This window comes from Onychomys torridus, chromosome 7, assembly GCF_903995425.1.
Source record: "Onychomys torridus chromosome 7, mOncTor1.1, whole genome shotgun sequence".
Lineage (NCBI taxonomy): Eukaryota > Metazoa > Chordata > Mammalia > Rodentia > Cricetidae > Onychomys > Onychomys torridus.
This window is the reverse complement of record NC_050449.1, coordinates 56451871-57028586: the sequence shown is the minus strand read 5'-3', so window position 1 is coordinate 57028586 and position 576716 is coordinate 56451871. Positions and strand designations below refer to the sequence as shown.

At 43.8% G+C, this 576716-nt stretch overlaps 4 protein-coding genes and 3 non-coding genes across 16 annotated transcripts in view; 4 read left to right on the top strand and 3 right to left on the bottom strand.

Annotated features, from left to right (window-relative positions):
* The window catches only part of Iqch (IQ motif containing H), a 183321-nt gene extending 57870 nt beyond the window's left edge, over positions 1-125451 (top strand). For 2 of the 4 annotated variants that reach the window (XM_036193329.1, XM_036193327.1), the window contains 17 exons: positions 5263-5383; positions 7792-7920; positions 14788-14864; positions 16924-16962; positions 26996-27547; positions 28253-28319; positions 39255-39338; positions 43098-43273; positions 50936-51208; positions 56370-56561; positions 69754-69874; positions 74119-74405; positions 94412-94582; positions 104601-104723; positions 117494-117555; positions 121482-121590; positions 125095-125451. In XM_036193329.1, the coding sequence (XP_036049222.1) occupies positions 5263-5383; positions 7792-7920; positions 14788-14864; positions 16924-16962; positions 26996-27547; positions 28253-28319; positions 39255-39338; positions 43098-43273; positions 50936-51208; positions 56370-56561; positions 69754-69874; positions 74119-74405; positions 94412-94582; positions 104601-104723; positions 117494-117555; positions 121482-121590; positions 125095-125229 (2718 nt within the window). In that variant the 3' untranslated portion in view covers positions 125230-125451. The remainder of the gene's footprint in view (positions 1-5262; positions 5384-7791; positions 7921-14787; positions 14865-16923; positions 16963-26995; positions 27548-28252; positions 28320-39254; positions 39339-43097; positions 43274-50935; positions 51209-56369; positions 56562-69753; positions 69875-74118; positions 74406-94411; positions 94583-104600; positions 104724-117493; positions 117556-121481; positions 121591-125094) is intronic. The other 2 variants (XM_036193328.1, XM_036193330.1) reach the window with 2 other exon arrangements.
* Positions 106812-106945, bottom strand: LOC118588177. Its single transcript, XR_004945566.1, has one exon. It is a non-coding gene; the product is annotated as a U4 spliceosomal RNA (small nuclear RNA).
* A 25426-nt stretch (positions 125452-150877) lies between the features above and the next one.
* Positions 150878-155605, top strand: C7H15orf61 (chromosome 7 C15orf61 homolog). Its single transcript, XM_036194035.1, has 2 exons — positions 150878-151361; positions 155378-155605. Exons 1-2 carry the CDS (start codon positions 151016-151018, stop codon positions 155503-155505), a joined length of 474 nt encoding a protein of 157 aa, XP_036049928.1. The 5' UTR covers positions 150878-151015; the 3' UTR covers positions 155506-155605.
* Positions 155606-169002: 13397 nt separating this feature from the next.
* Map2k5 (mitogen-activated protein kinase kinase 5) lies at positions 169003-403621 on the top strand. 4 transcript variants are annotated; one of them, XM_036192308.1, is made up of 22 exons: positions 169004-169801; positions 176223-176271; positions 189427-189494; positions 205163-205232; positions 209301-209341; positions 210250-210317; positions 218674-218722; positions 226561-226625; positions 247975-248014; positions 262451-262519; positions 262609-262690; positions 269636-269697; positions 275152-275200; positions 295855-295928; positions 296856-296906; positions 303186-303257; positions 324642-324671; positions 345706-345732; positions 346045-346077; positions 366474-366535; positions 369969-370014; positions 403154-403621. In XM_036192308.1, exons 1-22 carry the CDS (start codon positions 169667-169669, stop codon positions 403256-403258), a joined length of 1347 nt encoding a protein of 448 aa, XP_036048201.1. In that variant the 5' UTR covers positions 169004-169666; the 3' UTR covers positions 403259-403621. The 4 variants fall into 4 exon arrangements, 3 of the variants coding, with proteins under 3 accessions (XP_036048201.1, XP_036048203.1, XP_036048202.1); XR_004945416.1 differs by lacking the exons at positions 369969-370014; positions 403154-403621 and adding an exon at positions 347874-348022 and having other exon boundaries at positions 169003-169801; positions 366474-366533; XM_036192310.1 differs by lacking the exon at positions 189427-189494.
* Positions 403622-418661: 15040 nt separating this feature from the next.
* Positions 418662-429297, top strand: Skor1 (SKI family transcriptional corepressor 1). Of its 4 annotated transcripts, none has more exons than XM_036193803.1 (9): positions 418662-418755; positions 421018-423220; positions 424204-424303; positions 425222-425329; positions 425746-425817; positions 427042-427116; positions 427352-427426; positions 427931-427996; positions 428518-429297. In XM_036193803.1, exons 2-9 carry the CDS (start codon positions 421028-421030, stop codon positions 428610-428612), a joined length of 2784 nt encoding a protein of 927 aa, XP_036049696.1. In that variant the 5' UTR covers positions 418662-418755; positions 421018-421027; the 3' UTR covers positions 428613-429297. The 4 variants fall into 4 exon arrangements, with proteins under 4 accessions (XP_036049696.1, XP_036049695.1, XP_036049694.1 ...); XM_036193802.1 differs by lacking the exon at positions 418662-418755 and adding an exon at positions 420590-420708 and having other exon boundaries at positions 428521-429297; XM_036193801.1 differs by lacking the exon at positions 418662-418755 and adding an exon at positions 420590-420708.
* A 4616-nt stretch (positions 429298-433913) lies between these two features.
* On the bottom strand, positions 433914-434020 carry LOC118588181. The gene has a single exon (XR_004945570.1). It is a non-coding gene; the product is annotated as a U6 spliceosomal RNA (small nuclear RNA).
* Positions 434021-527360: 93340 nt separating this feature from the next.
* LOC118588165 lies at positions 527361-527530 on the bottom strand. Its single transcript, XR_004945559.1, has one exon. It is a non-coding gene; the product is annotated as a U1 spliceosomal RNA (small nuclear RNA).
* Between the last annotated feature and the right edge of the window lie 49186 nt (positions 527531-576716).

Sequence of the window (576716 nt, the reverse complement as noted above, 5' to 3'; positions counted from 1 at the left end):
TTTGAAGTATTTGAAGATTACCTATCTATCTGAAATATCTCTATGTATACCTAGAAGACTTAACTAACATGGCTATGAGTATGATTATCATAGATGACTAATTATTAATCTATTTTTAATTATTCATTAAAATTTTAAATGAGCTATATAAACATAATACCTTAAACAAGAGTAGAAATATACACACAGTATAACAAAATTAACTTTAAGTTTGTATCAATAGACTAAAATCTATACCAATGTAAAACATTTTAAACAAGTTGTTGCTCTTTAGAAGTAAGTTCCTTAATCTACCCTTTTTTTCTATTATATCTATATCATATCCCCTTTTCTTCTTTAGAAAGAGATCGCATTTATAGTCAACCTGTTTTAAATAAAAATACTGGGTTTTTTGTGTCCCACACCAGAGGGCTCTTCTGATTTGGGACATAAAAATCTCTTAACCTTTTCTTTTAGCAATATGTCTGGGTTTAGAGAAGGAGTGAGCCAATTCCATCTCCAAAGCCAGCTTGATCATTTTGGGAAATTGGGCGTAGTTTCTCTTACTACTTCCTGCTGGAGGGGGGCACTGTATCTTATGGGGACATAAAGAAAATTTTAGGATTATGGAGTAGTCCATGAGGGTAAACCTCTGATCCTTGAAACCATTCTGGATGTTGGATCATCTGGGCCATGGTGTCATTGGAGACCTTTCAGGTGGTCTTGGCTGATCAAACCTGATGTATCTTAATCTGGAACAAATCCACAGCCTCTGGCTTTCTGTGGAAACAAAAGCAGAGACTCTTTTCCAAAGCAACATATCCTTATATCCAAATTTTAAAGTCAAGGTACCTTTAAAATTTACATATTTGTTTAACTCAACAGCTTTTACGATCAAATCTTTTTCTGTAGTTAAAAATCCCAAAGACAACATAAACCAGATTCTCTGTGTAATATCCATCTTTGTAAGATTGAAACGTGCGGCTGTTGGCTCTGCCCACCTCAGCTTCCCAACATGGCAGTGGTCTAGAAGCAGTTCTATCAAAGCAGTGCATAGCCCAGAAACTTTTTTTTAACTAGCAAAGGCTAAATCTACCACGCAGCGGAGTAAAGTGCCGCTTGTAGACTCCTCATTCCTGCCACACTGCAGGTCTGATGCACACGCCAGGAACCCGCCATAGTAGCTCAAACCAGCAGGCTACCACTAACTTGAGAGAGACAACTAGGAAGCTGTTTTTAGCTCTGTTTTAGAATCTTTTTTCTCAGGTTTAAGGTGGAAACTCGTGCCCCACATTGGGCGCCATTTATAGTTAGAGTTTTCCTGCCTGGCCCACAGTCAGGACAAATCTCTCTCACCCACCAGGCCCATAGACACTCAGAACCAACCAAGTAAACACATAGAAACTTACATTGTTTAGAAACTGTATGGCCATGGCAGGCTTCTTGTTATCTACTTCTATCTTAAATTAACCCATTTCTATTAATCTATACTTTGCCACATGGCTTGTGGCTTACTGGTGTCTTTACATGTTGCTTGTCATGGAGGTGGCTGGCAGTGTCTCCGCCTTCCACCTCCCATCATTCTCTTCTTCCTTGTCCCGCCTACCCTATCCTTCCTGCCTGGCTATTGGCCAATCAGCACTTTATTTATACAGAGCAATATCCACAACAACTTTATCTCCATGTTTCCAAGTTGGTGGGATCTTTAGAATGAGCACATAGCATCTGTACCAGAATAATGGAATAGGGTAGTTTTTGTTTGAACATTCTGAGTCACGGGACTATGATTGCTGCTTCTACCTTCCAGCTTTACTTTATTTCCAGTGCTGGGGACTGAACCTAAGGCTTTACACACACACTAGTCAAGCTCTCTACCACTGAGCTGTAGCCCTGAGACCCTATATGGTTTTTTATTTCACAAAATTCTAAGTTAATTTAGACAATGTAATAGGGTTCTGAATTAGAGTTTTGGAAATAATAATGAAAGACCATATATAAAGGGCATTGTTCTGTTTATGATATGGTTATTGAATAATTATATTCCATATTACGTCAGTGTGTGAAGGTTTACATCTTTTACAAACAGTAAAGTATGGTAGTCTTAGAACATATACTCTATTCACAGTACAGAGGAGAATACAGAAGCAGTGGTTGTAGAAGTTGCTAGGGGACCAGCACATTCTCAAAGGCAGCTTTGGAACTGGAGATTCCCTCAGCTAGGCAATCTCTCCTGCCCCTTCCCAGGCCTCCCCACATGCCCGCACTTGTCAGCCACACAGACCTCTCCTGTGGCCGCACCTCCGTGCTCCAGTGTGCTGAGTGTGCTGCTTCTGTTTGCTGCTGTTCTCCCTACCTATAGCTGCATCTTCCAACCCATCTCCTCGACTCAATGTTCTTTTAGGATGACATTTAAATATCATCCACTGTGCACATTGTAACCTTGGCTGCACATCACAGTTGCCCAGGGAGCCTTACAGAAATACCAAGGCCCAGGCCTGAACTAAACAGTTCTGATTTAATTGCCCAGGATTGGGGGCCCAGGCGGCCGTGATTTCAAGAGACTCCCTGAGTGGTTCCAATATACAGTCAGGATTGAGTTGCTGCAACATCCCCATAACACCAGCAGGCAGACTTAACTGCTCCCACGTCTACACTCCCTTAGATCTTAGCTTTCCCATTGCTCATGAAATTTAATGATCATTGTATTAAAGTTAGTGTTACATAGTAAGTGCTCAGTAAATGCTGAAGTTTGCTACATTCTCTCTCTAACCAGGCTTATACAGAAATTTATCCTTGCTGTGGGAAGGGACAGCAGAGTGGGCAGATGTTTCTTATTTAGCCACAATGAGGGAGTTAGTTTCTATAACCAGTAGCCCTCACCTGTATCCCATCCACTCGCCCACCCATTGCTTCTTCAGCATCCGCAGTACGTTGTTTGGTGTGGTGTAAGGAACTGAAGAAAGCAGCCTTGTGAACCTGCTGACTGCAGTACAGAATCTGTTCGCTGCCCCGCAGCCTCCCCTTTGTGTCATTCTTAATGATGTATTTTATACCTGAGCTTGCGGCCTTAGCTTTCAAAAGCCAGTTGTCAGGTGTTCTTTATCAAAGGCTTTCAGAAAATCCAGATAAGTTATGCTCTGTGCCCCTAAACCGCCAAACCTGTATCTCACTTCGGCACAGAGCTTGACAGTTCTGTCGAAGTGGAATCACTCTCTTCCTTCAATTTACCTTCACTCCACTGACCTTGACACTAGCCAGACAAGTAAGAGACCTTGTCCCTTGTGATACTGGGTCTCCTTAGTCACATGTATGCCCGCTCTACTTACAATACAGTGGGTGATTGTCTCTGTCTCTCGGAGTAGGAGGAAATCTCAGCAGCAACTCAGGTCTAGAGGAAGAGAGAAGAGAGCCAAGGACAACTCCATTGTCTCAGCAAGCCTGGAGTTCTGTGGAATCCTCCCGCAGAGTCCCCCACTGCAACTGAGGCGAGGCTAGCAGCACCTGCTCTTCCCATTCCAACTCACATGGAAGACAACACACTCTTCCCTCTAAAAATCGATTACAAGCTGGGGAGATGGCTCACTGGATAAAGTACAAGCCTTCCTGAGTGTGAGCACTGGAGTTGGGATCCCTAGAACCTCTGTATAAGCCGAGCAGTTGCAGAGGCAGCCTATAATCCCAGGAAGGCAGAGATGGGATTTTCTGACAAGCTGGCTAGCAAGGCAGATCAGTGAGCTCTGGGCTTGGCAAGAGACCCTTCCTCAACGGATACAGATGAGAGTGATCCAGGGAGACACCGGTATTAGCCCCAGACCTGCTCATGTGCACACTCTTTTTTCTTAAATACTACTTGTAGCAGGGGGTACAGCTCTGTGGTACAGTGCTTGCCTCACATGTACAAAACCCTGGGTTCTCTCCACAGCACCAAAAAGGAACAATTCTTGCTCCTATTCATTGAGCATCATGAAGAGTTCAGTGTGGTGGGAGATGCTTCTTTGTCATTGCCCCTCAGTAATACATCCTGGTTGGGGACCCTGACACTTTGCTCAGCTAATATTTAATCCATAAAGAGATTTTTTCACTCTGCACTTGGAAAAAAACTTTCCCTTTTCTATCCTTTTTCTTTTCTTTTTTTTTCTTTTTCTTTTTTTTTTTTTTTTTGGTTTTTCGAGACAGGGTTTCTCTGTGTAGCTTTGTGCCTGTCCTGGAACTCACTCTGTAGCCCAGGCTGGCCTCGAACTCTCAGAGATCCGCCTGGCTCTGCCTCCCAAGTGCTGGGATTAAAGGCGTGTGCCTCCACAGCCCGGCCCCTTTTCTATCCTTAAGCCTAATAGGAGAAAAGGTGTAATACAGCTGAGGCCAATGACATTGTTCACTATTGAAAGAAAAACAAGATTCATTTTAAATGGACAAACTGTGCATATTTGGTATATATGTGTCCTGAAGCAACTCTACTAACTTTCATGCTTTGAGCTCTTCATAAATTAAGTAGTAAACCATTACCTAGTTCCCCTGGAAGCTATGCAAATTAATTAATACTTGGAAAATGACTTGAAAATTTAGATGTTTATAAACAGCAGACAGAGGAATTCTTCCTGCTGAGGGGCCCAATAATCCACATCCTCCTATGATCAAGGTATAAACACTGTACTTGAGCTATACAATTAAGTGTGACTTATATGCAAGTTATATGAGCTTTAAAATCTAAGATCCACTAAACATAGCTATAATAAGAGCATTTCTGACCCAAGAACAGTGGTTATCTGGGTGACTTATGGAGACATTGCACCTTTGCCCTTCACTTAGTTTTCCACAGTCTACTCAGTGTTCACACTTAACCTGTTCCTAGTGACTGAAGTGCCTTTCTTTAAATCCTTCCAGTTTGTTTTTATAACCTCGAGACTCTTATTTATTTCCTGGGAAATCTGCCTGTGCACAACTTTGCTGTATTCAAAACCTCCTATGTCAAGATTTAGTACTTTTATATTGTAGTCATTAAAATTGAACAAAATCTTAATAGTTCCTTTATTAACTACTACACTGAATTTGCATAGTGGAAATCACCACATGTTAATTGGATTTAATTAACTATTTTAAATTACACAAAGTCCTGACAGTAGACAGTAGCACAGGGTACTCAAGAGCAATAAAATCGGAGATGGTATTGCTGCTACTTTATTAAAACTTAATGAAACTATTCATAATCTAATTTATTGTGCACAAGAAAAAACTGTTCATTGTGAAGGCAAAACTGTCAGCTAACAACATTTTGTTATCACCTAGGAGAAGGTTCAGCGGTTAATAAAAGGGTCCACGATATCCAACCTCACGGTTCTGCCATCTGCTGATCGCACTGATCCCCATTTTATTCCCATCCCCATCTTGCATAAGGATGCCAGTAAAGGTTAGTGATTGTGCTGTGTGTTATGTCTAGGGATGTGAAGGCATCCTTGAGGATAATCAGGGCCCTGAGTTGGAATACTAGCTCAGCCACTAATTTTCCTAGGTGACCTCAGACAAGTCAGTCCTTACCTGGGCTCAGCTTCACCCTGGACTTTGTGATCACCAGAGCCCCTTCCACTTCTAGATCCATTATTTCATGAATTTAATATTGACTTATGTATTGGTGTTGTCATGCTTATATAATATTTTTAGAAGTTATTGTTTTCTAAGTAGTTTCTGATGCTCTTCTGATTGCCTTTTAATGTTATTTCAGAATATTGCTATGTAAAAACACAAAGCCAGAGATAATATAATGAGTGGCTTTTTATTTTTACTATTTATTATTTTATATGTATGAGTGTTTCACCTGGATATATGTGTGCTTGTGTACCATGTGCATGCCTGATGCCCTTGGAAGCCAAAAGAGGGCATCAGATCTTCTGGAACTGGAGTTACAGGTGGTGTCACAAGCCACCATGTGGTGCTGGGAATTGAACTCAGGTCCTCTGAAAGTGCAGCTACTGCTCTTAGCCACTGAGCCATCTCCGCAGTCCCTTTAACTATGTGGATTTTAGTTTAAAGTGTAGTGTTGCAAACTATTAGATTGCTAATAAAAACAGATTGTATCATCTTTTTCTCAGTATCCATGGTGCCCAGGACTGTATTAGAGTTTTGTAGGTAAAAAAAAAAAAAAAAAAAAAAAAATGTGAATTGAATGAATAAGTAAACAACTTTAAGGACTAAGTAAACGAATGAAAATTAGATATCTACTATAATCCTCTTAGTTTCCCTAGTTCATTTGATTGGCTGAAGTGTTAAAGAATGGCTAAGTGGATCCCCTTTCCTAGCTCACATATAATGGAGTAAGATGGCCCTGAGTTATATGTAATCTCATTTCCTGTATGTTTGGAGTCTTCAGGACCCAGAGTTGGTTCCAAACCATTCTTGTGACACCTAGGGATTCAAAGTCTTCTGGTGTTTAGCTCTTATGTCTTGTCTGCTGGTGGTGGATACCCCAGAATGTAATGAGTCTCTGAATTTGTTCAGCTTCCCATAGCTTAGTTATTTCTTTTCTAGCTGTGAGAAGTCCTGTGGCTTACACCTTCTAAGTAGCTTACGTACTCTTGACGTCCCAGGAACACTAAGTAACAATACTAAGTTTGTATTTCCTGCTTCAGTGTCATCATCCTCCTGGATGAAATTAGGATGAGTGAATGGATTGATCCTTGCCTTAGCATATAAAAGTAACTATAAGACAAAGGTGAATCTAGGATCAGGGAAACTTGTGCAGATAGACAGAAGTTACATTTTTATTCCTAAATCTACCAGAGAACACATGCCTATCATATTTGTAATTAGTCAACCAACTAGTCCTCATGGAGTACTTGCCATATGTCTGGTTACCAGACAAGGTAATATTAGTGTCAAGAAAGCACAAGTCACAGAAATATGTGTGGAATTTTCAGGTGTTTTGATGCCTTTAAGAGACATTTATGAGCCACTCCAGGTCTGCACAAGTTCAGCATGAGATGGAAGATGAACAATATCCACATGAAAAGGATTCCCTAGATTTTTTGAATTATCTGACAAAAATCTAAGAACTAAAGCCCCCACTGAGTCAGTGGTTGAGAATACAAGTTTCATGGTACACAAAACACAATCTAGTTTTCACACCTGGAAAGCAGCCACAGCTCTTACACATGGGATTTGGTATGGATGGTAGACAATATCTGTGAAGACAAATGATTTACTATATTTCAAATTCAGAGCTTGTTCAGTTCTCAAGATAAGAAAGTTGAAACCTGACTGATTTCACAGATGTTTTAAAGTTGGAAGCATAGAACAGAAGATGGCCTGGAGTGCTGGTTAACATGGATGGTTGTTCTCATACATCAGGGCACATACATGTCTTGTGGAAGCTTCAAGACTTCATATCCTCAGCCACATGGGTTCAAGTACACAGACTTTCTTTCTTCAGAACAAAAGATCACCTTAGTTATTAAGAATGTTTGCCTCACATTCCTGAATTTCAAAAAGAGCAATAAAATCACCAGTGGCTGAAAATGCTCTAAGTGTAAGGAAGTTTTAGTTTGTCTTGAAATTATATTTCTACCTAAAAATGAGATTATCTTAGTGCAGTTTGATTTCATATTACTGCAATTGGAAACGATTTTCCCCTTGGGTTAGAATATTAAGCTTAGAGTGTGCTGTACCTATTTTTCATACAAAGATTAAGGCACTGGAATGTAGCTTTACAAGGAAGGTGATGAATGATGTTCAGTTAGCATTGTGAAATACACAGAACTCAGACTTTGTAGAATTGCTTAGAGTTAAACTCGTGTTTTGTTGTTCTGTTAACCTTCCTTTTAGGGATCTTAAGTATGATAGAACGAGGGCTGATTCCCCCAACAGCAAGGATTACCTTAAAGAATCCACCCATTAAACCCCACGCAATTCCTCTCCATAGCTTTGATGAGCCTCGTAAGATTCCAACAGAAGGTAAGACACTATGCCTGTGTGCTTAGCTGGGGTTCCGCAGGAATGGTCTCACCTACCAAATCTAGACTCTGCCAGTGGACAGTGTTAATCCCCAGTAGTAGACAAGAGGAGAGTTTACAGCATCCTAAGGCTATCTCAGTAAATAAAGCAGCAGAGGGTATTCATGGAGAGCCTGTGCACAATGTGTTAGAGAGTTGGTGTCTTCAAAGGGCTTGAAGTTTGGTTGGGGAACCAAGACCAAAATTGTAGAGAACTGAGAATGAAAACACAAAGTAGGACTAAGTTTGAAAAAAAAAAAGATACATTATTTGTTGTTTGAATATCCTTTTATGAAGTGATTTAAGGTGTTGGCCTTTTTATTTGCAGTTGTTTTATCTTTCTGTTTCTAGTAAAGATATTACCTGTATATTTGCAATACAAATCCTTTATCAATTATATTGGAAATAGTTTTCCTACTCGGTTGCTTGACATTTTATTCTCTTTTATAGTGTCTTTTTAAAATGAAACTTTTTATGTTGAGATAATGGTTGATTCACTTATATTTATAAGAACTAATAGAATTCTTTCATAGTTTTCCCTAATGGTAACAAAGTGGAATATTACAGTGTGATATCATCACCAGGATATATATTGGTTGTACCGAGGACCAGACATAGGCCTTGCCCAGTAGGCAAGCACTCTACCACTGAGCAATATGCTAACCCTTAACCAGGAAACTGATTCAGTCAAGACTGGAATATTTCTATCACCAAATGGCTAATCTTTTGCTCCCCATGCCCTCCCCCTTCTCCTTCCCTTTCCACACCAATAGTTATCTCCCTTTAATCTTTATATCTTTCCCCTCTCGTAGCTCCTGCTATATATGAGAAAAATAGGAAATATTTGGTTTTATGGGAAATAGAATGGTCCCATGAATTTTCCAGCAAATGGTGTGATTTAATTCTTCTTTTTATCTTAATAGGCCCCATTGTGTGTGTGTGTGTGTGTGTGTGTGTGTGTGTGTGTGTGTGTGTGTGTGTGTTTAAAACTATTATCTCTTGATAGGCAGCCCGGCTGATTCAAGGAAAAACAGGCATATCTACAGTAGGCTGATTTTGAGTCCTTTGTTTATATACCAAGAAGTGATATGGCTGAATCATATGGAATTTACATGGTTCATATTTTTGAAGAATTCCTTGCTGATTTCCATAGTGGCTAGACTAATTTATAACTCCACAGTTGTGAACCAGTGTTCTGTTTACCTTCTTGGATCCTCCATAGCATTCATTGTGAGACACTGAGCATTCTTTTCTGATATTCCTGGGCCACTGGTACTTGTTTGGAGACCCTCTCTTCAGCTTAATTCGCTATTTATTCACTTGAATATTTCTTTTGTGTTAATTTTTGAGTCCTTTATATACTCTAAACATGAACCTCCTACTGGATGAAGAGCGAGCAAAGCTTTTATCCTAATTCATAAGGTGTTTCTTCACTTGTTGATGTTTCTTTTTCAGTGACAAAGCTTTTCAATTTCATGTAATCCCATTTGTCATATTTTGTTATTATTTCTTGAACATTAGCTGTTTAGCCTTTGCCCATGGCTAGATCTTGAAGTGTTTTTCCTGAAGTAGGCTCAAAGTCTCAGGTACTACCTTCAGGTCTTTGATCCATTTGGCTTTAGTTTTTGTACAGTGTGGAAGGTGAGGATTTAGTTTCAGTCTTCCATGTGTGGATATCCAGCTTTCCACCATTTGGTAACCAGATCGTCTTTTCTCCAATACATGTTTTTGGTATCTTTGTCACAAATCATATAGCTGTAACTGCTTAGGCTTATTTCTAGCTCTTCTCTTCTATTTAAAAAATAAATGTATATATGTGTGATATGTGTATATGTTTTGTGTTTGGGTGTGGGGCACATGTGTGGTGAGCAGGTATACATATGTGCATGCAATATGTCTTCTTCAGTCTCCCTCCATTTTATTTATGGAGGCAGGGTCTCTAACTGAATGCAAAGCCGATGAGCCCAGTGATTCTAGCTATAGCTCAGGAGATCCCCTGTCTCTGGATCTTGAGTCCTGGGATTCTGGGTAGCCACCATGTCTCCACAGCTTTGATGAGTTCTAGAGATCTGAGCTCCCATTCTCATGGGAGTTCTTTACCCACTGAGCCATCTTCCCTGCTCATTTGTCTCTCTAGAGAGTGAGAACAGGAAGAGTTGCTCACTTTGTCTCTTCTCATTTTAGAGTTTTCCCATACTCCTTGTATCATTGGGCTATATAGCCTAGATGTAGCTTCCATTATGGTGAGGTACGATCATTCTATTCCTTGTTTCTTCAGAGCTTTTATCGTGAAAAGATCTTGAACTTTGTTAAAGGCTTTTTCTATGTGTATTGAAATAACTACAGGATTTTTTGTTTGTTTGTTTGTTTTTTTGAAACAGGATTTCTCTGTGAAACGGTCCTGGCTGTCCTGGAGCTCACTTTGTAGGCCAGGCTGGCCTCAAACTCACAAAGATCCACCTGCCTCTGCCTCCAGAGTGCTGGGATTAAAGGCATGCTCTGCCACCACCCGGCTAACTACAGGATTTTTATCTGATTCTGTTTATATGCTGTATTACTCCTGGAATGAATTTGCCTTGATCATGATATGGGTTCTTTTTATGTGTTGCTGGATTAAGTTGAAGCTCATTGTGATAATTACCCATTTACTGTTAAGTAATGTTCCACGTTAGCATGTTACAGTGGCCAAGCCATGCATCTGTTGAAGGACACAGGTAGTTTCAAGTTTTCATCAGTTATGAGACAGCTCCTGAGTGATTTCTGTTTTTATATCTTCCAAATCACTGATCCTTTGTCTCCTTCATTTTAATTTTGACTCATCTTCTGTATTTTTGAACTTAGGTTATTGCATTTTTAATTTTCTTCATTTTGTTTCTTTTCATACATTCTAATTCTTTGTAGAAAGTTTATATTTTTTCATGTGTTTGAAGTGTGTTTATAATTGCTTAAGGGGCATGTTTATGACAACTGCTTCATCATATATGATTGTTTTAATGTTCATGAATGGTTTTTTTTGTTCATGTATGATGCCGACCTAAAATTCCCTTGTAATTTTTTTACATTTGTATTTAACAGATACGTAAAATGTCACATACTAATGGGCTGTGTTATGTTTTGACATATACATGTATTGTACAATGTTTAAACCAAGTTGAACACATTTATCTCCTCAAACACTTATCATTTCTATATGGTAGAAACTCTCAAAATCCTTTCTTCTAGACTTTTGGCATACATGGAACATTATTATCTGCTGTTACTATACTGTCTAAAATAGCACACCAATACTTCTTGTTCTTTTCCAATTCTGGGCTGGGTAATTTCCCATCAACTTGACACAGGCTAGAATCATTTAGGAAAAAGGACTCTAAATTGAGCCAGGCAGCAGTGGCGCACGCCTTTAATCCCAGCACTCAGGAGGCAGAGCCAGGTGGATCTCTGTGAGATGAGGCCAGCCTGGTCTACAGAGCGAGATCCAGGACAGGCACCAAAACAACACAGAGAAACCCTGTCTCGAAAAACAACAACAACAACAACAACAATAATAATAATCTCTAAATTGAGAAAATGCCTTCATAAGATTTATTTAGAGACTGATGTAGGATGACCCAGCCATTTTGGTAGTGCCACCCCTGGGCAGGTAGACCTGGGTAAAGAAAAAAATCAGGCTGAATGATCCTGGGGAGCAGACTAGTAAGCAGCACTCCTGCGTGGTCTCTGCATCGTTTGCTGTCACCAGGTTTCTGCTCTGCGTTCCTTCTCTGGCTCCCTGCATGATGGACTAGCTGAAATAAAAGCTTCCCTCCCCAGATTGCTTTTGGTCAGGGGTTCAGTCAGAGCAATACAAGGCTAAGACGCTGTGATTCGACACCACTGAGCAATAGCTCCCCTTCTCTCCCTTCCTCTGCTCCCCAAGCCTTCGTCAGCCACCACTCTACTCTCAACTTCTATGACATTAACCTACCTAGAGTTCACATATGTGGCAATCATCATGTGGTAGTTCTGTTTTTCATTCTTTTGCAACCTCCATTTTCCATAATTTATGTTCCCATTGACAGGGCTTAAGATTGGCGACACCATTTTGTCTCAGTCCACCAGTGAGTTGCTTACAGGCTTCAGTGGGTTTCAATTCTTCCAGTGAACACACCCCACCTAGAAAAAAGAAACCTACCATTAAGTCTTCTGAATTTTGCAGCAGGCTGCATTAGACGGCACGCTCCTTCCACACCCTTACTGGGAAGTGTTCTGCCTGCAGCCAATCAGGGTAACCTCAAACTAACTTCAAGCTTGCTCCTGTCCTGCTCCCTATAAGGCTCACTTATGTAACTATTTGGTTGTACTCTCTACTCATCCTGGGTGCAGCCAGGAGATTTAATAATAACCTGCTCAATACCTACTTAGTTTCTACAGCCATAGAAAGTTCTACTTACACAGTGTACAGGGTGTGTTCATTTTTTCCGCACCCTTGCCAGGACTTTCTGGGTTTAATCTTTTTGGTAATTGCTATTCATCTGGGGGCGAGAGGACTATCAGGTGCTTCCTCTAACTGACCCTCCAGCACATTTGATTTCAGCCTCATGTTCACCATGTCTTGGCAATCAGAGCCCTCCTGCAAACCTGGGCCTTATATACACATTCTAGGTAGGGAAAGGGGGAAACAGTGGTGCTGGGCATATTTCTTCTTAAATCTATCAAATGACGTGACCATTAGCCACAGGAACACAGGGAGATATCCAGGGATAAGGTCAGTGTTTTTATTTAGGTAGGCTTAGACTAAATACTTAGCATGGTAAGTTGTGCTCAGTTCAGTCCATTCATAAGCATTCTGTCCTTTGTTGGATACCTAAATATAATTGAGATATAGTTAAAACTGACTTCCAAAATTAAACTTTTTCATTGCATATCCTTTATTTCTTGCAAAATCTGACAACCTTAGGAACTGGGTGTGTTCTTGCCTTGAAAGAAAAATAGGTTTTTAAATTTATCCAGGAAGAAAGGAGGTAACTATTTATATGCAAGTATCAGTAACTACCACAGAAGCATAGATTTGTCACAAAAGAAACCAAGGGGCTGGAGAGATGGCTCAGCAGTTAAGAGCACATGTAGAGGACCCAGTTTCCATTCCTAGCACCCATGTGGCAGCTCACAACTGTCTGTAACTCTAGTTCCAAGGGATCCAATGCCCTCTTCTTGATTCTGTGGCCACCAAGCATGTATGTAGTGTACAGACATACATGCAGCCAAAATACATTTTTACACATACAAATTTACACATACAAAATTATTTATTTTGAACTTAATGAATGGTTTTGCCCCTTCTGAAACTGCCAGTGTTTTTCCTAGAAAAGTTTGTCATAGACATTTTCCAGAAAAGAAACTGAATTTCAAATCAGGCAATCCCAGGGACACCGTTTTGTTAAAGATGTAGACACATTGCTCAAATGTGTGTGTTCCATATAATCCAAGGCCAGGGAGTGAAGTGCAATGAAGCCACAACCTCTGAGCAGGCAGGTGCCTGAGAAGCCCTAGATCCCATTAGCTGTGGCTCATCCATGCAAAGTGTATACACCTTTGCATTTTACCAAAATTCTTTCAAAGTCGAAAATCTGTCAACTGCTAGCATGTCTAAGCACAGGAATTTAGCCACAAAACTCACTTGTCTTTAGGAGCCTGAAAGTTAAACAAAAACTGTACCAAGTCTTCAGACATTAGGAACAAAACAGTTTTTTACTGGTGAATGCATGAATTCCAAGACACCCCAGGATGGGGCAGGGGTAGACGGCAGAGTTCAAAGTGAGCAACAGAACAGAAGAATGCAGAGGTCAAGGCAAGAGCGTATAGGCTTCTAATGGGGTCTGCGGACATTGGTGCACTGGACAGCAGGATGGGGAACAGTTACAGAAAGACTTGCTATCAGCCAGGGGAATCAGAGGGTGGGTACAGCCGGGCCAAATGCAGCAAATTCCTTGTGTGGCAAGTTTTGATGCTCTGAAATTCTTGCTACTTCTAAAAAGATGCATGAAAAGATTTCTTGTAGCCCAACTTGAGGCTGAGCTAACAGAATCCTCCAAGTGAGACTAAGGTGTGCGTTGCTATCATTTATTAAGTTTTGATCAATGTCAATCAATTTAAAGACTGCTGTTACAGGGCTGAGCTGAAGGACTTGGGATGGAAGAAGACTCACTTCTGTGTGTTCAACTAACCATTTAAATAAATCCTTGTCTTCCTCGGTAAGAATAATGAAAGAGTTTTTCTCCCCTAGAATGTCAGGCTTGGGCTATTTGCAGAGGGGAGTGGAGTTTACAGCCAGTCGGCAGGAACGATGTGACCAAGAGAGTTGTTGCCTTATAGATTACTTAATTTCAAAAATAATCCTTATGGTGGTATACCATATTAGTTCCCCCAAGTCATTTTAATTTTTGGTCATCTTTTTAATAGGTACTCAATAAAATAGTCTATCATATGCAACTATATTAATTATCTTGTATATAATTTGGGAATCTGGTTATTTAAAGGAGTCTTTATTTTAAGAGACAAATTTTCCTCCCTAATCCTTGTGCTTTTCAGGTCTAATTTTCATCCAGCATTTCATAAGCATTTTGCATGCGGTGGGCTGACCATGTGTTCTAAGGTAGTAGTTGCCCTATCATAGATTTGGCTTTGGAGTCAGCAGTCACAGAAGCACCACAATTTGGGTACAGGAAATGAAGGGAGTAAGCAAACCGTGGGTGACAGGGCCACATGACTTTGGAGCTGAACCCCATAGCATCCACCAAATGGCTCAGCCTTTTTTTCCAGAAGAAATAACTTTGCCTGCCTCCATCCACAGCCCCCTTTGCTGTAGCTCAGAAGCCACACCAGGTTCCAGCAGAAGTGGTGGAGCCTCACAAGAAACCAAAGACAAAGGTACTCATGTTTCTAACAGAGAAAGCTGCGCACTGGATGGGCATCATTTCAGTGGCTTCCAAGGAGCATTTCATCTTACTATTGTTATTATTTTCTGTGGTGTTAGGGCAGGGCCTCCCACATGCTAAGAAAGAGCTTACCCCTGAACTACACAGTCAGCTCCTGCTTTTAAAAGGGAAGATGACCGTGCAAGTCAACTCTGTGACACTGTAGGGTCTAAACTAGCCAGAGCCATTGCATTATGTGAGATTAGCAAGTAAGCGATCAGCCTGTGCTAGCAGCTGGTCAGAGGCCAGGAGTCTGGGGCACAGTAACTCCCACTTTCCATCTACATCTGTAGTATATAAAGTGTGCTACGGAGAGGCTTTTTCCTTATCTCATTTGTCTTTAAGCGTAAGGAAAGACAAGCCCTCCAAGAAAACCATGGTGAGGAAAGGGGAGGGGGTCCTTTAACTAGTATTTAATAAATAAATTTATTAAACTTTAATAAATAAATAGTAAGTGAATTCATATATAATTAATAAATTAATTTATATATAATAAATTAATATATTAAGTTCTTTAACATTATCCCTGACAGTACAGAATAATTCATTCTCCTGACGATGCCCCCGGTTTAAAGGGGCTGGGATTTTTTTATAGGTTGCTTTCTTGTTTTAAGGACCACTGACAGATTTAGGATAATTGAAACTTTTCTCCATAAAAAAGAGACATCTGGCAGTACTTTTTCTGGTATGCTTTGTTTAGTCATGTTTTTAGCTGTTCTCATGAATAAAAGAAAGAGGAATTGGAGAGCAACTCCAGAGAAATTAACCCATTATGCCTGGCAGCCTGCTACCAGCTCTCCTGGATCTTCATCTTTAAATGCCCAAACATCCTCAAGAGGTGTTGGGTGCATTTTCAACATTTCTTCTTAAGAGATTGCCAGGCTGCTTATGGAACAGCATGTCATGTGACACCCCAGTTGCCATGGCAAATATTTGCGTTTCATGAAAAAACGTGAGTAGAAAGAAAGAAAAAAGAGAGGGGGGGGAGAGAGAGAGAAGAGAGGGAGGGAGGGAGGGAGAGAGAGAGAGAGAGAGAGAGAGAGAGAGAGAGAGAAGAGAGGGAGGGAGGGAGGGAGAGAGAGAGAGAGAGAGAGAGAGAGAGAGAGAGAGAGAGAGAGAAAGAGAAAAAGGGAAGAAAGAAGGGAAAGAAAGAAAGAAAATCAATACAAATGGCCAAATCCCAAGACAGACAGGCCTTCAGGCGGGTGCTTGGCCCGCACCATTATTGTTTCAAATTCAGCTGTTTAACAGGCTGTGAGGAGGCCATGAGCTAATGTGCATAATGTGATGGGCCCAGGCACCTGTTTACATTCTCACTCCAAGTCAGTTCTCAGCTCCCTCTGTTTACAGAGAACAGATCTACAGGTAATACATATGTCACAGTGAGGTTTTAGCCAGGAAGCAGTGTACCTCAAAAAATTTTAAATGAGAATGTGTTTTCTAAATGCTGATTAGCCCTGGCATTATTTTCCTTGGTTGACTTGCAAAGGTTTCCCCTACTTTTAAAAGTAGTAATATTTAAAGGCTGTGACCTCAGCTTGGTACATCTCTGAATTGACTCTTTGATAGCGGTAGATGGTAAACTGGGCATGGACGCTAATGGTGAAGAGAAAGACACAAGGTGCTGGGCTCTATACTGGAGCCCTTGCAGACCCTCTTCTAGGCTCCAGCCCCAAGTGTGATGCCACAGGAAGTCCGTTTTTACAAATACCTTTCAGAGTGCTGTCCCCTGGAAGCGGAACTCAGCATCACATTACAGCTGTGTGTGCAAACTTACTTTCTCAAACCCTTTCCTCAAAGAAAATGGGGCTTGGCATGCACAATATGGATGTCTAGGGGAAGGAAAGGTCCTTCTAATCATTAGCTACTGCCTGTGTGGGTAGGAACAGGTGGGCCTAGCAGGGAAGGGAAGAAGGGTGGGGGGTGACCAGGACTCCAAGCCTTCTATTTGTTTTGTGGAACTGCCCATGAGAGTCATTTTGATTTCAACTGTGTCTCATTCTTCATTGTAGGGGAAAGGCAAAAAGTCAAGAGGACTCCACACTAGGAAGGTCTGTAATTTGTGTGACTAGTTAGAATTTGGGATCTGTCACCTGATGTCCTGTCCTTTTGCTTCAGGGCAGAAGTATGGGAGGCCACTTGACAGCGGGAGTTGGCAACAAAAGTTCTTTTGCATTTCCTTTATAAAAGAAATTAGATCATGGTTTAAAAACTAATAATCATGGTTCACTTAACATGAAAAACATTTCTTTGATCTGTCAGGACTGAGCCATGCTACTGTCTTCAGTCCAAACAAATGATTTCTCATCCTCAAAATGTGGCTGAATCATGTGTATCTTTAGTTTCATAGATTTTCATCATTTGAGAGTATATCTACAAAGTAGCAAGATGTTAAAAATGAACGTAGTAGTTTCTTGGCATTTGCTTACATGTGTACCCATGTACACTTATACTTACGTACACAAACATGTGGATGCATGTGTATGGACACTTATGCTTATATAAAGTAGACCGAGAAAATGGAATTTAGAATTAATATGTTCATGGCAACCAAGGCAACATCAACAACACCAAAGAAAGGAAAAATGAAATTGTCCCCACAGTATGGCAGGTACATTCTTGTCAGGTCTATTCCAACAGGCCACATCGGCAGTGAGACCTTTGCACCTGAAACACACTGGACTTCCGGGGCACCTAGAAGGGTGCTCCCCCACTCCTCCCCAGCAGTGGTGACTAAGGCCAGGCTTACAGTAGCAGTGATGGCCGACAGTCCTTCTGAACCTGCATGCATTGCTCCCAGGTAACTGATCAGTGCAATTAGATCTTTCTTGTCATTCCCATGACTTCTCACTATGGAGAAACTGTGAGCTCTATTTTACTCTGTACCTCAAAAAGAGAACATTCTTAAAGAACCCCAAGGCTTTATTCCTGGCACACTTAGGAACTGCTAATGTGGCTTCAGTATGTCCTGTGAATGTGGCATGATGCCCTCTCAGGCTTACTGAACCTCTGTGCTGTCACTGCCCCTGGGTAACCAGAGGCAAAAGATCAGTGTGAGGCTAAGAGCTCTTTCTGGGGGTTCGTCCTCCAAATAGTACTCCTAGTGTAACTGCTGTGCTAGTGTGTACTGGGTGCCTACTCTGCACTGGGCTCTGTTCCCGACATCTTCAGTGGGTGGCCTCCCTTGCCTTCACATCTTTTTTTTGAGCTGAGGATCGAACCCAGGGCCTTGTGCTTGCTACGCGAGCGCTCTACCACTGAGCTAAATCCCCAACCCCTTGCCTTCACATCTCTAGGCATAGGTGCTATTATTATTCCCGAATGACTAGGAGGAATCAGACAAGGAGAGGTAAGTCATCCAAGGGAAATGACTGAGCTGGTACAGGATAGTGGACTGCATGAGTCCCAAACCCCCAAAGCATTAGAAACCTACAAATCTCAGTCATTCACAATGACAATCCTTTTCAAATATATCATGTGTCTCCTACCCAGTGTTTTTAATGCTTTCCCTTTCCAGTGCTATGCTGAGATGAGAAGTTTGTGTCTTTGCCTCCTTCCCTACCAGACAGCAGCTGTCACCTCTGCTGTCATGTCTGCTTTGATCAGCTTCAATAAAGATAGCCTTTCCGTCTTCTAGATCAATTAAATAGATACTCAAAAACTACTGCAGTGCTGAGGCATGTCTGTAATCCCAGGTTAGACAGGCTGGGCTGAGGAATATTTGTAGTGTTAGTTTCTTTAGTATCTTTACAGTATATTCTTGTGATTGCCTCAGTGGAAAACTTAATATGTTATGGATGATTTTGCTGTACCATTTTAATTAGACAATTATATTATAGCATATATAATATTTAACCATATATTATATATATACATATATGCATATATATGTATACACACACACACACATATATATATAGTCAAAAGCCAGTCAAGGTCTACCCCTCTGCCCCTCTGTCTTTCTGTCTCTCTGCCTCTCTGTGTCTGTCTCCATCTCCATCTCTCTCTCTCTCTCTCTCTCATAACACATTATTTTAGGAAAGGGGGGGACATTCCCAAAAAAGAGCCTGCAGAATCTTTTAGAAACTGTTTTAACTTTCCCTAATAAATTGCCCCTCCTACTGAAGCATTTTGGCACTAAACTTTCAAAGTAAACTTAATTATATGACTTTATTTGAAAAGCAGTTTTTTCATGTAAAAAGCAATTGAAAGAACTTATCAGCAATCCACAAAGTAATATTTTTCCTTTATGTATTTCACTTAACACACTTTTTAATGATTACTCAGGAAAAAACAAAAGTCCATGAAGGAGAAAAATGCCAAGTATGGGAGAATTTTCTGATGACATCATAACCCTTGGCAGTATTTAAGCTTGTCATGTTCCTGTATTCTCAACATACTGTGTCTTTAACTTTGATTTTATTTTAATACTTTATCATAAGCTTGTAAAATGTTTTAAAAAACTCAGTATATAATATTCTGCAACTAAAGATATCCCATAATTTTAATGGCCATTATGTTGTTCAATATTAAATTACAAATGTCAGACATCTTACCTGATCACAAAACAGCTTTGTGCTGTAAGCCAGTCCAAGTAGCTCTGAAGTGAAATGTACATATACTCACTCAGTAAATCCTCACTGCCTACGGCTGTGCATCAACAGTGGACCACAGTGGGAGCCAGACAACAGCGAATGAAACAAACATCTGGTCCTCTTGAGACTTCTCTTTCACTGAGGAAGGCAGATGATAGACATCTACTGTAATGTCCTAGAATGAGCCATACTTAGAAGAAAAATAAAGCAGAATACTCACATGGCTATTGAGAATGTGCCCAAGCAAAGCACTGTGAGAATCCTGTAGATACTCTTTAGTGGTTCATGACCAGCAGACTTCCTCTACACACACCTTTTCTTAAGGACAGCTGGAATGCCAAGCTTCATTTCTGTGATAATGGCACTCCTTTACAAGTCCAGCTTTTTCTCCTGTGCCTACAGAGAAAATGATGTGTCTTTGCTTAGGGACCTGGGAATGAAGCTGCTTTTGAGCCCCAACTTGTCATGCTTCCTGTGCATATCCCCAGCAGGCTCAACTCATCCATCATAATTGTCCCAAGTGGACCTTAACTGTACCACATTTTCTCAGCGAGCATTTGAAGGGTATCAGAAAAGATGAAATCAATGCTGTAGTTGAAGTAAAAAGTGCCTCTGGAAAAGGGAATTTCACATTTGACTGAAAACAGACCCCATCTATTTAAAATGCCTCTCTGGTCCTGCTGTTTGATCTTTCCTATGGGTCTGATGGACTGGGTGTTTTTGTGCCATGAGAGCTAACCTAAGCATGGGACTTTTCTCTTTAGAACAGTCTCAGAGTTGAGGAAGACCTATTTGAATATGGCACCTTTCAAAGGAATGGCTATTTCTAGTTAGTCTAGAAAACTGCTGCTGATACAAGTTGCTTTACACCCAGTTCCTTTCCTTCATGTGTCTCTGCTCTTTCTTCCTTTTATGCCCTTTGAATGGGTTGTGCACTCTGACAGTCCAGTCTTAGGTAGCTTCCAAGTCTTGCAGTCTAAGGACTGTCCTGCTCACTCACACACCTCAGAACTCTAGAATATGACTCTTTTGGGCTTTCTCAATCCTGCACAGAAGATAGTGTGGGTACTTTGCCATCCATTTTGATTAGGAAGTTGCTACAGATAATATTATGTATAAAAATGGAGAAGAAAATCTCCCAGTCTTTCTCATGGTCAGAAAGTGATGGCATTGAGGTCCTCACATTGGTTTCAGGGTCTTACTAATTCCAGGAGTTTGTTTAAAGAGATAGTAGGTTGAGGATGTGGCTCAGGAGGCACAGTGCTTGTTTGGCATGCACAGGTCCCTGGATTGGTCCCTGGGACTGCATAAAACTAGGCATGGTGACCGACGCCTGCCAGCTCAGCATTCAAAAGGTGGCGACAGCAGGACCAGAAGCTCAAGGATACCTTCAGCTCAACAGCAAGTCTGAGGCCATTGTCCCAAACAAAAAAATAAGAAAAAAAAGCCAATACATCTAGGGGGTGACATGTTATGTCAGAGAGGACATATGGTGGCAAATTGGAAGTAACTATTAAGTGGTTTCTTAATAGAAACTCAAGTCTTGCAGACGAGGTGACTTCAAGAGACTACAGAGGAAGGCGGTATAGACTAGACTCCAGGTCTTCTGGCTTCAAAGTCACCATTTCCCCACTAAACCATGTAGTATTTCCTTTTGTATTCATGGGTATTAGTTTAACAAATTGCTTTCTAGCCCTGCAAATAAGGAGAAATATCAGATCAAGGAAAGGGCAGTCTGGCTTGGACATAAGAGGTTGCTAAGAGGTTTAAGGAGAGCACAGCTCATAAAGGAGCCATGCAGAGATTTCTGGGAACATGGGACCATGAGAACTGAGAGGTATGGGACAGGAACAATATAGGGTAAGGGATGGAAGAGCAAAATGAGAAAATGCTATGAGAACACAAAGAGGAACAAGGAAAGACAATGAAAAGATAGTGGGGCAAACATCACCTAGGAACTCTTCCCTTTAGTTCTGTATGTACTGGGGGCTATTTAGGAATGTAGGGGGTTTTTGTTTTGTTTTGTTTTGTTTTGTTTTGTTTTATCATAGCAAAAACATTGTCCTAGGAGCTCTACTAAGAGTTAGGATCTTACACAACACGTTTGCCATCTCTGAGCGTCAATTTTTCCCTCTGATAACCACTGTGGCAAGATGGGGCACTTGGAAAGGTCTCTGTGAACGTCCCCATTTTACAGATGGTAAAATCCAGGGTCACAGAGAATAGTTAGTGTCTTGCCTACAGTATGCATCAGATTGTGGCAGAGCTTGGATTTGAACCCAGGATAGTGGACTTCAGGGCCAAATCTTGTTTTGTTGGGCCCATAATAGTCTATTGAGTAAAAGGCAAGGTAGTGACTTTCAAGATCCCTTATGTTTTAAAATTTAGAACTGTGCTTATGCTAAGTTCCTAAACCCAAAGTCAGCAGCCCTCTCTCTCTGAATGTTGTGTCTTTTGAACAGTTCAAGCCCATTGAGGGTCTCAACTTCCTTTTATACAAAAACTGACACATTGAGGACCTTCACTAGAAATAAAAAAAACAAGGTCAGACAAATGACATCTTTGAGGAACAATAAAGATTTCGAAGCAAACGCTCTTCATCCCTTAATCTAAGCTCTCATTTAGAACTATACGCAGGAAGAGTTTTCTCAGCTCGACAGTGCAATCACCTAGACCATTCCTAATGGATGTGTTTTGGTGAATGAGAAACCAAACATTGGTTTCTGCAGCAGAGTAATGTAGTGCTGTGGAAAGTCATTCTGTATGCTATGGATGTGTGTTACTCTGATTGATTGATAAATAAAATGCTGATTGGCCAGTAGCCAGGCAGGAAGTACAGGCAGGATAAGCAGACAAGGAGAATTCTGGGAAGAGAAAGGCTGAGTCAGGAGTCGCCAGTCAGACACAGAGGAAGCAAGATGACAAGGCAGAACTAAGAAAAGGTACCAAGCCACATGGCTAAACATAGATAAGAATTATGGGCTAATTTAAGTGTAAGAGCCAATCAGTAATAAGCCCGAGCTAGTGACCAGGCAGTTATAATTAATATAAGCCTCTGTGTGTTTCCTTGGGGGACACGAGTGGGAGAAATTTGTCCCAACCACTGGCCAGCCGGGACACAGGAAAACTTCCAACTACTTTGTAGTCTCTTTTTCCAGGTAGTAGAGTGATTATCATTCTGTAAAGGTGCCATCCATATCAGATTTCCCAGGTATCCCACTATTCACTACTAGGAGATGGAATTTATAAATAGTAGATCAGTTTGATACTATGTCCAACTGCTGTCCATATATATGAAAATGCTTTTTTTCAATAAATTCATCTTAGCCTGATATGATGGTGCATGCCTATAATTTAAAAAATTATGTAGATGGATGTTTTGCTTACATGTATATCTGGTACCTGCAGAGGTCAGAAGAGAGAGTCTGATTCCTTGGATCTGGAATTACAGATAGTTGTAAGGCACCGTGTGGGAGCTGAGAATTGAACCTGTATCTTCTAAATTTTAGATTCCTTTAGAATCTAAAAGAACAGCCAGAGATCTTAACCACTAAACCATTTCTCCAGGCCTGCATGCTTTTAACCTCAAAATAATAGCAACCAGAATGAAAAAGAAATTAGCCTGGGGCTAGCAACGTAGCCCGAGGGTAGAGTGTTTACCTAGCGTGCATGAAGTCCTGGGTTTGATACCTGGTACCAAAAAAAAAAAAAAAAAAAAAATCTGCTTAGAAGTAAGTTCTTCTTTCTGAATGTGTTCTCTGCATTTTTTGCAGATGTTCTTCCTAAATTTTCTAGTATAGCTGTAGTCCTGGGCCTATCTATGTTGCTTCACATTGGATCTTACTAGTATATGTCATCATCCTGCCTTCCTCTGCTTTTAGATTTAGAATTTCCCCCAAATAACTGCTCCAGAAACTCTGAAAGTTACCTAATTAGTGATTACACTTTGCAAATAAAAAAGAGCATTTCCCAGCTTGTTGACTCAGTCAGTTAGAGCAGGATGCTAATAATTAGGCCACAGTTACAGGTTCCAGCTGCAGGGGGAGGGTAGATTGGTCTAGAGTGTAGGCATTTCACAAAAGGATGGGTGTAGCTGTGGTCCCAAGAAAGAAGAGGGTGAGAGGATGTAGATGTCTCAACACAGCCACCCCACTTTGCTACTTAGTAATACCACACTGGGAGAGCAGAGCATTATAAACAAAAGAGGAAGAAATGGAAGGGCATGATACTAGACAAGTTAGTGGAGATAAAGGGAGAACAGAAGGAGGCAGCACCTGAAGCATGGCATGACCTTTAATCAGGGCTCTCATTCCTGGCAGGCTGGGAAGCAGCTCTGCCTTCACCTGCTCAGTGCATCTCACAATGCTGATACACTGCTTTAATTTGGGAAGCCTTTCTCTTGAGAGGCATGTCTTTTCTTGCTCTAAGTCTGAAGTACTCCCATGTGTGGCATTCTCTGTGACAGATGTACTATAGCTATGCTTTAGCTGACTCCAAACCCATAGCTTCCTGGCACCTGAGTGGTCTATCTGATGTCCAGGAGCATGTTTCCCTTGAGAGCAGGTATCTCATCCACAAAGGTAAAAAGGTGGAATCCTTTTGTTCTAAAACAACCCCTGTTAAAGTCTACAACTCCAGTCCAACCTAGGTGATTCCATCAGAAGGTCTAATCCAGGTTTGTTGATGTACATAGATATCCTGGACCCAGCCTGCAGAAAGTCATTGTCTGGGAGAGATGGAGTCTTCCCTTCTGAATCCCTGCCCCAGACTGTTTTGTTTCATAGATAGCTCCCACTCCCTTACTATTCTCCATAAGAATAAGGAATTTTGAAATCATCTGAACATCTTTAAGGAGACAGGATTCTCTGGAAAGTCACCCATCCATAGCCTTTGCTTCTTATAGGGGTCTGAGTCTTCATGACTTGATCAAACATGTGACTAGCAAGACCCGCCAGCGCCATGCATGGCCATCTGTGGCCATTCTGCATGTCTGCTTCTCACTGATGGAGTCCTGCCATTCTCCTCTGAATTCTAACCTTCCACCACCAGAACCCATCCTCGCAGGGAGGTGGAAATGTAGCCATGGGCTATTTCTTTGGGAACATGTGCCACCTGCCGTCTTCACCCGACTCACGGCTCATCCTGCCAGCACTAACATCTGCTGATTGGAGCATTCTTTGTCGAACTTTCTCTTGCTCACTCAGGAAGAAGAAATTTACTTCCATCTGTAAAACAATTTACATTCTCTTGCTGTCTTGATTAGATCAGAAAGAGAGATAATCTTGGCAAAAAGATTTTTTTCCACTGCTCTTATGCCTTATAACAGTTCTCCAGTGAAAAGTATGCATAAGCTCATTGCTGTTTGGAGTTGGCATCTAATGATAAGGGGACTTCCCCCTTTGGGACTTAGTATTTTGACTTGAGATGACAGTTTATTATTCTCCTTAGAACCTGAGAATGAAATTTGAAGTTTTTTATTTCACTGTGTTTGGTTACTGTGTCTTTAGTATAAATATAAATCTTGTCTTACTTTTTTCTCTGAGACTCCAAGACTTAGAGGGTTTTTTGCTTTGTACCTATTGATTACTCACAGTTCACAGTTATATGAGACAAAGCATGAACCATCCTAACCTAGAAATGCCATGACACAGCAGTTATTGATAAATTCACTGTTTTTCTCCTTTGAGTTTGGTGAAAGCTCTTAAAATTGCAGAGAACAATATAACCCTATGATTTGATACGAATGGGCATATGTATGTTCAATGGCTATGCTGAAGATAATTGACCTTTTAAATCCCTGAGGAAGCAGAAACAGCTATCATGGTAGGTTACTATCTTCTTCACTGAGGGGTTTCAAGGCAGGAACACCCATGCCTCCTTGTTTTCTCCCTCCCTCTCTTCCTAGTCATCAGCAACTTTTGGATCCTGGTGTAGAATGTCTCTTTCTCCTGCAACAAGTATCAGTAATTGAAATGCAGTGGGTTTTTATTGGCCACATTTTCTTTTTAGTACTAAGGCTTGACTCTTGGTCCTCATATTTGTTAGGCAAACACTACCATGGAACCTATCTTTAGTGCTTTTTCATTTTTTATTTTGAGACAAGGTCTCTCATTAAGTTGTGCATGATGGGCAGGAAGTCACTGTGGAGTCCAGGCAAGTCTCAAACTTATGGCCTTATTCCTGATCACTCCTCCAAGCAGTTGGAATGGCAGGCTTATGTCACCAGACCCAGGTTTGGTTGTCTTTACTTTATGTGAGGGTGATATTATGTTTTTTCTCTTGTCATTTAAATCTCTTCTGATTTGATGTAACATAATTCATGGTGTTTTAAATATAGAAAAATACTTTAAAAAATATCACCCACCATCCCACTCTTAGAGGATTTCTCTGGATATTTACACATAAAATAGTGTATTTCCCTGTTTTTAGGGTTGATGACAAGTTAAGAACAAGGAATCAGGCTGGGCAGTGGTGGCGCTCGCACTCGGGAGGCAGAGCCAGGTGGATCTTTGTGAGTTTCAGGCCAGCCTTGTCTACAGAGAGAGATCCAGGAAAGGCACAAAGTTACACAGAGAAACCCTGTCTCGAAAAACCAAAAAAAAAAAAAAAAAAAAAAGAACAAGGAATCAGAACAGGTGGCAGTGGAACACGCCTTTAATCCCAGCACTTAGAGGGGAGAGGCAGGCAGATCTCTGTGAGTTCGAGGCCAGCCTGAGCTACAGAGTAAGTTCCAGGAAAGGCACCAAAGTTACACAGAGAAACCCTGTCTCGAAACAAAACAAAACAAACAAACAAACAAAAACCAAAAAATCAGCAACATAGTTCTCTAAGACCATGGGTGCAGATAGAATTGCAAGAGAGTATATATTTATATATTATATATAATTATGATTAACTATGAATTATTACAATTAATTACATATAACTATAATATATAGCTAATAATTATAATTATATATAAAACAAAGATATATATCTGTATTATATATATAATTTATAAAATGGGTCAGGGAAATAGATCATAAAAGTTTCTGCTTTTAGTTTCCTTTGATATATAGTCAGCTGACCATATATATAAGGATAAATATATCTTATAGATCTATCATATATGCCATTATATATAAAGAGATATTATATATAACTTATAAAATGACTCAAGGAAACAGATCATTATATATTATAAACAAATATATATCTGCTTCATATAATGAAGATTTATGTATCTTTTTATATATTTATAAACTGTTATATCTATATTTTATAACAGTTTAGTAACAGTTTTTATGACAGTTTAATAGCATCTCATGATCTCTAAGATATCCTTAATAACATTACTTTGACATCCTGATGTACATATGTAAAGTCAGTTCTAGCAACCATATTTTTCCATCACTAAGTGGTAATTGATGAAGTGTTAGTACATATGTGTCGATCACACTCTTAAAAGGATCATAGACTATTTCACCTATGGCAAACTTTCTTTTCCCAGGCCCTGAACGTTACTACACCATCTAAGATTTTGAAATCACCGTGGGATTATGACTTTGTTATTTATGATGGTACCATAGATAAGGCAGCCCCAGACTTCTTAGCATTCAAGGCACATTATAGCTTAGCTTGGGGAAGTATTGTATCTCTCCTGGAACAAATCGAGAAGTTTCTCAGGGACTATGCAATATCAGAAGCCAAAGTAAAAGGGAGGAGTTTGGTGTCCCTGCTTCCAGAATTTGAACTGAAGAATAAACTTACCAGAAATGATGTTCTGTTAGTGTTAGAGAACCCAGGTCACATCCAAATGCTGGTAAACCTTCCAGGACAGAGGTACAAGGGCCAAGATGGGAAGTCGGAGGCTGCCATCAAGATCCAAGCCACATGGAAATGTTTTAAGGCGAGAAAATTCTTCATTGGTTATCGCCAGAAGAAGTGGGCCTCAGGTGTGATCGCCCTTGCGTGGCTTTTACATTGCCACAAGTCAAGACTAAAGAAGATACTGAAGGAATCTCGCCAGAGACACCTGGAGAACTTCCGAATTCGAGCCAAGGTGCACCAGGCTGCCAGCTGTTAAAACAGGCCTCTTTTTCTAAACATTTCTTGCTTGAACAACTGCAGTAACTTGTCTCTTTATCTTCCCTTCCCTCTCCAGCCACCCTCCCACCCAGAATCCTGCAATTATACGTCTCCTCAGAATAAGATGCACAAACTCTGTGATTGTTTGTGCAGCGTATTTTAGTCTTAACCCAGAGTCTGGCTTATATGCCTGAAAAATCTGTTGCAATTTTTCTATAAAAGAAAATGCTTTTTTTGACTATGGGAGTCATGTTGGAAAGTCAGTGTTCTAACTGCACTACCTTTTCCATATATATATATTACACACACACACCTTCTGACATTTTAATTTGCTAGAAAACAGTCCTCACGTGTCTACATTGCTGTCACCACTTTGTCAGAAAGTATTTAAGTTTGCAGACAGCCTTTTAATTAGTGCTCACAATTTCATTTATGTTTGCTTTCTCTTTTTTTCATTCATATTCTGTTAATTAAGTGAGCTGCCTCTAATCTTCCCCTGCCAGTAGCATCATGTAGCCACCTAATTAAATTAATTGGGGAAGATGTTTTAAGTATGTAATTAAATCAATTAATATAATTTATGCCTGGCTTAACTGTACAGTGGAAAAACAGCTGAAGTTTGACTAGATGAATCCACTACAGCTTCCTGTCACTGATCAATGCTCTTCTTGCTTTTCAGCATCTGGCAGCCAACTGGAGTCGCATCAGGACCTCCAGGAGGACTATTATCCATATCCCATCATTAGGTATAACACTTTTGCCTGCAAATCTATCAGCAACCTCTATTACCCACCACATTATGGCTCCTTGATTGAGTTCAAGGAAGGCCCCTTGTTTTATTCAAATTGGTCTCGGCAGGAAAATGTTCTCGACATGATGAGAGCAATAACACAGGGCCCTCGCTCGAAACGGCGTTTAATTTGGGGATTAAGCAAATAAAGTCATTATGTGGGGGCTGCTATTCAGTGGAGAGGTGATTTGCTGTAATTCGCTTTCATCTGTATGAAATGAACTAAAAAGTTGTATTTTTCCCCCTGAAATAACAGATAATGTTTTCGATCTTCTTTAATGATGGAAGAACACAGGCTTGTGTGTGTTGTTGCTGTTACGCCAATAAGCCAGGATATTGCTTGTACACTGTTTTTAATCAAATGTGCAGTCAAAATGATAAGCTACATTCTCTGAAATTATTTAGTTCTAATTGCGAGCAGATGGGATGTTTTATTTGCACCTAGGGCGCCTGAGCAAAAGGAAATGCTGTGTGAACAAGAATAATTAAGAAGTTGAATAGTGTTTTTTGCGCTTAAATAATCTGCAGTTTCATGTTAATTAGCACTAATGTAATTATTTAATTACATTTATGAATTGGGGAACTTAAAAGCTGTTGTCTGATACGCAGTGGTAAAATAGGTATGCCAAAATGACAGGGAAATTCAGAAACCTGTGTTGGAAGTTTGCTTCAGACATGAGTTGCTGGTGGTGTTTGCCTTTGCTAGCTGCCTGCTTTGCTTTGTGTTCTCCCTCTACCTAGACTGTCCAGTTTCCTGAGTGAGGCTGGATTTTGTTTACGCTGACTTAGTAGAGTTTTGACAAAGAGCAAACCCACTGGATTTCAGTATTACCTATTAGTGCTTTGTTAAGGCCTTTTAAGTAGAGCAATGCAGCCACTGATCTAATATAGTAAAACAGTTCCTCAAATGTGGGAACGCCTGTTTGAATACTGGTGTGTGGTAAAGAAACATAACATCTAAATAGTAATATGAAAGAGAAATATTATAATTACTTTATAACTGAAACTAAGAATTTTTTTTAAAACTAGTAAAATTTAATAGTAATAAAGTAAACAAACCTTCCTAGATTATAGAGTATGTGCTTTGCCCTAAGGCTTCTGGGAATTGGTGAGGAAACACTGGCAGTGTACAAAGCCTTTAGTTTTGCTCTTCTGTGTCTATAAGTGAGCCAAGACAGATCTGAATCTGACCCTAACTCATGCTTTGGTTTTGGTGAGACTACTTTTGCACAAAATACGCTCACACACAGAAATTACACTTGTAATTGATTACAACCCTAGAGGCTAATTGAAGGCCCAATTAACTGACTTGGGGCCTTAGAATAAGGTGCGAGAGCTTTTGCTTCTGCAACTAATTGTAGATTTGGCCTGTTAGTGTACAAGGGTCTCGTTTGCTTCCTGTATTTTATTCAGAGCTAGAACCAGAAGTGGGCCCTACCTTACAGTGTGGATAAGCACTCAGTGTCTGTCCCCTGCCTTACAGTGTGGATAAGCACTCAGTGTCTGCCCCTGCCTTACAGTGTGGATAAGCATGAGGCTATTGCACTTGTCATTTCCATAAGCTTCTCCCTCCTACACTCCACTTTTGACACTCCCCAAAAATCAAAAAGCAAAAAGCCATCCACTCTGCAGAGGTGTGGGACACAAAGGAATCCCCAAAGAAGTAATAAGTGTCCTGCATAACCGTGTAAACAGGGCAGCACCAGGGATTCCAAATGTAAATCTCCCACTGTTTCAAAGGCTTGGTGAAGATAAACCAAGGGGAAGAGTGACCTGATCATAAATGTTTGAATTACAAAGCAGGACTTTAAATTTATGATTAAAGCTGTTTTTTTCATATTGTCCATATGCAGTGTAAATAAACACATAAAGCTGTTTTCTTTCATATTGTCCATATGTAGTGTAAATAAATACATAAAGCTGTTTTTTTTCATATTGTCCATATGTAGTGTAAATAAACACATAATCAGTATGAGATCTCCACCATTGCACTTTTTTGTTTGCAAACAACAGAAATACGAATTTTCAAGAAAAATTTCTAATCATGTATTTTTAAGAGACGAGCAAGCTCAGGCCCATTCCCAGTGAAGCATGCACAAAGGCCAGCTGCGCTCCCACCTCGTGGAAAGCTTGTTTTCAGCAGCCTCTACCTCGGGTCTCCCAAAACGATTTTGGGATCCGAAAGTCAATTGGTAACCTTGAATAGTCGCCTCACCTACTCTACAGGCACAGAAATATATACATTTTTTTTCTTTTTAATAATATGAGGTACCTTTTTGTTTGTTTGTTTGTTTGCCACTTTCCTGTGGGAATACACAAAGATTTCAGACAGATACAAAATGGCTTCTTTGTCTCATGGGCCAGTTCATAAAAATGGAAGTGAAACTTGTTTTTCCTAAGTACATTGAAGGAAAAAAAAAATCAAACAAAAAATCCACCCAACCTATTCAGTATAATAACTTTGCTTCCAGAATGCAGGTAGGTTCGATTCACTAGTCAAGATCGTTTTGGGAGGGCCGTCCGGCTCAGGCAAACCCTTCCAGCCGCTCTAGACTGTCTGGCTTCTTCCTCCACGGGCACTCATGGCAGGACCATGAGAGGCAATCACACCATGCTGCTAGCCAGGTGGGGCTGTACGCACTCATCTGCTCTTAAGGTGGAGTACTGGAAGGTGTACAGCATCTTACTGTTGGGGACATTTGACTGTCTGCTCTGGCTTTGCAGCCAAGCAGTGATTGCATTCTCCAAATACAGAAAAGATGGCCTGTCAGTGACATTTTTACTGCAAAATACTAGAATGTATTTTTAAATCTATAGTTTGAAAATAGTAATATTATGACATTATATATTGCAGTTGAAAAGAAGAGTTACAAATCTGATTGACTGTTAGTATTTCAGGTAGTATTCCTAGAAGTGACAAATATTTGTAGCTATTTTTAACCTACACGGAAGGTGGAGCATAATTGACTAATTGTCCATAGAAACTGATTGGCCTTGTAATTTCATAAGATAAAAATGTAGGCTGATCTCTTAATTGGATATTGCATATTTTCATCATTTTTATTAATGAAATATAATTATAACAAAATAATCTTCTATGCTTCATAGCACGAATAGAAAACTCGAGTCTATTTTAAGCATAATCTATCAGTCAAAGAAGAAAGAAGCACAACAAAGAATCCTAATTTCTCTAGAAAAAAAAAAAGAGGTCTAACTAAACCTGCCATCTTACACTGCTGGTGGTTCCTTTAATTCGGTTATTTTCTCCACTTTGAACTTATCCCTTGCACCTCTTTGTTACAATACATCAACTGGTGCTATTCCTAAATCCAGTGACATTTAAAAATACATTGCAATGAAGTGGGATGTGCCACGTATTAAGCTCTGTGGTTCCTTCCACCTGAACTCTGGGGCCACTGGAGGCCAATCAGCTCCCAGCAGTGAGTCTCCTCTCTCTCTCTCTCTCCTCCAAGGCAAAGGAAGGCACACTGAAGTGCTGGGCTTGCCTCTATGTAATCTTTTATTCATTGCCAACTGCCCAATTGATTTAATGGCTACAAATTATGTACATAGTTTTATTTTTCCTCTGGGCATTAGTTCAGCAAACTATTCTCAACTTTAACACAATTAGGGGGCTCCAAAATATTTCATTCCAGAAACATTGTGAATACAGTTCTTGTAAAGTTCATAGACAACATTCTTCAGCTGGCCTGTACTACTGCAAAAGCCTGGGGGGAAAGATAAGAGGACTTTGGTGTGCACATGACCACAGGCTACCTCAAAGGCTGATGGAAAGGTTGCTTCCTAGCTGTAGTTACCTCCCTTCCCAACCCAGGAGCGAAGGCAGAGTTCCCTTGTGAGCGAGGCAGGTGGCCCACAACCACTACCAAGGGCACAGAGGAAGGTCAGTCTGTCCTGAGCCTCTAAGCACAGCACACCTCTCCACTCCCATTTTTCTGTTACCAACTCAAAGATTCAGTAGATTTTGATCCTTACACTTTGGGGCAAGAAGTTGGAGCTTCCCTGCCAGTCTTCACTGGCTTCAACATATATTTTGGCAGGTGGTATGGAGTCTATAAATAAGCTATGGAGATGCCACACTAGAGCCTTATGTCAGAAAGCTGTACAGTCAAGATCTCCCTGATGGCTTTTCCTAGAGATATCCAGGTCTTTTAAGATAAGACAAAGAACACAAACATTTATTTTCTTCATAGCACACACAAAAATTAAAACATATTTGTATTATCCATGTTGTATTAAGACAAGTAATCTAAGTTAATACTCATTTGTAGGTTTGATCAGAACTGGCCAGTGATTCCATAATATGAAGATAAGCAGTCGGTCTTGAGCTGCCCAACACTGAACCATAATACCTAGAAAGGGCACTGAAGTGGGTTCTAAGTGGCTGTCACTAGCTCATAGAATTTTCATTAACTGGAGTAGTATTAGGATAGGCATTAAAATAAAGGTAATATACTAAATTAAAATCTAATATTTGAAACCTCCTTCATAATTGTCATTAAAATATTGGACTATGTTCAATGGTTCTTAAAATGATACTTGAAGACCCTAAGGAACTTTCGGTTAATTCTGTCTGTCATCATTCGCTGTACTGATTGTAACACCAGCACTGAGATGCAGAGGCAGGAGGATTGAGAATTTGAAGTCAGCTTGGGCTTCAAAGCAAGATTCTGTCTCCCTCTGGAGAGGGAGAGACAGAGACAGAGTTAGAAAGGAGGAAGGAAAGAAACTGAGAAAGTAAGAAACTAACTAATAAACCCATTATCAGTGTTGACTGTATAAAAACAATAACCATTTTTTAAAAAGCATGGTTAGTTTGGTAAGTTTGCGGATCTCTTAACAGAACGTGGCTGGATTCTCATGTTTCTGTATTCAGCCTGCTACCTGTGTTGTTTAGATTGAAACATAGAAAATCTGACCCTATAGAGATTAAATATTTGGAAAAGGGAAGAATGTTTTATAGTCTTTTCAAATAATTGTATACATTCTTCTCTGACTTTGGACTAACCTTAGCTGTGCTGGTGTTACATGTTGGCTTTAATGTGGACACTGGGCACCAATAAATTCTCTATGTTTCAGGACTTACAGGGAATTGGTTGCCTTGAAAAAGGCAAATAACTTCTCAAAATCATTTTGAAAATAGTTTTGACCTTGTAGTGCCCCCAAAATGGTCTCAGTGCCCTCAGAGCCCCTGACATAATGTGAGATTCTAATGCTTTAGCTGGAACAACAGAAAATGCCATCTCTTGAAAGTGAATCTGTTTGAGCACGTTTTTAAAACTTAGCAAATATAAATACTGTGTTTATTATACCTTCATAATAATATCCTCTAATCTTTTTCCACTGTCTCCAAAAGACAACTATCCATTTTAACTAACTGGCACTGCACACTGATATAAACGGCTCAGCTGGGGCCTCTCTCAACCTTTGGTTCCAATCCCTGCTCTCTCAAATCTTGTGCTTTCATATTGGTCCAAGTCACTAAAACATGGCTACAACCCGACTGTCTGTATCATAGGTCTCTGGATCATTACAAGACACTTCGCGGGCATCTGTGAGGTCTATCATGTAGAGCTTTTTATTTTTAACTATTGGAATGTCAAAGCGTTTTTAACCAATGGGAGCAGTTTCAGGCTGCCTCTGTAATAATGTCTGTCTTGCTCAGCTTCTACCCAACATGCTTTCTTGAGACTAGAGAAGGAAAGGAGTTACTAGTACAGCTGTTATAACATTGTGAGCCACTGGTAGGATGTGATGTGTCCAACATCACCAGTTATGGCTCAAAATGGGGAAAAGGCTGGAATACTACATAGGACCATCTAACTTAGATGACTTATGTGTGGATGGGTAAACAAGTAGTTGGTCACCAGGAGCCCATCCTCAACTCCTCTGCCTTGAGTACCACTGTAGGGAGAGTGCTTAAGGAAAGGAGGAGCTTAAAGTCAACCACAGGGTAATCAACATCACGTGACCGGCTGCCACACCGATGCCTTCCACGGAGGCACGCCAGTTTGTCTCACACGGCCTTTGGCTGCATTCTTAATTTCTGGGGTTGTACCAAAAGAAAAGCCAGGGCTGGAAGAAGTAGCCTTCGGGTTGCAAAGAAACAGTTGGCTTCAGCGGCTAGGTGTTTGTGGAAGCTTCGGGGCAGGCAGAGAAAGCAGCGGTGAGTACAGAGAAACCGTTGCCAGTAACCAACAATGACATCACAGATTCAATAACAGACCAGAACTATGGGGTGACTTTAGAGAGGCAGCTTAGCAGTGTCCTTCTTGGATGTGGAGTAGGACAGTCATGTGCTCAACTACTTACTTGGGACAAGATGGAACATTCTATAAAACTGGGAACTAGCTGGCCATGGTGGTGCTCACTTTTATCCCAGCTCTCAGGAGGCAGGTGCAGGCAAATCTCTGTGAGTTCAAGGCCACCCCAGTTCACACAGGCCAACCAGGAATATATAGTATGACCCTGTTCAACAACAACAAACAAACAAACAAAAAACCAAAACCACTGGGAATGGTTTGCAGGTGATAAAAATAGCTATAAGGAAAGAAATCAGGCTCCTCCAGAGTGAAGAGGGAGAAAGAGGGCTCCTTTCTGCCACTTCTGGATTTTTCTATGATGTCAAAGACCCAGAAAATCTCACAAATCCATCTTGTCATTTTTTAAACTGACCACAAATTCTCTAGATTAAAGAATGAAATTGTAGAGTTGAAAGGATGAGGATGAAGAGACCCCTCGAGGAAAGGGCCTGAGGATTGCATGATTACGTCTTTAAGTAAGATCTTCAGGCACATTTTGTTCACTCAGTTGGCTGGATTCCTCAAGTTTCTGTCTGTTCTCTGGTCTATGGTCTTGTTATAGGGCTGGAGTGATGGAGGAGTGCAGAGAGACAGATATGAGTAACAAGCAAAGGAACTACACTGGTACAGTTTGTAAGAGGTGAAGATTAAGCATACAGGAAGATGATAGTGAAAAGAGGCCAAGAACCAACGTGGACCACACAGAGTGGTAGGGTGGGGAGCTAGCTCAGTGGGCAAAGGCTTGCTGCCTAAACACCTGAGTGTGCAATCCACAGCAGAGTGGTAGGGTGGGGAGCTAGCTCAGTGGGCAAAGGCTTGCTGCCTAAACACCTGAGTGTGCAATCCCAGACAGACTACCTCAAGCACTAGGGGAGAGATGGTGGAGACGGACGGGTACCTAGGAGTTCACTGACCCCCCAGTCTAGCCAACACTGTGAACCACAGGTTCAGTGAGACCCTGCCTCATAAAATAGGGTAGAAGACAGCAGAGCAAGACAGCCAGCCTCAACCTCTGGCCTATCCCCCCACAGGCACACACATTGTACACATACAATCACCATACACAAAGAAAGGAAAGGGGGAAAGAGAGAGGAGAGAAAGGAAGGAAAAAAAGGAAGGGGTATGAGATACAAGGGCCTGTCATAAAAGAAGCTGTATTCAGATACGTTTGTGGTTACAGTAATAATAATGTTCTCAGATTTAAATGAAGTTCCTTTTGATAATTTCAGTTTGGCTCATCTGAGGTTAGGAAATACTTATTAATGATGGGAACACTTAATGATTTCGTAGCATGTGCCAGGAACCTTGGCCCTCTCATCTTTCAGGCAAAGGTAAAAAGGAAGGCAAGATGTCTTATAAGGGTGGATCTTAGTGGAAGCAAGGGAAGATGGACAGTGTGCAGAACTGATGTCCTAAAACAGAGCAAATAGAACCTGGAGAGCCAGCTCAGCAGGGGGAGTGTTTCCTGCTCCTGCAGAGCAGTTCAGTTCCCTGCACACATGGTGAGCAACTCCCAGCCACCTGCAACTCCAGCTTCTGGGGCCAGATACCCTCTTCTGCCCTTACACACACACACACACACACACACACACACACACACACACACACACACACACACACACGTGTGCACGCGCGCACATGCATATAGGTAATGCTTTATTTTTTTTTAATATAAATGTAGGCTATTACAGTTGAGTGGCTGAGAGTCTAAAGGGGCTGAAAGCTGCAGTAGAACGGTAGTTTTGGCTGGAGGCCTGATGGGAAAATAGGGTTCCTTTCAAACTTGTAGACATTATCCACAGAAGAATGCACAGAGGTTCTTGATCCCCTCTCCATCTGTAAGGCTGACAGCATTGCAGCTCTCTGTGCCTTCCTTGTATTATCACATCCCTAACTGCCAACTCTTCTGCCTCCCTGCCCCTACTCTTAAGGACACCTGTCTTTTCAGGTGTAGCCAGAAAATGCAGAACGATCTCTTTATTTTGAGGTCAAGGTTAACAACTGTATTTCCCCTTGCACATAGCCTAGCATATCCACAGATTCTGGCATTAAGATACCTGCCACAAAAATAGGAAATTAATGTAGAAAAATTATAAAAAACTGTTTTCCCTCCTATACTTCTCTGCTACCATTTGAGGATCTTTTCTTGTATGTTATGTGTTTAAATTGGTCATAAGAGCAAAATCTGAAGTAGCTGAAATACATAAGAATTTACAGATTTAGGTGACCCTGGACAGAGCACTAATCCCTGGTTTCTTTCTCTGTAACAGGACAAAGTTGAGGCTGATGGCTTATCAGACCCCAGTGTTCCTATCTGACTTTTGATAACTATACTTTGCAGTTATATTGAAGTATGATGTCTCATTGACACAGGACATGCTGCTTAACATCCCAAAGCCCCAGAATCCTTGCTGATGCTCGCCTGGTTAAGTCACCACTGTATTTAACCTATGCCGCCAGCACTGTCAGCAGTTTTCACTGGTTACCAATACATATACTGTGTGGATGTACAAAACGTAAAAATAAACTTAGCTTTAAAACCAAAGAAAACCTAAACCTGATTTCCTGGGGTTGGCGAGATGGCTCAGTCGTTAAGAGCACTTGCTGCTCTTCCAGAGGTCCTGAGTTCAGTTCCCAGCACCCACATCAGGCAGCTCACAACTGCCTGTAACTCTGGCTCCAAGGGATCTGATACTCTTTCCTGGCCTCTGGGGTACCTGGATATATGTAACATACATAGACACACACATGCACACATATGCATACACACTCTCACATTATAAATCTAAAATATTGACTCCCAACTTTTGCTTTATTGCTGATGTATACATTGCATGTCACACAATGTCCATATTGCTTATCACAGAATGTGTCCTGTGCTTTGGCAGTACACACACCTCATAACATTGAAATACCTCATATTTTATACTACTTTGAAATTTCCAAAATGTCTTTATATCTGTTACTTCATGTGATTCTCTATAACAGTGTTCTGAGATTGCTAACAGGAAATGGGCATATGCACAGGAATAAGTAACCATTTCTCATAGCTCTGTATATATGTTAAATATGCATCCCTGGTCAGTGGTAAAAGAGGTGTCAGGTAATTTGTTGGAAGACTGACCTCAAACACGTGAATGAAACACACTTTCTCACATACTGCACATGTGGCCACAAAGTGATTAAACATCTTTTACATTTTAAATTGGATCATCTTAACTAGAAATATCGCGCTACCTTTTATCTTTACCTTTGAAAGAAGATGTAGTCATGGAATAGTCTCAGGCATGTTTTGAAATCACACTTTATTCCTTAAGCATTTCCCTTATCTTCTTATTGCCTCAATATATATTATTCGCTAATATGTCTTTTAAGACATTCACCTGAATAAAGATAGATGTATGTAGATAGACTGATTGTAGATACACAAAATTACAAGCATTACAATATCATAACCATGCATATAAATAACACTGAAATTGTATCTACCTCTGCTCACTTTCATATGTGGAGTGGCTCTCTAAATTATTAGAGAAATTAATAGTCGTTTTCTAAAATGACTCCAATCATCCATTGGTGCTTCTGTCTCTCTGATTCTTAGGTTCATGTTGCAGAAAAACCAAAGAGTGACTTTCAGATGAACTACAGAAAACCCTTTGCTTTTCAGATCAGCAAAGAGGCAGTTATCAGTGTTCCTTTGGTCTGGAGCCCTGTGCCTGAATTGCTATAGTTTTCCTTATGCCGAAAAGGAAATGTGTGTTGTATCTTGCATTCATCTGTAAAGCCCCTTTTTTTATAGCATTTACACACAGACATGTGTTTGGGCTCAGTAACCACAAGGAGGCATGGAAGTCTCTCTCAAAATGTTCCTGCCTGTGAGGATGCATGCCTTTCAAGTTCATGTTTGGATCCACTGTTTTAAGTCCTGACATTAAAGCAGAAGCTATTCCTTCTTTTTGCGGGCATTTCTGGACAGTGGTAATACATATGTGTTTTCCCTCTGCCCCATCTCCAGTAAAAACAAAAGGAACCACAGGACTTTCTTAGTACGGACGGAGTAAATGCTTCACCTTTCTCACCCTTTGAAGGTTAAAAGTTCTGATTGGGAGCAGAGTGTGCTTCTTTGATATGTGAGTTCTTAAATACATGTTTCTGACAGTAAGGGGGTTGACTGAACCCTGTATAGAATGACTCGGGGTCCAACTTCAAAGTGCTGTATGATTTTAAAGCCAAAACAATCCCTTAAATCTGAGCCTAACACTTTCAGATGTCCTTCAGAACATTCGTGTTAAACGGTAGACGTTTCCTCCATGCATTTGTAATCTTGATTCTCGGGAGCTTTGTTGGTATTGAAAGGACAGGGAGCTCTGTTGCAGAACGTGCTGTGCAGCACATCTTCAATGCTTAGTCCTTGAGAAACACAGACTATGATCCTAGGACTTTACTATTTCTGCAAGAGGCTGAAGAGGAGAAATTTTTTGACCCTAAAAATGCCGACTGTGACAGTTTGAAATTCCCATGTGTGCTATATTGATGTGCTATTTCTGTTTTGACACTTTGCCTTTTAGGATATGACCAGTCTGTGCGAGAACACATTTCTGACTTGGACATACAGCAGAACATGCAGCTGGGGAGAATGTGTGACATCCTAGGTACAGTAAATCTTTTTACATCAATGACTGTCTGCAACTTTTGGGTAGATACTGGTAAAATATTTTTTCTTTCCTCTACAAGGAAAGAACTTAGCTTTCTAACCTACTTGCAAGGTAAATAATTATTTTGTTTAAAGTAATAGATTTACAGTGAAGTCAATTTGAATCTTCAAATGTTTGAACAATTACTTGATTAGTTTTCTAATTCTTTTTTGAATAACAGTTTCTGTCTGATGAACTCAAATCATCTTGACTTATTACTCCTTTCAGTGAATCGGTCAAAACTCTCCATTGGTCAGTATTGTCTATCCTGCCTTCCGGGAAGGAGTGCAAAGAGTGGAGCGCTGTGTTTTCTTTATAAGAATAAGAGGGTAGCAAAGGCAGATTCGGAGAAAATGTGGAGTGCTTTGTGGAGGGAATTCCTAGAAATCCAGGCTTAGGCAGATGGAGATGTCTTTGCAAATGTCAAATTCGTACTGTTTTAGTCAGCCCTCAGTCACAAACTGGATCCAGGAGAGAAAAATACATGACTGTCAAGGCCAAGCTGCAACCATGGCTGGAAAAACAAATATAGATTACAAAGCATATGCAATGAATCAAGTCAGTTTGTGAGGAACTGGCCCCAAATCAAGGGTTAAATAAAAAATTAGATTTTTAGAAGTTAATAAGAACTTCTTTGTCTTGTTAAAATATAATTGCTTTGGCCCTTATTTAAGCAATACGAGGAAGAATTTTATATTATCAATAGCCAACTTAGCTGGCTCCCTGGAATGACATACTTTACGTGATTCATAGATATTTCAACATCATTATTATTTTATAAATGCCATTTGGTAACAAAAATACATCGGTACTAGAAATTTACAGTGTCCTAAAATAATAATAGCATAATTGCTTTAATCTGTTATCTAGGCACCAATGCTGTGTTTCAGCATTACACAACAAGCCCTTCAGTGATGTGAGATTGATTTGTTATCGCTGAGCTCTTCAACTAAAAGCCTGGCTGGCTGGGACCACTGAGGTGCAGCAGAGGGCAGACTTTACTCTGATTTATTTGAATTAATTTTTTCCTCAGCTTTTTATACACCCTTCTATATATAGTACAAGCCATCACAAAGGAGTGTTTTTATAGAAGTTTCTCATTATGGAAGAAAAAAGTAGTAGGCTACTATTTTCAACAATCTAATAATTCAGTCTGTACCTACAAAGAAAAATTTTGCAACTATGGGCATTTCTGAGAGACTGTGCCTTTTTCTAGCACATTATCATTCTGAAGTAGCAGTGTGACCACATAGCCTCTTCAAGAGGAGGGCAGTTTAGAGGTGGCTAGTGAAGGTAAAAGTGCTTTCCTGTGAAATAAAATAGAAAAAGAAAAGGAGAAATGATAAATGATTTGGGAGGAAGAATAAAAGTCCTTTATTCTGTTAATTACTAGTAAAGAGTAATGGCTTTATTGCTTATTCAGGAGGGAAGGAAGGATAATCTGATCACACTGTTAAGACTTGATACTGGATATCAGCTGTGATGTCAGGATGGTACTTTTCCTTTTCTGGATAAGTAAGAGAGGAACTGATTTTGACTGCCAGTCAAAGCAAGTTTCATCTTTGTAACAGCTCCTTTTTATAACTATCTGTCAATTAATTGTGTTTGTAGATTCACAGTGAACCCCCACTCCACTGGATATTATAGTTAGTGATATGTATTGCTCTGACAGAAATGAACAAGAAAAGCAACATTATTAACTTGATTTCTTATTATTTGAAGCCTAGATATTTCTTCCCAAGTAAAATTCATCTTCTGTTACTATACCTATTTTTGCTGTTTATATCCTATTCTTTTATGCTTTTCTTAAAACACACACAATAACAATGACAACACACTTTTGGTTTTTATACTCACTAGTTCAATTTGGACACTAGTTTCTTCCCCAAAGTACAAGGCTAGCAATAACGAATGTGACCAGTCAGCAATTGGATACAAGTTATTCAATTACTTTCTGTTCAGCTAATTTATTTTGATGTTTATATGGCAATCTAGTTTCAAAATAAAATTGGAGATCCTAACTATTTACATATATGTAGCACTTCCTACCATGCTTTTCCTGGGCCAGTTTAAAAGCCACTCTGTCTCCGTAGAGAAAAACTTCTACCTGCCATGTATCTCACTCACTAAGTGAGCAAAACATTCAACCATCTAAATCTCTTCATTCTTCCGAACCCAAGCCAACCATGAGCGTTTATTGAATAATCCCTATGTAGTCTACACTGTACTGTGACCTGGAGGATATATAGAATTTAAGGAGCTTGGAGAATGCTGAGGGTGGAACTCAGTTGGGAGAGTGCTTGCCTAGCATATATAAAGCCTTGGGTTTGATCCCCAGCGCTGAATAAACCTGACCTGGCCCTGAAAACCTGCAACACCAGGACTTAGGATGTGGAGGTGGGAGGATCAGGAGTTCAAGGCCAGACTCTGTTACATAGTGAGTTAAAGGCCAGCCTGGGCTACATAAGACCCCATCTCAGGGGGAAAAATATGAAAAAGGAGCTTGGATTGATAAATTGAAAAATGGTATGAAAAAGGAGCTTGGATGGGTAGATTGAAAAATTATCAGAGACTGGAGATGATACTACTTCATCATATTAAATCAAGGGATTGATCAAAAGGAGCTAGGTACAGAGGGCATGGCAGTGAGTTACCATTGGCTGTACCATTTGGTCAACACTTCCTGTGTGCCAGATATTGTACCAAGAATATTTTTTCTTTCGTTTAATACTCCAGAACGCTATACCTAGGTGATTCAACCCCCCATTTACACATGAAGAAACCAATGCTTAGAAAAGTTAAATAATGTTCCCAGGGCCCTAGAAATCTCAGAGGAGGGAGGGCTGGAAGTGTCCCCTTGGCTCCTTCCTCTGAGCTTCCCTGAGTACCTGGTCTGACCTTTGTGTTTGGAAAGGTTGCTCCCCGAGGGCATTTCTCAGTCACGTTGATCCCTAGGTTTCCTGGAGTGTTAAGACAAATGCTTTCTTCCTGTTTGTATTTGTTAGCTATTTTATGAATGAATTAATAGCTCTATCAGCTGCTAATTTACATCCATGTGCCCTTAAAATGTTCTGCAGCACCGAGTGAGTCATCTCATCCCACTGTTCCATTGGGACTTTTTCTATGTGTGTACTACGAACATCTTGAGGAAAAAAGCAATTGAGGCAGTGTTTTCCCTGGACCAGGAACCACTAGATGTGCTACTGAAGCAAAATAGTCCTCTCTGGGGCTGGAGCTGGGATACTGTGGTTCCTGAAGGAATCACTGCTGGTCATAATCAGCCCATTTATTTTGTCAAGACCTTCCCTGAACTGGCCATGTCAATCCAAGCAGAGAACGCCATTGAAATCTCATCAGCTTCTTAAAGTTAATAGCTCTGCTTTATAATTTGCTGACCTGAATGGAATACCTTCCCAACAGTGCTAAAGGAAATGGTTTAGTTAGTCGCTGTGCATTATCTGGAAGTTTACTTCCACGTTCCCTCAAAGTCGTCTGCATTTTGTTGGTGGTGGTGTCTTCTTTCCTTTAGAGAAATGATGAGGTGCGGCAGGGCTGCTTTAGATCGTGGAGACACATGCAGAGCCCGTCCAAACTCACTTGGCTGTGGCTTTTGGTTATGCTCTTTGTTTAAACTACTGTAGCATCAATTGGATGCCAGAGTTCATCATGTCATTTACCTTTACTTCAGTAATTAACATTGTGCCAATTATTTCTTAGATGCCAATGTCAATGTCATCTACATCTGCTCTCATCCCATGAATGATGAGTTAAGGCTGTACTACAAAAAACTCTTGAGTCTACAAGCAGCTGTCGTATCGGGGAACTATGAGGATAGGAGTGACCTGCAGAACAGGTTCAGAATTATCACCCCTGAAGCTGTAAACATCTTCACTGTGAGTTTGTCTTCTAATTACTATGGCTTCAGGGATGCAGTAAAATTAAATTGGAAATTTTATAACTTGCAACGCTCTGGTACACATCAGTGAAATATTATTGCAAGTTTAACAGCTTTGCTGATTAGACTACTAGTTGGACTGTAGGAAATAAATACCACAGTTTAACTTTCAAACTTAGCTGAGCTGCCCCTGCCCAGTTTCTCTGTAGCAGAAGCCTAATTGCAGCTACTGGGAAGTATAATCAAATAGGTAGATTTATAACATTTATCACTCCTTTTTCTTAATTTATGTGGAGTTCACCAGGACAGTAAAAGTTTGGCCAGGCCTATGCAGCCATAAAACTACTCAGGGAGAGAAAGTGGACCAGGGCCCCAAATTTCTGCCTTTCCCACAGGTACTCCTTGTTACTTTCGTTCTTTGGGGAAGTGAACCTGATGCTCATATCACATGGTTCTGAATGAACAAGGTTCACATTTTAACAGACTGATTTTTAATGGATAGAATGGACTCTCATATCTGTACAAGAGTTACTAAGACATTAATGGACCCAGGAAGGCAGTGTTCTAGTCAAAGGCAGTACAACAAATGATTTGAAGGGGACTTTTCTAGGTTTTTGAAAGAACTTAATCCCCTCCCACATTTTTTATCTAATAGACTACCAATTTTGAAGTTTGTTTTAAAAAAGAAAGGCTGCATTTGCCAGTAGATAGCACTCTCCATTTCTAGATGAGGAACACCTTAGTCAGCCAGACAGAGTGGTGGCAGAGAGGGGGATTAAACCCCAGGAGGGCTGCAGGGGAGGCATGCTGCTTTGTCTATGCTCAGCATCTTCTGCATCCACCTCTTCTCTCATTAGAGGACACCTCAGTATTCCTATAGTGTTCTGCTTAGCTTTGCTTCATTGGCACATCTGGTTGTGGAAAGGGAGGACAGGTACAAACTATCACAACTTATTTATGCTCTTGGAATCTTTCATATCCTCCATCAAAAGTAGGGATCTCTGGTGCTTCCTTGCTATCTCATGCCCTCAATGGCAGTTGATGTTTATGTTAGGAAGCAAAGAAGAAAAACACCAAAACCCACTTGTGTTTAGTTAAACTGTTGATATTCTCAGAGCCAGAAACTCAAGCTAACAGCTGCTGTCTGCCAGTAAAGAGCGTGTGTGCATCTGCAATGCCTGCAGACACTGGGAGGTATGGGCAAGGGAAGGGGTTGGGATTAGGAGAGTAGGTAAAGTAACATTTCTCGGACTCTGCATGCATTTTCTTGTTTGAGCCTCACAAAATGCAGCAACACAGAAGTCACCTTTTATTGCTGCAGAAACCAAAACTCATTTTCTAGTTCAGTGTCCCTGGTAGGGCCAGAGTGTGAACCGAAATCTGTCTCCTCTGGGTCACTATTACACATGGGAATGACTGTTTTGTTTGTGGATGACCCAGTGGCCTTGGGCAAGGCTCCTGAGCTCTCTTGTTCTCTGTTCTTCATCTATGAAATGGGGTGATGGATTGGGTAATTCCAAAGTCCTCTCCAAGTCTATAGTCCTCACTCTGAGAAGGTTGCCCTTGCAGTCCCCTTTCCCACTTCCAGGCTAGAGCCAGGCAGCTGGCACCCTGGACAGCCTCAGCTCCAGCCAGTGCAGGTCTGCATCTTGGTGAGCAGAATCAGGTAGGCAAGGTTTGAAGTACTTAATATTGTTGCTTGGAGCTTAAATTCAAATGATTTGAGTGATTAATCACTCATAGGCAATCAACTTTTTAAAACACAGAAATTAAACCCTCACTTTCAAACTGATTCTGCGCCTGTTTAGCTATTGCTTTCTCTCTTTTTAATGGGTCTGGGAGATGGTGTCAGTGCTGATTTTCATTCAAATGGATGGCTTTGAGGAGAGTTCTTAAAGCGTGCCAAAAATCTGTTTGTGCATCTCTCCAAGTTACTCTGTAAAGCTAGACTTTGTAATGGTAAGTGTGCTTGTATAAAAGTCATCATGTCTATTTTGAAGCATTTTAATGTTTATGAAGACATTCTAAACAACTATCTTTGTCTCAGGTCAAAAATAAGAAATAAGTGGTGGTAAAAATGAATGTAGCCACAAGGAAGGGCATTAGGAACATGTTAGATCTTTGTCATCCATGGTTCTTTGCTATCTGGAACTGGTGATGCTGAGTTTCTCTAATGGCCTCATAAGACCTAAGGACAGTATTGTGTCGTCTGCCATCACTTATGCACATTTGAATCTTTATTAAGCACATACTGAAGATAATACTAGGGTACCATCATGCCTGAAGACTTAAGGCATGCCCAGAAAGACATGGAGCTAGAGAGAATACTTGTTGACAGAGATACATAAATCTAGAGGAGACGGAAATGTACCCTGGCTGGACATGTCCTCAGAGTTAGAACTTGATTGCAGTATCTGCTTTCCCCTCTTCATAGTCCATAAACCCACAGGCCTCCACTTCTCACTTTGTAAGATGAGCAAAGTAAGTAACTGTAGCACACCAACCGTGCTAACAGTTCAAATCCTCTACTTCATGGTCAGAGCCATGTGACTTTAAACAAATCATTCATCTCATAGCAAGGACTGTGGTGGGGATCAAATGAGAGGTGGGGTGACAAAGACTCTGAAGTTCTATTTTAAAAGTGTAGTTTATTTTTAATTTTGTATGTGTGCATGTGTGGGTGCTCACCAAGACTGGAAGAGGTTGTTGGATCCCCAGGGCTAGAGTTGTTGTGAGCCACCTGGTGTGGGTGCTGGGAACTGAACTTGAGTCCTCTGGAAAAGCAGTCAGTGGTTTTACCCGTTGAACTGTCTTTCCAGACCCAGCTCTGAACTTGTCAATCTATCATCAGATACCCTCTTGTAACTCATGTCAGCCGCTCTGGATGTGCTTCCTTTGTCTCACACTTCCACACTGAGGTGATTGTGGGCAAAGGAGAGCAGTTGAGCGAGCAGGAGGCTAGGTGATGGACAAGCCAAGTGACCACACCCACAGTGCCAGCATCCACTGTGTCTAATGGATGCCGCCAGCTTGCCTAGAACTGTCCCTCTCAGAAGTTGTATCTGAAGTGTTGAACTTAGATTATGTTAGAAAAGTAATACTGTATGGACCTAAGAGGCTTAGACTTAAACTCCTGGCTTGGAGGATGGGTCCCATAGTAAATTATCTAATTTTTCTCAGAGGATCTCTGGGTTTTTCCCTTTTCTTACTACGGTAAACTATGTACATAATAAAATTTTGCTGTCTCAGACATTTTTAAAGGGACAGTTCAGGAGTGTTACGTGCATTGACATTGTATAAGCATTACTACCATCTACCTTAGAACTTTCCTCATCCCAGCAGAAGATCTGGACACATTCCATAATAAATATGGAAGCACTCTGGCTATACTTAGGAATTCTTTCAGAGATGGAAGGACCTTAGAGACTTCTTGTCCAACCTCTCACTTGAATATAAGGAGCTGAGTTTCAGAAAGGCAGAGTGTTCTATGCCCCAACTTCTTAACTCTGGGTTACAAACCAAATGTGAAGGCTGTGAAAATGTTTTTTAACATTCTATGACCAATAATTAATTCAAAATCAAATCCTAATGAATCCAACACATTTTTGTTTATGTCACATGACACAAATGTTCTGTAGCCTCAATTCCAACCATACAACTTGTGCACTTTACATTATGTATGCATTCATGGCAAACAAATGTCCATTGAAATGTTGCTTGTATTTTTTATATGTATGAGTGTTTGGCCTGCATGTATGTCTCTGCACCACATCTGTGCCTGATGCCCATGGAAGCCAGAAGAGGGCATCAGATCCACCGAAACTTGAGTTTCAGGCACTTGTAAGCCACCATGTGATTGCTGTGAACGTAACCCAAGTCTTTTGCAAGAGCAGCGAATGCTCTTAACCACCGAACCATCCTCCAGTCCCAAACAGTGCCAACTAACACTGCCTAAAACACATCTGCTCACCTGGAGACTATGGTGTGTTATGAATTGCAGTGTTTTTACTCCATGTCATAGGGTTTCTATTGCTATGATGAACGCCATGTCCACAAGCAACTTGGAGAGGAGAGGGTTTATTTCATCTTAGAGTTTATAGTCTATTCTGAAGGAAAGTCTGTGCAGAAACTGAAGGCAGGAACCCGGAGGGAAGAATTAGAAACAGAGACCATTGAGGATATGCTGCTTACTAGCTTGCTTTCTGTGACTTGCCCAACTTGCTTTTTTCTACAATTCAGGACCACCTGCCCAAGGGTGGCATCACCCCTAGTGAGGCAGTTGTGTGCTACCATGTGATTGTTGGAAACTTAAACCAGGTCCTCTGCAAGAGCAGCAGTGTGGGCCCTCAATCAATAAAATGCCTCTTAGGCTTACCTACAGGCCAATCTGATGGAGGCATTTTCTTTCTTACTTTCTTTCTTTCTTTTCTTTTTTCATTTTTTTTCTTTTTTTTTTTTTTTTTTTTCGAGACAGGGTCTCTCTGTGTACCTTTGTGCCTTTACTGGAACTCACTTTGTAGACCAGGTTGGCCTCAAACTCACAGAGATCTGCCTGTCTCTGCCTCCCAAGTGCTGGGATTAAAGGCGTGCGCCACCAACGCCCGGCAGAGGCATTTTCTTAACTGAGGTTCCTCTACCCAGATAACTCTAGCTTGTGTTAAGTCAACAAAACCTAACAAACACACTGTACATACATACTTTTCCGCTTTTCTAAGAGTATGATTTAATTACAGAAATCAAAGGCATTTGATACTTTCCTACCACCGTTCCCCAGCAAGCAAGTATCAAGTTTGTGTCTTTGCCTTGTATGCTGTGAGACTGCTTGATTTTTAAAACTTGCTGTTTGAGAGGCTGGAAAGATGGCTCAACTGTTAGGAGCACTTCCTGCTCTCCCAGAGCCCTGGGTTAGGTTCCCAGCACCCCCATGGCGGCTCATAATACCTGTAACTCCAGTTGGAGGGGCTCTCATGCACTCTTCTGCCTCCATGGCGCCCTGCACAAATGAACATGGTGCACATAAGCTCACATGGGCACACACCCATACACATAAATCAAAAATGTATTTAACAGGCTGTTGAGTTTCTGACTGAGTTATAGTTTTTAAAATTATTCAATTAATTTTGGCTTGGGATTAGAACAGAATTTCCAGTAATTTCTGAAATGTCCCTAAACACACTTTTGGCATTTTGTATTATGTATTTATGCAAAGTAGCATTTTCAACATTGATGACTATAAAATAAAAATACTGATCTGAGAAAATATTGAAGATGTCCTATGCCTTACAGTATCAAATATTCAGCAAAGACTTAATTTTTTTGTAAAAAATGAACAATCATAATCTCATTAGCATATGAATTTGCTTTCATCTTTAATAAGTGGTAAAAGTATGCATATACCAAAGAATTGTTTTAAAATAAATTTGTGATTTATTATCAATAAAAGTTTGATTTGTATAACTATTTACAAACATTTGGAGTCACATAAAAATTTCTCATGGGAGCCAGGTAGTGGTGGCACACGCCTTTAATCCCAGCACTTGGGAGGCAGAGCCAGGCAGATCTCTGTGAGTTCGAGGCCAGCCTGGTCTACAGAGCAAGATCCAGTACAGGCACCAAAACTATACAGAGAAACCCTGTTTCAAAAAACAAAACAAAACAAAAATCTCATGGAGTGAGAAGGAGTGAGAAGCAAGAAACAGTTTAAGCAGCCCTATTCTAAATCACCCAGCAAGCTGCAGATGCATTTAAGACTGAGAGCCAGGGCCTTTCCTAGGTCAAATATCTTGCTTGCACACTTGTAAGTTATATCCTGCAACCATTTAAGAATGGGTGCATTGGACGTTCTTAAACACAGTCATTCACAGTTCTTCAGATCTTTGTGTTTAGATAAATACATTTTCCTTTAAATTGTAAGGTACCGCCTTCTAAAACCCCTTCAATTCCTCAAGCATCCAGTACCTTTGCACTATATTATTTACATGACATTTTAATGGTTTTACTTTATTTATTTATTTACTTATTTATTTATTGGTTTTTCGAGACAGGGTTTCCCTATGTAACAGCCCTTGCTGTCCTGGAACTCTCTCTGTAGACCAGACCAGCCTCAAACTCACAGAGATCCGCCTGCCTCTGCCTCCCTCCTGAGTGCTGGGATTAAAGCTGTGTGCCACCATGCCTGGCTCTTATGGTTTTATTTTTAAAAGAGGATTTTCTCCATAAAAATAATAGTCAATAATACAATCATTTATGGACTATTGGCCCAATGTTATACATGTTCATGATCTTATTTCAGCCTTGGAGCAACTCCAGCAGGCAGGTAATTTTTTTTATTCTAGTTTGACACATAAAGAAATGGGCTCATGGAGTCTCAGTCAGATGTCCTTGACTGCAAACTCCCAGCACTTTATTGGGTTCCACGCTGTCTTCTCTAAACCCAGTGCAGCAGTACAGCAGTACAGCAGTACAGCAGTAGACTTAGTTGACGGCTCTAGTCTTCCATTCCATCCTTGGGCAATGGCTTTTCCATGCCCATCTCAACCTTCTCAAAACCTCCCCATGCCTTCACCCCACACTTCTTTTCATGACTGCTCTTCTGACACTCACTCAGTGTGCACCATGCCCACGTACTAGTGCAAGTACTTCACAGTGCACTGTCTCATCCAATCCACAACATCCTAAGGCTGGGACAGTTACACTCATCTTACGGAGGAGGAAATGGAAGCTTGTAGAAGAGAATTGATTTTGATATAGATTAAAACAGTGGAAAGAGAAGAGAGAGAGGAGAGGGGAGGGAGGGAGGAAGAGAGAGAGAGAGAGACAGAGAGAGAGAGAGAGAGAGAGAGAGAGAGAGAGAGAGAGTCTTGTATGTGCTGTCCAACTCCTTGAAAACTGAACTCGGTGTATGAGGCATGTGCTGACCACCTGGCTGTTTTCTACCTTGCTGGATACGAACAGAATTACTTGTTTAATTGAACAAGACCCTCCCAGGCATTGCTGAACTATGTCTACCCAGTCAAAATAGGATTTTTAAAAAGTTTGTATTGGAAAAGAAATTTGAGTCTTGCTGTAATTTTCAAATATTTTCTATTCCTGAGTGCTTTCCAAAGTGTTGGCTAGAATTCTGGTAATCACTGTAAAGCATATGTTCTCAGAAAAGGATTTGGGGGGAGAACTTGGGGGAGGAGATCAAATCAAATGCCTTTCTCCTTTGGAAACATTGAAAGCATTGCCAGATTAGGAGTCTATATAGAGTCTATATAGAAGAGAACACTATGGGGCTTTTTCCTTCATTTTTTTCTATTGATTTTCCAGACGCTTTAGTGTTAAACCATGCCAGAAGTGTTGTGGAGATGAATCACTATTATCCAAAGGCCGCCAGCCTCTTTTCCTTCTGACAGAAGGATAATTCCACGTGGATCAAATAAATACAGATGTGTAGTAATTAGTTCTATTCCCAGTGAGCCTATTTCCAACACACTAAAGATGTGAACGATTATGGAACCTCACCCCAACAGCTTTTATCAATTTAAACCGCTAAACAACAGGATAGGTCATAACCCAGCCTGCTATTAATAATGTATTTATTATGTACCACATTACAAATTGGGGTAGGGACTAGAAAAAGATACCTTTTAAGAAGGGTGATTTGATTGTCCTCCAGAAGCATCACATGTGCCTGGCCACTCACCTGCTGTACAGTCCCAAGGCAATCAAAAGAATAAAAAATCTCATCCAAGGAAAAGACGCCTACATCGTGGGTGGGCTCCTCCACAGAGACGATTTAGCTGTGGCTGATATGTTGAATGTACCCATCCTGGGCTCAGAGCCTGAGCTGGCTCACCTTTACAGTGCCAAGTCCGGAAGTAAACGGCTCTTTGACAGTGCTAATGTGCCAGTGCCTCCTGGAATATCCGATATCTATACTTACCAACAGGTATGTAGGGTGCCTCTGTTCAAGTGTCTTCTATCCCCTTGACATTGTACAACTTTAGGTAATCCTGTCCAGTCCTGTCCAGTGAAGAATGTGTGAATGCTTGAGTTGCCCTGAAGAGATCTATCTACATTATGCCTTCAAGTATTTTTGGTTTCTGTTTGTCTGTTTCCCATACTGTGAATTGAACCCAGGGCTTCTCACATGGTAGGTAAGTACTATGAGGTTTTATCCTTAGCTCTCTTTTAACTTTTTTAGACAAAGTTTCACTAAGTTGCACAGGCTGGCTTTAAATTCATGGTTCCCCAGAATCTATGATTGCATGTCTGAACTACCAGACCTGGAGGCCTTATTATAGAAATTACTAGAATTTTCAAAATTTCTACCTTTTGGAATGCTGCTAAAATTAATCATAGGAATTAATCTACTGTCAGTATTTGATGCCTTAATATCTATTAGTTTATCATCACATTTATTAAGAGTGTGTTTTGGCCAAGAAGTGGGTTTGGAAGCTTTAGAGAGTGCGTGGGAGACTTCAGAGCACTGAACACATCCTTGACTCTGATAATACTTCGGCTATTCAGGAATGGCTCGGAAAAGAGTAGGGGAAACAGGAAGTGAGATGGCCTCAGGAATAAACTACTTCTGGTTTTCCCTTGGACGCAGTCTGTGGCTCTGCACTGTTCCATTGGCCTCTAGAAATGTTCTCCTTCTGATTTAGCTCCAGCAGGTATTCTACCATGTAAACGCCATCTGTTTACATAATAAAGACAATTCAAAGACAAACTGCTGGCTGGTAACATTTCCTAACCCCTACTTCTGAATTTCTCTTGACCAGTTATCTGAGACAATCACAAATTATCTCTTTTCCCTTCTTCTTGGACAATGAAGGACCCATAAAGGTAGAGGCAGTGAGTAAGTGTCAGATTTGGGGATCTCCCTCTCCCTCTACTCTCTGCTTAGTCTGGATGCTCCTCACAGCAGGGCCCCTGAGAACAAAATAAAGCCTTTGAGCTAATCACACATTAGAAAGCTACTTTGAAGACACTATAAATCCATCATGCTGCCCTCAAGTGTTGAGTCTTGCTAGAGAGAGTTCCTGGCCAACATTTGGCTCAAAGCAGAAACAGTCTGGGATTTTAGTTGAGGAGACCCGGAGAGACTGCCACCATCATTAACTTCCACTGGAATTTGAAGGTACCTAGGTGGATTGCTTGATTCTGTTTCCTAATAGAATGTTTTGGCTGAGAGCCTTAATATGGGAGAAATAGATTTTTAAATGATACAGCTGAATGCACATACTACACTAAACAATCTTCATGTCTTTAAAATGCATGTGTAAAATTTGTATTGAGTTTTAGTTTCATCTTCATTGATAATAACACAGGCAATCTATGCTCTAAAATATTTTAGAACTTTATACATTAATTGTGGTTAAAGGTGCAGGCACATTTAATACAATACAAACTCTGTCTAGTGTAGTTTGAGTTTTCCTGACTGGCCCACAGTCAGGACAAATCTCTCTTACCCGCCAGTCCCACAGTCGCTCAGACCCAACCAAGAAAGCACACAGAGACTTATATTGTTTACAAACTGTATGGCCGTGGCAGGCTTCTTGTTATCTACTTCTTCTATCTTAAATTAACCCATTTCTGTTAGTCTATACTTTGCCACGTGGCTTGTGGCTTACCAGTGTCTTTACATGTTACTTTTCACGGCGGCGGCTGGTGCTGTCTGTCTCCAGCCTTCTACTTCCCAGAATTCTCTTCTCTCTTGTCCCACCTATACTTCCTGCCTGGCCACTGGCCAATCAGAACTTTATTTACACAGAGCGATATCCACAGCACTTCCCCCATAGTTTACATAGGTAAAATTACATATATCAAAACAATCTCCAACTACAGTCTAGTTCTAATATTCAGACATAGGATTAAAACCCTTCTCAGAGACCCCCAGATTTGAAGGATGTTATTTGACATATAGTATGTATCAATGGTATAGCAGTAAGCCAAGTTGTATCTGGGTTCTCTGATTGTTTGGAACACATGCATCTGAGGTCAGCAAGAACTGAAGTACCCATTGAGGCTTTTCCAGATAGTAATAGCTCTACCTAATCAATCAGAGGGTGTCAGCATTTTGAATCTGCAGATGGTGATGAATCAATCTTGACTTTTTATTGATGTGTATTGCAAATTTAAAGTGGGGGAAAGCTGTGATTACTTTAACTTAGGTTAATACGTATTCTTGGGTCTTAGTTGGAGTTTCACAGTGTAATTTTTCTGCTTTTACTCTTCACCAATATAAAATGAATCACAACTAAAAATATATTACATTTTTAAAAACAGATTCAAACAAAAAATGATAAATGTTTGGAAATAGCATAAAGTCTTGTGGTTTATGACTGAGTTTTTTTAATCTAGCACAGCACAGTGAGCATTTCCTGTTTTGATCCATAAAATAACCATGTAAGTCCCTTTCTGGCGTGCGCTTTGTATGAAATATTGACAGCTTTGGTTAAATAATCAAAACTGGCAATGCTGTTTTAAAGCACTGTTCAATTTTCACTTAAAGATAGCACATAATTCTTCCAGTGGTGTAGTCTTTACAATACTATTGATCGTTTTCGTTTCTGTAGGGATCCTGCCACAGGCACCCATTTATAGGACTCTCAGAAGCAACAAATAATAGGATTTGGAGGAAACACATACTAATTCTGTTAGTATTTGAAGCTTCCAAGTATATAATATATCTAAATACACCATTTTTTAAGGCTATGCTGGAACACCTTTTCTTAATCTAGCAAAATAACTTTTTAGCCAATATGAGGAGACTAACCAGCACTACTATAACTTGTGATCATAGAACACACAGATCATGACAAGATATGGCCAAATACAGAATATAGCTGACTGCGGAAAGAAGGGGCGCAACCTTGGAAGACACAGTAGAAACCTTCTTTGGCTGTGCTCACAGCCATATTGTTTGTAGACCAGAGCCCTTATAATTTAAACATCCAAATTATCAATAAATAGTACTCAATACTAGAGAGCTGAGACAATTTCATTTTCACCTTTATTGAATAACCTGTAGTTGTATGAGCTTTCTGGAAACCCCAAGTGTGGCTATTTTGGTATCTCTTCCACACTGCAATGTCATGTAGCATCCCCCAAATCATTTGCTAAATAGACACAATTCAGGATAACATAGCATGCCTTTAAACAAAACCATTTTATAACTTTGCAGTTCTAGACGTCAGCAGGACCATTAGTCTTCAGTGCTTTCAAACTCTGTAGTTAAAAAATAAAAATCCATTTGGTAGTCAAAAGAATAGATGTGCTGCATAATTTTATGTCAACTTGACAAAACTATAGTCATCTGAGAGCAAGGAACTCAATTGAGAAAGTGCCTTCATAAGATTGGGCTGTAGGCAAGCCTGTTAGGCATTTTCTTAATTAGTGATTGATGTGGGACGGCCCAGCCCATTGTGAGTGGAGCCACCTCTGTGCTGGCAGTCCTGGGTTCTATAAGCAATCAGACTGAGAAAACCATAAAGAACAAGCCAGTAAGCAGCACCCCTCGATGGCTTCTGCATCAGCTTCTGCCTCCAGGTTCCTGCCCTGTTTGAGTTCCTGTCATAATGGACATCCTTCAATGATGGACAGTGATGTAGAAGCGTAAGCAGTATAAACCCTTTTCTCCTCAAGTCGTCACAGCAATGATAACCCTGACTAAGACAATAGAGAATCAGAATATTACTGTCAAGTATAGGATGCCACAGCATGGGCATGGGTAGGTATAGGGGACACAATGAACTAGTGCTGTTTTGTTGCCTTTGGGAAGTACAGACAACAAAGTCATTTCATAATCTAATGAACTGGTTTTCTTCAAAGTTGAAATAAAACGTTCTTACATAGAATTAATAATCTTGCGACAGAAACTTTTGTCTGATTCAAACACAGTACAAGTGACTTACTGACTTGGAAGCAAGTTGTTTCTCTGATCCCTCCTCTGCCCTCTCTCTACACTTCACCCTTCTCCAGCTACCTGAAGGCTTGGATACGAAGCCCCACAAAGAGGGAATGAGTGTAGGATTTGGAGTCAAAGCAATCCAGGAGAAGCCCTGCTCTGCCACTCAGTGCTGTATTATCATAGACAAGTCACTCAAGTCAGTCAGCCTCTCCTTATGTATTAAATGGAAATACTAATGATGCCTTTGTCGTAGGTTATTATATTAAATGGGAAACTCATATAGAGAATGCATGCAACAAGGGCCAGTTCCTACGTAATGTTAGCTACTATTGTTCTTACTATCATTTTATAATTAAAACATGGATTTTTGATCCCTTAAAATTTCATTTGTTTAATCCTAGTTATTGAGAGAGTATTGTTTCATATCTAATACAGGACAGCTGCAATTCCAGGAAGGCTGTTTCTGAAAGTGGTTTTTGTTGTTGTTGTTTTAAGTTTTAGATTTTTTTCCATTTTAAATCCTAAAAATAAAAGCTTTTTTCCCAATATAATATTTTTCTTGATTATTTTGGAATTTCACATAATGTCCCCTGATCACCTTCGCTTCCCAGTCCTCCCAGGTCTACCCTCCTCATTGTGATCTGCAAATGTTTTTCTCTCAGCTATCTTTATAATACATTCATTCATGTCACAATTACAGGCAACTTGGCCAATTGGCCAAACAAATGTATGCTAGTGAGGAAAAATGTCTTCCACATTATAGTACTTAGTTATTTTAGGTTACAGTATTAAAAGCTCAACAAAGTTTTTAGGACTATATTTTTATAGTCTTGACATTATTAAAACAATCATTTGAAGACACAATAACCAAACTCCTAAGTTACTGAGAAAGAAAGGTGACAATTCCAGGGTCCAATTATACATGTTTAAAATGTCTTTTCTTTTTTCCTCACAAGTCAGCAATAATAGTTTTTTAATTTCTCACAAATACAACTGCATTTTAAACATGGCTTTTTATCCCATTGCTAGTGATTTCTTTGTATCATACATCACTTCAGACTTCCTGAATCTGTCCTAATTGGTGGAAGGGAGCCTGATAAACAGACTGTGTAGAGATACACTCTTAGCACCACAGCCAAGCTGCTATGACAGAAAGGAAACCCGCTTTGTTGTGTTCTGTACCGTTGCCCCACAGATGATAGAACAATTGGGCCAGTTGGTGACTGACCACCTGCAAGTCCGACGCTGGGTCTTCAAAATGAACATGGAATTTGGAGGAAACGGGACGGCATTCTGTGACATCCCTTCCTACCTGGAGTGCTACAAGTGGGCGCTAAAGGAGAGTAGACGATATGGCCGTGAAGACTGGAAGAAGAAGTGGGCGCAAGTGAGTGTTCAGTGGCGACTTAAGCCACAGTGCTGTGGACAGTCGGGAGATAAGATCCTTTCTCCCAGACTTAGCCCTGTCATCTATCAGCAGAGCCTTTCCCGGGTCTTAGTCCTAACAAACAATATGAATGGACTTATTGTGTTACTTAAATGTCCAGTTGGGGGGTCAAAACATCTTTTTTCACACCTCAAACTGATTATAATACCTAAGGAATGCTAAAAGGCCATAGTCAGGTAGCATTACAAATCTTAGCATCTGCCCCAAGCAGTTCCTGTGCTTCTGCCAACCATGGTGATTAAGCTAGCTGTGTTTTATTATGAGGAATTCTACTAGCAAATGGTGGTCATTGTAAGCTTATGTAAAATAGCATTCTGTCAGGAGCCATGTTTTTGAAGACACTCTAAAGAAATCTATGTAACTGCTAGTCCCTATGAAATGCTGAGAGAAGAAAAGACCCCAGAAGAGAACTTCTAGAAAAAGCTGAGTAGTAGGTTCAGGGTCTCAGGCTATGAGTGGAGGTGTGTAAATCTTTCCACACAGTTTGGTGAAATGAATTATACAACCTCAGTCTGCTTCAATTTTGCTTGATATTTGTACATGGTTTAATGTTTAACCTGACCTCTAAACACTGTCCCACTTTGTATCCTTACACCCAGCTTCTATTTATCACACTACCTTGTTTTGCCTGCCCTACTACAAAAAAGGAAATTGACAGGCAAACTCCCTTTCCTCCCAGCATGCATAGCGGTGGGCCTTGCAGTGATTTGCATCTGCTTTGCGCATCCCACTACAGAAGTCTATGAATCAAGACACAAGTGATAGAGAAGAAGGGGCACACTGGTGGGAACCACATTACTCCTGGGCAAGTGAAATGATGAATGAATCTAGAGAACAGTCAGGAGGGAGAGTTCCTTTTAACAAATGGGTCGGTTCTCCCCATGATCTATTCTGGGCTTTCTTCCCCCTCCAACAGTGAACGGACTAAATGCAGTACCTGTCATGGCTAGCTCTTTACATATTATTTAAAGGATACCAAAGTGAATTACTCTTCTAGAAAAAAAATAAAGCAAAGAAAATGTATTTAATTTTGAGACCAATAGAGGTTTCTCTTACGTTCTCTTTGAACTGGATTTTATCTTCGTGAAGCAAAGCTGTTGAGTTTAAACCATGAAAAAGTCTAGCACTTTTATTTTAAAGAATTGAAATACTAGTGTATATAGTGTTTTCTGGCCTCAGCGTTTCAAACAAATAATTTTTAAAGAATTCCCCCTGACATTAGACTATGATAAATTTGAAATGCTTGACTTTGAGTTTTAAAAATATTTGCAGTACTGACATTTGGCTGAATTGTGGTTAGAAACCTCACTGTAGATTATTTAATTTCAATTATTTTAAACTATGCCATTTTAAATTGTTACCAAATACATTTGGCACTGTTTGTTAATGTTATTAAATTTGAGACTCTTAAATAATTAATGGTCTATTTAAATCATTTTTAAAAAACTTAACAGGGAAAAATAATTATTCAGAAATCCTGTTGTGATGCATGGCTCATGCTTAGCTATGATGCGTGAGAAGCCAAAGCTGAAAATGAAAATGAAGTCCCTGTGAGCTCCCCCCTCTTGCAGGGACTAAGGACAGCTTATGCCTTCAAAGGGAACCTCCTTGGAGTGGAGGGGAGCTGCGGGTATCTATTGAGAATTTAGGATTGGAAGCCCCCTTTGTTCCAGAAGAGCATTGTAACGGTGCACATTTAGACATCAAAGCATTACTTTATGAGCACAGGCGTGTTTTAATGTCCTATTACAGTCTGTAGACCTGCTCCTTTTGATAATGAAGATGTTGTATCATCAAGCCTAGCCTGGCACATACAAAACATATGCTGGCAGGTTATTAAAAATTTCAGCTTCTTGATGAAAGACTATCCTGCAGGCTAAGAGTCCAGAGAAAGACTCCATTCTGGGAGAATTATTAGAAATGAGAATATGACTGTAAGCACTAAATTATGTTAATACTTACAAATGGCATCATTTGCATAGCAGTTTGTGACACGATGCCGTGATTTCTTTATTGGTATGTCATAGGCAACAGATGAAAGCAGCGCTGTTTATGGGGTGGGAGCTACTTTGGAGTCTTATGCAGATGCTGGTCTTACAGGTAGGTAGGATTCGGTGTAGACATAGATAGACAACATAAAGACCACCTCTTTGTCCCCTCTAATTTTGAACTGAGCTTTGTCTGGTTGCAGTTGAGACTTGAAACAAAGTCACAGGAATCGTCAGGTGCTAAAAAGCCATAGTCACCCTTGAAAATTCAGGATCAAGATGTAGGAACCTCTGGAAAAGCAGAAAGGCCACAATGGAAACAAAACATGAATTTTCATATTTTCTCAGAGGCTGGTAACAAGCTTCTGCTTGTAATCCTATTGGCCAATGGAACCAGCTCCCCTTGCTCCACCCACTGGATCCAATAAGCTCAGTTGTGGAGTACACGGCACTTGCTAAAGTTTCTGAATTCTTGCACAAATGCACAATTCCTTGCTTCTGAGTCAGGGTATTGTTTTTGGTTTTTTGTTTGTTTCTTTGTTTTTTGAGACAGGGTTTCTCTGTGTAGTTTTGGTTCCAATCCTGGATCTCGCTCTGTAGACCAGGCTGGCCTTGAACTCACAGAGATTCGCCTGCCTCTGTCTCCTGAGTGCTGGGATTAAGGGCATGCACCACCACCACCCAGCAGAACAGCATATTTTTTAGAGATTTAATTTTTTAATTTTATCTGTATTGGTGTTTGGCCTGCATGTATGCCTGTGTACCGTGTGTGCCTGGTGCCTGCAGAAGACAGAAGAGGCCATCCTAGAACTGGTCACAGTTATAGCCACCATGTGGGTGCTGAGAACCAAACTCTAGTCCTCTTGTGAGAGCAGGAAGTGCTCTTAACTGCTCAGCCATCTCTCTAGCCAACAAGAATAGTTGTTTTTTTTAACCTTTCCTTGTATACTACTTTGCTTTACTGTGTTAGAGTGTTAGACACTTGGTATTAATTTAAGCATCACCCTAAGGGGAAGATCCTAATCCAGGGTACCTAAACTTAGAAAGGCAGAGTAAACCATAATCATCATTTCATCTTCTTGAGAACTAAGTCAGTGAACAAACCATTACAAGGGAGGCCTGCCCACCACACTGAGCTCAGAACAATCCCCACTGCCTCTGTGAAGCCCTGCAAGCAGTAGTGGGGACCAATTGTAGGGACTGACCTAGGTTCCTCATGGAGAACATGGTTTAGCATAATCAGGTGAGCTCAAAAAAGCCATTGACTCATCACCAAGGATGTTTATAAAGTTAAAATATAATAACAATATTAAAGATATGTCTAACCAAATAAGTGTAAAATCACTTTCTCATTGCCTTCATTTTCCTGACTTAATTCTCAACTGTGTATCAGCTCTCATTGCCACAATAATTGTAAATATGCTAATTAAACATAAGATCTTAGCCATTTACCCTGTTTATTCATATTCATCACATTTAATGGCTGTATGTTAATCCATTTTATTAATTCTAATATGCTAAACCATTCACCTGTCTGAAAACTTCAGCTCATCTCCGGTTTTGTTTTGTTTTTATTTCTAAATTATGGACCAGAGAAGAGCTTTGTTTGTCATTTTAGTGTGTGCCAAAAACAAAAACAAAACAAGACAAAAAACTTGTGTTATATTTTTCTAGGAGAAAGACCCATGAGTAGAATGCTGTATGAAGCAAGAGGGCCTTGGCTCCTGTTGTATATGCTGTGTTTATAAGAAGGTGCTAATGGCTTCCCAAACCACTAGCAGAGCACACAGAACAAGGACAGACTTCCTTAAATTCCTAGAGAAGCACCCCCACCTTAGGTCTGGCCTTGGGGCCCATGCCAGTGCTGCTGCTCTGGCTGATTTTCTACTTTCCACAGACGTTCTCAAAGCACCCATGTCCCCGGCACAGGCACTCATTACTCTAGAGTGCTTCCCTTTCCCACAAGGCAGTGCATCGGGAGGGGACGGGAGCTGTCAGTATGCACACCTCAGCCTCATGGGAGGAGTCCCTGGAAAACCCGGCTGCCTCACCACATGCATAGCTGTTAATGTGCACAGCTGACAAAAGAGAATGTTATGTATTACCTTGTGCCCGGTCATGGGGATATACACGTTGGTGCTTTTCTCATTTCAATACACTGGCATTGTCATTTGAGTCCACCTATAAATTATCAAAAAGCGTTGACAAGTCTACACTAGCCTACCTTCACAATCTGAAGCAGCACTACAAGCATGGTGAGCAGTTCAAGTCTTTTTTTTTTTTTTGCATAAGCCACCAAAAATTTTGGTTTGGTTTTACTTATTTTTAGACATAATTCAGGTTTCCATGGTAAGCACTTTTAAGCGGGAAAAGAGTTGCAATGGGTCAGTCTGAGGCTGAGAAGTAGAGAACTGAGGGGCAGTTGACTTCACAAGGTCCCACTGCTTTGCCTCCCTGAGAGCCTGCTAGGGAACAGCCATAACCAAATTACTAGGCTCTCTAAGCTGCCATCTTTATCTGGAAACAAAAAACAGTACACCTGTCTCATGAGGTGGTGCTGAGAATTCAGTCAGTCCTGGGAATTGGCTAGCAATGTTCTTAGCATATGAAAGTTTAAGACATTGTTGCTTTTTATTATGCATATTAATTAAATTTGTATTAGAAGAAAATGCAAGCAATACTGAGTGAGTAAATACAAATCAGTTGTTCTTTGGCAATTCAGAAGGTTCTTTAGAAGGCTTTTGTAGCCTTAAAGAATACTGTAGCATGCTTCAATTATCATTATACAAGATGCTGTCAAAAATTCAGAATGATGATCCAATTGTCCCTGTGCTATGATTTTCCCAATGAATGCCTTTCAAAGAATAGCCCTTGATAGAAGCCTGGCCTCTTACCATTTGAAAGTAGAAAACAATATGTGTATTGTAGCTTTGTCCATGTTGAATAAAGAAGCTTCATAAAGTAGAGATTATTCTGACCAAAACATTGAGTCTGGATGCTTCATTTTCTGGTTCCAGTTGGCATATTTTCTAATTAGTGTAGCAGCACGTCACCATGATCATTGGAAAGTCTTAATCATTTACATATTTTTTTCTTAGCTCTGAGAATGACTTAGAACGTTTTCTTCCAGTTCACTGGTTATTTTCATGGAGCTGCCAGGGTTGAGTGTGAGGTACTTCTCTGTGCCTGAGGATGGTGACAGGAGAAGGGAAATTGCCTCCCCAGTTAAATGAGAGCCAGGGTACCCCTTCCGAGGACCTATAATAATCAGCTATACAAGCTGTTGGCTTGTGTGTCCTATTGATTTAATATGCTTCTAATCAGTACATAAAGCTATGGGCCTGCAGTGTTAATTTTTCATATGCTTACAAAGTACCCTTTGATTTTCTGTCACACGTTAATTACAGCGTTTTGCCATTAAATAGGAAGCTTTGTGTAAACTAATTACTAGGTAATCATTGTCTACTGCAAGCGTGCTGTTTGTACCTTTTATTTTATTCTAAAAATGCACAGATCTCACAGTCTGGAAACACTCTACCTTCCAGCCATTAGCTCTCACTAATTCATAGCATTATTGTGGAGAGTGGAGGAGTTGTAATTGTTGTGGTATCAGAGCTGTTAATTACCGGAGTAAACAGTTGAAATGGTGCCAAGGTCTATTGTACAAGGCAGAGAAAAGGAGGTTTAAATGTTACTCCCACCATCTGGGGACTGGAGGAGAGGCAAATGCTTGGAAGCAGTGGCGAGGCACTGCCGCCGCTTCAGCTCCAGGGTTGGCGGCCATATGGATCCAGAAAAATTGGAATCAATTGAATTTAACTGCCAGTTTTTCACAATAACAGCGTGGAAGGAGGGAATAAAACAGAAGATGAGAAGGAGGAGAATTGGTTAGTGTTTTCATATCCAGGAAGGTCCCGCTGGAGTGCTTTTGGAATTGTCTGCTCTGGTGAAAACCACAGAGTAGGCTCGGGCTTTGGAATGGATTCAAAGTAAGCTATTCCTCTCTGACGGCCACATGCCATGTGCTTCTGGTCATCTGTCCTCGGTGCCCCTTGGTGAGCCAGGGATGCCCTTGAGAAGTCTAGGACTTTCTTTGACTGAGCCAGATTCAGCCCCCCACTGTGGGATTCACTGGTCTCGTCCTGTGCATGATCTGTAGAGAGAACAATCAATTTGCAATGCTGTTACATCATCCTGACTCCTTGTATGCTGTGTGTGGAAATACCTGAAAGGTCCAGCTCTTCCTGACTCCTTGTATGCCATATGTGGAAATACTAAAAAGGTCCAGCTCTTCTCTTGATTGAGAAACAATGTTGCTTGCCCATTCCTTTTGTATAGAATTAAATCCAAAAGTCTCTTGATAATCTCTCGGTCTCATTCCTGGAACTCAGTCTTTCCCCACACTTGAATGAGAATCAGAGCCTGGTCTACAAAGTGCGTACCAGGACAGCCAGGGCTACACAGAAAAACAAAACAAAACAAGAAGAAAGAAAGGAGAATCAAGTCCAAAGGGCATGTGAGTCCCTTTTGTCTTCACTCTGCAATTAAAGAGCTTCCATCTGCGTCCACAGTTTTCCCAGCAGCCTTATTTCTCTGTGTGGATAGGAAGAAACCTGTTCCCAGGGTTAGCAGTTATGGCTAATTCTACTTATGGTTGATTTAAACATGACATGGTTTCTGTTTTAAAATGTTGGACAAATCTTTGAAACAGTCATATGTATTTACTGGTTGTCATTCTTACAGTTCAGTATAATTTCCTTGAAAACTCTTTTCCAATGGTAAGAATATTTGTCTGTCACCAGTCATTTGCTGTGGGAACTACTTTTCATTCCCCAAACATGAACATATTCTTCTCTTTTTAAACCACCCTGGATTACTGTATTGATTTCTCATCGTTCCTTTAGCAGATGTTGAAGTAATTTGGGGTGTAATATAAACAACTCTTTTAAAGAGAGAAATCACAGATACACCAGGAAAAAAGGGGGCAGCGTATATCAGGCTTTTCTAATGGCAGTTTTGTCAGAAGAGGGAGAATTTTCTCCTCCTTTTGTGTATGTGCAAAGTTCAATTAAGAATGTCGAGAAGCACTTAATCTTTATCTATTGAAACCCCCAGCATGCAGCGCGACAGGATGAGCCTAGAAACAAACAAACAAACAAACAACAACAACAAAAGCCTAGCTCCCTGTGGTGAGGGGAAAGGGAAACAGCAGTGTGCGCACTGGAAAGAGGAGAGGGAACGAACTTCTCCGCATTTGTGGTCGCGGTGAAACAGTTGTGCTGAGCTTTGGAATAGAAGCACAACATATGTGCCTCAGTTGGACAAAATGCTTCTCAAGTCACATCAACTGCTAGGCCTGCATGTTGGTGCAAGGTGGAGGTCTAGATAATGAGGGACAGACTCCTCGAGAAGCAGTGAGTGGCTAATGCTACGTAAGTATGGAATTATATACCGTGTTTTCAACATTCAGTTTAATGAGATCCGCCACTGCAGCGAATCACTTGCCACACACCCGAAATGGGCCATTAGCTATCAAGGGAAAATTGTCTTGGCTGCTTTTAGCAGATGGAGCAAATATTTTACAAAGCAATTTTACATACCAAAAACATTTGTGTGCTTTGGTAATGCTGGTTGTTTTACATTATGTTACCTTCTACTGCAGCATAATTTTCCACCTCATCGAAGGCAAACTTGGCATTTTTGATTTTTAAATTCTCCATTAACAATTAAACATGGAGTATTAAAGCTGTCCTTAAACTTTAAGTAGGTATGGGAAGTAGTTTTTGACTTGCTGGAGACATTTTCATTTTTTTCTTCATCCTTTCAACATATTTTTGCGCCCTAAAGAGGGACTGTTCCTAATGATCTTGGTAGAAAGGAATGAGTGAGGACTTCACTACTCACTAAAATGAAAGCAATCACCATGTGGGGTTAGCAGAGCATCCACTGGCTTAGAACTACCATTACGGATTATAGGGACATGCTTTGGCCCACCCATTTGTTGTATCCATTTAAAATGTTTAAGCTTCAACTTAAATGGCTTTTTAGATAAAGAGAAACTGGCCTCGGCTATATGGAAATTCACAGTTGTTCTGGCTCCAGACAGTAATGTCACCAAAGACCCACAGTTTCTGTCCTTTGAACTGTGCATCAGGCTAGTTCCTTCCTAAGGCTAGCTTCCAGAATTTGGTTTTGGTCCAGGCAATAGAAAGAGAGATCACCTCACCTGGTAGCAGCTCAGATCACACACTTTCTTTCCCTGGGCCCCAGTAAGCATTCCCTAGGCTCATTGGGTCACATCTGTGTACTGAACCAGCCACTGTGTAAGGGCAAGGCTACATTTCTTTGGAGGTGAGAGTAGAATCCCCCCTCAATCCATCTTCCATAGCAAAGACTAGGGAAGAACAGTTCCTGAAAGGAAGTGTGGAGTATCCTTAACCTGTAGCCAACAGCAGATATCTACCCTACTATTTTTCCATATTTAACATCATACCTGTAGTTGATCTAATCTGTCCAGTGTGTTGGACCCATTGATGGCAGTTACAGGCAGAGATCCCACTTTACTATGGCACACTTGTAGAAATTGAGTTTAAACCCAAATTTTGCTTCTTCCTAGCTGTATGACACTAAATAAAGGTAGTACCTCTAGATAGTGGCTGTAAGATAGTAAATGTAGGACCCCTGGCACATGGCTGTAACATGTTAAACTTTCAGTAAGTAAAAGCTATTATTTCACCTTAAAGACCCTGGCAATTTAAAAAAATGAGCAGTTTTAAGTCCATCTTTACTGTGGAATGCCTCTTCTGCCCACCTCTGTGTCACCACCAATTCCACTTCCAACACTGCTCACATTACACCACATGCCTCTACCTGAACAGGAAGGGGTGTTCAGGAAAAAGCCGGAGAGCTCCTGCAGCCTTGCCGTATGGTATTACACTAGACATTTGTCCCAAGTAGTCCATGGGTCCCCTCTGACATGACAATCTTACTGATTGTCCTGTTTGTCAGATCACTGTCCTACCCTTCTGACCTTGTGTCACTGCCTAGGCCTCCTGTCAGGGTCTTCAGAAAGACCCACGAAGCAGAACCATCTAGGTAGTCTCTGGAATTTCCTTACACTCTGTCTTAATCAAAAGGTAAAGAAATGTTTCTTTGATTTTCTTTTGAACATCATCAAACAATATCTGATGTTGGATATTGGAGTTTAATGAAGAAGTTATTTTACTTAATATACTACTGATAATTCAGCCAAAAAGCTGCAAAAATGAAATATGAGTTTTAGTACAATTGAGAGTATTCTAATTTCTAATTTGGACTCCTCTTTCTTCCTTCATCCTACACACACACACACACACACACACACACACACACACACACTCATGCACATGCACACATGTCACTAGAAATTTTCTTGGGTGGGAAAATTAACTCTCTAGAGTTAGAAGTATCTTTCATCATCAAGGGCAGCATTAAACTGAGTGTGCTGGTGGCTTCCCCTAAGATACTCTGCATTCCCCCTCAGTCAACATATCTGTTCCTTCAAATCTGCATTTCCTTGACAGAGAAATAAAGAAAGCCACAAAGCAAGGTCCCAGCTTAATAGAAAAGAGACTCTAGTTTATTCACTCAGACCAATAGAAACCATATCCTTTCTGAAGATGCCTTAGAACTTTCCAATCGTTATTATTATTGATGAACTCTAAGAGACAACTCTGGGTGCTCAAGAACAAATGATGCAGTCTATGCAGTGGCGAAGCTGGGCTGAAGACTAAATAGGCAGTGCCCTCCAGCCAGAGTTTCAGAAGCCCACAGTGAGTGTACTCCCAGATCCAGTCCAACCACGATGAGAGGAAAGCCTGGGATCCTGACAGTCTCCAAAGAGAAAAACGTGATTTTCTACCATTTATTTATGGTTCACAAGGAATATTATTTTCTAGCCCATGCCCCAGAGTCACTGGCCCTAAACCATCTGTGCAGGGTAGATGACAGGATCTCTGAAACACTGATTTGGTCACTCATTGCCTTGTTCTAATTCACTAGACAGAACTCTAATTCCACATCTTAAGTTTGTAAAAATGTACTTCTGTTCCTAGCCTATGATGACAGATAGACAGGCATATGATAAATAGACATACACATGTTGTATGAGTAACAAGCCCCACATTAACATTATTATATAGTTATTATTTTGTAGAGGTGTGGGACTAAGTCTCTCTTCATTGGCACTAAGGTCATAGGTACTAAGGTATTAGTTTAAGATTTATGCATCCCATTAGAAATAAATTAGACAGTTAATATTACTCCCTCTGGCCCCTATTGTTCTTCACCATGTCTTTTCCTTAGAGAGCTAATCATGACCCCAAGCTGCCTCAAGTTCCCCAGCTTCCCCACTGAATGCTACCCTGTCAGCACCTTCAGTTGATGCGACATGAGACATCCTCCAGACTCCTGGAGCAGATTTCCCTTCTAGAAATCTACCTCCTTGTTGTGGTTTTGTGCACAGTGCAAATGCTAGCCATTGTGGCAGAATGACTCACTTTGTGAGCAGAAGTAGTAGTGGCAGCCTGACACTGTGTCCAGAAGCCTTGTAAGTTAATTATTGGCTCTCATACATGTCACAACTGAGGTGACACTCCATATAAGTCACCTCATTTATCTTTCTGAAGCCCTCAGAGGCAGGGAATCCTGTGAAATCCACCCAAGAGGAATTGGTAGTTCTAAAGTAGCCAGTCCTTCAGGTAGTTCCTTGGAAGTAAGGAGGAGGTCTATTGAGAGATTCACATCTTCTTTTAGTCTGTAACTTCAACTATTAAGGATCATCTCCCCATGTTCACTACTATCATGATTCATTACGCAAACGTGGAGCATTCTTCTCCTGGGCATGGGAAGTTTGCCTTTAAGCTAATGTCTTTGCCATTTAAGAGCTAGAGGATATGTAAGTGGTTGAGGAAGACACCTGATTATAGCAGAGGGGGAAGGCTTCTGGGAATAAAAGATGAGGAGGAGTGAGCTAGGAGAGGATGACAAGAAGTCTGGGGGAGGCAAGACTATATTAGTAGAGACCAGGCACATCCCAGAGGCTGCTGTTTGTTTGTTTGTTTTGGAGATTAGCATACAAAGTGATGGGCTTCCTCATGGCAACTGCAGACCTGTGTGCCATACTTAGTCTCCAGCTGAAGAGCTGGCACCTACCTGGTCCTCAAGCTAGTGGAGATACAGGTTCTAAATCAAGCTGCAGGGCTTTTCATCTGCTCCTTCACTGTTTCTTCTCCATTTTCCCTTTGCAAATATAGCCCCCTACCACATATTTTTTTCCTCTCATGCAGTTACTTCAATGAATATATAACTTCCCTTCAAAACGGGGAGGGGCAGAAAAGGCCCTTTAATCAAGGCAGAAAGAAAGAGAATTCTCCACTTTTCCAAGAGAGGTTTGGGCTGTTAGGTTTCTTTTCTCTGGCATCGTTTGTCCAGAAAGGGGCAGAATCTAAAGCTAGGCTTCACTGCTCCCTGCCCTTCCGAGACAGTTTTCTTCCACGGAGCAGAATGTGAGCTGAAACAAGCGTTAGACCAGAGGCTGTGGGCTGTTCTGAGAGCAGACAGGGCTCCCTGAGCTGGAGCTGCTTGCTCATGGATAAGCTTTGACACCATCAGTAAATTTACAGTAACAATGAGAGGAAATGGGCCATGTGCAAGGTATGAAGTGGGGAAGGGCCCATTGCTTTGACTGGCACCGCCCTTGCTTCCACATGACAAGGCAAAGGTTTACTGCATGAGCAGGGTTCCCCAGTTCTTTCCAGCAGAACTCTGTACCTTGTGCTGACAAATCATCCTGAAATTAGGGTAGGCCAGAGCACACTGCTTCTGAGTGTGTTTTTGTTTTGTATATCAATCACTTACTAAAACTAACTAATGACACAACCCACAGGAATTTCTGGGTAGTAAGAAACAATTCAGATTATTTGGACCTGCCTATCATATACTCTAAGATGTTTGTCTTTTATTCTGGATTTTCAGTGGGCGTTGAAACAGAATCAACCAGATGTTTTAAGGAATTGGGAGATGGCATAGGATAAGGGATAATCATTTTTTAATGTTAGGGAAACTGGAAAAATGAGTATGCAGATGATTTCTAGGATTACAACCAGCCTCACCCCTAGAGCTGATTCTTACAAATTACTCAGTGTTCACTCTTAGATTCATAGTTTGCCTGGGACTCCAAAGTAAGCTGGAGCTTTGCTTGTCCCTGCTCTGCATTATAACATGAATACTGACCACCAAAAGTGCTCCGCCCTGCATCTGACAGAAATAATGTCTGAACTGTGGCTTCCATTGGAAAAGTTCAGCGAGTCTTCAGAGCATTACAACTTAGGATAGAAAAGAAATTACCATAGCAAGCCACACTTTTCTAGAAAGACAGCCTTCTCATTGATTAGAGGGCTTCCTGCTGGTTTCACTCCTAACGGAGGCTCTGTCGTCTTTGGATCATCTCATTGATGATGGGGCCAGCTATACAGACAGACAGGTGACACTGATCTGCAGGGACTTCAGGCTGACTATGGCTGACCACAGAACATGTTTTCTAACTTAGGATGCCACCTTTACAGTTTTAGCCAAGGGTTTAGGCTTTCCCTACAAACACTATCAAAGGCAGTTACCCACCAAGAGTGGGCACAGGCTAAAGAGACAGAGTACCAAAGAAAGACTTGCCCAACTCCATTGTTCCTCCTAGGCTCAAGTACAGTTAGATTCCTAGAATAAAAGGTGTTCTGTCTAAGGAGCTAAGGGACAAGCTATTCAGCTCTACATTTTACAGAATGAGGAACTGAGGCTAAAAGTGGAGAGAGAGAGGACTCTGCAGGTCAGGCTGCAGTGGGTCTGAAGCCTGGGCACCTGAGGACTAGCACAGTATGCTTTTTGGAGACAATATGCACAATTAGCATCGATTTCAGGAAGGGGGAATCACTTCGAAATATGAAAAGTGAAATGGCTGGAAAAACAGAACAATCTCAAAATGGCTTTCTAGCTCTGGGTAAACAGTAACCACATTTTTTTGCCTGTTGGAGGCCTGGTTTTTAATCACTCCACAAGCAGTTTTCATTTCTGTAGTAAAATTGCTTGTGGTTCTATTTAATTTGTTTCTGCAGGAGCCGGCTCTGGTGAAGATCTCCAAGGAGCTGGCGGGCATTTTAGCACAGCACGTACAGCTAGTCAATGAGAACAAGTTCCCGACGTGGAGGAAATTCCTCAAAACGTTTCTCACTCAAGGTAAATAAGACTGAAGTTTCTACTGAGGATCAGTATGTACCAGCTTAGGTTCTAGCTCTGGGGCAAGCCAAGGCCAATTCAAATACTCTGCATCAGCCAGTGTTGGTTTAGGAAATGTTCCTGCCACTGACTTTGTTCTTTTTCAAGCACTGACTAAATATTTATCTTGCACCCAGTCTCTAAAGTAAATAAGAACTGAGAATGCCAAGCATGCCATGCAGAACTTAGTTCTCTGGGCATTTCCTAGACCAGACTTGTCTTGAGCGGAGGTTCTCCATCTGAACCACAAGTGACCTTGGTGAATCCTCAGAGACCCAGTTTCCTCAGTTACTTACTGAATATGGTTGTTGGGAAAATTCAGGAATAGAAACAGAAACATGTCTATCACAGACTGATGAATCAAGGCCTTTACGAAACCTAGTTTTCTCTCCCACTTTCTAGGACAGCAGAAATGGCCTAGCTCAGAATGGTAACTTTTTCAAACCAGAATCCTCTATAGACTAGGAATAAAACCAGCCTCCATTCTTTTTATATTCCTCTCCTTCCTCATCCTCATTTTGCAATGACATTGGGAAGTCAATGATGAATGAGGGGATGAACAGAACAAAGTTTATGTGCAGTCCTAGAGGCCTCTAGGGTGCCACACAAGGACACATCTAGGCAAAGGCTCTCCCTCTAGGAGGTTGCAGTGTAAGGCCCACATAATCAGCCTAACGTATTTACTTGCTGCTGTCAAGCGATGATGATGATGATAGTACACAGGCCTCAATATATAATGATGAACTGCTAATGCTATCATGTTATAATGACAACACAGCAATGCTAATAGCACAGTGATGAGATCCACTGAGCACACAGTAGGTGTTATATGCTAATATCATCCTAAGTAGATGTACATTAACCTATGTCATCCTCATGAGTGGATACTGCTATAACCCTTATATGAAGCACAGGGAGCCCAAGGAACAAAAGATTAGATCACCCCAAATGTTCTGCCAACACATAGAAGAGCACATAAGAGTCTATCCCCAGGTTTCTGCAGGAGTCTTGGCCAGAGCCAGTGGGTCTATTCATCAGGAGCATGACTCAGCCCTATGTATGAAAGGGTTTGTCAAAAAAGGACAGGCCTGTTGGCTGTTGAATACATTGGCGGGCAGAGTGTGGCAGATGCCCTATTAATGAATTATTTAAATAAGAGGTTGGATGCCAGCTATCTAACAGGAATGCTGGGGGGGGGGGTGGGCATTGGTTGTGTAAGTGTGTGTGTGTGTGTGTGTGTGTGTGTGTGTTAGGGTACCTTCAGTGTCCTCTCTGTAAGTGTATGAATAAACAAATTTCCACATGCACCACTGGACAGAAAAGAAAAAGTAAGAAAATCAGCTCTTTTTGGAACTGGAAGAAACACAGTGTCTTCCACAAGCAAGCAAAAAAAAAAAAAAAAAAAAAAAAAAAAAAACAAGTTTAGAAGGGTTTTAAATTAAGAGGGAAAAATCATGAAGACCTCCAAGTCCATTTTAGACAGAGCATTAGGAAGTTTACATAATCCAAGGTCAGCCTGAAAATCCTTCCTCTAGACAAGTGGTTCTGAACCTTCCTAATGCTGTGACCCTTTAATATAGTTCCTCATATTGTGGTGACCCCAAACATAAAATTATTCGTTGCTGTTTCATAACTGTAATTTTGCTAGAGTTATGAATTATAATGTAAATATCTGATATGTGGGATATCTGATATGTGACTTCTGTGAAAGAGTTGTTCAACAACCAAGGGGTCCTGGACCCACAGGTTGAGAACTATTCATCTAGACTCGTTCTTTCTGAGTTCCTAGCGCTGTCCCACCTGAGCTATGTGGCCACAGCTAAGGCTTCCCCTCTACTACCTTCTGTTCATCTCTTTCCTTCTTCCTCAGTCATGTGATAAATACTGTGGATAAGAAGCAGAACAGGTCTTATTGACCCAGAGATGTGGGAAAAAATAGCACTCCAGATAAGTAGTGAATGGGAACACAATTAGATCCTATAATTGCAGTATTTTAAAACATGGTTCTTATAAGTCAGTGGTTCTCAGTCTGTCTGTCATGACCCCTCTGAGGTCAAGCAGCCCTTTCACAGGGGTCACATATCAGATATCCTGCATCTCAGATGTTACATTACAATTCATAACAGCAAAATTACAGTTATGAAACAGTAACAAAAATAATTTTATGGCTGGGGGTCACCACAACATGAGGAACTGTATTAAAGGGTTGCAACATTAGGAAGGGTGAGAACCACTGTCATCTGTAATGCATTTTTAAAGGTTCTGTGTGGGACTGAACCTAGTGCATGCAGGAGCCCTTGTGTATTTCCTGACTTGAGCAGGATAGCCCCACATTCCTGACTCTAAGGTTACCATCTCTCACCAGCTCCCACCGTTGCCTATTTCACCCCAGTTCTAGTCTCTCGAGTAAGCTTATAGCTACAAATGTGCTCTAGATTTGATTTCTACATTGCCATAGATTTATATCAAAGACAATAAAATTTTGGAAAAAAAACTAATTGCTTTGAAAGGAAAAAGGCTAACTAAAGCCTTGACGTTAAGAAGACAACACAACTAAACATATTTGAAATAATACATCTGCATTGGATACTTTTTTTTTCTGTGATAAAACACCATGACGAAGAAATGACTTATGAAAGAAAGAGGTTTTTTGTTTTGTTTTGTGTTTGCTTCTGCTTCCAGAGGGAGAGTTAATAATAGTGAGGAGGGATGGCAGCAGGCAGTCAGAATAGGAAACGGAGAGATCACATTGTCAACCTCAAGCAGGAAGCAGAAAGGTCAAAGTGCAAGAAGGGCAAGGATATAAACTCTTAAAGCCAGCCCAGTGATGACCTTTCTCCAACAAGGCTCCATGAGCCTTCAACCAGCTCTGCCAACAGAGGACCAAGTATTTAACCATGTGAGCCTATGGGGGATGTTTCTCACTCAAAACTCCATGGTATCCAAAGTGATCTTGCAAATCATAAAGGATACTGATATGTTATCATAAATGACAGCCAAAACACCAAGTTAACTGAACCATAGAGACTCACTGGCTCGCTTGTTTTTTGTTTAGTTATATTCTTATTAACCCCCAACAACTGGTATTCAGTTGCTGTACACTATAGCAAACCTTATTTAAAGAGCATATTGAACAAACTCAGCAGATAAAATATATTGAGTATGCAGCCCCCAAAAAAACATTTTCCTTCTGAAATTTAGCATTCATTAAGGCTACCCCTTATCAAATTCATAGACATTGAATGAAAGTGACTCTTCTTTGACTGCCTTTGAGAACTGGTAAAAATCTCAGAATGTCACTCTATATGATACTGCTTCAAGTGTGGTCTGTAGAGACAGACAGAATCATACCCTATTACTTAGTTTTCAAAAGCAGCAAGTCCTGGGACTTGTTCACTTTTCCTTTGTGTGTGGGGGGTTGGGGTAGTGAATGTGCATGCATGTGGAGACCAGAGGTTGGGGTTGAATGTCTTCCTGATTGCTTGCCACCTCACTTTTGAGACAGGGTCTCTCATAAAATGTAGGACTTGCTGATTCAACTGCATGAGCTAGCCAATAAACCTCAAGGATCTTCCTGCCTCTGTCTCTCTAGTTCTGAGGTTACAGGCATATGTCACTACACTCAGTTTTCACATAGGTGCTGAGATTTAAACTCAAATGCTTTTGTGGCAAGCACTTTACCAACAGGACCCAGTCCCTATGTTTGGTTTTCTACAGGATTACTATGACCACCATGATGGCCAGTGTTTTCTATTCCTATTAAAAGCCCACACCAGTCAAACCTCAGAAAAACAATAATGCTAGATAGAAAGAGCACACTGGTTATTGGGATACAGACAGTGGACAGTGAAAAGTTAATTCCCCCTGAGGGATTTGACCATAATCCTTGAAGTCTTCACTAATGTAATGAGTAGTTCTAAGTATGGCATTTATAAGGTGTTTTTAATTCATTGAGCCCTCCCATGTGTCAAGTACAGGCTAACTACCATAGACACAATTTCTCAAGCTTTGTAACAGCTCAGTGAGGTAGGTATTATGCCATTTTATAAATAAAGAAAAGCAAGCTACTTGTCCAGTTTCCCAAGATGACAAGTGCAAGATCTGAGTCCAAGTCCCCCTGCCAAAACATAGACCTTTACTTCCTCCTGCAAGTGGGCCATTCCCTTGACTGTGTTCTTTCATCTACTCCATGGTTTTCCAACCAGGTGGCGTGATTGAAGCATACCCACCTGCAGACAGTGTCACCAACCTCACCGTAGACATGTTGATAGAGCCTGATGGAGAAGTCAGAGTACTGTCCATGGGGGACCAGTTTCATTCTGAAGGCCCCTTTATTTCTTCCGGTACCACCATGCCTCAGACCTCAGTGGATCCCCAAGTTCTCAGTTCTTTGTGTCTCCAAATTGGAAATGCCTGCAAAAAGAAAGATGTGATTGGTTACTTTTCTATAGATCTGGTGACTTTTATTGATCCAGATACCTTAGAGCAGCAGGTAAGTTGAACAGTTGGCATATATGACACTAAAATACCCTTCGCATGCATGTGATAGACAGGATCAGGGAGCATCCAGTACTCACTGTGCTCTGATGAGCTGACTGTAAATCTACATCTGTGTCATCCACACTGACAAAAGGGAGACCAGGCTTTCTGTCTATAAATAGGGTCAAAGTTACATCATCCTTGCAAAGTAGATGTTTAAATGACTGAAACTCATCCAACCCAGTTGTTAGTTGGGCCTTTTATTTCTGTCCATTATTGCTATGCTTATACCTTATTGGGAAACTATTTTATACTATCCAGGGACTGAACCTATCTAAAGTATGTTCTTAAATAGAAAAATGAATAACCAGAAATGAGTTAAGAGCCTTGTATCTGTTCTTTCTCCTGCCAATAGTTCACTAACAACTCAGGTTATCCATGTTTTCTTCAAATCATGGAGTGGGAAATAGTTCAGAAACAAAAAGGTCTAAGAAATTATGCAATCAATATCATATGCCCTCTCCCCACCTCAAAGATAAGTGACATCAGCAGCACCCCAGTCCTGGGTACCCTGCTGAGCATGTAGCTCCTCCTCCTCCTTGTGGATTTCCACCTTAATTTTAGTGGGTTGACAATTGTATACATCTTTATACTTTTAGTGTACATGGAGGCACCAGAAATAATATATAGTTGCACTCTATGCGTTTTTAAGTCTCTTAGAGATTTTTATATATGTATATACATATATTCTATAATATGCTTTTATTTATTCAAGATTACACATGTGATATTCTGTGACTCTGTATGCTTTATTTTCTATGAATAATTATGATACCTTACATGGCAGAAGGACTTTATAGATGTGATTATTAGGAATTCAACAATGAGATGGGAGATTATCTCAGATTATCTAGGGACCTTTTTTGGATTACCACAGGTCCCTTTTAAGGAGGCAGGAGGGCTGGAGAGAGAGAGGGGACACTCCACCACACTCCACCATTGACTTTGAACCTTCCATTTGTGCCCCTTTACACCAGCGAACTTGTGGCAATTCCTTACAACAGAACTAGGGAAGTAACAGAGAAAATGGCTGCTATTTTGTTTCCTGTGTTTCCCTTTATAGTTTAATTAATGTATGTGTTTATACTCATTCATATGTTTCAGTACTATGGGTTGAACCTACGGCTTTGTATATGCTAAACTACACCCTAGTCCCTACATTTGCATTTTCAAGAGTAAACAAAGACGTGTTAAATTTCTAATCAGAGAAATATATGAATAATGATAATCATAGGTTTGTGTAGAGTGTTCTAGTTTAGAAAGCATATTTATGTACATATTTTCACTTACATACACACATCTTAGAATAGACACGAGAAGCAGAAAACTTAGGTGTCAACATCCATTCAGATTTGTGCTAGGTAGCCCCAGCCGGGACCTCTGATTTACCATACTGGCATGATAGAATCAAAGGGGACACAGCCAAGGAAAAGCAGAGAAATGAGAGGGGTGACTAAGGACAAGCCCACAGCTATAAATTAACTCAGAGAGGAAGTAAAAATTCTGTCCCAACCACAGGAGATGAAAATGGGAGTCTAAAGTAGTAGAGTGGGAGAATGGTTTTGGAAATAAGGATTTAAATAATAGACACCAGACATCCAGCCTGGGCTAAATACTGAGATTTTGCTTCTGAATAAATAACCAAATAAATGGAACTGGGAGCACCAGACAGAACACAGCATTGTATGGGAATAAAAGGAAGAGAGCTGGTCCCTGGAGAATGGAGGTGGTGGAGCATGGTACAGACAGTTCCCAGCAGGGTAATAGGTCTGAGATTTCAGGATACTAGAGATGGGAAATCCCAGGCCTTTAGAGACTGCATGCAGAATACATAGTACTCCAGAAGGCAGTTTTGTGGCAGCCCTGTTGAGGATCTGATCTTCTCACCAAAGAATGAGGGGAGAGGTTTTGTTTAGGGTTTGTAGAGTGGACAGTTCTAAGAGGAACATCAAGTACTCCCAAAAGCTTTAGGTTGGGGAGAGATTGACATGTTCTTTAAACAAACACATTCTGAGGGCCTATTGTGATATCCCTTGTTGAGGGAACAAAGACAAACAAGCCATGTGTTCTGTCAGCTACTTTGTATCTCTCATCCAGTCTCACTTGCTATAGGTTTCCAGTGGTCTGTACTCTTAAGGTTCCTAGGCATGCATATTGCCTCTGTGGCTTTCTACATCCTCTAGAAAATGAATTAAGGTTACTTGCATGTTCTGCACTTCCATGAGAGTTATCACAATGTCAGTCCCTTTAGTTTAACTATCTAATTATTATTAGTTAGTAGAAGGGCTTTTGGAACTTGTAGGAAATCAAGATCTTTTGAGTTTACTCATTTAGGAGAAACACTAATGAAACAAGTGTTTATTGAGCATCTATTATGCACATGCCATTCTAGCAGGTGCTAGAGAAGATGCAGAGATAATAGAGATGGGTAAGTGCCTGCCTTCAGGGAGTGCACAATCTAGCTGGGGAGACAAACTGGAAAAATGAATCACAAGAAAAGGCTTAACTGACAACTTCAAAGAACAATAAAAGAGACATCAAAAAGGTAATGTCAGTTTAACTGCCACAACGCTGGCTGTGTGCATTCAGATAAGAGCAAGGTCCCTTCTGTTTGGAGCAATCAACAGAGGTTTTTACAGAATAGGTGGGTTGGGAGCTGAGGGATAATTAAGATTGGAGGAGTGTAAGAAAGAATGTGTCCCCAGTAGGAAGAAGTTGTAAAAATAAAAACCAACTTACACAACACAAATCGAGAAAGATGATAATCTGTCTTATAAATATGATGTTTTACGTTATATAAATATGAATTTATGTAACATTTAAACAAACTGTCAAAAGTACTGTCCATTGAAATCCTAGATTTAAAAATTCTTTGCTTGTAGATAACTATGAACTGTATGTATGTGTTCATGTGTGTGTAAATGGCAGAGAGGCTGCTCATTCATGTGTGTGCGTGTGTATGGAGGCCAAGGTTGACATAAGTGGTCTTCTACAATCACTCTCCACCCTTATTTTGTTTTGAGATGGGGTCTCATGTAGTCCCAGCTGGCCTGGGACTCAGTGTGCAGACCAGGCTGACTGCCAGTCCCCAGACTTCCTCCCAAGTGCTGATTTAAAGGCATGCACCACTGTAACTCTGTCACTGTGACTTTTTTTTTTTTTTTTTTTTTTGGAGATAGGGTCTCTCACTGAACTTGGAACTTGACTACCTAGCCAATAAATCTCAGGGATCCCTGTCTCCATTCTCAAGGGTTGGGATGACAGGCACTCCCCACCACACCTGGCTTTTTTGACATGGGTGCTGGGGATTGAACCCAGATCCTCACACTTGTGCAGCAAGCACTTTACCCATGGAGCCATCTCTTCAGCCATAATAATTGTGAACTTTGTGAAAAAATATCATTTATGAATGCTGACAGGTATATTTAAATAGAAAACTATTATTACTTTACTCTTTTCTCCTTGGGGGCCCACCACCCAGCCCCCAAATAAAACACACACAGAAGCTTATTACTTATAAATGTCTGGCCTTAGCTTGGCTTGTTTTTTTTTTTTTCTTTCTCTTAATTACAAATGCCCAGCCTTAGCTTGGCTTGTTTCTTTCCAGCTTTCCTTTTCCTTTTCTATTCCTATATACTTTTCTTTGTTTCTTATTCCATGTCTGGCTGTGTAGCTGAGTGACTGGCCCATGAAGTCCTCCTCCTTCTCTTGCTTCTTCTTTCCTGCCCCCTACACCAGATTTCTCCTTCTATATATTCTCTCTGCCTGCCAGCCCCACTTATCCTTTCTCCTAACTTGCTATTGGCTATTCAGTTCTTTAGACCATTAGGTGTTTTAGACAGGCACAGTAACACAGCTTCACAGTTAAGCAATGCAACATAAACAAAAGCAACATACCTTAAAATAATATTCTACAACAGAAACAGGGAAAGGAAATTAAATTTTTTGCTTCATTTTTTGCTGTATGTGGGACTAAACCCAAAGCTGCTCATTCTAGGCAGAAATTATAGACTACACTATGCCCCTACCTAAATCCAATCTTTAAGAAAAGAGTTGATAGCCAGGTGGTAGTAGCACACACCTTTAATCCCAACACTCGAGAGGCAGAGCCTGGCAGATCTCTGTGAGTTCAAGGCCAGCCTGGGCTACCAAGTGAGTTCCAAGAAAGGCACAAAGCTACACAGAGAAACCCTGTCTCGAAAAACTAAAAAAAAAAAAAAGAAAAGAAAGAAAGAAAAAAAGAGTTGAGATGAAAAATGGATACAAGTGCTTAATAATGACCCTTTATCAATAGAGTGGTTACAAAACACAAGATTTATTACAATATAAGAACTGTGAGGGAAGACAAAAGTGGAGCCTCCGGTGTATATCAGACCATATGCCATATCACATTGCTCATAACTTTTGCTGTTGATATATGAGAAAAAGAATATAAAGGGAGGAAACATTTATTTTAGATTATAGTTTGAGAGGTTTGTTCTGTGACTAGCTGGCTCCATTGCTGTGAGCCTGAAGCAAAGCTGAATATCATGCACAGGGGGCAGAGGACAAACTCCATCCTTAGCCCCAGTGGACAACAACCCCCAACTAGGCCCCACCCTTCACAGCTCTAATACTTCCCAATAGTGCATCCAGATTTTTAATCCACTGGTGCTTTAATCCATCCATGTCACAATTATATCCTCAGGCTCCCACCTCTGAATGCAAGTTGTATCAGAACCTTTCAATACATGGACATATCAAACCCATATTCTCTGAAAATGCAGTCTCACCCTGCAACAGAAAACTCATCTGAAATATTTCACTGTGATGCTGTGAGTGTCCGCCTCTTTCTTCACACCGGCCAGTATGATACTTTAGATGACTCACTGAGCCTTGATCTATCGTTAGCAAATGGAGAATTCCTGCCCTGTTTTTCACAGGATGCTCTGAGAGGCTGAGCAGCTAGATGCAAGGTGCTGTTGTTACTAAATCAAATACCATAAGCACATGTAAAACTGTCACAGAGACCCTCAGCAGGTTCTCAAACTGTGAGTGGAATCTGAATGGAATTAGCATTATTTTTAAAAACTCACTGAGCATTATCATCTCAAAGTGATATATAAACATCAAAAATGAATACATTTATTTTAGAGGATGCAAAACCAGAGGTCTACAGAAACATCATAATTCCTTCTTGCTCATTTCTGTAACTCAAGCACCTAGCACCCTGTCTGGCAGATAATAGATGCTGAATAAATATTTATTAAATGAATGAATGAATACTTCTCTCTCAGTCCCCCTCTGGTAATATCATTTGCAAGAGCTCCTTATCTTTGTTTTCAAGATATATAAGGAATTCACAAAGGGAGCTCAGTGAGATTTACTTTTCCTCTTTAGGGAAGGTATTTTATTTATATATAAGAGGGTTAATCGTGTATATCTAAATTAAAATTTAATAGGCCTTTGGTATAAACAGAAGTGCCTATTAGTCAGTGTTTCTAAATGCTATAAAAGGCACACTGTTCATCACAACTTAATACCTAGTGAAGGGGAAGTAGATCCCAGAGGATCCTGAAGCAGTAAAACAAAATACTTGTCCCTTTCACATTGCATTTTTGTGTTAGTGATAGAGACCTGCAGCATACAAGTGAGGATGCAAACTTCAGCAAAACACAAGGACGTGATGACAGGTTTTATAGTGTGAAATCACATTTATATTTCTTTACCTCCTGATGGACAAGAAGAAAGGAGATACAGACAAGGGACCCAGGGGAAGTAGAGCTCTCAAGAACTTGCCTTCAGCAACTTGCTTCTTCTAGCTGGACTAACACCTGAAGTTCCCAGAATTCCGCAAAACATCATCACCAGCTGAGGACCAACCTTTCAGAACGTGAACATTTTGAGGGGACACTTCACATCCACAGCAGCCTTGTTTCTGTTAGCTGCTTTTCCCAATGTCTCTCACATCCTTATTTCCTTTCATAACCAAGACACTTCTCTCTCCAGAAACACCTCCAGGGCAGAGAGAATCTTGGCATGCTCACCGCCTGTATGCTGTTCAGAAGACCCACATTTTTGCAGTATTTAGGAAGGCAATAAACATGGGGGCAGGGAAGCTTTCTTGTTAATGCTAAGAGAGACCAGAAGATCCCCTACACAAGGGTGTGCCTCTTGCCATCTAACGTGGCAGAAATAAAGCTGACAATCTCCTCCAACTTCAGCTGTCACCTCACTTTCTGTGGATGGGTGTTCCCTTGCAAGGCTGTTTTCCTTCTCCCTAGCTTTATGAAGGTATAGTTGACAAATAAAAACTGTGTTTAAGGTACACACTGTGATATTTTAATGTGTATATACACTGCAGAATGATTAGTACAATCAAGTGATAACACATCCATCCCCTCCTATGCTGTCTTGTTTGTGAGAGACTAGTCCTGTATGCCAGACTTCAGGCACACAGTATCGCCAACTATAGTCATAATGCAATACAGTATCACATTTTTTATTCTTTCTTCAATTTGAATCTTTTTTTTTTGAAGAAATTATTTTTCATACAATATAGAGCATGTTTTTCTCCTCCCTATCTGGAGGCTCAGGAGCTGAACTAGAACTTAGCCCCTGAGGGTTTCACAGTGGATATTATCTCAAGGGCAAAAGCACATCCAGATGTACTTGCATTCTCTAACCACCTCCTACTCTTTCCTGCATTTCAACTTGCCTCCCTTTTTCCTACCTACCTTCCTTCCTTCCTTCCTTCCTTCCTTCCTTCCTTCCTTCCCCCCCTTTCTCTTTTGCCTATTAATATACACCGTCCCTCCCCTCAAAATATGTCTCAAAATTCAATCCCACATGGAAATCTACATTAGTTTTAAAATCCCCCTTAACTGTTATGGTAAGACAAGAGGTAAAAGAACCAGAGAGATGGCTCCGCAGGGAAAGATGCTTGCTGTACAAGTCTGGCAACCTGAGTTGGATCTCTGGAATCCACATAAGGGTGGAAGGAGAGATCCAACTCCAGAAAGTTGTCCTCTGACTTCCATATGTATGCTATGGCTCACATGTCTCATATATGTGTGTATATGTGTGTGTGCATATAGATATCCATATATATATATATATCCTTTGTGCACATGTATATATTTGTGTATGCACATACATACATGTAATAATAACAATAGATTTTTTAAAGGAGGAAGTGAGAAGGAATGGTGGACTTCCTGAGAACCACCTGTTCTGTAGAGAACTTACCCTTTCTATTCTGAAAAACCAGTATTAATCTATTCACTCATGAACTACTTACCTCCAACTAGAATATAACCCTTAAAAATTTCATCACATTGGGGACCAAGCTTCCAGGACATGATCCTCTGTACGGGAGAGAGGAAATGAGTGGACCATCCCCACACCATGGAAATACCTATTTCAACAGGTATGAGGAAATATCTCACAGTTCCAATGTGCATTTCACTGATAATTAGTTGAACACCTGTAATATGTCTACTGGCCACTGGTCTGTCTTCTTCAGGAAATGGTCAGTCCCCACCCATTTTTTAAGTCAAGTTGTCCATTCCTATTGAGTTGAATGGGCTCCACAAAACTGCCCTTAACACTCAAACTTGGATTTTTCCTGTACCATAATGTTGGAATCACTATACCCAAGATAATTTGCTCCAAGTCTTACTTAGTTTTTCAAACAACCTGAACCATTCCCTTCTGCAATACATCTAGCACTGTTGTGGGGTTCATGTATCAAATCCACAGAACTCCCCAAAACAAGCAGGATTAGTGACTCCATTTTCAACAAACGTATTCTCGAACTACCTCTTTCAGTCTACCTTCATCATTACTTGTCTTTCCCTTTTTGTCTGTTAATGTGCCAATTTTAAATTCCCTTCCTTCAAAAGTCAGCTGTATCTGGAGACCTACCTTAGTTAATTCCCTTTCAATTGCTGCCTAGTCCTCTAGCCTCTTTGAGCTGAGGTAAAGTACTGATAGAGCAAATCACTGTGGATCAGTATCCTAACTTACAAAGGAGGAAACTGAGGCCACAGTGCCATGTTCTGGGTTTCACAGCTGGTGGCTAATTCAGAATTCCTACCACGGCTTATGTGACTACGAAGCCTATGTTCTTTCCCAGCAAACACTGGTACTGCGCAGGCTTGACGGTGACTCCTTGGTAAGCACCATGCCCTCCCCCACCATGCATACACCAGAGAAAATGTCTGTTCCCTTTCATTTCCTCAATATGCTTGTTGAATTGAGTTGAACAGCTTAAAGCCAGAAAAACACATCTCCTATTTTTGTTAATATATTCCATCCTTGTGCTCAGCACATAAGGTAATCGTTAAATGTTAATGACTAAGAGAAATAGAATAAAATCAGTGTTGTGGTAGCCATTTTTAAGCTTTAAAAGTTTAAATGTGCAGCCCATATACTATACCACAGCTGGGAGCACCATATTGCCATTAAGCCAGAAGGTGGATTCACGGGATGGGAACATTGAAAACAGACACCACAAGAATGGTTAAGTCAGTTTTCCAAACCACTTTCTACAAGTAGTTCCTGCTCGCTGGCCCCCATAATAATTTCACAATGATTAGCCAGTCTGCTAGGTGAGAAATCCTGGCAAACAATATAAAGGGGGTTTAGAGTAACTGCTCAAGTGTTAAGTCAAAAGTGATTGAGAGTTAGGTCAGATGGTAGAGCCGCAACAGGTAGGGTCTTTCTCCTTCAGTTGGTCAAAAACATAAAAGCGCTGCTGTTGATGTTCCTAGTGGTATTCCTCCTCCTCCTCCTCCTCCTCCTCCTCCTCCTCCTCCTCCTCCTCCTTTTCCTCTTCCTCCTCCTTCCTCCTCCTCCTCCTCTTCCTCCTCCTTCTTCCCTCCTCCCTCCTCCCTCCTTCTCCTTCTCCTTCTTCTAATTAGATGGATAAAATGCAGCCCACACTCCAGTACATGAGAGTGTGAGTATCGGGGGCTGGGGGTGCTGTCTTATGTCACCAGTGTCCGCTCGTTTGCTTTCTTTACTCATAACACAAAATTTCCTGTTTTTTGCCAAGGCTTTCCTTCCTATGTAGCTTTTTAACTTAATTAAATATATAGGCAATTACTGACACCATCTGTCTTTGCAGAAAAAGAACAAGAAGGGTCCCAGAGCCTGGAATTCTGAAGGGCTCCTTTAACAAAATCCTCGGGCTCTATTGGCGCTGTTTGTTTTTAGAGCCTCCTCTTATTTTAAATTATTCATGTTTTTCTAGTAATAACTAATTCAAGCTAACTTAAAATGTGATGGCATTGGTATGATGTTTTAAAAGTAAAATATCAGGTAGTCCATGACTTTTCAGTAAAACAACAACGTAAACATGTGTTTGAACATCTGTTACTAGTACAGTCTAGCACAGCACTTAAAATGCTTTATAAAATTACATGAATCTTTTGCATAAATAGAAATGTTTTAACACTATGTATACTCCTTTCAACATACATTCCACTTTCTTATACATAAGATTTACTGACTGACTGTTGGATCCAAATCTGTATATGTAAATGAAAAGAACCCCTTCTGAGAAGATGACCTGCCCATCATGCCACAGGCCTAGCTGACCTGGAGGACCTACTTAACATAGGTCTGTTTTTTAATTTCTTTAAGTTTCTAGACCAATTCCTAAGTATATAAGTGATATTAAACCAACCACTGAAATCTATTCAGGCAGAGTAAGGAACCTTTCCAAAACCCAAACATATCAATGAAATTTACCCCCTCCTTAAGGAAAGCACAGGACCGCAGGATGCTGAAGAATGGCAAGCTCTCCTAAGACTACCACCAGGGCAGACAACTGAGCCCTTCCCTGCCTTATCTGGGAGCTGACAGCACATTTCTTGGAATCTTTGAACCTCTATTTTCAATTATATTAAACACGTTTGATACCTACTCCACAAGGCTGTTGTGAGGATGATGACAAATACCACAATGCTTTGCACCTAGCAGCCCTTAGGACATACTCACTTCCCTTCCTCTTTCTTTTCCCGGATTTCCTCTCTGCAGTCTGCCCTACATGAGATCAAATAGCAGTTTCCTAAATACCACATCCATAAAAATGATGACATAGTGTCTTGATAGGATGCCCACTCTTTCCAACACAAGACTCCGTAGGCAGCAAAGGCAAAGTGGAATCCAGGTTCACCTACAGATAACCATCCTCCAAAGGCTGTACTAGGATAAACATGTCATCCAGGAGCCATGCCTCCACCACCACCAAATAAATCAGGATTCAGTATTGGACTAACCTGGTGGAGATGAGGGGAGTCCCTGTTGGAGACATAGAGTCTTGGGGTGGGGGATGCAGTCTGTGGAGAATGAGCAGAGAGAGAGGTGAAAGGGGTGTCTAGGACACAGCTTTACTGTGCCATTGTGCTAACCAGTCTGACCAGCCCTACCTTCCTTGGGGATCTGATGGTGCCCAGCCCAACTCAGTCCAGAAGCTGACACAAAATGACAGGCTGTGTGCAGAGCAGGTGGAAATATAGCCCGGTTTTTGAAGAGTGACTCTGTTCTTAGAGTGCACTGAGTCTGTCTGATACTGTGCATATGATATTATGCTAATGGGTTGTTATTTCCTCCATCCCATGGCTGCTTAGTAAGCCCTGTGTATTAGCCTCTGCTGGCCACTCGCTTTAGTATATGTGACAGATATTTGTTGGACATAGCAAAGCTTTATAAGGTTGTGCCTTGAAGAGTAACTAAAGCAAACCTGTCAGGCAGTTTTAGAAAAGGTTTCTCACAGACCTCTTCATTCAGTTATCATTTATACACAAGCACATCCAAATAAGGGACACACAGTTTGTGCAATTACCTATATTATAGTGAGCTTTCTGGAGACTAGGTTGTGTGGATGCATGTGTAACAGCTGTATTGATACACTTTACGCCATAAAGGATCCTTTTTGAAGAAGGTATTTAGTAGTTTTGCATGTATTCAGACTTTACCAACTTTTACATTTATTTCACTGCCCTCCCCAGATGAGTATAGACCCATTAGCAGCCCTTTCCCATCCTTTTCCCATCAGACACTGTGAACTATTTTCTGTCTCTTACAGTGTTTTCAAGGTTCAGTCATACGGTAGCAGGTTTTTGTTGTTCCAATTATTCTTTATTATGGTTCAATTGTATTCTCTTGTATGGCTTTACCACATTTTGTTTTTCCACCAGTTAAAGGATATTAACTGCTTCTACTTTTACTGAAAGAGCCTGGCAGACATAAAGCTGTTTGAGCCCTGATCCTTTGTAACTATAGGCAGAGTTAGGGCAGACACTATAGTGTAGTTATTGGCTCTTGACTTTTGTTCTTGACTGCTTCTTGGAGATGGAAAGCAAATGATCTTTTCTTTGAACATTCATGCAAGGTTTTGCAGAAATCCTTTGTTTTAATTATATGTCCACTAGTGAAATCGATGGGTCACAGGATAAACATGGTGTAAGTTTAACTTTTGGGATTTAACTGAGATCCCTTCCCATGTTATTTAATCATCCAATGAAAATGTATTGGCATGACTTCTGTCAGGAGTGTTGGGCTAGGTGTTGGTCAGGACACAGGAATGGAAAACAGGTTCTTGTTCTTGGTCTCATTTTCTTCTCTAGATATTAATTTCTTAAGCATAAACAAACTAGCCTTGGACTTAGCATCAAGAACTCTGAACTGCAGTCTGAACTGCTTCCAACCATGTCTCTTCCTTTTCCAAGCCTTGCCCCTAGGATCTGAAGCAGCTGCACCAGACCAACTCCAAATCCACCACGTTCACAATGCACGTTTCTGCCTACATAGTCTGCAACCAAAATTATTGTTCAGTAGATATTATGGTTTCCTAGAGCTACTGAGCAGGCTAGGGAGCAAAGGGGGACTGTGCTGGAGTGCATCTGCACCCTGGGAATGGAAGCCTCTCCTCTGCGCTCTCATACTCACCCAAAGAAGTCCTTGCTTTGGACAAAAGTCCCCCATGCCTACAAGGACTGCACATAGGAACCCTTCCTGCTGGGAGCTACACAAGAGCTCTTCTGCTTTGTAAACTCTCACAAAAAAAAGCCTTTTAGAGGTTATTTATAGCACCCCATAAAGGGCACTTCTCAAAAGCCAATCATGTGCTAGTCCTGATGTTTACAGCATGAAAGTCAAAAAGCTCCACCCTATAGTGTAGGGTTCCTATTGGAGGAACAGACAATCACTAGTCTTGTAAAAATGGATTACAAAAATTAGATTTTCGTGTTTATTAGTGTTTAGTACTCAATGTCCGAATATGAAAATGGCCTTCCAAAAAACATAGAAAAGCAAGAAAATACTTAAACAGAAAAATAGAAAAATGAGTGTGTAATTGTGTACACTAAGATTATAAATAATACCAGTTATGTCATCAGCTTTTAATAACACAAGAAGGATTATAAATTGTGATAACAGAAGAAGCTTGAAATAGAAAACAGAAAATGCAAGAGTGTATTTAAAAATTGTGATCTTTTTAAGTGGAAAAACAAATGTAGCTGCTGCTGCTGCTGCTACAGGTTTAAATTTCAAATTTTCTCACTTTAGATAACCAAATCAAGCTCTAGTGTGATTCTGGCATCTCCTGAAAGAATTTCTATAGTAACAGAGAAGCTTCTGGCTCCATAGAGAAAGCTGGTTTATCGGCGCTGGTAACTGGATGTCATGGATGTGCTAGACCAAGGGTTAAGAATTTGGGCTTTGCTCCCAATCAGCCCTTCACTGAATTACACCACCAGAGCAGGTCAGCCCATCTCCACCGTTCTCCTAAAGTGAAGAGGTGGGATGACGAGGGTCACTCTGTGCTTGCATGATAGAACTGTCTAAGAGCCCCTGGCACCCAGAGCGTTTCCAGTTTTAGAGATACTTTCCCTGTCCTCATCATTTCAAGTGTGTCCAAATACACTCTAATGGATTCTGATTTAACCATCATTGCTTAAGAGTTTTCTTGCACTTGACTGACATCTTCTACTTTGGGGACACGTTTTAAATAATTTTCATACTTGAAAACCACAAACTTTTTTTAAAAATCTAAACATTTTTTAATCTAAATATGAAAGAAAAAATCATAGAGGCCTTAGGAATGATGGGTTACTTGGCCCTGACTGCTAAGAGATGGGACCCAGATGCTTTGTTACCTCTGACCCAATAGATTCTAAGAATCAAAATAAGGGGCAGGCAATATCCAAGGATGGATGCTCTAGCTGTTTAAAGTTAGCATTATGGAGCTGTAATTTCTCATGGTCTGAGGGTAAATAATAGTAATAAAAACATGGGGAAGAATTCCAGGATGGACTCCAGAAGTTTCCATTGTTGAACAGGTAGTTCAGTAGGTGATTGTTCCCATCTCTTAGAGAGACTTCTTTAAGACACTGGGCTATCCCAGCAATTGCCACTAGGTGGCAACAGGCCAAGAGGCAGCTGTTCCCTCTGCCTGTTTACTGATTTTTTAAAAATGTAATGCGAACAACTCTTACTAATATCACAATCCTATAACTATTTTACTAATTGAAAATTCTTTCAGTATGGTATACTCACTTATTTAAAAATTAAGGGTCAGGTGTATCTACCACATGGAGTGCTCAATGCTGTCTGGCATTTAAATGATAAAAGAGGGGGAAAGAGATGTCATTTACCATGACAAGGAGATCACATCTTCGTGGTTACAGGGATGCTGGGGCCTGTTCTGCTTTGAGACATGGGCAAGTATATCAAATTCAGAATCCCACAATTGAGTCCTCTCACTGCCCTGACTGTCTTCACAGTCCTAAGGGAAGAAGGATCATGGGCCCAAACAGACTTGGGTCTGCTAGCCCCCTGCAATAATAGCTTCACAAACCATCTCCTGTAGTCACTTCACAACAGACCGCAGGGATGCATGCCATTAGGTCCACTGTATTTGGTTCGATTTGACAGTACTGGAGATTGAATCTAGGGCCTCATGTGTGCTAGGCAAGTACTCCACTATCAAGCTGCAACTGCAGCCTTTGGCATGTGTTAATAGAGAAGGAAGTAGGCCTAGAGATAGGGGGGATCGCTGAATGCCAGACAGCAGAGACAAGGATAGCACCCTCAGCAAGTTCCTGTAACTGGTCCAGAAGTCTCAATGCAGGAGGCACTTGCCTCCCTCAACCCACTGTCCTCTTTAGCCCTCCACTGCTGGTACTTCTGTCCCCCAGTCCATCCATTCTATCCTTCCCAAGCTTAGTGCACCTTGGCATAAGCTAGAGAAGCAGGATAACCTATCTCTGCCATAGTTTCTTAGACAAGGTCTTGGGTCCTATGGACCTCACCTGTCTTCCCAGCCAAGGAAAGCCTGGTATTCCATGCTCAAAAATGCCATCAGAGATGAGCTGCCTCCTTACCAGGGCCTAAGCCATCTTTAAGCCTCAAGTGAAGCCCAACACATGCTCCTGACATCCAGTGAGAAAGGAGAGGTGCCTGAGCTCACATCCTACCCACTAAAACATTGTCCAACAGAGGTATCCCAAGCTGAACACATCTAAGCCTCGAGTCTGGATTTTACCCTCTAATTAGTCTTTAATGGGTTCCACTAGGCATAATCCTTCCATCTTCTGGGGAAGAGCTCAGAGGCATCGTCGATTCTTCTCTTTGTCTCATGTCTCACATCAAACCCATCAGTATGTCCACTGAGGCCTACTCTCGAAATGTGTCTGTCAAAAACTCTCCTTGTCCCCTTACTGGTGCTGACACTGGTCTGGCCACTGTCACCCGTCCCCAAACTGTGACGGTGCCATTCTACCTGTCTCCACCCTTGCTGCTCATGGTCTCTTCCTTCTCTTACTGCTCATCAACTCCTTAAAGACAAACACCAGAGCATGTCATCCCTTTGCTCAACACCCTCAACAAATTTCCAGCCTCTGAAATTGTACAAGGGAAATAAGTCCTCTGTCTGTCACTTAGTTGTATGTGGGAAATAAGTTCTTTGTTTGCCTCTTACCCAATCCAGAAGAGCATAAGGAACCCTGGCCTAGCCACAGCTGGATTATACTACTCCCAGGAGAGCTGCCCATTGGCCTGACAGATGGCTTGGCCTTTCTCTAGGAAGAATCAAATGGTCCAATAATAGATTTCCCATAAGATTTAGGACTGGGAATCTGAACAAAACTATGGGCAGGGAAGTCATTCCTACATCCCTCAGCCAAACAGGCTGCTGAAGAGAATGGCCATCCATCACAGTTTACTCCAAAGGACTGGTACCAGCCTTGTAGTGAGTGAATTTTCAGTCTTAGGTCTCTTAAGATTGGCCAATTTGGAAAATAATAAAACATTTAAAAACCGTTAACCACCAGATGGCAAATCTTCATAATCCCTACTTGGCCTCATAGACATATCTGAGGGCAACGAAGGGAAGGTCTACCCAGACCATAATCTCCAATGACTAGTCAAGGGAAGTAGAACCCAGAGAGGACATAATTGTGGATTACAAATATCGCAGACACTGATAGCATAAGCTTGGACCACTAACTAGCTCGTTAACTGCTAGGGGCCTCAATTTCCCTATAGAAAAGAAAAGTAGATGAAAACATGAAGATGAATTTGTAAAGCTTCTGTGGATTCTTAAAGCTCAGAAATTCTGATTCTTTGATGACTCCTATAATTTATAAACTAGTCCCTCAGTCTCATTCTTACACTGATGTTCATGAAAGAAGGCTAGCAAGACAAAACGCTTTGCCATGGGACTTTACGTGCACTTGAAGACAATTGCAGAATGTAGGGCCAAAGCACAGCTGCCCACATCTGCATGCTGCACCACCCATCCATTCCTGCCTGTCACCAGAAAAAGGCAGAAGCAGCAGGGGTGAGCAGGCGGCCTCCATCTGTCCAGAAGACCTAAGGCAAAGGGAGCTTTATGTTGGGTCTTTCTCCTGCTCCTTTTTACACAGGAGCATGCGCTTGCCCTTGAGAACAGAACAGTTCTGGCCTGTGCTGGTCCTCTGAGTGCAGCAGAGCACAGGAAAGGAGGTAGAGAGCTGGGGCCTTCTCTGCCCAAACTGGGCACACCTCTTCACTAAAGTGGCAATGGACTAGAGGCTGTTAGGCCACATGCATAACTTTTATTTTCTAGTAATCCCATTTTTACAAGTTAACAAAGAGATGAAAATAATCAACATTTTCATTTAACCCATCATAACCAGAGTAATACTATTCAGCATTCAATAGTATAAACTATTATTAATGAGATGTTTTACATTCCTTCTTATTTCCTCAGTCTTGGAGATCTAGCCTGTGTTTTCCACAAACAGCACATCTCAATCTATACCAGCAACACTTCAAGTGCCCAATGCTTACATGTGGCTGGCAGCTACCATGTTAGATACTGCATATCTGCAATGTGTCTGAGAATCTCCATGAAACTGCAGTTATATTCTTGCTAATATTGACACTGATGGTTAACATGTTTTTATATTGTCAACTAGTCTTTTGTGTACATATTATTTTTGCAAAGCTCAAGTCATGTTGCTCCTATAGCTTTTATTCTCTTTTTTGTGCACACTATATCATCAAGTTATTCACACCCATCATCTCTCATGATAATATCACACACTGTCCCATCACTTGGCTATACTGTAATTTTCTTATCTAATGCCCAAATGCTTTTCAGTATTACAGGTAATGCTGAGGTGAATAATTTTGTGTTGTTTGTGTTCTTAAGGCCATGATGTGAGTTTTCCTAGCACTCTTGCTATTTTCAGCAAAATTATTTTTGAAAATTATCAAGCAAACATTTATCATCAAGCGACTTCCGACTGAGAAGTAGGACTTGCAGGCTCTTGTGCACCATTGACTTTTAGCTGTGACCCAGGAAGAACCACCCCACTCCCTATGCCAGAGTTCCTCTACTTATGAAGTAAACTGATTACACTGGGTGTTTTTTGAGAGAGTCTTTCCTGCCTGAGCCTTACCTTCAAATCTAAGCAATGAATGAAGCAAGCCAGTCATTACAAGCCACCATCACAAGTCATGTCAAAGTACACATTGTCCTTGTCCCTTCTCGGAGTGCTTTTGTATTGGCTTGCTTGTGACAGGAGTATCCACTGCAGGGAGCTGTAAGTTTTTAAAGTTAACACTGAAATTGAAATTTAAAAATAAGATTAAGTAAGAGGCAGTGAGAACATGGGATAGGCACTAAGGAGGTGCAGAGAAATATTTGCTTGATCTGAATCTGGACTCAGCCCTAAGAGGCCCCCAGGTGCTTGCTCCTGAATGGCTCCAGAGGCATTCACAATATGGGACTGAAATAGTAGATGTACCCTGCTTCACCAACCATACCCCACACACTGGGGGCTGCAGGAAGACAAAGACTTAGCAGCTTCCCCTAAAGGGCTAACGATCTAGAGGGGGGTATTGGAACTCCTATACACAAACAAGCATGCCTTAGGCAATGTTTTCAGCAGGGAAAACCAGATGGAGAAAGGAACAATTATCTGAGCAAATCAGGCAAGCCTGCTGTTGAGGAAAAGGCTTAAGGAAATGTGTTCTATCTCCTTTGTGAACCAAGGAGTTAAGACAGCCTGAGGAAGCAAGAAGCAAAAATACCAACCTCTAGAAAATTCAGGGCTCTGGCCCATGCTCTACCATCTCAGGCAAACTATGAAACAGCTTTTTGCTCTCAGTATCCTCAGTAAAATGGAGCTAAGATACTAGCAGTATTGCTCAAAACCTGCCACTTACAGGGCAGACCAGTTAGGAAGTAGTACCATATGGTAGCCACATAAAGTGTGCCACCTAAGAACTTTTTTTTAAAAAGACAACATTTCCCAACATTAGTCCAGACTGGCTTTGAACTTGTGGTTCTATTTGATTTAGCTTCCTGAGTGCTGGGATTATGGGCTCACATGTGCTTCGTGAGGAGTCTGTCCTCTTAAAAGGAATGCTTAGTAATCATAAGTAACATTTGTATTCAAGTTTATAAGGCAATTTTGCGTGTATTTGGGGTTTTTGTTTGATTTTCAAAACTCTGTGTGGTAGGTATTCCTGTTTGCTCCTTGACCCTTGAGGACACTGAGCTGGAGAGAGCTTCAACACTAGTCTAAATGTGGGCTGCTTGTGAGGCCACACACAGGTCCTCTCATTCCTTGGTTCTGTCTTTCCTAGACTATGCTACCTTCTTATCAAAAGCCATATCACCAAAACATGAATATCATTAATATAAATATCAGCAGTCTTTTGTATATACATCTCCTTTTGGTCAAGAGCACCAAAGCATAAAAGGAGAAACTCTGGAGAAGGACGTGGAAGAAGAGCAAGTTCACTTTCTCCTCAGAGGGAACAGGAGCTGTCCCTGTCTGATTTACATGGACTGCCATACAGCGGGAAATATTTAAGCTGACAAATAGGATATTTACAACTGCAGCAGATACTTGGCAGTTAGTTTTTAACAATTGTTGCAAATGTGATTTATTTGCTGTTATGAAAGAGGATTACTGTGTGAATATGATCCTGAAATTAGCTTCAGTTTAGCAAGGGGCCTTGACAGCTTGACCCCTTAATATTCTTATAATGATGCCATTTACATTCAATGCTAACTCAAGTCACTCACTGCTAGATTTGTTTGAGAGGAGTCCACTCTAGGGCAACTGTATTATGTATTTTAACATACAGAGTTGGTGAGTGGGGCACTTGCAGACCTTCTAAGAGGAAAAAAATATTTAATCAAATCTTGGTGAAAATGTGTTAGTTTCCAACTTCCTACAGTGAAAATGCATTACTGCTAATTACACCATGCTGAAGAAATACTACTTTATGTTTTCTCCACAAGACACTTCCATGGCAGGGGCTGTATTAAACAGGAACATGTTCTGATCCTCTGCATCTCTGACTTTTAATTTGACTGGAGGATTGGTACAGCATCAATGTCCTCTCCTCTGGAGGTGCATAGGAGGAGGGTGGGCTTGGAGCCAGACAGATATGATTAGAATCTGAGCGCTATTCCTTCCTCACTGTGTGGACGTAGGGACCTCCTGGACCTATTGCTTTATCTCTAACGTGAGTTGTGGTTTTAAAAGTAACTATAGGCCAGGCATTGCTGGTGCATGCCTTTAATCCCAACACTTGGGAGGCAGAGGCAGGCAGATCTCTGTGAGTTCGAAGCCAGCCTGGTCTACAGAGCGAGACCCAGAACAGGCACCAAAACTACCCAGAGAAACCCTGTCTTGAGAACAAAGTGACTAGAAAGACCCAAGAAGTCTGTGAAGTACCTGGCATACCATATGTACTTCAGTCCATGCAGACCATGGCTTTAGTGCTAGTGTAAAGCCCAATCGCCTCCTTCACAGGCAGCTTTGCAAACCCACCAAGCAAACCCAGTCCGTCCTTTCTATTTCCTTTCTATATTTCTATAATCATTGCTATAGTACATTACACTGTGCTGTGATTCACTGTTATCTTGATGGCATGGCCTAGGCTTCTGAATCTTGGACTCTCTAGTGACTTGCATGCTCTGCCTTGAACATTCAACTAAATTGGATTCTGGGGATCTCATGGGAATCTGAAATGACATGTAAACTTAAAGGAGAAGGATGTAGCACATGACCTCCTTTTGACACTGCCACTTAAACACATAGTAGATGCTCAGTATTTACTTTATTTACCACCCTCTTTAGCTTTTATCCAATCTCAGTAGAGAACATTGCCCTGCCCACTTATGAAATAATAAACCACAAACAAACAAGAAAAATCATCAAGATCTTTGTTAGATTATCTTGGCCAGGTATTGTCATTTTTAAAAAAAACTTCTTATATAATCACAAATGTTCTGAGAAATGAGCCCCCTATCTCAGCTGTGTGATACAGAAACAGAAGCAAAGACATCTATCTCTACTCCAAGAATCTCCTTGGCCACTTGTTTGGTCTAGTTAGGACTGGTGTGGCTCTCTTTCTTCTCCTGTCTCATCATACTCTTACTTCTCTGACTCACGTTTTAATCAGGTATGGACAACAGGCCTCAACCTCTCATACAGTGACCAGCTAGCCATGACTCAGCTCACCCTGTACTTGACAAATGGCCATTTGGATTGTGGTCTGAGCACCTTGGAAGTGCCCCGCTTTGATCAAGATACAGAAAGGAAGAAAAGGCGCCTTAGCATCCAGGCAGAGCTGGTAAGCAGCAGATTCTTTCTGGTTGGTATGACATTCAGCAGTACTCAACTGCTGGGTGAGCAAAAAGAGGGTAAAGGCCGGAGAAGTAACTGAGCCATTTCAAAACGAGGCCTGTCAATGTGACAGTCTCTGCCATCAAAGTGGGGAGGCCACCCAGGAGGAGGAAGCTGGCTGTGAGAGCCTAGAGGCCACAGGCTTTCTGTTTGGGTACTCCCCAGTTCTCTCCACATCAATCCACAGTAGGTCAGTGAGCAGCTATTTTTGACACCCCTCATGCCTGTTTTTCTAGCCCTCACTTCCGTTTTGAACTTAGACCCCTAGACCCCAAACTGCTAGACTTGGCTGCTCTGCATCTTCAGGTGAAGTTATTTAAACTGATGGTCTCTCCCCCTTCTACATCCTCTTGGGAGATCAGGACAGAGGCTGGCAAGACTTAACCTTCGCCCCATTCCCTGCCACAACCAGGCTGCAATACTTCTAGCTGCTAAAATGCCTCCGATCTTACCAGGACCCTGCTTCCTTGAAGATGCCACCTTAGAATCTGCCCCCACCATCTCACACTAGTATGGTAGCAATTCCCCTAAGATGCCCTGTCTCCCTTCTTCCCCTTGGCCTAAAAACTACAGTAATAAAAGGAAAATGTAAGCATGCCACACCCCTACCCAGGATTTTTTTAATAGAATCTTTTTTCACGTCGGGCATGGTGGCACACACCTTTTACCTCAGCACTTGGAGGCAGAAACAAGTGGATCTCTGAGTTTGAGGCCAGCTTGTCTGCAGAGTGAGTTCCAGGACAGCTAGGACTACACAGAGAAACCCTGTCTTGAAAATCAAAACAAAACAAAAGCATAGGATATATTTTGTTCACTGTTTCCCCTTCCTCAACTCCTCCTAGATCCTCCTCTCCTCCCCACCCAACTTAATGTTCTTTCTTTTTCTCTCTCTTTAGAAAACAAACAGGCAAAACAAAACCAAATAAACCTGAATTAAACACACACACACACACACACACACACACACACACACACGCACGCACGCACGCACACACGCACACATACACGTACATACAAAACCCATAGAAACACAAACAAAATCAGAAACCATAATAGACAAGTAAAAGACCAGTAAGACAAAAAAAATGCCCAAAATAAGCCATATGAGACCCCCCAAAAAAGGCCAAAAAATTACTACTGAGTTCATTTTGTATTGGCAATCTACTGCTGGACATGGGGCCTGCCCTTAAGTGTGGTTAATGTGTCCGGTGAGACTCCATTGGAGAAAACTTATTTTTCCTTTGCAAATGGATATTAACTGGAGATAGCTTCTTGGTTAGGAGTGGAAGTCTGTGTCCACTTTTCCATCTTAACACTGGGGTCCTGGCTGGACTGACCCTGTACATGCTGCCAGTCTCTCTGAGTTCATATGTACATTAGTCCACTTGTGTTTAGAAGACACTGTTTCCATGGAGTCATCCATTCCCCATGGCTCTTAAGGACCTTTCTACTTCCTTGTCCACATAGATCCCGGAACTTGTAGGGAAGAGCTTTAACCCCACTTAGGAATGAGTGTTCCAAAATCTCTTATTCTCTGCACATTGTCATTGTGGATCTCTGTTAGAGCCTATCCACTGCAAGAAGCTTCTCTGATAATGACTGAATGAGACACTTATCTGTGAATAAGCAGAATGTCATAAGGAGTCATTTTATTGCTGTTTTCCTTTAGTAGGACAATTGTATTGGTTTGTTCCTAGGTCCATAGCTTATGCAGTCTTAGGTCCTTAGCCACCTGAGCACTGTCAGGTATGGGTTCCATCTCGTGGAGTGGCTGGCTACTCCCACAAAGTGTGTGCCCCCATTGCACCAGCACATCATGCAGGTAGGTCACTGTTGCATATTGCACTTTTTGTATTTGGGTTAGTGGTAGCATACAGAGTACCTTGAACACTAGTATGTGTGTGTGTGTGTGTGTGTGTGTGTGTGTGTGTGTGTGTGTGTGTATGTGTGAAGGCTGTAGTTGGGCACAGCTTAACTTCTTTGTGTTCAATGAGATAAGGTCTTACTATTAGGTTGCAGAAAGTAACCAATGGCCTTGGCAATAGTCTGAGATATTTGAGGATTTCCATGGGCCCCTTTGGCCAATAACTCAACTAGATGTAACCCATTCCTGCCTGGCCCACAGTCAGGACAAATCTCTCTCACCCGCCAGGCCCATAGATGCTCAGACCCAACCAGGTAAACACACAGAAACTTATATTGCTTACAAACTGTATGGCCGTGGCAGGCTTCTTGCTATCTAGTTCTTATATCTTAAATTAACCCATTTCTGTTAGTCTATAAGTTGCCACGTGGCTCGTGGCTTACCAGTACCTCACATCTCTCTTGTCATGGCAGCAGCTGGCAGTATCTCTCCACCTCCACCTTCCACTTCCCAGAATTTTCTTTTCTGCTTGTCCCACCTATACTTCTTGCCTGGCTACTGGCCAATCAGTGTTTTATTTTAACCAATCAGAGCAACACATTTGACATACTTGAACATCCCACAGCAGGAGGTTTCAGTTCCTACTCAGGATTTTTAAAGATCAGGCTACTGTGATCTTCCTAGCTTGGTTGTGAGGCCCCCCATGATCTGCCTCTCTCTGTACCATAGTTTCCTTTGTCATCACTTGGATGACAGGCCTGAGACCTGCTGCTAATGAGATATATCAACTATAGAATCCAGGTATAAAGAGTAGGTCTCCATTGGGGTGCTGTGGAGCTAAACAGGTCATGGGGGGAAAGAATAAAGGCCAACAGGACAAGATGGCCCTTGGTAAAAAAAAAAGTGTATTTGAGGCTCTGCATCCACAATTGTCCTGACTGGTCCTGAAGCATGTCTCCTGCCTTTTCAAACAGCAGCTTCTTGTCCTTTTGAAAATGAAGCTCCACCTGACATCCAAATTAAGTAGATACAGAATTCAAATTGGGAATGGTGGCACACACCTTTAATTCTAGCACTCTGGAGGCAGAAGCAAGAGGATCTCATGAATTCAAGGCCAGCCTGGTCCACAGACCATCAATATTTATTGGACTCTGTCTCAGAGCCTTTCTGGAACATCTTCTATCTTTCCACTGAACAACTTCAAAACTGGATGTCTCTAGGTTTAAAGGAGGCTGTTTGACTCTGCTCTATATCCCACCACCCTAGAGAGGTTCTTGGTGTCTTGAGTGTGTCTGTGGTTTCTTCCTTTACCCCTTTAATCCAGTTGTCCTGTGAGGTGCCAGTTAGGGCCTTGATCCTAAGATTCACCTCAAATTTTGCTTATGGAGAAACAGTACTGAACTGGGTATGAGGAAAGTACCTCCACTTGAGGAGTCTATTTCCACCAGAAGGATCTGTGGAACCCTTGGCCCTGCGCTGGAAGAAGAGTTGCAGGAAAACTTGTTTTTTTTGAGCTAGGGATCGAACCCAGGGCCTTGCGCTTGCTAGGCAAGCGCTCTACCACTGAGCTAAATCCCCAACTCGAGTTGCAGTAAAACTCCATGCCAGTAAGAAGCTAGAAACTGAGTTAGTGGCAGCACAACCTTCCAAAGACAGTCTGCTGCAGAGCAGTGTAGCTTTGGGGGTCATAGCAATGGCTGTTTCTTAAATCTGCAGCCTTCTCCCATTTCCTGCCTCTAGGTGTCATTCCTAGCTACAGGCCAGGAATGGGAATTCCATGAAGACTGGTGTCTACTTTTAGGGACTGCCTACACAAAACAGGAAACCTCAAGAGACCAAGTGTTCTAGAATCACAGCAGAAAAGAAACTTAAAGTGCTTTAGGCTTCAGAGAGCAATAGATTCTTCCAGACTGAACCAGTGTGTGTGTGTGTGTGTGTGTGTGTGTGTGTGTGTGTGTGTGTGTGTGTGTGTGCAGGCCCCAGGGATATTTACACATGCAATAGGTTCTTTAAAAAGAAGCATGTACATGTGTACAGAGTACAATTTTCAGCCAACCTGAAACTTCCCAAGCAAGTATGAACACACTGTGATAGGTTCACAATCAGCCCCTTTTGAAGATGGAAGGAGGAAGTGCAAGGAGGCCACTGTGATAATGAATCCACTCTGCTAATGACCGCACATTCAGAACTGAGAACTGGAAAGTAAAATTCTCCTAGTTTGCTGCTATTCCTTTAGTAAGAAGGAATTATTATTAAATAATAATAAGACAAGAAAATCAAACAACAAATGAGCAAAGACCCTGTTCTAGACTCTCAGGGGAGCTCAGCGGTGGCTGCTCTCAGCAACAGGTGTCAGAACTGTTTGGAACCCCTTGGGTCAGGTGAGCAGGCTTCATCCAGACTCCTTTACAGCCAGAAAACCAACCAACCAAATACATTTGAAGGCATAAATAAGGTCTGAGAACTCCCAGATATGCACATTTTAGAAATATAAAGGACTGAGGTGCTAGGCACAAGCATGAAGACCTGAGTTCAATCCCCAGCACCCATGTAAGAATCTTGGGGCATGCTGCCTAGATAAATCAGGAAGCTCCAGGTTCAGTGAGAAACAAACTTTGTCTCAAAAAAATAAGACAGTGAGTGATTAAGACACTCAGGGTCATCTTCTGCCTTTACATATATGTGCACACATGTGTACATATGTACACACACACACACATAAAGGGGTCATTTTTTAAACTTTTAATTAACTTTAAAATTGGCATAAATAATCACCCTTTTCTGTCAACTTTCACTCTTCCCTCTCTTCCCGAACCTTCTAAACCACAGTGCTGAGTGGTCATAAAAAACTCATAAAACAACCCAAGTCATTTATACACGTTTGAACAGATATGATCTGTAATGAATGATTAAGTAAAACCTTTTGTGTTAAATTATGATGTTAATAATGACTGTGTCTCCTGTAATTTATTATGAATTCTCAGATGCTTCGGGTTTGATTTTGATAGAATGCAACCACATCAGAGTTTATGTGATGACTTTATTTTTAGAACTCCTTCGTTGAAGGCACACATTTCCCCACTACTGCTGCTACTGTAATTATGTACAAAACCGATCACTCATTAGAGTTAGGATACATTATCTTCTAGACAGATGAGGCTAAATAAGCAACACATTAATAATTCAGAGAGCAGTTCATTATGCATGTGGATGCCTGCTTCATAACTGGAATACGAACCTCATCAGCCTCTGCCAACCCTTAAACAATAGTTCTGTGTTATTGCAGCCACATTCCAGTTTACGCTTGTTAAACTGCTACTTGGATTATTTTATCAAACATTCATTTATTTGTGGTCCCTTACTGCCGAGAACAGATTTTGGAAGCTCCTTTTTTAAGTTAATGATTTGAGCAATGGGTGTTATTAATTCTCAGAATATTATAAACATGATTAATTTTCAGGCAGAGATTTATTACATGAGGATTTCAGCTATGTCAACTGAAATGCATCACTGTCAAAACAAGTATCATAGTGAAAATAGAATGCGCTCCACACTTCAGACGCTGTGCTCACAACTAAATCAATTTAAATTGTGGCTGAAGCAAAATTATATTCTCCAGTGAAAAAGAGTATTCCGGGCTTCTTTTATTTAGCTTCAAGCATTCTTGTTAGATCATGATTTAGAAAGGTAGTTTAATAAGACTAGACTAGCACTGATAATGTTTTGTGTGCTGTTTCTTCTTGTTTTCATGGAAAGGCTAACTTTCTGAGATTCCCCACACATTCCAGATGTGGCCAAGGGGAATTTGGAGGGAAGACGTTGGTCTGAGAGTTGGGGATCATGAATTCTGATATTTGCTCTGGTCCAGGTTTCCTTAGTTGTAAATAAGAAAGGGCTAAATATCCCCAAGGTCTCTTGAGCAGTTTGATTTTATGGGTCCTAGAGAATGGAGTTGTCTACAGGAAGCCTGCCTAGAGCCTCACACACTGCAGAAGACAGAGGATGAACAAGGCTATGAGAAACAGTTTTGGAAGGCCCATCTCTCCATACTACAGTCTTTCTTGAAAAGATCCTTAGGTTAGTTTTTAATGTTGTTGCAGAAACTTCTAGAAGGGGGTAATATTGTTATGACAGGCCATATCTAAGACTTTATCATTCATCACTTAGCTATATCAATTAACACTCAGCAAAAATTCAGAAGATCTTTCATCCAACACATGAAGCACGGAGAAAACTGGGACAAGTGGCCAAGAGCTCCAGGTTTATGAGGGCAGTGCCTGGCTCTGCTACAGAGCTCAAAGTGAGGGCAGTGTCCCAGTGCGCTAAGCCTTATCCACATGTGCTTCGCTAAAACAATCACATGAACCTGTTCATAACCTGAGATATTAGACAGGAACTATTATGTCCATTTTTAGATATGAAAAGTTATGTTAAGAGAAGGTAAGCATATGTTAAAGATTACTTAGCAAACAAATGGGAAGTCAAGGTTTAATGTACAGGCTGTCAAACTTGAAACCTGTGTTTATCCAGCCTTGCACTGGCTCAGAGTCAGGACTTAGGTTCCTGGGAGCTTCAGCTCCTTCCGGAGGATGCTTCTGGCTGAGATTTTAGAACACACTTTCCAAAGGGTAAGCCATGTCCCTGTGACTAGACTGCTTTCCAGTATGTATTATTACCCACTGTCTCAGTGACATAGGACGGGCTGGGTGAGCATGGAGGAGTTGTAGATTTTTAAAAGGAAGCAGGAGTAGACATAGCACTAGTTTCCTAGGCAGCACAGATGTCTAAACAAGTAACAGAGAGTATGGAAAAGATCAAATCACTAAAAACAGTCAGCCATCTTTTTCAAAACATCAGCAGTTTTTATACTAAAACATAAATAAATACACATTTTCACAAAGCAAATCCACAAGGCCATCTACAAGTGCCATTGGAGTGACTGCTCCACAGTTCTCAAGTGTGATAATGATGGCCTGGTAGGGTTGGCGGGGGGGGGGGGGGGGGCTCGTTAAATACACCTGGAACTTGGTCAGGCCTTAAAGACTAGAGTAGTCACTGGGTAGAAAGGAAGTGAAGGCCTCCATTAGTCGAGGCAAATACTTAGAAGAGGGAGAGGGTGACTAGAAAAGTTCACTGAGACTCTGGAAGAGTCTGCCCACTAAGCTAGGCTCTGGATTTCAGCTTAAAGGCAAAGAAACAACCCTGAGGACTTCTGAGTAGGAGAAACCTGGTTTAGAGAAAAACAATCAATCTTGTGGTGATGGTCAGAATCCCAGGAGACAAGTGGTACCAGTAGAGGAAGGAACAGCCTAGGAAATTATATTTATTTATGGTCTGAAATCCTTTCAAAGGAATAGTGACAAAATAGTAGGTACTGTTTATCAGATTTAGATGTTAAATGAATTCAGGGTCACACAGATAGTCAATGGCCTCACAGGCTTTGAATCACAGCCTTCTTGATTCCATTCGCCCTTCGTTTATGGAATTCTGCTTGTATCCTTACCTCCAGAACTCCTGGACAAGAAAGTTATAGGCTAAGATGATGACAATAATGAAAAAGAGGCAGCAGCTAAGGGACATATCAAACATCCTGACTCTTTTCCGATTCTTCATGCATTTTAAGCTCAGGACTGGACTGGGGTAAAACAGTTTGTTTTCACTGAGAAGCAGTCTCAGGGTGGCCTGGTCCCACTGACATCCAGAAGTCATATTCTGCTGGGCCATATTCTGTTGAGCTTTATGACCAACTACCACAGTACAGAGGGTGATCTACCTACCAGGTACTTCCCTGCCTCTCTCACTGACTGTGGCATAATCTTTGTTGTGCTTATTTATACTAAGGTAGCATAAGACAAGTTTAGAAGACAAATATAACCTTGGATGGTATTATCATGTGAATTCGTGGCAATTATTATACAATTACATGCTCAGTGGCCACCATGGAATTCCAATGGATGTTGCAGTTCACATCCATTTGCAAAGGCTCAGGCTTTTGGGCCTTCACTATGAAGGCAGGTACATGGTCCTGTCTAGCATGGTAGAGTCTAGCCAGCTGAGTCAGAGCTTCTCTTAGATGGTTCTTGTAACCAAAATATTTGCAACATGGTGGTTATAGACTGTAGTTATGTACTGCACAATAAAAAAGAAAAAGTATCCTAAGAAAGAACTTTGAAAGTTTTTACCACAAAGAAATGATAAGTGTTTGAAGAAAAAAACACTTATCTGATTTAAATATTGTGATTGCATATGTGTATCAAACATTAAATGGTACCCCCACTGATGGGGAAAACGTTTGTTTTTGTGTCTATGTTAAAATTAAAAATGTCTTAGTAGGTACAGATGGGACAATCCTAATGGCAATACATGACACAAGACACATTATTAAGTGAGGGCCTAACATTTGTATAGATATGAACTGAACTCTGCCTAAATGTAGGAAGAGCATCCTTAACACAAGAAGAAAGAAGAGAAAAGCAAGCTATTCTCTGATGGCACTCCATCAGCTCAGCTCCTACACTGCTTCCTAGACAGAGCCTGAGGTCTGCCTACAGATCTCCAGGTACCCCAAAGCCAGCTGTGTGCCAGCATCTTTTTTTTTTTTTACTTCTGTTTCAAGTCACTGTGGAAGTCCAAGTACCTGTGGTCACTAAGTTCAAGACCTGAGCCAGGAACATTCATCTTTTATAACTCTAAAGTTGATCATGGCTCTGTATGCAGGTCTCCATACTTCCAATTATCACACAGAAACAACTGATTGTCCAAGGCAAATATATAATGTTACAAATGCTGTGCTACAAAACTGCTAGCTTCTAATACTTTAACTTGTGCAGTTAAATTTTAAATATTTTAGGAAATATGTAAGTAAAATTCTCTGGACCTACTAAAGCCAGTCTCTGGGGTAGATCCAATTAATAGGTATGAAGAATAAAATGAAAGGCATGAAGAGCAGAAGATCTACTCAGGAAAAGGAAAGAGATCATCAGGGGAGAGAGGGACAGGAGGGAGCAATACGTGACTATAACTGAAATCCATTGTGTACATGTGCAAAAATACCATAATGAAACCTGTTTGTATATGTAATTAATAACTACTAATAAAATCTTTAAAAATAGCAGTTTCCCAACTGAAAATGCAATTAGTTCCAGATTGGCTACCTTGAGAAGAGGAGCTTTTAGTTAACACTCAAGTGACTTACTTCTATAAAGTATAGTATGGGAAGGAAGGCTACTATTTCTAGCACCACTGATAATATGTCATGTTGATACTGTGTTGGTCAGCTTTGAGATAAGACAGGGGTTTTATTTAGCTTATAGTTTGGAGGTTCCACCCTATGGTGGACTAGCCCATTCATTACTTTGGACCTCTGGTGGGGATGATGGACTGTAACACTAGAAAGTACATGGTGAAATAAAACCACTTACATTATGAGCCAAAAAGTAAAAGAGAGACTAAAACGCCAAAATTCTGACAATCCCTTTTGAGGGCATGTCTCCAACCAAGGACCTAAGGATCTTCCACTGAATGCTACCTCCTAATGGTTTCACCATCTTTTAACATGTGACCTTTAGGAAATAGCATCCAAACTACAATAGCATATCCTTGAAATGAGGTGATGCAGACTGTTTATATGTGTGGTCTTTCTCTCTCACACTACTCCAGCCCAATCATGAGAAAAACATCAGAAAAAAAAAAGGCAAATCAATGGGGATTTTATGAACTAGCTAACCAGTACACCTCAAAATTGTCAAGTTCATAAAAAAAAAAAAAACATTGGAACTGAAAAACTGTAAAAGACTTGAGGAACATAAGGAAATAAGATGACTGAGGATACTATGACACTAAATATAAGATGGGATCCTGGAACAGGAAAGAGAAAGTAGGGGAAAACTAATTAAATTCAAATCAAGTATGAACTTGGATAGGTTTGGTTCTCTAGTTATGATAAATGTTCCAAAGCAATGTAAGATAGTAACAGCAGTGCAACTGTGGTGGAATAAACATGTCTGTGTTATCTGGTCATTTTTCTGCAAATCTATAACTATAAAGTTAAAATTTGATTTGCAAGTTTTTAGAGTCTAATTTTCAGTTATGACTTTTCTAGTCACCGGAAACCAGTCGCTTTGCAGTGATGACTACCCAGCTGAAGCACGACAATCTCTCCCTAGTCTTCTATTACGTTTTTCTCCAGATGTGTAAGGCCCATGGCATTGGCTATGACCTTGAGGTATGCGAGGGCGGGGTGGGGGGGTGGGGGTGGGGGGGGGGTGGGGGGTGGGGGGGGTGGGTAATAGTTCATTGGGGCTGGCCCAGTCAGGTATGTGCAGGATCTAGGTGGCCAATAAACTGCTGCCCATTCAAAGAGATGTTTTTTAAGATTAGGTGGGTGTGTTTGGAGGCACCTGCACAACAGCAGCTCCACAGGGGGAGCAATGAGTGCTGGGAAGTCCCTTTCCTTTCCGGACTTGCTCAATCACGTCATAGAGCAGTAGCCTTGGCTACTAGATTTAGGATTACCCTGGGGTAATCTCTTGATCCTGAAGAAGACCTGTTCTGAGCCTCCAGAGCCTGCCCACTACTAGGAATATCCTCTTGGTCTTCTCAGACAAACAGAACAGAGAGCACTGACAGAGTGGCTTCCACAGCAAGAATTTGTTTTCTCACAATTGGAGGGCAGAGGTCCAAGATCAAGTCACTGGTAAACTTGGCTCCTGGTAAGGGAACCTATTTATTTGCTTGTAGACCACCATCTTCTTCGTGTGTCCCTAACACACGCACACACACACACACACACACACACACACACACACACACATGGGAAGTGATGTCTTTTATATTATATAAGGACACCAATTTTAAAGGATCTATTTAAAGGGTCTATTCTTATGAGTAATTTTACTTAGTGACCTCCTTAAAGGCCCTGTTTCCAGTAGAATCACATAAGTGTTTTAGAGTTAAAAATACAAATTGGAGAACAACAAAATAAAGTCTTTATCATTCTGCTGCTTACATGCAATGATATCTTTTAGGAATAATGGGCTCTGATTACTTTGTTGTTGTTGTTGTTTTATTTTTCAAGACAGGGTTTCTCCATGTAGTTTTGGAGCCTGTCCTGGATCTCGCTCTGTAGACCAGGCTGGGCTCAAACTCACAGAGATCCTCCTGGCTCTGCCTCTCAAGTGCTGGGATTAAAGGTGCGCCACCACTGCCGGGTTAAATTCTGATTACTTTGTAAAGAGGGAGGTAGTACCCCATTTTTGTCCCTGTGGAGGTGCTCCATCAAAATGTAGCTTCATGGAGCATGTGAAATACAAGGTCTTATTCCTAAACCAGGACATCCAGTTTGTGTCCAGAAACTCATGCTACTCTGCATAAATAATTCTATTTTTCCACTTGGACGCATATTTTCACATTTCTGGCACTCCAGGATGCCCTAAGACTCTACGTGAACCGTGCTGACCTGACAAACACAACCCCACATCACATCAATGGTACATGAATAAATTCATGGCCCACATTAAATATAATTACATGACAATTATACAGTTGCAACTTAATTGAATTTTTTATTTGTGGAGATACAATTCAAGATCTATTAATTTTAGGCAAGCAGTCAGCCACTGAGCCACATTCACAGGTCTAATATCTATGAATTTTCAGTTTTCCTACTTCAAAACCAATATTGTTTTCAAGAGTCAGCTTTTTACGGGCCCTTAAAGTCATTCATACCTTAAGCACAGTACCAATTATGAACAGAATGTCCTGGATGACAGCTGGCAACCCCAGTAAGCTGCCAGAGCACTGTCAAGATCCTGAGACCCTTTGGTTTGCTTGATCTGTTCTGGTGCAAAGGTATATAATGAAGCTCATATTGCTGTGCAAATTACATTCAACCTGATGCAATGCAGAAAAAAAATGAAAATGCCAGAATAAACTAATTTACCTGAAATTGATACATATACTGCACACAATTCCTTCAGAATTAAATAGATTTTAGTCCCAAACTAATGGGACTGAAATAGACCCATGGACCACAAGTTGCTAATCTATTTGTTTTATTTTTTTAAAGTATCAAAACAGGATACATTCTGTGAATCAGCATATTTGGCAGGGAAAGTCTCAAAGAAGCCCAAACAAAACATTTTATCACATTCTACTACCTGAAATGTATTTATTCTTGAGCTCAAGGCTTTGCACTTGACTAGAGTTATACGTTTGAGAAAAGTAAAGCCCAGAACTCAAGGAGTTATTTACATCTTTGTTTCTTGAGTGATTGGATACACTTATTTTTCTTCTTTTTTTTTTCCCAATTTAGTCTCTGTAGAGACTGTCAAAAATTGCCAATGCTGAGTGTATCACAAGTTATTACAGCAGGTATTGGGAAAAATTTTAGTTAGCAATAATTGTGCCTAGGATAAACCTCACTGGCTATGATACTGCAACTAAGAGCAGTATTGTACTAAGAGAATTGTGGTGGTCCAGGGGGCAAGCACATGGTGCAGAGGAAGCAGATGAGTGAGGGTCAGGGGCCTTGCTATGGAAAGGCACAGGAAGAATGGACACAGACAGCCATCATAGTTCCACAGGCACACCTGCAGGTTTACTCACGTTCGATAGCTTACCAAAGATGAAAGATAAAAAGATAAAGAAAAATACAGATTGGGGCAACAGAGTAATGGAACAACACAAAGAAGAAAAACAGAATCAGAAGCAAAGGAGAGAGAAGACCCAGATATTAGAAGAACCCATTTGAAGAAAGCAGAGAGGATAACCAGAAGCAAAGCAAACAAATACATATAAATAAACATATATCACATATACATAAATATACACAGATACATATCACATAAATCATACACACACATATGGATTAGGGGCAACATGTGTGTGTGTGTGTGTGTGTGTGAGAGAGAGAGAGAGAGAGAGAGAGAGACAGAGAGAGAGACAGAGAGAGAGACAGAGAGAGAGACAGAGAGAGAGACAGAGAGACAGAGAGAGACAGAGATAGAGACAGAGACAGAGGGAGGCTGAAGTGATAACCATTGCCTGACTTTTCCTGAGATGGGCTCTCGTATGTCTTGACTGTAAGCGCTGATTAGGAATCTATTCCCAGTGAGAACTTCACACCACCACTCCTCTCCTTTCCCTCCCCTCCCCTTTCTCCCTCTTTTCCTGCATCATCCTCTTTTGGTTTCCTGAGACAAGATCCTACTCTGAAGCTGGGCTGGTTTTTAATTCCTGGCAACCTTCCCACCTCAACTGCTCAGTTCCTGGGACTGCAGGCGTTCTTCACCCTCTCCTTGCTGTCTGGTGGACTCCTCTCAGGGAGGGAGATGATGGGCCAGCATTTTAGAGCGCTTTGTTTGCTGGCCACTGGGCTGAGCACTCACACTTCCCTGTCACATTCATTCTTCATGCCCAAGCTGGAAGGAGGTGTTGTCTCTATCACAGTGAGCATTTTCCCATGAATGAATATTCCCAAGAATGTTATGGAGCTGGCATGTGAACCCATAACTGTACATGGCTTTCTCCCATGTGTGCCTTTTCCCTCCTAAGAACTGCTTCACTTTAACTAAAATATGATTGGAAGCCTAATGAAAGAGTTCTGAGATCCATTTGCAAAGAGTGTTGTGTCTCAGTACCTCTCACACAGCCCTATGATCGCCTCTACCTTACAGAAGCGGGGAGTACCTTTAAGATGGACTTCCCTAAGATTTCATTCTCTCTTTCAGTTATACTAAGAATGAAAAGGAAACCAATTACCTAATCCAAGTAACCTCTGCTATCTGACTTTACTTTGGGTTGAATTTAAAGTGGGTGCTTTTTCCAGGAAAAGCAAGCAAAATAAACAATGTATTATTGTTGATGCTACCAAAGGACCCAATGTCCTCATTCAGTTTGGTTTTATTCCCTTTATTATCACAGAATTTCAGTGGGCTTTTTTTTCCCCAAAATTTAGTGTGGGGAATGTCAGATTATCCCATGAGCTTATTTTTTCTTGATGAATGTTAGAGCTACATTGCTGAGTTTGTAAGTAACTTAGTGGGTCTCATTCCTGTATTTCTGTAATGCTGAATGCCCCTACTGGTTTCTTAATGAAATAAAGTGGTAATGCAAGCCATGTGAAGAAAGGCATCATGTTTACTCTGCTGCAACAACCAGCAACAATCATTTGGGGGGCCTAGATATTGCCATGGTGGGAAATATTAGCATTGTTTATAAATACTCTGTTTCTCCCCTTTCCAGGCACATAACAGAACACTTCCTCAGGGCTCCCCCAAAGTTGGGCATGACCATGTAAATTGTTTGGGCCAATGAGATATGAACAGAAGTGAGATATATCCTATCTATGCAGAACATCTGAGTTGCCATACCCTCTTTCTTACCTTGAAAAAACATGGAGCTCATTCCAACAGCTCATTGCAACAGTCTGTATCAACAGTGACTGGAGACACATGCTATCCATATGGAATAAGAACATGGGCAAGAACTACAGCTTCTGTCGTTATAAACAACTAGCAACTGTTTTTCAAATATGAAAGCATAGCTAGCTTACCTGGTTGGCACAGAAATTAGTATCAAAACAAATGTGTTCCCAAACAAAATCTACAAGTTTGATACTGACTTGGTGATAGGTAGTGGGTGACATGGAAGCTGTTCATGAGAATAGGCCATCTCAACAATCATATTGTGAAGTGATAAAATATTTAGCAAAATTGGCACATATAACAACTTAGAAGACCTAATATGTCCACAGCATTAGCAAAGCAGTTAGAAAATATAGACCGAAAGAAGCTGGCAAGATGGCTCCACAGGTGCATGCTACACATGCCTGATAACTTGAGTTTGATCCCCTGAACCCATGTGAATATGGAAGGAGACAACCAATACCACAGAGTTGTCCTTGAACCTCCACCCATGCACAATGGCACACACACAATACTGAAAGGCTTTTGCACACACACAAAAGTAAAACTCAGCCTTGTAATAAAGATCAAATTAAAGTTACAAGTACAACCAACTACTAAAACCTCTGAATGGATCTCAGAGTAAGGATCACAGCATCTAGCAAATGTTTTAATATAGAAAGATTAGTTCAAGAAAACCAGACAAAGGCTACTCCCTCCTACTAAAGCCTGACAGGCTTAAGACACCTACAATTAAGAAAATGAGGGGCACAGAAACAAGAAACAAAGAAATAAAGAAAACCTCATAGGAAGAACTACAGGTGCAGTTATTGTAGCTGACTGGAATTGAAGTTGCATTGTGTTTTAGGTGTGTGTGTGTGTGTGTGTGTGTGTGTGTGTGTGTGTACCAGTGAGTGCCAGTACACGTGTACATGGCCCACTTGTGGAGTCATTGCTCAGGCATCTACTTTTTTTGTTTCAGACAGAGTGTCACTTGTTAGCCTGGAACTTTGTCACATACTCCAGGCTAACTACCTGCCTGTGAGCTTCCAGGGATCCTCTTATCTCTGCCTCCCATTTCCCAGTGCTTGGATTACAGGCACACAGTCAGCTTTTTAATCGGGCCCTGAGGATCCAAACTCAGGTCTTCATAGTTGTTGAGGCAATTCTTTACAAACTGAGCAGTCTCCATAGGCTGTAGTAAAAAGTTTTGAGGACTTCAACAGTTAAAAGAAACTTTAAGCCAGGCAGCGGCAGGCTTTAATCCCAGCACTCGGGAGGCAGAGGCAGGCAGATCTCTGTGAGTTCGAGGCCAGCGTGGGCTACAGAGTTCCAGGAAAGGCGCAAAGCTACACAGAGAAACTCTGTCTCGGGGAGTGCGGGGGGGGGGGGGGGGGGGGGGGTGGAGAAGAAGAAGAAACATTAATCTGCACTGAAGGAGGCTCTACCTGTTTAAGACATAAAACCCCCTTTGGGTCCCAGCTATCAATAGGTAGTAAGTGGTAGAAAGTCTTTGAAGGTCTAAGGAAAGCATAATCTCTAATGTCCACTTCAGATATGGCCAAGGATTATTATGGAAAGAATAATCAGAAAGCAGAACCAAGGACCACAAAAAATAAATAAATAAAAAATAAATAAAAATAAAACAGCATTTATAAGAGTCCCCTTAAATTTATGGAAACTCCCTGCTAGAGAATATTTCCCACAAACACTGTGGAAGTTCAGAACCAAATAGAAGTAATTACAGTGGTGGCCTTTACCCCCAGGGTTTGAAAGCTGAACAGATAATTATTTTCTCCTTTTGCATGTATCTTTCCATATCAAAAGAACGAGACCTAGATCAGGAGGGTCATCCATAATCACGTGTGACATTATTCTAAAGCATTGTATACTGTGTAAAATATGTTCAGATATTTTGTTTCATCCTTGCCATAACTTTAAAAGTAAACATTATGCTTTGACTTTGTAGATGAGAAAGCTGGGGCTTAATAATAAACTGCTTTGCAAGTCTGTATAGCAAAATCTTGTTTTTATGTGCTTTCCAGTAACTAGTCTGAAAACATACAAGAGTAAATTCTTAATTATTTTAAAAGAAAGACTAAGATAAAAACAAATTTCAAAAGTTAATTTAAGTTACCAGCCTAGGGAAACAGGGCTGAGTAAAACAGAAACAAGGAATTTGATGGCCAGGAAGCAACACTTGGGAGAGTACTTTCCAGGGAATAAGACCAGGCCATAGAACTAGAGAGGAATTGTCTACACTGAAGTCACTCTGATGCACTGCTTAAGTGTAGGCCCTCACATCTCTCACAAGTGAAACCAAATATTTACTTTATGAATAGTAAAGACAAACAACTTTGAGGAAGCCTTTGGATGAAGGCTGAAAAAAATTCCTGGTTAACTGTCCTAGAGAGATAATTACAAATGTACTGCCATGCCTAGAGATTTCATTCTATGACAAGGTATTTTGTATTCAACTTAATCACCAAAAATTAATTGTAAAAACCTGGACAAATACATATAGAACAACTTTTTGAAAACAGTTGCGATTGAAGTAACCAATCAATCAGTACATGAAGAACGACGGCCCTTAAGAATAGGACTGTCAGATTTACCCTTGTTTTTTTGTTTGTATGTTTGTTTGTTTTAGGTTGTGTTGTTTAGTCTTGCTTTGCTTTGAAAACAATAGATCCAAACTGAAATCACAATCTTACTGGTCTAAGGAGAGAAAGGGTAACTTCAGAATAGCCAAAGAGTTTAGTACTTCAGAGTCTAAACTCCTAGTGCAAAGATAACCACAAAGAAGAAGCTAACACCCTGTGTTCAGGTGCCATTTAAATCATGGGAAGATGCTACCGTGTGGAAGAATAGCTCAAGACTCCAGAAACCTAATACAATGAGTTGCTGGAAGGCTAAAGACCTGGCAAGGTCTTAAAAAACAGTGTGATACTGGGGATTAAAGTTCCCAAACTGCTAAACAGGAAGGATCCTAATAAACACCCCAAGCTTTCGGTGGGAACTTCAAAAAGAGCATGAGAGGAAGGGCATTTGCCTACGGGAAAAGACCAAACACAAGGAGGATGGAGAGACTGCTTCCAAACTCAGCCCTTGGTATATGCGGATGAACTGCCAGTTCTCTGACAAAAACAAACTAGAATCTACCATGCTGAACAATAACACCAACTGGGCAGTCGTTCTCAACCTTCCTAGTGCTGAGACCCTATACTACTGCATGTTGGGGTGACTCCCCCCCAGCCACAAAGTTACTTTCATTGCTACTCCATAACTGCAATTTTGACACCGTTATGAATCATAATGTAAATATTTTTGGAGATAGAGGTTTGCCAAAGGGGTCATCATGACCCACAAATTGAGAACTGCTGATGCAGAGCCTTTGCAGTTTTCTAAGGTACCAGACTCCAATAAAAATCATAAGATGTACTAAAAGGACAGGACCAAAGGATTGAAAGCAAATAGAAAAACAAAGTGTCCACAAGAGATCTAATATTTTAAGTTATCAGACAGAAACTTTAAAATAACTATGTTAATATTCACGAAAATAAGAGGATATGTTTTTAGACTGACAAGGTAATTTCACAGAAGCCCTGAATCTGCTTTTTAGAAGTCAAGTAAAAATTACAAAACTAAAAACTGTCACAAAAGTTGACCTTAGTAATTTTATACAGTAATGTAATAGGAAACACAACACAGTAAAAATGATTATTGAACTAGAAAACAGGTCGTTGGAAATATTCAAAATTTCAGAGAAAGAAAATAACTACCACATAGAAACAGACTGGAGATATGTGGAAAATGGAACAAAACAAAACATAAAAAGTAACATGCATACAACTAATGTCTCAAGAGATAAGGAAACTTGAAATAAATACTGACAAGAACTTTCCAAAAGTGGTGAATTATATCAAATTACACATTCCACAAATACTATAAATGATAGGCAAGGTATATTTAAAGACAACCATACCTTGAAACGTCATATAGTTTTGAAGATTAAAAGAAAGATAAAATCTTAAAAGTAGATTAAAAACAAAATAGCCCATCAACTGTCTGATCATTGGTCCGGAGGAACTGATGGCTTTTCAATAGGACCTATGGACGGGGCACAATGATTAAATCATACTTTTAAATGATGGAAGAAAGTTCTGGTGCCTATGGATTTAATTCCCAAAAAGGAGGTTAAAAATCAATAGAGCCGGGCGGTGGTAGTGCATGTCTTTAATCCAGCACTCGAGAGGCAGAGGCAGGCGGATCTCTGTAAGTTCAAGGCCAGCCTAGTCTAAAGACCCAAGACAGGCACCAAAACTACACAGAGAAACCTTGTCTTGAAAAAAAAATCAATAAATAGCCCAGGGATGTGGTCAATTTTGGAGAAAGCTCCAGGAGCAGCTAAAAAAAGTAGTGTGTGTGTGTGTGTGTGTGTGTGTGTGTGTGTGTGTGTGTGTGCGTGCGCGTGCGCGCGCGCGCTTAGGTAAAACTATCTGAGTATGTTTGTTAGGAATATTTGATTTATGATGTTATTGAGCGCCAGCATTCCTCTGTTTAGTTTTCACCTGAATGGCCTGGAGTTATTGAAGTCACCCACTATCACTGAGTGAGGGTTAATATGTGGTTTCAGCTGTAGTAGTGTTTCTTTTATGAACTTAGGTGTCCTTGTGTTTGGTGCATAAATGTTTAGAATTACAATATCCTCTGGGTGGACTTTTCCTTTGATGAGTATGTATCATTGATGAGTATGTAATATCATTTCCAATCTTTTCTGATTAGTTTTGGTTTGAAGTGTATTTTGTCAGATGTTAAAATGGCTACAGCTGCCTGCTTGTTGGGTCTATTTCCTTGGAATGCCTTTTTCTATCCTTTTATTGTGAGGTAAATATCTATCCTTAATGGCAAGGTATATTTCCTGGATGAAGCACAAAGATCCTTTTTTCTAATTCAATCTGTTACTCTGTGTCCTTTTATTGGGGTAATTAAGACCATTGATATTGAGAGTTCTCAGTGAGCAGTTTTATTCATTCCTGTTATTTTGTCGTCATCCCCCCACCCCTACTTTTAGATTGCTCTTCTGGGATTATATTTATTCCTTGTGTCTTCTTGGGTGTGGTTAGCCTCTTCAAACTGAAGGTTTCGTTCTAGTGCCTTCTGTGGAGCTGGACTGGTAGATTAAAAACTGCTAAAATGTGGTTTAACCATGGAATACTTTTCTTTCTTCCTTGATTGTGATTAATAGTTTTGCAGGGAATAGTAGTGTGGGTTAGCATCTGTGGTTTGCAGAATGTCTGTACAGGCATTCTGGTTGTCAGTCTCCATTGAGAAGTCAGATGTTATCTAATGGGCCTGCCTTTATATGCTACTTGGTCTGTTTTCCTTGAAGCTTTTAATATTCTTTCTTTGTTCTGTACATTTAGTGTTTTGATAATTATGTGTTGTGGGGAATTTCTTTTCTGGTCCTGTCATTTTGGTGTTCTGTATACTTCTTTTACCTTGATAGTAAACTCCTTAAGACTAGGGAAATTTTCTATGACACTGTTAAAAATATTTTCCATGCCTTTGAACTGAGTTTCTTCTCCTTCCTCTATCCTTATTATTCATAGATTTGGTCCTTTAATAGTGTCCCTGATTTCATGGATGTTTTGTGCCTGGATTATTTTTTGGGTTTAATTTTTTTTTTTTTGACAGAGCTATCCATTTCTTTTACCTTGCTTCCAAGACCTTGGATTCTTTCTTCTGTGTTTTGTAATCTGTTGGTGAGGCTTACCTCTAAGGTTTTTGTTTGACAGCCTACAATTTTCATTTGTTGTTTTATTTCGGTTTGGGTTTTCTTTAATGATTCTATTTCTCTGTTTCACTTTCATTATTTCACTCAGCTGTTGGTGTTTTCACAGACTTCATTAAGGGATTTATTCACATTCTCTTTAAGGTCCTTGAATATATTCATAATTGCTATCTTGAAGCCCTTGTCTTGTGCTTCAGCAATATTGTATTTCTCAGGTCTAATGGAATAGGGTTAAAGACTTCTGGAGGAGGCATATTGTCTTGGCTGTTTGTGTTTGTGGTTTTGCACTGGGATCTTTGCATCTGGAATTATGATGTTTAAGATGTTTCTTGATGTCAATATCTGGTCTTGTTGGGTGGATGTTCCATTCTTTGGTTGTTGCTGCCATCTCTGCATCCTAGAAAACTGTGGTGCCTATGGAGTCCTTGGTAGAGAGTGCTTCTGTGACAGGCTGGTAGATGACAGAAAGGAATGGAGATAGGCTAGAAAAGAAGGCTGAGAGGGCAAGAACTCAGATTGGTCATTATATTTACTTTTAATTATGTATATGTATGTTTGGGCATGTTCCTGTGAGTGCAGTGATTTTTGTGTCTGTGTGTGGGTTTGTTCTTGTGTGTATGTGGGGGTGGGGGTATATTCCCGGTGCAGGTGCCCTCACAGGCCAGAGGATGGCCCTTGGATTCCCTGGAACTGGAGTTATAATCAGTTGTGAGCTACCTGAGTAAGTGCTGGTAATAGATACAAGGTTTTTTTTGCAAAAGCAGTGTGCACTCTTAACCACTGAGCCATCCATTTCTCAAATTCTGCACTAAACTTTTGAATGTTGAAGTCTTTAAAAACTAAACTTTAATTTAAACTAAATGTGTCTTAGTTACTCTTGATCTGTGAATGCTTTCTTTTGTTGCATAAGCTTTCTTTTGCTTAGGAGAAGATTCCTTAGGCATTTCTGTTTTATAAGTTGGAAGCTTAGCTGGGTAGGGTCTTGCCCTGAGGGCACCATTCCCTTTATTCCATTCCTTCTCATCTCTTCCAGCACAAAGCAAAGTTCTAACTTTGAATTTCCTAGTGTTCTTTCTCTCCTTAAACTGTACAGTCTGTATTTCTTTTCCCTTGCTTGCATATTTAGTTGTAGATCTGCATAAGAGTAATCACTAATAACCACATGACACAGTCAATATTAGAATGTCTTGAAATCTCCTCTGCCAGTGATATTACTCCAAAACTCTTCAATTTAGCCTCCAGCAGATTTTTTTTTTTTTTTTTTTGGAACTGGGGCAGAAAAAAAAAAAGCCATGTTCTTTACCAAAACATCAAGAGAATGGTCTCTAGCCCAGTTGCTAATATTGTTCCCTCCTAAAACCTCTTAAGCTGGGCCTCCACAGTTTACATTACTCTCACCACTACTGTCTCCCAAGCTCTTATTAAGATAGCTGTTAATCCCTGTTTATAGCATTCAAAGTCCACATTCTTCCAACAACCCACGTGGTCAGGCCTGTCACAGCAATACACCACTCCTTGGTACCAACTGCTGTCTTGATGACTGTTCTATTGCTGTGCCGAGATCCCATGACCAAGGCAACACTTACAGAAAGAATCATTTAATTAGGTGCTTGCGTACAGTTGGAGAGGGTGAGTTCATAACCATTGTGGTGGGGAGCATGGCCGTGGGCAGACATGGTGCTGGAAGCAATAGCTGAAAGCTTATATCTGATCCACAAGCAGGAGGCAGAGAGAGAGAGAGAGAATGGAGAAGGAAGAGAAGGAAGGAGGAAGTGTGTATTGGCCTGATGTGGGCTTTTAAAACCTCAAATCCCATCCCCATCCCCAGTAACATACCTCCTCCAACAAGGCCACACCTCCTAAACCCTCCCAAAATAGTCCCACCAACTGGAAACCAATTCAAACATGTGAGCCTAAGGGGACCATTCTTCTTCAAATCAGCAAAGACAGTATTTCAAGCCATCACTTACAGAGCTATAAAATGTCTTACAAAATCTATGTCATAAAGTATTAGGGTGTGCTGTACTACATGTGATTTCCCACTGAAACTCAAATTCTTTTCTGTGTCTACATGTGTGCACATGTTCATGTATGTGCATGCAGATACATGTACATGTGTGGGTATATGGTAGAGGCCAGAGGGACAACCTTGCCTATTATTCCCCATTCTCTCACTAAATTGGAACTCACCAATTAGGCTAGGCTGGCTGGCCAGAAAACCCCAGGGATCGACTTGTCTCCATCTCCTAGTGCTAGGTGCTAGGGTCATGTGTGCCCCTTCAAACAGCGGTTATAATGTGTGAGTTCTTGGTATCAAGTTCTGGTCCTCATGAATGTAAGGTAGGCACTTAACCACTTGAGTTATCTCCCTCACCCTCAAATTATTTTTCAAACACACACACACACACACACACACACACACACACACACACACACACACTTTTCTTTTTCCTTTTTATGGATTGCTCTTATAACAGTGGCTCTCAATTTTTGATTATCACCCAAGAAGGCCCTAAAAGGCAAAATCCAAGGATTCTAAGTTTCGCTGATGCCCCTGAAGTTCATCTTAACAGGTGTAATAGATGATTCTGATGTAGGTGTTGTAAGGAATATACTAAATAAAATCACCACCCTAGAGCATACTGCCTCTCTTTTCTGGAGGCAACCCCCTTAAATGGTACTGGAAGGTAGCTCTAGATTTCAATTCTGGTCAGCCTTATTGCCCATGGTAGACTATATTGTCTTTGCTTCCTATATAAATATGCTGTTTGTTTTCTTTTCACTGAAACCTTATAGGACAGACAAGGAACCGTTTTTATATTATATGAACCTCTGAAGAGATATAAATTGGGCATGTTGTAAGTATGAAGTATGTCTATGATATGTAATAAGCTAAAAAATTGTCTATAACACCAACAAGATTGATGCTTCTCTTGAGTTTTAATCAGCATGCTGATTTATCTTGTTTTATTTGGATCCTCCAGGACTTCACAAAATGCCTGTAGATGTTGGTGTCAGGTTCCTAAATATAGTTATCCTAATTATCAGGTAGGAGTCTATGCTTAACATAAATTCATACACATACAAGGCTGAAATGTTATTGATAGGGAGCCAGCTCAGATGACCCAATTGTGAAAAGCTAGTTGTCATTCTGGAATGCTTAGAAAAGTGCTCTGGTGACCTGGGCAGATGTTCTTCCAAAGTAGAGCTGGAGTCAGTTTGGGTTCAGACGCAGTCTTCTCAGGGAATGTGTATGTTGAGCAGAGTCCTGATGGCAGAGCCACTCACCCCCACCAATGTTTTTACAGTCATGGAAGTGCTGTTTCTTTACCCTTTGGAGCTAGAATGTGGCTGTAGTTGAATCGAGTGCTGTGATGCCAGAAATGAGGCCTCTATCTGTAACATCTGCACAAACACGTCCATTTCATCTGTCTAGGTATTTACATCCACAATAACAGGAAGTAAGAAAGGAGCTGCCTTCTGCTTCCCAGTGATATCCTGTCCTTAGCTCCTTTCCTGCTGTGAGCCCCTAACCTAGATGTCTACACTCCATAGATGTGCCACTATGATGCTAGGTCAGCAGCACGTCACAAACAACAAGGCAACTACCATGACTAGGTGAACAAAGCAGTCAATTGGATTTGATGTTAGCAAGCAAATAAAAATAAGTATTTTCTAGAGTAGGAGTCTAATTAGATGGGAAAGATGCAAGGTGAACTACTAAGGACAAGCTGCCCTAGGGCTGCAACTAGATAAACCTTCATGCACATGGGATATGATGGGAGAGCCAGGTAGGGGAGCCAAGTCCAGATCTAGGATTCAGATGAATAGGAGCAGGTCATCTGAGGCAACAAGCTCTCACCATTAGCAAAATGTCAACCACAAAGAGTAGACAAACAATTTGAAAGTCATGAAGGGGGAAACTGACCATAAGATCTTAAAAATGAGGCCACTTTGGAAGATGCAGATCAGTAGGGGGCTGGCATTTAGACAATTTGTCAGCAAGTGGCACCCAGTGTCAGGAGCAGGATTTGTGTCCCAAAACTGACAGAATGACATGGGGAAGTATTAATAGGGGATAGGAAAAGCTCCTGGCATGTGGGCCACAGGAAGATTTATGCAGGTGGATCCCTAGGCTTAGAAGTACTAGGCAAGAGGAAAATCACTGCAGAATTTAAGAGCTATAAGGGATTTTGATGAACAAGCTCCCAGTCATCAAGCTATCAGAAAGGTAGATTTGATACTCAGGCCCGCAGAAAAAAATAATCAGACTGGGAGTCAAGTGGAGCTCACCTGCATCCCAGCTTCAGCAGCGGGAATAGTCCTATCGGTGTACTTCCTAGGAAGTCATTGCTACTCACACATTATACAGAAAGACCACCACTGAATGGACTTCGGATTCTCCCGCCTTTTCCACTATGCTGTATGCTCCTTGGTTTTCTCATCTCTTACTGCAATCATGAGCTAGAGAATGTCAGAGCAGGGAAGGGCCCTGGTGATTAAACAAAACTCTTAGTGTAGATGGGAAACAGGCTTAGAAAAGAGATGTGACTTGTTTGGGTCCCAAAGCAGGTCATCTATCCAGTAATCTTCACCCTAGACTTTTACTCACTAAAGTTACAGTAAGTGGCAGGTTTATTGAGGAAATCTAGCTGTGTAATGATTATTGGACTTTTGTGAATTAGGGTACATCATTGTTTATGTTTGTACAGAATTTCCTTTTACTCTTTTACAGAATTTGATTTACTTTTTCTGAATATTAGAGAAGATTCCAGATGTCCCTGTAATTCTCACTTTTATCTAGCTGAATGAAGGGTAGAATATCAGCTCCACAAAAGGAATTGTACTAAGCTGTGAACATGGGCAGTTGAGAATAGGTTATTTCAGAGGCAGTGTCCAGGAGATGGTCTCATTTTATACAATTTACACAGAAAGAGAAAGATGCTCTTTAATTTTCTCTAGTACTTTAATAAAGGATTTTCAGGAGATGACTCGGCATGTTCAGCTTTACTGAAATCATGTCATGCCAGGTATAGAGTACCAGTCAATCACCCCTTTAGGAAAAATGGGAGACAGTTTAAGAGTGGATGACCCTCAGACCAGACATCTGTGGTTTGGCTTTTCTGGGATAACCTCACCACAACTCCATTTATTCAGGGATATTTTTGGAAGATATAGAATTGGAGAAATTCCAAGGAAGGGAAATATGAAGAAAATTCTTAAAATGGATTAGTAGAGAAGGCATTAAACCATTTGTGTACACATACATCTACACATGCACACATATGCCTATAAAATTTTTAAGTGGATCTCTATTTTTAATATGTACTTGGAAAATGCCCAAGGAGCTTAGTGAAAACAGACATTCTTAGATGTCCAAACCCAGATCTTGACACTGTTAATCTTCTTAGACACCAGGAATCTGTTGCCCTAAGAACTTAGTGTCTAACACTTAACTCTGGTAATTAAACACAAATTATTTTTCAAAATTACTCAGTCTAGAGTAGATTTTTGACTATTATTTATTTTCCTTTGTGTTTGCTAATGGTAGCTCTGACTGTTTAGATCTCACTGTATAACATGAGCAGACCAGCCTGGTCCTCACAAGTGCTGGGATTAAAGGCATGTGCCACCACCAACAGCTTATTTATTTTCTTAAATGAAGAGCTATGAATTGTCCCTCGAAGGGGTAGGCTTGTCCTTGGATTTGGGAACTGTAACTCAAAAAACTCAGAGTCACTGATTTAGTCCAAGTCAGTCACTGTAGAAAAGGAGATGAAGACTCAAAGTTAAGTAGCTTCCACAAGTTAGCCAATGGCAAGACACACACACACACACACACACACACACACACACACACACACACACCCCAAAAAAAAAAACCACCCACAAACCTGCCCTCCACTTTGAGGAAGCTCTGATTTCAGGTCTTGTTCTCAGGAGGGACTGTGAAAGCAGCCCCAGTTTTGCTTCATTCTTGCTTGCTGACTTAAGGGGCCTCTCCCTTCACTTGTGTTAGGTCCCTTAAGAAGTAATACTTATTAAAAATTAATCCACTCACGACAGACATCATGGCACATGCCATTAATCCCAGCACATGGCAGGCAGATATCTGTGAGTTCTAGTCCAGCCAGGACTACATAATGTGACCCTATCTAAAGTAATAATAACACCAATCCACACACCTAACCTTTTTTGTTTTTTTCCTTTGATACAGCCTTAAAAAATAGAACATTCTCTGGATTTTCTCATGTTAAACAATAATCTACTTATTTGGCATGTCCTCTGGCCATAGTATAAATGGTATAGAATAACAGTAGCTGTTCATGAATAGAGACATGTGTCTTTGAACATGAGTTACTCATAAGCAGCAGAGCTTACTTGTTAACATAAAGTGGAAAAGAAAACTCAGACAAGCCTCTGGAAGCCAGAGATGCAAATGTCTGTATAGATAAGAAAATTGTTAGACTCAAATGACACTTAGCAATGGTTTTGTAAAATCAGCTACGCTGTCCTACTTTAGTAGTAGCCTTTTACTAGAAATGCCTAAACCTATTGCTATATTCTGCTAAGTTGATTAATAAAAAATATTTATTACACAAATCCTTTCTGTTGACAAGTTAAAATGGAGTCTCATCTTTCATATCTCCCTGAAGATTGCCACCTTGTGAGATTGAAAATACTCATTAAATTCCATCACCAGCAGTACAAATGAGAGGGCGATTGTTTTTAAGCATGTGAGGAGAATTGCTGGTAAACTCATTTGTTTGGATATCATTAACAGAACAATCGGTGTGGATCTCCAGGGGGTCCTCATGACCTTTGCTCGCAATCTCTTCATCATCCATCAAGAAATATCAGCACCTAATATGCAAGGCGAGACCAATTTTAAGGTGAGGTGTTAATTAACTAACGATCCTGGTTAATTTCTATACAAGGGCTGAAAATACCTCATGCTGTATTGTAAACAAGTGCTAAACCATCTTTTTTTTTTTTCTTGTAAACCGTACACATTTTACAATGAGCAGGGTCAATTTTGTAAGGTTCCCATTGAACTCGTTAGTTAAATTTAATAGTTTGAAACTTTTTCTTTGAAATATAGTAGACTTGCTTTAACTCGCTGCCATTTTGAAAGCCAGGCTCATAAGACAACAGAGCTCTCTGATGTTGGAGGTGAAGCTGAAACTTCACAATGGAACCCAAATCAAGACTGTAACTAATTTATGGTGTACCTCTCTGTACTTCACATAATGCATGTCTGGCTAGAGTGATTCCTGGGGAGCCTAGTTTCTAGAGCCAGACAGCCCTCAAACTCAAGAAAAACAGTGTTCGTTAAGAGAAGGGGAAGAAAAACCCAAGCACCTATGTGGGCCATCCACCCACTCCATTTCTCCAAAGGGAGGTGGCCCTTCACCACTAACCTTTTTAAGCTTCCATACAGCCTCTAAAGATCCAAAGTCTCCAAGCTCTAGAACGCAGAAGATAACTGCTATAAAGAGCTGATGGTGTGGTCCTGATGAGCAAGTTTTTAATCCGACTCCCAGCATAGGCCTTAGCAGTATTTTAGTGGATCACATGACTCTAAGGATTCAAATGGAAACCACATGTCATTTTTCTCTTAAATAGAAATCGCAAGCTTCATATAAAACATTAATCTCTTTTTTTCACTCAGGCTAGGGTTTAACCCCTTTAATAACAATGCTTCATTCTTTAAAGTGATTTAAGACCTAACAGACTGACCATTGGATTTTGCATACCATGACCAAGAAAATTTGACAAAAATAAAGTAAAAACTATCTAAAATGAACAAATTAGAATAAATTGGTGCTTCTGAACTTTTTGTGCTGCAATCCTATAGTCCAAGGACAAGCCCACCCTTTCTAGCTGCTGATCAATAGTTTCTCTTTTTTTAAGAAATCAAGTAATAGTCACAGTCAACTTGAACTTCAGAGTCAGTAATTTTGAAAAGTAACTTGTGTTTCATTACCAGAGTCCCTAAGAACAGATTGATTCCTGAGCTCTACCCAAATTAACAAAATTAGAATCTTTGGGTTGGGATTATGAGGCCCAAGAATGTGTCTCTTCACATAAGGCTCACTGCTGCATCAGTATTCGCAGTTTCCAGGAGATCTAACTGATTTGGATACAGTCTGACTGTGTTTCCCAGTGGTTCCTGTGGTGGAAGCTTGACCTCCAGTTCCCCAGTGATATGATACGAGAGGTGGTAGAACTTTTAAGAGATGGAGCTAGTGGAGAAATCCCATTTGGAAGAAACTGATGCAATTCTCATAGAATATTGTATAGTCCTTGCAGGAGAACAAGACTGGCCTCTCCCCACTTTCTAGGCTTCCTGACTCACCATGAGATCTCTCCCAGCTGAGTAGAGTTCCTACTATAGTGCCATCTGCTATGATGTGATGTAGCTAAGGGGTCAAAGGCTGTATTGATAATGGTACCAATCCTGGACTTGCAGTCTCCAAAGTTGTGAGCTAAATAAACTACATATATATGTATATATAATAGGATGAGATGGGTATAACAGAAATAAACCCATACTTTATGATCAATTAATTTCTAAAAGGATACTAAAACAATTCAGTGGAAGAAAAAGTGGTCTTTTTAATATAAAGTGTTGGAACAAACAAAACCTATAAATAATAAAGTTGGACTTCTCCAAGGTACCCTTTCCCAAAAGTTCTTAAGATGGATCAACAGCTGAAATAGAAGAATTAAAACTACCTGGTACATAAGAGGAAACACAGGTATAAGCCTTCATGACTTTGGATTAGCCACGATTTATTAGCTGTGTTGACAAAAGCAAACGTGATCAAAGTAAAAATAAATTATTTGGATTTTATCAAATAAAACATAGAATATGGTAAAAGATTTGCAAAGAATATATTTGAGAAGCCTATAGTATCAGGGTATATAAAAATACTCTTATAACACAATAATAGAAATGCAAAAAAAAACCCAGTTAAAATGCAAGCAAAGAATTTGAATAGATATGTCTTCAAAGTAGATACACAAATGGCCAATGTATGAATAAACATCATAAGACATTAATGAAATACAAATCAAGACCATACCTAGCTAAAGTGGCTATAATCAAAAATTAAAGAAATAACCATCATTTGCAAAGATTTGGAGAAAATGGCAACTGGAACCTTCACATAATGTTGTAAAAGAGTTTGGTAATTCCTTAATAAATTAAATATAAAAATTACCATATGATCCAATAATTCTATTATTAGATACATATATCAAATAATAAAAAACATGTATTTGTACATTAAGGTTCAATGAAGCATGATTCATAATAACTAAAAAGTATAAACAATCCAAATGTATGTCAGTGAGAAAAAAGTGAATTCCATTACAGTATATGGACAATAGTCATATAATGGAATACTGTGGAATATTGTTCAGCCATAAAATAAGTAATGTGTTGACAGTGTATATATTACAACATGGATGAACGTTGAAGACACTGTGCTAAGTGAAAGAAACCAGTCATAGAAAGATAAGTCCTGTATGATTCCATTATATGGAGTGAGCAAAGCAAGCCAATCCATAGACAGGAGATGGGATGGTGGTTGCCAGGAGCTGGGGAAAAGGGAACAAGTGCTAATGGGCACAAGGTTCCAATCTGGAATGATAAAGATGCTATGAACTTACACAGTATGTTTGGCTACCACACTATAAAGAGATGTCTCATATAGTATGTAGACAATTCCTTAGTACACATAAAGGAAAACAGGAAGGTGTCAGTTTTGTTCCCCGAAAACAATGAAAATAGTCTTTCAGCTTACTAGCCCTCCTTTTAAAGTGTCTTAGACTGTTACTTCTTGATTTTTTTCTAATCTATAATGGATTAATGCTTTTTTTCTGGTACACCAAGTTGACTAGAAAAATAAAATAAAAATAAACCTGAAGATTGCAAAATATAATCCTAATGTTTTCGTTGTTGGATTTAATACATATAAAAATTCTAGGATATAAAAAATTTGAGTTCTATCTCTTTTTTGTTTGTTTGTTTGTTTGTTTGATTTGTTTTTCAAAACAGGGTTTCTCTGTATAGCCCTGGCTATCCTAGAACTCACTCTGTAGACCAGGCTGGCCTTGAACTCACAAAGATCCACCTGCCTCTGCTTCACAAATGCTAGGATTAAAGGCATGTGCCACCATCCACCTGGCTTCTAGCTCATTTTTTTAAAGCTCACATCAGCAAGTCTAATAATCAGTAATATGTGGATGGGTGCCATTGAGTGGAACACAATTTGAGCAGAATTGATCTAAACCATTCTGAACTCCAAAAAGGGATAATAAATACTTGAGGGTTAGATGTTATAAGAAATCTTTAAAGTAATAAATATTGTTTTTACTATTATTCACAGAGTACCATTAATGATATTGAAAGCATTTTAGGAGTAACAGAAGAAAATAAAATGACTTTTGAAGGAGAAAAAGAGTCCAAAGACAAGGAGGAAGACCTGTATGAGCCTGTTGAGATATACAAAGACACATTATGACTGGATCCCTGTCTAGAGAAAGGACAATATTTCCTTTGCTATTAGTGTAAAAGTGGAAAAGTTAGTTTCCTTTGCTTGCCAAGAGGTAAATCAGAACAAATTGTAATGTAATAGTCTTTAAAATCTTGTTTATTATGTGATGTTACTTTACTCATTAAACAAACCTATTGGTGTTCTCACTTGTGAATGGTTAAGTAATCCCTTCCTCCTCCCAAAGTAATCTAATAGTGGCCCCAGAAAAGAACAAAAGCAGAAAGAAGCCTTTGGCTCACTCCTACATCCACTTCATGATTTCAGTACTGTGACATTCTTGTTTTCTGTTACAAGAGTCACTTAGCTTCTGCATTTAGGAAGCAGATGCAGAGATCCACAGCCAAGCACCAGGCCAAGCTCCAGGGGTTGAGTCAAAGAGAGAGAAGAAGATTCTATGAGCAAGGGGCATCAAGATCATGATGGGGAAACCTACAGAGACAACCAAACCAAGCTAGTGGGAACTCATGAACTTAGACCAACAGCTGTGGAGCCTGCATGGGACTGGACTAGGGCCTCTGCATATTGAGACAGTTATGTAGCTTGAGCTGCTTAAGGGGCCCCTGGCAGGATCCATCCCTGGTGCAGGAGCTGGCTTTTTGGAGCCTACTGCCTATGGTGGGATACCTCGCACAGCCTTGAGGCAGTGGGAGGGGCCTGGACCTGCCACTACTGAATGTACTAGGCTCTGCTGACTCCCCGTGGGAGACCATACCTTATTGTAGGAAGGAATGGGGGATGGGGTGCTAGAGGTGTGAGAGGAGGGAAGACAGGGATCTGTGATTGTTATGTAAAATGAATAAAAAATTTCTTAATTAAAAAGTGAAAAAATGAATAAAATCCTAGTTAATAAAAATCCTTGTCAAAACATAAATGTCTTCTTCCCCCCCCCATTAAATCAGTTTTAAATGATTCTTTATCATCCATTATGTCAAGCACTATTATTTGTTCTCGATTTCAGAGTAAGAAAACCCGACATGAAGTTAAGCACAGCACTGGAATGTGTCTAGGTGGCAGTATGTGCTCTGGTTTAAAACAGTGTAACTAGAGCCCTAGCTTCAATGCAAACCCCTGTTGTAAGTTTTCTGGATGATACAACAGTAGGATTTTTACAAGCTGAATTCAACTGTACCTTTTGCTACATGGCTGAAGTTAAGCAGCGCTGCCATGAACTCTCAGCATTTGCTTCATAATTGTCTAAAAACATTTCTACATCTGCCGGCTTTATTGAAGGATAAAATAGGCAAAGTGCAACACCAAAATCACATACAGTTTTAAAGAACAACCTTTACATCTATAAAAACACATACACTTGGGAAATGAGAAACATTTTTTTTTCCTGTGGAATTACAATCATTTTAAAAATGTGCTTCAGCCACAGGCTAAGAGTTTCTGCAATAAAATTAACATTTCTCTGTGTGTCTGCTTTTGTTTAGCCATTGTAGGAAGTACATTAATTAGCCAGGTTTCTTGTCTGTGCTAGGTACAGTGATGACCTCTTTTTCTTGCCAGATCTCTCTCTCCATACGAGGGGCCTATTGTCCAGACACTTGACGGATAGGAAGTGCTGCATGCCCATTAGAGTCGCTCTTACATCGAAGCCAGAGCAACATAAGGTCCAGGAGACTCATTAGTTCACTGGCACAATTATGTCCTGAGAGTAAATGAAACCCTCTGTCTCCTTATGGCTCTCATCTGCTCTGGACTTTAAAAGAAAACTGTCTCTGTTTTGTTCAGCACAGCAGTGGATCATTCACATGGTCAAAGCGCTCCTCACAAAACCATTAAAGCCACAGGGAAGTTCCGAGTGTGGACTGTGATTAGCACTCCTGAGCCTGGAGCTGCTGGCAACAGGAAAGGCGCTCACTCTCCTGGACTTTTTTTTTTTTTTTTTTTTTTTTAACCACTTGATTGGTTTCTCGAACAATGCTACTTGCCTCCTTTGCATACATCATTATGTTGCAACACAAAACATTCGATTCCAAATTCAGGCCTTTTCTCCAGATTCAGATCCTAGAGTAATAGGAAGAAGACTCTCTGCCCAAACATCTACAGCTTCAAAATGAAAGGCAAAATATCTGTAGACCAAAACAATCACGTCAAGTAATTAAGTGGAAGAATCCAGAGCACCAGATTAAATTATTGAAATGTTTTAATTACAGAACATTATCTTTCAGCACATATATGTTACAATGATACTGTGTGACTGGCAAACTAAATTCAATTTGAAAATATGTTTATACAGTGTCTAAAGCATCCCAAATAGTTGAGTTGAATCCCAAATTGTTGAATTTTTAGCGACCTGTATTAGTAAAAGGATTTTTGGAAAATGATGGATCATTTTCTACTAAACAGAAGAACTAATTCTGTATGAGATGTGACCTAATGAAGAGCTGCAGTGGAGCACTTGCTATGTAGGAGAGCATTATTGGTGAGTGTCTTTAAGAGACTGCTCATTTCATATTAAGTCTAAAGAACCAATGGGTCATACAACCATGTTGTCCACTGACATACCTCCTTTCCACTAGCTACTTACACTTGCCACTCACTAAACATTTAGTAGGGTAGGTAATGCTGGACCAGAAGCTCTGTAATTCTATTGCAACTTCCCAGCAAACCCATGCAGGTAGTTATTACAGCCTTCCTCATCTTACATATGAAAAAAATCAAGATTTAATAAGAGTACTTCACCCATGCTTTAGGTTACAATAAAATAAAATAAATTTGAGATTTGCTCCTTTTGGCCATGATTTTAACTTTTTGTGTAAAATAGAAAGTTTAATTTCACTTGCTCCAGGTCACACAACAGGTTTGCTTTCTTCTATAACCAATTCTAGTGTGTTACCTAACATATAGGAAAGCAAGTTAATTTACACACATCTCATGATAATAAAATCAACTTGCTAGAGCAGTACTGGGGAGGGGTGGAATAAGAGTATGGGGGTATATATGAACAAGATACATTATATCCATGTATAACATTTTCAAATGATAAATATACATTTTTAATTTTTTTACTTATTTTAAGATAAGATCTCATTATGTAGCCCTGGCTGGCCTAGAACTCACTATGTAGACTAGGCTGGCCTCAAACTGACAGAGATCTGCCTCTCATCTCCCAAGTGCTGGGATTAAAGGCATTCCATGATGCCTAACAAATTTATTTTTAAATAAAATCACTTTATTCTAATTAATTCACAGATAAAAATATCATACAGCTACATTAAGGAAACCACTCAAGCACTTGCCTAGTCCCCAGCTCTACATCTCAATGAATTCTTCACAGTGAGAATGGCTATTCTGAAGCGAGGGAGCTTCAAGTGGAACTTCGTGGTGGTGTGAGTAAGATGGCCTTTGTAGGCTCCAGGATTTGAATGCTTGGTCACTGTGGAGTAGCACTGTTTGAAAGGATTAGGAAGTGTGGCCTTGTTGGAAGTGTGTCATTGGGAGTGAGTTTAAAGTTTCAAAAGCCCTTGCCAACGCCAGAATGTCTATCTGTCTCTTTCTCCTCTCTTTCTACCTGTGGCTCAGGATGTAATTCTCAGCTACTGCTCCAGCATCTGATAATAGACTAAACCTCTGAAACCAACCCCAATTAAATGCTTTTGTTTATAAGAGTTGCCATGGCCATGGTGTCTCTTCACAGCAATAGAATACTGACCAAGACAACTATCAATTACATTTCATCCTCCCAACTTCACATCCCCCCCTTTTTTTAAGTAGTAAGTTTGTCTTTGTGATGGCTATTCTAATATACTTTTAACTTTCTTTGCCTACATTTACAATAAATGCATAACAAAAAAATCTACTTGTGAGTTAGCAGCATCACAGGACATCACAGTTATATGATCAAATAATTAAGGGGGAAAGAAAATGGTGTCAGTAGAAGTCTCCTGAGGTGTGAGATCTGTGAGGCTTTGGTAGGGAAATGACACCAGGAAGGTGCTAGAGTTTGGAGATCGGGAGGCCATATTGTGTAGTTTGAGGAATGAGTATGAGGTCAGGAAGTGGGACTTCTGGCAAGATGGAGACTAGCTAGGGAGGATCATTTCATCTGGAACAGCCTAAGAACTCAAAACATCCTGTTTTCAAGTGTGGAAGTACACTTTCTATCATGAGTAATTTATTAGTAACCATCTGATAGTTTTAACAATTCATAACCATTTGTATTCATCTGGCACCTTTCTTCAAAAGAGCTCAAAGCACTTTGCATTTGTTATCTCATTAATTCCCCACATTGTCCCTATGGGGAAAGTAATAAGTATCTTAACATTTAAATGTTTATCTTTCAAAATTTCTCAAGCATACATTAATTATATTTTCAAAACTATAAATGTTCATTAGTTTTATTTTACTGTTCCTCTAGCTTTAATGTGCAGAGCTCATTTGTTCAATCCCTCAAATGCACTAATCATAGTCTTATTTGGAAAACTATAAGATGGTAAGATCACATGAGGGTGGAAGATAGGAAGGGAGAAAACATTTGCTTTTGTTATTTTCCCTTCCAAGTACTAACCAGGTTGGCTTAGCTTCCAAGATCAGGCAAGACTTGTCTTTTCAGGATGGTATGGCCATAGCCTACATTTGCTTCTCACTAGGAAATGTTTGGTTCAATCCAATGCAAGTGCAAATGAAGTGTGCTGTGGATCCTTTCTCTTTCGTTGTATGGTTTCAGTGTGCCCTCAAAGGTATGTGTGCTGGTAGCTTTGTCTCCGGGTGTAACAGTACTGAGAGCTGAAAGAGAGACCCTGCTTAGAGGAAGGTAGGTCACAGCTAACCCTTGGAAGAGGTTAATGCAGTTCTCCAAGGATGGAGTTAATGTTTCACAAGAGCCAGTGGTAAAAAAAGGCTACCACACATGCTGGACTTTTGTAGACAGCTCTTTGTTGCCCTTTCCCGTTCTGTTATACAACCAAGGGTCCCCTAGTCAGATGCTAGCACTATGTTGTTTGGAGTTTCTAGCTATCAGATGATAAACCAAATAAACATGTCACTGTTATAAAGAACCGATCCTCAGGTATTTTGTTATAGTAACACAGAATGGACAATAAATGCTACAGATTAGTTATCACTGCATCTAAGAGCCTGGGCTATTATTTACATCACTGTTTAAAACCAGATGTATACTCTTGGAGCTATTGGAGCTACATCCCAATGAAATAGACTTAGTAAGGGCCCCTTAGGAACTTTTTGATCTGGCCTTCCTTCTCTTTAGTCTAGTCATATCTTCCACAATTTTCCAATTAGATAAATGGCAGATGGTAATACCTGCTCCTTAGGGAAGCCACAGAGATTAAATAGCCAATGCTGGAAGAGTATTTCAAAGATGAAACATTATGCATAAATGTTTAAGCATTAGTATTACATTGCTACTTCAAATGGAAGTTCTAACTTTGAAATGTGATTATACAATTTCCAAGAAAAAAAAACTTCATAACTACATATATAGGTTTATTTTTCACTCTAACAATCTAACTCATGGTTGTGAAACTTTATTGCACTTGATGGAAGGCCTTGGCTTTTATTAGTTTTAAACTGCTGGTTTCTGGGGTATTTATGTAAATGAGGGAAAGACACCAAAACAGTAAATAACAAGCATGTCCCTGCTGTTTAAAAATCTGTTGGTAAAAACAACCTAAATATAGCACAGGAAAATATAGCTTTGATACCAATGCATAAAATAAATTTGTGAGGTTTTGTTTTTATTTTTTGTGTGTGTTTGTATGTGTGGGAAAGCACATTTGTGTTGAATGCATGTGCACATGTGTGAACACAAATGTAAAGACCACAGGACAACCCTGGGAATTGTTGCTCAGGTACTGTCTATCTTTACTTTTAAGGTAGATTCTCTCACTGGCTTGGAATTCCCCATGTAGGCTAGCTAGTTGGCCAGTAAGCAGGAGGCAACCACCTGTCTCAGCCTACCCAGCAATGAGATTACAAGTGTACATCACCATGATTGGCTTTTTTTTTTTTTTTTTTCAAAAAAAAAAAAGTGGGTTCTGGGTCCTCAGGCTTGCTAGTTAAGAACTTTGCTGACATCATTGGCGAGAGCACAGTGTTAGTGTCAAGAGCACCAAAGCACACAGCGGGTCTACTTCACCCTCAGCTAATTCAGCCCGTCTTACTCGCTAATGTCTGAATTCAAGGTCACTTTCCTTGTGAATTCCTTGAAACTGTGTCTGAAAGTTGTGGCAGGTGGGCTTTACTATGTGATCACTTACAAGTGTTTTTCAGTCTCTAAACTGCAGTTCTGTGGTTGATTTTTACATGGATGGCCTGAAGTTAAAGAGCAGCCCATACAATACTGACCTTGGATGTGTTTGGATTAGCGTCTTAAGTGCTGAGTTTGAAGACATGTATGTTCGTACTGAGTGCAGACCTTCCCTTTAGCAAAGCTATTGTTATATCTCCAGATTTCCTGAGTTCACATGTAATTCTTTTTAAATTAATAAATATATTCCTAGGAAAAAATAAAATAAAATAAAATATACAGAAGTAGTAATGAAAATTGAGTTAATATATAATGTTCTAATCTCTTTGCTAATTATTTCACCTATATAATTACTAACATTCACTGTGTTTAAATCGTATTTGATTGATTTTCAATTTTCTTTTATAGTTGGATTTTCAAATAATCTTCAAATACAGGCTTACATTTATAACTAACCAACAGCATGTTGCAGCTAGGGAAGCTGGAAGAAATATCAAGCCATATTTAAGTTTCCCGAAGACTACATATCCACTGTTGAAAAGAAAGGATATGCTCATTGGAGTTACTCAGTGGCCTCAGAAGTTAGGGCATCTGGGGTCACAAGTGACCCATTTCCTTAGGGAAGGGAACACAGAGAACTTTAAAGCATACTTCTCAATTAAGTTGCACCATTAACAAATAGCCACACTACACACTGCATGGTAAGAAGCCTGACAAGCTCTCAAGAAATGCAAGGCACAGAAGGTGGTTTCCATTGAACAGTATCATTTATGGAGTCAACAGTCCTCAATCTTTGTCTTCATCAGCTAAAGTAAAAAAAAAAAAAAAAACTGTGCTGACTAAGCCATCTTCCCAAAACTTGGTTTTATATTTTGTTTTTGGATAATGGATTTTCCCAAAAGCATTTCTTTGCCACTCTAACATTTCGCTTCATGTCTACAGTTATCATTATGTGCTCACACAACTGTGTGTGTGTGTGTGTGTGTGTGTGTGTGTGTGTGTGTGTGTGTGTGAAAGTTTAGCTCTATAGTTCAGGCTGATGTCAAACTCATGGTCCTCTACCCTCACTGGGATTAAGGCAGTGTTTTAAAACAGCAGGAAGACTGCTAATACAGGCAGCTGAGAGGTGTCTCTGGGGTTAAGGGTCTTGTTGCTCTTCCAGAGAACTTGAGTTTGGTTTCCAGCACCCACTCACTTCAGACAGCTCACAAGTATCTGTAACTCCAAACCCAAAGGCCTCTTCTAGCCTATGTAAGTACCCACATGCAGACACACATACACATAATTATTTTAATATAAAGAAATTTGTGACAAACTATGACTTTAAAAATATGTACATAGTATATGCAATGTACACACACTGAGATTATAAGAACAACCACTAAGTGGTTACTTATTGATGGGAACTTTTTTTCTATTCCATAATGAGCCTGTGTGACATTAATGGAAAAAATGAAACAGTCTAATTGTATGGGAAGGGTTTGCACAGAAATACATATGAGCATATGGGTGACAATATATGATAATATGTTTATGACAATAAATAATAATGAGCTATGGGTGACAACCTGAGAATGTTCCACCATCACCCAAGCAGCTAAGGATGCTACCAGAGAGTAACAGCATGTTCTTTAGCACTCTGGACACTGTTTCCATTCTAAGCTTACGGTCCTTACCTACTTCTAGGTACCATTTTTGTGCCATACCTACCCAAGCAAATAGACACTGCATTAATGGGCAAATGAGTTCACTCACCTCCAAGTATTTCAAAGAACACAATAATGTTAGTGTGGTATTCATAGATATTGTAAATGGTATGGAATATATATGGCATCTGCTTTAGATTTAAATGTCTTAATGTGTTTTAGATTCCATTTGTATTATTAATGGACAATAATCTCTCCTCTCTGGTTATCAGTTTCCTAGTACATAAAACAGGAAATGTAACTGATCTTTGTTTCCTTCCAGCTCTAGAATTTTATGACATTTGCTCCCATCATCCAAGTTTCAGAAAGGTAAAATTATACATGTCACAGAAGAAGATGTTTTTTTCTTCTAGCATATACTTTCATTTATTACAAACAATGGATAAAAATATTTTGAGATTATTTTTCTAACTGTATGGCTTCTTAATCTTCTCCATCTATTACACAAAGTGCTGTGATTCTCAAATGGTTAAATTTTTGTATTGGTTTTAAAATACCTCATTACAATGCCAACATTTTTCTGATGGCAGCATTCTGTCTGTCGTCTATCTATCTATCTATCTATGAGTCAAGTCTTTCAGTGGCCTGGTCTTCATCACTGGTTAGTCAGTGAGCCTAGGGACTCTCCTGTCTCTGTCTTCCCAGCATTGGGATTACAGATTCGCAGTCCCCACCCCCTTTACTTTTTTAACATGGATTCTGGGAGCCAAATGCAGGTCTTCATGCTAGCAAGAAAAGCCCTTTGTCAACTGCCATAGAAGGTGTTCTTTTGACTGAAGCCAATTTTTTTTTTGAGCTGAGGATCAAACCCAGGGCCTTGCACTTGCTAGGCAAGCACTCTACCACTGAGCTAAATCCCCAACCCTTACAGTTTTTTTTTTCCAAATCTTTCAATAATAAGCTAAATATGATACTATATTGAATGATTTATTTTGGGGGGGGGTTCACACTGTACATGGATCTTTTAGTTATTGTTTAATTATTGTTAATCAATTAAAATAATGGAAACATTTCATTTTTAAGTATTTTTGCCCAAACCGACATAATAGTACACTCTTTACCAGAATATCTTTTTGTTTGTTTGTTTGTTTCAAGACAGGGTTTTCCTGTATAGCTTTGTGCCTTTTCCTGGAGCTCACTTGGTAGCCCAGGCTGGCCTCGAACTCATAGAGATCCACCTGGCTCTGCCTCCCAAGTGCTGGGATTACAGGTGTGCACCACCACCGCCCAGCTAGAATATCTTTATATAGTCATATGGACTAAAAATTAGAATAAAAATATTAACATGGACATTTTTGTTCCTGTACAAATCAGAGTATATATCTTCCTTTTATCTGCTCTTTAGGGACAGAATGAAGAGCTGAAGTGCTAGCTCTGATCAGTATCAAAAAGGAGATGATGTATTTGGTAACATTCTACTTTGGTATGTAGCTGACCTAGTCCCTAATGACTCCATCTACAAGATGTGTAACATTGGTGGTAAAACTAGTTCTGTGTGGCACCTCTATTCCCATCTTCTAACAGCATCCTAACATGTCCCTGGATATCCTGGGCCACATCTGCTGCCAGCAGGTGCAAGGAAATGTTCTGACATCCATGGACCAAAGCCTGAGGAAGGAGCTGGGAGGAAGACAAGGACAAAAATTATACCTAAAACACTTTCCTTCTTTTGAGACAATGTCTCACTGTGTAGCTCTTGCTGGCCTGGAACTTGCTTTGTAGACTAGGCTGGCTTTGAACCCACAGAGATATACTTCCCTCTACCTCTGGAGTGCTGGGATTAAAGACATGTACTGCCATGCCTGGCTCTAAAACACTTTCTTAACTTCACTGCCAAGGCAGAAATTGCCATTGCAAATGTATAATCATCAGTTCAGAGAGTCTTGGCATTAAAACCAGGGTGACAAAAACAGAGATCGTATCAGCTTTTAAATCTACCTAGGAACACTTTTCAGATTACTTCACAGAGTTTTAAATTTTTTCTAGTTACAAAAGCCTGTGTATATTATTTTTTAAAGAAAAAACACCGAGGGTCACATAGCTTCTTCAAAAATCAAAAACTATAAAGTAGGAAATCATAGAGGAGAAAACATTTAAATACCAACTATTACTCATAATTTTAAGGACTGTCAACATTCTAAAGTGTATCTATCTCAGGGCCTAGGGCCTTTGCACTGCACTCCATGCCTGACTCTCCTTGCAGTATTCAAATCTCCATTCAACTTTCACCAGCCCAGGTAGACCTCACTTGGCCACCTCCCTAATGTAGTACCTATACTATTCTGTTTCTTTTCCATGCTTTATTTTTCTATAGAGTACCTGATAATCACATGTCATATTATATATTACAAAATAGGCTTGTTTTTTATTGTCTATTTCACCAAATTGTAAGCTTGAAGACATGTATATATACAAACATGTACAAACACATACATCTTCTAGAACATTATCAACAGTAGGATATTTAATATATATCACATTTGAACTTTCATCAAATGTGTATTGTTTCTATAAAATGATTTGTTCCTGTATAAAATGTTTCAAATACCTGACATACTGGTGTTCAGACATTTTCCTTTAGGAATAAATTATGAAGTCAGAGCTAAAGAAATGCATACTACTCTTGCAGAGAACCTGAGTTTAGTTCCCAGCACCCACACTGGACAACCTACAATGGCCTCTAACTACAGTTCCAGGGGATATAATGACCTCTTCTGGCTTCCTTGGGCACCTGCTTTCATATGTGTGTCCACATATACAGATACATAATTTTGAAAAATATTAATTATGAAGTCATATTAGAAATTCTTACTTTATTGAGTTTCAGTAACAGTACAAAGGGTGTTTTTAAAAGTCTTGCTGTTATTCCAGTGCACAGGCATTTAATGCAGCATGTCAATGTTAACTAGCTAAAAAGATTATTAATGAGAAATGCCTAATGTTTATATGGTTTCAAAGTAATTTCAAATCTTAGTTGAGTCTTACAATAAAACTCAAGGTAAGAAACCACAAATTTAAAAAGTTTAAATACTTGCACTAAAGAATAAAACTAGAAATATGATGTCTAGATGCAAAGCTGGGCTTATTTGTATCTGAAGCCTGGGCTTTTCATTGTACCTTCATTTTATGGATAAATGATTCATGCTTAAACAGGGGGAAATGATGGGCTCATCATTTCCTTAAGAAAGCATATATAGCTGGGGTTATAATTCAATGCTAGAGTCCTTGCATAATAAGTATGAAATGCAGGGTCCAAACCTAGGACACAGAGAGAGAATACAGAGGTAGAAAACTGAGAACCCTGAGACCCTGCCCAAAGCTCTCTCAACTACACTATCTCTCAGATACATGCTGGCTCAGTAAATTAGAAGAAAAAACTTCCTAAATGACCACAGAGTTAAAATGGCGACTATTATACAATGTTACACTTTTCTGAAGATTCTACAGTGTATGTAGCCGGTTCTGCAAAGTGCCAACTTGATGACACTTGCAATCCTCAGCTTATTTGATGTAGTTGGGAAGCAAATGAGATTCCGGTACCCCTGTTGTGCATAGGTGCCCAAAGAGCATTTCCTGCATGGCAGGGAAGTGCCCTATAGTTACAGTATTTGATCCAGTTTAACAGCAAGATTAAGTGTTAAAATTAGCCTTGTAAAAGTTTTCACCCTCGTTCACACAAAAACAAGATTCTGAGATTATGACCTGCAATTTTTCATGAGTTGATTTATCTGAATAAACTTATAAGGTTTTGAACCATTAAGCATTCGATTTAGACCAAAAAGTAGTGCAGAAGAATAAACCAAGAAATGGAACAGATTTGTTTCCTGTAATAATTATGAACAATATCTCAAACTCAGCATCCTTGGACCACTGAGCTGTGTAGGATGAATGTGCTAATTAATCAATTACTACCCAACAATGTACCCTGTTTATTTACTGAAATGCACTAGAAACATGTGCAGAACTAGTAATTATTAATCATCTTCAGTAACAAAGATGACTCAAGTTCACCTTCATATAATTAATAGAGCATGCAGTTAGCTGTAACATCTTGCTTTATTAGAAACAGCAATAAGGAATCAAAGAAAAGAGCTAAACCACAAGTTGTGGTTCACTGAGATACTGGCTTGGATTAATGTGCACATTATCCATTGCAGCAGCATTACTCACACCCATCTAAACGATGACCAGATGCTCTCTCCATGAAAATGCAACTTTGACAAACTAAATTTTTATTCTGAATAAAACTCTAAGCTTTCCAAAAAGTTATAAAAACAGAAAACAGTAGATGCTCAAGCATCTCATCTAAGATCCATACTTAGGACTTGACACCAGACTTGGATTTGTGAGCCTAGTCTGTGATAGCCAAACTCCTTAACCCATGACCCTCACTTTAAATATTCTAAACCTTCTCTTCAATATGCATATTCACAATTAAATGCGGGAAATTTTGCAGTTAATCTAATTTTGAAAAAATATTCATTCTTTTGGTTTCAGAATTATCATATATCCTTTTACCACAAATTCTCTTTGAGCCAGATGGACTAGATGGGCTATATTTTGAGTCTAGAAAGCTATCAGCATGTATCATGTCAGAGATGCTAGACTGTGTTATAGAATATTATTTTAAGGTGTGCTACTTTTGTTCATGTCGCATTTGTTTAACTCTGTGAAGCTGTGTTACTGTGCCTGTCTAAAACATCTGACTGGTCTAATATAGAACTGAACAGCCAATAGCAAGGCAGGAGAAAGAGATAGGCAGGGCTGGCAGGAAGAGAGAATATATAGGAGGAGAAATCTGGGAGAAAAAGGAGATAGAGAATTGAAACGGAAGGAGCCAGAGAAGGAGGAGGAATTCAGAGGCCAGCCACCCAGCCACTCAACTAAACAGATGTGATAGTTTAAAGTTAAGTAAAGCTGGCTAGAAATAAGCCAAGCTAAGGCTGGGCATGCATAATTAAGAATAAGCCTGCATTTGTGATTTACTTGGGAGCTGGGTGGCCGGCCCCCTCAAAGAGCAAAAACAACAACATTCTGGCATGTCAACTTGGGCCTTGAATATCCATCTAGAGCCTGAGAAAGCTGAACAACAACAAAAAGAGTTTACAGCTCCTTGAAGAGTTTCGGCCAGACACTTTCTGCTAGTCACTGAGTCCTTGAGCAGCTAGTACATTACGTAGGAACAAAAAACTAAGTAAAAACACCTGCCACAGTACAAGCATTGACATTCTAGAGCTCTAGGAAGACTGAATGCAAGTCCTGGTCAGACAAACTTCCAATCCGGTTGTGAGTTTCATGCTTGGTTTTCATGACCTGAGAAGTGGGCAGAGCCAGCTTAGAGCCACACTTGAGAATCCAGGTGTAGGTTAGCAGTATAAAGTTTGTTAGTTATTTGGCGCTCTTACCCCGTGAGGAACACGTCCTGAAACACGACAAATCCACAGAAGAGTTGTTTATTAGGACAGGATAGGAAGAGACAAACGTGACAGGCCTGTGGAAAACACATGTGGTCAAGAGAAAGGGGAGAGAGAGAAGAGACTGGTGCAAAAATGGCGCTGGCTTTTTAAAGGGTGCATGCATGCATACAAGAATGCATATGGCTACTCCACGCATGCGTGTAGATTACATGGCTGTGTGCGCTTTACCGCAACCATGCAAAGCCACAGAGTCCTAGTTATGCAAGATGTTTTGACCCAGAAATGGCTATTCTGAACTGGAAATAACTAGGCAGGAGTGTCTAGGTCCGCCGGGCATGTCCAACCGTGTGGGCATGTTGGGACTTCATGTCAAGGTTTGTTTGTATAGTCAAGAAAGACTGAAGATATGCAATAAAAGAGGTTCAAACGGAAAAGCCTCTAAGCAGGTTACAGTATGTTTAACAATGTGCACAGGCTTAAGAAAAGGACAAGAGTATAGTCATAGAAAAACAATGAATAGTTTATAAAATAAAGTCTTTAAAGAGAGTTAAAGAAAAAAGCCACGTAAGATGGGAAACACACAGGTAGTCTGGATCTTGTATGTTATTGTGTTGATTTTTGCTGCAGGCTGCAGGAATATATCATAAGAACTCAGCTGGTTATGGCAAAGTCACTACCTGGAGGGATCAGGGAATTCCTCCAGAGGAAGCCAAATCCCAAGGAGTTTTTGGTGTTACTTGGCTTGTTATATATCAGCTGTATTCTGTTATGAAAATCATGTGTGCCTTCATAGTTTTCCCAATTGACTTTTTCCCTAGAAGGGCTAACTGTGGACTGGACATCCACATTCCAGGAATTTGGAGAACAGCCTCAGGAAAGGCTTTCTCTGGAATCAGATATCTCCCTTGGCCACTTTCAAGGGCTACGGGAAGCACCACCCAGGTGGCTGCTCAACTTCAGAGGACTAACAATAACAGCCCACATGCAAGTCTCCTGATTTAAATTCCACAAGGAGACACCGCCCAGGTGGGCGCCCAACTTTCAAGGACTAACAGTGATAGCAGCCCACATACAAGTCTCCTGACTTAAGGTAAATTCCACAAGGGGACACCACCTAAGTCAGGTGAACATTAAGTAATAGCTTTATACATTTTAGCTCAGACCCTCCCTTTTATATACTGGGACTTCCAGGGCACAGGAGGGAGAAGAGAAAAGAGAATGGAAGAACTAGATGGGTAAGAACTTGAGAGGAACAAACGGAGGTGGGGAAGAACTAGATTGAAGGACTAGAAGAGAGTACTAGAGGAATGAGATGGAAGATGAGGAAGAGCCAGATGGGGAAGTACTAGCTGGGTAAGAACAAGCTAAAAAGGCCCTAGGTGAGGCAGAATTAAGACTAGCGAATTAAGATAGAATTTAGAGGGAGCAGTAAATAAGTATAGAGAGAAATCAGGCAAGAAAGGACCTAGGCACGAGAACAGAACTGAAGCTGTGTAAATAGGATGTTATGCCAGAAGAATTAAAGCAAGTGGACTATGGAACTTGGTGTGCTAAGATTCTATTTCCTGAAAATAGTCCTTGCCATTAGTAGTTCTCTTTCCTGAGCCCGTGGGATGTATAATATTAAGGCTGGTCCCTCTAATATTATACAAGAGATTTTCAGTTTTTTGATTGTTGAAAAGCAAAGGACAGCTGCAAAGAGACCTGGAATTGAAAGAGGGACTGTTGAAATAAATCAGCCTATATATTTTAGGAATGCCTTAACTTTTAAAAAGTCAAAAATATATTTGTCAAATGGAAATAAAAAAAATGCTTTGGAGTTTTGTTCCCACAGGAGATGAGAGGCTGTGGATTCTATCAGGGTTAATATGGATCAGGTTTGACCAGGCAAGACCTGGTGATATCTATCAGCAAAGGTTACTGCTGGTCTTCACAGGACTTGGTCATTATTTCAAAATTTTCTCTCTGGGACCCTCAAGATACTTCGTCCACAGACAGCAAGAAGAAGTATGTAGAAAACTATGCCCACGTTCCCAAGAATTGGGGGGTGTGGGTGGCTGTTGGTTATTTGGTGGATTATGGATGTCTATTGTCATTTAGGAGAGTATATTGATACAAATTTAAAGTTATTTTTGTTATAATATATTGTATATATGTTTCTATTCTTGTTTAAGGCATTGTACTTATACAGTCTATTTTAAAAGCTATTATTATAAACTATATAGGATAATCAGGAAACATAGGTTAGTGATTAGTCATTTACAATAATCAAAATTGTAGATGTTAGGTATGCTTTCCAGATCATATAGATATACTTTAGAAAGACAGTCTTTAAACCTTTCATAGACATACAGAATATGGCATTTAAAATTTGTTAACTTAGGACTTTTCATGACAATGAGACACATCTGCTCCTGGCAGCACCAATTTATTTCAGAGATGATGGGCATTGAAGAAACTGCTTATGGAGTTTGCTTTCATTGTGGCAAAGCTAGCCACTGGGCAAAAAATTGCTTTTGCCTTTGACTGATGACAAGGTGCTGTGCAGACTGGACATACAGGACACACAGGACAAAGAGTGTTGAATTTTTCCAAAACAAGGCAGGATAGTCCAAAATTCCTGCTTCATAGAAAAGTCTGCCAGATACTTTGGGCCTGTACGCTAAAGATGGATTCCCCAACATTGCAGAGAAACTTTCAGTGACTGTCCAGGCAGCCAAATTTCTCTGTTGTTAGGTAATATTACAACCTTCTGGGCCTTTGATGAAGACTAGATAGTTATAGTTTCAGGGTTTTTGTAGTTATGATAGAAAGTAAGTTAGGTGTAAAACTTTGGATTCACTACAATAGGATAGATAATGTATTATTATCTCTGAATATGCTAACTACAAATGGACAGAATATTGTTAATGTAATCCTTACTTGATAATTGTTATTGTATATAGTCCTACTCTGTTTAAGTTAAAGCCTCTTTTAATTAGACAAAAAGGGGGAAATGTAGAATATTTAAAGTGTGTTAGTTTTGATTATGTTGCATTTGTTTAAATCTGTGAAGCTGTGTTACTGTGCCTGTCTAAAATATCTGACTGGTCTAATAAAGAACTGAATGGCCAATAGCAAGGCAGGAAAAAAGATAGGCAGGGCTGGCAGGCAAGGAGAATATATAGAGGAAGAAAAGAGATGGAGAAGTGAAAAAAGGAGGAGCCAGGGAAGGAGGTAGGCCAGCTACACAGCAAGCCACAGAGTAAGGTAAGATTTATAGAAGTAAGAGAACAGGAACATCCCAGAGGCAAAAGGTAGACAGGATAAATTAGTTAAGAAAAGCTGGCTAGAAACTAAGCCAAGCTAGGGCCGGGTATTTATAATTAAGAAAAAGCCTCTGAGTTGTTATTGGTATTTCACTCTTCTGTGGGGGCCCACCACCAGCTCCCAAATAAATCACACACAAAGGCTTATTCTTAATTATGAATGCCCGGCCTTAGCTAGGTTTAGTTTCTTGCCAGCTCTCCTTAACTTATCCCGTCTACCTTTTGCCTCTAGGCTTTCCCTGTTCTCTTACTTCTGTTGCTGGTTGTGTAGCTGGGTGGCTGGCCCCTGATGTCTTCCTCCTTCTCTGTCTCCTCCCAGTTTTCTCACTCTAAATCCCCTCTCAGCCTGCCAGCCCCGCCTATCCTTTCTCCTGCCTTGCTATTGGCCGTTCAGTTCTTTATTAAACCATCAGCTGTCTTACACAGGCACAGTAACACAGCTTCACAGAGTTCAACAAATGCAACATAAAAGTAACACAGCTTAAAATAATATTCTACTACACCTCTGTGTGATTTATTTGGGAGCTATTTGGTGGGCCCCCCCAAAAAGAGCAAAAACAAACAACAAGACTGTGTTACCCACATTTATCTCTGAATCTGATACTTTTAAACTGTTGACAAACCATGAGTTTATTATAGTTCTGCTTATGTAGGTTCAGATTCCAGCCCTAGCACCAGCTTGTCTTGGCTGCACATGACACTATCTAATCCCTGAAATTATTTCCCCACTGTGGCAACAAGGAAATGATACACTGCTGAGAACTCTTTATGTGAGACAATAAATACAAACCAACTAAGATATAATAAATGCTCAGCGATTGGTGGATATTATGACATTGATATTAGTACCCTCTAGCTTAAGAAACTAAAACATGGACATACAGGTAAAATGTTTCATACAAGGAAAAACATAAATGCAGATCAACTTTTTGAAAGTTTTCTCCAAAGGGGGGAAAAATGGAGAAAATGTAGTATGATGAGATAGAAGTGAAAATCCTGTTCCATCTGAAAATATCACAGATAACCTTTACTGACAAATCATAAATCAGTGACTACTCTGCTATATTTCCGTTATAAAATGATTGTGGCCCCTTTAAATGGAGAGCTCCCTTAGGGCAGTATTTGTTTATAGATAATTAACTACTTGACAGTGGGACTGGGAAGGCAGCAGAGACAGTGAAAGCTAAGGGGTTAAAAGCCACTGTCAGTTGAAGATCAACAATGGAGCCAACACACCTTTGGGATTTGATTTGAAAATGATTCATGTTACAAAAAATGCCACAGATTTTTCACAAATATGTCTGTCAATAAGGTTCCTTTTAACAGCAGGGCCATAACTTTGATCCATGCATAATATGAATTTGAATTTATCTGGCCATCTTTTCAAGGGCAACTCTAAACACTGACTATATATTATGAAGATTTGCAAATCTGGGAACATGCCCATGTGATAGACTCCATTATCTATCAGCATATATGGTTATCTGGTTTGCAAAGTTATAAACATATCTTCTTGCCAAGTTTCAGAGTGCCAACACTTACACCAGACAATGGGAGTAGAATTGCCTTTAATGAAAAGCTCACTGGTAGCCAGAGGCCAGCGATTTTCTACTTGATTTTGATAGATGATCTTGGATACATTTCATACCTATTTTGCAGTTTAATTTTGCCAACTGCCCCAATTAACATTTTAACTAAATTAGACTAAAACCACTGAACCTATATAGTTTAAGTTCCTTTCTCCAACATCCCTTAAATATACTAATTGTATTCACTTTCATCCATCCCCAATTATTCAAGAATTGCACTTACAACATGCCAAGTGCTATCCTAGGTACTGGAGTCACGAAGGTTTAGAAATCACACATATATCATCAGCACTGAGAGTTTATATCACAGTTAAAGGAGACACCAAGAGAGAGTGTTTAGGCACAAGGTGTTTGGAGGCAAAGTCATCAGATCCACTACTAACAGTAAATACTTTGCCAGAGTAATTCTTAGTGACATGCTTTACAACAGCAGCCCCAGCAAATGGCCAATTCCTTGGAGCTGTCAGAACATCATTGAGTTCAGAAGACTCAAGATCTGGATAAGAATACGGCATTCTGAGGCTGGAAGGCTAGCTCAGTGGTTAAAAGCACTGGCTGCTCTTCCACAGGACCCAGCACCTGTCTGTAACTCCAATTCCATCCAGGGCTCTGACACCCACACGTAGACATACATGCAGGCAAACACCAATGAACATAAAATAAAAATAAATTATATTTAAAAACAAAGAATATAGCATTCCCTTCCTTTCCCAGCACCTTCTTCCATGAAGATAATATTGCATAAAGCCCATATATATTATCCTTGATAATATGACATAAAAGTACAGGATGGAGCAGTAAGCAGTGTAGGGAAAAGGGGCTGGCTAAAGAAACCCACCCTAACCCTGGAGCCCAGAGTTAGGGAAGGATGGCTCAGATAAGGCCAGTGAGAGAAACACAGTTTAGCTCAGATCAGAGCCATCTCTGCCCCTGTCCAACTGACTTGTGAAACCAACCAATCACAGAGAAGGGCAGCAGAATCCTGGCCCTAGGGTCCAGGACCAGGGAAAGAAATACAGCCTGTGTTTGGTACCTGAGTCAGAGAAATGAATCAAGGAAACATGCCCTGACTCTGAAACCAGTACCAAAGAAACACTCTTGGCCCCTAGAATCAGAGTCAGTGAATGAAATGTGCCCTGGCCTTAGAGGAAGTTTTAAAAAAAGCTAAGTAAGGCCAGTGAGAGAAACACAGTTTAGCTCAGATCAGAGCCATCTCTGCCCCTGTCCAACTGACTTGTAAACCAACCAATCACAGAGCAGGACAGCAGAATCCTGGCCCTAGGGCCCAAGACCAGGGAAAGAAACACAGCCTGTGTTTGGGACCTGAGACAGAGAAATGAACACTTTATCCCCAAACCCAGAACCCAGGAAATATGCCCTGACTCTGAAACTAGTACCAAAATAACACTCTTGGCCCCTAGAATCAGAATCAGTGAAAGAAATGTGCCCTGGCCTTAGAGGTAGTGTCAAAAAGCCAAGAAAGGCCAGTGAAAGAAACACAGTTTGGCCCTGAATTCAGGGCCATCTCTGCCCCTTGCTCACAAAACTGGCCAATCCCTGGGCAAAAAAAACCTAACCAATCACAGTTGACTCTGCCCCTAGGCATCCTATATAAACTGCCCTGCCTGGTCAGTTGTGAGCTGTTCTCTCCACCCTGGTAGAGGTAGCCACTCTCCTAGACTCCTCCTTCCCAAATAAACCTCTTTCTCAAAAGAGTATTGGGTGAAGACTTTCATTGACTGGTGAACAGAAGAACTTTGCTGGGACGTCCCATAGTAGACTGACTGAGGAGTGTAGAGAGCTGCGTGTAGCCGCACCCTAAAGATGGCTCTGGCTTCTACCCTCTGCCTTCCTGATGGCAAACACTCTTTATGGTAAACAGCTCCTTATTTGGCTGTGGCTGGATTCGTGTGTTGCTGGCATATGCGTGAACCTGTGGACAGTGCCCACGTGGCTGCTTGGGGTTGGCAGCCCAGCCCTACTTAGGTGCTGGGAGAGGCTTGCCCCAGCGAGAGAGACACAATGCAATTAATCAAAGGTCTGAATAAACTGTGATGAGAAGGATCCCGGTGTAGCGTCTTCCTTGCTGGTCAGGGCGGGCGCGACAGAGGAGGAGATGAACAGAAGAGCCTTGCTAAGTGTTCCATAGTGGACTGCACAAGAGAGAGTTGGTAACACTGAGCTGGAGATTGTGGCTTTCCAGGAAAGGAGCGGGATTGCTGTGCCCTGAGGGAAGACCATCCCCCATCACACCAGGTATATCCTGACTTTCCCGGAGTCAGGATACCCTTCCTTGCTGAAGCAGTTCCAGGCCTGACTCTCCCGAGAAGTGAGAAAAATTTCCTTTCCAAGGTTGGGTTGTTTCTTTGCAGTCCCAGCCATCAGAGCTGTGCTAAACAGCTTCAGGTGTCCAGGACACCTTCAGGGCAGAGCTCTTGTTCTGAGTAGCTTAAGGGATACCTCGCCCGCCCTCTAGAGCTGAACTGTCTCCTTGCAGTTTCAGCCATCAATTTACTAACATTTTGGTGCTGAAACCTGGGACACCAAACCCAGTTTTTGCAGTTTACTTACAAGTAGTGTTTGCTACTGATGAGAGTGGGATAATTAATGAATATTTATTTGGCTGTTTTTAGTGTTGAACTTGGGTTAGAGGGCATTGAGCCATTACGCAGAGATGGATGCTGAGGAAGCCTGGGTCTGAAGCTACTTTGGTACCTGTGATTTCATCTAACCATGATGAGGTAAGATTGCACAAAATCGGGCTGGAGAGATGGCTCAGAGGTTAAGAGCACTGACTGCTCTTCCAAAGGTCCTGAGTTCAATTCCCAGCACCCACATGGTGGCTCATCAACCATCTGTAATGAGATCTAGCGCCCTCTTCTGTGTACATAATAAATAAATCTTTGAAAAAAAAAAAAAGATTGCACAAAATCATCTCCTTAGTCTTACTTCCTTGAACCAAAAGTCATTAAACCCCAAACAGGAAATTCTAAATGAAATCTCAAATATAAACATTTTAATCTCACATTTTTATGCCCTCCATCTTTTACTAACATGCTGACATATGCATGGTAGTATGATTTCCTTAATTTTTCCTCTGAGAATGTAAGTGAATTAAAATCTACATCCTAATCCAGCTCTGTTTTAAATCACATTATTACAATACAGTGGTGTTTGCTTATCTACAGAGGATACTTCCCAATATGCCCCAGAAAATACTTTAGATATACAGAACCATATATATCCTGCTTTTTCCTATACATACATATTGATCAAAAATATTAATTTATAAATAAGTTGGTAATGAGTTATTAAAAATTAAATATAAGAATTATAATAATATACTGTAATAAGTTATGTAAATGTCATCTTACTTTCTCTAAATAGCTTATACTACACTCTTCTTGTTGGCCATGGACAATGAAGTTCAGCAAGCAAAACTTCAGGTAATGGGAAGTAAATCAGGATCTCCCTCTAAGATTGTAAACAACATGAGAGCTGGGTGTGGTGATGCACACCTAAAATTCCTGCTACTTGAAAGGTTGAGGTGACAGGACTGCTTCAGTTCCTAGGTCTGAGGTCAGCCTGGGTGACACACTGAGACCTTGTCTCAAAGTACAAACAAAAAAGCAAGCAAACAAAAAGACCCTACAATAAAAGATGAAAATAAATATTGTGTGCCCCCGCACACTAACACACAAGATTAGGTGTAAAGAGATAATTTTTTCTCTAGATCCTTAATAAATACCAACAATAAGGGTTGGAGATGTAGCTAGGTAGTAGAGCAGTTGCTTAGCATGCACAAGGTGCTGAATAAGCTACACATAACTGAAAACACTAATAAGATACACAACCATGGACATATAGTTGATATGTGTAATTCATAGATCAAATATTACAAATATGAATAGTGACGCTGTAAATATTCTAGTACATGTGCTTTGGAGAAAATACATTTACAATTTATGTTCGGTATTTTATAGACAATAACATACATCCCTCCACATACATCCAAGCTCCATATGGTGAAGCCAAAACCATAGGATGACTGCAACTGGAAATAGGGCCTGAGAAGAGGTGCTCACCAAAGTGGAGCTGAAACCTGAGAGGGACTATAAATGTAGGTCCACCACATAAGCATACAGTGATGAGGCAGCCATCTGCAAGCCAGAAAGAAAACTCTCAGGGGAGTGGAACTGGTCAATATGTTGTATAACCCTAGTTAGAAATAAATTTCTATTGTTTAAAACCACCCAGTGAATGAAATTTTTGTTATGGTAACCCAATAAAACAATATAGGTATAGACCTAGGAGTAGTGCAAGATCTGTGTCATAAGGCATGCATATATTCACCTATAATATATCTGGCAAAGCCATGTATATGAGGCTGAGGTGAGAGCATAGTAAGTTCAAGGTCAGCCTGGGAAACACACATGAGGGAGGGGGAGCAGGAGGTAAGAATTACACTTTCCTGGAGAGATGGCTCAGGGTTAAGAGCACTGGCTGCTCTTTTAGAAGATCAGGGTTCAATTCCCAGCACATACACAGCAAGCAGTTCACAACCAGCAGTAATTCCAGTCCCAACTGATCTGATGCCCTCTACTGACTTCTACTGGCACAAGACATGCACATGGTGCACAGATATATAGGCAGGTAAAACACTCAAACATATAAAATATAAAGAAATAAGTTTTTAAAAAATCCAATTGCTCCACTTTGGGAAAACTTTCTCCATATCCTCAACCCTTAGAATTTTCAGTCTTTTCAACTTTGGCCATTCTAAGGGGTATGTGATGCTACTGTATTGTGACTCTAATTTCCACTTCTCAAATGTTACTTTATTATGTACACTTACACATTTATTGCTCACCAGGATGTCTTCACTTCTAACATGTCCAGTCCTCTTTCTACTGGATTGCCTTTCCTTAATGATTTCAGGAGAATATTTTAATATTTAGGAAAGTATTCCATATAAATACATGTTACAAACAATTTGCATGATTAGAAGACTCCCAAGTTTTGGCATATTAGTGGGGTGAACACAATGTTTGTTGACATATTTCTTCTGGTCTGTAGAACATTCTAAAATGGAGAATGGCCCACCATCTGTCTACTTTCATTAGAAGAACTTTTTACACTAGACTAGGAGAGAGGGGGAGGGTCAAACAGTCTTGTAGGGAAAATCTTTACATGTGATGAAGCTGAACCAACACAACAGCGTCCAACAGTAGTCCTGCTGTTCACCAGCCCTTTTCAAAGCCTTCATAGTGACAAAAACAGTGAACTTATGCAATATCTGGTTATCTATGTCAGTAGGGTTTTGTTTTTTCTAAATCTCATATGCCACAGAACCTAGAGTTTCTCAGACATACGTGTTTAACTCAATTTAATTTTTAATTTAATTTTTATATCATCAAAAAGTCTATTATGCCCAAAGTTAACACATTGCAATCTGACCACATGTTAATTTGATGTTAGTTTAGTTTAGTGTAGTTCTCATAATTTCCTGCTGCCATTTGAAAATATAAAGAACAGAAGCTTGTACTCTTGCTTAAGGTAAAACATTAAAAATCCACTTTTTAAAAAAATTGGTTTCTCTGGAAAGACCAGGATTTTTCTGCATAGCATACAGCCAAAGCAGAAGATGTAGGAAAGAATAGCAGCTGTCACTGTTTTACAATTTAAAAAAATCACACTTGAAAGTGCAGTGACAGTGGACCTGGCCGGGCATCCTCGGTCTGCTGTTACCTATGTCTTCACTGTCCAGGCTCCCTCCATTCTTTCCCACTTTCTGAATCTGGTTCTGCAGACTCCTCGTTTATTATTTTATCTACTTGATTTACCTCTAATAAATCCCCTCCCCACTCAAAACAAACCCTCCTTGATTTTGTTGTGGTGCCAGTTTACCTACGAAATTACTACTAAAAACATGAATTTATAAGTGTTTAGAAATAAATACATGTATTTTTAACTTAACTTTATATGTTGGAATTCTGTGGCAGATTTTGTCTGAAAAAGGACTCTATTGTTTTTAAAACTTTGAAAATGATGGTACTGCAGCATCTCCCTGCCTCCCTTCAATAACCCTAGTTATTCTTCTCCATAGCTTAGCACATCATGCCTCGACCTAAATTTTTTTCTGAAAAAATTGGTATCTAATAGGGAATCTTATAAAGTTCAAACTATTTGCGTATACTAACAAGACCTCCTAAATATTTGACCTATGTGTAGAATGAACTCAATGTTGACTAACTCAAAAGTGGAGACTATGAAAAACAAATTCTACATCCTTCTTGAATTTTCAGCAAATAATAATTGTTTTGTGGTACCTACACATGAGGTAATTACCTCATTTGCCTAAGGTGCTTTCCAGAAACCTCTTCCTGTTTATGTGTTCTCTCCACGTGAGTTGAGGACAAATAAGAGTAACAATACTTCAGAAAACAAGAGCTACTTAAGGCATTACCTCAAGATGCTACCAAGTTTGAGAAATGCTTTCCTTACAATAATAGATTAAAAGTGGGTAATTGAGGGTTATAGAGGTGGATAGCTGCCACATCCTGTTCTGGTATCTACCATGTTCTCAGGAGGGAGGTGTCTCTGAGCTTCAGGGCACTGAATGAAGTCGACTCCGGACTCCTTTGTGTGTGTGTGTGTGTGTGTGTGTGGTGTGTGTGGGTGGTGTGTGTGTGTGTGTGTGTGTGTGTGTGTGTGTGTGTGTGTGTGGTGGGGGTGGGTGGTGGGTGTGTGTGTGTGTGTGTGTGGTGGGGGTGGGTGGTGGGTGTGTGTGTGTGTGTGTGTGTGGTGGGGGTGGTGGGTGGGTGTTGCTTCTTTGTTTTGAGACGGGCTCTCCTCTGTGTAGCCCAGACTGGCCTCCAACTCCCCATCCTCACACCTCATCCTCTTCAGGGCTGGGATTAGCGGCAAGGGCTACCACACCTGGCTTGGGACCCTTTTTAATCTTGCACTCTCTAGGCAGGAGGTTCAGTCTGGACAGCGAACGCCCACAGTGAGGACGTCGGCAAAACAGTGCTGTCGGAGGTCAAGGCCGGGGCCAATAACAGACCTGGGCGTCAGCTCCCTTCCCGGAGCACACCTCCCGCTCCTCTGCATCCCCGAGGAGCCCAGCGACTGAGTCTACCCATCAGTCGCTCAGGTGGGTTGTGTGACCTTCGCTTTTCTCTCCCCGGCTCCTCCGTTACAAAGGATACCTGAGGCCACAGGTGACATTTTTTTTTTTTTTTTTTCGGATTTGCGCAGTCGCTCCGCCCTCCCGTCCGCCAGAAGCCACGGGCCACTCTGCGCACGCGCTACACCCCAGACCACCCAGGGCGCTCTCCCTCTCCTTCCCCCCCCCCCCCCCCCCCCAGCGCCGCCCGCTGGGCGTTCCCAGCCCGAGCTTGGGGCGGGGAAGGGGAGGGGGGTGAGGAGGAGTGCGCATGCGCACGCACTCCGGGCGGCCCCGCCCCCAGAGGCGCGCCCCCCAGGGGCCCGGGGCCTGCTCTTTGGCTCAGCCGGGGCAATGGAGGCCCTGCGGAGGGCCCACGAGGCCGCGCTGCGGCTGCTGCTGTGCAGGCCTTGGGCCTTGGGCGCCGCCTCCCGCCCGAAGCCCCGCGCCTCGGAGGTGCTGACGCGGCACCTGCTGCAGCGGCGCCTGCCGCACTGGACCTCCTTCTGCGTGCCCTACAGCGCGGTCCACAACGACCAGTTCGGCCTGTCGCACTTCAACTGGCCCGTGCCGGGCGCCAACTACCACGTCCTGCGCACCGGCTGCTTCCCCTTCATCAAGTACCACTGCTCCAAGGCGCCTTGGCAGGACCTGGCCCCGCAGGACCGCTTCTTCACGGCGCTCAAGGTCATCAACCTGGGTGAGTGGCGGCGCCGTAGCCGGACCCAGGGACTCCTCCGGCCTTGCGGGGGCGGCCCCCGGCCCACCAGCTCGCTGCTCAGCCCCAGCGGGCTGCCTGCATCTCCCCCGGGGTCGTGCCCGCCACTGTGCAGGCTGGAGGACCCTCCCTTGGGCAGCGGGGAGCGAGTCAGGAAACGCCCCCACTTGGACAGTGGCTCTCAAGTTGCTTGGCAGGAAAACATTCCCGCGCTCATCACTGGCAGCCTTTGGAGGACAAAAACTGGATGGACTTCTAAAGTTTCTTTGTCTTCCTTAGGTGAAATGTCAGCAAGTGTGTTTTGCTAAGAGCAGTAGGTTTTCTCCAGTCATAATTTAGAACTTGAAAGATATTGGAAAGAGGCTGCCTGTTTAGTTCCTGAAGATCTGATTGTGACTATCTTCTCCCGATAGATGTTTATGTCCTTTCGGTTTATCAGCAGGTCAATATCATGGATCGTAGAGGTGACGGCATTTTATAGATCACGGAAAATAAAATACAAGTCCTCGAGATGTTTTGGACCTATTAATAGCTACTGAAAAAATTAACTTAGATATAGATTTCAGTCACTCAAACGCTACACAAGGAAGCTGAATAGGCATAACCCAAATATTTTTTAATCCAAAATTACACTAAACTGTGCAACTGTACTAGTATTATATATAACCCAATAGTTCATTAAATTGAATAAGGAAGGGATAGTCAATTCTGCTTATAACTCATATCTCACGTAAGGGACTTTTGAACTATTGTCCCACTGGCACTGCCCTAGGCTTAATCCAGGAAGGAGATTATACAGCAATGTATATAATCCTTTAAAAATGTCTCATTACTTGGCTGATGGATCATACAGAGCATGCCCACTAACTGAGGTTGGTATGAAGTTGATATGATCTAGAAACCTGAGGCTGAAAGTACGTGGAAAAGCTGGAGTGCTAACTAGTTGTGAAAATGAGTTTATTTTTAGCATTTTCAGGATCAGTAGGAATCATCCTTTTCCAAGTGATAGGTAGACTGAATAGACTGACTCCTTTATTTAAAATGTCACAATTTAAAATTAACATTTTCTTTAAGATACCTATCATGATTAAGGGCTCTCTTTTAGGTGTTGGTCATTAAGACACCAAAAGAAAAAAAAATATTCACATTCCCACATAGAAAAGTAAAACCTTTTCAAAAAACAACAGATGTAGGGGTGATTTTGTTTTCTAGTGTGGAAGAGCAGTTTAATTCTAAATTCTAAAAACTGCAACCTAAATAGGAAGAAGAGTGTGAAGTACAGCAGAGAGAGAGAGTTCCTTCCTGTGTGCTTAATACAAATTGACTTTCTCTGAGATATTTTTTCTGGGCTTTTTACCAATTTAGTAATGTTTGTCTCATATATATATATATATATATATATATATATATATATATATACACACACACACACACACACACACACACACACACATACACACACACGTGTATATATATGTGTATGTATGTATATATATTGGTCTAAACTAAGGAAAATATGAATTAAGTAACAGGATCCAGTTTGCCCCTCTGGATGATGAAATCCTTGGTCGGTAATAAGAATACAAAGGATTTTATTCCTTGTCCTCCCTCTACATGAGTAGTAAACAGAGTAATTCGTTTTCTGTTTTGTAAATAATAAGGATTTCTGTTTACTCATTTTTAGCTTTTCTTCTCCACCCCTCCCTTCGATGGAACTGACATTTTACTGATGGTTTATCAGTCTAAGTATCCTGCTGGGAAATAAATTAAGATTTAAGAAAAGCAACTTACAGTTGGAATAAATGGGTAATAGAAGCCTTACTATAAAGTTCCAATTGTTTTAAGTCCTTAATTCGACAGTAGTTTACCTACTGTTCAGTTAACTCAAAATGAATGATTATGCAAAGAACTGTTTCTCAAGTTCATTTGGATGTTCTCAGTCTCTGGAAGTCTGAATTTTTCTTTTCATAGAATCTTAAGGATTTTGATTTCGAAGCATACAAACTAAATTTTTTTTAATCTTTGAAATAAAGAGGCAACAAATCTTTCTCAATAATGCATTATTCTTGCATTCTAGGGTGGAAAAAAGAAACCAAAAAACTTATTCATTCCAACAGAGAATTTCTGACTCCCTTATCAACTCTGACCCCTGTCAGTAAGCATGACTGATAATGTTTCCTTCATGCACTTATTATTATTAAACTAGTAATCATTAATCAGTTCTTTATTTTATTAGGGGGCATTTATTTATATGATTTGTTTTCAAAAGTGTAAATTTTAAAAGAATATTTTTCTGAAAGCTGTGATAAATACCATAAAAAATAACTCTAAGGGTCACTACTGTTCCTTACACTCAACCCTTGGTGTTGATTTAAAATGCACATTGTGTCTATTTTACTCTCAGTATATATAGAAAACTAGTAATTGCTCTAAGGCCTTTTCAAATTCCTCATCCATGATTTTCAGGTTTTTGGAGTGGTAGTGTCATATTGGAATTCATTTTTACTATTATTTCCACCTGTACCCCACACTCCTTTCTTCCATATGTCTACCTGTCACATTCTTCTCTTGTCTGTCTGTCTTCCTCCACACACCACTTGATCTGCCTTCTCTTTTTTACTTTTTCTTTTTGGATGAATGATTTGCAAATAGCTTTTTTATTGTAGTTTTTGAGGATTTATTTTTGTGGCAGTCCCTTGAGACATTTGAGATTCTTTGGGGCATGACCAGGGCAAAGACAGCAGTGTAGTATAGAAAGTTCCATAGGCGGTCCAGGCGATTCTGTGGTAAAAAATTATGAGCTGCAACCCGGCATGCTCCTAAAAGTAGAAAAGTACCTGAACAGGAGGCATCAGGCGCCCCACCCCACCATCTCATTACAAGCTGGTGAAGCCTCCTCCATTAGCTCTGGCATCACAGAGTACACAAACACAGAGATTCAACGGGAGCATATCACAGTGAGGATATTCCTGGAGGAAAGGAAGAAAAATCAGCAGTACGATCAGTCTTGAATATGTGTTGGTTTCTCTATTAACTAGAAAGAGATTTTCTAAATGAGCAGTTATCTTTTTGAATTGTCTCTTTCTGTCCATTTCCCACATGGAAGCAATAAAATTAATATTTGTGCAGGGCCTACAGTATTTGTTTTTGATCTGTGGCCTGTGGTTTTATACACACACATATATGCAGTGTTTTTAAATATGTTAATAGTCATTGATTTTAAATAAGTGCCTTAAAAGTTAAGAATTATGGAAGTCTGTTTTGCATCCAACTAGCATCATATGCCTATGAATCCATATTTCTGGATAGTATGCATTTAGTTTGATATATAACATGCAGCAGTTAATCTCAAATAAAACAGGAAAACCTTATTATTGGCATTCTTCAGAGAGAGAGAGAGAGAGAGACTGACTTTGTGGATTCCATGCAGATAAGCTGAAACAAGATTGTTTTCAAATCAATTACAAAATTACTAATGAGAGTGTTCTTTGTTATACCAGGTACACTAAAATCTTCTTAAAAGTTAGATTTTGAAGACAGTTATTTGACCCAGTTTTTAATTTGAACAAAAAATTCTTTATCCATCAGTGTTCTTACCAAACTTAAAGAACAACAAAGTGAACCTAGTAATTTTAGCTTAAAGCAAATAATCAGGGACATTTACAACCAAATTAATGGATATTCTTATAAAATTACTTCACAATTAATTGACGATAATGAATTAAGCAAGTGCTCTGCATTAAAGTTTACATCAGTCTCATCTATGTTTTTAAAAATCTAGGCTCACATAATTGCCACTGCATTTTACAAAGAGATAAAGTCCAGCTCTTCAATAATCATAGTGAGCATCTGGTCATATATTTCTGTTTCTATAGCTTTATGTTAACATGTTTACATAATCAGTACATGAAGACTGTTTACATGATCAGTACATGACATGTTAGTAAATGATTAATAAGCACTGATCTTCTCACGTAACATATTCATTTGTTTTCTAGGTATTCCAACTTTATTATATGGACTTGGCTCCTGGTTATTTGCCAGAGTCACAGAGACTGTTCATACCAGTTACGGACCAATAACAATCTATTTTCTAAATAAAGAAGATGAAGGTGCCATGTATTGAAAGTATGCATTGGAAAATACAAATATCAATGAATTTGTTCCCTTGTATGTGTGTGTGTGCAATATTTATTTTTGATCTTTTAAAATAAAATGCTGGCAAACACCTTTGTCTTTCTTTGGTGTGTAGTGTTTGTTTTTGTTTTTGTTTTTGTTTTTTAAGGTGAATCACTACCCCCTAGAGGGAAACTTTTTACATTATTATATATTGTGTACTGTTTAGTTAATGGGAACTACCAACACATGTGGCTTCACTCCTGTTTCCCTAGAACTAGGTTAAATTAAACTACAGATAAAAAAAAAAAAAATGAGTCCATGAACATAGATTCTATAGCTGGTTATTAACAATTTAAATTAACTCTGAAGAAAAAAAACATAGATATCTCTGTAAAAGGGGAAGTCATGGTGGAAGTGGGGGAAATATAATTGGGGGAAAAGGAAATGATGTTGGATACTTAGTGGAGATGATATGATATCGACAAGTTCAAATAGATGAGAATCTGATTGCAATTGAAAACTTAAGCATTCAGCTGTTAAGATTTTGCATGGAAGTGTTTTTTGTTTGTTTGTTCGTAAAGCTGTCATACTATTTATCTGGACTAAGTGGTAGGAATAAAATGCAGGTGTACACCTGTGATCCTACACTGGGGAAGTAGAGGCAAGAAGTTTAAGAGTTCAAATACACTCATATCTGCAGGGCATCTCCAGCATCAGCCTGGGCAACATGAGACCCTAATAACAACAAAAAGAATGCAATGCCATAGTATTTAATGAAGTTACAGCTCTTGTCAATGTAAGTGCAACAAGGTGAATGAAATTAATACCCATTATTAATAAGTTGAAAAATAACATGCTACAAACCTATAAGGAAGTTAAGGTCTAGAAAGACCCAGAAAGAATGAGTTTGCCAGCTGTTTATAAAAGCAGTGAACTGAGATGGCACATATCCACAGATTTACTGACCATGGGGAGTGAGCTAAAATTTTAAAAACCTGATAACCACTTTTGCATTAGAACTTTATTAAGCTAATTGTGTTGTTGAAAGCAAAGTCATTAAAAAAATTTATCCTTAGAGATAGTCACAAAACACCCAGACGAATGGTAAATTTCTGAAATTTGGAGTAATTTAGGAGAACTAAGTAGGACTATTTAATTTCTAAACCAATGGGTGTTTAAGATTTATGATCACTTCATAATTACAAACATACATTATATAGCGTTTTATGTTAATGTGTTGCTGGTATTGCAGTGTTTACACATTTTTGTGGAAAAACATTTTACACAGTTTCATCTAACCAACATTTGGATGTTATTTCTGGAAAGTTAATAGAGAGTGAACTTCAGAGAGAAACCATCAGAATAACGAAGTCATACAAACAGGCCCTCAAATGAAGCCATTTTAAATGTGCTACAGATAGGAGTCTGTACTAATATATGTATTGTTCACTTGTCTAAACAATTCTAAGTAACATTTTAATCAAAGAAGTACTTATGCCAATATATTTAGTCCAGAAAAATATGCTTGACACTAGTTAAATGAATGGCTTGCCCAAAGAAGATGGTGTTACATTAAGCTTCATTAATAATAAAAACGAAGATTAGCATTTTGCAAAGAAGACTAAAACTGATTTCTTCTGTAAGGACAAAGTTAAATAACTATAGCTCATAAATTTTAAGTCAAAGACTGCTTGTTCGCTGCTGCTGATCATGTCAATACATGCTGTAAAGGTTTCGTCTCAATACAAGGTTGATAAAATAGTTTTTAATTACCAGACCGTAAACACAGCTTTTCAGTCCAGTTGTACCCCTTTTCACACTGGCCTGTTTGATTTCTGATAATCTGTTCTGCTGACTCTGCTTACCTGGTTTTTGATAGCTGTAGCCTGTGACTTCTTGTCTGTCTGGTGATAGGTAAGTCTCCTAAGAGAACATCTTTGACAAACTACCCTATTGATCTCTGTAATTCTCTGCTGCTGCAGCATTAAATAGAGCCTTGATTTCTTGTCTGGTGTGTTTGCTGTGTAACAATTAAGCAAATGTAATATTTTCTTGTATTACATGAGAATCAATAGACCTCTTGCTCATGTGAAGTTGATCACGGTGAAGGATGAACCAGTGATGGCTAAGGCCAGAGCTCAAAAAGTAAAATATATTGGATTTATTAAACTTTGTAATGAATCTTTTGTTATGAAACTTGCTTCCCAAGAAACAGCAAAGATTTTAACTTCCTTCCTTCCTTCCTTCCTTCCTTCCTTCCTTCCTTCCTTCCTTCCTTTCCTTCTTTTTTCTTGAATGTTGCCTATTGCAGAAAAACATTGTAGCCCAGAAGGGATAAAATGTAAATCTAAGAAGCCAGGAGATTGAGTCTATTTCTGGCTTCAGTGTTGTCTTTTTGCCTTAAGGCTAACGTCTATTAGTTTGTGTCTCATTTTTTTCCATCTGTAAGCGGAGAAGAGCAAGGGACCTTTCCACCTGGAGATGTGTCATGACTCTGGCAAGGTGTCTCATCAGGTGAAAGCACTTGCCATGCAAGCCAGGAAAGCACATATGGAGAAGGATAGAGCCAACTTCATGGAGTTGCCTTCTGCACGTGCACACACGTGTGCAACACGGAGTGCCACACACATATAATTTGTAAAAAAAGAAAAAAAGGTTTTTTAAAAGATATATCATGATTATGCCTTTTAACACACATTTTACTTTAGTCCCAGTAAAAAGTCTTTTTCTAACACATATTTTCCTGTTCCTCTAATTTATAAAGGGTTTCATTAATAGAAGGATTTCAAAAGAAAGGTGTGACAGGAAGAGGGAGAGAGACTGAAGGATGTGAGTGCATGTTTGCCCACACCCACTAACCTAAGGCAGCAAGGAGAAGTCCCATGGACCCTGCCCTTCTTGTTTATGAAGCCATTGACCAAGCTTTCTACCTGCAGTCCCTTAATGCAGTTTATATTTAACAGTATCCAGTCTTGTGACAAAGAATGGAATTGTGTCATTTTCAGGAACATGGGACCAACTGGATGATCATTAACTGAAGCCATTCGCAGACAAATATATTCTCTCATTTGTGGTTTCTAGACTTTATATAGTAACATGAACCATATATGTATAAATGAAGTGAAATTGTCTAGGGCATTAAAGGGGATTAATGGGAGAAGGGACTCAAAAGGGGAAGGGCAGAGGGAAAGGGACAGGGTGAATATGCCAACATCCTCTGCCTCTATCTCTGTCTCTACATATATATGTAGTATATATAAAGGTGTGTGTGTGTGTGTGTGTGTGTGTGTGTGTGTGTGTGTGTGTGAGAGAGAGAGAGAGAGAGAGAGAGAGAGAGAGAGAGAGAGAGAGAGAGAGAGAGAGAGGAGAAATGTGTTCAGGTTTCCACAGAGGCCAGAAAAGGGTGTCATATCTCCTGAAGCTGGAGTTATAGGTGGTTGTGATTCACCTAAATGGGTTCCAGGAACCAAATTCAGGCCCTCTGAAAGAACAATAAGCATTCTTAACTGTGGAGGCATTTCTCCAGACACTACAAACTAGATTGATGGTAGGTAGGTAGATAGACAGACAGACAATACAGCAACAACAAAGACAAAATAATCCAAGCATATCTTGCAGAAAAGATGTTCATTTTAGAGAAGTACAACTTACTCTCTTCTCATTTCCACCCAACAATTATGAAGTACTAGAATAGATTTATAGGAAAAATTCTTAGTTCTTATGTCAGCTGTGAACTGATGCTTTAAGAGACATCAGTATATATGGGAGTATGAAAGTGGTTGCTGATATTAAAACAAAATAAACAACTCTGGGCTAGAGGGGTATCTTGGGGGTTAAGAGCACTTAATGGTCTTCCAGAGGACCCAGGTTTTATTCCTAGTGTCCACATGAGGACTAACAATCGTCAGTAACTCCAGTTCCAGGAGATCAGACACCCTATTCCGGCCTCCATGGGCAGTGCACAAGACACTTAGACAGGTAAAATGAAAATTATAGAAGTCCCTACTTTCTCAGTGGTGATGTCCTTATGCACCATGTTGTACAAATAGTTATATTTCTTTTGTCACATATATTTGACTACTAACAACGTTTTGCTGGTAACACCAGTGAAGTTGGAATACTTTTTAATCATTTTTAATCATTTTAATACTTTTAATCGCTATATGGAGGGCGAGTGAGATGGTTCAATAGATAAAGACACTTGCCATGCAAGCCTGGTGACTTGAGTTCGGTCCCAAGAACCCACATAAAGGTGGAAGGAGAAAACTAATTCCATAAAGCTGTCCTCTGTCCTCCTCACATGTGCCCACATACACACACACACCAGCAATAAAAATTTTAAAACGTTAAAGTCCTATGCATTGTAAGAACAATTTATTTCATGTCATTTATATTCATGTTCATCTAGGACCCCAGACACAGCCCTATTTTTAAATTCTTTATAAAATGTCTTTTAGATCTATTAAAGAGTAATGATGTCTAAGTGTGGGGGATGACATCAAAGACAAGGATCTTCATTTCACTTCACTTGAAAGTTAATGCAGATAACAGAAACCTTATCTAATGCCAGCAGCTCAGGTGTCTCCTATATTCAGCACACAGCATTGAGACAGTAATGAGGTAATGACGTTTGGGAGCATCTCAAACCTAAACAAGTACTTAGCATTACATCTCACCTGGGTCAACAGTCTAGGGTATCAGAGTTAAACTATGTTACTGTAAATTAATGGAAAATGTAACTGCACTTTGCTGAAAGATCAATGTCCAATAAAGGCTGCACAATCAAATCTTGTTGCAATGATTGAGGCCTTTAATTGCCTTTCAAAGATAAGGTAGTAATCAACACAGCTTTAACTGATCTTTTTCACTAGTTCAATTACATGCTAATGACTAGTGCCAAGTCAGAATCTTTAACTACTTATACTTATTAAATCTTATGTTAGTAATGAAAAATTACTTAAGCTACACAATCAATAGAACACAAGTCTTAATTACTATATTTCACTTTCATACTATTTTATGTGCTTGACAAATTCACACGAGCTTTCTTTTAACAGTAGGAACTGTCACTGGCAGTGTCCACAATCTACAAGTTATTGTCCTAATGTAATTGGAGGTCAGACGTTCATTTTTTTTCTTCTAATAAAACTGTGGCTAAGATAGTTTCTACTAACCCTTGGCCATTCAGCTACTGCTTAGAGATCTTCTCTGGTAATTGAGAATATGAATACAATTAGAAGAAAACAAACATTTTTTTTTTAAATTCTTGCATATGTGTCTCTAGGCTGTGGTGTGCAGGTGCCCTCAAAAGCCAGAAGAGAGTGTCATGCCCCCTCTGCTGGAGTTACAGGAAGTTATGAGCCCTCTAAGGTGGGTGCTGGGAACCCAGTCAGGTCCTCTAGAGGAGAAATACCTCCTCTTGACTGTTTTTAGTAAGGTGTGGTCTCACAAAATGTCAGGATGTGGGGACATCACAAGTGGGAATATAAAATGGATGCCAATATTTAGGGCAAGTTTCACATTTCTTTAAAAAAGAAAAGTCCTAGAGAACTGAAAACTTCTACACAAAAGGTGAGCATAAATACTGTGTTACAATTATTCATCCAAGCAAAACTATGTCAGCACGGAGTGGAGAGGAGCTCACAAGACCCCACCCACCCTAGCTGAGGAGCTATGGGTAATTGATGGCTGTTGGGAAAGGGAGAGTCCGTTTTCTTCCATAGTCTGGCTTCTGGTAGATTGCCCATGCTCCAGGAGATGGTCCGTCCCTCAGCATGTTCATGTAGGGAGCACTTAGGCTCAGTAAGTTATAAACAGAACATAAAATAGGACTTGAAGGTGGAAGGAACGTGCTGGGAAGACTGAGGGGGAGAGGAAGGAGAAAGTAGAGAGATATAATCAAGATGCAGTGTACATTTGAATGCAATTGTCGATAAATACATTGAGATTTTAAAATCAAATTGTGGTTAACTTAATATTCCTTGGTATATTGCCGACTTTGAATCTCCAAAACTTTAGCTAGGACATTTAGTTTTTAATTAAGTATTAAAATCTCACCTGAGACCATTTTTTTAGTAGCATTAAAATAAGCTCTCTTTCCTTGGAGAGTATTTAAGACCAGATCCACGTGAAGTGTGTGAAGCGGTAGCAGATGGAACCTCCTGCATTAGGTCCTCATTGCTGGACGAGGACGGGCAGGGCGGCCTGGCTCAAGGCTCCATGGAGATGGCGCAGAGCTATTTTGCTTGTACTCATGTCACCTTAAATACAGCTGTGAACACTGTACTCCTCCGTTGTATCACTAATTTATCTTCAGAGATATTTATAGTATCAATTTAAAAGCTGTAAAACTTCATGAAAAGTAGTTTATGCTATAGGATTCCAACAAACAAAAGCTTGCCATTTTAAAAAGGGAATCACAGGGATTGGACTTTGTAAAAGAAGGTTTGGAGTTTCTCGCTGTTCTGGGTGATAGAATTATGAACCTTATAAACTCAGTACTTTTTAGTTAACCTAAATACATAAATCTATTTGGATTCATCTTATGAAAAGAGATATGTCATTAGATATATGATCATTATGTGCTTTGGTGATTCATGGGCCTTGTTACATACATGCTTTGTAATGTATGAATTATTTAGTAAGAAAAATCACAATAATTTTGTTGTTACTCAAAAATTTATGGGTTGGCAGAAACAATTATGCAGCCCGGGAAGCTGGCATGTTAAGGTGACATCATTAACACATGCAGTATGGGTTTTAGCAGCCACTTGACATAACCTTTACTGCTTCTGCTAGAACAGATCAGTAATTTTGTGTAACAATCTGCTTGGGAACAGAACGCTGAATTGGCTAACCACAAAGTGATTCATTTTCCTTTATTTCCATATTAGTACATAATTTAAACCCCACCTAAAAAGTGTCTACCACAACCCTAAAGAATAAAAACATACAAAATAATGAATACCTCCCAAGCACACAAAAGTGCAAAATCACATTTAATAAGAGTGATCATTTCTATTTTTAAAATGTTAGATGCTTAAGAATTGGATGAAAATAATTTATGAGAGTAGATTATCTTGAAAGCCTTTTTTACACATTGTATTACAGCCACTGCTAAGAGATGAAGAACAAATTTTTATTTTCTTGGAAAGCAGCTATGCTCAACACTATACCACCAATGCCATACCAAACTTTATTTTTTGAACTTCTAAATTTACAAAATGAAATAGCCGAGACTTAGAAGTCTGAATATAAATCTAGGCTAGCCCAATATTAGAGAATTTGTTTTGAATGTGTGAGGTACCACATTCAATCTTAAACAACAACAACACACATACACACACACACACACACACACACACACACACAACCTAAGTGGTATCACTAACTTAAAAAATATTTATTTTTATTTTCTATGTAGTATTTTGCCTACATATATGTCTTTGTACCACATGTATGCCTGGTGCCCACAGAGGCCAAAAGGTCATCAGATCCCATGGAATTGGAGTTACAACTGTGAGCCCCATGTGGGTACCAGAAATTTAACCTAGATCTTCTGAAAGAGCAGCCTGTACTCTTAACTGATGAGCCATCTCTAGCCCTAGAGTGTCACTAACTTTAAATGACATTTGAAAATTGACATTCATTCATCATCCAACAATTACTCAACACTGACAAAGCTGAAGATCAATTTTAGTTGCCTTACTTGCCAACAAAATCTAGTAGTTTTAAGTCTACATAAAGAAGTTGGACTGCAAAAGGACTTCTTCCTCACACAACAGGCTGAGAACCATGTGTTGTAACTTTTGTTGGCAACCCCTCTCATAGAGTGAATGTTGTAAGTGGATGAACACGTGATTGAACCTCTGCCTTCAATAGCATCGAGAGGACTCTTTAGTGGGAGTCCTGTGGATCTGTCTCATAAGAACAGCAGCGGAGTTTGACATGTGTCAGGTATAATAAATTATGTTTTCCAAAAAATAAGAGATTGGAATCCTGTTGCAATATCCTTTTAAAGCATTTCAAAAGGCTGTTTTCTATTTCCTCACACTATGAGAACTTCTGTTATAAAATCAAATTTAGATAATGTACAGAAGTGAAACAAGAAGTACTAGAATCAGCTAGATCTGTTCTTTTATTTTACATTATAATTTCTTCTTCTTCATCATCATCATCATCATCATCATCATCGTCATCATCATCAGAGCATGGGACCCAGGCACTTGTGCAAACCAAGAGAGCATGATGCCACTGAGCTACACCCCTCTCAGCCTTACTCTTTTAAAACAGAACAAATACTTAGATTGAGTTGTCAAATAACCAATCATCTCTCAGAAAGCAGCTGGTCTTCTGTTGGTGTTCAGAGGCTACATAACAATTTCTTAGAAAGCCAGTGAAAAACTCTTGAGTAGGACAACAGATTTGGAAGTCCCCATGCCTCTATCTAATTCCCCATAATGATATTTAGTTTGGTGATTTATATACATATAATATCAAAAACTCCATTTTAATGGACATGACTTAAATTATTACTTAGCCATTACCAGTTGGAAAGCAGGGTAATTTCCAGTTTTCTGAGCTTGAGCATCTTTGCTATATAATAAGGAGCTTACTTAACACAAGCATTTTCTTATTTCAGGGAATTGTCTGAGGGCTTTATACACTCATTATAGTTCCACATTCTTGGTCACAACTTTCCACATGTCATTCTCTTCTTCTCTTTCTATCCTAGATTTCTCCTCCTACTTGTTCTCTCTGCCTGCCAGCCCTGCCTATCCCTCTCCTGCCTAGCTATTGGCCATTTAGTTTTTTATTAGACCAATCAGGTGCCTTAGGCAGGCAAGGTTAAACAGCAACACATCTTTACATAGTAATTAAATGAATGCAGAATAAACAAATTTAACATATCTTTACATAGTTAAATATTCCACAACACACACACACACACACACACACACACACACACACACACATGCACCAAAACCAGAAGATAGGAGTTGGAGAGATGGCTCAGCGGTTAAGAGCACTGACTGCTCTTCCAGAGGACCTGGGTTCAATTCCCAGCAACCACATGACAGCTCACAACTGTCTGTAGCTCTAAGATCTGACACCCTCACGCAGACAGACAGGCAGGCAAGACACTAATACAAATTATATATATATGTATATATATATACACAAAACCCACAGATCTCCTCAGCCACAAGGAGCTACTAGGATAAAAGTATAGAGAGAAACAATTATTAGTGATGGGGGAACTTGGAGTCCTTATGGATAGGGTGTGTTTCTACCTTGCTGTAGTCTATATCTTCCTCACCCCAAAGTTCATGAATTGAAGGTTAGTCTCAGGGCAGCAATACCAGGAGGTGGGGGGACTTTTAAAAGGTGAGTGCTTGCAGAAGTTCTGCTAGTCATTAGGCTTGTGCTTCTAGAAGAGACTGGAACTTGGACTCTTTGGTCTCTGGTTTTAAGTTGCAGTCTCTTCTTGGTACACAAGTCTAACCTTTTGATTATGTCAGCTGCGAGGCTCTCACCAGAGCCAAGCTGATGACAGTGCCATGTCCTTGAACCTCCAATGCTATATGCTAAATAAATATCATATTTATAGTTAGCCTTGCCCTAGTGCTGAAGCAGGGATAGAGCTTCTATCTCTAACCAAGAACCTATCTCCAATTGATACCCACTTGCAAAGGAAAAATTAGTTTTTTTCTGATGGAGTCTCCCTGGGTACATGAACCACATGTAAGGGCAGGCCCCATGCCCAGCAGTAGATGGCCAGCACAAAAGTAACTCAATGCTTTTTGTAGACTTTTTGTCTCATATTGATTTGTTTGGGTACTTTTTTTGTCTTACTGGTCTTTTGTTTGTGTATTATGATTTCTGATTTTGTGTTTTTATGGGTTTTGTTGTATTTCTCTATGTTCTTGTGCTTCTTGTTGTTTTGCTTTTTTAAATTATGGTTTGTTTGCTTGTTTATTTTTTTCTAAAGAACAGGAGAAAGAAGGGATAGAATTGGTAGTGGGAATGATCTGGGAGGAGTTGGGGGAGGGAAACCATGATTAGAATATATTGAGTATACAGAAAAATCATTTTTGATAAAAAGAATAAAAATACATAAAGTTAGCATGTCTTACAGGAATACATTAGTGTTTATTATTATAATTATGATGATGACAATTATTATTTATTACTGTTGATGGTAGGGATCCAATCCAGAGCCTAATCTATGATAAGCATATCATGTACCACTGAGCTACACACCCAGCCCTGGAATAGATGTTCTTACATCCATGGTCATAGAAGTATTATTTGTAACAGCCAAAAGATGGATTAAAATTCCATTAATAGATGAATGAATGAACATATTTCATATTCAAAAGACTTATCGTTAGCCCTGCAAATAAGGAATTTCAGCACAAAGTTTCAACAGAGATGAACCTTGAAGGCATGACTCTAAGTAAAATAAACTAGACACAAAAGATAAACATTGTCTCACTCCACTTGCATGAGGTTTCTAAAATGATTCAAGTTCAAAACCAGAAAGCTAATGCTGCTGAAAGGAAGAGGACATGGGAAGTCATTATTTAATGGATAGAGAATTTCACTTTTGTAAGCAGAAAGTCCTAGAGATTAATTGTGTAACAATACAAATGTGCTTAAACACTGCAGAACTGCACACTTAAAAAGGGTAAATCTGAAGCCTGGTGGTGGTGGCACACGCCTTTAATCCCAGCACTCAGGAGGCAGAGCCAGGTGGATCTCTGTGAGTTCGAGGCCAGCCTGGGGTACAGAGTGAGTTCCAGGAACGGCACAAAGCTACATAGAGAAATCCTGTCTCAAACAACAACAACAACAACAACAACAACAACAACAACAACAACAACAACAAAGGTAAGTAGATACCTGTCTTGGTTAGGGTTTCTATTGCTGTGAAGAAACACTATGACTGTGGCAAATGAAAACATTTAATTTGGGCTGGCTTACAGGTTCAGATGTTTAATTTATTATTGTGGCAAGAGGCATGGCAGCATGCAGGCAGACATGGTGCTGGAAAGGAGCTGATGGTTCTACATCGGGATAGGCAGACAGCAGGAAGGGACAGCAACGCTGGGCCTGGCTTGGGCTTCTGAAACTCCAAAGCCCATCCCCAGTGACACACTTCCTCCAACAAGGCCACACCTCCTAACAGTGCCACTCCCTGTGGACCTATGGGGGCCAGTTACATTCAAACCAGCACAACACCTAATTTTCAGGAATGCCTTCTGTTCAGTTAAGGTCACCAGCAGCAGGATTCACCAGGACAATTGTCATCTCCTCTTGGAATGTAGTGTTCCCTCTTGGTTCATTTTTCTCCTAGCTTTTACCACCTTCATTTTTGTGTTTCTTTCATCAGACTAGTTCATTTAGGAAGAAATTTTCTATTATATTCATTGAGAAGCAAGTTCTTTATATTAATTTTCAATGATAAACAACTTCTAAGGAGGAGGATATGTTTACTTAAGTTTACCGGTTCACAGGTTTTAGGCCATGGTCAGTTGGCCACTTAGTTCCTAGGCCTGTGTTTAAGCAGCGCAACATGTCATGGTGTGTGTAGAAAAAGGCATGAGGAAAGGTGTTTTCCTCCTGGCTGACAAAAAACATAGAGAAAGAGAGAAGGGCCCTGGTCCAGTATGTCTTACAATATGCCTCCAGTGACCTTACTTACCTTCATTGGGCCCCTCAGTAGAATCTACCATCTCTTAGCAGTATCACTGACTGGCAACCAAGACTTGAAACCATGGAGGACATTTCAGATCCAAACAATAACACCCTTCAAGTAGGACAAAGACAAACACAGACCTTTTACTACATTTAAAGTGCTTTATGGCTATCAAACTACCTCAGCCAGTACTTGAGTGGCTAATTGACTTATATCCACTGTTAAAAAGAAAATACTATGTGCAAAGGCTTTATGATCATATACATATATGATCATATACATATACATATATTCCTTTAATTTGGACAGTGGTACTTATTCTACTCGATAAAGAGATACTCTGGGAATGTTAAAGAGTTTTCTGTGAAATCTTCACTCAAATTATCAAGTCTAAGATTTCATGTAATATAAAGGCTATGAAACTTAATGTGATTGTATTTGCTCTGTAATATTGGGAAAGCTGTGGGCCTGCCATTTGTGTGTGTGTGTGTGTGTGTGTGTGTGTGCGCGCGCGCGCTTCCAAATACATATGTAAATTATGCAAATGAAGTTGGTTTCCCCTATGGTACTATGAATATTTTTAAAAAGATATTTTAACAAATCATAGGTTTTGTAGTCAATTTTCTCAAATAATAGAAATAAACTTTAGATTAAGAAGTACATGGTCAAATGAGTGAATGGTGTATTTTCCAGCACTGAAGAGCAGGTAGGAAGGGACAATTCCTATAGTACCTGGGCAATCTGACTAAATGAATTTCTACCTAAGCTTTTAAGGAATAATAATTAAAAGATGTTCATTTATCTCCTACAATGGCCTTAGAATGCAACAGGAAAAAGCCCAGGCAGAAGGAATTATGCAACAAGTTTCAGTATTATACTGAAAATTATCAACATTTATTTTTTCCTCCCACATTAATCACATATCTGTTAGTTCCAAGAAAAGTGGACACCCCACCCTCCACTCTCACGCATTACGTTTATGCATAATCAGCCCCAAAAGGTAGAGATAATAGCACAATTTAATTACACATAAAGGACCTACCTACACATTGTCATTTGTAAGCAATTTTTGTATAGGCACCATAGATCAACAGGATTATGCACTTTAAAATGTGAGGTAACAAGGCATTTAAAAATAACCAAGGTTTACGGCTACTGCCCCGCTATCAATGACTGCATAAACACTGCAATTTAGTTGAAAATATATGGAACAGGCGGGATATTTTTGCAACGGTTGAATAAGATATTATGATGCCAGAAATACAGCTGTCCCCAGGCAGTTAAGCTCTTCACTGAGTTTCTTTACTATTGCTTTTGAGCAGTGGATTGTTTGGTACTGTAGGTCACTTGTTGGGGTAAAGGACCTCCCTGAAAAATTCATGCACACTTTGCTAACGTGGGGAAAAAAATAGTGGTATTTTGGAACTGTTACTTAGAAAATGGGGCAGAAAAACCTGCTATTTTTTTTTTTTTTTTAAAGAAAGGTCTTGGCTGGCTCTTCCTGATTTAGAGCACAAGCCCCACGGATATTAAAAGGTACACAACTTGACAAGCTGGAACTGTCTTTCAACGTCTTTTCTGAAACCACACTATGCAGGATTAAGCCTTAAATTGTTTTACTGGCAGTCTCCAGGCACAGATCGGTGTCTTTCTCGGTTTTCTAGATCCTTCACCTCTGCCTGGAGATGGGGCAGTCAACCAGTCCTAACACGCGGGCTCTGCTCCGCCCCAGCCTGCCCTCTTCCAACATGGCGCCCCAGGAGGCGGGTCCCACTCGTCGGCTCCCCGGGTTCCGGCGCCGTGAGTTTTGGTTCCGGAGTAACAGCGTTCTAGCAGTCTCCTTCCTCCTCGCACCGCCACCTCCGCCGCCGCTGGGACGCGGGCCTTCGTCGGCCGAACCCGCACGCCCCGCACCGTCCGGTTCTGGCTGCGGCCGGGGGCCCGCCCCCTGACCTCGAGGTCCTGGGCTCTCCGCTCTGGTGGAGGGCAGGCGGCACCGGTGCTCCTCTGTAACAGCCCCGACCCAGCCCGCGGCTTCCAGACACCCTCCCCTTGCCCACCCAGCCACCTAGAACGGCAGGACACTGGCTGATGCACTTCCCCTAAACCAGGCCGTTGCTCTGTTGTCTCCTCTTACTCACACGGACTTCAGAATGCTTGTCGGTTCTGTTTTGTCCACTTTTGTAACTCCAGGACCTTCCGCTCTCTGCTAATACCTTCTGGCCCGTACCCCTTCCCCGGTGCACCCTACCCCACAGACACTCAAACTTCACACGACCTGGGCCTGGTTCGGGGCCTGCCAGCTCCTTCCAGATCGGCCCCCTTCACTTCTTTCACCTTTCTGCTCCCTGTATTTTTTTTATTGCCTGTCTGTGCCCCTTGTTCCTCTGGCCGCTTCTTGGGGCTCCTCCTAAGCAGGGGCCAGTCGGTACCCCTTGCCCCAGGATGTGAGACCCTTTAACCTGTAATGCTGTGGCTGGCCCTTGGCGCCTCCCCTGCCATGGAGAACCAAGTGCTGGTGATTCGGATCAAGATTCCAAATAGTGGCGCGGTGGACTGGACAGTGCACTCCGGGCCGCAGTTACTCTTCAGGGACGTGCTGGTGAGTGGTAATCTTAGTGGCCAAATCCCAGCTTGGGGCTGAGGGACCCGGATCTTGACCACTGGTGGCCTGAGCTGGCCCCTGGTGGGATCATCTTACTTGTTTCAACCACAGTATCGATTAATTGCATTCACTGAAAATTGGTAAATGTGCAGGGTCCCCGGGGGAAATAGTTGATCCGATTGAACCCCTGCCCTCAGGAAGCTCACAGCCTGGACTGGGACATACACACCAGTGAAAGCAACTGGGATATAAAAGGCTGGGTTTAAAAAACAGTTTATTGTTTTTGTTTTTTCCTTCCTCATGTGTTTGGGAAGCATCCCTGCCCTCATTCTAGCCCTGCCACTGCGGAGTTCCTGAACTTGTGACCTGTTGGGAAAGGCACACCAGGGCAACCTTAATTTACAATGTTTAGGCAACGTTAGATGTCGTTGATTGAAAGACATAAACTTATAAACTTGAATATTAATAAGAAAAAATGCTGCCTGTTAAAACTGCAGCACACCATCCCATGGTGGGGAAAAAGCTTGATTTCAGAGATGTTGAGTGTTGAGGGGAAAATGTGCATCTTAGAATCAACAGGACATGCCTTGGGATACTCAGGCTATATTTCACACAAAGCTGTGAAGGTTAATGGAGGTGGGCCCTTGAGCCCATATAGAGTATATGTATGTATATATGTACTGAGTAAAGAGTCAAAGGACCTTCCCAGGAATTATTGCACCTGAGGTTGAAAATAAGTGTCCAAACTCTGGCTTCCCTACTTAAAATGTGTTTGTATGTGTGTGCATGATTGTGGAGATCAGTGATTAAGCTTGAGTGTAGCAGGAATCTTAAAGAGTCTTATTAATAAAAACAAACCTGAAGCCAAGTGTAGGGGTGAACACTGGAAGATCAGAGAAGCAGAACAAGCCACAGCTACCTCACCTCACCACTTCCTCAGCTGATCCTGTTTCCTCAGACTGGAAGCTTCTGTGTCCTTATCCCAATGGCTTTCAGCTGAACTGCTGCTCGAAAGTCTAAAAGCTTAACCAGCCAAATGCTGCTAGTTTCTGGTCTTCACACCTTATAAACCTTTCTGCTTTCTACCATCAATCCCTGGGATTAAAGGCTCACTTTCTGGGATTAAAGGCATGAGTCACTATGCCTGGCTGTTTTCAATGTGGCCTTGAACTTACAGAGATCAAGAGGGATTTCTGCCTCTGGAATGCTAGGACTAAAGGCACGTGCTACCACTGCCTATCGTATGTCTTTAATATTGTGGCTGTTCTGTACTCTGACCCCAGATGAGTTTATTAGGGTGCACAATATTTCAGGGAACACAATACCACCACACTTGGGTACCATTCCTCAGTTGCCATCCACCTTGTATTTTGGGACAGGGCTGGCTGGCCAGAAAGCCCCAGGGATCCACCTGTTTGAGCATCCTCAGTGCTGAGATTACTAGCATACATAGCACCATGGTTGGGCCACTTCCCAAGCCCCCACCTGGCTTTCTTACATGAGTTCTGGGGATCAGACTCAGGTCCTCATGTTTGCATGGTAAACACTTGGCCCGCTGAGCCATCTCCCTGGCCCCCAAACTTACTTACTTTTGCATAACATAGTTTCCCCACATACTGCAGCTCATGTGCATCTTTCTAGTCATTTGATATTAATAGGGTGCAGTATATTCATTTTATGCATAGAGTAATTCAGAGACAGAATTGGACGTACCAGGAAGAATGTTCTAATAGGCAGATGTGCAGTCTGACTGGGTTGCACACACACACACACACACACACACACACACACACACATATATATATATATACATTATATATTATATATTTAAAATCTATGTTTTCACATACATATATATGAAATCTATAATTTTATTTTGAAAACTAGATGCCAGTGACCACCCAGGCCATGCAGGCTTTCAGGTACCTAGGACAAGAAGGTAGAACCTGTAGTGAGCTAGCAGCCTCCAGTCTTTGACACCAAATGCCAGCCCTTCTCTGCATCTGTTGCTCTTCACACATATGCCCATTGATTTCCTTTCTTCATAAGCCCACACAGTCCTCACCACTGTCTTTAGCTCCATCTTGAGTGGCCTGGCACCTGTGTCCTTTCTTGATGCACTCTCACGAGCATCTTGTGTTCCCAGGCTGTTGTTCCCAGGCTGTGCCTTGACGTTGCCTTTTTCTTTAGCTGGCCAGCTCTCACCTGTCCTCCACACCAAGCCTCACTTGTCCCCTATTAATATTGGCTAGGTGGCCATGTTGGTGTTCCTATGTCCATTCCTGTGGCAAAGCTTGCATTCAGTCATCATTGTTTGCCCTTCCATTCTTCTAGAAAGTCAACTTCTGGAGAGATGGCTCCATGGGTAAAAGTACATACTGTGCAAGCCTGACAACCTGAGTTCAGTCCATGGACCCCATGGCAGAGCCAACTCCTGAAAGTGGTCTTCTTATTTCCACACATGTGGTCATGGCATGTGTGCATCCATGTTTACTGTTTACACACACATGTTTATATAATAAATTAAAAATTTGAAAAAGAACATATACCTTAAAAAAAAAATAAATAAAGAGCACCAACCCAGATGAGTTGGTGCAGATCACTGGCTCCTTTTTTTGAGACAGGGTGTCTGTCATGTTGCTCAGCCTGATCTCAAATTGCCTATTTTATGAAGGATAACCTCGAACTCCTCATCCCCCACCTCCACTTCTTGAATGCTGGGTGAGCAGTAGGTGCTGAGTCAGGCAGTTTGGACTTTACTGCCAATTGTACCACCAGCTGGGCAAGTCACTCTCTCTCTGAGCCTCAGTTTCCCATTTCTAAATGGGGACACCTGCATCAAGACTTACATGGATAGTGCCCTATAAATGGTGGTGTAAGGGATGGGACCTGTCCTGTGCTTCCTGAGTACCCCCAGGAGATCTCCAGCTCAAGCTTAGTGGCCTACAGGAGCCATTACACTGGTGTGCCGCCACTAGGCCTCCGAGCTGTGTGTTGGGACAATTTGCTCATAAGAGCAGCTGGAGCACTTTTGTCAGTAAGAGCCAACAAGGAACTTAGAACTGGTTCTGTGCTGTGTCCTGGTGCTGTCTAATGGCAAGTCTGGCAGGGTGCCACCTCAGGTCCTTGTCTGCTCTCCCTCTTCACCTCATCTCTTCCATCAAGAAAATACAAAACCCCAAAGAAGTCAGCATCTCTGTGTGGTGATATTTTGCGTATCAAATAAAGCTTGCCTGAAGATCAGAGTCAGCCACCAGATTAAACATAGAGGCCAGGCAGTAGTGGTACAGCCTTTAATCCTAGCACTCGGGAGGCAGAGATCTATCTGGATCTCTATGAGTTCAAAGCCACCCTGGACTACAGGAGATGAATCCAGTCTAAAAGAGAAATACAGCCAGGCAGTGGTAGCACACACCTTTAATCCCAGCACTAGGGAGGTTGAGACAGAAAGTGATATGACTGGGCAGAGAGAGGAATATAAGGCGGGAGGAGACAGGAGCTCAGTCCTTTTTTGGCTGAGGATTCAGGGGCATTCAGTCAGAGGATTCATGGAGTTGGTGAGGTGAGAAGTGGCTGTGTTCCTTTGCTTCTCCGATCTTTCAGCTTTCACCCTGAGGTCTGGCTCCAGCTTTTACTATAAGATCAATTAGGATTTGTGCAACATCTCTAGTTTGGAACCTTAAACTTTAAGGCCATGTGAACCTTGGATGGCCCCTTTGTCTAACCTGAGCCCTTTCTCAGACTTCCCAGTGTTCAGATGAGGAAGCTATACCCTGGAAGGGGCAGGGCCTTGCAGAGCCGTAGAGCTAGTTTTTGGCAAAACCAAACACAGAAGCCGGAGCAAGTTTTAGTCATTAAGTCAGAGTGACTGAGTATCTGAGGCCTTAGTCAGTAGTTGGAAGATTCTAGTTGCTACTTCTCCAAATGTCTTGGGAGACCCTGTGCAGGTCACTCACCCTGTCCCCTCCAGGCTTGCCTGTTGTCTGTATCTTCAGGAGCTAGATGCAGCGTGAAAGAAGCTAAAACCAAGGGCAGAGACACTGGGCTCTTGTTCTTCATTCCCCTTTCTCCTCATCCCTGGAGACAGTCTCCAGTTCTAGGAATTGTGGGTAGCGCTGGGTTGATTAGTGTGAGGGAGGGGATAGTCAGCCTTTGCTTTCTCTTTGTATCCTGTCTTGAAGTCCCATTTCCGGTTGTTCCCCACTTGTGATGTTCCTGTCCAAACTGAACCCCGATTCTTCCTTCCTCTTGAGTGTCAGGTATTTTCCTGTGACAAGATTCCTAACAGAAGCCACTTAGGGAAGAAAGGTTTAATTTTTGCTCACAGTCTGGGGGTTTGGCAGGGAAGGCAGAGCAGGAGGCACAGGAGACCGCTGGTCACTTTGCACCCGCAGTCAAGAAGTCTAGGACAAGGAGTGCTGCTCAGCCCATGTCCACGGAATGGTGCCATCATGGTTAAGGTGTGCCTTCCCACCTCAGTTAGCACAGTGTGGAGACTCCCTCACAGACGCGCCCAGAGGTTTGTCTCTTAAGTGAGTCAGGTTCTGTCTGGTTGACAGGCAATTTTAACGGTCACAGTGAGCAAACACTGTTTGCTATTAATATCTTTCATTTGGCTCCTTTTGTTTCGAGAAGTGCTTTCTGTTGCCCATCCTGCTTCAGAGAACAAATTATAGTCTTGCTGAAGTCAGTAGCTGCGTTTTAACCCGCGTTTACCTACAAAGCTCCTGGCATGCTGTGGAGACGTCCTCTCTTCTGCTGGATAGTTGTCTGACTGTTGAGAGGAAAGAAGAAAAAACAAGAAAAATGATCGCTGTCAAGATGTGCGCATTTAAATTTTCTGTTGAAAACATCTTTGAGACAGCAGAAATTCTCTTGGAAACAAGTACAGAATAAGCTCTTAAAGTAAACTGGAAATGAACGTAAAGCCGTCAAATGTGCCCTGCTTCAAAATGGGGCTAGGGAGTCAGTCCTGCCTGTGTCTACTCGGGCTGTGTGCGGACTTCCGTCCTTCCCTCTGGACTGCCTGGGTACTTAACTCTAGTCAGTGTGTAGCTAGCTCCCTGTTCAGAGATGCTTGCTACTTATGAATGTGGAGGAAGAATTCCCTGACCCTACAATTGGTTCCCTCACTTCCTCACAGAGTTGATGTTTCATTTGCCAAGATTAGAGCCAGGAAAACATCACCTCTTTTTGACTGATGAATAGGGGCTACCCAGGATGGTTGTTCTACCCAATCAGGTTTTCTGTGCACAGATTTATTTTTGGAAAGACAAAACAAAACAAACAAACAAACAAACCAAAGAAAGGAAGAGGAAAAAGAAGCGCCAAGATGATTATGCAAATTGGTACTGCAGCAAATGCTACTGTAGAATTGCCTTTCCAAGGAAGTTGCAGCCTCCACTCTGCTAAGTGCCCTGCTTTGGAAGGGCTGTGGGCTCCCTGCTGAGAAGCACTGCCAGCCGCCGCCTTTGTCAGCTGGCTGCCTGGTGCTAGTTCTGGCCGAGCCTTGGCATGGGAGGGCCATTGCAGCAGAGCTTCTGGAGAGAAATGAGGTCTCCAAGGCTTCTGCAGGGCCTCTTTTTCCCAGAACTTAGGTGTTCTGTGCCCCTTCGATTTAGCTGCCCCTGCAGACTAATTTTTTTAGTATTTTCAACTTTAGAGATTCGTTTACATATTAATATAAGATTATATACACCTTCCAGGGCTCCTTCGTCCCTAAATTAACTTGTATCCCAGCAACATTGAATATGTTTCCATTGCTTAGGAGTAAAGGTTGATGAGAATTCTTATTATCCTTGGCTGCATATCATCACAGAACTTGTTTGCTAAAACTACCACTATGAGAGCAAGGCACCGTATGGTCTTTAGAGATCAGGAAGCACATTTATTGAGTGTCTAGAAGGTACCGTGTGTCAAGCTTATGTTTAGTACATTATTTAGTTTTCACATTACCCTTTTGGTGTCTTTGGATGCATTTTGGAAATAATCAGAATGAGGCTCAGAGTGGTTAAGTAAAAATGTTTCCTAGGTTGTACATTTAATAGTGAGGACCCAAACCTAAGGTGGTCTAACTCTTAAGCCTCTTTTCCCCCTGCCTCTGTGAGTGTGTGTGTGTGTGTGTGTGTGTGTGTGTGTGTGTGTGTGTAAGATAGTGTGATAATGTAGTGCTGTGCATTATTGAATTGAGAATAAAAGATTGTCTTTAATACAATATGAAGGTTTTCTAACCCTTTTCTCCTTGGAATAGAGATTTAAACTTTCTGGGTAAGTGTGATTATAAGCTCATGTTTCTATAGTTTATGCTAGCATTTCAAAAATCCCTCCCAGGTTCCCCTGTTTTCTCCTGGACTTGCCACATGTTGGCAGTAAAGAAGATGACTGACTAATCGTGCTTCTGTCTTCTTTCTTTGTTTAGGATGTGATAGGCCAGGTTCTGCCTGGAGCGACGACAACAGCCTTTGAATGTGAGTCTGGCTTGCGCTCGCTCCTCTCATCTTCTCTTCGCAGTGATATTTCACATGCTTTATGGGCTGCATTATTTTCAAAACTGACAAAAACAGATTATTTATGATCATCATATGGTACATTTAAATATTTATAAATTAATGCAAGTTTAATGATGATACTGAACCGAGTAATATTTTCTTATTTAATCATATCTTGGGTGTGCATATCTCTACAATATAGCTTTAATTACCAACATGACCTTTATCTGCTCTTCTCGTTATAATAGTGCAGGGAAAAATGAAACGTGTAAACTACCTGTAGACCGATGATTGTTGATTAAGAGGTTTTAATTCTTTAGTGCTTTAGGACATAGCAGCAGAGTAAAGCTCTCATAAGCAGTGTGTGGAATGATTGTTTCAGTGGGGTTTGGCTTTCCTGCTAGATGATGACAGGGGCCACTTCTGTCCTGAATCCTCCTGCTCTCCATTGAGCCGGCTTTTAAGGACAGGGCTGAGATGTGCTGGATAACTGGTTTTGATACAGTCCAGGTCACTGCAGAGGAAGTCCTGATGCTAGTGTCCAAGTAGTAGGGCCTCAGGTGCCGAGAAGAGTAAAGTTGGGTTTGGAACTCTGATCTTACCCTCCCTTGAAAATGGGGCCGTGGGCTGAGGAGATTGTTCAGTGGATAAAACACTTGTGCCATTGTGAGAACCTGGTTCCAATCCCCAGAACCCGTGCAGAAGCTGAACATAGTAGCGCGCATTTGTAACCCCAGTGCCCCTATGGCAAAAGAGGAGAGTGTAGAGCAGCAGATCCAAGTGCTGTGGGGCCAGCTAGCCTGGTGTAGAGCAGCAGATCCAAGTGCTGTGGGGCCAGCTAGCCTGGTGTAGAGACAGCAAACAAGAAAAAAGAGACCTTGTCTTACACAAGATAGAAGGTGAAGACCCATGTTAAGGCTAGGCTCTGACCTCCATACATGTGCTGTGGTATGTGCTTGCTCACTCTAAAACAGAGGAACATGCCCATATATACCCATCACACATATACACATCATACTCATGTGCACACGTGAAAATGTGGGCCACTTTCCAACATGCAATTCTTTCCCCCCCACATGACAGTGTGCTTTGTTCCTGTTTTAGAGATGATCACTGGTAGAGTGTACAGTAAGTAAGGACAGTGTAGTGCCGTGTCCTTGTTAGAGGTCATTTTGGCCATCCTTAGTAACAGGTGAGCTATGTAGCACTTTTGACTCGGCAGATCTCTCTTGGAAGCTATTCAACAGAAACAGTGAATGCCCTTGTTGAAACTAGGTGTACACGGTAGGATTATTTTTTGATAGTAAAAAACAAAATGTAAGCAAAATGCCTGTGTAAAGTGGACTAATAAATGATAATGTGTCCATGTTCTAAAGCATGCAGCAGTCCCTAAAAAGAACAAGTTCAGGGTCGATGTGTTGATATGGAAAGAGACGGGGGTTGATGGACAAATGATAAGTATGATACAATCCCCTTTCATCAAAATGCTAGCCCTCCTTGCCCACCTCGTACGTCTACTGGGGGGACAGTATATACAGAGGGCAATGCAATCCTTTCTCCCCTGGAAAGCAGACATGGGCCCTGGGGGATTAGAGATGAGTAAGTGAGCATTTCATTCTATGTCTGTCCCTATTGCTGGAGTAGTGTTCAGTAACCAGAACTTGCTTTTCAAAACCGCAGTGAGTAGGACTATTAATTACTGTTTTATTAATGACACCAGGCTCTTCATGCTATTGAGGAATATATATGTACACACACACACACACACACACACACACACACACACACACAAACACAAACCTGTATTTAGACTTCTTTTAGTAGTTAAAGGGGGCCGGGGGCCGGGGGCCGGGGGCCGGGGGCCGGGGGCCAGGGGCCAGGGGCCAGGAACAGCCCACAAGTGAGCGTTTGGTGTTCATACTGCCACCAGATGAGTTAGCCCATTTCCTTTGGCCTTCACGAGATTCCCATGAGGTACATTGAAGGACTGTTGTTGCTGTCTCAGCCCAAGGAAGGGCATCTCTAAGAACTGAACAACTTGCTCAGATATGTGTAAGTGTGTTCTAGAGCCTGTTTCCTCAACCACTGTGCTGGACTTCTAAGAGTCACCACAGCTGAAGTGTATTCTTGCTGGCAAACATGGCAAAGAGTTTATTTTTACTCTATTTTAATCTCTCTCTCTCTCTCTCTCTCTCTCTCTCTCTCTCTCTGTGTGTGTGTGTGTGTGTGTACTTATGTGCCCCTCCCCAACCCCTCTTCAGGCATTTGTACAAGTCAGAGGACAGCTTTCAGGAGCCAGCTCTCTCCTTCCACAGTGGTTCCAGGGATTAAGCTCAGGTCGTCAGGCTTGCACATGTTAGCCTAACTTTGCGCTCTCCACTCTTGGACCCGAGCCTGCTGCACTAGCTTCCAGGTTTAGCATTCAGGAGAATAGTGCAAATTGTTCTCACTTACTGATGGCTTTCTCTGAGCCAGCCAATGTACTAGATTCTTTCTGTAGATTGTTGCTGCAGCTTAATAATCTTTGCAGCGACTCTGCAGAGAAGGAAAATTAGACTTGTGAGGAAACTGGAACTCACAGATGTGAAATAATTGCTAGGAAGTCACAGAGCCCAGACTTGAACACACATAGTCATGTAAGCACATGGAAATCTCTGAAGCATAAATAGAGAAAAATGTTCGGACTTTGAGGTTTCCAGTCTTTTGTTTTGTTTGAGACAGGATTTCTCTGTGTAATAGTCCTGGCTGTCCTGGAATGCACTCTGTAGACCAGGCTGGCCTTGAACTCCCAGAGATCCACTTGCCTCTGCCTCCTGAGTGCTGGGACTAAAGGCATGTGCCGCCACCACTGCCTGGCTTGTTTCCGTTCTCTGATGTCTGCTCTTCTGTGTTCTCCAACAAGGATAGCAATTCTGTATCTGTCTGTTTGCAGATCAACTTGGCTCATCTGTAGATCATGATAAGCTTCTCTCCCTGCTCCTCCCTTCCTCTCCTGTCCCTCCTCCTTTCCCCACCCCCTCTTCCTGCCAAGTGGGCATTTGCCCCAACAGCTAACTCTGGACCAGGTATAAGGTGGAAAACAAGCAAGCAAGCAAACAAACAAACAAAAAAAACAATATAAACACTCAGAGAAAAATAACGACAGCCTTTGGTTGTTTTTGGCTGGATTATCATAATCCTAGGCTGGCTTTTCTCATGGCTGTTTCTGAGTAGCTTGATTGACCCCAAATTCTGAACCACTAAGTAGGACCAATATGCAAGAAATAGTTAAGGTTTGGTTTGTAGGCGAATTTGCTGGGAAGTCAGAGGCATTTTGATGGTTTGTGGATGAGTAACCCTCAAATAAATACAACTTTGTGAAAGGACCATTTAACACTGCAGCGTGTACCCAACCCTAACTGACTCCTCACTTTGGAGAGATGGTGTGATAATTATGGAGCAGCAAGAGACAGCACAGAGCCAGCAGTTTTCATAAAGGTAGGGAAAGAGCTGAGAGACTGGGAAACGGCACATGTTGCTGGTGTGACAGATTGCCTGATGCTGGCTCTTATGGGGCTGTCTCTCCACACTGTTCTCAGAGTGGACGGACCAGCTGCCTCGAGCTGCCTTCCCCTCCCTTGCAGCATCAGTCATTTCCTTTATTCTTCTTTGCACTAACTCTGGGGCTCTGGGGGACATGCTTGTTGAGCAGAATCAGTGTCCTATGTGTCTATATTGTAATAAAATTGTGAAATGCACATGAGCTATAGCTAAGTGGATACTGTCCTGTGCTTTGGGATTATCTGTGCTATTGCCTGGACCTTAGATATATTTGGTTGTGGTGGACAAGTTGGGCTCCAATTCAAATTCCCACCTGTAATGTCCTGAGGGGGCAAAGGTTCTATAGTGGCTGTGTTTTGTCTCGTTGCTCCCTGGCCTGCATGGGATAGGAGGGAGGCCCCTGTGGGCCACATTCACCCCTGGGGCTGGTGGTCCTAAGCCTCTTTTTACTTGTTACCCCTGTAGCTCCCTCTCCCACATAACTAGAGTACAAATGAGCATGATCGAGTTAATTTACTTTTTTCACATGTATTTAGTGTGTGTGCACTCACTTGCACATGCATATATATGTGCCATGTCACACATGTGGAGGTAGAAACAACTTTCAGGGCTCAGTGCTCTCTTTCCATCATGGGAGTCAGGGGTCAAAGTCAGCTCTCAGGCTCAGTGATAAGTGCCTTAGCCCACAGAGCCAACTTACTAACCCAAAAGTACATGATACTTAGTGGGTTGTTTGTTCTGTTTTTATATAATGGTATATTGTTACAAATTTTAAGTAGCTGAGAAACAAAACAAAAAGTCCTCGCTTTCTCATTGATTGTTAGTACTTTCTGGATCCCCTGGCATACTGTGCTGCCGCCATCTCCTCTGCCCTCACCTGCTGGCGTGCAGTAGACTTCTTGCCAGCATCAGTGTGCACACGTCAACTTCAGCCTTGGCTGGAACTTAAATTATTTAATCTACTAGATGGACATCCAAGTCTTCACCAGCTTTTTAGAACCAGAGAAAATACAGAAATCAGCAGTAGTGGCGGATCTTTCCACATTGAGGAAGCTGGTGTGTAGGATGGATTCCTAAGCATTTGGAATCACTGTGATAAAGAAAACCCTCTGCTCTGGACTTCCGTGACCATGTTTGCTTTCCAAAAAGGGACTCATTCACAACCCACCAACACGTCAGAGAGCCCTTCCTCTACCCTTGCCAACTGCCTTGGTACTTGCGTATGCCTTCTCAGTGTTAATTTGACAGGTAGAAAAGTTATTGCCTTTCTTTTTATCTTTCTTTATAATGAATGTTAGTATTTTTCATGTGTATTTAATGTCAATTTTTCTACTACCTTTGCCCATGCTTCTTTTAGGTTGCCTTTTTCTCCTTGATCTCAGAGCTTGCTAAAGTAAGAACCTTGATCCTTTGTCTTTCCAAGTATTTTTATCTAGTATTATTGTTCTTTTCAGCTTGTTTTGTGCTTTTTATTCTCTCTCTGGTTTTTCCATAGAGAAGGTTGAAGTTTAATGTGGCAAAACACCGTATTTTTCCTTCTTACTTCTGGATTTGTCATGCTTAAAAAGGTCTTCCATGTTCCAGGGCGCTGGAAACATTTCCTTGCAGTGCTTTTTTCTTTATGCTTTAGTGGGGTTCTGTACTACATGTTATTTGGTAAATATGTGTATTTGTGTGTATCATCAGTTTTTTAAATAAAAAGCATGAGTTTTTTTATTACCAAGATTGGAAAGCTTTTATGTTTACTATTGCACTAGTTCCCGTATATTTTGGTGAAAGCGTCAGATGGAGGTCCAGTTTTATTTTCAGACAGACTCCATGCCACTTATTGAATACTTTGTCTTTTCCCAGATGTGAGAACATTTCTGAGATGAGACTAAATTCCATAACCATAAAAATTCCTGTATGTTGCCTGTGTGGGCCTAACGGATGCTGAGGGAGCCTGGCACTTAGGAAGGCCGGGAGTCCCTGCTGAGTCTCTCGGTTTCATTAGTAGATTAATGAGCGCTCCAGCACACCGAGTGATAAGCATCAGCCTTGCCTGCAGATGCATTTGCTATGCATGTCTGTGACGTTACACATTATTCCCTGTATTTTTCTTGAGACCAGTGACTATTAGACTGATGTTGTGGGACAGGGAAGTCTCCTGGGCAACATGAAGGATGAGCTTGAAGTTCACCCAGACAAATGCTGCCTTGCACTCAGACACACCATGGCTTTTCACTTCTCCATGAGACCAGCTTCACATATTCAGACCTGTGTCTTCATCCTTGTCAAACTGTATCAGAATGTGACTCAGAAAACAAGGTTAGAAGATAAAGGTTTGTGTCTTTCTTCAGCTCCAACTATTTATTTTTAATTTTTGAAAATTTATATTTATGTATGTATGCATTTGAGTGTAGTATCTATGGAGGCCAGAAGAGGACATCAAATCCTTGGGAGCTTGAATTATAGACAGTTGTAGATGCTGGGAACTGAACTTGGGTCCTCTGGCAGAGTAGCAAGTGTTCTTAACCCCCGAGTCATCTCTCTATCCTCCTAAGTCTGAATGGTTTTTACTTCACTTTCTTTTTTTCTTTCTCAAAACAAGGTTTCCCCGTGTAACAATTCTGGCTGTCCTGGAAGTAGCTATGTAGACCAGGCTGGCCTTAAACTCATAGAGGTCTGCCTGCCTCTGCCTTCTGAGTGCTGGGATTAAAAGCTTGTGCCACCACTACCCAGCTGTGTTCATGTCTTATTGAATGAATGTTCTCAGTTTGGGGAATTTTATTATGGGATTCTTTTTTTTTTTTTTTAATTCTCCTGTATATCACATGCATGCCTGGTACCCATGGAGATCAGAAGAGGGTATCAGATGACCTGAAACTGGCATTACAGATGGTTGATAGCCTCCATGTGGGTACTGTGTACTGAACCTAGGTCCTCTGGAAGAGTAGCAAGTCCTCTAAACTGCTGAGCCGTCTCTTCAGCCCCTTACCTAAGAACCTTTAAATAAACATATCATGTCTTATTTTAAATTGGGCATACCATTGAGTTTTTGAAGGAAAACTACAATTATGGACATTGTAAGATTTCAGAGTGTAGAAAACAACTGTAGTTGAGTGTTGGAGTGGTGTGTGTAGGAGGTACCTCATGTCTGAGCAGCACAGTGGAGAGAGAAGGGTTGGGTGGCAGCCACTTTTTGCATCATGGAAAAGTTCAAGTTTAAAGATATTTGGAAGAAGTGAAGTTTCATTTTCTTAAGTTGTTGTATATAGAAAAAGGTCATTATTTATGCATACTAGATTAGTGAGAAAATTATAATTCACAATGAATGTACATTGAGTCTGAAAAATATTGAACATGTAAAAGTTAATTATGCAAATTTGAGGAAATTCAAAGAGAGCTTTAATTGGTAGAATTTTTGCTTTAACAAGCCTAGACTTCCTTATATATAATACTGTTAATTTGCATGAGTTTAAAGAAGTTCTTTAAGCAAGTAGTGGACCAGTTGTTCCTGAAGATCAGTGGACAGAGCTGCTTGCTTTTGAATCTCTGGAGACCCTGCAGCATCAGGCACATAGTAGGCCTGTGGTGGTTTTTCTGGAATGCATGAGTGCTTGAAGACATAAAATAACTAGAACAAGTTTGTTTATCTCATGTAAATCCATTGAACCTGTCTTCACATAGAGCCAGCATGTGGACTGTTCTCAAAACTTCCACTTGGCTAGGTGTAGTGGAACACACTCTGTCCCAGCAATTCAACAGGCTGAGGTCAAAGGATTGCTTAAGCCATGAGTTGCACCAGCTTGGGCTGCATAGTGAAATTCTAGCTCTTTGGAGGCTGGGTGAGGGGGGTGCAAAACTCTGTAGAATATCTGTGGCTTGTTAGGCCATCCTCACCCTCATCTGGAGTAGGACACTAGCCTTCTTCTTAGGCCATCTTCACCCTCATCTGGAGTAGGACACTAGCCTTCTTGTTAGGCCATCCTCACCCTCATCTGGAGTAGGACACTAGCCTTCTTCTTAGGCCATCTTCACCCTCATCTGGAGTAGGACACTAGCCTTCTTGTTAGGCTATCCTCACCCTCATCTGGAGTAGGACACTAGCCTTCTTGTTAGGCTATCCTCACCCTCATCTGGAGTAGGACACTAGCCTTCTTCTTAGGCCATCCTCACCCTCATCTGGAGTAGGACACTAGCCTTCTTGTTAGGCCATCCTCACCCTCATCTGGAGTAGGACACTAGCCTTCTTGTTAGGCCATCCTCACCCTCATCTGGAGTGGGACACTAGCCTTCTTGTTAGGCCATCCTCACCCTCATCTGGAGTGGGACACTAGCCTTCTTGTTAGGCCATCCTCACCCTCATCTGGAGTAGGACACTAGCCTTCTTGTTAGGCCATCCTCACCCTCATCTGGAGTGGGACACTAGCCTTCTTGGTCCCTGTCCTAACCTTCCTCTTGTCAGCGAGGGTGATCCTCCTAGAAGATGAGATCTTAAACATCAGAAAGCTCCTGTAGCTTTCTTCTTACTCAAGAGTGAAAGGTAACACCTTCAAATGCTCAAGTGCCCATGTTACACGTTGGCCCTCACCCAGCCTCACTGTCACTTCTCTGGACACTTTCTTTCTTTTCTTTGCATTCTCTTCTAGCCAATCTCACTTCCTTTGTTTCTAGAACATGCTGGGAATTTTTCCTCTTTGTTAGTTGTTCTTTCTGCCCTCAGTGTTCTTCCCCAAATATCATCTGTATCTACATGACCCACACGTCACTTCAGCATCTCTGTGCCTGGGTATCACACCTGCCACATGGTAGGCACTTTCTTTAGCAAGAAGAAGAAGAAAACAAAGATACAGGGAAGCACTGGAGAATTGAGGGAAGGGAGGAGCTAAGTGATAGCTCATGGATATGAAGGTGTGACCAAAGAAACCATGACCCATTCTCCTGCCTAAATCAGTGGACTCCATCCCTGAGAACTGCTCTGAACTTGACATCTTTTCTGGTAATTTCCTACTGATGTCTTTCTAACATTTACAAGCATGTTTCCATTTCTTTCCTGCCATTACTGTAGTTCTTTTTGACTTCTACCTGGTCCAGAAGGAGCCTCCCCTTTTCCGTCTCTCCTGGTGGAAAGCCCTCCTGAGCCCCTGTCACTGTGGTAGGTGCTGTAGGTTCCCCAGTTTCTGCTGTTTACTCGCTGGGCCATTCTGAGCACCCCTACCTGAGGTACTGCTCTCCTCTGGGGCCTTTATACGCCTCCTCTAGGTTCATCTTTCAGATTGCATGTCGCTTCGGATAAAAATCGTGAACAACATATGGCCTGTTATGATTCTCTTTTCCCAAACTCTGCCATTTTGTATATTTGTGACACACTGCAGATTTTGTAAAGATTGCTTCATAATATTTGTTTGCCATCTGCCGTACTCTATTTGGTGTCTTGCTAGGATTTTTGCCTCCATTTTAAGTGACATTAACAAAATCCAGCCAGTGCATAGACTTTCCGGTTCTCCTTTTGCTTCCCTAATGTGCTGGAAAATCATATTACTATGCTCCAGGCAACTAGAGGAGTCTGGGATTGTCATTGTGAACCAGTGTGTCAGATCTCTGAGCTCCCCCCCACCCCACTGCCACCTCCCTGGTTATATCCAGTAATGTTATTTTGGTCAGATGGCAAAGAACCTTCATGTATAAGACAGAAAAGAGCTCAGGTTATATTTTTCTGCTTTCTGCTCTGTACCACTTCCTTCCGGAGCTCTATACCAGCCGTTTGTACCTTTTAAACTCTGGGTTCCCTTTTAGTAAGTTCTTAGGATTTATTACTCTAGTGAGTATAGTTTTTAAATAGGCAGGGTGTTCGCTGGGGCTGTTTGAGTAGGTCTAACTTTTGGTTTAAAGGTGTTTCAGGTGACTGTCTGCTGAGCTGCTTGGTGGCACATCTGCTTTCCTCTCTTCCTTGCTTCCCAGGCCTCTCATTGAACTGCTTTTGGAAAGAGATGGATCCTCTCTTTAAACGCTGGGGTGAATGGTTTGTTCCTGAGGCTGCCATCACGGGGTCAGGGACAGGTTCCATTTCACTTTTTGGCCAGCCTCACCTGCATTCTCAGGAGTGTGGTTATTTTTCCAGCCCAGCTTCCACTTTGACAAGAACAGAGTCTTCATTAAAGCAGCTAAGCACGGAAATTGGAGGGTAAAGCAGTCCCCTGAGAAACCAAGACATCTATCCTGTTAGGCCATAAGAGCTCTTAGTCACCATGTCACATAGCCTGATTTTATCACCAGGCTTAATTGGAATGCTCCTTTCAACTGGTCTGAGCTCTCCCTCTTGGAGTCAGACGGCATGCTGTGGGCTAGTGTCAGCACTCCTCCAAACCCGTCTGCTTAGGTACCGTGGCAGTGGGGCCTGTCTGTTACGCATGGAGTGCCCGTGAGGAACTGCTCTGCTGGCTGACTTCCTGGCAAAATCCCCAGACTTACATAGAAACTAGAATTCCAGAACACTGTGTTGTCAGTAGTCTTAAGTACATAAGTGTGGGTTTGAGAGTTTAGAGATTCCCACCTCATTCCATCTCCCACCCCACCCCCTACTTCCTCTCTCTCTCAATACTTCCTAATCTTAATTTAGAGAGATAATTATGTAAATGGTACTTATGGAATTTATGCTTTATCATCAGAAGTCATAAAAGGCTCCTCACCTGTTTTACTAAACTCTGAGTGCTTTCCTGTTCTATTCAAGGGACATCTTTCTGTGTGTGTGTGTGTCTGTGTGTGTGTGTGTGTGTGTCTGTCTGTCTGTTGAAATTTGAATATGAGCTATTCCTTTGTGTCCATCATCTGCATAGCTAACTCTAATGCAGAAATGAGATTGGCCAGAGCCAGAAGCTCTTTTATGTTGGGCAGAATTTGGCCCAGATTGACTGATTATATGTGTCTTCATTCATACGTGTGTGCAGGAGCACATGTATTTGTGTGAGCATGTCTGTGGCAGTCACAGGTTGACTTCAGATGTCTTTTTTAGTCTCCATTTTATTCTTTTTTTTTTGAGCTGGGGATCGAACCCAGGGCCTTGCACTTGCTAGGTGAGCACTCTACCACTGAGCTAAATCCCCAACCCCTCCATTTTATTCTTTACGACAAATTCTCTTACTAAATCTAGAGCTTGGCTAGACTGATGGCCAGCAAGGTCCAGGGACCCTCCTGTCTCCTGGTCCCTAGCACAGGGATTGTATGTGCTTGACAAAGCACTTTGCTAGATGAACTGTCTTCCCAGCCCTCTTTGACCTGGCTTTAAAGACAGATATGAAGTGCCTTTGTGTGTGGTGGTACATAGCCTTATATGCTTTTATACTACTTTTTTCTTCTCCCTTATCTCTTGGATTTCAAAGGAAACTTCCAACTTAGCCTTGAGTATGTTAGTTTCTAAGACCTGTGTAGAAACACCTTCCTTGTTTCTGCTGGGATGGTGTTTCTCCCCAGTTTGCCCTTAGAAAGTCTGCATGGAGAACCAAACACAGACAGAAAAAGCAGCTCTTTATGTGTAGAAATCTCCAGACGTGCAGGGATGCATGTGGCAATGTGTCTTTTTGCGTACCAGCGTGGAGTCCTTACTCTTGGTTGTAGAGTTATCAGTAGGGGGTTCTTTCTTTTTTTCTTCTTGAGACAGGGATTCTCTGTGTAGCTTTGGAGCGTGTCCTGGATCTCACGCTGTAGACCAGGGTGGCCTCGAACTCACAGAGATCTCCCTGCCTCTGCCTCCCGAGTGCTGGGATTAAATAGGATTAAAGGTGTGTGGGGTTTTTGACAGCTTCTAGCTGTTTGGACAGTGATGTGGATATACCGATTCAGTAGACTTGGAGAACTCGGCAGCACGAGGCTTTGGAAAGAAGACCCCTCCCTGGAGAACTGTTGGCTCAGGTCACTGAGGGAAACCAAGGGAAATGCTGCCTCCCCTGGTGCTGTCAGTTCGCTGCTGGCCACTGAGAACAAAAAGGAACCACTAGTATTTTGCTTAGTAATAGGCTAATTGGGAAAAGCCCAGACTCCTTCCCATGGGCCTCATGGCCTTGTCACCAAACAGGAGGACTTCTTCAGAACGTCTTCCTCTGGAGAGGAGAGTATGCCTGTTGGTGTGTGATGGGGGGCTTGTGTATTGAACCAAATCCTTCTGTTCTTTCAGAACGATGCAAACATGTTCTCTGAGGATGAGGTGTCCAATTTGCCAGGTTTGGAATGGGCTCATCTAATCAGCAGTTATATGCCCACGAGTGAACAGACATAGAATGCTGACTCTTTAGCAAATACCCAGATTCAGAGCATCCTGCCAAGGGCCTGCCCCTTCTAGATTGTTACCTGGGCAGGCTCTGTACATTGCTCAAATGTTTGGCATTTTTCTTTAACTGTGTATTTAGAGCCTCCACGTCAGCTGTCCACTGCTCCTGCTCTTGTTAGAATTTTGTTATTACATTTCTTTCTTTCTTTCATCCATCCATCCATTCATTCAGTGTGTATGCTTGTATGCCCGTGGGCACACACATGCTGCAGCATATGTGCAGATGCCAGAGGACAACTTCTGGGAGTTGAATCTCTCTCCTTCAACAATGTGGGTTCCAGGGTTTGAACTCAGGTTGTCAGGCTTGAAAGCAACGGCTTTATCCACTGAGCATTCTTGGTCACCCATGTGTTCCTCCTCTCTAGAAGGATGAAGTACCAAAATATTTAGAAATAACTAAAGTCATTCAAGTCCAGTGTGGGAAAAGATGTGGGTGATGATTAGGCCAACAATTCTATTTTAGGTGGAAACTGAGATCTGATCTCAAGAGGTCTGGCTTTAGGTTTTTAAAAGCAGCTTTTAAAAGTAAGAGAATTACTAACATGAGCACATTGTTTCTAGATGTGTGCACATTCTGGTTATAGGTTTTGTAAAGACTTAATATTCCTGAATCTTGAGACTATTACTTTATTTCAAAATAGCATGAATCACCATTTGAGTCTTGCAGGACTGAGACAAACAAAATTCTCCGAGAGGAGCTTTGCAAAATAGGATGGAGGATGGAAGCCTACTGTTGGAGTCACTTGGCTTTTAACCTTGTGTGAGGCCCCAGGCTTGTCTTCTCTAAGCAGAAATAATTCTGCTGTCCACATTGCAGGACTGTAGTGAGCTTCTTAAGGCAGTACTACATAGGAAGCACAAGTCAGAGCCCCCTCTGTGCAGCAGTGTTTAGCAAATGTGAGACATTTTCACCCTGCTTTGACGATGTGATGGGTTTTCTGGGAGAGAGGAGGAAGAGAACGGGAACACGGTGCCACAGGAGACGTGAAGTACTGAAGGTGTAGTGGGAAGCCCCTCTTCTTTCGGAAGCCAGTCTTGTCATACTCCAGTCAAATTCACTTGACCTAGATATGTGTCTAGAATAACTAGAGAACTATTTTAATATTTTACCTTCCTTTTAAAAGAAAATTTTAGTTCTTTCTAGAGCAAGGGATCCAACTCTGTTTCTGGCCTTTGTGAGCACTGCACCAATACATACATATTCCCTTACATACACAATGAAATGATAAAACAAATCTTCGAAAAAGAATGCAAGTCTTACCCCCTTCCTCATGTTCACTTTTAAACAGATGAAGATGAAGATGGAGATAGGATTACAGTGAGAAGTGATGAAGAAATGAAGGCGATGCTGTCATATGTAAGTGCACTGCATACGAGGGCTGTTGCGGGTTCTTAAAAACGTGTGTGCGTGTGTGTGCGCGCACACACGAGAGGACAACTTGCGGGAGTCGGTTCTCTCCTTCCACCATGTGAGTTCTGGGGATACAGCTCAGGTTGTCAGGCCTGGTGGCACGTGTTCTCACCTACTGAGCCATCTCATCAGCCTAGCAAACAAGGACTGTTTTTAAAGAATGGTAATGTAATTGAGGATGCTGTTTCTTGGGCACAGTGAAGATATGTAAGTAAATCACAGTTGCCATAGCATTTTTCTGTATAATAGATAAGGTTTTCAAGATTTCCATATTTGAAAGTTAAGGGCATTATTTTCAAAAGACACTTACTGATCATATCATGAACATTAAGAATAATGCATCTTAATGACTTTTGCATTAGGTATGGTGCAGACTAAATGGACTATCAATTTCCTGTATTTTTTATGCAGTACTTAAAGTAACGGCTCATTAAAAATGAACCCCTGGGCTCTAAAAAATTTTTCAAAATCTACTTTTGACTGGAGATCTCTTTCACCCTTCCAGACTTCAGCTATGACATAGCTGCAGGCTTTTATGGACTCAGGATTTAAAGATGTACTCCTGGGTATTTTATGCACTGCCCATCCTCCTGCTTATACTCGGAAATGAACAGCAGGGCTGCTCACTGATCCAAAGTGATCTGAATGTCCACTAGGTGGACTTTTCTTTGGTATCTTGACCTTCGTCTGAGACTAGAATAGGTAGCGGCAAGGGTACTCTTCTAAAGCTTCAGTATCTGTCGTGGAACATTTATAAACAACCAGAGACTGACAGCCGCCCCGAGCCCGGGTTGAGCTTTCCTCTGGAGTTTTATTTTGCCTGAGTTCGTGATCTGTCTGGCAAAGCCTTTCCTGTGGTCTGGTGGAGGACACTGCATTAGGAGGGAGAGCACAGCTCTGCTTTGGGTTCCCGCCTGAGGCGGATCACTTAACCTTTCAGTACCACAGTTACCTCATCTGTCAGTGGTGGGTAATAACACACATCCTTTCTACTGCACAGGGTGATGGTAATGATAGAATAGATAACAGATGTGAAAGCAAGCGCTCTACAGATGCAAAGTGATATTCCCGTGAACATGATGGACAAGGCCAGACATTTGCTTTTCTCTGAGACTTGAATTGTAGCCAACAGTTAGGATGTATGTTTTTGATAGCCCTCAACTTCCACCAGGATATTGTTCATCGTAATGAAAACTGAACTGTCTGTGTGGGTTTCCGCCAATAGTTTTAATTTAGGGTAGGAGGAAAGAGAACAAGAAGGATGGCATGATTAACAGAGCATTGCATTCCTACCAGCCCAGAGTAGGAAAAGTCAATTTCCCATTGACTTCCCATTAACTTATGTGGGAGTCTTTGTGTACTGAGAATTTAGAGCTGAGATCATCGGTACATGCAAGGCAGAGTGGGATTGTCTCTTCCAAGGCGGCACTGTTATTGATGGGTTGGCTAACTCTCCGGAGAGCATGACTCTTTTGTTTTGAGAAAACACATGCACACAGATGGGTTCTGGTTTTCTAATGTAGGTCTTGGGCAAAGAGCTGACAGCAGTGTACGCACACAGGCATTCAGCACACCCACATGTAAGCAGCGTGGATTTTTCAGAAGACCTTGCAAAGTGTGCCCTGTGAAAGAGTACTGAGTGTGATCCTCATGATGCTGCCAATCCTTTCCATTTCTGAGTGCCCAGTGTGTAAACTCAAAGCTTGAAATGTCTTTCTTTTTTTAATTGAAATTTTTTTTTTTTTTTTTTTTACTTACTTGTGTCTGTGTGTGTAGGGGGTGGTAAGTAGCTAAGGTGGTAATGTAGGTGTGTGTAAACATCTTGTATGTGAGTGCAGGTGTTGCACGTGGAGGTCAGAGGACAAGCCACTGTGTATGCCAAGCTAGGTACCCATTGAGCTTCCATGGAGTCTCCTGTATTCCAGTCATGCTGTAGCTCTGGGGTCACAGACACTTGCCACCACACCTAGCTTTACTTGGATTCTGGGGACGTCCTCATGCTCTTGAGGCAGCACTTTCCCCACCGGGCCATCTCCTCAGCCCTTAAAAAGGGAGAGTAATCAAATCCTCCATGGTGGCTATTAGCCCTGGTTCCTTTTTGTCGTTGTTGACCCAGAGCCCCTTATTTCCCAAGCATGTACCCCATCACTGAGCTACCCTTCCAATTCTTCATCTCCATTTTGTAAGTGTTCGAGAGATATGCCCAAGGTCTTAAAGCTATATTGAAAGTTCAGAGCTTGGGGCTGGAGAGATGGCTGGCTTAGTAGTGAAGAGCAGGCACTGCCCTTGCTGAGGACCGGTGCTCCCAGCACCTACACTGAGTGGCTCACAACTGCCTGGAACTCCAGTTCCAGAAGATTTGACACCTCCTCTGGTCCTTGTGGGCACCCACATGCACATGGACAAGCCCACACACAGACATACACACACACATAACTAAAAGTCAATTTTAAAAAGAAAGAAATACAGATTTTCATTTAGCCTTTCCAAACCCCACAGCCATTCATTCTTTCATATAGTGTCATCTTGGTCTACCACCTGGAAAATGCTACTGGAAACCTATGTCAAGGCCATTATAGAATTCGAGTGATTTGTTTATACAATTAGTTGTGGTGTCTGCACTATACATTCCTTATACCGTATGCTTGTTTTTGCAGTATTTAATTTTTTTGTTGTTGTTGTTGTAGACATGTCCTTAAACTTAGTAGTTCCTGAGATTTTGACAGGTATTTTTTGGTCTGAAAACAACACACTTGAATAGGTTGGCTCTCCTTTTAGTCTGTTCAGTTCTTATGGTCAGAAATTCCTCTGGGGACCATAGAGAACCATGCAAACCCAGCTTCACAGTAGGTTTCATTGGTAGTCTTCAGGACCCCCAGCCTGATATTAGAATTTTGCATTGGTATTTATTTATTTAAATTTTATTTTATTTGCTTGTTTTCAGTACATCCCTCCCTCCATGCCCCCCCCCCCCCCAGTCCTCTCTCCTCTCCTCTCCCCTTGGCCCACTCCTCCTTCATTTCCCTTCAGAAAAGAGCATGCCTCCCAGGGCTGTCAGCAGAACACGACATAACAAGACACAATAAATAGACCTTGAGACCTTGTTTGGACCAGTCCTCCTCTAGTGGGGGAGGTCGTCCGCTCCAACAGAGCATGCAACTTCTGGAGAGGTGCACATAAGGCTGTGAGGGAGGAAGGGGACACCCGCCTAGCCAGCCAGATCAGCTGAATCAACCCTGGTGATCAATAGGGTGACAGATGTTGCAGCCAGATTGCCTTCTCAGAGACCAAACATAACTGGAGAAAAAGAAATGTCAATGTAATGATGCCTAATGATATTCTGCTATACTCATAGATTGGTGCCTAGTCCAGTTGACATCAGAGAGCTTTCATCCAGCCACTAGTGGAAACAGATGCAGACCCACAGCCAAACATTAGGCTGAGCTCAGGGAATCCTGCTGAAGAGAGGGAGGAAGGATTGTAGGAGCCAGAGGGGTCAAGAACATCACAAGAACACTCACAGAAACAACTAACCTGGGAGCTTACAGAGACTGAACCAACAACTAGGGAGCCTGCATGGGACTCACTTAGGCCCTCTGCATATGTGATAGTTGTATAGCTTGGTCTTCTTGTGGGACTCCTAAAGTGGGAGCGAGGGCTGTTTTTGACTCTTTTTGTTGACTTTTGGGACCCTATTCCTCATATTGAGTTGCCCAGCCTTAATACAAGGGGAGGTGCTTAGTCTTACTACAACTTGATATGCCATGTTTTGTTGGTATCCATGGAGGGCATGCCCTTTTCTAAATAGAAATGGAGGAAAGGATGGGGCAGGACAGGGGGCAGGTGGCAGGGGAGAGACTGGGAGAAGAGGAGGGAGGGAAAACTACAATCAGGATGTTAAATAAATTTAAAATAAAACAAAAAACAAAACAAGATACACTAAGACTAGGCACAAACCCTGATATCAAAGCTGAGCAAGGCAACTCAGTAGGAGGAAAAGGGTCCCAAGAGCAGGTGAAAAAGTCAGAGACACCTCCTTTCCCACTGTTAGGTGTTCCACAAAAACATTAAGCTATAATAACCATGATATATGCAGAGGACCTAGTTCGGACCCGTGCAGGCTCAGTGATTGACACTTCGGTCTCTGTGAGCCTTTATGAGCCCTGGTTATTTGATTCTGTGGGCTGTGTGGTCCTTTGTTTTTCAACCCCTCTGGCTTCTACAATCTTCTGTGGGGTTCCCCAAGCTCTAAGGGGAGGGGGCCTGTTGGAGATCATAGCACGAAGTGGTTACAGAAAAAATTGGAGAGATCTCATACTAGCAACTTACAGCACACCTAAAAGCCCTTGAACAAAAAGAAGCAAGCACACCCCAAAGGAGTAGAGGGCAGAAATAATCAAACTGAGGGCTGAAATCAATAAAATAGAAACAGAGAACAATACAAAGAATCAATGAACCAAGGAGTTGGTTCTTTGAGAAAATCAACAAGATAAACAAACTTTTTTTTTTTTTTGGAGCTGAGGATCGAACCTAGGGCCTTTTGCTTGCTAGGGAAGCGCTCTACCACTGAGCTAAATCCCCAACCCTGATAAACAAACTCTTATCCAAACTAAAACATGAGGAGAAAGAGTATCCAAATGAGAAACGAAAATGGGGGCTGGAGAGATGGCTCAGAGGTTAAGAACACTGACTGCTCTTCCAGAGGTCCTGAGTTCAATTCCCAGCACCCACATGGTGGCTCACAACCATCTGTAATGAGATCTGGCTCCCTCTTCTGGCCTGCAGGGATATATACAAATAGAACACTGTAGAGATATATACAAATAGAACACTGTATACTTAATAAATAAATAAATCTTAAAAAACAAAAAAAAAGAAAGAAAGGAAAATGGAGACATAACAACAGACACCGAGGAAATCCAGAGACTCATCAGGTCATACTTCAAAACACGTACTCCACAAAATTGGAAAATCTAAAAGAAGTGGATAGTTTTCTCAGTATTTATTTTATAAATTCAAATTGGTGTGCTGGCTGTGGTAGCTCACTCCTTTAATCCCAGCACTTGGGAGAGAGAAGCAGGCCGATGCCTGTGAGTTTGAGGCCATCCTGGTCTACATAGTGAGTTCTAGGCTAGCCAGAGCTACACAGTGAGGCCTGTTCTTAGAAAATAAATAAATAATGAAATAAATAGATGTCTTAGTTAGGGTTTCTATTGGTACAACAAAACACCGTGACCAAAAGCAAGTTGGGGAGGAAAGGGTTTATTTGGCTGTTCATCACTGAAGGAAATCAGGGCAGGAACTCAAGCAGGGCATGGAGGGGTGCTGCTTACTGGCTTGCTCCCCTTGGCTTGCTCAACCTGCTTTCTTACAGAGCCCAGGACCATGGTTGAGGCCCTCCGGCACTGATCCCTAAATGAGAAAATGCCTTAGAGCTGGATCTCATGGAGGCATTTCCTCAGCAGAGGCTCCTTCCTCTCTGATGACTCAATCTTGTGTCAAGTTGGTACACAAAACCAGTCAGTACAATAGATAAATCCAATGTGGCTCCGAGAAAGGATTTGCGTGGGGGTATAGAGGCATGGGAAATCCATCAGAGAACTGCATGTGTACCGTCAGCACAAGGCACAACAGCTTAGGCTTTCATATGGAGTTTAATAAAATTACGGTCCCTTTGAAGTCCATATGGGGAACCAGAAGTAGAAATGTTTCACCACTGTTCTTTAATCACAAAATTGGAGAGAGTGGACAGCCTAGATCTGCATAAGAGGGGAAAAAAATGCAACATCTGAGTCAAAGTGTGCTGAATCACACCCCCACCACCAATTGGAGGAAGGGATTTTCTGGCTTTGGGCCAACACAAGTATAAGTTTTTATCAGTAATTTAAATAGATTTTTGTATTAGACCTGAAAATGTTGGCTTTTTAATTGAAAACTTATCAATTATTTAAATCACTAGCAGCCCGGGGCTGTTAATTTTATGAGTGCTGTAATAATGGCATACCATGGTTTTTGATACATGTGAGGCGGGCGGGGGCCATCGAGTGCCAGTGAGGGCATGTCCTGGCAGCAGGTTGTGCGCTGTTAAATAATAGCCAGCAGACAAGCTGAAGGCTGCCGTCTCACATCAGGACCATTTCGGATAAGTTATTTAGAAGTTGTATTCTTTTCTCCATTCGATATATTTTTAAGAGATAATGAGAAGAAAACAAAGCTATAATAAATTGTCTTTTAAGAAAATGTAAAGTAATTTGGTCTCCAAGGAGATATTTAATGTATTGAGAGACTTCAGCAGCCAAGTGTTATTACAGCAGCGTGGTGATAGCTCTCTGCATTTTGTTATGAGTTTGTGTTAATCAACAATCTGTTTTTATAGCATAGTTTCTTGTAAGTTATACTGCTAGAATATTCCACTTCTGGGATCACGGCTTCTCCTCTGACACTATTGTATCTTTTTAATTCCTCCATAAAGTATTTTTTTAATTAGAATTTGAAATGCTTTATTAGAAAAACACACAACCTACATATTCTGAAAACTAAATACCTGATCGTTGCGAATTATTTAAAGGACCCTGTTAAATATTCCCTCAATGTAGTTTAAATTTTGTTGTTCTTATTTCCCCCCCTCATCTTTAGAAAGATTAAAAACGGGCGCTGCTGTTCTCCGTTTGTGGTGTTGTGTGGCAGTGCTGTGGAGCTGTTGGTCGAAGGGCTTGCTGTAAAGCAGACCTCTTCTTTTGGTGGCCTTTCCCTGAGGCCCGCAGCATGCAGGGGCAGCTGTGAAGGGATTCCTGTTGGTTTCTCCTGGGTCCTGTGTCTAGCAAAGGACTTTTTCTCCCTAGGTTCTCTTGCTCCTCCTGAGCTTGTGAGCATGGAGCAGAGTATTGGCAAGAATAATTCTCCTCATTTTGCCCACTCTCTCTCTCATTTCCAGAAGGGTACAGGATGAGTTTTACTATACTGCCTCTCATTATAGCAGAGACCTTGTGTTTCTGTGCAGTGTAAGTATTCCCTTTGGTATACTTGACCATTGTGTACCTTGTTAGACAGTGGCTAACGTCAAGGAGAAGCACTCTTTGACCTTTGGAGCACCCTGTAAATTGGGCTGTAATTATCTTTACCCTAGTCTGCATAACGTGGTGATTGCCTCTAAAATCGTGGTTAACTTGAGTAGAGCTGGAGGGCACCTCAGAGGGTTCCTGTGTGCCTTCGTTTCACAGATGAACACTGGAGCCGTTGACATCAGCTTCAGAAATGTGTTGGGGTTACAGGTCTGGACCAAGGAGGCCTGGACAGAGACTCCAGTGGACCCTCACCTGTTTCAAGTGTCGTTTTTGACCTGGTAGCTAGTTTTACTGAGAAAGTTTTATGCATACTACTTTTTTTCCTTGATTATTAAAAATAATGTTTTTTTACTACAGTGATTATGTATCTGAGTTCAAACAAAATGAAAAAAAAAAAAAAGAACAACAACAACTATGGCTTCAGAAGTTTAAAAAAGTCTTGGCCAAGTTTTCCCACAAAATATGCTGCCCATTTAGGAGTTGAACGTTTAACAAGCCCAGGGCCTTTGCTGGCAGAGGGTTGTCTTTAGAGAGCATTGTCCACATGATGTCTTCAAGTATATTATTGAATAGGATCTTACTTTGCAGGGGACAGTAAGTAGTTAGTTCCTATCTCCGTGCCATTAGTGTATACAATTGATCATGCAGAACATCCCTGAGACAGCGTGGAGAGAGATGAAGAGAAGGGAAAACAGAACTGGAATGGTTGGAGTAAGAATGGCCTCCAGCCAGGCGTCTAATTCCAGTGCTCTGTCGGTAAAGACAGGCCAGCCTGGTCTACGTAGCGGAGTTCCAGGACAGCCAAGACTGTTACATAAAGAAACCTTGTCTCAAAAAAACAAAACAAAACAAGAGGGAGAGGGGGGGGGGGAGGGGGAGGGGTTGAATGTTTGGTCACCAGGGTAGAACTCTTCTATAGGACTAGGAGGTGTGGCCTTGTTGGAGGAAGTGTGTCACTGGGGTTGTGCTTTGAGGTGTTCTAAAAGCTCATGCCAGGCCCAGGCTTCCTTCCTCCCCTTTTCCCTCTCCTAAATCTCCATGCAGATGAGTATGTAGCTCTCAGCTACTGCTCCAGTGCCATGCATGCCCCATGCTCCCAACACGATGATCATGGACCAGACCTCTGAAGCTGTAAGCTAGCCCCCAGTGCTTTCTCTTATGAGAGTTGCTTTGCTCAAGGCGTCTCTCCACAGCAATAGAACAGGGACTGAGACAGGGCTGAAAGAACTTACTTTAGACATTATTCTATTTTGTTTTCTCATCCTATTCAGTGATCTCTCTCTCTCTGTGTCTCTCTGTCTCTGTCTCTCTCTCTCACACACACACACACACACACACACACACACACACACACACACACACACACTCACAGAATTCTTTCCAGGAGGCATGCTGGAGGAATGGTGAGAGAGTAAGAAGAATTAAACTTATTTTCAGATCATTTTACTTTCTCTTTATGTGTTGCCAGGAACATTTGGGGTCTCTTGAAAAAGAGATGAAAATGTTGTAGCCTCTCGTGTTTGGCCGCTTTGTGAAATAGCTCGGCAGGCCTGGCATCACAAAGGGGTTCTTGGTGCAGCTTTCGAAACGAGGAGAAACACAGGCAGGCTTGGGCTCTGCAGCCCCAGGAATGGAACTTTCTGCTGTTTGAGCCACCAGTGTTTTGATATTGAAATGGCTTCCTTCTGCTTGAGCTCCGTGTCTGTGACGGGTGCGAGCAGCATGTTTATAAGGAGATGTCTCCTTTGGCCCACTGTCTTCACAGCTCGATAGTCTTATTATATTTAAGTGAATGATGTAAGTAGGCAGCTTAAACTTCTTCAGAGAGGACAGTAGAATTTCTACAAGTCAAGTGAAAAGTTAGTGTGGACACTGCCCCAAGCTAATTGCCGTGAGACTCAAAGCTTCACTGAGAACACTGAATGTGTTGGACCCATTGCTGTGCCAATTTAACATTCTGGTATCAGGGTACATTACCTTCAACTTAGCTAAGTCGAGTCTCACCTGCTGTTGGCTGCCCACACTTCTGTTAAGACCATCTGGAGCTCCCTAAAGTCCTTTACAACTTTGCTAGCCAAAACAAATGGTATTATTACTAAATATGGTCAACTTGCTGTCATGTTCACTTTCAAATTATTAATAATATATGTGTGTAGTGGCATTAGCCTGGAAGCAGAGCCCAGAGTTGGTCTCTGTTGACCTCTTCACTGGGACACTGAACCCTTGTGGTTTTCTTGTCTTTTCTTCTCAGTTCATGACTGGCACTTGCCAAGTCTGATGGTTCTCCATTTCCTTCTAGAAACACCTGCAGCAGGTGTTATGCGTAGGCACCATCCAGCAGTGGGTTCCTCAAGGGTATGGAGATCCTGAGCTTCTTTCTCTTTTAGCAGAAGGTTCACATCAGACAACATAGCCCATATCATTTCAGGAGCACCAAGAATTCCCTCAAGCCCACAGAGATCCCAAGTGCCATGAGAGAACCAAATAGTTGAGGCATGACCTCTGCCTTTAATGAGTTTCTGGAAGAAAACCCGATTCTTTCACCGAGCACCTCTCACTTTGAATATTATTGATGACACTATAGTGATTGAGGCCAAGGGAGGGGACGCTGACTCAACTTCCTGCCTCTGCCCCTGTAGTGGGCCGGGCACCTCCGCAAGCTTGTCTAGACTTCCTGTATTACCTATTGTTAGGAACATTGTTTTTCTGGTTCAGTTGCCTAAGAGTCATAGTCCCATGACTTCTTTTTTAAAGTACTTAGGTTTCCCATGTACCAACTTCTTTAGTTTTGATATTCCTAATGACTTTAAAGTGAGTGAGGCAGGTAATTTCTCCATTTTTTACAGTAGGAAACTGGGACACAAATGCCTGTGTGCCTTTCTTTAGGTCACAACTGGTAAACATGGCTGCAGCCAAAGCTCGCTTTTTCTGTGATTCACTCACTTACCCACATACCTAGTTTGCAAGAGCCAAGGTGTACTGGGTGGTACGGTAGAGGTGGCCACAGGGAGTGCGATGGGAGCCCTCTCTTCCTCCCAACACACACATACTTGCCTTCCATGGTCCTGTTGAGACAGCAGCAGAGAGAAACCCCAGGTCAGGACAATAAAAACTGACCCTCACCAGGCAGGATGACAAGTGATAAGCACTGAAACAGGGTGCCCTGTGAGCATAGAAGAGAACCTGATCCATCTTTGAGGAGGAGTAGACGGGTCCACAGGACTGGGAAGGGTGTTCTGGGCAGAGAAACAGTGAGTGTATTTAAGGGTTTGGAGGCAGAGACTGCCTGGGAATTCAGGAGAAGCTGCCTGTGATTCAGCTTGTGTGGGTAACAGAGGAAGGAGGGTGTGTGATGGGCTATGGAGAATGGCGGGCTGGAGCATGGCGGGCGTTAGCTTCAAAGTATATGGGAGTGATGTAGCCCAGCTTATTTCTCTGGAGTGTGGCTTGCAGGACAAGAGTTCTAAAACACGGTGGGATATGGGCTATTTCAGGTCAAAGACCATGGTGGCTGCAGGCCTGTGAGGGGTCAGTAGGTTAGGAAAGTGAATAAATCCATGTGGCCAGTATGGGAAGAGAGGTGGCCAGGATCAAGTCAAGACATCTGTTTGGGTGCCTGCACTTAATGGCTTGGGGTCTGAGGGAGGGTAGAGAGGCAGGGAACTTAGTTTTGGATTTTAGCATTGGAGGAGGCTCTTGTCAGCCAACTGGATATGCTCCAAATCTTTGGAGAGACAGGCTGCAGATAAAGATTTGTGACTCGGCAGGTCCTAATTAGTCTCCATGACTCCTCTGGTGATGGAGACCTGGAAAGTGGTAGAAGGAGAAGATACAGTGAGAAGGGAGGACTGCTCAGGAGCTACAGGGACCTCACCCACACCAAGGGGGACACGCCCAGGAGCTAGAATGGGGGTACCCGGAGACGGGGGCCAGGGCCGCTGGGGAGGGCCATGGCTGAGCAGAGGTCCCTAAGGGCAGCCGGTGCAGAGGGAACATGGGAGCAGTGAGTGAAGAAGCCAGAGCTCTGCTAACTCAGCAGTCTGCTCAGTACAGTAACTCTGTGTTCAGTTTGGTGTTGGAGGAAGGGGACCCACTTACTTTTTAATTCCTAAATAGTAAGTATGTGTTTCATGTTAAAATGAAACGTTTTCCCCTGTTCACTAATAACCTATGTTCATTGGTAAGTCATTTGTCTCATCTGTTGAACAGAGATGAGTGGGGTAGGGGTGCGGGAAATTAGATAAAATATATAAGATATGCAGTGCTGAGCCTGACATGTACAGGCATTTTGGGGGAGTGAGGGTTGTCGCCCTGCTAATAGAGAATCTAAGCCTTGTAATATTAAACTGTTGTTTTGAACTCAGTATTTTTTTAATGTGGTATATTTCCATGAAAAAATCTAATTATTGATTGAATTTATAACTAGAATTGGGTTCATAACAAATAGGAACACTATTTGGTAAACTTGCAAACAAACAAACCCAAAGATTGTACTTGTTACCCCTTGTTGGAGATTAATTTTATTATAGGATAACTACACGAAACTCGGCCACATCCTTATTAAAACTGTTTAAGGGTTTTAAAGACCATCTCAGAGAGACTCTGAAACCAATCCAAGCTGGTACTGGAGATTCCATTAGCTATCGTAAAACTGATTAATCTTTTACCCCCTTAGCATATTGATTATTGCTGCAATTACTGCCTGTAATGGATTATACGAAGGACAGCTGAAGCAAATAGACTTTGTAACTGCTGCCGCTGGGTTTGGTTTGGCGCCTGCCCTGTACTTTCTGTACATAATCTTTACGTTTTAAAGGCTGGGATGCTTCTAAGGTAGAAAGTGTTCAGGCTAAGTGCTGCTTCAGTGTTGGGAGACAGACTCTCTGGGTTTGAGCTTACAAAGTCCCTTCACTAGTGCAATTGCTGCAGTTTAATTTCAGAATCCACAGTCACCCTGGGTGATGAGGCGAACAGAGAAGGTTAGGTGACTTCCAGAAGGCTGTGCACAGTAAGTAGTGACTGGTAGAATTAGGGTCCAGTCCCATTTCAATCGATGCGTCCTTATCAAACACCTACCACGCGTAGAGCATGTGTTGAAGTGATAAAAGCCGAGACATGATACATGTGGCTTTTCTGTTCCACTCATGTTAGCTGTCTTGGTGTCTGAGGTACAGGCCTTCACTGTTACAACTTCTTGTTTTTCTTTTGTTTCGGTCAAGCCAGAGTCTTGTCTTTGCCATTAGTGATGATTTTAAGACTGTTTAGAGCCAAAGGGGAGAGAACAAAGGAAGACAATTCTGCAGAGATGCAGGGGCTCAGCCCTAATTCCAGCTGGCGGTGCAGTGGTTAATTGTGGTCTTTGCTCTTTTCTTCTCTGAGGCTTACTGGACCCCATCTTACAGCCCAGCAGTGTGAGACACAGCAGGGCATGGCAGCTTTGCTTCATTGGTGCCATGTGTCAGGAGACAGCCAATAGTGAGGCTCCCAGGAATGAGCCCTCCAACTCATTTTTTTTGGGGGGAGGGGGCTTTTCAAGACAGGGTTTCTCTGTGTAGCTTTGCGCCTGTCCTGGAACTCGCTTTCTAGACCAGGCTGGCCTCGAACTCACAGAGATCTGTCTGGCTCTGCCTCCCGAGTGCTGGGATTAAAGGCGTGTGCCACCACCGCCCGGCGAGCCCTCCAACTCTTGAGTGCCTTGTTCACTTACCTGGGCAGCAGCAGGACTGGAGCCTGGTGGCCTAGTGGCCTGATGGGAGTGCGCTGTGCCAATGTACTACACATGGCCCAGGGTTTCTCCTTGCCTGTAGAGTGTGGGATATGCGCAGCCAGAGCTCAGGCTGGGGCCTTGTGGCCTCTCAGCAGCCCTGCTACTCAGAAATCACTGTGCACAATGTGCTCACACCATGGGTTTGGTTACTACCCAATTCTGTGTGTGTGTCCAGCTCTATCCTACTATATCAGCAGGAGAGAAGACACTGGGATTGGGGAGAGCTGGAGAAAAGTAAAAGCAAATCCTAATTCATTGTTTGAGAAAGTCTTAATCAGCACAGTGTGTATCATTGCAGTGGGATTCTGTTAATCATGGTACAGAGAGCTGGGTATAGATTGCTTACATTTTTCACATTGGTTACAAACATATATGTAGTTTTCCAGTTGATTTGGCACAGTGCTAAGATGAAAGGGAAACGTTTTTTTATTTATTTTGTGAGGTAAATAAATAAAGCTGGAAAACAGGTCAATTTCATGCATGCAGGGTTTTATAGTAGGGAAAAAGGCATTGCACCTGTTTTGACCCTTCACACTAAGGTTATTTGTTTTCAAACTTGACCCCAAGCACCAGTTTCAGACAATTCTGTAATTAGTTTGTTAGATAAAGCATAAGGATATTTTTTTTCCTGATTTCTAGGACCATGGTGAAGTAGAAACCTACTGTACATAGGAGTTAATTAAAGAAAAGCATTAACTATAGGCACCACCATGGCCCTGTCTTGTACTAGTATAAAAAGGCAAGAATTTTTTTGACAGCCACTGATTGGAAAGTTGCTTGCAGCCTTCCAGAAGCACGGTACATGCTGTGGATCAATAGCCGGCAAATTTCCCATTAAAAAGAATACCTGAGCAATGTTCCAAATAGCCACTGGCATCTTAATTTTCCACGGAAACCTCAAATACTTGTGTGCCAAGGACAAGTCATTTTCGGACAATTTTTCCAGACTACTTGTTAACAGTTATTGCTGTCCCAAAAGGTTGACAGCCGACATGATTGATATTTCACTTACCTGTCGTCACTGTGTGAGTAATGGTGTGCGCGCTATATTTCTGGCTTTTCAGGAACAGCCTCATGTTGCCTTCGTATATTCCAGAGTGATTTGCACGTATTTATGTTGTGCATGTTTAAGTTTTTAGGTCCATAGAAAGAGAGAATTGCCTTCCTTTACAGTTTGGAAGCCATTGCCGGTAGGCCACGCTCACCTCGGTCATTAGCAAACAGTCCTTCCTGGCCATCACCTTCACCATCCTTGTTTGCACTGCAGAAAGCCTTGAATTTCTTGGCTTCTGATCCTAACAGTGATGGAGAATTTTGAGGCCTCTGCATATTTCTAAGGAAAAAGATTGATTCTAAAATAACTTTGATCTATATAAAGCCAATAGAAAGACACATTTTTAAAATTTATTTATTTTATTTTATGTGCATTGATGTTTCGTCAGGTCTCCTGGAATTGACAGTTATGAACTATCATGTGGGTGCTGGGAATTGAACCCGAGTCTTCTGGAAGAGCAGCCAGTGCTCTTAATGACAAAGTCATTTCTTCAGCCCCAAGATACAAGGTGTTTTTTTTAAAAATTATTTTTATTTTTATTAATTTTTTTAGCACATTAGTGAACATGATAATCAATTTTTGGGAATTTCCTGAAAATGTGGTAGTTAAGTGATGTATGTATGTTTAAATATAAAAGCAGCTAAGACGAGAGAGTTCTGCTTTTGATAGGCCCTTAAAACACAAAGTCAGACTGGAGAGATACTCAGCAGTTAAGAGCACCCCTGCTCTTCCAGGGAACTGGGGTTTGATTCCCAGCACCACACCGTGGCTCACAATCCTCTATGATTCCAGGCCTTTTTCTGTTCTCTGCAGGCACCAGACATGCTAGTAGTACACAGACATATATGCGGGCAAAACACTTAGACACATAAAATTTTTAAAATCTCTTTTGGGCTAGTCAGTGGTTTTCCTTGTAGGTATTTTTTTTTTTTTTCACAAACATCATTTTCTTGTTTGTTCAGCTTAAAAGGAACATAAGAAAGTACAGAAGGCATCTTCACGTGTAGGTGAACAAGTGGTCCAGGCAATGTTCCAGGAAAAACAGAGGGGACCTCGGGCCAGCCTTCTTAGAGCTTTGGAATTATTTTATGAATGGCAGTGAGCTATTGTTTTACTCAGGATCTTAGTTTTTGTGTGCCTAGAATTTTACAATGAGTTTCGATCCATCTTAAACTGTGCCTAAGGCTAAATTATACATCAGAAGTAGATTTTCTAGAAGGGGACTATCTTTTTACATGGGGTTCTGTTGTCCTTGGTCCCACAGTCTCTGCAGCCTCTGTCTTCATTATCTGTGTGGTTTTATACACAAATGTGCAGGTTTGATTAACTGACATGTGGATTCAAGCCAAATATTGAGCCTATTCATTTTGCTTTACAAAATTCAGAAGAAAAGGACAAGAGGCAATTTGAATAATTTCTATCAAAATGCTTTTTGTGTCATTTAAAATATATATCATTCTAAAGTATGATAAATACTAACATAGGGGCTTTGTTAATAGTATTAGTCTAGAGATAAATGGTGGTATGGATGATAACCCCATACTGGACCTCCAAATCCTGACTATATTCACTGTAGTAATTTTGTTGTGCAAATATAGGGAACGTGTACTCAAGGCTGATGTGTGCATACCAGCCATTTACAAAAATGCAATGAATTCAACAGCCCACAAGTGTCTGTCCCAGTGTCCGTTACATTACTGAGTAATTTCTTTCTATTATCTCTTTGCAGTATTATTCCACAGTAATGGAACAGCAAGTAAATGGCCAGCTAATAGAGCCACTGCAGATATTTCCAAGAGGTAATGTTGAACAAATTCTAATCAACGATGATTATTTCAGCAAACTGTTTCATCAACAGTTATGTTTTCCAAAGGTTTAAATGCACATAACATGATGTTTAGCTCTTAATTTGAAAAAAAAAAAAAGAAGTATTCATTATCATGGAGGATTGCAAGCTATATTATAGTTATAGCAGATAAAATATCTAATCTGCTAGAGTAAATTAAACTAACTAGATTGTTTTTTGTTTTTGAAGTACATACTCACATTCGCTTAAAGAACTCTTTGGGAGTCCCCATGATTCTAAACCAAGGCAAATGGATGGCTTTAATTCTGGATTTACATTTCGTGGCTCATGGTGATGGTCAAAGCTGCCATTGAGATGGGAGCTAGGGTGGAAGCCTGAAAAGTGGGGATTCTAGGGCAGAGCTTCGGGCAGTGCTTGATATTTGTCCTGGGGTAGGGAGATGTTTTCTAATTAATGGGCATCTTCTTCAATGGCAGTTGATTAAGTCTCCAAATACCTGAGTAGACGAGGGTGAGTCTCAGTGGGAATCTCTCTTAGGTTGGGTCGTACCAGCCTTGTGTCAGCTATGGTTGCTTGATTGTGCAAAGACCTCTAAAAATTTGAATAATGATGAAAAGAGTGACTTAGTTATATAAACCAGTCCATTTTTAACCGTTATTTTTGTCCCACTTGAAATCCATGTTTTCTAACTAATGGAACAGACCAGGAAACCCTCCTAAGTAACTCTTCTAGAAATAGCTTAATTGAAATAATTAAAAGTTAAACTCACCTTCTTTAACTGTACAGATAATCATGGTATGAGTTTTCCAATTAAACATTCTAGACTTTCATTACCTGTAACTCAGAAGTTTGAATGGCTCAATTAACCAGTGGGCTCTGTTTGCAGAGATGGTCTCCAAAGGCAGCTGGCTTGGCCAGCCAGGAAGGAGATCCAGGTTCAAGTGCAATATTCCTCTTTGGGTGTTTGTGTGGGTAGTGGATCCAGGGGGCTTATTTCATGATTAGTAAGAATTTAATGAAGGGCTAAGTGAGGGGACAAAACTCCTTAAGCTCAGTGGTTATCCAAAAGAAAAGTATGATGAATTGGATCCTGTGGTGCTTGACTGAACAGGCGAACGGGGAGACTGCTGTTTCTGTGTAGTCTGTTTCCTGGATTTCTCAGTGACTGCAGAATTAGGGCAGATTTAAAAGTTATTTCCTCCAAAAGGAATAATGTTTTACAGGCTGACAATCTCGATCAGTTGCTTCTGAGCTCTGTTATGGCAAAGCCAGGTACAGATCCCAGAGAATCTAGTCACCATGCTGGAGGGATTTTCTTTTCAATAAACTGTTCCCTTCTGTCCATGGGAAACCTTTTAGTTTAATTCCCTCTCACCGTATGGGCAGCCTTGTGGTGTTACCGTTCCCATACAGAGCCCCCTTGGTGGCGGTCATTCTGAGACCTCTCTCTCCTTTCTGGTCTCCAGCAGTTTTACAGTTAGGGTTTACTGCTTCCGTTGTGTGGACTGTGGAGGTTCAGGGGGGGTGAAGTAACAGAGAGTCACACAGCTCCTTAGGGTTTGGTGGACTCTGAGTGAGAAGTTGGTTTAGATTACAGTTTGTTTCTGGGGAAAGGCATCTAACTTCAGGTGCCAGTGAGGTATGTGAGGAGAGTTTGGAGGGGAGAAGAGGGCGGTGTACAGACAAAATTATGAGATGCTGTTGTCGCCAGAAGCCCCTTGAGACTTAACGCATATTAAACGGAGTCTCACCAAGGCCACGCTGAGAATTCCAAAAAGTGACGTCATCCCCTTCCTGGGGTTCTTTGCTGTGCTGTAATTTGGGTCTTGGTTCTTTTTGTTGTCCCGTGTTTTGCTACTTGACTACCTCACTGCTAGTGAGTGGGCTGATGAAATGTATATTTGTTCGGGTTACATTTTGTCGACTTGATACAAACTAGAGATCCCTGGGAAGAGGGGACCTGAATGAAGAATTATCTCCATCAGACTAGAATGTCTGTGGGCATTTTTTTATTTTTATTTTTTGAGTTCTAATCGATGAAGGAGGTCCTAGACCACTGTCTGCAGTGCCAGCCCTGGGTGGGACTACTATGGGTTGTAGAAGAAACATCTATGCAGACATGTGAGTCTGGTAGCAAGTCAGTTCGCAGCCCTTATGACTTCTGCTTCCGTTCCTCCAGGCCTCTGCCTTGGCCTCTTCTCTGATGGACTATAACCTGTGTATGCTCAAAAGACCATTCCCTCCCCGGTTGCTTTTGGTCATGCTAGGACAATGCACACTTAGAATGTGGACATGGCAGGCGTTCCCTTGACCTTCCTGGTTGGTCAGAGGGTCTCAAGCCCTACAGGCTGTGCCTAGGCCCCATGTGAAGAAGAATCTTTGGACTGAGCCGGTTGGTGGGACAGGAGGTCATGATTTGACTCTAACCACACGTTCTCCTCATTCCAAGTGGCACTGGTGTCTTGAATAGTATTCCACTCCTGGTTCACAGCCAAGTCTTCCCTGTGGCTCAGAGCTGTGTTAAATATTAATAAGTATGAAAATTGGCTAGCGTTATAGTAACTGCCTTTTTAACTTCAGGATATATGAGGTTGCTAGGCTTTTGAGTGCAACATGGCTGTTTAGATTTCTAATCACAAAGGTTTGAAGAGGCAGTTGAGAAGCAAGCAGGCTTTCAGTTAGAGAAGATGGCTGGGGTCTCGCTTAGTCCTTGGCTCACCACCCTTTTTCCTGCAGAGGCAACAGTCTGAGGGAATACTAAAGGTCTTCCAAGAGCTGTTGTTTTGTTCAAAGAGTTATTTTGTGTTTTAAAGAGAGAGTTGGAGTCTTAGTGAATTAAATATCTTATGCACTTAGAGAAAAAAAAAACATTTATTCATGTTGAGATATATTTTGGGGATAATATTTTGGAATAACTTAATTCATTTTTAGAATTATATTTATTTATTTTATTTTATGTGTATTTGTGTACCTGAGTATGTGCCTGACCATGTGTGTATGGGAACTGGAGAAGGTCAGAATAGGTGTTGGATGCCTTGGAACCTCTAGGATTAGAAATGGTTGTGAACCACCATGTGGGTGCTGGGAATCGAACCTGGGTCCTCCGGAAGAGCAGCCAGTGCTCTTAACCACTGAACCATCTCTCCAGTCCTAATAAAGTAATAAATTCAAATTTACTCAAATCCCCAGGAAAAACTAACCCACACCTTGTAATTAGCATGCATGTCTTCTTGAGCAGCTTGATTTCTATTGTCAGAAACAGAGAAAGAAAAAAAAAAATCAAATCCACCCTTTCCTAAGCAATCAGTCAGAATTGACAGCCTCTGACCAGCCTGTTGTAAGGCACTCTGGTATTTGAACAGATCCAGTCTATAACATGGCTAGAACGCTTTGTGTTTTAGACATGATGAAGAAGCAGCTGCAGGGTTAGAAGTGTCTCACTTGTCGCCCAGGGTGGTGCTGGGAAATTCCTGTCATTTTCCCTGGCCCTACATTGTCTTCAGAGCTAAATAGGAGCAGATATCAAGAAACCTCTTTAAGGTGTATGTCCGTGTTTTAGTGAATCTGATTGCTTGTGGCTACACAAAATCTGAACATGCCCAGACTTGCATAGTCCATCTTGGAGTCTATAGCAATCTTTTTGGCATTCAAGAACCCTTCCCCCCCCCCCCCTTCAGAGCAGCAAAAGCAGAGGCTGCTGTTTTGCACATCCTTTGACTGCACATCCTCGTGCAGTTCAGTGGGTGAGGGAGGACTGCAGAAGTCTGAGCCACGGGAGGAGTCCGTCATTTTAGTTCAGCTAACGTGATTTTGGCATGTTTTAAGCAGAAATTGGAATTCCTGTGAAGTGGTGTCAGAAAGCTCTCTGCATTTAGAAACGCTCACTCCTGCCAGTTAGGAACCCGGTTCATAATTCCCACCTTGGGTCTTGGGGGCCACTTTTCAATCATTTCTCTCTGCTAATTTTGGTGTCACCCTCATTTCTTTTTAAACGATTCATTTTGAGCAAATTTGTAAATGGCCCTGATGTGTTCTACAATTTAGTCAATTACTGTTTCAGCCTGCAAGCCTCCTGGGGAACGGAACATACATGGCCTGAAGGTACGAATTTCAATAATTGTTTCAGTAAAGTTAGATGGATTTGTAATGCTGTGTTCCACTTATTGAAATGTCAAATAAAACTGCACTTTCTCAAGCTCTGACAAGCAATCTTTTTTTCTCTGTTTTTGAGTGGTGGGGTGGAAGGGCGGCATCTGTGTTTGCTTACGCTGTGTATGTACTTGGATCCTGGGCCTTTGGGGCTGTATTTTCTCAGTCACTTGGAATTGTGTTGTTGGTCAGTTTCTCTGGGATGATCCTGGGGTCTGTTCTCGACAAAGATTCATTTGAGTGAGAACATGGACTTCATTTTGGTGATTAATTAAGCACATAAACATATTGCACACAGGGTGCCCTCCCTCTTCTCTCGACATATTTATGTTTGAAACACATATCTAGTTAATGCCTTTTCATTGTTCTGAGTGTTTTAAATTCTGGATCTCTGCTCAAGGCTTCACATATGAAAGAAAAGCTGGCTATTTTATTAGGCTCAAGTGTTTTATAATTAATTACTTGGCCCTCATTTTCTAGTGAATGAGAAGCAGTTGTCGAGCTGGAAGGGGGTGGCATCCTGAGGTTTGCTACTGAACCCCAGACACACGCTTAATGCACTTTCCTGGGCATTCCGCATTTCTGTTGTTCTAGACAGTGAGCTAGGGTTTTGCCCCTCTGTTTCTCTTTCTTACAGCACTATTTAAGTATTTGAATAATGCCAGGGATAGGGGATTATGTAATATATGGATTGTACAGTTCTGTAACCTATATACTGAATACACTCCAACTGTGGGTCTGTCTAGCAACAAGCTAATTAACCTTCATAGTGAGATGAGACTTTGTGTGGTGAATTATAGGTTAATTAGAACTGTGTCCTCAGAACACAAGGCTGATCAGACTTCTCTCTTTACCTATAGGTGAATACACGGGCTGGACCATCTCAACATACTAGCCCTGTGGTCTCAGACTCACTTCCAAGCAATAGGTGAGGACAAACACGGGAAGTGTACCCTGCTGCTAGCCTCTCTCCAGGGCTGGGGGAGGGGAGGGAAGGGGCTTGGTCAACACGTGTCTGTTCTGTCAGGTAAAAAGTGGAGGTGGCTGTAAAGGGAGTGGACTAGCCAGACAGCCCTCGATGCATATTGGCTGAAGAGAAAAAAGACAACGTAGAAAGCTGAAATTAGAGGTAGATGAGGTGGCCGGTGGCCAAAAGATAAAATGCCTGCCAGGCAAGCGTGAGGGCCTGAGTTTGGATTCTAGCCCCCATGTAAAATCCAGATGTGGCAGCACACATCTGAGTTTCCAGTTCTGGGGAGGTGTAGCCATAAAATATAAGACTGTGAGCCATTGAGAAAAATATCATATATGAACCTCTGGCTTCCACATGTGCACAAATATGTATACACAAACACACACCTTTACCACACACACCCATACACAATGAATGAATGAATGAATGAATGAGTGAATGAATGAATGACTCAAGATACAGAAGGTGGAATTGACATGTTACACCATTCATTTTGTTGTAGAGTAGTTCTGCCCTAGTCTCCAAATTGTATGAACTATTCTGTGCCTGTCTCAGGTCTTGGTGCAGTCAGAGGCTGTGTAATCCCAAGTCTTTCTTGCTTGTCCATCTTTTGACAGTGTTATTATCTGCTGGCCTCTTCACCAGACAGAGTCAGGGGAAGAGTCAAATGGTGACATCTAACTTGACCGAAGTGTGCCTCATTAGTGGCATCTTTGGCTGTCCAGGAGATTAAAGCTCCTGTAACAGGAAGATCATTTTTGTTAATTCATGCCAGCATCACCCCACACTGGAGCAGATCTTGAGCCTTTCAAAGCCTTCTTATGTGCCTGAACTTAACTGCCACACTATGGTCAAAAGGGCGACTTGGGACATTTTGTGTGTGTGTCCAGTTAGTCTGCTAGTAAACATCGCATTCCTCACCGTGGGGCGATGCTGGAAGGTGGTTGCTCTGGATTGCAGAGTCACAATGGTGGCTGAAAAGCTGACAGAACCCGAAAACCCTTCTTCCGTCCTGCACTGAAGGTCCCTGGCCTCTGGGCTTTAGTCAGTGTGTGCACAGCCTTTTATGGGCTGAGGTGCAGTCTGGGCTTCTGCTTTCCCCACATGCCTTCTGTCCTTTACCCACAGTCCTGGGTCTGCAGCTGTGGGTTCTGATTTGACTCTGGCTCACGGTTTTGGAGGCGGTAAGTCCAGCTGGCCTGGCACAGGCTGTGTGAGGGTCCCTTGTCGGCCACTCTCCTCATGGTGGGCACATCTGTAGGGGTGCTTACATCTTAATAATGGAAGCCACAGAGAGACCTCTGCTCCTGTGATCCTGCCCAGTCCTTTATTTTCTCTTAAAAATGTGAACATTTTCTTTTATATTCATGAGTGTGTGCTTGTATGAAACTGCAACCCATGTGTGCGCAGTGCCCACCGAGGCCAGAAGAGGTGGTTGGAACTCCTAGAACTGGAGTTACAGATGGTTGTGAGCCTCCACCTGGGCTCTGGGAACCAAGCTTGGGTTCTCTGCAAGAGCAGTAAGTACTCTTAGCCACTGAACCAGCTCTCTAACCCATATGTTTTTCTTTAACTTTTGAATTATGTAGCCCAGGAAGACCTCAAACATGTGGTAATCCCCTTGCCTCATCTCCCCCAGGTGCTAGGATTACTGGTGTGTCCCACCACACCATCTCCACAGTCCTATTTGGCCTAAGAGCCCCTCCACCAGGTTCTTCCTAAGCTGCTTCGATGGTTTTGACTCCGGTGTCAGTGTCTACCCACTCACCTTCCAGCGGAGGACACAGGGCTCTAACAGTTGGTGTCTTCTTGAACAGTTGGTTCCACCTTAGAGTGCAGTTAGCTAGTAGTCACCAGCACGTCACCTGCCTGGACATGTGGGGCAGATGTTTGCTTCTCCACAGAGGGCTTGGCCCTGCCAGACACTGCTTTGCATTCCTCTCTCCTTACTGCCTGGACACGTGAGTCAGGGTCCTGCAGAGTAGAGGCATATGGGTAGAGGACTCCTTGTTCACAGAGCTCCAGGAAGGTAGAACCTTTCAGTGGTACCACTGATTCCAGAAAAGATGGTGTGCACACAAATGGTACGTGAACCCTGGGGAAGGACAAGGTTTTCCCTGGTGTTTTAGATTATACTTTTGTTATGGCATAAAAAGCCAGATGGAATTGCAGAGATTTCAGATCAGAGAAGCAGTATACTTCCAGTTTTCTACATCATTGTAGCCACAGGTAAGGATTAGCTTGGGGTAAATAAAAACTGTCATGTCTCTTCGTGAAGTGTTGTGAGACTCTTGGATCGGACGAAGCTTCACCATCTGGTTATCTCCCAGTTTCATCCTGGCATCTTCACTTGGGGGTAGATCTGGCAGCCTCCTAGACAGTAAGCATAGGAAGGATTCCTGTCATGGGAAGAATGTTAATTGAAAAGGTCGTATGGGTGTTTTTAATATGGTACCCTACGTTGGCCGTGTCCTGTGCCCCAGGTTGATAACTGACCAGCAGGTATATATTGGGTGCCCCTCATTCGTTAGTTGCTGTCCTAGGAATATGACATGGCAATAGTGTTGTGAAGGAAGCGTATGCATGCAGAGAGAAACACTAGACAGGAGTATGTTTCCAGTTAAACTGAGTACTCAGAGCTGGCTCCTTGGGGAAAGTGAGGTTTCCATCCAGACCTAATGTACAAGGAGGACCAAGTTATATCACAATAAAGACATAGAGCTAGAGGGACGTGCCTGTGGTAAGGCCCTGAGGTGAAAGAGCTGGCATGTTTGAAAGTGGGCTGGTTGGCTGGAGCATGAGGAGAGGTGCCGGGAAGTTGGAGGAGAGCAACACAAGGGGTGGAAGGCAAGGCTGCAGACAGGAGTCAGGTCACATGGGGCCTAGATGGTCCAGCGGGCCTTCCCTGGCTTGGAGAGCCAGAGAGGGCTGTGAGGCAAGCCAGCCCGACGTTGGTAGATACTTGGCCTGTGGGAGCAGGAGAGAAGCGCCAGCCTACCCTGCTCTCCTTTGATGCTTGACCCCTGTGCTTTGCCAAATGGACACCCAGGCTCTTCCCAGCATCCTGGCTAGGCATGCACTTCTGGGTCAAGGCTGCCCTTCGTTTTCATTGAGGTCCATCTTAAGAAGCTCTTCCTTTCTGAGCTTGGATTCAGCACCCACTCGTAAAGATGGAGTTTTGTCCCCAGAACATGACTGTTCCCTCTTTCAGCTGAGCTCTTCATACAATCTTCTCTCCCGTACCACATCCTTCCAGTAGCCTGACCCTTCCTAGGAGCTCTGCACCTGCCCACTTGCAGCATCCCTGTGGCTGCACTGATGCTCCAGGGAAATCTCCACAGTCTGCTGTCTGTCTCTCTACCTTAGCTGGGACAGCCTTGCTAATTGTATTAGTCACCTCTTTACTATAATGGAATACCCGAGATAGTTCATTGTGTTGAGATAAAAAGTTTACTTAACTCACAGTTTGGGGCATTGAAAGCCCAATGGCCCAGGACAGGCCTTGGTGATGACCCCTTGTGACTGTCCCTCCTCATTCAGAGTGACTGATGCAGGGAACCGGAAAGAGTGAGACTGGGTTCTGCAATCCCTTTTGAGGACAGGGTTCTGCAATCCCTTTTGAGGACACACCTCCAACTTACATATTCATCTCCCACTAGAATCTTTTCAAAGTCCACACCCTCAGCATTGACACTCTAAGTGGACCATTCAAGAATAAACCAGCTCCAAACTGGAACCCTAAGGTACAGTTCTGAGGCACCATTTCCTACTTAAGGATGCAGTGAGGCCTCCATCGGTCTTGAGGGGTATTGTTTGCATAGAGGCACTCTATGCACTTCAGCCTTGCTGGTGAGCACGTGGTACTCACCCTGTCACTACTGAGCCTGCACATCTATCTGTTGCTACCTCACTCTTTTCTTCATCACCTTCTCTTTCAATCTGGCTAATCTTGACTATCTTTGAGAACCAAACCATCTTCTGATCGCTGTTCTTGATCACCATCTACCCACCAAGTGATAGCAGGCACCCTATGTGGATCCATGTCACCACCCACTTGCCAAGCTATAGCAGGTGCCCTGTCTGGACCCCACTCACCACCCACTTGCCAAACTATAGCAAGTGCCCTATCTGGACCCCAGTCACCACCCACCTGCCAAGCTATAGCAGGTGCCCTGTGTGGACCCCTGTGCCCCACCTACCTGCCAGGCTATAGCAGATGCCCTGTGTGAACCCCTGTCACCACCCACCTGCCAAGCTATAGCAGGCGTTCTGTGGACCCTGTGCCCCACCCCCACCCCTGCCTCTTTTGGCTATAGTAGTGAGCACATTGGAGCGCCATCATCTTGGTCTCCAGTAGCATCAGTATTCTAGGAGAGCAGTGACGGCAGTGTGCCCACTGCAAGCCCTGGTCTGAGGTGTGGCACCCGAGTGTTTGCTAGGATGAGTGAGTAGGTGGCTGTGTATACTTACGTCTAATTTCACATCTCCCTCCAACTGAGTTCTCCCAACTTGCTCTGTTTTTATGACATCATTTCTAGTCTTTTTAATTTCCCTTTGGTTTTTCTTTTTAGTTTCTGAGACAGCATCTTACACTATAGACTGGACAGCCTAGAACTCACCATGTAACCAACATTGACCTTGAAATCACAGCAGTCTTCCTATCTCAGTCTTCTAAGTGCTGGGATTATAGATAAGAGCAACCATGTCCAACTCTACCTCAATAAAAACTGTGTATGGGTACTGTGCCTGCAGGCATGCATGTGTACCAGGTGTATACGGTGCCTGTGGAGCCCAGAAAAGCTCATCAGATGCCCTGGAACTGGAGCTACAGGTGGTTCTGGGCCTCTTTGTGGATGTTGGGAATGGAACCCAGCTCCTAGGCATGAGCAGCCAGTGCTCTTAACCCCTGAGCCATCTCTCCAGCCCTCAGCCCTGTGCTTTCATTCTTTTAAACTTTGGATAGCTCAGCGTCTTTCCTCAGGTGGTACAACCAGCTTACAATTAGTGCAATTACATTTTAAAACATTTTCAAAGGGGTTTGGGTAACTCAAGTTCTTATAGACAGAATTAAAATGTTGAATAATCAGAGTCCAAAACAAATTTACTGGATGAAACTTTTTGTTTTTTCATGCTAAGACCTTGCACATGCTAAACATATACTTTACCCCTAAGTGCTACTCCTCCTACCCTTTTCAAACTAGATAAACACGTATAGATACAGGCATGTAATGGAATCAGTGTAAAGACTAAGTTGTCTTTTGGCATAGGTGAATGGTCATTTGTTAGACTAAGCTTGTCAACCTGCATGGTCTTCCTAGGTCATAGTTACTGAATTCAAGTCCCTCTGCCAAGGCCTTTCTAAATAGCGTGGCCTTCTCCTTCTATAAAATTAGGATGATTAAGCTCTCCGTTTGTCCACTGCTAGTGTAAGATTGATGGAGCTTTGTTAAGGAATCATATTTGTTGCTTGGATGAAGGGCATTTTATAAATGCCATGAACGTGCTATTATTTAAGTTTATGACATAATGGACTGTCTGTGGAGCCTTTGTTTGATTGTTTATGTCTTTACCATAACCAGAATGACCAGATTGAGAGTCATTTTTGGGAATACAAAGATTTAAATATTTCTCAGACAAGTGTGTGTAAGTGGAAGTGATAATCTGAATTTGGACAAGATTCCTGTAAGTTCTTGAGGGCTTACTCTGGAGAATCTACTGTAGCCCTGCAGCAGTGCCTGGCATTGCTCAGCACTCTGTAAGCAGAATTGCCATGACCATGTTGGTAATTGGACTGGATTTGAGGCAGCTGTTCATTTTTGGGGGTATATATTGTAGCTTTTGTTCCAGCCTACAAAATTCTTGACTATTTCCCTATCTGATTGCACTCTGGAGGACATTATTAGCCTAGAATCCTTAGGTGAAGGCGTATCTTAGACAGTTTTTAAAAAGCAGGAACTAGCTAGGCAGTGGTGGCGCACACCTTTAATCCCAGCACTCGGGAGACAGAGCCAGGCGGATCTCTGTGAGTTCGAGGTCAGCCTGGTCTATAGAACAAGATCCAGGATAGGCACCAAAACTACACAGAGAAACCCTGTCTCGAAACAAACAAACAAACAGACAGACAAACAAACAAAAGCAAGAGTTGAGGCCTAGTAGCAGAATTTTAAGGAATGGTGAGAGAGAATGATTATCAGCTGAAGGCCCAGCTTGAGGCCTGAGGTCATCTCCAGTTTCATGTTTTAATAGTGTCAGGTGAAATACCAATGTGGTTCAGGTTAGGTCCTGATCCTGTTTGCTTCCTGCTATATTTAGACCTTTATGTCTTTCCATGTTACCGCTACACCTGTCACAGAGTAATATTGACCACCACTTCTTGAACATTTAGCACCTAGCTGTTCAGGTGCAAGGAGGGAGTGGAGCATACCAGAATGATTTGAGGTCTCTGTTCTCAGGGAGCTTCCAGTCTCAGACAAGAGTGTAGAGGAAGATCCACACTGGTGAAAACCAGAAGTGGGAGTTTATCTGGCTGGGAACATAGTGTGGTCAGCTCTACATTTCAAAGAGAATAGTAGTGTTTGTTTTAAAGATTATTTGTTTGTTTGTGTGCAAGTGTTTTGCCCTCATGTGTGATATGTCTGTGCATGATGTTCACGCAGTGTCTGCAGAGGCCAGAAGAAGGTGTCATGTTTAACTAGAACTGAAGTTTCAGATGGTTGTGAACCACCATGTGGGTGCTGGGAACCAAACCTGGTTACTTTGAAAGAGCAGCCAGGGCTCTTAACCACTGAACTTTCTTTCCAGCCTGGGAGGTGCCATTTTATACCCCTTGTTCCTTAGTGGGGTGATTTGTAGAGGTTTAACCTGTTATAAAACTTGAGAACTTCATACAGCCATCCCTCTTTCTTAAGCACTTTGACTAAATTTATCTGCAGAAATGTTTACATGATGTATTATCTTCTGCTACGGAAAAGATGCCTGAGGATCAGCTAATAAAGAAGGAATGTTTATTGTGGTCCACAGTATAGACAGATTTTGTGCACAGGTAGGTCCCACTGATTTCTGCCTGATGCTAGGGCAGCATTCCATAGTGGGACCATGTGGTGAAAGAAACCGGGAAGCAGTTCCTGGTGAAGGAAGCAGAGAAAGGCAAAAGGAAGGAGGTGGGTATCCCACAGTCTCTGTGGAGAGCATGACCCCAACAAACTTAAACATGACACCAGGCCCCACTGTTCTACGTACTGAGGTCAGGGCCTGTGAGATGCACTCTGTCTTACTAGGTCTCAAATAGCCATATATGTTCAGAGGACATTTTAATAATCACTAAATAATCATGGAAGCTGCGTTTCCTAGGAAAGCAAAGGAAAGAGAAGGCAGCCTGTGGTGTACAAGACAGTGCTGTTTGGTAATGTTTCATTTGGCTGGTAACCTATAATGCAGATATGCCGCCTATTTTATAGAGAGAGGAATTGACATTCCAAGAGAGCTGCTGACAATGGCTTCTGTGTATCTGTTTCCAGGGAGCCGAGTGAGTAATAACTCTTATCTGTAGTAAGAGACTAGAGCGTAATCCGGCTGTAGTTTAGAGTCCTGTAATCTCTGCTGCCAGAGAATAGTCCCAGGGTGCACTTGTTCAGCATTCTGTGTATCAGGTGTGAAGCCCAGAAATCATTGTAGAGGAGCTACCGGCCCACTACATAGTCTGCTTCCTAGACTCATGGGATTCAGTCCTCCTTGATTCCTTTGGCATTCTTAAAACAACAGTGAAAACCGTATACAGGGAAGGGGAGCATAGTCTATGCTTCAAACAAAGGCATATTTTAGTCCAGATTTATTATTATTATCATTATCATTATTATTATTATGAATTGTTAGACAAGTTCTCATACAGCCCAGGCTGGCCTCACACTCCTTGTGTAGCTGAGGATGATCTTGAACTGCTGCTCCGCTTGCTTCTTGGGATTATAGGTATGTGCCAGCCCAGCTCACTCTGTTTACCTTTTTTTTTTTTTTTTGGTTTTTTCGAGACAGGGTTTTCCTGTGTAGCTTTGTGCTTTTCCTGGAACTCACTTGGTAGCCCAGGCTGGCCTCGAACTCACAGAGATCTGCCTGCCTCTGCCTCCCAAGTGCTGGGATTAAAGGAATGTGCCACCACCGCCCGGCTTGTTTACCTCTTTTTAAGGATCAGTGCAGGGCCTGGTGCATGCGGGCGAGTGGTCTACTGCCTGAGCCGCATTCTCAGCCCCGTCTAGAATTTGCAGTGGTGTTGAGAGTTGTCCGTGACCTTGCCACTGACAGTATCTTTTCTTTGCAGCTTGAAGAAGTCCTCGGCTGAATTGAAAAAGATACTGGCCAATGGCCAGGTAAGTATTGTTGCAGACTAAACATCAGAATAGTACTCTGTTACTGTCCAGAGTGTAGCCATAGTCGAGTATTAAGTGATGAAGAGTGTGCATTTCTTCTTATCATAAATGAATGCCACAGCCTAATTTGATTGGCAGAACAATCTGCAGCATGGTTTTCAACCTGAGCTAATGGGTTTCACTCCCAGCAGATTGAGGCACTGTAAACACACCCCACTGCCACCTCAGTTTAAAAAAGTTAATCAGTTCTGAACAAGTCATCAACCCGCGGGTTGTTGACAGGGCCCTGTGTTCTGAAGTGACTGTTTCTTTCATTATCTTTGGGGACAAAGGGGGAAGACTGTTACTTTCCAGCCTTATCTCCTCTTTTGTCCAGAGACCAGCACTGGCTTTTGTGGGGACTGAAGCCAGGCTAGGCAGACTGTGGCACACGAGTCCCTAGGCTTCAGGGAACCTTGCTTTGCCTTGTCGATGGGCCATCTGAAACTGAATGACCTACCCCGGCCAGAAAGGACAAACAGGCCTGCAGGCCACTTATTTTTCACTAATTTTGATTCAAGTAAATGGACACTTCTGAAAACGTATAGTGCTTTTAAACATTCACTGGTAAATGAAGCTACCTACAGGGGCTGCAATTCCTCAGTAGCAACATAAATGCCTTTTAATGTGTGTTACTGCGCAGACCCTTTGATAGCCTTGCAGGCAGCGCCTGTCCATTGCGATCAAGCCTGCCTATTAGGCTCTATTGACTGAGACATCTGTGTCACTGCAAATAAAAGACTCTTATTGATTTTCTTAACTGCTCTTCACTTCCGTCCACGTTTCGAAGGCTGAGGTCTTAATTATCCCCGATGCTTATTCAGTGCCTCCGCACACCGACCTCTGTAAGCCTTGTTGCCATTTCGTGAATCAAGGACTTGTAGTGGAGCGTGTCAAGAGGACAAAGCTGGATCCTCACACTTGTCCCCGAATAACACCTGTGACACTGTGTGTGGGTCACATGTAGAAGCACTTCTGCAAGTTTGGCACACAGTCTTTTGAATAGTTACAAAAAATTGAATTGATCTGGTTCTCACAGCCTCTCAGCCAGTGTGCTTAAACTCTAGTCGTTAAATGCTTCACATACAGTGGAAGAGAATCTGGCTTGGTGGTGGTTGTGTGTCTGTCTAACTCCAGTAGTCTCAGATTCTGAGAGAGACTATGTTAGGGGCCAAGCCCGTTGCCTGGGTATTCTAAGCCAGAGCTACATCCTCAGCCTCCAAATGTTAGATGCATTTACTTACTGCTTTTGCCTTGGGTTAGTTTAGAGCAAGGTCTGCACCTGATACGTGTGCCTGGTATGTGTGCAGATCCAGCATGAACAAAAACCAGAGTACTGTGCCCAGGCCGTTTATATATCTTCAGCATGCTTGCATTTTCATCACTAATTGTAATTGATGTACAAGCCACTCGTGTTCTTCAGCTGGAAAATATATTTCAAAATAGACATAAATTAAGAAGTTTTAACTACGTTTATTCAACCTAGGCAATGGAAAATAGCCTGTCATACAGTCTTCTTTCCAAAATGAAAACCACTTCATTTTCACAGCATGCGTGTACACACACACACACACACACACACACACACACACATACACACACACACACACACACACACACACACACACACACACACCAGCATTCTGAAATGCCCCTAATGTTTTGACAAAAAACACAGCCCCACAAATATCGTAGTAGGGTCAGTTATGAGGGTCTCCGCAGTGGGAGATTGGCTCGGCAATGGTTTTGACACTTAAATATTGTTTATTGCTTTCTCTTGGGAATATGCTAGCCCCACAGTAAACAGTGTGGCAGTTTCTTTCTTTTTATTTTTAAAGATAAGCTTATCTTATGCTTACTTTTGCTCAAAAACAAATAACTAATGAGAGATGAGAGTGCTGTTCCTCCGTATGCTTTCAAAACACCTGCTTGTACTAATTCCTCTGTTGGTGCTGGGAGTAACTGACTGAGGGCGAGATTGCATTGTGGTGAAGTAATGCAGATGGCGTGGGTGTCCGTAAATCGCAGGACTGAACACTGACACCATTTGCTATGGAAGATGTAAGTCACATTTAACGATACTTGAACACTTGAGTGTAGTTTTATTTTAGTGGTTTAAGCTCTCAAGCATTAATAATGATTTGCCTTTCCACTAGCCTCCACTTAGATTTCATAAGGAATTCATATTAATCATTAACAGAAAGGGACATGATTCTTCAAGATAATCAAATATTGACAGGTTAGAAATAGCTTTCTGCCTGGGTTCATTGATATAGGTTATGTGATATAAATATTTATTTCTTTTCTGTCACTCAGAGTAAATGCCACCAATTGATTCAGCATTGATAGAGTGTCAACAGTTCATAAGAAACATTTGACTGGCTTGTGTTTTCCGATTAGTCTCTGCTCTATAAAGTGGGATTTACTAAATCTCCCCAATTGTCTGCTCATAGAGTGTGACGCCTTCTGAAACCATTATTGCTTCGATTTGTGAAGCAAAGGTCTCATGCTAAGACTTGGTTCTGTCAGGTCTTTACGTATAAAATAGGATTAATTGAGCATTTTTATTTTAATGATTTATAAACGATATTCTTATTCTTTTTAACACAGACAATAAACAAAGAACATATTCTTTGCTAATCCATAATTGAATTCCATTTCATTGTACCCGTTAATTTCATTAATATGTTAAATCAAGGCCCACTTTGCAAATTTACCTTTAGTCTTCAGAATGGAGCTGTTTTCTTTTCTGTTACCACAGTGTGGTGGAAGATTCCAGTTTCCAGCTCAGTCAATAAATCAAAAGATGTTTGGGTCCTCTTTTATTGAGTGCTGTGAATCAGACTTGCTGCAGGATTTTTTGGAGTGTGCTCTCCCCGACTGGAGGCCCAACATGGCTTTGTCTGTTGGCTCTGAGTTTGAAAATGACTAGAAAGAGCCCAGAGGGTCAATTCAAAGGATTTAAAAAAAAAAAAAAAAGTCGTCACTCCATGGACCTGTGACGTTTACCTCTGTGTCTCTAAAGTGGTCTCTTCCTTTTGTTTTTTGATTTTGTAGCGAGATTGACCATATTTACTGTCTTTGTAAGTTCAGGTTAACCCTCCGAGAAGTCACACTACAGCCAGCTCCTGTCCTGCCACACTTCCATTGCTTCCACAGCTGTAAAAACTACCTTAAAAAACTCAGTCAGCACCAGCGTGTGGAACTCTCCAGTTCTAAATGGTGGGATCTTAGCTCCCTCATGCAGACTGAGGCAGAAATGAGGCCGAGTGTGACCCAGAACTGCAGAGCCCCTCTCCTGCCCACACATAGCCTGCCCTCACTCCTCTCTCCACTGCCTTCTTGGCCTCTCTCCTCTGTGAACAGAACAGAGGTACTGCCTATCATTGCTTTCCTGTTTGTGGATATGTAACTCCTGCGGCTTTTCCTTCCTCTTCCCTCACATCTGTTTCTTGCTTTGCTTCTTATTTGCTTTTTAAAGTTAAACAAGGAAAATTAACTATAATGCAACACTGGCATCTTTATTAAGTTAAAAAACAGTCTCACATCTTCATAGCTTGAAAAGCTAGGTGGGGTATGGGGGTGGATGGTGTGTAGTAATAGTAGCTCATGTATGTATGTACATGCCAGTATGTGCACACATGGAGGTCAGAAATTGACCCTAAGTGTTCTCCTCTATTGCTGCCCAGTTTATTTTTTGACACTGGGTCTTTCACTGAACCTAGAGCTCATGATTTTGGTTAGCTTGCTGCCTAACAAACTCTGGAGATCCTCCTGCCTCTGCCCCCTGGCTCTGGGGCTGCAGGTGTATGTATCCGTGCCCCATTTTTATGTGGGTGCTGAGGATATGAACTCAAGTCCACATGTTTACATAACAAGCATTTACCAACCCAGCTACCTCCATAGCACTTGAGCTAAGTGTTTGGCTTTTAAAATTTACTTTCTTAGAAATAAATGAGATTTATTTATTTTGAAAATTGCTTTTAACCTTTTGGTTGGTGACTGCCTGTCTATGCATATTGACCATTAGAAACGAGTGTTCCCCCATCCTGCACCCAAGACAGATTGTTGGTGGGTAATGCTGAACTGGTATACTTATCAACAAGTTATATAACCTCATGAATTGGGTTTAATGGTCTTAACATGCTATAAAACTGTGGTTTATATGATACTAGGTCCTCACTATAGTAGTCACATGAATTACTCTGTAGGTTTATAAATCCCACCTCCATTTCTTAGTAAACATGATTCCTATGCTTCATTTTGAAAGGTTGATTTAATGTGCTTATCTAATTATAAATGGCAAAAATGCTATTAGCTGTTTTTTATAGTTTTATATCATGTGAAATCCTCAATATTTTTGAAATTCAGCTCATGAGCTCTGCTTTAATAAGCTTTTGTTTTTATAAGATAATATGATATGATATGATACGATATAATAGCCGTGTACCTGTAGTCCCAAACTCAGGAGACTGAGACCAGGAAAACAAAATCACTTGACCATAGGATTTCAATATCCTGTCTCATAAAACAAGCAAATGGAGCTCATACTTTTAAAAACATGAGAAATAGCCAGGCAGTGGTAGTGGCGCACGCCTTTAATCCCAGCACTCAGGAGGCAGAGCCAGGCGGATCTCTGTGAGTTCGAGGCCAGCCTGGTCTACAGAGCGAGATCCAGGACAGACTCCAAAGCTACACAGAGGAACTTTGTCTCGAAAACAAAAACAAAAACAAAAACAAAAACAAAAAACAAACAAAAACCCAAAACCCATGAGAAATATTCATATGCTATAAAAACATAGAAAACTCATGAGCAAACAGAAAAGGAATCTGATAGATATATGTACATGTTACTAAATTATTTATTTATTGAGATAGGGTCTCACTATATAGCTCTGGATAGCCTCTAACTCACTATGTAGACCAGGCTGGCCTCAAACTCACAACGATCCTCTTGCCTATGCCTAACTAGTGCTAGGATTAAAGGAGTGTGCCACCATGCCTGTCAGTTTTATCTATTTGTTTATTTTTTATGTGTGTATGCCTGCTTGTCAGTATGTTCACCGTTGGTATGTAGTACCCACAGTGGCTAGAAGACAGCATCATATTCTTCTGGAACTGGAGTTACAACAAGTGGTTGTGGACCTCCCAGTGTGGGTGCTGGCAACAGAATCCATGTCCTCTGCAAGAGCAGCAAGTGTTCTTGACCATTGAACCATCTCTCTGGCTATTGGTATTTCTGAATATTACAAAAATACTATTGGTCCATTGCCTGGGAAAAGGCCTTGCATACCTTGAGACAGCATAGAGTCTCTTTGATCATTTCTTATGGATATAGTCTTTTAAAGAAATACACTTTTAGAAACTACAATTCAGACTGGGCGGTGGTGGCGCACGCCTTTAATCCCAGCACTTGGGAGGCAGAGGCAGGCGGATCTCTGTGAGTTTGAGGCCAGCCTGGGCTACCAAGTGAGCTCCAGGAAAAGGCTCAAAGCTACACAGGAAAACCCTGTCTCAAAAAAACCGAAAAAAAGAAAGAAAGAGAGAAAAAAGAAACTACAATTCAGAACCTCTTCTATGTTTATGCTCTTGCATAATCTTCCTCAGTATCTGGAGGATTCCATAATTTCATCCTAATTTGTAGCACTCACTCAGGAACACATGCAACAACAGGCTCTTGAGGCTCTAAGTCCCTCCCCCGATGTTGTAAACTTATCCTTCTTGGTGAAGTTGACATGTGGGAATACTGACCACTCCTCTTTGGGGAGTACTCTTGGGATGGTGAGTATAGATGGTTAGAGATACCCATACCTTGCCCTTTGCTGGTGGGAAGGACTTGCTCACAAATGTTAGCTCTCCCAGAGCCCAGACTCTCTGTGCTACATCCCAACTGCCCTTTGACCTCAGTGCCACCAATTCTGAGTTTGTGCACTTGACTACGTGACGTTTCTCTCTCCTAGAAATTTACTTCCAGCTACAGTGAGAATGTATCTCGTTAGGCAAGTTAATGGTGCAAATTAGGTTGTTGGAGGCATGTTTAGATTACCTAGAGAAATGCTCTCAGGGAATTGGCTTGGTAGCTGTTCCTACCTGCCAGTAGACACCACTGTCTATGAACCCTTCATCAATCAAAGCGAAGCAAGAGGCAGTCCTGCTCTCTTAACAGTTCAGGTCACTTCCTGGGCTGCTGTTCTCAGTGCTGTTGGAAAAGGTGTCATTTAAGTCCAGAGTAATGTGGCTTTCTTTCCTTCATGCCACATCTTTTCTACAGGGTAAAATATCATTTTATTACATTAGTAGTTTAAAGGTCATGAAGAACAGAATTTTCTTGGAATGGGGAAGCAGTTGGCAATTTTTCTGACTTGTCTGCCAGTGTTTTTCCACTGACCTTAAATATAGCAATTAGCTGATTGTAAATTGCATCAATCAGGTTGTACAACAATTAAATCTGGTGCTGAATTGACCCTCACACATGAGTCTGTCGATACTCTTTTAGGAATTGGCAAAATGGTTTGGCAAGGAGGCTGTCGCTTTGGCTTGTACCACACACTTAATTATCACAGTCCTCTCTCTGAAGCTTCAGCCGCAGAAATGTATAGGAGAAAACTATTTCCCTTGATAAATGAAGCCCTGCTTTATCCTGTAGGTGGGAGTTCAGAGCAGAGCAAATATTTAAAGCTTTACTATAATAATGGTCCAAAAGCAAACTATTATTTTCCAAGTGATATTGAATTAAGAAGTCCATCCATTTTCTGCCCAATGCAAGGCAGTGCAATTCCCTGGAAATTGATTTTTTTTTCAAGGCTTACATTCCCAAGCTTTAGCTATATGGAAAACAATACCTTTATTAAATCTACTTTGTGAATAAAGTTGGCAGTTAATTTTTATGCAACCATACCAGTGCCTAAAGAATTACTGAGTATATCAAATAGAGTCTGACTAGCCCTAAAGCCATTTGATAAATGATTATTTAGAGAGTCCCTTAAAGACTTTAAGATGTTATTTGTGGGTGCCAACATAATTTACCTGCCATTCGTGATTACAAACAAGAGTGGCCTTTTTGGTGTAAGTTTTGTAGAACCTTAGAAAACATGCATGCTGTCTTGTACATTAAGTTATAGGAGTGGCATTAGTTGATGTCACACACATGCTGTGTGTTCCCTGTAGGCATTAAGATGTTGGTATGCAATTTGGCATTTACCAGTCAGCATAGTATGATATCTATCCAGCTATTACTGTGTACTAACTTCTCATTTGCAAAGCAAACCTTTTTCCACTTGAGGAAAATGATAAACATTATTCAGTTTGCTCAGTGTTAATTATAGGGTCACCCAAGGAGTTTTCAGGGGCTGGTTTATTTACACAGCATGCATAAATTACTGGCTGTGTATATGTTTGTGTGTGTGTATGTTTGTGTGAGTGTGAGATCATACCAAGCTTGGCTTTGGTCCTGTGTGCCCCTGTTTGGCATTAGTTCTGTGCCATGCTAGAGACCATTTTCCTATCGGTGTCTCTGACCTGACCCTTCCGAGCTATGTTATATCATTCCATTTTGACACCTTTTATCAAACTTTAATGAAATGACCCAGGCAAACAAATTGTCATTAAACTTTCCATCACTTTGTCCCTTGGTATCGTCTTTTATAAATTGGACAGCAAATGTCGTATTGATCCTCTCGTTCTTGCGGCTGAACTTGGAATGACCCAGCCTGCTTGTTGTTTATGGCCCAGAGTTGCTTTCCTTGACATTTCCATCCGCAGCATGACACCCTTTTTGTTTTTCTTTCTTTCCTGTGGAGATGAATGAACATGACATACGGTATCGAGACACCCTTGGCCATGGCAACGGAGGCACAGTCTACAAGTGAGTAGTCATTCTGTATAAACTTTCTGTCCACTTGGTTAAATGCTGAGAGCCAAGTACCTCATGTCCACCACTGCTTGGATTTTATTTCTGTATTTGACACCAGAATCTGCAAGGCAACTTCTACTTTCTCGGGAATTGCCTGAAAATGCATTTATATTGCCTTTTTAATATTTCTGAGTCTGCATCTCCCCTGGGTAAGTGGTTACTAGTCCACCATTAGCAAGCGTGCCTTTTTACTGGCTTGCAGTTTAGCACATGGTTTTCTTTGCTCTTTAACACCATTACTTATTATTATTATTTGTGAAACTTGTTCTCACCTTGTGCTGGTCCCTTGCCTGTTTAGAGGTATGCCCAGTGGAAACCAAAACTTATAAATACCATTGCTCTGCCCTGTGTTGACACTGTTATTAAAAAGCCTTCTTCCTCTCGTGTTTCCCTCTCTCCTCACCCTGTCCCCGGAGAGCGTTTCTGCACACATTGATGAATATGTTAAGTTAGAAGACTCTCCCAAATTCTAGTTGTAGTGATCTTACCCTAAAGGAGTGTTCATTTTCATATTAAAAAATGCTAAGCATTAAAAAAAACAACTGTTCTCTCGACAGGGAAGTCCCTCTCATGGCAGTGCAAAGTTTAAACTACATAATGTAATATGTGGCAGTTAATAGTCTGCAGTGGTGTATGAAAAATATTCCACGAGGAATTAACAAACTCATCCTCCATAAGAAAGCCCTCGGGGTAACAGAGCTTTCTTGCACACACACCAGCCCCATGCTGCATTTTGCTTGTGTTTTTACCATAGATATTGTAATATTAAAAATAATTGGGGTTATAAAGAATTAATTTGTATTCTGATTGGTTCCCCATGAACCCAGCACATCCTTGTATATTGATACTGCCTTGGCATAGAATTGGACAAGGAGTTAAGAGATCCTTCAAGTCAGCTGATCTAATGATCCATCCAGGTCGAGTCCTCGGGTACAGCCAGGATGTGAGTCCTCTCCTGTGGCTTCTGACCCCTGAGGTACAACCAGGATGTGAGTCTTCTCCCAAAGCTTAGTTCTTTAAGAACTTAAGCCAGGCTTGGCATCATTTGCCTTCAATTGCAATACTCAGGAGGCAGAGGCAAGTGGATCCCTGTGAATTTCAGGCTAGTCAGAGATGCATAGTAAGGTCCTGTCCGCCAAACAACAACAACAACAACAACAACAACAACAACAACAAAAAAAAAAAAAACCTTTAGTAATCACAGTCCTTGGGATACTGGGGCAGGAGGATTGTTAAGAGTTTGAGGTCAGCATGGGCTAATGGTGAGTTGATGGCAAGTATAAACCACAATGTGTGACCATGTCTCCAAAAAAAAAAAAAATTTAAAAAACAGAAACAAACTAAGAGAATGTCCATTCATCTTCTAGATTATTTTTCCTTCAGACAAATTAATAACATGAATTGTTGGTTTGAAATTAAGTCCTATCACAATGATGCTAGAATTGAACCCAGGGCCCAGAGTTCCTGAGCTGCACCTCCAATACAGATGTTAAAATTTTAATCATCTGTAAAATTGTAATACAAATATAAAAAAAGGAGGAGTATACAGGAAAGTAGAAATAACTTGCCCATTTCCCCAAGGGAAGATTACGACCTGAAATTATGCTGCTGTTGTTTCAAAACATTTTTAATCATGTTGAAATATAAAATTTATCATCATCATAACTATTTTATGCAATTTTTTTTTTCAGACATGGTCTCACTGTGTAGCTCTGGCTGCCTTGGAACTTGTTATGTAGACCAGGATGGCCTGGAACTCACAGAGATCCACCTGCCTCTGCCTTCTGAGTACTAGGATTAAGAGCATGCTCCAGCACACCTTGCTTTGTAAGCATTGTTAATGTTAGTACATTCCCACCCAGAACCTGCCATCAGTCCCCTCTGTCTGCAGAACTCTCTTGGAGAATTCTCCCGCTAGATATTCCTGTTTACCCCCTTACACTTGTGTTTTGCCACAAAGCTGGGCTAGAAATCCTTTCATTGGGACTGAAGTGTTCCTTGAACATTTCAAAATGTCTGAGTCACAGGTTCTTTTAGTTGTTGGAATGCTGATGCTGTTATCAGCTTCTCCCAGGCTCACCTAGATGCCATCATCCACGCTCGTGTGAGTCTTACGGGTTACTGTTTGGACAGCAGTTGCTTAGGGAAGGTTGGTGATGGAGTACTTTACTTAATTACTACATTTCTCATTAAGAAAAAATGCCCATGTATCCTATTGCCTACACAATTCTTTTACTTGTGTAGTTTGTTTTGAAACTGGATCTTGCCACATTGCCCAGCCTGGTCTTGAATTCCTTGGTTCAAGCAATCCTCTTGTCTCAGCTTCCCGAGTCGAGGTGTGTGCCACTGCAGTTGGGTCATATCTAGTTCTTAAGAACTGTGAAGACACCCAAACGCAACGCCGCTGTGGTCGATGACTGCCCTTCATTTCTGGGCTGCAGTGTGCAGTGTCCTTGTAACCCTGGCCTTCAGTTCTCCACAGAACAGTGCTCCAGACATCAAGAATGGAGTTCAGTTGACTGAAGCCTTTAAGGAACACTGTTTGATGTGTTGTGATTGGGTTTCTCTCACACCAAGTTTACCTTAATAATGTTTACTATAAAAATTGTGGGTTTTTTTTTTAAAGAAATAAAATGATTACATTAGAGGCTATGCTACATAAACTAGATGAAGAATATATTGGAAAATCCACTCATTGGTAACAAAACTGCCTAATGGTTCTATTTAATTTTTTTTCTTAGGAAGTATAATAAAGCTAATAAGTGTGTATCAAAAGTCTAATATTTCAATCTTTTCACTTCACTTGTTAGGATGTTGTAAATTTCAAGTGATCTGGTACCTCGTGTAACTGCAATGTATATTATTTAATAGTTGGCACATTTCATCATTTCAATCTAGATATTTCCTTCAATTGGCCTTAAAAGCTGGCTTCAGACATCTAGACTGGTGTACTGTGGATTCCATGTAGGCCATTCTTTGAGTTCTGGTAGTTCCCTCAGCAGGTGGTTTTAGTTGGTATTTCTTGTATTTGAGTCATAAGGAGATTGAGATTTGAAGTATAGCCTAGGTATAGAAAGAGGGAAAGTTTGGGAAAAGAAAATGCATGCATTTTCATTACTCCCTTACCCAAAGCCCTATAAATCTCCAAAAAACATTTTTTTTCTTACAGGAAAGGCATGTTTTATTTCCTGATTCACAATGAACTTAAAAATGCAGTGGTTATAGAAGGCAGTATATGTTGTAGTTAAGTGTGAGGGCTCTGAGTTTGAATTCCATCTCTGTTGCTAACTAGATATGTGAATCAGACAATTTGTGTATAGTCTTCTGTCTCAATGTTACCATTTGTAGAGTGGGCTGACCCCTCTTTTCAGAGATTGCTGCACATTTAAATGAGAGAGCCCCAGGAGGCCGAGCCCTGTGGCTAGCACTTTCCCATGGTGCCTTCTGGTAATGATGGTACTGACAAGGGAAATTTGGTTCAAACTCTCATTTTCTGCCCTTGTGTGGCCATGTTTGAGAAACATCTATAAAACAACCTCAGAGTCATATTTGGACTCAGTTAACTTGGAGACATTTTCACTATGCTGCATGTTATATTTTTTATCTTCTAACTATCACACTAATAAAGCGCTATTATATCATATTATCACAATATAAAAAATTTAAAAAAAAAGATTCTCTGCAAGCCTCCCCGTATTTTCCCTGGTATCACCGTTTGTTTTTGGGTTGTCACAGGATGGCTCGGATGGTGTAAGCCCCTTGTGCCACTGGAAAGTAAGAGGGCTCCCGTTTGTTTAGTCATTCATTGGTCGAGCCAGAACCCTGGGCAGCACCTCCTTTTCTTCTTTCTCCTAGGCAGTGTTGTTCCCCAAGGTCAGGCAGAATCTATTGTGTTCCTTTGTATTCCCTAGCATACAGGTCCAGCGTCCCAGGACTGAGGGATACTTGGTGCAGGCTGGCTGCCGTAAGAAGGAGAAGAACCGAAGCCTTTCAGTTAGGTTTCGGTGGGCTCCTTAACTGCACCCTTCCCGGTCTCTCTCCCCTAGAAGAAGGGGTTCCCAGACCAAGCACATCTGTTTAATGATTAGTTCTCTTACAGATGTTAAGATTTTGATGACTTAGCATCTCCTGGCCCAGAAAACTTGCCCCTGTTCCCTTTTCTTAGATAGTTTGTGGTACTGAAATCAGAGTGATTAACAGGCCCATTACACATCTGATAGCTCCAAAGCCAGCCACTCAGGCTCTCCTTTGGACAGAGCCACTGCGCTCAGACTTTGGAAGTGGAGGATGGTTAAGTCTTGAGATAACATAGGGCTGCCCATTAGCGAACAGTCGCCCAAGTCACCAGAGGGGGCTGCCCGTTAGTCAGTGGTCACTGAAGTCACCGGAAGGTGCTTCCCTTTAGCTAATGGTCACCCAAGTCACTGAGGCCCATTTCTTCTCGTTCTTGTATGTCTGTTTCCTAATGCGAATTCTTTAAGTTAAGTCTTAGATTGTTAATGTTTTGATCATCAGTTCCAGTCTCTAGATGTTAGAAAATAGTAGTGAATTTTCTATGTCTAATTCCTTCCTGTGGTACAATGAAGAATCCTGTCTGGATTTGGGATAAAATTTCCAGTGACATTATAGGTAGCATATATTCCACTCACATGGTGTTTCAAAGATTGAATATATTTCATTGTTTAAGACTTTTATCTAGTGACAATAAGAAGAAAAGGACAGTAATTCTTAAGGGTTGGTTTCTGTTGTTTCCTTTATTTTAAGTGATATTCATCAGGCACCAAGCTGGGGACAGTCCTTGGAGGGAGTATCAAAGATGCTCTGAGTTCATAACTCACCTCATGCTCCTGTGATATGACTGAAAAATAAATGTGTGCTTAGAAGCTGGGATTATAATAGGTCATTATAGTAATATGATTTATGGATTGAAACACAGAATCTCTGATGGGCATTTACATAAAGTGGGAAAATAGATGAGTTATCTAATTAAATCTGTTTAGTAGGCAAAATATTTCAAAAGCATAGGATTCCTAAAAACAATAAAACTGGCCTTGATGGTGAGAATGCAGAGTGCCACTGTCTTGATTGATAGACGAGAGTGCTCCATGGTGACTTGGTAATCATCTAGAGCAGCTGTTCTCAACCCGTGAGTCATGATCCCTTTGGGGTTGCATATCAGATATTTAAAATACAATTCATAACAGTAGCAAAATTGCAGTTATGAAGTAACAATGAAATAATTTTATGGTTGGGGTCACCACAAGATCAGGGATTGTATTAATGGGTCGCAACATCAGGAAGGATGAGAACCACTGACCTAGAGGGTAGGTTGTAGGTATCTTTCACAGTGTATGTACATGCTCTGGTGTCTGTATAATGCAGAATTGCCTGAATGGGATTCTCAGACTGCATGCCATCGTTGAGCGAGACACTGAGGTTAATTCCAGTTGGATTTTACTATTATTGAGATTACTTATTTAGAACCACACAGTCCTCAGAAGCTTTGGTTTCCTCTCTTACCAGCCAGCCTGCAGGTGTCAAACAGAAGCAGTGACCCTGCACCTTCATATTTCCCCTGACATGTATCTCGTATATTAAAAGTAGTTTTTAAATGGTTTTGATATTGACCTGAGAGCCAGGGTGCTTGTTTGATTTATCTTGACCTTAAATTTGCAATGAAATGAAGAGCATTTTCTTGGAAGTCAAGATCATATTTTAAACAAGCAACAAGACATCATCCTAATGTAAAATTAAATACTTACATATGGCTGGATTGCATTATGGTACCACTTGGCAAGCAGGGATAGTAATGTTTTCAGAAAATCAATGAGTATTTGTCAAATAAAATTAATTATGTATGCTTCCCCTCTCCCCTCTCAGCACTCACCATTCTGGGCTTGTTTCCTGCAGAAATATGTACCGTATTGATCAGAAGCTGGAGAACAAACCTGTGCCCAAGCTTCTCTCTCTACACCTTTCCCACCTTTCCCCCCCACCCCTCTGTGTACACATGCTCATATCCATTATGGCAATGATGGATTATTGGCATCTCACCAACATGACAGGATGTCACAGGTCGCTGAGCAGAGACTTTCAGACTATGTTTCCACTCGAATTAACTATTATTGAAATAGTTTATTGAGATTGAAGTATTGATCTTTTTTTTTTCCCTCCTAACTGTAGCTTAAGGGAAGGAAGAGGAGGCAGTGGTGTTTTTGAAAGACACTAAATTTCATTTTTAAAAATCTCATTTATTTAGCCTTTTCTTCTTCCTATTTTATAGCCCTATAGTTTTATTGCTTGGAAAAGGGTATCTTGGCTTTATTTTTATGACAGTATAATTATACTTCAGAAATGCACTTGATTACTATGGGTAACAAAATTGTTCTACTATATTGGTTTGGCCAATATTGCTATACAAACAACTTTTCAGTCAATTGAGTCTGGTAAAAATCAATACATTATGGTAATATTTCAAGTAAGAATTTGCTGAATCTAGATGTTTCAACATATTCTCTTTCAGGGAAAAATAATTTTGAGATAGCAAGACTTCTTTGTAATATTTTATGTTAATAAAATGCTTTGTTTATGGAGAAATTTCAACTCTCCAGTGACAGTGATTATATGCAGGTACCAGATGCATTAGCATGCATCCATTGACAGGAGGCAGGAGAGATGCTGCTTCCATCTGAAGTCAGTTCTCTGGCTGTATCAGGAGGCCACCATCTGAGGGTGACGCCATCCTGCAGCATGCCCATTGGCATTCATGAGGGGTTTTTCTCTGGTGGTAAGTTGACAGAGACATGCGTTCAAAGGAAGGAATGTTGGCAGATACTGAGGGCCTGACAGTCGTGTCTTTCAGACCTCCTCATTTGTTGACCTGCAAGTTCTGAGCATGTGTGGTGTCAAGCACCCATGCCCTGAGGGACACAGAAGTTCTGTCCACAGGTGATGCATGACCTCAGGCTAGACTGTGCATCTATATGTGTGGCCACCGGCTCTGGGGGCATAAGGGACAGATCAGGAACATCCTTGTGGAGGACCGGAAACTTGATCAGTTGGCTTTTACCCAGTGTAGAGAAAGTAGAAAGGCTCTATGGAAGCAGTGTTGCTGCGGGCTGTACGGTTGGCTGTGTGCTGAAGGCTAATTGCTTTTATCCATTGTCTCTCTGAGTCATAGTCTCTCCCCGATGTTCTCCCAATGTGTGCTCCTCCCTGCAAGACATCCATGTCTGAGTCATCTTGGTAGCAGTCCTCACAGTGCCTGGCATGTGCCTTGTCTACACTAAGTACCAAGTGTTTCTAGAACTAACCTGCAGAGGCAGGGTCTTCTTCACACAGGGTAAATAAAAAGTGTTGACCTGGTAGGGGTCTTAGTTAGGGTTTCTGTTGCTGTGACCATGACCACAGAAAATCTTATAAAGGAAAACATTTAATTAGGTCAGTGTGGTGGTATTGTGTTCCCCGAAACATTGTACACTCTAATAAACTTATCTGGGGTGGGGTCATAGAACAATATTAAACATAAGAGATTAGGCATTTGTAGCACACTCCTTTAATCCTAGCATTCCAGAGGTAGAGATCTGCCTGGATCTCTGTGAGTTCAAGGCCACACTGGAAATAGCCAAGTATGGTGACTTAGGCCTTTTATCCCAGGAAGTAATGGCAGGAGGCAGAAAGGTATTTAAGGTGTGAAGATGAGGAACTATAGCCTGGTTAAGCTTTTAGGCTTTAGCAGCAGTTCAGTTGAGATCCATTCTGGATGAGGGCTCAGAGGCTTCCAGTATGAGGAAACAGGATCAGCAGAGGAATTGGCAAGGTGAGGTGGCTATGTCTTGTTCTGCTTCTCTGATCTTCCAGCATTCACTCCACTACCTGGCTCCAGGTTTGTTTTTTTATTAATAAGACCTATTAGGATTCGTGCTGCAGGCCAGGCTTACAGTTTCAGAGGTTGAGTCCATTATCATCATGGCAGGACATGGCAGTATGCAGGCAGACATGGTGCTGGAGAAGGAGCTGAGAGTTCTATATCTTAACCCACAAGCAGCAGGTAACTATGTGCCACACTGGCCATAGCTTGAGCATATGAGAATTCAAAGTCCACTTCCATGCTGACACACTTCCTCCAAAAAGGCCACACCTACTCAAAAAAGGCCACACCTCCTATTAGTGCCACTCCCAATGGGCCAAGCATTCAAGCACTTGAGGCTATGGGGGCCATTCCTAGTCAAACCACCACAGTAGGGTAACTCAAGAATCACCTAGCGTAAGCAAAAAGATGTGGCTATTGCCCAGAACTGCTGAGAAAAGAATGCTCCCTCTGACCTAGGCATAAACTGACTGCATAGATCCCCCTGCGTCTGAGAGAGCTAATAAAGAGCCCCCAAATGTAGCACCCAGCAACCATAAATATCTTATGCCAGACCGTTTCATTTTGCTGTTAAGTTTTATCTTGTTATATATTCATTTATTCCCTGAACTAGTAGTTACTGACTGTCACTGTGTGCCAGGACTGTTCTAAATACATGCAGTCTAGAGTCCCAAACAGAGGGTCCTCAAAGAAATAAATGCTAAAGTAAGAAGGTACTTGAAGGTGCTGTGAAGTATGGAGAAGGGGTGCCCAAGGAAGACTTAACTGAAGAAGTGATATTTGAGCTGAGACCTGGAGGATAGTCATGAGAAAATCTGGGAGAAGAACCTTCCAGAAAGAAGGGACCACTCAAGCTAAAGCCCTGTGATGGGCACAGGGGTGTTGCATCCAGGCCAGTGTAGTTGGAGCAGAGAAATCTTGGGGAGAATGGACAGGTAGACAAGGACTGGTCACACCAGGCCTTTAGACCTGGTGAAGAAAATGGTTTCTGCTTTAACCAGTAAGGAAAAGCGTGGAGGGGTGAAGGGGCATTTCCAAGATCAAGAGTACAGCTCTGAGCTTCTGGTGCCTGGACCAATACTTGGCGGTGCTTCTCAGCCACACTTTCTCTCTATGTCATTTACTCTCTGGATTTTTATGATTTCTTAATGTGAATGCTTTATTAATGTGAAATAGAAATTAATGTATATCAATGGTGAACTGTGTCCAGTGGTTAATTTTAGAAGATCTTTAGCAATTGCTAGCACACTTTTTGGCCCACAGTTACCACAGCATGACTAGCTACTGGTCTACCCTCTAGGTCTCTTTACTTATCAAAAGCAAAGAATTTAGTAATTGAATCCCTAGATTAATTATATGGTTGTACAAATGGAGGTGGTGCATTTCTTGACTCCTAAGACATACTAAACTTTTAAGTCTATTTTGCAGTAGTTGATATGTTAGAAAATTACAGTTTCTTTGTTGGCATACTGCACAAGTAAGTATTTGTAAACCACTGTGTCTAGGGCATTTACTTAAATTGCCTTTTCGGAAAATAATTCGCTGGAAAGTCCAAAAGGCATTCACTGTGTATAACTGTGCCATTCTCCTCCCCACCCCGTTGCTCTGTTGTTGGCTGTTTTGGTGTAAGAGACCATGTTCCTGTGAAATTTCTGGCTTTCTGGATTGAAACGTGTTCCGGCTCTGATGTATACTTTAACACGGGATTGCAGGAACAGTCACTAAACCAGAAAGACTAGCAGTAGAGGGCTGGCTTATAGATAGGAAGCTTAAAGTGATTTTGTTTGTTTGTTTGTTTGGCATTTATTTGCTTTTTCAGTGTGACTTTGTATACTATCCTCTTGACCATAACATTTCCATGGTTTTCCTTGCCAGAGTTCATTACATGAAAGCTAAGTATTCGGTGTTACACTCAGAACGCAGCGCATGGTTTTGTTTTGTGAATTCACATAATACAGTGAAAACATTGTTCTGACAAAATTAGAATTTGCTTTCAGGCAAAATCAATAGAGCGCTTTAATCGGCTTGGTTGTGTTTGGGAACTACATAGACGTCAGCCCTCAGCACCCTACTTCTGCTCCAGCCCGCCTGGAACAACAGAAAGGAGCAGGGTTCGCAGGGAGTAAATGTAAAGGTTTGATTAAACCATAATTAAGTTTCAGAACAGTTAGCTAAGAACTATGAATAAGATGTGTCTTTACATTGTTTCAGCAACATAAGCTAGAGCAAATGAAATTTTATAGTGTGGTTGAAAATATTACCTGGAAGAAAATCTCAAAATGACTCTACCACAAACGCTTCCACTGAGTTAAATTCATATACACTAGTTATTTCTCCCTTTTAACCTCTAAAAAAGGTAATTCTTTTAAAAATGAATTTAAGTGAATGTTTACAGAATAAGGTCTGGGGTAACTGACTGGACAGCCAATCAACAGCTTCCCTGCAGCCTAAGAGGTACAAGTAAGATGGCTCAAGGCTCTACCTGGCCAGCCAGGGCCGAGAGTGCTTCACCAGGATGTTGGCAATGGCTGAGCACAGTGGGCCTCCAGTCTTCGTTTGACTGAAGACAGACTGCGGCCCTGAGTAGATTGATTCCCTGAGGATTCAGAGCAGCTCACCTCCCAAGCCCATGCTTGCTTATTTCTTAGTCTCTCCCTGTGCCTTTCCTTTAAAATAGTTTAAAATAGTTGCTGCTTGGTTTCAGAGGCCTCAAATGAGCAGAGTGTGTTTCAGCTGACAGATCTGTGCCAGCCTTTTCAGGGGGCTACCACTGGACTCAGGGTTGTGCTTTTTTGCACAGGCTCTGTATCATACTGTCGGCCCATGCCAGTTAGCCACTGTCTCCTGTCCTTCCTCCTTCCTGGGAACCTGAGCTCTTTGAGGGAGCACTTGGACTCAGTGTCGGACCTATTGATGTGGACCCCGATCTCTAGTCATTTCATATGGTTCCCTGCTAATTTGACCTGTAGTGTTTTTGTTTTTGTTTCTGTTTTCATTGTTGTGACTTGGTGAGTGTTTTACAAAAATCTTTCTCTGGAATCATAGTGTTTGGGCTTCCTGATCTTTATAAAGCAGTTAGTCACCCCACCACTATATTCACCCTCTCCTTTTCCTCCTTCTACATATCTGACTTGGAAAATGTATGTGGGTGTGTTATGCCACATTGTCCTAAATAGATTAGAGACTGTGATCTTCTCTTGACTGATCTCTGAGGACTCTGTAGAGCAAAATGTTACCTAGTTCTTCAAGGAGAACATTCTTACACAATTATATATCTTGTTAGATATCACTAAATATATAATAAAAAAAAAAGTATGCCGTGTTCTCAAAGGACAGTGGCACAGAGCGAGGGCTGAGTGTGGGCCACCTTCATCCCTCCTGGCTGGTTTGAAGGCAGTGCAGGTCTGGTGGTAGTTTGTGTTCCTTTTTGTTATGTTAAAGTAACAAGTCTCTCCTGCTTTATTTTGACCTGGTCATGATGTGTCCATTCCACAAACCCCGTTATGCACAAAAGTGCACAAAATGAAGATAAAGCGCCTCTCTCCAGCCTGACGAAAGCCATTGCTCGCAGACTGGTAGCTATAGAGACGGTAAATAAATGAGTGGACAGCAATCACAGCCCCGCTGATGGAACTGTTCAATTAAAGCACAGGCATTTACATGGTGTAATTTCCCTAAATTGCCAATGAGCCCCTTTAGACACAACCAGTGTTCAAATTGATTTCAGCATTGATTTTGGCTGAAGCTGATAAATTTCTGCTTGTTAGTTAAAGTAATTTTGCAGAAGACTTTGTACTGCAGTATTGAAGTGTTCATTTAGCTGATGGTTAAAAGAGGAGTTATTTACAGAGGCCTCTACTGTTCTTCTGAGATGGGACAATTCCCCAATCATCTTTTACTTTTAATTTTTTAGGCTTCAGTATACCAATCAATAGGTGATTGAAACTGATTAAAACTTATCCAACCAGCTGCCTATGGCAGTTTAATTAGAAGCCGGGTGAGTCTTAAATTAAACGTCTTGTTCTCATCGTATCGCCGTCTTCCAGAAGAGTGAGGGGCTAACAGTGCTGAAAACTTAAAACTTCAGCTTTGGAAGATAGCAGCTCATGGATGTGAAACTGGGTAAGAACGGAACGGTTCCTCGGGCAATCCAAAAGCAGTCACAGGCTTAGGGGCCTAGAAGGGGTGTTTTTGCTTTTTGGTAAGAGGTGGTCTGCAGTGAAATTCAGACAAAGGGCCATCTGTTGGTGCTTTGCCTTCCTGCGTATGGCAGTGGGTGCTGGGGCTCAGTTTAACACACAGTAGGTGTGAAAGATCTATCAAAATCGTCTCCGCCTTTGATGCTGTCAGTTCAAATAGTTCTCATTCTGGTTTGAGGTCTCAGGTCAAGTCAGTCTGCACTGGATGGTACACAAGTGTTTTCACATAAGGTTGTGTTGACTTTTCAGCCACATTGTGAGCAGGATTGTGGCAGAGACTTTGTCACCCCCACTTCAGAAGCTTCCCCACACTCATTTTATCCAGTATAAGACAGTGTCTTGGTTTGTAATGGAAGCAGGTTGATATTTCTGTCATAAGGGACATATTACGTCTGGCACTACAGGGAAGGGAATAAATGGCTCACTTTTCAGAGGTGCATTTACTCTTTGACCCACTAGGGTACTATTTAGTGTTCTAGAAGAGGTAATTTAGTCAATTGCACCCCAGTGGCCTGAAAAAGTTAATGCAACCCTGAAAAGTGAGGCATTCGATCGATTTCTTCTATTGCTTTTTAAAAATCAGCACCAGCCATATCCAGAGAGCCTGGAAGACTGCTGGAAAGAGGCTCTAGAAGCAGCCAGTTCACGTTCACACAAAGCTTGGGTTTGGCTTCCGAGGCCCCAGATCCACTTCCTACTCTGTTTATCAGACAGAAATTTGAAGCTGCCATTAACCTCACCAGGCCTTGACTACTCAGCTGCAGAATGGCTAAGACATCTCCCTGACAAGTTCTTGTACAAAGCAAATAGCCTCTGTATAAAAATATTTCCTAGCCGAGCGTTCCTCTCGTGCTCCCTATCCCCAGCTCCCAGTGCCAGTAGGTCTGGGCTGCCCTCAACCTTGGTTGGAGAAGCTTGTTTTCCAAGTGGGCAGCAGCCAATGGAGAGATGCATGATTGACCAGAGCCCTAAGAAGGAGAGACCGAGTGCTCAACCCCAATGGGACGCCTGTGTTAACCCCACCGCCAAGGCCTATGGGATGTCAGAGCATGGGAGGGGTGCTGTGAAGTGCTGCCTTCTGGATGTGACATGACTGTGGTGACCATAACTCACAGCAGCTGTGGTCACCAGCACAAGATCAGGCCAGCCAAACCTCTGGCATAACTGAGATGGGATAGGTGCTGCGCAGGCTTACTGAGGAGCTGTTGGCAGTAGACTGTTGGCCATTCTTGGAGGATGTATTCACTGATAGGTTGCCATGCTGCAGTGGTTGGCCCTACACCCACGCACATGGGCAGCAAGCTTAATTGGATGTTGTGGGTTAGAAAAAAAAAGAGAGAGAGATGCTAAGATTGAAGATTGAAGGTGACAAATGGGAGTACATACATCCATACGGTCATATTTCATTGTATACGTGTATGAAATTCTCAAAATAAGGAAAAAATTGAAAAGTTTATAACACACATGTTCCAAACCATACACAACCAAATACTAAGCCGTGACAGAAGGTTTTCTGAAGTACCCATCTTTGTTGACAGTTTGGGAGAAGTGGTTCTCGGCTGACTCTACAGGGAACTGAGTAGCGATTACCCTGTACTCAAGGTCTTCCTGCAAAAGGGTCCTATTTGGTTCATCCTCAGAGTGTTCCTATTTTCCCCTCATGCATGGCTTAGCCACTCAGCCTCCTTCTCCTGCTGTGACGTCTCTTGCTTCCCTGCTTTGCCCATTGCCTTCTTTCAGATCCTTTGATCGAGAATTCACCATGACGGGAGCTTCCCCTATCTCCAAGGTATTTAGGCCATATATTAAAAGACATTACTCTAGTTAATGTGGAGAGTGTTAAAGGCTCGAAGCAGGATGCTTCAACTTACGGAAGAAATATGGAAGCCTGATGACATTAACTTCGAGGGAGGTATGAGGAGAAAAGGGGTGTTTCACCCAACTAGACAGAGAGGAGAAAACAGGAGGCTGCTCTCACCTTTCTCTGACTGAAAATCTTTTTAACCCAGCCAACTTCCCCAGTGTCTTACGTTAGGTGGATTTATGAGGACTATATACAACCAATACCTTGAAATTAATGTCTGTAACCTAATGACATGTTTGGTTTGGTATGTAAACAGTTGGGGGATGTTGCTTAAGCACAGATTACATTACAGTTGGTAGGCAAGTTCTGGAACAGGGTTTCGAAGGAAGGTTGACATAGCTGACGATTTAAAGTTTCTCTCTACAACTGCTGTTTACTTTGGTTTTTCTGTTCTAACAGCCAGAGCCTGGCTAATGTGTTTATCTGTTGTGGAAGGCAGCAACTGCCAATGTGGATTTCCCTGAAACTGTTTGATTTTTTTCTTCCTATGAATGGCTATGACTATTTTAGAATGCAACAATACTCTTAAAATTCTCCAGCTGACTGTTATTCCCACACGACAAAGAAAAGGACCAAACATCTTCATTGGCTGACCCCACAGCTACTTTGCCTGTGGTTGCTGGAGATGCCATTGCAATTGAAAGATGACATGCAGAGAAATTAATTAAAATAAAATCATTTCTAAATGACTCTCAAGACAGCAGGAAGTGCTTGGTTTTGTCCATGTGTTGCTCACGGGCAATCATGCACTTCACTTCTTCCAGTAAGGAAGGCTCCCTTTTTGTTGTATTGGCTTCAGATTTGGCTGCCTCATGAGTTTGGACTGCAGGGTCCCTTTAAATCAGGGACCAGTCCTGTGGGTAGCTCCTCAGGCCTTGGGTTTTGCCTCCCCTTTTCTTTCCCCTAGTTGTTCTGTTAGCCCAAAGGCTGGATGTGATGGGAAATGGGAAAACCTACTTCAGAGAAAGACTTTCATCCATTTTTAAAAAGTTTACATGGAATCACAAGAACTTTTATTTTTACTTTATTGGTTTTTGTTTCTTTGTTTTTTGAGACATTGTCTCCTCATGTTAACCCAGGATGCCCCAGACTATTTACCCTTCTGGCTCTGCCAGCGTAGCAGGTATGTGCTACCACACCCAAGTGAAACACACAGGTACTTTTAATAAATAAATAAATGTCATTTAAACAGCAATTAAAATGCCATGTGTAAATACGGAAACTGATGACTCTGTGTCAGGGTGGTTTAATGACTACCATAAATTTTGATAAGGGGTTACATTTAATAAAATAATCTGAATGTGGCAGCTCTTAGTTAAGAGCTGTGTAGTAAGAATGAAGAGTTGCCTAATGAAGTGGGAGTCCTAAACCTCCTTTTAGGCAGTGGTTTGTCTTCTAACCAAACTTTTTGTCAAATCTCCCATGTTTCTCTTTCGTCCTATCTTCCAACCCTGGTCTGATGTATAAACTGGGAAGCTCCAAGGCTCTGGGAAGAAAGGCAGACATCTGGGGACCTACCTACCAGGGACATCATTGCCTGCAGAGCAGAGTCTCTGCAGGAAGCTAACCCAGCGGTTGTCGTTGTAACTTTTGTTTATTTTTATATTTTATTATTATTTATTTTTATTTCATGTGCATTCATGTTTTTGCCTGTATGTATGTCCCTGTGAGGATGTTGGATCCTCTGGAACTGGAGTTACAGACAGTTGTGAGCTGCCATGTAGGTGCTGGGAATTGAACCCAGGTCCTCTGGAAGAGCAACCAGTGCTCTTAACCACTGAGTAAATAAGCCTTTTCTTTTTCTGGTCCTACCTATCTGCCCTCTGAGACCCAGGAAGCAAAATAAGCACCCACCCCCACCCCACCCCTACCCCTGCCATCTACTTCCTGTTCTTACTATTGTGTTTTCTGTGACCAGGTGATTCCCGCCTGTTTGGAGAAATTTCCAACAATTCTTTTCACTAACCTTACCATAAGCTCTGTGGGCAGCAGAACTTCTGTGGGCATAGTTTACACTACAAACCTGCTAGCCCTCAGGTCAGGGGCAGAACTGTCACTCAGGTGTTTCCTTTCTGTCATTGTGACTCAGTCTATACTTGTGATTACTATTGAGGACTCTCTCCAAGGTAGGAGGAAAAGGAGGTGCTAAGGGTGTTTTCATGCTCATTTTTGGTGAGTTGATTGGCAGCTATAGCATCATTGAGTCATGCTCAAATATGAAGTGTTTGCATCAGGTTGTAGGTCAACCTGTCTTAAATTCCCACTGGTGTCCCAGTCACCAGAGAAGCCAGATATTCCCCAGAATAAATACTCTTTGCACATGAATTAAAATAACTTTATTGGACTTATGTTGGGAAATTAACATGCAGGAAGTGCTGGAGAACTCAGGTGTCTGCTTTAATTGTGTAGGATTGCATGGTTTTACCAGGAAATGCATGTTCAGCTCTAATTGTGTAGGATTGCATGGGTTTTACCAGGAAATGCATGTTCAGCTTTAGGCTATTTAGTAAGCAGGAGTCAGCTGGGAAGACTCACATTTTTGTGATTCTTCTAGAATTTGAAATTCTAAGCATAAATAATTTCAGTAAGACTGTAAGATACAGATGTGGTTGGTCTTGTGCATGGCGTGCGTTTGCGTGGCAGTCCAGATGTGGGAATGTGAACACGGGTTGTTTCTCCCTTATGTCCTGGTGGATGCAGGAATTTTTTTTAAATAATTTTTTTTTTAATTAAGAGACTTTCTATTCATTTTACATACCAACCACAGATTCTCCCTGTCCTCCCTCCTCCCACCCCCCAGCCTTGCTCCCCAACTCACCCTCCATTCCTTGGATAGAGGACTTTTTAATATTTTGTTTTCAAACTTTTCTTCTCCTCACTTTTAAAGATTATTAGAGAAATTGCTTTTTTCTTCTTAAATCTTATTTTATGTATATGAATGTTTTGCCCGCAAGCATGTCTGTCCTGTGCGTATGCCTGGTGTCTGAGGCCAGAAGAGGATCTCCTGGAACTGGAGTTACAGGCAGTTGTGAGCTGCTGTGTGGGTGCTGGGAATTGAACCCAGGTCCTCTGGAAGGGCAGTCAATGCTCTTAACTGCTGAGCCATCTCTGCAGCCCGTGATGATTATTCCTAAAATAGAGAAAGAATGGTCCCAACTTCTGGCATGGGTACAAAGACCCTGAGGCAGGAACATGTTTAGTATAGGGGAGTGATAACTAGAGATAAGAAAAGTTGGCAGAAACAGATACATGAGATAACCAGATTGTGAAATCCTCATAAGGACTTTGGATTCAGTAGTTAGAAATCTTCCTGTGAAAGGTGGTGGTGGTGGTGGTGGTGGTGGTGGTGGTGGTGGTGGTGATTGATGATGATAGCACCTACCTGTCAGATTGTGGAATTAAATGCATGTGGAATTTGTAAAACTGCATTCAAATGTCAGGATCCCCCCCCCCCCATTAAGCATAGAGAACATCTACCATGGGCAAGCACTTGTGCTAAACATAAGAATAGAAAGATGATGATATGAGAATACCATCATATGTGTGCCCAGTGTGGCACACAGTGCAGGGACATCTTCTGAAGTGTAGTGGGAACCATCATATAAATTCATATTGATATTGCATACATATGTACATATGTATACATATCTACAAATGCATAATTATAGTCCCACACAAATGTGCACATATTTTCATCCATATGGATATACATATGCATATGTATACTTTTTTTTGAAACCAGGTCTCATAGTACAGATTAACCTAAAACTCACTGTGTAGCCCAGGTTGGCCATAAACTCATGATCTACCAGCTTCCTGAATGTTGGATTATAGGTGTGCAGCAGCTTGCGCAGCCATAAGAATATATAATAAAGGAAGCTACATGGGTGCTTTCTAGGGTAGCTTATGTTTTCCTGTTAACCCAAAGAGATTGAGACATCCTTTCTCACGTAGCAGAAGTTACTGTCAAGTGGTGTTTCTACTTTACAGTTGTCATGGCTAAGAGAGACACGATCAACACAGATCTCAAGTCTGGTTAGAACAGCCAGAACCACTTCACATGCTCGGTTCTACCCTTTGCTTGTCTTTTGCAGTTCACACTCATGGGTTTTCCTGAGTTTGGCTGTTACTCAATCTGGCTTTTGGGTGTTTCTGGTAAAGAAGGAAGGATTGGCCTGGATAGTTTTCTGCATTCCCTTCTAGTTCAGGAAACTCTGGTCTTGACATTAAATGTTGACACCAACATCATTGTTCCCACACCTGAATTGTTCCTGACAAAGACAGAAAAGAGGAGGGCTGAGAATGTTGCACAATGGGAGAGTGCTTGCTCAGCATGTTTGGGGACCTGGGCTTGAACCCAGAATCACAAAACAAACAAACTAACAAAACCCAGTGTATTAGTCAGTGTTCTCTAGAGGAACGGAACTGATAGAATGAATTTATTACATTCTTACTATATATATATAAAATTAGAATGACTTACAGGCTGTGGTCCAGCCAGTCCAACAATGGCTGTCTACTAATGGAAGGTCCCACAGTCCAGCAGTTGTCCAGTCCAAAGGCTGGATGTCTCAGCTGGTCTTCAGTATATGCTGGAATCCTGAAGAGGCTTCCATGCCAGTAAAGGAATAGACTTACCAGCAAGAGCAAGCAGGCAAAGAGAGAAGCTTCCTTCTTGTATGTCCTTCATATAGGCTGCCAGTAGAAGGTGTGGCCTAGGTCAAAGTGAATCTTCCCACCTCAAAAGATCTGAATTAATGGTATATCTTCCCACCTCAAAAGATCTGGATTAAAAGTGGATATTACCACTTCAAATGATTTAATTAAGAAAAAAATCCCTCACAGGCTTCTCATATTCAAACATTTACACCAGACTATTCTATCTGTGCCATCCCCAGGTGTCTGTATTGTGTGTTCAGTTTTACAGGGGGACTGGTCCCAAAAGGCAAGGGGAGCACACAGGGAGAAGCACTCAGAGATGCCTCATGCAAATGCTTCCTCCCTTCGCTCTTTGGAACAGGTAATTACTGTGGCAACAACAAACTAATTTGAAGCGTTAGCTGTTAATTAAAACATTGCAGAGGTGTATAGTTGTCTTTTGGTGTAACCAGAGCCTCCATTCAGACTTCATTAATCACTTTACAGTTAATGTGCTGAGGAAGGTCAAGACAACGGAGACGTACTATCTGCTGAAAGTAAACAAACTCTTTCTCCAGGTAGCATGCTGATTGCAAAGTTGAGGGAGTTGGCTCAGCTCATGCCTGACTTTGCCTTTGTCATCCATTTCTCCCCGATGATTAAATGTGAAAACCGCCCTGTCACCAGACTGTAAACCAAGCCACAAGGCTTCTTTATTGCTCGAAATGGAACCCAAACTTGCATGGATGAAGTCGCGTGCGTCATAATTAAATCATCAAGGCTCTCTTTTAATTCACTTGGAAATGGGAGACCTTTCTTTTGGGAAAGAGATCGGCTTTCTTGACAAGCTAATTAAGTTGCCAAACTACCCATTGAGGTGTATGTATGCTGGGCTCTCAGCTAATCAAGTTCTTATCGTTACAGCTGGTCTCAGAAGTCCATGTGTTGCCCCTTGTTCAAAGTACCAACACTGCTGTCTCCACAGCTTCAGATTTTCTGTCATCATACTTTAGTCCTTGCCTAGTGATCTAATACTCAGTGTTTTTAAAAGCTGAAGTTGGAAGCATCTATGATGTACCAGTGGAAATAATGTTATTATTTAATCTTATATGTTGAATTAGTGATATTTACCTGGAAAAAGCATCTAAATTCCTCACATATGTTTTAAAGGGCATAGACCAACAATTTCTGCAGCCACTGGGGAAAATATAGTATGTACAATATACTAGTATAGTATAAGTGGATACTGGCACTGTCCACTCACATCTCAGCCACTAACCGCATGGTGGTAAAGTGTGAATTCCTCCATGGAGCTGAATGATGGGAATATGTGAAATCCTCCAGGGATGCAGTTCTTCCCAGTTCTTTTGGGTTTGGTACTTTTATGGGTTTGCAGTTACAATACCTGCTTGTGTTATGTAGTTCATTTAAAATTTTTTTATATAAAATTGTTTATATCCCAATAATGGTGAGAATATGTAGTCCATGTAGTGTGTATGTAAAAGGCCCCATTTCATTTATACACGTTAGGTCTTGATAGAAAATTATTTTATTTCTGCAAACCTCAATTTCTTACTTTCCATAAATGAATGAATGAATGCTTGCTTGCTTGCTTCCTTTTTCTCTTATGCTGGTCATCTAATACTGTGCATTATATATGCTGGACAAGTAAGTACTCTACCACTGAGGTATATCCTCAATCCTATTAATGTTTCTTAATCTAGGTTACCTTATTTCAGTGCAACTGAGTGTCTTCTTTTCTATTATAGTGATAAAACACCATGACCAAGGCAGCTTTAAAAAGAAAGTGTTTTATTCATGGCTTATGATTTTAGAAGGATAGAGTCCATGATGATGGAGTAAAGGTGTGGCAGCAGGAACAGCTGAGAGCTTACATCTTGATCTTCAGTTTGGAAGAGCAAGAGACACTGAGAATATTGAAAGCCTGTCACAGTGACACATCTCTTCCAACAAAGCCACACTTGCTAATCCTTCCCAAACAGTTTCACCAACTGGAAACATCGAAACTTATGAGCCTTTGGGGGCTGTTCTCATTCAAACTCCACACTGAGCCAACTTCCCCGTTGAAGGGGAGAATGAGCCACATGCCCAAGCCTCATAGCTGTGTTTCTTAGGAAAAATTATATTAAAAGCCATAATCAGAATTCATCCTGTGATTGGTGATTATTTTGATAAAATATAGTGATATGACTTCTCTATTATGTACCTTAAAGAATAGCAAAAACCTCCCTTTTGCTGCTTATACATGACCACAGACGCACACAATGCCACAACAGGGGATCCAGGGCCAGAAAACTGAATGACCACAGACACACACAATGCCACAACAAGGGATCCAGGGCCAGAAAACTGACTGTCCACAGACACACACAATGCCACAACAAGGGAAACCTGATAGAGTTTGAAGGTCTGGTTCTGCCACTGTGCACTTGGGCATTGGGCAGACTGCTTAACTTCCTCATGCTTCAGAACTCTATTTTTAGAGGAGAGTAATAATAACAGTGTGACTTTTGAACAATATTTTAAGATACATAATCATTTCATAAGCCATTTAGCACCACAGAAATATACGTTGCTAGCATGGGCCATTTGCCTTGAGAGTACCAGGTATGTCCCTCATTGTTGCAGCAATGCATGGACACTGTGTCCTTAGCCACTCAGTAGGTTATCTAATAATGTAACTTTGTTTCTTTCTTCTTCTTCTTACAGAGCATATCATGTCCCAAGTGGGAAGATTTTAGCTGTAAAGGTAAGCATTGTATATATTTTATGCAAATTTGTATGTGTCTGAGTGTGTGTATGAATATGTGTGAGTGTGTGTGTGGTCCATGTGGTATATGCACACATGGAAATCAGAGGAGGATGCTGGGAGACCTGCTCTATCACTCTTCCATATTCCCTTGGGACAGGGTCTCTCCCTGAACCTGGAGCTAGGTCCTCCTGTCCCCTCCCACCCACAGTGCTGGACTGGCAGCATGCAGCCGTGTCTGGCATTTTACCTGGGTACTGGGGATTTGTGCAAGAAGTACTCTTGCCTGCCGGGCTATCTCCTCAGCTCTGTGTTGTGAAATTCTTGGTGTTCTCTGATTTCCTTTCTCTCTCAGCTTAAGTCACCGGTACACGTACACACTTCCCAGCAGCAGGCTATTTGTTGACCCCTGGTCTGACTCTCCTGCAGTCTTGCAGTGACCTGCCTTTGCACAGACACACTTTCTGCTCTACCTGTCAGCTAATGGCATCTTGCCACACCCTGTCTCTGGTCTCTGGGCCTTTGGTCATGGAAGGTTTTAGTTTTTCAACAGCTGCTGTCTGCTGGGTGTCACCCTCTATGTTTTAAACAGTTATTTTTAATCCTGAACTTTGAGGTAGTTCTCAGCCATTTTTAGATTTGAAGAAAGTGGGACTCATAGGGCTGATTTGTCCAAGGTCACTTGGGAGAGGCAGGGTGAGGATTTAAATGATGCCCATCTGACTCTGTAAAGCTGACTTCCTCCAGGTGCTGTAGAGGAGCCCTCTGTTCTCCACCAGCCTTTCAAAGTTCATCTCCAAGATGCCTTTGTAACTCCCTCCACAGTGAGAAATTGCCCTCTTTCCCTAACATTTCAGTGTGTATTTCTGTGTCTTATATATTAAGGAAACTAAGAATTTGCATAATGATTATTCCACTTTTATTAGAGTTAAACTAAAACTAAGGCTCAGATCTGGATTCTAGTACATTCCAGGATTCCCTTACTGTCTCACACTAGTTCAGCACCTCCATCACATGTGGCATCATGAGGTCTAGTTTTAATAACAGCCTGTGTGAGGAGGACCAGCAGAACTCTCTAGGGAAGCCTTCTTTGAAACTCCAAGCAAATTATATCTACACAGGCGCAGCTTGGGAGACACCATTGAGGTCATTGTAGGCTCACATTCTATGCAGGAGGAAGAGGTCCAGAGAGTTCCTGGAGTAGGCTCTGTGGGGATAAGCTGTATCTCAGCCTTCCTCTCCATTAACCTACATTGAACCATCTCTGTGTCTCCCCTGAGCTCCATTTTGATGAGAGCACCCACAAACTGAGCAGGCTTTTCCTATCTGTTCAGTTATTTGTTCTTCTGATATCAGAAGTCTTTATATTTAAAAACAGTCAAATCTTGGTTTAGTTATGCCAAGAGAGGGAGAGAGCATCACTACAAATGATCCAGAATCCTTGGCCTTGTCAATACAATATAAAATTTTCATAATTGAATACATTTTAAGTTGTTTTGCATAGGCTAATAGTAAGATTCATGGGCACAGTTATTTAACTGAGCATGGCAAAGGACCAGCAGCTGCTCTGGAGAGGACTAAAGGTCACTCTTAAGAATATACTTGGGTTCAATTCCCAGCACCCACATGGCAGCTAACAACTGTCTGTAACTCCAGTTCCGGGAGATCCAACACCCTCACACAGACATACATGCAGGCAAAACCACCAGTGCACATAAAATTTTTAAAAAGAATATGCTTTACAAAATAACTTAGGTTTTCACTCTATGAGAACAGCTGGAGTTTGCAAATAAGCTGTTCTCTGGGCTGGACCTTTGAACTGCACTTTCTAGCAAGACCTGTACTGTGTCTGCAAACTGAGTCAAATGGTGATTGATTTGTGTGATAGAATTGTGTTGCACGAATCCGAAAAGATTTTATAATAAAAACCTGGAGACAGATATCAGGGTGAAAGCTGAAAGATCAGAGAAGCAAAGCAAACCACAGCCACCACCTCTTACCTCACCAACTTCTCAGCCTGCATTCATGCCTGAAAAAGAGAGTTCCTGTCTTCTCCATCCTAATATTCCTTTCTCTGCCCAGCCATATCACTTCCTGTCTCAACCTTCCTACTGCTGGAATTAAAGGTGTGTGATCCCAAGTGCTGGAATTAAAGGTGTGTGCCACCACTGCCTGGCTTTGTTTCTCTTTTAGAGTGAATTAATCTTGTGTAGTCCAGTGTGGCCTTGAACTCACAGAAATCCAGATGGATCTCTGCCTCTGCCTCCCAAGTGCTAGGATTAAAGGTGTGTGCCACCACTGCCTGGCCTCTATGGCTAACTCTGTGGCTAGCTCTGTCTGTCCTCTGATCTTCAGGCAAGCTTTCTTAGATTACAAATATATCACCACAGACTTGATCTTGGTAACCAAAGCAAAAATCATATAGATTATACAATGGTTATAATTGGATATAATGTACCCTTTCTTCAAAACAGCCAGAATGGCTCATTAATTCTTAGAAATTTGTTATTTAGTCCCAAATATTTGGAAAATTTCCAAGTATTTTTTAGTTATTGACTTCAATTTAATTCCAATGTGGTCTAAAAACATACTGTATAATTGGAATTACCATAAATTAATTTGGCTCAAAATATGTTCTTTGTTGGTGAATGTTCTCTGTGCACATAAAAAGAATCTACAATCTAAAGAATATGAATAGTGTTATGTAAACCTTTGTTAGATCAAACTGGCTTTTAGTTTTAATATCTTTCATATCTGAATTGATTTCTTTTACTTATTCTATCAGTTACTGAAACTAGAGTGTTAAAATCTCCACCAACAGTTGGAACTTGGTCTGTGTTACAAATTATTGTGATTATTGTGCAGGGGAACCCCCAATGGTATCCCACGCATGCAAAGAAACATGCTGGGCAGACGCATGCCATGTGGGCATGGAGGTTGTGGCGGAGGCCAGTAATTTACAACCCAGACACTGCGTCCATGTGGAGAGTTTGTTATAATAGAGAGATGAAGGAAAGACCTGATAGGAAAGAGAGAGACAGAGAAAGAGAGAGAAGAAGAGAGAGGAGTTGAGGGTGCACACCTTGTGGGAGGAAAAGCAGAAGAGAGAGAGGAAGGGGAGGGGTTTCTCCTTAGAATGAGGCTTTCTTGTCAGGAGGCAAGGTGGCACCAAGGGGTGGGATTTCAAGGGGCAGATCAGAATATTAATATTCCTCTGTTTTATTATAGAAAGAGGTGAGTTATGGAGAACAAGGGCGCTAAATTCTCGGGGCTACTTCAAGCTGACAGGGGGCAAAGTGGGGAGGGGAACTGGGAGTCACACATAGCAGATAGTCTCAGGAATGTTCCTTGAGGGGCAGAGGAGGCAGGTTGCAGCAGTGGTGTTCCAGGAGTTTGGTGGAAAATGGCATGCAAAATCAGGAGTATAGAAGCCATGGCATCTGTTATTTCTCTGGAAGTCACGTGGGAACAATGAGTCTGCAAAATATGCTCAAAAATTAGGTGGGATCAGAAATGGGCTCTGGAGATTGTTAGTTCTCATTAGATCAGATTTCTTGATGCAGTAACAAAACTTTTCCCAGGAGCCTGTTGGTATGAAAGACAGCTGGAACAGATTTACATCAGGGCAAAAGGGTTAAAAATCCATTTAAGGACTCTTAAGAACTCTTTGTAGTCAATGTTCTATCATCTTATCAAAGCTGCATTTATCAATATTAAAAAATTGAAACATTGGAGTTATATCTGAAAACCAGTCTCTTCTGTACCATGCCTGCTTGTAATTGGAGAGCGCATATAATTTACACACACACATGTTATATAATCTTGAGATTGGGACTGTTAAACTGATACCCTAGTCATCAAACATCATCAGATCTGAGAAGGATAAATTTAAGAAGTGAGACAACTTTCCAGCTATCTAGGCAGCAATCCCAAGTCTTTCCATGGTCATTGGGAGGACAGAAGCCCCCAAAGCAGCACTTGTTCAGCTGACAGGCCCAGAAGATCTGACAGATTTTTTCTGTGGAATAGAAATTTGAGGTGACTGACCCACCTTGACTTTGCAGTATGGGGCAATTGGTCCTTCATTGTTCCACTTATTCACAGTCTGGACAGGATCTCAGCTTTTGGCTGTATGGCCAGCCTTGCCATGAGCTTCTGGGTGGAAGTTCTTCTGCTGCCATCCATCTTCTTAGAAAAGATACAAGATGCTGCCAGGAGCTGACATGTTTTTATTTTTTAATCATAAAACTTTTATATTAAGTGCCATATTCTCAGATCTCTACAGGTACTTGAGGACTGGAGGAACAAAATCCGTTAGACGTATTTATAACTTTGAGAGCATATATATGACTTAAATCTGAATATACAGATTTCCCAGTTAGTTACAGCTTAATGAAGTTAGCAAGGACAAGGAGGCTCACATTCATAAGCCTGAATAGACCTTGAGTAAAGGGAGACATTCTTTAAGCTGTTGGCAGTGATATCTGAATCTGTTACCATATTTAAGGCCCTGTAGCTGTAGTTATGATCCCTGAGTACAGCCAGATTATAATCCTGAATGACTTATACAGAAATAATTCTTTCTTAAGATGTCCCTTGAGAAGGCAAAGAAGATTGACAGGGGAAAGATCCCAAGGCTGATGAGAGCAGGAGAAAGGGGGCTTGAGATTCAGGGTGCAGCCCAGCTCTGAGACAAGAGCCCTCTGAGAAAAGGAAAAGGACCCTCTTGGTGGGAAACCCTCTATGCCAGGGTTTCCATCCCTAACCTAGCCCTCCAGCCTGTCCTAGGAACAGGGAGCACAGGACCACACGTTCTCCATAGCTGCTTCAAGCTGAAACAGGGTCAGGAGGACTCTGGCTAGTTAAAGGTGAGGATGGAATCCAGGCATGTGGTCATCTGACCTGGCTGTAGAGTCAGGGAACAATTGTGATTGGCTGGGCCGGGTCCACATCACATAGACAAGAATCTCTGGTGACATCCGTAGCAGGGAAACGCTGCAGGTTGTATCCACACTGCGGCTCCCATGTTTCTGCCAGCCTGCTGAGATATAGACTAGAGATGGGAGTTAAAATTTATGAACTTATTTGGCGCCTTTTGGCCCATGGTCTTAGTGATTGAGAAGAGGGAGGAGTCCTAAGACCAGGAGAGAGAAAAATACCATCCTTAGGAATAGACAAGTAAGGAAAAAAGAAAAGTTTTAGATAAATTAGTATTATCAGTCAGTACTGAAATCCAAATTGTGGAAAAGAAGGTGAGTAGCCAAGGAAATTTTAAAATCCTGAGCTTGTGACCCAAAGTGTATCAGAATTCTGTTAATGTTAAAATCTGAACTTTAAAATCTTAATATAATGATACTGCCTGCACGTGGTTCTGCTGATGCCTTGGAGGGGAGCACATATGTCTCCAGGCCCTGTCCACATGAGTGGCTGCAGAGAAATGAACACCATGACTAGACTTCTGCCCAACCCAGACGGCTGGAGCCTAAGAGAGGCAGCTAGGGAATGCCAGGCCAAGGCCAGAGGACTTTTTCTCGGCCCATAAAACAATGGTGAAGCAATGTGTGGAGGGAGGTGATTTCCTAACCTTCCTCCATACTGAAGGCCTGAGTGCCCAGGTGCCCCACCCATGCTGCCCTTAGTAAAGATGGTGGTGACACCATATGACCTGCCTGTTTTAACTTTAGCCAAGCTAGACCATGTGATTGCCCTTATTTAAGATGGCACCTTGATCATATGATTGTCGTTATTTAAAATGGTCTGCCTGATCACATGATCATCCCTGTCAAATATGGTGCCTGACCATGTGTTAATGTGGGTTTTGTTTTCCCCAAAAAATAAAATGAGCAGATAAGGAACAGATAAGTTTGAAGCATTTAAAAGTCAGTTAGAAAGAACTATAAATGGCCACATCAATTATACATTTCCATTCTCATATAGGAAATAGGCTTTGTGAAAGAAAGAATGAGAAGTAACAGTGCAATTAGGCAGGAGAGAGGGGCGACTCCCCCCCCCCCCATCGGGCTGTGGCATAGTGCAAGCAGCCACAGGGGAATAAACCCAAGCCATGGGTCAGCAGCAGTGGTCGGGGCAGGGGGCCATAGGCTTATTTTTCCACAATGAGGTCTAAGGCCCAGAGAACTGACCTCTGGTGTCCCAGAGGGTCAGTGAGGGCCAATGATAACCGTGCAAGATAGCCAATGGACCGTCATCACCAAGGCTATGGGCCGTGGAATTGAGAAGGCACAAGCCATCTCCATATGCCCTCACACAGGGTTGGGGGCTGAAGGGCTTTGAACCTGAAAAGCACATGGTACCAGGGAGCGAAATGAGAAGAATCCTCACTTGTGGGAAAATGGCCAGAAGAGAAGGAAGGAATCTTACCAATCCTATAGGATTAAGATTCCCCAGCGGTGCTCAGCCTGAGAAATGGCAGGTGGTACAGGATCCCAGAGCTCCTCAGGCTGCCAGTGGGCAGGAGAAAGCAGTAGGATTACCTAGCAACATTGGGCACCAATTTTATGAATTATTGCGCAGAGGGACCCCTAGGGTATCCTGCAGGTGCAGGGAAACATGCTGGGCAGATGAACACCATGCAGGCATTGTAGCAGCGGCACCCAGTAATTCACAATCCAGACGCTGCATCCACATGGAGAGTTTATTATAATAGAGAGATGAAGAGAAAGATAGGAAAGAGAGAGACAGAAAGAGGGGGGTGCGCACTTCATGGGAGGAGAAGCAGCAGAGAGAGGAAGGGGAGGAGTTTCTCCTTAGAATGAGGCTTTTATGTCATCACACAGAGCAGCACCAAGGGGTGGGATTTCTTCAGTTTCCATTGCTCTTCTGTCATCGTTTTTGAAGATATGCTGTTAGTTTCAATAGTGTTCTTATCATTTGGATGAACTGGATTCTTTGTCTTAATACAGTGACTGTTTTGTTCATGGCAGTCTGTGCTTTGAAATCTATATTGGCTAATATTAATATTGCTACAGCAGCTAGATTTCTGCTAATGTTGGCCTTTTACTTTTAACCTAGTGTGTCTCTATATTGGAAATGAGTTTCTTGTAGACAGCATGTAGTTAGATCTTACTTTATAATCTAGTCTGATGATCTCGGCTTTTTAATTAGAATGCTGGAACCATTTACATTTTTCTGTGGTATGATGTGATGGATTTATATCTCTTGTTCTGTTTTCCGTTTGTCCTGGTTGCATACCCATTCTCCCTCCACTGTTTTTAATGGTTGTCTAGAGTTTGAGCGTCCCTCTTTAGTCTTTATATGAGATCCTTACAATAGAAGCTGTGTTAGTACATGCTCTGTTGCTGTGAAGAGACACCATGACCAAGGCAAGTCTTAGCAGAGGAAGTGTTGAACTAGGACTTGCTTACAGTTTCAGAGGATTAGTCCATGACCATCACTAGATGTAAGAACCTGACTGGGCTTTTCTTTTGAATTTAAAAGATCTTGTTCCAGTGTTGACTTTAGATTTTCCTGCGAGGTGCTGGCTGTCCTTTGCGGTCATTGTTCTGTGTGTCTCCTCACCTGGCTTCTCTGGCTGCTGTTCTGAGCTCTTTCTGTGTTGCAGGTTATGCTGAGCTTGAGAGTGATTTTTTTTTTATTATTATTCAATATGCTTGAGGTTTATTGAAATTCTTGAGTATATGGGATTTTAGCTTTCATCAAAAGCAGACCACATTAACCTTTCCTGAGATCATCTCCCACATTGAGAACTTGACCTGAGTGTTCACCTCACTTCAGTCTTTCCCTGTGTTAGTTTTGAAATGTTTCTCCTCCAGAATCTTCAAATACACTGACCTTTTCCTCTTCGTTGTCTAATGTGCTGTTCCTCCTGCCCAGTGTGGTGGTTTTTTTTGTTTTGTTTTGTTTTTCATTTCAAATATTCTTTTTTTATCCCTAGAAGTTTAAGTAGGCCTTTTTGCTTTAAGAACAGTTTCCATTTCCTTCTTTGATGTGTCCAACCTTTTTTTTTTAAAAAACTTTTAGTGGAATGAAACAATTATAACAACTGTGCTGGATAGTTTTATGTGAACTTGACACAAGCTTAAGAGAGGAGTGAACCTCAATTAAGGAAATGCCTCCATAAAAGTGGGCTATAGGTAAGACTATAGGTGTTTGCTTACTTAATGATTGATGGAGGAGGGCCCAGCCCATTGTGCGTGGGGCCATCCCTGAGCTGGTGGTCCTGGGTTCTATAATAAAGCAGGCTCTGTAATAAAAGCCAGGAGGAGCAAGCCAGTAAGCAGCACCGTGGCCTCTGCATCAGCTCCTGCCTCCAGGTTCCTGTCCTGCTTGAGTTCCTGTAATCATTTCCTCCAGTGATGGGGAGGTGAGGGCCAAAGAAACCTTTCTTCCCCAATTTGCTTTTGGTCATGCTGTTCCCTGACTAGGACAGACCAGCCAACCATTGGACATACCTACCAGTGCTGTTATACACGTCGTTTCTGGATTACTTCTAGTAGATTCCTTTTCTCTTCATTTGGGGTTGTATTTCTTTTTTATGGGATACTACTGACAGTGTAGCACAGGTAGCTAGATATTTTTGCACTCCGATAAATATGCTTACAGTTTGTTCTGAGATGTTAGTGACTTTGAAACAATATGACTTTTGTTTTTTGTAAGACTTACTTGAACTTTATGTAAAGGGCCAACCCAACAATCCGCCTGGAATGCCTTTTCCCCATTCTGCTGGAGCGGGATTCCTGATTGCACCTGACTGAGGGAGCACACACTGCAGGCTGCAGGGCTCTTTCCCGGGCTCTTTCCCCTTGGCCCCAGTAATTTCCCATTTCCACCTAGAGCTCCTCACTCTGCTACAGACTCCAAGGTCTGTCGCACTCCCTCTGGGGCTCCACCAGCCAACCCTGCTCCCAGGCTCTGCCCTCTCAGCTTAGGGAGACTGTGAGCTCCACCTCCTGCCTTCTCTCCCTCTGTAGGGACCAGAAGACTCTAGTCAAGGAACCCAGCAGCCCAAGGTTCATACTCTTTACCAGTCCCTAGGTGGTGTGCTGTTCCGGCTACTGCCCAATACCTGGAAACCTGTTGATTTTTCTGGTTTGTAGTCAGTGCGTGCATGTGGGGGAGTTGGTTGGCTTGTGAATTGTTATTGTTGTTGTGTGTTAAGGCAGGGTCTCACCTGTAGCTCTAGCTGTCCTGGAACTTTCTATATAGACTGAGCTGGCCTCATTCATGGGGATCTGCCTGCCTCTGCCTCCCTAGTGCTGGCATTAAAGGTGAGCATCAAGATGCTCAGCTCTCCGGGTTATTTTGTAGGTCTGATTCTGGTCTCTTTCCTGTCATCATTGCAATCCAAATGCCCGCTTTTGCCTGTTGTAAGACTGTTGGCCAGCTTCTGAACCGTTCTCTCAGGAAATAGAAGTTTCAACTTCTTGGTGACTTATGCTGCTAAGTATCTTGCATTTATGATCTTCATTTATGATCTCTGCTGCTATTACTGCTTCTCTTTTGGCAGGTGCAGAACCTGAGACACAGAGCAGTTAAACAGATTGCCCAAGGCACTATAGCTTAGAGAGCCCTGCAGCCAGAATGTAAACCCCTGCCTTTGCTGATCCCCACCCCTAGATGGGGTTCCTGGAAGCATAGTTCCCTTTCAAGAGTACTAATGGCTCCGGGTTTCTTCTGTCTGGTTTCTTTCCACTGCCGTGACACAGTGCCTCATGGAAGGAGTCTGAGGAAGGGAGGGATATTTTGCCACACATTTGGAGGGTGTAGCCATCATGGCAGCAGAAATGTGAGGTAGCTAGCCACTCTGCATCTGTGTGAGGAAAGAGATGAAAGCTAGTACCCCGTTCCTTTTCTTACTTCTACTTGGTCCAGGACCCCAGCCCATGAATGCTGCTGCCCACACTCAGGGTGGGTCTCCCGTCTTAGTTAACCCAATCCAACTCCCTCACAGATGTGCCCAAAGGCTTATCTCCTAGGTGACTCTGGACTGTTAGATCAGTCTGTATAGAACTATCAATGTCAACCATCATAAGGCCCAGACAAACTGAAAATACTCTTGGATGGAAGGTAGGACCCTCCACAATGCATTAGCAGTCTACTGTTACTTTTAACGCATGTTCTTACGTTTCCTGATCTCTGTGCATTTTGTTTTGTTTTACTTGAACTTGTGATCTCATCTGAACCTGACTTGTTTCTTCCGCATTTAAACAAGTTAATTCATGTGCGCCTCTCTAATTAGAATGCCTTCATCCGTGTCTTCAACTATTAGAATCCTTAACACTTTCAAGGGCCTGCTCTTTGGTTCTAGATAGGCCCTGTCACATGTGTTGTATCTGCCAGCCACCTTCCTAAAAGTGATCACATGCCATCGTGCACATGGCTGGTAGTATCATGTCCATTTGGTCTAATGTACTGATATCTTTTTAAAAGTGGAGAACAGAACTGAGCATTTTCTTGCCTTCCTTGCAGGGCCCAGCACTACATGCAGTGAGTGTCTCGACACATAATTTGCTGGTTGAATATAGTTTTTGTTGTTGTTTAATTTATTCATTTATGTTTTTGTTGTTCCCTCATTTGTCTTTTGAAGTAGCAACATACAAAATACCCCCTAGTGTTCTTTGTATGGACCATTGCTCTCCCCCAGAATATTTCTTAGCTTCTTTTGTTATATTAAAGGGTGAAATGGAAGGTTAAGAGTTAGAAGCACATTTGATCTTTTCCTGACCCTCGCCTGACTTTGTGTGACTTGAAGCATGTCACTTGAACCTCTTAGTGACCCCAGTTGTCTGGTGTCACAGAGGAACTGTGCCAAGCAGCAAATCACAGCCCTTGTCTGAGAGCAATCACCTTCAGGGCTCTGCTGCCCGCCTGGAGCCGTGGGGGTTTCATTTCCCAACTCAATGGTCAGTTGGCCACACTTTGAGTGTCTGTGGGACCAGTTAGATGAGAGCCCTGCTATCTAATAATGTAATAGGGCATTTCCAATTTTTATATATTCTTAATTGAGCCCCACTTTATAAAGATTTGCAGCATTTTCTTCCCCAGACTTGAGATGAGACAAGAGAACTTTTCAGATATTTTTTTTAAATGAAGCTAATTTTAGGAAAAACAGGAAGTTCTCTATACCATGCAATTTAGATTTTTTTCTGCTTCACAAAGCACATTTAGAAAATGATGTTAACCACACTTTAGAAATAACTGATAATCACCTGCATACTCGCTGGAACACATTTGGCTAGCTTTTGTGTGTTTGCTCTTGGTAGCAAGACCATTGCAGATAAGTAGAGCAGAAAACAGCACAAATGCTGTTAGCCATCTAGCAAACAGAACCTTCCTCTACCATTAATGCCTCCTGGAAAATCTTTACAATAGTAACGCTTGGCGAATTTACTGGATTCTCCAGGATTGTTTGTTTTCTGATTGGGAAAAGAATCCGTCTAACGGGGTCTCCTAGCCCTGTATGTAGCGTGTGTTGATTATCATTCCCGGAGTGCTTCGGATCTCTGCAGCTTTTAAAACAGCATTTAAATGGACCATTTGATTAATCATTTGTATCCTAGCTGTAATCCTCCCAAATTTCCTTTCTGAGTTGTACATACTGTAAAAGACAATTATGTCGCCACAGATTAAATAAGTGAATTAAAACAGAATAGTGGCTTAATTTGACCTGTGATTTTGTTCTCCTCGCCTTTAGTGGAGCGCATGCCACTCCAGCAAATAAATGAAGTCATCCGTGACAGCTCGTGATGAATTGCCGTATTTATACTGTATATTTTAATAGTCTCCCACTAATTTAAATTGAGCACAGAGTAAATTATAATTCAGTCACTTGACTGCTTGTATTTAACTTGACAGCGCATCCTTGTGTGTCCTGGAGGTGTTGGCGGAGGGAGAACAGGGAAGGCAGGCAGGTACCTCCATGCCGCCTGGACCCTTTCTGCAGGATCTGCCTCCAGCTCCTTCTCTGTCTGAAGCGCTGGCTCAGCTGCGCAGTGAAGACTCGGGCAGTCCACACTGTCCTCGAACTTCAAAGGGAAAATAAATCCACATTCACTGTGCTTTTCTCAACTTGCTTTCAGAGGAAGGATTGGTCTGCTTATTTTTAGCAATTTTGAAGCTCACTGACAAGAATACTCGGGTGAAGGGAGTTAACCTTTCACCAAGTGCCAGGCTCTTGGAAAACTGAGTGCATGGTCATGCACCGTGGCATCATGGAGAGGAGGACTTCCCCTCTCAAATTTTCAAAAATGATCTGATTTGCTTTTTCGGGGTTATGGAAGAGAGCTCCAAACCGATTAGGGACCAGTGGATCAGCTCCAGAATACAATAGTCCTCACTCCAGCCTTGGTCAGTGTGGCACTTTGGTTTGTTCATGTCTTTGGTTTTTGGTTTAGTTGCAGACGTCACATGATCCATTTCCCTGTGTCTAATAACAGCATGTCTGGAGGACTATTCTTAAGGAACGCTTTGATTAAGGTCCTTCTCAGTGATTGGGTGCTACTGTGAGCCCTTGTGCTAGGCACTGAGGTATAAAGAATACTCAGACCCCACCTTGCCCTTGAAGCTTATAGTGCTCTGCTCTGGAAGCTTTTAGATATCCGGGGGCTTTAAAGCTGATTGCGGTCAAGAATAGTAAGGGTCAAGCCAGAGATGAATTCTGATAAAGGGCTTTGAGGTGGGTGTCTGGAGGTGGTGAGGCGTTCAAGCTGGGTCTAAAAGGTCAAATGAGCTTTTGTAGTCAGTGACTGTGGAGTGGAGAGAGGAAACACTGGTAAGGTGGTGTGGGTGGGCAGGAAGGAGGCTATGTAGAAGAGTGAGGGAAGAGGTTAGCTTGAGACACAACCTCCTGGTACTCCAGAGCTGTAGTTCACTCCAAGTGATGGAAACTCATGCAAGGTTCTCAATCACAGGAAAGAAAAGGTCTCCATTGAGACTAATCCCAAAGTGTTGGCTAGTGGCGTGCATTGGTAGAAAAGGCAGTACACACCTCCACTCACTCCGAACGTCTTTCTTTCTTACTTAAATGGGTGTCAGCATTAAAAATATACATAATGTGCATATTAGCTAGAGATGGTAGCACATGCCTTTAATCCCAGCACTTAGGAGACAGAGGCAGGTGGATCTCTGAGTTCGAGGCCAGCCTAGTCTACACAGAGTTCCAGGAAAGCCAGGGCTACACAGAGAAACCCTGTCTCAAAAAACAAAAAACAAAACAAAAAAAAATGCACATTAGAATAGTCATTTTCTTTCTTTGTGGTTTATGTAATTCCTGGGTTTTGCTGTATCCATTTTAACGATACATATTCTTCATTTGTGGTAAGTGCAACTTATTGTTGAAAGTTGGAGAATGGAGCTGTTATGGCAATCATGAGTGTTAGATTTTTACCTAGAAGTGTTTAGACTCAAACTCTACCATGATTCTTTTTTTTTCTCTCTTTTGGTTTTTCGAGACAGAGTTTCTCTGTAGCTTTGGAGCCTGTCCTGGACTAGCTCTGTAGACCAGGCTGGCTTCGAACTCACAGAGATCCACCTGCCTCTGCCTCCCGAGTGCTGGGATTAAAGGTGTGCACCACTACCACCCGGCCACAATTCTTAAAAATTATTGTTCATCTATTTTACATCATTACTGTCTTTTAAAAGTATATTTTTTAAAAGAACAACATTTCAAAATTTGTTTTCACTGATGTGCTTAGTGGTTGAGCTGGGGTCTGACTCTTGGTAGCATGTTTGTCCAACATTTGTGAGAAGGCCTGAGTTCAGGCACCAGTGTACACACCTGCCCCAGGAAAGAGAGGAGGCTAGGTTAAACTAGGGTAGGTCCTAGACAAGTCTGAGTCCTCACACTTGGACATTTCTGTGTTATGAAGTCCACCTTACTGGCAGATACTTAAGAAAAACCACAACACTTCAAGAGGCCCTCCCTGGCAAAGCGTGGGAGTCAGGTGACCTGAGACCCTGTCAGTGTTTGTGAAGAAACATTACCCACATGGGAGGAAATAAGGTGACAGCATTTTAAAACCCCCATTCCTTTGATTTCTAAAAATCTCATTTTAAAATGTTATTTTATTTACCATCCCCTCTGCTTATCTTTGAGTCTGTGGCTCACAGGGCTCTTCTCTTTTAATGATCTTCTTCTGAAAATAACCAGTGTGGCTAAAATAGGGTACATAAATTGAGTGTTATAACTTAACTGACTTTTAAAGCCATTAATGCTGACCTCTGAGACCTGGCTTCTTCCAGGGTCCCATCAATCACTTCTGGACTGCCTCCTCCTCTACAAAGGCTTAGGCAGATATAGGGAGAGTTTTTTGTTTGTTTGGTTTTGGTTTTTTTGGTGTTGGGAATTGTAATGGGGGTGGCATAAAGAAACTACCACCTTTCTTTAGTTCTTGTATTTCACATGCTGTGTAACTTGAAGGTAGACATGTGCTGATGCTACTCTGTGTCTGTACTCAGGTTATTCTGTTAGACATTACACTGGAGCTTCAGAAGCAGATCATGTCTGAGTTGGAAATTCTTTATAAGGTAATTTTTTTCTTGGTCACGTTTATCTATGAACATGTGTATGTGTTAGTTCCCGGACCTAAACCACTTTTGTCTTACTTTTGTTGCAGTGTGACTCATCGTATATCATAGGATTTTACGGGGCATTTTTTGTAGAAAACAGGATTTCAATTTGTACAGAATTCATGGATGGTGAGTTCTTCCCTTTAAACTATATTAGAAATGACTTTTGGAATCAGCTGCCTTAAACTATAGATGTCAGGGAGATTTTAGAATGATTGAAATGTGTTAATTGTTGTTTTCTTTACACTAGCAATTCTCTTCCTGTAAAGGTTCCTGGTGCTAAATATTTGTAGGTGGGCTACAATTTCAAGAATGCAAGTTGGTTTCCTTGTACTAAAAATGTAAATAGGACAGACGGCACACGGGTCCAGCCAGCGCGTGGGGCTCGCTGCCTCTGTGCAGCATGCCTTTGCCGGGGAACAGATGTTCTGTTCTTTTAATGTTTCAGTCGCCAAAACAGATTTTCTTCTAAAGAAATCTATTAACCCAATGTCCTGTGTCTTTCAGAAAGAAATAGGTTCTTAATTGCTAGACAAGAAATGGTTTTCCAGCACAGCTGTTCGGCCGAGCTGCATTTGGTTCTCTTTGGACTTCAGTCACACCAGCCCTGCTCTCCGTGCACTGCTCTCAGTAGCTCTCCCTTGATCTGAATGTTGTGACAGAGTGCAGACTTCTGGCAACCCTATCACTGAAGGGTGGCCATTATTACTGGCTATCCACTTTAAGTCTGGATAATTTTCACCCTTTAAAGGTCAGCTTTTCAATATCTAGCCTCCATTAAAATGCAGCATACATGTTTTTCTACTTTCTCAGGTACACACACACGCCATACACACTTACATATACACACACCACACACCACAAATATACTATATATACATACAGACACACCACATACACTCACACATATATACATACATACCACACATATACACACTACACATACACACATGCACAATTGCATTCATCTTTCTACTTCTTTAGGTACACATACACCATGCATACACATCCACTACACACACGGTACACATACACACACACACACACACACACACACACACACACACACACACACACACACTACAAATACCACACATATACACAAATGCATACACCTTTTTATATCTTTAGGTATACACACCACACACACTGCACATATACATACCGTACACACACATACAAGTACACACACACACACACACACACACACACTCCCCCACCTACAGCACACATATACACACAGGCACACTTTTCTACTTCTTTACTAAACACACATACCCCACATATACACACATGCACACCACACCTACATACACACCCACAAATACACACACACCCAGGTACATTCACACAAACACACACAGACCCTTGTGGGTATCCTTAGGATGATATCAAATCATAAATGCACATAGGTAGTGTAGATGGGCACCGATCAGAAAGCATTGATTCATAATCACAGTACAGGTCACTCTTTTGAACTTTCACCATTTGAGATCTGCATAATTTTTCAGTTACATTAAAATACTTTTTATTAGCTGGGCATTGGTGGCGCACGCCTTTAATCCCAGCACTTGGGAGGCAGAGTCAGACAGATCTCTGTGAGTTCAAGGCTAGTCTGGTCTACAGAAAGAATTCAGGACAACCAAGGCTACACAGAGAAATCCCATCCCATAAAAAAACAAACAAACAAACAAACAAACCAAAAAAAACCCACTTTTTATTAAGGTAGAATTGAGATACCATAAAATTCCCCATTTTGAAACCTACAGCTTATTGCTGTCCAATTTTAAAACATTCTAAAGAGAAAGCCTCAGCCAACGTAAGTTGCTCATCTCATCCCCTCCATCTACCCCCTGGCAGTCATGGGTCTCCTTCCTGCCTCTGTGGATGTGCCTATTCTGGATATTGCACATTGTACATCAGTGGTATCTTATAGTCTACAACCTTTGTGCCTGGTGTCTCTTGCTTAGCATATTGTTTCTAAGTTCATCCGTAACAGTAGCAGGAGCAGTCCACCATCTCTTTTCATCACTGAATAGTATTTCATTGACTGACTATACAACATTTGTTTTTCTTTATTTGATAGTCACTTAGGATGTATTCTCTTTTTACCTCTAAAAGGTATTTATTTTTATTGCATGTGTCTGAGTGTGTGAATGTGTGCACAAACAAGTGTGCATGTGTGGTACTGCTTGCTCTTCGAGGTCAAAGCTTGTGGGACCAGACTCTCCCCTTCCACCATGTGGGTCCCAGGGATCAAGTTCAGGTGATCAGGCCTGGTGACAGTGAAGCTGCCAGATCTTGTAGCAACTCTTAACCTTGAGGAACTTTCAAGCTGTTCTAGTCTGTCAGTGTTCTAAACATTTGCAGTTACTGTAATTACTTAAAAATATTTCAACTCAACAATAAAAACACCAGTCACTCACTTAAAAAACAGATAGTGGATTTAAGTGTGTATTTCTCAAAGGAAGATGTACAGTGGTCAACAGCCACATGAAAAGGTATTCAACAACAGTGGTTATTAAGGAAACCTAAATCAAAACTACGTCCATGGCTGGGCTGTGGTGGTGCACACCTTTAATTCCAGCACTTGGGAGGCAGAGGCAGGCGGATCTCTGTGAGTTAGAGGCCAGCCTGGGCTACAAAGCAAGTTCCAGGACAGCTAACACTATTACACAGAGAAACCCTGTCTCAAAAAATAAAACAAAACAAAACAAAAACTACATTCATGTTCACATATGAAACCATGCACACATACAAAACAAAATCAAACACATAATAACAAGTGTCAGGAAAGGCACAGAGAAGTTGGACTCCTCACAACGTTTGTATGAATCCGAAATGGTGTAATATAGACTAGAACAGCTTGACACTTCTTCACATAGAATTACCACAGGACCTAGCAGGTCTGCTACCACAGAAACCCAAGAGAACTGACTAGTACATGTACACAGTAGCCTGTGTGCATGGCAGTGTTACTCTCAAGTGACCAAGAGTGGAAGTATCCCCAGCCATCAAGATGGCTCAGTGGGTAGAGACACTTATTCTATATTGCATTCTTCTTATGCCTTCTCATGCTATTGGTCCTGTGTCTTTCAGTTACTGTTAACCTCAGACATTCCTGTTTTGTTCCATGTAACTCCTAACTATTTATTAATTTCAGGTGGGAGGGGCTAGCTTCACATCTCCCTTTAGGTCTTTAAACATGGTTTATCTTAGTTATATAAACAGGGTGATTTGGAGGTTAGCATACAGTCTTCTGGTCATATACAACAAAGCACACGAAATCACTAAATCTGTGTACCACCCCCAGTTTTCATTCCCTCTCCTGTGCAGTCCAATTTCTTGACAACTTCCTCTCTGATTAGTGTATTTTTATCTCATACTATGATCTATTTGCAATATTTACTGAGCATTTTCTTTCAGATACTGCTGAACCTGGGGACACCACAGTGACCAAGATTTAGCCCTTGTCCACAGGATACATATTCTAAAGTAACCCTTGTCCTCAGGGAATATTCTGGAGACATCTGGTACATTCTCAGGGAGAGATAAACTGTGAGACCATAGAGCAGGATGGGTGGGCTAATAGAGCAGGTGCTGAGCAGGGCATCAGAGACAGAAGTGACATTGAGTAGAAACGTTAATGAGCGCTAGTCAGGGACACCACTGGGATGCTCAAACAGGTAGAGCAGCATGTGCCAGTGCTCCCCTGTGAACAAGACCACCGTGGTGGCCGGAGAGTGATGGTATAAGGACCAGAGGCTGCCCAGGAGGCCAGAACCATCAGAGCTTAGAACCTGTGGGCCTCAGAGGCTACAGCAAGGAGTTTAGGTTTGAGGCTGAATGTATTAGGAAGACATTGGAAAGTTTTTTTTAGGAGAAGAATGTGACCTACCTTCATACTCAGTCAAAACAAAATCTCAGAAACATCTAGCTAGAAGATCTCAGAGTACGGACATGTTTGGATTATCACCACGGGAGTAAATTGTACCCCACACCCCCAGCCAAAAAGAAAAACCCCTGCATTGCAAAGAAGGAAAGGGCTTTTGTATGTTCAGCTAACAGGAACTTTAAAAATTTGTATTAAATTTTTTTTGCTCACATTGTTAACATTAATAATGACTGTGGTCATTTCAAGCAAATTGGAGGTTATAATTGTTGTTGCTTCTCACTCCTCACTTCATACTTATTTTTAGTCTACATACAAAGACCCTACTTGCAATTTGGATCTTGTAACACGGTAGGTAGCACGGACCTGTAAGTCTGCTTAAGTGAAGATGGCGGCCCTAATCTATCAGCAGAACCATGCCGCCACTCTTCAGTACCGTGCATGGGTCTCTGCTGATCTAACAGCAGTCTTCCTGTGGTCATGGGGGTGGGGATGGCCAGAGAAAATGGAATGATACTCACAGGGAGCAAGCCTGTGACCTGAATAAGAAGCTAAAAGTCCAGCACTGGAACCACAGATGAGTGAATTCCAAAAGGCCTTGCCTAAAGTAAGGCCTGGAGCTGTAGCTCAGTGGGGAAGACTCTGCTTCGAGTGTCTGAGAGCCCAGGTCCCACCCCCATCCAGTCAAAACCCAGCCTTGAATAAGAAATCTCAGGCAGCATGACACTGTCAGTGTGTGTCCTTACATCACTTTGTGGAGAGGTAAAACTCACATAAAGGTCGCTGGTGGTTCCACTGCTATGTGATGTTTGGGACAGGGGACATTGGGGATATTCAGAGGAACTACCCCAGTAACTACTGTTGTTAGTGTTCCAGATACCACATGGCAAGCTTTTTCATCTTGAATTTACTCATCCATGCAACTACCATGCACCTGAAAAATGAATGGGAACACTGTTTGTCTGCCACATTTTCTCTTTCATTGCATCTAAAATAAAAATATTTTAGTAAATAAGGATATTTCCACTCTTTGCACGAGTGTTTTGTTCTGTTTTTCCGTATCTCCCCAACAGCACTGAGAGCCACAGCACCAAGTTCCTTGTACTGTGGTTACTCAGCCTGTGCTCAGAGTCCGGGGAGCTGCAAGCAGCAATTACTTAAAGAAGTGATCATGTTCCTACTCCTGCTTTCATCAGGCTACATAGGAAGCTACAGTTCTGTGATGTGTGTGCCATTTTTAACAGAACAGTAGCTTTAAGGAATATGACATACCATGATAGTCTATTTGCACAGAGCATGTCTTAACTGCATTTCAGAAGAGTGACATGTTTCATTTTCAAACCTTATTAGATGTTTTTTAATCATCAGTGGTCACATCATAAATATGAAATTTTAGTCTTGATAGAAAAAAGTTACTTCTGAAACATCCTGGGTACCCTCTTCATAGTGATAAAAGACTACACCTCTGTTTGACTCTAAGGGCATATTATGTATTATTAACTTAGTTCTCATCATATTGTTAGCAAGTGAAGTACTCGTTCCCTGCAGAGTATATGTAAGTTATGTTGTTGAGATTCTTCTTCTTTTTTTTTTTTTTTAAAGATTTATTTATTTATTATGTATACAGAAGAGGGTGCCAGATCTCATTACAGATGGTTGTGAGCCACCATGTGGTTGCTGGGAATTGAACTCAGGACCTCTGGAAGAACTGTCAGTGCTCTTAACCTCTGAGCCATCTCTCCAGCTTAACGCATTCCTGTTTATACTTCCTGATAAGTTAGACTCTCCTTGGGAATTGCATGGTGACTGGTCATTCCGGGGACTGTGGTGATTCCAGTGACTGGTGATTCCAGGGACTGGTGATTCTGGTGACTGTGGTGATCTGTTGCTGCAGCTGGTTTAAAATCCTTTCCTGGAAGCTGTTGAGAGCATTATGGTCAGTGAGATAGGGTTCCTTCTAGCACTGATGTTTGGTTTTATAACTCTAACAGTTACTATTTTTGGCTAGATCTGTAGGATAGAAATGATGGTGAAATTGGTAAGAATTAAACCCAAATCCTCTGCCATTTTTAGCCTAAGAATGACTCGCCCGGCATGGTGGCACACATTAAGCCCAGCACTCAGGAGACAGAGGCTGTTGGGCCAACCTGGTCTACAGAGTGAGTTCCAGACCAGGCAGAGCTATATGATGAGACCCTGTCTCAAAATGAAAAACGTACAAACAGAAATCCAGAAGGACTGAACTCCACAGAGCACTCATCAGTCAGCAGGTCTCCTGACTCTGAGGGACTCTGCTGTGTCCTTTCTTTCCTGCCTACTTTCTCTCAGAAGAGCACGGGAAAGACAGCAAGACGAATCTGTCCAGTGGTCTTTCAGTTTTAGAAAATGTCAAAGGTGATTTAACAAAGGTGGGAGTTGATAAGTAAAGCAGTATAGTAGTGAGTCACAGTCTAGTGAAAATAAGTTAGACGGAGGACCCGTGAGATGGCACTGCAGGTCAGGTGGCCTTAGCTCAGTCCCTGGGCCCACATGGTGGGAGGAGAACACAAGCTCTCAAAAGTTGACCTCTGACCTCCACAGGTGGGCTCACACAGCCATGCATACACACATAAATAGATGAAATGTAATTAAACTAAAACAAGTTAGAACCTGAGAGATTGTGTTTTATTCTACCTCATTGGTTTTCACGGTCATCAAGGAGCTGGGAGTTGATCAGTTTCTTTTCATGGAAAACTTAGCCTTGCTGCTTCTGCTGTGCTAGCCTTTGTGTGTATTTTGAGCTGCATACCCACCCACATTTGTTTGATAAGTGGGAGAATTCTAAGAGGGTCTCCAGGTTGCTGTGTGAGAAAGTGCACATGAAGCATCAAGTGTTGCCGTCGAGGTAGTTTGTGTAGTTTTGTTGACATCTACATTTTCATAGAGGGCAGGTCCTTAGCTACCTCCTAGTTCCCTTCAGTTTTTAATGACTGGATTTTTAAATGGAAGGAGCTGGCCATGCTCTTCCGGAAGTGCAATTATGTCATTCATAAAAGTAGAACTAAAAGCCAACTGTGCTTTCCATATTCTGTATGTGACATAAGAGAATGGAAACAGCATTTTCACGAGGCAGGCACAGAGGAGAGTCCAGTGCACTGTGCCCGTGATTCGCTTGTAGTAATGCCACATCTTTGTCTCTACAGGGGGGTCTTTGGATGTTTATAGGAAAATTCCAGAGCATGTACTCGGAAGAATTGCAGTGGCGGTAAGTATATTGGCTTCGGTGGGAGAGAATCTTTTTAAACCTTCCTGTCAAGTCCGTCCCTAGGTCCTCAGATGTGTCCTTTCTTTCTGTCCCAGCTGGCTGGTGGGTCCTTCTTGCCACCGTTGTTTCTGTCCTTTCCTCTTCTCGGGGCTAACCTCCAGCATAGGCCCTCCGGCTTGTCAGGACTGTGATTACAGGGACCTTGGTGCTTGGGTTTCTAAATTCATCGAAGAGAAAACTGGTACAGGGGACATTCTTAGTTATAGGCTTTGAAAATGGCTTAAATTAGTGAAACAGTCTATAAACAAAATACATTTGCTCTTAAATGGTTTTTGCAGTCTTCTTATGCTTTTGGTTTTAGTCTTACCTTTTAGGGACTTTGTCTAGGATTCTGTGCCCTTTGTGATGAGAAGCAGTTTTCTTATCTTCTGTACTCACTAATAAATAGACAGATTATATCACCTAAACTGGCATTGTTATGTAAGTCCCAGATTTGAGATTTGGAATAATATAAGCTAACCGTATCTAAAAAGAGTCACTGGGTGCTGTAATCGTAAACAATTGCTAAAGTAAAGACGCTCTGTTAAATTAAGTGGTTTAATGCAGAACAAAGTGATTATATCATGTACCATTTAATTAAATGGCTTATTTTCACATTCATTATACATCAAACTGACAACTCAAATTCTTTAATCCAACATGGACACTTATTCAGGCTTAGTTCATTGTAATTCACAGCTTTCCTTTTTTCTTTCTAATTATTGGTGTGAACTGCCCAGGGTGAAGAGCATCCCCTTCTGATGCTGCCTCTGCCGAGCAGCTTCTAATCTACACACGAGGCAGATTATTCAGGATGCAATCTGAGTACTGAAATCAGTGTTTTAGATGAAAATAAAAATGTTTCCTTTCCTTCTCTAATCTCCGAGGGAAGGATTGCTTTGTGGCTTTTGGCAGTTCTTGGCTCTAGAGTTTAGTAACACGTATAATAAAGGGCAAGAAGAGGCAAGGAGAATGGCTGGGAAGCAGGGAAGTCTCCAAGTCCTGCGTTCCCATCATCTCTTGAACTTGGGAAAATAGAAATCCGCTTTGTTCAGTGGAGAAGCGTGTTCTTTCCTGGCCTCATCAATCTTGCCTCCCTCTCGTGTAGAGCACCAACAAGGCCACTGGGCTTTCTGATTCAACCAGGATAGGAAGGTTGTAAAGTGAAGAGTCAGCAGAAAAACTGCCAGCTTTAAATACAGGGCTTGCTTTTGGGTGAATCCAGAATACTTCAGCAAGAAACATTAAAGTGGGTGCGAGTCCAGGCGGGGCTGATGGTTTTGAGTCAGGAGCAGTCTAACAAAACAAGGCCAGTTCGTCCACTTCTGCAGTGCTCCAGGCCACTCTGGACAACTTCCCCCTTCTGTCAGCTTTCATAAACTCCGTGAGTGCCCTACACTTGTATAGTTCCTTCAAAGTGTGTGTGTGGGGGGGGGGGGGGGCTGGATAAACTCCAAACACAGGTGATTTTCCTAGGCCTAAGGATATCGTCTGACACCATAAGGATCTTAGCAGTCCAAATGCAACTATCACCCTGATGGGTGGTCCCTTGTGGCTTGTAAAATGCACATGCACACAGCCTGTTCCGGTTCTCGGTTTCCCTGGTTACTTTTCCTGAGTGTTCCAAAGATGGCATCAGTTTCTTTCCTTCGAATTCCTCAGCCAGGCCAAGAAGGCACATGCAAATAGCCTCGACTCTGTCCAGTCCAACAACAGAATCAGATGGGTCTGTGTGAGTATTAGAGTGCCAGTCTCTGTGATGTATGGTATGAGTTCGCCGCCTGTGCAGCCCTATAATATGAGCATGGTTGAGCACAGCAGTACTAAGCAAAGCAGAACAGCTAAATAACTGACCCTGACCAGTGCTATCCTAGGTAGAGGGTGCTCCTTCACTCTGTTTTCTGAGAAGCTGAGGGACGGGGGGAGAAGAGAAAAAAGAATTCAAGGGGAAACTAGGTAGAAACAGAGAGGGGAGATGATAAGAAATAGTGACTAGGAATGAAGGGATAGTCATATATACACTACATGAATATACAAACACACAGTTGCTTCAGATTCTTTTTTCAAGCTGCATCTTGCTTTTGCCTGTGGGGGTCTTGATCGCCTGAGCTCAGCTGCTCTCCCAGGACTCCAGGCATGTGCCACTGTGCTCAGCCTGAAGATCATCTCGTGTCTCTTTTAGAGACCTCTTCTCCCAAGATGAGCTTAATTTTCCTGGATCTAGAAATCCAGCATGCAAGGCAGGTCCACAGACCTGAAGGCCATTGACAGATGAACCATGTCAGCATCTGTGAAATGTGACTCAGATTTTCTCATGTAGGATATGTGGAGAGAGAATGTTTTTCCCTTGAAGAAATCCATAGAAAGTACCTGATCTTAGCCTGCCAGCTCCACAGGCTCTGCCCTGCTGTCCACTGAATCTGACTTCTTACAAAGAAGAGTACCTTTCCCCACTGCCCCACATTTATTTCCCTCTTACGTCTAAAGCAGTGGCAGACTGTGCTGTATTTTGAATGCTAATGTTACTGTTGATTGACGTTGTCCCTGAAAAGGTGTGCACTTGACATGTCAAGGAGTGAATAATTGACAGCAGGTATAAGTACTGTTCCTGTCAAGGCTTTGTTAGGGGTGTTGTGCAGCCTAGCCTACGGAATACCAATGATACTCCAGATTAGTGGACGATTTCCTGCTCATTTATACATGGATACTTAAACACACTAAAGGGAAATATCGATTTTCACAGCTGGAGGAATAATAGTTCTTTTTTTAATCTCTAACAAAATTTTATCAAATATAACATCAGTATTGCATTCCTTTAACTACTTTGCAATCTGAATCTGTTGGATTATATCTTGTCTATGTGTTTTCTAATCATTCATTTGCTGTTGAGCTAATGTTAGTGACACATAGGCTGTAATAGGGATGTCTCAAAGTGCACAGCTAAGCTTCTCAGTCAGGAAGTTGAAGCCCATTTCCTCACACTCCTACACTAACCATTGGGACCTCCTCCCACTACTCAAGGAGAAGCTATTTTCATTGCTAATATCTTTTATAAACATTTGAATACCTTATATTATTTCTGTTGATAAAACTACCATCATTTATGCTTTTTTTCAAATATATTTTCTAATTTTATTATCATAATATATGTATTTATAGGCAGAGGCAGTCAGATCTCTGTGAGTTCAAGGCCAGCCTTGTCTACAGAGAGACTTCTAGGACAGCCAAGGCTACACAGAGAAATCCTAGAAATCTTTTTTAAATTTTTTTAAAAATTTTTATTCTGTTCTCTTAGAACAGATAAGCATGGACTGGACTGTATCATCTGCCCCCCCCCCCCCACTTTCTGCTCAATGAGAGCGGCCAAACAGGCTGGCTGGCCTCTTTCAGCATTAACTGATACGGAGTTGACTTTCTTGATCTTTAACATTTGGAAATTGCTTTTTTCAGTTTGTATTTCTGGTGTTTACTGTTGCTGTTAGTCATTTTTGATCAACCAAAACCTTTGCATACAGAGCCCTAAACCTCCTTTTCTAAAATCATGTTTGAGGTACATAAGTCCCTTAGTTACTTCTTATCATGATAGGTTTTCTTATTATATAGTCCTGACTCATCCACAGTTTTCTGTAATAATAGGTGCTTTTAAATACTTCTAAGTACATTTCATTAACAGCGATTTGTTCACTGTTTTTCTTTTAAATCCAATTATGAATAGTAAGCCTTGAAAATGTAAGTTTCTATTCATGTGCTATGAGTAAAACATGCATTTCATGTAACAACCAGTCTTGTATAAACTTTGAGGATTTATTTATTATTTGTTTAATGGTACTAGGGTCTGAACTTAGGGCCTCCTGCCTGCTAGCCAAACCTTTTACCAGTGACCCACATACTCAGCTCAAGATTGAAAGATCCTAATGGCAATTCCTGATTAAATTTTCCACAGAGAAGGTAATAATTGCAACCTGTATAGTTCGGGTCTTTTTCAGAATTTCATTGACCGGCTTTCTTAATGCTGGCAGTTAAAGAGGAAAATGGGGTGGAATTTAAGCAGTGGTACTTAGGCATCCTCCCTGGCCTGTACTGCGATGCTGTCTGTGGGCTTCCTCCATATGCAAGCTTTGACCAGGAGACGTGCCGTCTGCAGTCATCGTGGTAACCTTTTTAAAATAGTTTTCAATTTTTGTTTTATTTTAAAATCACACAAAGTTTTAGAAGTCATCTCAGGACTTCCCACAGAGCCTAGCCCACCAGTGGACAGTCTGACATGTCTGGCTGACATTTATCTTTAGCTTGGTCCAGGGCCTGCTTCTCTTTCCTTCACATCAGTTAAGTGTGTCATTCAAGGCCTGGAATCTTGATCAGGATTCCCCAGCTGCCTTTGGGAAAGGTGATTTCTGTTTTAGCTGCTTCCTTTCATGAATCAATTTCCTAAAATGTTCTTGGGCTAGAGATGTTGTTCATTGGTACAGCACCTCCTGAGCACACACAGGCCTTGGGTCCTGCATTACCAAAAACTAAAAGTAAAAAATTTTCCTTCATCATAAATAGCATGACTTGCTGGGCGGTGGTGGCACACGCCTTTAATCCCAGCACTCAGGAGGCAGAGCCAGGCGGATCTCTGTGAGTTCGAGGCCAGCCTGGTCTACAAAGCAAGATCCAGGAAAGGCACAAAGCTACACAGAGAAACCCTGTCTCAAAAAAACAAAACAAAACAAAACAAAACAAAAACCAAGATAGATAGATCGATAGAGAAATAAATAAATAAATGAATGAATGAATAAATAAATAAATAAATAAAAAGCATGACTTTTAAAAATCGCCCAGGGACTGGAGAGATGGCTTAGCAGTTAAAAGCACTTGCTCTTAAGGACCCAGGGTCAGCTTGCAGTTCCCATGTGGCAGCTCACAACTGTTTGTAACCCCAGTTCTGGAGATAGCGCATGCCTTTAATCCCAGCGCTTGGGAGGCAGAGGCAGGTGGATCTCTGTGAGTTTGAGGCCAGCCTGGACTACAGAGTGAATTTTAGGACAACACACACACACACACACACACACACACACACACACACACACACACACCACTCAATACTGAAAATTGCTTACAAAGTCCTTGTTCCTCTTTTCTGCCCCTCTCCTAACATGCCCATAGCACCACTGAGGGTTAGCATGTGACCTTCCAGGCTGTTCTTTGACACATGCTCATCTCTTTCCTTTGATACACCCAGTCTTTGAAGAGCATTAAGCTCACTAGCAAGGAACATGGAGCTCTGCAGTTGGTACCCCAAAGAGCCTGCATAGACGGGGAGGTGTTCAGGAGGAAGTTCAGTTTGACAGTGCTTTAAAGGAAAATGTGAGGTTGGTTTGCTTCATGTGGAACATCTCCATAACTGTACTGTTTTCTCTTTCATAATTTTAGGTTGTTAAAGGCCTTACCTATTTGTGGAGTTTAAAGATTTTACACAGAGGTATGTTCTGGGTTTTACATGTGGATTTAATGTGGAGATGGAGGAGGCTGTGCAGTTACCTTGGTTTAAGGGGGAAAAAAAAGCATTTCAGCCAGCTGATGTGACCATAAGAAAGTGATGGTTTGTAAATGTTACTTTTCTTATTTTCTCCCTCTTATTGACATCTTTCTGGCTGTTTTTCTTCAGTATAGGCCAAGGGATTATATTTTTGTGACTCATATTTATCAAACATGCAGAACATATTTTGTACTATTTGAAAATAGCAAGCTCTGTGTTATTTAACTATAGGTACAGCACTTCCCTTCCCACCGTCCTTAGAGAACTTCAGGTGTCTTTCTGAAGAGATTGCTTTCTGTTCCCTGGATATGAAACTTCAGACAAGGACCTAATGAAAGAATCAGGAATGGTCCCTTGTGACATGGAAGGGAATGGTCTGGTAACTGTTGCATGTTATAGGAGGAGCCTCCTTTTGTTTGTTTAATGTTCCCAAAATGTCTGAATTCATTTGAAGCAAATTTTGAAAAGAGAAAGAGACGGTAACAGAGCCAAACCACACATTCAACTTAGTGCACATCTGCTTACCCTGGCTTTGTGTACATCTGGGGAATGCAGCAGTGTACAATGAGATGCCATTAAAGGAAAGGGTTTTTTTCTGTTTTTTAATTTGGTTTTAGTCTTTATTTTTTTAGATTTTTTTCCCTCTAAGAACAGGCTAAAGCTCAGGGAAGGAACTCACCCTATCTTCAATGCAGGCTCCTACCCAGCCTGTGTTCTTCATAGGTAGTCTCAGTAACCCATACTTCCAAACTTCTGCATGCTTTTTAAAGAGAATATCTACATTTGGAAAAGCATAATGTTCAGTTCTAGAAGGCCTTTGTGCTGACTAAAGGGAATCTTAAGCCCCCCATTTCCTCCACCCCCATCCCCATCAAGCCATTGTGTTTCTAGAGTGTGAATGGTACCAGAGTAGTGGCTGAGAGAGAGCAGGGCTGGATTAGGATCATTTTCCTGGGTATCAATATGGGAACACATCCGGTGAGTACTGTGTAAAAGAAAGGAGACATTCTAGCCTGGTCAGCAGGGCTCCTCTCTATCATCTCCTCCTACCCCTGTGCAGCACCCATGGAGCCCCTACAGGTGGCCGGTCCCAGTGTTTGCTTGTGTTTTCCAGACATCTGCTGTGCATTTGGCATGGGATGTAAGGCAAGGCTGATCAGTGCTCAATAGCAAAGCCTTCACTAAAAGGACCGTGCTGTGGAAATGAGACTGTTGTTATAAACTGAAACTTAGGATTGCTCTGTACTCTAGGCAGACAGGGTCATTATGGGCTAATGCATTCTCTCCAGCTGTAACTATGGAAAATGTGGTGTCAAAGAACACTGATGGATGGGGATGTGTGCCTCAGGCATTCCAAAACATCTCTTCTTTTCCGCTTTGAAGGGACAGTCAAGCTGACAAGGCGCAATTCCTCTAGAATTCCTGTTTCTGCGTCGTTTGGTTAGTCAATCTCACTGTGTTTGTGAGAATAACCAGGCTTGCTTGTTCATTTGTTGAAATGATGTGTCATTCAACATGTCTCAGATGGATTTTGTGGGGATCTGAAAATAAAGCCCAGGGTCAAATCACTAGGACAGTCCTCCTGTGGTCATTTAGGCAGGCACAGCTGGCCAGAGCCCTTGGAGACCAGTGTACGCTTTCTTGCTATTTGCAGCTTGGGCTCAGAGAGGACTTTGGGTATGTTGAGGGAGACAGTTGAGGTGATGTGGCTGACTGCTGATACGGAGTCTTTCTTTAGGTGTTTCTGGCCCACTCAACACCCAGAGTAACCTGCTATAAACTATTACTGTGGGAGGTGTCTGTGAAACAATGGGGATGGGCTGCCACAAGCCCTCTCCAGGGACTTCAGGGAATTAGTGTATATATGTCTGCCTAGATAGGAAGGGGACTGGATCACAGGGCAGATGAGTGTGTATTCCCTCGTAATGGGCCCTCAGCTCTCAGAAAGTGCTGTGGTAACAATACACCTTCTTAATAAATGTCCATGTTTGGCCTTGGAGTTGCATAGCTATTCACAGAGGCTTTTACCTTCTGAATGTAGAGTCAAAGAGCCAGGGCCCTGGAGACTTTTGTAAAGGACTGTACTGAGAAACTTAGCCCAAATTGAGTAGGTTTTGTCCATATTTAATAACTTGGATTTCATAAAAATAAGATTAAAGATACCTTTTTATTTACCAAAAAGCTATTTAATTTTCTCCTTGATTAAAAAATTGTAGCTTTTTAGATGAGTTCAATCAGGCAATTAAAGATCAGAGCTTTTAAGTTCAGCTAAGGCAATTAAGTAGGTAATATGGTTGTTTATACACTTGTACTGTATACACGCTCACCGCTGTTCCTTCTTACACACACATAGACTCATTTTTGCTTCCTCTGATTGATGATGGGAATACATCTGAATATGTGTCACATTGTCAAATCAAAGCTGGGTCCTTTTCTAGAGGCTGGGGAGTCTGGTCGAGGCTGTGTGAGAAGACAGCCAGTGAAAAGAAAACAAGAGAACACTAATGAGTGCTGCAAGCTTCCTGCTTTGTGTCGGCCTAAGTACTAAGAACTGTGTTCTCCTCTGATCATCCTTTTCTAAGGCTGCTCCCCCCAGACAGAGCAGAGAATTAGTAAAATGACATTACTTTATACTCAGGAGCACACATTTTTTACAATGAAGAACTGGAGACATGTTTGGCTGCTTGATACAAAAGAACAGACTACATCTCCCATATAAATGGCTTGTTTTGGTGTCCTGGGTTTTAACTACGGAAAGATGGAAAAGTGAAATCCAGAGCCTTTTTCTCAGGGAAAGTGGAGACTGTAGAGCAGAGTGAAGTCTAAATAAGAAGCAGCCACAGACCTTCACCCCATGATTAGTCTGGTCCCCTTAGTTTACTTGGCTGCACATTATGTCACTGGAAATGGTGGGACCTGGAGTTCACCAGCTCAGGCTGGACCATCAAGGGTTCTCTTCAGTAAGCTGTTTCTCTTGGTTAGCATTTTAATATTTGAGATGATAGATGGGAGAGGACTTTGTGAATGATCAAATGTGAATCCTGTAGATAGATTTTTATTATAACTATGAATTAATCACTTCATCCAATCAATAAGAATACTCCATTAACAAATACAGCCAAGGAGAGAGTTATTGTGCTTTGTGGTACAGGGTCAAAAAATCCGTAATTCCCTTTTCTAAGCTAAAGCAAATGTGATGACATCACATGAAGATGTACTTATTTTAAATGTTTGAAATGCCTACCAAGATTAACTACTATGGAAAAGCTGTCTTCATTGTCAGATAGAAGAGAGCGTCCTGTGAGCAGGGCCTGTGCTGACCGTGGGTAAAAACAAAGACAGTGAACAGTGAGAATGTGTGTTGGGCCAGACATTCCAGCAAACACTGCAGCTGAACTTCAAAACATACATCACCACTAATGAGGTGAGAGCCCTGCATATTAATAAACCACGGCTCCAGTCACAGCCATCATTACCCACATCAAACATAAATACAAGATTAACACCTATGCCATTTCTGTGGGAAACGTGAGAATGCCCTGGCGGTAACTGCTCTTGCTTCCCCCGAGGATAAAAAAGAAATGGAAGGGTAATGAGGACAGAACTGAGATTAAGAAAAGAAATCCCACCGTCAGGTGGGGCCATCGTACAGAGATGCGGAAAATTATAGAAAGAGAGCACTGGACCTTTGTACCCCAGGACACCTTTCTATATAGGAACCTGGGCAGTTTTACTTGCCTTCTCCAATAGAAAAGCTGAGCATGGTTCATGCCTGTAATCCCAGTCCTTGGGAGGCTGGAGCAGGAAGATTGTGAATTTCAGGTTGGCCTGAACTATATGGTGAAACACTTGTCTTTAAAAAAAAAAACAAAACACTTGTCTAAAAAAAAAAAAAAATATGCAGCTTTGCAGGACAGTTTTTGCCCAGCTAGATCTCTGTGTAAAGAAACAAACTTTGACTGGACCCAATCTTGTCTGTTCTCAAAGAAAAACCAAGCCAGCTCTTACAGCATCAGCAAACACACTAGAAGTCTCCTTCCCCTGCTGTTACCTTCCTAAAACTGACCCCACTGGACTTCTCCAGGTGCTGCCTTAGGTGTGTAAGCTAGTGTGGGTTTATTCCAGGTGTTGGTGTGAGTGCTTGGAAAAGGCAGTGTATTAACACAGGCTTTCTACATTCATGAAATGTACTTTAGCAGGGTTGGTGAAACGGGGGTTGGGGGGGAGACAGAGACAGAGAGAGAGAGAGAGAAGGGAGGGAGGGAAGGAGGGAAAAAGGAAGAAAGAAGGAAAGATTCATAAGCAATAATTACAGTAGTATGTGGTTGATATATTGTGCACCCCAATAAACTTATCTGGGGGTGAGAGAACAGAACAGCCATAATATTAAACATAGAGGTTAGGCAGTGGTAGCACACACCCTTTAATCCTAGTATTCTAGAGGCAGAGATCCATTTGGATCTCTTTGAGTTCAAAGCCACATTGGAAACAGCCAGGCATGATGACTGATGCCTTTAATCCCAGGAAGTGATGGCAAAAAAAGGTATATAAGGCGTGAGGTTAAGCTTTTAGGCTTTTGAGCAGCAGTTCAGCTGAGATCCATTCTGGATGAGGACTCAGAGACTTCCATTCTGAGGAAACAGAGAATCAGCTGAGGAATTGGCGAGGTGAGGTGGCTGTGGCTTGTTCTGCTTCTCTGATCTTCCAGCATTCACCCCAATACCTGGCTTCAGGTTTGATTTTATTAATAAGACCTGTTAAGATTCGTGCAACATAGTAAATGTAGAATGCATTAGAAAGTGGCTAGCTAAAGGATGGAAGAGATTACTCGATCCAGCACCGCAGGGGCATGGGGAGCTTGCTCCCTTGGTTGTGGATGAAGGCTCAGAGGAGTAGAGTTGGCCAAGCTAACAGGGGTGCAATTCTGACAACATGGCCCAGCACCTCCTCTCCTAGATATTTAACAGGAGAAATGATGCATGTGCTCCACAAAACTAGCAAGCAGCTTTTCCCAGTGGCTTTATTCATAAAAGATGTGCCTTGGAAAGAACCGATTAGTCTTTTAACAAGGAAATGGGTAAACACGCCATGGCACATCCATACAGTGGGGCGCGACTCAGTAGTGAAATGACTGAACTTCTGTCCAGGCAGCAGTGGGGACAGATTTCAGATACGTCACACTAAGCGACACTCGGTTTAAGCAGGACTCTGCGAAAGGTAGAACTGAGGGTGGAAAGCCTTAGTAGCTCACGAAGGAAGGGTGGGTGATAAAAGTATCTGGGCAACTTAGAGGGGTCATGCTTCAGGGAACCAGGCAGAAGTTAGTGGCGGGGTGGGGTGGGGTGGTGGTCTGTTTGATTTTGTTTTTTAAGGAAGGAAGCAAAGGGGCCTTTGCAGAGGTGGGGAGATGCTTAGTCAGCAAAGCGCCTGATGAGTTTGGCTTCCCAGCTCCCCTGTCAACACACAGGCAATGGAACAAGGCTGTGATGCCACACTAAGGGAGGCAGTAGAAGAGGATCCCTGAGGCTCACTGGCAGCCAGTCTAGCCGTATCAGTAAGTTGCTCCAAAAGTCAGGTGGAGAGCTATTGAGGAAAATACCCAATAGACTTCTGACGACTGCGCATAGGTGCATGTGTTATCTGTACACACACGTAACATAGTACACACACCTATAATACACACAGAGAATTCTCGTAGATCTTACAAATGGGCTAGATGCTTGCACTGAAAATGAAGTAGTGTCATTAATAGATATTTTTTAATTAAGAAATTTTATTTCAATAATTGTATGTGTGCATGGGCATGTAACAGTTCCACCATTAAAGTCTCAAAAGTCAAACTTGGATCTTCAGGCTTGGCGGCAAGTGCATTTGCTCACTGAACCATTTCACTGGCCCTAATAAGGAGTGACATGTAGAGTCACAACTTGGATGAAAAGCAACAGCATCTTGGGATGTGTTATCTTGAAATGATTGTAGATTCATAAGAAATTTCCAGAAATGTAGATGTAACCGGATTGTTAAATAAGAAACACAGAACCGATTGCAGAGTTAAAAACCACGAGGTCAGAGCAAGAGCGGAAAACCTTACCCTTCACTGTTTCTGCTGTCCTTCCTCTCCGCAAGAGACCTACTTCTGTGTGTCCTGTCTATTTAAAGATTTTCTGTTCTGTTTTCTCATTGGTTGTAAACCCAGCCACATGACCTCCTTGTCACTGCCTGTTTGTACAGACCTCCAGGTCTTCTATGGTTGGTATTGAGATTAAAGGCATGTGTCTGCCATGCTGGCTATGTCCTTGAACACACAGAGGTCCGCCTAGCTCTGCCTCCCAAGTGTTGGGATTAAAGGCGTGCCCCACTACTGCTTAGCTTCTGCTCTGGCTTGCTCTGACCTCAAGGCAACTTTATTGACATACAAATAAAACCACATTTCAATACAAATAAAATATCACTATACAGAAAGAATGTGCATCTTGGGGTGTGTTATCTTGAAATAATTGTAGATTCATAAGAAATTTCCAAAAAGAATGTGCAGAGAGGTCTCACAAAAAGCATCCTTCTGAAAGATTCTGAGAGGACCAGAGGCTGGTCATCTGGGAGAAAGTAGCCAGGAAAGTGCTGACCTGTGTCATTATAGTTATTGCCAGTCCCTTATAAATGACATCAATGCAGACTGAGAGATAAAAACACTATAAACATATCCTACTCCAAAATTACTATGTTCATGAGAAGAGAAAAGAGAAGTAAAATCTTTGAATTTCTTCAAAAAGAAAATTTGATGTTAAGTGTTCAAAGCTGTCTGAATGTGTTAAAGCTGGGATTTGCGGGAAAATTAGTTAGGAAGTGAAACTACATTCACAAGAGTGGTTCCTTACTGGTGGGGCATTGCTAGCAATAGACACTTAACCTGGTTGATTTGAAGTGATTTATGATGAACGTAATTTGTATGAAGCTTCTATAACAGCCCCTTCACGGAGACTAGACAGCTGGGGCTTTGGTTCAGGTTAGAGGGAGCTCAAGTGGCCTAAGCCGTATCTCTGCTTCCTGAAATATCTGGGGCCTTTTTGTTTTTTTGTTTTTTAAGGACTGGTTAGCATTTGAGCGATCCAAGTCAATTTAAAGGAGTCATCCCCAGTTGGTTTTATGTCGCAGAGGGTAATGACGGGAAAACTGGGTGTGAGCGCCTTCTTGCCGGTGCTGGGGCTGCTTAGTCAGGCGGATCTGGTAGGGATGTTTGTGTTGAACAAGTGTTAGTGGTGAGAGCCATGGTTAGACCTTGGCTCCTGTTTAAATGCCCTTTAAATGTCAGCATTCATTATGTGCCAATGTTATAGTAGATCGTAACTCATGAGCTGACTTAGCCAATTAACTGAGGTAAACAAACCAGTTTAATGAGTATGAGTTGTTGATTTTTCTCCAGCTCTGACTACACGTGTGAACATCTCTAGACATTAAGCCTCCTCGCCTCTGCTGATCATTCATTCTCTTTGCTTTGGGTTTACAGAGATTGTTGTATGCATAATAACTTTTTAAAAGATCAATTCTGTACAGTGTTACTTAAAAGGGCTCTGTTTAAAATACTTGCCCAGACTGTAGAAAGAGCTTTGAAAACTCAACAGAAAGGACAAACAAGAAAATCAGCCCAGTGGTATAATGGGCAAAGGACATGGGCATGTATAGGTGGTCCATAACCACATAAAGAGGATGGCAGCCTCGTGTGCTATAGAGAATGCAGACCCACGCTGACAGGAGGTCCTGCTGTGTGCCTAGGGGAAGGGCTGAAGTCACCAGGACAACGGCAGCCCTGTGGAAATCAAATCTAGTGTTTTGCTTCTTGAGGAGTCAGTTCCTTTGGAATGGGTCTGATAATGTTAACTGTGGGTGTTATTACTGTAGTCAGTTCCTCAGTGTCTTCTGGGGGCTGCTGTAATGGACCTTTGTGAATAAAATTTTTAGTCTTCATGACAGCCCTGTGAGGAGGTGTCTGCACCTCCATTTTTAAATAAGGAAATGGGCTTTCAGAGAGGCTCTCTGACCAGTGTGGGGGGAAGGAGTAATGGTTAGCACTCTCATGCAGGAGTTACAGGATGGGACTGAGGGGGACATTCTGGTTCTTCCACTTAATTCACCTCAGTGACCTGACCAGGTCAGCCACTTCCTCTCCATGACCTGACAGCATTGTGTCTGCAGCACGTGTGCAGAGCATGGTGGTCATTAATAGTTCAAACTTGTTGTAGAATATTATTTTAAGGGGTGTTACTTTTGCTTATGCTCTGGAACATTTGTTTAATGATGCAAAGATGTGTTTGATTAAATAAAATTCACCTGCGGTCAGGAGGCCACGTCAGCAACTAGCTGACAGGAAGTGGTAGGGAGGAGCCAGGTGGAGAAGGGTTTTTAAGGAGGGTGAGGAGAAGCATGGGGCTTCTTGGAGGAGGAGAGCGAGGAAAGGTGAGCTACTTGTTCTTCAGCCTGTCAGAAGAGCGGACTTCCACCTTAACCTTTGAATCTTGAGCTCTTTAGAGGGAGCGAGGTTTAGCTAAGGTCCCTTCTTAGCTTTGTGAGAGTTCCGGGCTCCACCCCTTGCACCTACCGGCTGCTGGTAGCAGTAGAGTTGCTGATGTGGACAGCCATGGCTTAAAAGGCAGCAACCATTTAAAAAAGGGCAACAAAACGGGTGCTCCTCAAAAAGAGCAGCAGGAAGTTGAGAGAGCATGACTAGAATGTTCTCCAGTCTTCTCTCCTTCTCCTAGAGAGAAATTCAGCTGGTTAGAAATGGAAAGCCACTCAAAACATCTAGATCAGTTTCTTTGTGTATTTCTCAAAATCCCCCAAGAGTGCAGCCACTTAATGTGCTCAAGTGGGGTTCATCTAAGGAAGGTGCAGCTCATTAGGGCAAAGGGTCGAGTCGGAGGGACAGGTTTGTGGTACCATAACTGATTAATTTTATTCATTTGAGACTTGATTTCTTCATCTGGCAAGTGGGGCTACTCATTCCTATCTCAGGTTAGAGTAAGAGCAAATGAAACTGTACGTGGCAGGGGTGACTTAGCTCAATCTAGCATACAGCAAGTGCCAAGTGTTATCTACCATAATTATTGTCTCCTCTTTGAAAGGATTTACCAGCATGTGCTGCTCCACATCATTTATTCTGCATCCCATATCTTCATGTTCCTCCTGCTAAAGAGCAGGAATAGTTCTGACTTCTCGTTCAGTCCCATCGTAGACTCAGCATCACTTTCCAGGGTGAAGGGAGAATGTAGCCTTCAGACTCCAGGAGTCCATTCTTCCACAGTGGTTTCCCATATGTGGACCATAACATGTGTAGACTGCAGATAGGACCTGAGATCCATGACTTTAGAAAAAGGGTTTATTATTGTTTACTATGAAGGAATTGGGGAAGAGGCTGAAAGATCTAGCTCAGTAATAGAGTGCTTGCCTTGCTCATGCCTGGCTCTAGGGTCAAGCCCTGGCCCCGCAAGCCAGGAATAAAGTTTGGAGGAAAGAGACATTGAGAGGCCCAGGCCTGTGTCTTTAATATTAACCTTAGAAAAGTCTCCTGTTGATCAAGAAGGGAGAGCCATATATGTGCCTCCTGCAAGCTGAATCTTGAGACTCCAGACAGAGGCTGCCACTTGTGCTGCTTAATTTTATTTAGAGCGTTTGCCAGAATGCTTAGATGACTACCCTTTATTCTATGATGGAGTGCTTAGAAGAACTTTGCTATTGCAATGAGGTTTTTCTCCTAAGTGCATTCCCGTTGTGTGTAGATGACTCTTAATGCGGTGTCACCACAGACTGTATTTAATTGTACCTGCTGTTCTCACTCATTAGAGTGCAGTCCCTAAGAAATAACTGGAGAGATATATCAAGTGTTGTCTTTTCATACGACAATTAAACTTAATGAAGGACTGTTGCCTATGAGCCCTGGTCCAGGGCTGGGAGAGGTTCTGAGAGTGGAGACCTTCTCCATGTGTCCCCTGGGTCCTGATGGATGGAGAGGAGTCTTACCGAGGGAGGATGGCAAAGAAAGTTTAGTTCTGCTTCTGACATGGTCTCACAATGGAGTGTGGGGCACATTTTACAACTGACTGACGGTTCCTTAAGAATTACATCATGTGTGCTGACAAGATGGCTCAGTGGGTAAAGGAGCTTGCCACCATGCCTGATGGCCTGAGTTTGATCCCTGGGACCCACATGGTAGAAGGAGAGAACCCACTCCTGCAAGTTGTCCTTTGCCCTACCACAAGTGCACTATGGTACGTGCACCCGTGTGCTCATGCATGCACACACTAGATAAATATAAAGAATTGTACCATGCCCGCTTTTAAAATAACCCAGTGTCTAGCTAGGGTTTCTATTGTTGTGAAGAGACACAATGACCATGGAAACTCTCATAAAGGAAAACATTTAATTGGGGCTCGCTTACAGTTTCAGAGGTTTTAGTGCATTTTCGTCGTGGCAGGACATGGCAGCATGCAGGTAGACATGGTGCTGGAGAAGCTGACACACTTCTCCAACAAGGCCACACCTACTCCAACAAAACCACACCTCCTAATAGTGCCACTCCCTCTGAACTTATGGGGGCCAATTACATTCAAACTACCACACCCAGTGAAGCTCGCCCCTGAAAGACCAAGCAAGCCAATATTGTAAACACACAATGGAGCTCAAAAGGGAGCAGCAAGTGCCATCACCAGCATCTCTGGCAAACAGCTCACACAGAGGTCACTGTCTGGCTGTATGGCTTTCCTTTTCAGACAAAAGCATATACTCTATACAGAGTCAGTTTCCCCCAAAACTGCTCTGACCAGAAGTCACCTCTTTAGTCCCTGTGCACACTTTGATCCCTGTGCCCGGAGCCACCTTTAGGCCTCCAGCCAAACCCTGACCCCAGTGGTGTTGGGGGCGGAGCTGACAGGGGGCACACCCTGTGGAGGGCTGCAGCCAGCTCTGCTTTTGAGGGCTCAGCCTTGATTAGCAAGCCCCAGCTTACTGTGGTTTGTGCGTCTTCTGTAATGGCTAATTGATGCCACCTGTGTAAAGATTCCATTTCCTGAGTGAGGTAGTTATGGGCAGCAACATGGGTCGTGTCGACATGATACCAATTTCCACAGTCAATTTGGTCAATTCAATGGAAGTGGGGAAAAATCAGACCATCCTGAAAATCAGTCAGAACAGTTATGGGGGGTTACCGAGGCTGCCGAGGTCGCCTGACTGAGCTGCTCATGCTTGACCAGTTGATTTTATATTCTGTAGGTATAGCCTTGGTTATTTGGGAAAATCTCAAGTATATAAAATGACACTTTAAAATTAGTACCTTTTAAAAATACTAATAAATAATAATCATTGTGGTTACCTAGGCTTTTTTTAAATGCATACCAGCTTTAAAGAGGAAGCAGCCACTATACTATTTATATATAATTAAGAATGGTTACATGGTGTCTCCTACCTTGTCACAAACAGAAAGTGACCACCGTGGCCGGAAAGTATCTGCAAAACTATGGATTATCAACTAGTTTTCTGGGAAACAGTACGCTACTGGTCAGTTGTGTTTTGAGGCTTTTTAAAAAATAATTTTATTGATATATTATTTATACACTAAGAAAGACACACATTTAAGGATGTGATTCAAAACTGAGCTAAATAAATTTACTACTATGTAACTATGGCTGTTATCTAGTTCTGGAATAGTCCATCACCCTACCAAAAAAACAAGTCTTCACACCCATCACAGTCAGTCGCTGCCACAGACCCTGCTTGTGCCCCGGTCCTTGTCCCCTCCCATCCCCTGGCCCTGTCCCACTCTCCAGGGAACACTAATCTATCTTCTGACTGTGTAGATTTGCCATAAGTAGATCCATATGAAGTGCTATGCCTTGCTCTTCCTAGTTTCTGTAACATGTAGTTAGGTTGATCGATGTCGTAACGTTTGTCAGCCATCCATTCCTCTTTATTGCAGAATACTGCAATTATATCTGTATATCTGTAGAATGAGTTCATTCGATTACTAGTGGAGGGAGAGGGCATTTGTAATTGTGTATCGTTTGGGACTGTTAGGAATAATGCTGCTGCTGTTCGCATACATGTCTTTTTTAAATTTATTTATGTTAGTGGCTTTTATTTTTAAGGTAGGTTCTCACCATGTAGCCCAGGCTAGTCCAGTACTTGTTATGTGCCCAGGCTGGCTGCAGACTTGAAGCAGGCCTCCTGCCATAGCCTTCCAACTGCTAAGACTATAGGCATGTGCTGCCCTGTGCAGCATGCATGTGTCTTTGTAAGACTCGGGGTTTTTTTGTTTTGTTTTGTTTGGGGGAGGGAGGGGGTTGTTATTGAATAGACACCAGGGAGTGGAATTAGTATCTATCTTTAAATATCTGTTCACAGTGATTCAGACAATCTCGGAGGTTAAGAACTTGTCATTTATCATTGCTGTACAATATGCAGTCTGTGTTACTACCTGGGGTTTCATGTTTTGCTAAAGACAGGGTAGCATTGTGACCACAGAGTTCTATGGTCATTTATTTGAGTCAGGACCTCACAATTCCCAAGGCTGGATTTAAATTCCTGGGCTCTGGCCATCCTCCTACCCCAGGTTCCCGAGCAGGTGGGAATACCTGACTTATTAGCCATATGGCTTATGTTTAATTTTCAAAGACACTTTAGTTTGTTTTCATTTATAGCCTCCTGTTGAGGGTGAAGCTTGGTGTGGTCCTCAGCACAACCCAAGACACCATTTGCAAACTCTTTCATTCTTCCTGTTCTGGGTATCTTTTTTCATCCCTCTAAGCACCTCACACTATTGGTCAGAAGTGCTGAGAGCCACCCATCATCTCCTTGACGCTCCTGCAGATCACATTCATGGCGTGATTATTAAAAAGTCCAGCTCACTGGAAAGTCTGGTTGAGGGACTGGGGAAATGTTTTGACAAGAGACCCCTGATGTGACTGATTGTTGATTCCTCTGTGGCTCCAGTGGCACAGCACCTGCCATTCTTGAAGAACCTGTTCACTTTGAGCTGAAACCTCACTTAGGACTTGGATCTGGCCAGGCAGTGGTGGCGCACGCCTTTAATTCCAGCACTCGGGAGGCAGAGCCAGGTGGATCTCTGTGAGTTTGAGGCCAGGCTGGGCTACAGAGTGAGTTCCAGTAAAGGCACAAAGCTACACAGAGAAACTCTGTCTCGAAAAATCCAAAAAAAAAAAAAAAAAAAAGAACTTGGATCTGGCCCAGTACCTTAGACAGGCCACATCCCGACTTCCTGGAGTGGGAGTCGTCGTGGCCAGTTCCTCAGCAGAAGCTCACAGTAGTATATCTAGTACACTGAAGAGTTGGGGATATTGATTCACAGACTATGCATTATGCACTGAGCACATAGCTCTGTGCCAGGCAGTGCTGAGCACAGTCTCTCTCAAGTCCCACACCAATTTTATCACTATGGGACTATCCAGATACAATCATATCCCGGCCCGGTCAGGTTGATAGCTGATCTTACTGCTCTCAAAAAGTTGCCAGTGAGAGTTCAGGGTGGTCTGAGGATTCAGTGAGGCTGGACTTCGCTCTGCTCAGAGCTTTAATGACTTGAGTGGTGCAGTCCATGTACAGGGCTGAGGAGCAGACCTTAGATGAATTATCACCGCTTTGCATAGCATCCCTCTGCTTCCCCTGAGAGGATCTGACCACAGAATCTACCACTGTTTGCTACAAAAGCCCATCCGTAACAAGCGATCTAGAACACTGGGCATTTAGATGAGCCACTTTGCAATCCCCTTTATCTCACTTTCTCCAGCATGATACCGACTGCTTGGAAACCAGACTCTGAAGCAGGTAACACAAGCAAATGACATCTCATGCTTAATGCTAAAGGGTTTGGAGTTGGTTTTCTTTTCATTAAAGATTTTACACAGCACTAATACAAGCATCGCTTTCTTCAAAGGCATAAAACGAACCCGTAATTCCAGGCTTCTACATCCTCATTTGTATTTTCTTTGAGAAGATGCCTCAGTTAAAATCAATGCCCTACCATTCATTTAAGCTCCCTTGCCTTCAATAAAACTAATTGATAAACCCTAATAATTAATGGCCTGATTAAACCAAAATGACTTACATCTGCCCTGATGGTTCCTATTTATAATTAGTCACTTTAATGACTCATCTTTTCTGTGCTTTGCTTACAGAAGGCAGGCTGTGATGTGTCTAGGTGAACTGGAGGAAAAGCTGCAGGCTTTCTCTTGTGTTTATTTTCCATAACTTGACATTACATTAAAATCAACACAGATATAACTGTCTCCTCTAAAGTAATCCTTATACCTAGTCAAATGTCTGTGGCTTTTTGGAAAACAGAAAAATTATCTCAGTATTTCTGGAATTCTTCCTGGGAGGTGTAGAATTTACGTGTTTGATATGAAAACTTGAGGTAGTAAGGACAGTGACTAGGCTTGTTGATAACTCGGCCATAAGGTGGATCTTATGAACAGCATAAAGGAGAACGAAAGTTGGGGATCTATTCTTAACCAACATTTAAAGGGATCCACTTTCAAATTCTGTTGCTTGGATCCAAATTTAGTTTAATTAACAGCTGAAGCCCTAATGTAATCTGTATCCTTTGTATCTTTAAAACAGAGCTTCACAACATATGAGTTGAGACCCCTTTTGGTGGGGGGGGGGTCTAATGACCATTTCAAAGGGGTCGCCTAAGATACCTACATTACATTTTGTAACAATAACAAAATTACAGTTTTGAAGTAGCAACGAAAATAATTGTGTTGGGGGTCACTACAGCATGAGGAACAGTTGCTGCATTAGGAAGGCTGAGAACCACTGTTTTGAAAGGTTGAGTTGGCTTGTGCTGTGAGGTCAAAATGATGGATTAGGGACTAGAATAAAAATCTCAAATGAGGACCCAGTGAGATGCTCAGTGAATAAAAGCACTTGCTGCCAAACCTGATGACCTGAGTTCCATCACTGGGACTCACATGGTGGAAGGAGAGAACCAACTCCAGAAAGTTCACGGGCACACACACGCGTGCACACGAGCCCACGCCCTGCACCGCACCGCACCGCACTGATGAACTCACAGTAGTGGCCTGTACAAGATGGATCCAGTCAACATTCTAGTGTGGCCAGAAGGGCTCACAAGGCCCCGCCTCTAGCTGAGGAGCTATTGGCAATTGAGGGCCAGGCCAGTTTTCTTCAGGAGCATGGCCCCAGTAGGTTGCTGATGCTCCAGGCTTCAGTGGATGTCCCTGCAACCATGCACATACAGCACATACAGGCAGAACTAAAAGGCTTTATAAAAAAAAAAAAAAAAAAAGACACGAGGTTGGGAGGGACACATGGTTGGAGGGGAACCTAAGAGAGGTAGAGGGGAATAGAGAAGGATGATCACAATACACTATCTATAAAATTATCAAAGGATGAATTAAAATGAAAAGAGTCTCTGAGTATAATGACAGATACGTACCTGAACACCAGTCATCGCGCTTCTTAACAAATGTAACAGCAGATTCTGGAATCTCTAGTGTGTGAGGAATAGCAGACTGGTAATGGCAGAAACCTCTCAGTGGTGGCCCAAGGCAGAAGGTCAGGACAGTGTGGGCTGCAGCAGAGCACAGCCGACCTTGAGGGGAGGTGGAAATGTCTCCTGTCTCAGTTATGGTCACCTGGTGGCTATACATCTGTCAGACTCTCAAACAACATGCAAAGTGGTTATAGCAAAACTGGTTTTTAAAAAAGGAATTAAGGGACTTCAAAAATTAACAAAAATAAAGCAAATCATTCTTGATATAGTCTTTAACTTTGCAGACATTTACTCAGGAGCAAAAAAAAAAAAAAAAAAGTGAGTTCCTTTGGTCTTTTCTCGATGCTGACTAAATCCAGACTCTAGTGAACTCGTTTCTGATTTAATCTCTCTGAGATGGAACCCAGAAAGCATCAGGTTTTAAAAGCACAGCTAGGCTTGGGAGCCAGTTAGTTGCATGACTCACTTTATTTGTTTGTTCAGAAGGGAAATGACAGAGAATGCATAAGTTGTACTTTGTCTCCTGAGCAGTCTTTAGGGAAATATTAGCAGCTCCTGGATAGCTGTGGGTATGCCTTCAGAGGCCAGAGGTGGGGTCTCACTCACGTTCCTCACCATATCTACAGTAAGTATTGTGTGAACATTGGTGAATAGCTGTGCACTTGTCTCACAATGAAGACTCTCATTTAGGGAATGTACCCATTCTAAAGAATGTTCTGTTGAGTCAAAGATGCACTGCCTTGGGCCAAATGCATGCTGCTTCTAGCTGAGCAGGCCATTATTCATTCACTGTAGCTTCAAGAAATGTTTCCTATGTCTACCAAATACCACTCCAGACATAGAGTGAGAAGTGTACATCCATGGAGCTTTCCTCCCCTAGCAGAAGAACAGGAAGTGCGAATTTCCATGTAAAGATACAGGGTGTCACTAATGCTAAACCTTAAGGAGAGAGTAAACAAAGGGGAGGACACATGGAGGGGAGCCTTAGCTTGTGAGGCTGTATCACAGTAACATTCAAGCAGGAATTTAAGGAAAATGACAGAGCTAGCTATGCATGCTGAGGGGACAGAATGTTCTAGGCTTACAAGCCACTGGCAGGAGCATGGCTGGCAGATGAGCAAGAGTAGGCAGGGCAGAAGGTACAGGGGTGGCATCAGCTCATACTCAGCCCTAGACGCTAATGGAAGGACCTTGTGTTTCTAGTTGATTTGGGAAGCCCTCTGTAGTTTTGGACAGAGAATGGGCAACACTGGCATGGATCTTTTTTTTGTTTTTGTTTTGGTTTTGGTTTTGGTTTTTCGAGACAAGGTTTCTCTGTGTAGCTTTGTGCCTTTCCTGGAACTCACTTGGTAGCCCAGGCTGGCCTCGAACTCACAGAGATCCACCTGCCTCTGCCTCCCAAGTGCTGGGATTAAAGGCGTGCGCCACCAATGCCCAGCCTGGCGTGGATCTTAAAGAATCATTTTGTTGTTGTGTTGAACACAGATTATAGAAGTATAAAGCTGGGGACACAGGTTCAGTAGCCCCTGGAAGAATTCATACACTGTTTCCTTGTGCTTTGAAATTATTTTCTACTTTGATTTATAACATTGACAGTTTAAAGAGTCATGTTTTGTCCACTGCATACCTAGAAGCTAAAATGTTACAAGCCAAGTCCAAAGTTGCATGGCAAACTTGCATGGTCAAAAAGACGGAAGTACAGCTTTGTCTCCAACTAAATCCATTGACTTCATGAAAAGAATCTATTATGTTCAGATTATGCTTTAAGATGTATTTATGTTAGTAAGTTTAATGTAGTTTTAAAAACATCTCCCAGTGAGCAAGATCCTGTGTGCAAAGGGAGTAGATGTGAAGATGTGTGACGCTTATTCCAGCCTATGAATTTATTTCTTGTGGTGATGATACTAGAGCAGCAAATGCCTAGTGAAGTGTGCCATTCTCAGGTCCAAACAAGTGCTGCAGTCGATGCCCAAACATTCAAAGAAGCCACCACTCTCATGAGAGAAAGATCTGATTTTGCATTATAAAGTACAACTAGGACCATTTCCTCCTGATGGACTTTGTCCCCATCTCTGACTCTTTCCGCCGGCAAGATGATAAATTCTCCAGCATTAGACAATACACACGTCTACGAGCAAGCAAATGAAACAACAGTGGCCACCGCTGCCTCCTCTTAAATAATATCAATACTCTGTTCCTTTGTTCAAGTAGTGCTAATATATTCTTTTTTGGAAAAACATACAAAATGGTGCAGAAAAGTACAATGAAGACATAATACTCAAATTTCCTGATCTTCCAACTTCCAGCAGTGATGGGTCACTGCACCACTTTGCCTTGATTTTGGACTAAGTACCATTTCTTTAGCCCGTGTCCAGCCTCATCACTTTACTGTCCTGCTTAGATCTGCAAATTTTCTATGTATCAGCACCCCAGAAAGCAGAGTCCATATGTCTGAGGCATTTGGTTCAGAAGAAACGATGTCTCAGAGGCCAGAGAAATGGCTCAGCCAGCAAAGGCTGAGCACAAGGACTGAAAGCCTGGGATCACCATGGTGGAAGAAAAGAACACCAGGAAGTTACCTTCTGACCTCCACACTGGGGCCACGGCATGTATTTGTGCATACATACAAGCACACAGTAGTAATGTAACAATAAAGAATACAGTCTCAAGCGAATGATAATTGAAAAAAAATTCAAAGAAGTCATGATGGTGGTCTGGGAAGTTAGTGCAGCAGGGAGGCGGGTACTTGTGGTAGCCAAATTCATTTTAAGTCCAAACTGTAAGACAGTAGATTTTCCAAGTTTAAAATACTTTAAGTTGAGGGCCTATAATAAGATTTTGATTTGCAAAATAAAAGCAGGTTAAATAGAATTTAAGGTGAGCTTCAGTTCAACAAAGGATGACTGACTGGGACATCTCTGTCTGGCTGTGCCATGTCCTACTGACTGCTGAGGCACACTTGAAAGTTCAACGTGAAACCAGGTATGCTGATGCTTACTGTAGTCTGAGCACTTAGGAGGCTGAGGCTGGAGGACCACAAGTGTCCTGATTAGTGTTTGTTTGTTTGTTTGTTTTGTCAAATTGACACAACCTAGAGTCTTCTAGGAAGAGGAAACCTCAGCTGAGAATATGCCTCCATCAGATGTCTTGTAGACAATCACTCTTGGTTGACTGATATATGAGGGTCAAGCCCACTGTGGATGATGCCACCCCTGGGCAGGTGGTCCTGGATTATGTAAGAAAGCAGGCTGAGTAAGGCAAGGTGAGCAAGCCAATAAGTAGCATTCCCCCATGGTTTCTGCTTCTGCCCTGCCTCCAAATTCCTGCTTGAGCTGAGCCCTGGCTTCCCTCAATGATGGTTTGTAAGCTGTAGGATCTAATATACCCTTCCTCCCCAAGATGCTTTTGGTCATGGTGTTTATCACAGCAAGAGAAAACAAACCAGGACAAATGGAGTCCAGCCCAGGCTACATAGCAAGACTCTGTCTTAACAACAGACAGCAACAATAACACCACACACACACACACACACACACACACACACACACACACACACACACCACACACTTCTATTCTGCCAAGGAATATATTTAACCTCATCTTTAAGGAAAGAAATGATGTGGTCAGTAGCATACTTAAGGGTTAAAATGGTAGTGTTGTAAGAAGTATATGGGAATCAGGAAAAAAACAGAGGTTGAGAGCTAGTTGGTAAGGGCTCAAGCCAGTCTGTGTATACCAACTTAAACCCAAAAAGTCCCTCCTCACCTTAGCTTTCATTATAATGCACTTTGCTTGAAGGACAGACCACGGAGACAGCTTCCACAGTTTACCTTATCGCTAAGCCATCCACATGAAGACCATCCTATGAGCTCATGGCTTCCATTCATCTTACTTTCTCCTTTCACTGAGCATCATTACTGCCTGTCCATCTTCCAGGAGCTGGGGATGAGGCAGTCAGCAAGAGATTCAATTCCTGCTTCCATGGAGTTTGCCTTCTGGTGTCAGACAGCACTGAATAAGCTAGTGTGTAAGAAATCCCCTCTTCACTGCCTCTCATGTTCTAAGTAGGGCCTATTAGCTGTCAGTTTCTGAGTTGGAACTTGAAACCTGAGTTAAATATGTACTCTTATCAAGATAATTTGATGGGATGCCCTACTGTAGGCTAGAAGATTAAAGAAGATTAAATTCATCTGCAGAATTATATATATATGGCAACTATTTTAGGCTAGTGAAGGATACTGGATCTAACTAGCTGCCTGCACTAGACTTCTTTACTATTCAAGATGAAATGTTAAAGCACACGCTGTGGTGTGCTCTTGTCTTTCTTGGTGGTTTTTCTGACCTCCCTGGATTCCAGAAAAGGCTCATTGTCACTGGTGATGCTCGCAGGAACCCTCTGTGTCATTCATTATTTACTGACTGACTGCCTTGGCAGAGCTATGTCAGTTATTACGTTAACTGGAACAGTAGTCAGAAATAACATTGAGAGGGATAAATGAAAGGAAGGTTCATACATGCAGGCATATGTGCACACGCAGGCACACACACACGTGCACACGCTTCTTCAGTCAATTTCTGAGTATTATCTGAAGTAGCATTTGTCACTAAGACACAGGTAATGGCATCATGTGTCATTTTCTCATTGTTTCCCTTAGTGAGGACCTGTTAGCAGTGATGGATGGGCAGGGTTTGTTTTTGTCCCCCCTCCCTCTGGCTTGACTACTTCTTAGATGGGAGCCCTAACCTAGAGGATCCACACACAGTGTAAACGAGCCCTTTTTGTGAATAGACATTGTAAAGGTTGTGTTTTTTCTTACCTGGCTGCTCTTTCCGAGAAAGTATGGGCTAGGGTGATGGGGTATTTCCTATTGTTGAAAGTCAAGGTTTGAGTGGACTTTCATTTGACTAGGTTTGGACCTTCTGCTTCCAGATACAAGCTTTGTAATAAATTTGTGATTCAAGTTTGGGTGGCCCTAGGATGCTGTTTCTGCAGTGTTATATGGTGCACGTGTGTGCTTTTGAAAACAAGTGGTATCCACATGGAGTTGGTCACTGCGGCTTTTCTGATTTCTTTTAGATGTGAAGCCCTCCAACATGCTAGTAAACACAGGCGGACAGGTCAAGCTGTGTGACTTCGGCGTCAGCACACAGGTAGGTCTTTTTTTCTGTGTTAGCCTGCCCTGTGGGTTGAAAAATCACATAGTTTCTAGACAAACGGGAACTGTGCATCTGCTTGTTGCTGGGCACACATTATTCATTTTTAATCTCTGAGCGAGTTTCCTTCATCAGAATATGATTGTTCATTGTTTAATGACAGTAAAACCTGCTGATATTGTAATTACTACTTATAAATAGCAAACTTCATTGCTATGCAGCTTGACTCTGAAAGCGCTCTGGCCAGACAAAAGGGAGGACAGTGAGGGAGCCGTGCCTGGGGAGCCCAACTGGCCCACAATAAAAATTAATATTGGGAGCAACAATGGTGGCGGGCCATTACAATATGCAGCACCAATTTTAATTAATTTCCATTTGGGGCTTCCCCTGAGAAGCCCAGTGATGGTGACCCACGCGTGTGCTGTGATGTTGATTTGAATTGCAGCCACCTCCCCTCCCATCCAAACACGAGGACCAAAGCGAAGGTCATCTTCATATTATGAGTTGTCAAAGTCTGTTATCCCTCCATCCTCTTTAGTTCATCTCGTCCTGGGTACACGGGCGGCTCCACTCACATCTTGAGCCATCTGACTGAAAGATGAGGGTGTTCAAATTCTACTTCAAATTGACTTTTTATTTCAGGCTGGTTTGGGGCACTAAAGCGTTGAGCATCACGCTTAAGTGAATTGTTTAAGGTTAGCTGCTATAAACCGTAATGCTGTGTGCTTGTTTAAATTGGAAATCACATCCAAAAGAAAAGAGAGATTTAATCATTTTTAATGCCTTTGTGGATGAATTTGTTCCCTTTTACATAATTTTTAGTTGATTTATAGGAGTGCTGATTGTAGGTTAAATGGGGAATAATTGCCCATTTTATTTCCACATTATCTTTATATTGTTCTAACAGACCGTTTTGTCTCATAGCTGGTGAATTCTATAGCCAAGACGTATGTTGGAACAAATGCTTATATGGCAGTAAGTAAACTTATGCAAAAATAACATTTAAAGCCAACATCTTTATCTTTATGTACTTGGAAATGTATAATTCTTAAGTTAATTCTACCACTGTAGACTAGTATGTCATAAATTACAAAGTCAATCCAGTCAGTCTCCAGTTTTCAGCTCTTTAGAGAACATGCAAGGCTTTGTGCTTGACTATCAACTTATCTGACTTGGGTGACTTAACTGGTCAGTTCAAGTGTGAAATTGCTGAGTTTTGAAGTTTAATCCTACAGAAAAATTGCACTTGATAGCATATTGGCTACTTTTCCACACCGCTTATTTAATTAATAAACCCTAATATATATCAAGGCATCAGTCAGTAATAATCAGTCGTTTGTTCTGAGGATAGGAACATGCCTTGTCACCAGATCCAAGTTAAATTCCTGATGTAGCCAGTCTGAACTTGTGGATCTCTCAGTGATCTGCACTTAGTGTCCTCTACAATGTGCAGCTCTATAGTTTTCCTTAGTGTTAAAGTCATGCAGATAACCTAAGTTGTTCCATTTCTTTTAAGCAAGAGAACTTATTTGTGGCCATAAAAATCTTGAGTTTGTTGGTTTTCTTAACCCCTGCAAGAGTTGATGGGAGTGGAAGGAACCAAGGAGAGGGCTTCTGATATCATTTTCAGAGTCTATTTTTTTGTTGTTTATTTTTTATTTTCACCTCTCCCCCTTTCCTTCCATTCCCTCTAGAGACTGCTTTTATTTCAGTGTTTAGGATTGGTTTTTACCATGATGGTTCCAGATTTATGTAAGCAACCCCCTCAGGTTAAGGAGATGTTGTTGGTATAACACACTTAAAATATTTTAGTATGGTATGTCATGGGTCTTTTAAAAATGTTTTATATTTTTATTTACTTATTGGGAGGTGCCATGCAGATGTAGACATCCACCATGTGGGTCCTGAGGGTCCAGCGCAGGGTGTCAGGCTCATAGACTGGTGCTCTTATGGACAGAGCTGTCCTGCCAATCCAGAATCATGGACCTTATTTTCAGTATTTTTTTTTTTGTCCCTGTGTTATCCTCATTAAAAGATCTTTGATATAGGCAGAACCTGGGTCTTCAGCTTGCTATTCTTTGAACAATACAAAGTATTTCATTTTCTTTCAAATGGTCAAAATAGTTTATTTTGATTCCCATTGCCTTTAAGAAAATTCATATTTTGTTTTTTCTCTAATTAAATGTGGAAAAAGTAGATCAGTTATTAAAGTTATTGTGTCTGCTTTTTAAATGTTCTTCTCCTCCATGGCTCTCCCAGGGTCAATGACATTGATGAGTCACTCTTCTAGTTAACAAAACCCTACTGAATGTCAGTCAGCCTCTATGAATTATGAAAATACCGTGACTTGAAAAGGAAAAAAGCTATCCATGAAACAACTTCTCAACTGCCCATCATGTTCTTGGTAGCTTTAAATTGCTCTGATAATTAAATTGCATCACATCTGAGCTACAAATCCAGATTACAGTTGTCTTTCCCAGGTGTACATTAAAGAAATTACTTTTTTCCCTTTTTGTTTATGGATGAATGTGATGCGTCCATATGTTAATTGAAAGTGTGAGGATTAAAATTATGAAATGTTAGCTCAGATTTGCAAAGCTGAAATTGCTTTGTTTCTTGGGTGAGTGAATTCTAGTCGTCAACTTTGTAGTTCAAGCTGCAGAAAGCCTAAGATGCCAGGGAGGAAAACAATGCAAGTCTGAGAGGAGGGGCTGGAGCTTTGCAATTCAGTAGGCTCTAGTTGGCCAAGTACTCGCCAAAGGCTGGCCATGGGGGAGTGTGCAAACAGCCCTCCACTACTCCAGTCTGGTCTTGACCCAACTGCTGTCCATGCTGCTAGTCTCTTGGGAGAAGGGTTGGGCTCTTTAGCTTTGTGTAAACCCCTGCTGTATCATGTTTTAGCTCTTGTAGTCTAGTTTTGAGGATTCTATGCCAAATGTTACCAAGCCATAACTCCTGAACCTCTCTCTGTTTTGTTCACTTGCTTTTTATTTCTTTCTATATTTTTGTTATTTATTTATATAATTATAATAGTTATTAATTATTTTTTTAAGGTTTTGTTTGTTTGTTTGTTTTCGAGACAAGGTCTCTCTGTGCAACTCTGGCTGGCCTGGAACTCACAGAGATCTGTCTGCCTCTGTGTCCCAGGTGCTGGGGTTAAAGTGTGCACCACCACACCCAGCCCAGGTCTGTTTTGTGAGTAGAGTTTGACTAGAATGTGTTAGTGTAGGGCTGGGTGTGGCTTCAGTAGCACCACAGCAGCAGCTGAGCAGTTGCATGCATCCCTCTATGTGAACACTGTTTCCAGGCTGGCCTTTCACAGGAAAAACAAAAACAAACGTTTTCCAGCCCCTGGTGTATGCCAGTAAAGCACATATCAAGTACCTTCTGCTACATGAGCTATCTCCACTGAACACATCCCATACTGTGAATCCAGAGGAGACACAGGTGAAACTGGAAAGACACCCTCATATATGGCACCTTTGAACATGGAATAATTGAGTCTTTAGATAAAGCATAACATAGAAATTAAGAAGGCTACACTATATAGTTGTAATGGTTATAATAGGATCTACAGAAGACACTTACAGGCCAGACAGTGGTGGCGCACACCTTTAATCCCAGCAGAGCCAGGCGGATCTCTGTGAGTTCAAGGCCAGCCTGGTCTACAGAGTGAGATCCAGGACAGGCACCAAAACTACAAAAAGAAACCCTGTCTCAAAAAACCAAAAAGAAAAAAAGAAAGGCACTTACAAACATGCTAGATGAGCTAGAGTACTGTGCATAGGCAAAGACTCAGAAAGAGAGGGCAGGGCTGGGCAGACAGCAGGCGAGAGCACATATGGCACAAATGTGAAGACCAGAGTTTGGATCCAAGTACTCCTGCACTGAGCTGGGCTGCTCTCACTTATGCTCATAACCCAGCACTGGGAGGCAGAATCGGGAAGGTTTCTTGGGTCATGGCACACATGGGCTGCAAGTTGAGAAAGAAACCACTTTGTCAACAGAGTAAGTCCAGGAGTGCTACAGGAAGACAGCCAGTGGCCTCCTCTGTCTTCTGTGTGTTCCTGTACATGCACAAATACTGAGTAATCAAGTCAAAATTTTTGATGTTATGGTTTCTGAATAACTGAAATTTTGAAAATTTTCAAAGATGTTTCTCAAATACTACCTTTTGGGATAGAGTCTAAATGACTGTTCTTAGCCCTATGTGGCTGCTTTAGGAGTTTGTTTTTGTCTCCACACTCAGGCTGTGACAGTCCTTGCAAGGGTCTTTCCCTGGACACGAGCCTACTCAGATTGCACACTCAAGTTCAACTGGCCATGGTGACCATCAGAAAGACTGGTATTTGCTGAGCACTCCCATGTGGTGTTTCTCTGTTGAGGACATTACATTTTATTCTCACACAATGCTGTGGTACATATATATACATTGTTATTATCACCTTCATTTTATAAAGCAGTCCAGAGAAGAAGTAACTGTCACCCATCATCTCACAGTGGGCAGGACTCTCACAGGAGACAGGGTCTAGTTAGGACATCAGACTCTCATTTCTTCAAATAGCAGGTTATTTGGACCAGTTCCACTGTTGAAAAAAGAATGCTAGTTTTCAAAGCTTCAGACTTGGGCTGCAGAGATGGCTCAGTGATTCAGAGCACTGACTGCTCTTACAGAGGACCTGGGTTCAGTTCCCAGTACCCAGATGGTGGCTCACAACTGTCTGTAACTCCAGCTCCAGGGGATCCAACACTCTCCTAACCTCCTCTAGCCCCAGGCATGTATGTGGTGCTCATATATTCATGCATGTAAAATAATAAATATATATGATGAAATATTTTATTATGTAATAAACAAATTAAATTAAAAAATTAAATTCTTTTTTTTTTAAAGGGGGGAGCTTCAAGCCATCCAGAAAGCACTAAAAAGCTCAAGAGACAACAGGGAACTCCCTGCCAGGTTTTGAGTGAAATCCCATGACAGAGGAGAGTATGTGATGCTGAAGGCAGTGTCAGGCTCCCCTCCCCTTCTATGCAGAAAGCTCAACCTGCTCTCCTCTGGAGAGGGGTCCACTCACTCTGAAGCTGCTCCTCCCCTTCCTGGAACCAGAGGGAACCTCAGGGCTGAGCAGAGAAGCAAGAGAGAAAGGCAGCAGAGAAGGCTGTGGCCAGAGCTGAGCCTGTGCATGAGCTGATTGGACACAGGACTTCATGCTGAGGACATGGTCTGGAGTGGCCTCTCCACTTTAGGTTGCAGAAAACGGCTCCAAACTTTAAAAGGATCAACAACAAACCTCCAAGGCAGTCAAAGAAAAGACAACAGAAGTGGGGTGGGTGGGTGGTGGGGTGGGGGTGTTAGCGGGAGCGGCAGAGAGTGCAGCAGATACGCACAGACTTAGGATCACACATTCTAACAAGGACAGTGGATGTGCACAGCCCCAGTCACTCATGGGGGAGATGGCTCCGTGCTTATACACATCACTGCCCTTGTAGAGGCCCCAGGTTTGGTTTGTATCTCCCACATCAGGTAGTTCAAAACCACCTGTAACTCCAATTCCAAGACATCTGGCCTCCATGGGCACCTGCACATGTACACACATACACATAAAATCAAACTACATCTTTCTTAAAGGCCTCACTGGACCTGGTAGCCTATTGGACACAGCAGAGGGAGGGTTAGTGATTGGAAGTTCAGTTTGCAGTACTGACCCTGCTTGACCATTTTGCTGTGTGGGGATCTGGCCTTGCCCACCTAAAGGTAAACTGGTCACCGCAGTACACGTGTGGATAGCATGCTAGCCTGAGTTATAAGTACCTGGTTTGATAATTTTCTGAGCAACTCAGTTGAACAGCAACTCTTTTTTCAGAGAAGACAGAATCACACCCAGGAGTGCTGTGTCCGTCGTGAACAGTCCTGGAATCCCTTAACTGAGTCTGGATCCTGGCCAAACACCCAGTCACAGGCAGTGGCTGGAGGGGGTAGAGTGTGCCAGTTTGAAGACGCTGCCTTGAAGATGCTCTGTAGATGCAGATTCATGTATTCAGAACCTGGCCAGGATTTTTGTTTGGCTTGGATTCCTGTGCTCTTTACTTACTCACACAGAGGTGCCTTAGACAAGAGCTTTCTGCACTGTTGACAGCCGTCAGTGTGCGCGCGCGCGTGTGTGTGTGTGTGTGTGTGTGTGTGTGTGTGTGTGTGTGTGTGTGCGTGCGTGTGTGTGTGTGTGTGTGAGTGTGAGTGTGTGTAGGCCAGAGACAACCTTGGTTGTCTCCACCTGCTTTTTTGTTAAAATAGGCTCTCACTGAACTTGGCGCTCACCAATTTGGCCAGACTAGCTGGCATTGTTGATGATAACAATGGCAGTCATGCTTTTATTCCCACAACTGAGTAGTCAGTTCCACACAAGTACCTGCTAGTACCTGTCACACTGACTAGGACTGGATAATGGGGTGTGGGTTAGGCTCTCAGCCCTGCCATGATTAACTGCAGACTTGAGCGAATATTGCACTTTTGTGGGACCTCAGTTTTTTAACTCAGTTGTTCATCTAATCCTTGCAAACATTTCTGTAAGTAACCTATGGGAGGCCAAATCCCAGAAGGACAGACCAGGAGGCACTCACTCAGTACACAACGATTCCTGGTGAACAGTGTGTGTGTGCCAGAGCACTGTGGACCAGCCACCTGCTACACAGCCCAAGGGGAGGGCCAGGAGTCCCGAGTGGCACCTTGATTCCCGTCAGAAGAGACCCCACTCATGGATTGAAACAGTGGCAGGCGGTGTATCTAGGGAGACAAACTGTGGCTGCTTCTTGCCCCAGCCTCAGACTCTCCACCCTCCTGTCCAGGTAAAAAGTTAAAAGTAAAACGTAACCATAGTCTTCAAGACCCTTCTCCCCAAATTCAAGTAAGTCATCTACAGCTTTGCACAGTTTGTCCATCCATCTCCAGTTAAGATCATTGGATCAGAGGGAGGTGGACCTCGGGTCAAGTGCTACCTCATTGGCTACCTTGGTTTCTGCCACGTTAACTAGCTACCTGGGGCCTTCACTTTCTTGATCTATGAAACAGTGACAATAATCGTCCTCATAGGGACTGTGTGCAGGATTCTCTCACTTCTAGAATGCATATATGCATACGTGTGAAGTTGTTTTGCTGTGTGTAAATGCCATGCAAATGTGGGTGGTTCCCTTTGTTGAGCTTACATTCAGTGTGTGCTGCCAGGGGTAACTCAAAAGCTTCCTCCTGCTTTCTTACAGCCAGAAAGAATTTCAGGAGAGCAGTATGGAATCCACTCTGACGTGTGGAGCTTAGGGATCTCTTTCATGGAGGTATGTTGCTGTTTGCTGTTGTTGATATTTCTGTACTAGTATATCCCATTGGGAAGAGTAGAGGCTTTGAAAGAATAACACAAACTCCCACCCAGTATATTGTGTACATCGCCTGACTCTGAAGTCTGTTACATTCATATTCCATGTGACTTTTTAACTGAGTCTGCATTATTCTAGAGCACTGTTTCTCACACATCACCTGTGTAAGACATACCTGAAGTGCTTGTTAAAAACAGGTCTGCCAGCCCCACCCTAGACCAGTTCAATCCAAGTCTCTGATAATGTCCGTGTGGGAACTGTTCCCTGGGTGGGAGCCCTGCTTAGTCTGAAGCCCTGTTCTCTGAAAGGGGATTCCATAACAGCACAGGATGATGATGGCCTTGGAGTGTGCGTGTGTGACATCCAAAGGGGATGGTTTTTAAAAAATCGGCTATAGTCAGATGGATATATATGTGGTATAAATGCTACATATCATTTTCTTTCTTAAAAAAAAAAAAAACTGCCTCCTAACAAACATGTGCATGTGGGGTAGAGGTGGTGTGGCAGGATGTGTATGTAGTATAATTTAATGTCTTTATTTATTGCTGTATTTAGAATGGATTTTTTTCCCTCAGTGAGCCAGGTGCAGCCCCATTAGAATCCCATGCTAAGAAATAGTCATCCAACTCATATTAGAAAGACACCTGACTGGCTGGAACTGCACCCCTCGACAACCCAGGCACTCTCTGGGGCTCTCAGCACAGATCCGCCTGTTCCCATCAAGGAAGCCTTTTTTAAAAAATAGAAACATGTTTAAATAATACCACAGATCGAGTTCCCATCACAATCCTATCGCTTTTGTTTGGTCAAATACATTTTCTATGATCTTTGTAACGCATGAATACCATTGTATTTGGATGGAAATATCTTCAGACCCAGCTCACCTGCACAGCAGGAAGAATGCCAAAATCAAATGCTCAATGTTTATTAAACCATATTCTTCTGCCTTTTCCCGAAAGGTAATCTAAGAGGTACTGTAATGTGTGCCCATCAGCCTGAGGCTAAAGTTAGCGGGTAGATCTCAGGACCCAGCCCTCAGCAGGATCCCAAGGGCTCATTCTAGTATTAGCTTGTTTCAGGGGAAACTACCTTTGACATGTGGGACTCAGGCTTTGCTAGGATGGAATGTCCCTTTGGTGTTTTAAACATTCTCATTGGTTGTGTTTTATAAATGGTCAGATACAGGGCAGAATAACTGAGAGGTCACATGCTTCAGAATCCAATGTTGGAAACAGAAGAGCCAGGTTATAGTACTAGCTTTGGTACTAGTTTCCTAGGTGGTCCTGGGCCAGCCTGCAGTGCCCACCAGGCTGTTTCTTCTCTGTGCAATAATGAGATGTGGCCCCAGTGCAGACTAACATTCTACAGCTCTGCTGCTGTTATCTTCTCTGTAGTTCTAGCAGCAGCAGCAGCAGGAGGGCTGTGTGCCTGAGACAGAGGTGCACCCTCACCTGTTGGGAGTGTAGAAACACTGGTAAGAGGGCTGGGAATATAGCTCAGTTGAGAGATAGCTGCATAGCATGCATGAAGCCATACTTGCCAGCATGGCATATGACCAGGATTTGATTCCAGTATTCAGGGATGTATACAGAAGGATCAGAAGTTCAAGACCATCCTCATCAGATGCAGAGTGAGTTGGAAGCCAGTCTGGGCTATATGATAGCATCCTTTAAAAAAAAAAAAAAAAGTACTGTTAAGAAATTATATCCAAGCTAGGTGGTGCACACCTTTGATCCCAGCACTTGGGAGACAGAGGCAGGCAGGTCTCTATGAGTTCTAGGAAAGTCAGGACTACATAAAGAAACCCTGTCTTGCGCTGGGCGGTGGTGGTGCACACCTGTAATCCCAGCACTCAGGAGGCAGAGGCAGGTGGATCTCTGTGAGTTTGAGGCCAGGACAGGCTCCAAAGCTACAGAGAAACCCTGTCTCAAAAAATCAAAAAAAAAAAAAAAAAAAAAAAGGAAAAGAAAGCATATCCAAGCTAGTCTGAAGGAGGTAGTGAATTATATCAGTTGGTACTCCTTCTTGATACTCTACTAGCTTCATAAAGAGAAAAAGAGAGCCCCCCCCCGCCCTTGCCACTAGAGTGGAGTTATTGAGGTAAGGCTGGAAAAAATAAATCAGAGAGGTAGCCGGGGACTGAGTCACATACCACCAGGCTCAGGGCTGCAGCTGTTGCCCTGAGTGAGTGATCGGACTTCAGTTTTTTGCAGGTCACAGGGTGTTCTATGGAGCATGACTGTAGAAGGACAGACGTGGAAACAAGGGGAACAGAGAGACTAGGTAGAAAGGTTGGAAAGTGGCCAATAAATGTAACTATTGAAATACACATCCTCAGTGTCTTCCTAGGCACTGGGAATGTGAAGTCTAATAAAAAAGGCAGGCTGCTTTTTAGGGAGGGAGATTCCAGTGTGTTCATTTGTCCTGGAGGCAAACTGCTCAGTAGTCTCTGGAACACTGAAGAAAAAAGCATTTGCAAAATTGAGGAGAACTGAGCATAGGGAACCGTGTGAGAAAAGTCACCTTGAGTGTGGGGTGACTGGGTGCCAAGAATGCAAAGTACAGAGCAGGAGAGCCCCATAGTGGATGAGAGCCAGGGAGAGCGGGGCCAGGGCCAGGGTGCTTAACTAAGGGTCACCCAAAGGAATATGGGGTGGCTGTTCCTGTCCGCTTAGAGCTTCTGGCCCACTAGGCAAGCGACAACTTAATAGTGGAGCAAAAGTCACTGAAAAATAGAGTACAGCCTCTGGCACATGTTTTATAGCAATGTATCTTGGGTCCAAGGTAAAGAAATGCATGATAAAGGGAGAAGATTTTGATTCTGTAGCTAAAATGTTGTGATGGTTCAGGACTCCTTTGTTCTTAGGGTCAGTGTGAGGAAAACACCATCCAAAGGGCCTGAGAATTTAGGTCAAAATAAAAACTCAAAGGCCGAGCCTTCTCTTTCTTTTTACCAGAATATAGTTGGTCTAAATGTGATAAACACTATTCAGAACCACTACAGACAAATACCTGAATCCCAGTGTTCAAAACTGAGGCAGGAGGACCATGAGTTCAAGGCTAGCTTGAGCTACATTAAAAAAATATCAGGACAGGGGAGACAGCTCAGTCAGTAAAACACTTTCCACACAGGCACAAGGACCTGCCTTCAGTCCCCAACAGACACACAGAAATGCAGGCTGGTGGAGCATGCTGGTAATCCTGGTACTGAGGAGGCAGAAACAAGTAACCCAGAGTTACTGGCCGGCCAACCAGCCTCGCCCAGTCATGGAGCTCAAGCTCCGAATGGAAGAATAAAAGATGGCAGCAGAATGGGAAACCAAGCAAGGGCATTTCCCAGAATCACCTAGGAATCAAATAGAGACAAGGGAAAGTTTCCTGTGTCTGCCGAGGTCCCCAGGGCCTGCCTCCTGCTCTGTAAACCTTCCTGTCCAAGGTTCATCTTGGCAGCTCCTTCCTGCTGCCCCTTCTTCTCTGATAATGTGCTGCCGTGGTCCCCATGGGGAGTCGTAGCAAGACTCTCACCACACTCGTCCATAAAAGATGATGCTATGTGCCCCCAAATCGTGCTGATAAAAAAGAATCACCGACAGCTCCATTTGTGCCTTAAGCAAAGACCCCCAATATCAGACTATCCTTCATCTGTCCCCCTCTTCTCTCAGGGCAGCAGCCCCCTGCTGCTGGGATAAAGTGGGTCTTCTCCAGATGTTGTCATCTGTATGAAGTGTTTGGAGTTGGCAAAGCAGCACAAAGATTGAGATCAGACTTTCAACCTGAGCTGAGGACAATGGCTCCTTGGGTGGGGGTGGAGTTCGGCTCTTCTCTGCTGTGTGCTTACGCTTTTTCACACAAATCTTTCAAGAGTTTACAGCTCCCCTCCTGTGGATTGGTTGTGAAGACAAATAAAGGAGGTCTCTGTGTGTGGGTTTGTGTGGGCTTGCTTTGTAGAGGAAGAAAACCCCTGTGGACTTGAGTTCTTCAGTTAGAACACACTAAGAGTCTGTGTGGAAAGGCAGAGAGTGAAGGAGTGGGAAGGTCCGGAGATGTGAGACCTGCAAGACTGAAGGCTTCCAAGCTGTGAAGAGCTGCAAAGTTCCTCCCGCCCTGGAAAACGTGATTGCACTTCTAGAACGCTCACACCAACTCCATGACTGGATGCTTTTAGACATGCTCACCTGGTGCTGCTCTCAGTACTTCAGGCGAAACTTGAGGATGGAAATGGCTTGGCATGCCAAAACAAGGGCTTTGTTTTCACCTAGTCCTATGGGGTTTGCCTAATCTTTAGGGTAGGGATTCCGAAAACACACTAGGCAGCTTCTTAATTTCACAAGTAATGCAGTACTTACCTAGTCTCACAGAGAGTGGCTGAGGAAAGTCTACTCTCTTGATTTTTCACTAATTGATTATTGTAGATGTAACCGTCTTGTTAACTAAGAAACACAGAGCTAGTTGCAGAGTTAAAAGCCAAGAGGTCAGAGCAATAGCTGAGAGCTGAAAACCTTACCCTTCACTGCTGCTCTGTCTTTTCTCTCCACAAGAGACCTACTTCCTGTGTCCTGTCTTTTATATAGACTTTCTATTCTGCCTTCTCATTGGCTGTAAACCCAGCCACATGACCTCCTCGTCACTGCCTGTCTGTACAGACCTCCAGGTCTTCTATGGTTGGTATTGAAATTAAAGGCGTGCGTTGCCATGCTGGCTGTATCCTTGAACACACAGAGATCCGCCTAGCTCTGCCTCCCAAGTGCTGGGATTAAAGGCGTGCACTACCACTGCCCAGCTTCTGCTATGGCTTGCTCTGACCCCAAGGCAACTTTATTAATATACAAATAAAATCAAATTTCAGTATAAACAAAATATCACTATAGATTATTGTTCATACTATGCCATTTGAGTCACAACATAAACCTGTAAAGAGGAAATAAACAGCCACATGTTCAAAAGATGGCTTTTCTAGAGGGGAAAATCAATGCATTCCCTCCTCTAACTTTGTGTGTCCAGCATAAAGCATGCATTTTAAAAAGGAACTAGGCCGGGCGGTGGTGGCGCATGCCTTTAATCCCAGCACTTGGGAGGCAGAGGCAGGTGGATCTCTGTGAGTTCGAGGCCAGCCTGGGCTACCAAGTGAGTTCCAGGAAAGGCGCAAAGCTACACAGAGAAACCCTGTCTCGAAAAATCAAAAATTAATAAATAAATAAATAATAGAAAGGAACTAGGGGCCTGGCATGGTGAGGCCCATCTCTAACTGCAGTACTCCAGAGGTAGAGGCAGGAGGATCTTGAGTTTGAGGCTAGTCTGAGATACATAGCAAGACCTTATCTCTTAAAAAAAAACAACAACAAAAAACAAAAAACAAAGTGCTGCTGGGATGGCCCAGTGGAAAAAGGCACTTGCTCTGCAAGCCTGAGGACCTGAGTTTGATGCTTGGAACCTACTTAAAGATGCAATGATCACAGAGTGGTCATCTGACCTCTGATGCGCTATGTGGCTCACATGTGCTCCCTCAATCACTTCACAGGTGCTCAAGCAGGCACAGGAGCACGCGCGTGCACACACACACACACACACACACACACACACACACACACACACACACACACACAGAGGCCGGTCTGGGCTAGTCTACACATTGAGCTTCAGCCCAGCCAGGGAACATAGTATAAATCTGTCTCAATAAATAAAGAGACCATTTAAAATGAAGTAAACAAAATGAACAAAAACTTCCCTTGGAAAGGCACCCAGGCCCATGGGGCTCTGCTGAGGGACTGGGGGTGGGGTGGGGGGCTCTCACAAACCTTGCTGAGGTTGGGGTGAGTGGCGGGCGTCCTGATAGATGTCTCTGCAGGAGTCAGACCGCAAGTCTGTCTCCAGCACAGGCTTGCTCTTTTCACTCCGTCCTGCTCTCTCTGCCTTTGTTCACAGCTCCCCTCCTGGTCTCCCGAGTCTGAGGCACAGAGCAGGCTGGCTCGACATGCTTGGTTAATTGGTGTGTCATCCAGTCCTGCGAGGCCCCTCTTCAACACTAGCACTGCTTTATTGAAGTGCTTTGAATGATGTGTTAAACGATGAAAGCAAGGACCATGGCTTAGAAAAATGTCTCCAGATAGGTGGAGAACATACTCAGAGAGCCATGCAAGGTCAGTGTCATCAAAGTAGCACCACTTTCTAAGGATTTCTTTGGGCTCCATTGTTTTGACAGAGTTTTTCTTAGAGCTCCCTTTTTTCCCTTTCTTTCTTTCTTTTTTTTTTTTTTTTTTTGTAGTGCTAGGGATGGCATTCCATAGGGTACGTATTCTACCACTGAGCTATGTCCCTAGCCCTTTCTCAAAGTTTATAATTACCTTTCCCAAATAAACCCATGTACTATGACACTCTCCTGTCATATGGATGCTGTTTTCCTTCGTCTGCCCGAGATCTAATTCGAATGTGCAGCCTTCGTGATGCTGCCTCTGATCTCGGCAGCCGAGAGGAACGCTTGCTCTTCTGATCATCATCTACATCTGGCTTGTCACATAAACACTTCCTACTTCATAGTTGAGTAATTGATACAGAATCCAGATCTGATTCTCTTACGACCTACATTATCCAGCCCCATTTCAGCACCCTAATGGGTACTCAAGAATCTTTTTTGGCTCAGTATTTCCAACTTTTATAATAGCTTTAAAGTAGTTCCTGAAAACAAAGACCAGAGTTTAAGTTTGATGAAGCCTTTGGCATAAGTGCTCATTCATGTTTGTGGAGCATCATTTGTCACCATGCGTGAAGAAGTGATTTCTCTTTGTCAAAGCAGCAAACCCAGATTCAAATTCCACCTCAGCCACAGCAGCCTAACCAAAGAACCTTGGCTGCAGTAGTCTCTCAGGCATGTTTGTTGTTGGTTATTTACTCTTTGCTCTTTTGGGGTCTTTACTCTTGGGGGCCCCACACCCATCCCAAATAACTCACAAGCATGGAGGCTTGTTATTACTTATAATTGCCCGGTCTTAGCTTGGCATGTTTCTAGCCAGCTTTTCTTAACTTATCCCATCTACCTTTTGCCTCTGGGCTTTTGCCTTTCTCTACTTACTTTCATCTACCTTTTCTTGTCTTTTTACTCCATGTCTGGCTGGGTGCCTGGGTGGATGGGTGGATGGCCCCTTCTTTTCTTGCTCCTCGATCTTCTCCTTCCAGATTTCTCCTATTTCTTCTCTCTGTCTGCCAGCCCTGCCTATCCTTTCTCCTGCCTTGCTATTGGCCAGTCAGTTCTTTATTAGACCAATCATGTGTTTTAGACAGGCACAGGAACATAGCTTCACAGAGTTAAATATATGCAACATAAAAGAATGCAACACATCTTTGCATCACTAAACAAATGTTCCACAGCATAAAAAATGTAACACATCTTAAAATAATACTCTACAACATCTGTTTCCTCATCTAATGTGGTAGCTCTACTTTAGAGTATAGGGATAGGGCAGAATGAGGACATGGAGGCATTGTCTGCCCTCTCCTTAACAGGAAGCAGCTCCTAAAATGTTCACATCTAGGTCAAAAACTAAGCCAATTTGACTAAAGATGAGTAGATTGCAGGTGTTAGTTTCCATTCAAAAACCATGGCTCTCACCTTAAACGGAGTAGACAATAGTTGTTTCTGGACTGCTTTGAGTGACCATGGTCCGAGAACACAGAGTGAGGGTATCCCAAATTGCATGTTCCAATGTGGAAGCAGTTTTGTGAAGTTTTCTACTTTTACAGAACAAAGTCATAAATCAAGGCGAGTTTAACTTGCATCAGTGGTATATCAGAGAGGCAGTTACAGAGGGATGGAGGAAGCTTTCTTATATCAGGTAGCCCAAGACGCTATCTGATGACATTCTTAGTTTTGGGTTAGTGGAAGCTAATGGTCTGCCAAGTTAATAGATTCTAAAATCTTCCTGTCTGTTCGTCACAAGATGTTAGTTCAGACATAGAGGTGAGCAGAGCATGGCTGTGTGAGAAGGTTAGAACTAGCTCAAGATGAGGTAGTTAGCCTCTGGGCCTGCAACCTTCCAGTCTCTCCACAGCGCTGCATTTCCTGTCAGTCTCTGTAGACACAGCATCATTCGCAACCGCCACCGTCAGATTTTGGATGAGATGGAACAGTGGTTTGACGAAAAACCATACATGTGGGAGCATGAAGGCCTCCAGCAGCAGCAGGGCAAACAAGGGCAGCAGCCTTGCTGGAGTGGAGCACCCCAAAGCCCCACACCTGCTGCTCCCCGATATCTGGAGCTAAGAGTTGTTCAGAGGTTTGTTTTCCCTGTTTAGTGGGCTTAAACCAAGGCCTTGCATGTATTAGGCAAGTGCACAGCCCCAGCCCTCAGAGTCTGTTTGAGAGGTATAAAGCTGTTAACCACAGACCATCCCCCCCCACTCAGCATGTGAGGCAAGCCAGTGACCCTCCCCCAGGCTCAACCTGTCACCAAGTAGAGACTCTAGGGAAATAGATGGCATCTGGGACCATAAACCCTGGTCCTGTAACCAAGAAAAGATTCTGAATGCTGCATAGCCCTGCTTTGCTCCTAGGTCAGTGGCCAAGACCACCGCCAGAAGGTTGGTGGGGACTTTCTCCCAGGAACACTGGTCCAGAGTCTAATGGGTCCAGTGGCAGGTGTTTCCCAAGAGCCACACAACCAGATAAGGCTCACAGGAAGCTCTCACCAGTCCACATTCTCCACATAGGAGCAGTTTTCACTGTAGCCCAAGTTGACCTGCTATTCATTGTTTAGACCAGGCTGGCATTGAACTTGTGGCTAGCCCCCTGCTTCTGCATCTTGAGTTGCTAGGGTTACAGTTGTGGCTTACACTTAATGAGATATATGAGAAAGACTTTTAGAGTGGGAACAGAGGCCTAAAATAACTGAGAACAAGCAATGTGAGAGTCTAAAACCTATGCAGTGAGAAAAAAAAAAAATGAATAAACAGCCAAGCTTGCCTTCAGGAATGAGAGAAAATGCTATGCTCCAGAGACAACAGGCTGCTGTAGCAAGAGAATGTGCAGAGAGAAGGAAAACAAACAGGGAGGAAGGAAAATGAGGAAACCAGGTGAGCGAGTGTAACATGAGAAACAAAACAGGAACTCATCAGAGGACATGTTTTAACTAAAACATAATATAAGAGAGCCATGTGTTGAGAGTGCCTTCCTCCTGACAATTCTAATAGGAAAAAAAAACAAAGCACTAATCTCTTTTCTAAGTGGCATGTGGCAATATTTTTGCCCTCATAATGTGAATTTTGGTAATACATATTTTTTTAAGAGTTCAGACATAGTGGTGGACGCCTTTAATCCCAGAAGTCAGAAGGCAGAAGCAGGTGGATCTACATAGTAAGTTCCAGGACAGCCGGAGAAACCCTGTCTCAAAAAAGAAAGAAAAAAAATTAAGAAGTAAGCTGCTTAGCCAGGTAAAATGGCACACACCTATCATTCCAGCATGAGGAAGCAGGAGGCAGGGGCATCACCTCATTGGGCTACCTCAAGGTCCTGCTTTCAAGTCAGGAGAAGAAAGAGGAGATGGGAAGGGGAAGATAAGCCTTTGGACTAGCATCCTGTATGTGCCTTGTTCTTGCAGGTAACAAAAATGACAGCTAGACTTACCCAGTCTAGAGTTATCCAGTCTAGACTTATCTAGTCTACACTTACCTAGTCCTGAGTTACCTAGACTTAAGTCTTCCACCTCTGCCAAAACCAAACTCCCACAGGGACAGCTGTCCCACATGGGCATCCAGCTGAGACTGTCTTCTGCCTTAGTCCCGGGTGATTTGTAAACCTGCTCTAAGGGGCCACAGAGAGCTCTAGTGTCCTGTGGCAGCTGCTGTCCACTTTTCTAGGTCATAAAAAGCTTGGCATTCTGTATGATTTGCTCAGCTGCAGATGTTTCTCCTTTTTAAATTCATTATTGTTTTGGTTTTTGAGACAATCTTACTATATGTCCCTGGCTAGCCTGGAACTTGCTATGTAAGCCGCGCTTGCCTCCAACTTACACCAGTCCTGCCTGTTTCCCCGAGGACCGTCCACCCACTCACACACCAGTGCAGGGATAACAGGCGGGTGCTACTGTGCCTGGCTTGCTCTCTCCTTTCTAAAAACGTGAGCAGAAGTTGAACTTTCTTCTGCAGTAGGCTTTGTTTGTCCTTGCAGCTGTGAGATGGCATCCACCCTTATCAGAGTACACACTTCTCAGCACACTTCCAGGAACCTTGCATGGGCAAGTTGGAAGGGTGTGGCCCTGGGGCCCTGGTCCGGGCCTCCTGCCTTTCCATTGGCTCTTGTGGAGGAAAAGAGCACTTAACTGTCTCTGCCACCCATCCCCACTCTTACTCATCATTCCGTAATTATGTCTTGACTTGATATTTTTAGACTTGGTGATTTTGATCCGATATTCTGTGTAACTTGCTGGAGGGGGCGCAGAGAGTGTGGGGGGGGGGGGGGGGAAGCTGTTGAAGTGGCTTTAGCAGATGATGGATCGGCTGGTCCAGTCCTTTGCAAGGTTTGTGAAGGGATCCAGCTGTCTCAGCTTGCCGTGCCTAAATGTGCATTTTCCAAGGTCATCAGTGACTGCATGAATATGGAACTGGCAGACAGAGCTAGTGGCTCCCCTGGATGCAGCACCATTGAGCTGGCTTTGTGCTCCGTGCATTCAGAAGCCACAGGCTGACAAAGCAGGGCAGGGCAGGTACATGCAACCCCAGATAAACATTTTATCATCTTGATGTATTTCCGGCTGATGGAAAGTTTTGTTTTTTTTTTCCCAGCAGTACACACCCATGTCACCACAGATACAGACACAGACACACCAAGCTTGGAGTATTAAAAAACACAGACTCAACAGTCTTGATATAAACAATAAAGAAATAAGATAGTACTGACTCTGACAGCTCATTGAAAGGATTGTTGGTGGAGAAGAAGCAAGTGGTGATTCACATCCATTGAGGCAAACTTTCCTAAGCTAAAACCAAAACCAAAACAATCAAAGAAGTTCCATAGTAGTCTTTTCAATATACTTTGTTTGGTTTTGTTTGGTTTGAGTTTTGAAAACAAAGGTTTCTCTGTGTATCCCTGGCTGTCCTGGAACTCAATTTGAAGACCAGGCTGGCCTCAAACTCAGATCCACCTGCCTCTGCCTCCCTTGTGTTGGGATTAAAGGTGTGTGTCACCCATGCCTGGCTCAATATCCTTTTCTAATAGATGGATCCCAATAATCTTCCCACTCAATGATGAAATTGCCCCTAAAGACATCTAAGTAGGAGTTGAATAGTCACTTGTCCCAGACGGAAGTCTTCATAGAAAAGAACAGTATGAGCGTAGATCAAATGCAGTCACTTTTGTGCATTTTATCACTCAGCTACCATGTGGTCCAGTGACTGTCACTGGTCCCTACTGTGAGCAAAACTACAAGATCCCTGCCTCCATGGGGCCCACAGTTTAAAGAAGGGTGCCTGGCAATTATAATTTCTCAGACAGACATCCTGGGTGATAATGAGGAGCTAGTGGTATGAGATTCTTGTGTAGCGATCTGAAAGGATCAGAGGAAGCCAATCTCCTGGGGCTTGTGTCCCATGAAACTGACAATTGAGCAAACTGCTGCAGCTCAACTTGGAGGTACCCTGTGCCAAGACCCACTGCTCCTAGAATCCTCTCCCTCAAGCCAGTGCCAAGGGATAACTTTAAAATCCTGTTTTGCATCCTGCAGACTTCAGTTCTGAGCTTGACAGTGGCTTTGACGTGTCTACCACATCTATTTAGGAAATTCTTTTATACCCCTTACCTTTTACTTAGAAACTAGAGTGTTGTTGCTTTTGAACTAAGGAAAGACTATAGAAGTCAATGACTTATGCACCTTAGCCACTCCAGGGGTGACATGTGCCCACCAGCACCACACACAGCTTCTATTGTGCACCCCACTGGGACAGACGCTTTCAGGTATGAAGGCTGGTGCTCTGGCCTCTAGAGCTATTGACATCCCTCTGCTCAGTGACATTCTGATAGGAAGGGTGACAGATGACGTCACTAAGTATTTGATAGTTGTCACCCTACTTACGCTCCTGCGTGGAGTAATGGAAAATGACCAGAAACTAGTGATTTGTGCTTTCGAAAGTGGTTCTGCTTTCTAAGTGTCAAACCTCCCATTTTGCAAGTGAGGAAGCTAAGACCCAGAGAAATGGAAGGACTTTCCAGAAGGTTAAATGACTGTACCTAGTTGCATAGAGCAGCCAGTTCTCACGGGTGAGATATGCTGCTTTTGTCCAGTTACTGGAGGGACAGTGAGTGAGCAGGACATATGTAAAGATCAGGGCAGGCTGGCTGTGCTTCTAATCAAGACTGTTTTCCAGGATCACTGTACAATGCCTTCATGGCAGGTCTGCCTCAGAACTTTTCGAGGTACCTGTTCTCTCCCAGAAACCAAGGCCTAATTCATTTTATTCGTAGACTAATCTGGTCTCCAATATATCTGGGGCAGATATAGCAGTAGACCGCCAGCCAGAGCAGCAGCACATACCAAAGGCAGGGGTGTCATAGTATCGTCCCATTTGGACTCCTTGACCTTGAACTGGAAATAGAAGGGTAGATTCATTTGGCTCAATAGACTAAACCCCAGCCCTGATGTTCTCTCTAATATCCTCAGCTGCACGACCTCAGGGAATAGCCCACCCAGGCTGTCCTCTAAGAGACAGGGCATGGTTGAAGCTGCTGCTGTCAGAGGACCGGCCAGCATTACAAAGTCACCTTAAAGGAGGTCATTTCTCAATCCTTACAAGGCTTCTGGTGGTTAAAATGAACAACTTAGGATGGGTTCCCATTTCTGAGTCCTTAATAAGAAATAATCCATCTGAATTAATTATAATGCTTAAATATGTAAAAGTGGTAGTTGCTGATCATTCTAAGTAGTGCTATATTAGATAAGAGGGCTCTGGCTGTTAGACATCAGACCCTGATGCTGAAGAACGTGCAGTGTGGTCATTTTGGCCTGGTTGCTAGAAGCATCCAAACCATGCCTCTCTAGCTGACCAGATGAATGAAGTTGTCCCATCCCGATTTAGCATAAACAACTCGCTGCCTGTTGGGGGCTTAATAGTGTTTCTGGTGTCATGGAGAACATAAAAAGCTCTTTTCTTAGTGTGCACCTGTACACAGGGCTAAAATCTACCAGGTATATGAGACACAGGGAGATGTTAGATACTGGCCATTACCAGGTAGGTTGTGATAAAATTCCCTGAGGAAAACGTATGGGCAAGAAGTAGTATGGATTTATCTGCACGGGTGTAACCAAGGTCTTCTGGAATAGATGCCCCACAGAGGAGGAAGAAAAAGAGGATGTGTGGGAGCCATGTCCTGAAAAGCAGGCAGGTTCCATCTGTCATCTGTCGCATAGGCTGAGGTTCCAGCTAGGAAGCACCCTTTCTACTTCAGTTAGGGCTGTGCAGGCATTTGAAGAATAATGATTTTTCTATTAGAAATGTAAATGGTTGCTTTCATCCATCCTAACTCACCTTTACATCCTTCTAATTCAAAATCTCACACCAAATCTCCTCTAATGCACGGACTACCATCAAAGAGGACCTTTTTTGCAGTTGTTTTTAAGTGACTTTTAGAGATTTTGTTATATGCCCAGATATTTTAATTAGCATTTCTGTGAGCAGAGCTACTGATGAAAATCAGCATAGAACAATTAGAATGTCTACAAGGCCACAAAAGTGGGTCTCTTTAAATAGAGAACCTGTTCTTTTCTCGTCTTTATTTATTAAGTTTGACAATTAGCACCCTCATATTTACTGAGGCCTAGTTGAAATTAATATATTACCTTTAAACACAGTATTAAGCCCAAAAGTTGTTCAGCTAGGTCTTGGTTTAATGTAGTATAGAGAGACCAATAGACAGATAGATATACTTGCGTGCGCACATGCAACAAACATATTCATATACAAAAACTGAGGCAAGTACAATAGCATTATAGGAGGAGAAGGACTGTGTTTCAGGTCAGCAGGGTTAAGGAGCCCAAGCAACCTCTAAAGATTCAAAATAATAGCATTCAGCATGGAATCTACTTTTTATCATCCTTGATGGCCCTTCAGGATGAAGAAAAGACACTGTCCAGTCCTGGCGGTAGTTTGCTAGCAGGAGAATTAGGAGTAAAGGTACTGACGCCTCAGGGGTGGGTCATGAATTAGTAATTGCAATGTGGCGGATGAGCCCGTCAAAAGAGTTGAAAATGAGGAAGTTGCCTCGCAGAGCGCTATCAATCACTCAGTGACCATAACTTCCAGTAATTAGTGTATTTTATGGGCCTTTGCTTCAGTGGCTCGAAAGCACATATGCTGCAGTCACAGTTAACTTTGCCGGAGTAATATTCCAGGATGATTTATCCTCCTGCTGCACTGGGATCTAACCCTATATTAGGTGAAGATTGTGAACTAAGCTGCAATAAAGTGTAAGTTTAGGTACAGTTTGCCCAGGTTGAGACCTCAATGTATCATGCTTTTGAGTGTCCACGGTCGGCCACAGCAAGCAATCATTTCTAACAGTGAAACAAACAAAGCAATTAAAGGACCGCCATTAGGATATTGTGTTTGTGAATTACTGTTGCCCTGTCCCCATTTAGACATCCACTGTAATAAGCCCACTTCTAATTAGAAAAACAGCAACGCTGTATTAGAATCATTTATTTGTAATGCTGTCTTTCCTCCATGATTACTGGTAATCTGGGGTAGACTGCAAGACCTTCTGAGTGATGGAGAAGTGCTTGATTTATCCTTTTGTGCTACTGTGTTTGGGCTCCTTAAGTTACAATAAATCTACTGGGGTCTGTGGAGTCTGGCGAAGATGAGGATTTCCTTTAGAAATGTTGGCACGTGTTAAGGAGCGAGCCTGGTGGGAACCTCCCAGTTAGGCTCTTTCTACACAAAGAGGAAAAAAATGTTATTTACCAGCTCTCAGGGGCACTAGGCACTCTTTGTGCAGGCATAATGAGTTATTTGCTGAGGTTCACCCAGTGCACCGGAAGTCTCCGGGGCCTTCACAGACAGGGTGCTCTGCCATTGCCAAAACATCTGTAGAGCCCAGCATTCTAATAATTTAACAAGCTTTGCCACCAACTTACAGTATGACCTTGGGCAAATTAATTAAGCTTCTGGTGCCTCCATTGGGCCATAATTCTGTTTGTGTTAAAGAAATCCTTGGAGTTTGTAGGAAAGCATTATGTCAAGATAAGTATAAATTGACTAAGGAAAGAGACAGCCTGAGCTCCGCCGTATTCTCTGTAGATGAGATACCCTAAACGGCTTCTAATGATCTGTTCTTGAGCTTTCCTGAGATAGATGCCAGTGAGGAGCTCATCTCACCAAGCATAGATGGGAAGGGTAGAGTGACACCTTCATTACATTTATTATCCCATATTTAATTTCCAATGCATTATCACATCATATGAGTTAAACAATAATAGTAAAACAAACTAATTGTCTTTAATTAAAGTGAATTAGGTTTTGATTTCAATATATTTGATGTAGTGAGAACTGAGGATGCAGAGGGTCCCAGAGGTTATTAGGGCAGATTTCTGTGGGGCCTGATGGTGTTGGTAATAACCCTCTTCCTCGTGGTTCTAGACACGAGCAGATACGGCATTTCATCAGTCTCTGTTACTCGCACTTACGCCCCTCCACAGGGGTCGCAGATTCCACAAGTTAGCAGCTAATGGCCTTATACATTAAAAACTGAAGCTTCCCTCACTCCAAGGCCTTGCAAGGCTTTGTTCTTAAGCCCTAGACACTTCTGAGTGCAGCTGCAAACTATAGGCAGAAGATTAAATTAATTTGTAACTCTTTTTTTTTTTTTTTGGTCCTGCATTGCTAAATCCTCCACATTTAATTGAAACCCTTCTTCAAGAGGCTTTGTGTTTCCGCCGCGTTCTTTGTTGTCTGTATAACCTCGGAAGCTCTTTAGCACTGGCAAATTGCTGTTGTAGCCTTCCGATTGTCTTGAAACCATTTCATAAGCGGACAGTGAAATTGATACATGGGAAGAAAAGTCAAATCGTAGGGTAGACTGAAGTGTTTAATATTTATCGTGGGTCTTCTCCAGCATAGTTCGAGGTGGTTTAAGCTCCTTCTCTAGGCCTGAGCAAATTGGTATTGGGATGGAACCTCACCTGGGGAATTTTATGTCATTCAGTAGTTAAGTCTATTTTTTTTTTAAGTTTCCCTGTGTCTAAATGCACCAAGTGGCTGTTGAGTTTCTATGAAATAGAGGCTTAACTGCAGCACACACTCTAAATGCAAAATCCTTAGATGGAAGTTTAATTGTGTAAAATGCACACAAAGTAATTAAGAACAAATTTTAAAACATTTCGGACTATAAGGTCTCCTTTCAGCTATATTGAAAACGCTTATTTTCAATTTGCAGTTATGTCAAGAAACATAGGATATGTCTAAGTTGAGATTTTTTTTTTTTTAACCGAGTGCTTTTTAGTGCAAGTGTAAACGTAGAACCTGTCCCATTGCATTGCTGGTGGCCTGCGTAGGTGACCCGACCTGAGTCTGCCTCCACTGCTTCTGGCTGGATTGTTTTCCTTCTGGATGACACTTCCACGACCGTAGTTACTCTAAATGTTATACTGCTACTCTGTATTTTCTTCCCCGACTTTCTGTTAAAATACAAAAGGGCTCCCTCCCCCCCCCCCCGCCCCCCCCCCCCCGTGTGTGTGTGTGTGTGTGTGTGTGTGTGTGTGTGTGTGTGTGTGTGTGTGTCCACACAGAAGCCCAAATATATTGATTATTTACACTATAGAACCCAAGGTACTTCAGTGCTGCTACCCCAAGAACAATCCTGGGTTGTGGTTGGTCAAGTCAAAGGTCACGAGATGACTCTGAGGAACATTTGTAGTTTCACAGTTAAATGTTAGTGGTTCCTGTTATTTCAGTGTGTATTCCCAACTTGTGAACATGTCCACAGCCTCCTTTTCCTGCCCTTTACGAGAAATGTCCCATAACCCCTGTTGAGCAGTTTGTGGACTCTTAAGTATTCGGAATTATAGTGCACTTGTTTATTTAACATTAAAAAGAATCCTTTCCCGCCTCCTGCCCACCTCCACCCCATCCACCAAACAGTAAACCTGTTTCAGGTCCTATGTAGGCTCAGCCGTTCTCCTCTTGGGAATGAAAGGAGAGAGACTCTGTAGGTGGACTGCTGGTGTGTCTCATTTCTCAGTGCACTTTTCTAAACCACTGGACTTAAGCTGCCTATATTTAAATGCTTCCCTGTAAGATGACAGAGTGGGTGGCGAGTCCTATTGGCTGAGCCCTAATCTGTTTGCTTTGTTGCAATCTTTCTCCCCCACCCCCTTCTCTTTAACTGTTAACCTATTTATAAATCTAAATCTACACACAGAGGTCACTGGTTGGCTGAACTTAAACCATTTTACTCAGTAAATTTAATTAAGAAAATACAGTGCAACTCATAAGCAAATGAGTTTTTTCCTAGTTTTAAACCAAACCACCCTCTTGAGTGCTGATTGCCTTGCCCGACCCCTGGTGATACAGAAACAGGCAAAATTAAAAAGGACATTAAAGCTTCATTAAATCTGAAACACATTTAGTACAGTGACATATCTGCAGGCCATTTCAGAGAAGATTACATACTCTCTTTTGTAAGTTTCCTAATTTATAATACCTTGACAATAAAAACTGGGGAAATGCAAGTTGATTAATAGGCCAGTAGGCTAAGAGACACGGACCAGGCCAGGCCCAGCCATCTGACTGCTCACGGCATATGTGCTCCCTCCCCTGGAAGGAGTCAGTGTTAGTTTTGACTTTTGTGAAGAAGTTTCTTTGTACAGCCATGTCTGCTCAGAGTGCACTTTCTCCTTCCACCTGATAACTCGATGAAGGGCTTCTGGGCCTCACTTTGTGCTCCTCTCCACTTTGACAGGTGGTGGGGAGTGAACAGCTCTGGGGCTCCACTAGACTGAAGGATAAGGACACACATGGAAGGCAGAGTCCTCTGAAGGGGCCTTCAAACAACTGCCTTCAATGCAGCCCAGTTACACTCTGCCTGAGCTCACTAGTGTAGAGCTGGGACCCTTAAGCCTCCTGCCTCAGCAGCCCAGTGAAGACACTCCGTAAAAGAGGAAGTGACCATCCTGTACCAAGGGCAAGGGACCCTTCTGTGTCATGTAAATCCAGAGTTCAAATCTGCAAGATGCCGAGTAGGACTGAGGTTCCAATGGATAGATGTCAGGGAAACACAACACAAAGTTAAACCCAAGAGTGCCACTCACTCCAGTCAGCCACAGCTGCCTGTTCCTAAGCAGACTGAGCAAAGGGGCCACCACCAGCTTGCCACACCAAGTCTTCTCTGGTCTCCTGCATATCAGTGTCCCAAATAAATTAGACCAGCCACCCTTGTTTCTCTGTCCTAGTTATGACAGAGGGGTGGGCGCATACATACATGCACACACTCCTGTCTGCTGGACACCATCATCAGTAGGCTGATGATGACTGGCAAGTCAGAGGTCTGTGTTAAGATGAGAGAGATTCAATTCTCACATTATCTTGCTCTTGCTACTTAAGCTTTCTTCTTATTTTATTTGTCTGTGTTTGTTTTGGGGGAGGACCTCACTATGTGGCCCAGGCTGATGTTGAAGTCAGGATCTTACCGCCATAGTTTTCCAAAGTGCTGAGATTATAGACACTACCACACCTGTCTTGTTTCTTGATTTTTTTTTTTTTTTTTTTTGCGGTGGGACAGTGGGGGTGGTGGTGTCCCAAGACGGGTTTCTCTGTGTAGCTTTGGAGCCTTTTCCTGGAACTCACTCTGTAGCCCAGGCTGGCCTCGAACTCACGGAGATCCACCTGCCTCTGCCTCCTGAGTGCTGGGATTAAAGGTGTGCGCCATCACTGCCCAGCCGTTTCTTGATTCTTTAAAGTGCAAGAAACAAGAGTGTTGGCACTGTGGGTCTCTTAGCTCTTGATAGTCTGTGTGGTAGGCACGTTGCTTCTGCCAGTCAGTCACGTGAGCAGCAATCCTCCATGGTCCCCAATGATGTGTTCAACATGTACTCACATGTAAGGAATTAAGCCAGAATGTTATGGGTGTATTATAACAGATATCAGGCTCTTAGCCGTTTTAGATGAGAGATCCTTCTTTTGATGCTTCTTTACCCCAGATGAAATTCACACTCCACAGATCATTGTGATAATGGGTGGCAGCTTTTGGTCACTCCTCACTGCCTGTCGGGTCATTACAGAAGGGTACACCTACCACAACAGATCACAGTGACTCCTGAGTCAGTGTGCACACTCTCATTGGCAATCACTGTATTTTTCAAATCTAACATGAACCTCCAGCTTGTGTTGGGCAGGAGCAGAGTGGAGCAGTATAACAGCATTTGGACAGCAGCCAGGGTCTCACAAAACCCTGGACTGCTTTAGGTGAGCATCCTTCCTCTTGCTTGTGCTTTATTTATGTGTTTTCTCATTTGCATGGGAAAAGATTAAGGAAATCCATCAAAGGAAATAATGAGACCTTAAATGTATGTCTTAAAAATCTATATACTTACTAATGTATAAAAGATAGGAGTACAAGGTGGCACTAAATTAGATATCCCAACACACACAGCACACACATGTGCACACACAAAATCCAAATGAGTGTTGGCCTTTTCAAAGGAGCCTGTCATCCACAGTCATATGGCTCATCCCTATTACATTACTGTTCAAACTGCCTTTAGAATTTTAAAAACCTCAACAGCTCAGTCTGTCCTTAGTAAGTGATCTTTGTAGGTATTTGGGGTTTGAATATACACAGGTCATTCGGGCATCATGCTACACAGAAGTCACATGATCACCAAGCTAAGGGGTATTTTTAAAATCCAAGTTTTGATTAGTTCTCATAAAGTGAGAAAGGTATTCTTTTGTTTCATAAAATGATTCTCAACACCATTTTAAAAGAAGAGTTTTGGAAATGTTTGAGCAATATCAGTGTCTTTGAAACAAGTATGCAACTATCAAGCTCTCAGAAGGTTGTGCAGTGTGCTGGGAAGAACACTGGTCTAAAAGCAGGTTTGGGGGACAGCCCCTAGATTTCTCTTGACTAAAACCATGTAAGAACCCCTTGAGGGCTGGAGGTTAAAAGCACTGCTTGCTCTTCCAAAGGTCCTGAGTTCAATTCCCAGCAACCACATGGTGGCTCACAACTATCTGTAATGAAATCTGGTGCCCTCTTCTGACCTACAGGGATATGTGCAAACAGAAGATGTATACATAATAAATAAATAAATAAATCTTTAAAAAAAGAAAGAAAAAAGAACCCCTTGAAGGATTCTAGGATTTATATCTGCTCCATAGGTCCATGTGCTCAGATGCACTTTTGCTTCCTGGAGGTTACACTTGTACTTTGCAGGCAGTTACAGATGTGTATGGAGGGTTCAGACCTGAGAGTGGGCCACACTGGGAAGTGCACAGTTTCATCATTGTTTCCTTTAAATAGGTAATGGTCAGCCAGTACATACCTTTAATCCTAGCACTTGGGAGGTAGAGGCAGGGGGATCTGTGATTTGAGGTCACCCTGCTCTACAGAGTGAGTTCTAGGATGGGACTGTGTACAAAGACCCTGTCTCAATAAACAGATAAATGTAAATAAGTTGTGGCTTATTTGTTCAGTCTGATCTTATTACGTTATATCAAGCCTATACTTGTCCAAATCACTTAGTTTTTGCATGTGAGTTAACAAAAGTGTCTAGCTCAGAAACAAAGAGCAGTATAAAATCAAAATAGGCACGGGGCGTGGGGGTGCTGGGGGGTGCTGAGGGGTGCAGGGTACTGACTCTCCCAAGTTCAGATTGAGGCCTCTAGGACCACCCTCACAGCCTTGCATGGCCAGTTCCATACCAGTAGGACCCCGAACTGACAGTAAGCCCACTCCCACTTCCTACAACCCCTTCTTCAGACCTGTAGCCGAAAACCACAGAGCTGTGCTCTAGAACCAACCAGACGTTCCCCATCTTACATGTGTACATCTCTGTCTCAAAGAAACTGTCACACACATACATGTGAATAATGCCCCCAGCATTGCAAATACACCCAAGAGAAAGTATGTGGGATAATGTTCAGTTCTTGAAATTAGGATATTTTTATCAGAGATGAAATATTGTCTATTAATGATGTCCATTCTAAATACAGTTTATAATGTAATTACTGCAATAATTTAGTTCATGAATTAGCATTGTGGATGTTTTTTTATTTGCTAGATGCAATTCTGAAATGTAGTTCTTGTCTGTCTTAAGGAGATCTGCCCTGCATGCAAATCTATAACTAGACAAATATTATTTCCTTTCCCAGCTTGCTCTTGGGAGGTTTCCATATCCTCAGGTAAGATTGTTCATTACTACCATTTGCCACTGTGACATTTGCCACTGTGACATTCATCCCTGTGTATGACGGTGCAGGAAGCGATTGTGAATATTGGAGCCACATACAAATAAATCTGTCCTGTTAAAATGAAACGTAGTATCTTAAAGGAGTCATTAGAAGTCTCTATTGGCTTTTTATTTAAAAACAACCAAACAAACAAACAACTCTAGACTTTTCCCTTGTTAGAGGTTGACCAAGACCATCATGTAACTCTTTGTAGGACATTCCAGGTATCCCTCCTGCCCAGCTCCATGTGCTCATGTCAAGATTGGAGGAGGGGCCCACCCTTTTCTTCATACTTTTTATGAGCATTTTGGATTCAGTTCAAATTATTTGAGTTAAAAGATGAAAACAAAGGGTGAAAACATCTAATGTGGGTCATTGTTTTTACCAGGTGCACAGGCCCCCAGTTTCATGTGTGTGTGTGATTTTGAACACATTACACCTTTTCGATTTTCTTCCTTCTTACTCACAAATAGTTCGTTACCAAGTATTGAAAATCCTAATTTTTTATAATTTCTTCACAATTTTCACTGAGAAGGATGCTAGCAGTTAAGATATAAAGCTATTTTATGTCTTGAAAATGATTCCCTGCTGTTGGGGGCAGTAAGCGCAATGTCCAGAGGGATGAAAAATGAGCGGCTGACGGGTCTCTTCTGGTTGATGTGTGCTGTTTTTCTGGCATCTTGGTCTGAACAGGCCAAAGTGCCTGGAGGCATGTCTGATTTAAAGGTGGTGTTGGTCTCTGCTCTTTAAGCATCTATTAACTTGCTATTATTATGCAAATAAGTGTTGTATTACACATACTAATTTATGCATGGTTAGATTATGCAGATGCATCACAAACATGGTTATTGAATAATAGGACAGGGCGCCTTCTCCCTAACTATCCTTAGAAACGGTTATCAGCATATTCTCCCAGTGCCCAAATGGACTTAGAGAGCCTTTCCTCACCAAAATGCCTCTTTTGAAAACTTCTTCCTTCACAGTTAAAAGTCATCAGATAAGTAGAAATGACCCCAGCTGTTAGATTAGAGGTGTTAGTCTTGCTTTCCAATGGGAAAGTCTCTTTCCCTTAAAGAGAAAACCTAGAATGCAGCCACTTGGCACACACTAGCACGTAGTGAGATTTTGACGTATACCGTCATGCCGCTCAGCTCTATAGGTAGCCCATCAGATTAAAGTCACATTGTCAAGATTTATAGTCATTTGAATATTTATCTTGTTAAACCTCTTAAGTCTGTCAGTAATTTGTAAACAATTCAGTGTTTGACTAATTCATGTAGTCCTGTAAAACTGAAAATGAACATGAGGCCCTTTATGACCTAACTCTTAAAATAGTTCTAAGAACACTTACAAGCCATCTGATAAAGATTGAGGGCCAGCAAGATGGCTTGCCATGCAAACTTGATGACCTAAGTATGATCCCTGGGACCCAAAGTGGGTGATGTAGAAAACTGACTCCCACAAGTGACCTCTGACCTCCACACATGTGCCTCCCACATAATAGATAAAATATTTTTTTTTAATTTCAAAAATTGAAATTGTAGCCAGATCCTTAAGGTCCCTAATAATATTCAGAGTAAGTAAACATTGCTGAGTGGGAAGTCTGCAGTGTGGTTGTCATTGTGTGTCCTTGAGCCCTTTAAAGCCACAGTCAGATTTGGAACAGGCATGTGTTGCTTCACTGAATGACCAAGTAAGTATCCCTGTACTTGACCAGCTGAGTAGAAGGTGGAAAAGTCTAATAGGCTGAACTCCCTAGTTAGCCAAAGGTCTGTATAGGAAATATCATAAAATGCTATCACCAAAATGATGCTTTTACTTCAGATAAAAGCAGCCGTGATGCCATCAGGTCCTTCCCCAGGTCTTTCATCAGAAGTTGGGGTGATTCACTACTGACAATCAATAATGACTTTCAGTGTGATTCACATTTACTGTACAGGCTTTGTGTTCTTGATGAAAGGTTGGGGAAAGATCCTATGTAAATGCCTTCCAGGGGCTGGAGAGATGGCTCAGCATTTAAGAGCACTTTCTACTCTTCTAGAGGACCAGGGTTTGGTTCCTAGTACCCATGTTGGGCACCTCAGAACAGCCTGTAACTCCAGCTCCAGGGGATCCAGTGCCGCCTTCTGGCCTCTGCAGGCACCTGCTTACATGTGGTGCACATAAACTCATACAGACACACATATACATAAAAAAAAATCAATCAATTGATGTCTCCTCTGCCCCTTTCTTCTTCTCTCATATGAGACAGGTAAAGGCAAATGTATGTTTCTGAGGTGTTGCAGAGACTGGATCATGAGAGCACACCTTCACCTTGTCCCATGCTGCCACACTTGAACTCCTGTGTGCTGTGAGACAGCCTTCCTGTGTAAGATAAGCAGTCACCATTGCTGACTGCTGAGCTGTGGCTGATTTGGTAACATTATAACTCTCCAGTGGAGTGGGTAGGCATGAATCATAGACTCTAGAGTTGAACAGGATTGTGAGCATCGTCAAATCAAACCATACCATGGTGTCTACAAAGCAGATGGCCCTGCCTTTGACTGTCTTGAGTAACTAGAAGCTCAAACATTACCCAGCAGTCCTCTGTCCACCACACTGAAGACTGTGGCATCCTGAGTATGGTCCTGGAACACTGAGGTTGTGTCCTTTTGAATCCCTCCATCCCTTGCCTGGGGTTAGTACCAGAGAATTGCTGTTCTGAACCCAAAGTCAAATCAAGGCCCCAGTGCTCTCTTCCTCAGAAGTCAGTTGAAAACACAGAGGTGAGTCAGAAGTTGCATCAAAAGAATCGGCTCGACCACAAAGTCTCCAGTCCTTCACTCTTGCTTTGTAAGTTTCCTGAGCCCCTGTCTTCCTCATCTCTGAGAGAACAATCCTGGTATCTGCCTTCTCTTTCTGATGTAAGAGGTTGCTCAGATGAAATGATGGATTAAAAGCCACTTATGAAAGTACAAAGAGGCCCCAGTGCCACTGTGGCCCCCAGTGCAGGCTGTAGCTCAAAACAGCGTTTGTCTCTTAAGCACCCTTGACCCCACTGGAGCCAAGGGCAGAGCTGGAAGGGGCAGCAAGCTTGCGTCTTCCGGCCCAGCACCGGTGCTGCTGACAACATCTTTAGCCGTCCCTCTTCCAATTGGTGACAGGGTGCATCGAGTGGGGGTGCAGATGAGGGAGGAGGGCTTGGACATGATAGAGTCAGTGGCCAGGGACAGTGTAAGTGAAAAGGCTAGATTTCTTAGAGATCCTCCTTCTGTGTGAATGTCATTGTTTTGTGTAGTCGGGTGTTTGCTCTTTGGAAACACTTGCAGGGTTTCCTTTAAACCTTGGAGTAGCCACAGGCTCATGGGGATGCAGTCTGGCTTCTAAGAAGAAAGGTTAAAGGCCTCTATTACAGCAGTTTTCATTATTGCTGCTGTTAGGAAACAGTGGTGGGTTGGAGATGTGATCCAGCTGGTGGAGTGCTGACCTAACTTGCCCTAGCATCTGGGAGGTGGAGACAGAAGGCTGAGACATTCAAGAGCGTCATTGGCCATGTAGCCAGTTTGAAGCCAGCCTGGGATACATGAGACTGTCTCATACAAAAAATAATGGAATGGGGTCTTGAAGTCACCCAGCACCTTCCCTGCCCAGATCTCCTGAGCACTTTCTGTGACGGGTCCCAGGTCCTACATCCCACCATATGGAACGATTATATCTAGCCTCCCAGTGAACAGGCCACACAGCTCATCTTACAAAGGACTCGGGGTAGTAAGTCTAGGACTTGGAGGCATTTAAACTCAGTGACTAGCTGTTTCATGTCACCTCGGCTTGGTGGCTGTTCATCGTTCTCGCCCCCCCCTCCCCTCGTCCCAGACAGTTCACCAAGCCCTCGTCTCGTTCACTTCCCTGCCAGAGGGTACAGGGCGAACGAGCATCACAGGCTGTGCTGATGTAGATGACAGGGCCGTTCTCTAGAGCCCTTTAGCTTTCCTTGTTATGTGTTTAGTAGGGTGACAGGGGGATGCAGACGGCCGCGGAGCCCTCACCAAACCCAGTGCCCTGAAATTCTAGGTGCCTGTGGAGCATAGTCCATAATGAGATAGCGAGTATTTGCTTTTTGCAGCATCTTACAATGCTAATTCCATTGAAGAATTCAGCTTTGATGGTGATCTGGAAAGATCTGTAGGTCTAGACAACAAATAGTCGGACATGTAGATCCAAAGTCAGTTGACTTAAAAAACATGGCAGTGGCCAATGGTTTGTTTAATGACACCATAATTTGGGAGAATTGAAAATGATTGCCCACTAAACATTGTCATCCTTCATTCAAACTTTACGGTGAGGCCCTGCATTTGGATAGTGGTAAATCCATTAGGGAGACCTCTCAGGAGCCAGCCCCACCGGGGCACCAGGGCACTTGGTGGGCAGGATGCCTCCGGAAAATGAAGCTAACACAGATACAAATGTGTTTAAAGTACTTTTGCATATATAAAAATACTGTTCTTGTTTTGGCTACAATTCCTGATCTTGCCTAATAAATTACATCAAAATGACCCCGAGTTAAAGGGGAGGGGGGGGGAATCTGAGCAAATAGTGCCCCTGGTATTGTAAAGCTTTGAATGTTTTCACACCCCATTAATTTATTACTTCTCTTTCTTCATCTTTAAATTTCATTTTTTTTTTTCAAAAATCCCGACTCCCCGCTGCCGCAGTGATTTCCATCTTGTTGTTAATTTCCCCTGCTCCATATGGAGCTCCAGACATTTCACCTGGAGGCTGTACTAGGTTTTGCTGTAGTGATCCTACTTCCGGAGGCCAAAACTGTCATTTAGGGTTCCTGGTGCATCTGTCGGCGCCAGGCTTTTCACTGGCATGGGAGAGTGTGAATAACAAATTGGATGCACCTGAGATTCGGATGATTAGTGTGCGCTGTGAATCTCTGAGACTTGTAAGCTGCTCACGCTGGGGGAGGGGCGGAGGGCCTGAGCTGAGGGTGCGTGGGTCTGTGCCCACACCTTGCATTTGGGACTTGGCAAGCGGCTGCAGACGGCAGCCCTGATGCAGAGATAGTAACATATATTTCATCGTGCCTTGTCATTGATTAGAAAAGAGCCTTTAATTTCATTTCACCCCATGTTGTGATTAATTTGCATTCTTTGTCAGAAGTTAATGGAGTTTTTTATGGTTCACTCTGAAATCCTTGAAGACATCAGACTTGATCTGATGTTTATACAACCGCCAGCGGAATTTTTTCCTGTGATTGATGGCAAGCTTGATGTTATTCCAAACGGCTTTTTAAGCTGTTTTTAAGAATTATTTGAATAAAATGCAAGCAAGATATTGTTGTAACGATCAAGATTATCTGTTAAAAATCTGTTTCAAATAAAGAAGATGATAAGTAGGAAAAGGGATCAAAAAGAGAAAAGGGCGGTGAGTGGAGGCATTATTTATTAGAAATATGTAAGAATGGCATCAAACTATTGCAATGAAGAGATCACTTTTATTGAAATTTTTTTTGTCATCTGACCAAATATTATAAGTCTAAGTTTAAAAAGAACATCTAATCTTTGGGATTATGAGCCTCATTATCAACTGGCCAGTTCTTGTGTATTCTGCCAGCTTTGGCCACCAGTGTGCATACAGAGATTTGCTGCTCTAAACTGGAGGAGACGGGACTGTCACAGCTGCTAGCCGGCAAAGTAGTGAAGTATTTCTAGTCCCGTTCCAAGAGGATTTCTTCAACCCTACTATGAGTTGCACATAAATAGATTATAGACAGTCTTTACTGAAAGAAGGCGTTCCTAAGTATACCACCACTGGCCTTCCCACAGACAGTACAGAAATGGAAATATCCCGTGTTACAACTAGGATGCCCAGCTCTTTGTGGGTAGGAGCCCTGTGTGTGATCACCCCATACGTGACCTGTTAAGGTACAAGAGGAGCTGTTGGTGGCGTTTGAGTCCAAGCCCCCTGCTACTAACCTAAGAAATACATTCTGCACATGCTTTTAGATTAGTAGGACCATTTGTTTGATTTGGGGACCTCACCTTGCTTCGGCAGATTCTGGCTTCTCTGTGAATGCTGCTCATGAGACCCTACTCATAGTGCAGAAGGCTGCTTATGTGGGCGCCTACATTGCAAACAGATTCATTTATTTGCTGTATCTAGAAGTTTGCTAAATAGTTGGGTGGTCTTAATTGAAGTTACTGCTTTCTGATCCTTGTGTTAATGTGATCTAAGGTCATTTTTATTATATGTAATCTCTATTATTGACCAAATTTGTCTTGTTTTCATATAAATGGAAGCAGCTTGTTAAGGAGAAATATTTTAACTTGTTATAGGAATCTGCTGTTTGAGTGCGTCAGGTTTTCTCCTTTCTCCCCTGTCAGTGGACAGACTGGCTTTCTAATGTTTCACCTGTTTGGTACCAGTAAAGATCTCCTTGGACAGAGTCTTGCTTTATAGCAGAGTGGAGACCCTGTGTGTTCTTAGTGTTTAAAACACTAAGCACTCTTCAAATGCTGATGTCAGAAGACTAGTGGAGTTTTCTTCTGGGTAGCCCTGGCAGACCTAATACTCACTGTGTAGCACAGGCTAGCTCAAGCTCCAGCTTCAGCCTCCAAGCTGGTGTAATTTATGCACCACCATGCCCAACTAAAATACTAGAGTATTTTACATTGGGGTGTGTGTGTGTGTGTGTGTGTGTGTGTGTGTGTGTGTGTGTGTGTGTGTTTTAAAAGCCTTTCACTGGTATATTGTTACTAATGCCAACATTGATCATTTAATATTCTTATGGTCTATATTAAATTTAGACCATAGATATCATTATCTTATTTATGTACCCTGCTTCCTAACTGTGATCATACCTAGAACTGCAAATATCTAAAAAGTTTGTCTTCTTTAAACAAATGTGTTTGGAATCATCTTTGGTCAGATAGACTTTTTGAAGTTCATAGCATCAAGGATTTAAGTGAACTGTAAGTATCTGTTGTTTTGAATTAAGTCTCTTACAAAAAAAATTGGGTAGTCCCCAAAATTATCAGTGTTCCCCTTTAACTGATAAAAACTAGGTATATGCAGTTTATTACTTAAACAGATTTCTGCCAGCATTTATTTTTATTCATTATCCTGACCAATTAGATATAGTTACTTAAAATATACCAATAACCCAAGCCATAGAATCAGATGGATGCTCCATAAAATGCAGAGGTAAACCTGGAGTGATAGGAGATATTCATCTGTACACTTAGCTTCTTCCTGGGATGTTTTAAATTGCCAAAGCCAAGTTCTCCTTGAAGTCTCCACCTCAGACATACCCAGAGATAACACTTTATCGCCTTCTCTCCTAAAGGAGATGAGTTCCTAGTCTGTCTTTAAAATAGAGACCTGGGGCTATCCCGTTCTGCACACTGAGGAAAGTGCTTCCTGTACAGACATGAAGACCTGAATCCAGTCCCCAAAACCCAGATCAAAGAGCAAGGTGTTGGTTGCGTGCACTTAAAATCCCAGCACTGGGGAACCAGAGACAGGCAGCGTAGGTTCACTGGCCAGCCAGCATAGCCTACCTGGCAGGCTGCAGGCCAGCAAGGCAGGGAAGATGGGGCTGGTGAGTTCAAAGCTCTGGCTGATCGTAAAAAGGACCTGAGTCCAAGTCCCAGCACCTCCATGGTGACTCACACACATCTATAACTCCAGTTTCCTGGGATCCAATGCTTCCTTCTGACCTCTATGGGCACCAGGCATGCATGCAACATGCATGCGTGTGTGTGTGTGTGTGTGTGTGTGTGTGTGTGTGTGTGTGTGTGTGTTCAAGCAAAACTCATACACACAAAATAAAAAGAAAATAATCTTTTTTTAATGTATTTAAGAGAGAGGAGAAAGGAGGAAGGAATGAAGCAGTATGTGGCTCCTAAGGCATGGCACCTGAGATCGCCCACTGGCTTACACACATGCACATGCACCCCTACACATGAACACACACACAGCAGAGATGGAAGAGAAATTGTCCCCAAGGTCTCAGAAACTTAGAAAGGTGGTGCTCTCCCATCAGTTATTACTGTAGTTGAGGTAGGTTTCTTAGCCAGCCAGGTTAAAAGAACAAACAAAAACCTGAATGGTTAAGGCTGTAGCTCAGTGGTAGAGCACTTGCCTAGCTTGAGAAGGCCTTAGGTTTGATCCCAAATAAATAAACAAATAAACAAATAAACAAATAAATAAATAAAAATGCCAATTTCATGTTGGTCTGGTTCTGTAGCATCATCTAAACTATCTATGATGTTCATCCCAATTCAGTCAGATGTTTATTTGTCACTGAGCACCTTTCCAGTGCCTGACACTTTGCAGAACTGAAGCAAAGGAAGCCAGTTCCAATAGAAAGAAAAGCACAGAACAAAGGACAGTTCCTATAAAAGGAGCCTCCAGGAGCTGAGGCTCTGGCCTCAGAAAGAGGCATGGTTAGCTTGCTTTAAGAAGCCAAGGCAGATCCAGAAAGATGACTCAACCAAGAACTCATACTTCTCTTGCAGAGGACCAGGGTTCAGTTCCCAGGACCCACATCAGATGGTTCCCAGTTGCCTGCATTTGCTCACATTCCAGCTCCAGGGAGTCCAAAGTCTGGCCTCTACACATAGTTAAAAAGTAAATAAATCATTTAGTCTAGAAAGACGGCTCCACTGTTAAGAGTGTGTACTGCTCTTGCAGAGGACCTAACTTTGGATCCCAGAATCCACATTGGGCAGCTCACAACCACCTATAATTCCAGCTCCACTGGGATCCTATAATTCTAGCCTCTGCGGGCACATGCACATATTTTTATTTGTTTTTATTATTCATTTGTTTGTTTGTTTTTGAGACAAAAGTCTCTGTGACCTTGGCTGGCCTGGACCTCATTATATGGGCTTGAACTCACAGAGATCTACCTAACTGCCTCCCAAGTGCTAGGATTAAAAGCATGCACAGAGCCTGCATACACATGGTTTTTAAAATAAAGGGAAGTGATATTTCTTTAAAAGAAGCCTAGAATGCTTCGTAGAGTAGAAGATGCTTAAGCTGTGGCAAGGAGACTAGAAGGATGGCAAAGGTCCACTCTTAAGTACTCAAGTCAAGGGAGGTACGTTCACCAAGAGCCCCAAGTCTGAACATGGGGTGTGTAGAGCCTCTTTCCAGTAGTCTGAACGGTGTTATTGTGGCTGCTCTCATTTCCCTGTTGGGCAGACCCCCTGGTTAACTGTAACTCGGGCTGAGGGAGTAAGGGAAGGGATCAGAGGAGCAGGAGGAGGAGGAGTCTATCAAGATGTAGCTGATTGCTGTAACAGACTGGATGCAGAAGCTGGGCTCCAGGATGTCATGAGTCTCTTTGAGCCTGTCTGAGCTTGGAAGGATTTGCATTTCCAGATCTCTGCCCTGAGGGTAGTTGCCACATGCCTGAAAGCTTCTCCCCAACTTGTGTGAATTTGACCTGACACATTCCAGGACAATTTCTAGGCGACTGAGAAGGAATTATCACCATTAAATGAGCCAGGGCTAAGAAGGAACTTTAAAAAGTATAAGGTGGTTAACAAGAGCAAGGCAATGGTGGTATTATTTATATTTCCAGAAAGTACTTCAGGGATTTGCTTATGTAGCTCTGAAAATATATGACTGTGTCTCCTGCCAGGTTAGACTGAAATGAATTACTTCTCTGATCCCACCAGAGCCTTCCTGTCCAGTCCTTCTCTTTTGAGTTACAATTTATCATTCATAGTCATAATACACAGAATTATATATAGAATCTAGTCATTTTTAGTCCAGTAACTGGAACCATGATTCTTTCACAGTTTTTTAAATAACCGGCCTAGAAATAAAATTGAAATGTAAAGCAATAACCTTGATGCCTCACTCTGGCTCCCAGTTGATGACTTTGCCCTCTTGTCTCCCTCTTAGACTCCAGAGATTTCTATCTTGCCTCTTGGTGTTATTGGTAGTTGCCACCTCATGAAATTGTAGAGTTTCAGATATAAGAAGACCTTCTCTGCTTTTATTTGGCAGAGGAAGGAATGAGAACCATGGCCATTAAGTGACTTGCAGGGTGTCTGTCTCCCACTCCCAGTTCAGGGGCTTTTTCTATCTCAAGGAGACTGGGGACAGAAGGTATGATGAGGCACCCAGAGGTTTTGATCCCAAATAGCCATTCTTATTTTACACATCCAGCTACCCAAGTACTGCCTCCAACTGGTGTATCTACAGAGGTGGAAATTACTGTCCCAGGATGCTCCCTGCCTACCAGGTAATTGCTGACTGGATATGGATCCCTGGGAGGAAAGTAGTCTCAGCAGCAACAGAAGCAAAGATATCAGCTTTTACTGCTCATCACCATTCCACATGGAGAACTTGGGGTAGATTTGGAGTTAGGAGCTCATTGGCATCCAAGTTAAAAGGGGGCAGACCTGGTCAAGCTTTGTTTGAACACAGATTGCTTTTAAATGTTTAACAGTTCTGGATTAATGCCTGGGGTGTTGGGGAATCTTCTTCAACTACAATGTTAATGATCCTAAGAACTCAACCCTCTTTAGTGCCAATAAAACAGACAAGTTCTTTGAAAAATCAACAGGTCTCTAAAGGAGCAAAGAACTGATGCAGATTAGGGCTGGGGGTGCTGAAACACAGCCAGGAGCAGAGGGTCCCAGACACAACTGGGAGCCAAGACTGGAAGCATTTATATAGAGAGCCAAGCACTTCAGGACTGGGAAACCAGGGCAACCTATTGGAATCACGTGTGGACTCAGTGAGGCTGTATCACAGTCTGCACTAGTGATGTCAGGCAGTAGGATGGCCTGAGGGGAAAGTTGTGGGTCTCCAGGCCCAGGGAGGAAAGACAGAAATGAATGAGAAAGCTTGTTTTAATTCTGAGCAGAAATGGGTTGCCACAGTGCCCTGTGAGCCTGAGGACACCTTCTCCATAGGACTAATCCAGTTTGGTGAAATGCCATGAGCAAAACTAAGTTTCTGGCCAGAGGCCTTCCTTCATCCCCTGCTCTGGACAGCTCTGTGCCTCCTCATTAGCTGGAGACTCCTGGGCAGAGAGAGGCAGAGGCAGCAAATGATACCTACCACCCCAGGTGACAGTGTATGTCACTGTTGGTATATGACTTCAACTGGAGCACAGGCAAGGCTACCCAGATTTCTGCGTCTGATGTCTCAGCTCTCTGACCTTCCTCCTCAGGCCTCAGTATCCTCCTCTGGGAGGTGCCCATAGTCTCCTGGGAAAACGGTGTATAGAGCAGGTGGGGTGCCACCCAGACCTAGACACATGAGTGCTTTCAAGGATGCTGGAGCAGTTCCGCTGGGTTTGATCAGTTTCTAATGCATGCCAATTCTCTAAAGGAATTGGATAAAACTGAGTATGCCTTCTGGCCTCTCACTGTCCCCCTTGAAACTGACCGGAAAGAGCGAACTGGAACTCCAAAACGAGTCAAACAGAGTTCGGTTTCTTCTAGATCTGTGACTGCTTTGCTCCACGTGTATTTTGAACTTCATCTGCCAAAGCAACAAGGAACACGTGGGTTGAAAGATGTACATGAGCTGTGTCCAGATCCTCTCTGTCCTCATCCCACATGACCATGTAGGGCTATTATTGAAGCTATGTCAGGAGCTCAGCAAGCCAAACAATGATGTCAGAGGTACAAGGCTTTTTTCCCCAGGTCTATAGGACCCTGGGGAAAGCAGCAAAACCGGGAAGCTGTGGGCTTTTTTTTTTTTTCCCCCAGAGCTGAGGACTGAACCCAGAGCCTTGTGCTTGCTAGGCAAGCACTCTACCACTGAGCTAAATCCCCAACCTTGGGCTTTTTGTTTTTTAAGACTTGTTTATATTACGTGTATTGGCCAGCCTGTGCCTTTATTCCCCATGTGCAAGCCTAGTGGCTGAGGTCAGAAGAGGGTGTCAGGTCCATGGAGCTGAAGGCACAGCCAGTTGGGAACCACCTTATGAGTGCTGGAAACCAAACCTGGGTCCTCTGCAAGAGAACAATGCTCTTCACTGCTGGGCCAGCTCTCCAGCCCTAGGAGCTGTGTTTTGCCCAATACTGAGTGACATTTAGAGGTAAGACAAGCTCTGTGTTTAAGTCTTAGCTCTGGCTAGTTCCAGGGAGCTGTAATAAGTCATTCGCCTTTGGGGACCAGCAGTTGTGTCTCCCTCCGCTGCCTTTTGGGTTCTAGAGGACTACTTGGTAAATATAACTGAAAGGGATTATTTTCCTCAATTTACTGACTTACATATTGGCAAAACCAGTTTTGCGTCTAGAAAGAGCCAGGAACTAAACTCGGATCCCAAGGCTCCTAGTCTTGGTTTTATCTTCTCTCTTTAGGACAAGTCCTTCTGAGAGACATGATTGTTTTCTCTGGAGAAAATGAGTGTTGGTCCTTGAGGAGAGTCCAGATGGGACAAAGGATGGAGGAGATGGATGGGGAGCAGTAAACTCCCCTCTGCCAGATGAATCCAAACAGTAGAAGGTTTCAAAGATCGGAAAGGAGCGGTAGCTAAGCAGGGTTCAAAAACCTCGATGTTCTTTCAGGCCCCAGAAGTCTGTGGTGCTGCTGCAGCGCTGGCGCACCTCCTGTCAGCCAAACCAAAGGCTCATGCAGTCTGTTTATCCTGAGGAAGAGGCACAAGAAGCAGCTTCTTCAGACCTGTCCAGGGTTCCTAACCAGCTAAACTGTCCTTCAGCACTGTGTCTGTATGAGACACGGCAGAGAGACAGTAGTGCTGCTTTTTCTTTATTTTCTCTTGGTTGAGCCCCTATATGATTTGTGGCTACCAAAAACCCTTCTAGGTGCTTTGCCTCCATGAGTTTCTGCTACAGGATCCAGAACATGGTGAGCTAAGCCAGTCAAGGCAAAGTGAGAATGTGTTTAGGGCCTGGTACCCTGTTTTATTGGGACCTTCGATGGTCTCCCCTTTACCCAGCATTTTAGTCTCTGCCTGCAATCAACTGCAGTCTAAACTAGGAAGCAGAAAATTGCAAAAATCATTCTAAGTTTCCAACAGCATACAACTATGAGTGGCCTGATGGAACTCCATGCCGCCCTATTTTATGACATTCTGGGTATGAATATTCCCTTTTTGCAGTACACCTGTGTTGTATGTACTGCCCATCTGCCAATCACTTAGCAAGTGTCTCGGTCATCAGATCAACTGTCAGGTGCCACAGTGCTGCACTCAGGTAACACTTATTCTTCTTAGTAAGAGTCCCAAAGCACAAGGAGAGTGACAGTGGTAATTCTGTGCCTAAAACAAGCCCTATAAGGGAAAGATGAAAGCTTAGTGAGGGTGTATGTACACAGGTGAAGATAGGTAGGGATGGGTAGGGTTTCATGCTTCCACTGAGGGTCCTGAAACATAGCTAGATGGATGAGAGGGGCCATCATACATATGCACACATTGGAGGAAGCTGACCACGAGTGACAGGATGTAAAATCATAGCTGGTTCTTCAGGCAGCTTTTTAAAAAACCAACTCAAAGTCACAGAGGAATTAATTCACTGAGTGAAAAGCCTGGGCTTCCTGATTTGGGGAGAGGCAGATCTGGCCAGTGACTCTTGGCTCCCTTTTGTTTTGGTTAAGACAAGGTTTCTGTGTTAGCCTTGGCTTGCCTGGAACTCTCTATGTAAACTGGCTGGCCTCTGAGATTAAAAGTGTGCACCACCACACCTAGCTCTTAGCTCAGTTCCTAAACCAACAGTGACTCCCAGAGTAACCTGCTTCTGCGGGACAAGCAATGTTGCTTCCCCATCCAGCACCTGAAGGCTGTTAACTCCCTGAGCCCAGGGGATGAACACGCTCTTAATAATTCAAGCCTGAGCTCCATGCTCTGTCTGCTTTTTCACATGGAGCCATCTTGACATAAGCAAAAGGGCTGTGAGGGTGGAGCATGTGGCCGGAGTGCCATTACTGTGGAGGAGGATGGGTAAAGGGCATCGAGAGCTGCGGCTGACCCTGGGGAGGAAAGTCCCTGGCCTTATTCAGCACAGAATATATTGAAGACATGGCACCTGTCTCCAAATATATAAGGAACTGAAATCAGTTCCATTCACCACAGCTCAGAGGTCCTGGGCTTATCTTTAAGATTTATTTGGGCTTGGAAATGAACTTTCTAACAGACTTCTGTGCTGATAGACTTCAGAAAATGTAGTGAGCCTTCCTAAAACTCTGTAAACTTCTGCAGGAAATGTGACAAGCGCCAGCCCCACAGCAACACAGTAGGGATTCTCTGTATGTCCAGGAAGAGTGACATTATGGCAGGAAGCAGTGTGGCTACAGTGGGCAGATGAAGCCTATTTTCTGCGTAAAGGTTAAAACTACAGAGAAATTTGCTGTGGTTGAGTGTGGCGAGTCCAGCTGCAGGTGTGAGAGGGTGCTACCTGTTAAGAAATGCAAGCTGATTGGACTGGGAGTTAGAAAGGGCCAGTGATCCAGTTCCGAGCTGACTTTGCTATAAAGAAAATACAATCCTAAGTTACATTCATGAAGGAAACTTCCCAACGGTCCTTGATGTCCAAGATAGAATCATTGGAATCCCAGTCCTAGAAGATACCTGTGTCTGAAATATTACAAAGCAAGATTCCCCATGGGTAAAGACATGGACCAGGTGAACCTGTCTTTGGGTTCCAGAGCATGGGGGTAGGTTTAGCTGACAGAGAAGCAAATTAAAGGCTAGATCCAGAAAACTGTCTAGCATCTTCACTGGATCAGGTTTATTTGACTATGAAGCTTGATGTCTTTCATAGGCCTTGCTCAGAGAAATTGCATCTCCTACACCACACTTCCCCCAACACACACACACACACACACACACACACACACACACACACACACACACCTTTAATGGTCTTAAGCTAGATTTACACAAGCTCATCCCCTCACAGAATAAAGAAAAGTTAGACGCAGAAAAATGCCTAAAATCTTCTCAAAGCAAGATACTTAATGAACACCTTGGCTAGACCTGTACCATCAGGAAACAGATTCATCATGTGATTCACATCTGTTTATTTCAAATTGCAGTTCTATGTCAAAACATTAAAGTGAATGTTCACCCAAAGGAGAATTTGCTATGGCTCCTCTCAGTGCACATGGAGTGGGACACAGCTATGTCAGTTTTAAATACACAAAGGGTAGGGAAGAGACTGGTGAGCAGGTCCTCCCCCGCCCCCCTGCCTGGTGGACCTAGTGGATGAGTAATGTTGTCCCATACCTCAGTGTTCCAGCTGTTGTATTCTGTGGAGAAATGCATTGTCCTTGATCCTTGAGTAGCAGCAAGAGCCACGGGCTCTAATTTATGGCCTTGGGGGTTTTCTCTCTGGTCCCATCTGAGCTGTGCTCTCCTCTAGGCATCTTGGAGTCTTTCTGCCACACCCAGCTCTTGGCTAGTTAGTTTCCTATTTCAAAACTGGTAGCTCCCAAACACATCTCTGGCTGCAGTCTGGGCTGTGGGCCAGAGAGAAGGTGACAGAGAGAGGATCTTAAACTGAACTTTAAAACTTGTTTTAAACTTTTGTTTTAATTATTTATTCAAATACTTCTCGCATACATACGTACATGGGAGGGGGGTTTCTCACTGCAGCCCTGGCTGGCCTTGAACTCAAAGGTAAGCCTGCCTCTGGCTCTCAAGTGCTGGTATTCGAAGCATGTGCTGCTGCCTTCAGCCGTGAAAGTGGACCTTAGACTGTAGAATTTTAGGCACATTCTGCCCTGATTGGGCATTTTTTTAGACCCTGTCCAAGAGATAATATAGGCTCCTGAGAGTGATAACAATTGGAACAAGGATAAAGGCTGGTGATCTGGGAAGAGGGGTGAAGCAAAGCTATTGTGTTTGTTAGCTCGTTAGAAACAATGAATATTATCTTTTATCTTGTCTTATATTGCCTTCAGGAAAATTAGTACTTTATGGACGTCCCCACTCATAGTTAGGCCCAGTAAATTTCATCTATTCCTTTTTGTAAAATAGTCATTCGGAAGCTTTTGCTGGTCCAAGGCAACAGGTTAAAGCTTATGGACATAAACTGTACCCTTACGGGAAGCTTTATAATGACAATGGATTGGGGGTGGTGTGCTCCCTCTGAGCACCTGGTACAGCACTAAAGCTAGGACCACCCCTCCCTAGCACGGGCAGAAGGCCCAGCTCCCCAGTGGGGACACCATCTTCAGAGAGGCTTTGGAATCCTCTTATTTCGGCCCTGAACTGTGCAGACAATGGTCCGTTGTCCCAATGCACGAAGGGGGATTTTGAAGCAAGGGGTATCTGGCTGGAATTCCATGGATCTTTCTAGTTCTTGGGTTCATGCATTTTCCCAGATAGCAGCCTCCTGAGCAAACTGGCAGGCCAGGCTGTATCTGGGACCTTGACTATTGTTCCTCTCTGAACCTCAATATCCATAAAGGCAAAGTAAGTAGATTGAGCTTGAACATCGCTGAGGTCCTTTCCACTTGAAGAATTCTTTAGGGCTTAACTCTACATGTAGCACATAAAATCCCAATTCACCATAATCACTGTAGATTTAGCTGAGGCTGTAGCTTAATGCATCAGATTTTGAACAGAGTATCTTTACAGTGTCTACAGATCCTTACATTTGGGTAAAAATTAAAGGAAAAAACCAGTTTAACACTGAAGACTGGAATATAGCTCAAGTCACACAAAATGAAGCTGCTATTCTTTAAAATTTCCAACCATACCATGTAATTTCAGACTTCTTTTTTTCTATCTAAGAGAAAATAACACAAGCTTGAAAAGCAGTAAATATGTAAAGAGAAAATTTGTCAACTGATATTGGAAGATGTGACCTAGGTCACCCATAAATCTCTCCGACAAGAGCCGCAGGGCAAGTCATCATTTCAGAGGCGATGAAGGCCTGGCTGGTGTCTTCCCTCGGCTCCACAGTGGCTCCACTCTGATTTTCTGACTATGCCTCTGAATATGATGGGAAAGACCTGCTAGCAAGGTCTGTTTGCCATTGTTTGTAGAGAGGGGAGCAGAAAAAGAAACTCCAGAAATTGTTTTTTAGCACCAGACCATAGTTGAGGCCTCACCAATGAGCCTTTTACATTAACAATCCCATTCCCAGGATCACTTTCCAAAGTCATGAGTCATGTTGTGGGGCTTTCTAATGGCCACCTGTAAGGTTCATGCAAAGAAAGATATAATAAATGTTAATGCAGTCAGCAAAGCCCGGCTAGTAATTGTGGCTGCCTCCTAACAAGTCATCCATCCTGTTTAAACATACGAGGGTCTACCTTCAAAAGAAGGAGACCTACCTCCCCTATTAGTGGGGCTTTAAATCTTGGATCTGACAATTGACAAAAGGAAGAAAAAAAAAAAAAAAACAGAAGAAAAAGGAAGTTCATCTCATTAATCTATCAAAACACCACTAATTCCAGAGCTTGAAGAGTGAAGTATTTGTCTGGAACAGTTACATTCTGTTAGTTGTCCCAAAGTCCTAGTTTAGCCACAGAAACCACTCAACACAAACAAAATGTACGAGCAGAGTGTGGGCTTAGGCAGGCGGGTTGTAAAGTGTGGGAGATGTTGTCAGGCGCGGGCTGTACATCACCGCTAACAACATGACCGTGCACCTCTGAACTCTGCTCTCACAGTCAGGCCTTTAGAAAGGCAGGCCCAGAATAAAGATAGGTGTCCATGAAGCTGGCATTTTACACCGCGTCAGTACTGCTTTCAATGGGTTATAAAACAAGGGGCTTCGATTTTACATGAACTGTGCACAAAAGCAGAGGCGGTGGCTAGAGGTTGACTTGGTTCAGGTCTGTTTTATAGTCACTGTGCCCAGACAGTAATATGATCTTGAAAAAGGTAAACAACAAAGAGTTTAGCAGTGAAAAATATGCCTAATATAAATACAGTCGTGCACATGGCAGCTTAGAACTTGAAAAATATAACTGTGGCATTAAATTTTTCTGGTGGAATTAACAGAGGAACAGAACATAGCCTTCAAGGCAATATATCTGAGAGAAGGCAAGGAGATAATACATCTAACTCCATGGTCTGTGTGGCACTCCTATAAAGAAACACACAGTAGCTTTATTTAATTGAGAAAATGAATCAATTATGGTGATGTTGCATCATCACATCAGACCCTTGTGAAATGGAAGACATAAGTCACCACATTGTGTAACAATGTTCAGAAGTAATTGAGTACCATAAGCATTTTGAATCAATTTCAGGTTCTGGCTCTGCTACCTTAATACAAAATGCATGAAGTTGACATCCTGTAGTATGCTACTATCAAGACTGTAATAAAACCCTGCCATTGATGGCATCTCTAAGATCCTGGGCAAAACTGGATTGTTATATCATAAAAGAGTGAGACCAGTGGTCATCCCTCTCTTCCTTGTAGCAGCCTTAATATAGGACAGTTTAATTACATTTATTTATTTGTGTATATGGGTGGGCACATGTATCACAGTGAACACGTGAAGGTCAGGAGAAAAGTTGCCGGAGGGGGTTTTCTCCTTTTCCTGTGAGGGTTCTGAGGATTGACCTCAGGTCATCAGGCTTGTTGGCAAGAGCCTTTACCGGTTGAATCACCTCACTGGCCCAATCAATGTAGTGCAGTCTTAAGGTGTCTTCAAGGTATTCTGCTTCTAACCTGTAAGACAGGGCAAGATAAGACAGTAGAGCCCTGTCAGATCCAGGGTCATTTGCAAGTCCTCCCCCTCTGTCCGGTCCACACAACTCATGTTCCTGAAGGCAGTGCCGCAAACCAACCCAAACCTCACTTCAAGGCACCTCATAGAATCTTTGCCAGATTTTCCTCAGAGAATCCTGTGATCTCCTGACTCTTGGAAATCTGTTAGTAAAGGTGCTCTTTGATGTCAAAAGTGGATTCCTAGTGTTTTGTCCACTACATACAGCTCAGCTGTGAAGTGAATCTGTCTTCTTTAATACAGCACATAGGGCTACCTACCTGTGTGTGCTTAGAAGAAAAAAAGAAAAGCAAACACAGTAGGAGAAGGGCCTGGCTCTTGGAGATTTTACTAAACTTCTCGGCAGCCTGGAACTGCTTCCTGTGTGGTGACTGAAAGGTGGTAACATATCAGCAGGAACCTTGGCCACTAGAGACAGAGCCTGGGAAATACTGTCTACAATACCTGGAACCCCAGCAGCAGTTTAGTGAGTTCTAGGCCAGCCTGGGCTCCACAGCAGGACGTGGGAGAGGGGATAGACTGCTGGTCAGCCACACAGATGCCAAAGGAAGTCACACACATAGCACCCACCCTTGAAAGCCATACCATGCAAGTAAAACCATGAAGTGCAGTTGGGTTTTTAAGGAATGCTGTGGTCATAGGCAGGTATTCTCCAGGTAAAGGAACACTGGAAAGGCTTGGCACCACCAGACCTGGGCCTGCAACCCAAACCTGCACTATTTCTGGGAGGCCTGGTTTCCCAGTATGCAGACTGTCATCTCTGCATGCCTTAGGGCTTGTTGTGCTGGCCAGATGAGTATGTGTAGAAACGAACTTCAAGTATCGCGAAGGCTCAGTGGGTAAAGTGCTTGCCGCACAGGCATGAGGGCAAGTTCAGTCCCCAGCACCCATGTAAAAGCCAGGTGCTGTGGCCTGCACCTATAATCTTAGTGCTGGTGGTACAGAGACAGATGCCTCCCAGGGTCTTGATGGCCAAGCAGTTTAACTGACATGGGAGCTCCATGTTCAGGGAGAGACCCTGTCTCAAAAAATAAGGTAGAGAGTAATCAAGAAGACGCCCAGCATCAGCCTCTGGCCTCACACATGTACCCACAGGCATACAGCACACCCACAGTGCCACTGAAAACACATAAAGGGTCGGGTGTTGGTGGCGCACACCTGTAGTCCCAGCACTTGGGAGGCAGAGGCAGGTGGATCTCTGTGAGTTTGAAGCTAGCCTGGTCTACAAAGCGAGTTCCAGGACAGGCTCCAAAGCTACAGAGAAACCCTGTCTCGAAAAACCAAAAAACCAGAACCAAAAAAAAATAAATAAAGTACACATAAAGGGTCCTGGAATGCAGCTCAGTGGAACATCTGCCCATCATGTCTGAGGCCCCTAGTTGATTCCCAGCACTACAGGAAAACGTGGAATGTTACTCTTTTCCACCTCACCAGCTGGTTGGAGCTCATGTACCCCAGAAAACAACTGACCCGTCCTGGTAGCATTTACTCCCTCAAATTTTTCTGTTTACAAAATGCAGGACCTAGGACTCAGTTTCCGTTGGGTTTGGGTACATTAACTGCAGGTGTCTGGGGGGAAAGTGGTGTGTTTAATGTTTTGAGTAGTAAGTTGAAGTTGATTGATCTTGTCACATTTGGTTAACTGTCTGTGTTAGATGTGAGCAGCTTGCCCGCAGAACGCGGAGTCGGAGTAGGCACCTTAGCAAAGCATTGTAAAACCTCATGCATTTGATTTTTCCCAGAGAGCCTTGCTGCTCAAGAAGCAGTCCAAAAGAACTTTGAAAAGGGTAGAGTTTTCACCCCACTCCTTAGTTCCAGGCAAACACTTCAACCACATAATTAAAGTTTTCTTCACAAAATAGGGGATTGTGAGCAGACACTGGCAGGAATCCAAAATTCTAATTTCTGACTATGATTTAATTTCAATTTTAAATAAATCGGTTTTTAATTTAAAAAGAGTGAGCTTCATAACATTAGCAATGATTGCAACATTAAGCCCAGTGTTCACAATCTAGCAATATAAAACATTATTTATATCTGAATCGTAAACAGCCTTTTGAAATGGATTATGGTTTTTCTCCCTATTCTAATACAACCTGGAGGGTACTAAAAAGTGTTGTGTGAAATTAACATTCTGCTGACTTTCGCCTATAAATGAGAAGCGAGCTATTAACATTTGTGTATTTTCATTATGTAAATTGTGTTAACACATGCCCACAAATTGCCACCAGCAATGCAATAATTTTCTCTCAGTGATCATAATGTGTCCAAGTGAGTCATTTTGATTATGACATGCTAATTACATATTGCCTTTTTTCAGATTCAGAAAAACCAGGGATCTTTAATGGTAAGCTTTATGAGTTCAGAAAAAAAATTCACTTTTCTTTTTCCTGATGGCTGCTTCCTTTGCATGCTTGAATGCCTTGTTTTAAACTTAGCAAATTGCATTTTGAAGAAAATGCAAACCTTTAACTGCCTGTATTAGATTAGGTACCATTAGAAATAATAGGACGTCCTGAGCATCCATGTTTTTATAAGAGTTTGCTGTTGTTGATTAATCTTGCTATATTTTATTGCATTAATGATTTTTTTCTTTCCACTCCACTGTAAAGACATTGCACATAGGCTAATACTTTTCCCTCTCTTCTTCCCGTTGCAGCCTCTCCAGCTTCTGCAGTGCATTGTTGATGAGGTGAGGCATCGTCTTATGTGCTTTCCACTCCTAAAGTCACATCCCTAATGGTGTGGAAAGCTTATATTTTGTTTCCTAATGAAGCACAATGCCCAACATCCTCGAAGCAAGTTGTGTGGTATGCTTTGAGCTGTGTTACACGAGCTGGCCTTGTCCTGAATCCTGCTCTCTCCCCGTCTGGGCTGAGAAGCGCTGTGATGACACACTGTCCCACAGGCTGGTCCTCAGGGATGTCAGAGGCCCTGAAGACAAAACATGATAATATTAATTGATCCTCTTCCTGGCCAGATGGGGATGGAGCTGGAAATTAAAGTGGTATCACTTCTTCTATAAGAGACATTGAAAGGCATTCCATAGAGAAGGGTCAGAGTTGAGTGAATAGTAACATGGGCTGGATAAAATATGCCTTTCTGGTTTTATCCATAAAAGCAAACCATGGTTAAAATGGGGGAGGGTTTGTTCAAAGCTCTGGTCAATAGTTCAGCCTTAATTACCTCATGAGGTGTTTTCTGGAGAATCTATCTGCCCCTAACTTCTTGAGTCTTCTAGTATTCCAGGAAGGAGTCTTCTCTCTTCCTAACTTCTCTTGCCTTGAGCATGTTCCCTCTGCACTTCCTGTGTCCCACTGCCTCCATGGAGCTCATCTACCTCACTCAGCTAACTGATTCTACTTCTTTTTCTGAATTTCTGAATTCAGCTCTTCTTGATATTAGCCTTCTTATAGTACACCAGGCTCTCAATTGAGACACAATAACCTTTCTAAAAATCCTAGCCCCCAGGCGGTGGTGGCGCACACCTTTAATCCCAGCACTCGGGAGGCAAAGCCAGGCGGATCTCTGTGAGTTCGAGGCCAGCCTGGTCTACAGAGCAAGATCCAGGACAGGCACCAAAACTACACAAAGAAACCCTGTCTCAAAAATAACAAAAAGAAAAAAGAAAAAAACCCTAGCCTCCTAGCAAAGTTTAGTTTTAAAAACTAATTAAACTTTAATTTTATAACATTTAGAGCATTTGTAAATAGAGAAGAGAGACAATAAGTGGTCCAGATAGGAAAGTTTGAAAGGAAAAAAACAAACAGTAATTTCAGAGCTATTCTTCTCAATTAAACATCTGCATAACCAGTTATGAGATTTGGGAGAAAAAAATAAAGATCCTCCTAGGAAAAGAATAAGCACACACACACACACCACAGCAGCAGTAAGAGTGAGGCTCTCAACTCCTTAATGTCTCCATCCACCAGTCCATATATCCCCTGCAAGCCATAAACCACGTTGGTGCAAAAATGAAGGCATCATCCTGAAACAAATGGAGACTCCATTATCTCAAATATCAGACAGACCTCCTGGACCTAATGGCTCATCAATATCTCTGTCATCTTAGTTAACAAAAGCATCCTGTCCCATCAGAATCCTCCTAATTAAGCCATTTCCTGAGATCTCCCTCCAGTTTTGCTTGGGGAAGTGCCCAGGGAAACTTGACCTAGCCAGTCAAATGCACAGTCTACACCATTTTCTGGGCTCCACCACTCCTGGTGTGCCTGGCTCCTGGGCACCAAAAGTATATGAGCATCCGGGTATGTGTCTTCCTCACCAATGATACATGTGTTGCCAGGGAGCTAATTTGAAGATTTTATGGATAAAATAGATGTTTCTATTACTTATTTTAAGACATGATGATTGTTATACATTTAAAATATTTTACTTGTTTAATTTCGGCAAAATCATAAAACTTGAAAAGATTATAGGATAACACTGAAGGACAATAGTATCTTGCTGAAATTTCATGCTTCTTTCTAGAAACTTGGGAAGCTGACACTGTCTTCACTAAACCAAGTTGATCTTAAACCTGAGATCCTTCACCAACAGCAGTAAGAGTGAGGCTCTCAAATCTCAAATCCAATAAGGTCATTAGGAAAGGAGCAGCCATATGAACTGCCTTATGCAAGGTACATCAACGCATCAGAGAAAGCATGGGTCATGTTTTGTGTTCACTGTCCCTGTGTCTGTTAATTGCTGCTATGCACTGGATATTCCTCAGACAGTGATCCAAAGACTCTCTGCATCAGAATAGCTAAGACTCATTAAAAATGCAGAATCCAACTGCATCCCTATATCCCAGCACTCAGGAAGCTGAGACCAGAGGATTGTGAATTTAAAGCCAGCCTGGACTATTATGATAGTGAGACCCAGTCTCAAACAAACAAACAGCAGAGTCCTGGGCCCAGGTCATTGGATGTCTCAGTGGTGATGCTTCTGATGCCCTAGCCTCTTGGGTACTGTGCACTCATGTTCAATGTAGACAGCTTCTTTTCATTTTCATCCCACAAGGTTGTGAACTCTCCTCCAGATTCATCTGCTCCTGATTTTCAGGGCTTCTGTGAGTGAATATAACCAGTCAGGAATTGATGCTTTTTACTCCTTAGGTTTGAGGACCTGATGCTAGTGTGTGCTGTTTCCTGTTACAGAAAAGTCAGGTCAAAAAGTACCACTAGGGGCTGGAGAGATAGGTCAGTGACTAAACAGTGTATTAGTCTTGGAGAGGACTCAAATTCAGTTTTAGCTTCCACTTTGAGTGGCTTGTAAGTGCCTATAATTTCAGCTTCAAGGGGGCCCATGCCTCTGGCCTAAGGGGAACCAGCATTCATGTGCACATACAGACTTACAGAAATACATGTAATTGAATTATTTCCTGAAGGGATCCTAATTCAGGCACAGTTAGTCATATACAACATACCAGTAGCAAATCCTAGTGTGGCATTTTATGTTACTGGCTTCAGCTTGACCTTAACCATAGCATAGCAGAGATTGGACAGTGGTTAATCAACACCCAGGTGGACAGAGGCCAGTTAGCTCCAAAGTGGCCAGAGGTGAATGTTAGAGCCAATCTGAGAGTCAAGGATGGAACTGTGGAGCAGAGCCAGAGTTAGCCACCAGACGTCCAAGCAAAAAATACCAAAACTAAACAGAAGCATAAGAATCACAAAGATGAAGCTTGGACCAGCAACTGGAAGGGTAGCCAAGACAGACTGAGTACTGAACTCTCATCAGAATTCTGGAGAATCCGGGCTACTTAGAGTAGCTTAGACCCAACTAGCTGAGGCTGTAAGTCTCAAGAGAACCTCTTAATACCCCAGGCCCCTGGTTGCCTCTCATTGTAAATGATGTCTGTTTATCTGTACCTGGTGCCTTGAGTACCTAGTACCCTCGGGAATACAATGCTTCATTGTCTAGATAGCAAATGTTACTGCTGGCTGTGCTGGCTGTGAGAAATTTGTAATTTTAAAAGAAATGTGTATTCTTGGCAGCCTGCTGACCATTTTCTCTAAGATTCCAGTCTGTTTGGAATGTGATGTTGAACTGAGCTTGGATATATCAGTGTCCTCTAGGGCTGAGAAAGTAACGGAGCTGACTGTGTGTTATCACTGAATGTGACTATGTGTTTGGCCTCGACACTCAGTGGTGTTCTTGGGCCTCCAGGCTCTTCTGTGCTCCTTGATGGGTGCTCCTCCTATGTTCTCCCTTGACATTGCCTCTCTTGTGATCACTCATTGTTCTTGTCAGGGGCCTCCCCCATGTGCTGTCCAAATAGTTCTACCATCTGCCTTTAGTGCTGGCACTTCCAGTGGTGACCCTAGCAAAGTGAAAACTTATCTATGAAGTCAGATCCCCAAGCAGTACTCGTAAGATCCAGCAGCCTTGTCTGAAGAGGGCGACAGAAGTTAAGGTCCCTCTGATGCAGTGAAATGGATAGACCTGCACTCAGTTAGCACATTGTTATCTGTCGCCAGCTGTGTACTAGCCTGAGTTGAGAACACTTGGGACAACCTCAAATCCAGAAGGAATGGGCTTCTAGGCAAGGCCACAAAGCCAATTACAGACCAAGTTGTTACAGGTAGAGATCCGCCAGATGTGTACATCACCAGATCCTAAGATCTCTCAAGCCAGCTAGTGGAACTTCCAGTGGATGGAGGGGCTAAGAACTAGGAAGTCTGAAGGGAGCCCTGCCCAGGAATCTGTTGACCTCACATAGGCCATAACCTTGGGCAAGAGATGTACATAGAGCAAAGAAGCATGGTTCAGTGTAGGCTGACTGCTACAGAGCCCAGAGATGGGGGTGGGTAAGGAGGCATTGCATTTAAACTCAGACTTAAAAGATTAATCGAATTTCCTAGATTAAAAAAGGAGAAAACATAAATGTTGGGCAGAAAGACCTGAAACTATCTTATAAATCATTTTTTGAGATCACAGATGTATTCCAGAATGTTCATGTCATCTAAAATATGACAACCAGAGAAATGGGTTAGTACTCTAAGCATATACATACTTTCCAGGTATATTATAACTAAAAATAAATTCTTGCCTGGCATCTGTAGGTGTTCAAAAGAACCATTAACAAATCTCTGATTTATACTTCTGTTTATTCATTTTACACATAAAAAGTGAATTTGTTGAAGTGACATTTTATACCTGCTCAGAAATAATGACTGTGTGTTGATCTCTTAAAACTATGAGTTTGTAAATGAGCAAACTTTCTGTACTTCCTCACAGTCTAGGACTGGAAGTGTGGGTAAACAGTGGTCTGGGTTAGGTGCTGAGTGATTCTGAGAATGTTAACTTTGCTCCCCATTCATATATGAAGGAGAAGATTCTGGTCTTAGGAATGGCATGGCATAGAACATCCCTCTGTTTTCTCTAATAAGGCTTCCTAAGGAAGGAGACCATGGGAGCATAAAGGACTCTGACTATATAATCCAGAAACCAGACAACTGACCAGGGAGCCAAAGACCCCAGAATGGAACCTGGAAAACTCACAAATACATGAAGTTAATACATTCGGTGGACTATGAACAAACCAAAGGGGACGCTGGAGAACTTCCAGGACAGCAGCAAAAACTCACAGAATACAGTAAGCAGTAAGCACCTGCAGTGTACAGAGAGCAGTGAGCTGTAAGCATCAGCAGTGTACACAGGGCAGTGAGCTGTAAGCATCTGCAGTGCAGAGAGGGCAGTGAGCTGTAAGCACCTGCAGTGCATGGAGGACAGTGAGCTATAAGCACCTGCAGTGGACAGAGGGCAGTGAGCTGTAAGCACATGCAGTGTACACAGGGCAGTAAGCTGTAAGCGCCTGCAGTGTACACAGGGCAGTAAGCTGTAAGCACCTGCAGTGTACACAGGGCAGTGAGCTGTAAGCATCTGCAGTGTACACAGGGCAGTGAGCTGTAAGCACCTGCAGTGCAGAGAGGACAGTGAGCTGTAAACACCTGCAGTGTACAGAGGGCAGTGAGCTGTAAGCACCTGCAGTGTACACAGGGCAGTGAGCTGTAAGCACCTGCAGTGCAGAGGACAGTGAGCTGTAAACACCTGCAGTGCAGAGGACAGTGAGCTGTAAACACCTGCAGTGCAGAGGACAGTGAGCTGTAAGCACCTGCAGTGTACACAGGGCAGTGAGCTGTAAGCACCTGCAGTGTACACAGGGCAGTGAGCTGTAAGCACCTGCAGTGTACACAGGGCAGTGAGCTGTAAGCACCTGCAGTGTACACAGGACAGTGAGCTGTAAGCACCTGCAGTGTACACAGGGCAGTGAGCTGTAAGCACCTGCAGTGCACAGAGGACAATCTCAGATCAGTAGTCTTAGGTTCTACCCTAAGAAAGGAGAGAACGAACAGACTGAACCCAAGTTAGGAAAGGGAAATAACGAAGCTTTACAGCAGAAGTAAATGCTCTAGAGAAAACACACCAGCAAACCACTGGTTCTTTGAAAACACCAGCAGACTGCCAGGCTTCTGCTAGACTGACAGAGACAGATCTTCCACTGCTGAAATCAGGAACGCATACCTGATGTTAGGCTGGCTAGGAGGGTGCTTCCTTCTTCCTCCACTGCTCCATGTGTGTCCCTCTTGAACTGCATGCTTGGTCTTCAGTCAAGGGTAGACGAGCCCAGAGTTCCCTGTTAGCACCTCCCGCCAAGCTCTCAGGAGCATAAGCCTGGGATACTGGTGTTTGGAAGCTTAGGCAGGAAGATTGCCCCAAGTTTGAAGCCAGCCTGGAATACACAGAAGAGCCTACCTCAAGAATTAATTAATTAACTAACTAATTAATTAATTAATAGAACAAATGCTCTGAGAAACTGTACACTACAAAACTAAATCACCTGTATGAAATACACAAATCCCCGGACACACAAATTGCACTACAGAGTAAGCCTATAACAAAAAAATTAAGTAAATAAAAACTTGCCATAAAAGCCAGAGCAGCATCATTGCTTTAACAGTGAATCTTACCAAGTGCTTCAAGAAGAACTAGCAGCTCTGCTTCTTAGACTCTTCCAAAATAGGGTGAGAGAACCACTGTTCTCCTTGTTCCTGTGAAGTCAGTGCTACTCTGATACCTGAGTCCAAAGACTTGGCAAGAAAGAAAACTAGGGCTAGCAAGGTGCCTTGGTGGGGAAAGGTGCTTGCTGCCACGGCTGAGTGGACTTTGATCCTTTGGACCCACATATTGAAAAGAGAGCTAACTCTCAAGTTGCTCTCTGATCTTCATATGTGTGTGTGCTGTGGCACATTTGTATCCACCCATACACACAAATAAATAAATAGAAACACTGAAGATCAATGTCCCTTATCTATACAAAAACCTTCGTGAAAACACCAGTAGGATTTTACACCCTGAATTCAGCAATAGTTAGAGGGAATCATGTAACTGACCTGGTTAGCTCTGTTGCCAACTTAACAGCATAGGGAGATCCTGTCCCAAAAATAAATAGATCGAGCCGGGCGGTGGTGGCCCACGCCTTTAATCCCAGCACTCGGGAGGCAGAGCCAGGCAGATTTCTGTGCGTTTGAGGCCAGCCTGGGCTACAAAGCAAGTTCCTGGAAAGGCGCAAAGCTACACAGAGAAACCCTGTCTCGAAAAACCAAAAAATAAAATAAAATTAAATAAATAAATAGATCGATGGATGGATGGATGGGTGGACGAGTGGATGAGTGGATGGGTGGGTGCTCTGAAAAATTATGCTACCAAACTATATGAAATACTCAAGTTTGAGATGGAGAGGGAACCTTAGTTGAAGAGTTGCCTCCATCAGAAAGCCTGTAGGCATGCATGTCTGGAGCATTTGCTGATCTGATTGATGTAGGAGCACGTCACTGTGGATGGTATAGCTGAATGTGAACCCAGAGCAAGCCAGTAAGCAGCACCCTCCATAGTTTCTGCTTCAAGCTTCTGCCTTGAGTTCCTGCCTTGGCTTCCCTCCATAATGGCTGAAAAATGTAAGCTGAAATAAACCCTTTCCTCCCCAGCTTGCTTTCGGTCAGTGTTTTATCACAGCAGTAAAAATCAAAATGGGACAATATCATAACTAAGTGAGGTTTATCCCAGGAATGCAAGGTTGGTCTGACATGTGAAAATCAATTATATACCATTTTCATTCAGTAAGGGACAAAAACACATAATTCTACCTCAGTAGGCCTTAGCCTCCCAAGTGCCAGGATTACAGGGGCATGCCACTGTGCCCAGCTGTGTATTTTAATTTATGTCAAGGGACATGTTTCAAGACCTTCTCTGGGGTTTGGGATGGGTATACTTATGCTACTTTCTTATTACAAAGAATAGGAAGTAACAGGAGGTAAGATACCCATAGATCTTGAGATACCCATAGATCTTGAATATGATTATGTCTTATGTAATGTCAAAGTTGTGGATTTTCAGCCTTATTGAGATATGACTTAAAATAGAACTTAAGTACATTTATGGGATACAGTATGATGCCTGATACATACAGTCATTCTGAAGCAGTTGGCCCAATCAAGCTACTATACCCATCACCTCCCATAGCTACTCGTGTGTGTGTGTGTGTGTGTGTGTGTGTGTGTGTGTGTATGTGTGTGTGTGTGTGTGTGTGTTCCTGTCCTGTAAGAACCCTTGAGATCTCCTCTTGGCAATATGAAGTATAGAACTCTTTGATAATAGCTTGGTAGCCATACTACATAATAGGTCTTCAGACTTACTTATTTTACAGTGGTAAATTTGTACCCTTTAATCCATGCCTCCCCTCCTTCCCCCACTGCCCATCCTGTAACTCCACCCTTACTGTCTGCTGCTCTGAGCTCTGCTGTCTTAGATTTCGTGTAGAGGTGAGGTCATGCAATATTTGTCTGCCTCTATCCAGTCTGCTTCACTTGGCAGTGTCTCCAGGTCAACTGCTCTTATCACCGTGGTTAAGTTTCCCTTTCTTGAAGACTAAATAAAGTTCCTCTCTCCCCTCTCCTCTCCTCCCTCTACAAAGTGGCATTAGTTGTTTCTGTATCTGGCTGTTGTGGACAATGCTGGAGTGCAGGTAAAGAACATTTTCCTCTGGATGCGTACCTAGGAGTGGTGTTGCTGGGTGGTGTGGGGATTCTGTTCCTTATTCACCAAGGAGCTTCCACTTGTCCATGATGACTACACTTTACATTCCCATGATGTCCCAGAGTTCCTTTCTCCATATTCTTAGTAACAATTAGATTCTGGTATTTTGGTACTAGCCATCCCTGGCAGATTCAAGGTGGTATGGCACTGTAGGTTAGTTGGTTTGTTTTGCTTTCAAGATAGCATCTCTGTATATCTCAGGTTGTCCTGGAACCCACTAATTAGCCCAGGCTAGCTTCAAATTCATGATCTTCCTGCATCGGCCTCCAGAATGATGGCATTATAGCCTGTGCCACCATACTGGACTCATTGTGGTTTCAATTGTTTTTTAATCACACTTTTTAAAATGGGATTGCATCATCCCATTGGTTCAAGAGTTCATTTTCATGGCTTAGGGATTAGCTCAATGGTGGAATGCATCAAGCCTGAGGTACTGGGTTTTGGTCCTCAGTGCCAGCGCACACACACACACACACACACACACACACACACACACACCCTAAAAAAAATTTTTGAGTTAGTTTCACATACCTTTAAATCCTCTTTTATGTTACTCGGAAACCCACCCCAGCAATCAGGACCATGCAACTACTCTGAGCTGTGAGCTATTGGGTGACTTGGCTCTCTGCCCCTCGCCCCCAGTATCTGGGTGCAAGATCTCCATGGATTGTTTTTTACAATCTTGACTGTTGGTGCTGGAGAGATGATTCTATGGTTAAGGATGCTAATGCTCTTGCAGAGGATCCAGCTTAGTTCCCAGCACCCAGATCAGATGGCTCAAAAACCACCTACAACTCCCCTTGTAGGCGATCCAATTGCCCTGGCCCCACAGATATATATGTACATACATGGTATGAATAAACCCATGCAGATACACAGATACACATAAATTAAAATAATAAATATTTTTATTTTAAAAAACATTGACTCTCCCTTATCATTCCTTATCCCTGTCAACCCAGACACCAGGGTCATTCATCCTCAGCTGTGTAGTGATTTCAGGGCCATTTATCCCCTGGTAGTTGAGCTACAGGGGACTCCATCACAAAAAAGAAAGAAAAAGAGAGAGAGAAAATTCAGTTTTGTTTGTCATCTATAAATGATTTCAGGTCTTTAAGAAATACGATAGTTTGTGGCTGGAATACAGCTCAGTGGTAAAGCCAGAAAGCCTGGTTCTTAAGTTCCTGCTGTCTTTGAGGCAGGAGGGAGAAGAAAGAGGAAGGAAGAAAAGGGGAAAGAAAGTTCTCTGCAGACTGGGTCATTCCTGAGCTAAGGGTAACTAAGGAGGTTCTGGGCTGTGAGAGGAAAGGAATGTTAGGGGGGAGGTTGGTGAGAGTGACCACCTCACAGTACCCTCCGAATTCCAGAAGTGCAGAAAGTGGTATTAACTGACTGCAGGAGAAACAGCATCCTGTTGGGTTTTTTTTTTTCTGGGTTTTGAAGCTAGCAAGAAGGGAAAAGAAGAGCTTCTGCCTCCCCTGCACATGTTCAAAAGGAAAGCAGATCCCTGGCCCGGGCCCTAGCCCAGCCCGCCCTGTGTCAGGACCACCCCTCTCTGGCAAATGGGAAGCTGTCAGATGAGGGTTAGCTCTGGGGTTTGCAGCTTGCATGGGCTGGTGGTAGAGGCCTCAGAAACTGGGGGAGCCAGTGCCCCTGGATGCACACAATGGTCCTGTCCTCCAGCCCTGTATTAACTAGGCCTGTCTCACAATGATGGGAATATGTATCGTTGGAAACCTGAAACCCAATATTCCTCTTTTATGTGTGGCAGTCTTTAGAGACCTAAAACCTCCTTTGAAACGTCCAGTGTGTTTAAATTAATGCAGTTTGGCTGGTCTGAAGATTGCAAATAGGTTAAGGCTAGATTCTGTAGTAATTACTTTCTTCTATTGACAATAACTGTTTCTTTAGAAATGACATTAACATTCTACAAAAACACAGCAGTAATCCAAAAGTTAATGTTCTGTTCACTTATAATTATATTTAATTCATATTTATGAGTTCATGGGAGGGAGGAATAAGGAAGAAATGAGTTAAAAATGTTACAGGAAAAACAACGTAAAAGAATCTTTTTCTCTCAAAGATGTTCAAGTCACTTGAAGGAAGAAAGGAATAATTTTTAAAACAGTTATATAAAATCATATTTTTCTGACTAATGCTGAAAATTTGTGTTCTTATGAACTCTTAGTGGCACTGAACAAATTCAGCAGGGATTTTTCTCCATATTTTTCTTTTTCACTAACATATTTATCATTGTGATGTTTATTTCAGCAAGTCAGATTCGGGAGGGCGGATCCACATCTTCAGACCAAACAGGATATGTAGCTTTGTGTTATTTCTTTGAATTGTCCACGAAGCCTGATGTATTATTAATGAATTAATTTCGTGGTGGCGGCAGCGGCCTGTGAATAGCGGCGTGTGAATGGGCTGTGGCCCGGTGGGGCCAGTTCTGGCTGCTGCCATCCACCATGTGTTGCACTATTGTGAAGTCTTCCCAGCCGTAGGGTGGTGCGCGCTTAACCCACCACGATGGGACCTTCACACCCTGAACCAAGTTGTTGCCAGGGTCCGTCGCTGTCATGATTCTGCCTGCTGTTAGTCTTCCCTAAACCAGGGGAGATGAGCATGTGAGAAGTGAAATGTCCTCAAAAGAGACCACAAACTGGTCAGCTTGGCGTTGGCCTCTGTTCCAGAATGGAGGCGGCTGTCTTCCTTCCTCCTGGAAATGGAAGCGTCTGGGCTCCTGAGATCCCTGATGTTCTGAGGTCCAGAGTAGCAGATGGCATTATGATTTTCCAAATCCTGGTGAACATTCTAACTGAACTTGTTCATTTCACAGTGTATAGTTTTGTTTCATATCTCTCCTCCCTTTGTTCCTCTCATATTAACTAATTCTAAACTGATGCAATATCTCCTTCCGCCAGATTTAAATTCCCTCCCTGTTAATTATTCTATGGAGCCAAGTGTAGCAGTTTCACTTACAATCCCAAGCTTGCGATTGCAGATTATGGGCCTTTGGGTTTGGTTACAAAATGTAAGCAGATGCCACCCAAGCTCCCTCATCACTGAAGTTCTGGTTTTCCCCTTATCCCTAGCTTGCAGTGCTGGTGGCAAATGGCAGTAATTATTCTAACAGTCGAGTGAACATTCAGGAGGACACTCCGTGTGGCGACTCGGACTCTGGGTTTACAGTGAATTCTCAGAGTCTGACTTGATGGTGTTCTGGCTTGTTGAGTTTTCAGGACACAGACCTGCCAGGTTCTTGTAGTTGAGCCGTGTGTGTATGGATCCGGGTGTCTTTGTGTATCTGAGGGGTCTGCAAAGAGGGATTGGTCCTCAGTTCCAGACCCCATGGAGAGTTATTTTTCTCTCCTGTTTTTGCCCACTCACCATAGTTTGTGATACAGCTTTCCTCTGAAGCAGCTTTGAATCGGCTACAGTCAGAACGTGGTGAAATGCCAGTTGTGTATATTAGCATGATAATGTGGGTCCTGGCTCCAACATGTGTAGCTGGACGTTTCCTGAGGAAAGAAAGCTTGACCTTACCACAGTATGGAATTCAAGCACTATATGGGGACAAGGTAAAACCACAGGTAGGAGCCGCTGAATAATTACCTCTAGACCAGCCTGAGCAAAAGACTTCCCACGAGGGTGAGCTCATTTAATGGTCCCTAAAACTCAATCTTGTGCATGTCAGTGGTCACGCTTGATTATCTGCGGCAGTGTTTTTATGAAACGCGTTGGGAAGCCGCGTGAGGAGAGTGAGGAGAGTAGCGGGTTCTACTTCCGTAATGAAACCCCATCGCTATGAGACAAAGTGTGCTTTCTGCAGCTGTGCCTGCACTGCAGGCAAGGGAGAGGGGTGTGGCTGGGAGTGGAGGCGGGCATGCTGTTCACACGGTACCTCTACATAGTGCCACTCCTGTAGCTTGTGAGCAGCAAAAGACCCAAAATCAAAAGGGAAAAGATGCTCGCTGGCTGGGAAGGGAGCCACCTCAGACACGGTTTAGAAAATGAACCCACTTTCCAGTTCTGTTTTCAAAGAATTTTCTGAAATACTCGGTCTTTGCCATGTTTAGGAAGTCTCTGTGTAAATCTTTTAAATGACAGCAAAATAATGAGACTGACTGATCTGGTTCATAGTGACATTGATGATAAGCATGTTTCTGTTTTCACCATTATATTGAGGAACTTCTAGACTGTATGTGACTGAAAAGCTATCTGTGACATCAGTTTCAATTACCTAAGATGAATTCCTTTAGACCTGTTCTCTTATATGGCCTGGTCTCTTGGCTAACAGCTGGTTCCCTTGACTGAAGGGTTTATGGGCAGGGTAGAGGTTTGGGTAGTGAGAATTCAGGCCTTCAGCCCCTGGTCCCAGGTCCGTCCGAGACAAGTTAAATGAACTGCTAATGTCAAGCCAGACCCAGCAGACAGAACTTCACACCAAAATGCCCACACGTGTCATTTGTCACATCTGGCAACTCCAGGCATGGGGTGACCCAGGGTGGAAAGCGAATCATCCTTCACTCTCTCCACTCAGGCCTGATGTAGAGTGGGGTGGGTAGAGAGGGCTCTGGGCTCCAGCTGAGCCTTCAGAGGTGTCCTCTCTGCCGATGTCTTCGCAAGCCTTGGTAATGCAGAGCCTCGTTCCCGCCCCAGTGCTGGCCTCAAACACTCCCAGGAATGGGCAAGTTCATCTCAGCATGGAATAAAGAATGTACTTCAGATCATGAAGTAGCCATGTCTAAATAAACTCTACATCTGACCGTTGGACCTTGCTGACTGTCGGACAGTGCTGATCTGCTGAGGCATGGCTGGTCTGTAACAGGGTAGCTAACCAGCCAAGAACACACGTGCTCCTCTTTCTACCTTCTCCTCCCTTTCCTGGCAGAGCCGTGACAGCAAAACGTGTACAAATAAGAACCTGAAGGACCTTAGAAATAAAACTTTACTAATTTCTCATAATGCTCCATAACACTTTTTTAACCTGTGTGTGCATATGTGAACATGTGTGTCTGTGCATTTATGTACACATGTATGTAGGTGCACACACCTGTGTGAGCACTGCAGCTGGAAGAGGTCGCTGGGTGTCCTGCTCTCATTTTTTACTGTATTCCCTTGTGACAGGGTCACTCGCTAAACCCAGAGTGACTGATGGCCAGCAGAGCCAGTGATCCTCTTGTCCCAGCACCATTACCGCACATATGTAGGGCTGGGGATGCAACTACATATGACTGACCACATTCTACTTTTTGTGTGGGTTCTTAGGATTTGAACTCAAGACCTCGTACTTGCACGGCAAGCCCTCTTAACCACTGAGCCCTCCACCAAGACCTCAACTACCCACTGCACAGGAAGCTTTTGGTTTATAGATCAGCTTTTTATCTATACACATATTTAACAAAAAGGGGATTCTAATTTTCTTCTCTTTAGCTGTTGGATTTTTATTTGTTAAAGATGGGCTCTGTATATTCCAGGTTGGTCTGGAACTTCCTAGGTAGCCAAAGATAGCCTTGAACTTCTGATCCTCCTGCTCCCACCTTCCAAGTGCTGGGCTTGCAAGCATGTACCACCACACCCAGTTTTTTGTGATGCTGTGGATGTAACCCAGGGCTTAAAACATCCTAGGCCAACACTGTAGCATCTGGACTACATCCCCGGCCCCAGATTTTCCTTTTTAAACCAACTAGGTTTCCTCCCCAGATTGTCCAGTGAATTCTGCCAGTCATCGACACAGAGGTGGCAACCATAAGGAATGAACAGTGAGGATCTAAAACCAATTTGGGATCTGACAGCAAAATGCTATTGTGCCTGACCTGAAGCCACTGGAATTACAAATAACCTTTGACCCAGCCCCATGAGTAGAAATGGCGTGATCTCAGAGAGCTGTGATAATTAGTGTGAGCCAAACACCAGTTCTGTTTGGGCCAAGCCACAGGAGCATCAGACTTGAATTAAAAAACTTACCCTTAAATGTGGAACATGATTCAGTGTTAGCTCCATTTGATTCTCTAATGTTAACTACTTATTGTCTTGGTACTGTAGCAATAATATATCTCAAAGCAGGCCGACATGGTGATACATACCTTTAGTTCAAGGCCAGCCTATTCTATATAAAGAGTTCCAGGACAGGGCTCTGTGGAGAGACCCTGTCTCAAAATAAATAGGTAAAATAAAATAAACTTAGAAAGCTTACTCTGTTGTGTATGTGTGTGAGGAGGAGGGGTACAGGCACATGTGTGTGAGGTGTGCACACGTGACTCAAAGCCAGAGGGTCTGTCTGGAAAGGAGTCCTTCAGTACTCTCTCCTCCTTATCCCTTTGAGGCAGAGTCTCTCACTGAGCCTAGCACTCCACAGTTTTCGGCTAGGCTGACAGCAGTCAGCCCTAATGATCACCCTGTGCATATTCACCAGTGCTTGGGTTGCAGGTATTTGCAGGATGTGCCACGGGTGCTGGGGTCTGAACCTCAGTCCTCATCCCTGTGTGCCACTCACTGAGCCATCCATCTCTCCAGCCCCTCCTCCATCAGAAGACGTTACTGCATTTTATTTAATATTGGCCTGAGAACTCACAAATAAAGTTAATACCACTGCAGTTGTTTAGTTGTTTGGAGGGACATCTGTTTCTGTACAGCTAGAAACGCTGAGGGGCTCACACCCCTGTGCTCTCCGGGTGAGGAAGGCAGTTGAGCAGAGGCCCACGTCTGCCATTCTCTGGCGGTAATGCCAGTCACCCTCGTACCAGACTCTTTGTCTTTGATGTGGTAGGTGCTGGCATGAGAAAACTGTCATATGACTGAGAAAATAGAATTTACCATTTGAGGTGGTACTTCATGCTTATGCCTAGCAGTGTGTGAATGACCCACCACATGGTTGTAAAAGTCCATTGTCAGCTTTAATTCTGCATGAATACAAAACTGAAGTCCTTAAAAATATTTTCTAAACAAAGGCCCTTCAGTCTCTTTCCAGTTGTGACAAAGCAGAAGTCTAAGAATTTGAGCTTCCCGGGAATGTTTTAATAGTCTTTTCTCTTTAGGCATTCTCAATATAGTTTTAGATTCACATGCAGTTAGAGACAGTAGACATACCTACCTCCTCACTTATAATTCTCATAGGACTAACACAGTATGGCAACCAGGAAGCCAGCATGGGCGCAGATCTGGGTGCTGGCTTTATTCACATTTTACACTGTAACGTGGCTAATGGTGGGGTTGGGGGCTTTAGAGATAAACATTAAATGGCACAGATCCTTTCAAAGGTTTATTTTTATTTTTTAAATTATATGCATGTGTGCATGTCTGCATAGACATATATGTATATGAGTGCAAGTGCCCATGGAGACAGAAGAGGGGGTCGGGTCCCCTGGAACTGGGGTTACAGTGCTAGGAACCAAACCTCTAGAAAAGCATCCCCATGCTCTTACACATAGAGCCATCTTTCCAGTCTCACAGAGATCATTTTAAAGCCAAGAAACATGGTTTTCAAAGAGGATATTCTTTTACAAAAGTGACCTCTCTTTTAAGTCAGTTGTTTCAAAAGCATTTTCTCATTTTTGCTTTCTGTATCTGGAGTACCCACCTTCCAGCCCTTGTAGTCACAAGTGTGCTCATTGTGACTTACACTGTGTGTGAGCTGGCAGCAGCCTCTTCCTCTTCCACCTCAGTGAGTGTGCAGGTACATACACACACACACACACACACACACACACACACACACACACACACACACACAGAGAGAGAGAGAGAGAGAGAGAGAGAGAGAGAGAGCACTTTTCTGCTGCTTGTCTTTTTTTATGCCTGAGTACCTTGCTGACAAGTGCTAATAACAGAATGCCCAGAGAGAGAGTCCAGTTGAAGTTGGCACACATTAAACATTCCGGACTTGTCCCTTTGCTCAGAGATTGTGCATAATTAATAATTAAACAGTTTCGGTTGTAATGGGTTGACCTCGCTGAACTGTTCATTACTCACAAGGCAAAGGCATCATTCAAACTTTTTCCCAGTGTCCTTCGCTGTTCTCTGGTGTGCGGCCTGCCTGTGTTCAGTTGTTTAGCAGAAGGAACTTACCAGACAGTTATGAAACCTCTGAGACTGGCAGACTGTCCCTCTGCATGCCCAGAACTGCTTCGTAGCGGCTCCTGTCATACAGCGGCTGCCTGCTCGGTGGCAGGATCCAGCTTGTGTTCCTTAGCAGGATTCTAAAGTTGTTTGGGGGTTCAAAGCTCAGATTAAAGCTTTTGGCTAAGGTTGTGCCTACTCTTGCGGTCCAGACTTCCATGCTTAGATGCTTACAGAAAACTTGTAAACAAGAAAGTCCTTATGGTGGCATCCGGTACCCATTTGTATTACCCATCCCCCCGGTTTCTACCAACATTTCTGAGGTAGTAGTGTACCAGCTTCTTCAGCCAACATGTGTGTTTCCAATGCAATTCTCCATCTTGCCTGAAGCCCAGTTCACAAGAGGATGTTTTTCATATGTAGCATCTCCTTTACTGGAGTCTCTGAATCCCTCCGAATGGATCTCATTCCCCTCCAAACCACCCTCCATGATAGGATTCTTTCCCTTCTGGTGCACCATAGAGAAGCCAGAACCCAAGTGTGTACCTGACCCCCTCCTTCCCTAAAATTGGAACAAAATAACAAAATAAGCAGATTCCTGAAGGTCTTTCTCATCCTGCGCTATACTAACTTCTAATATTATTTTCTGTAAAAAAGAAAAAAGGAATGGCCAGGCAATGTTGGTGCACATCTTTAATCTCAGCGTCAGGAGTCAGAGGTAGGCAGATCTCTGAGTTCAAGGCCAGCCTGGTCTACAGAGTGAGTTCCAGGATGGCCAGAGCTGCACAGTGAAACCCTGTCTAAAACGAAGAAGAAAGGAAAAAAAGGAGCGTGAAAAGGTCTCTGCTGCAGCAGCATGAATGTTCTCTTAGTGTGGTAGCATGCTTTTGTGGACCCCCAAGCTCTCGGGGAGCCACCTTTGCCTCTGCGGGTGTGGTTCCCTCCGCTCACCTTCCAGCCAGCCCTCTGCTTCTCAGAACAGCCTTCCTTGAGGCAGAGAAGAGACTCGGATCTTAAAATGAAGAAGGAATATGTGGCAGCATACACATGAGATGAGACTGTCCCCCACACGCCTCCGATGAGTGATTTCTTCCAGGCCCCTCTGAGATGAGTCTGTGGCTCTCCAAATTCAACATGGGCTGCTGTTTTCAGAAGTAAAATAAATTATTCACGGCTACCACCCAGTGTTCCATAGTTTTATAATATGAGGGACGTAACAAGCTATAATATTAGGTCTTCAATAAAATTTAATGTCTGTACAAGGTGCTGCATGTCTCATTTCCCTTCTGCTGTGTGAAAGTGACACCTTTATCAAGCTGCCCAGTCTCACAGTTGGCTTGGCATTCCACGTTGAAGCAAAGGCTACATTAGGGTCATGTTTATACAGGAGCTTTGTAGAAATCCAGCCCAGAAGTTTAACCATCTTGGTAAATATTGAGCCACATTGACATTAAATTTTATTTATAAATTTCCTAAATACTGCCTTTGAAAGCAACTACTCGGCAGTGTTTGGTGGCACATGCCTTTAGTACCAGCACTCAGGAGGCAGAGGCAGGTGGATCTCTGTGAGTTCAGGGCCAACCAGGGCTTCAGATTAAGAACCCTGTCTAGAAAAATAATAAATAAGTAAATAAATAAACCAATAAAGCAACTGCCACTCAGATAGTTGGAGTACTGTGCATACATCCAAGAAAGAAAGGTCCACGCAGGGTAAGTAGAGGATTTCTTCTTGGATCAGAGTTATAAAGTTTTTTGCATTTTTGACTTTAAACTACCTTCTCAATCATGGTTGTTGAAGACACACGTGTCATTTCTGGGTTTTCTTTGTCTTTTTTCTGAGACAGGGTCTCACTATGTAGCCTTGGCTGTCTGGGAGATCACTGTGTAGACAAACTTGGCCTTAAACTAAAGAGATCCATTTGCCTCCTGGGACTGAAAGTGTGTCTAACCACCATGCCCAGCTAAAATGTCATTTCTTGACCCCTCAAGATACACACACACACACACAGAACAGACCAGGTGAAAATTGGTACCTTGTTTAGTTTTTGCTTTTCAAATCACTGGGACGTCTGTGACCACTTTGCTGTAGTGTCATGGAAGCCGGTCTGCTATTGTGGGTCTTGTGGCTTTTGAGTAGCCCCTTCCTCCTGCTCTGTGTATTACCTTGAGTGATGCTTTGAACTTGATGAGCTTTTGTTCACACTCCTTCCCTTTGCTTTCTTTCCTTCTGAAAGGCTTTCTCTACTGATGACAATCTCAAGTTTGAAAGTGCAGCTGTCCCCTCCCTCTCTTGCTTCCACTGGATGAATAAATTCAGAGAGTGCACTTATTATATATATAACAAGATATATCTTGTTCATCTTCTCACACACATACACACACCTTTCTTTCTTTCTTTTTTTTTTTTTGGCTGCCTTGGCCCCCTCAGTTCCTTTTGATTTAATTGTATTTTCCAGCAGTTTCCAAATTGTTTGAATCGAAACAAAGCCTTAATAAGAGTTCTAGTTAATTTTCTGTCTTGTAATTACCGATCTCATTTTTCTGATAATTGGCCACAGCAATTATATGTATATTTACTAATCACGTAGGAGGCTGTGTGGTTGTGTCTCTCTGCCATTGATAATGACACACATAGTGCAGAGGTGCTTTTATCTTCTTCTCCTTTCCACTACATCAAAGCTATTTCCTCTCGTTCTCCATAATGAATACATGCATGCATTTGACACAGTTGTGTGCTAGAGAAATTGTTTGGCTCCCACCAAATGCTGCATGCTCTGAGTTCCTAGCCTGCAGCGCTGGAAGGTTGTATGTAATGATATATTGCTCATCCAAATGGCCAAAGCACTCCAAAGCACAGTGAGATTAAAATAAGTCATTCCTTTGTTAATTTAAATAGGTGCATGTATCATACTTTGCGGGGCACTTTGTGTAGGGATGTCAGGGAGGGGAAAAGACGCCGAAAGGTATTTTTAATAGCAAATGAGAATAGATGAGAATGGAGTCATTTGCAGCTGCCTACTTTATGTGGCTCTCTTGTTCCAACTGTAGGCCTAATGAGATGACTGTTGAAGTACTCTGCAGTGTAATTTCATTACATCCTGAGCTGCCACGCCATAAACACAGCGGCGCTCTCTGTCACTCGTGGAAAACCTCCTAAATTCTTAAAGCCTTCCTCTGCGAACAGCAACGGGGTTCTCTCCCCGGGTCACGAAGCCCAGTCATTTGTTGCCCGGTAGTTTTCTGCTCTTTCTGAGCCGCGCCCGCCGCTGCCGCCACTGCTCCTGGTTTTCTCATCTGGTCTGGGAGGTGGCAGTTTCTCATCATGTCCCCAATTCACGGGCTTCCTGACACAATAGTCGGCCCAGGCTGGCAGAAAGGCTGAAATCCCTTCTCAGGAAACAACTCACCCTCCAAAGTGTCTGTCTTTTAAATTAAACACACACACAAAAACACAATATGCAAATATACAGCAAGGGGCAAGCAGTTAAGAGCAGTCAGATACACAAATAAAATGTAAATAACAGGAAGTGTAAATAAATAGCAAATCCAGGAAAAGAAACAAAGGTCAGAACAAGAATAATTTCCCGGCTCCTTGTTAATTACAAGACCATTTGTGTGTTACTTAAATAATCATTAATTTCTCATTTACACTTTCCCTACCTTCCTTCCTACCCTGTGGCTATCATTGTCCTTTTTTCACCTCCCCCATCTCTGCTCTGTGCTTCTCACCAGTGTAAAATGTGTGGGGCTCGAAATTTGGCATCTTTACTTCCCTGTGTGGAGGAGGGTTCAGCCAGTCCTTTTAATTGGATGAGGCCTTCCGCCATCCCAGCCCCTCTCCGAGGCCTGGGTGGAGGGTGGAAGGGGAAGAAAGGGGGAAAAAAACTGTTGTGGCGACTTTGGGTGACTTGTTTCCTCCCTCCCTCCCAGGATTCACCAGTCCTTCCGCTTGGCGAGTTCTCGGAGCCGTTTGTACATTTCATCACTCAGTGGTGAGTCCCCGTTTGCACACCCGTCATGCCCTCAATGTAAATGATACATGCCATTAACTCCGAGTCTCTCTGAGACCTTGTGACTCTCCCTGCTTCCTTTTGGAGATGGGAGGGGCTTCTGGGCCTTGGGCAGCTGGGGCAACAAAGCCAAGAAATTGTTTAAATTATGTAAATGTTATTTACACAAAGGGTTGTGGTGAATTTCAGAGCCCCTCCCTTCCCCAACTTAGTAAACTACTAAGAAGGGGATTCCTCCAACACAGGCACCCACCGTTGCCGTCCTCTGAATTTTCTTCCCAAAATATACATCATTTTATCACCCCATTGATGGACCTATGAAGCTTTTCTCATTGTAACCTTGTTAGCCATAAAACTGCCTGTTCCTTAGCCAAAGCAGCCGTTTATTAATTCACCTGATTCTCAGTAAATACCTTGTCCTCAGGTCTATTTTAAACACAATCCTAGGGTCACGCCTCACTGAAGTTTGATGTTAAAGATCACAGAGACCTTTGTTGAGCCCACTCCAACCCTCCAGGGACTGAGAGGAAATCCAGGGTTTTGCGCAGGGGGTCGTTGGAGACTCCCAGCAAGGCCTTATCATTTTACCCTGAAGAAACAGACGGTCTTCAATCCCAGGTTCTTTTTCAGCCCTCTGCATTTTGCCTCCAGCAGGACACATCTTTCTTTTATTAGCCCTTTCTCCATGTCCCCAACCTTGCTGGACTCTCGTGGTGTAGCCTCAGGGGGCCAGTTGCTCCGCTGCCCTCAGGCTCACCCCAGCAGGGGGAATTACCCCAGAGAGAGGACACAGATCAGGGACACTGGAACGGTGACCTCCAGAGCAGGAGGCAGGATATACCAAACATTCTGAAACTCCTCCATAACCCCCTGGCTCCTCCTCTCCCTCCTTCACCCTTCCTGCAGGGTGCACAGGCAGCCCCTGCCAGGAGAAGCCATTGCTCTGGGGCGGTACAAGGTGGTGTGGGCAGCTGCACAGAGTCCTCCCTCAACTAGAATGGCTGTCCCCTCCCCCCCCATGATCCATCTGATGGTTACACAAAAGTGAAACCAAGAAATATTCCTTAATATAAATGTCAAGCTTTATCACCTTTTTGACTGAGTGTGATATGTTACCTCTTAATGAAAATGTCTCATAGGGTTTATATTCCACCAGAAAAAAATGAGGAAGAAAATTTCCCCCAGATCTAAAAATTGTAATTGCTTCTATTTACTTAAAATACTTATGTCATATTCTGTAGCTTTTAGAAACTATTTTTACTCCAAAAATCTTTTGTTTTCAAAGCATGCTATACTTGGGGAAAATGCTTATTAATTAAACACCAGGCTCATGAGCTCTTGAAGCTCATTAGAACTGTGCGTTAGAGCCCTGGTCCAGAAACAGATTGATCTCTTAATTTCCTATACATGCAATTCCTGAAAACACTCAGAAGTACATCATGTCCCACTATATGCAGAAATTGGGAAACAAACTGCAGTTCTGGGCTGCTTGGAGCCCTGGCATTGGGCATCACAGAGAGAGGTTGGATTTCTGACTTCTGTGTGGTCTCTGTGTGGTCTGAAACCAGCCTGGAGGTGGAGTGAGCCGGGCACCCAGGAAGAACAGTGTATGAAGCTTTATCACCCTCCCATCCAAAACATTAATTGGCTGTTATATAAAAGTTTTCTGGAGACTGGAAGGGTAACCTGTGTTAAAGTCTCCACAGATGTCAGCTGAAACAGAAGGGATCCTGGGTAATAGCCTTGTTTTCCCAAGAGATACAGCTACTTTGGAATGTCAGATTAGGACTGTTACCAACTCCACTGGCGAGACAGCTTGAATCACTTGCTAATGGATGCAGCATTTGAGAGGTGCATATGGTTATTTATAGAGAAGGCAAATGTCCTCGATGTCATTAATGGTTCATAGCTATGGTTCTTGTTTACCAAATGATCATTAGATCTCTCTATTTAAAAAAAAAAAAAGTGTTATCAGAAAATTCACAGTCTCTTTCCTGACTTCATCTCACAAATGCTCTGAGTATAGAACAAACATGGCCACAGGTAGGCAGATGCCCACCATCACCTCTGTACCATTTGGTCCTTCATCACATAGCTAAGTACATGCAGCTGCTACTAATTGGAGCTACTGGAGGGCAGACAGGAAAGAGTTTGCATGAACAATGTGATTCTTTAAGGGGCTTAACTAAACTTAACTGTCTCACAACTGTGAAATGAATTAGCACCTTGCATCTTAGCTGGAGTAAATGCAAGTCAAGAAGATGTGTAAGGAGCCATCTGTGGTCTTGTGGCATCATCTGTACTTCTGACATTTGTTTACAGCTCAGCATTGAGCACCAGAACCACAGTGTTTTCTCATGTGACCTGACTGTCGCCATCCTTCTTACCCCAGTGGCCAAAATAGAACTATATTGTTCCTGGAATTTAAGATTGAAATAAGTTGGCAACTGAGTCAGACTATCGATGCTCTTTCCACAGTGATTTCAAAAATAGAATTACAGGACTAGAGGGATGGCTCAGTGATTAAGAGCAATTGTTGCTCTTGCCGAGGACCTGAGTTCAGTTCCCAGCACCCGCAGGGTGGTTCTCAACCACCTATAACTCCAATCCCAGGGGATCTGACACCTCTTCTGACCTCTGTGGGCTCCAGGCATGCATATGCTACACATATATACATGCAGGCAAACACACACATAAAATAAATAAATCTTTTAAAAATAGAATTACAATAACTTATCTTTATTTCAACAGTAACTTTAATAAAAGAATTCTGATTCACAGTGTCCCCAGAAGTCTGACTCGAGACCAGCATAAGATCAGGAATGTGTGTTAGTACTTTGGACAAGCATTGAGCTGGTGGATTTTGCTCTTGGTTTTCTGTCGGCTTAGTGGCCGTACCAGAATCCACTGATATTTTAACTACTGTCTGCACCCTTTGGCCTGCCAGCACTGACTCAGCTCAGCCACGGCCACCAAATGTAGGTTTTAACTAAGTTTCTATCATTCTATTTACCAATAAAGACTCAGGACTTAGATATTGGGGTGAAAACCTGCTAGATCTGAGAAGCAACCAGCTGACCTTCCTTTCTGGCCAGAGATCCAGCAAGAGAAGTATCTCTCCACTCTCCCAAACCGAAAAGACCACTGAATCTCTAAGTCCCTCCCTACTCCTTTCTTGTGTCTCTGTCCATCTTCCCGGCTCCTCTGACTTCTCTGTGGCTAATTCCTGTCAACTAGTCTGGCTCCACCCCCTGGTCCAAGGAGCACTTTATTAACGTAGTTTTGGAGTTTCATAGTGTGATCAAATATCCAGCAGCATTTTGCAAACATCCAAATTCCATCAGAAACAGGGATGGAAATTAACAGCAAAAAAAATTATAAATATAAATGAGGGTCTTTTGTCTTCCTACTGCAGCATGAGGAAACAGCCCAAAGAAAGACCGGCCCCCGAGGAACTGATGGTGAGTGAAATCTTCTTGGGGGTCTTAGAGTTCCCCAGGTCAGTGTTTATGTTCAGCATTACAACAGAGCCTGGCACAAGGGCTGGAGATGTGGTTCACTTGGTAGAGCACTTGCCCAGCATGCTCCGAGCACTAGAATCCATTGACAGCACCTGATAACCTAGCAGGGTGGCACACAACTGTGGTTGTGGCATTTGAGAGGTAGAAGCAAGAGGATCAGAAGAAACTGAAGGACTAACCTTGGCTCTAAGTGAGGCTAGCCTGTGATACATAAATCTGCCCCAACCCCAGCCTCCTTAAAACCAGGACATTTAAACAATCCACAGGCTAGAAAGTCAACATTATTTACTTTATTAGGTAGGGTTTTTCTTATTTTCTTTCCATGCTGGAGACTGAACCTAGGGTCTCCTGCATACCAAGCAAGCACTTGCCTACTGACCCATATTCCCAGCCCTAGGTAGGTATTTCTGAAGCTCAGACCCTTGAACTTAAGTTTCACTTTTGAAAACCCCACCATTTTGAAGCTTCATTCAAGGGTCACAACTTAGTGCGTTGGCTGTTACTCCTTTCAGAAGTTCCAGGGCTGGTGAGAGCAAGTTTGTAATGCGTGGTGCAGGCCTCCGCGGAATTGTGACTGTAGTGTAGGGTCCTCTTGATCCCCGTGGAATGAAATGAGATCAATTCACTGTGAATCTTTGGTCTTTCCTCAGAAACAAACACTGTGAGGTGGCTGGTGCTGTGTTCCCAGCTCCAAGGCAAGCTTGCTTTGATTGCAAAGGACAGTTTTTATTCAGGCAGGGAAAGGAACAGAGATGGTCCCTTTCAATTCCTAAATGGCCCTTCACTTCCTACCGACCGTTGATGGGTGTGAGCTGGGTGGAGGGTTGGTAACAGTGGGTACGGTCAGCTCTGCCTGGCACTTGGGATGCCTCTGTCTACAGGTGACTGCGGTCAGCCAACCTCAGCCTTTTGAAACAAGGTGCATTTTACTCTTTTGGCTCAGAGGGTTTGTCTTTTGGATCTTGTTCTAAGCACCCAACTTCTGTGTACTACAGTCCATCTTCACATAAGCATGTCCCTTTGATGTCACTAGCAGGTACATTTCTCTTTCATGTCACACTGGACTAGGTCTCACTTTTCTTAAAAGCGTCAAATTAAAAGTTCATCCCCAAAACCTTTGCAATTTCTAACTATGGATCTTGTGTCCAGACCGAAGGTAGCATTGGGGGTTTTGTTTGGTTTGCTAGTTACGTGGTTTGGGGGTTTTATTGTTTGTTTGTTTGGTCTCTAATGGTTTGGAAGATCTTGCAGTTAGTCACATTTGAGGAAGTCTGGAGCAGGTTCAAGAAATGGAGACCCATTTACCTGGTCATTATTGTGCTATGGCTGGATAACTCAGCTATTACACAAAGAAAGGGGGTTTCATAAAGCAGATACCTGTGGGCAAGTGAATGTTCGATGCTGCGGTGAGCTGGCCACTTAGAAATAAAACATCTGCAGATCATGTGTGCACCCATAAGTGCATGTGGATGTATGTTGAGTAAGGAAGACCCCCCTGAGGAAGAGGATACAAGTCATAGAAATAAGACTAAAGGGTGGGCATTTAGCTTTTTAACCCTTTATGTATGTGTTCCATCTTTTTAATTAACAAATATATATTTTTTTAAAAAAATAATAAAGAAAAACATAGTCACAGGCAACACCTTCCTGTACTTAAATTTCTCTTAACAGTACTCATTATTAAGATTTGGGCGGAATTTATCCCCAGAGGTCTGGCAGAAGTGAAGCAAAGCCTTGTTTGGTAGAACTTGGTGAAGAGGGAACAAACAGATGGCTGCAGTCAGTGGTCAAGGTGATGGAGACCTGCCTGAGTCACATCCCAGAGATCCCAACCTAAGGAACCATTTCTTTACTCCCTGTAACATATTAAGGACTTTAATTTTCTCTTTACCCTCTCTGCATGCAATCTATTTGATGTTTCTCCCATCTGAAGGCAAGGGCCTCCTCTGAAATATAAGAACTATAGCCCATTTGTCACTGTAGGTGAAGGCCTGTGCCTTCTGAAAGAAAAAAAAAGAGCAATTTATCTCCCCCAAGTACAATAACCCCAGCCAGCAGGGTGCCAAAGAGGACTGTACTTGGACTGTGTCAGTGGCAGGGGCCCACATAATTATCAGAATTTCCCTGTGGGTCAGCATCTTCCGAATCATAGGAAGAAAATCAAAGATGAGGTACTTGAAAAGATGGTAATTATTGATTCCCCGTTTGGAAGCTCTTACGTGAACTCCAGGTGTGGCTATGACTGGCAACACAGCATGGCCCTGCCTAAATAAATCTAAATGCAGGATGGGTGGTCCAGATCACCCTGGACCCAGGACCTGACCATGCACATAGCAGAGTTCAGGCTTATAGACCTAAGTGCCTATTATCAAGCTTTAAAAATCATTGTCCATGTCATTCTAAGATTAAACATGAAACTTAAGTTTAAACTATTTTTTTAAGACCATGCTGGCCTCGAACTCACAGATATCTGCTTGTCTTTGCCTCCTATGTGTTGGGATTAAAGGTGTGTGTGCCGCCGCCGCCGCTGCCGCCGCCGCCGCCACCACCACCACCACCACCACCCAACACGATGTTAAATTCTTAAGGCCATTAAAATATCAGGTTCAGAATACATTTCAGGGTAGAGCTGCTAAACTCTATTCTCTGTTGTTCTTCAGATCAGATAGCTATATGCTGTAAATGGAAGTCTTATGATGCTAGTCCAAGGAACTTTTAGAATGCTTGCATGTTAGGGACCAAAGTCCACATACTGAGCACAGTTTTCTGGTGGACAGACCTTAAACTGCATGCAGAATGCACTCAAACTGGTCATGTTGCTTCATACCTGTCACTAGTACTCAGGAGATGGCTCAGCACTTAAGAGCATGCACTGCTCTTTCAGAGGACCTAGGTAGGCCTAACATCAGGCAAGTCACAGCTGCCTGTGCCTCCAGGGATGGGATCCAACACCTGCTAGCCTTTGTAGGCACCTGCACATATGTGGTGCATATAAACACACAGTGATATACAGAGAGAGACAGAGAGAGAGGTGGAGAGATGGCTCTGTGGTTAAGAATGCACTGGCTGCTCTTCCAGAGGACCCAGGCTCAATTCCCAGCACCCACATGATGGCCCACAACCATCTGTAACTCTGGTTCTAGGGGATCCAATGCCCTTTTCTGACATTGAGGGCACCAGGCATGCAAGTAATACACAGCCATACACTCAGGATAAACACCCGTACACTGAATCTTTAAATTTAATAAAATAACTATTATTTTTTGTTTGTTTTTCCAGATAGGTTTCTCTGTGTAGCTTTGCGCCTTTCCTGGAACTCACTTTGTAGACCAGGCTGACCTCGAACTCACAGAGATCCACCTGCCTCTGCCTCTTGAGTGCTGAGATTAAAGGCGTGCGCCACCACTACCGCCCAGCATTTATTTATTTATTTATTTATTTTTTAAAAGCAAGCAGATGCTGAGAAGACTGTGCCATGAGTAAAATGCTCACTCTGTTGTTAGTGTGAGCACTCTGTTGTTAGTGTGAGCACTCTGTCAGTGTGAGCACTCTGTTGTCAGTGTGAGCACTCTGTTGTTAGTGTGAGCACTCTGTCAGTGTGAGCACTCTGTTGTCAGTGTGAGCACTCTGTTGTTAGTGTGAGCACTCTGTTGTCAGTGTGAGCACTCTGTTGTTAGTGTGAGCACTCTGTCAGTGTGAGCACTCTGTTGTTAGTGTGAACACTCTGTTAGTGTGAGCACTCTGTCAGTGTGAGCACTCTGTTGTCAGTGTGAACACTCTGTTGTTAGTGTGAGCACTCTGTCAGTGTGAGCACTCTGTTGTTAGTGTGAGCACTCTGTTGTTAGTGTGAGCACTCTGTTGTTAGTGTGAGCACTCTGTCAGTGTGAGCACTCTGTTGTTAGTGTGAGCACTCTGTTGTTAGTGTGAGCACTCTGTTGTTAGTGTGAGCACTCTGTTGTTAGTGTGAGCACTCTGTTGTTAGTGTGAGCACTCTGTTGTTAGTGTGAGCACTCTGTTGTTAGTGTGAGCACTCTGTTGTTAGTGTGAGCACTCTGTCAGTGTGAGCACTCTGTTGTTAGTGTGAGCACTCTGTTGTTAGTGTGAGCACTCTGTTGTCAGTGTGAGCACTCTGTTGTTAGTGTGAGCACTCTGTTGTTAGTGTGAGCACTCTGTCAGTGTGAGCACTCTGTTGTTAGTGTGAGCACTCTGTTGTCAGTGTGAGCACTCTGTTGTTAGTGTGAGCACTCTGTTGTCAGTGTGAGCACTCTGTTGTCAGTGTGAGCACTCTGTTGTTAGTGTGAGCACTCTGTTGTTAGTGTGAGCACTCTGTTGTTAGTGTGAGCACTCTGTTGTTAGCGTGAGCACTCTGTTGTCAGTGTGAGCACTCTGTTGTTAGTGTGAGCACTCTGTTGTCAGTGTGAGCACTCTGTTGTTAGTGTGAGCACTCTGTTGTCAGTGTGAGCACTCTGTTGTTAGTGTGAGCACTCTGTTGTCAGTGTGAGCACTCTGTTGTTAGTGTGAGTACTCTGTTGTTAGTGTGAGCACTCTGTTGTTAGTGTGAGCACTCTGTTGTTAGTGTGAGCACTCTGTTGTCAGTGTGAGCACTCTGTTGTCAGTGTGAGCACTCTGTTGTTAGTGTGAGCACTCTGTTGTCAGTGTGAGCACTCTGTTGTTAGTGTGAGCACTCTGTTGTTAGTGTGAGCACTCTGTTGTTAGTGTGAGCACTCTGTTGTTAGTGTGAGCACTCTGTTGTCAGTGTGAGCACTCTGTTGTCAGTGTGAGCACTCTGTTGTCAGTGTGAGCACTCTGTTGTTAGTGTGAGCACTCTGTTGTTAGTGTGAGCACTCTGTTGTCAGTGTGAGCACTCTGTCATTGTGAGCACTCTGTTGTCAGTGTGAGCACTCTGTTGTTAGTGTGAGCACTCTGTTGTCAGTGTGAGCACTCTGTTGTTAGTGTGAGCACTCTGTCAGTGTGAGCACTCTGTTGTTAGTGTGAGCACTCTGTTGTTAGTGTGAGCACTCTGTTGTCAGTGTGAGCACTCTGTTGTTAGTGTGAGCACTCTGTTGTTAGTGTGAGCACTCTGTTGTCAGTGTGAGCACTCTGTTGTTAGTGTGAGCACTCTGTTGTTAGTGTGAGCACTCTGTTGTTAGTGTGAGCACTCTGTTGTCAGTGTGAGCACTCTGTTGTTAGTGTGAGCACTCTGTTGTTAGTGTGAGCACTCTGTTGTTAGTGTGAGCACTCTGTTGTTAGTGTGAGCACTCTGTTGTTAGTGTGAGCACTCTGTTGTCAGTGTGAGCACTCTGTCATTGTGAGCACTCTGTTGTCAGTGTGAGTACTCTGTTGTTAGTGTGAGCACTCTGTTGTCAGTGTGAGTACTCTGTTGTTAGTGTGAGCACTCTGTTAGTGTGAGCACTCTGCTAGTGTGAGTATTTGAGTTCAGTTCCCAACAACTTGTGTTTAAAAAAAAAAAGCCGGGTAGCCTGGCATGGTGGTGCACACCTTTGATCCCAGCACTCAGGAGGCAGAGGCAGGGATCTCTGTGAGTTCGAGGCCAGCCTGGTCTACAAAGAGAGCTTCAGGACAGCCAGGGCTCCACAGAGAAACTTTGTCTTGAAAGGCCAAGCAGACGAAGCCGAGTGTCAGGAGATACTGGCCAGCAGCCTAGCTGAAAAGGAGAACTTCAGGTGAGAGACACTGTTGTCTCCAAGGACTAAGATGGGGAGTGACGGAGCGGGACATCTGATGGCCTTCACTGGCACACATACACACCCCACGCAAACACACCATGTACCTATGATTCCGGTGCTGAAAGTGGGCAACGGGAGGCTTCTGGGAGGGGCTCACTGGCAAGCCAGTCTAGCCAATCAGTGGACTCCAGAGCAGGACCCTGCCTCAAAAAATGGACAGTTATAGAGGAGGACATTCCCTGTCAGCCTCTGCCTCCACGGTTAGGCACGCTCACATACACGTGTGCATACAACACACAAACTAGTAATACACTCCAAGTTTTCATCATTAACATCAATATCCCCTTCTGAGATCACAGAGCCTGACAAAGATTCAAATTCAGATATTTAAAGACCACTGTGAGCAGAGTCCTGTGCTTATCCCAGCAGCTCCTTTAAAGGACAGTACACCATACAGGTGGAGTCTCACAGCGGAGAGGACAGGTGCCCAGCTAGCCAGAATGAAGGAGCAGCTTTAAAGGAGCAACAAGAGGTGTGTGAGTCCCAGCAGGATGGTTGGGGGAAGGTGGAGAGGTTAGTGTGTGGAAAGCACCTCCAAAGGATGTGAAAACATTGAACTGTATTCATTTTCAAAGTGTTGTTCCAGGCTCACCAGACAGAACAGGCAAAGCACCCATGTGTGTGCACCCCACACCTTTTCAGAGCAGTGGAACAGAAACCCCTTTGACCTTGGCCTGGTAGAATTCCGAACACAAAGTTGGAGTTCAGGTGGGCAGTGCCCCCAGCTGAGGGGTCACTGGAGAAATCCCTCTAGTGAGTCTGGTGATGAAGCAGAAGGGACTCCAGTGTGAGTCTAAAAACTTAGACTCTGCATCAAAGCAGCCCAGAACCCTGTCTGTGTGGAACTTCTGCTCTTGGATTGAATATCCTGTGCAGCTGCAGGGCAGTCGCTTGTGCTGAGGGCGGTGGGGTTTCTGCAGCCATCGAGAGCCTAATACATGAATCAGGAGTTGGCTTTAAACCCCAGGAAGGAAAGGCAGCCATGGGCCTTCAGCATGCTGATGGGCCAGCTCTCTCTGCTCCTGTAATCTTGATTTCACATGTAAAGAACCACATGATGCTGCTGGGCCCTGTAGCCGTGTTCCGGGAAACCTTGACAAAGAGTTTCCAGGCAGTGGAGACCAAGGAGGAGGAATTAACACCCTTCCCCAGGCTTCAGATGGCCATGGCAGCTTCTGCCAGGCAAAAGGATGGGTGGGACTTGAGAGGGAGGGAAAAACACAGCAGAGGTGGTGGAGAAATTTCCCCATCATGCCACAGGTCAGATCAGAACAGAGGGACACCTTGAGAAGGGAGTTCTAGTCTTATTGTGCTATTCAAATGGTATGTTTAAGAAGCTAGGATGTGGAGCTGGGCGATGGTGGCGCACGCCTTTAATCCCAGCATTTGGGAGGCAGAGGCAGGTGGATCTCTGTGAGTTCGAGGCCAGCCTGGTCTACAGAGTGAGTTCCAGGAAAGGCGCAAAGCTACACAGAGAAACCCTGTCTCGAAAAACAAAACAAAAAACAAAAACAAAAACAGAAGAAGAAGAAGAAGAAGAAGAAGAAGAAGAAGAAGAAGAAGAAGAAGAAGAAGAAGAAGAAGAAGAAGAAGCAGCAGCAGCAGCAGCTAGGATTCGGAATATTGCTGTGTAGACAGTTTGCTTCTGCAAACCACAAAGAATTGCGCCTGAGGCAGTGTCTCCCTTTAGGTTCTGTGGTAATGAAGGCCAGGCTGTGACTTGGCAAGGATCTGAGGCACAGTCCTTGCCTGTACCACCGCAAAGCAATTACCTTCCCCTTCCATGTCTGCATGCTCATCTGCAGGAGATGTGCTGGATCAGAGGGCCTTGACCAGGGAAGGCTGTGAGGAGTCTGAGATTACAGGCAGAATCCTGTGTTCCTGTGCAGATTGGCGTTTTTTTTTCCCCTGAAAAGAGGAATTTATAGTTGTCACCAGTTTTTCAAAGGGACTGTGACCCTCAGTGACTGTTCAGCTCCCAGGCTACCTTCCCATTTTGCTCTTTCCAGATTCCTGTCAAGGCCAGACAAGCAGCTCAGGAGGAGGGAGTCACTCACTGGGAGGGTGTTTGCTCGCTGTGGGGGAGGGAAAGGAAGCGTCCTCCCAGTGGGGACTCCGCCAGGCTCCCACCAGCTGTCAGGCAACCCTTTAACCTCCCAGCCTGTCCCCAATGAGGGTCATCGCTCAGGAGAGGCGGGTGAGGGCCACAGGCACCCACAGTTACAATCTGGGCTCAGTGCGGAAGATCGTTCTATGCATTTAGAGCATTTCCGAGAGCTTCCCATGTCTAAGCTCTAGTTAATGGAATCTATGCATAGTAAGTAATCAGGTCAGAAGAGAGCAGCGTCCCGGTTTGAGATCAATCGCTGGCTAATACTTTATCGAGGCCACTTTATTATCTCATGCTGATCTGAATCCATTCTCCTCCTCCTTTGTAGCACACACTTCGGCTGTGGGAAAAGTACAGATCCCATACATATTAAAAACATATACCCATTCTATCTGTATGTAAATGCGTGAGGCACAGCTGGATATTGCAGAGGAGTTTGATTTACTAATAGTTATTATCTGTTCTCCCCGTTCAGTGGCAGAGAGAATTTCAGAAAAACAAGCTGGCACAGAAATTGTCTTTATGCCATTACTATCCTGCTTCGGTAACTGTTTAAAAACATGGGTTTTCTCTGTAGGCTCTAATAATGCCTGTTGTTTTGTGCATTTCCCTGTGTATCTCTCTGTGCATTCCAGAACAGGGTATCCTGTGTTAGTCTCTTCCCTGGTTTGGTTTTTCTGTTCCTAAGAGCAACCTGGGGCTCAGTTTGCTGTTGGAATGTCACAATTTGCTTAGGAACCGCGTAAATCTTGGGGCTGGCTATACAAGCAGGAGTGGGCCGTAGGGGAGGGCTTCAGCTGTAATCACAACAGGGTTTTGGATGTTTGCTCCTCCACCTCATTCCAGCTGCAAACAGGACGGCCTCGAATTTCTCCATGAAGGCTTTGTGTGTGAGAGGTGGGAATGTTTGGGGGCTAATAAACACCAAACTGCTCCAGAAAAATCTGTTTAAACATTTAATTACTTGCAAAGAGATGTTAACTTGTTTAACTCCTCTAAATTAAATTGTCACTGGCAGCTTTTCTGTTTGCTTGAACCTGGTTGTAATTACATTTTCAAATACTGTGGTTGGTTATTCTCTCAATTAATCAAAGTATATGATAAATCAGACATCTGTATAGTCTCTTCCAAAGAGTGACGGGATGGCGGGTTAGATGTTGGTCCCTCCTGCACTGAGATCCCTTTATGACTTTGGGGTTCACACACATGTCTTTGCTTGCCAGAGACACAGACCTTCTGGCCACTTCAAAAGGCAAAATGCACTTGGCAAAGTAAGATGATTTTTATTCTGCTATCTTAATAATAAGAACATTCATTAACCAGAAAGACTCAAAGGAAAGGGGGTGACATAGGTTTTATGGAGGCAGGGAAAGGAGCTGAAGAAGGGCCAAGACGGGGCTCATCTCTGAAACCAGGAGGTCTTCTGTGGTTGACACAAAGGTGGAAAGTTGCTCAGCTTTCTGGAAGTACAGGCCCCAGCCTGTCCAGCACCACATGCTATTAAAGAGGGGACAGCCGGAAAAGATGCATTCCCATAGCCCCTTGGGTGCTCCAAGACCAGGTACTAGGGGAAACCAGTACTTTTAAAAATACTAAGGGTGGTTAGCAAGCTCTTGTGAATGTGAATGTCATTCACTACATTTGGCTCTTGCCTGTGTCAAGTGCAATATGTTTGCTATTTCCTTCCCCTCCTCCTCTCCCTCCCCCTCCCTTAAGGTCCTCCTCAATCTCAATCCCAGAATTACAGACCTGTACCAACATGCCTGCCGCATACAAACCTGGTTTTAAGATGTTCCCGAGTGTCTGACTCACTTTTGCTTTGGGTTCTATATTTTGCCCATACACTGGTCAGCTGTAGCTCCCAGAATTTACAGGCAGAAGTCCTGACTGGGGCCTTCAAGCACAAAAGTCCTTGCTGGATGGTGGTGGCTCCAAACAGGGTCTAACTGACAACCATGTCATCCTTTCTTTCCTCGGGTTCTAAAGGCCATTAGAGTAATGTTTGTGTTTCCTTATGCATAGGATTCCTCTAGTAAAGCTCATGTTAGCACTTTAACTGCATATAATTATGATGCCGAGTCACTGTCTGGGTGCTTGAGACAGCGCTAAATCAGTCAGCTTTAATTTGAATTTCTGATAGCGTGTTAACACTTCAGCAAGACGGATTATAACCCTAGGAAACGGGCTTTGTTCCTCCTTAGATATGGTCATGATGAAACTTTAAAGAACAAACACATATATGTGCTTATAGGTGTTTATATATACATGTATGTGTACGTGTGTGTACATGTGTGTGTGTGTGTGTGAGTGTGTGATGCATGCATGTGACAAGGAAAAGGTCTAGCCTTAGTCATGGTGATCTGACAGTTCTCATTTCCAGATGAGGATAACCCCCCCATCCTCAAGTCAGATCCCTTTCCCTTGTAATTACATGTATGTGCTTGTTTGTTTGGTGTATGTGCAGGCATCATGGCACACATGTGGATGTCAGAGGACAACTTTCCAGGGATCACTTCTCACCATGTGGACCCCAGGAATTAAACTCGAACGGTCAGGCTTGGCAGCAAGCACCTTAACCACTGAGCCACTTGGCTGGCCTCCAGTCCGATCTGTTATTACAGCTGTGGCTTACCTGTTTGAGACTGCAGCTGTCTGAACACAGGCCTGCAATGTTCGTGTTCTATGAAGCTGTCACCTCCCCAGCACCTCCTTTCAAGGCACAGTGAGGTGTTGCAGTCACAGCCCACGAGGAAAGAGGTTCCCTTAGGTGTGGTAGAAGCGGTTGACCTCCTCTTCCCTCATGTCAGATTCCCTGGGGGCTGAGGGAGCCGCACTCTTAGCCTGCATCCCCCTCATTTGGGTGCACTGAGATGTCTGCAGGTTCTGCCTTTGGGTGTTCAGCCTCAAAGGCAGCCCTGATCCTTCTCCTCCTGCTGCAGCTTTACCTCTGGCAGGATTCACTCCCTACTCTGAGCCAGTCAGTGTGTGCAGAGGCAACCCTCACAGCTCGTCAGAATCATGTGAGAGGTTTAGAGTAAGAAATGTCAGGGTCCTAACTAGACTGAGCACCTCCAACCCTATGGTCAGGGAACAGATATGTTTTGTTTTGTCTTTTACAGCCCTCTGGGTGATTAGAAGGAGCACTTTTTTCCTCTGAGTAGATTGTAAGTCTGCTGAAGGAAGAACATGATCTCATAATTTAGTGCCTATCAATCAGGCTAAATGCTATTGCTCATTCTTTGCATGTACCATGCTCGCTAATCCAGTCAATAAACACTACTCTGACAGGAGCAGCTGAAAACCAACAGGACAAGTCCCCAGAAGAAGCTCACCCAAGGATAGGCGATCCCTGGAAATGATGATACACTCATAGGATAGTACATGGTCTGATTAAAATTTTTTGTTTGACTCCCTGCTGTAAGAGCTCATCCAGGTACACTCAGCTTCCTAGGACGTTACTGTGTTCACAGGATGATATTCAAAGCATTGCACAAAGCAGCAGGACAGGGCCGTCAACAGCAGAGCAAACACTCTTGTCTCAGTCCTGCCCTGGAGGTGGGAACAGCCTGGAATTCAAGGCAGGTGTTGCTCCACACCACTGTCGTTTGACCCCTGGAGAGCTCACTCCAACGGTTAATTCCAAATCAAAAGACCATTCTCAAGCCAAGGCCTAGAGGAGTCCTTCTGGCCAACACCCTCTTCTCCTGATGAGATAATAGCAGGAGAGCCCCAGGTCTCTATGGTCAGCACACCAGCTGCACACCACCCTCATGCATGCCCCAGTGCCCAGGGGAATGGTGGTCAGGGTGCCGAAGCCCAGAAATGGTTAGCTGTTGAAGGTACGAAAGGATCTGAAAGCCAGTCCCTGGAACTTGGCAAATACTGGTGAAGATAGCAAAGTAGTTTTCCCTGTGAGAACACACTGATAAATAGATGCAATTCTTATCAATTATTAATGCGACTAACCAGGAATGTCAGGGGCTGGGGAAAAAAATATGAGAAACCTCCTGTTTACAGTTGTAGCCAGCTGGATTTGTTTAATGGGTTGTTTGCTTTTTAATTTGTAGCAGTTTTGAGCAAGACCTTTGGGGACTGGGATTCTTACGGCTTCGGATACAGTTATGGGGGGGGGGGTGCTAAACCTGTCTGCAGATAATGTGAGGTTCACATGGCCATTTAGAGACTATAGGAAGGCAGTGCAGACATTTGGGCCTTCCGTCCTCTATTTAATTTTCAAGATTCGAATTAAACATCAGGCCCTGGTCTACCGAGAGACATTTGCTGGAGCGTGGACTAGTTTCTCCCCTGTACCCTGCTTTACCACTCTGCTCTCTCTGTATAAATGGTCACCGATTCTGAAGTTGGAGAGTAGGAACCCTTCATTTATTCCAGCAAAGGTTCCCCTGGCACAAATAAAAATGGAATTTTCAAATGTAACCCGATTAACTCTTAATTGTACACCAATACCCTGTGTTTGTCTTGGCTCCCACAGAAGGCTTTCAGTGCGACCTGCAGCTCTGTCTTGAGTTGCGGGGGAGGGGGATTCAATTAATAGCAGGACTTTCTAATTGTGGGATTGGTGTGGAGTTGACAAAAATTTGTATAAATAGGGTACATTTTTCTACTTAAGAGGGCTGTGCTGAGACATTTTTTAATTGGATTTTCATGGTGATTGACAGCATTTGATTATGACAGTAACTTTATTTGGCTGGACTGCTTTAGCCCTTGTTCAGATTTCCCATCAAAGCTCCTTTTCACCGTCTCAATCCCCGGAGGAGCAGCAGTCATTGTGGAGGAGCCTTTTAACACCTTTGTTGTCCGCTCCCTGGTGGTGATTGGGCCCAGCTGGTAGTAGATAGGAAAATGGGCCTTTCACAAAGAGGCTGCGGCTCCCGCCTCTGTGGCTTCAGTAATTTTAAGAGCCCCCCAAACCTGTTGAGGATTAGAAGTAGCTTTAGATGTGAAATGAGTGTTAAGTATTAGTAATCGGGAGATTAGGGCCCCAGGGACCACAAGAGATAAACAACCGCAATTAAGGCAAATCTGCCGATGTAAACAAAATTTAGCAAAAGCAGATGCCCTCGCCATTTTGGGGATTGATTTGAGGGCACCGAGGAATCGATTTTTGTCTTGTTTACACTTGCAGACCCCTGTGATATACTGGAAGGCTAAATATTTCATACCGCCTGATTTTAGTTAATTTTTTTTCCAGTGCCTCACAGTAGGCGCCTCTCTTCTCGCAGTGACCAGGCCTGAGTTTATTCAGCGTTCATAGGGAGCAGCTAATTGTCTATGAAGGGCCCCCGTGTTTAAATGGGCTTGACAGGAATTTAAATTTTGTTTCAATCAACCCCTGTGCTCACAGCCTGCTCCAGCTTCTAATTTTTAAATTAAACATGATTTTTTTTTTTAAGCCACAGCCTTGCCTCTGGAATGATCTCCCTCTAGCTTTCGGAAGGCAGACCGGCAACCCGAGAAGCTGGCAGATGCTGGGAAGGTCTTTCTCCGGAGCAGGGCTGGCCCCTGTCAGGAGGTCTGCAGAGCCTGGGCTGGGATTCTGAAAAGTGGGTTAAGCACCAGGAGGCAAGCATGGTGGCTTTTGGGACCAGCGAGATTATAGCCCCTTGCACTCATGGTACAGGCTGTTCCAGAAGCTCTCTCTGCTGTAGAGAGGCAGAGAGAGAATTTCAGTGGCACTCACCAAGTTTGTGTCCTGAGCCCCAACTCAGTACAGAGTATCCTACCGAGATGGGGAAAGGGGGCACCGTGTGGCCCCTGGGTCCTGCAGCCTAGCAAGAGATGAGGTAAATCAGCTACTCATGATGGAATTAACAGGGACATACACAAGTCCCTTGCCTCAACTGCCCAGTTCTGGCAATCTCTGGGTTCCTGCAGCATTGCCCTGTGCTCTGCCACAGCCCACTCCCCAGTCACATGGTGAATCCTCACTCGCCACCAACATTCAGCCCTTGCTGCCTTCCAGGCCAGTGCCATGAAGAAAGTGGCTTTCTCTAGCATGTTACCGTCCTACGGTAGCTGGGGATAGTCCTAAACCAGGTCACGGTTCCTAGAGGACAGATAAGTCCTATTCATCCTCTTTGGATCTTTAGCATCTAGTCCAGCCTGAAACCAAACCCAGCAAATGGCTGCTGAATTGGAATAATAGGAATTTATTTGATGGGTAAGATGAGTTCTGTGAAGAAAGGGTTTTCCTTGGCCCTGGGTATCTAGGGAGACTTTGTGAATGGAGTGGCCAGTGAGCCAGGCCTCACAGGACAGACAGGGCGGATATTTATGTGCATTCATCACTATCGACACACAAATGTGAAACCCTGCTTGGCTCTAAGAGAAAGTGCCACTCTCTGATATCCACACTGGCCAAAGCTGGTACCTTAGTTTATTTTCTGAGGACCAACTTGATGGATATAAAAGTAATGATTGCACAGAACTTTGTGACTGTGATACGTTCAGAAAGACTTCTGATATGTATGTGGTGACTTAAAAAAGAGTATGTATTTACTGGCATAGGTTTGCAGTCACAGCTGTGTGAGAGGCTGCAGTGGAGTCTGAAACAGCCACTGTGGCTTATGAAAGCAAGATCTGAAAGGGAAGCAGCTGTTACGAGCCAATGACATCTTTTAAGAATGAGAGTTCAAGTTCTCCCACATCATTATCTCGTTTTTACCTTCCCGTGGATACTAAGGCCTAATCTCACTTCCACAGCTGCGATACATAAGGCAGGCTCAGTGAGGTTGGCCAGTGGCTAGGAGTCCCACACAGTGGGGAGCACCAGACTGCACTGCGTCCTGCATCAGAGCTGTGTCTCCTGCCACTGGGAGGACAGCGGGACGTTACAGTGGTTTGAGGATTTCGGCCAAGTGACTATTCTAGAATAACGTATAAACAGTCCACAAAGAAATGCGTGAGACTACTAAAGCGGGTGCCTGCTCAGCTTCTGGAGGCTTTCACAGACCACTGCCGTGGACCTATACCCTTCCACGTCTGAAGGACTCTGAGTGAGGCTGCAAGCAGGTTTGCACATGCTCAAAGCCAGAGCCAGACAGCGCAACCGGAAGAAAATGGAACTACCAGCTGCTTTCACCAAATCTGCTAAGTGGTTATCTAAAGGGAAGCCAAGAGCATTTGAAGGTTTTATTGTTCATTGGTTTTGGCAACCTGTGCCAAAAACTGAGGGCAGAGTTTGCCTGCTAGTTCTCTGGTCACAGCTTCCCCACTCCCCAGATCCCAGCTGCCTGGTTCCCCTGGGGGAGGTTTCCATGACCGGCTGACTTTACTGGGCACATACTATGTGTGGATACAGATTCATGTGCCCAGAGTATTGGGCGGGCGGTAGACGGCGTGGTGTCTTCATTGTTTCCTGAGCCCAGCCACCGAGCAAAGGAGTCAAACCTGAGAGCATTGCTTCAAGCAACTGTGTCAAAACCTCTCTATGGAAGAAGCCACATAAGCCACATATGAGCTTTGGGATGTGGCTTCTAGTCTTGTCCCCTAAAGTGTGGGGGCAAGCAGCTCCAAGCCAGCCACTTGATGCACGGCTGTAGGAGAAGGCAGAGGGCTGTCCCCTGCAGCTGTCCCAGTAAGGCACCAAAGAGTCCTCAGTGGTTTCTGTTAAATAAGTGTTTACAACACAAAAGAAAGAAGACTGTAGAGCTGGGCATGGTGGTGCATGCTTGTGATCCTAGCACTTTTTTTTTTTTTTTTTTTTTTTTTTTTTTGGTTTTTCAAGACAGGGTTTCTCTGTGTAGCTTTGCGCCTTTCCTGGATCTCACTTTGTAGCCCAGGCTGGCCTCGAACTCACAGAGATCCGCCTGCCTCTGCCTCCCAAGTGCTGGGATTAAAGGCGTGCACCACCACCGCCCGGCGATCCTAGCACTTTACATAAAGACTGGAAAGGATCTGGATCATAGGTCACCCTCAGCAACACAGTGAGTTCCAGATTGGCTTGGGATACATGAGACCCTGTAGGTACCAAACTGTGGCAAGAGCTTTGAGAGGCTTGTAAACAAGAGTGGGGTCACATCCTTCGTGTTCATAAGACAAGTAGCCTGGTAAACCAGAGTTTAGACATCCAAAGCAGAGTTTCCAGTACAGCACTACCTCTAGGAAAGTGGGGGATGTTTAGTTAGCTCATGCCTTTACCTGTAAAATGGGAGAGGTGGGGCTGGCAGTATAACTCAGTTGGCACAGTGCCTGCCTAGCAAGCACAAAGCCCTAAGTTTGAATCCCAGCACTCAGGCAATGGAGGCAGAAGGATCAAGGCAGTCAAAGTTATCCAAAGATATAGAGCAAGTTCATGGCTAGCCTGAGCTACATGACAACCTATCATGAAAATAATAATAATAATTCATTTTAATGGAAACGATAATGCCCATATCACACGGCATTCTGTGAACTTCCAGCATAAGGTAGAGTTTATGAAAGTATGATTGTAGACTGTTAATTGCTTGACATGGATAGGTCTCACTCATACAGCCTCCTCCGGTTACGATTTTCAAATCTAAGATACCTGGGCATCTCCAGTTTGTAACTTCTTGGACTTGGAACAAGTACAGATATATGGGACGTTTGCAGTTCACATCTGCTGATTTGGAGGTCTCTCTGGAGAGGACTGGTGTGCTGTTGCTCCCCACTGTTGGGAATCTTGACTTTTGTATCTGTTCCTGTCTGCGCTGGGATGTAATGAGCCTGTGGTTGGAGGAAATTGCCAAGAGAAGCAGTGAAGTGTGTGTCCGGGTGCAGAAAGACCATCAGAACTGTCCGTGTCCTCAGGAGCAGCCAGGGCACATCTGTTGGTGATATTCAGAGGAACAGGACAAGCCGAGCACTCCCTTCTTGAGTGGTATGTGATGTCTGGGTGGTGTCGCTGAAGAGGCACAGTGGTCAGGGAGAGTGCCCGGCTCCTCTCAGCCTCTCAGGTAGAGAAGTCGACCTAAGTTCAGGAATTAGAAAGTGGTGGGGCTGGGCGGTGGTGGCGCACGCCTTTAATCCCAGCACTTGGGAGGCAGAGGCAGGCGGATCTCTGTAAGTTCGAGGCCAGCCTGGGCTACAGAGTGAGTTCCAGGAAAGGCTCAAAGCTACACAGAGAAACCCTGTCTCGGGGAAAAAGAAAGAAAGAAAGAAAGAAAGAAAGAAAGAAAGAAAGAAAGAAAGAAAGAAAGAAAGAAAGAAAGAAAGAAAGAAAGAAAGAAAGAAGAAAGAAAAAGAGGGGTGGGGCAGTAGAGTTCAGGTCTGCCCCCTCCTTTTCTGCCTACCTGAGTTCCACAAAGTATGGGGGGGGGGGTGCGCGCACGCTTGTGTGCGTGTATGCATATGTGTGTACTTCTGTGTGTATGATTACACATGTGGAGACCAGACTTCAATCCCAGGTTTCATTTCTGGAGAACTGTCAACTTAGTGTCCAGGATAGTTTTATATCAGCATGGCACAAGCTGGAGTCATCAGAGAGGAGGAAGCCTCACTTGAGAACATGCCTCCATAGATTAGGCTGTACATAGCTGGTGGGACATTTTTCTTAATTAGTGGTTGATGTGGGAGGGCCCAGCCCTCAGTGGGTGAGGCCACTTCTGTGCTGGTGTTCCTGGGTTCTATAAGAAAGCAGGCTGGCCAAATCATGAGAACAAGCCAGTAAGTAGTGCCCCTCCATGGCCTCTACATCAGGTCCTGCCTCCAGCTTCCTGCCCAGCTTGAGTTCCTGTCCTGACTTCCTCTGGTGGTGAACAGTGATGTGGAAGTGTAAGCCAAATAAACCCTTTCCTCCCCAAGGTGATTGGTCATGGTGCTTCCTGCTGCAATAGATACTCTAACCAAAGCACTTGGATTTTTGGTTTGTTTTTGTTTTGAGACAGGGTATCTCACTAGCCTGGAGCTTAACACCTCAGGGACCTATCTGCCTGCCTCCCTAGCATTGGGATTCCAAGCATACACCACGTACCCAGTCCCATCCTGATGGATGTACATCCTCATGCTGTGAAGCAAGCACTTTGCCAGCTGAGCAGTCTCCCTAGCCCCAAGTGTCACTTTTAGATGAGATGGGGAAAAACAACAAAACAAAAAACCACGTAGCCTGACATAAAGAAGCCCGTGCTTCTTAAACGGTAGATGCTCATCATGGTCATGGCCGTTAGAGTGTTGAGGGAAATGTTCCATGGAGAGAAAACAGAGCAGGCTGAGTCCAGAGGTAACAGTGGACAGCAAGGAGCCCACTTTGGCCAAAGTAAAGAAGACCTTGGACATGCTGTGAGTAACATTGGCTGGGCTGGACAGCCCACCTGGGAAGACCCTTCCCGAGTGAAGCAGGAAAGCAGGATGCCTCGCCGGTTGTTCAGCAGGGGAGTGGCTGGACAGACAGGTAGGCAGTCGGTAAGAGCAGCATAGGGCAGTTTTGCTAGCTGGAGTGGAGGAGCCAAGTTCTAGCCCAACACTGATCATCGAGCAAAAACTGTCCTAACCTAACCTTCTACCTCTTTCCAAATTCCCTTGAAAGTCTAACCAAGAGGCCCAGAAATGGAGCTCCAAGCCTGTAGCCTTTTGGCTGCAAGCCATTTGTCTCTGCTTCTCTCCGGGTCCTTCCCTTCTGTCAGGGAACATCATTACTATGCTAATCTTGCTGGCCATCATTTTAACACTGACCCCTGCTAACCTGCCTTTGCAATTGCAGGGACTGTGTTTGACTTCTCTAAAAGTAACCTTAAATTGTAGTCTTGTAAGAATTCCAAAGCTGTACCCTTCACTCCTTCATCTAATGAGGTTATGACCAAATGCTCATTATAATTGCTTTAGACTCCTTTTAATTTTCAAGCTTATTAATCATAAGAAGAGTTATTTAAAATTGCATAAATTAATCTTAGATTAAAAGCCCATCAAAGCCTGGAAACAATTAAGAATAAGTAGGATTTCCCTGGGGCAGCAAGTTTTATTTTAATATTGTAGTCAGGTGGATATCAGAACCTTGAAGTATGGTAGTGATTAATGTATGCAAAATTTAAATGAGATTTTTTTAAATGGCAAGTCTAAATCACTTATTGACCTAACTGTAGGCTTTAGCCTCATTGTCTGTCATATGTTGAAACTGTTTACTAATCAACATTTTAATTACCGCATGTGCTGGCAGACCCTAGGACAAACAAAATCCAGCATTTCAGATTGCTGCCGCCAAGACTCTCACCCAGAAATACCAAGAAGATGGAGAGATGAGGAGACCACTTAGCTCTCAGCATAGCAGAGGCTGCCAGCAACTTTCTTGCCTAGCACTGTGCTGGGTGTCCTAAACACAAACAATGTGTAGTCTTTGGTTCCTAGGTCCTCTCCTTGTTTATGTTAAGGAGATAGATGTTTCCAGAAAGAAATATGACTGTTCTTCAGCCAAAGTCAGAGCCGTGGCCTTGCCCAGCTCCCATGTCCTCCATCCTCTGTCACTGCCAGGTGACCCAGCCGCTGTGAGTCAGGAAGAATTCCTCTATGCTATGAATGTGGGGTCTCTGTTGAAGGGAGGACAGTAGGAGGGTCCTCCAGAAGGAACTATGTCCTGTGTGTTAAAGAGATGACAGTAGGAGGGTCCTCTAGAAGGAACTATGGCCTGTGGATACTGGAGTTTCCACTTTCCTGCAAAGGATCCTTGTGACCACCTCACTGTTGATGTTTTCTGAAAGTTCAGTCAAGATCAGGCAGAAAGAGAAAGTGCTCAGCACGGGAGATGGGAAGGGCTGTGTTCCCAAGTACAGTTTCCAAAACTAGACTGAATTGTTAGTACCTCACCCAGTATAAGAAGCCAGGCCCCTCCATCCTTCAGGGGCCCAGCCCATCCCCAGAGCTGACCCCAGTGTATAGCCTCAAACTTGAATTCCATTCATTCTGCCCTTTGCTCTTGGGTTGCACGTGTCTTCTAGATCCTCCTACGTCCTATAAAAGCCTTCATTCTTAATGAATCCGTGCATTCCATAACATGGATGTACTGTGTTTATTTAACCCGAACTCTGACCTAGAACATATTAGCTGTCACTGTGTTTTTGCCATGAAGGCCATGTCTCTCAGACTGGCAAGATGACTCAGTGGGTAAAGGTGATGGTTGCCAAGCCAGATGACCTGAGTTCAATTCCTGGAACCCACATGGGATGAGGAGAAAACCCACTCCAGCAGATTCTCTGCACCCATTCCGTGGCATATGCCCATTTACATATGTACATACATACATACATTTTTTAAATTTTTTATTTATCTTATTTTTTTGGTTTTTCCAAGACAGGGTTTCTCTGTATAGTTTTGGTGCCTGTCCTGGATCTCGCTCTGTAGACCAGGCTGGCCTCGAACTCACAGAGATCCACCTGGCTCTGCCTCCCAAGTGCTGGGATTAAAGGCGTGTGCCACCCCAGCACATACATTTTTTAAGGCAATTACTTTATGTACATTTTTAAAGCTGGATATGTGAGGTCAGTTCCCTTACCTCATCTGATATAAATCACAGCCTTTAGTCTTTGCCATCTGATCAGTGGTAAAATGTCTTGGTTGTTGTTTGATTGGCTTTTCTTTCATTAAGTTTGAGAATGAACAGTTTTTTCTCGTGTTTGCTGGACAGTTGTTTTTGTTGTTGTTGTTTGTTTAGTTTTTACATCAGTTGCTTGTCTCTCTGTGGCTGTCACCAACCTTCACACTTGGGAGCTTGACTTCCCAGTCTGGCAAGTGGGAGAATGGACACATGGCCGCCCAGGTACCTTCTCACCCTGCAATGTCTGTGTCCCCTCTTCAGGCAGTTTCCACACTAGCAGAGGTGTCTTCTGCCTCAGTCTGTGTAGCCACTGGCTGGGATACACTGTGAGTCGGGGTACACAGCCACATGGTCGTTTTCTTCTCTCTTTGTTCAGTGTGTAACTTTCTTTTTTCAAAAAGCAGGCTTTGAGATTGCAAGGCAGAGCTGGGGCTGAACTTGCTTTAAAGCTGCCTGTAGACATCAGGAATATTTATTTTCTCTATTTGTTTTGAGCCTGGGAAGACTGTGTGGTTTTCTCGACACTGTCCTGATGGAGCCCTGACCAGCAAGCGTGCAATGCCCCTAGCCCTAATGTGCCATTAATGATAGGTTAATGTACAGTATAATGTTTTTGGGACTCTGGGTTCATTACACTTCTGAGTGTGAGGTCTTTCCACAGAGCGCCCAAGGTCCCATTGCATTATATCATGCAATAAAAATACCCTTTTCATATCACACACTAATAAACTGTATTTGAAATGCTGTCTGAGGGCACTGCCGTCACATCTTTAGGCTGTTGGTGAGTACAACAGTTGGATTCCTTGTTTCTGTTTTGTGCTTTTCTCACATGGGCTGCGGAGCCCAGGAGACATCAGCTTGGCCTTGTTTCACATGGAGAACAAGTTGGTTCTTTAGGGCTGGCATTCGAGGGCCAAGGCTGCACCTCCAAGGGATGAGGGGCCTTCGTACCTAGAGAGCAGAGTCTCAGAGCCCACTAGCCATCCTGCAACCTGTGTGCCTCTGTAAGGTCAGCAAGTCATGTCAAAAGCCGGCCTAGTGTCCACCACGCCTAGCATGGGGGTCGGTTCTAGTAAGTTTCCTTGAAGCCTGTGGTGGGCGCTTCAGAACTGAGGCCTCTTGATGTTGTGACCACAGCTTGGCCGTCCATCAGTAGTAAATTAGCTTGCACTAACTTTCTCGATGTCTCCTGTGACATGGGTGTGGGGCTGTTCCTGGGTTTTATAGGAGGCAGTGTTCACTGAACAGAGCAGACCCAGGAGCCTCAGCTGGCTTCTTCCCTGCTTCCTGGTGCAGCCCCGATGCACCCTTACAGTGGCAGGCTGGTGCAGCACCTCTTTAATGGGCACATACTCTGGAGTCCTCTTCAGATCATTGGCTGCCGTCAGAAATGAACTGGAAGTTTGGGCTCTTTAGAAGAAGGGATCCCCCTCCAGAGAACAGAATGGCCTCAGAGTCAAGGATGAGGCAGAGGCAGAGGGACCAGATGGCTTCACGGCACCTACGTTAACTTTGTCTCAGGGCAGACGTGGCATCTGAGACTTCCGTGTTCGGGGGAGTTCTTTCTACAGGTTGTGGGATGTCGGTGAGCAAGAGTGGTGGGAACAGAGAAGCTGAGGTTAATGAGATCTGAGCCTGGAGCACCACCATCACCACCTCAAAGTGCAGGAGCTCTGCCTGTAAAAGGAGTTAGCATTCATTCACTCATTCATTCATTCATTCATTCATTTTTGTCTTTGTCTGGTTTTAGCTATGTAACTCAGGAGCTCCTTGTGTATCCCAGGCTGGCCTCAGACTCATTCTTCCTCAGCCTTTCAAGTGCTGAACCATGTCTGGCTGATACTACTTTCTGATGGGGCCTTTGGCGATCACATGGGCCCTTGACCTGCTTTAAGTCCTGTGCTGCCGCTGCTACCGCCGCCGCTGCTGCATTCACTGTGTTGGAAGGAAAGGCACAGGTTCAGAGCCTCTCCACTTCCAATCCCACACCCACCTTGGCCAAATCAATTAACATGCCTGAGCCTACTTTTCTAACAAACACGTGGAACAGAACAGCATCGGTGCTGTTATCGACTTCCTGAGTAGCCATGAGAACACACTTGACTATATTTTGTGGGATGAACACCTGCCCAGATGCCAGTCTCCACAAAGCGTGCTTAGGCCATGCCATCACAGAATAGCTGCCCCAGAGCAAAGGCAATGAAGACAGAAAGGGCCCAAGCTGGGCCTGGCAAGATGACTCAGTGAGTGACAAACCACTTAACACCAGGCCTGAGAGCTAAGTTCAGTCTCTGGGACATACACGGTGGGCAGAGAAACTGACACTTTCAAGTTGACTCCTGATATCCACACATGTGCTCACACACAGAATAAATGAATGAATAAATATGTAAGTAACTGTAATAAAAATTGTTGTGGCCAGGTGGTGGTGGTGGCAGCGGCGGTGGCACACGCCTTTGGCCCCAGCACTCGGGAGGCAGAGACAGAGAAGCCAGGAGGCAGGGTCTGTGCTCGCTTGTGTGGGAGGTGGGGACCTGTGCATACTTCTGTGTTCTAGAACAAGGGGGAAGGACTTCCACTGGGAAAGGAAGTTAAGAGCAGAGGGATTATGTGAAGGGCTGACTTGGTCTGGGGAGCAAAGGAGGAGGGGGCGGAGCCCTTCCCACCCCTCCCACAAAGGCTCTGCACCCTCCCACACCTCACATGCTCTCCCACGCCCTCCCACGCCTGCTGGCAAAGTCCCCTGAACATTGTGAAAAAGTATCTAGATTTCAAGGAGAATTTGGTTTCTGTTGAAGGGGTGTGAAGTTGGACTAAAGCCTTTGTTTTCAGATGTGGGGCCTTTCAAACACTCAGGTGACCCTCTCAGGGGTTAAATTTGTCTTTGGGGCTACAAGGACTTGAAAAATGCTACCCTGTATCAAGAAAACCAGAAGTGACAAGTTCATTTAAAAAGCCTGGTTTGTCATTGTCTATCTAATTTTCAGAGTTGACACAGAAAATTAAACCAGCTGACACTCACTCTTTGCAGCTTCTCTGGCTCCCTTCCCTGGCCCCCTCCACCTGACCTTGCCACCACAAAATGCTCCAAAGCCAAAATATAAAACTTCCCACTGAGTTTCTGAGATACTCTGCAGTTGTTCCAGGATTATGTCATAGGGTGTCATCCCTAATGTTATTAAAAAACAAGATGAGGTTATATATCTACTCTGGGAGATGTTTCTTTCTCTTTCTCTTTCTCTCCTCCTTGAGCATAAATCTTAGAGGTACCCAAACTTCAGAGGAAGCCAAGAGCAACTTGGGCCCTAAGTGCCCCATACGTCTTTACTGAATTTATAGGATGGCAGGTTTCTCTGCCCCTGTGACATCACACATTGCTTCCTAGAGAATGTTCCAGAAAGGCCATGGGCAAAGTGATATCTTTTGCTGTGCTTAATATTGGTGTTCCAACACTCAGGTGGCAGGGAGTCTTTACTTCAGTGTCGCTGGTGAATGAGCTCTTCTACCCCAGGAAGCTACCCAGCTAACCAAAGCAAATCCTGTATAAACTCAGAATTTAACAAAAAGGGAAAGAAAAAAAAAAGAAATTAAAATTTACATTTTAAATATAGGGACTGGAGAGAAGACTCAGCAGTCCTCTGCTCTTTCAGAGGACTTGGGTTCAATTCCCAGCACCCACATGGCATTCACAACTGTCTGTGACTCCAGTTCCACCCTCGCATAGAAACACTGTAGGCGAGACACCAGTGCACATAAAATAAAAATAAAATTTTAGAAAGAAAAAGATTTTAAAAGTATCACACACTCCTTTTTAAAGATTCCACGTATCTATACTTCTGGACTTACTGTTTTTTATTCTTCAATTTCTTTGCATAGGTCCTTGCCAGTGAGCCTCACAGGGTTCTCTGATACTGTGTGTAGGACTGTGGGTGTTTGACTCCAGACCAGTCTTTCCATTTCATCTTCATAGTGTAGTTTTGCTAATGGATGCTGCTCACTGGCCCTGCTCTTCCTTCTGAACCGCCCTTCCTTAGGCCTTTTGTATTTGGCTAGTTTGTGTTTGGGATTGAAGAAGGAGAGGCTGCACTTGTTAAAATTAAGTCTTCAGGATCCGTGAGATGGCAAAGTGGATAAAATGCTGTGGCATGAGCTTGAGGACCTGGGTTCGGGTCCCAGCACCCACATAAAGGCTGTCCCAGCACTCGGAGGCAGAGGCAGGAGGGTCAGCCTGGTCTATAGAGGGAGTTCCAGGATGGCCAAGGCTACACATAGAAACAGTGTCTTGCCCCCCACCCCCAACACACACACACACACACACACACACACACACACACACACACACACACACCAAAAATAAAAACAAGTCTTCAAGCCAAGACAGTTGGTTTGAGTAGAGCCTTGAGGAACTAGATCAAAATCAAATGTTCACATTTTAATTTAACTTCCAGATTCGTAGTCTAAGGTGAGGTGTTAAATGATAGCGGCCACAGACTGCCCAGCAGCTGTAGATCTGGAAGCAAGCTGTCTCACTAAATAAAAACTAAAGGTCTTGCATAAATGATGAGAAGCAGTATGATCCTTTGCTCTTAGGTTAGCGATAAGGATGGATGTCAAATCGTTGAGGTTTTGTTATTTTCTGAGGGCACCCAATAACCATGTGCTAAAGAGGGGCTGTAACTCAGAGGGCAGAATGCCCACCCAGCATGCTTGGGCCCCGAATTCCATCCCCAGCATAAATGAAGCTGAGCACAGGGATACATGTCCATCATCCCAGCACAAGGGCAGCAGAGACAGAGGATCAGAAGTTCAGGATCTCCTTGGCTGTGTAGTAAGTACCGAGGCCAGCGGGTTACAGGAGACCCTCTAAAATGAGTGGGGAAAGAGAATACCTATGCCAAGGACAAGGTCCCAGGGCTCTGAAGCCCAGGCATAGCTGCAGCCCGTGTACACCCCTGGCTCCGTCACAGGGAGCTTGGCTAAATACAAGTCTCTTGGAAAAGCAGAGCATGGTGCTTATAACTAAGTTGCTCCTCTGCCCCCTCCATCATCCTGTGTGTGACCAGCCACGCCACCTCAGAACACACAGGTCACCCACTCACAGCCACAGAGAGGATGTTCTGGGCTTCTATACATTTCATTCCCTTCACAGTCACCTTGCAAAGCACAGTGAATCAGTAACAGAATAGCTAAATACCACAAGTTCCTTGTGTCATTGTTTAGAAAATAATGCTCCAGGCTAGCAGTGGGTTCTAGTGATGATTTTTATTTGCTGCTGGGTCATAGAATGATCTGAACTTTCAGCCAGTTTGCTTCTTTTTTTGTAGACAGATTTTTTTTTTTTTTAATGGAAAGGGAAGTACAGTTTTGAATGGAAAATAAAACTAATTCTTTTCTTTCTTTAAGGTGGAAATAATAAGCTATTATTTCTTTAATAGCTCTGGCTGGCCTGGAACTCACTCTGTAGACCAGGCTGGCTTCAGACTCACAGAGATTCACCTGCCTCTGCCTCCCTAGTACAGTGATTAAATGCATGCACTACCACGCCCTGAAACTGATGGTTTTCAGTACATGCAAGGTCTGAGCTTGGGCCTTTCTTGTTCTTTTTAAAAAGTTTAGGTTCATTATTGTTAGTTATGTTCCTGTCAGGGAGGTGCCCAGGAAAGCCAGAGGCATTGGAGATACAGGCAGGCAGGCAGGCAGCCATGAGCCCCTGACATGGGCGCTGGGAACCAAACTCGGGTCTTCTGCAAGAGCAGTGAGTGCTCTTACCCACTGAGCTGTCCCCTCAGCCGATTACTCTCTTTGTGATCTACTCCAGCCTGCTCCCCACACACAGCCCCTGTGGGAGGCCCCCCCACAGCTCTGCGGCACCACAGTGCGACAGTAAAAAGGACAATCAGAAATTGCCCACTTTTATTTCTGTCTTTGTGGTCAGCTTACGGTTTGCCTCTTCCCGTTACAAAACCAGAAAGGCTGTTAGCAAGGCAGGTTTTAAGCAGATAGCAACCCCCTAACTGGACACTTCTAGAAATAAGCCAAGACAGTGGTGTGAAGTGCTTTGAAAAGTTCAGTGTGATTCTGGGGCTGGAAAGCCATGACCAGCTCCAGAGGTGTGTCCATCAGTGTGAAGGGACACTCGCCCATCACCTCCATCCTCAGCCTCTACATCTTTGCCTCACAGTCATACTCATATAGTCTCCCTCCCTCCCTCCCTCTGTCCCGTCCCTCCCTCCCTCCCTCCCTCCCTCCCTCCCTCCCTCCCTCCCTCTCTCCCTCCCTCCTTCCCCCCCTCCCCCCTCCCTCCCTCCCTCCCCCCCTCCCCTTTCATCTTTGCTTTCTCCCGTTTTCCTCATGACATTAGGCAAAGGGGTACTGAGTGAGACAGGCATTGGCCGTGTAGCCCAGGCTGGGCTGTTCCCTTCCCGCCTCTGCCTCCTGTCTGTTGAGGTGAGCACCGCCCTCCACCCCCAACCCCACCCCAGCTCAGTGTCCTTTGTACGTGATCAGTGGTTGTTACTCCTCTGTGCTGCCTCCGTGGTTCTGCTTCCTTTTTCAGCCCCAGCATTTTATCACAGTGCCCATCTTTCTACCTTCCTGTCTACCTTCCTACCTTCCTCGTTACCTTGTTTCCCAGGATTTCCTTTCCAATCTCTCATAAGCTATTGGGCACTTAAGTATTGTTTTAGCTGCATCACACAAATATACACGTGAAGTATTTTCATTGTCAATCAGCTCTTGGGGTCTCTTGAGGGGTGTTGGGAATGTCATAGGGCTGTAACCCAGGACCGCAGGCATCCTGGAAATGCCATACCACCAAGCTCCACCTCCGGCTGCTCATCATCACCCATGTTAAGTGCAGTCTGAATGTCATGCGGTTGGGCCAGGCCTTGCTTGGTTTGGTTTGGTTTGGTTTGTGGTATTGGAGGATCTTACACACACTAGGCAAATGCCCTCCCACTGATCCCAGCCCACACCATTCACTTTTAAGTACATGTTCTAAAAATCGGAAGTTTTGATCACAGGTATGATGCCAAGGTGGGAAACTACACCTGAATTCACATGACAGGTCACATTTACAAGACACAGGCATGCCTGCCTTGCCTGCCTAGTAAACGATCTGTCCATTGGTCTAGAAATTGCATTCTAGCCAGGTAGTGGTGGCATACAACTTTAATCCCGGCACTCGGGAAACAGAGGCAGGCAGATTTCTGAGTCCGAGGCCAGCCTGGTCTACAGAGCAAGTTCTAGAACAGCCAGGGTTACACAGAAAAACCCTGTCTCAAAAAAAGACAAAAGAGGAAGGAAGGAAGAAATTGCATTCTATTTCTAATATCTAATTGATCACCTATATGTTTAGCTCAACTTAGCAAAGCTTGAGGAAAGACAGTTTGCACCTGTCTCTTATTTGAGTTGGACTTATTTTTGTAAGTGTGTGTATCTGAGTGTGTATACAGATGTGTGTGAGTGTGGGTGTGAGAGGACAGCTGGGGTGTCATCCTCAGGAGCCATCCTCCTTGTGTTTTAGACAGAGCCTCTCACTGGCCTAAAGTCCCCGGGATCTCTCTGCTTGTCTCTGCCCCAACCCCTCCACTCTGGTATAAGGCCCCACTGTGCCTGGCATTTTTACATTGTTTCTGGGGATCACACTCCAGTCCTCATGCTTGTGGGGCAAGAGCTACTACTGGTGAGACATCTTTGGCTCTTTTAACCTGAATTTTAGGGAGGTAATTTCAGCTGTGCTCCAAGAAGAAGAAAGGGAGGGAGAGAAGGCAGAAAACAGCAGAGCATTCCTTACTCATAGAAAGAAGGCAGAGGTGGGTGTGGGTGTGTACATGTGTGATGCTGGTTATTTAACCTAGGGCCTTGTAGAGTGATACAGCTCACTAGGCAAATGCCCTCCCACTGATCCCAACTCACACCATTCACTTTTAAGTACAGCCCTCTTTTTACTTTTCATTTTGATGCAGAACCTCACAAAGTTAACCAGGCTGGCCACAAACTCAGTCTGTAACCCCGACAAGCTTTGAACTTGTGATCCTCCTGCCTCAGCCTCTTGTGGTGATATTGTGTTCCCCAAAATGTTGTGCACCCTAATGCACTTATCTGGGGTCAGAGAACAGAACAGTCACTAGATACAGAGGCCAGAAAATAGTGGCACACACGCCTTTAATCCTATCACTTGGGAGGCAGAGATCCATCTGGATCTCTGTGAATTCAAAGCCACACTGGAAACAGCCAGGCATGGTGACTCATGCCTTTAATCCCAGGAAGTGATGGCAGAAAGCAGAAAGGTATATAAGGCGTGAGGATCAGGAACTAGGCTGGTTAAGCTTTTAGGCTTTGAGCAGCACAGTTCAGCTGAGAGGCATCCAGTCTTAGGAAACAGGATCACCTGAGGAATTGGTGAGGTGAGGAAGCTGTGGCTTGTTCTGCTTCTCTGATCTTCCAGTATTCACCCCATAACTGGCATCGGATTTGTTTTTATTATTAAGACGCTTTAGGATTCATGCAACAGCCTCCCAAATAGCTGGGATTGTAGGCCTGTGCTGCCAGACCTGACCCTAACATAGGCAGCTCACAACCACCTGGAATTCCACCTCCAGGGGATCAGATGCCCTCTCCTGGACTCCACAGGCACCTGCACTCACAGTGTGCACATACCCACACACAGACATACACATATGCACATAATTAAAATTAAATTAATCTTTAAAACTTTAAAAGGATAGCAGGAAAGGTTTTATTTCAAGACTTAACCACTGACAGTATGCACCGAGTGTTTACATAAACACTGAGGTGAACATAGAGTGCAGACAGTGTTATTCCAGGCTTTAGAGCTGGTGCCGAGACAGCACAGCTTTGGCCACCCCAGCCTCACAGTGTCACCTGGCTGGTCGCGCGCCTGGGCTCTGGTGATGTGCTCACATGGTTTATAGTCAGGTAGTGTTGGAGTGGACATCACCGTTCTGAGTGTTTTCAGATAGCCAGTGCACCACACAGCCTGCACATCTGAAGTCAGCAGCAGATGCACGGATTGAACAGGTTTTGACTAACTTTGCCCCTAAGACCTGCAAAAAAACAACATCATAACGCAAGGTGTTCACTGTAGTGTTTTGACTTGAACAAGGCTGAGCACATGTTTTTATTAGTTGAGTTTTTAACACATAGATTAAAGTATCCTTTAACAGAATTAGAATGAAACATCTCTAGAAGCCAGTGTGTCCCACATCCTGTGGCTCCACGGGTCTGAAGTCATGTAGATCCTAACAGTCCTGCCTCAGTGCTGAGATCGGGAGCCTGGAATCCTCCAGGAAGATGCCCAAAACCTCCCAACAAGCCTCACAGATCCCATGAGGGGAGTCAGGAGCCCTCTCCAAGCACCCCTGCTACCTTTTATAGGTAAACTCTTATATGGCAGGAAACTCAGAGCCCAACTTCTAGCAGAAAGGGAAGTCTCACTTAGCACTACACTGGGAGTCCAGAGGCTGGGTCTCAACTAGCACTTAATCATGGCAGGCAGGCTGGGAGCTCCTGTCCTGCCACCCAGCAGCCACACCTGTGCCTTTCTACGAAGGCTCAGCAGGGCCTGCTGTCCTAGAAGAAAGATCTCATTGTGATAGACTGAGTGAGCAGGAAGCAGGGCATCAGCTGAGAACTGGAACATCAAGACCAGGAGCAAGCTGGGGGTGGAGAGGATGTCAGACAATACAGCTCCTCCTCCTCCCCTTCCTCCTCCTCTTCTTCCACCTCTTCTTTCTGCTCTTCCTCCTTTCTCCTCCTCCTGCTCCTCCTCCTCCTTCTCCCCATCTTCCTCCTCCTCCTCTTCCTCCTCCTGCTCCTCATCTTCCTCCTCCTCTTCCTCCTCCCCTTCCTCCTCCCCTTCCTCCTCCTGCTCTTTGAAGGGTGTCTGACAGGTGATGCTAACCTCTCCTCCCTCTCACTCCACTGCCCCACTTCTGGACACATCCTACCTCTTCAGGCCCCACGTCTTCATCCTCTGTGACGAAGTATGCATTACAAAAGACATCAGCCCCTGCCAGTTGGGTTTTTGCATTTGCCCCTGTGAGAGAGCAGCAAATGAAAGCTCCTACTGCCTGATGAGGAAGCCAGCAAGATGCTGCCCTGCTCCTGCCAAGCTCCCAAGCTCCACAGACAGGGCTGCTGACCTGCTTCATGCATGTGTCTCTCCTGCAATTTACCCTCTTATCTGCCTTTCCTACCTTCCTGAAAGCAGTCAGCAGCGATCAGGGACAAAGCCTGTTGTCAGGGTCCCTTTCTTGTGAGGTAGATATATAGGCACCAAGGGGAGGGCACGCCTCATCAGTGGTCCACAAGAGATGGAAGCCAGCTCCCAGGCAGGGATCAGGAAAGGGCAGGTGCCTCCACAGAGCCAGGAGACCAGCAACTTGGTGGTCCCTCTACTTGCCCCCTATCACGGGGTACCCGGGCAGACTGCCTACCTTCCTGGACTGAGGAGGGATGCCTCCACTCATGCCTCCACTCCCTCCTGCAGTTCCACTCTGCCTGTTCTCAGACAGATGATAACCGTGATGGAGCATATGGCCCCAAAGTCACCCGGCATTCTGAGAAAGTGACACTGTGTTACTCTGGCTTGGGGGGAGGGGCCCACCCTCCGGAGCATAGCTTCTGTCTTTGTGTTTCAGAAGGCCACAAGGTCACCTCTCCCAAGTCCAGAAAAGAACGTGCACAGGAATTCAGGAAGAATGGTCTCTATCTAGGCAGCCATCATGAAAGCAGGCAGGGGCTGGGCAAGTAAGATCAGCAAAGCATATGGAAGCTAAAATGGAGTGTGTCTTGTTTCATCCCACCCAGGTCTGTGCCACCCACAGTCCCTCACCACCCTGGCTTCGATACCCCTTTCTTGGGGCCCTACACCCATGTCTGAAACCCTCACAGAGTACCATGAGGAATAATAGGGTACCCAGCTAGGCTTTAGGTAAAGCCCTGGGTCCTCAACTGGACACAAGCTCCCAAAGACCATTTTCTTCCCATAATCATACAGGCTGGAGAGGCCTGGGTAGTGTTCCTTCCTTCCTTCCCACCAATAAGCCCCACCTGGTCCTGCACAGATCCTGGCAGATGCTGGAGTCAGGACACAGCAGACCCTCATACCTCCTAGCCATGGGGCAGAAGATGTATGCAGCTATTTCTGGGCACTGAGATGCTGAGCATGTTCCCAGGGCCTGGCTGTTTGCCAGGGCCACAGGTCACAGCCAGGTATACTGGAAAGTAGCTCAGAGCCCGTGAGCCAACAGGGACAGAGTCCGAGGGAGGCTCAGACAAAACCAGGGAGCAGGAAAGAGGCAGCTGAGGGCAGCTGAGGGGGAGAGGCAGGAGCTTGGGGTGGGCATCTGGGATCCCACATCTCCCTGCTCCCTCACTGTAACTCCCCGGGACCTGTTTCCCATGGAGGCTAGTTTCTGCTGAGAATCTTTGGTCAAGGAAGCTACTTGGTGAATGGAATACTGCTTCCCAGTCTCGTTCCTATTGTGGTTCTGACAGACCTGTGCCTTGTTCTTGATTACCTCTGGCCCTCCCTGGAAGCCCCCAGACACCCTGAGATTGGGAATGTGATTTTTTTTTTAAGATTTATTTATTTATTCATTATGTATACAATGTTCTGTCTGCATGTATGACTGCAGGCCAGAAGAGGGCGCCAGATCTCATTACAGATGGTTATTAGCCACCATGTGGGTGCTGGGAACTGAACTCAGGACCTCTGGAAGAACAGCCAGTGCTCCTAACCACTGAGCCATCTCTCCAGCCCCAGGAATGTGATCTTAATGTGTCAGAACGGGCAGGGGAGGATGCCAGCTAAATATAGCCTGGCCCGGCGGTGGGCTTGAGTAGGTTGGAACAGATGGACCACACGGAAACAAAGCTGGGCCTCCCAAGTGCAGCCCTCTGTCCTGACCTTCCACGTGCCTCCTCTTGTGAGCCTCATCCTCCTGGAGCTGGGTGTCCATGCTTCATTGGTAACTGTGATTCACTTCCAGGGGAGCAGGAGACAAAGGGGGAAACTAACAGGGATTGACAGGACCTCCAAAGAGATGATCCTTTGCTCTCTGGACAGCAACAGACCGTAAAGCTGGCCGCCCAGGGGCCAGGCCTCGGCCTTCACGCTATGGCGTGAAACTGAGCTAAGAAAGGACCAGGCAGAGCATAGAGTTAAGACAAACTGTTCCTTTAAGCTTCCTAGAGAAGGTCTCAGATGCTCCCTGGCTTCCTGTACGCAGATCAGAGGGCAGCTTTCCAGAGTCCTCCACTGACACCATGTGGGTCCCAGAGATCAAGATGGTCGCCCAGGCTGCCTCCAAGCATTGTTACCTGCTGAGACATCTCCAAGAGTCCAGCCTGCCTTCTTACCATGTAGGATTGAGAAAAAAAGAAACCAGGTCCAGGCTAGAACACACCTTGGAATGCATAGAGATGCCTAACTCTGTCTGTCTGTCTTTTTGTAACAAGGTCTTAAGTAGTTCAGGCTAGCTGTGGATGAGCTTGAACTTCTGATCCCCTACCTCTGCCTCTCAAGTTCTGGGGTTACAGCCGCACACGAGCACACCTTGCTTATGTGGTGCTGGGAATCGAACTCAGGGCTTTGCATTAGGATAGGCAAGCACCCTACCAACTGAGCCACATCCTCAGCACCAGGGACCTAGCCTGGGAGACTGCTGTCACACCTACTGCTCTTCCCCACAGGGTCACCCGTTCATCATGCAGTTCAATGATGGAAACTCCACCGTGGTGTCCATGTGGGTGTGTAGAGCGCTGGAGGAGAGGCGGAGCCAGCAGGGGCCCCCGTGAGACCTCAGCAGGACCCTGACTACCCAGGACTAGTCACCAAGGACACAACAAGCCATGAACCCTCTCCGTCTGCTGCCTGATTGGGAAGAGCTACACTGGGCCCAGCATCCTGCTTTCACCTCTTACCCTACCTAGGGAGGCCCTCAAGAGAGCCAGCCTCTGCTGAACCCCTCATCCCTGGGAAGTGGGGGGTGGGGCACGACAATGAATATGGCAGGTGGAGATGATGCAGAGGGTGGGGGAGGGGGAAGGGCTATAAAAATGACACCTCCTCTGGCCTCACCCCCTTGTGTTTCCCTACTGTTCATTGTAAAGGGTCAGGACCTTTCAGCAGCACTGATGGGAGTAAACATGTTACTGCTTTGGATTGGGTTTGTTTTCACAAGTCCGCCATACACATCCCCATTTGGCAGGGACACCTGCTGGATCCTGTACATTTCCTGTAGCTCAGTGTCGAGGCCCAGTGTTTTCCCAGCTCGGTTGTCACCTGAGAAACCAGGGCTCAGAGGAAGTCCCACCACAGCAAGGTGTACCGAGGCCAGGTCCAGACTCAAGCCTCGGGTCGTGGTGTCGTCCTCTCCTGGTCGGGAGCTGGCTACAGGCCCAGCACCAAACCAGCACCAGCACTGGTGAGCCCAGGGGCAGCTGGAGAGGAAGCTGGACACCAAGAGTGAGGTGCAGGAATCCAGAGGCCTTCAAAACCCTCCCCACGCCAGCCACCAGCCCCTCTGCCACCAGCTTCCTCTCACTGCCTGTGACCCAGGCCACTCATGGCCACTTGAGGTAATCCTGCAGCCACCTGGAGGAAGTGTGGCTGTCCCCCTTTTGCAGAGGATGGAGAGAAGCCAGTTTCCACCTGGTCTAAGAGACACCCCCACCTGCCCAAACACACACTCCAGTCGCCATCCTTGGCTCTCTTTGTACTGCTCTGTCATCTCAGTGAGAGCCTTCCCAGTGCCCACAAGTGTGCTGAGGGAACTAGACTTAGCTCTCCACCCTGCCTCCCTCCTCCTTTCCTCTACCCCATCCATGTTTGAGGGCGTTTTCCCTACTTTTGGTAGTACTCGGAACAGACCCGAGGCTCGTGGACATACTCAGCATGCCTCTTACCTAACCACCACACCACAGCAGCAAGCCATCAGGCTCCACTTCCAGCTCCCTGAAGGCAGCTAGGGAAACCTGTTAGAACACCATGCAGAGTTGATCCTGACTTCGAAAGCTTCCCAAGACACTCAGAGCAAGCCAAAGGCCAGGAGTATGTCTGCAGCATTCAGGAGATAGAGGCAGGAAGACCAGACATTCATGGGCAGTCTGTTAAAAATCAGCCTGGACTACAGCTCAGTGGGTAAAACGCCTGCCTCCCAGCATGAGGACTAGAATATGGATCCTCGGAACCCATATAAAAACAAGCCAGGTATGGAAGTCTGCCTGTAATCTCAGGCCTCAGGAGACAGGATCCCCTGAGCAAGCTGGCTAGCTAGACTGGCCTAATTCATGGACTCCAGGGTCATCAAGAGATCCTGCCTCGGTAAATAAAGTGAAATGCCATTGGAGAAGACACCTGATGCCAACTTCTGACCTCCAAATGCACATTCACACACAGGCATGCACACCTACACACACATTTGCCACATACATGTGAACAAGCATGTGTGCATGCATATCACAGGTTCATACATGAGGATAAGGGAGAGTGGGAGGGAGGACAGGCCACACATCCACCCACACCTGTGTAACCCTGGGACATTGTCACTGACTCCAGTTCCTGTTGCCTCCAGTTCTGTCTCTGTTGCAGCCACCAAGTCTTCACACTCCCTCCATGGTACAGAGCTGGAGCTGGGAAGACTACATCTCCCGGAAACCCCCTGTTTAATAGGGAGCCATGTGATTAGGTCTTCTCAATAAAGTGAAGATGGCCAAGAAACTTCAGATTCAGATCCTATCCATCCCCATCCATCCTCCTGACAAAGGAAACACACCTGCAAAAGGGGGTGGGAAGTTGACTGGTGGAAAGACCCTGAACCTCAAATTCACCGCGTGGGGGACACCTGCCATGAGCTATTAAATGAGCTGGGGTTAGACATCATTCTGGCTTCCATGTTGCTAGCAATATGATGCCAACTCCTGCTGACCTTCATTCGGCATGCCTGGCACTCTCACCCACCATTGTCTACACAACCCATTCCACCTTGCAGATCTTCGCTCAAATGGCTTCCCACTGAAACACACAGCCTCCTGTTCTTGCTCCCAGGACACGACAAGAGATCCTGACTTGGTAGATAAAGTGGAAAGGGGTCAAGGAAGACACCTGGTGTCAACCTCTGTCCCTCACATGCATGTGCTCCCAGAACTCGGGTGCCCTTTGCCTGTACCGCTTCCTTCTATCCCACTGGCGACCGTGATGAACCCAACGTTTATTTACACCTTCCTGTCCTTCATTAGAATGGGAGCTTCACCAGCCAGAGGCTCCGGCCTGCTTTTCACAGACGTAGAAAATAGCCTTGGCTGAGGAGGCTCATGGTAAACATTTGTTGGCCAAGTGGCCGCCATGTGGAACTACCATTCACAACCTGTGCTCTGTCCTGTGCTCCATGGAAGGGACTGCCTGTGAGCCTTCATTGTATGGTTTTAGTGAAACTTCAGAATGCCAGCCTGCAGCTGGCCCAGACCTCTGTTCATCTCATTAAGTCCCCACCATTGCCCAGGGCCTGATGCAGTCATAGAATTTGGTGAGACCCAAGCCATAAAAGACCATGCACCCTAGACCAGAGCTCAGGGCAAGATTTGTGAACAGTGCATAAGGTAGGCTTTCCTGATGACAGGAGCTCTGTAAGAAGGGCACCTTGATCCTGACCACCCCAAAACCTGAACTCGCTACCAACCAGCCTTAAGGTTCAGCCTTGTCCTTTGAAGAAGCATCAGCAACCTTGTCCCCCAGCCCCCGTTCAGCAGAGGTGAGTGGGAGCTGTTGCTGGTTTTGTTGTTGAGAATTTGTGGTAGAGGGCTGAGATAGGGTTTCATGTAGTTCAGACTGGCCTCCAAATCACTCTAGCTAAAGATGACCTTGAGCTTTTAACCCTCCTGCCCCCACAGTGGGAATACATCCGGAATGTTGAGAATTACAAGCATGTAGCACCATAACAATTTTCCTATAGTGCTGGGAATTGAATCCAGGGCCTCAGGCATGATAGGCAAGCAAACACTCTACAAAATGAGCTCTATCCCCGTCTCCCAACTCAGAAGAGTTGAGGGGAGAGAGTGGCCATTCCAAACCAGGTTGTGTGCTTTGAATTTACTATCAACCTGCATAATTTCCTCCACAATCCCTGAGATAGACCATGGTGTTACTATTGTGCCCATTTCACAGATGGAGAAGCAGAACCATGGAGGCAGAATGACTTGCCCAAGGTCACCAACAAGTAAGTAGAGAATTACTGTCTGGTCCTCAGAGCCCCACTCTTAGCTAGGGTTCCAAACCAAGCTCCAGCGCATACACTCCACACTCCAGCACCAAATTCTGAAATACAAATACAGTGTGCTTTTAGGAGCAGAGCCTGGGATCCACTCTTTGACCAGCTCACCAAGAACACTGTGCGTTGTGCCTCCCATGACCCTGTGAAGAGGTAGCGCCTCTGAGACAGACCCGGAGACCAGCCTCACCCAGATGCTCAGGTCCTGTTTGTTCTTGTCATGAAGTGGCTGGGCTTTTGAGTCTTGGCAGTCTTCTCAAGCCTCCTGGACAACTTCTTGTGACTTGAACCATGATCCCCTGTGGGCATCTCTAGCCCAGAATAACAAACACCCACCTGCATACACCCATCTACATGCACATACCTGTACATACCCATCCACACTCACACATGCCTGCACTCACCCATCCACACACATGCTTACACACACACATGCCGTTTTATTCATAGTTTTGAGGCTCACAGAGCCCTGGGCCCCAGAGTCCATGACCCTAAGCTATGGTGTAACCCCTAAAACATACAAGTTGGCAGGGAAGTGGGGGGAAGAAAGAGAAGGAGGCTATGTGGAGGAAGAGCAGGGACCCTTATGGGAACAGGGGCACTGTTAACTCACAGCAGCCTACACGGGGTCCTGAGTCCATGCTTTGGGTCAAGTGGACCCCTGAGACTAGTCCTGGACCAAGTCCACATTGAGGGGATTTCAGAAGTTTTCATTCATGCAGCTGGAAAGTTCCACCCAAAGGCAGGGTGGGGGTGCTCAGGAGGGGGACAGAGTCCAGTGTCAGAGCCGGGCACTGTGGCAGAGGATGATGGTTGTGATGGTGGAATAAGGTGCACAGACAGGAAGGGGGCATCAGGGAAGCCCGGCAAGAAGCAGCCAACATCTTAGGATGTGGGCCCTAAGTCTGGTCCTTATGGGCGGGGGCCTGACTACTAGAGTGTAGGATAAGAGACAAGGCCAGTGCCCTCTGTGGCAATACTGAGTTGCAGTGGCACTGGCTTTATCAGCCCTTGCCTTGGCAAATATTACATCTTTGCTATACTAGAGAAGCATGTAAACTGGCAGGCTGGCAGAAGAAGGTGGAGACTGGCAGGGGATGAGGCCACTTGGGGAGACCAGGTGAGGTCCCACAGATGGTCTGGCCTATCACGAGCCACAGAGGGCACTGAAGATGTGAACCAGGGAAGCCAGCAGAGCCGAGCCTCATAATGACACATCGTCTGCCGAACAACTACAAATCTTCCCTGTGACTTTGGACACCATCTGGGAAAGACTTTGTTTCCTCCCTTGGCGGGATCATTTGTCTTGTTTTGAAGCCCCGAGATTGCGAGCGGGAACTTACAGACTAAAGTTTGTCTTAATTGCAACGGTGTCACCACCTCTCTGGCAGATAACGGCACAATGAACGAGTCGATGGGGCTGAGCCCTCCAGGTCCTTCTTCTAAAGTGAGACAAATGTCCCTGCTTTGAGCCCAACAGTCCATCGGCAGCCCTGTCATTTATTTATCTCCCTAACAGCTTGCATTAACTTGCAGGGGATAAAAAGTCTCTCCTGCCCGCAGACTTAGTTAAAGTCAGCCAGGCTCACTGTGTTGCTGGGCCCTCTGAGGAATTCATTCTTTCTGTCTTTCCCCCCCACTGCTGGGGGGATGGGGACAGTGAGAGCAATGGCCCACATGTGGAAGAGAGTCAGGTAGCTGGGGAAAACAGTCTGAGAAAGAGGGGCTGGGGAGATGCTCAGAGGGTGAGAGCACTTGCTGGACCAGCATGAGGACCTAGGAGCCCAGCACCCACGTAAAAGCCGAGTGTGGCTGGAACCCCAGGTTGAACACGAGGCAGACACAGGATCTTACAGCTTGCTGGTCAGCAGTTCTGGCTGGCTGGAAAAGGAGAATTCCAGATTCAGTGAGAAATCTTCCTCAAGGGAATAAGGACACCTGATGTCCTCTTGCCACCACAAAAACACAGCAATATGTCACCTGCACAGACATATGCACACAAAGAAAAATTCTGAGAAAGGAGAAATCCCATCAGTCCTGTACTGTGTGCCGAGCATGGCAAACCACCTGCGTCCTGGTCCAATTTGGTCCTTCTGGATCCCCTGAAAGGGCCTGGGACAGCACCCCCACCTCCATATTTCCTCCACAAGACCAATGCTGTGTTCCTTGACTGCCAAGCCCTTGCTGTCTTGAGTGGTTCCATCAGCCTGGGACAGCTTCCCTGCCTTCCTTCTCCAGTCCCTGCTGCAGTGTGGTTCTAGGGAGGCCTCAGCCACCTGGCCTGGCCTAGCTCACCTGTAGGTAGAGGAGCCCTGCCCTCCGGCCTCTCCCCACTAACCACAGTGTTTTCCGCTCTTTCCTTGCACCAGCTGTCTAAGGCTGGGAAGAGTCTTGAGCTGGAGAGACTGAGGTTAGATGTTGCCAAGGCAGCTAGGGCTGCGGAACACTTCTGCCCTCCCTCCCAGCCTTCAGAGGCACTGCATGTGTGGACTGTGGCCGTTCTTCTCCCTGGCTACTAGTCTGCAGTTTTCAAAGGCAACAGGATAAACAGGTACTATTTTATAACAAAATGGTGGGGTTTGATTTTGTTTCTTTTTCTAATTTGTTGTCTTTTCCTCTTCTTTTTTTTTTGTCTTTTCTCCTATATTACATCCCGACTGTAGTTTCATCCCTCCACTCTTCCCAGTCCTCCCCCACACTTCTTCTTCCCCCCAGACCCACTCCTCCTCTGTTTCCCTAAAAAAAAAAAAGAGCAGACCCAACAGGGATACCAACCGAATACAGTATAACAAGTTACAAGACGGGGCACAAACCCTCATATCAGGCTGGATGAGGCAACCCAGTAGGAGGAAAAGGGTCCGAAGAGCAGGCAAAAGAGTCAGAGATACCCCCACTCCCACTGTTAGGGGTCCCACCAGAACACCCAGCTACACAACCATATTGTATATGCAGAGGACCTAGGTCAGACCCATACAGGGTCCATGATTGTCACTTCAGACTCTGTGAGCCCCTGTGAGCCCTGCTTGGTTGGTTCTGTGGGCCGTGTTCTTGCAGTGTCCTTGACCCCTCTGGATCATACAGTGCAATCCTCTCCCACTTCTTCTGTGGGGTTCCCCTGGCTCTGACTAGCATTTGGCTGTGGGTCAAAATGATTTGTTTTTAAAACAAAAAAAAATTGTTTTGAAGTACGGTCCCATGTAGGCTAGGGTGACCTCAGATTTCCTGGAGCTGAACTTGAACTTCTGACCCTGCTGCCTCCACCTCCTGGCTTTACAGGTGTCAGCCAGCACACCCAGCTTCAAGCTTACATGATATTGGGCACAGAACTCAGGTCTTCAGGCCCGCTGGGGGAGCACTCTACCAACTAATCTGCACACTACTCCCTTTATGGTTTTCTGAATGATGGTACTGCTATGTAGCCCTGGCTGGTCTTGAACTTACAGCACTCTTCCTGCCTCTACCTCCAGACTGTTAGAAGTACAGATATGTACCAGTCACACATGAGTTTATTTTAAACCATTTTAATCCTCCTAGCCAGATCACAGGAGAGAGGCAGATTATACGTGAACTTTCCAACCCCCAAATGGAGTCCTTCTCTTCTGTCCCAAGGCATCCATGTGGGCAGCGATGGAACAGAGCTCTGAAGGGAAGGGACTTGGAGTTGTGCAGCCCTGGGTTCCAGTCTTGGTTTCTCCATTGACTCCCTGTGTGACCCTGGGCAGAATGCCTAATCTCTCTGGGCCTCAGTTTCCCTGTTGGTAACATGAAGTCATGATAGTTTTTGGAGACTGGTGATGTCATTGACCAACCATCCCTGCCACACATTGTGACATGCATAAACAGACTTCTGAAGAGCCCCTTTCTCCACCCTCCCCTGTCAGGTGACCCATACACACAGACCCCCACAACCCACCCATATGACAGCCTCAGTTCTCATCTTCCCTAGGAGAGGGAGAGCTGCCCCAGAAAGGACCTTCCCTGCGGGTGCTCAGAGGCTGAGATTATCTGGGCTTCCCTTCACTCTCCTGCCCAAACCTGCTCTCTTCCTCTGTGCTGTCCTGTCTGTATGGGCCTCTGTTGCCATCCTCCTGCCTCAGTGTGGCTGAGAAGAGGGGAAGCTGCTGCTGTAAGATGTGGCTCCACTGTTGATGTTGATGGGTGATGGCCTTCACCCCAGTCATGGAGACTAGGCACCTCAGTCACCTCATATTTGAAACCCATGCCTCAGCTGGGGCTGCCCGGTTGTTCACTAGAAATCCCAGCAAGGCTGGTCTATCTCTCTTGGGAAGGGAAGTGGTCCTTTCCTCAGACTAGAAAAGCCAGCAGGGTATCATGACAACTGAGAGAATAGTCTATCCACATTCAGAAAAATGAGTTTGGACCCTACCTCACATCACACACCAAAACTGACTCAAGATGGGTGGAAGGTTCCAGACCAAGATAAGGGGGATGAAACCATAAACCTCTGATTTCAGCACCGGGAGGCAGAGGCGGGTGGGTCTGTGTGAGTTTGAGGCCAGCCTGGTCTACAGAGAGAGATCCAGGACAGCCAGAGCTACACAGAGAGATTCTGGCTCAAAAGAAAAAAAGGAGAAAGAGAGAAAGAGAAAGAAGGAAACAAACAAAGAAGAAAAGACAAAAAAAGAAAGTTGAAGTAACTCTTGTAACAAAATCTTTTTTAAGATTTATTTTACTTTTAATTATCTGTATGTGTTATATGTGTCTGTTCGGCGTATGTGCATGTGATTGCAAGTGCCCTTGAAGGCCAGAACAGGGTTTCTGGATCCTCTGGAGTTGGAGTTACAGATGGTTGTGAGCCACCATGTGGGTGCTGGGAACTGAACTCAGATCCACTGCAAGAACCGTAAGAACCCTTAGCTGCTGAGCCACCTCTCCAGCCTGTAAAACCTTCTTATATATGATGCCAAAAGTAAAAATAAAAAATAACAAATTAATATCATCGAGATTCAGAATGTTCATATTTCAGGGGATGCTATTAGGACAAGCCTGGTGAGTCTCCAGTCTCACAGAGGAAAGGAACAGAGTGTGTGGAAAAGCCAGCTCACATAGTGAGAAGTGACTGCCACTCATACAGCTGTTGAAAGACCCGTGTACAGAATGCCTAGAGAACTCTTACAGCCCGGGAAGGTGATAGAGCTCAGCAATAAAGGTGCTTGCTGTCAAGCCCGACAACCTGTGTTCAATTCTCCAGAATCCAGAAGGTGGAAGGAGAGATCCAACCCCAAAAAGTTGTCCTCTGACCTTCACAGCACACACACTCACACACACACACACACACACACACACACACACACACACACACCCCTCTAAATAAATAGATATAAAAAGGACTGCAGTGTCACCACCAAGAAGGCAGAAGCTCACCCGAGGACAGATTGTCTGCTCCGCCAGGAATGCCTCGGTCAGGAACAGTAGCATGATGATTTCAGCAGAGCTCCCCAAGTCATTTCTCCTGGACGGCGGCGTGCCAAGCTGGATGATGCTTTGCCATGTATCTGCTACTTGCTGTTTCTTCTTTTGCTTGCTACATACTTAATAAAGTTGCTCATTCAAAACCAAAAGTATGGCTATCATAGCTCATTCTCTTGACAGAACAGATCCTGTCTAAAAATATATACAACTTTTTAAGGTTCCTTAAAAGGCAAACCGTAGAATTTCAAGACCCAGCAAGTCAACACCTAGGTATAGGCTCAAGAGAAATTAAGATATGAGCCACACACAAACTTGCACACCAATGTCCATAGCAGCATCACTCAGTAAAGCCCCAAAATAAAGACAATCCAAATAACCATCAACATAAACAAAATGTGGGATCCATGCAGCAGAACATTGTTTGATAATAAAAAGGAATGGAGAGATGACGGATCATCTCAGTGAGTAAACATGCTTGCCAGCAAGTCTGATGATTTGAGTTCAATCCTGACTCTCATGATGGATACGGATGCATGTACACACAATGAATGAATGAATGTATGAATATAAAGTAAAAGAAAAGTTTAAAGGAATGAAATTCTGATATACACTATAATGTAGGTAAACTTGAAACCACCATGTTAAGCAGAAGAAGCCGGTCATGAAAAGACCTCACACTGTCTGATTGGCTCCATCTGCATGAAATGTCCACCATAAGCACACCTAGAGAGACAGAAAGAAGACTGGAGATTGCTGGGGTCTGAAGATCGACAATTGAAAGGCATGAGGCTTCTTCTCTTTGGGGTGATGGAAATATCCTAACATGAGTGGTGGGAATCGTTGCACAGAGCTGTGACTATGTGAAACTTGATGAACTGTTTGCTTTAAATCGTATGTGTATGTGAATGGCATATTGACGTTGCTTCCCTGGGGTCAGTGAGCCCATGTGGAGCTGATGACCTAATCCCAAACCTTCCTCCAACTCACATGGCATCTGGTGGTCTGCCCAGCATCCCATGGGCAGACTGAAGTCCAAAGGCAACCCTCCCAAAGCGAGTCTCAGAGAAGGGAGGGCTCAGATGTGCTGAGGAATCAATCACTTTTGATGCGTACTTCCTGGGGACAAGGGAAGAACCCTAAAACTTAGGAAATACCTCCAAATTTTGCACTCTAGGCATCTCCCTGGAGGCCCCATATCTGGCTATGTGTCACACATCCAGCGACTTACTTAGTCTTTATGACATCCCTGCAAGGCTCCATATCAATACTCTACAGATTGAGTTCAACAGTATCTTGGTCATTTTTCTACTGCTGTGAAGAGACACCATGACCAAGGCAACTTATGAAAGAAAGCATTTAATTGGTGGCTTGCTTACAATTTCTGAGCATGAGTCCATGACCACCATGCCAGGGAGTATGGCAGCAGGCTGGCATGGTGCTGGAGAAGTAACTGGAACCTTATGTCTGATCCACAAGCAGAAGGCAAAAAGAGAGGGAGACTGGCCTGGCATGGACTTTTGAAACCTCAAAGCCCACCCCTAGTGACACACCTCCTCCAACAAGGCCCCACCTTCGAATCCTTCCTAAATCGCCCACCAACTGGGAAACAAAGGTTCAAATACAGCCTATGGAGGCCATTCTCATTCAAAACACCCCAGTCAGTAACACACCAGGTCTCTTCTTGTTTGGTTTGGGGGGGGGAGGGGAATGGCCTAGAATTTACTATGTAGTCCAGGCTGACCTTGAACTCTTAGCTCAGCCTCCCAAGTGCTGGGATTATAGGTATCTGCTACCACTCCCAGCCCAGAGCAGACTCTTGGCTCCAGAGTCTCTTCTTCCAGCAGCTTCCTTGGGAGAGTAAATTGAGGTGCCCCTGGGAAGGGTGTCCTTTGCTACCTCTGGAAACTTGGCGAGCCTTGGGGTGTCCTGCTCCAGAGGCGTTGCCTGAGACCATGTGTAAGATGGGAATCCCTTGACTCTTACAACAGTACCTGGGAGTCCAGAACTGCAGCATCACATGGGGCTTAGACCCCCTAAGCCCTCACCATCAAATGTTGTTTACTTATTCATTCAACAAGCTGTTGAGTGCTTACTGTGTCCCAAGCCCTGTTCGTGGACCTGGTTACAACGGCGAATGTTGCACTCCAGTGTAAGAGACAGAAAACACATCAAGAAACATTAACCTACTCATGGGCTAAAGAGAAAAATAGAGCAGCCAGCAGCAGCAGTCAGTTTGAGGAGGGATCCTGTCACAGGGAGGGAGAAGTTAAAACCGGCTCGCTCTCTGGGGAAAGCCTCTGGGTCATACTAATGTTTTCTGGTGTTTTCTTACATTGGAGTAAACTTCAAAGTACAAAGAAGAGAGTCTTCCAACTCGGACCTTCAAAAGAGAAGCTGGAGCAGCCTGGATGGGAACTCCTCTCCCAGGGTGCCAGCTGGACTATGGAACCCAACCCAGAGTCCCCAGGAAAGGAAAGCCCCTTGGGAAAAGTTCAGGCCAGCCGGCTGACACTCCTTCCCTAACACCTCTCCAGAGGCCTCCCAGCTCGCTGTCTGCTGGGACAAAGGAGGCCTATCCAGCATGCCCTCCTTCCTCTTTCCAGCCTAAGTTGCATTTCTAAGTGCAAAGGTAACCTTGGGACCCAAAACCTCCAGACAATTTCCAAGGCCTCCAGGCTCTGCCCCTGTCTCTCCAAGCTTTAAGCACTTTACCAGTATGTTGCAAATCACCTCTCCCCTCCCCCCAGCTCAGAACTCCACCAGAAAGCTGCTCCTGGAGGGGTGTCTGGGAGGAGTCTGCAAGAGTCATACACTCCAGTCAGAGATAAAGTCAGGTGTGTGGTCCTGTAAAAATCAGGGGGGAAAAATCTAACAGGGACGTGTCTCCTCCCAACAGTCTCCGGCTCTCCCTGTTCCCAATGATCAAGGTTTGCATCGAGAACCTGGAGCCTGAGAAGAGACTGTCTTGTGGCCTTAGTGACACCAAGAATGAGATGAGCCAGTGAGCATCTCTGTGGCTTCCTCTTCTGTCTAGACGTTCTTGTAGGGGCCCAGCAGGCCCCGCCCAGCCGCCTTCTCTTTCTGGGGCCAAGGCTGCAGAACTAGGCTGGGCTGTATCTGGCCATTGGACTAATATCTAGATATTAAGTAAACAATAAATTAGCAAAACTACAAGAAAATTCTACAGCCCTTTGCATTTGGCAATCATTGAGTGTTAATTAGAAATTCATTACAATTAAAACCCTGCCTAAACAGGGCCTGCGCGCCTTAATTACATCTGATTTTTAATTCAGAATACGTGTTTACACAGAAAGCGCTACGTACCCCATGATTATCCCCAATCCTCTTTATACTGTACTAATTATGTAAATTAAACCTAATTAACTGACGAAAACTGCCGTTAATTCAACTGGTAAAAGATATGTGCTTGAGACGGAGGCGCGTCAGCACAGCCCGGCCCAAGCCAGAATCCGAATGGGCGCTAGAAGACGGGACCGTGTGGACGTCCCGACATTGGGGCAGCGCGGGGCGGCGCAGAGTGCAACCAGGAGCGGATAAAAGAGGCAAAACCCGAATAGTAAGAACTGGAGAGAGATGGGCCAAGGGCAGCAACTCCCTCAAACTCCTCCTGCGCTCAGGGCAGGCCCGCAGGACCTCGAGCCGCCACTGAAAAAAGGGGGACGGCCACATACCGCATCTGAACCTGGTTCCAGTCCCGGCTCTGCCCACCCATTGGCCTCCTGAACTTGAAAAGATGATCTGGACTTATTAGGCATCTTTCCTCCACACCCAGGCTGAGGTTGCACATTCCTCCCCATCCCTTCACCCAGCCAGACCCCAGCCTGACTACAGAGTGTCAGAAGGACGCGTTGAGCGTAGCTCGGCCTGCGCATCTGTCTTGCAGATTGAGGAACCTGGCTCTGTGGGCTACCGGTGCCTGACTCTTCCCTTCCTGTGAAATGGGAATGCTCGGTTGGTGGCTGCTTTGAGAACAGGCTCGCAGATCTTAAAATGTGGGTGGCTGTAGTGTTCCTGTGGAACTCGGCTCGAGCTCGGATCCCCCACACAAGCGCCCCCAGAAACAAGCCCAAGCAGCGGCGATCCCCACCCCACCCCCCAGCCTCTCCACGGGCCTTCGGTAGAGCTTAGCTGGAGCGGCCAGGAGGAAGTCTGGGACCGGGCTGGGAGCTGTCCCGAGCTTGGTGCTGAACAGGGAGCGGAGGCGACATCCGCTAGTGCAGTAGCCTAGGACAGGACCCTTTGTATGAGAGGTCCCCAGGGACTCTGCCTCCTGGCTGACCGGACAGACCAGAGGCCAGTCCCGGAGGCGTTATTAGCCCTGGCAGTACAATAGAGGCAGAGCGGGCAGGGCCCTCAGGAGGGGGACTTTTCGTGTCCTCCTCTTCCTCCTCCACCACCCTGGGGGCGCCGGACTTCCCGATCGTTGTCACCACCATACCGAATTCTGAGGTTGCTTTTAAAAAATCATTAGGATTCTAGGAATAATTACCGAGTGGGATTGTAATTAGGGGATGGGGGAGCCTGGGCCGAGGGAGGGGAGATGAGCAGGGGGTGGGAGTGCTGAGGATAGCCTCTCGAACTCGGACCGAAAGCAGGCTGTTTCCCTCCGAAAGAAGGCCGGCAGGATGAGAGCGCAGAGTTGGAGTGGGACAGAGGTAGCACCGTGGGAGGAAGGCCGGAAGGGAAGAGCCGGAAAAAGAGGGCCTGGGCAAGGCTGAAGAAAGTGAGAGGCGGGGAGAGAGCAAGAGAGTGGGAGACACTGAGGGAGGGGAACGCGAGACCTCCATCTAGAAGAAACCTTCGAACTTGCTTGGGAGGCGTCAGAGAACAGGCTAGGAACCTGCCCCAGGCCTGGTACCTCCTTTCTCCGAGGACATGGCCTGAGCCATCGAACTGTACTCCAGGGTCCTTTCGCGGGGTCTCCTGGAGCCAGAGAGAAAAGAGCAGGAAAGGAGCAAGTGAGAAGTGGAAGAGAACGGGAAGTGAACCCACGGGAGCGGAAACACAGGAGAAAAGAGGACCCACAGCCCAGAGCCAGAAGGGAAACAAGAGGGCGGGGGGGGGGGGCGAGGGCGACCCCGAGCCGCTACCCGCGGAAGATTTATGGAGCCGCTCAGGTTCCAAGGACAGGCTGCACTCGCCGCTGCTGCCGCTGCCAGTAGCCGCTGTGGCCGCTGCGCCCCCTGCCCCGGCGGCCCGCCGCGCCCCGGGCCATCCTTGCCATTATTAACTTCTGTTTGATTAGGGTAATTGTTCAAACTTGAGTTGGACAGTATGATTAATTACAGTTTAATTAACGTGTCCATTAAGGACACTTAATGCCGCGGGGGCAGGAAGAGGAGGTGAAAATGGCCGAGGGGGCGCCCGAAAACAGGCGAGGGGTGTGTTACTAGTAACTCGTAGATTAAGATGATAAGATACCCGAGGGGAGGAAATGAGAGAGAGGGAGAGAGAGAGAGAGAGAGAGAGAGAGAGAGAGAGAAAGAGAGAGGGTTTGGGGGTATAGAGAAAGTACCAAGGGGTAGTGTCCCCAGAAAGCGGACCTCTCCACTAGAAAACAGCGACGTCGACCAGTAGTTGACCCCAGGCCTCCCCCAATTATGACTTAGCTCTTGCTTTAGACAAGAGATGATGGGAGATCCTGGGGTTAGGGTTCCCCAGTCCCTTGCCCAGTGAAGAAAGGAGGGTGACTTTCTCTGCAGTGTATTCCAGCCTGCTCCCGCAGTCAGGAAGCGGTGGGGAGATGCGCTGACCTCTCCCCGCCTGCGCTCCCCAGTGCTCAGTACCCTATCCCATTCTTGACCGCCAGTCCCGGTCTCCAGGGCCACTCACAGTTCCACGGTCCCTGCAGCGGGAGAGTGGTGTGACCCTCTCCACTCTCCTTCCTTTTGAGTCACCCTCAACTCCATCACCCTGCCCCGGGCCTGCCGAGCTCCCGGTCCTTTGGTGGCAACGGGCGAGCTTCCGTCCTTCAGCACTTGGTTCTCCGGGGCGAACTTTCGAGTTCCCCGGCCCTTCTTCCCACTCGGCCTCTCTGGCTTGCGCGGGGCCGCAGGTGCGGGCCGCGGGCCGCAGGTGGACGGCCGCTTACCTGGGGCGCACAGGCCCTGGGGCTGCGGAGAGGCGGCGGGCGCGGAGCGTGGCCCGCGGGCGGGCGGGCGCACCCGGGGAGGGCGCGAGGAACTGCGAGGGGTGGTGGGTGTGGCGCCCCGGCTCGCAGCTGTCAGGCGCTCCAGCCCAGCGCCGGCCTCGCCACTCCCGCCAGCGTCCGCGACCGTGCCCGCCGCCGCGCCATGAGCGCAAGGCTTCGGCTTCTTCTTCGGGCCAGTCCCCGGCCTCGGGGGCATCGGCTCCAAGGACCCGGCTCCGCTCCGGGGACCCTGGTGCCCCGCGCCTGTTGAGAGCGGGAGGGGCCGCGGGTAGCAGCGCGGGGAGCGGGGTTGCGCGGCTGTGCGCGCGCGCGGGGAGGGGCCGCGCCGTCACCCGGAGAGCCCGGCGGATCCCCGACTCCCGCCCGCCGCTCCGCCCGCCGCGCACCTCCGCTCGCCGCTCGCCGGCTCCAGCGGCCGCACGGTGAGTACCCGCGATCGCGAGCCCGCAGCCCCCGCCCCAGCTGCCCCAGCTGCCCCAGCGCTTCTTTCGTTGACTTCTCCTTTAGACTCTGGGGCTGTTGTTTGCTAGTCTACCAAACGACTCCACAGCCTCACTGCCACCGCTGCCCGCCTCCCGCCTCCTTACCCAAGCCAGGCTCGCCCCTCAAGCCCCAGGAGCCGGCCAGGGGGTCCCCGAGCCGCCTTGACCGCTGCTTCCTGTGGCTGAGTGAGGCCCTAGGCGGGCGCTTTCTTCTTTGACCCTCAAAATGCTGTTTCGTTCCTAGGGCTCCCCACTTCTCCGGGCTCCAAGGCTGGAAGCCCTCTGGGAAAACCCCTTGGGGACTCAGGACCCCTAGCTTCAGGTGGACGCTCCTGGCTCAGGGTGTCCTCTTCACTGTATGCGGGCCCAGAAAACCAAGAAGCCATCGTCATTTTCCAAAGCTGCACGCTCCCAGCCACCTCCGCAGCCTGTCTGAGAACCATTCCTGGGACACCCGGCTTGCCTTGTTGACCCCTCAGCCAAGGAGTTAGGACAGTGTTTGTTTGCCTCCTAAAATGTTCCCAGGGACTTCAATGAGAAGGGAGGGTCAACTTGCTTCGGTTTGACTGCAAGAGATGAAACAGATAATAGATAAATTGCTTGATACTTGAACAAGATGTAAGATAGGTGTAAGAAGGAGTGAGCTGGCAGCGACAGACAGCTTAGGGACAGATAAGATCGACAAATAAGGAGCATCTAAGCAAGCAGAGAAGGGGGAAAGAGACCTACAGATCAAAGATTTCAGGTTCTTCGCTGAAGGCTTTGGAATTCGGACCCCCTATTAAGTTGAAGCTGCCCCCCCCAAATGGATTTGCCTTCCCAGCCAAGTTCGGGGGAGGGAGTCCTGGGGATTGGACTGAAGAGCACCTGCCGTTGGAGCACTGGGTTGGAGCTCTGAGTGTATGAAGACACGTGGGGTGACTAGGCGGCCTAAAAGGCCCTAAATATCAATTCCTGGGTCCTCCACCAGGCTAGTCTGTAGACACAGCTTCCTGTCTGCCTCCTCCAGAAATCAAAGCGAGGGAGACCACCAGCAACTTTTTATGCCTGGAGTTTTACAGTAGCTTCCAAGAGTGGCCAAGATCTTTCTAGTCCATATGAGCTGGGATATCAGGGGCACGGAGAACACTCAAAGAGGAAACACCCCCAGGAAAGGGGCAGCCCAGAGCCTGGGGAGCCTGGGTTTGGCCTGAGGAAATTAGGTATATGTGAAGGCGTAGGGAATGTGTTTTCAAACGCCAAGAAGTGACTCTGGAGAAACCTCTTTGAGAATCTCTCTGTCCCAAGCGCTGCCCCAGACGGGAGCCAGCTTTAGTCTGGAATGCAGCTAAAACTGCCGAAAATGTGGTTAAAAACGGTGTGATCCTGGCCCGGCTGATGGCTGGCAAGAAAGCTTTTTGTAAATCCAGCTGGACACTTTCTGCTCAAGGAACACGGGGCGCAAGGCGTCAGAAGAGAAGTCCAGGTTTGTGCAAGCCGGTACTGTTGCTCCTGGAAGCTGGTCTTCACGAAGCTAGGTGCAGTGGGGGGCACCCGAGGCCGCCGTGCGCTCGACAAGCTTTGGAAAGGGTAGGGTTCAGCACCACGAACAGCGGTGGCCTCCTCCTCACACATTCTTCCACCTCCAGCTCTCCTCCTTCTCCCTGCCCCCACCGCTACATCCCTCAGTTTGGTGATGGGCATTGAGTGCCCCTCCCTCGCCTCCCACCTCTCCCCTCCCTGCCCCCGCCCGCACGCGTGCATGCGCGACTGAGCAGAGGGGCCGCTGGTCCCCGAAGTCCGGGCTTCAGGACCCTGTCGGGCAGGGAAGGCTGCGAGGTAGCTGAAAGCAGGCGAACCTGCGTGCGGGCCGGAAAGCCTGGATTTGGCTATGGCATTGCTGTGTGGCCTTGGGCAAGTCACTCTCCGTCTCTGGGTCTCACTTCCTTCCCAATCTGAAAACAGGATTGAGTTCCTGGCAGCCGGGGCTTTCCCGAGGTTTCTATTTTCCCTTTTCCTCCCTTAGCCCCCGGGTGCTTTTGTTTCAGCGCAGGCACGGGTCTGAATAACAAAAGGGGCCAGTCCAGGGGACGAATGAGCTTGGACTCCTTATTGCCAAGTAACCCCCTCACACCCCACACGTTGCGCCCCGCTGGGCGGGCCTGAACCGAGGTAGCGGCGCTAAAAATGGCTCATCTGCTCTCTGCTCTCTCTGTTTCTCAGGAGCGGCGGCATGGAGGCTCTCACCACTCAGCTGGGGCCGGGGCGCGAGGGCAGCTCCTCTCCCAACTCCAAGCAAGAGTTGCAGCCCTATTCGGGATCCAGCGCTCTTAAACCCAACCAGGTGGGCGAGACGTCGCTGTACGGGGTGCCTATCGTGTCGCTGGTCATTGATGGGCAGGAGCGCCTGTGCCTAGCCCAGATCTCCAACACCCTGCTCAAAAACTACAGCTACAATGAGATCCACAACCGCCGCGTGGCCCTGGGCATCACGTGCGTGCAGTGTACGCCGGTGCAGCTGGAGATCCTGCGTCGGGCCGGGGCCATGCCCATCTCTTCTCGCCGTTGCGGCATGATCACCAAACGAGAGGCCGAACGCCTGTGCAAATCATTCCTGGGTGAACACAAGCCACCCAAACTGCCCGAGAACTTCGCCTTTGACGTGGTGCACGAGTGCGCGTGGGGTTCTCGGGGCAGCTTCATTCCTGCCCGTTACAACAGCTCTCGGGCCAAGTGCATCAAGTGCGGTTACTGCAGCATGTATTTCTCACCCAACAAGTTCATCTTCCATTCGCACCGCACACCCGACGCCAAGTACACTCAGCCCGACGCCGCCAACTTCAACTCGTGGCGTCGGCACCTCAAACTCAGTGACAAGTCGGCCACCGACGAACTGAGCCACGCTTGGGAGGACGTCAAGGCTATGTTTAATGGCGGAACGCGCAAGCGGACCTTCTCGCTGCAAGGAGGCGGCGGAGGCGGCGCTAACAGCGGGTCTGGCGGTGCAGGGAAGGGCGGCGCTGGAGGCGGTGGCGGTGGCGGTCCGGGGTGCGGGGCAGAGATGGCCCCAGGCCCACCGCCTCACAAAAGTCTGCGCTGCGGTGAAGACGACGTGGCTGGGCCTCCGGGACCACCTCCACCGCATCCGCAGCGTGCACTAGGCCTGGCGGCCGCAGCTAGTGGCCCTGCAGGACCCGGAGGGCCTGGGGGCAGCGCGGGAGTTCGCAGCTACCCGGTGATTCCAGTGCCCAGCAAAGGCTTTGGCCTCTTGCAGAAGCTGCCCCCGCCTCTTTTCCCCCATCCTTACGGTTTCCCCACAGCTTTCGGCCTATGTCCCAAAAAGGACGACCCAGTGTTGGTCACCGGAGAACCCAAAGGCGGCCCCGGCACCGGGAGCGGTGGGGGCGCCGGCACCGCCGCGGGTGCCGGTGGCCCGGGGGCTAGCCACTTGCCCCCGGGAGCAGGGCCCGGCCCTGGAGGCGGCACTATGTTCTGGGGACATCAACCTTCGGGAGCAGCCAAGGACGCAGCGGCGGTAGCTGCAGCAGCGGCCGCCGCCACTGTGTACCCGACGTTTCCCATGTTCTGGCCAGCTGCCGGCAGCCTCCCGGTGCCGCCTTACCCGGCTGCACAGAGCCAAGCCAAGGCCGTAGCGGCCGCGGTGGCTGCTGCTGCTGCTGCCGCGGCGGCGGCGGCTGGCGGTGGCGGCCCGGAGTCTTTGGACGGGGCCGAGCCAGCCAAGGAGGGCAGCCTGGGTACGGAGGAGCGCTGTCCGAGCGCTCTATCCCGCGGGCCCCTGGATGAGGACGGCGCGGACGAGGCGCTGCCTCCCACCCTGGCTCCCCTGCCCCCTCCACCACCGCCACCTGCCCGCAAAAGCTCCTACGTGTCAGCCTTCCGACCCGTGGTCAAGGACGCGGAGAGCATCGCTAAGCTCTATGGCAGCGCGCGGGAGGCCTATGGCTCGGGGCCTGCTCGTGGGCCAGTACCCGGCACAGGGACCGGAGGAGGCTACGTGAGCCCGGACTTTCTGAGCGAGGGCAGCTCGAGCTACCATTCTGCCTCGCCCGACGTGGACACCGCGGACGAACCCGAGGTGGACGTAGAGTCCAACCGCTTCCCCGACGAGGAGGGCACCCAGGACGACACCGAGCCCAGCGCACCCAGCACGGGAGGTGGCCCAGACGGTGACCAGTCCGCTGGGCCCCCATCTGTCACATCCTCAGGCGCAGACGGTCCCACGGACTCTCCTAATGGCGATAGCCCTCGCCCACGCCGCCGCCTCGGGCCACCGCCCGCTGGCAGATCCGCATTCGGGGACCTGGTGGCCGATGAGGTGGGGCGGAGAACTGAGAGGAGCCCGCCCAGCGGCGGCTATGAGCTGCGAGAGCCTGGCGGGCCCCTGGGAGGCCCCGCGGCGGCCAAGGTGAGCCCGGCTTCCCACCAGTGGCGCCTCCTCCCTTCCTCCATTCTGCCCGTGTGCACAGCAGCCCCGGCCGAATGCGGGAACTGGGATTTTGTTCTGCTCAGGCGTTGGAGCCGCAGGTCCCCGCTGCTCTTCACAGCCCCAGCTTAGGGTGCACTGTGGAGGTGGGCTCGCTGGGAACCCCAGGATGAGGGATTCGGAAAATCGGGGGGGGGGGCAGGCCTAAGAAACAGCGAGTGCATTTTGTTTGTGTTGATGGAGTGGGGGAGGAGATTTGCAGAGACCTCTAGACACCCAGAAAGAGAAACAAAAGAGGTCTGAAGGAAGAAAGAGGAGAGAAAAGGGACCCCCGAAACAGAGAAAGGCGCCCCGGAGGCCAGGCCCAAAGTGTGTCTGCATGCATGAGGGTGACTCCCGAAGAACTCCAAAGAGCAGGGGGAGAAGAGGGCAGACTCTTGCCAAGAACCCTCCATCATCCTAACTGGCAGTTTTCTGAGTCTTTCCAAACTCCGGCCTAAGGAACCACACCGCTCTTGGCTGGAAAGCCTTGGCTCCGGGGCTCTCTGGTTGTCAGGGAAGTGGCTGGAGAGTGAGTTGTGACCAGGCCGGAAGGGTTGGCTGTTTGAAAGGAGAGGCGGCACCTGTACATTTACACTGAGTTCATTAAAACAGGAATTGATGACTGTGTGAGAAAGGCGTCGTTTATGCAGGGAACGACCTAGGGAGGGAAAGTAGCTAAAAAGGAGGTGAGCACTGAGGGAGGGGTTGGCTTTGAACAGCCGGTGGCTTGAGAGCTGCTTTGCGTTTCAAGCAATTTGTTCGTAGGGACCAAAGATTATCCCAAATCAACTACGGCAAGTCACCACTGCCCTGGGCGCCCAGGTCTTACGGAGCCTACCAACCTCTGCCATCCCCTTGGCCTTCCTGTTGGCCGCAGGGCATGGTTGTCCCCTCTAATCGCCTGTCATTTTCGGGGGCCGCAGGTGTATGCGCCTGAGAGGGACGAACACGTGAAGAGTGCGGCGGCGGCGGCGGCGGCGCTGGGGCCCGCAGCCTCGTACCTCTGCACCCCGGAGGCCCACGGTAATGCCTCTCGAGGCCTCTGGCCCTTGTAACATAGGGAGCACCCCTAGAACCCAGGGCCAAGTCAGGCCTTTCAAAGGAGGAGGTGAGGGAGCGGGAGGAGGGGCGTAAAGAAAAGGAGAAAAAGAGAGGGGGGGAAACAATAGAAGAAAAAGGAAACCAATGCTCTGTATTTGGCTACTTAACAACAATCACGACGCATCCTTCTTCCACACGCGCGCACACTCCAGCACACCTCATTGGAGATTTAAACCTTTCAGAAGACTACACTGGGCAGGCATCTCCTTCAGGTCCTTTCATTTATCCAGAAACTGCTTAGCCTTAGACCGCGTGGTGGGAGCCTGGTTCGGACTAGTGGCTGAGCGCTTGGGTGCCTTAGAAGCTCGGTGTAACTGTGGCCCTAATCAAGGAGCTGCCCTGCATTTGCATTTGGGACCAGGTTGCTAGCGGAGGAAGAACCGGGGTAGGAAGGGCAACAGAAATCCAAGCAGGCCTATACAGCCGGGTGCGGGACAGTGCCCACCCCCCAAAGCACCAGCCCCCAGAAGGTCGCCCTTGGATTGCGATCTCCGCTGCAGTTGCGCGCGGACAAACCCGGCAGCCACGCGCTCTCCCGGTGCCCCAGTATCTGCGCGCGCAATGTAGGTCGCTTGTCCCTGGTGGGCTCAGCTGCTTGTCTTGATCTTTTCCTGGGGGCCAGAGGCTAGGGCGGGGGCGTGAAGCTGGGATGGAGCAGACCTTGTGCAGGGGAGGGGGTGCGGGGCCCAAAGCCTCAGGGCACGCGCCTGGGCGCACAGCCGGGAACCAGAGGCGGCCACGACGTTTTTAATTAGGGCTTGGGCGCCCCAACCGAGGCCGTTCTGTAGTATCCGGGTCACGGTTTCTTTGCCTCTCCTTGAAACTCAGTCTGCCTTTTAGAGCCAGATAAGGAAGACAATCACTCGACCGCTGACGACTTGGAAACTAGGAAATCCTTTTCAGACCAAAGGAGTGTCTCCCAGCCAAGCCCTGCAAATACAGATCGAGGTGAGCCCTACCAGTCCTCGCTTGAGCTGAGACCCACCCAACTCATCCGGGTCACCACAGGCTTGGAGGACGGATTTAATAGTGAGCAAATGACGCCGTTGAACAGATAGTTAACGTTGTGGGGGAGGTGCAGGCCCAGTTTCAGGTCTTGTTTCTTCCTGACTGGCTTTGAGGGTCTTCTGAGAAAGAAGTGGAGGCCCTACTAAAAGGAAAAGGAAGAGGGCCCATCTCATTCACGTAGAACAGATCAAAGGGCACTTCCTGCCAGGTTTCATCTTCCTGAGCCCATTTCCCTTCTCCTCAAATTAGTGACTTGGGAGGTGGGAAGGCAGCAGGTCTGGTAGAGGTCCTTAATTTGGCCAAGTTCCCAGGCTCTCTCCAGGACTGAACCCCTCTTACCTGCCCTTGTATCCTAGGTGAAGATGGGCTCACGTTGGATGTCACAGGAACTCAGCTGGTGGAGAAAGACATTGAAAACCTGGCCAGAGGTGAGGTTAAATCTGTGAAATGGAGCTATGAGACGCTGGAGATAGATGGGTCCTTAGAGGAGATAGTATTCCTGTAGTGGGTGTGTGCCAAAGGCATAGCCAGTTTTCACCAAGTAGAAAAGATAACTCTCTGGACATATGTCACAGAGGTAGGGTGAGTGGACCAGCAAGTTTATTGGAAGTTTGGGTTCTCAAGACCTGTCTTGAAGGGCCCAGTGAAAAAGGAGAATGGGCCTTGATTCTCAGAACTTGTAACTGGTGGACAATTTGAATCTCTCTAACCCCATTTAAAAAACAAAACAAAACAAAACACAACTTTGGCTGAAGAACAAGATGGCGGGGAGGTATTTATTTCTGGAATGTGTCAAAGGCCACTTTTCCCTCTGGGATTAATGCATAACCATTCAACAATAATGTAGTAAGATTGGAGCTCATTTGCAGAACAGGACATCCTTCCTCCTGCCTCTGTTTAGTCTGATGGGGGAGTGGCTTAAGGCAGAGCAGACAGGGGTTTTGAACCCGACTCTGGCCCTCCATTTTACATTCCTGTGTTGCAAAGGAGCCTTCCTTTGCGGGGGGACCTACACACTAGTGGCCTCCTGTTGGGGGCAGCTTGCCCTTCTCTTCCACAAAACAGGCTTCCTCCACACCGGCCAATGGGAGGTCTTAGCAACTGGGCGTGCGATGGGGTGGGCAGGGCAGTAGTCTCCACTCTTGCTACTTGCAGATTTTACAGGATATGCCACAACTTCAAAGCCACTGGTGTTGTATTTGATAGTTCACCGAATGGATTTGGGGTCTAAGTACCCCCCTTGAAATTGTAAACAAACTTTCTGTGTATGTCTTTTTCTCTAGGAAGGCTGTCCATGGATTTGATCAGATTCTCCCTAATTCATCTTTAAAGGGGAGATTAGAAGTCTTATTAGAAATGGGGAGTTGTATTTTGTGGGTCATCTTCTGAGGTTGGGGAGTTAGGAGCAACTTAAAGCAGATGTCAGGCTCCAATTATTTCCTGGAGCCACAGTCCAGAAATGCAAAATAGTTTCCACTCTCTTGAATTGGAATATCCTGGGACTATTCCCTAGGCCCCAGCTTCCATCCAAGTCAAAGACAGAAGCCAAAATGCTTAGGTGTCAGGACCGTGGGCCGGGGCAGAACCTTGGCCCGGGTGGGTCCTCTGAATTTCCTCAGTCTCCCCTTTACCTCTCTCCCAACCTCTCACAGAAGAATTGCAGAAATTGCTTCTGGAGCAAATGGAGCTTCGCAAGAAGCTGGAGCGGGAATTCCAGAGTCTCAAAGGTACGTCCTTCCTTCCCCACCCCACACCACCACTTCCCGCACCTGCTCTAGGAACTGGGTGCAGACAGCAGCAAGCCGCTTGCCCCAGGGGAGAGAAGAACTCTAGTTTCCAATGTTTCCAGCTAGGTGAAGGACTGGGCAGGGGTGGGAGTAGGGGTGAGGATGGGAGGGAGCGGGAAGTGGAGCTGGGAGAGGAGGCTGTGCTTAACAGCTCTCACTTAATCAATTTGCACAGATAATTTTCAGGATCAAATGAAGAGGGAATTGGCTTATCGGGAAGAAATGGTACAACAGCTGCAAATTGTCAGAGGTAAGACCGGAGTCAGGTGAGCGCGCGCACCGCAGTAACTGCCTCTCTCTCGTCTGGCAGGAGCCGCAATGTTGGCTCAGCCATTTGGATTTAAATTGAAGGTAATTTAACAATTATTTTTTTTATTTAATATCCTTTGTATAGTCTGATTAGCCTCAGAATGGCAAGCGAGCCCAGCAAACGGCTTGCAGGCATCATTACGTGGAGTGATTGAACTTCTTAGCGCGGCAATTTCCATGGTTTCTAAATTAAAAATCGAGGCGTAAAATTACCTGGGAAGTAATGCCTAAGTTTGCTTTAATTTTGGTTAGATCCGTCTGCCTTTAAGCGCCATCCCAGGCCATTTCCTCCCCCACCCCCAGCCTGCAGTTTGAAGAGTTAGTGTCCCCTCCTCCGTTTCCGCAGTTCGGCCAGGCAGAGGCTGTGGCCCAGGCCTGGCCGTGACCTCTGCCGTCTGGCTGGAGGGTGGTCAGTGTTTCCTCATAGCACGTCCATGTCTTCCAGATACCTTGTGTAACGAACTGGACCAGGAGAGGAAGGCTCGCTATGCCATCCAGCAGAAATTAAAAGGTGTGAACCCAGAAACAAAGATGAATGAGTGTGTGTAGGGGGTGGGGTGGGTGCTGGTTGTTGGTTATACTGTGGATGGATGGATGGGTGGGTGGTTGGATGGGTGGATGGATGGATGGATGGATGGATGGATGGAGCTGTTTGTAAGAAAGGAAGCCCGGGCCCACATGGATCAGAAGGGAACTGAGAACTGAAGGAAAATTTCCGTAACTGTGAGGTAGGAAGAAAGAGCCCCCTTGAGCTCTGAGCATCCGAAAATTTGCTTTCTGGCCCAGCCCTGGCCTTGGACAATTTGACCTCTTTGTGCCTCAGTTTCCCCTTCTGTAAAATGGGGCTAATGGACCTTAGAAATGGTTCTGATTGGCTAGGATCTCACTCTTGCCCTCCTACCTCCCTTCTGCTCCATTGAGAATTCCTGTGCCCGAAGGGTTAAATGGGGCCTGAGAGGGAGGACTGGTGGACCTCGAGGGCCAGTGAGGCAGGCTAGGCGGCCAACGTGGTTGGTGCGACTTTCTCTCCAGAAGCTCACGACGCCCTCCACCACTTCTCCTGCAAGATGCTGACACCCCGGCACTGCACCGGCAACTGCTCCTTCAAGCCCCCGCTGTTGCCCTAGCGCCGGCTTGGCCGCGCCCACGCGCCCTCAAGCCATGCTGCTCCTTTCTGTAAATACCCGCTGCCGTGGCGGCCCAGAGCGAGGAACAAGCCATTAGGACCCGACCGTTGTAAATACCGCCGCCCGCCCGCCGGTCCCCATCCAGGCCCGGCTCGGTTCCCCACTGTACATACTGCCTCGCCCCTCCTTTGAACTCCAGGGCATCAAACCTCAAGGGGTAAACTGGACTCACCCGGGAAAGAAACGGGAGAGGGGAGACCTCTTTCACACACACCCCACTCCGGCCTGAGTAGGTCCTGGGACACGGATTGTAAATATAATGTAGCATCTTCGCTGGCTGCAGCCGCGCACTCCCATCCACTTCTGAAACTCTTGTTCCTAACGACAACGTGGCTATGTGCAATGGATATAAACGGACTGTGAGTCTCTTGGTTCAGTATTAGGGTCACTTTATTTATGCTGTAGGTTATTTTACTTCCCCCGGGCCCCTTTCCAGTCCTCACTTTGCATTCATGCCTCTTTGGATTTTGCTTTGTGGTTTTTGTTGTTGTATAACGTAACAGCACTTTAAAAGGGCGACAACTGATTCAACGAGATGGAGACCATCTTGAGCCTATTCGGGGAGACCTGTATCCGTGACTTTTGTTTTTAATAAAAAGAAAAAAAAAATCTGTCATTCGTTGGGACTGCGGAGTTGAGAGTGTGCCCAGGAGATGGTGAAAGATCCTGCCACTCAAGGATGGGGCTTGGGGCGTGGGGATGCAAGTGCGGGACGGATGGTCAAGGTTTAGAGGGTGGTCCTCTCTACTGACCCACCTAGACACACCCAATTTCCCCACAGGCCTCAGAAGTAGGGCCCTCCTCTGGGAATTAGCTGGGGGAAGAATGCTGCCTGGTCCCCTGAACAGTGGTCCCTTCTTTCCCAAGCCTTGCTGGTACAGCTGGAAAGCTTGATTTTTCTCCTTTCATCTCCTACGTATGAAGTCACCTGTGGGGCTTGGGGTGTACTCAGCAAGGGAGCCTCTCAAGGCTGCTAGGAATCCCGGGTTCAATCAGAATTGCTCTGCTTGCTGGTCCGGGCACTGTAGACCTGACCCGGGAGTGCTGGCAGGGTGGGGGTGAGGAGTGAGGGACATAGAATGGATCTTGATGGGACAGATATGGAAAAGATAGGGGAGAGTTTGAGGCCGATGCACAGACAGATGCCCTGCCATGGGCCTGTTGCTATCCGGAAGGCGAGCTCTGTCCTCATTTTAATAATCCCTCCCTCCTAGCCCTATCGGATTTGTGCAACTAGAGGACCCCAGTGAGGAAGGCGAGCCCTGATGGCAGCAGGCGAAAAGGCCGGGATGCTCCCCAGGCCGTGGCCCAGGAGTGTGAAGCCTCACCTAGTGGCTGCTAGCCTCCGTTTCTGCAAGGCACCTGCTGGTTGGGCCACAGAAAAATAAACTGCAGGAAACACACCCCACCCCCAAGCAGTGTGGAGGGTGGAATGGAGAAAGCAGGTTCTCTTAGGAATTTTTTCAACCCGGACTGGGCTTCATGCCCTCCTCTGGCTAGCAAAGGTCCTGCGTTGTTGAGTCCTTTATTTTTTTCCCGGGCCTCGTTTTCCAGTCTCCATTAAATGACATTCGTTTCTGCCCTGAGGCTCAAGGAAGCCACCAAGAAGGAAGCCCATCTGCAGGCCGCTGCCAGGACCATCTCCTCCAAGTCCAGGCTCTCAGACCGGCACCCTAGAGCTCCAAGCACTCTCTGGGGGATCTTAGAGGCGAAGTCAGGTCCCGAAATTCTCTGGAGTGTTTTGGGCCATGAGCCCTAGCTGCTTGTACCAGGGAGTTTCACTGGAGGCCTCTTGAGGTGCAGGCTAGCTAGGACACAATCTGGGCGATGGAAGAAAGAAGCAGATGCTGAGCCCCACCCTCGGATGAGACTGGAGGCCAGTCCCTGTGCTCGGGTTGCGAGCCTTCAAACCTGGGATACTGCCAGAGCCAGCTCCGCAGGGGATGAGATGGAAGTGAGGGCGGTGAGGGCGGCTCTACCTTGCTATTCCCTCTCTGGGATCCCCCAGGGGCCTAAAATAGTTCACCTATGGGTGAGGTGAAGAGGGCGTGCTTATCGGCTCTTTCACGCCTGGGCTGCACACATCTTGAAAGTGAGATCTACATAGGAAGTGATTTGCGTTCCCAGGGCGCTCCAGGGACAGGACCCCACAGCGCACGCAGGCTAGCGGGTTGCTTGCGCCTTTCCCAGGGCCTAAACGCACAGTTGGAAGCCACACAATCCTTTTCTGTAAAATGGGCAGGGCAGTTACCACCTAAGCAGGAAAATCCGTGGCACACACCAACAAAGGAGACTGGCGAACATTCCTTTCTCGCCTTTACCTCCAAACTTCCCCAAAGCGGAGTAAAGTGTACAGGGACTTGGGGCTGGTCAAAAGGGGAGCTTCGGGTGGTACGGAGTCTCTGAGGATTGGAGGTGTAGGCGGATCCGACCTAGAAAGTTCCGTCGCGCAAATAAGAAAAAAGCAAACCACAAAAAACAGAAACCCTCCTGGGCTCCACATCACTTCGAAATAGCTTGTTCCCCCCCAAAATGTTAATAACCAAACGATTGGTATGGATGTAATTATCAATAATTATACGAATTATTGCTGATTGCGGGGCTCGTAGCTACTTTAATTAGCTTACCAGATTCTAATTAAGTTAAATGAAACATTAATAGAGAAAATATGCTTAAAAAAAAAACACCCAGGATTTTTAATGTCTATTTCTCGCCACAATGTTGCCACCTTGCGGCGAACTCCCGGCATTACAGCCTGCGCTCACGGCCCAGACACGGATACCTTCGCTCTAGCGGAGAAAGCGGGTTTGCAGAATTAAGGGAGACTGGGCACAGAATGTCTCACAGGAGATTTTTCTCCCGGTGTTTGGTTTGGCACCCCTGTTACCCTGAGTTCTCTACAAGATTCTGGCTCTGGAATACAGGTCTGGAGGTAAGGAGCCATGTAAACATGCCCTGTCCACCTCTCCACCGATTTGGCCAGAGGAATTCCATCCCTTATGCGAGTAGTGTGGGGTACACTGCCTCTCTCCACCAGTGCGACAAGCCCTGCGTGAGAGGCTGAGTAGACGGATAGTTTCTGCCCTTGAGACACCTGTAAACAGCTTCTCACCTCTGCTTCCTCTGCCAATGGGTTCACCACCTCCTTGGTCACAGCTATCTGTGTTTTCTCAGGGCTCTAGGTTCCCAGGCCAGGCCTGCACTCACCTCCTTGTTATCCGTGGTTATATGAGTTGTCTACCCAAGAGACTGCCAGTACCTCCACAACTGAGAGCGCACCTAATGTTCTTCCTTGCCACCTCCAACGGCACAGCACAGGCACCAAAGTGCACACGTGGACCGTCCACGTAAAAGGATAGTTCATCGAGGTGCTGGGAATGTCTGAGGGAAGGAATCCCAGGTGCTTCTGGACAACAGCCACCGAGAAGCAATTATGCTCATTTGCATAAGGTTAATTAAACACAAGCTTGCTGCTTACAAAGATCTTTCATCAATAGGATTAGTGTTGGGGTAGGGTGTCAAATAATTTATTGTCAACCTAGGGAAGGAAAACCTTCCTTGGGTCCCAACTGTGTGTCAAAGACACTACCTCATCCACACATTCCCAGCTACCATGTCCTACAGTGCAACCTGGGTCCTTGGCAACTCCCACCTGGAATCCAGATCACCAGAAGAAGCAAAACTGCATTGCACACCTTCTCCCATGCTTCCATTCATTCTAAACAGGCTCACCGGCCCCTCCCTCCCCAGAGGCCACAGTGGTGTGGGATGAGCACCTCCGCTGCCTCTTTTTGTGATATGGGGCCTGTTGGGGGAACTGTGTTTCTGCCTCATCCATAACATGACTTCATACAACTATTTTGTACATGTAGTAAGCTAATGTACGCGAAGCCTAGAGGATAATCCTGGAAAACAAGAGCTGGTGTATCTGTGTGTGATAAGGCCACCTCACACTTCAGCGAATTTTCCAGTCCGTGGCCCTCCACTCCTCCAGGTGCCACAAAAAGAAACAAGCCAATGCTCCCTCCAGACTGACCTTCTGGACTTTCTGGAAACACTTAAAAGCAGTCACCAAGACCCGGTTGGAAAGATATCCTAAGGTCCCAACCTTGGTTGGCTACAGGTGGCCAATGAGGCAATGGATGGGCCCAAGTTCCTTGAGCAAGTCAGAGCAGAGCCAGGAAAGGCAGCCAGAACTTTAGATTTTTCTAGGACTAAGGATTGCATGCCCCCAGCATTTCGTGTCAAGAGGAACGAAGGATTTCCTTGGACAGTTGGGTTCCTATACCATTCCATTCCATTCCAGCATAAATGATCCTGCCAGTCCTTACTACAGGAAGAAGCACAGTAGTATAGGTGGTATCTTTGATTGGCAGCACTCCCGGAGACCATTTAAAACTGTTGACCCCGAGAACCGGACATCTGATTCCGACAGAATTGTCCTCCAGTCGGTTGGTAGAGGAAGGCTGAGAGCCGAGGTGCAAGGAGTCCCACAGATCTTGATTCGACGCTGTGATCAGGAAAGGGTCATGTCACCTTCATAGACGGAAACAGAAATAGCACAGCCAGTGGCGGCCTGAGTCCGCCCAGTCGGCCGGTCTTCGGTTCTGATGACAAGTGCCCCCGTGGCGAGCCCAGGAGCCGCCGGCGTCCAGGGGCTGCAGAGCCCTCGCGCAGGCTCAGAAACCAGGAAGCACATACACCATGTTTCTTTGGGGGAAAATTTGGACATTTCAGAAAGCATTGCGTAAGTCAGCCCAGGAAATCTGAACTTGGGGAAGGCGGTCCTTCCTTCTTGATCTTACTAATTAGGATTTCTGTATTATTCATTTATTAGTTATTTGGCAGCTGAATAATGTGCGGACCAGGAAATTCTGCTTTCACAGTCAGTGTCTCTTCAAAGGTATCAGGCCTGGTTTTCAAGTGCTTGCTCGTCTCACCCAGGTGACTCCATGTCATTGCGATTTGGGACCTGAAGTGAGTAGCTTTGGCGAACCATTCCTTAATAGGTTAGTGAGGAGGGAGGCAGAGGCGAGCTGGGGCTGGTGTGGCAGTGCACGTCTGTAATCCCAGCAATGGCAAGATCCAGAGCTGAAGGGTACCCTCCACTGCACAGCGAATTCGAGGCCAGGGTGGGATGAGACCAGTCTCAAAAAATAAGTCAGAAACTGCACCTGCAGACCATGGGTAAGGCACACTGCAAAGAGATGCTGTTGTGAATGTGGGATTTATAAAATAGAGAAAAATATGGAACGCTTCACGAATTTGCGTGTCATCCTTGCGCAGGGGCCATGCTAATCTTCTCTGTATCGTTCCAATTTTAGTATATGTGCTGCCGAAGCGAGCACGATTGCTCAGCTGCCTCAGAGGGTATATAAAGGCAAAAATATAAAATCTTTTTCAGTTATGGTGATGTTTTTAATATAATGTTTTTCAAGTCCAACCGCTCTATAAATTCGTATCTTATGAATTCTATATTGCACATTCGTCATTTTTAAGTTTAGATTCAGAGTTAAATTCAGTTATGTCCGCAGCTTCTTTTCAACATTGTCTATGCAAATGAAGGGACGATGGGAAACAGACTTGTTCCGGGCCGGTCTGTGCGCGGCCCCGTAGTCACAGTCCGCCACGTGATGCGCGCTGTGCACGCGCCTGGCCGCGCGGGGATCGCGCTGGGCTCCTCCAGCAGCGACGCAGGGCGCCAGTGTAGCGTAGGGACAGGGCGCCAAGGGGCCCCCGGGTCCCCCGGGTCCCACTCGGAAGGGCGGGGCAAAGCTTGCGAGCGGCTCATCAAGGCGTGCTCGACTCTGAGACTCTGCACCGGGGATGCGGCTGCCCTGGGTGGCCTGCTCCGGGTGTAGAGAGTGATGAGCCGCCTCTGCCTCAGTTTCCCCCCGGCTTGTCGAAAACAGCGCGCTACCGTTGGAACCAAGGAAAAGAGGGGTGTCCACTTTGGAGCCCAGACTTTCCGAGGGTGGCCCGCGGCTGGCGGTAGTTTTGGGGAGAGGGACACGCTGGCGCTCCTGCGTTTGCTAAGAGCCGGGCATTTTAATGGGGATGGTTCCCGCACCCCACCCACCACCGCAACACACACACACTTTGCAAAGTAGGAAACTGAGGCCCTGGCGGGTTAAACCAAGTGGTCCTGCGCGCCGTGAAAGAAGTCGAGATTTGGATGCAAGCCTAGTTCGGAGGCCGCTCTTTCCCCGTGCACAGTAGGACTCTGAAGAAAGAGCAGTCCTCCCCACCGTTCCCGCTTAGACTGTACCCCGAAGCTTAGCCTACTCTCCCCCACTTCCTTTGCTCTGACAGGCCCGGAGCGCCGACGTGTCGCCACCCGCTCTTTAAGGTGAGAGAGTGAGCAGGAAGCTCGGGTGCCAGACGTGCAGTGAAGAGACGAGGTCGGGGTGTGCATGTCCCTGAGTGACCGCCCCTGGGGTGGGCGGCCACAATAGGAGGCGACCTTGGAACAATGACCTGATCCACGGGCGGCCCTGAGAGCTCAGGGCCAGAGACACCCAGGCAAAAGCCACCGGAGTCAGCCAGTGCCGCTAGGGAGCCACCAGCGAGGTACTAGGGGCTCGCACACAGTGCTCGGCCTGTGTGCGGCAGGACAGGACGGGTCCCCAGCCCGGGCAGAGAAGCCCCAGGCCTGGCTTTTGGAGCTGAGTCCTCCCCCGCCCTACCTGTTCTCAATGAGCTGGAAATCAGGCCCGCTGCCCAGCTCCTCACGTGACCTCTCTCTAAATAAGCAGTAAGCAACTGCAAAACTCAGAATGCTAATAATGGCCTTTACTGAGTGAAAAGAGCTAATTTGGGCAATGCTGTTTCCCTCGGATTTACAAAAGGGAATTGCAAATAACCAAACAGTAATAGCATTGATGGGAGATGCTGCTAAACTTCTATCAGCCTCCGCGTTTGTTATTCAGGTATTTAGAAGGGGAGCCTTTTCGACACAGTGGCTGCGCACACGTGTCACGGTGACAGGTACAGAACTGCCTTATTGTGCAAGCCAGCAGGAGACAGACCTGGTTCTTGTTCACTGTTCCTGGCTATTTTAAGCCGGAGGTGGTCTGTTTGGCTTCTTGTTGTCTGTTTGCTTTTTCTGGTCCAGAAGCTGGGGAATCTCTCTGGATTTTAGTTCCACTCTTTCTGGCTCTAGCCCTGTTTTAGCTTGAACGAAGGCTGTTAACTGCTCATGTCTTGTTCAGCCTTGACGTGCTGCACTTGTATAACTGAAGGGCTTTCCTGAGAGAATATAATTAGCAAGCTGTAAAATTCCAAGATGGCTCAGTGGGTAATCAGGCTGATGACCTGAGTTTGATCCCTGGGACCTACATGATGGAAAGAGAGAGCTGATGCTCACAAGTTGTCCTCTGACTTCCACAGACACGTGCCGTGGCACACACCCAGCCACACCCATACACAAAATAAAAGGTAATAAAATTTTAAATTTCAACATTATTTTTGTATCCTACAAACATACTGGTCACCGGTGAGGTGTGATGGCCCCAGAAGGATCTGCAGGAGCTATTGAAGACCCAGTTCTCAGGCTGCTGAGAACAATGCTCCCCTCAGCAGGAAAGACCAACATGGAAGAAGGTAGAGGATACTACTGTGCCTAGGACCTAAAGCTTCAGTCAGAGGTGGAAATCAAACGGAAGGTAATTCAGTCAGAGGCACCACACCGCTCCTGAAGAGATGAGTGTTTTCCTCCTGGAACTGAATTATTGCTGTGCTGGGACTGGCGAGGGGCTGGGTTATTTACCACAGGAGAAGGTTGTTCTGCCAGCCTGGCGTCCTTGGCTTTCTTTCACCCTGTGCCTTTTATTGCAGACCAGGGAGGCCTGCTAAAGGATGCTGTCCTCTGTGTGGAGATATACCCAAATACCTTCAGCAAAGACCAAGCAGATGGGGTTACCCAGTCATGGACTTTAATGCTCCAAAACTGTACGCTGTATAAACCTCCTTTCTGTAGACACTCAGCCTTAGAGCATCCGAAACAGACTAAGACAGTGGGTGAATGGAGGGAAAGAATGGATATGGTATGAGGCTGGAGGAGAGAGCTCATGAAAGAACCCCTAAAGGGAGCACCAAGTGGATTGTGGCTTCACACCACACTCCACAAGCAGAGGAGTGTGGGCGCCATGGAGGACTGGCACTGGCCAGCCATCTCAGAGCTCCAGTGGCAGCAGAGCTCCAGTGACCTTCTGGGTCACTGATTTCTCTCCACTCTGCAGACCTGAGGTGACCTGAATGTGGATGGTCTTCCCTGAGTGCCGTGGGCTGCAGAACCTCAAGAGACAAGATATGGTGACTTGGTCCTGTTGGGGGTGGGGCTTCCCACCACCTGAGTGAGAGAATCCAGACCAGGTTTTGTTTTTGTTTTTGTTTTGTTTCGCTGTGGTATAGCCTTGGCTGTCCTGGAACTCACTCTGTAGACCAGGCTGGCCTCCAACTCCCAAAGACCCTCCTACCTCTGCCTCCTGAGTGCTGGGATTAGAGCGGCGCACCACCACATGTAGCATTATTATTTAGTGTATAAAGATCATCCTCAGGTGTGTGGTGGGGTGCTGATGAGGTCAGCCTGTGTGTAAGCTGGAAAGCTCGTGGTAGAAGGAGAGAGATGACCCACAGAATCGCCCTCTGACTTCCACACGTGTGCCATGGAGTATGCATGAGCCCCCATCATATGCACACAATGAGGAGGAGGAAGGGCTGAATCTGAGGGTACCTGCTAGCCTCTCCACCCATCAGCAAGTCTGTTTCATTTGCAGGTCATGAAAGGGGGTGCTCCTCCAGATCTTGGCACCATGGACTCTGCTGTCACTCACCCCCTGGTCACAATGACAGACAGTGACTATGGTTTATGGTGTGTGGGGGGCTACCTCATATAAGTCCAGCGGCCCCTCTGCTGACTCTGGATCACCCTGAAACAAGCCTACCAGGCTCTGACTTCCCTTCTAGGATGAAGATATAATTCTTGCCCTTGCTGTCCAGGGCTATGGGGTGGGGCGGATGAGAAAAGGCATTGGAAACTCACAGCCCTCCCCCAGGGAACCACTCCCCTTACCTGGCCAGGAGGCACTGGTCCCATCCCCCACCAGGAAAGACTTGGAAAAACCAGAAAAACGAGAGTGCCAAGATGAACCGTCACATTGTGTTAATATTTTCACACCACTTAACTCTCATTAAAATGTACTTTGCTGAATTTAATATGTGATTTCAAATGACACAACATATTAAGTGCTTAATATACTAGAAATTATGAAACTATTATAGTCGATGCCATATGAAATAATTAGAGTGAATTAAACTTTAGCAGCCGAGTGAAGGCAGGGCTTCAACGTCTACTGTCTGCAAGTCGCTCAAGCCACAGCTGTAATCCCCAAATAAATGTCCAGAAATGAGGCTCTTTAAATAAAAACCGAATCTCGTGTGTACTTACACCACAAGGTCTTCTGGTGTGACATGGAACCTGGCTGCACTGGGCAGGAGGGGAGGGGCCCTGGGACCCACTCCCAGGAAAGACCCCCAGGGTTTTACCAGCCTTTGCCCCAGTGGCACCTCAAGTAGCCTGTGATGTCAAGAGGCATAGCTTTCCTTACGTCAGAACAGGGCGCTGTTGAGTTGGAGATAGAAACACTCACCTCACAGGGCTGTGCTTCCTGCCAGCTGTTTTCTGTGCAGCTGATCACTCAGCCTCACAGCGCATCTTGGTTAGCCGCCATTTTCTGCTGAAGAAACTCTGAAAGAGAATCATGAAGGACTTCTTCCGTCAGATCCACTGTGCTGATTCATACTAGTGTATATAAGCACATGCACTTGTGTGTTTGGGCACCCCTATCGAGACAGAGAGAGAGAGAGAGAGAGAGAGAGAGAGAGAGAGAGAGAGGGAGGCACGTGTATGTGGAAGCCAAAGAAGGATGTCCTCAATTGTTCTCCACCTCATTTTAAAAACGATTTTTATTTATAGGTATGAATGTGCACATGTGTGGGTATGTGCGAGCAGAGAGCCTTGAACCCCTGGAGCTGGAGTTACTGTGAGTTACCCAGCTTGGGTTCTGGGAACTGAACGCTGTCCCCTGCAAGCAAGAACAGGACTTACTCTTAACTGCTGAGCCATCTCTTGGGTCCCTCCACTTCATTTACCTTATCTGAGGCAGGGTCTCTCACTGAACTGGTTTGGCTAACCCAGTCAACCAGCAAGCCCCAGGCATCCTCCTGCCTGCATCTCCTCCACAGTGGGATTCTAGGCATCCTCTGCCTTCCCTGAGTTTTTACATGGCTGCTGGAGGTGGACCAGCAAGCTCTCTACCCACTGTGCTGCCTCTGGTCCCTGAGCATCCCTGATTTTAATCCTGTGGCCAATGACCATGGTGTCAGGACCTCTCCTGTCTTGAAGAACATCCCTGCTTCAACCTTTCGATTTTCTTACATTTACTTATTTATTTATGTGCACGTGTGGAGGTCAGAGGTCATCTGGCAAGAGTTCTTTCCCTTCCACCATGTGGGCTCCTTGGCAAGTGCCTTTATCCCAGAAGCCATCTTCCTAGCCCTGTCTCAACATTTTATTCACATAGTTTATTATCGTACACATCTTCCCTGGATAAATGTATTAATCTTTGAAGAATCCTTGTGGATGTGTCTAGAATAACATAGCAGATATATGGATAAGGAACATGATAAAAGGAAGAGCTAAGAGGTGACCATGAAAGCTAAGAAAATAGGAGGGGTCTGGGTACGTGGCTCAACTGGTAGAGTGCTTGCCTATTGTGCACACCCCACCCCTCCCCCCACATATGCATTTTGGCATGTTCAACTTTGTGAAAAGACCATTAGCAAAGTCAGGTGTGGTGGTACATACTTGTAATGCCAGCACCTGGGATGATGAAGTTGGGGGTTCTCTGAGCATCACAGTGAGATCCTCGCTCAGATTAAAAAGAAAAAGCAGGGACTTGGGATCTAGCTCTGTTGATAGAGAGCTTATCTAGCATGCATGAAGCCCTCTGTTCCATCCCAGCCTCGAGTGAGATGGTACACACCTGTAATCCCAGCACTGCAGAGGTGGAGGCAGCAGGGTCAGAAGTTCATGGTCAGCTGGGAGGTGGTAGCACAGGCCTTTAATCTCAGCACTCTGGAGGCAGAGGCAGGTGGATCTCTGAGTTTGAGGCCAGCCTAGTCTATGAAGCGAGTTCTTGGACAGCCAGGGTTATGCAGAGAAATCCTGTCTTGAAGTTCTCCTGCCCCTCAAAAAAGAAAAAGTTGATGAAGTTCAGGGTCATCTTGGGATACATAGTGAGTTTGGGGCCATCATGAAATGCATATATGAGACACTTTCTTAAAAAACAGATTCACCATAAATCAAACATCAAAAAATAAAACCAAGCCCTCCAAACTCCCAAAGCCTCAAGGCAAGGGCAATGACAATCTTCCAGAGTTATGCTTTCCAGTGATAAGAGTTTGGTATGATGACCACATATCGATCTTAGCATGTATTATGATTGCCAATCAAGATCCTATGATGTCGCCAGTAGGACACCAATATGTAAATGCAGTAAGACTAGAACTGTGTTCCACGTTCATGGAGAAAAGACTGGAAAAGACATATAAGTCTGTTTGATATTTTTTATTGTATTTCTTCCAAATCAAAACACTATGGGATGGTACTACTATGTACCCCTAGGCTCATGACTGTCTTACAACATAAAGCACACCTAACTTTAGAAGTCCTGAGGGTCAGTGATGGAGAGACACCTCAGCAGTTAAGAACCTTCTTGCAGGGCTGGAGAGATGGCTCAGAAGTTAAGAGCACTGCTTGCTCTTCCAGAGGTCCTTAGTTCAATTCCCAGCAACCACATGGTGGCTCACAACCATCTGTAGTGAGATCTGGTGCCCTCTTCTAGTGTGCAAGCAGAGCACTGTATAGGATAAATAAATAAATCTTAAAAAAAAAAAAAAGACTCCTTCCTGCTTTTTCAGAGGCCTTTGTGGCTGCTCACAGCCAGCCAGAACTTCAGAGCCAGGAGAACCAACACCTTCTTCCTTCTGGCCTCCAAGGACATGGCATGCATGTGGCTCACATACATGCAAGGAAGCACTCATACACATAAAAACAAACACTGAAATCTATACATTGTAATACTCTAAGAGTCCAGACCTAGAGCTGGTGAGACAGGCCAGTGAATAAAGCATTTGCTGCTCAGCCTGGAGAACCTGAGATTGTCCCTGGCAACCCAGTGGCCAAGAGATTCTGCCCTGAAAACAAGGTGGAAAATGAGAAGTCCCCCAGATCCTCTGACCTCCATACACATGCATGCATGTGCATATGAATACACACACACACACACACACACACACACACACACACTCTGAATAAACAACTTTTTAAGTCTTTTACAAAGTTCAAAGCAAGTTACATACCTGTTGTGGGAAATTCGCCATTGGTCCAATTACCAATTGGATGGAGTGTTTTGGCCTTATTGGCATGGTTTTCTCTGATATATGTGATCCCTTAAAAACTGTGGGACAAGGGTCACATGCTCCCTTAGGTGGTCAGAGCAGGAGCAAGCTTCGCAGACACATGGCTTGCAGTCTGGTTCCTATAGCCCTTGGGCAGAACGCCAGGACAACGCAGGTGGATCAGCAGGGGCCTTCTGTGTCTGAGTGTACCTTATAGATTTCATTCCTTAATAAATCTTACCTGGCCACATACCTCAGGGTCCCATTTTACATACCTCCAACATATAATGGCACTGAGTGGATATTCTTTTTCCTAAAGGGAAGAATCAGAGTATTGAAGGCATGATGGGACCAGCAAGACCCAAATCCAGCCAGATAGACACTGGATCCGCAGCTCCATGTCTGGCATCAGACTTGGAGAGATAGCTGTTACAGGGTGTGTCTCATAGGCAGAATCTAGGTTTTTGAAAGTGAACATGTCTGGCATAAAAACAGAGGCTATTGGGAGAAGGCAGGAGGCCAGCACAAGAGGGTTGAGGGACAATAAAGTTTAACTATTGGGGTGAATATGAGCAAAATACAAAGATAAACATGCAGGAAAATGCCATCATGAAACCATTATTTCATATGCTAGTGAAAAACAGTTAATAATAAAATCAAGTCTGGACAAGCACTGTCTAGGATGGCACACTGGCTTCCTCTCCTTGGTTCATCCACACCTCCCTCTTTTTTTTTTTTCTTTTCCATAGCTGAGGACGGAACCCAGGGCCTTGCGCTTGCTAGGCAAGCGCTCTACCACTGAGCTAAGTCCCCAGCCACACCTCCCTCTTTAGCTAGCACCCCTGCAGCTGAAGCTGAGTAGGAATGCCTTGAAGGGTTTGGGGGAGATGCTGTTGCTAATCTGGCCTCCCAGATTTAGCCTCCTCATCCACCTTGATAGGGCTCCTCCTGACACTTTAAAAAGTTTAATTTTTAGTTATGGGGCAAGGTATGCATTAGATCTTCTGAAGCTGGTGTTATGGGCAGTTGTGAACTTCACCACGTGGGTGCTGGGAACAGAACTCAGGTCCTCTGCAAGTACAGTAGCATGTTCTCTTAACCACCTTTTGAGAGTCTCATGTATCCTACCTCACTGTGTAGCTGAGGATGACCTGATCTTCCCTCCATCCCTGAGTCCAGGTGTGCAACCACACTTGGGGTTTTATGCATTGCTGGAGATCCAAATCAGGGCTTTGATAAGGTAGGCAAGTGCTCTACCAACTGAGCTACACCCCCAAACTGTCTTCTGGGGATTCCAGAGGCAGTGGTTCTATCTGGAGCCCTCGTGAGAAGATCATGCAAGCTCAGTCCTCCTGGCCCACAGGCCCATGGGCCAGAGGGCGGGTACCCTGACTGTGGCTGGGCTTGAAAGCACATCTGTTAAGAGGGTTTTCAGAGACCGGGGGAGGCTGTGGGTGGGGTCACAGGGCCCATGCCATAGCCAGGTGTGTTGTGGGAAATAGTAGGGAAGACCATTAAAGACACAGTAGCAGAATGACTGGAGGAGGCTTCCCCCTCTGGACAATCGTCATCTGCCCCACCTCCAACAATCAAGTGATGCCCCTATCCAACCCCATGCAACCTCAGCTCTAGGCTCAGTGCTCAGTCTGGCTCCTGCCTCAACTTCCGGTGACTGTGCTAGGAATCTCCCTTCCGCTTAACAGCAGGACCCAGAATTCCTTTTTTCTCCTCCTTTAACATTTAAAAAAATTGTGAGTGTGTGTGTGTGTGTGTGTGTGTGTGTGTGCGCGCGCGCGCGCGTGCGTGTGCACGCGCGCCCACTAAGAGTGGTTGGATCCCCTGGGGCTGGAGTGGTGAGCTGGGTCCTGCGAATTGAACTCCAGCTCATCTGGAAGAGCAGTAAATGCTCTTAACCCCTGAGCCATCATCTCCCCAGCTCCTCCTTCTTCCTCTCTTCTGTGACAACGTCGTGTTGCTGTTGGCAGTGCTGGTAAAGGCAGCTTGACCAGACACTCCAACGGCTAACTCTGGGCTCCTGAAGAAAGCTAAGGAACTGATTGATCACTTTGATGCGCGCGTTCCGAGAAAAGGTCATCTCCACACTCCCTTCCTTTCCATTCCTACGGAGGTCTCTGGTGACTCTCTTTACTTGCCTGTCTAATACTACAGCCTCCTTCCCTTAAATTTTAGACATTCCTCGTTAACGAATGTTCTCCTTATTGCAACAGCCCGAGCAAATCTTAAGCCTGGGACGTCTATTCCTCATAGCTTCTGGAGGTCGTTGTAAATGTCAGTTGAACGGGGAGTTTACCCGGGGTACCAGGTTCTTCCAGTCCTGACCCACTGGCTTTCCCTTTTAGCAAGTTCAGTTCTGGGATGAGGTGGGCGAAAGGGGAGGTGGCGCCCAGCGAGCAGCTGTACCTTTCTCACGCTGCCACCAGAGGGCGATGGCTCCGCGCAGGAGGCCCGACGACGCTCCCGCGGGCAGTGGACGCTTGCAAGCCAGCTCGTCCACGGTGCGACGCGGGCGAGGCGTCTCCTGCGGCTCTGCACACCAGCCCAGCTTTCCGGAGGCCCTTGAGTAGAGGGGAACACCCCTCCAAGACCATCCTCCTGCCTCTGCTACTAGCTCTGGTCGATAGGCCCCTTCTCTGGCCTAACCTCTCTAACTGGGATTGACCAGGGATCCCCGATTCAGCGGGAAATGGGGAGGAGAGACAGGACGTAGGAGCCTCAGGGACCACTAATGTCCCTTAAGTGGACCAGCCGGCCGAAAGAGGGGATCAGGGAACATGAAGGGAAGATATTAGCCTTTGACAGCAGAGGTAGGGAATAGTGGGTCAGAAAAGGAACTGGGATTTTCTCCGCCCAACTCCCAGCCCTTAGGCTGGAACCCTCCGGTTTAGAGATGGTTCCCTACTAGGGGAAAAACAAAACAACAAAACAAAAACAAAAACCCAGCCACGGCAAGAGGCCCCTCAGGACAATCAGCTCCACACCAAGTGCACTCTCTTAAAGGACTCCAACTGGGGACCTCATTGGCTTGGGAGGAGCGTGGTGCTTGCATGAAAGCGCCTCTCTCCCCAGACGCATTTTAAAATGTTAAGCAGAGAGCTCGACCTCAGAGCCAGCTCTAGCAATTGGATTAACCTTGCAGGGAAAGGTTTCATTTTCTGTGTGTGTTTCAAATTCCTCCTCGGTAGCATCTGTAAAGTACACGAAAGCAGCCATTCACTGCGGCTGGAAAAAGCAATACAAAAACACAAAACAGAAATAGCAAAACAGGAAACAAAATATCTAAAAACGACACAGAAACAAAACCCTCAAAACCAGTAACTGAAAGCCAAACAGCAAAGTCAGGTGGGGTGGCCCACGCCTACAATGCCAGCACTCTGGAGGCAGAGGCAGGTGGATCTCTGAATTCAAGGACACAGAGTGAGTTCCAGGTCAGCCAGGACGACACAGATAACCAACAAAAAGATTGCAAACCAACAAAAATCTTCCCAAACCCAAATGAAACCAAAAAGTCATCTTCTTCAGGAATTGGGAACCAGGACCTGGAGATGTGGCTCTTTAGTTAAGAGAACTGGCTGTTGCAGAGGACCTGGGTTTGATTCCCACCACCCACAGGGCGATTCACAATCTCAGAGCCAGAGGATCCAACGCCCTCTTCTGACCTCATCAAGCAACTGTACCCAAGTGATTCATAAACATACATGCAGGCAAAACACTCATCTATACACATAAAAAAAAAAAAAAATGTTTTAAGGGGTTGGAGAGATGGCCCAGTGGTTAAAAACACTGGCTACTCTTCCAGAGGTCTCGGGTTCAATTCCCAGCACCTACATGGCAGCTCACAACTGTCTGTAATCCAGCTCCAAGTGATCAACACCCTCACACAGTCATACATGCAGGCAAAACACCAATACACGTAAAATAAAAATAGACAAATCATTTAAAAATTGTTTGAATGCTTTTAAGAAAGAATTGGAAACTACAGAAGAGGGTAAAGAAACTACCCCCACACTCCTCCCCACCCCACAGACATCGGGGCTGTTCTTTCTCCACAGAATGAGGATAATGGTGTGAACAGGACAGGAATGTCCCGAGGACTCAGGGAACCTATGTAACTGCAATAGCAGACATTCCAGAAGTGTGAGCTATTTTAATATGGAAAGAAACCAGCCCCACACTGTACAGATCAGTAATGTGCTGTTTCCACTTATGCAACTTTTCAGTCAACTAGTCTTCCAAATGATATTTTTACTGATTGCACGATATTTCGGTCCATTTGAGTACAATTTATTTAAGTTAGCCCCTGCTGCGGAGCCTTTAGATTGTTTCCAGTTTTTGCTGTTAAAATAACAGTGAGATTAACTTCTTTAAACATCTACCCTTGTCAGCATTTCTGATTATTTCCTTAGGCAGATTTTTTTTTTTTTTTTGAGGTAGGATTACTGGGACAAAGGGCTCAAATATTTTTCAGGCTTTTGAGTCAGGTTACAGAATTGCTTCCCAGAAAGATCTTGCCAATTCCCCCTCTGGCCTGCAGTGTGAGAAGGTGCCACACAGCACACAAAAGAGGGATGTTGGGGGTGGGTGGGGTCCGCTGGACTGAGGGTGAAGGCTTTGGAGAGAGCGGGCCTGGGGGAGGAACAAAGGAGCTACATGGATTTAGGGGTGTAATGAGGTTTTGTTTGTTTTGGTAGTTTTTAAAAATTATTTATTATAGATTTGTGTGTATGTGTGTGGGCACCTGGGTGCATGCAGGAGCTGCGGAGGCCAAAAGAGGCTGTCTGGCCTCCTGGAACTGGAATTACAGGCAATGGTAAGCCATTGTGTGGGTGCTGGGAACTGAACTTAGATCCTCCACAAGAGGGATACATGCACCTAACCAGCAAGCCAATTCTCCAGCCCCAAGATATAAGAAAGAAAGGCAAAAAGGAGCTTTCTTTTTTACTTTCTTTTTTTCATGTGGTGTGTGTGTGTGTGTGTGTGTGTGTGTGTGTGTGTGTGTGTGTTTGAAACAGGGTCTCACCACACTACTCTGGCTGGCCTGGAACTCACAGAGATCCACCTGCCTCTGCCTCCTGAGTGCTGGGATCGAATGAATGCACCAACACCCTGGTAGAAATATGATGGTTTTAATTGTTGACTTGACACAAGTTAGGCTCATCTAGGAAAAAAAGTCTAATGAAGGATTGTCTGATCACCTTGGCCCAAGGGCATGTCTATAGGGGATTGTCTTTGCGGGCCTTCATTGATGTGGGAAGACCCAGCCTGGAAGTGGGAGCTGCCACTTCCTGGTTGAGGGTCCTGGGATGGATAGGAATAGAGAAAGCTAGCCAGGCACTAAGAACCATCCATCCATTCCCTCCCCATGCTGACGGGGATGTGAATACATGCTTCACGTTCCTGCTTTGATTTCCTACTGGACTGCACCCTGGATTTGTGAGCTAAAATAAGCCCATCCCGCTAAGCTGACTTTTGTGTTTAAGAAGGAAGATCCCACAGTATGAGACTGCTGGGAAGAGGTGTATGGTTAGGTGCAGATTTAAAGTCAGTGTAAGTGAGCAGGTGGTACTCAAGAGGTTCATCTCTAGGGGAGGTGGGTGTCTCTCTGGGGATCTACTCTGGAGAGTCTGGGTCATTCATTTGGAGATAGATGAAGAGAGAGCTTGAGGGAGTGAGGAGCAAATCTTTCCTTGATAAAGTGTTGGCAGTCCACTGAGGCCTTAGATTTCATTCTATAAGGTGGAAGGTGTGTTTTCTCTTCCGTATGCAAGCAACCAAGTCATGTGGTAACTCTTTCAAAACATGTGGTAAGCGGTCAGAAATAGTGTGGATGGGACAATTCATTGTGGTGACATGGAAATGCACTTCTGCAGTTGGACCACGCTGTCAGGGAAACAGTGCTCCCTCGCGTAAACCGGTTGTTCTGGAAGGCCACCGTGAACTGCCAGGTCCTTTGGTTAAGCCACTGTATCTCAGTTCCAAAATCCACCAGGCATTAGCCCAGGCTGGCTCTGCTAAACAAGGTATCAGTTGTGTTTTAAAAACCACAATCACCATTCAGGTTTACCCCCAGGAACTCCATGCTGCCTCACCATTGGAAGGTTGTTTGACAGGAACCAGCAGCTGATAAAGTTCACCTCCTGTTTATGATTTAAAAGCGTCTCGGTGAACTAGGAGAGGTGTCCTGATTTGTGAAAGGTCAGATGGCAAAGCCTTGAGACAGATGTGATACCGAAAGTGTAGATTGTCTCTAAGAGCGAGGACAAAATGAGGAATCCAGCTCTGTTAACGTACAGTAAGGGAAGCCTTAGACAGACGTGTGAGGGAGAAAGGACTGGAAGCTGGAGGGAGGATAGCTCGTTATGTTTGGCCTGCATGTATGTCTGCATATGTGGTATGGGTCTGGTACCAGCAGAAGTCAGAAGAGGATGTCTGGTCTCCTGGAACAAGGGTCACAGAGGTTGTGAGCACCCCCTGCAGGGACTGAGAATCGAGTCCAGGTCCTCTATAAGAGCAGCAAGTGTTCTTAACTGCTGAGCCATCTTTCCAGCCCCAAGAAAGTTAGAAAAAAAAATATTTATGTATGTGTGAGTGTTTGCACATGTGCATGTATGCATGCATGAATCATGGCACATGTATGGAGGTCAGAGGACAACTTGTGGAAGGTCAGACAATAGGAATTGTAACAAAAAACGAGTTCCCCAAAACGAGTTAAACAATGGCTCAATGAGAGCCACAAATACATGTCTGGGAAGGGAGTAGGAAAAGAAAATGGAACAAGAAACTGAGGGCCTGGGAGAAAGGTCAGTGGGGAGAGTGCTTGCCATGAAAACCTGGTGACCTGGCCAGGTAGAGGTGATGCATGCCTTTAATCCCAGCACACGGGAGGCAGAGCCAGGTGGATCTCTGTGAGTTCGAGGCCAGCCTGGTCTACAGAGTGAGATCCAGGAAAGGCACAAATCTACAAAAAGAAATCCTGTCTCGAAAAACAAAAATAGATAAACAACAAACAAAATCAATCTATGCCCAGACACTTATAGTCAAACTCTAGAAAGTCACATTAAGAAAAAAATTGAGGGCTAATGTCATGGTCCTTATGATAATGTCCCCCATAGCCTCAGGCAACTGAATGCTTGGCCCACAGTTGGTGCTGTTTGGTGACTCTTAAGAGATGTGGCCTTGTTGGAGGAAGTGTGTAGATGGAGACAGGCTTTGAGAGTGTAAAAACTCCTGCCATTTCTAGCTCGCTCTGCTTTGTGCTTGCAGTTGGGATGGGAGCCCTGTTTCTGCTCCAGCCACTGTGCCTGCTGCCTCCACTCACCATCGGAGACGCTGACCCTCTGGAACCACACGCCCAAGTCAACTCTTTCTTCTTTAAGTTACCTTGGTCATGCTTTTTTTTTTTTTTTTTTTTTTTTTTTTTTTAAGATTTATTTATTTACTATGTATACAGTGTTCTGCCTGCACATACCCCTACAGGCCAGTAGAGGGCGCCAGATCTCATTACAGCTGGATGTAAACCACCTTGTGGGTGCTGGGAATTGAACTCAAGTCCTCTGGAAGAGCAGCCAGGTCTCTTAACCTCTGAGCTGTCTCTCCAGCCCCAGGTCATGGTGTTTAATCACAGCAACAGAAAAGTAGCCAAGACAGCTGCAGATGGGGTGCAGTAGCAGGGCTGCAGATGGGGCACAGTAGCAGGGCTGCAGGTGGGGCGCAGTGGCAGGGCTGCAGGTGGGGTGCAGTAGCAGGGCTGCAGGTGGGGTGCAGTAGCAGGGCTGCCTAGCATGCAAGAGTGTCTAGTTACTCCCAGTACTTCAAAAAGAAGAAACGAGAAAAATGGAAGGCAGGAAGGAGAGAGGCAGAGAGAGGGGAGACCAAGAAAAAGGATGCATTAGCTGGACATGATGGTCCACACCTGTGGTCTCAGCTGCTCCAGAGACCAAGGCAGGAAGATCGTGAATTCAAGGCCAGACTGGTCTACATAGCCTCTCAACAGCACCCCCAAAGTAGCAAAGAGCAAAGGAAAGTAGTAGGAAATAGTAATAAATATGGTAAGCATTAATTCAACTATTTTAACAAGAACATGAAATGTCAGGCAGTCTAAATGAAAATGAGACAAAAATAAGGCCCATGTATATGTTGTCTTTAAGTCCCTCACTTTAAATAAGGACATATGGGGACTAGATAAAGAGGAATAGAAAGAGACAGATCGCTCTAACACACATCACAAGGGAATGGGAGTTGGCTGGACTAATGTCAGGCAGAACAGGCTTCAGGGCAAGAGAAACTATCAAGGATAAAGGGGCGTTATATGATGATAATGAACTCTTCAGGGAGACACGGAAATATTTAACATACAGGTCTCAGAAATGGAGTATCAAAATACAGGAGGCAAAAGCCGAAAGAGCCGCAAAGACAAAGAGATGACCCCGTGTCACAGCTGGAGACATCAGCTCCTGCTGTTAGAACAGATCCATATGTGGGGTGGGGGGTTGGAGATGGCTCAGTGGTTAAGAGCACAGACTGCTTCCAGCGGACCTGAGTCCTATCCCTGGCTCCCACATGGCCATCTGTAACTCCAGTTCCAGGAGATCTAACACTCTGTTCTGGCCTCTGAGCATGCCAGGCATGCAAGTGATGCACAGACAGATATGCAGGCAAAGCAAGAGTACACATGATTTTTTAAAATTATTATTAGTATTTAAAACAAAACAAAACAGATCCAGCAGCCAGCAAACAGTAAGGACATTGCCGAACTCAACAACATCATCAATCAAGCAGACATCTGTAGACAACTCTATCCAACAACCATGTAATCGACATTTTGCTTAAGCAAAATGGACTGTTCACCCAAATAGACTACAACCGCGGCTATAAAAACACATCTAACAAGTTTCCAAGGATTCAAATCATAGTGTCTGCTTTCAGAACATGACGGAGTTACAGGGAAGGAGAGCCAGAAGATTCAGCTACTTGGGAATTGAACAGCAGATTTTGAAATAAAGCCCCAGTTAAAAGAAGAAATCTCAAGTGTAATTAGAAAATATTTGCAACTAAGTGAAAATAAAAACAAAACTTAGGAAGATTTGTGAGCTGTAACAGAGCTGTGCTTAGAGGGAGATTTATGACGCTGAATACATGCGTTTGGAAAGAAGAAAGTCTAAATCAATAATTCAAGCTGTTCTCTTAGGAAACCAGAGGGAAAAAATGGAAAAAAAAAATCCAGCAAACTAAACGCAAGATAAGGGAGCTTGAGGAGATGGCTCAGTAGGTGAAGGGGCTCGCCTCACCTGAGGCCTGGTGACCGGAAGTCAATCCCTAGGACCCAATAAAGGTAGGAGAGAGTTGACTCCAGCAAGTTGTACTCTGACCTTCATGGGTGTGCTGTGGTGGTCTGAAAGACACTTGTCCCTCAAAGGCTCAGGCACTGGAACATTTGGTCCCACATTGAGGGTGCTGTTTGGGGAGGTTTAGGAGAAGCAGCCTTGCTGGGGCAGTGTGTCACTGAGGCCAAGTTACTCTCTGGCCTCCACAGTGCAAATTTGTGCACAACCACACACATCATATAAATAGACAAACAAACAAGCCAACCAACCAATCAATGTAATATCAAAAAGGAATCACCTAAGAGTAAACTGAGGAAGATGCAGACAAGCCTCCCAGACGTCAAAGTCCTTCTTAAGCCCCACGACTGGAGCAGTTGTGGAGGGGAGTTCTAGCCACTAGCTGAGAGAAGAAAAACAAACTTGGCCCTTGTGAGACCGGGGAAGCTCACAGGATCCAGCAGCCCTATTTCTGCTTCTCAAGGAAGCAGATGCCCTTCGTCAGGGAAGATGGCCTCTCAAGGGAAGCCACTCCTACCTTGTTTATCTCTTTCTTCCCTGTTCTGACAAAATGTACCTGACACGGCAACTTCAGGGTCAAGGGCATGGAAGGGGAGTCAGGATGGCTGGAGCACAAGGCAGAGGGTCACGAGGCAGCCATAATGAGGAAGCAGACAGACATGGATACTGGCGCTCAGCTCTCTTTCTCCTTTCTACTCAGTCTAGCAAGACCCCAGCCTACAGGGTGCTGCCCACATTTAAGGTGGGTCTCCCTATCTCAATTAACCTAATCTAGATAACTTCTCACAGATGTGCTCAGGGGCTTATCTCCCAGTGATTCTAGCTCTTGTCAAGGGGATCATCAATATGAGCCATCACAGAACCTTTATGATTCTGTTTCGTTTATTTTACGTATATGAGTGCTCTGGTTGTATGTACAACTTTATACCAGAAGAGGGCGCCAGATCTCACTATAGATGGTTGTGAGCCACCATGTGGTTGCTGGGAATTGAACTCAGGACCTCTGGAAGAGCAGCCAGTGCTCCTAACCACTGAGCCATTTCTCCAGCCCCCATGAATTCCATTTTTGTCCTTTTTTTTGTTTTGTTTTGTTTTTCAGCTAGATGGCGAATTAATTTTCAGCTAGTAAGCATTTTAGGGAATAACTAGTATAGTGGACATGCAGCTTAGAAGGCACAACACTCGCTCCTAGCTAAAGCTCCTCTTTGACCAAATGAAAGAAAACGCACACCCCCAGTGCCATTTTTATTAATGCATAGACTATACAATTTCATTTTTAACAAGTAATATTTTAAATTCAGCTGTTAAATCAGCAGTCAGTTTTATTTTGACCAGCTCTGATGGCCTAGGAAAGCTGCCCCATCATAAGACTTCAGGGGAATATGTATTTTGAGCCCTTGAGTTTATGAAACAGCATTGCGTGAGTTACTTTTGTATTGCCCTCACAAAATACCAAGACCAAGGCAACTTATTAAAGAAATCATTTGATTTGGGGCTCATGGTTCCAAAGGGTTAGAGTCCATGACCATCATGGTGGGGAGCATGGCAGCCAGCAGGCATGACCCTGCAGCAGCAGCTGAGAGCTTAGACCTGATTTGCAAGTACTAGGCAGAAAGAGAGCTAACTTGGAATAGCATAGGCTTTTTAAAACTCAAAGCCCACCCCCAGTGACACACCTTCTCCAACAAGGCCACACCCCCTAATCCTTCCCAAACAGTTCTACCAACTATGGGCCAAGCATTTAAATATATGAACCTACAGGGGTCATGGTCATTCAAACCACCACAATTATCTTTTGACTATTCCCATTGTATAAGTTATTTGGGGACTGTAAAGACAGCTTATCAGTTAAGAGTGCTTGCTATTCTCCCAGAAAACGAGTTCTTTTTCCAGTTCCCACATTGGGCAACTCATAATCACCTGTTATTCCATCTTCAGGGGATCTGATGCCCTCTTCTAGCCTCCATCAGCACCCGTATGTACGTACTCATACACATATAAATGAATAATAAAATAAATATTTAAAGTTATTTATAATAGTTTATATGTATCGGTGTTTTGCCTGTTTGTATACCTATGTGCCATGTACAAGCCTGGAGTCCATGGAGACCAGAAGGTAGCACTGGATCCTCTGGAACTGGAGTTACAGACAGTTGTGAGCCACCATTTATGTGCTGGGAATGGACTCTAGGTCCTTTGCAAAAGCAACAAGTACTCTTAACTGCTGAGCCAGCTCTCCAAGCCCAATAAAATAACTTTTTGTTTGTTTGTTTGTTTTTGTTTTTCAAGACAGGGTTTCTCTGAGTAACAGCCCTGGATGTCCTGGAACTCACTCTGTAGACCAGGCTGGCCTTGAACTCACTGAGATCTACCTGCCTCCCAAGTGCTGGGATTAAAGGCATGTGCCACCACCACCTGGCAAAATAACATTTTTAAAAAGATTTATTTCAACACTTTTCTGTGGTTGGATATATAAATGTAAACAATTCAATATTAAGGAATATATCTCTTGTCCAACCCTATCCTCAAACCATTCATGACTTCTTCCAGGACACAGCTGTGGCCTGTGCACATTTTCCTGTGCACTCTTCTAGGGATATTCTACACATCTCTATCTCTATCTCTCTCTCTCTCTCTCTCTCTCTCTCTCTCTCTCACACACACACACACACACACACACACACACACACACACACACACAACTAAAGGTAGCAAGTTCTGCTGGCTTACCCAGGCAGGATCTCCCCGCTGGGAGGTCTGGATGGAGGTGGGCATTCAAGATGAGAGCAGCCACCTTCTTCATGCTGTGACTCTCTTGTCCCAGGTGGCCTGCTCCATGCTCACCCTCACACTTGAAGTTCAGAAATGAAGAAGCAGGAAGGCAAAGGACAAGGATGGCTAAGCTGAGACATGCGGGCTCTCAGGGATCTCAGGGATCTCCTGCTGGCTTCAGTTTACATCATGTGACCACAATGGCGTCGTGTGGCTGGTTGGAGAGAGCCTGGGAAGTGGAATAATTTATCTGGGTCCATTGCTGTTCCAAACAACATTTTTCTAGAAAAGAGCAACAGTATGTAGCTGCACATGACATCTGCCCATCTTACTTTTCTTTCTTTAAAAAGAATTTTTTTTTTAAAAATTTTCTAGACAGGGTTTCTCTGTATAGCCTTGGTTGTCCTGAAATTCATTCTGTAGACCAGGGTGGACTTGAACACACACAGAGATCCGCCTGCCTCTGCCTCCTGAGTGCTGGGATTAAAGGCATGTGCCACCACTGCCGGACCCATCTTACTGTTCGGAAACCACACTTCTCAAAGTGCACACTTCCAATGCCAGTTAGATACATTTATTTCCTTCTATATCTAACCAAACAGGAACATGTTGCTTATTTTTGTGTAGAGACTAATTGTCTTGCTGCATCTGTTTCTAATTTTCAAAAAGCATGGGTATTTTAGCTGGACATAAAGCCACCCAGAGTAAAACTGCATTTCCAAGCATGCTTCTAGTTCGATATGTGGCCATGTGGCTGAGCTCTGACCTGCAGGTTGAGAGGAAAGGCAATAGACGTGTCTCTGTACAGCACACCATGTCTTCTCTTCCTCCTTGTCGCTCTCCTTTGTTTGTTTAAAACCAAATAGATTCAGAGTTTTTACATGGCGGTCTACATTAATGGGACTCAGGGTGTGAGCCACTTCATCTCTGAACTCGATGGCTTTTCTCCCCTTAAATGAAACACAGAGTCCCTAGCCTTGATGGTGTTCTTTCCACAAGTGACACTGTTGGACTGTTCTTTGTAGTTAAAAGGAGTTGACACTCTCTTCTCACTTCCATGAGCATGAGTACCCACACATACACACGGGGAGAGGGAGAGAGGGGGCAGAGAGAGATCTTTATAAAAGAGGGGTTTTGGAAAAAATCTAAGTGGCCCAAGTAAGCATAGAGATCATCAAACATTTACCAATTCCTTCACTGTCTATGTATTTTCTTTTTCTTCCCTGTGTAGGACCACTTTCATCAAAACAGCAGCAGGCCTCACACACACAGGAAGAAGGTGGCTCTTTAACCCAGAGGAGGCTGGAAAGGCACTCATGGCTTCCCGGTCCTGTGACAGAAGGATTGAAAGGGGACAGGAACTGTGGCAGTGCACAAGTGCCCTTTGGCAGCAGACCTCCTCTATGACCTGCAGCTACCTCCGCCTTCTGCGTGCAGACTCAGAGAGAGAGAGAGAGAGAGAGAGAGAGAGAGAGAGAGAGAGAGAGAGAGAGAGAGTTGAGGAGCAGGATTTGATAGGCACAGACCAGGAGCTGGATGGGCTCCAAGAGAGAGACTCCACAGCTGGTGTGACATGTCATCTGCTACTCATTACACCCTCACAGCTTGAAAGCTCCTCAGATTACCAGACAAAGTTGGCTCTGGGAGTGTGTGGAGGGAGGAAGGACTGTCCTTCAAGGCTAGCCTGCACCATCAGTCACTGGAGGAGACCATGTTCCTCAGAAATAGAAGGAAAGCACAGTCAGAGCTGGGGGGTGTAGGCAGGTGGAAAAGCATGCTTGCCTAAAGTGTGCAAGGCCCTGGGTTCAATCTCCAAAGGACACACACACACACACTTTATTTATGTGGTATTTTGAGAATGATAACTCTGAATTAGTAATAACCATCATTCCTTAGTAAGAATTATTAGTAACAATCCCTCTCTTAGAAGTGCTATGTAGATAGCAATGTCTTTCTCAATTTCTTTTTTGTTTGTTTGTTTTTGTTTTTCGAGACAGGGTTTCTCTGTGTAGTTTTGATGCCTGTCCTGGATCTCACTCTGTAGACCAGGCTGGCCTCGAACTCACAGAGATCCGCCTGGCTCTGCCTCCTGAGTGCTAAGATTAAATGCGTGTGCCACCACTGCCTGGCTTCAATTTCTTTTTACTTTTATTTGGATTTCCTTTTTTTGAGACAGGATGTCACTGTGTATCTCTGGCTGGCCTGGCCTTGCCATGTAGACCAGACTGGCCTAGAACTCACAGAGTTTGGCCTGCCTCTACCTCCCAAGTGCTGGGAGGCCTGTGACACTATACTGGCTCTATTTACTTTTAATTTTATAAAAATGTATGTATTTTCTTTACATTGTGGTGGTACGTGCCTTTAATGCCAGCAGGCTGATCTCTGTGAGTTTCAGACCACCTGGACCTACATAGTAAGTCCCAGGCCAGCTAAGCTACATAGTGAGAGTTTCTAAAAAAAAAACAAATAAATGTTATTAGTGTGTATGTGGAGGTCAGAGGTCAACTTCCAGGAGTCGGGTCCTTCCTCCCACCATGGGTTCCTGGGAGGGAACTCGGGTCATCGGGTTTATAGAGCAAGCTCTTTTTGCCTGCTAAGATGCCCACGCACGCACTTTTCATATTTTTGAGACCAGTTCTCACTTTACAGTTCATGCTGGTTTTAGACTTACTGTGTAGCAAGCTAGCCTGCTACACACACTCCGCCTGCCTCAGCATCCTGAGTGCCGAGATTACAGGCATGCACCACCATGCCCAGCCTGCAGTGTCTGAACAAACATTTAAAGGGTCACCAGAAACCAGCAGTAAGAAGGCAGTGTTTGCAGTCTAAGAGCTGGAAACCCTCCAGCCGACTGCCTGGGTGTATGTCAAGATGGCCACTTGGGAGCTGTACCATCCCACGAGTGACTTACCTGTCCTTAGCTTCTCTTTCCTCATCTTTAAAGTGAAAATAATAGCTCACGGTTTATTGCTGGGAGGAGGCTGGACCAGCCTTTCCATGACCAGAGCATCTGCCATACTCAAGGGGTGTGGGCAGCCAGGGAGAATTATCCCACTAATAGTATAATTACCTTATTACGTGAACAGCACCTACTTCAAAGAGCTATTGGGAGGTAGGAACTAGCAGAGGACTTTACGCCTGGGCCTGGTAGTGCTTGCTGTCAGCATTATTCAGGTCCCTGTTTTGCAGATGAGGAAATCAAGCCCCTGATGCAGAGCGTGCAGCAAGTGGGTGGTAAGGCTGGCCCTGGAGTCCAGGCGGGTCCAGTATCCTCCAGCTGCCCAGCTGGGATGCAGACAACCCTCGCCCCCGCCAGAAGGCACCCTGGGAACGGAAAGCTGGCTGCCCTCCAAATCCCAGGGCGCCCTGGAGCCAGGTCCTGCTGCCCCTCCCCCACTCGGGAACAAAGCGCACTTCTGCAGTGGGGGGAACATTCCAGCAAACCGAAAGCACTGTGGTGGTGGCCCAGGGGCTGCTTCCCGCAGAGGGGCGCGCGAACACCGTGGGCCGCAGGGACCGCCCGCGCCAGCCAGGGTGTGCACACACAGTTGCACGCGCGGAGTCCTCCGTGGGGTCCGTGCGATGCTTAGCCAGGACAGGCACCCTGCCAAGGGCACAACTGGCTCGCACTCTCTCCCCTAGTCCTTCCTGTTCTGGAAAATAAGGACAGGGAGAGCCTGCAGAGCGAGCTCCTGTGACCCCACTGGAGACGACAGCCATTCATTTTGGTTGTACCTCCCTTCCCCATACTTTCTCTGGTCCCTGCACACATGGCCACATAGATGGACAGTGCGTTAACAATGGGGTCCCTCCATTGTGCAATTGGTCTTTAATCCACTTTTCAGAGCAGTTTTAGGTTAATAGAAACTTGTAGGATTCCCCTACCGGCCTCTTTCCCAGCATCCCCAGCTCCTCTAGTTTGGCCTTTTAGGTTTCTAACCCCTGATCAACAGAATCCTTCCATTTCTACTCACTACTCACATTGAAGACTGCTCTGTACGGGAAAGGCATTGGCTTTTGGCAAACGCAATGTCATGATGTCATGCAGCCATCACTGCAGAATCCTCCTTCCCTTTCGGCCTGTGCTGGCTAGTGTTAACTGTCAACCTGAGGAGATCTAGAATTACCCTGAAGATGGGCCTCTGGGCATGCCTGTGGGGGATTATCTTGACTTCTTTAAAAGGAGATGGTGAGGAGACTCAGGACTGTTCCTGGGCTGGGATCCTGGCCTTCTTAAGTGAAGAGAGGAAGCTAGGTAGAGATGAGTTCATCTTCTGCTTCCTCATTGTGGATGTGATGTGTACTGCTACCTCAAGCTCTTGTGTCTTGACTTCTCACCTTGACCTGTGAGCTAAAACATACCTTTCCCCTCTCAAATCACAATAACTAAGACACAGACCAGAGCACCACGGGGGTGGGGGTAGGGGGCGTTTTTATTTGTTTTTCTTATTTATTTTTTCCATCTCTGTGTGGTTTTGCTTTTTCCAGAATATAGTTTTTCCAGAATGGCTTCCTTCAGTAAGCAGTGTGCATGTTAAGTTTCTGTGTCTTCATAAGCTGAGAGCTCATTTATTGTTTGTAACTGAATAATATTCCACAGTATCATTGTACCACAGTTTACTCATTCACTTTTGAATGGTCTACAGCTTTTGGTAATTATGGTATTTTTGTTTGTTTTGATTTTTTAACTAAATTTTATGCCAATTTGTCCAAAGCTAGAGTCACTTTGGAAGAGCAAACCTCAATAGAAAGAACGCCCCCACCAGGTTGACTAGTAGACTAGCCTGTGGTATTCTTTCTTTCTTTCTTCCTTCCTTTTTTTTTTTAAGATTTTATTTATTGTATATACAGTGTAATGTCTGCATGTATCCTTGCAGGCCAGAAGAGGGCACCAGATCTCATTACAGATGGTTGTGAGCCACCATGTCATTGCTGGGAATTGAACTCAGGACCTCTGGAAGAGCTGTCAGTGTTCTTAACCTCGAAGCTATTTCTCCAGCCCCCACACTTCCTTGATTAATGATTGATATGAGTGGACCCTGCCCATTGTGATGGTGCCATCCCTGGGCCGATGATCCTGGGCATAGGAAAGCAGGCTGAGCAAGCCGCAAGGGGCAAGCCAGTGATCAGTGTTCCTCCATGGCCTCTGTGTCAGCCCCTGCCTTCAGGTTCCTGCACTGTTTTTGAGTTCCTGCCCAGACATCTCTGTCTTGGTGGACCTTGATGTGGAACTGTAAGCTGAAATAAACCCTGTCTTCCCAAGTTGTTTTTGGTCACGGTGTTTTGTCACAGCAATAGAAACCCTGAGAAAATTTAACTGACTTATGTGAGGGAAGGTGTGGACACACCATCACTGCATGTATGGAACACCATCACTACATGTATGGAACACCATCACTGCATGTATGGAACACCATCACTGCATGTATGGAGCACCATCACTGCATGTATGGAGCACCATCACTGCATGTATGGAGCACCATCACTGCATGTATGGAGCACCATCACTGCATGTATGGAACACCATCACTGCAGGTATGGAGCACCATCACTGCAGGTATGGAACACCATCACTGCATGTATGGAACACCATCACTGCATGTATGGAACACCATCACTGAATGTATGGAACACCATCACTGCATGTATGGAGCACCATCACTGCATGTATGGAACACCATCACTGCATATATGGAGCACCATCACTGCATGTATGGAACACCATCACTGCAGGTATGGAGCACCATCACTGCAGGTATGGAACACCATCACTGCATGTATGGAACACCATCACTGCATGTATGGAGCACCATCACTGCATGTATGGAACACCATCACTGCATGTATGGAACACCATTACTGCAGGTATGGAGGTCAGAGACCAATTGGCAGGAGTCAGTTTTTGCTTTCTGCCGTGTAGGTGCCAGGGACAGAACACAGGCTGAGAGGCAAGTGTCTTTCCCTGTGGAGCCATCTTGCTATCCATTTTTGACAATTATGAATGAAGCTTTTTGCTGTTTTGAGACAGGGTCTCATGAGGCTCAGGCTGGTCTTGAACTCACTATGTCATCAAGGATGACTTTAAACTTCTGATCTCCCACCTCTGTCACCCAAAGGCTGGAGTTTGCCACCAGGCCTGATTTATGTGGTACTGCAGATTGAGACAGGGCTCTGTGTATGCTAGGGAAGCGTTCCAACAGAGCCACATCCCCAGCCACAACGAGGAACAGAATGTCTACAGACATTTGTGTGCAGGATTGTGTTAATGTTTTCTAGCTTGTTTCTTTCAATTATGCTACAGATATCGCTTGCAGTCTATAGATCCTTGTCATCGTTTTAACTGCTTCATAAGATACTATTGTGGTTTCTTTATTGTCAACACTTAGTGTGGTGGTTTGAATGAACGGCCCCCATAGGCTCAAATGTGTGGTTCACAGTTGGCGGAACTGTTTGGGAAGGATTAGGAAGGGAGGCCTTGTTGGAGGAGGTGTGTCACAGGGGTGGGGGGGGGTGAGTTTTGAGTTGTAAAAAGCCCTTGCCAGGCCCGGGTATCTGTCTTTTTAGTCAGTCTTTCAGGTCATCTGATGCTCTCAGCTACTGCTCCAGCATCATTTCTCCCTGCCTCCTGCTTGCCGCCTGCCGTGCTCCCTGCTGATAGTCATGGACTAACCTCTGAAACTGTAAGCAAGCCCCCCACTTAAGCGGTTTCTTTTTTAAGTTGCTGTGGTCGAGGTATCTCTTTGCAGCAATAGAATACTAAGACACGTGACTGCTGTCTTTTTTATTCTGACCTTATAAACTTATACCAGCTGGCTGATCTACACGTGATGCTATCTTGGACTTGCTAAGGCCTTTGAATGCCTACTATGTGTTCTGAAGCAGGCATGGTGGGGCTTAGCAATGACTAAGTGCAAGTTGATATTAAGTCCAGCAGGACTTGTTCTTTGTGTTGTCTTTGGGGTTAGGCTGTGTGGACAAAATCCAAGGACAAAAATCCAAGCATGGGGTCTGCACCGAATCATCTCTCTGTACAAGTATTCCCAGTTCAAAACACAAAAGCAAGATGGGTCTCAACTAATGAATTAGAAGAGCTTTGAGAAGTCAAGGGACCCAGTGATGGCATACAGTTGGGCAGACCAGGGAAAGCAGCATTAGAAAAGCATCAATGGAGCTTTTGTGCATCGGCACAGCCTTAAGCATTGGACAAATAAAGACACAAACCACATTAATGATGATCATCTGACCCAGCCAGAGAGACAGGGAATAGACACAGGAGAAAAATGTCTGTGGGAGGCTGTGGCCCAGTAAGGAAACCCAGGCTTCTGCGATGGGTGACATTCTGGAATGTGGGACAGGGTGAGGTGCCACCACCTGAGTCAGGATAGCCTTGAAGAAGGTGACTTTAAAGCTTTGAGAATTTTGGCATGAGGGCCAGCTGTGGTAGGAGCTATGTGGAATATTCTAGAAGCTAGAACAAGCAAAAGCTTGTAAGAACAGGTTCATGCAGTGTTCTAAATGTTATTAGAAGCCGGTATGGGAGGCATCAGGAAGGGAGGGGAAAATAGCTGAAAGGAAGGAGCAGGAAGGTATGGTGGCACATGCCTGTAACGACGGTGCTAGGGAGTCAGGGGTAAGAGGAAGGGGACACAAGTTCCAGGTCAGGACTACATAGTGAGACCCTGTTTCAAAACACCAGTCACAACAACAAAATAAAAATAAATAAAACAAAAGATGAAGTTGAAGTTACAAAGTAGACACATCTTGTTTCCAGGAACTGTCTAATTTCAAAGAACTTTCTCTGGAGGTGGTGGGGAAGGGTGCCAGCTCCGGGTGCACCTGGTACCATTTGGTATCCAGTTCTCCCACAACTTGTGTTACCGATGAAGAGACCAAGGCTTGGGTTTTGTTGAAGTGCAAAGGGAAAGTTCCATTAACTTGCCCCAGTCCAGCATACCTAGGAAGACAGTCTCAGGGAGGGACTGTCTAGCTTGGGCACACCCATGGGGAATAGTCTTAATTGTGCTGATTGATGTGGGAAGACCCACCCCATGTCCTGCCTTTGGGTCCTGGACTGTGTAAAGGTGGAGAAGGTGAGCTGAGGAGTGGACATGCATCCATGTCTCTCTGCTCTTGACTGGGGGTGGGAACCTGCAAACCCATTTCTACCCCACATTGCCCTCTGTCAAGGTATTTGTCACAGCCACAGAAATGAACCAAGGACCAGAGTACATGGCTGGAACCAATACTGTAAAAATTATCTGTATAATGGCTAGAACCATTACTGTAAAAATTAACTGGGCATGTTGCTCAGTGGTGGAACACTTGATGAGCTTGAACTGGCCCTGGATTTGATCTCAGCTCTAAAAGCGTGAGAAGAAGGATGGAGGGTTGACTGGAATGGTGGCAGTGAACACAAGGATTGCTGGGTAGCTTTGAATTTTTATCTGAAAGGATGCTCAGAAGAACCACTGATGGGTGCCAGGGTATGGAGAGGAAGGAAATGGATACATGTCCACTTTATTTATTTGGAGGACTGTGTACTAGGGTTCCAAACCAGGGCCTCACATATGCTAGGCAAGTGACCTGCAGTTTCTATATGAAAGAAAATACAGATTGAACAGTTCTGGACTGGCTAGGGTGAATGGTGTCAGAGGGCTGTGGGATACAGGTTTGTCCCTGGTACCTAGCCCTGGGTTGGGTTAGAACCAGAAGGGTATTGCTTGGGACTAGGAAGATTAGAAGGTAGTTCAAAGTATGAACTCCAGTTGCAAGGGAAACATAAGCACCTTGGCCATCAGTTCAATCCAGTAATTACTGAGTGCCACATAGGTCCAGAGCAGCATCAACAGTCCTTCAAGGTGAGGTCATCACAGAGCAAAAGTAGATATCTGGATGTGCTCTGCTGTAGGGGCTTCATGGGTTCATGGGCAGCTACAACAATACAGATGGGCTGAGTTTAGACAATTTCTTTTGTACACACAGGGGAACAAAACACCAGTATGTGCCCATCTGTTTGCCAACGAAAGAGATAGAGACCAGACAGTATGTGGCAGACTCCTGGGACAAGGCCCTCATGACTGGCAAGCAGGACTGATGCCTACCTAGATTGTCAAGGCCATAAATGGGTTCTGAAAGGAACAGGCACTTACTCTGGACTGGCCTTTGCATGCCTGGTGGGAGCATGCCCAGGTTTTGAGAAAAGGATGGGGACAGAAGGCATTGTATTAATGTTGTCTTTCCAAGACTTACCCATTCAGACTAAGGAATGTACTTGCAGCACATAAGGACCAATAAGAGACACCTTCTCATAGTAAAGGTTTAGTAAGGAGTTTTGTTTCTGCTTCTTGGTTATTTGGTTTGTTGGTTTTTTGAGATGAGGTTTCTCTATGTAACAGCTTTGGCTGTCCTGGAACTCGATTTGTAGACCAGGCTGGTCTCAGGCTCAAAGAGATCTTCCTGCTTCTGCTTCCTGAGTGCTGGGATTAAAGGTAAGTGCCACTACTGCCCTGCTCGGTTTGATCCCCACCCTCTCCCCTCCCCTTCCCCCCCACCCCCCACCGACAGGGTTTCTCTGTGTAGCCTTGGCTGTTCTGAAACTCCCTCTGCAGACCAGGCTGGCCTGAAACTCACAGAGATCCACCTGCCTCTGCCTCCCGAGTCCTGGGGTTAAGCGCGTGTACCACCACTGCCTGGCTAGGGTTTTTTGTTCGTTTGTTTTGTTTTTTTAAGATTCACTTATTTATTATGTATACAGTGTTGTGCCTGCAGGCCAGAAGAGGGCGCCAGATCTCATTACAGGTGGTTGTGAGCCACCATGTGGTTGCTGGGAATTGAACTCAGGACCTTTGGAAGAATAGTCAGTCAGTGCTCTTAACCTCTGAGCCAGCTCTCCAGCCCTAGGTTTGTTTTTTTAATGTGTGTGTGTGTGTGTGTGTGTGTGTGTGTGTGTGTGTGTGTGTTACTTTTTGGTTGCTGTGATAAATCACCATGAGCAAGAGAGAATTTATTTTGGCGTATGGTTCCAGAGGAATGAGAATCCATTATGCATAGCGGCAGGACTAGAAGCTAAGAGCTCACATTGCGAATGGCAAGCATGATGCAGGGAGAACAAACTGGAAATGGCAGTAGGCGTTGACTCTCCAAGCCTGTCCCCAGTGATGTGCTTCTTCCAGGAAGGCTGACTGCCAAAAGCTCCCCAAACAGTGCCACCAACTGGCAACTAAATGTTCAAATGCCCAAGACTATGGGGGGCATTTCTCATTCAAACAATCTCTCTCTCTCTCTCTCTCTCTCTCTCTCTCTCTCTCTCTCTCTCTGTGTGTGTGTGTGTGTGTGTGTGTGTGTAGGTATGTAGTTGTGGGGTGTCTTCTTCTATTGCTCCCTGCCCTATTCTGGTGAGTCAGGGTCTCTTACTCAGGGTCTCTTACTGAACTCAAAGATCGTTGGGAGCATATAAATTCTGTGGAATAAGCCTTCTGTACACTATGGAGATGTGTTGCTCTCATTGTTAATAAAAAGCTGATTGGCTAATGGCTAGGCAGGATTTTCAGGGCAGAGTGAATGCTGGGAAGATGGAGGGTATGAGTTGGAGGAGTCATGAGCCAGATGCGGAAGAAGCAACATGGGAAGTTCATAGATGAGGTAAATGAGTCTGGAGCAGCACACAGATGAAATTGGTTAATTTAAGTTGTAAGAGCTGGCTGGAGACTAAGCTATCAGCCAAACATTTATAATTAATAATAAGTCTCTGTATGGTTATTTGATGAGCAGCTGGTAGGACAGAGCTGATCTGCAGTCTAGACAGAAAACTCCAGCCTACACACGAAGGTTCTTACATCTGTGTGTAGGTGATTGTGGAGGCCAGAAAAGGGTGTTGAATCCCTGGAGGTAGAGTTACACAGTTGTGAGCTGTACAACATAGGTGCTAGGAACCAAACTATTGTTCTCTTCAGGAGCAACAAATGCTCTTAACTGATGAGCCATCTCTATAACCCCTTGTTTTAGTATTTTTGAGGCAAGAACTTACTAAGTAGCCCAGGCTAGCCTTGAGCTTGAGCTCCTCCTGTCCCAGCCTCCTGAGTGCTGGGATTCCATGCCCAGCTCTAAAGAAGGACTGGAATAAATAATCAAAACATTGGTTGTTTAAATCAATGGGCATGCAGCCATGCAGGCTGGCTTTTTGATGTGTGCCCACAGTGAGCTTAGAGGCAGTACCATGCAAGTGTGGTAGAGTCCTCTTCTATTTGGTGAATGCAAGACGTCGGAGTTAGAGAAGGTACTGGAATGGCCATGCAGCTCTTTCCAAGGAGGATGGGAAGCAGCTACTGAAGAGGAAACGGATTGAGGTGAGCGTGACTGCTTTCCCCCCTACATCCTCTCAGTTTCTTTCTCTTGATGTGGTGGCCCCCAGGGGCAGGGGTTCCACAGGCTGTGCCTAGATAAGTCATAGCTATAATTTTGGGGCATTTATGTGAGAATCCCCAAGGGTCTGAAGTCACACACAGTTGTTAGTCCCAGACATGAGTGCTGAAAATGGAACCTGGGTCCTCTGCAAGAGCAGCAAGTGCTCTAACCACTGAGAAATCCCTCTAGCCTGGGTCACAGCAATAGATTGCATTCTACCCTGTCAGGCAGCTTTTGCAGTTGAGCTAAGAGACTGGCGGACTGGAAGCAGGAGCCCGCTGCACAGCCTCATTCTCCTCCTGACTCTGGGTGGGATTCCCGTCAGTGGGCTGATTGTGGCTTCCGTCTGCCAGTCAGGGGCTTTTCATAGTCTCTCCAGAGTTTTCTAGTTGTCCTCAGAGGAGAGTTTGCTTTGAAACATCCAGCTTACCCTCAACAGAAACATAAGCATCTCTTCTCAAAGATTTGTTTCATGGTGGTTAAATATATATAACATAAAACTTGTCAGCTAAAAACCATTTTACAGGGCCAGTGAGATGGTTCAGCGGGTCAGGAGACTTGCTGCCAGCTGGAGGATCTGAGTTCGCTCTCCAGGACCCACAAGCTAGAGGAAGAGAATCAAGTCCTGCAAGTTGACCTCTGACCTCCACACATGTGCCTTGTCCCCACACTCATACCCACCCAGATGCAAATAAATAAATAAAACTATAAAGCCATTTTATAGTGTAGCTTTCTGTGGTGTGTGGTGCTTTTTGTGTTTGTTTGGAAATTCCCACTAACTAGATCCAGAACATTTCCACCAACCCAAAAGGAAGCTTCAGATCCGCTAAGTTCTTCCCTGTCCCTCTCCCTTCTACCATGGTCACCCACCGCTAGTCTGCCCTCTCTAATGAACTTGCCTCTCTAGACAGCTCATAACGATGGGATCTGCATTAAGTGGCCTTGGTATCGGGATTCTTATTTGTTTTGTTTTGTTTTATTTTTGGTTTTTTCAAGACAGGGTTTCTCTGTATAGTTTTTGGTGCCTGTCCTGGCATGTGCCACCACCGCCCGGCTTTATCTGTATTTTTTCACTTAGCATGTTTTTAAGGACATAGTTTATTTATTTATGCTTGTTTGTGGGTTGGTAGGGTGTGTGTGTGTGTGTGTGTGTGTGTGTGTGTGTGTGTGTGTGTGTGTCTGCTTATCAGTATGTGCACTATGATTGTGCAATGCCTTCAGAGGTCAGAAGAGGGCATTTGATCCCCTAGATCAGGAGTTACAGAAGGTTGTAAGCCAATTGATATGGGTGCTGGGAACTGAAATTAGGTCCTCTGAAAGAGCAGCAAGCCCTCTTATCCACTGAGCCATCTCTCCAGCCCCTCCCCCACATATAATATATGCCTTTCAAAAAGTATATAAAAGTAATACACACATGCACACACACACATATACACACGTGCATGCGCAACACCCACCACTATTATAATCCCAGCACTTAGGCTGGTCTGAAATACACTGTGAAATCTTATCTCAAAAAAACTAAGACAAAAATCCATAATGAGACACATACATATCTCCAATAGGACTCAAGATTGCGGCAAACTATTGCCTCTCTGCCTTCTGAAACCGCTGCCCTATAGCAGGCACACAGAGTCAAGATCACAATAAACAAGATGCTGGCATTTGACAGTCCATTACACTCCTCGGCGAGAGCAGGATGTACTCTTAACTGCTGAGCCATCTCTCCAGCCGCCAATGTGATAGTTCAATGCGTACATACAATGTGTACCGATCAAATCAGGATAATTACTGTTTCTCTCTCCTTGTCGTTACTTTGTGTTTGGAGCCTTTGAACTCTCTTCTAGTTATTCATAAAATATAGCATAAGTTATTGTGAATTACAGTCACCCCATGAGCCTGTTACTATTCATAGGCTCTTGTTCACTTTTTGTTTAAATCTGTCTGCAATGTGTCGGCTCCTCCATTAATTTCACCCTCCTTGGCTTCTTTGCTTTGTGCCTCTTGATAATAACATAACTGGTTTTCATTTTCTTTTACAAAGTGTGTTTATATCAGCTTTACTCGTGCTCAGAACAAGTTTAGCGCTGTTCCAGTTTGATTTCTGTGGCTGTGATGAACACCAGAACCAAAAGCAACTTGTGGGAGGAAGGGGCTTATTGGCTGGAGGCTCCCGCTCATCAGAGACAGAGGCCTCGGCAGAACTGAAGAGGGACCGCGGAGGAGTGCTGCTTACTGGCCTGCTTCGCCCCCCTCTCTCAGCTACCATTCTTGTACTTCTCCTAGGCTCACTGGCTTGGGGATGGCACCACCCATAGTGGGCTGGACTCCCTCCCCAACACCAACTGACAACTTAGAAAGTGCCTCACAGACATGCCCACCAGCCAATCTGGTGGAGGCCAGTCCCTAGTTGAGGTTCCCTCTTCGGGTGTGTGAAGTTGACAACTGAAGCTACACACGACCAGTATACTTCTGTCTTCTTTGGTTCCCCCCTACACACACGCCATTTATCTGTGTGTGTGTGTGTGTGTGTGTGTGTGTGTGTGTGTATGCAGAAGTCAGAGGACAACTTGTGGGAGTTGGTTCTCTCTTCTACTCTGTGTCCCAGGAATCGAACTTGAATTGTCAGGTTTGACTGCAGACTCCTTTACCTGATGAGCTATCTTGCTGACCCTCTGTTTTCATGTGTCTGTATTCCTCTTCCTTTCATGCAATTTGGAAGCTATTCAGACGATTTTCAGTTCTATTAGTAGATAGTTGTTTTTTTTTTTTAAATTTTAAGTAATGCATTTAACCAATGTTTCTTTGTTTTTTCTTTTTCTTTCTTTTTTACAAAAAGATTTGTTTATTCATGTATTTTTATGTAAGTTGCATGTACACCTACATGACAGAAGAGGGATACAGATGGTTGTGAGCCACCATGTGGTTACTGGGAATTGAACTCAGGACCTCTGGAAGAGCTGCCAGTGCTCTTAACCTCTGAGCCACCTCTCCAGCCCCTGTTTGTTTGTTTTTTCAAGACAGGGTTTCTCTGTGTAGTTTTGGTGTCTATCCTGGAACTTGCTCTGTAGACCAGGCTGGCCTGAAACTCAGAGATTTGCCTGCCTCTGCCTCCTGAGTGCTGGGATTAAAGATGTGCTAACTAATATTAGTTAATTTATCATCTTAGAAAATAACACCATTTATTCCTTAGAGAAGAAGGCTGATGGTCCAAGCTGCTCCACAGCCTCTGCGAAAACACAGGCAAGTCTTCAAAAAGTTAGAAATGAATGGTTTTGCCATCTAGCGACTTCATCCTGAGAGTATAAAATTAAATGGAAGCAGGAGCTTAAACAAATATTTGCACATCTATGTTCATGGTAGCTTATTAATAGTAATCCCAAAGTGGAAGGAGTCCAAGTGTCCATCAACAGACAGATCAGCTCAGGTCTACCCATACAATGAAGTATATATACTCAACTTTAAAAAACGAGATGCCAAACCAGGCTACAACATGGGTGAGCTGTTTGTTTGTTTGAGACAGGGTTTCTCTGTGTAGTTTTGGCACCTATTCTGGAGCTTGCTCTGGACCAGGCCAGCCTCGAACTCACAGAGATCCTCCTGGCTCTGACTTCCGAGTGCTGGGATTAGAGGCGTGTGCCACTGCTGCCCAGACGGATAAGTGAGCCTTGAGGGTATCAAGCTGAGTGAAATAAGTCACAAGAAGGTAAGTGCTATATGCATCCACTATATGAGGCAGCTAGAGTAGTCAGAAAGCTCAACATATAGAAACCAGACCGGTGGTTCTCAGTGCCATAGGACTATACACACGGGGATGGTTAAAATGCCTCAGTGGGTAAGGGTGCTTTCTGCCAGCTTGATGAGTTCAATTCTTGGGACTCACGGGGGAAAGAGGTATCTAACACCCAAAAGTTGTCCTCTGACCCCCATAGTTACACCATGGCATGATTATGCCCACTCCACCCCACCACAAAACAATAAATGTAAAATTGTAAATATTATGTTTTATGTATTTTCACACACACACACACACACACACACACACACACACACACACACACACACACTAGGCATGGTGGCAATGCCTTTAGTCCCAGAAGGCAAGCAAATCTCTGTGAGTTGGAAGCCAGCCTGGTCTACATAATGAATTCTAGAACAGCCCTGTCTTGAAACAAAACCAAACCACCACCAACAGAAACAAGTAAACAGAATCTCCTTTTGTCTCCAGTCTCTTTCATATCCTGTTTTACCTGTGTGTATGTGCACACTTTGTGTGTGTGTGTGTGTGTGTGTGTGTGTGTGTGTGTGTGCAGGCTAGAGGCTAATTATCTACCTCAATGGCTGTCCACCTTTTTTGGTTTTGGTTTGTGTGTGTGTGTGTGTGTGTGTGTGTGTGTGTGTGTGTGTTGTTTTTTGAGACAGGGTTTCCCTGTGTTGGTTTCGTTTTTTAAGATAAAATGTTAATGTATCTTTGAAAGTTTCATACATATGCACAAAGTATTCTGATTGTACGTCTCCACACTCCTTCCTCCAACTCCGCTACTTTCATTTCCCTCCCCCTTCACGTCTCCTCTCCTCCTCTTTTGTCTTCCCTTTTTAAAAATAGCTCACCAAGTCCAGTTAGAGCTGCCTGTATACACATGGGTGTGGGGCCATCCATTAGAGCACACGTGATCTAGCAGTGGCCATGCATCCAAAGAAAAATGACCTCCCTCTTCCAGCATCCATCAAAAAGTCGCTATCTCCTGCTTGGGGTGGGGGTGGGGGAAGAGCTGCTGAGCCCCTCCCCCGCTCCATACTAGAATGCAGATTGGCTTGATCTTGTGCAGACAACCTCAGATGCAGTGTATCCATGAGCTCCATGCCCATGCCAAGTCCAAAAGACACCTCACAGCATCTTACCACCCTCAGGCTCTTACCTTCTTTCTGCCCCCTCTGAGATGCTCCCTGGACTTTTTGAGGGGCACAGGGGGCTTATCTACATCTCTGGAGCACCCACAGTCGTTTATTCTGAGCACTCTGACCAGTTATGAGTCTCTGCATTAGCCACTGCCCACTGCCAAAAGTGGCACAAACCTGTGAACATAGACATAAATATTTAAAAGGCAGTGTGACAACATGGCAATTTAGTGAAAATACTTGGGCCTCTCATCTTCCCAGCCATAGGCTTTTGATCAATTACCTGCTTTTTCAAGACAGGTTGTGGTAGTTTGAATGCAATTGGCTTCCATAATTTCATAGTGAGGGCCACCATTAGGAGGTGTGACTTTGTTGGAGTGAGTGTGGCCTTGTTGGAGGAAGTGTGTCACCATAGGGGTGGGCTTTGAGGTTTCCTATGCTCAGGATACCACCCAGTGTCTCAGTCAGTTTCCTGTCGCCTGCAAGATGTAGGACTCTCAGCTACTCCAGCACCATGTCTGCCTGCACGCTGCTATGCTCCCCATCATGATGATAATGGACTGAACTTCTGAAACTGTAAGCGAGCCACCTCAATTGAATGTTTTCTTTAAAGAGTTGCTGGGGTCATGGTATTTCTTCACAGCAATAAAAACCCTAAGACACAGGTTCTCTAACTGAACCTGGAGTTCATCAATTTGGCTAGGCTGGCTGACCAGCCAGGCACCTGTCTCTGACTCTCCATGTCTGGCTTTTTGTGTGGTGCTGGGACTAGGAACTCACATCCTGTGAGTAAAACAAGCACTTTATTGACTGCCCCCTACACTCACCTGTTTTCAACTACAGTTGACAATAAACATTGTCCTAATCTTCTTTTCAATGATAGTCCTAAGTTGCCTTATGCTCTGGTAAATGTCATCACTGTGGCTGATTGTGTGTTTGAATGGATTTGGTGCTTGCCCCCAGCCTGTTTACCACTCAGTGTTTTCTGGCGTTAGTTCCTCTTTCTCTTTTTGAGACAGTGTCTCATATGTAACTCAGGCTAGCCCTCAGCTCACAATCTTCCTAGCTCTGCTTCCAAGTGCTCCTCTCTCCTTTTAAATTATTTTGGTTATCGTTTTTTAAAGACTTACTTTTATTTACACATGTGTCAGTGTTACCATGTATGTGTGGGTGCCCACGGAAGCCAGAGGAGGGAATCAGATTCCCTGGCGCTGGAGTTACAGGTGATATGAGCTGCCTGCCATGAACACTGGGAACAGAACTTGGGTCCTCTGCAAGAGCAGTATGCCCCTGTAAACACTGAGCCAGCTCTCCAGCTCTTATAGCAGGGTTTCTTGTTCTTTCTTTGGGACAAGATCTCACTGTGCAGTTCAGACTAGCCTGGAATTTGTGATCCTCCTGCCTTAGTCTCCTGAGGTCCGGGGTTACAAGTATGTGTATGTTAAAAGTCTGGTCCTGGTTTGTGTCAGTTCTTAATTTAGATTTGTTTGTTCAATGTCAATGTGTCTTCAGAGTGATGTATTTCCAGGTGATAAAAATAAGTGAGAAACCAAGCATGGGCAGGCCTTTAATCCCAGCACCTGGGAGGCAGAGGCAGGTAGATCTTTGAAATGGAGGCCAGCCTGGTCTACAGAGTGGGTTCCAGGACAGTCAGGACTGTTACACAGAGAAACCCTGTCTCGAAAAACAAAACAAAACAAAACCAAAAAAAAAAAAAAAGAAAGAAAGAAAAGGAGAAAGAAAGGAAGGAAGGAAGGACGGACAGACAGACGGAGGGAACAAAGCATGGTGGTGTGGGCTTGTAACCGCAGCACTCAGGAAGCTGATGTAAGAGCTTCAATTAGAGCCCAGATACTGTTCTATAGCAAGACTAACACACACACACACATACACACACACACACACACACACACACACACACACACACACACACACACACGAGCTGGAGGATGCATCCGTGGCTAAAGTACTTATTGAGCAATCATGAGGACCGGAGTTGGGATCACCACACTCCAAGTGTGAAGCTGGGAGTCCCACACAGGAGTGCGTACCCTCGCTCAGGGTGGGGCAGGGATAAAAGGCTAGCTCATGCTTGCTTTCCAGCCTCATCCCAGACAGTCAAGCCCCAGGTTCAGGGAGGAAACCTTCCTCAAAGGAATAAATCTGAGGTTAATAGAGAGCATCTGTCATCTTCTTCTGGCCTCTGCATGCACACAGACACACACACACACACACTTGTGTGCACACACATGTGAGCACATATTCACCTACAGAGACACACAGATTAATTAAACAAACAAAAAGGAATGTTAGGGAGTGTGCTTCCCTCAGGGTCTTTAGAGGTGGACCTTCCCGCCTGGGCTCAGAGACAGCTCCTTCCTGCCTAGGCTCTAGGGCCGCCTCTCCCTCCTACTCGCCTTCCCTCCTGCTCACACCTCCTCAGTAGTGCCTTTAATAAACCCTCCCCGATTATCCAGCTTAGAGTGGCTTCTGTTTCCAGCTGGGACTATAGCAGCGGGAAGACAGCCTGCCCCCCACCTCCATCCCTCCCTCTCTTTCTCCTTCCTCCTGTGAGCAGGGCGGCAGGGTAGGCTCTCCTATCGCACTCCTCATCTGCTCTGTGGCTGGCCTTGTCCCTGGGTGGTCAGGAACAGAATATTCCTTCTTTCGGAGCCGCTAGAGTCCTGGCTGCTTTTCAGAGTGGGCTGCCCATCCCCCCAGCCTCTCAGCCGCTCCACCCCAGCCAGCAGCCCACACAGCTCCCTCTGGTCCTCCTATGCTTTCTTCCTTATAGAAGACCAGTTTCATTTCCCAGTCTGACATCTTGAGACCGTGGAAGAGAGCGAATCTGTTCCGTCAGTGTCTAGAAGGAGCATTTACCGGTGCGGACCAACACGTTAGGAGCTGGGCTTTATTGCTTTCTCAATCTGTGTGTGCAGATTTTCTTGTGTTAGTAGTTAAAAATGTAATAAACAAGGATGAAGAACAACAACAACAACAACAATAACAACAACAAAAAAAACCCAAAAACAAAAACCCAAACCTCAAGTCTCTCTTGCTTAACAACAACGAAAGATTCCTTAATAGACCCTTGTAAGTCGCATTGCTGAGTAATATTGGTCCAATGGACTTGGAACGGTTTGAAAAAGGAGTGGAGAGTTTGGTTCACATTAAAGAAACACAATGACTCTTCATCTGGCTCTGGGGGAGACCAGAGCCAAGGAGGGAACGGGAAAGAAAGGGAAGGGGTTGAACATTTTTGCAAACAAATGATAAAACTGCCTTTTAAAGGAGGTGGTGGGGGGGACCCTTGTCCAAACAAGACATTCGCAGAGGTAGGAAATCGGTTCAGCAATTGTTTACAATGTGCAGGCGGCCCGTCCAAAGTCAACAGAGCCCGGGAGCGTTGCCCTGGAGCCTCCAGCTCTCTGCCAGCCGCCTGCCATCTCGCGCTCAGCTATTTCTGGGACATAGTTCCCTCCCTTGAAAAACAAACTTTGTCCCCACTGTCGTCCCCAATTAAAAAAAAAACAAAAAACAAAAAAACCCAAAAAACAGCTTCTGCAACCTCAATCGTGTTTTCCAGAATAGTTATACAAATGTGGGCCTAGATGCAAAGTGTCTGGGGGAGGGGTTTCATCTGCCAGGTGCCAAGGTGGAAATTTCCATTGCATTCCAGGATCGGTTCACCTGTGGCCAAGGAAACCTAGGCCCTCTCATAGGGAAGATTTTGACTAATGAACAGCCCGTGACTTACATTCTGTCCTACAGTTAGTTGGCTCTGTAAATCCCAATCGAAGTTTGCTTTTACTAAAAAGCTGCAGTGATTCACATCTGGCTATCAACAGTGGCCTAGAAGTCAATCCTCTTGGCTTATTTGCTCCCCACCATGAGAGCCGCATTACTAATCCTGCTTTTCAGTTCATCCATCCATTTGCCTCTCTAGTTTGTGTTAATAATGCAGTCACGTGGTTTGAAACATTTAAAAGCACAGGGAAGGGGCTGGAAATGTAGCTCAGTTGGTAAAGTGCTTGCCTCACATGCACAAGGAACTGGGTTCAACCCCCAACAGAGACACGCGGACGCTGAGAGAGAGAGAGAGAGAGAGAGAGAGAGAGAGAGAGAGAGAGAGAGACAGGGAGACACAGAGAGACACAGAGAGACACAGAGAGACACAGAGAGACAGAGAACAGCACAGTAAACACTTTCTTCTCTATCTCCACCCTCCCATTCATCACCTGCCCACTGTTGTTAGTTTGTATTATCTGTCCAAAGATGCTAAGCTTTGGGAAGAGGTTCAAGGGGATATTGTTGCCAGGAGACAGAAGAGTCCCAGGCACCAGTCCTAGCCAACACTAATCTGCATGTGACATTGTGTATGCCACTTTTCCTGCCTGGACCTCATCTAAGACATCTGTGACAAATGAAAATCATAGCTGACGTTCACTGGGCCACTGTGCAATGTGTTCATGTTTGCTTGCAGAAGAAAGCTTGCTACAGCCCGTAAAAGGAGGTGCGATTAACCCCCATTTAACCAACAACAAAAGTGAGACACAGAGACATTAAATAGCGTGTGCAGGTCATACCTAATTAAAGGGGCTGTTGGGTTGTATGAAGTAAGGCAGTCCAACAGAGCCACTCTGCTGTTGTACTGGGCCTCTGGATAATGCGGACACTATCCAGTGTGGCTTGAGACAGGATGCTGACCCATATGGTTCCTTCTAGATTTGGGGTCTATGGCCCCATGTCTAGTGCTTGTAAAACCCTGGCCAAGTAGTTCTGACTCACTCAGCCCCATTTAGATGGTAGGGTGATAAAATAAGCTTAGCCATGGGTATAGTTTGCTGATGCTTGTTCCAAACATTACTCAAATTTCTAGCCCTCTATTTTCTCAATTTTCAATTTTTCTGTTTTTGGGGAGGTTTTCTTTTTTTTTCAGACAGGGTTTCTCTGTGTAGTTTTGGTGCCTGTCCTGGATCTCACTCTGTAGACCAGGCTGGCCTTGAACTCACAGAGATTCTCCTGTTTCTGCCTCCTGAGTGCTGGGATTAAAGGCATGCCCCACCATGGCACACAATCAATTTTCAAATTTTAATTTGATTTTTCGATTGTATAGGTAAGCATATACTCTTCTTTAAAGTTAGCTCCCCTCTGTAACTGTTTGCTCCATAATTCATCTTCATGGAGTAACACGGTGACCATCAGTTACATGAATATTAAATGTTTGTGTGTCAATGACTGGGTAGGTATTGTTATCTTCAGAGTCAAGTAGACACTTGGGACATTTCTTATATGGCCTTTACTTTAACCTGACATTGTTTTCTACTGCTACCACAAACATCTCAGACTGGGGTGACATCAACAATACAGGTTTCCTTATCGCTCAGTTCTAGAGATTGCGAAATTCAAGAACATGGTGCTGGATCTGGTGAGGTAACACAGAGGAGAGCATTCTTTGGTTGAGAAGAGCAACATGCCTCCACATGTCTCAGCGTCCAATCCATCCCAGGGGCCACTCTGATAGCCACATTTAACCTCTGTCACGCCTGTTGGTTTTAAATAATAAGCGGCGCTGTTACCGAGCGAGAAAAGGTCATGAGCCAGGACAAAACCCAGTATCAGAGCTTTATGGGGGGCGGGGGGAGACAGAAGAGAGTAACCAGCTCTGGGGAAGAGACATGTGGAGGACAGAGAGAGAGAGAGAGAGAGAGAGAGAGAGAGAGAGGGAGGGAGGGAGGGAGGGAGGGAGGGAGGGAGGGAGGGGGGGGAGGGGGAGGGGAGGGGGAGGGGGAGGGGGAGAGGGAGGGAGGGAGGGAGGGAGGGAGGGAGGGAGGGAGAGAGGGAGGGAGGGAGGGAGAGAGAGAGAGAGAGAGAGAGGAGGTGGTGCAGGGAGGAGAGCAGGTTTACAGAGCTACACCACACATGCGCAGATTGCGTAACCACGCTGTACGCATTTGAGCAATCACAAAGCGCACTGAAGGTGTAAGACGAAAGACCCCTTACTTAGCTACTGATCTGCGCATGTGCAGCCATATAGCTAGCGTGGCAGAATCCTAACAACCTCCAGAAGAAATACCATCAACAGGTACTTTGAGGGACACATCCAAACCATATATTGTCATTTTAGTTTTCCTTGATTTTCCCCAGCCTCTCTCAGTTTTCTACATAAATAAATAGATAGCATATCAAAGTTCCCTTCCCGCCTCAACCCTCAAGCCCCTGTTTCCTCTTCCTCTCCTTTCCTCTCTCATCCCCTTCCTCCCCCAGTCTGTTCCACTGTGGACAGGTCTTGCTGCGTATATTTTAAGTCTTTTTTTTTTTTTTTTTTTTAATCTGTTATCCTGAGAATCCATGTGATCTGGTTTCTGCACTTAATTTTTTTCCCCTAGGTTCCATATCTCCCCCAATTTACCTCATCATTCTGTTGAGTGCACTTTCCAGCAGCTACCACAGAAAAGGTACATGGGAGGCAAGATTCTGATACTCAACAAATCTGAAGACATCGTTTTTTACTTTTTGGTTTTTCGAGACAGGGTTTCTCTGTGTACTTTTTGCGCCTTTCCTGGATCTCACTCTGTAGACCAGGCTGGCCTCGAACTCACAGAGATCTGCCTGGCTCTGCCTCCCGAGTGCTGGGGTTAAAGGCATGCGCCACCACTGCCCGCCTGAAAATATCTTTAACATCCTATCACTCTAGAGTTTTAACAATGTTTAGAATTTTGGTAGAATTATAGACTAGAAGTTATTCTTTTCAACATTTTTAGGCATATAGTTAGACATCTGATATCTTTTCAGTTCTGAAATTTTGGTATGTAATCTGTTTTCTTCTCTAAAAGCTTTTATGATCTTATATTTGCTCTTAATGTACTGGAGTCTCAGCATGATGTGCCTTGGCAAGGCCTAACTTCTGGTTCAAGAGCCAGGCACGCAGTGCCCTTCTTAGTTTGAACATCACATTCTTCAGTTCTGAGAGATTTCTTAGTACTCTTCTTCCCTAACTTCTTTTTTCTTTTCTTTTCTTTTTTTTTGGGGGGGGGGTTGAGACATGGTTTCTCTGTGTAGCTTTGCCCCTTTTCCTGGATCTCACTCTGTAGATCTCGCTCTGTAGACCAGGCCGGCCTCAAACTCACAAAGATCCGCCTGCCTCTGCCTCCCGAGTGCTGGGATTAAAGGCATGCGCCACCACCGCCCGGGTCCCTAACTTCTCCCTTACCACTTTTTCTGTTCTCTCTTGACTTTTGGAACACTTATTTAAAATATTTTCTTTTTGGAAGAAATTTATTTATTTCTCTTGTCTGTGTGTGTGGAGAAGGGGACTGCACATGCCATCACATGCATGTGGTGGTTGGAAGACAGCCTGTGGGAGTTGTCTCCTTCCACCCTGTGGGCCCTGGGGAGCAGACTCACACTGTCAGGTGTGGCGGCAGCTTCGCTCACCTGGTAACCATCTTGCCAGCCCCAAGAAGTATTTTCTAACGTCTATCTTTTTCTTTTTGATCTGTTTTCAAAGGAATTTCCTAGAGTACATCTTCTGGTCTATTTAAATTATTTTTATTCTGGCGACCCATACTTTTGGTGTCTCAGCTCTCTGGCCCACTGGGTTGCTTTTCTTAGCATTCTGTTCTTTTTCTACATTCACGGTGCCTCCTCTTGATCTTTTGAGGACATTAAACATGCTGGGACTTCATTTATTTGTAGGGATTTATTTTGTTTTGTTTTGTTTTTAGTTTTTCGAGACAGGGTTTCTCTGTGTAGCCCTGGCTGTCCTGGAACTCGCTCTGTAGACCGGGCTGGCCTCGAACTCACAGAGATCCGCCTGTCTCTGCAGGGATCAAAGACGTGTGCCACCACTGCCCAGCTTATTTGTCAGTTTTATTCTACTTCCTGCATGGGTTTTGTTTTCTCGGGGTTCCCATTTCCTGTTTGTTTTCTTCCTGTGTTAGAAGCTCTCCTCAACTCTTATTAAAAAATGAGCCGGTTAAAGCTTTGAGAGCTGGGGAACAGCCTCGGTGTCACTATCAGGCAAACCTCTGTTGTTAGCCTCCTGCTTACCAGATGCCATTGCAGTGGAAGAGAAGACATGCTCTCTCCTCCTGTTTGACCCAGTCCTGACCCCTTAGGAGTTGATTACAAGATCGCTTACAAACACATTCAACAGAGAGCCAGGACTGATGCAGATTCTAAGGGAAATGGGATTTCCCAACTCCTCTGAGGAAAGGAGTTGTAAGTAAGCAGCCTTTCCAGGGCTGGAGAGACGGCTCAGCAGTGGAGAGCTGCTCTTCCAGAGGTCCTGACTTTTTTTCCTAGCACCTACATGGTGGCTCACAACCATCTGTAACTCCAGTTCCGGGGCATCCAGTGCCCTCTTCCGGCTTTTGAGGATACCAGGTACACACATGGTGCACATAACATACATGTAGGCAAACTGTATTTATGCAAAATAAAAAAATATAAATCGAATAAAGTAGTCTTTTCTTCAGAACATTATGTGGTACTGAAATCTGTGCTTTGAGTCTATTAACAATTGGTTTGCAGTGCTGGGAAGTTGGCTCAGTTGGTAAAGTGTTGGCCTTGCAAGCATAAGGATCCAAGTTCAATCCCCAGGACTCACATTAAAAGAAAGCCTGTTGTGGACCGAGGCAGAGACAGGTGGATCTCTGTAAATTTGAGGCTCCAGGACAAGCAGGACTACATAAACTCTATATAGTCACATGTCAGACTCTATCTCATAGAGAGACCATGTCTCAAAAAACAAAGAAATAAAAAACAAAAGAGAAAGAAACCCTATTGTGGTGGTCTGTGCCTGAAATCCCAGCTCTGAAGAGGTCGAGACAGATCCCTAGGGCTTGTTAGCCAGACAACCTAGCTACATGGCAGGCTCTGGACCAGTAAGAGACTTTGTCCCATAAAGGTATACTCTAGTCTCCAAATGCATGTGTTTATGTGCATTTGTAATGTGGAGTCTAGGGTGTGGCTCTAGAGGGTTCCTGCTAGGCAACTGCATCATAGTCTGAAAGTGCTCAAGATCCTCCGATGCCACCATCCTCATGTCCCATGCCAACCTTTCCTGGGGTAACACAGGAAGTCCTAGGAAGTCCCACCTCCCCTCCACCTCCCTCCAGCAGGAAAGACAGTCAGTGTCTTGCCTTTCTTCTTCATCCTGTCCCCAGCTTGTGTTCTTAGACCACCACCCAATCTTCAGGAGGAATTTCTGGGTAATGAGAAAGGGGTGCCTGAGTCAGCTTCATAAGGTATCACATGCTGTTCCTGGACACCGGAGAGAACTACAGATAGCCTGTCTCAGCTGAGAGGCAGGTGGGGTCATCTGAAGAGGAGGGGGTGAGCTGCAGATGTAGTGTTGTGCTAAGGGTATCATTAGAATGTGAAAGGCTGTGGATTTAATCCCCAGTACTAGGAAGGAAGTGAGAGAGGAAGGAAGGAGGGAGGGAAGAAGGCTAGTTGAAGAGGGGCCAGAAAGCAGACTGGTTAGTGTTGGCTGCTTCAGTTCCCAGCTAGATTGACCTGCAGGAGACCCACAGTGCTGTGGACTCTGAGCCAAACAATTATAAAACTATATAGAATTATAGATACATCAAGAGCCTATACAATATCCCCCCACCCCTACCCCGGCCTCCATTACAAGAACAATCCCCAGCGGCGGCAGAGGAGTAAGTGCTGCATTAGAACAGGAGCCCAGGCTGCCCGAGATAAACGCTGGAGTCTGGCTCGAAATGCCAATGTCTTTAGCTAATCTAAGCAGAGCGTGAGCAGGGAGAATTCATGGCTGGGAGCTGGGGTGGAGTCACAGAGAGAACCTCTTCCGAGCAGGAGGCCCAAGTGCATGATGGGAAATATAACGTTTAATCAGCGGATCAGCTCTGAGGGGTTTCTAATGATCGGGTAGGTAGGATGAGAGTGTGGAAGAGTCTTCCGAACAGGCAAGCTGTTACGAGGCCTCTGGCAGAGCATAGGTGTTTTCCCACGTTGTGGTACATCTGGGGCAAGGGCAGACTTCGAAGTCCAGACACCAGGTTAGAAGTCCCCCATACTTATTAACAAAGCCAGAAAGGGCTTCCTCTGAAATCGAAGGGGAGAGATATCACTCCGGCTCAGCAGGGAGCCCGGCCTATGACAGGCAGGAGTTTGTGAACTGGCAGTCCCCAGGGAGAATTTCATCTCCCCTTCCTCACCCCCATGTCCACCTCTCAGGAAATTGAGGCCAGGTATGGTAAGGCAGAGGAGCAAAGGTCCCACAACACTGAAGGGTGTTGGATTTCAAGAAAACACTTAAAAATCAATAATAGCCCCCGTGGAACTCATGGACTGTTTTAAAGACATCATCTGCATTATCTTTTCCTTGGGTGGTTTGCCGACTGATTACAAAAAGCATTAGTTTATTTTTATTTTATGTATATGGGCATTTTGCCTGCATGTATGTCTGTGTCCTATATACATGTCTAGTGCTGGAGGAGGCAGAAGAAGTTGTTAAGCTCCCCTGGAACTGGGCTAATGGATGGTTGTGAGCTGCTATGTGGATGCTGGGAATGGAACCCTAGTCCTTTGCAAGGACTGCAAATGTTCCTAACTGCTGAGCCCTCTTTCATCCTCATTAATTGCTCTTATCAGACTAAACTGTATGAAATTGCTGTATCTATGGCTCAAACATGGTGTGCTGGCTAGATTTAGGCCAATTTGACACTAACGACAGTCATCTGATTGGAGGAACCTCGATGAGAAAATGTCTCCGTAAGATTGGGCTGTGGGCCAGGCTGTAGAGCATTTTCTGAATTAGTGATTGATAGTAGAGGAGTCCATTGTGGGTAGTGCCATCCCTGGGTCTGTGTTCTATAAGAAAGCAGGCTAAGCAAGTCATGTGGAACAAGCCAGTAAGCAGCACCCCTCCATGGCCTCTGCATCAGCTCCTGTCTCCAGGTTCCTGCCCTGTGTGTGTTCCTGTCCTGGCTTCTTTCAATGATGAACAGTAATGTGAAAGTGCAAGCCGAATAAACCCTTTCCTCCCCAACTTGTTCTTGGTCATAGTGTTAGTCATAGCAATAGAAATCCTAACCAGGACACATGGTTCAATGTTAACAGCTTAGGATAGCTTGATTAAAAATTATTGCACAAATCATAGCTACTGTTATTGTCATACAACAGTCACTTAATGACAGGGTTTGTTCTGAGTAGTATTCCCCGAGGTGATTTAGTTGGGTGAATGTCATAGAGTGTGCTTGCCCACACCTGGAAGCAATAGCCTATTCCACACCTGGGCTCTGGCATAGCTTACTGCCTCTAGGGTAGAGGCCTGGGCAACATGCCCCTGTACTGAATCCTCTATGCGGTTGTAATACCACTGCTAGTCACTGTGTATCTTAACACATCTAAACACAGGAACGGTCCTATAAAAAGACCAGGTGTGGAGCTGGGCCAACAGCGCAGTCTGCAAAATGCTCGACACACAAGAATAAAAACCGTGTTCCACCCACAGCACCCATGTAAAAATGCAAGGCGTGGTGGTACACACTTGTAATCTTGAGGAACCAGAGACAGAAGATCCCTGAGGGTCTCTGGCCAGCCAGCCTAGCCTAAGCCTCAAGCCCAGGTCCCAGTGAGAGATCCTATTGTTAAAAAATAAGTTAGCTCCACATTGACCTTGAACTTGCCTGCCTCTGTCTCCTGAGGGCTGGGATTGAAGCTACTGAATTCTGAACACATTTTATCTCTTTCAGTTCTCACAGGCTTTGATGAGATGGGCACATTCTGGATGTAGCAATGCTCCTTTTGCTTTCCTGTTTTTTGTATCCAGTTCCTCATTTGCCTGGAGCTGCTGTACAGGACAGCACAAAACACACAGCACCTGCTCCTGCTGGGCTCTGGCTCCAGGACTGGAGTGGTGGTTGGAATTTTCTCCTTTTGCTGAAAACTGGGGTGGGGTGGGAAGCAGGGACCTGGGAATTCCTTAAATCAGGCCCTTGTGGTAGGTTTTTAAAAAAATTTATAATGTTTATGTTTTTTAAAACACATTTATTTTTACTGTATTGGTGTTTTGCCTGTATGTATGTCTGTGAGGGGTGTTGAATCCTGGAGTTACAGACAATTGTGAGCTGCCATGTGGTTGCTGGGGATTGAGCTCAGGTCCTCTGGAAGAGCAATCAGTGCTTTTAACGGCTGAGCCATCTCTTCAGCCCCTATTTTATGTTTATTTATTTATTGAAATAATATGGCCTGCAACTTACTACGTAGACCAGGCTGACCTTGAACTTAGAAGTGGTTCTCAACCTTCCTATGCTGTGATCCTTCAATACAGTTCCTCATGTTGTGGTGACCCCCAACCATAAAATTATTTTGTTGCTACTTCATAATTGTAATTTTATTACTGTTATGAATTGTAATGTAAGTGTCTGATATTCATTCCCTGGGATGGGGGGGGTATCTGAAGCAACAGGTTGAGAACCACTGACTTACTGAGATCCACCTGTGCATAGACCACCATATTCTACCTTAAGATTTGTTTTATTTAAATTATGTGTAAGTTGGAGTAGGGGCCATGTGTACTTGAGTATAGGTGACCTGTGAAACCAGAAGAAGTCATCCGGTCCTCTGGACTTGAAGTTGCAGGCAGTTGTGAAATGCCAGATGTGGTGCTGGGAACTGAACTTGAATCTCCTACAAGAGCAGAAAGTGCTCTTGTTTTTCTTTTTGGTAGTATCCAGATGAGTTTTTATTTTATGTGTACAAGTGTTTTCCCTGCATATATGGGTATGTTCTACGTGTGTGTCAGAAGTGGTTGTTGGATCCCTTGGAATTAGAGGTAAAGATGGTTCTGAGCTGCCTTGTGGGTGCTGAGAACTGAACCCAGGTCTCTGCAAGGCAATGTGTGCTCTTAACCATGGAGGCTTTTGAAGCTCACTTTGTAACCCAGCTGGCCTTCAGTTTATGGCAGTCCTCCTGTCTCAGCCTCCCAAGTGCTGGAACGACAGGCACAAACCACCACACCAGATGTTTACAGTCTCTATTTAGTCCTATACAGTATCTGATGACAGGTGCCTTGTGGATTCCATATCTAGCGGTTGCTGTGCTGGGGTTTTTGTTTTGTTTTGTTTTCCTGAATATTTGCTCTTCCTCTTTGAGGTGAGAGATGTTGAATACAGGGCTCTTGCATGCCAAGCCCATGCTCTACTGCCAAGCTACACCCCTGGCCTCTCTGGGGTTTTTTGGACATTTGGAGACTTCAGCTGGCTGATGGGATATCTTAGAGTGATGTCCCTGGGTCAGCGCCTGCCCCTGGTGGAACTGTTCTTGTCTCATGGGTTCCAGCAGAGTACTGTATTAGGTATTTCCTTGTTGCTATGACAAAATACATGAGAAAAACAATGTAGTGAAGTAAGGGTTTGCTGTGGTTCTAGTGGAGGGCACCATCTATCAGATGAGGAAGTTGGGTGGACAGTCGAGACAGCCACAGTGAGGAAGTGATGTATGCTGGTGTTGTGCTTTCTTTTGATTTAGTCCAGGATCCCAGCTCATGGAGTAGTGCTGCCCACAGTTAGGGTGGGTCTTTCCATCTCTATGAACCTAGAGCATCCCTCACAAATACTCAGAGATTTGTCTCCAGTGTGGTTCTAACTCAAGGTGACCACTGAGAGAAGCCACCACAAGTACGTTCTGAGAAAGTCTACTTTTCTTGGTTGCCACCCAAGAGCCTGACTAATACAACATCCATGTCATTGAGATCGTTGAAGTGCCCCCAAATAGCTTGGACTTTTGCCAAAGTGTGAGTGAGTGCACATGTAGGGTGTGTGTGTGTGTGTGTGTGTGTGTGTGTGTGTGTGTGTGTGTGCCTGTGTTGGGGGTAGGGAGATTGCTAACTCTGGTGGCATGTTATTTATGCCCCATCTGCTGTGTCTGTGTAGTGGGCAGCCAGTGTAAGGGATTGGGGGAGATGGAAACTGTGAGTCAAATCCTGTTGCTGGCAACCTGGCAAGGATGCCTTGGAAAGGGGAGAAAGGCAGAGTCCAGGCAGGGGGGAAGCCAAGGTTGAACACACTACATCTCCTGGAGGTGATTTGAAACTTTTTGTGGCAATTGAGGAGACATGGTGGTTTTGTTTTACTTTTTCAATTTAAAATTAATTTTGTATATTTAGCAATCAAATATAAGAATCTGCAAAAAATTTTAAGAGAACAGCATAGTGTAAGAAATCCCCAACTGGCAGAGCACTAACCCTGCACACCTATTTAGACCTCTGGGCAAGATGTATTTCTCTTTTTAATTAGAAGGAGTCTGATGGAAATGTAGAAGAACACAGAGCCTGGTGTTGGAAGTGGCTTCAAGTGAGGATGTCAGGATCCAGTGCCTCACGGCTGTCTGAACTTGGGTTCCTCTTAGAGCTGGGCTAGCATGAGTCCTTTCTGTCTTTGCGCAGATTCTAAATGCTGCTTACCACAGTCAACTTGGTCTTTCAAAACATCCCTCACCACGGAAGCAGCCCCCGGTGCTGTAAGTAGATACAGGAAGCTTAAAACCAGTGTGGTGGTTCTCAGGATGGCGGAAATCAGTACAGAAGATCTAAATCCCAGGCCAGTGGGATGGTTTGGTGGGTAGAGGTAGCCGCTGCCAAGCCTGACCCGAGTTCAAGCCTCAGAACCCTCCTGGTGGAAGGGTGAAGACACTGCAAATTGTCCTCTGTCTGACCTCCACATGCATACTGTGGCATGCCTGTCCCCACTCCCCTATTAAAAACAAATGTTTAAAAAGAAAGAAAGCCTTAGTCTTTCTTTTGGTATGCTGGAGAGTCTAAGGTAAGGATTCTTACGAGCTAAGCATGATAAAGGTTAATGGTTGCAATCCTCATAGGTGCCATGGCTCATAGTTGCAATTCCAGTACTCAGGAAGCAGAGACAGGAGGATTGCTGTGTTCAAGGCCAACTGGGGTTACATAGCAAGGATCTGTCTCAAACACACTAAAAGGGAAAAAAAATGATTTTGATATCAAGACAAGGATGCTATTACAATCCCATGATATGATCCTACTGTTGGCATGTCTACAGAATTCTTATGTTAAAATTCTTACCCCAGTGGGATGGATTGCAAAGTCGAGACCTTTGGGAGGTCATTTGGTGGTGAGGGTGGGGTCCTCATGAGTCTGAAGACATGGCTCAGTGGTTAAGAGCACTCTCTGCTCTTGCAGAGGGCCCAGGCTTGCTTCCCAGAACCCACACAATGGCTCACAACCATCTGCATCTCCAGTTCCAGAGGATCTGATGCCCTTTCATGGTTTCCGCGGGCACCAGGCATGCACACAGTGCACTTACATACCTAAGACAAAAAACTCATACACATAAAATGACAAATGAATGTTAAAAGGGAAGAGAGTCCCAGCCAGGTGTGGTTCCCCCACAACCAGTCTCCCGGGTGAATTCTGATCTCATCAAGTAGACAACTGAGATTAGCTGTCACATTGAGACAAAGAGATTGGGGTTCATTGATAGGAAGTACCGCGGCATGACACACCTTGCTGGGCTGTTTATCTAGGTATTCACCTACTTCTTTTGCCGCATCTGCGTAGGTTGCTTTTATCTGTCCACTTTGTTTTTGAGATGATGTCTCCCTTACCCCTGACCAGCCTAGAACATGCGGTCTTCTTAGTGCTTCGACCTCCTGACTTGAATGGGGATCACACTAAATCCCCAGAGCTTCCGCTTGAGGATGTCTGTAGGCTGCTTTCTCCATCATGTGTACTTTTGACTACCTGAGCCTGGGACTCTGGGCAGAAAGCAGAGAGGAGGAGGGGCCTAAAGCCACCCCCCACCCCCAATCCATAATGCTGTACTGAGGGTTCAAATCATGGGCTTTGAGGACTGTGTGACTCTGTCACCTGGAAGCTCCAGTATTAAGGGCTGTCAGGCTACTGAGAGGTGAATGGGTCAGGAGGGCACACCATCCTCATCAATGGTTCATTGATTAATTCATAGCTGAATGGACTATAAGAGGTGGAGACTGGCTAGATCACTATTAGTGTGCCTTTGAAGACTCTAACTTGTCCCTAGCTCTATCCTCTCTGTGTCTGTGCCTCCTGAAGGCCAGGAAGTGAGCAGCTCTTCCCCTACTTCTGGCCACTGTGATGCACCTCATCAACAGGACAGGACTTGACTGCTGAGTGAGGGTGCATTGAAATCTCTGGAACCGTGAGCCCAGGTCTTTCCTCTTCTTGCTCTCAGACGTTTTGTCACAGTGAAGTGGCCAACACAAGAGCAGAGCCAGGACCGAGGATGTGACTCAGTTGGTAGAAGGCTTGCTGGCACACACAAAGCTCTGGGTTTCATCTTCAGCATTGCATAAACTGGCCATAGCGGCACAGCCTGTGATCTTAGCACTTGGGAAGTGGAGACAGGAGGGTCAGAAATTCAAGGTCATCCTTGAGTTGGAAAGCAACGTGAGACACCTGGGACCCCATCTAAAAACACAGCAAGGAAGAGATCGAGGGAAGGAAGGAAGGAAGAAGACCAGGTTAGAAACCTGGCTCGGCTCTCCTCAGCATAAAGTGAAGGACAGATGAGGGATATGGCAGATGGGGCTGGGGAGAGTCATTGAGCCACCAGGCTCTGGGTCTCAAATCAGCTGTGTTCCCAGTATCTTTGCAAAGAGGAACAGCAGCTGCCCCATCGCCTACATTTGACCAAGTATTCCGTGGGATGTCACAGGCCACAGAGAAGCTGTGGGCAGGGGTGCTGCAGATGGGCCTGGCATCTTGGCCCTGGTCAAAGCCCCTGCTCAAACACTTGCTCTCATGACCAACTCCGCATCCATGTGTTTGACTCACAGGCTCGCCAGACTCTCCGCTAACGCCCTAGAACAGGAACCCAGCACAGGCTAGGATTACTCAAAACCCTTCCTTGATGCCTGGTTTGAAGTCTGTTGGTGACTGCTCTGGCTGAGGTCCCTTTGGTGGCAAGGGTCACTGCCTGCCTCTAGCCTTCCTGGGACGTCCTGTGCAGCCCGAAGCTGATAAGACTGTGTACGTGCAGGCCTGTGGGCCAGATGCCTTCTTGTTGCTAGGCACTGGATGCTCTGATCTGGAGCCTAGACAGGCCTGTGGGATAAGGCAGGGAAGAGGCCTCTGGGCACAGAGCTGAGGATCCTATTACCTCTACAGGGAGGATCAGGTCAGCTTCTTCAGTTTTGTTTGTTGTTTAACTCCCTTTCCAGCAGATGCTTCTCTGAAGAGAAGATCTACTAACTACAGTGACAGGGAACACTCTCTGCCCCTCAGAGAGTCGGTCCCACAGGGGATGCAGCCACCCCCACATGAACATGGAAAAGGAAAAAAAAATCTTCAAACTTGAGTATTGGTGAAATTATTAAGGCTACTCCACATAGTTAAAAGGGAGGTTTATTTTGTGGGGTAGCTTACAAATGAAGGGATAGGTCACAGGGTCTGGGCGCAATCCGGCGGTGTTCTCTGGAGAACTCTGCTCGGTCTACCTCCAGCGTCCAGGATCCTGGAACCAAGAGAGGCCTCTCCTCTCGGTCCTGGGTCTTCAGCATCCTCTCTCTGCCCCACCTTGTGGACGTGACCATTACTGAAGCCTCAATGGGGGTTGGAACTTCCAGGCCAAAGCTGGGATGGCTACCCACTACGCTTGAGTGGCAAGCTAATGCGTTAAATCTTTAGTTGATTCGAGACAGGATGGTCCTTAGATCACAGAGGTCCACCTGCCTCTGTCTCCCAAGTTCTGGAATCAAAGGTCTGCCCAGCTCATTTATTCCTTTCATTATCCCATCTGCATATCCAATAAAGCTCTGGGAGGTACCTGTCTTGCCTAGGCAAGATGCAAAAATTAGGGGAGAAGCTGGGCAGTGGTGGCACACCTTTAATCCCAGCACTCAGGAGGCAGAGGCAGGCGGATATCTGAGTTTGAGGTCAGTCTGGTCTACAGAGCAAGTTCCAGGAAAGCCAGAGCTAGTCAGAGAAACCCTGCTTGAAAAACAAAAACAAAAAACAAACAAACAAAAATTGGGGAGAAAGAGGTTGTCTGTGACCCTGGCCTTGAGAACCTCACTGCTGCTGGAAGGCAGATGTGGAAGTAGGTGCTGAGGGTCATTTGTTGGCCCTTGCCATCGCTGGGGTTTTTCAGTCTTCCTAGGAGAAAGCACCCATCCCTGAAAAGCCTCCAGAAGAGCCGGAGAGGAGGGTATTACTAGGGTAGGGGTGGGGCCTGAGGATGGGCTTTAGCAGCTCCTGTGTGCACATATGGGTGTGGGGGTGGGGGTGTGCCTAAGCACATGTTCTCAGGCATTGGAATCCCTCCCACTGCATTCCCCAGGGCGTCTCCCCAGCCACTGTGACTATAATCACAGCCAGCCTGGGACTTTAACCAAACACTACATTCCACCACCCTGGACAACCTCTTTGTTTGATCTTCTCTCTAGAGACATGGGTCAGGAGGAGGGGGGAGGGGCAGAGTGCAGGAGCATGTGGGACACTTCCCTTCCATCTTCTCTTGATTTAGAAGCCGCCAAACATGACGGTGGTTCTCAAGCTGTCTACCCCCAGTTACACTGCCCCAAATCTAAGGAACTCGGTCACAAAATTCCAAGGGTCAAGGGCCATCTTAAAGTCACTAATCCTACTGATTACAGAACCCTGGGACACTGATTTCTTTAATGTCACACACACAGAGGGACAGCTTTGAAGAAGTCCAGGGAAGAGCCTTCTTCCACATCACACAGCATTCTCCACCAGTTAGCTGTTCAGCGACACCTCAGTTATGAGTTTCAGACTCAGCCTTCTTTTGCCTGTGATCAGTTAGCCTAACAACTAAGTGCAACAGGCAAAAAGTGTGGTCGTGGAGACTTGTTTACGCTAGGGTGTAGGTGACTGACATCAGGGTCTTTAAGCCAAGGAGATTTAGGTTGGAAGCAGAGAAGAAAATCAGAAGGGTCCTAGATTAGGTAAAAGCCAAAGGTGACTGGGTTTAGCCTTTGGGAGGAGGCCATCGAGCCAGGAGGCTGCAAGCACCAAAGAGAAACAATATTAAAATACGGTTCATGGCTCCTGGTCTCCGTTCGCTTTCTTCTGCACAGGGAGCTGTGGGAATTTGAAAGTGTCAAATCCCTCTATGCATCCGATCCCGTTGCCCTCTCGAGAGAATGTGTTTTAGATTTATCTTCAAACTGCCTCGGAGAGGATCAGTGGGTCATTCATTTCGGCCACCTGGGGCTGGTAGATGCCTTGGCTTCGGTTTAGTACAACTTCCTTCCTGGAGCACAGTGGGAGATGAGCGATTCCTCCCTGGCTACGGCTTTTGTTTTGTTTCGTTTTAATAATTTAAGTTCCCTGTTTTATGTATCTAATCTCTTCATATTTTCAAGATAAAATTAGTTCTACAGGGCGTGTTACGTTCTCTGGGTATATTGGAATTGTTGTTTATCATTTAAATTTAATTTAACCTTTTCCTATCTTTAGTGTTTTTAATTACTTAGGAAACGCACACCTCGGCTGCTGACACTCTTAGCACTCGGCGGAGCATTTCAAACTTTTCCCAATCAATTCTTTAAGTTTTGAGACAGGGTCTCACATAGTCCAGGCTGGCCACAAACTCAACACGTAGCTAAAGGTGACCTTGAGCTCCTGAACCCCTCTATCTGTCAAGTGCTGGGGATTTATAGGTGTGCAAGGGGGTCCATGAGGCTATTTTTTATTTGTTTGGGGTTTTTGTTGTTGTTGTTTGTTTGTTTTTAAGATTTATTTATTTATTATGTGTACAGCATGTGTGCGTGCAGGCCAGAAGAGGGCACCAGATTGCATTACAGATGGTTGGGAGCCACCATGTGGTTGCTGGGGATTGAACTCAGGACCTCTGGAAGAACAGCCAGTGCTCTTAACCTCTGAGCCATCTCTCCAGCCCCTTGTTTGTTTGTTTGTTTTTGAGACAGAGTTTCTCTGTCTATTTGTGGCTGTCCTGAAAACTCACTCTGTAGACCAGACTGCCCTGGAACTCACAGAGATCCTCCAGCCTCTGCCTCCCAGAGAGCTTTGAAGGCGGGCACCACCACTGCCCAGCAGGATATTTAAAAACAACATAAAGCTACCATTTACCTCACACAGTGTGATGTTCACACTGCTATTGAAAGTATTATTCCCTGGGAATGTCTGAGATCCAGACAGTGGCACCAGCTAACCCACTGAGCATTGTACCACCTCACTGCCCAGTAACAGAAACATCAGGTTCTTGAAGAAAGCCCTTTGCTGGGTGTTGAAGCACAGAACTGAAATCCCAGCACTGGGGAGGCTGAGGCAAGAAGATAGTGAGTTTGAGACCCACCTGGGCAACATATCGAGATCCACAAGACAAAGAAAAGAAATAGAAACAAAAAGTCCTTAGTAAGCGGTGTAGACGGCTAGTTTTATTAAATGTCAACCTGAGGGTATCTGTGTTTAAGATTCTGTGCCCTGAGCAGGGGATATAGCTAGGGGTAGAGAGCTGTCTAATATGCACAGAGCCCTGGCATCTGTCCCCATCACTGCAACAACACATATTGTAGTCACTGCCATGAGCAGGGCAACAAAGTCCTCTGAACCATCAGAAAGGAGGCCTCTGTGTATCCCAGCTGCAAACTGAACACCATATTTTATTTAAAGTATCTACTGACAGATATACTATGGTTGTTTAGATTTGATCTTTTTTTTTTTTTTTTTTTCTCAAAAAAAGAATAACACATGGCTGCAGATGTAGCTCAGTCAGTATTGTGTGTGCTGGCCTAGCATACATGAAGAAACCCTGGGTGCCATCCCCAACTTTGCATAAACAGGGCATGGTGGCAGAGGCCTGTAATCCTAGGCTGGAGGTAGAGGCAGGAGGAGCTACAGCCCAAGGTCTTTCTCCAGGCATTATATGTTGAGTTTGAGGCCAGCCTGTGCTACATGAGACACTATCTTTTGAATAAATAAATGTACCATGAGTTTACCACTGCAGGGAAAACTGACAATGGTTATTACCCACGATGAAACCCAATCTTCCAAGCAAAAAAGTTAGAATTTCAAAGCTTTAATTAGCCAGGGGGAGCAAGATGGTTTCCAGCTCATAGAAACAATGACATTAGTAAAGGTATTAACAAATGTGATTGTGCATATGTGTGTGCGCGCTCTTGAGTGTGTGTGTGCGCTCTTGAGTGTGTGTGTGTGTGTGTGTGTGTGTGTGTGTGTGTGTGTGTAGGTTTGGGTATCTGCATGTACATATGTGTGAAGAACAGAGGTCAATATTGGCTGTTCCTCAATCACTGTCCAGCCTTTTTTTTTTTTTTTTTCCAAAGACAGAGGCTCTCACTGAACCTGGAGATTATTCAACTGGTCAGCCGACTCCAGGGATCCTCCTGTCTCCACCTCTCCAGTGCTGGGATACAAGGATCATATGAAGGTTTTTTTTTTTTCTTTAGATTCACTTATTTTATATTTTGTGTATGAATGTTTTGTCTGCATGTATGTCTGTCCTTGGTGGTCAGAAGAGGTGTCGGAGCTCCTGGAACAAGTTACAAACTGTTGAAAGCCACATGTGTGTGTTGGGAACAGAACTCTGGTTCTCTGGAAGAGCAGGCAGCTGGTAACTGCTGAGCCACCTCTCTAGCCCCTCACCATGTGACTTAAAAAAAATACTCATGTATGAGAAACACTTTCTCATGAGTGCTGAGGGTGGAGATGAGGTCCTTGACAGCAAGTACTTTACTGAGTGAATCATCTTCCCAGTGTTGATTTTTTTAAAAAAATATTATTAACAGCATGTTAATATTCATTCTATATAACTCAGTGTTCAATACATAGATTACAAAATTGTGCATGTATGGACGATTCCTTCAAAGCAGGAGATAAACCATCAGATTTTATTAAAACCGCATGAATGGTTCCTGGATACAGCCGAGAATCCACATCACCTCTGACCTTGGAGAAAGTACCCCTGTCAAGTTAGGTAAACAATCTGGGAAGTGTCCACAACACTCTGAAGAGAACATAAAAATAATTCCTCTTTCTGGCTGCGTATCTGTGCGAAGCCAGACTTTCTGCCTTTACTGCCACTGAAACAGCACATTGCAGCAGACCGGAGCGGAGCAGATTGGAGAATCCACTTACCTTCTGTGAAGCCACAGATTAAAACACGTTTGCAAGTGTGACATAGTGACAGTCTTCTCACTAAGTCGTGTTAACTTTTATTTAAAAAGATGTGATTTACGTTGAGATGTAAAGACTCTATTAGTTCTTTTAATAGCTGAATAAATACACATTTTGAAAATATCTCAGCTTTCATCTCTAAAACTGTAAATGCTGATGCACGAAACCTTCCCAGACAGAGCATACAGATCTTTAGTAAGTCACGAGAGTATGAAAAAGGCCCCACCCTACCTGAGGAGCTGTGGACAGTGGGTGACTTCCAGGGAGTCATTTTTCTTTAGGGGTGTGGCTCCTGATAGGTGGGTCGTGCCACAAAGGATGGACTGTATCCAGAAGTATACAGACAGCACAAATCCATGGGTTTAATAATAATAACAAATAACTTATTATTGTTGTTATTGTTTTAAAAGGGGAGTGAAAAGGTCCTGACGGGACCAGTGAGACAGATTAGTGGATAACTGCCTTGCTGATAAGTCTGATGATCTGAGTTCAATCCTGGGAACTCACAAAGTAGAAGGAGAAAACTGACCTCTGACTTCCATATGTACTTTGAGGCATATGTGCGCGCGCGCGCACGCGCGCGCGCGCGCGCACACACACACACACACACACACACAATCAATAAGGAAATATATAAATACATAGACACACATATACAAAACAGAAAAGGTCCTGATGAGGACCAGCTTGACAGTAGCTCCTCTTTATTTTCATTTTGTCAGCAAATGGAGCTAACTCCCTACGTTGTGAATATGTCCCACAAAAGTCCCTGTGTTGGAAATGTAATCCCTAAATTCATATGTTAATGGTATTTGAAAGAAGTAACTGGGCTCAGATGAGGTCAGAAGGAAGGGCGGGATCCCATGCTGACTTGTAAAAAGGGAGGAGAAACCTGGCTGGGCACACTTGCCGGGTCACCATGTGGGCCTTCCTCCATGTTATACAAGACAGGCTCCCCAAGTGCCAAGAAGATGGTCTTAGATTGCACAGTATGCAGAACATTGAGCCAAATACATCTCTACTCGTCACAGATTACCCAGTTTGGTATTTGTCATAGCAACCGAAAGCAGGGGAAGAAGGTATATAGTTCTACTCGCTCGTTCTTTAGTTACATATTTGGCAAAAACGTACTTAACCGGGTGGGACCGTGGCTGGGGGACAGAGTGCTTGTTTAGCACTCACAAAGACCTAGGTTCGATCCTCGGTGCTGAATAATAGAGATGTGGTGGAGTCCACATATAACCCTGGCACTCAGGAAACAACAAGAGGATTACTGATGTATTGTGTTAGTTGATGTAAGCACTATGTAACAGCTCCAGAATCTCAGTGGTTAAATAGACAAGGGCTCCCAGTTGCATAAAGTCTAACATGAATGCCTCCATCAGACAATTCTCCTTCAGACGGTGACATCAGACCTTCCATCCTGTGGTGTGGCCGCATTCAACTCATGACCTTCAGATCTTCTGCTGAGACCAGACTTTGAACCACCCTGGCTTGGGAATGGCTTCCATGCACATTCTAAAACTACATCCATGCAAAGGATCTGGAAATATAATCTCTTGACAAGCTGGCTGTTCCTAGAATCTTAGCATGATCTTTCCAGAAGTTCTTCACAACTTGAAAGTTTCTGGGAGTTGATACTTTGTAGTTTGACTATCTTATGCCTCTGTGCAATGTGTTTGCCCTCTTTTATTTCATCTAATGAAACATGAAAAAAATCTTTGAATTGGTCTTTAAAATTAAGAAAAGACCCTTCCTCCTCACCCCACCATGAGCCAGTTACATGTTGTGTAGTCCAGACTGACTTCAAACTCACAATCTTCCTGCTTCAGTCACCCAAGTGCTTGGGTTGTACCACGCATCACCCCCAGTCAAATAATAATTGCTGTTATCTTTTCATCATTTGAAAATATTTTAACACTTGATGATTTAAAACAATAATTGCTTTATTACAATAAATTCATAAATAAAAACATCAAACAACTAGATTAAGGTAGCCACTTGTCCCATCCCTAACTCTGTAATTCTCCAAGAACCTCCATCCAGTTGGACCAGCCATTCAAAAATTAACTTCATATTCTTTTTCACAGCTTCTGTGTCTTTTTGTTCTGCCCTGTTCTTTGTCAGCTTCTAATGTTACTATTTCTTTCTAACTGTTGTGATAACTGTTTACAGCTGTTTGCACAGACACATGTATCCATTATAGGACAGGATCTGAGTGTGGGATGATTCAGCCCTAACAGGCTTGAGGGCCAGCCAGCCCAAACCAGTAATAAGATACTTCCTGAGCACCAACCTGAGTCTGCCTAAGGTCCTTAGCAACAGCAGCTGAGACATGATCTGAGATGACCTGGACCAATGACAGGCAGCCATGTCACACCAGCAGATACATATTCATCAGACTTTCCCCTGGAGTGGGGTGGAGGGTATTTAAGGCTTGCCTCTTCCTGAATAAACTAAGTTTGTTGTTTCCACATCCTCCCAGAGTCTGTGTTATTGACTTTGCACCTACTTGCCCCCTCCTCCAAAGGGAACAGGACAGGACCCTGCCACATCTGGTGCCTGAACAGGGACCTGTTTATCTACCTTTACTTGTGTGTGGTGCTGGTTGAGCGCCTCCTTGAGCTGTGTATTTCTGTGAGTAGGCCCCTCTACATTGTGTGCTTTCAGTCCCTTCAGCAGGTAAGTGATGGGACCCCCACTTTCTTCTTTTTGTTTGTCTTGTTTGTGAGTCTGTCTGTACAGTAGGGTGGCACATACTTTTGTTCAGGCTTGCTTGGCATTTATATAAGGGCTGGACCCTCAGGAAATGGAGCCACAGTCTGACTATTTTTAGTTGTGTGTATGTGTGTTTGTGAGTGCATGCATATGCTTGTGGGTTGTGATGCCTGGGGCTCAACAGTTGAGTGCTTGCTGCTCCTTCAGAGAACATGTGGGAACCTGATCTTTGGATGAGAGTTCTGTTCCTGCCCAGAAAAAGGGAAGTGGCCTCGGGAGTAACCCTCCAATTATTTTTTATGCCTATTTTGTTGGCTATAATTGCTAGTCTAAAGTCCTCCTCTACTGAGGAGGTCATTAAGGCCCAGAATAAGCACTGCCAAGAACAATGTAACACCAACTTACCTATCACCTTCATTCTATCCATGACTGATATTTCCTCTGCCTCTGATGACAAGAAGATGGATGAGAATAGATGTAAAGTAAAGGAAAAGGATAAAAAGAGAGAGGAAATCATTGCAGCAGCACCCAAGCTTATACTGGCAGCCCCTCTCTCTGCTCTCCTCATGCTTTGAGTGGCTACCCCTCACTGTGTATTCATGGAGTGATTTGCCTGGATGTTTGCCTGCCAAGCCAGCTGCTCCGCCTACTTCCCAGGCTAGTCCACCTATGATGCCATATGCTCACCATAGCCTTTCCAGTTAATGTGGGCCCCAATGCAGCCAACCAGCCATGGACACCTATCCTTCTTACAGACCTGTCCTTGGTCTGTAAGGTCACTAATGAATTGGGTCCTGACTAGCTGTATTTTGAGCAAGTCCTATGGCAATGGGCAATGCATTTATAGACTTATTATGACTGGTACCATTTGATGAAGGCTGTGTTGGAGCCATTGGTCTTCCTTAACTGTGTGCTGCCTATGATGGTCAGTCTGGGGCTCAGGCTTATTTTAATCTATAGTACATCACTGTTTCTCTTGAGCTGCTCACAGGTTGAGGACCATGTGTTAACCCTGTCACACAAGCCCAAATTGGACAACATGCATATTTATCTGCCTCAGGAGACACCATTGCCCTTGGTGCTTTGGAGGGATCCCATCACCCTTCAATGGTAACCCTCTGCTACCCTATTAACCCAGGGGCAAGGGTATGCTTGCATTTTTCCCCCAGAACACCACCATGCCAATATGGATACATTCCAGAGATATGCATCTGGAAACGGGCCAAGAGACTTGGCCAAAGAAGAAGCTTCAGAGGGGTAGTGTATGATTTGCCCTACTACTGTGGCATTAGTAAAGGTCATGTCATCACTGGCATATGTGACCCTAGATATCAAGCAATTGCCTCATCCTCTAAAAGGTCACTAATGCATCATCAGAAAGACTTTTATTGGCACAATAAATATGATTAGGGTCCCACCCACGTCCTTGGAGGCTGAATTTTTGACTAATTCTTCTCCTGTTCAAATGTCTTTTACAACAGGTTCACCAACAGAAGGCAGCCACAAAGGCGACCCTACAGGTTTTATTGGTTCTCACACACCTAGAACTAGGTCCTCCTAGAGAGGCAATGCATGCATAGCTCACTGAGATACAGAAGGCTACTGCCTAAAACCCACCACCCCAATAGTGCTCTAGGACTGACACTCTTCAAGGGCTGAAAGTCAAAGAAAGGTAAGAGCTTATTTGGCAAGCCAACCTAAGGCAGGCACAGTCCATTATGCTGAGCTCTCTAGAGGTGCAGTCAGCAAGGCAATGTATCCCAGCTTCCACTGAGCATGTCCCATAAAATAATAAAAAGGGGTGGATATGTGGGATGACTCAGCCCTAACAGGCTTGAGTGCCAGGCAGCCCAAACCAGTAATAAGATACTTCCTTGAGAGCCAACCTCAGTCTGCCTAAGGCCCTTAGCAACAGCAGCTGAGACATGATCTGAGATGACCTGGACCAATGAGAGGCAGCCATGTCACAACAGCAGATGCATATTCATCAGTCCTTCCCCACTGGGGTGGGGTGGAGGGTATTTAAAGCTTGCTTCTTCCTGAATAAACTGAGCTTGTTGTTTCTACATCCTCTCAGAGTCTGTGTCATTGACTCTGAGCCTACTCACTCCCTCCCCTAGAAGAAACAGTTTAGGACCCTGATACACCTGAGGAAGAAAGTGATTTTTGTTTTCTTTCTGATTTTTGGTAACTTTGCTCAACATTATACTTTCCAAATCCATCTATTTTTCGATAAATATCATTTTCTTTACACTTGAATAATATTCCATTTTGTCTATGTAGCACATTCTCATTATCCATTCAGCTGTTGATACCATATAGGTTGGTTCAGTTTCTGGCTATTATAAATAGAGCAGCAATAAACATGGATACACAAGTGTCTCTACAGTAGGTATGGAGTTCTTTGGGTCCTTGCCCAGGAATGGTGGAGCTGGGTCATATGGTAGCTTTCTTTTTAATTTTTTTGAGGAACATCCAAACTGATTTGCATGATGGCTGTACTAATTTGCACAGCCACTAGCAGTGAATAAGGGCTCCCTTTTTCTCCATAGCTTCTCCAACATTTGCTGTCATATTTCTTGGTAATTGCCATTCTGACTGGGGTAGGAGGTATCTAAAGTAATTTTAATTGCAGTTCCCTGAAAACTAGGGATATTGAACACTTTAAAAAAATAAATACTTGCTACTTGTGTTTCTTCTTCAGAAACTGTCTGTTCATTCATTAGCCCATTTGTTGATTGGCAGTTCTATTTCCTTGGTATATAATCTCTGTAATTCTTTGTATACTCTGGTTATTTTAACCCCCATGTCTGATGTATGACTGTAAAGATCGTGTTCTATCTTCTGCTGATAGTTTGCTCTGTACAAACTGTTTAATTTCATGTAGTTGATATCTTATTCTGTGTCTATTTCATTACTTTCCCTTTCTTTCTTTCTTTCTTTCTTTCTTTCTTTCTTTCTTTCTTTCTTTCTTTCTTTTGAGACAGGGTCTTATTTATCACTGTGTAGCTGAGGATGATCTTGAACTATGGATACTCCCACCTTGACTGGAGAGATAGATCATAGCCAAGGAACACCAAGGGTGGCTGACTATCATCTGATGCTAGCAAGAGGGAAGATCTTCCCCCACAGCCTTCAGAGACCACAGGGCCTTGCCCACATGTTAACTTCAGTCTTTAGCCTCCAGAGCTAGCAGACAATGCCTTTCTGGATTGTTTGACACAGTTTGTGGGGATGTGTGTGTGTGTGTGTGTGTGTGTGTGTGTGTGTGTGAGTGAGAGAGAGAGAGAGAGAGAGAGAGAGAGAGAGAGAGAGAGAGACAAACAGACAGAGACAGAGAGACAGAGATGGAGAGAGAGGGAGACTGTCCTAGGGTTTCTATTGCTGTGAAGAGATACCATGACTACAGTAACTCTTATAGGAAAACATTTAATGGGGTGGCTTGCAGTTTCACAGGTTTAGTTCATTATCATAGTGGTGGGACATGGCACCATGCAGGCAGACATGGTGCTAGAGCTGAGAGTCCTACATCTTGATCAGCAGGCAACAGGAAGTAAATTGCCTTACTGGGCATGGCTTGAGCATATATTTGACCTCAAAGCCCACCTCCACAGTGACACCCTTCCTCCAACAAGACCACATCTACTCCAACAAGACCACATCTACTCCAACAAGACCACATCTACTCCAATAAGGCCACACCTCCTAATAGTACTACTCCCTTTGGGGGCCATTTTCTTTCAAACCACCACAGGAGGAGACAGAAACAAAGACAAAGAGTAAGAGATGGGGAGAAAGGGAGACAGAGACAGTGAGTGAGAGTGAGTGAGAGAGAGAGAGAGAGAGAGAGAGAGAGAGAGAGAGAGAGAAGAGAGGGAGGGCAGTCAGAAGACAGAGACAGAGAAAATATGCATGCAGTGCTGGCAGAGACTAGAGGAGATCATCAGACATCAGATCCCCTGGAGCCTGAGTTACAGGTGGTTGTGAGCCTGAGTTACACCTGTTGTGGGTGCTGGGAACCAAACTCAAGTCTTTTGTAAGAGCAGGAAGCCCTCTTAACTGCTGAGTCATTTCTCCTGCCCCAATTAAAAAACAAAAAAAAACAAAAAAAAAACCAAAAAACTTCATCACCCACAAATGAAATCCTGAAGCTATTAGCAGGCATTTCTTAGTCCCCTTCTCTGCAGATATTGACAACCATTATTCTACTTGTCCTTTCTATGGATTTTTGCCTTCTGGGAAAATCACATATAAACAGGACCATATGTAGCATAATGTGTCTAACTTCTACTTGCTATGTTCTTTTCACGGTTATACATGTCTTAGCATGTATTCACACTTTGTTCCCTTTATGGCTGAATAGCAGACCATCATATGATTTTTTTTATTCATTCACCAGTTGATAGACACTTGTATTGTTTTCCTGTTCCAACTGTTAGAATGCTGCTGCTATGAAGGTTTACATACAGATTTTTTTGTTTGAACATATGTTTTCCATTTTCTTGGATGTGTACCAGCAGTGGAATGGGTGGACCATATACTAACTTAGTAATTCAATGCTTAACATCTTGAGCAATGGCCAAACTGTTCCAAAGTGGCTGCATCGTTTCAGAATCCCAGCAGCCATGCACAAGGTTTCCAGTGTCTTTACATCCTTGCCAATACCTATTATTGTCTGACTTAAAAAAAAAATAATAGCTGGTCCAGAGGGTGTGAGGAGGTGTCTTCTGGCTTTGATTTGCTTTTCCCAAATCACCAGTGACATGAACCCTTTCCATGTGCTTATTAGTACTCATTTTCTTAAAGTGTGTATGTGTGTGTGTGTGTGTGTGTGTGTGTGTGTGTGAAGATGCCCTCAGAGGCCAGAAGAGGGGGTTGAGTATTTTGGCTCTATTTGTGCAAGAGTTACAGGTGGTGGTGAACTGCCAGATGTGGATGCTAGGAACCAAACCCAGGTCTTCTCCAAGAGTAGCAAGTGTTTTTTGCCATCTCTCCAGCCCTTTAACATTCATTTTTTTATTCATGTATTCAAATACTATTTTTTTAAAAATGTATTTAGTTTTATTTTATATGCATTGATGTTTTACCATGCATGACAGTTATGAGCTGCCATGGGTGCTGGGAATTGAACCTGGGTCCTCTGGAAGAGCAGTCAGTACTCTTAACCACTGAGCCGTCTCTCCAGCTCCTCAAATATTATTCTTAAAGAATTTATCAGTATTTCTGTCCTTACCCAATTAAGGAAAAAATATTAATATGAAGCTTTTAAAAAACAGAATGGTTCTGTACACATTCATTTGCTAATATTTAAAATCTCAATCCTTAGAAGTTATTTTATAATTTCCTTTTCAGGAAATTCTTATTTGTATAGAAGCAGTTTCTTACATCCTTTATTCAATGTCAGTTTTGTTTGTTTGTTGCTTTTTGAAGCAAGGTCTCACTCATGCCACTCATAGAACTAACTTGAAACAATCCTCCGGCCTCAGCCTCCTGAGTGCTGAGATTACAGGTATGACTCACCATGCCTGACTCTATAAGTGTTTTTAGAGGGGTAAGTATTTTAGGGGTACTGAGTTGATGCTGGAGGTCTTTTTTTTCATAGCAGGTAAATTTGGTTATATCCCTCCTGAAGTTTGGACATTTGTCTTTATCTTTGGTGCCTTTCAGGCAGGAACATTCCAGATGTAGGGTTTTGGTGATACTGAGGTTCAAACCTGGGCCTTAATCATGGTAAGCAAGCCCTCTACCACTGAGCTACATCCTTAGCCTTAGATGTGGGCTAAAATATTTATCTTAACTGGGTGTGGTAGCATAAATCTTAGCACTCGGGAAGCAGAGGCAGACACATCTTTCTCTCTGTCTCTCTCTCTCCTCTCTTTCTTGGTTTTTTCAGGACAGAATTTCTCAGTGTAGCCTTGGCTGGCTTGGAACTCACTGTAGACCAAGCTGGCCTCAAACTCAGAGATCTTCCTGCCCTGCCTACCTGCCTACGGAATTCTGGGATTAAAGGTATGGACCACCACTGACTGGCACAAAAAATTATCTTACAGTGCCAGGTGTGGTGGGGGCACATCTAAAATCACAGCTACTCAGGAGGCTCATACTTAGGCTCCTAGTGGAAGACTGAGAGTTCAAGACCAGCTTGGGCAGTCATTAGTTTTAAATTATTGCCTTCCATTACCATCGCTGCTCCAAATTCTAACTCATTCTGAGTTGATTGCCTCACAGCTCCACTTAATCTTTTTTACTTTACTTTGTGCTGCATCCTGAGGAATTCCTAGAACCCATCTTCTACTTCCCTAATGTACTCTTCCACTGTGTCCACCTGCCGTCTCCCTCTCTTATTTCAACAGTTTTACCTTTCAGTATAAACTCCAGAGGTGCTTAGTTACAGCCTATCATTTCTGCCTTGTGAATGAAACCCTCTTATCGCCCCAAGAACTACTTCTAGCCCTGTACTAGATCTAGTTCTTCCTTCCTCCCCATGCATCCCTTGGCTCAGATCCTTTGTCTCCCCCTGCACACATGCATTTCTTTGTTTGCTTGTTTGTTTTCCTTTTGAGTCAGGGTCTCCTAAGTTTTTATGTCTCATGAGTCTTTTAGCTCAGGCAAGCCTGGAACTGGATAGGTAGACAATGATGACCTTGAACGTCCGGTCCTCTCCCCTCCTTTTCCCAAGTGCTCAGATTACAGGTGTGCACCACCACGCCCTGCTTCTGCAACCCTGAGTATTGAACATGGGGCTTGTGTATTCTGAGACAGCACTCTGTAGAGTGAGGCTACGGCCTCAGCCGGTGTGTGTGTGTGTATTTCTGCAGTTGCTATGTCTTATGGGCCAACAGCTGCCTTTGGCCATGCAGCCTCGGTGGAAGGAGACACCATACAGCCTCTGGAACTTGTGCTCCTATTTTGAGAGGCAGAGCCACTGCTGGGCAGGAGCCCTAGCAGCATAGCAGCTGCTCTCTCGGGCTTGGATGTTTCTCATTCTTCCCAGAGTTTGACAGCAGTCCAGTGCACACCCTTTCTCTTCATTGTGAGTATGTAACCCCAAGTCCATACACCCAAGGGTGACAGAGAATGTCAGGTTGGCAGGCTGCCTGCTCCTATTGAATGGCCTTTTCGGTTCCTCTTGTTACTCTGTGTGTGTGTGTGTGTGTGTGTGTGTGTGTGTGTGTGTGTGCAGGTACATGTCAGATGCATATGGAGATCAGATGACCACAGGTATTGTTCCTCTGGTACTATCCACTTTTCGTTTTTTTTTTTTTTAAAGATGGGATCACTCACTGACCTGAGCTCATCAAGTAGGCTAAACTGCCTGTCTAGAGAGGACCTCTGGGATTGCAAACAGCATGCTGTCACACCTGATTTTGTTGTTTGTTTTTATGTGAGTTTTGGGGATTGAACTCAGGTCCACTTCTCTATCTGCGCCATCTCCTCAGCCCTTGTCACCACCTCTGGACATGACACATGGTGGCCTTGCTCCTCCCCATAGGTGGCTGGCTTCAGCCACCCCAGTGCAGACTCCTCTAATTCATCCTATCTTGCTTTCATTTCCATAGACCACAAAGAAACTCCTGCTGGGTTTTGATTATATATTATCTTTCCAAGGATGGGAGTGGGCTCAGTCTGCTGCAACATTCTGTAATTTTCCTCCTGATAGTCTATTAAAAACACATTTCTAGCCTGGGGTTGTAGCACAGTGGTAGAGTGTTTGTGTAGCATGCATGAGGTCCTGGGTTTGACCCTCACCACCTTGAAAAACATTATTTTTTAAAAAATTACCTTTCAGTAGTATGTGTGTGTGTGTGTGTGTGTGTGTGTGTGTGTGTGTTCCCCATCTCTGTTTCTTGACAAGGCCTAAAGGCAAAGACAGTACTTTAAAGAGCAAACTTGTTGCTCAATCTTGGTTTCTAGAAACCATTATCTACTAAAAGTAATCAATCCTTCCTTGGAGAAACAGTTGGTCCTCAGAAAGAAGTGCAGAGAGTACAAGACAAGCCTGGGGTTTTCTGTGAGATCACAGAAGCACTTTCCAGATGATATGGCCTTATAGCAAAAGGACACACAGGAGCCGGCTTAAACAATACTGAAATAATAAAAAGTAAAGTCCATTAAAAATAAGCTAATAGGTAATGATTACAACTCATAAAACAAAGATGAATCAGAATCCATGCTCGTAGTTTACAAATGAATAAATGAATTAAGCACGGGAGTGCAAAGCTGAAGGCCCAGTACTCAAAGACTGAAACAAGAAGACTCTGAGTTCCTGCAGTTGTTGGGGGCAAGGAGGGAGAGAGGGAAGAAGGAAGGAGGGAGGGAGAGAAAGGGGAAGGAAAGAAGGAGAGAAAGAGGGAGGGAGGAAGGGAGAGAGGGAGGGAGAGAGGGAAGGAGGAAGAGAGGGAGGGAGAGAGAGAAAGAGAGTTCTTCCATAGACTATAGCTAACTGATAGAATTTTTTTTTTAAATCACTATTTGGAATCAGGTGTGGTGGTGCACACCTTTAATTCCAGCACTTTAGAGGTAGAGGCAGGAGGATCAGGAAATTAAGGCCGGCTTTGTCTACATAGTGTGTTTGAGACCAGCCTGGGCTACATGAGATCCTGGGTTTTGTTTTTGTTTAGTTTTGAGATAGGGTCTCTCTATGTAGTACTGACTGTCCTGGAATTCTTGGTGTAGACCAGACTGGCTGCAAACTCACAGAGATCCTCCTGCCTCTGCCTCCGAAGTGCTAGGATTAAACGCGTGGGCCACCATGTCCATCTGAGATCTTGGTTTTTTTTTTTCGTACAAGAAAAAAAGGAAGGAAGGAAGGAAGGAAGAAAAGAAGAAGTAAAGAAGGCAGGAAGAAAGAAAGAAAGAAAGAAAGAAAGAAAGAAAGAAAGAAAGAAAGGGCTGAAGAGCTAGCTCAGCAGTTAAGAGCACTTGCTGCTCTTATAGAAGACCGAAGTTCAGTTCCCAGCATCCACAACTGCAGACTTACATCTCTATCTCCAGGAGGATCTGACATCCTCTTCTGGCCTCTGACAGAAACCATGCTTATGTGAATATACTCACACACATACACATAATTAAAAATAAATATCATTAAAATGAAGAAAATTGAGCTTAAATTATCAACAATTCTAAACTAGTGAGTAGAATATTAACACACTTTCAATGGGAGAAACTATGTATAGCATACATAAGCCTTGAGTTACACACGCGCGCGCGCACACACACACACACACACACACACACACACACACACTTCACAAGACACAGAATGATTAAAAATATCAAAGCATCTCCCTATGAGATCCTTATTGATTACTCAGGGAAATACAGAAGTTTACAGTGAAGAAACCTGGCAGCCACCAGCCACCCTAAGCAAGTAATTGGAATTATGTACTCCCGACTTGAAAAGGACACACCGTCTCCTTGCTCACATATCTGACAAGAATGCATCCCTGGACTCTAGTCACGAGGAAACACAAATGGCAAGCCCAATTTGAAGGATAATCTGCCCAGTATACGTCCTGTGCTATTCAGAGTTCCTAAATGAGGGCTGGAGAGATGGCTCTATGGTTATGTGAATTACTGCTCTTCCAGGTGACCTGAATTTGATTCCCACTACCCACACTGGGCAACTCACAACCGCTTGTAACTCCAGCTCCAGGAGATCTGATGCCCTCCACACACACACACACACACACACACACACACACACACACACACACACACACAGAGTTACCTAGATAAGCCTGGGAATGATGCCCAATGACAGAACAGATGCTGAGCATCTGCAAGGCCTTCAGTCCTTAGCACCCAAACATGTAAAAATGACGCAGATGGAGAAGGAAAAGAAAGGAGCAAGAAGCTCCCTGGATATCAAAAAGACGGCGAGCCAGTGCTATGTGTGATTAGATGTTTTCAGTGGAGTCAAACAAATAGGAAGAAATACTAACAAATACATTTTCCCTGGGAAGGTTATTCGGGGACAGTGGTGATACATTTTTGTCTGTGTGTTCAATAATGGAATCATATCATTACCCATTTCCTGATTTTGGTTATTATTATATAAAAAGGCTTTGTTTTTAGAAAAAACATACTGAAGTATTTAGGGATAAACAAACCACAGGAACATGTATATTTTAAAACTTTTTTTTTTTTTTTTTTTGAGACAAGCCCTTACTGTGTAACCTAAGACTGACCATGCAGCACAGACTGAGGTCTGCAATCCTCCTGCCTCAGCCTCCTGCGTGCTGAAATTACAGGCATGCACCATCATACCAGACTCAAGAAATTTCTATATAAATCCAGGGGCAGTGGGCCACACCTATACTCCCAGCACTCTGGGGGCTCAGCCAAGAGAAAGGAGAGTCTGAGGCCAGTCTAGGCTACACAGTGAGACTCAACAATCTGAAAACCCTGGCCTGGAAAGATGGCTCCTCAGAGCTTGCTGCCATCCCAGGGGACCTGAGTGTGGTTTCCAGCACTCTCGCTGGGTGGCTCCTACCTACCCATAACTCCTGCTCAAGGGGGCCTGATGCCCTCTTTTAAAAAATATTAAAAATCAAAACCAACACAAACAAAAACTCTTATGTAAACATTGCTTGAAAGGCTTGTGGAGTGTCTCACTGGCTAGGTGCTCTGTAAATGATTTACAGTGACCTTCATGCTTGACATGTCGAATGTTTCTCATTTCTCTCTATGATAAATAATACTGAAATGAATATTCAGATTCAAGATTCAGCCTATATTTCAAGGTTTTCCTTTGGACACTGTAGTTGGACACATTCATAGAAATATTGATTATTGCCCAGAGATATGAGCATTTTAAGGTAAGTACTTCATGTGTACTGGAATAATTCTCTTACAGCCTCCATGTGTTCTTATTTAGTTAAAAGTTTGCTAATAGGAGCTGGGAGTGGGCTCAGTTAGTACGTGTATGTGTACTGAGCATACTCAAGGCTCTAGGTTAAACCCATAGCACAAAAATAAATATTTTTTTAAGGAGTTAGGGAAATTGCCTATCTGCCTGCAGAAAAATGAAATTAAATCCATATCTCTAGTTCTGCACAAAGATCAATTAAAAACGACTCTAAAGCCTTATTACAAGTCCCTGAACTTTGAAACAGCTAGAAGAAAAGGTGGGGGAACACTTCAAGGAGTTGGCATAGACAAGGATTTTCTGGAATGGACTCCAATTGCATAGACAATAATCTGAGTCATTGGCAAAGGGGGTATTGGGAAATTAAAAAGTGTCTGAGAATGCACACACATACACAAACCAACAACAAAAACACACCAGATTGAAGAGACAGCCTACACAGCCTGGGGAAAAGGCTTTGGTAACTGTACTTCAGACAGGGGATTAACTTGGAGAAAAGACAAAGAACTGTGAAAACAAACAATCCACTTGATGGACTGAGGAGCTGAACAGCAGCTCTCCAAAGGGAAGAAAATGCTGCCACAGACGTGTGTGTGTGTGTGTGTGTGTGTCTGTCTGTCTGTCTGTCTGTGTGGGTGAACATTCTCAGCTTCAGGGAAATTCTGTGAGTTTGTGGGTTTCTGTCTTACCCCAGTCATAATGGCTATCTATCATCCAGAAACACATGACAGAGCTGACGAGAGGGCTCAGCGGTTAAGAGCACTGGCTCCTCTTCCAAAGGCCTCAAGTTCAATTCCCACCAACCACATGGCAGCTCACAAGCCTCTCTAAGTTCAGTCCCAGGTGATCAGGCTCTTGTGATCTCCCATGGTATCAGGCATGCAATGGCGCACAGACATACATGCAGGCAAAACACTCAAACACATAAATTAAAGGCAAAAAATTTTAAATATATGCCAGATTCAGAAAGGTGAATTCTGTGTTTTCTCTCACGTGAATCTAGACTAAACTTAAATATATGAAGTACATACATCAATATGTACCTCTATATACGTGCCCCTGTGTGTGTCATGAAACTAGAGAGAGATCCATGAGAGTGAGGAAGAGAGCTTAAGGGATGGGAGGAGAGGGTTGTGTAATACATGTGAAAGTCTGGGGGAGGAGGAGAACCATGCAGGGGATGGGTAAGGGGTGTAGGTTGCGGGCAGGGGGGTGGGGAGAATGAATGGGAACAATACACAATGAGACACAGGTGTAAAATACCATAATGAAACGCACTACTTTGTCCACTAACCTCAAAAGATAATAAAAATAATTATGAACAATTAGCTAATTTGAGAGGGTAGTTCACTTCCTGCTGCCTTAGTTGGCATGTCCTTAATCTTTAGACAGGTTACAGTAGATTTAGGGATGTTTCTTCATGGTTCCAAGAGGGGGGGAGGGAACGACAGTAATATTTGAATTTCTCTCAGGGTAAAAATAACTTCTCCGAGGTCCCGCACAGTGTTTCCAGAGCCTGCCGCCAAATCACTTCTGACACAGCTATCTTACATAAAGGATTGAACTGACAATTTATTTTGACTCTTCAAATGAGAAAACAGAATATCCCCAGGGATGCAAAAATAGTGGGTGACGAGGGATGTTGCTTTGCTTGTGAGCTTGCCTATTCCCTCAGAAATACTGTGCACATTTATAATCTATTGTATTATATATGTGTGCATAGATATAGTATGCGTACAGTCTAATAAAATGTTGTATTATAATGCAATGTAATTACAATATAAAACAAGAGACTCTAATATAATACTATGTAATGGAATACAATATAATAACAATATAACACAGCATGATTTCTCCAGGTATGGAGAAGATTTTCAACCCTGAGACCAGCTCTCATTCTTCTGGAGACATATGCACCAGGGAAGGCAGCAAGACCTCAGTGGCAGACCAGGGGGAAAAGCCAGACCAGGATCTTAGGCAATCATCCTTGCATTGCCCACCACCCTGAGCTCCACCTCTCCTCTGAAACCCACTGTTTTTTCACCTGTATCTGTTGTGCTTAGAACTGCCTTTCCTCTTTGGTTCTAATCTAACCTAGTCCTCCCAGGTCCACTCAGCTGCCACCCTCTCCAAGTAGTCTTCTCTGAGCTCTGCTCTTGGGTGCATCTGTCACCATTTGTGGGCAAAATGCATATAAGACTGGACTAGGGGCCAAGGTCTCATCTCTGGGTGATTGCACACAGGTCTGTCTGTGAGCAGGGCCAGGAGTGTGGCGTAGGAAGAGTGCGGGCCTGGGACTCAGGAAAGCAGGATCTCTACCCAGCAGTACACTCCTCTTCCCTTGGACCTTGAGCTACATCTTTAGTGTGGAACTTGGAGGTGATCTCTAACTTAGGGATATGTCTGTCTTACACACTCAGCCTCTGGCCTGATGCACAGTCTCTACCTTCCTGAAGGCTGTGGGGTTCCAAAAAGACATTTCCTGGGTGATGCCTTTCCCTCTTAGGGTTCATAAATTATCTCACTGATGCTCACTTATTTACATGTGCCCTATCTTGTGAAGCAATCATGAATATAAAGGGCAACTCCAGGAACAGTCTGGAAGATTAACTGTCAAAAGATAAAGATGAGTCCATTTTCTGTGGGAATATAGATATGTAAATGCAAATGAAAGGGCAGAGAAATTTGAGCAGAAAACCGATAAAAATGTCTTCCTGCTACAGAGCGTGGTGGTGTACCCTGTAAACCCAGCACCTGAGAGGCAAAGGAAGATGTCATTAGTTCAAGGCCAGCAGCTTGGGGCTACATAGGGAGACATGGTCTGATCACACAAGTGCATGAGTGCATGCACTTACATGCACCACTGCAACACACACACACACACACACACACACACACACACACACACACACACACATTTTCTGTGCACAGGGGAAAGTGGAGCAGGAGGTTTAAAAAAACCCACAAAACCCAAAAAACTTTACCCCCCATTAGCAATGCTCAACTTTCCAAGAAGAATGTTATAATGCATAATTTGTATAAATAAAAATTAATGATAGTCAATAATAATTTAAGAGCTAGAGAGATGGCTCAGCTTTTAAGAGTGCTTGCTGCTCTTGCAGAGAACCCAAGTTCAGCTTCCAGAATCCATGTAGGAGGCTGACAATCACCTGTAACTCCAACTCTCAGGCATTTGATGCTGTCTTCTGGCTTCAGTGGACACCATACATATGAGGCATAATTCTCTCTCTCTCTCTCTCTCTCTCTCTCTCTCTCTCTCTCTCTCTCTCTCACACACACACACACACACACACACACACACACACACACACGTGAACACACACTCATGCACCCCTGACTATCTCCCCACCCTCCACACCGCAACTGAGTGGTGACGAATGCCAAGGTTTTAAACACAGGTTGTCATGCTTGCACAGAGCTTTTACCAAATGAAGCTCCCCAGCCCCTATGTCCCCTACTTTAGACATAAGGAAATGATTTTTCACAGGTTGATATGTCCAAGGGCACAGAAGCAAAAGGCAAAACTAGAACTCAACTTCAGGGGCCTGGGAATGGTCTCTGTAGTGCCCCAGCCCCCCACCATCACACCCTCAACAGTCCCCAGACGACTTACTAAACACAAATGCCCCACCGTTTGACACAGCTTTCTATCATGCGGAACTCCTCATCACCAGAGCATCCTCTCTGGAAACTTCTCAGTCTTTAACATCTAGAGCAGACTCCAGCCCTTCTCTTTCCAAGCATGCATGATAATTACTTCCTTTGAGCACTTTTCATTCCATTGAAAAATATCTTACCCCCTCTAGATTCTGAGTTCTGCAAGGATCTGGGATTTATCTGCCTAATTTTTATATGCCTGAAGCCCAATACTGTGCAGAACACATAATAGGTGCTCATTAGATGTTTGTTGAGTGGAGTGGTAATATCTACAAACTTGCTCTTATTCTAGGCACACAATTGTTGTGGAATACTATTTTAACTGGGCAAAAATATGTTACTTTGTTTATGCTGTGGAATATTACTTTAACTATGTGAAGGTGTGTTACATTTATTTATGCTGCCTTTGTTAGTGATGTAAAAATGTGTTACTTTTGTTTATGCTGCATTTGTTTAATGATGTGAAGATGTATTGTATTTGTTGCACCTTGCCTGCCTAAAGCACCAGATTGATCTAATAAAAAGCTGAACAGCTGATACTAGGCAGAAAAGAGATAGGTTGGGCTGAAGGGCAGAGAGAATAAGTAAGAGGAGAACCCTAGGCTTGAGAGAGAAGAGAGAAAAAAAGAAGAGAGGAGACAATGAGGAAGAAAGAAAGGGAGACATCTGGGGCCAGTCAGGGAGCCATCAGCCAGTAGACACAGAGTAGGACATACAGAAAGAAAGGTAAAAGGCCCTGAGGCAAAAATGTAGATGAAGAGAAATGGGTTACTTTAAGTTAAAGAAAAAAAAAAAAAAAAGCATGAACACAAGCTAAGGTTGAACATTCATAACTAGGGATAAATCTCCATGTCATGACTTGGGAGCTGGTTGGTAGCCCAAAAGAAAAAGCCTGGTACACACAATGTTCCTGAGCCAGGAAAACTCCTTTCATTGAAAATATAAGAAACAACAGGACTGGGGATGTAGCTGTGTGGTAGAGCGCTTGTCTAGCATGCACAAGGCCCTGTGTTTATCTCCAGTACTGCAGAGAAGCAAAGATTGGAAGGCAGAGGGAGGAAGCAAGGGTGGGTGGGAGGGAGGGAGGGAGGAAGAAAAAAGAGAGAACTATGATGCAATTAGAGAACAAAATGCTGCATCCAGATGCCAAACTGATATTTAAACCCTCAATGCTGGACCAGCAAGATGGCTCCACAAGTCCTGTGCAAGCCTGGCACCCCAGTTTGATCCCTGGACCCCATGTAAAGGTGAAAAGAGTGAATTCATTCCACAAAGTTGTTTTCTGACCTCCATGTGCACACCACAGCATGCTCGCCACCCTCACATACACATACATGCACAATAATGGTAAATAGAAAAAATTAAATCCTGAGTGCTCAGGAGGGGAAGGGAGAATCCTGGGGCTTAGGGGTGGCTTAGGGTTGTTTATGTCAGAGGCTTTGGGGATGTAACAGACCCAGAGGTGGGATGAAGGGCCCCCTTGGAAGATTCTGCAGCAACGGTTGCACAACAGCACTAGTGAAGCAAGTTAAGGAGAGACTTCACCGTCCACACAGTCAGCAGGGCATGTTTCCATCAGGAAACCTTAGTCTCCTAAATTTGTTTTTCTTCAGTGCAGAGGGTTAAATACAAGGACTTACACATGCTAGGTGAACTATCAGGGAGCCACACTATCGTCTCCTTGAGAAATTTTTCCTTCCTTCCTTCCTTCCTTCCTTCCTTCCTCCTTCCTCTTTTTTTCTTTCAATAGGATTTTGCTAAACTGCCAAGGCTGGAATTACAAGCATACACTGTCATGCCCACTGGAATCTCATAGCTTCTTTAAATAGTAAGTTGGATAGTAAAAATGATTTTACCAAACAAAAGAGGATAGGGAGGCCCAGAAAATGAACTTTCCTCAATTACAACCAATGTTCTTTGTGTAAAATGTAATTTTTTAGAGGCTCATTGTAGTTTGAAATGTATAACTTGCAAGTATCTTAATATATGAATCAATTTTGAATTATTAACAACAGTATCCATGATTGACAGTTAAAATTTGATAAGCTGTGTAGAACTTAAGCCTGACACCTCTGTTTTTTCATCAGATAAAACATGATGGATGGCTTGCAGGACAGGAGCAAGCTTCTGATTGACAAGGTTGCTGATGGTCACAATCGCCTCCTCCTTTATGTGCTACGGCTCTGAATTCCTTCATCCTTGTCCCGAGTCTGTAGACCTGTCCACGTCAATTGCTTCCACCCTAACATGGGTTGTCACATGAGAAACATGGAATTCTTCTAAAGAGAAGGAAAAGTACAAAGACCTGAGACCTACTGAGACCTGGAGAGTAAGGACACCCTTTGAGTCAGCATCATGTTGAAGAAAAAAAATTACCTCAGATGGTTCAAATGAAAAGTACCAGAAAGAAAGAGACATTCCTAGAAATGTGAGCAGAGTGTTGGGAGTCAAGAGGGGTGATGGGACACTCAGCCTAGCACCAGAGTGGGGAATAGAGGGAAAGACAGAGAGAAGTCTGTAAGGTTGACCCAGGAAGAAAGGAGCACCTAACAGGAGCTGTGTGGCAATGGAGAGAGGTAGCTGCTGGTAAAGGCAGCCGTGACAGCAGGGAAAAGGAAGACAAGAAACATCAGGGCATGCTCTCTTATACAGCAATTTCCTCTAAATTCAGATAGTCCCTGTAATAAGGAAAGGGGAAGTTCACGAGACTCCTGGGGAAAACAACTGGTAAATGTCAGAAAGTTCCTAAAACTAACAAGATTCACGAGGTCTCTCCCTCTCCAAAGTTAGGAAAGCAGTAGACCACTGTTGGAGTTGGGGTGGGGGCTCTCCAAATAGCTAACCTGTTGAACAGCCTGCCCTGTCATGCAGAGACCTGCAGAGTTGCAGCTTTCATGAGTCATCAGCCATGTGGGGTGGGCATGGGTGATGCAGCTGCCTTTGAGTCATCCCTAATCCTATAAGTAACCCCTCATCCATACTCCTGAAATAACACCAATAAACTCGCTGGTTCACCAAGTTTGACGTTGGTAGTATCATTACTTTGGTCCCCAGATAGGGTGAATAGACATTTGTTCTTGCCAGGAAAAGTCTCACATAACACCTCCTGTCTTCAAACTCCTGCTAAAGTCTCCCATGTGTAACCAGACTTGATCTGGCATGGGAGGTGGAGATGTATGACACACAAGTCAAACTTCAGGGCATGAGATATAATGGTTGGAGAACAGCAACCCAGTACCCCTTGGGTCCTGTCCCCCAAACATAATGGTCCCTTCCAAGGAAACATCCTGCGATCTATTGCCTCTGACTCCTCTGAGACACCCCAACAAGGTGGAGGTCCCCTCTTCCATGACAGTTAGCATTCCAGTATCACATTCCTCACTGTGTATTCCTCCTGCACTGTCTCACTGGCCCTGTTCCTCTCTCCTGCACCCCAGGACACCATGAAAACACTCAAGTCCATCTCAGACTCTGATTTCAGGAGGAAGAAAATTAAGACACTGGTCAAACTGGTCATCTTCTCTTCCTCTAAAAAGATGATTCACCTGTATGTGCATTCCTCCTTTCAGAATGGCAAAGAAATCTCCCCAACTTCACACTCTGACATTGCTGAGTTGGGCAGATACCAGTCCACAGAGCAACCCTCAGTCGTGGACCTGTGGAATCTACAGATCAGAACTCTTAGAATCATAGAATTCTCTAAAAAGTGCTTCTCTATCTTTTATTGCTTCCCTGAATAGCTCTCTTGAACTCCCCCACCCCATCACCCTCCCTATGAAAATTTAATACTGCAGATATATTGCAAATGTACTTATGCTCTGTGTGTCTGCTTGGTAGGTAGTCTCTCATGCATTGCTGACATTTTCTATTTTCAGCACTGGTGGCTGATGATGCAAGGTCCCAGTGCCACTGCTCAGCACTGGAGAGCAAGCAAAAGGCAGCTAAGGACAGCCAGTCAGCCCACACAAGCTTCCACTAGCAACAGATCTTCCCGCCATGTCCATCTGTTAGTCACAGGTTTGTAGCGCAGATCTTCAATGTGTCCTGATTATCTTCCATGAACTCCATGTCAATCTTCTTCATTTGAAACCCAGCAAAAACCCAATGAGAGAAATACAGTTAATGCTAAGTACTCTCTCTGCTTTGTATATTGTTTGAATGTCCTCCCAGACTTCACGCACTAGAGGCTCAGTCCCCAGGGTAGTGGTATGGGGAGGGTAGGACCTTCAAGAGATGGTATCTAGCAGAAGGCCCTTAGGTAGCACTGTGAGGTAGGTCTTATGGGGCCCATTGGTAGTTCTTGAGAGAAACGTGCCAAGGAATGAACAAGACTGTTCTCTCCTTCTCTGCTTCTTGGCTCAAAACGTAATCTTTCTTTGGCCGTGCTCCATCATCTGCCATCCACCATCCACTGTCCTCCATTGGTAGTTCTTGGAAAGGGTTATTGTGGAATGAATATGCCTGCCTCCCCCTCTCTGCTTCCTGGCCAGGAAAGCAATCTTCTCTCTGCTCATGCCCTACACTTGGCCATCCACCATGGGTTCAGAGCCTGCGCCCTGCCGTTTGAACTGTGAGCTATGTAATGCTTTTTCTTATAAAGTTTGCCTGATTTGTAGATCCCTTATGATACCAAGAAGCAGACACTATGGGATGAGATCTTTTGCCTGATAGAATTGAGCTTGGGATTGCCATCCATCTTGGTAGTGACACCTGAGATTTCCTCACTTCACATTTTCTGCCCCTTGGGTGTGATGAGGAGGCACCTTTGAACTGGGTACCATCATCCTATGGAAGGACGCTGAAGGCAAGGGGAGCAGACGTGGCAGGCTCAAGAGCTGGAGTCAAGTCCAGACGCTCCGTCTGTAGGTTCTGGGCCAGTTTTAATCACCGTAGGGCCTTGCTTACTGACCAGAAGTGGACCTGGGCCCCTCTGGCTTTGAGGTACATCGCTCAAAGGGTCCTCTGGCTCTTAATTTCTGTTGTTGGGAGAAAACAACAACAAACTTCCTTTCTGCTCTGGGATGTTCTGTAGTAAACTGTGTCCCGGTGGCTCTCCAATTCCATTCCTGCCAGGGTATATGGAAAAGCAGAGAGCTAATTATATGATAGTAATTACCTGAAAATTATATGTTTATTGGTTTTCCACTAGCAGATACTACTATTTTTGAGCTCTTCATTGTTCTGCTCAGTGACAGGAGTCATACTGTCTCTCTTCCAAATGTTCCCTCCTATCTCATGATTAGTAGACTTTTCAAATGGGGCCACAGCATGGAAAGCCTCCTGGGTAGGAAAGGGAGGGTGTGACTCAGTCTAGGCAGGAGGCACGGGAAGCCTCCCTCGCCCACAGACACCTCACTCCTGTTTTAGTAATAACGTGTTCATCATCCTCCTGCTTAAGAAAAGAGCACTCCTATCTCTGCCCTTGGACACTGGGGAGCTATCGGACAGGAAAGGCCCCCATCTGCCACCGGATGTATTTATATACCCTTCAATTACATGCCTTGGTTAATTGTCCCTTTTTCCACCAGCTCTTCTTGCGACAGAGGGAGCCTCGCCTATAATTATAGTGATGAAATATTTCTATGAGCTTTTAAAAGGGGAGCCCAAACTGGGTCATGATGGGGAAATTGGAGGTCAGGGTACAGGGGTCACTGTTGGATTCACTGTGACAAACTGCTCCCCAAAGCTTCTGTCATGTGAAGGCCCGTCCCAAATGACCATTGGGCACCTCTTCCTGCTGTTACTACTGATACCAGTATAATTGTTGGGCTGGAGCGTTGGCTCACATGCTCGCTCGGTACACTTACCTTGCAAACACAAAGACCGAAGTAAAAGGCCAACTGTGATCCCAGCACTGCAGATCCCAGTAGTTGTGATCCCAGCACTGCAGAGGCAGAAACAAGATAAGTTCCTGTCACTGGCTAGCCTACTTATGAGAGCCAGGCCAGAGAAGGACCCTGTCTCAAAATAAAGTGGATAGCATCTGGGCAACACCATTCAGTGAGGGCTTCTGACCTCTGCATGCACATGCACACACATGCATTTACACATACACACACACACACACACACACACACACACACACACACGTTATTTTTTTTAAAGAGATAGACCTAACGAGGTAAAGAGCCCTCCCCAAGACCCAGACATCCCAGTGAGTTGACAGCAGGATTGAAACTAGAAACCAGTCTTTGATTAGCCTTACACAATATTTCCCACCACACCTGTGGTAGGACCGATGTCACATGGTGCTCACCAGCTTCCCATAGAGCTGTACTAACTGCTCAGAGCCATTGGGAGTGGCTACCGCTTGTGCAGGAACAGCCTTCTGGAAAGAGCACTCTGACAGTTTAGTCACATCTCCTAGGTTGTGAATAGGTATGTGTGGGACAGGGTGGCTCCCACAATGTGCACGACCTCAGGCTAACTTGATCTGAGTCCTCCAGTGCCATCGATGTTGTTGTTGGACACTGCATCCCCCAAGTCCTAGTGAAACCCTTTTATTTCATTGAGAAGAAAAGATAGTGTCAGGTCTGTCCAAAGCTGAGTCAGCACTCCATCCCTACTTACTATCCAGTTCAACCATGAGGCATAATGTCACCCACACTCTCCCAACCCCAGAACTGGTTTGAGAGTTTGTTTTGAGATAGGGTCTCCTGTATCCTAGGCTAGTCTTACACTCATTTGTGTCATTAAGATGACCTTGAACTCCTGTTACACCTCCACTTCCTGAATGCTGGGATCACAGGTGTGTGCCATCACATCCAGTTTATGTGGTACTGGGGATTGAACCCAGGGCTTCAAGAATGCCAGGCAAACACTTTACCAACTGAGCTACATGCCCAGCTTCAGTTTCAAAATGTTGACCATGTGTTTATATAACTAGGAGAGTAACCTTTAAGGTCTAGTCAATTTAGTAAGAAAAATGTAAAATTCCAGCAGGTCCAAGGGAGGCCATTTTAAAGGTAGTAGGGGGTCTGGAAAGATAGCTCTGTGGTTAAGTGTATCAAGCTTGTAGGACTTTCTTTGGACTGCCAGATGCCCAAATAATGACCCAGAGGCTTATTGTTAATTATGAAAGCTTGGCCTTAGCTTAAGCCTGTTCCCAATAGCTCTGATAACTTAAATTAATCTGTTTCTATTAATCTCCATTCTGTCATGTGGCTCTTTACTTCTTCATTCTACACATCCAACTCCCTCCATGTCTGGCTGGTGAGTCCCTAGTGCCTCTGATTCTCCCCGGAAGTCCTTCCTATTCTTTCCTGCCTAGCTATTGGACATTCAGCTCTTTATTAAACCAATCAGAAAGTGTCTTAGGCAGAGACACATTTTCACAGTGTACAAAAAGATTATCCCACAACAATTTCTCCCTTTTATCTAAATAAAAAGGAAAGGTTTTCACTCTAACACAGTAAAACTATATACAGTAAGAATAATTATCAGGTAAGAATTACATTTACAATGTCCAGTCCATTTGTATTTGGCAAATTTGGAGAAAGTACTTTATTATCTGTCCTATCTTGGTGAGTTCAAAGTTTGTATCTAAACCGCTTTCTATCATAACTTGTATTACCAACCTAAAAATATCCCTTTAGACTTTAAAACACTTTCTTAGATAAACAACTTAAGCTTTTATGTCTCTCAACCTTATAAACTTTACATTTCTTTTATAGGTTTCTTTTCTGAATTTGGTAACAAAGAAGATGGTATAACTATCTAGTCTTCAACCCCATTAGAGACCCGAGAAGGATAAAATATTATCTGAGTAAATAAGAAGTGCAGAGCAAACAAGTTCCAAAACTATAGAAATGACAGAGACAGCTGACTGCCCAGACAGTCATCCATGGCTCCTCTGCAATGTTGGGACATTCATCTTCGACCTATAGGCCTAGAATATCTGACAGGCTTTTTTGTGAAGCAGGAATTTTGAAGGACTATCCTACCTTGTCTTGGCAAAATTTGACAATCACCTTCTTTTGTGTCCTGCTTGTCCAATTTGGACAACATGCTGTCAGTAGTCAAGATAAGGGCAGTTTCTTGCCCAGCAACTAACTTTGCCACAGTGAAAGCAAACTCCATATGGAAGTTCTTTAATGTGCATCATCTTCTCTGAAGAAGATTGGTGCTGCCAGGAGCAGACAGGTCTCGCTGTCATGAAAAGCCTATGTTTTAAAACATCTTAAATGCCATATTCTGTAGTTCTCTGAAGTGTTTGAAGACCACTTATCTATCTAAAATATATCTCTGTTTGACCTTAAAAACATACCTAACAAGACTATAAGTTTGGTTATTATAGATGACTAACTACTAACTGCATCTCTTAATTGTCCTAAACAGTGTGTAATAATATCTTTCAAGAACAAGAACTTTACATTACATTTTTAAATGAGCTGCATGTGTACAATACCTTAAATGAGAGTAGAAACATATATATGGTATGTTGTAACAAAAATAACCCTAAATTTGTATCAATATACAAAAATACCTTAAACAAGAGTAGAAACATATATACAGTATGTTAAAATGAAAATAACATTAAATTTGTATCACTATACAAAAATCCATACCAATGTAAAATATTTGAGACTAGTAGTTGCTTTTTAGTTTAAGAGCAAATTCAGTAATCTACCCTTTTATCCTATCATCCCTATATTGTATGTTGTAAGAAAAATAATCTTAAGTTTGTATCAATATACAAAAATCCATACCAATGTAAAATATTTGCTTTTTAGTTTAAAAGTAGATTCAATAATCTACCCTTTTATCTTATCATTCCCATATCCCCCATATTTTCTTTTCAGAAAGAGGTCCCTGAATATAATCTGCTTTGCTTAGTTTTTTTTTTCCCTGACCATGACCAGTAACAACTTGCAACCAAGCCTCCTAAACAATGATAAACATCCATAACCCACTCAATGACCAAAATCCACCTACCCCACCTCTTGGAAATGTGGGTGTTGTGTTCTTAAAATTACTTCCTGTTGTCTGGGGATAACAACAACTTTAGGTGACCCTGAGAAAATCTGGATAATTGTCAAGTCCTGGGAGAGGTAGCTGTATCATTTGTTCTCCAGTCTCTGTGTAATGGAAATATGCACGGCTTATCTCAAGTCCTGGCTAGAGTAGTCCGTGAGGCTGAATCATCTTAACTAGCAGCTTTGAAGTTGGTCTAGATGTAGATTTTTGAGAAAACTGCAACAGAGGCATTCTGAGAGGCTGAATCACTTGGGCTACCTGTCTTCATTGATGTGATACTTTATTTGTACTGAAATGTGATTTTATTTGTATATTAATAAAGTTGCCTTGGGGTCAGAGCAAGCCATAGCAGAAGCTGGGCGGCGGCGGTGCACACCTTTAATCCCAGTACTTGGTAGGCAGAGCTAGGCAGATCTCTGTGTGTTCAAGGATACAGCCAGCATGAAGACATACGCCTTTAATCTCAATACCAACCATAGAAGACCCGGAGGTCTGTACAGAACAGGCAGTGATGAGGAGGTCATGTGGTTGGGTTTACAACTAATGAGAAGGCAGAAGAGAAAGTCTATAAAAAAGAGAAAAACACAGGAAGTAGCTCTCTCTTGTGGAGAGGAAAGACAGAGCAGCAATGAAGGGTAAGGTTTTCAGCTCTTAGCTATTGCTCTGACCCCTTGGCTTTTAACTCTGCAATTGGCTCTGTTTCTTATTTAATAAGATGGTTACATCTACATTGATATCTTGTCCTTTTTTTCTGAATACACACAATCTTTTAAAGGTAACATGTAAATGGACATTTCCTGTCCTGACCACCCAGTCCCAAATAACCAACCCAGAGAGAGGCTGAATATGAATTATAAATATTTGGCTGATAGCTCAGGCTTGTTACTAGCTAACTCTTACACTTAAACTAACCCAATTACTACTTGTTTTCAAATTTAAAAAATTTATTTACTTTTATTTTATGTGCCTTGATGTTTTGCCTGCAGGTCAGATCTTTGAGTTACAGACAGTTGTTAGCTGCCATGTGGGTGCTGGGATTTGAACCTGGGTCCTTTGGGAGAGCAGTCAGTGCCCTTAACCACTGAGCCATCTTTCCAGCCCCCCCCCCCAATATTACTATTTATGCTTTGCCACATAGTGGTACCTTTATTAGCATGGCAAATTCATCTCCTGCTCCCCCGGCATCTGGCTGGTTCTTCCTGACTCTGTCCTTTTCCTTCCTATCAACCCCTATGTTTGGTTGCTCCACCTACACTTTCTGCCTGGCTACTGGTCAATCAGTGTTTTTATTAAACCAATTTGAGTGACAAATCTTTACAGTGTACAAGAGGATTATTAGATAGCAGTAACATTTGTATCTGAATTAACACAAGTATGCAACCTACAGTGTGTATAAATCAGCTAGAGATGATTCTTTGTTCTATGTTTGAGCAGGTGAAGGGCATCTATCAACTTTATAAGTGTGTTTCAGCTGCATACCCAAACTGTAATATAAATCTCCACCCATGTCCTATGAAAGGATGGCATGTAATTATAAGTCATGAGGACTCTGTACCCAACAAGATTTATCATGTCTCCTCCAGTCTCAGAGCTGTACCCATGTCAAGGGATCAGCATATACATCTCCTGTCTTGTAGTTTTTCTTGGTTTCTTCCTTCATGTCTACAGCCAAGACTTTCAGGTTTCCCCTCATCAAATCTGATCTTTATTAATTTTGAAGGAATTCATAGCTTTTTGTTTCCTGTGGAAACAAAGGTATAACCTCTCTCCCAAGGAACACATTTCCTGACTTCCACTCTGAAGTTAAGACATCCTTAAAACATATAGGCTGGTTTAATTTAGCAGTTTTTTCTACAATCCAATGTCTCTCAGAAGTTGTTTTTTGCTCATTATCATTTAGAAAAATTAAAATTAATAAAGCACTGTATGTGGTCCAAGCTTTCTGTGTTATGATTTTCCCCATCTTTACATGGCTTATTCTTTTTATATTAAAGACTTTATTTTTTTTAACTGTTTTTCTATGATTGTCTTTACTAATTTTCTTTTCTTTCTTTAGCATCTAAGCACATTTTCAAGCATGCTATATCTGTTTAGAGGCTTTCTTGGTCTTGACCATGCTTTACTACATGGTTCTCTTAAACAGCCAGGCTACCTGCTGGCAGCTGGCTCTGTCCTCCTCAGGTCCCCGGGCACCTGTGGGAGCCATGCCTAACTTTCCAAGGTGAGCCTAACTGTCCCAGCTCTGGGAAGTTATTGTGTCCATGCTGCAACAGGCATTTGTACCTAGTCCAAGTATGCTGCATGGCAGAGCCTCTTAAAGGAGCCATGTCCCTGTACACTGCAAGCACCAGAACTGTCTGAGAGACTGCAGTTACTAGTGGTGTCTGGCTCTGGGTTCAGAACTTTTTTTTTCAGCTTTCATGGGCCCTATGTGGATATATGTGGCCCACGTTGAAAGCCAATGGAGACTTATGAAAGCTAGACCTTAGCTTAGGCTTGTTCCCAACTAGCTCTTATAACTTAAATTAACCCATTCCAATTAATCTACATTCTGCCATGTGGCTCTTTACCTTTCCTCCATTCTGTGTGTCTCTCCATGTCTGGCTGGTGAATCCCATGGGCCTCAGATTCTTTCTGAGTTCCTCTCTCCCTGAAAGTCCTACCTATTCTCTCCTGCCTAGTTATTGGCCATTTGGCTCTTTATTAAACCAATCATAAGGTGTCTTAGGCAGAGACACATCTTCATAGTATACAAAAAGATTGTCCCACAGCAATTAAGAGCACTTACTCCTCATATAGAGGACCCAACATTAGTCCTAAGCTCCTATGTAACAGTTCATATCCAACTATAACTCCAGTTCCAGGAGATGCGACCCTTTCTTCTTGCCTCTGTGGACTCCCACACGTACACGGTACACATAAACCCATGTAGTCATACACATACACATAAAAGTCATAAATAAAGCAGTGTACCTTTAAGGCAGGAGGCAGGAGGAAAAGATCTCAAGCCCAAGGCAGCTGTTAATGAACAGTACTGACCAGAGGACAATTAGGAAATGCTTTTCTTTTCCCTTGTGGTTTCAGCAGAGTTGATACAAACATGGATGCCTACTGGGGCAATCCAGACAACATAAATGAGTGACTCAGCCTCCCTGTACAACTACAGGGAATAGTGGGGACTGTGGCTAATTTAGAATTGCCCTAAAGGAGTGCAAACTCCCATTTTAAAAAGAGCACTGGCTGAACAGGAGGTGTTTGCAAGCTTCATTTGGCTTTAGGGCTTTAGACTAAATATTTTGTCATTTGGAGAGATGTCTGTGTCTGATTCAAATGTTATCTACTAGAGATGAGGCTTAGCTCAGTGGTAGAAGAGTTGCCTAGCCTTGAGAGGCCCTGGGTCTGACAAGTGTACACACACACACACACACACACACACACAACACACACACACCACACACACAACACACACACAACACACACACAACACACACAACACACACACATACACACACAACACACACATACACACACACACACACACACACACACACACACACACACACACACACAGAGGCAAAACCTCCTGGCTTACCATAAAAATGAAGAATCTAAGGGCTGGGGATATATCTCAATGGCAGATCACTTGCCCTCCTTGTACAAGGCCTTTGGCTAATCCCTAGTGCTTGGAGGAAGCACACCTAAGATTCATAGGGTGGTGGGACATGGCGTCATGTCCCACTTGGTCTGTCCCACCTGCTTTCTAGATATCATTCCAATAAACAACTCTGACTTCAAGAATGTTATTGCCTGGGCTGGAGAGTGGCTCTGGGGTTAAGATTACTGCTGCTCTCCCAAGGGAACTGGATTCTGGTCTCAGCACCCACATGGCAGCTCATAACCAGCTGTAACTCCATTTCCAGAGAATCCAACACTTTCTTCTGGCTTCTGGCTGCACAGACATACATACTTGCAGACAAAACACCCATACACATAAAAATTAGAAAAAAAAAAAAAGAATTGTATTGCTAAGCGAAACACACTTGTAATCCTAGCACATGGGAGGCTGAGGCATGAGGATTTCTAGACAGGAGTTTGAGTCCAGCTTGGGCTACATAAGAAGGCTGTCTCAGAAAAAGGGGGTGGGAGAACTAAAGAGATGTCTCATCATCTTTTAGTTTTTGCAAAAGACTGGAGTTCAATTCCAGCACCCTGATGAGTGGCTCACAACTGCCAGCTCTGAGAATTTGATATCTCTGATCTTCTTGGAACCTGCACACAGCCACATTCATACAAACACATATACACTAACTTTAAAAAATTTTTTTTTAAAATGGAGGGTGCAGTAGTACAGGTCTGTAATCCAAACACTTTGGAGATGGTAGAGGCAAGGAGATCCACGAGTTCAAGGTCATCCTTGGCTACATACTGAGTTCAGTTCATGGCCAGCCTGGGCTATATATGATCATGGATGTGGCGGATGGGTGGAGAAAGGAGGAGGAGGAGGAAGAGAGGAGGGGAGGAGGAAATGTGGAGGAAGAAGTGTGGAGGAGGAGGAAGTGTGGAGGAGGAGGAAGTGTGGAGGAGGAAGCTAAACAAACAAGAGTGATTGGTGAGACAAGACACTTCGGGGTGAGATCAAACGTTGGCTTTGAAGCCCCTTCCTGAGAGTGGGGAGATTTGCAAGGCAGAGTGGAGGGATTTGCAAGGCAGATCTGTAAGGCAGTGTATAAAAGAGGGAGCTTCTCAGAGTAGCAGGAGGCAGGGACACGGAGCGAGGGACTGGCAGGGCCCCAAGTAGGACTGAGTTGTGCAATGTAGAGCCCTGGGGAGGGTTCCACTTGGTCCACACCCTCAAGCTCCTCGAGAAAAATCACAGTTCATCTGCAAACTTAAAACGCTTTGCACTGCTGTACAGAGCGCTCCCCCGGTGAGCAGAGTCCCTGGTTTGGGCTCCAATGATGCTGTGGAGAGTGAAGGGAGGGACGGAAAGGTGACCTGCCACTGCCTGGGGAAACCAGCTTGTTCGCAAAGTGTCTACAAGATGGATCCAGGTGGTCCCAGGAAGTATCAGGAAAGAGCCTGGGGTGCCGGCGGGCCCCCTTCACGCTGGAGGACTGTAATCCCACAGGGGAAGCGGCTGAGGAGTGGGCTAGTTGGAATAGACATCCAGCCTCACCCTTCCTAATCCTCAAAAGGAGCTGTGAGTTATAAACACAGCAATTACCCACAGGAGGCCGATGACTCAGTTCAACGGACTGTAAAATGCTCAGAAAAATAGGGGCCCTATAAATGCAAAAATATTATTACAAGCACTTTCCCCAAAAACATCTTCCATCCTCCTGGGACGTTGCCTGTAAAGTCCAGCTGGACTGATTCTGCCATAAAATGAAACTCACCTGGCTTGAGGAGCAGGTGTTCTGGTGAGACCACAGACCCTTGAGGAGGGATCCCTCTTGTTGCCTTGCCTCTCCCTGAGGAACAATAGTGCAGGGCAGCTAGGGGTTCACAGGAGGTTCCTGGCAGGCTTCCATCTTAGCTCATGAATGGTGGCCTGACCTTCTCTGAGCCTTGATCTCCTTATCCCAATCCTAGGATGAGTCCAAGACTTGGTGTAATCATCTTTTGGAACCTCAGATGCTTTGATGAACATGAAGCAATTTACAGGTGAATTTACACGATACCACCTCCCCATCATCAGGGCATCTGTTCCAAGACACCCAGTGGATGCCTGGAATCCCCCATAACTCTGAACTTGAACACTGTACCCTATTTTTCTTGTGCATACACACTTAGACAAAGTTTAATTATATATTAAATAAAAATAACAGTAAGAAATTGACAATAGTGACTAATAATAAATTAGAAAGATGAAGTAATAGACTATAGTAACAGTTATTTCTAATTTATGAATCAATTATCTCTTAAATTGCCCATTGATTATTTTCTGGCCATGACTGACAGCAGCTGAAACCATGAAAGCAGACGTGTGGAGAAGGGGACCCCGTGCTTGGGTGGAAGTGAGGAATGCTGTGTGGGATTCTCACACTTCCATCACACTTTAGATGCAGCCCAGCTAACCCAGGAAGGGACAAATGAACTGCTCACAAATGCCACCCATTCCTAGTGCCCTGGTCTCTGGACATAGGACAGAGTTAGATGACAGCTACTGTTCTCAGGTCTGCCAATAAGGTGATGACAATATCCAGCAGCCTGAGAGCTCCGAGACAGCTCCTCCTCCTCCTCCTCCTCCTCCTCCTCCTCCTCCTCCTCCTCCTCCTCTTCCTCCTCCTTCTCCTCCTCCTCCTCTTCCTCCTCATCTTTCTCCTTCTCCTACTCCTCTTCCCTTCTTCTCCTTCTTCTTCTTCTTCTTCTTCTTATTATTATTATTATTCCTTCTCCTCCTTCTTTTCCCTACTCCTCCTCTTCTTCCTCCTCCTCCTCTCCTCCTCCCCCTCCTCCTCTTCCTCTTCTTCTTATTCTACTACTTCTTCTCTGTTTTAGGACAGGGTCTCACTATGTAGCTCTGGCTGTCCTGGAACTCCAATATGCAGGCTAGACTGGCCTCAGACTCATAGAGATCTGCCTGTCTCTGCCTCCTGAGTGCTGATATTAAAGTTATGTTCCAGGCCTGACAATGGATCTTAATTGAAGAGATTGTGTGTGTGTGTGTGTGTGTGTGTGTGTGTGTGTGTGTGTGTGTGTGTCTAGCTGGGTTTCTTAATTTTTTTCCCACTTATGCCCCCTTTGCCTCAGGGATGTTTTACCCAGCTCTGGATATGCAGCTGTGTAAAATAAGTGTATGAAGCAAAAACTTACTGGCAAAAAGCATATTCTTGGGCTGAGGAGAAGACTCATCGAGAGCTTGCCACACAAGCCTGGGACCTGGGGTTGGATCCATAGGACCACATAAAGCCCAGCAGAGTAGTGTGTGTCTGTGGTCCCAGCCCTGCTGTGATGTGATGGCAGGTGGAGACAGCAGAATCCCCAGAGGCTATGAGCTAGCTAGCTTAGGATATACAGCAATCAATATCCAGAGACCCTGTCTCAGGCAAGGCGGTGGGAAGACAAGGACCAGCCCGGGAGGCTGTCCTCTGACTTCTACACATGTTCCACAGCATGCAGGAACTGACAGAGCACACACAACTTAAAGATGTATGCACACATATGCACACACACATAGGATGAGAGAGAGAAAGACATACACTTATGCATGTGTGTATATGTTTATGTACACATATATACCTCAGAGTTTCACAGTTTATAACCATTTTATTATAAATGAAAGCAGACTGGAACATCGGTGAGATGGGTGTGCTGGGTGATTTTCACTTAAAGAACTGAATCCTAAACCGGGTGTTGATGGCACACAAATTTAATCCCAGCACTTGGGAGGCAGAGGCAGGGTGTGGGAGTCTCTGAGTTCGAGGCCAGCAGATCTTCCGAGTGAGTTCCTGGACAGCCAGGGCTACCCAGAGAAACTCTGTCTCCAAAAACAAACAAAACAACAACAACAACCAAATTAAATCTTGGTTGACTATCTGATGCTGCAGGATGTGGATCTACATTGATTTTTTTTTTTCTGGAGTTGATCAATATTTGATTTTGTAGGAGTCAGTGTCGAGCACACAGCTTCACTTAACTGCATCATACAAAAAAAAAAAAAAATGGGCATTTCAGAAACTGTTGGCAATGCTACCTTAATCCCATGCCAAGATTCATGGAACAATTTCTTACAAATTTAAATCAGAACCCAGGCAGCAATTAAAAGAAATTGTATTATGGGTATACTTGTGTCTGTGTGCAACTGTGTGTGAAGGACAGGGAACAACTTGTGGGACTCACTTCTCTTTTTCCATGTGGGTCCTGAGCACTGAAATTAGGTCGTCAAGTGCGGCGGCCTGTATCTTTACCCACTGAGCCATCATAAAAGCAAATATTCTAGCCCAATACAACTTAAAGATCTTCTAATTGGATACCTACATGCTAAAAACGGTGGTAGGTTTTGTTTTCCAAAAATTAAATCCGAGCAGTGAATGTCGATGTCATATGGCACATAGTACCTTCACTAGAAGGCACAGGGGTTGTGTGTTCAGCACTGTCCGGGACCAAGGTTACAGTGCAGTTGTGTGATACCACATGGTGAGTGACGCCCTAAATACCTTGGACTCATTATGCATTCGACGTTGAGTTAATGTTTGGTAACTGTGCTTTCAACGATATGTTACTGCCGTCCATGTTTTGTGCCTCCCGCCTGCCGCCCCCCCTAAATTATACCGCTTCATCCAGGCTCACGCCCCGCAGTTTCAAAGATGGGTCCCCAAGACAAAGTGCAACCTCTGCAGGCTGGCTGCTGACGCCAGCCCATGAGTAGTCCCAACCCCTCACAGACTTGGGATCGATGAGCACGTGGCCCCTGCACACCCTAGACTGCCAGGTCCATTCCTCCCCTTCTGTCGTTTCCCATGTATCCCAAAGAGGAAGAAGTTCCTCGCTTCACTGCATCCCCAATCCTCCCAATCCAATTTGACTGGTCCACATTTATCACAAACCCTGACAAGCTCGTGAAAGGTGGGGGGGGGGTCTCTGCTGAGCTATCTTGATCCATTAGTTACGGGATCATGAGGGGTGTCCCAGAAGAGAGGGTAAAGAGGCAACACGGATGCTCATGTCACTGGTGCTGGCTTTCCCATTTTGTGATCAATCTGCCCCCCACCCTGGGACCCCAGATTTGGAATCTGTGCTCTAGCAATAAGCATTTCTTCTGGACCCTTTGAGTGTCCTTCGGCCTCTTGACTTTGATCTTGTGCCTGGACCCCGGACTTGGTTTAGATGTCCGGCATTGGCAGCCCAGGTCCCTTCTCTGAGACTCTGGTCATCCTGCTCTCAGTGTTCAAAGGTCAAGTCAGAAGGCCCTCCTCTGTGCTCCGCCTTCTTCCACCATGTAGCTTCTGCTTTGTAGCTGTTTGTTTTCGTGACTGGGCCCCTCCCAGGGCTGTGAGCAATTTAAAGAGAGTGGGTGTCAGACATATTTCATAAATGAATGCATAATAAATTATGATCTGTCTGATTGAGGAAGCATAATCACTTGTGATACTATTACGAGTGACAGAGAGACTTATTTTTGTCATCCCTAACTTCCATGCCAAATGTCCCCAGAGGGAGAAAGAAGGCCTCTGTGTGACTTGCCCCACCTTGAACCAAGGAGCATTTCAGATCTCCATTGATTTCTCTCTGTGTATGTGTGTGTGGTGTGTGTGTGTGGTGTGTGTGTGTGGTGTGTGTGTGTATGTGCACATGCATGCATGTGTGCACAGGTGCATGTAGAATTTGACATCAGGTGTCTTCCTCAATTGCTCTCTCCCTTAATTTTTTTCAAATGTTTATTCTTATAGGGGAGAACATGAGCATAGTGCCCCCCCCCCCACTTCCACACATTATGCAGGTGAGTTTTCTGCATTTGGGAAAATCATAGGTGTCAGAATGTCCCAAGGATAATGGATAAGCCTCACCCTGGGAAACAACCTCTGTGGTCATGATATCTTCCCTGCCAGCTAAGTATCCAAACTTGTTTTTTGAGTCAGGTTCTCTCTCTCTCTCTCTCTCTCTCTCTCTCTCTCTCTCTCTCTCTCTCTCTCTCCTCTTTTAAGATGTGTTTATTATTTTGGTTCATGTATATAACTTTTGTCTGCCTGTGTGCATGTGTACCGTGTGTGTGTGTGTGTGTGTGTGTGTGCGCGCGCGCGCCTGCAGCTGGCAGAAGAGGATGTCAGAGCCCCTGGAACTGGAGTAACAGATAGTTATGAGGCATCACATGGGTGCTGGAAACCAAATTGGGTCCTCTGCAAAAGTGCTTTTAAACACTGGAACCATTGCTCCAGCAGCTTGCAACAGTGTCTTTGAACTGTGAGCTCACTGACCAGGCTAGTGAGTTCCAGGATCATCCTGTCTCGATCACTCCAATGCTGGGGTTATAGATACATGCTGGCCACACTCAGGTTTTTGTTGTTGTTGTTGTTTGTTTGTTTGTTTTGTTTTGTTTAAACAGAATCTCACCTTGTATCCCTCAGTGTTCTGAATTGGCTATGTACATGAGGCTGGCCTCCAACTCACAGTGCTCCCCTGCCTTAGCCTCCTGCATCCTGCAATTAAAGGCATATGCCTCCATGTGTTCCATACTTTGCTTTTACCTTTTGTGTGGGTGCTATGTATCCCCATGCTTTCACAACAGGCACCTCACCAACTGAAGCGTCTCCCCAAGCACCTCCACTGGTTTCTCTGCAACTTGCCCACCTTAGCACAGCCTGGACCCAGATGAGTCTGGCCTTTGGTTATGCATTTCAAACTTCCTCTTAAAGTGGTCATGGCCCCTCAGTATTGTATCATGTTTCCACCATTGCGTTCCTTCTTTTATGACTGCTGTAGGTTGTGAGTTAGGACCGTAAAGTAAAGAAGAGAAAAATCACTTCCAGCCATTTGCAGCTCTGAGAAGCTGGAACGGGACTGTCAGAGGCTGGCTGGGTACCACAGGGAGGAGGAAATGTTCCTCTAAGGTGCCAGTCTTACCAGCTTCTTGCCAAAATTTTAGGAAAATGATGTTCTACTCCCTGGGAGCTATGTGTCTATAGGTGGGAAGTCTTTCAACAAGTATTTTCACTATAAATACCTGGTGTGTATTTTCACTGGATTAAGTTTTCAATTTGAACTTCCTATTGTGAAATCCTGACATAGGGTTATTAATCACTCTGTGTCATTAAGGAGCCATTGTCAACATTAGCCAGGAAGTGAAGGTTTATAGCATATAGAATCCCATCTGAGATGTGGGATTTGCTCCACAGGGACAGTTGACTACTCTCTGGTTGGGAAGTTTTTCCTTTGGAGAAATGAAAAGTCGGGAAAATGAAAAGCTAGTAAGACCACATGAAAGTGAATGCATTTAATCCCAGCACTAGGAAGACAGAGGCAGGAGGATCTCTGTGAGTTTAAGGCTAGTCTGCTCTACATAGTGAATTCCAGGCCAGACAGGGCTATATAGTGAGACCATGCATTAAAGGGTATGGTGGTTTGAAAAAAAAAATGACCCATAAAGGAAGTGGCACTATTAGGAGGTGTGGCTTATTGGAGTAGGTATGGTCTTGTTGGAGGAAGTTTGTCACAGTGGAGGTGGGCTTTGAGGTCTCATACATGCTAAAGCCATGCCCAGTGAGACAGCCCACTTCCTGTTGCCTGCAAATCAATATGTAGAACTCTCAGCTCCTTCTCCAGCACCATGTCTGCCTGCATGCTGTCATCCTTCCTGCCATGATAATGGACTAAACCCCTGAAACTGTAAGGCACTCACAATTCAATGCTTTCTTTTTTAAGAGTTGTCATGGTCATGGTGTCTCTTCACAGTAATAAAACCCTAACTAAGAAGGTGATATTGGAGACTGGGGTATTGTTGTGATAGTCCTGACCATGCTTTTGTTTGAAAAAATATGAACCTTGGGATTGTGAATTAGAAAAGCACTTGAATGCTTTAAGTGACCCTTAGTGGGCCATACTAGTTGGAGCATGGAAGACAGTTGTACTGAGTGTGAGCTGATGAACTGTGGGGGCCTAAATCAAGGGGTTTCAGAGGAGAAGAATGTTAGTATGTGGCCTAGAGACTGGTCTTGTGATATTTTGTTGAAGAATGTAGATTCTATTTGCCCTTGTCTGAGGAGTCTGTCTGAGGCTAAAGTGAAGAGTTTTGGATTAATTCCACTGGCAGAGGAAATCTCAAAACTCTGTCATATGGTTATTAGTGGTAACTCTAATGAAGATTTATAATGAAAAGGAGCAAGCTGAGCAGGTAAATTAGAATATCTAAAATATGAGGAGAAAAGGAGCACAAGGAAGTGGAATGGAGCTAAGTCTTGTGTTGAAGGAGATAAATGGGTTAAGAAATGGAATAAAAGGAGTGGTGACCTCAGGGTAAGATCCCACCCAGCTAAGGGTCCAACTTGTGAACAGGAATTAAAGAGTAGCTTAAAACAGGGTGTGGTGGTGCATGCCTTTATCCTAGCACTCAGAAGCTGGTGGATCTCTGAGTTTGATGCCAGCCTGTTCTAAAGATCAAGTTCCAGAACAGCCAAACTTAGGCAGTGAAGGAAACCATGGAAAACAGAAAGCTAGTGAAGATGTAATTAGATAAGGGAGCCATGTTCCAGCTCCAGCAAGCAGCAGAACTTGGCAGCTTCAGCCAAGTGGTTCTGGCTTTACAGTTAAGGAGAGAAGAAACAGATTATGGAATTTGCTTCCATGACTAAGGAAAGCCGCTGAGGTTCGGCATGTGTCAGGGGTGCCCCTGAATGGAGGCCTAGAGAGGCCATTGAGTGAAGCTGTGAAGTTGAAGCCTGGATTGCCTTGGAGACCTGAAGATGTTGGAGATGCCAGAGCCATGGGATACCTGCTGAGGAGAGCTGCTAACAGGAAGTGGAAACAGCCCAAGAGAAAGAAGTGTATTGCAGTCAACAAAACAGAGGAGTTGGAGATCTGGAGAGCATTTTGACATCAGACATGGAGATGCAGAGTTTGGAGTTTGCCCATCTGGTTTTCAGTCTTGCTTTGGTCCAGTATTTCCTCCCTATGCTCCCTTCCCTACATTTTGGAATGGTAATGTATACCCTGTGCCATTATATGTTGGAAGTATGTGATCTGCTTTTTTATTTTGATTTTACAGGTGAATACAGTTAAGAGATTGCATGAATCTCAGAAGAGACTTTGAACTTTAGGCTTTTAAACATTATTGAGACTGTGATAGACTACCAGAACTTTTCAAGTTGGACAGAATGCATTTTTGCTTCATGATATTGTTACAAGTTTATGGAAGCCAGGGAGTAGAATGTGATGGTTTGAAAGAAAATGGCCCCTAAAGGGAGTGGCACTATTAGAAGGCGTGGCCTGTTGGGGTAGGTGTGGTCTTGTTGGAGGAAGTGTGTCACTGTAGAGGTGAGCTTTAAGGTCTCATATATGCAGAAGCCATATCCCGTGAGACAGGTCTCTTCCCATTACCTACATATCAAGATGTAAAACTCTCAGCTCCTTCTCCAGCACCATGTCTGCCTGCATGCCTCCATGTCCCATCATAATGATCATGGACTGAACCTCTGAAACTAAGCTACCCCATTAAATGTTTTTCCTTTATAAGAGTTGCCATGGTCATGGTGTCTCTTCACAGCAGTAGAAACCCTAACTAAAACAAAGAAGTGGGGGGGCTAGAGCTGGGGAGATGGCTTAGAGCTAAGAACACTTGTTGCTGTTACAGAGGACCTAGGTTCAATTCCCAGTACTCACATAGTGGCTCACAACAGTCTGGAATTCTAGTTCCAGGGGATTCAGTACCCTCTTCTGACATCTGTGGGCACAAGACATACATGTGGTTCACGTGCATACATTCAGGCAAAACATTTAATACGCATAAAATAAATAAATCTACCAAAACACTGTAAACTTAATCTCAAGTATTCTTTTAAGTATTTACTCTAGGCAATGAGGTCGGATGAGGTTAGTAGGGTATGGAGCCCAAAGCCCAAGGTTCTGTCACCATCCCTTCATAAACTCAGCATTTCTTCCTCCTAGGAATCTAGATCTACTCAGATGCCATCTAGTCAGAATTTACCAACTAATCAGGTAGATCTGGGTTCAAATCCCAGTACTGGAATTTGGTCACAAGGTGGAACTTTGGTAAATAAACATCTCTGAGCTATATCCTCCTCTGTCAAATGAAGATGCTGACAGCACCTACCTGTTGGGGTGATCATGGGAATGGAGCATTGTAGTGGGCTCTTGTTTTTCAGGCCACGTGTACAAGCACTTCCCACTTGCCTTAGTCTTTAGCTTAAGGAAGCTCTATGATACCCACCCACACATGTATATCGTATACCTGCACACTAACAATAAATATTTTTAAAACGAATTTTACATTTTTTCACATTTATTGGCTGCTTGATTTTATGGGCGTGTGCATACCATGGTATGTGAAAAATCAATCTCTTGAGCTGAGGAAATAGTTCACTGGATAAAGTGCCTGTCCTGCAGTCTCGATAACTTGGATTTAGTTTCTCAGAACCCCTGTAAAAGTCATCTAAGCTAGGCACAGTGACATAAGCATCTGTGACCCCTGTAGGCCACTGGAAGGCAGGAGCTCAAGGATGTCTTTCACTACACAGAGAGTTTGAGGCCAGTCTGAGCTACATGAGACCCTGCTTCAAATTTTGAAAAGGGAAAAGAAAAAGAAAAAGTCCTTTGACGAAGCAGTAAGCCAATACTGTATTATTAGTTTTTTTAAAATGTCGACCCTTGAATAGAGCATGTTGTTAAAAACGCTGGCCCGAGTGAAGGGATGGAAAGTCTGAATAAAGCTGAATATTGAAGAACAATGGCCGTCCCAAGGAGAAGAGCTTGTGCAATAGTTTTGAGTTTCAAACCAAATTGCCCACTTTTTTCCTGGAACACTTGTTTTCTCCTTGGACAGACTCGAGCCTGAGGAAAGTGGGCTGTGACTCAGAGCTTAGGATTTGGCTGACATCTGCTAAACAGAGTGAGCTGGCCACCTAAGGGACATGGCTTGACCGTCTTTGTTGCTGCTGATAAAATCAAGCTTTAAATGGGACACTTTTTGAAAACTTGTATTTGCCATTGGTCACTGGGCGCCATTCCAATACATAGTGGCCTTTGTCAGGGGATCAGTGGAGACAGCAACAGGAGGAACATGCGGTGTTGTATAATGGAATCTGTGAACGCTGGGGAGAGGTTCCTGAGAGTAAAGGTGCTTCCCACCGAGCTTAGTGACCTGAGGTTGATCCCTGAGACCCGCACGGTGGAAGGAGAGAACTGGCTCCAGCAAGTTGTCCTCCGACCTCCACAGAGTACTGTGGCCTGCACACCCTGACACATACATCATATACACATGCAATCGGTATGTAAATAAATGTAGAAATAAAGAAACATGTATGTTAACATTGGGAGAGTCGTATAATTCACCGAACCACTGTCTTCAAAATGACAAAGACCTAACATTACCACAAACACAGGAATAAAATGATGCATTTAAAGTGCAGTCTGGGCCAGGCAGTGGTGGCGCACGCCTTTAATCCCAGCACTGGGGAGGCAGAGCCAGGCGGATCTCTGTGAGTTCGAGGCCAGCCTGGTCTACAGAGCGAGATCCAGGATAGGCACCAAAACTACACAGAGAAACCCTGTCTCGAAAAAACCAAAATAATAATAATAATAATAATAACAACAACAACAACGAACAATCTGGGAGGGATGGTGGCATACACCTGTACTCAGGAGGTTGAGGATGAATGACAGGAGAAACTTGGGCTGGCCTCGAACTCACAGAGATCCCCCTGCCTCTGCCTCCCGAGTGCTGGGATTAAAGGTGTGTGCCGCCAGGTTTGGCTCCTCAACAGTTTTAGAAAATGAAAGGACCTTTAACCAGGAGCTCTGAGAAGAGTGGCCCTGGTTTCTGATAAACCCACTCTCCCTGTCACCCCTCCCACTCCGTTCTCCGGAAGAGTTTACCAAGCGCTTCTCAGCCCTTACTCTGGGGAACTGCCTGCTTTAGACCTTGGTTTCTATTTTGTCACGCCTAGCACAAAGCACGGTTCTCGTGGCTTTGGAAGCCTGGCCTCCACCTTCTGTGTATAAACTGCTGACATGGCTGCACCACGGTATGGGAAGGGGAAGGTTTTTATTATAGATGTGTGTGTGTGTGTGTGTGTGTGTGTGTGTGAGAGAGAGAGAGAGAGAGAGAGAGAGAGAGAGAGAGAGACAGAGAGAGACACAAAGAGAGAGAGAGAGAGAGAGAGAGAGAGAGAGAGAGAGAGAGAGAGAGAGTAGCCAGAGGCATCTAGAAGAGTACAGAGCAAAGAAAGAAGTAGACTGAACATGGCCAGCAGACTGGTCATGGCCAGGGCTATTTTCGAGAGAGGGGAGGAGAGAGCTGCTAGAGAAGCAGGGGCAGAGAGAGAACACAGTGAGAAGAGCAGGGTTGGATGGAGAATGGGGAGCTGTGAGGGGGAAGCCTGGGAGCTGAGGGTGTTTAGGGTAGGGTAGGGATGAGAAGGGCTCGGATGCTAGCATGGACTTTGAAATGTAACAGATACTTACAGTACCAGCATGCACTTTGATATGCCGATAGGTGCCGCAGGTAGCCAGAAGGCAGGGAAATGGCTCCTTTTGGTAGAGGGGAACCAGTTTCCCAAGTTCCTGAGGAACGCTGGCGTCTATCTGACTGCCAGGAATCCTCTTCTAGTCCAGGCTGAGCCCATTTCTGGATATTTGGACTGCCTTCTGGGGTTTGAGGATGGAGTTTCCTTAGGACCTAACATTCTGCAAATGTCTAAACAGATTTTCGATGTTGATACCATCTCTGTTGTCAAGGAGTTTGTGAGCTAGTGGGAAGAGCTAAACAATTTTGCAAACATGTAGAACTTTGGAAGTTATTTCTTTTGTAAATCACATTTATTTATTTGTTTGTTTGTGTGTGTGTTTGTGTGTGCATCTGTGTGTGTATTTATGAGTATGTGGGCTGGCACCTGGAAGTCAGGACAACTCTCCAGAACTGGTTTTTCTCCTTCCCCTATGTGGGTCCCCAGGGATGGAACTCAGCTCGCCAGACTCAGAGGTAAATGCCTTTACCTGCTGAGCCATCTCATCAATGCCTAAAACAAAGTTCTAAACTGTCTTATTCAAGGAAAAAAAAATATGTATTTAAAAATGTATTTATTTTATTGAGAAAAAGTTTAGCTCAGGCATGCCAGAAGCTCACCGTGTAGCCTCAGCTGGCCTTAACTCACGGCGGTCTTCCTTCTCCAGCCTCAGAAGTACAGGGATGGAGGATATAGCTTAAAGGCAGAAAATCTGACTGCAGGCCTCTGGAATTACAGGTATAGGTCACCACACCTGGGATCTATTTCCCCCTGATTTTGGAGATAAGATCTCTGTGCTTCCTAGGCTGGTTTTAACCTCGCCATTCTGTCTCCACTTCTCTAGTACTAGGATTACAAGTGTGAGCCACCAAGCCCAGTACAGGTCTGTGGTCTTGCATGCAAATGTAAAACTTCAGCCGTATGTGGTTATATTTTCTGCAGTTGCTTCTAGGTAGCAAGGAGGAAGACTTGCCACTCAGAAGAACAGTAAAGAAAGGCACACCAGAAGAGCCTTGTCCCTGACTCTTTTTTTTTTTCCTTTTTAAAGACAGGGTCTCCTTTATCCCAGGATGCTCAAACTTGCTTTGTAGTGGAGGATGGTCTTGAACATCTGATCCTCCTGTGTCCACCTTCTGAACGCTGGAATTTCAGGAATACTATATTTATATAGCCAAGGCTATGAGGTGTTAGGGATCACGCCTAGGTTTCATGTGTTGGCCGCTTGGGATCACAGTTTGGACACTTGTCCTATATATAGATTCATGATAACACTCTGGTCACCACCAGCTTGTGATGATATGGGTGAAGCCAGTGTGATTTTTGTCCCTTGTAAATTTTCCTCTGTGGATTTGCTTTTTGTTTTCTTTCCCTTTGCCTAAAAATGATTCTAAATAGAATGAGAGGCCGTGCCTCAATAAGACATTAATTGTTAAAATCAGCCGCTCCAAGGAAAAGGATGCACATCAGCCATCGAACCTAACCAGCAATCTCCCTTTAGATCGGAGACCCTAGGACATCTGGTGACTTTTCAGGTGTCATCAGAACCTGCATCCAAGAAAGAGACCGCTGCAGGATTGCCGAGTCTGGCCTTCACCCATTAATGCTTTACAGATGTTTCTTGAAGTTTTCTCTCTAAACCCTCTGCTTGCAGGTGTAGCACTCTGGCCATGTTCCAATCAGCTAATTTGTTATAATGGAGTTTTCTCTCTCCTGTCACCTTGTCTCTTGACTAATTAATCAGCTTTATTAAGAACACATTGACTAAGCCTTTGCTTGATAAGGAGAGGCAGTGGAACCTTTGAGCAATGATAGAAACTTTGAGAGGTGGGACATAATGAAAGTCACTGAGGGTACACCCTTGAAGGGGATATTGGGACCCCAGCCCTTTCCTGTCTCTCTTTGCCCCCTGGCCACCACGAGGTGACCAGGTTTCCTCCACCACATGCTTCCATCATACTGACTCACCCAGGCCCGAAGCAATGGGAGCCAATAGGCTCTGAATTGAAACTCCTGAAATGATGAGCCAAAATAAAAGTTAATTCCTTTTAAGTAGTTTATTTGGACATTTTGTCACAGTGATGGGAAGCTGGTAGCACACTGGGAGAGAAGGATGATGATAGAAGTACCCACAGAGCACTGTCTAACAGGACAGACAGACTGGCTATGACAGTAATATTCAAAACTGCTGGAGCTGGGCATGGTGGCACAGGCCTTTGATCCCAGCACTAGAGTGAGTTCAGACAAGACTACACCGTGAGACCTAGTCTGAAAACAAAGCAAAGAAACAAATCCTGTCGCAAGGGCACATCTCACTCTGGAGGGATGCTCCATAGAGGAAGCAACTGTTTTTGTTTTGTATTGTTTTTCAAGACAGGGTTTCTCTGTAGTTTTGATGATTGTCCTGGATCTCACTCTGTAGACCAGGCTGGCCTCCAACTCAGAGATCTGCCTGGCTCTGCCTCCTGAGTGCTGGGATTAAAGGCATGTGCCACCACCACCCAGCTGAGAAAGCAACTTTTGAGATAGATTTTTTTATTATTTTTTATTTTTTTATTTTTTATTTTTTACTTCTAGGGACAATGGAGTCAATCAGAAGAGCAGGTAGAAGGAAGTGTGAAGAAGGCATGTTGGCATGACAAAATTTCCTGGGGAGATGCTACACATACCTACTCAATCCTTGTGATCTCAAGACAAACCAAAGCATAGATACCACCAACTTGATGAAGGCCAACTTGATGAAGCCTGAGTTTTCCTGGAGTGACTTACAGGAATATAGGTGAGAGGTCACTTATCGGAGCAGACATGACTCACAGACAGCTGCATCACCAAAGCCCACCCTAGCACGGTGACAGCTCACAAAGCTGGGAACCCGGAGCACACTGCACAGCCCTTTCCAGTTGCTCCAGTTGGTCTAAACCTCTTTCAGGCAGCTCAGCTGGTTTCTGTTTCTTCCAGGCGCCTGGTCTGGTCTCGGAGCCTTCTTTGCAGCTTGGCTTATCTGACTCTTTGAAGTTTTTTTATTTTTTTTGCCTGAGCTAGCTGGGGATCTGGGATACAGGAGAACTTGCCTCAAAACAAAAACAAAAAAAAAAAAAAAGAAAGGAAAAGCCAGCACTCCCATGAATCCCTGGTTTTGGTCATCCTGAATAACACACAGCTTTCTTTCCAAAGGCCTCTAGCAGTAGCAAAAAAGACAATGTGGACAGAGCTAAGGTGTAGCCTGGCGGTGTAGCCTGGTGGTGTAGCCTGGCGGTGTAGCCTGGCGGTAGTTCACTTCCTTAGCGTGCATGAGGCTGTGGGATCAACCCTAGCCTACAAGAAGGAGGAGAGAGAGAGAGAGAGAGAGAGAGAGAGAGAGAGAGAGAGAGAGAGAGAAGGAAGAGAGATGGCTGGTGTAGGTGTAGTGGTAGACTTTTGTAATCCCAACATTTGGGAGGGAACAGAGGAATCAAGAGCTTGAGGCGAGTCTCAACTACCTAGTGAGTTCAAGGCCAGCCTGGGGTACGTGAAACGGTGTCTCATACTATAAATAAATAAATACGAATTAGAGGAGGAAATAGCAATATTATATATTAGAGGGTCTAAAGACAGTGCTCAGAGGAAGAATGCTTGCCTAGCATGTGCAAGACTTGGGGTTCAACTCGTAGCATAAACAAAACAAACTAGCGGAGGTCCTGCCTGAGCAGTGACGACAGAAGATGGATCATCAGTTTAGGAGAGTCCTTGACACACTGGGCAGTACCCTCCCAGGCCCTCACAATGTGCACTCACTCCAGCACTTGTGACCTGACCCTAAGAATTTCTAGTGGCTTCCCTTACCAGTGAAAAGTGCTTAAGACTTCACAGGCAATCAGATGTCTGCCACAATCAATCTGGATCTCAATCACGGTGCCACTTTATTATTATTATTATTATTATTATTATTATTATTACTATTATTACTATTACTATTACTATTACTATTACTATTTTTTGAGACAGAGATTATAGCCCAGGCTAGTTTCAAATCCACAATGAAGCTGAGGATGATCTTGAACTTCTACTCCTCCTGCCTCCCACTTCCAAACACTGAGATTACAGGTGTGTGTCACCTTGCCCATTTTATGGGGTGCTAAGGATGGAATCCAGGTGTGGTGGTTTGAATGGCCTCCATAGGTTCATATCGTTGAATGCTTGGTCCCCAACTTATGAGCCTATTTGTTTGGGAAGGGTTAGGAGGTATGTCACCCAGGGTGGGCTTTGATGTTTCAAAAGGTCACACTATTCCCAGTTAACTCTGTCTGTCTGTCTGTCTTGTGGTTGTTGTCTCAACATTCAAGCTCTCCACTACTTCTCCTGCACCATGCCTGCCTGCTGCCATGCTCCCAAAAACAACAACAACAAAACATGTTTGTGAGAGATGGAGCTCAGTGGTAGAGGGTTTGACTAACACATACGACGTCCTGGGCTGGATTCCCAGCACCACAAGAAATGAAAGAAACACCCAAAAGCCAAGTTTGACACCTTCCGCCAGGGAGCCCCAGGGGCCACACAGGGCTGCGACTCCGGTGAGTCTCACTGTCCTTCCTGTCTCCGTTATGCACTTCAGACTTTCTCTTAGACCCAGAACAGCCTGCTTGCAGGAGCCCCACTTCCCACTCCACCTCCACTGCTGGGGGAGTCTACCACTCACTTTGGATCCAGCACTCCCTTAGCCCTTTCATCCCTGTCTCTACAAACCTATGCTTGCAGGTCTCTTCCCCTGGCCCTACCTCCATCCCTGGGGACTCTACCCCTTGGTGCAGACCCTGGTTCTTCTAACTTGTTCCCACAGCCCCTCTCAGCCTGTCCACATAGGCCACCTCTATTCCTGTCGTTCACTGACCCACAGAAGCACTAGGGTCCCCACAGCCACCACACTTGCCTGGGATCCAGAGAGGACAATAGCAACCAAAGAGCGAAACAGCAACCCAACAAAGATGAGATCAGATCTAGACACCAAAAAACTCCTCAACCATCATAGCTCCAGGTGCTTAGACCCAAGCACAGAACCACAGACAGGGAAAAGCTAAGGCAATATGCTTCCACCAGAAGCCATAACCCTATTGCAGTAGGCCTTGAGAAATGCAAAATAGCTGAAGCCTGAGGCAAGGACTTCAAAATTGCAAGTATGAATATGTCTAAGAACCTTGCAGTAGTTTGAATGAGCATCACTTCTATAAGTTCATATATTTGAATATTTGGTTCCTGGTTGATGGACTTGCTGAGGAAGGGTGTGTGGCCTTGTTGAAGAAGGTATGTCATTAGGGGTGGGTTTTGAGGTTTCAAAAGCCCATGCAAGGCTCATTCTTGCTCTCTCTGCCCCCAACTTGTGGATCAAATGTAAGATCTCAGCTACTTCTCCAGGGCCATGCTCACCTGCCTGACACCATGCTCCTCACCATGACGATCTTGCCCTTTGAATCTGTAAGCAAATCCTCCATTAAATGCAGGGAGGGACAACTAACACTAAAGGCCATTTGTAAAACCAAATGGAAGCCTACAACTGTAGCTTCCTAAAATATATACATATATGCAAGAAATCTAAATGGAGTCACCAAAGAGCAGGAAAGAAAATGCCCCAACTAGACATCTTATGCTACCATGTAAAACCTCTAGTGTCAGGAATGGGTTACATTGGCCAAAGGCAGCCTATGAAAACTCCCAAATATCACAGGCCCATTGTCAAGGCTATTGGTCACTTTCCCCCACCAGATAGTAAGGCCCTATTGCTGAAAATGTAGCTTACATATGCCATTGAACATAAAGAAGTTGGGCTGGCCGGGCGGCACTGGTGCATGCCTTTAATCCCAGCACTCAGGAGGCAAAGCCAGGCAGATCTCTGAGTTCGAGGATAGCCTGGTCTACAGAGCAAGATCCAGGACAGGCACCAAAATTACACAGAGAAACCCTGTCTTGAAAAAAATCAATGGGGAAAAAAAGAAGATGAAGTTGAGCTGGTGCCTAACTAGAAGCTTTACCCCTACTATTTGTGGTATTGGAAGGTACTCTGCACTCTGCTGAAGGAGAAAAGTAATCATCAGTATCTGAAAGCTACAAACCCTGTGACTTACAACAGTGACTTGCCTGTGAGATATCCTGCTATAATAGTGACACAGATATCATGGGAGTAACCAACCACTTTCTAATTGGCTTTAAGACTCACTCCATGAGATGGAACCCATACACCTGACTCTGCTAAAGTGGCCAAGAGCCTGAGAGTAGACAGATCGTCAGCCCAGGGGAGAACCTAATAATGTTCTGCTAAAGGAACATAGCACTAAAATGTCTCCTAGTGACACACTGTTATACCCAGTGCCTCACTCAACCCACATTAGAGAATGGGAATCAGTAGGCAGGGATTTACACAGAGACCCACAACTGGACAACTGGCAAAGAGTGAGAGACTTCGGAGCACAGAGTCCTCAACGGGATGTCTTCATCAACCCCTCCCCTTAAGGCTCAGGAAGCTATGTGGAAGAGAAGAAGGAAAGATCATAAAAGCCAGTGAGGTTTTTTGTTTTTGTTTTTGTTTTTTGTAATTTTTTTTGTTTTGTTTAGGCGTTTTTTTATCTTATTTATGTTTTGCTTATTTATTTTTATTTCCACTTTGCATTTTTGCATATTAGTTTCTGTTTTTATTTGATCTTTTTTAAACAGAGAGAAAAAGAACATGAAGCTGGGTAGGTAGGATCTGAGAGGAAAATTAGGTAAGAAGGGAAAACATGATCAAAATATATTGTATAAAAATATTTTTTTCCAAAAAAAAAAAAAAAAAGAAAGAAAGAAAAGAAACACAAGTCCGACCTTGTAACAAGGGACTACAGATCACTTCCTGAGGGGCTACAGCCTGGGAGAGTCTTCAGTGGACTGGGACGGCTCACTGAGGCTCACTGGCAAAACTACATGGCAGCAACTCAAACGATTTAATTTCACAAACACCCACACAATATTATAGAGGAAAAATTTAAAGCAAAAAAAAAAAAAAAAAAAAGCCTAGATAATTGCCATACATGTTCTTACAAACTTGAAATGGCAACAACTTGCCTATAAACACCTCCCTTGAAGAATCAGGTAATAGAATATACCACGCATAGCAAAAGAAACCATTAGCCCACAAAACATTCAAAGAGAGACCGCTGCTGCTTGCAAGCCCATGACAAGTCCTGAAGATTGGGATGGGAAAAATGACATACATTTTAAAACATATTTGACTTTAAATGTTTTTCTCTTCACTCATTTGTTTAGCGTGCTGTAGGTCAAACCCAGGACTTCACACGTGCTAGGAAAGTGTTCTGCCACTGAGCTACATCACAACTCAAAGTGATAACTTTCTAAAGGCGTAGGGCAGAGTAAACGTCTGTGAAAGGGAAATGGCCCCTGGCCTTGGCTGTCTTATCTACACAGTGGAGACATCGTTCAAGCCTTAGTTTTCCATCTCGACCTATGAGGTGAGCCAAGGTCCTCTCTTGTCACCTCTGCTTTAACTAGAACATCTCTGTTCTCATTGGTTTATGTAGGATGGCTATGGAAAGTGTCTGTCGAAGGGTTTCTGTTGCTGTGAGGAGACACCATGACTGTGGCAACTCTTATAAAGAAAGCATTTAATTGTGAGTGGGTTACAGTTTCAAAGGTTTAGTCCATTATCATCATGGTGGGAAGCAAGGTAGCATGCAGGCAGACGTGGTTCTGAAAAAGGAGCTGAGAGTTTTACATCAACAGGAAGTTGAGTCTATACTGAGCATAACTTGGGCATAGAGGACATTAAAGCCCACTCCTAGAGTGATACACTTCCTCCAACAAGACCATACCTACTCCAACAATGCCACACTTCCTAGTAGTACTACTTCCTATGAGCTTATAGGGGTCATTTACATTCAAACTACCACATTTCCCTCCCTGGCTTCAATAAGTTTGTAACAATATCATAATGCAAAATGAATTTAGTCCAACTTCAAAAGTCCTCATAGTCTATCACAATCTCAACAATCTTTTAAAGTCCAGTGTTTAAAAGTTCAAAATCTCTTCTGAGATTCATGCAAGTTCTTAAATGTAATCCCCTATAAAATCAAAATAAAAAACAGATCTCATACTTCCAACATATAATGGCATAGGATATACATTGCCATTCTAAAACATAGAGAAGAGAGCATAGGGAGGAAATAATGGCATCTCCATGTCTGATGACAAAACACTCTTCAGATCTCTAACTCCTTTCAGTTTTGTTGATGGCAACATACTTCTTTCTTTGGGCTGGTTCCACTCCACGTTAGCATCTCTCCTTGGCAGCTCTCCCATAGCTCTGGCATCTCCAACATGTTGAGGTCTCCAAGGCAATCCAGGCTTCACCTTCACAGCTTCACTCAATGGCCTCTCTAGGTCTCCATTCATGGATACCCTGACACATGCCCGGCCCCAGTGGCTTTCCTTAGCCACAGAGGAAGATCCCATAACCCATTACTTCTATCCTTAACTGTAAAGCCAGAATCACCTGGCTGAAGCTGTCAAGTTCTACTGCTTGCTGGAGCTGGAACATGGCTCCCTTGTCCAATTATATCTTCACCAGCTTTCTGTTTTCCATGGTTTCCTTCACTGCCCAAGTTTGGCTCTTCTGAAACTTGATCTGTAGATCAGGCTAGCCTCAAACTCAGAGATCCACCAGCCCCTGCCTTCTGAGTGCTAGAATAAGGGCATGCACACCACACACTGTTTTAAGCTATTCTTTAATTTCTTTTCACAAGTTGGACCCTTAGCTGGTTGGGATCATTCCCTGAGGTCACCACTCTCTTTTTCCCATTTCTTAATCTGTTTATCTCTTTCAACACAGAACTTAGCTCCATTCCACTTCTTGGTGCTCCTTTTCTCCTCAAATTATACATTTTGTATTTTTCCTTCTCAACTTGCTCCTTTCATTATAAATCTTTATTAGAGTTAATGCTAATAATCACACAATAGAGTCAATACTAGATTTTCTCTGCCAACTGAATTAATCCAAATCTCTTCATTTTAACCTCAGGCAAACTTTTCAGACAAGGGCATAAATCAGTTACATTTTTCACCAAAATATCACAAGATTTCTAGGTAATATACTAAAATTCTTCTCCTCTGGAACCTCTTGAGCCACCCCCTCACAGTTTATCCTATCACACTCAGCACCACTGTCTTCCATGCTCCCACAAGTATGGCTCATTAAGCAGTGCTTAAAACATTCCACTGCTTTCCTAACCCAAACTCCCAAAGTCCAAATTCCTCTAAACAAAAGCAACAAAGGCACACCTCCTAATAGTGCTACTTCCTATGAGCTTATGAGGTCCAATTACATTCAAACTACCACAGTGTCATTTGAGAAAAACAAAACAAAATGATGAATTTCATGCCTACTTCCTCTCAGAACTCCAAAATCCTAGAAATCAATCTAATATGTGCCTGACTTGTTTTCCTTTTTTTTTTTTTTCCTGAAGCTGAGGACTGAACCCAGGGCCTCTAGAGCAAGTGCTCTACCACTGAGCTAAATCCCTAACCCCTATTATTTTTAAAAGAGGGTCTTATATAGTGAGGCTAGCCTCAAATTTACTAGGTAGCCAAAGCTGGCTTTGAATGCCTGATTCTCCTGTCTTCATCTCCCAAGTGCTAGGATTAAATGTCAGAACACCAGGCATGCCCCTGACTTATAAAACACTCAAGATTCAAGGATGTGGAGCTAGATAGATGATTCAGTGGTTAAGAGCACTGACTGTTCTTCCAGAAAACCCAGTTTCAATTCTCAGCACCCACATGGCAGCTAAGAACTGCCTATAACTCCAACATCTGACACCGTCACACAGACATACATGTAGGCAAAACACCAATGCATTTAAAATAAAAAATAAGTAGTTTAAAAAATATTTAAGGTTGCAAAACCACAATTCCTACTCATAATAAGATGACCAATGTATGATAAACATGCTGTGTGTGGGATGGAAGAGACAGATAAAACCACACAGATAAAGTCAATGCTAGCCCAGTGGTTGATGGTCAAAAATTTGGAGGGATAACCCTGAAAGTTGTTTGCAGATGATATACAGTTAGTGTTGAGTGAAAAACAGGTGCTTCCTGGGTGTGGAAGGAGGCAGAGGAGGTAAAAGAACCAGTGTATCCTTCAATAAACAGCATTGGACATTCAAAAAAAAAAAAAAAAGGAAAGAAAGAAATTGAAGACAGTGATGTTCTAAAACAGGAAGTGGTAATGGTGTCATGGTCCTGTGAAGATGCTGGACTAAAGTCTATCAAATTGTACAAACAGGAAAATTATATACTATGTGAATTATCTGTCAATAAAGATCATATATATAAGGACCAGTGTGAAGATGGTTATGGAGGCCGTGTGGGGAGCAGGGAGAACTGCAGCCCTGCCTATGCATATATAGGAGGAGTGGCTGAAGGAGGATAGAAGACATGCTGGGGGTGTGGACAAGAGGAATAGACCAGAGAGTGCCCTCCAAACCCCCAGCTCTTCTGCCTTTGGGTTCGTGTAAGAGTTTGCAAGTACACATCCAACGGACAATAAGCTTGTTTAATCTTTGACCTTCTTTCTATTGTTTTGTAACTGAACAAGGTCAAGTGAAGTGTTGATAAGACAGTGGGCAGGATCTCTCTGGAGCCTACAAATCTTGGTTTGCACTTACTGGCTCTATACAATTTCAAGAAGACTGGCCCAGGGCTCTTACCTGCTCAAGCCAAGCCAGGGCCAGGACTTTCCCCTAGGCCTAGAGAATTGCCTTAGGCTGCATGGCCAGGCACCTTTCAGCAATAGGGCTTTCTGATGACCTATTAGCTGGCTCCTCTGGGAGAAGAAGGTCATCCTGGCTTGAATAGCCAGAGTCAGTTTCCCTAAGACAGGGAAGGGACTGGGTATCTGGACATAGTGGGTTCAGAGTGGTGGATTCCTGGGCACTCATTGGCTCACATTGTCCCAAACTAAAGGCAGCTAGGACATATTGGACCTCAAAATTAGTGTCAGAAAAGTATAAAAGATCATCATGTCCTATTGGAATTGGAGGAATAGAGTATCTCAGCAATGACTAAGATGAATCCATATGTTCAGAACTTCAGTTTCAATTTTAACAATGACATTTATTTATTTATTTACTTACTTATTTACTTGTTTGTTTATTTATTTATTTATTAACATGCATGTATGCACACGTGTGTGTATATGGTGGCCACATAAATGCATGATATGTGGAGATCAAAAGACAACTTGTAGGAGTTATTCTCTCTTTCTGCTATGCAGATCCCAGGAATTAAACTTAGGTCATCAGGCTGGGCGGCAAGAACCTTTACCTAGTTTACCTACCATCTTGCTGGCCCATAGAACTTCTAATCTCCTAGAATTCCTGTATGATTCTGGAAAGAAAAACTCATTACTAAGCTGCTCTCCTGGAAAAGGGATGCTGAACGTCAATCTAACTTGCCCTGGAAAGATAATGAGACTTGATATACTTTGTGTCTAAACACTGCGGAACAAATGTTTGTGCTATGATAACCAAAGCGTTTGTGTAAAACATGACCAGACCTGTACTTGGAAAAGACCGTTTTGGTTGTTGAACTCAGATGTCAGAAAGGAGAGACTGTCTTGGGGGAGACCAGTCCAGAAGCCATTATGGTACGCTAGGAGAGTGGGTGATGAGAAAGGACAGTGGATATAGTGGATATTCTGGAGGCAGAATCAGCTGATCTTGCAGACAGTGAAAAACAACAGCTGGTGTGTGGCACAGGCCAGCACAATATAATCAAGAGGTGGAGGCAGGAAGATTAACAGTTCAAGGCCAGCCCAGGCTGCAACTTCATAGCTTTGCTCCAGGCCGCATCAGAGAAGCCCCAAGGGTCCACACAGTTCTTGGTGAATTATTCAGCGCAATCATAGATCCAGGTGTCCCAACACCAGTCTCCAGGCCCAGGGTGAAAGCACCAGGGGATAGCGCCCAAAGATATGACTGGACTCATCCCACCCTTTTATGAGGTGTGTTCCTGTCAGGTGATGTGGCAAGATTTTTTTTTTTTTCTTTTCAAAAAGTGAGCGCTGGAGAGGTGACTCAGCAGTTACGAACGCTTGTTGCTCTTGCAGGGGACCTAGGTTTGGTTCCCAGCATGCATCCAAGCAGCTCAGAATGGCCTGTAACTCAAGAACTCAAACTCCAGAGAATCGGGTACCCTCTTCTGGCTTCTGTGGCCCTGTATACATGTGATACACATAAACTTATCCAAGCACATGCACAGACACATTAAAAAAATTTTTTTTTTCAGACAGGGTCTCTCTGTAGCTCTGACTGCCCTGGAACTTTCTATGCAGACCAAGCTGTCCTTAAACTTGCAGGGATCTGCCTGCCTCTGCCTCCTGAGAGCTGAGACCAAAACTGTGCACCACTATACCCAGCTATAATTTTTTATTTTTTTAAAAAAAGGAGAAACAACAACAATACATCATTGGCTCGGAGTGTAGCTCAGCAGTAGAGCACCTGGTTAGCATGCACAAGGACCTGTCTCCAGTCTTTGGCGCCAACACCATTGCTAATGACAGAAACAATACATCTTAAGAGGAAGCCAGTAAGTACGGTACTAAAACAGAGATTTGTACCATCAAAGACCACTGGACTCCACTGGGAGACTGTTTTTTGTTTTATTTTTAGCTTCTTCTCCCTCTGGGTCATGGCCCAGGTCATATCTCTTACCAATTATGTCTGAATTGCTGTCTGGGGTATACCCGGCTTTGTGTGTGTGAAGGTAGCCAAAGTGGGGAATCACGGCACTTACAGTTTACATTTGGTAAACAGAGGGAGGGGGGCGGTGTCAAAAGAGACAGGAGCAAACAGTTCTTTGTGGTTATGGTGTGAAATTGGTGGAGAGGCTGGAGGAAGAACAAGTTCAGGCAGAACATAATGGTTTGAGAAAAGGGCTGATGTCCTGGGGTGATGGCTGAGAGAGGGAGTCTAGGGGGAGCTAAGAATCCAGCACAGGGAGAGGCAGCTGTTCTTTGAAAGAGGAAAACTTCGGAACAGATGTTGTGGAGAATGAAATGGCCAGTCTATGCCTGTTGTGACAGGATATTGTCAGCCACAAAGCTCACACTTGGGAACTGCACAATCAAGTTACAAAAACCAAAACAACCTTTATGATGACTTCTGTAAGTTGATGGATTTCAGTTGGGTGGCACTCATGCCGTCCTGGGCTATGAGTGGGCATTCAGACTGTGGGATGGAGGTTGGCCCTTCCAGATGTTGGATGAGCCTGACTAAGAATTGATGCTTCCATTACTAGGAATGAAGGGGTAGATGAGACTGCTCTATTTCAGCTAGTATACAAACCCTGGATTTGTATTTGATTTGACTAGCAAACATTCATTTCAGTTGGTGGTATGCTGTCACATACCAGTTTACCAAAGCAGATGGTGAAGTTTATGGGAATTTTGCCAGTGACAGTTTTTATTAAGATTAAATTATACAGGGCTGGCAAGATGGCTCTGCAAGGCAGACAACTTGAGCTCCACCTCCAGGACCCACAGGGTGGAAGGAGAGAACCAATTCTCACAGGTTGTCTTCTGACCTCCACACACATACTGTGACATGAACACACACAAATAATGTAAGAAAAAAATTAAAATGTGTGAACAAATAAACTAAATGCATTATATTTAAAATAAAGGTAATAAATACTAATTTCTTATTTCCTTCCACTTTACTGCTGGGGATTGAACCAAAGACCTTGGGCATGCCACGCCTGTATTCTATGGCTGAACTACACCCCACCCTACTTCCTTTTTCCCTGTGTTCTGGCTTTATTTGCTGCCTAGCTCATAGAGTAGAAACCATCCCTTCCAAGCTCCTGAGTGCCTATGTTCTGAACACAACCCACTCACACTAAAGCTAGTATTTCTCAGTAAGACCCAGCTAAGGAGTTTATAGGTTTGGCTTTCTCAGATATCCACTCTGGATTTGGCCAAAGCTTCTTTTATAAATACAGATGAGGCAGCTGGAGAGGTGGCTCAGTGGTTAAGAGCACTGGTTGCTCTTCTAGAGGACCTGGGTTCAATTCCCAGCACCCACATGGCAGTTCACAACTTTCCGTGACTCCAGCTCCAGGGGATCTGATACCCTCATACAGGCATACATGCAACCAAACACCAACGCACGTAGAATAAGAATAAAATACAGATGGGGGAGTCCTGAAGGGTGGATCTAAGAAAGGAAAAACAGAGGTCTACACTCCTATTTCTGTTTATGCTCACAGTTTACTCACTACTCGACCAGAAGAAAAATGATTTTTCAGAGGCTGGCTCAGTTGGTAGAGTGATTGCCTAACAGGCCTAAAGGCCTGGATTTGATCCTCAAGGAGGCATAAACTAAGTATGGTGGCTCACACCTATATTTTCTGAGAAGTAAAGAGTCAGGAGGATCAGGAGGTGAAGGTTATCCCCAACTATGTAGGAAATTTGAGACCAGCCTGCACTGTATGATACTCTGCTTCAAAATAATAATAATATACATGTGTGTTGTTGTGATGATGTTTTGTTTGTGCTCTAACAAATAAAACTTGCCTGGAGATCAGAGTGCAGAGCCAGGCACTAGAGGCCAGGCAGTGGTGGCATACACCTTTATTCCCAGCACTTGGGAATCTCAGACCTTTGATCCTAGTACCTGAGAGGCACACACCTTTAATCCCAACACTTGGTAAGAGGAAACAGAAAGTGATATGGCTGGTCAGAGAAAGGAAGTAATAACGTGGGGTGGAGACAGAAGTTTGGCCCCTTTCAATCTGAGGATTCCTAGAGATAAGACTTTCTAGTGGCTGGCTGCTCTGCTTCTCTGATCTTTCAGCTTTCACCTTGATATCTGACTCTGAGGTTTTTATTAGTAAGACCAATTAGAATTTGTGCTATATCTGGTGCCCAATGCGGGGCACACATTCACGAAAAGCTGCGTGCCTGTGGCTTTGCACCCACCAGCACAGGCCGGAGCTGCACGTCTCTAGAGCCACCACCCTGCCAGCTAAGGTTTTGTTGCAGCCTGTCTATAACAAAGGTCAGAGTTAGTCTCTCACCACCAGCCAGCTCTGCCTTTAGCAGCTCCTACCACACATGTTTCTTTCCCATGATCTCATGTGTGCGTTTTTCAGACAGTGGGTTCCCTATCCTAGTAGGTTGTGGGCTTTCCTTGGACACCTCCTCAGGCTGCTGCCACACTAGGTAGCTGCCTTGAAAACCCACTCAGGCTTCTACTGTTCTAAGCAGAAGCAGTCAGCCTCACATCTAAATTATCATTGTCAGCAGATTTGGTGAAACAATTAGGAATTCTTAAAGGGAGGAATTAGTTAAAAGAGAGAGGTTTTTGTTTTCTCCACATTAAAAAAATGTATGATAATACACTGGACTGTTTGAAAATGGAGCAATTAAATGAGAAGATAATTAATTTAGATGGGAATTACATAATGTCAATTATAAATATTATCTATTTGATCATTTTTGTTTTATCATTTAAAAAGCTAGTTAATATGAGTGTCAAGATAAAAGTTTTAGAAAAACTTATTAAAACAGATCATAGAGATATTCAGACCCTGGCAGAGGAATTTAAAGGAGAACCAATCTCAGCCTTGCATTATAAGGTTAGAGAGGAACAGCCTAAGGTTTTTAAACAGCCAACCTTAATTTTTCCAGTAACCTTACAGGAACTGCCAAATGATAGATATTCCTAAGGCTGCATAAGAGCTGAATGGAATCCCGTGCAGATGTTAGATTTGAGGAGATTCAAGGAAGCAATAATCTCATATGGTATACATTCGCCTTTCATGAAGCAGATGTTAAGCTCCGGTCAACTTGTAATAGAATAGAATAGAATAGAATAGAATAGAATAGAATAGAATAGAATAGAATAGAATAGAATAGAATAGAATAGAATAGACTCAAGACTGGAGAGACTTGGTTACAGAGTCTTGGAGCCTGGTCCTCAGTAACAGTGGAGGACCTGGTGGAAAGATGATGCTGAGACCATTGAACAACACACTAGGGCTAGAGGTATGGAAATCTCCCAAGACCAACTTCTAGGAGAGGGAGACTATGCTAATGTAGAAAGGCAGTCTCTATATGATGACTACACCCTGACTTTATGCTGAGCAGCAACCTGGAATGCTTGGGACAGAATTGAAGAAATAGAAAAGAAAATTGAGTCATTTACAAAAGTTATACAGAGCCCAAAAAGAACTTTCACTAACTTCTTACGAAGATTGATTTCAGCAATAAATAGAATGATACCGAATTCAGAAGCTAGACAAATAATAATTGAGTTTCTGGCTTTTGAAAATGCTAATGCACAATGCAAAAGGATAATTAGTCCAATAAAGGCAAGATCAGTACCCTTGGAGTAATGAATCTGAGATACAATTAATATTGAATCTCATAACCATGATGATGCTTGGATAGGAGAGGTGATTACCAGATGTTTGAAGAAAAATCGAAATGTCAGATGTTTCAGTTGCAGTAAACAAGGTGACCTAAAATAGATTGTAAACAGGGCATTCCTAGAAACAATGTTTTCTAAGAATAATTACAACAGAATGCCCCTCCCTTCTGGAGTGTGCAGAAGGTGTGGCAAAGGCAGACATTGGACTAACAAATGTAGATCAACAGGGGACAGTCAAGGTAACCCTTTGCCTTTGGGAAACACCTTAAGAGGCCTCTCAAAGGCTTGTCAAATTTGGTTCAGTTGTTCCCCGTGATCATGGAGGAAACTCTTTCCCAGAGCAATTAAAGAACCTAATGCCTATTTAAAGAAACCATACTGCTCTGGTTGATAGAACAGCTTTAGAAAATAAAACAAAAATTTAAGTAGAAACCATAAATCAAAATCAATAAAGATTAGATTTGAACAAGAGAGACCTCTTAATTAGAAGAGGTGATAGTTCATCAGATAGCACAACCTTTCAATCTAAACTAACTTATACAGCTAGCAAATGTTTCTCATTTAATCAGATATAACTTGCCAAAAGGGAACCGCCCCCAAATTGGGCTTAGGGCAGAGTTTTGTTTTTGTCTTTCCAGGAGAATAAAGGCATCCCGCTAAATAATCTGAAGACTACTGGACAAATGAGACATGTGAAGGAAAAGGACAAATCATCCAGAAAAAAATGTCCCAAGAAAAAGAGTAAATTGGCCTATTGGTATACCACATCTCCAACAGGATAAAATTTCATAAATCTTCCCAAATGTTTGTTTCTGCTATTCTCTACAGACATATAATGCAAATGGTCTTTTTGTAATCCCAGTCCAATTAAATATTAAAGCTGGCTTTGAAGTTGGAGCGTGGCTCTCTCCTTCTCTAAACTCAAGCATGATTGTTAAAGTAAAATGCAAAATCTCTGTCTCATGTTAGAAAATCTACCTGATACAGGACAGAAGAAAAACCAAAATTAGGGACTGCTCTTTTGTTACTAATCTCAAAATCCTTTGGTTTTATTTTGACTCTTTAAGCTTTTCTTAAGGTATAAATATTATCTCAAAATTAATAAGATGAGTACATATATATATATTAAACTTTTTGTCATGATATTAATGGTCATATAGCATACTAACTAATTCTAGAAAAAGGCTTCATCTAGCTTCCTGTACTTGATTTCAGATTTGAGTCTTTTTTGTTTTGTTTTGTTTTTGTTTTTTTGTTTTTCAAGACAGTGTTTCTCTGTGTAGTTTTAGTGCCTATCCTGAATCTTGCTCTGTAGACCAGGCTTGAACTCACAGAGATCAGCCTGGCTTTGCCTCCTGAGTGCTGAGATTAAAGGCTTGTTCCACCATTATCCAGCTCTCAGGTTTGAGTCTTTATCAGGTAACTAAGCATTACATTTTTGTACTCTGGGTGTACATCACAAATATTGATCCTTTAACCTCTTTGGGATCTGCTGCATTTGACATTTAAAATGTTTAAGTTTTCTGCAATCATGACCACACCTAACAGCAACCTTTGAAGTCTCCAAAAAAAGATGATGGGGCCCCACAACAAAGATTCCACCAGGACTATTATACCACCACTAAGCTGAAAAACACCACCTCAAGATCGGCTTTGGACTACAACCTGGTCAGGACAGTCTCGAGGTGGCTAGCTAAGATGATCCAGCCTCTCAGACTACTCTAGCTAGGGCTTGACTTTCCAATTACACAGAGACTGGATAACAAATAATACAGCTACCTCTCCCAGGACTTGACAATTAACCCAAATTCTTCTTTTCAGGATCTCCTAAAGATGTTGTCACCCCCAGACAGCAGGAAGTAATTTTAAGAATATGACATCCACATTCTTGAGAGGTAGGTGTGTGTTTTTTTGGTCATCCAGTAGGTTATGGATATTTAGTCATTGTTTAGGGTGGCTGGTTATAAGTTGTTATTGATAATAGTTTTAAAAAAGTGCTGAACAAAGGAGATTAGATTCAGGTTCCGTTTTGGGGGAAAAATCAGAAAAAAAGATACAGAAATAATAGAATAAAAAGGTAGATTATTGAATCTACTTTTAGAAAGCAACTACTTGTTTTAAATATTTTATATTATTATGGATTTTTGTATATTGATACAAATTTAAGATTTCTTTAGAACATACTGTACATGTATTTCTAATCTTGTTCAAGGTATTGTGCTTATACAGCTCATTTTACAATATAATGTAAATTTCTAGTCCCTGAAAGTTATTACCAACTATTTAGGATAATAAGGAAATGAAGATTAGTAATTTGTCACCTATTACAGTCATACTTGTAATCATATTAGGTGTGTTTTCAAAGTCAGAGATATATTTTAGATAGATGAGTGGTCTTCAAACACTTCAGAGATCTACAGAATATAGCACCTTAAGATGTTTTAATAACATGTTTGTTTTTGTTTTTTGTTTTTTTATGACAATGAGACATGTCTGCTCCTCGCAGCACCGATCTGCTTCAGAGAAGATCATGGGCATCAAAGAACCTCCATGTGGAGTTTAGTTTCTTTGTTACAAAAGTTAGCCAGTGGGCAAGAAAGTTCTCATGTCTTGACTGCTGACAGTATGCTGTCCAAATTGGACAAGCAGGACACACACAAAAAAAGGACTGCCAAACTGTCTTAAGACAAGGTAAGATAGCCCTTCAGAAAATCCTGCTTCACAGGTAAGTCTGTCAGACATACTAAGCCGGTAGGCCGAAGATGAATGCCCCGACGTTACAGAGGAACCTTGAACTGTCCAGGCAGCCAGCTGTTTCTGCCATTTCACACAATTTTTGGAAGTTGCTTGCTTGTACTTCCTGCTTGCTCCACTAATATTATTTCCTTCTTGGGTCTCTGATGGAGTTGAAGACTAGATAGTTATAGTTACAATTTTCCTTGTTAACAGATTCAGAAAAGAAATTCACTAAAGAAATGTAAAATGTATAAGATTGAGAGACATAAAAAGGTAGTTTTGGCAATACAAGTTAGAATAGAAAGTGAATTAGGTACAACCTTTCAGATTCACTAAAATAGAATAGATAATGGAGTATTTTCTCTGAATTTGTCAAATGTTTATGGACTAGACACTGTTGATGTATTTATTGCCTATATATTATACATAGTTATTGTACTTAATGTATACAGTTTTTCTTGTATTAGTTATAACATTCTTTTTTATTTTAGACAAAAAGGGGGAAATGTGGTGATATTTTGTTTGTGCTCTAACAAATGAAGCTTGCCTGGAGATCAGAGTGCAGAGCTAGCCTCTAGAGGACAGGTAGTGGTGGCACACACCTTTAATCCCAGCACTTGGGAGGAAGAAACAGAAAGTGATATGGCTGGACAGAGAGAGGAAGTGATAAGATGGGGTGGAGACAGGAGCTTCTCCCTTGCAGTCTGAGGATTCCTAGAGGTAAGAAGTCTTTCTAGTGACTGGCTGCTCTGCTTCTCTGGTCTTTCAGCTTTCACCCTGATATCTGACTCTAGGTTTTTATTGTTAAGACCAATTAGAATTTCATGCTTCATGTTATATTGTGTGTGTGTGTGTGTGTGTGTGTGTGTGTGTGTGTGTGTCTGCATGCAACTGTCTCTGGAGACCAGTCTTCTAAAGCACTATGGGAGACCTTAGTGCTCTGACTTAGCATATAACAAAACCAGCATATCATCTGTTTGTATCAGCTCTGCAGAGTGATGGAAGGCTCTTGAGGGTGTCAGGCAAACAAAATACATTAGCCTAAGTAGAACTCTGTAGTTTGTAATTGCCCAGCTGCTTGTCGTGGTGGGGTAGAATGGATTTAATCTAAGACTGTTGGCTGTGAATAACTGCATTTCTCCCATCATTTACCATTCACCATGTCTACAACTGACGAATCTTAAGCATGCTTAGGGCAGCTGGTTCAGGGCTTGCGCAACTTCTAAATTCATTAACTTCTCACTAGTCTGCCCATGGTAAGGAGAGCTCATCACACGTCTATTGACTTAAGTAGGAGCCAGGACTGAGTTTGGGAATATTCAATGTTTTCTATTAGAGGCTGTAAACAATTGAGGGAAAGGCTGGAGAAAATCCGGATTTTAGATGCACTTGGCCATCCCAAAGCTCTGACATCAAGCCTTGTAGACCATCCTGGATTGCTTCTAAGAGGAAAAGTTTTCAGTGCCTACACTGTGTGTGCAACCTTTCAGCACCCATTCATGGGCAACATTCAGACTTCATATAGTATAAGCTATATCATGCTTATCATCTACTCAGAAACATTCTTTAGGTTGATTTTGCTTGCTACATTTTTTTTGTTTATGTGCAGATATGCCTATGTGTATGGGTGAGCAGTGTGGAAGTCAGACAACTTGTAGAAATTGGCTCTCTCCTTCAACCACGTGATCCCTGGATATTGAATTCAAAGAGCCAGACCTGGCTCCAAGTCCCTATTCCTATTAAGCTATCTGAATGGCCCAGGAAATATTTTCCAAGAATTTCCTTAGGGACAAGGAAGGGCTGTCAAAGGACTCACAGACTTGTTCCAAGCCTAGGCTCTAGTTCCAGGAGGCTGGTGACCAGCTGCGTTTGATTTAAGGCATAGATATATTAGTAATTTTAGGAAAATAACTGTTTTCTCTGAGCCTATTAAGGCCCAAAATGAACCTTGGGTGAACCAGAAGGCATATTTGAAGTTTCTTTTATTTAAAAGATATTCAGACTTGGCATGTTAATGCACACCTGTAATCCTTACATGGGGGAGGCTAAGACAGAAAGACATCATGTTCTCAGCCAGTTGAACTTATACAGTGTGACTCTGTCCCCTGAAACAAAACAAACAAACCAGATACCCAAGTACAAATATCCCTCGACTTACAATACGGTTAAGTCTTGATAAACCCATTGTAAGTTGAAGGCATTTAAGGGATGGGGAGGTGGCTCAGAGGTTAAGAGTGTTCCCTGCTCTCCCATTTACAGTTCCAGGCATCCACCAGACAGCCCACAGCCTGCAATTCCAGCTCCAGGGGATCCAATGCCTTCTTCCAACTTCCATGGGCTCCTGCACTCAGCTGCACATACCTGAACACAGACATACATAAATAAAAAAGAAATCTTAAGAGAAATGCTTTTAATACACATAATCTACCAAGCATCATACTTAGCCTACTTAAATTGCTCAGAACACATATGCTAGCCACCAGCTGGGCAAATCATTTAACACAAGGCTTATTTTTAAATGAGCATGTCTTATATCTTAATTACTGTACTGAAAGCAAGAGAGAACGAACAGGCTGGATGGGTACATTTTGAACCAGTGTAACATAAGAAAGAAAAATAAAAAAATGAAAGAAAATGAAATCAAACCATCACAAAGAGCTGGGGGCTAGGGGATCCACTCATAAAGCCTTGTCTTGCAAATTGAAAGTCTGAGTTTGAGTCCAAGAACCTACATGAAAATGCCAGGAGTGGTACTCGGGGCAGAGGTAAGAGCATCCCAAGACTAGACTAGGTCAGCCTGTTGAGTGGAATGAGATCTCTTGTCTCAAGGAGGATAGCATTTTGGGGGATGACACCTGAAGTTGTCCTTTGGCCACCACACACAAATGCACACACGTACATAGCCAGCATGCACACAGGCACACACACACACACACACACACACACACACACACACACACACACACACTCACACAGACACGCTCCAAGAATCCTAAGTGGGACCCAGAAGGGATTTCTAGTCAGTTCAAACCATACTTTGAATCATGCCATTTCTTCTTTTTCTGGCCTTGCATTCTGCAGTCCCATCTCAGGATGCTGGGCAGTGGCAGTGAGCCACAGCCCTTGACTCAGCAGCAATGCTTCCACTCTGGGAAATATTGGATACGTTACCAATATGTGTGGCTAAGGTCTGGTGTCCAGCAGATTGGTACAGTAAGTGTATGCCACTCTCAAGGAGCTTGCTAGTTTAATTCATTGGTCTCTTTTTAAACTTTTATTAATTCTTTGACAATTATACTTTTATTATATAAAATTTATATAATAAAATTATATATATAATTATATTAAATTATACTTTTATTAATTCTTTTTTTTTTTCTGAGACATGGTTTCTCTGTGTAGCTTTGCACCTTTCCTGGAACTCACTCTGTAGCCCAGGCTGGCCTCGAACTCACAGAGATCCGCCTGGCTCTGCCTCCCGAGCGCTGGGATTACAGGCGTGCGCCACCACTGCCCGGCACTTTTGTTAATTCTTTGAGAATCCCATACAATGTGTTTTGAGCATATTCACCCCCACAATCCCTCCCATAACTGCTCTCTCTACCCTTCCGTCCCTTCCCCACCCGACTTATTTCTACTCCTCCTTCTTCCCCCCTCAAGTCCAGTTTTTATTGTCCAGCTAAACTTGGGGGTGGAGATGCCCTTGTGTATGGTGGACTTATTGGGAGTCACGTAATTAAAGAAAACTGACTCTTCCTCTTCCAACAGCGATCAGATGCCGAGAGTTCCTCAGCTAGTCGTGGGATTTCATGCCCACCTTCTGCCTCTGTGCCTGGATTTTGTCTGGCTGGAGCTGCACAGCTCTTTCACATGTCATCACAGTCCCTGTGAGTCCACATGGGCAGCTTCCCTCCTCCTGTCTGGAAAACACTGTCCTTGGTGTCATTGACCACCCCTTGCTCTCCGACTCTCTCCACTCTCTCTTCTCCGAGCATTGGGAGGAGGAGGAGTGTGATATGTATGTCCCTTTTAGGGCCGGGTACTACACAGCCTCTTATTCCCTGCTTGTTGACCATAAGAGGACCTCTGTGGTAACTGCCATCTACAGCAAGAAAAAGCTTCTCCAATGAGAGCCGAGAGATGGTCTGACCTGTGGACTGAAGCACAGTCTCACCCTGTAGGGCAGACTGGCCTTGAACTCAGGTGACCCTCTTGCCTCTGACTCCTGAGTTCTGAGATTACAGATGTGAGTCAGCACACCTGACTGACTGGGGAAGACTGCAAGAGGAGGCTGGGGGCAGGGGGCTAATGACTAGGAGATCTCAACCAGACACTTAGGTAGGATGTGGTCCAGGAAGATCCTCAAGAGAAGCGACATCTTCAATTGAGTTTAGATCACCTGGGTGTGGTGGCACCCGCCTTTGCACGCTGAAGGCAGAGGCAGGTATACCTCTGTGAGTTCAAAGCCAGCCAGGGTGACAAGACCTGACCAGAGAAGACAGAGAGAGAGAGAGAGAGAGAGAGAGAGAGAGAGAGAGAGAGAGAGACCAATAGGAGTTTGAGAAGGGGAAGTACAAAGACAAGATGTTCTAGCGGAGGGGAGCAGGCTGTTGCTGAGACAGGGACACCAGAGAGCTCAACCTCCCAGAACTGATTGTCCTCAAAGGTCCAGCAAGGCCTGGGGCTGTGGTTAAAGTGCTACTGTTCACATGCTTGTTGATGTTATTCTCAAATGGGGACATTTTCTGTACAAGACAGCTCATGTTATCTCTCCTCATTCTCTCAGACTTCTCAGGGTCTGCTGAGGTAGAGAAGTATTGTGCCTCCAGCTCACAGATGGGAAGTCACAGAGGCTAGGGGACACCTGTGGAGCTGAAGCCCTGCTCGTCAGCACAGAACCCCCCAGCCCCCAGATAAGCTGCTCCTAAGCAAAGACTCATGGTACAGTTTTGTACTTTGTAGAGCAAAGAATGCCGTTTGCTACTTGAGGGCTGGTAGAGGTCCCAAGGCACAGAGCTTCTGCAGTCTTGCTGCATAATCAGGCACACAGGCCTGGCCTAGCTTGGTCAATTCGTTAACAACCTTGTGACCTTGACCAGCTGATTCCCAGACCTCTGAGGCTCAGTAATGCCCCATCCAGCAGACTTAACCTCAGTTGGCAGGGTTGAAGAGTCCCTTCTTCACCAGCAGGGACTCCAGGCTTTCACTTAGTGGAGGACAGGACTGGAGAATGGCATGTGGTACCACTCACAAAGCCATTGACCCTGCCTGCATGATTCCTCGAAGCCCAGCAATGCTGTAACAGTAATTGTGTCACATCTGGGGATGAGGACATCTTTACGAATGTGCCTACCCAGGCGGGATCATCCAGCAGCCACCCCTTCCTAGGGACTTGCAATCTACCAGGAGGCAGAACCAGGCTCCTTGCTGATCTGGGTCAGGGCTCCCCACCCTCCCCACTCCCCCACCCCACCCCACCTCCCCACCCCGTCCCACCACTACCTTTTGCCTTCACCAAGGAGCTTTGTTTCTTCCATAGACATGATCTGTACTGTAAATAACTTTCTTTCCTCTGCAAACCCCTTAATTTTCCTTCAGGCTCCTTGGATTTGTGGAAAGCATGAAGCCAGGTTGCTTTGCTTGCTTCTGCCTTCTGCACTGTACCAGACTTCTCATAATTATAGCTCTGAACTAACCGTCTGATTGACGGAGAGGAGTAGGGAGAAGCCGATGGAAGGAGCAATCCACCGAATCTCAAAATACAGAACCCTGTCCCACAAGCAAGAGACAACCAAAGTTCCCCAAACTCGGAAGCGGGAGAGGAGTAGAAGGGGATAGACCTGAGACATGTGAAGAAGAACTGTGGCTGTATGCAGACCAGTTAGGTTCGGGAATCGCAAAAAGGAGTCGGAAGCAACCCTGTGATACAAGCACATCGCTAGAACAAAGTAGTTAGTGGTTGTCATTCTAAATGGACCTTCAGTTACCTGCAAGTCGATAACCGACTCACCTACCCACTGTACTCAGTAAACTCAATACAATAGAAATAAACATGTATATGTCCTGGGCTATGGAGATGGCTCAGCAGGTAAAGGTGCTTGCTGGCGAGACTGATGACCTGAGTTCCATCCCTGGGATTCTCACAGTAGAAGAAGAGAGTTGAATTCTACAACTTGTCTTTTGACTTCCGTTTGTGTGCCATGGTACATGGGCACTCCTGTACACATACATAAATAAGTGTGATAAGATAAAATAATAAATATGTACATTATATGCATTTCTAATTGCAAGTTTTTTTTTTTTTTTTTTTTTTTAAAGACAGGGTTTCTCTGTGTTGCCTTGGCTGTCCTAGAACTCATTCTGTAGACCATGCTCACCTTGAAGTCAGTAGATCCACCTGCCTCTGCCTCCTGAGTGCTGGGATTAAAGATGTGGGCCACCACCACCCAGCTTTTAATTATTTTCTTGAGATAGGTCTTCATTGTAGCCCAAGCTGGCATAGAACTCACTATGTAGGCTGGCCTTAAGCTCCCTGGCAATCTCCCCTTAGCTTCCTAAATATGGGCTGGATGACTAGGCTGGATGATTCATATGAGTGTGTCTCTGTGTTTAAAATTTTGTATAACAGTCAGACATGTCAATGTACACCTGAAATCCCCAGCATTCTTTTTATTCATTTATTTTTGAGTCAAGATCTTGTATATCCAAGGCTAGCCCCAAACTCACTGTGTAACCAAGGATGACTTTGAACTCCCAATCCTCTTGCCTCCATCCCCTAAGTGCTGGGATTATAGGTGTGCACCACCATGCCCAAATGAACTCTTTATTCTCTTACTTAGATACTCTCTCTGATCTTTAGTTTCTGTTTTTGTTTTGTTTAGTTGTGCTGGGGATGGAACCCAGGGCCTCACATATACTGAGAAAATGGTCTCTTACTGAGCTGTATCCCTAGTCCAAATACTTAGTTCTGGCTGGGAAGATGGTTCAGTGGTTAAGAGCATGCTTCTCACCCACTAATGGTGGCACATGCCTTTAATCTCAGGATTTATGAAGCAAAAGCAGGCAGATCTCTGTGATTTCAGTCTGGTCTGCAGAACTAGCTCTAGGACAGCCAGGCTACACAGAGAAACCCTGTCTTGAAAAACAAAACAAAATGAGCAACAACAACACAAAAGAGTACTGCTCTTGCAGAGGACCTAGGTTGGGTTCCAGTACCTACATGGTGCGTCATAACCACCTATAACTCCAGGGGATTGTGCCCTCTTCTGAACTCTGTAGGCAACTGCACACACACACACACACACACACACACACACACACACACACACACCAAAAAAATTAAAAATTATTTATGATCTGAGAATCACTTCTTTTTAGTTTTTGGATTTATTTATTTTATTTTACATGTATGAGTATTTTGCCTGGATATATGTATGTGCACCACAAGCAGATCTGGTACCTATGGAGGTCTGAAGATATTGGATCCCCTAGAACTGGAGTTGCAGATGGTTTTGAGCCACCTTGTAGGTTCTGGGAACCAAACCTGGGTCTTCCGAAAGAGTAGCAAGTGCTTTTACCTGATGATCCCTCTTTCCACCTGCTGGTCTGGGGATTTCTTAAACCAGTTGGTCTCTTGCTGAAGAATGAGAAAAATATACATACCAAGAGAGTAAGGAATGGTTGGGTTAGGAGGACATGATGTAGTAGTAAGATTATAGTCAGTTTTGTCTATACCTTTTTCGTTTGTTTGTTTGTAGTTTGGGTGCCTATCCTGGATCTGGCTGGCCTTGAACTCTCAGAGATCCACCTGGCTCTGCCTCCTGAGTGCTGGGATTAAAGTCATGCACCACCACTGCCCAGCAACCTTTTAGAGGTTATCTTAAAGTCTAGATGGGAAAAAGACCAGATTGTGCTGCGTCGACCCAGCTGAGCTGTACCCTTTAGCATTGTGGGTTAATGGGGAGAGAAGGGCCAAGAGCTCAAGGGAATGGAGCCAGATAAAATGACCCTATGGTTAGATGAGCTCCCCAGGGAACAGGGAGCACACCAAAACACAGTGTCTCAAGGACACCCTGTCCTCAGAGATGGACAAGCAGAGCACCTTTGTTCTGGACCATCAGTTTATTAGGAACAAGACTATAGCCAGAAGTTGGGGGTTTTGAAAACACCAACCAGTTCCTCAAAGGGAAAGGCTGACAAATGTGAACAGAGTGCCCCAGTCATGTGGTTTGAGGGTCAAGGCAGGAACGACAGGAAAAAAAAAAAAAAAAAGACATCAGGCAAATATCCAGCCCTCCCACCTAGTAGAGTGTGATCCTGAGGCTCTTTGTGATTGGACAGGATGGAAACAATTTCAGGTTTCCTCAACTGATTTTAAGGGTGCTGTCCTTTCTCAGTGTTCATGAGGGAGTTGTTCTAAGACTCTGACAAATACCCAAACCCCAGGATCCTCCCATCCCCCATGTACATGATGTAATATCTGCACCTATGCTTGTATACTGTATACTGTGTATACCTATCCTGTATACTGAACACAACTCTGGACTATGGTACTAACACAATGAACAAGCTTTGTTAAATTGTATTGTCTAGACCAGTGGTTTTCAACCTTCCTGATGCTGTGACCCTTTAATACAGTTCCTCAAGTTGTGGTGAACCCTCCCAACCATAACATTATTTTCATTGCTACTTCATAACTGTGATTTTGCTACTGTTATGAATCATAATGTAAATATCTGTGTTTTCTGGTGGTGTTAGGTAACCCGTGTAAGGGAGTCATGACCCACAGGTTGAGAAATGCTGGTCTAGGGAATAATGGCAATAAAATATGTAAATCTCAGACAGCTGGTGATGGTACATGTCTTTGATGCCAGCTCTCAGAGGCAGAGGCAGGCAGATCTCTGAGTTTGAGGCATGCCTGGTCTATGAGGGAGTTCCAGGACAGCCAGGGCTTCACAGGAGAAACCCTGTCTTGAAAAGAAAAAAAAAAAAAAAAGTAAATCTCAGTACAACATAATTTTCTTCAAATATTGTAAAAAACAAACTTGGCTGGAGGGATGAATCAGCAGTCAAGAGCATGCACTGCTTTTGCAGAGGCCCCAAGTTCAATTCTCTGCACCCACATCAGGCATCTCGAAATTGCTCTAACTCTTGCTCCAGGAGATCCCACACCCTTTTCTGGCCTCTGTAGGAGCCTGCACTCATATGTACATACCAACACACAGACACACACATATATACTTTTTTTTTTAAATTAAGCTACCTGCATTGGTGCATGCCTTTAATCTCTGTGCTCAGCCTCCTGAGTGAATTCCAAGCCAACTTGGTCTACATAGTAAGTTCCAGGGCAGCCAGAGCTACTTAGTGAGATCCTGTCTCAAAAAAAAAAAAAAAGTCTTGAAAGGCTCAGTTGACTCCAAGGACATGGCACCCTAGAATTGTAGGATGAGAAGTAATTCTTTTTGTTTGTCTCTGTAGTACTGGACCACTGAATAGCTTCTGGGACACCACATGCTCTTGCAGAACTGCAAGATCTGCTCCCTCATGCTCTGAGTCCAGGCTTTGTGGATGGCTTCTAGCTGAGAAGGCCAAGGAAGATGAAGGTGTTGATCAGAGAGAGACCACATGATGTGTGGCACTTATTATTTTTAAGGATTTATTTATTTATTCATTTATTTTTGTTTATTTCTTTGTTTATTTATATGTGTACATGTGTGTGCCAGCATGAGTTTACGTGCATAATATGCATGCAGGAGCCCTTGGAGGCAAGAAGAGGGCACCAGATCCTCTGAAACAGGAGTTACAGGTGACTACTATCCCCTTTGTACGTTCTGGAAACCAAATCAGTGTCCTCTGCAGGAGAGGTATCCACTCTTAGCAGTTTCTTTCCCATCCCGGCCTCCATCTTGGTTTTTGAGGGAGGGTGTCTCACTTAACCCGGAGCTAACTGACTCAGCTAGGTTACTTACCAGGGACCCAGAGAGCTGTCTGTTTCTGCCTCCCCAGCACTGGGATTACAAACATACACCATCTATCTGGCCTTTTTGTAGAGTCTGTGGTCAAATTCACATCTTCATGTTTGCACATCTGGCGCTTTTCTGACTAAGCCATCTCCCCAAGACCTGGGTCTCATGCCTTTCAAAATAAGTATGTTGGAGTTGGCTGGGTGTGGTAGCGCAGGCCTTTAATCCCAGCACTCAGGAGGCAGAGGCAGGTGGATCACTGTGAATTATGAAGCCAGCCTAGTCTACAAAGTGAGTTCCAGGACAGCCAGGACTGTTACCCAGAGAAACCCTGACTCAGAAAATAAATGAATAAATAAACAAGCAAGCAAGTAAGCAAGCAAGCAAACAAACAAACAAACAAACAAACAAATAAAGAATGTTGGAATAGATCATCTTAATCAATTAAAATTGTTAAGCATGAGCCAGGCTCTGACTTCCATCCCCCAGCCTGACCCCTAGGCACAAACAAAACAACAAGAAGAAAAATTGTGATCATGTTTTCAGAAACAGAATTCCAGCTAATAATTTCACAAGTGCCAGATATTTGATATTGAAAGTGCCCCCAGAAAAATGCAAGATGTGTAACCTCCTGAAATTCTAAGACTCAACTGCCTCCCCCAACTTTGTCCCAGAATGCCTGAGACCTCAGAACAACCTTATCTCACTAATCTTTAGAACCGTCTAAGTGTTTACTCTTCGTTTTTGAACTCTTTAGACTTTAACTGGTCTGCGTTTAAAGATTCGTGAGCACATTCCACACTCTTCTTTAAACAAGCTGTGGTGATTACACAGCCAGCCACTTCTTCTTCTTCTTTTTTTCCCCCTCCAATCCTGGGAGATGTTATCACAGTTTTATCTTAGGGCTAAGCATCCACACCTCCCAACTTCTTCTCATTGGAATGGCCTTTCAAAGGTCGGAGGTCAGATTGGGAGAGGGCTTGGAGCCATCCCTGGCAGTTCAGGCAGCTCTTGTGGAAGGTGCTAGGTAACCTGGCGGCAGCACCGTAATCAGAGTCTGTTCTCCCCCTTGAGTAGGATGTTGTAGGTGGGGAGGAATAGGGTCTCTAGGCAAGGCATTTGGATTGCCGTTGCAGACAGTGCAGACACTGATTCTACAGTTGTGAACTCTCGTCATCTGAGAAACGGATGTTTAGTATATCTACAGCAAGCTCCATAGTAGTACAGGAGACACAAAGGAAAGGGGAAGACTAGAATGTACCAGATTTGTTTTATTGGGTATTTATTTGTAGGCATTCAGTAAGTAAAAATAACACATGAAAATACCTACTGTAGATTATTAGGCACTGAATATGATGATTCTCTCTCTCTCTCTCTCTCTCTCTCTCTCTCTCTCTCTCTCTCTCTCACACACACACACACACACACACACACACACACACACACACACACACACCTAGCTTAATGCAAGACCTGAAACTTTAAAGGAAAGTATAAGCTGGGAAGAACTTTCTGGAAAGGACACCAAGGGTGCAGCAAATAACGCCAAGGATTAATAAATGGGATTGTGCAAAACTAACACACTTCTGCACACTAAAGGAAACAACCAGCAGAACAAAGAGACAACCCACAGATAGGGAGCACCTCCACAGCACACAGGGGATTCGTATGGGAGCACCCACACAGCACACAGGGGATTTGTATAGGGAGCACCTACACAGCAGACAGGGGATTTGTATGGGAGCACCTACACAGTAGACAGGGGATTTGTATAGGGAGCATCTACACAGCAGACAGGGGATTTGTATAGGGAGCACCTACACAGCAGACAGGGGATTTGTATAGGGAGCACCTGCACAGCAGACAGGGGATTCGTATGGGAGCACCTACACAGTAGACAGGGGATTTGTATAGGGAGCATCTACACAGCAGACAGGGGATTTGTATAGGGAGCATCCACACAGCAGACAGGGGATTCATATGGGAGCACCTGCACAGCAGACAGGGGATTTGTATAGGGAGCACCTACACAGCAGACAGGGGATTTGTATGGGAGCATCTACACAGCAGACAGGGGATTTGTATAGGGAGCACCTACACAGCAGACAGGGGATTTGTATAGGGAGCATCTACACAGCAGATAGGGGATTTGTATAGGGAGCACCTACACAGCAGACAGGGGATTTGTATAGGGAGCATCTACACAGCAGACAGGGGATTTGTATGGGAGCATCTACACAGCAGACGGGGGATTTGTATAGGGAGCACCTACACAGCAGACAGGGGATTTGTATAGGGAGCATCTACACAGCAGATAGGGGATTTGTATAGGGAGCACCTACACAGCAGACAGGGGATTTGTATAGGAGCACCCACACAGCAGACAGGGAATTCATACCTAGAATATCTGAAGAACTACTAAAATTATCCCTTAACCAACCCATCTAATCAGTAAATGGGCTAATAAACTAAACAGACAGTTCTCAAAAGAAGAAATGCAAACAAATAAAAATAAATAAATCCTTAACAAATAATAAGTGCCACACATCATGTGGTCGCTCTCTGATCAACACCTTCATCTTCCTTGGCCTTCTCAGCTAGAAGCCATCCACAAAGCCTGGACTCAGAGCATGAGGGAGCAGACCTTGCAGTTCAGTAAGGAGACTATCTAGTCTCGGTTAGAATAGCTATTATAAGGGAACAAGTGACAGCAGGAATCCAAGAAATCAGAGCCTCACATAGCGTGGGTACCAGTGTGGCTGCTCCTAAGAAACTAAAACTGCCTCCTGTTGCGGCTACACTGCCCCTGGGTATACACTCCTGAAGGATTCTGAGCCTACCAAGGAGGTGGCTGCACGCTTGTGTTTATTGCTGCACCATTCAAAGTAGCTGAGAAAGGAAACCAGCCTAGATGTCCACCAGCAGAAGAACGGATAAAGGAAATGTGGTGCTTTGTACACAATGGACTTTTATTTGGCGTAAAGAAAAACGATATTTGTGGGAGATGGATGGAACTGGAAATCGTTATATTAAGCAGAAGCCAGAATGAGATAGATGAATACTGCATATTTTTTGCTATATGTAGAGCCTGATGTGTGTGTATGTGCATGTGTGTGCGTGCATGCGTGCATGCGTGTGTGTGTGTGTGTGTGTGTGTGTGTGTGTGTGTGTGTGTGAGAGAGAGAGAGAGAGAGAGAGAGAGAGAGAGAGAGAGAGATAAAAAAGGGGAGCTGGAGAGATGGCTCAAGCCATTTAGAGCACTGGCTGCTCTTCCAAAGGACCTGGGTTAAAATCCCAGCACCCACACTCACACATGCATGCAGGCAAAACCCCAAAGTACATTAAATAAATAAATCTTTAAGAAAAAACTGGAAAGGGGATCTTGAGAAGAGGAGATCTTAAGGGAAGTGAAAAGGAGGAAAAAGAGAAAAATGGAATACACGTGGCACGAGAAAAGAAATGGGGACTCTGTAGGGAGAGGAAGAAAATTGATGATAGAGGACGGAGAATCTCAGTGGAAGAGGGGATGAAGTAGAACACAGTATAGCCGGGCAGCGGTGGCGCACACCTTTAATCCCAGCACTCGGGAGGCAGAGCCAGGCTGATCTCGGTGAGTTCGAGGCCAGCCTGGTCTACAGAGCGAGATTGAGGACAGGCACCAAAACTACACAGAGAAACCCTGTCTCAAAACAGAAAGAACAAAGTATAGTAACACATACATATGAAAATGCCATAACGAAACCCATTAATTTGTATGCTAAACTAAAAATTAATTTAGGGGACAGCAGCGATGGTTCAGCAGCTGAGAGCACTGATTGCTCCTCCGGAAGATCTAGGTCCAATCCCCCGCACCCACATGGTGACCTACAACCATTTATAAATCCAGTCCTACCCACATAGTCTGCAAACATACAGGCAGGCAAAATACCCATGCACGCAAATAATAATAATAATAATTTTAAAAATTAATTTAGGGCTAGAGTAGTGGTTCTCAACTTGTGGGTCATGACCTCCACAAGAGTTGCCTATCAGATATTTGCATTACAATTCATAACAGTAGCAAAATTACAATTATGAAGTATCAACAAAATAATTTTATAGTTGGGGGGGCACCAGAACATGAGGAACTGTATTAAAGGGTCATAGCATTAGGAAGGCTGAGAACTATTGAGCTAGAGAGGTGGCGCAGCAGTTAAGAGGACTTGCTGCTCTTGAAGAGAAGGACCCAGGTTTGATTCCCGGAACCCACATGGTGGTTCACAACCATCTATCACTCCAGGTCTAGGGCATACAATGTCCACTTCTGACCCCGATAGGCATTTAACATGCATGTGGCACAAATATATACATGCAAGCAAAACATTCATACACACGAAATAAAATAATCTTTAAAAATTAAAATTATAGGGCTGGAGAGATAGCTCAGTGGTTGGAAAAGCTGGCTGCTCTTCCAGAGGACCTGGGTTCAATTACCAGCACCCACATGGCAGCTCACAACTGTCTGTAGCTCCTGTTTCAGGGGATCTGACATCCTCACACAGATATACATTCAGGCAGAACACCAATGTACATAAAATACAAATAAATAAATTATAAAAAAATTAAAAGTTTATAGCATCCAGAGGGTGGGTCCATGGCTCAGTGGGTAAAAGCGCTTGCTGTGAAAGCAGGAATCCCTGAGTTCAAATCTCTAGTACCCACGTAAAAGCTGAAGGTAGCCAAAGATGCTTGCAACCTCAACACTGGATGACAGAGACAATAATTCCCGGCGGCTTGCTGACCAGCCAGTCTAGCTGAAAGCAATGAGCTTCAGGACCAGTGAGCGACCCTGTCTCAAAAATAAGGAGGAGGGCTGTTGAGGTGGCTCATTGGGTAAAGACAGTTGCCAGTAGGCCTGGTGAGCTGAGTTTGATTCCTAAGATCTATGTGGTGAAAGGAGAGAACCAGTTCCCACAAGTTGTCCTCTGACCTCCACGCACACATACAAATAATTGTAATAAATAAAATATTTGAAAAGCAAAATGGAAACGATGACATCCAATGTCCTCCTTTGTCTTCTACACGTGCTCAAATGGGACACACACAAAATACATACACACTATACATACAGGCACACCATACATATATACAAATATACACACATACACTTCATATACACTATACATACATAGGCACACACTACACATACACACACTATACCCACTGTACATATACACATATACTGTGATGAGTACAGTAAAAAAACACGTTTTAGACATGTGAAAATAGCTTACTTAGGAACCCCACCACACCTGAGGCTGTACCTGATAACCAGAACCCAGTGACATCACTTACACCAGATAACTAGACACATGACTAGAACTTTACAATGCCTACTTGATAGTATATAAGCAGGGCTATACAATGCTCGGCATATCTTCAGGACTGCTGGGGACACTGGAAAAACTCTACCTTGCTCTGTCCTGTGGCTGGAGAGTCTTCCCCTGGACCCTGGCCCTCGAACCAGACACTGTCATAAGAGACTGGACCCAACTTTCAGCTAAGATATACCACACAGGTGAGAAGCCTTGGGGAGATAGGCTTAGGACCATAGTTAGGAATATGGAATGATGACCCTTAGCATAATAAAACATAAATTTTGTTATACCAACTATGTATGTACCTATCTTCTTGCTCACAACACACACACACACACACACACACACACACACACACACACACACACATACACATTGTGCAGAGTAAGAGATTCAAATCTAATTTCATGCATCAGGTGGCTCATAAATACCTATAGCTCCAACTCCAAGAGATTCAACTCCTTTGGCCTCCATGAGCACCTACACACACACATGCACATACTCATACAACATAATTTGAAAGATAAATAAATAATTAAAAATAAAAATAAATCACCAGGTGTGGTGGCACACACCTTTAATCCTGGTATTGAGGTGGCAGAGGCAGATGGAGCTCTGTGAATTTGAGGCTAGTCTAGTCTACATAGTGAGTTCTAGAACAGCCAGAGCTGTACTGGACCCTATTTCCAAACAATAACAACACAAATAAAATAAAAATAAATCTAGTTTAAAATTTTTTAATGTATCTATAGTCTAATGTAACTTCTTTTGTTTTATAGTATGTTGATTTCCTTCTCGGCCTAGTAATTTCTTTCTCCACAAGGGTTAAACATCTGTACTGCTATTTTGTTCAGAATAAGTTTAGGGGTGTAGTGGAAAACAACAATAACAATCCCCCTAAAACCTCAATATCCTTACTCAAAAGTTTATTTCTGGCCTGGAGCTGTAGTTTAGTGACAGAGTGTGTGCTGAGTATGTGGGATGTTCTGGGTTTGATTTCAAGTGTCACATGAATACCTCAAAATGTATTTCTTGCTCACACTACATGATGGCTTGGCAGAATGCTTTGTTGGCCAGAGGCGCTCAGGTGCTAGAGCAATAGAAGCTAAGATACGTTCTGCCGTCACCAGGGCCACTTATTTGAAAAAGATTTATTAGTTTGTAGTGTACATGGTAATGAATTTCATACAGGTATGTACTGACTGTATTCACCCCCACTCACCATCTCTCATCTCCCTCTTACTGCTGCTGAGCCTCTCCTTAAGCTAGTTCTTTCTGTCTCTACTTTCATGGTGAATCAATGAATTTAGTTAGGGTTCTTTATAGGAAAGTGTTCAATGATTAGCTAGTACTTACAGTAGCATGGGCAACTTGCCGTGGCTACACCCCTGAAGAAAATATCCTTCCTTCCCCAAGCAGCTAGTAACTACCCATAGACCTTGGCTCACAAGGCCCTGCCCCTCTCTCATCCTTAATGGAATGTTACTGGGCCCAGTCTTGTACAGATCTTTTACAGGTAATTATAGTTGGTAAAAGGTCAAGAATGTGCCTGCCCTGTCCTGTCTGGAAGATGGTGTTCCACAGCACTCCACCTCTTCCCCAGGCTCTTATTCTTTCTGCCCTTTCTTCCACAGTGGGTAACTCTCATTTTCATTTTCAAGATATTACAGTGAGGAGATTGCTATCAGTTTAAAAGAGAATTTATAGTCAGATGTCATGGAGTGTGCCTTTTATTCCAGTACTTGAGAGGCAGAGGCAGATAGATCTCTGAGTAAACCTGACTAGGCAGCCTCTGGTTCCTGAGTTCCAGGATTAAAGGTATACACACCATAGTTTGCCTCCTTCACTTTCTTGTTTCCATGTTAGATGGCCATCTCTTGGCACTCTTCTCCTATAAGAATGCCCACGAGGAGGGTTTCTCTCACTGAGGTCTGGTATAGTGGAGGTGAATTAGGTGTGGGTCAGGGAGAACCAGCACAAACTCAATTAGAGGTGGAATCAACTTTGCCAAGTGCTATGTTTAAATAGGAAGGCATCTTAGGTAGAAACATTGAAGCTGAGCAAAAACCTCCTGTTATTGGTTGTTTTTGTTCTTTTTCTCTTTGGGGGTGGGGGTCCTGCCATCTAGCTCCCAAATAAATCACTCATGGAGGCTTATTCTTGATTATAAGTGTCCGGCCTTTGCTTGGCTTGTTTCTTGTCAACTTTCTTTTAACTTAAATTAGCCCATCTAGCTTTTGCCTTTCGACCTTTACCTTTCTCTATGTTTATATACCTTTCATTGTTTCTTACTCCATGGCTTGCTGTGTAACTAGGTGGCTGGCTTCTTGTGTCCTCCTCCTTCTTTTGCTCTTTCTCCTCCCAGACCTTTCCTTCTATATATTCTTTCTGCCTGCCAGCCCTGCCTATCACTCCTGTCTTGTTATTGTCTGTTCAGTTCTTTATTAGACCAGTCAAATATTTTAGACAGACACAGTAACACTGGTTCACAGAGTTAAACAAATGCAACATAAACAAAAGTTTTATTTATGCATGCACATACACATATATATGCCCGCTATGGTGATATTTTATTTGTACTGAAATATGATTTTATTTGTATGTTAATAAAGTTGCCTTGGGGTCAGAGCAAGCTATAGTAGAAGCTGGGTGGTGGTGGTGCACGCCTTTAATCCCAGTACTTGGAAGGCAGAGCTAGGTAGATCTCTGTGTGTCCAAGGACACAGCCAGAATGGCAGACACATGCCTTTAATCTCAATACCAACCATAGAAGACCTGGAGGCAGTGACGAGGAGGTCATGTGGTTGGGTTTACAACCAATGAGAAGGCAGAACAGAAAGTCTATAAAACAGACAGGACACAGGAAGCAGGTCTCTCGCTGAGGGAAAGACAGAGCAGCAGTGAAGGGTAAGAAAGGGTTTTCAGCTTTTAGCTATTGCTCTGACCTCTTGGCTATTAATTAACTCTGTATTTGGCTCTGTGTTTCTTATTTAACAAGACAGTTACATCTACAGCCCACCATACATATATATTCATAAATATATGCTATGGTTTTAATTGTTTCTGTAACAATAATGAGGTTGAGCATCTTTTCACTTATCAATGTGCTTTTCACAGGAAATATGCTTTTTTTTTGGAGCTGAGGATCGAATTCAGGGCCTTGCGCTTGCTAGGCAAGTGCTCTACCACTGAGTTAAATCCCCAACCCCAGAAATATGCTTTTTAATGGCATGCCAATTCCAGTCTCATCCATTTCTCTATTGGACAGTCTGCCTTCTATTTTACTGAGTTGAAAGAATACCATGAATTTCTAGTATAACTTAGATTGGTCCTTGGTTGGATGCATATATTTTCAGTATCTTTTGCCTTTATTATCTTTTGGTTTGCTTTTTTGTTTGTTTGTTTGTTTTTGTTTTTCTGAGACAGAGTTTCTCTGTGTAGCTTTGCACCTTTTCCTGCATCTTGCTCTGCAGCCCAGGTTAGCTTCAAACTCACAAAGATCTGCCTGCTTCTGCCTCCAGAGTGCTGGGGTTAAAGGTATGCGCCAGCACCTCCCGGCCTGCCTTTATTATCTTATCTTTTCTCTTTGTTAACAACGTTTTAGGATTATTAAAATTTCATGAATTTCATATATTTCAACTTTTTAAGGTTTTCTTTTTTGGTTGGGTCTATTTATACACTGTCCTAAAAATTTTTTAAGGAGTTAGATAGATAGCTCAGTGATTAAGAGTATTTATGGCTCTTCCAGAGGACCTGGGTGTGGGTTCCAGCATCCATATGGTGGCTTACAACTATCTGTAACTCCCGTTTCAGGAGATCTAATGCCCTTTTCTGGCAACCATGGGTATGGGTCACGTACATGGTGTATGTAGGCAAAGCACTCATGCACATACAATAAAAATAAATACATTTTCGCAATAAGGTTATGAAGATAATCTATATTAATTTATGAAATTTTTGTTGTTGTTTTGAGATAGTGTCTCTTTGTGTAATTCAGGCTGGCCTTGAACTTAGGTCTTCCTGTTTCAGCCATCTGAGTACTAGGATTATTAGGTAATACCACTATGCCTGACTTCTGACATCTTTTCAATATTGAATATTTGGATCTATGAAAAAAGTATAATCTTATTTATTAGGTATTTAAATTTTAAGGGAATTTCAATAATTTTCTGAGTAGAAGGCCTATTGATAAATTTATTTCAATTTTTATTTTAAAAATATTTTATTTTTGAAATTATGTGTATTAGTAGTTTGGATGTAATTGGCCCCCATAATCTCACAGGGAGTGGCATTATTAGGAAGTATGGTTTTGTTGGAGTGTGTATGGCTTTGTTAGAGGAAGTGTGTCACTGTGGGGATGGGCTTTGAGGTTTGCTATGCTCAAGTTACCACCTAGTGTGTCAGTCAACTTCCTGTTGCCTATGCCTGCAAAATGTAAGATTCACAGCTACTACTCCAGAACCACATCTGCCTGCAGGTTGTCATGCTCCATCCCATGATGATAATGGACTGAACCTCTGAAACTTTAAGCGAGCCACCCAAATTTTTTGGGGGGAGAGGAAAGGGTTTATTTGGATATTTCCACATTGCTGTTTATCACTGAAGGAGTTCAGGACAGGAACTCAAACAGGGAAGGAATCTGGAAGTAGGAGCTGATACAGAGGACACAGAGGGGTCCTGTTTACTGGCTTGCTCCCCATGGCTTTCTTCAGCTTGCTTTTATATAGAACCCAGGACCACCAGCCCAGGGGGAGCCACCCCAATTAAATGTTTCCTTTTTTTTTTGTTTGTTTGTTTTTTGTTTTTGTTTGTTTTTTGAGCTGAGGATCAAACCCAGGGCCTTATGCTTGCTAGGCAAGGGCTCTACCACTGAGCTAAATCCCCAAGCCAATGTTTTCTTTATAAGAGTTGAGCCAGGTGGTGGTGGCGTATGCCTTTAATCCCAGCACTCGGCTTGCATGTTGGATTTGGTGAGCTACCTTTTCAAAGTCTCACCCACTATTCCACTGGAATCTCTGTTTTTCCTTTTAAATGGCAGAGTACTCCTCAAAGGGAGGATCGCCGGGGGGTGTGTGTGTGTGTGTGTGTGGCACATGCCTTTATGCCCAGCACTCAGGAGGCAGAGACAGGTGGATCTCTGTGAGTTCGAGGCCAGCCTGGTCTACAGAGTGAGTTCTAGTAAAGGCTCCAAAGCTACACAGAGAAACCTTGTCTCAAAAAAACAAAACAAAACATAAAACAAAACAACAATAACAAAAGAATTGCTTTGTGGTCATAGCATTTCTTCATAACAATTAAAAACCCTAAGACAGTATGTATCTGTGTGTGGGTATGTGAGTATGAGTGTAGTGTCCAAGCAGGCCTGAGAAATCAGAGCCCCGGGAACTAGTGTTATAGTGAGGGTTCTGGGAATCAAACTCAGGTCCTCTGTGAGAACAGCAATTGTTCTTGACTGATGAGCCATCTCTCCAGTCCCTATTTGTTAGTTTTTCTATGTGTTTGTTGTTTGAGACAGAGTCTTACTACGTACTGTTGCCTATCCTGGAACTTAGTACCAATGGCTGGCTCACAGAAAACCCACAGAAACCCAACTGCCTCCACCTCCCAGTTACTGAGATTAAAGAGGAGGACCATCACTCTCGGAGTTTGTGTTCCCGTTGCTAGAGTTGTTTTGAAAATTAGTAATGGTGGCGTATGTAGCCCAAGCTGGCCTTACCCTTCTGAATGCCAGAATTTGGGAATGCCTGTATCTTTTTTTTTTTTTTTTTTTTTTTTTTTTTTGAGACAGGGTTTCTCTGTAGCTTTGGAGGCTGTTCTGGACTAGCTTTGGAGACCAGGCTGGCCTCAAACTCACAGAGATCCACCTGGCTCTGCCTCCCGAGTGCTGGGATTACAGGCGTGCACCACCACTGCCCGGCACCTGTATCTTTGTGTCATTGCTGGTATCAGAAGGAATGCTTTCAGTATTTCATCATAACTGTAATAATTTTTGTAGATTTGAGGAAGATGCTTGTAACCATATAAACAAATTATCTTGTATTCTTGTTTCAATAAGTAATGGCATCACGAATAGGTGTTCAATTTTTATTAATTTTTTGTGTGTATCTAATTAATGAGAATACCTCAAACACACACACATCCGTTTTATTTATTTTTTGACACTATATCTCATGCAGCCCAGGCTGGTCTCATAGTCATTATGTAGCCAAGGATGACAAGTGTCTTGGCTCAGGTGTGCGCTCTAGCTCTCTTGTACTTTCTCCCTTTCACTGTTCTTGAGATGGGGGTTATCACTGTTACCCAGGTTGGTCATGAACCCTTAGGCTCAAACAATACTACCTTAGGCTCCAAATTCTGGAACCACAGATATGCATGTCTCTCTTCTATATTAAAATTATTAGTTTTCAAATATTAAACAATTAATACAGATCAATTTAGTATTTCTATAACAAATCCTGCTTAGCTATATTGTGGCTATTGAACGGGGCTCAGCCTGAATCACCTTGCTAACTAACATACACAGGTGTAATATGGAAGGACTCATTAGGAATAACAAAAAGGCATAACTATTAGGGAATTGCTGGGGACTTTAGGAGTTTTGTGCCTGGGAAAAGGGACAAAGGCTGAACTGTATTTTAATTTTTTTTGGGGGGGGTGGTTCGAGACAGGATTTCTTTGTGTAGTTTTGGTGCCTGTCCTGGATCTCGCTCTGTAGACCAGGCTGGCCTCGAACTCACAGAGATCCGCCTGGCTCTGCCTCCTGAGTGCTGGGATTAAAGGCGTGCGCCACCACTGCATAAGTCTGGAAGAGGGTGGGTTGTGAAGAGTCCACAAAACAGGCTGCCTTGGTATATTTTAAAAGCAGGAATCTGCTGGACTCAGACTTTGGAAATAAGTGAAAGGAGAAGGTAAGGATGCTTTTGAGACTTTCATTTTTAAAATTGACCAAATACTCGGTAATAGTGAAATTCTTGGGAAAGGAGCAAGACTGGGTCAAAGGTCTCCTTGACAGGATGAATGGGAGGTGATGAGGAGATTCAGAATAGATACTAGGTAGCTAGCAACATTCATGAATCAACCTCTTTCTAATTCATTCACTAATTAATTTTGAGACTTGAAGCCCTAGCTGACCTGGAACATACATACTTCCTATGTATGCTGGTCTCAGTCTCACAAGAGATCTGCCTACTCTGCCTGGAATGCTGGGATTAAAAATCTGCACCCCATCCACTTTCATAATAATAATAATAATAATAATAATAATAATAATAACAATAATAATAAATTATTTATTTGGGGATAGGATCTCATGTAGCCTAGGCTTGCCTGGAACTGGAACCCCTGATCTTTTACCTTCCAACTACTGGGATTTCAGGCATGCAACCCATGCCCAGTTTTATGCAGTGTTGCAGACCACGTGGCCTCTTGTATATTAGGCAGTTAGGTAAACAGTCCACAAATGGAGCCGGATCCCTAGGTCTGCCTGGATTAGGATTGCGTGATGAAGTCTAAGATGCAGATGTATGAAAATCATTGTATTATAGACCAAAAGTCCCAGTTGAATAGTAGCTCTCGGTGGTTGAATAAAGATCATGGACCGAGTCCTAGATTCGCCACTATTTAAAGATTAAACCAAAGCTGGGCAAAGTGGTGCATGTCTTCAACTCCTCTGGGAAACAGAGGCAGGTGAATCTCTGGGGGTTTACCAGTCTGCTCAATATAGCTAATTCCAGGGCTGCATAGAGACCCAGAGTGAAATGGGGTGGGGGTGAAGGAGGGAGGAGGAAGAAGGGAGAGGAAGGAAGGGAAGGAGAGAGAGAGAGAGAGAGAGAGAGAGAGAGAGAGAGAGAGAGAGAGAAGCAGGCCAGCTCCAGCTGCCCCAGGGAAGGAGATAGGAATGGAATGGAATGTCAGGACAGTGACAGTGATATGGAGGAAAGTTCAGGAGAACTGTTTCCAGAGAAAGCAAGCACACCAACTGTTAGCAGTTCCCTCTAGCCAAGTTAGATAAGACCTGAGAACCGAGAGCGGGCTTTGCAAAGGTGTAGATGAACAGTCGTCATCTTG

What these genes read in the sequence shown, in the direction of transcription:
- C7H15orf61 (XM_036194035.1), top strand. Translation starts at nt 151,016, where the DNA reads ATGGAGGCCCTGCGGAGGGCCCACGAGGCCGCGCTGCGGCTGCTGCTG. An exon ending in GCTCAAGGTCATCAACCTGG is followed by an intron (nt 151,362 to 155,377) that starts GTGAGTGGCGGC and finishes TTTGTTTTCTAG; the next exon opens with GTATTCCAACTTTATTATAT.
- Map2k5 (XM_036192308.1), top strand. Translation starts at nt 169,667, where the DNA reads ATGCTGTGGCTGGCCCTTGGCGCCTCCCCTGCCATGGAGAACCAAGTG. An exon ending in TTTAAAGATTTTACACAGAG is followed by an intron (nt 275,201 to 295,854) that starts GTATGTTCTGGG and finishes GATTTCTTTTAG; the next exon opens with ATGTGAAGCCCTCCAACATG. An exon ending in GTACATTTCATCACTCAGTG is followed by an intron (nt 366,536 to 369,968) that starts GTGAGTCCCCGT and finishes TTCCTACTGCAG; the next exon opens with CATGAGGAAACAGCCCAAAG.
- Skor1 (XM_036193800.1), top strand. Translation starts at nt 420,686, where the DNA reads ATGGCATTGCTGTGTGGCCTTGGGCAAGTCACTCTCCGTCTCTGGGTC. An exon ending in GAGGCCCCGCGGCGGCCAAG is followed by an intron (nt 423,221 to 424,203) that starts GTGAGCCCGGCT and finishes CGGGGGCCGCAG; the next exon opens with GTGTATGCGCCTGAGAGGGA. An exon ending in ACAGCTGCAAATTGTCAGAG is followed by an intron (nt 427,427 to 427,930) that starts GTAAGACCGGAG and finishes CATGTCTTCCAG; the next exon opens with ATACCTTGTGTAACGAACTG.